Source organism: Callorhinchus milii, unplaced genomic scaffold, assembly GCF_018977255.1.
Source record: "Callorhinchus milii isolate IMCB2004 unplaced genomic scaffold, IMCB_Cmil_1.0 Scaffold4, whole genome shotgun sequence".
Classification (NCBI taxonomy): Eukaryota; Metazoa; Chordata; class Chondrichthyes; order Chimaeriformes; family Callorhinchidae; genus Callorhinchus; species Callorhinchus milii.
The window spans coordinates 48,145,572-48,722,287 of record NW_024704745.1 but is presented as its reverse complement, the minus strand read 5'-3'; the positions used below and the strand labels follow the sequence as shown (position 1 = coordinate 48,722,287).

The 576,716-nt window shown below is 41.0% G+C and overlaps 6 protein-coding genes and 1 non-coding gene across 11 annotated transcripts; 3 read left to right on the top strand and 4 right to left on the bottom strand.

The window, feature by feature from the left end:
• Positions 1-12,647: 12,647 nt before the first annotated feature.
• Positions 12,648-13,545, bottom strand: LOC103186981 (barrier-to-autointegration factor-like). Its single transcript, XM_007906288.2, has 2 exons — positions 13,366-13,545; positions 12,648-12,794 (listed from the first exon to the last, which is right to left on the bottom strand). The coding sequence occupies exons 1-2, from the start codon at positions 13,489-13,491 to the stop codon at positions 12,648-12,650; spliced, it is 273 nt and encodes a 90-aa protein (XP_007904479.1). The 5' UTR covers positions 13,492-13,545.
• Positions 13,546-63,691: 50,146 nt separating this feature from the next.
• Positions 63,692-100,256, top strand: kpnb3 (karyopherin (importin) beta 3). Its single transcript, XM_042334243.1, has 26 exons — positions 63,692-63,805; positions 70,936-71,016; positions 73,912-74,104; positions 75,190-75,292; positions 77,289-77,385; positions 77,481-77,585; positions 78,846-78,968; positions 80,163-80,283; positions 81,469-81,556; positions 82,504-82,610; positions 83,694-83,827; positions 84,801-84,881; positions 85,272-85,445; positions 86,122-86,340; positions 86,418-86,501; positions 87,202-87,334; positions 90,551-90,672; positions 91,653-91,749; positions 92,715-92,887; positions 93,659-93,770; positions 93,863-93,918; positions 94,167-94,289; positions 94,377-94,596; positions 95,413-95,641; positions 98,116-98,257; positions 99,306-100,256. The coding sequence occupies exons 1-26, from the start codon at positions 63,728-63,730 to the stop codon at positions 99,390-99,392; spliced, it is 3,282 nt and encodes a 1,093-aa protein (XP_042190177.1). The 5' UTR covers positions 63,692-63,727; the 3' UTR covers positions 99,393-100,256.
• Positions 100,257-115,125: 14,869 nt separating this feature from the next.
• Positions 115,126-294,052, top strand: farp1 (FERM, RhoGEF (ARHGEF) and pleckstrin domain protein 1 (chondrocyte-derived)). Of its 5 annotated transcripts, none has more exons than XM_007906294.2 (27): positions 115,126-115,208; positions 127,145-127,353; positions 223,250-223,354; positions 225,076-225,118; positions 225,438-225,516; positions 227,991-228,088; positions 228,418-228,532; positions 230,312-230,459; positions 230,574-230,669; positions 230,765-230,925; positions 231,744-231,812; positions 232,117-232,192; positions 233,415-233,643; positions 253,216-253,403; positions 257,614-257,703; positions 261,508-261,641; positions 265,151-265,232; positions 267,407-267,644; positions 270,564-270,694; positions 272,321-272,389; positions 272,772-272,861; positions 273,961-274,043; positions 275,341-275,459; positions 276,165-276,328; positions 282,873-282,980; positions 288,548-288,699; positions 291,443-294,052. In XM_007906294.2, exons 2-27 carry the CDS (start codon positions 127,171-127,173, stop codon positions 291,522-291,524), a joined length of 3,132 nt encoding a protein of 1,043 aa, XP_007904485.2. In that variant the 5' UTR covers positions 115,126-115,208; positions 127,145-127,170; the 3' UTR covers positions 291,525-294,052. The 5 variants fall into 5 exon arrangements, with proteins under 5 accessions (XP_007904485.2, XP_007904484.2, XP_007904481.2 ...); XM_007906293.2 differs by having other exon boundaries at positions 115,126-115,296; XM_007906290.2 differs by having other exon boundaries at positions 115,170-115,296; positions 127,150-127,353.
• Positions 294,053-300,115: 6,063 nt separating this feature from the next.
• LOC103186984 (serine/threonine-protein kinase 24) lies at positions 300,116-355,719 on the bottom strand. The gene is made up of 11 exons (XM_007906295.2): positions 355,608-355,719; positions 331,912-332,142; positions 327,058-327,114; positions 319,738-319,846; positions 319,501-319,658; positions 309,590-309,775; positions 308,837-308,982; positions 306,997-307,126; positions 305,207-305,275; positions 304,983-305,119; positions 300,116-302,690 (listed from the first exon to the last, which is right to left on the bottom strand). The coding sequence occupies exons 1-11, from the start codon at positions 355,647-355,649 to the stop codon at positions 302,654-302,656; spliced, it is 1,302 nt and encodes a 433-aa protein (XP_007904486.1). The 5' UTR covers positions 355,650-355,719; the 3' UTR covers positions 300,116-302,653.
• Positions 355,720-367,949: 12,230 nt separating this feature from the next.
• LOC103186985 (solute carrier family 15 member 1) lies at positions 367,950-404,014 on the bottom strand. The gene is given in 24 exon segments (XM_007906296.2): positions 367,950-368,768; positions 371,014-371,121; positions 373,680-373,826; positions 374,849-374,945; positions 375,800-375,890; positions 375,893-375,906; positions 378,853-378,899; positions 380,933-381,085; positions 382,537-382,659; positions 383,373-383,454; positions 384,087-384,175; positions 384,751-384,783; positions 384,881-384,925; positions 385,397-385,486; positions 386,848-386,934; positions 387,728-387,810; positions 387,937-388,017; positions 388,389-388,479; positions 393,688-393,787; positions 394,295-394,417; positions 397,784-397,925; positions 399,842-399,926; positions 403,678-403,712; positions 403,962-404,014. Coding segments are annotated over 24 exon segments (2,160 nt in total). The 5' UTR covers positions 403,969-404,014; the 3' UTR covers positions 367,950-368,561.
• Positions 404,015-415,719: 11,705 nt separating this feature from the next.
• Positions 415,720-563,727, bottom strand: dock9b (dedicator of cytokinesis 9b). Its single transcript, XM_042334262.1, has 55 exons — positions 563,551-563,727; positions 537,145-537,261; positions 527,749-527,838; positions 517,999-518,081; positions 515,878-515,947; positions 511,043-511,138; positions 508,455-508,589; positions 501,433-501,607; positions 498,635-498,714; positions 498,279-498,350; positions 497,651-497,791; positions 496,816-497,025; positions 494,858-494,980; positions 493,826-493,908; positions 493,378-493,500; positions 492,581-492,660; positions 492,294-492,481; positions 490,971-491,036; positions 489,695-489,787; positions 489,416-489,539; positions 488,259-488,380; positions 485,162-485,248; positions 484,443-484,532; positions 483,583-483,698; positions 482,469-482,538; positions 481,207-481,332; positions 480,928-480,999; positions 475,853-475,999; positions 474,034-474,117; positions 472,828-472,939; positions 467,531-467,709; positions 465,573-465,689; positions 463,125-463,248; positions 462,598-462,731; positions 457,100-457,217; positions 456,351-456,417; positions 456,054-456,101; positions 454,283-454,425; positions 447,800-447,915; positions 444,839-444,976; positions 442,922-443,104; positions 442,090-442,203; positions 441,504-441,719; positions 438,897-438,954; positions 434,317-434,423; positions 432,507-432,629; positions 432,195-432,308; positions 430,304-430,309; positions 429,859-429,894; positions 428,436-428,582; positions 426,336-426,546; positions 425,506-425,696; positions 422,672-422,772; positions 421,951-422,089; positions 415,720-417,264 (listed from the first exon to the last, which is right to left on the bottom strand). Exons 1-55 carry the CDS (start codon positions 563,710-563,712, stop codon positions 417,136-417,138), a joined length of 6,396 nt encoding a protein of 2,131 aa, XP_042190196.1. The 5' UTR covers positions 563,713-563,727; the 3' UTR covers positions 415,720-417,135.
• trnaa-ggc lies at positions 543,411-543,482 on the top strand. Its single transcript has one exon. It is a non-coding gene; the product is annotated as a tRNA-Ala (tRNA).
• Positions 563,728-576,716: the final 12,989 nt, after the last annotated feature.

Sequence of the window (576,716 nt, the reverse complement as noted above, 5' to 3'; positions counted from 1 at the left end):
TGGTGGAGCTGCTAACTCCTCACACCCCCACTGATATTCCTGCCAAAGTGAACTGCAGCGAGCTTTAAACCAGCTAATTCTCATTTAATCACCGACAGAGAAAGCGGTGTCCCGTGCCACCAAATAAAATTGGCAAAACATTGCCTGGAGGCGTATTGCGTTGGTGTGGGTTCCAGAGCAGAGGCATTCGTCAAGAATAAAGTCTGCCTTCAGGCTCATTTCCATATTTAAGCTTCCTCTCCCCCTCCCCTGCTGATGGCAATACACAGATACCCAATCCCTTTACCCCTTCTCATGTACTTTCCTTCAGGGTTAGCTTAGAGGGAAGATCTGATCCTGACACCACAACCACACTGATGCTTCGTCTCTCCCCACAGTGACATCTGGCCTTTACGATGCAATTAAAATGCACAGTGTTCATTAGACTGCAGCATTGTGTTGTGCTGCTTCTCAGATCACAGCAGAAAAGTAATAGGAGCACCAGAGGAACATCCCCAAGTCATAAATAGATACCACAGTAAGGGGGTAGTGCATTTACAATGTTTCATTTCTCCCCTTCCCCACCCGCCCTCAGCTCAGGTGTCAACCAGTGTTGTTAAGCGACTGGGAATGTCAAATGTCAAATTGACATAAATGTCAGTTTATATTTATCTTGTGCCTTTAATGTCAGGAGGATGTTCCTAGGCGCTTAACAATACTGGTTGGCACCTGAGTTGAGGGTGGAAGCTGAGGGAGGAGGGGAAGGGGGAAAATGACCAAAAGCACAATCAAAAACATAAGTCTTAAGACAGACTTTAAAAATGAAGGTACAAACACCATGGGGATTTGAACTCAGAATCTCTGTTTACGAATAAAGTGCTTTTACCTACATTTCTTACCACATTGGCTCCAGGGTGTGCAAAACAACTGTAAATTTGCTCTTTTGTGAAAATACGAAAACAATGTGGAAAATCAAACAGCCTTGTATGTGTGGGATTAAAACACAATATAAGGATTCAAAGATATACATGGATTCCCATGCATTTGCTTTTGTCGTCTTTGTCAGTGCTGTAGAAATCATAGAAAGTTAGCAGAATAGAAACCAGGGTGTTGAATTAAAATATACTATTAAAAAAATGTGGTGACTCAATGCATGACTGTTTGTGGGACACTGCTGTGCACGATTGGCTGCTGCATTTCGCCCACAAAAATATATAGTCAATTAACTTTACAGTACATTCTGTGAAGTGCTTTGAGATGTCTCAAAAATGTGATAAGGCGCTATATCAAATGCAAGAATTATTACTATTACTATTATTATTACTAAACATGTGCTGTATGAATTTGAATATTTTGCCATTGATGATGAATAGAGGAGGTCATCATTTCACAACTCTGGGCATATTAATGCAGGTGAAACCAATGTTACCTTGAAATCTAAGTCTGGCTTTGTCATGTGGTGCTAGATTCTGCACATGGCCACCGGACTCACACCTAAATGTTTGGGAAACAGAGCCACCCATTGCTTACAGTTTGTTTGAAGACTGCTTCTGAAGTAAATTCACCAGGGAATTCGTAGATACAATCTCCAGCAAGCATTTGAGATTTCTCTGCAAAAAAAACACACATCTATGTTTCCAGTCTGTGTGGTAGATTGTATTCTCCCCATTATGCCTATGTTTACTCTTTAGTTCTTTCATAAGATGGATATCTGGAAATTTCAATGAATTTACCAGCTAGCTCTGACCCTCTGGACTATTCAGTCTTGCATTTTCAGTCTTGCCTTGTTGCCTTGTACTGCAGTGTAAGTATTTAAACCTCGGGCACTTAAACCACTGCTTCTGAGAGCTGACAGGCAATGTTGTTCAAATGTAGCAGCCTTGAGTCACAATGTTATCAAACAACGAACTCTGATCTTTCCTACATGGCATTAAAACCATAGAGCTATATTGTGAAGCTGCCAGTTCAGAGGCAAGAGAATGACAGCCTCAGAAGTTCCAGCAGTTCTCTATCTTCTTCTTTGCTAGAGTGAACAGCCTACAGGCATTTCATTTTTTTATATATGTAGTCAACAATGGGAACTGTCCATTATTTAGTATCAATTACAAATATACAAGTGTCACAGTTATGCTACAAGCATCTCAATCTCCACCAATTGCTTAAATTAATCTGTTCAAATCTTAGACCTCTGGGATATAATTAAGTCGATCGTTCTGTAACTCAAATAAATGACCATTTTTTTTACAGCACAACCCAGTTTTGATGCTGATCAATCACACCAGACACTTCAACAGTGAGTTTATTGTGAGGAACAATGTGAGCAGACACCATCAAATTATACAGTCTTCCCTCCACTTCCTACTCGATCACAGCAAAGCATCTCGGTTCTTTGCTGATCAAATTCCATTGAAATTTCTAAAAATAACAAAAGTCAACTGCACTAGCATACTTCTCGTCACTTTTATTATAGAGCTTAAAAGGTTGGCTTCATTTACAATGCTATACCAAATGGACTCAAACCCGACACAAAGTACTGAACTTCAGTCTTGAAAGGAGACATCTTGGAGCAGACCTTATAGATGGTGATGGGCCTTGCTTTTAAACTGCTGCCGTTCTTGTGGCGATTGTACTCCCACAATGGTATAGGATAGGAGGTTCCAGGATTTTAACCCATTGATGATGAAGAATGCAGTATATATCCATCAGCACCTTGGGGGTAGAACTATGTCACATCATAATTATCACATCACACATCGCCTTTTTTAGTCCATACTTCCTGAAATAGGATACAAATATAAAATTTGAAGTATATGTGGTTAAAAAAGAGAAGGAAGTTTCTCCCGGGGTCCTGGCCGACAATCCCCCAACTAATATTGGTCATTCACTTCATGGCTGTTTTTGAGACATTGCTGTGCATAAATTGTCTGCCATGTTCGCCCACAAAACGCAGTCACTACACTTTATATCCTGTGAAGCACTTTGAGATGTCTTCCCAACATGAAAGGTTATATACCAATTGTAAGACTTAGTATTATTATTATTGTGTTGGATACTTTTTCATTTGTATGTATCTTCAATTCTGTCATCAGTATACTATTATAATATTTTGGCTTCATGACTGTATGTAAATATAAAAAAAGGGCCAAGACGTGAATTGCTTATTGGATACTGTTTGGAAATTTAAAAAAATGTGATTAACGTTTCAAGTCAATTATCTTTCATCGGATCTTAAAAGTTAACTAATTTTCCTCTCTCTACAGATGCTGCCTGACCTGCTGAGTGTTCCCAGCGACTTCTGTTTTTATTTCAGATTTCCAGCATCTGCAGTATTTTGCCTTTTGTGATTCCACATCAAATTAGTAGAATCATAGAATATTTACAGCAGAGGAAACCATTAGGCCCATTGTGCCTCTGCTGGCTTTTTAGAAGAGCTACCCAATCAGTCTGACTCCCCCACTTTTTCCCCATATCCTTGAATTTTTTTCCTTTTCAAGTACCTATCCAATTCCCTTTTGAAAGTTGTTTTTGAATGTTTTCACCACCCTTTCAGGCAGTGCATTCCAGACTGTAACAACTCTATGTGTAAAAAAAAGTCTCCTCTTCTCCCCTCTGGTTCATTTGCCAATTATCTTAAATCTATGTTCCCTGGTTACCGATCCACCTTCCAATGTAAACAGTTTATCGAAACTGCTCATAATTTTGAACACTGAGATAAGATGCAAAAATGCTTTGTTGTTGCCAATAAAAAGGTCTGCCAGAGCATACATTAGGCTACAGGAATCTGTGACTCATCTGTTAGTACCAAAGTACTCCAATTTCTCCAAGTCTCTCTGGTCCCAGCAACCAAGGATCAATTTTGGCTGATGTATTTCCTTCTCAAAGTTAGGGTCTCACAGGTAACCGTGACCATTTCCTGATCCCTATAATTCTCCACACTCACAGGGTTGAAGTAATGAGGCTCTCCCACAAAACAGATCATTTTCAGACTGAAGCAGGGAGCACAGTTTTGTAGGAGAGATAAGGAAGAAATTACACTGCATATGTCAGTCACTGTGGGAGAGGTAGCTGCTAACTTATGACTGAATTTAACAATTTTCCAAAATTCTTCACCATATTGCATTTTAAGACAACAGTCTTAAGATTGAGGATGAACTTTCAGCCTCAGAGGGTAATAACAACAACAACAATATTTATAGAGTACCCTTCATGTGGGTAATGTCACGTAGTGCTTATGAACCGTGTGGCTTGACACCGAGCTGGAAAGAGGAGGTGACCGTACGCATAGTCAAAGAGGAAAGTCTTCAGGTGTGATTTGAAGCTGAGCAGAAAGGGAGCTAGATGGAGGGATTGAGGCAAGAAGTTTCAGAGATTCGGGGCATAGTGGCTGAAAGCATGGCTGCCAATTGTGGAATAGAGAGGACGAACGTCATGAGGCAGCTAATGGCAACGGAGGGAGTTATGATTACTTTGGTGATGGAGTGCTGATATTTATCATGGAAGCAGTTACTAAGAAATTGATGAAAAATCAGGTTGATTTAACCCCAATTACCAGCATTTCCCTCCTTGCCCTCCTGAACCTTTTCTAGGTGAGGAAGCCACTGTCTACAATAAGCTCACTATGCCTCTGGCAACTGAAGGCTGAAAATTACAATTTTACCTTGTTGAGATGTGTTAATTAACACTGATTCGTGAATTAACATAATTTGAGCTTCCTGCAGCTTGTCAAGCTAGGACCACCACCAAATTGCATTTATATAGCGCCTTTCATGTCAGGAGGGCCTCCCAAGGCACTGGACAGTCAAGGGTTTACACACTAGCTGGTGGTTCCTCTGAACACCAAACCAAGATAATGTATGTAGTGATAGATCATTCATGACCAACATTAACAAATATCCCAAATCATGGCACATGTTTCTCCAATGCTGTTTCTCCACACTTTGATCTTCCCTGTTTGCATAAAGCTGTATTCATAAAATATATTAGTGAGTGATAAAGGAACTATGCTAATAATAATAATCCTTGCATTTGATATAGCGCTTTTCACGTCGGGAGGACGTCCCAAAGCGCTTCACAGAATATACTGTAAAGTGAGTTGACTGTATATTTGTGGGCGAACGCAGCAGCCAATTGCGCACAGCAATGTCCCACAAACAGTCATAGATTGAAAATGACCAATTTAATTATTGTTTTTTTTTTGTTTGTTTTTTTTGTTTTTTGGAGGGATTATTATTAGGCGTGTGGAGTAAGGAAACTTGCCCAAGGTTTCGCCCTGCCTGGAGTGAGTATACTAGTGAGCATACTAATGAGTATGTTTGCCTACAAATACAGTGACTACACTTTACACTAAATCCTACCAGATTAGAAACTCGTACATCATCAACAACAACTTTCATTTATATAGATTGATGCAGGACTTCCACAGTTTTCAGATGTAGTGGCTGAAAGCATGGCCACTGATGGTGGAGTGGAGGGAACATCTGCCATGCAGGAGGCCCGGAGCCAGCTAGCGAAGGAGGCAGATAGTGGAGTGGGGATTAAACAGGTCAAAGAGATAGACGTGCAAGGGCATGAAGGATTTGTAGACGAGTGTGAGGATATTGAAGTCAATCCGTTCTGTGATAGGGAACCAGTGGAGCCTGGCAAGGATTGGTGTGATGGGGGTACAGAGTTTGGTGCAGATGAGGATATAGGCAGCAGAGTTTTGAATTCATTTGATCTTATGAAAGGTGGTGCTGAGTAGACTGGCAAGGGCATTGGAATAATCGAGGCGGAAGGTGATGAATGCCTGAATAAGAGTTTTGGCTGCTTTGAGTATGAGGTACAGTCGGAGGTGGACAATCTAATGGAGGTGGAGGAAGTGGTCCAGGTCAGGGATTGCATGTTGGGTAGGAAGGACAGTTGAGGATAGAACCTAAAGTTCAGATTATGCACAGGTTCAGTGAGTCTGAGGAATAGGCCGGAGAGGTTAAGGAGGTCATAGGCACAGGTGAGAAGACGTTGAAGAAAGCAAATGAGTATGGCTTCTATCTTGTCAACATTCAGCTGCAGAAAGTTGCACTCATCCAGACCTTGATGTCTGACAGGCAAGCTGACAGAACAATAAACCTGGAGACACAGCTGGAGGAGAAGTAGATTTGAGTGTCATCCACAACATGTGGAAGTTGACCCCATTATCTGCGTATGGCATCACTGGGAATAGAATAGGACTTAAAGCAGAAGCGTGCAATCCCACTAAGTTGGATGAGGTAGGCAAGGCGGTGGAGGAGGATGAAATGATTGATTATGTCGAACCCAGCGAAGGTTCCAGGAGAACAAGGAGGCAGAGAGAGCCCTGGTCACAGAGAGAGAGGACATCATTTGTTTCTGTGCTGGGGACAGGGTGGAAACTGAACTGGGAAGGCTTGAATGGAGGAAGTTGGTTTGCAATGTGTTCCAGGACTTTAGAAATCAAAGGCAAATTTGAAATGGGCCAGTAGTTTTCAAGGTTGGAGAGATAGAGGGTGCATTTTTGAGGAGGGGAGTGATGCCAGCATTTTTGAGGGGAACGGAACCTGAGGAGTGGAAAAAGTTAACTTTGTCAACCAGCAAGGGGCAGAGAAGGGTGCGTTGGGTGACCAGCAGCTGGGTAGGTAATGGTTAAGAGGGAGGAGGGAGTAATGGGCGCAAGAATTACTATTATTATCATGAGAGTTAGAAATACTGCACAGGATTCTTCACCAGGGATCAATTGTACCAAATGGAAGGATTATCTTTATTACATATTTCCAGCAGTCAGTTGACTGAAAATGATTTGTAGCTCATTCATGGAGATATGCGATATACAAAATAAAGACCAAAATAGCTTGTGAAAGCTGAAAGTTAGTCATATCATTTACCCAAATTTTTATTATATCAGTTATTTTTAGCCTATATTTCTAGTTAATTGCATTGTTCTCAAGTATAGTAATCTGCTAATATGGAAATTTGGTTGTCAGCTATAAAGGGCAGCTTCCACTTGTTTAATAGATTTAGTAGATATTTTTAAAAGATGACTTAAATGAAGTTGCTGCCTTGTGCAGATATTTTATCTGGCATTATTCCAGCCTGCATTATGAATATTCAATCAAGCAGAGTCAGTCTGATTTAAAATAATGTAATCCCTTGTTTTAAATTGTGTTGTATTGATTTTTGGAAATCTAATGTAAAAACAATATATTTTAAATTGTAATTAGGTTCTCCTGTCAGTTTTTTAGACAAGGCCAATTTTTACTTGCTCAGACCAAGCAGTTCATTATTTCCCTTGATGCAGTCTAAATTACTTCCTCCTCTCTCCAATCTTCTTGTTAATTTATGATATTCTGTATCAAAAGCATGTCCTTTTTTTATAACTGATGTCCAAAGTGACAGTGTTAAGTTTTCCTTTTACATTTTTTCTGTTGGGTCACAGATTTTCTTAAGCAGAAAGCAAACCGCAATGCAATAGAAACTCTTTGGACTACATTTCCTGCCCCTCGAATAATAGATAGCTCCTGCTCGTTCCTCTTTAGGATGTCTGCTGAACAGAATATTTACACATGATGCATTATACGGATCTTCAGCCAAAACAGTCCAATAACAGATAGCGGAAACAAAGAGCAGATAATGAAGCAAGGCCACAATTTGGTTTCCTGTTTGTTTATTTCCCAGGCTCTGTCAGGGGTGACACCATGGATCACCACGTTTGATCAACCTTGTGAAATCTTCTGAATTATAATAATAATAATAATAATAATAATAATAATAATAGGCAGTATATCTGCAAAACTGGCAAGTTCTCTTGCTCCAAAGTCTATCATCTGAAAGTCCCTTAGATACATCCTTATCAAAAAAGCTAAGCTATGCTTTTTTATATTCATATCCTGTTATGTCCATACAAACTTTGTGCCAACTCTTATTTCCATCTTAGAGGCATACATGAAAACCACCATTTTCTCACCTCTCTCTTTCAATGCCAAATTGAGCTATTATATTGATGTGTATTTTTAAAGAAGGGCAATCTTCATGAAATAGTGTTTGGCGAAATGTTTTACATTTGTTTTTAAAGACATCACTGGTGTATGCTATACCAAAATTCATTGTTGCATTACTTGCACGTATTATCAATATAATAATTCTTGCATTTGATATAGTGCTTTATCACATCGTTGAGATGTCTCAGGATATACTGTAAAGTGAATTGACTGTATATTTTGTGGGCAAAATGTGGCAGCCAATTGCACACAGCAGTGTCCTACAAACAGTGTGGATTGAGTGACCAGATTATTATTTTTTTTAGGAATTATTACTCCCGGTTAGTGATCCAACAATCGACTAACAACTGGGTTCCTCCTTACTGCTAGGTAAACAGAGGCATGTGGAGTAACAAAATTTGCCTAAGGTTTCACCCTGCCCTGCAATCGAACCCAGATCTTCTCACTTGCGAGGGGAGTGCTCTAGCCGACACAAATACTTAATGGCTCTTCTGAGGCCAAAATTCCACTATTCTCAGCATGTAAGCATTTTTTCTTAAAATTTTATATCAGGCAGAATTGTGGAATGTTCTTAAAATTAATCTTAATTGAAAAGCTGTGTGGACCTCTTTAAAAACTGTGGAAAACAGATTTCAGCCTGGTTCACTTTGTAGCACTCTTGCCTCTAAGTCAGAAGATTGTGGATTCATGCCTCACATTTGGACTTTGAACTCTAGGCTGACAAGCCAATGTGGCGCAAGGGGAATACTGACTGTTGAAGGTACCTTCTTCAGATAAGACGTAAAAAGAAGGCCCTACCTGCTTGTTTAAGTGGACTTTGAAGATCCCATGGCAATATACAAAAGAGAGTGTGTCCTGGCCAACAATCCCCTTAATGGCTGTTTGTGGGACATTGCTGTGCACAAATTGGCTGCTGCATTTGCCTACATAGTGCACAGTCACTACACTTTACAGTACAACAATAACAAACAATTACATTTGTATCGCGCCTTTCACGTCGGGACGATGTCCCAAGTATATTCTGTTTACACACTTTGAGGCGTCCTCCTGACATGAAAGGCACAATATCAAATGCAAAGATTATTATTGTAAAGCTGGCTGTCAAATTATGACTGAACTTAAGAATTTTCTAAAATTTTGCCCAATCTTAAATTTTAAGACAAATTGTTGTTTCAGGCTATGACTAGGTGGGAATTAGTACTTCACGATTTCAAGGCTTTCAACCAGGCTCTGACCCTGATATCTGCTTCTTCCATCTCCATAACATTACTTGCCTCCTTCACACGCTCTCCTTCACTGTAGTCAAAACTCTCACCAACATCTTTGTCACTTCCAGCCTCAACTTTTCCAATGCCTTGGTCAAGGGTCTCCCGACTCTAAGCCCCGAACTGTTCTACTCTACCATCCATGAAATGTTTTCAGCCACTTTGGTCCTCCCACTGGAACTTTTGTCGAAAATCCCTCCACCTCGCTCCTTTTCTCTTTTCCTTCAAAACCCACCTAAATGCCGACCTCTTAAGCCAACTCTCCCCTCCATCTCCCTCCAAGATAAGGTATCCACTCCATGTTTGTGAAGCCCTTTCACAAGTTCACAATCATCCAGAACAATGGTATGGATGAAAAAGGCCCTTTGGCCCATCTGATCTCAACCCTGCAAAAAAAAACACCCTACTGTCCCCCCATCACAGCATCAAGCTGCTTTTAATATCAAGTCAAAAAGCTGCTTAGAGAATTCTTCCAAAGTGAAATGTCTCACACTTTATATGTGGAATATCTGAGGAACCTGCAAAGGAAGTTTCCACATATAAACGTGGCTAATAACACCAGACCTGAGAGAAAATTGACTCAGACCCTTCTAAAACAAAGATATAAGCAGACCACAGCAGTTGTAGAAATGGAAAATCCAGGAGAGGTAGGCACCTCCAATAGATCTGTGATTCAGCAATGATCTGAAATATTAAGCATGGAAAAGAGAGCCATAACTGAAGCTATGTGTCCTTTAAACCTGTCAAATGATCTACCCTCAAATTGTTTGAGATACAAGTGCCAAAGGCAGTTTTTCCTTATGCTGCTTCTCATTCTGAATCAGATAACACTTGTAGGACATACAGGGTGACCCTGTAGGAAGGTGACAGTTGTGATAACTACCCTATTATCTAAAAAAAATCATAATTTCTTTAAGACTTATTAGACACTTTGTAATGGTATCATGAATTTTTGGACAGCCTGTGGAAGCTTTTAAAGCAAAGCAGACTGAATCAGAATGTGTGCATCAGAAATCACACTTACATGATTTAAAATGGAAACAACAAAAGTAACAACAAAAATTCAGGTTGTCTCCTCAAATAGCTCCATTGGAAAAAGGTACTGCCTGGAGTGTAACCAAGCCATACAAGTCCAAATCGTCCCAGGTTTGATCTGTGCTGAGTTAACCGAAGCAGCAGCTTTGTGTGCTTCAATGAGCCTTTGCACCCCTTAGCTAGAGGGATAAAATTAACCATCTTTCCCAGATCTGATCACTATCCATTGACCCCCTGCTTGGGAAATGCATATCTTTGCACAGAACTGGGATGAACAGGGTTACTACTATGTATATCGCGGAGCCGGTGTGTGGGCCTTAATACCACGTGGTTCTCTGCCATTTTGGAATAGTTCCAGTCGGACTGAGTGATGGACGGACAGAGAGACAGACACAGCCTGTTATTTTTTTTTAGAGATTTTTTTGCATCGTGTTCCTTCATGTGTATGTGGTGGTGGTGGTGGTGGGGGAGGAGAAGAGATGGGGAGAGATTCCCTGCTTTCAGGAATCTTGGGATTAAATAAGGAACTATTATTAGCAGAGTCCCGTAGCGTAGTGGTTAGCGCGCTCATCTCATAAAGCAACCTGGGTTTGATTCATTTCCCAGGGGGGGCAGGGCGGAACCTTCAGCAAGTTTCCTTATTCCACACATACACACGCCTCTGTTTACCGAGCAGTAAGTAGGAACCCACTTGTTAGTCGATTGGCGGATTGCTTTTCCGAGGATAATAATCCCTCCACTAAAAAGAATAATAATTTGGTCGCCCAATCAATCCACGACTGTTTGTGGGAAGTTGCTGTGCGCAATTAGCTGCCACGTTTCACCCACGAAATATACAGTCACTACATTTTACAGTGTATTCGTGAAGTGCTTTGAGACGTCTTGACGTGATATGGTGCTGTATCAAATGCAAGGATTATTATTACTGGGATCTATTTTCTCTCCCACCCCCGTACTACAACCCTTGACCTCACTACCAAACTTAACACTAACACTGACACAAACACTTTTGCACAACCACTTGCATTTACACAGCGTCCCTCATGCAGGGTAGTGTCCCTAAGCACTTGACAGTGGCAGAGCACGAAGCTGAGCTGGGGAGATGGGGGAGGTGACCTTAGGCACAGTCGAAGAGGAAGGTCTTCAGGCAAGACCTGAAGAAGGGAAAGGAAAAGGCAAGGTAGAGGGATTGAGAGAGAGAGTGACAGAGTTTTGGGACATACTGGCTGAAAGCGCGGGCACCATTGCTGGAATCGAGGGCATGAGGGACAAGCAGGAGGCCAGAGCCAGTCAAGCGGAGGCAGCGGGTAGTGGGTTGGGGAGTAAGCAGATCGCAGAGGTAGGGCGGCGTCAAGGCATGAAGGGCTTTGAAGACAAGTGTCTGTGTGCCTGCTGTGTGCCAAATGGCTCCTATGTTTTCCTACAGCAGAACGCTTTAAGATGGAGACCCATGTAGTTAGAGCACTCGTCTCAAAAGCGAAAGGACTTGGGTTTAATTCCCAGGCGGGTCAGGTCTTAGGCAAGTTTCCCTACTCCACACACATGCCTCTGTTTACCTAGCAGGAAGTAGGAACACTCTTGTTAGTCAATTGGTGGATTTTTTATTGCTTTCCGGGGGTAATAAAAAATAACATGGTCACTCAATCCACAACTATTTGCGGGACGTTGCTGTGTGCAATTGGCTACCGCGTTTCGCTCACAAAATACACAAACTCACTTTACAGTATGTTCTGTAAAGCACTTTGAGACATCTCAATGAAGTGATAAGGCGCAGTATCAAATGCAAGGATTATTATTATTACTCCAAATGCCTTGGTATACCTAGCAGTAAGTAGGAACCCGCTTGTTAGTCGATTAGTGGATCACTTTCTGGGGGTAATAATAAAAAAGATAGTCACTCAATCCACAACTGTTTGTGGGACACTGCTGTGCACAATTGGCTGCCACATTTCTCCCACAAAACACACAGTCACAACACTTTTCAGTATATCCTGTGAAGCGCTTTGAGACGCCTCAATGTGATGTGATGAGGAGCTGTATCAAATGCAAGGATTATTATCATTCTAATTAACGTTGAGGAAAGGCGCTGTATATCAAATGCAAGGCTTAAAGACAATCTCCTCTTTTCCTGCTCTCCCCCCTTGATTTTATTTTTTTTTGGGGGGAGAGAGATAAGGGAGGGAGGAAGGGAGGGATGTAGGAGGAGAGATAGTGAGTGAGCGAGCGAAAGCCACTTATTATTCCCCCTCATGAACGTTTAATAAAAATCTGCTTACATCAGCGTAAAATCTGTTGCAAAGAGGTGATAAAATAGGGAGATCTGAAGGGAGGGACCCTTGCTTTTTGAGTGGGGGGAGGCGGGTGGAGAGGTCGGGCCAGACTATATGAAGGAGTCACACCACTCTCGCAGACAGCGGTAACAATCCTCTGACTGCTTGTTCCTTGCAAAGCAGACCTGATGCAGCCAATTCTTAAAACTGTCACGGTCTTGCTTGAGGAGCAAGAACTGACCCAGTACGTCCTTTGCCTGTGAGAGAGAGAGGGAGAGTGAGAGAGGGGAGGGTGTGTGAGAGAGAAAGAGTGTGTGTGAGAGAAAGTGAGAGACAGTGAGTGCATTTGAGAGAGTGAGAGTGTCAGAGAGGAAGAGAGTGAGAGTGTGAGAGTAAGAGAAAGTGTGATAGAAATAGTGAGAGTGTGAAAGAGAGAGTATGAGTGTGTGAGTGAGAGAGTGAGTTTGTGAGAGTAAGTCAGAGAGTGTGTTAGAGTGAGAGAGTTTGTGAGTGAGAGAGTATATTAGTGAGTGAGACAGAGAGTGAGAGAAAGCGAAAGAGACAGTGAGTGTGTGTGAATAAGAGAGTGTGAGAGAGAGCGAGAGAGTGTGTGAGAGAGCATGAGAAAGACAAGACAAAACACAGTCACTGCACTTTACAGTATATCCTGTGAAGCACTTTGAGATGTCTCGAAGACGTGATAACGCACTATCACATACAAGGATTATTATTATTATAGTTTCTCTGTAGCTACCCTATTGAATCCCTTTATCATTTTAAACACCTCAATCAGATCAGCCCTCAACCTTCTCGGGTGAAGTGACTGACCTTCAGGAAACCTTTCTCCTCGAGTCTCCCCCCCAGCACAATGCCAATCCCCGCCAATTCCTTCACTGATTTCTCTTTCATCGGCTCCCCCACAAAGTTCTTGTGTTTCTGTGACGTGTTTGTCATTGTCTCCGCCTCGTAGTACTCTGCCAGAGAGAGAGTGAGAGAGAGAGAGATAGAGAGTGTGTGTGAGAAAAAGTGTGTGTGAGAGAGTGTGTGAGAGAGGGGGCTGAGAGTGAGAGTGTGTGGTGAGCGAGCGTGTGAGATTGTGAAACAGAAATAGTGTGTGATTGTGTGAGAGAGAGTGTGAGAGCGAGAGACAGTGTGTGTGTGAGAGTGTGAGAGAGAGAGAATGTGTGAGAGTGAGAGTATGAAACAGAGAGAGAGAGAGTGAGAGCAAGAGGTAGTGTGAGAGCAAGAGAGAGTGTGTGTGTCTGCTCCCTCCACTCAGCAGGCTCCAGCCTGCTCCATATCCCCCACCCTGCCATCCCCACTATTGGCGGTCGGGCCTTCAGCCTCTCCGCGCCCCCACCCCCACACTCCATCGCACAATCCCTTTGCCTTGTTCCCTCCCTCGCCTCCTTCAGGTCCTGTCTCAAGACCTATAGTGCAAGCGAGAGGACCCAGGTTCAATTCCCAGGCAGAACAGGGTGAAACCTTAGGCAAGTTTTCTTACTCCGCACACATCCCTCTGTTTACCTAGCAGGAAGTAGGAATCCGCTTGTTAGTCGATTGGTGGATCACTTTCTGAGAGTAATAATCCCATCTCCCATCAAAAATAATAATTATAATAATGGGATCCATCAATCCACGACTGTTTGTGGGACACTGCAGTGTGCAATTGGCTGCCGCGTTTTGCCCATAAAACACAGTCTCTCCACTTCACAGTGTATTCTGTGAAGCACTTTGAGACTTCTCCACAACGTGGAGGTGCTGTATCAAATGTGAGGATTATAATAATTATTAATATTAATAATAATAAAAAAAACAGTAACCTTTTCCTTTACTGAACTCATTAGTCACAGATCCTCTAAACTCCATCTCAAGTCTACGGAAATCTCTGAAACCCAGGATAGCTCTGTCTCAGTGTTAGCAGCTCAGCCAAGTGAGTGAGTGAGTGAGTGAGTGCGTGAGTGAGGGGAAACAGACACCATATCTCCTACCTTGGCTCACTCTAGTATCACAATGCTCATCCCATTATGACCTTGACTTTGCCTCATCAACTCATCACCAACCCCTTGTAACTGTCTTGTGACTTGCCTGCATGCCCGAGCCAGGAAAGGGGGTGAGAGAGAGGGATTTGGGGTGGACGGTACGTTTTTTCTCACCCAAGTCCCATTCAGTTTCCTATCAAAAATAAATAAAAATAATAATTTGGTCACTCAATCCTTGACTGTTTGTGGGACACTGCCGTGCGCAATTGACTCCTGCGTTTCGCCCACAAAATATACAGACAATCCACTTTATACTGTATCCTGTGAAACGATTTGAGACGTCTCGAAGACGTGTTAAAGCGCTATATCAAATCAAGAATTATTATTATTATAGAGTGAGGAAGGAGGAGATATAGCTATGTTGGTGCCCCCTCGTGGCCATCTAGCTTGCCAAAAACTCACTGTCCAGGTTCCCACATTGATTAGACACTTAAGCACAGAACCACAGAGCTGATGATAACTGTAGAGACGTCTCCACCAGCCAGAATTAATGCTTTAAGCAGAAGGAGAAAATAGATAAAGTAAACCATTTATTTCATTTATCGGTGGAAATTACCAGGATCTAAATAAGTTTCAATTTTCATTTTAGAAAATGTATGTTTCCAAAATTTATGGGGAAGTGGCATTAAGAGAAATAATATGTATTCTGTTATATATTAAACTTGTTCTTTGAGAGGAAGAGGTATTGAATAGGATGGTGATGTTGAGATCAAATCTACAGAGAGGCTTAGGCAGTTATGATTGGGGTTGCTACCTGTCTAAACTTGGCTTGAATAGTTTGGCTTTTTTGAGCAGATTGTCTGAAGTTCATTTTTAATAACTAAAGTCCAACTCTAAACCATTGTTGATCTTGTTGGCCTCATGTCTTTATCCTTGAGATAATGAGGCTCCTCTCAGCTCCCTGGCATCCCATGTGGTTTGTGATCAACTGAAATCCAAAGGGATTGCCACATGTTACAAGACCTCTCTCAGCCTCTCTGAAGTAAGGCATTAAAAGAAACCAACATCTGCCAAGTGTCTAGTATTGGTCCTGACAAAAGGTGGCAATCCTAGCTCCATAGTTATGAAGCAGTTTAGTTTTGCAATAGAGTTCTGCTTCAAAATGAGTTACTTATCAAATTGCCTGTGTTTAATAATAAGGATAATAATTCTTGCATCTGATTTAGTATTTATAATATTGAAATACTTCAAAGGGCTTCACAGATAATTGCTGTAAAGTGTAGTGACTTTATTTCTCAGCCCACATGCAGCTACACACAGCGAAGAGGTAATAACCCTTTTATTACAGGGTATGGCTCCCTATCCTACAGAGGATCCAGTTCAAGATCTTGATCCTCACATACAAAGCCCTCCATGGGTTCGCCCCACCCTACCTCTGCAACCTCCTAACCCCCTACCAACCCGCCCATTCCTTCCGCTCAGCCAGCTCTGGCCTGCTCCACGTCCCCCGACCCACGCGCCCCACCATTGGTGGGAGAGCCTTCAGCCACTCTGCCCCCAACCTCTGGAATTCCATCCCCCAATCACTCTGCCTCATCTCCTCCTTAGCCTCCTTCAAGTCCCGCTTTAAAACCCTCCTCTTCGACCATGCCATCGGTTATCCCCTTTCCCTCCCCTCCCTTCTCCCTCCCTGACCCCAGCTCGGGTCTGAAATGCTGTACACTGTCCAGCACCTTGGGACGACCTCTCGACGTGAAAGGCACTGTACAAATGTAATCTTGATGTTGTTGTTTGTTGGTCAGAGCACTAGGAGAAACTCTTCTTTTTTCAATTAGCATCGTGGGATCTTGAAGGTCCATCTGAATAGGCAAATAGGATCTTGGTTTAACATCTTATTCCGACAATGAATGCAACATTCCCCAGCTCAACTGAGCCAACCTGACACCTAAACATAACATAACATGTAGGAGCAGGAGTAGGCCATTCGGCCCTTCGAGCTGCCCCAACATTCAATCATGGCTGATCTTCTAATCTAACTCCAGCTAATAACCTAACCCTGCCTTGGAGTCCTGTAGCTCAGTGGTTAGAGCACTCGCTTTGCAAGTGAGAGACCTGAGTTCAATTCCAGGCAGGGCGAAACCTTGGGCAAGTTTCCTTACTCCACACACCTAATAATAATCCCTCCAAAACAAAACAATAATAAATTGGTCATTTTCAATCTACGACTGTTTATGGGACATTGCTGTGCGCAATTGGCTGCCGCGTTCGCCCACAAATATACAGTCAATTCACTTTACAGTATATTCTGTGAAGCACCTTGAGACGTCTAGAAGATGTAAAAAGCGCTATATCAAATGCAAGGATTATTATTATTATTATGTTATCCCCATATCCCTTAATCCCTTTTACAATAAGAAGTCTATCTATCTCAGTCTTAAACAATGTCCTTTGTTGCAGATGATCATGTGACTCAGATCCAGCTTAAAGTAATCGTCACACTTCTGTTTTAGGCAGAGTTAGATGTGTTATCCATACAGGACTGTAGATACAATGCACTTGGACCTTACCTACATTTGCGAAGCCAAAGAAAATAATAAGCCACCCAATCCTAGATTGTGCCTATCAGCACAATTACACTCAACATTTTTGCAAGCCAGAATTCTTTCTAAAAATTGATAAATTAATATTAAAGGAGGAATTTTGTTTAGAAAACCATTCTGAATTTGAAAGATCATATAACACGGATATATGCTTCCGCTTTTAATAGAGAAACCTTGTTAAAATCTGCAAGGAAATTTGTGAAGTTTATGTAGTTTTCACGGGTCACCAATGTTCTTTTATCATTTTCTCTCAAGTTTTTAGCAGAATAGTAATTCTGATCAGCGAGAATTTCATTAGGACATTATGTGTTAGCTTTTAATGAGTTTCCTGGATGTGAACAGAGGGAGATAATGAGATGGTGAGAGAGACAAGGATAGAAAATCAACAGGACTGTCCATGAGAAGTGCCAAGGTAACAAAAAAAAATTCACAAAACTTGCATATCCTGGCTATCCTGCTCCACTGTCTACTGATTTCCAAATTGCTAAAAGGTATCTTCTGCTGGGCCATTTAAAGTAGCCATGTAATGCCAACATCAAAATAATACTGGTTTGGACCTGAATTCTGCTTGAAAATGTCCTGAAGCGTCAATATTGATCTAATCCATCTACAAGACTATTTTGTCTTAAAGTTTAAGATCCTCAACAAAAATGAATCACACCTATACAACAACAATAATAATAATCTTTGTATTTGCTATAGAGCCTTCCATGTCAGGAGGATATCCCAAAATGCTTTACAAGATATAATAATCTTTGCACTTGGTATTATGCCTTATCATGTCTTTGAGATGTCTCAAAGCACTTCATAGAATATATTGTAAAGTACATTGACTGCATGTTTTGTGGTGAATGCATTCGCCAATTTTGCACACAGCAATGATCCACAAACAGCCATGGAGTAAGTGACCAATTTTATTTGTGGGATTGTTGCTCAGAATACCGGGAGAAACTCCTTTCACTTTTCGAATAGTGCCATGAAATCTTTAACATCTTAAAAGGTAGACAGAATCTCGGTTAATGTTTCATCTGAAGGATGGAGTCTCGAACAATTGCAGCACACCTCCAGCACTGCATTAGACTATAAGCTGAGCAGAGAGCCCAGCAGCATGAGGAGGGAACTGAGTGAGGTGGAACAGAGTGAGAATCCTGTTAAGGAATTTGGTGAAAGTGGGAATTCAGTACAGAGGGGAAAGAGGTGCATAATTATAAAATATATAATAGTTATGTTAAAATAATAGAAAACATGTCTGGGAATATGGCAGGGCAGCTGAGGCCGGTTGCATGCACAATGTGTGTCATGTGGAAACTCCAGGATGCTTTGTGTGCCCTGGACAGACACGTGTGTATGAAGTGCCTTTGGCTGCTCGAGCTTGACCTCAGAGTTTCTGAGCTTGAGGAGAGGCTGGTGTCACTACATAGCATATGGGAGACTGAAGAGTTCATGGATCGAAAGTTTCAGGAGGTGGTCACCCTACAGCCACAGAAGGTTCAGAAGGGGAGTGAGTGGGTGACAACCCGGCATAGTAGGAAGAGGAGACGGGCAGTGCAGAAATTCCCTGAGAGTGTGGCACTCACAAACTGGTTCTCTGTACTGAATACTGATCAGAGTGATGACACCTCTGGGAAGGGGAGTCAAAAGTAAATGGATGAACAGGGAGACACATGGAAGAGTATCAATGAAATTGTCATTGGGGACACAATGGTGAAAGGAGTAGAGAGACGTTTCTGCAACCAAAGCCATGACTCTCTTATGGTATGTTGTCTCCCTGGGGCTAGTGTTAATAATAATAATCCTTGCATTTGATATAGCGCTTTTCATGTCGGGAGGACGTCCCAAAGCGCTTCACAGAGCACACTGTAAAGTGAATTGACTGTATATTTGTGGGCGAACGCGGCAGCCAATTGCGCACAGCAATGTCCCACAAACAGTCGTAGATTGAAAATGACCAATTTATTATTGTTTTTTTTTGGTTTTTGGAGGGATTATTATTAGGCGTGTGGAGTAAGGAAACTTGCTCAAGGTTTCGCCCTGCCTGGAATTGAACTCAGGTCTCTCACTTGCAAAGCGAATGCTCTAACCACTGAGCTACAGGACTCGAAGTCATGGAATGGTGCAAAATATTGGATGGGTGCAAAATATTCTACAAGGGGAACATCCAGAAGTTGTGGTCCACGTTGGGATCCATGACATAGGGAAAAACAAGGGCTTAGTTCCTACAGGGAGAGTATCAGAACCTAGGGAAAAAGCTAAAGTAGGACCTCAAAGGTGGATTACTCCCAGTTCCTCATGCAAGTGAATATCAACAGGATCAAACACATAAATGCATGGCTGGAGAAATGGTGCAGAAAGAAGGCTTCAGGTTCCTGGATCACTGGGACCAGTGCTGGGGCAGATGTACAAGGTGGATGGGTTACACCAGAACAGGGCTGGGACCAATGTCCACATAGGGAGATTAACTAGTCCTGTGGGGAATGGTTTAAACTAATCTTGAGGGGGGAAGTGAATCAGGATGTAGACAAACAAGTTACATAGAGGGCTGGGAGTCATGAATAGCAATGTAATAAGGAGTAATCCAGAAAAAGAAGGGGTCAGACAGGGGAGAAATGCAGAACAGACTAAGTCGGTTTTGGAGTGCATGTGTGTAAATGCACAGAGTGTGACAAATAAGATTGGTGAGCTGCAGGCTCAAGTTGCCACATGGGGTTATGATTTTGTAGCAATAATGGAGACCTGGCTCAAACAAGGGAGGGATGGGAGCTGAATATTCCTGGCTACAGTGTACTCAGGAGGGATAGGGAAGGAGTGGGTGGCTATATTCTTTAAAGACACGATTACAGGAAAGGGACAATGTGCTAGAGGGACCAAAATTTTGATAGAGCAGAAAAGGAGCTGTTACTCTGTTGGGTGTATACTATAGACCACCAAATAGTGGGAAGGAGATAGATAAGCAAATCTGTAAGCAGATTTCAGAAAGATGCAAAATCAATATAGTGATAATGGGGGACTTCAATTATTCCAACATAGACTGGCCAAATAACAGTGCAAAGGGCAAGGAGGGGGAAGGATTCCCGAAATGTGTGCAGGATATCTTTCGGGTCAGTATGTTTCCAGTCCAATGAGGAAGGGAGCAATGCTGGATCTAGCGTCCCAAGGCGCTGGCCAACTGTCATCCTCCCGATGTGAAAGGCGCTCTATAAATGGAATCTTGTGTTGTTGGTGTAGTTCTGGGGAATCAAGTGGAGCAGGTTTCAGCAGCATCTGGACAACAGTGATCATTAGATTTAAGTACTTATGGAATGGGACAAAGAGCAATCAATGGTGAAGATATGCAATTGGAAGACACCTAATTTTAGTGAGTTAAAATGGACCTACCCAAGGTGGACTGGAAAGAAAGATTGGCAGGTAAAACAGCTAACAATGCGAAATCTTCAAGGAGGAGATAGTTCAGGCCAAATACATTCCCACAAAGAGGAAAGGTAGGGATTCCAAACCTCACTGGATGAATAAGGAAATTAGGATTAAAATAAAACAGAAAAAGGCTTATGATAAATGTCAGGTACAGAATACAGAAGATAATCAAATAGAATATAGAAAGTAGAGAGGAGAAAGGAAATAAGATGGGCAAAGAGATTGTATGAGAAAAGATTAGTGGGTAACATAAAAGGGAACCCTAAGGTATTTTATAAGCATATAAAGAATAAAAGGTTAGTCAAAGGTAGGGTGGGTCCAATTAGGGACCAAAGAGGAAATGGCTGACGTACTGAATGAGTACTTTGCTTTTGTCTTCACAAAAGAAGATAATGCAGCCAATGCCACAGTTTCAGATGAGAGGGTAGAGAATTTGGATAAGATAAGAATAAACCGAGAGGAGGTACTGAAGAGGTTGTCAGTGCTCAAGGCAGATGAGTCACCCGGTCTGGATGAAATGCATCCTAGGTTACTGAGGGAAGGGTGGAAATAACGTAGCCTCTGGCCACAATCTTTCAATCCTTCTTGGACACTGGCATGGTGCCAGAGGAATGGAGGGTTGCAAATGTTACTCCCCTGTACAAAAAGGGACAGAAGGATAAACCTGGGAACTACAGGCCAGTCAGCGTAACATCAGTAGTGGGTAAACTATAATCCGGGACAAAATAAATTTTCACTTAGAAAAATATGGGTTAATAAAGGACAGCCAACACGGATTTGTTGAAGGCAAATCATGTCTAACAAACCTGATATCGTTTTTTGATGAAGTAACAGAGAGGGTGGAAGAAAGTAGTGCAGTTGATGTAGTTTATATAGATTTTCAAAAGGCATTTGATAAAGTGCCAAGTAAGAGACTTGTAAGTAAAATAGAAGCCCACAGTATTAAAGGGACAGTGGCAGCATCAATACAGAACTGGCTGGGAGACAGAAAGCAGAGAGTGGAGGTGAACGGTTGTTTTTCTGACTGGAGGGAAGTGTGCAGTGGTGTCCCCCAGTGGTCAGTATTGGGACCACTGCTGTTTTTGATCTATATAAATGACCTGGACTTGGGTATAATAGGAGTACAATTTCCAAGTTTGCAGATGATACTAAAATAGGAAAAGTAGTAAACATTGAGGAGGAGAGTAGCAGAATGCAAATGGATATAGACAGAATGGTAAAATGGGCAGACACGTGGCAGATAAAGTTTAATGTGGAGAAATGCAAAGTAATGCATTTTGGGAGGAAGAATGAGGAGAATCAATATAAGCTGATGGTACAATCTTAAAGGGAGTGAAGGAATAGAGGGACCTCGGGTTCATATAAGTAAATCTTTGAAGGTGACAGGACAGGTAGATAAAGCTGTTTTTAAACAAAAAAGCATACGGGATACTAGGCTTTATAAATAGGGGCATAGAATACAAAAGTCAGGAAGTTATGATTATTGTTTATGAAACACTGGTTAGGCCTCAGCTAGAGTACTGTGTTCAGTTCTGGGCACCACACTTTAGGAAGGATGTTAAGGCATTGGATAGGATGCAAAGGAGATTTACCAGGATGATACCAGGAATGAGGGACTTCAGTTATCAGGAGAGGCTGGAGATGTTAGGATTATTCTCCTTGGAGCAGAGAAGGTTAAGAGGAGACTTAATAGAAGTTTTCAAAATTATGAGGGGATTCAATGGGATGAACAAGGAGAAACTATTTCCACTGGCGTGTAGGTCGGTAACCCGAGGACACCTATTTAAAATAATTGTCAAAAGAAACAGAGGTGAGGTGAGGAGAAATTTTTTCTCACAGCAAGTTGTTCAGATCTGGAATGCTTTGCCTGAAAGAGTGGTGGAAGCCAATTCGATAACAACTTTTAAGAGAGAAGTAGATAATTAGTTGAGGAGGACAAGTTTGCAGGGCTATAGGGAGAGCGCAGGGGAATGAAATTAATTTGGATAGCTCTATGAGTTCCAAGTCTCAGCTTGAATCCACAACCTTCTGACTCAGAAGCAAGGGTGCTACCACTGAGCCAGATAAATAATAGTAGGAATAATAGAAGAATGTCTCAAAGCTCTTTGCCAAGATAGACGAGAGACTTTTCTAGACGGTAGATAATAGGGAAGGGGGATGGTGGCCAAAAACACAGTCAAATAGATATGTTTTTAAAGGGGTTTTGAGGATGAGTGATTTCAGAAGAGAATTTCAGAGAACGAGGATCAAAGTGTGTGAAAGCAGAAGGGGTGAAAAGTGAAGGGGCGAGGGCTATGAAGCAGGCCAGAGTTGGCACAATGGAGGAATTGATCAGGTCCATAAGACATAGGAGTAGGCCATTCGGCCCCTCGAGCCTGCCCCGCCATTTAATAAGATCATGGTTGATTCTAACCTAATTCCATTTACCTGCCCTATCCCCAGGTCAGTAGAACCACAGGAGATTGCAGAGATAGGGTGGAACAAGGATGTCAAAACATTTGAAAGTAAGGATGAGGATGTTAAAGCTCACAAAATTGTAGAAAATTCTTAAATTCAATCTTACTTTGTTATCTATTTTTTCACAGTTCTTAAAAAGAACGTGCTTCCAAACTAACATTGAATTTAAGAATTCTCCACAATTCTTAAAATTAAAATTTAACTTAAAGGCTTACAAGCCATGACTAAGCAGAATTTCAAGCCACTAAGTTTTGGGGACTTTGCAACACGGACTCCACACTCAATAATATAGTACTGATGAATCACAGTGATGAATCACTGCCACAGACAGCAACACTCCCAAATGTCCAGAACAGAATAGACATTATTCCTGCACATTAGATTGCTATCCTGTTCAGTTCTCAACAGGGAGTCTGGGTTTTCAAAGATCTGTCTACAATTTGTATCAGAAACTGTTGTACATTCTAGGACATATGTAGAGAAACCTGAAAACATGTGGCCCAATTCAGAGCATTTAGCCATTTTGATTCAGTTCTTCATTTTTAATTTATTTTCAATAACAATCATAATTCTGGATAAGACGATAGATTAATGTCAATATTCTGAGCAAGCGAGGCTGTTGTTATCAGATTGTTATGGTGCTTTCTCTCCATCTTTATTGTTGTGTTTTGTTTTTGACTTCTGAACTCTAAACATACTGTAAAAACATTACTCTACATTCTCAATTTAATGAGAGATGGAGGAGATTCAGCATCAAATTAGTAGCTGTAGATGTATTAATATGTAAGTAAGTAGCAGATCCAGAATAAGTAGGCAAAAATAACTTGATACAATGACACCAGTTTCAGAGCTGAATTAATAAGTAGAACCACTGCTGAATGCATTAGTACTGGATCTGTAGGAGCTGCTTAGGGCTCAAGGGATTGTTTGACTCATAGCAATACACATCTCCACTGCAATGTTCCTGTAAACTGATCAAATTTAAATCCTTGCACCATACATGTTTATTGATCCAGTAGTGATGTCTGATCAGCATTGCGATGTTTTCTAAATCTGCTAATCTGACTCTGACATTGGACAATACTTCGCAACACAATACTGTAATATGTTGTGAGTGAATACTTTTTTTGAGTAAATAAACCCGATCGTGGTGTAAAGTAATGTTTACAACTATTATGAGGCTTGCCAACATTGAAATTAAAAAATACTTCTCTGCAATTGCCATAAAACTAGTCACCTCTTGGCACTGTCATCAAAGAGGCAGCTGTTCCAATAAATACAGATGTGGAGCAACTTTTGTGATATGGATGTTGCATTGGTCAATAAGGTGGCCTTTTTGTGGCAAGAGGGATGAGTATCTTTACCACATGCATACCTGCGAAACACACATGCTTCAGATGAAATGGAGGGGGAGAATCAGCAGGCCAACTAATCTGATGAAGCTTCTTCTGCACTAAGTAATGCAAGCTATTGAAAATAATGAACTATGTATAACTTAGAACATTCCTGTACATTCCTATTTTCAGATATTTTGCTCTTTCAAACTTCAGTTCATCATCTACGCTCTCAATCTATTAAACTGCAAACCATGAAACATTGTCACCTCTAGGATACAGGACTATCTGTACAGCTAATGAATGCTTGTCATTGGCTTGTGCTGGGTTGCCTTCTGCACACTGTCCCCTTGATGGGCACTGTTAACAGGACAAATACACAGCTGTCAATATTTGTCATTTTTCTACAGTGCTTGTTAGAAGGTTGGATCCATTCCAATAACATGACAGCTGGCACAATGGGCACAATGTTGCTGGCTCTGAGCTGGGCTGCTATAAACAGAGTGCCTTGCGGGTGGCCGAGCAGAGGAAGAAAGTGTGTCTGCTGCTGGATATGGTGCAGCATTAATGATGCCTGTTGAGAGGTGAATTAGCCAAACCATCCTAACCTCTTAGCTGGTTTGCAACGTGGAAATGGGGAGACTGAAATCAGGAATATGTCAGGGGAAAGGGCAACATTTCATTAAAGACAAAAGGTGCCCGAATTCCCTGTGAGGTTGCTGGGGTTTTATTGAAGAATTGAGAAGGTAGTATTCATATACAATTAGAAATGTATTTTATCCATTCACACTCTATCTTTCTGAAGGATATTTAAGGTCACAAATCAAATAAGCAGAGTTTCAGAGCAGCCCCTCATAGACATTAGCTCCCAGTATAGAAGTATATCCTGGGTTCAATGGTGTTGTTAATAACCGCAATCTCTTTTCTATGAGACTCACAGGGAAGCATAAGTGTAATACTGAAGCAATAAGAGACATATTTTTGAGGCTGCCACATAAATGTTTTTTTTCAGGAGAATTAGGTATAAAGATCTCTGTATTGTATCAGTAATACAACAGTCCCCTTGGGTGACATATGCACACAGCACAATAAAATCAAGTAAAATTCTCTTTTACAACAAAGGGAAAGATTTAGCTTAAACGTTGCAAAATATGAATAATACAAGTTATCATTTACATAAACAAAAGTTATAAATTACTTATAGCTTAGCAACGTGGAACAATAAGTGTTTGGAAAATATCTGTTTGGTGATATCCAGGTGAGGGTGATAAGTTGATACAATAAGTTACCTTGCAAATGTTGTAAGAAATATAGTAAACCCTAAATCCTTACAAAACAATACACTTATTATTATTACATCCTCTGAGCATCGTAGGTTCTGAGGTTTTATGTCCGTAGACACTTGAAACTATCAAATATTGTAGAGAGAATAAAAAAAGCCGGGTATGATTTAAGGCTATACTGTAGTACATTTAAGGGGTTTATTTCATAACATAAACACGAAAGCAAGCATGAACTCCCAATTGTATAGTTGTCTGGACCACATTCCTAACTTTCTATTTGTAAAATTGCTCTCCCAATTTGTACTGCTTGTTATCTTTGTATTGTTCCCATTATTTTGACTGAAATAATTTTATTTTTTCTTCAATTTCTCTCCTATGTAAATGCAGGTACTAGCCATCCTCTAGTAATTCAGTGAAGAAGTCATTCTTCATCTGCAGGCCCAGATCATGAGCAATAGCACACTATGAAACCACACAGGATGCATCACAACCGAGTCCAATACTTAGCCAACACACATTCTGGGGTCCCTATGTTTTGGCTCTTGCCATCCTTCAACTAATACTCTCTGGAATTAGGTAAGTCGGATGCATCCCTCCGGGAAATAGTGTGTATTACATCCTAAAACACAGGAATTTTCATATGTAAATGGCATGTAGGGAACTAATAGTTTAGTTTGTAGTAACTAGAAGGAAAGCATGTGTATTACGTACATGCCAGGTAGGATGTCAGAATGCTTAAAACCTCAAAGATCAGTTCTGAATTAGGCACAATTGGAGATGGAAGAATACTTTGAAAGGGTTTTGTTGCTTGGTTGGCTTTAGGCTAAGGGAGTATATCTACATGGAGAAATTCTCCCAGTATAGCGTGATCTGGCAAAGGAGCGGACATGATGGCTGAATGGCCTTTTCCCAGTTACTTACATTCCTACATATCCTTTGTGCAAATATGTAATAATAACACCAAATCTGGAGCACGGGCCCATTATTCAGAGTCTGCGTGTATAGTCACTGACCTTCCCAGGCGCACAATGTTGAATTTTTTCTCTACTATGTGGAAACAACCACCATGATAACTTGCATTAATATAGCCTCTGTGCATAATTTAAGCATGCAGGTTCTGCAAAGTGAATTCTCTTCCATGTAATGACACACTTGGCAGATTTCTACCATGTGGTAAGTGACCATGAGATTAAAATATATTTAAAGATTAGTAGGACTGAATTCAGTCTATGGAATAAGGATGGTGTTTTCTAAAGTATACTAAAGTATACTTTTCTAAAGTTACTAATCTATCAGGAAGAATTATCTGCAGAAATATAGAGCATCATTTTCATTAATTTATGGTCGACTAGTCATTACCTAAAGCTGGTCTGACAGAAAACCTATTACTGGAAGGAAGACAATAATTAATTTACTTAACTTTGTGCACAAATGATGCAGATTTCACCTCAAAGCACAGTTCTCTCTGGTTGGTGTGATGTAAATAATATTCCCTGCACAAGACATACTTCACGCTCCAAGGTGCTTTTTGCAGCATTTGTGCTATTTACACTGTGGTTTTCCCATTGTAGTGCTACTTCAGGTACCTTATACATTTGATTTTCAAGTGTTTATTAAACATTAGTAGCCGGAATAGGATGAAAAAAAGTTTGAATTATCCACATCCTTTTAAAAATAAAGAAGGTACCCATCACTTAGTCTAAAGAATCAAATATTCCCTTGTGCTAAACATTGTAAGTTAACCCATTTTTTTGCCTTTTGTGAGAAAGCATCTTGCCAATTTAAGTCACTTTTTTTTCAAATACTTACTAATTCTGGCAATATGTATCTCATCTTTTGTTCCTATTTGCAGCCCTCTACATCATGCAACACTTTTGGAACTTTATTTTATTAAATATACTAGCTGATCTCTTACAGAGGGACTGCTGACGTTTCTTTGTGTTAAAAATCCATATTGCAGGGTATGTTTTCCTCCACCAAACAACTATGTTTGTCCTTCTTTTGAGTTATGAATCAATGATAGTTGGGTGTTCACTGATACCTTGTCTAAGTGGCCATTATTCATGTATGCAAGTTATCACCAAATACTAGCCTGTTATTGGACCATGGAGGGCACCAGTCTTAAGAAACAGATTGAAAAATCTGATATTTCATAACAGATTTAATAACACATTCGATAATTATTAAATCTGTTGTGAAGTATTATACTTTTCACCCCATATAAAAGAGTACGAGGAAAGAGGAATAAACTGGGATGAGGGTACATAGCTCCAGTGGAGTATCTTCCTTCTGTCCTGCAATTTCTATGATTCCAAGATTTAGTATTAATGACTGAATCTTCATTCTGAAATTGGTCCTGAGAACTCACATATAAAATTATGTATTTTCTTTAAATGGCACAAGTCCTCTGGAAAGGTCACATAGTTTGTTTTAAGTTTAGTTTTATTGCTGCAGTGTCAAAAGTTTTATACTTCTATTTATGGCAATCCTTCTGTACAGTACATCTGATGCCTTTCTTTGACTAATCACACTTAAAGTGCTTTGAACTTCAGAATAAACTGAGGAAATGTCACAGACTAGCCTGTGAGATTGATTTTTGACAGCTTTAAATTGCAGTCAGTTGAAAGTTACAAAGTGGACACCTCTCTCTCTCAGCATGTTCATACCTGACCATTTGTGGGAGAAAGAATAATAAGCTAGTTTGTGCAGTGCAGTGAGCACTGCAGTGCAAATATAGCACAGAAGGATTTTACTCCACTTGGAGCTAGCTGCACTACACCCTCTTTGTAACGCTAATACTCTTTCCTTGTGCACTTTTATATTGGGGTGCAAATTACATTTTGTGGCATATGTCAGACCTATTGAATTATTTATTGAACAGCCACTTCCTGGCTATTCGTTGGGGCACTGCTACGTGCAAATTAGCTGCCGTGTTTGCCTACAAACTACCAACTCAAATGCAACTTTTATTATTTTATTTATTATTCTAGTCTTATAATTGCTTAATATTTGTCTCAGTATTCCCTGTGAACTAGTAAGTAAACTAAGACATCACCTAGTTGCATTTTTCAATGATATGTTAACACCTCAGGTCCCAATTCAAATCCTGCTGATTCACATAGTTTAAAGGAGACACAAACAATATCAAATATGGTAAATTACGTTATTTTTCAAAGATCAGATACCAGTTACTTCTAATGTATTGCATTAAACCAAAGTACTTCTAATGTATTGATTTGTAATGTACTCCTATTGAAGATTTCATCTCCCTTATCATTTGTGAGTGCCTCGCTGGAATTAAATACTGTATACGATATTGCATAACCCAGACTGAGTTAGATCAGTTTCCCTTGAAAAGGCTTTGAAAGTCTGTATTCGACTCTCAAGAACACCCACTAAACAGAATCCAAGATAAAGGTACCAAGAGCTTTTCAGGCAAGTTTGGGCTCTACCATATACAGATGTCAGGGAGGAAGGGGGAATAGTTTAGAACAAATTTTTACCTTGTTTTTAAGTACATATGTGTTTAATAACACTGCAAATTCTGAACCCAATATTGTTATTGCCTGAACTGGATTGTGTCTGCACCATATTCTCTATCAGAAGTCCAGTTGATGCATATGCAGGCTATTCCTCTCAGATGTGCCTTGGGAATGTCAGTGCAACAGGGCTTTAATGAATAACTACAGTGATTAGTCTTTATTTTTTATTGCCCGATGCATGCTTTTTCCTTTGCTAATGATTCATTTTCATAGAGTTCCATCTCAGCTTTGGCATCATAAACATTTGTTATAAATCCCATCATGTTAATTCACCAGTCTGGCTGATTTAATAGCAACCGGCAGTGGGACACTACACTTTGTCTTAGACCATTAAAGGTAATATGCAGCTACAGTCTATTACCCCCAGAGGGTTATAGATGTTATTCCACTAGACCTTACTATTTGTGTTCTTAAAAAGGGCCCAGTGAATGAGAATAGTCTTGACATACAATGCACCCTCCTGCTGAAGGGTTTTAAAGCCACAAGAGGGGAGCTGTGTGATGTGGCTAGTTACTTCAATATCACATTCAGATTTACACAGTAAATGAAAACATGTGTTGAATGCATTCTGCCCCAGCTTGAGCTGGAGAGCACCATTGCAGATGAAAATCATCATATTGAAATTCCCAAGCACACAGTAACCACACAGAGAGAAAGCTAGTCAGGGACTTGTTTTCTTTTCTTGGTGGGTTGAAATATGATGTAAAGTCTTTCATTCCCACTGTGTTGCAGGAATTCAAACCTGGCGCAATTTATATTCCCTTCCTTCCTCTTACTTTTCTTTTCTCTTTACTGAATCCTTTGAAGACAAGAACAGTGTCTGGATTCTGTCAAGTTTCCTGTAGGTCACTGAAGATAAAGAAACTCTCCTTATTTTCTGTACTCCAAACAGCCTCCATTGTCCAGTAAAGCATTTTGAGGAAGTTGCATGATGGAACAACTTTATGTGATTCCATTCATGATGGTATCTGAATGGCATCCCTCACAGGTTGTACTAGATGTGCATTACTCTGCAGCAGCTGTTGTCATGTCACTCAGTGCCTGTGAAGCCTTTTGGAGTCAAACCTGAGATTGTCGAGTTGGGTGATAAGTGCTGGGCCCTAAAACTACTGGATCGCTTCATTATTTTTTATAATTTTACTTGTTTTCAAATTCCTTTCTATTTTGCCTACAATACACACAGTCACAACACTTCACATTAAATCCTGTGAAGTTCTTTGAGACTACTTCCTGATCATGAAGTGCACTGTAACAAACGCAAGGATTATTAATATTTTTTATGAACACAGAACTTGTGTTGAGAGTGTGGTCCACATATACACTACTGTGAGAGGGGTCTGAAAATCTTTTCTAATCTCTTGCCTCACTTGAGATCAATCTAGTTCTGTTTAAGTGCCGAGTAACCCACTTACATTGCTGCTATTCCTCTCTGAACCCTCTCCAATATGTGCTTTTGAAGTTAGGAGGGTGTTCAAAATTTGACGGATTGAGATACATTTTACCATGTCAGGTCTGAAATTTCACCTTGTCTTAGCCTGTAAGACTATTTTGTCCGAAAAGTAAAGCCAGTGTAGAAATTGTAAAAATCAAACTTTAATTTAAAGTTGTTTTTCCAATTAAAAAAATGGTTTCCAAATTAAAGCTGAATTGAAGAATTTTCCACAATCCTGTGAATTCTTAAACTTTAAGCCAAATGGTTTTACAGACAATTTTGGTAATTTTGTTATGCATTATTTGACAACCATGTACTAATTAATACTTATAATCGGTTTGGTAACCTTGTGGTAATTAACATATTGACTGCTCGCTGAAATCCAACTTTAAGCGCTCCAAGATCCTACCCCACCTGAAGGGCGCTATATAAATGCAAATTATTGTTGCTATTGTACGCTGGAGACAACCCTCAACACCATTCTTTGATTTTTTTTGTTTTGTTACTTCGATATCACATTGCAGCCTTTGAACTTGAAGTCCATTCCCAATGGAGAAACAATGGATACATGAAGCACATTGTTAAGGGCCCGCCTAAAGCATACCCAAGGACTAGGTCTGTGTGTTTTTTCAGTGTGTTAAATACCCAAGGGCCATTAAATTGATAACTGGCATGTATTAACACAATTTACTCTTTACACTAATGATTAGAAATGGTTATCAAGAAGAGTGGTTGAGGCCAGCAAACTGTCAGCCACAAATGGATAAATTGACTGGCAGCTTGGGCAATACTTTTGGCCTTTCCCAAATCACAGTTGTAGCTTTGAGCATTTGAAGATAGGACAGCATTAGGAAATTGGGATTAGCTGTAATAGGGGTTTAGCCATTAAGCGAAAAACGCCAGTGGTTAGTTACTTACCTATTTTGGTTACACTGCACTACAATAGGTAGATCTCATACATAGTTGTAATATTTCTGATAAGAGCATAGAGTGTGACTGAGACTCAATAGCTTTGGTGCAGCATTGTTATGTCGTTCCTTCTCCACTGATCAATAAGAATAATTCAGCAACTGTCAGATTTAAGGCTGAATAACCTCCAAAACTAGAATAATACATTCTGTATTGTCAAACCCAGACTGCTTCTATTTATTCAGAACTGTTGAGACATTGGGATTCATTTTCCTCTATTATCTTCCAATTTCCTATTGATGTGGGTATGGAATCCACAATCTTATGACTGGCGAGTGCTACAAACTGAGCCAGGTTGACACCTGGTCTTCACAGGAGAGCTTTTGCTGTCTGTAGCCCCACACTTCAGCAGAACTTTTAGTATTTTGGGTGGAAGAAGTAGAGAAAATCAAGCGAAAAAATCTGTAACTACAGAGATGTGAAGGACAGCAGTTGAGCTGTGGGTCCACCTTCTGCTTTATACCTTTGTACTATCTTGCAGATAATAAATGAAAATCTTTTCTTATGTTCAAAGATTGAGTAGAAATGTGTCATTCAAAAAACCCTAATGTGGAGGAAGCTTGTGAAGAGCTTTGACAATGATAGTTCAGCTCTGTCAATATCTCTAATAGCCAGGCTGCAAAACATAAGATGTTCGCGATAGCCCGAAGCAAGAAAAGCAGATATTTCCAATACTTTCATTCAAAATCAGCCGAAGATTAAATTGATTGAAGCTGACGATTTTATTTCTTTGGCACACAGTAACAATTTATGGGTTTTTCGTGGGTAGCATTGAAAATATTTTTTGTGGAGTGATTATACTGGCAGAGAACAAGTCCACCAGTCACAGGCATGAATGAGCTTACAGTTCGCCTTTATCACTTGAGTTAGTTTTGTGTCTGACTGCACAAAGCTGCCGGTGCCAGGAAACTGCGTGTAACAACCTGCCTCACCCCTGAACTCCAGACAGTAGCTGTTGTGCTGTTTCTTCAATTCACTCAATTACAGCATTGTTTGTTGGAAATATCAGCCCCATCGCTTCCTGTGGTCGGCAGACTCCTGTGCTGTAGCCGTTTCTATAGCACTTTTTTTTCTAAGTGTCTAACAATTGAAGGTTTATTTAGGCACATTGCTTGTGAGGAACAAAAGATGAGGTGAGTGAAGGTTTTCCGTGGCTGTTCCTGTGATTGGAAGTGAAGCCAAGTCCTCTCACAAGCTGTCCACTGCCTGTCAGCACCAAACACACAACCCTGCTCTAATCCTGCTGTTAGAGAAATAAGCACACTTCTACTGATTAAAGTGGTTGATGATCAGTGAGGGATAGCCTTATTTACTCGGAATAGACAAGTTGGAACAGTGAAGCGTACAACAATGTTATACTGGACAGATAGCTCCATTCCATACATGGATAGGACAGAGAACTTTTTGTGTAGCAACCCCGCAAACAATTGTTTACCAGTCGCTTCTCAAAGGTGGAAGTATGGGGGCTGGCAAGTGGCCTTACAGTTTAGTGGTGTGTTTCTGCACTTATTGCCCAAGTGATCATTACTCATGTGTGAGCCTTCACAGGAGTGTTAGCAGGCTATTCAACAATGAAGCCGGGTTGAAATCTTAGCTGAGTCTCATCCTATCCTCATCCAGCATCCAAACCACACATGTGCCAGTGAGGATCTCTGCATAGTGAGCCAGGGGCAGGAACCCAGGCTGATTTGGATCTCACTAATCCAGAGATGCCAAGGCCAATTGCAACACCCTAACTGCTGCTCCAAACTGAGACCAGCTAACACAGCACAGATCGAATTTCGAAAATGAAACCTGAATTGCATAGTGCTCGCTGGATAGTTTTACCCACTACACATTGGGTGTCTCTTCCCCCTCATCTCCCTTCACCCCCCTCTTCGAGCATCAACAGCAACAACTTGCATTTGTATAGTGCCCCTCACACAGGATATCGTCCCAGAGCGCTTGACAGGAGCACAATGCTGAGCCGAAAGTCCCAATGTGAGGCTTGAACCTGTAATTCTGAGCCAGCTGATACAAATTTGTCTGTTTCTCAGTTTAGGGGCCTCTGAGGCTAATTGTTGCATCTCCATAAATGCCTCAGGTTAGAGTCAACTAAATGAGAAAAGAGGAGTGATTCTGTGCAAGTTTGTTTCACTCCAGGCAATTGTCTTACCAACTGAGCCATCAGCAGAGAGATCTTGGAATGTTTAAGATAAGCTGTACAAGTTGTGTACCAACATGCCAGTTGCTCAGATGCAAGGGGCTGTTAAGACATGGAGACATGTGTCATAAAAATAACTGCAAGATCCATTCAGAAATCCAAGAAAATCGAATGTGTTGTGCACACTGGTGTATATATGAAGATGAGTTCCACAGTGAAAATAAGAAAGTCAGAAAGTACAAGGAGGAGATATTCAGTAAAACTTGTGCTTCTTGTCTACATTACATTTGATATAGCGCCTTATCACATCTTTGAGATGTCTCAAAGAGATTTACAGAATATACTGTAAAGTGAATTGACTGTTGTGGGCCAAACACAGCAGCCAATTGCATACAGCAGTGTCCCACAAATAGTCATGGATTGAAGTGACCAATTTTTTTAAGGAATTATTACCCCCGGAAAAGCGATCCGGCATTCGACTAACAACTGGGTTCCTACTTACTGCTAGGTATACAGAGGCGTGTGGAGTAAGGAAATTTGCCCAACATTTTGCCCTGCCGGAAATCGGACCCAGGCCTCTCGCTTGCGAGGCGAGTGCTCCAACCACTGAGCTACAGAACTCCACAAGTAAGTACCATAATGACACCCTGTGGCTATACACCAGCGCAGCAGAAGTCTTCTGATTTAATTTTTCAAACTCACTTTTTATGTCAATTAATTGGAGAAATCAGCCCTAAATCTGACAATACTCATCTCAATGTATGCATTCTTTCAAACAGTCACTTTGAAAAGAAATGGATGCAGAATGGGAGATGTGCATGGGGATTAAATAGATATAAATTACAGCAAGCCAACACTGGCATGGTGAGCAGAACGGCCTCTTCTGTGCTGGAAAAATTCTAAGATTCTATGGGGTAAAATTTATAGGATTCCTAAATCTGTTCTGTTCCCTAGTTAAGGAACATATTAGAATCGCAGCACATTGGGAAATGTCTCTTCATGTAAGTGGTAAAACCTACAAATTGGGCTCTATTATTTTGTTGTCTCTGCTTTTGCTTTTCCAGGATTTATTGAGCTGAGAGTGCAGAAATAGCCAGTCTATCCTACCCATTCCCTAAAAGTTTATTTTTTGGCCAAGGAGAGAGGGGGTTTAGGCTCTCCCTAAACACTCAAAAGATTAAATCCTGCTAAAAAAATTACAAATGGAGCTTGATGCATGGTTTAAAATTTACAAAAAGAGAAGGGAGTTCCCCCCCAGTGTGCTGGCCATCAATTCCCCAAATAAAAAATGGGTCATTCACTTCACGGCTGTTTGTAGGACATTTCTGTGTGCAGAATTGGCTGCCTTGTTTGCTCACAAAACACAGTCAATGCACTTTACATTATATCTAGTGAAGCACTTTGAGACATCCTCCTGACGTGAAAGGCTCTATACCGAATGTAACGATTACCATTATCATTATTATTATCATTATTACAATTATAAAATAGGATTGTTCACCTCGGTGTCAAAACAAAATGTTATTTCTCAGATTGAGGGTGGATCAGGCTACTCACCCAGAGAGGACCACCACCTGCTGTTCTTATACATATTCCTTGGGGAACCAATTCAGAATCCTGTAAATTTTATCACTAGTTCTTTACAACAACAAAATTACATTTGTATAGAGCCTTTCACATCAGGAGGACATCCCAAGGTGCTGGACAGACAGAGTTTCGGACCTGAGCTGGGGGTTGGGATCGGGGAGGGTGGAGGGCAGGGGGGGAAGCAAGGTGATCGAAAGATGTTCGAAGAAGAGGGTCCTGAGATGGGTCTTGAAGGAGGCAAGAGAGGGGCAAGGCGGATGCACTCCGGGATGGAGTTCCAGAGGGTGGGAGCAGAGTGGAAGAAAGTCTGCCCACCAATAGTGAGGCAAGGGATGTGAAGAAGGCCGGAGCCCGCTGAGTGGAGGAAGCGAGCAGAAAGGTAGGTGGTTAGGAGGTTGCAGAGGTAGGGGACATCAGTGGTCCTGGAGTCGAGGGTGGAGGCAGAGAGATACAGTTGAGTGTCATCTGCTTACATGTGAAAGTTGACCCCATGCCTGTTGATGATGTCACAATTTATTGATATATCTTATACTGGATTGAGAGGAGAGCTGTTATCTGATCTCTGAGAAATAGCACAGAGAATACCTGGGCAAAGTGATCAATAATTGTAGATACTTTGGGTTTGGTGTATGTACTAGTTTTTAGCCAAAGTGAGGTGTACATTTAATAAAAAAGACAGTAAACTAGCAAAAATTATACAGCTAATTCTAAATGTATTTGTACAGAGTGGGGTAGGTAAGATAGAGGTTAATGTGTTTAAAATAATGAGAAGATTTTGTAAGGTGAATATAAACTGCTGTTTCCACTTTTTGGTGAGTCCAAAACAAGTCTAAATCCAAAATGGACTTTAGGAGAAATTTCTTTATGCAGAGCATGGTGAGAATGTGAAGTTTATTATCAGAAGCTGAGGTTGAACCAAAAAGCATCATTGCTGGAGTTTACAACAACAACAAGATTGCATTTATAGAGCGCCTTTCACGTCGGGAACCAGCTAAAACCACATAGCTTGCTATTAAGAGCACTGTCTGGCAAGCTTTGCACTGCTTGATAACTAGGACAGGAAGAAGTGATTGATCTGGTCTCCAAGTCCTGCCAATGAGTCACAGTTACCTGACTGGTCTGTCATCAGCAGTGCAGTGGAATACTGAAGCCTGATCTCAATAATCAAAAAAATGATTGAATCAATCATCAGAAAGATAAGGGAAGATTAATTGTACAAAAATAATCTAATAAATGACAGCCAAAATGGGCTCAGAAAGGTTGGATCTTGTCTAATCAGCCTCAAAGACATTTTGAGGAGGATAATTAACAATTGGAACTAATTAACTGGATGGGTTGTTGAGGCCAGAACGCTGGACTCATTGAAAACAGCTTGATGCTGTAATGGGAGAATGGCAGGGTGGGTATTCTGAAACAATGAGCTGAAGTGCCTTCTTCACTTGGACTCGGGTACTGACCCGGCTGTCCAGCGCCTTGGGACGTCCTCCCGACGTGAAAGGCACTCTATAAATGGAATCTTGTTGTTGTTGTTCTTCATCCCAACTGATCTTCAGATCTGAATAAAGGGCTTCATTTTCCAGTCAGCAATACCGAGGATCAGTTCTACCAACAGCAATAACTAGGGGTGGAAATGCACCATTTTATAACAGATTTGGCAACATATGAAATGTCCCATTTTTTGACCAATTTATAAAGACTGGCCTTGGAATTCAACACTCCCCTCTTTCACCCTCTCCCCTCCTTTTTCAGCAATCAATTCTTAATTTTAAAATATTTCGCCACCATCTAGCCAGCAGCCCATTTGTGCTGTTTCACAGAAGACTGCCTGAACTAACTCAGTATCCTATTTATAGCTGCTGCCAAACTCTGATCTCTATAATCATTGCCACCCTTCTCCTCCTCCCCCCCCATCAACCCATGGCATAAAACTGAAGAAAGTTCCATCACTAGCCTGATAATTATCACATTTGTTATGAAATCACAGTTTTCCTCACGTGCCAGATGTCCACTTTGGATGGTAGGGTGCTGATTGCATGGGGCGTTTGATGAGTTTGGGTTGAGTGCTAAACCAGTCAATAAATGGTAGCTCAACAGCCTCTGATCCTTGTGGCTGATTTCCATTCTCTCTGGTAGCACTTATGGTGGCAGAGATGGGACAGAAATGTGCTCTGACCTTCACAGGCACTCCAACTGTGAGTAGAATAATACAAAACACTTACCTCCCAAACACAGTTACTGCTAATGTTCGCTGGTGTTCTCTTAGCAACGGACAAGAAAACAATCCCTGTAAAGCATAAAAATTGCTCGACATTTAAATAACATTCAAACATGCAATTTAAAATTAATTATTCAAAATGCGGTGAGTGAAAAATCTGTATTTTGATCAGTTTCTGCTGTCGCTTTGTACTTTTAAATGGCTGTAATGCAATTTTTAAAAGTATAATTTTACTTTACATCTCTATTGCTATGCTAAGCACAAAGACTTTACTGTGACTTTTCTCTTTCTTTTCTGTTAAATTAGGAGCCTGTATGTGATGTATGCTCCCCCTCACTTTGATTCTTTGATTAGCTGAGAGGCTTAGTCTCTCTCTCTCATCTCCCCTCTCTCTGGGGATGTACCAGGCCTATGCCTAACGCTTCCCATCAGTCGGAAGTTCATCTGACACATGAGGAATCTTAGAGTGAAAAATTTAATTTTGTAACAAATGTGCTAATTATCCTGCAGCGATGGAGTAATATAATAATAATCCTTGCATTTGATATAGCGTCTTATCACTTCTTCCAGAATTCTCAAAGCACTTCACAGAATATACTTTAAAGTGAACTGAATGTATATTTTGTGGGCGAATGGAAGTTTCTTCAGTTCAACTTCAGAGTTGCAGCCTATGCTCAGCGCTTCCAGAATTTATTGTGTGGTGGGCAGTGGGAGTAAACCTATGTGCAATCACCTCACAGCGAATTGAAGTCTTTGGGGGTTTGTGAGGCTGTGCTCCCGCCAAGATTAGTAGATTCTTAAAATTGAATGATTACTATTCTCACACAAATAAAAAAACTTACAATTGAAAGGGTATCTTTACAAATAATGTTTGTTAATCTTTTTCTATTGTGTGGCAAATGAGAAAGATCAGTGGATCTATGCAAAGTGTTTGTGAAAATGGTTGTATTGTAACAAGGTCACTTTATCATGTTGTGTGCTTGCAGCTGTCGATCACAAAAACCCTTTAAAAATTCCATAAAGAGAAATGGGGAGGGGGTAGAAATTCCTGACTATCACCACAAAGAAAAAGAAAGCAGAATAAAATGTTTATGTAAAGTAAACATGGATAAGGTTCACCATGAATCAGTCAAACGGTATCCTGTTCATGTGCTGCACTGCAGATTAGCAACTGATTTAAAGTGTGAGATTAATCAGCTGGCAGTCTACTCACTGTTCTAGCACTGAGCAGCATGATCCATCAGGCATGACTGCCTCAGTTATACACCTTATTCAGGAATTGCTGAAAGAGTTATTTCGTCCTTTTCAGTTTGACATAGAATAACGACAGTGGACTCTAGTTTAATCAAGAGACTCTGTTGATGAGCCACAAGAGCAAAGGCTGATTTAGTCACATACTTAAATTCATTGCCAGTGTTTTGTTATATTTATGTAGAGGATAACAGATGGCTGGTAGTGAGTGTGTTACAAGGGTATGTTGCATTCAAGAGCTCAAACTGTGAGGTTTATGTGCTTGTCTGAACCAACCTGGAACACACTCCCAGCCACACAATTGGCCTCAGTGCTTTTGAGCCAGGGAGTGGTAATATTCTTCAGGATTCCGACTATTGAGTGACCTCTGCCGAAAAATGAATGTGTGCGAACCTTGTATGAGAAAAGGATTGCGATGCATTTGCTTGGTTGAATAGCTACCAACACTCACTGTTCAGGCTCATAGATAAGGAATGGGCATTTGGGTGATGTTCCTGTCGATGGCTGCCTCCACTCCAGCAAATCAGCAAAGTTGATAAGAGACTTGAAATTGAAAGGGAAATAATAGGTATTTTCCCTTTCTCTGACCTTTATAAGCTTTTCTCATCCAAGCTTTTCTGACTGATGTTACTTCAACTCGTGCTGCAGGGACTGCTTCCATTTTTGTCACACATCACACAGACAGGAAGAAAAGCTATTCTGCAGCATTGTGACACAAGGCCAGCTCATAATCATAACTGACAGGAATAAAGAGCTTTCCTGAAAAGCATGCTAATTCTCCACTATACGTTCCAAGATACGTTCCTGTGTATGTAATGGGAAATATTTATTATTTTTTAAAAGGATTATCTTTCTTTGTCCACCAGGTAGTTATAAACCGCAGAAGCCATGATAAGGATGAAAGGAGAAGGAAGTTGAATATAACCTTTGACCTAAAGATAATATAGCATTTGAAGAGTACTGTAGCATTAAGGATTTAATCACAGCACTGAATTCATCAACAAACTAGCAAATGAACAAATGATTCATAACTTTCCCAGAACCATTCCCTTTCATGCATTTGAAGTCTTTGGCTATTGTAAACATAACTGTTGTTAAAGATAGATTCTGTTCAAGTCTAGATTCACATGATGGTCCACTTTGGCCTCAAATCCAATAATATCTTCAAGCGCTCAACGGTTTCACTGATCAGAAAAGGTTCTCTGTTCTACAATATTACACATCAAAGCTCTGGACTACTCTGTAAGGGGTAGCAATATTGCATGCTAAATTTGCCCTGCTTTAAATGTATTTTTCTTTTGCCTTTCAGGTTCTTTCAATCCTGTGTAGCATTTTGACATTGCTCTTGAGCCGGTTTCGAGGAGGTTTGGGAGGAATTGTACTTTGACTTTTCAGCATCCTTGTGGGAAAGAGCCAGGCCTTGCCTTTGCTGAACACTTTCCCTTGTGGCATGGTTGAGACTCGGAATCAGTTGAGAGGAGAATCCCAGGACTGAAACTATGCCGCAGCACCCCATGTAGTAGAATATTGAGAGAAAGCTGTTCCCCTGAATTGAACTGCACGATAACAAACAAAGATAGAACTTTCCATAGAAAGCTGAAAAGGAAAAGAAAGATGAAAGAATATTGGGATGACAAATGCTAGAATGATGAGTCACGGCATATAAATTTTGTTTAAAGAAACCACCTTAATCAAGTAGGAAGATAGTGAATACAATTTTGTATTAGTTTTGCATTTACATAAGTTGTAGAGTTAAGAGCGTTTTGTGTATATACAGTAATAAGCAACAAAATATGTAGGATTTACTTCATAAATTTACTATGAAGAGCAAATGATTCATAACGTTCCCTAGAATTATTCCCTTTCATGCATTTGAAGTGGGTGGGTATTGTAAATAGCAAATTGTCAGGGATGGATTCTGCTCAAGTCTTGAATTACATCACGATCCACTTTGGCCTCAAATCGAATAATACCTTCAAAAGTTCACACTTTCACTAGCACTTGGAGTAGGTCTCTATTCTCCTTCCAAATTCAATTTCTGCATAAAGCTGTCTCCATCTTTTATTCAGTAACACATTGTACATGGTGGAGGCAGAGGAGGGTGGGGGGAGGAAGGGGAAGTGGTTAGGAGCTGAGAGGAAGGAGGGTATTTCTGCTCTGTGAGCTCCATATAGTAAATTTGTTGATGTGGGCTCTTCTCTATTCTGCTCCATCCATTCAATCAAATGAATCCATGTGCACTTCTAAATATCTGTAATTTAAATTAAAAATTACATTTATAATCACTTATCAACCACCAAATATACAGTAAATTCACTTTAATAATAATAATAATTGCATTTGACATAGTGCTTTTCGTGTCTTTTAGATGTCTCAAAGCGCTTCACAGGATATATTCTAAAGTGAATTGACTGTATATTTGTGGGCGAAACACGGCAGCCAATTACACACAACAACAGCAAAATTACATTTATAGAGCCCCTTTCGTTTCGGGAGGACATCCCAAGGCGCTGGATAGTCAGGGTCAGAACCCAAGCATGGGGAGGGGTGGTCTAGGGGTGAGGGAAGGCAGAGAGGTGGGAGGGCAACTGAAGGTACGATCAAAGAGGAGGGTCTTGAGACTGGCCTTGAAGGAGGCAAGGGAGGAAGCGAGGCGAAGGGACTGTGGAATGGAGGTCCAGAGTGTGGGGGCAGAGAGGCTAAAAGTCCGGTCGGTCACCGATGGTAGGACAGGTCGGGCGGGAGACATGGAGCAGGCCAGAACGCGCTGAATGGAGGGAGCGGGCAGGTTGGTAGGGAGTCAGCAGGTCAGAGAGGTAGGAGGGGGCAAGGCCATGGATGGCCTTGAAAGTGAGAACGAGGATCTTGAATTCAATCCTCTGAGGGATGGGGAGCCAGTGGAGTCTGGTGAGGGTGGGAGTGATGGGGTCACGGAGCCTGGTGCGCGAGAGTACACAAGCTGCAGAGTTTTGGATGATCTGCAGCTTGTGAAACAAAGAGTTGGGAAGAACGATGAGGAGGGAGTTTCCATAATCGAGCCTTGATGTAATGAATGTGTGGGTGAGGGTTTTAGCAGCCTGAGGGGTGAGGCAGTGGTGGAGTCTGGCAACGTTGCGGAGGTGGTGGTAGGCAGTGCCAGTCATGGAGCAGATGTGGGAGAGAAAGGACAGTTCAGGGTCAAATAAGACACCCAGGTTCCTGACTGGCTTAGTGAGGTTGAGTATGCAGCCGTGGATGTTGATGCTGCCAGTGCCCGAGGTGCGGAGGCACTGGCACGAGCCAATCAGGAGGACCTCGGTCTTGCTGACGTTCAGTTGGAGAAAGTTATCCCTCGTCCAGGACTTGATGTCAGACAGGCAGTCGGTCAGGACGTCAGTAGTCCTGGAGTTCAGAGTGGAGGCAGAGAGGTAGAGTTGGGTGTCATCCGCACACCAGACAGTGCGGGGGCTGGAGAAGCCATTTGCAGATAGGAAGTGGAGGCAGTGTGAAAGGTAGGACCTGAACCAGTCAAGGACAGAACCTTGAAGGTTGAGGTGGGAGGAGAGGCAGTGGAGGAGGATTGAGTGGTCCACAGTATCAAAGGCGATGGAGAGGTCAAGGAGGACGAGGAGTCAGCGAAAGCCCTGGTTACACATGGTCAGGATGTCATTTGTGACATTGACCAGAGCAGTTTCCGTGCTGTGGGCAGCACGGAAACCTGATTGGAGGGTCTCATGGAGGGAGTGGGGAGGAAAGAACGAAGCTGGGAGGCAACGGTTCTCTCAAGCACCTTAGACAGAAAAGGGAAGTGGGAGATGGGCCGGTAGCTGGATAGCAGTGATGGGTCAAGGGAAGGTTTCTTCAAGGTGGGGGTGATAGTGGCTGCTTTGAGAGGGGTAGGAACAGTGCCAGCTGGCAGGGAGTGGTTGATGATGTCGGCGAGTAGTGGGGCAAGGAGGTGGAGCTGGGATTTAAGGAGATGGATGGGGATGGGATCCAGGGAGCAGGTGGTGAGCTTCATGGAGAATATGGTGGTGGTGACAGAGGAGGAGGTGACAGGTTCAAAGGTGTGGAAGGAGGGATGGGTAGTGGTCAGAGTGTGGGGGTGGAAGTTGGGAGGGCAGTGGCAGCTGAGCAGATTCCCTCGATTTTGAAGTCGAGGAAGTCCAGCATTTTCTCGCAGTGAGAGTCAGAGGAAAGAATCTGTGAGGCGTGTCGGGGAGGGTGGAGGAGCCGGTTGGTGGTGGAGAACAAGAGCCTGGGGTTGACCTTCGCCTCCAGGATTAACCTAGAATAGAAGGACGATTTGACCGAGACGAGAGCGGAGTGGTAGGTTTTGATGAGGTCCAGTCAGATGTGCTGGTGGACAGTTAGGCCAGATTTGAGCCAAGTGCGTTCGGCAGCCCACACCCGGTCCTTGAGCGAGAAGAGGTGGCTGGTGAACCAGTGTGAGAATCGGAAATATGAGGCAGTTCGTGAGGTGAGGGGGGGCAAGGACGTCGAATGTGGTGGAGAGGGTGCTGTGGAGGAGAGGAAACGCAGAGGATTGGGTTGGTGTGGGAGGTGGGCCAGAGGGGGAGGATTTCAAAGGACTTCGGGGCAGCGGAGAGGGATTGCAGTGTCCCACAAACAGTTGTGTATTGAGTGACCAAATCACTTGTTTTTTTTGAGGGTTTATTATCCCCAGAAAAGCTATCCACCAATCGACTAACAACCGGGTTCCTACAGAACGTATGGAGTAATCAAACTTGCCCAACATTTCACCCTACCAGGAATAGAACCCAGGTCTCTCACTTGCGAGGCGAGCGCTCTAACCACTGAGCTACAGGACTCCATATTATATTCTGTGAAGCTCGTGGAGCCATCTTGATGGCGTCGAATGCAAGGATTAATATTATTATGTTATCAGGTAAAATTAAATTTGATATATATATAAAAACACGCAGGGATAAATTCTCAACATGAATTGCATGGGACAGAATAACCCCAGAGCATTTCTCATTTAAGCAGAACAGCAATAATCAGGGCTAGTTTCTAAAAGTTAAGTTTATTGGACATGGAGGAATAAGCAATAAAAATCATAAATTCCCCTTTGACCAGACGCCACTATAAGAACGTTTAGTAAAAGAACATTCAACCTTGCAAGTCCGTTTCATTGATCTCAATCTACATTCTAATCATATCTTAATCCCTCTCTCTCCAGAAGCTATCTATGACTTTTTAAACCGATTCATTTTGTCTACTTCAAAGACTCTGGTAATAGAACAGAAATTCCTCCCTCCCCTCGCCATCGTGTTCATGTTGCATTGGTGGTGAATGCTGTGGAAAAACGAGACATTAAGGTGTTAAAGAATTAAACAAGAGATGAGGGAACAGTAATGATAGATTTATAAGGTAAAATACCAGGCATTTTATTCTCAGAAAGCAGGCCTTCACTCTGTAGCATTCAATGGCAAGGAAATGAGTCACTGCCCCAACTCTGCCTGGAGAAATGTGAAGGTAATTCAGTCATATTATTATCAGCTCTATTAGTCATTATAAACATTTTAGTGAAAGTATCACAGAGATTCATTCAAATGCTGTAGGTCACGGGAGCTTTGTTCTATAATACTGCAATAATTATGCAATAATAATTTTGCAAAGATCTCTCCTGAGATCAATACACCTCCTCAATACATATTCATCAAGTGACATTTTCTAGGAGAGTAGCAATGGGCGTATTGTGGAAGATAGCAATAGGCTGATTGTTGATGACATTATTGTTGAGGGGAGATGTTTCTTTAGGGCAGAGGGCAAAACTAACTTGCACTTTATACTTAATGCCTACACTTAAGCTAAATATCTCAGAGCACTTCACAAAGGTACAAAGGTGGTGCTGGTCTCCAAACAGAGAAGAGAGGGGAATTTAAGGGTGTTGGCTAATGGCATGGTCAGTAAAATAAAACTTTGAATATGGTGGTGTCATCTTTAGGAAAGGTGGTGGTAGCCTACTAGAAAACTTTCTGGGGCAGCAGTGAAAACTGTTCGTCGATTAATGGATGAGGTTTGGTGAAACGGTTGTGTCAGAAGTAAGCTTGGCAGTGTGGGTGTCTTTTTGGATGCTTGTGATGGACCTGAGGGGAATTGCTGGAGTCTGAGCTTAGATGGTGATGGTGGTGTTGGACTAGAGACTGCTCGTGCAGTTCCTCATGATGTCTAGGGAGTTGACATTGGTCACAAGTTAACAATAATTGAAAATATAGTTTATCCTATTTATTGTTTTAAAAGGCTAATGCAGGACATGAATGAATGTAAACAGTTTATGAAACACTTAGAGCCTTTTCATTGCTAATCATTAACTTTCACTGAGTATGCAATCAACTATGTTTTTGAATTTACAGCAAGATACAGACTTCTACATATTGCCTATCATGGAAACCTTAGAGAAACACTTTGATTTGACAACCACTGCACAAGCCTGCAACCAGCCAGAGGAAAATTAAAACAAAAGTCTGTCATTTGTGTGTCATCTCTCTCTCCCACCACCACCCCACCACCCAAAGTCGGAAGTTACAGATACGATTAAATTACCTGCTTCTGTCTACCTACATGGAAGTTTGTTCTTATACTGATTTAGATAGACTCCCATATAGATTATGTTAACAGTACTTGGCTGTTGCCAACAAAAGTGATATCTACAGTGTACTTGTATATCATCCTTTCAATTAATAGTCTCTGTAATCATTGTTATCAGCTTGTTATGACCATGTGAAAGTCATTCATCATTCCTGTTGGTGAACATTGTGATTGTGTTAGTGAGCTGGAGCCAAAAAAGGTACCTAAATGCACTGCTCAGGGGACAGTGATGGATGGTTCTCGCTGTAACCTCATCCCATTGTTGTGATTAATTTGGTGTCTGCTCGTTCCTGTGAGCAAGTGCACCCTCTTGAGGATGACAGGCACAATGCATCTTAGGCCATTGGTGTGAGAGCAATTTCACATTGTGTAAAGCTGCATAGTTTTAGACTTAGTTCCAACATATATATATTTTGGATGAGTTATGTTTGGTAATTACCATAACGAAGAGATTAATAGCTCATGTCATAGCAATGAGAGCCTCTCAATTCTGTATTTCTCTGGGAAGATTTTAAGTGGGGCGATAATTTGGTTTGTCTGTCAGAAGGAAAAAACGAAGTCATAGGGGTTGATTTTTATAGCTCTGCGCACAATGGGTACACAAAGCAATTGAAACAGAACCAACTCTTTTGGGGAGGGCTTTCCTAAGAGGGAACCGAGCGATGTGTAGTGAATTTTGTGTGGAGGGTAGAGTGGGGGATTCTCACACAAACTGATTCCATGAGCTGCTATGCCTTTTTTCACTCCTTCCTGCCTTTATCTAAAAGGCCTTTTTAATATTTTGTGATGAGAGAGGGTCATGACATGTAATATTATAATTTGGGAATGTATTATTGATGTATATTAATAAGCTGTATATAAGTTTAAAGATAAGAGCCCTGTAAATCACGAAGTGTTCAGTTAATTTAATTTTACAAAGGAATGGTCTCTGCAAATTTAAGACATTTAAATCATGATCAAACTGATGACTTGGAACAAGCAGCATTTAATGTAAAATCACATTTTTATTTAACAGGGAATTGAATAAATAATGTATAGTGCAAGAAAAATGAGAAGGGAAATTGAATTACAATAAGTAACTATAGTGGGGGGGGTGGGGCGAGCCACAATTGGCGGTATGGGCTCCTTTGGTGGGAAGGGACATGTGTGCAAACTGCAGATGGAAAGTTAGTGGCAATGCTCTCATGTATTTGAGCTGTATTGCCCACCTGGAAGCTTGCAGGGAAGTCCTGGTACCTGCCATCCATCTAATGAGTACTGAAACCCACTCTTGTCAGATGTCAAATAACCAACTAGTGACTATCCTTGGCAGGAAGGTAAACAGGGTTTCCTTTGAACTGAACTATTTTTGGTAATGAAATGTTAAAATTGAGTCAACCTTCTGCAGAGATTTCAGTAGTCCGGTTCCTGAGCCAGGCAGATACGCAGCATTCCAGGGCATTGCTGATGGCAGCACAGCCAGTCTGGCTCTTCGACAGAACTTGGAAAGGCAGACACTGGGGCAGCAACTCTTCCCACCCAGCTCCGGTTAACCCTGCAAGCCAAAACCCTAATGGGTAGGGTGGTCCTAGCTGGAAAAGTAGCTTCCCTAATGGGCTTTCAATGGCAAAATCTGCATTTTTTGCTGGTTAGACTCCATCAGTATCCAATGCACACTGTCGGATCTCCAAGGCTCACCTCTTGCCAACCAGCACCTAATACCTTCTAGAATTAGGTAAGCAGGATTAATCCACTTCAGGGAGAGGGTGTGCATTCCATTCCAATAAATATCTGGTGGACATTGTACTGACATGATCTGAATTTGTCTGGTGTAGTGATTTCCTCGAATGTTTTTGCAGGTTTGTTTGGCTGCTGCGATTTGTGCTGTTTTTGGGCAGAGTTGTGGGATAGCAAGAAGGGTGCATTGTGAAGTAGAATTGGTGCTTTTGACACTCATACTTTTATTGTAACTATATTGATCGAATCCCTTCTACTTTGTTGCTTGTATTCTTGTGGAGTATGGAATTTGTGTTTGTTGTGTTGTCTTGGTGAACAGTATTCTTTCTCAACCAGTTTAGCATGTTCTCAAAAACTTAGGTGGCTCAGTTAATAAAGCCACTGCTTACAACAACAACAACAACAACAAGATTCCATTTATAAAGCGCCTTTCACGTCAGGAGGACGTCCCAAGGCGCTGCACAGTTGGGTCATGACCCGAGCAGGGGGGAAATGGTTAGGGTGAGGGGAGGGGAGGGAGCGAGGAGGGGGGAAATGGTCAGGGTGAGGGGAGGGATGGGAGAGAGCGAGAAGGGGGAAGAGAGTCGAGAGGGGAGCTGAAGGCTCGGTCAAAGAGAAAGGTTTTGAAACCGGCCTTGAAGGAGGAGAGGGAGGAAGCAAGGCGAAGGCACTGGGGGATAGAGTTCCAGAGCCTCGGGGCTGAGAGGCTGAAGGCCCGACCACCAATGGTAGGGCGATTGGGGTGGGGGACATGGAGCAGACCAGAGCCGGAGGAACGGAGGGTACGGGCAGGTAGGTAGGGGGATAGTAGGTTGGAGAGGTAGAAGGGAGCAAGGCCGTGAATGGCCTTGTAGGTGAGGATGAGGATCTTGAAATCAATCCTCTGGGGGATGGGGAGCCAGTGGAGGCGAGCGAGGGTGGGAGTGATGTGGTCCCGAAGCCTGGTGCGGGACAGTACACGAGCTGCAGAGTTCTGAATGACCTGCAGCTTGTGGAGGGAGGTGCCGGGAAGGCCGGCGAGGAGAGAGTTCCCATAGTCCAGCCTTGAGGTGACAAAGGCGTGAACCAGGTTTCAGCAGCGTGAGGGGTGAGGTAATGGCGTAGTCTGGCGATGTTCCGGAGGTGATGGAAGGCGGTGCCAGTTGTGGTGCGGATGTGAGGGAGAAAGGACAGCTCAGGGTCGAACAAAACGCCGAGGTTGCTGACCGGCTTTGAGAGGTGGAGAGTGCAGCCTTGGATGCTGATGGTGTCGGCGCCTGAGGTGCGGAGGCGCTGACGCGAACCAATCAGGAGGGCCTCGGTTTTTCGCACGTTGAGCTGAAGAAAGTTGTCTCTCGTCCAGAGTCTCTCGTGTTGTCTCTCGTGCTTAGTCTGGAACTTCAGGTATACAGACACAGAAGATACCAAGTTCAAGCCTTGGTAGAGTATGTGATAATTCATCTGATCTCTGCTGAGATTGCAGTTAAGTAAGTACAATTTGCTTCAGCATCTTAGCCTAGGGAAAGGAAAACATAGCCAGGGTTTCAGAAACTCTCCACTGTTCAGTGACCCCTGCCTCAGTGCACAAGTATGGATGTACTGCAAAAGTACATTACTCAACCTAGGTTTGGGCTTTACTGCTAAGACTTGTTAGACTTGATGTTTTGGCTCATAAAGTATACAGTCAATCCACTTTACAGTATATCCTGTGAAGCACTTTGAGACTTTTCAACGATATTATAAGGCACTATGTCAAATGCAAGGATTATTAGTACTAATATTATAAGGGAGGGGGGAAATGTTAACATTCTATTTGAGATTAGAGAAGATAGTAATGTCCAGCATTTCAATAAAAGGGTTAAAGTGGAGCATTGAAAAGAAGTGTTTTTAGATGTGTTAAAGGTACTATAAAAATGCAATTATTTCTCCAGCTACACAATCGTGGGAGCAGCAAGTATGGCTCCCATTTCCATCACTGCATAAAAAGAACCAATATATCATCTTTAGTACAACATAAAAGTGATATAATATACTCTCCAGCTTCTTAAAAGTCCCTTTTCCTCTCCCTACCACCTCTTCTCCTTCCCAGTGTAAGTACTAAATATTGTCTCAAAATTCCTTCTACCACTCAACTCTTGAGTTGATTCAGCGTAATTGTAATGCTTTAGTGAAGTGAAATTCATCTGTACGTTCATTTATTTAATACAGTAGCTCTTCACGTAGAAGTGTTCTTTAATGATTGTGCCATTAAGATTTATTTTTCATCCCTTTCCCTTCTGTCCAATGCTTCGCACTTTTGTTGACATTTCTTGTTATTTCTTTAGATGTTTAAACCAAGGAGCAAGAGACAATAATAAAAGCTACAATTTGTTGGTCAAACTGGCAGCCTGCAAATAAAAGTGATGGCTCATGCTTCACTTAGTTTTACTTTGCTACTAATCATGGAGTCAGATTTAATTTATTGACTATATTGGTTTTGGCAAATAGTTCCTAGCAGAAGTTTAAACATAGCATTGAACCATAGGTATACTCAGTAAGCACCTTCAGGCATTTATTCACAGACACTGAATAAGTTTATTTTTTGATGAGGTGAACTTTTTCAATATATGGATTTTATTTGAGCAATTGCAATATTTGTATCCCCCCCACACACACACATTTTTCAAAGTGATAAAAAATTTTCAAACGTCCAGATTTTATTATTTTTATTTATTATTTATTATTATTTATTTATTATTGTCTCTTATTAACAAATATTAAAAAGCCTGATAATCTCTAAGAAAAACAATAATAAATTGGTCAAATTCAATCAATGACTGTTTGTGGGACATTGCTGTGCGCAATTGGCTGCCACATTTCGCCCACAAATATACAGTCAATTCACTTTACAGTGTAATCTGTGAAGCACTTTGAGACGTCTAGAAGACGTGAAAAGCGTTATGTCAAATTCAAGAATTATTATTATTATTATTTTCCATGCCACTGGAAAACACAAGTTCTTTTGTGGCCAAAACAAATACACAATTGCTACATTTGACAGCATTTACCTATGAAGCCCATTATTAATAAAAATAATAATCCTTGCATTTGATATAGCACCTTTCATGTCATTGAGACATCTCAAAGCACCATATATAATGTAAGGTGGATTGACTATTCTGTGAACGAAAGAGTTGAGTTTTTAAAGTTGAGACAATTCAACATTATAGATATATAATACAAAGATTATTAAATATGAAACTCAGGAGCCACTGCAATCAATTGAGTGTCTCCAATATAATTGGAGTAAATTAGTTATAATCTGCCAAAGTCAGTGTCCTAGAATGACTCTCCTGTGGGAATTACTCACGGTTTCCTCACAATTCTGGCTAGGATTTAATATGCTGCTTGGGAAACTGAATAAATTCAAGTCCCTGCCAACTTAAAGTCAGTGTGTTGGGCTCCATCATGATACATTTACTAAATCAATAGTTCATACCAAAAAATGCTCTCTATCAACACATTTTACATTTGATACTAATCGTTTAGCAGCTCCACAGTGAAGTTATTTTCTTTTCTTAAGGTAGTTTTGCCACAAGAAAAGGATACATGGGCTGAACCGATTGACAATTATAACAACAGGTTAAAATATTTAAATGTCTTTAATTCCTCTTCACATTTTTATGGAGCCCTGATGTTACACTCTGCCTGTTGCTCCTGACGCTGTTCTGTGATGACTTCAAACGTCATCTGGTTCCAATCCAAAAAAATAACTTTCACTTGCGATTCTCAATATTGTATGATTACAGAGCCCCAGAAAGAGATAGCTGAAGTGTAATGATTAGGAGTGTACTGTGTTAGTTCCTAATCATAGTTATTTGATACTAGTTATTGGTTACGATTTCAGCTCCCAAACCAAATCCTGGTTGAAGCAGAAGAACTGTTTATTTCAGGTACAGTAAGTAAATTGTTGCTCCGTATAAACAAAATGCAAAATACTGCAGATGCTGGAAATCTGAAACAAAAACAAAAGTCGCTGGGAACACTCAGAAAGTCAGGCAGCATCTGATTCACTTTCCTTTCTCCATAGATGCTGCCTGACCTGCTGAGTGTTCCAAGCGACTTCTGTTTTTGTTTTGTTGCTCTGTATGTTACATGATGATTTATAAAAGCAGTTTTATATTATTTGTTATTATTGAACATTTCACTCTAGCACTTTGGATCTTTAATCTGGCAATAGCCACTTTTATAGCACCTTTTACATCCCAAACAGGTATATTTTCATTTTTATTATGATGTGTTTTGTGAGCATTTGGATCTGTCTGTCAGTCTCTGCCCTTGTCACCAGCATATTACACGAGAGTTGGTTGGGAACACAGTCTATCAAATCCAGGTGCAGCTGACTCATTGAGATGAGAAAAGTAGCCTCAAAAGGGATCGGGAAAAAAAACAGGGGATTTTGTTTTTTAATCTCTCCATTTGTGGAAGGCAGGGATTGCAACTGGCTTTTGGCTTTAAAGTTGATATTGTTGGCGTTTCCTTTATATTTCACCGCACATCCAATGCTCTCTAATACTGATCGTTTCTTTCTGCCTCTAAATCGTCCTAGGTTGACCCTTCTTGAGCCAAAAAAAAATGCAAAAAGGGAAGAAAAAGCAAATTGCAATTAATGCTTTAAAGCCTGTTTATGAAAGTCATAACTTGACCCACTGTTTAATTATTTTGGATGTTCTTTATAATTAAATATGTTCTGTAAAAGCAAATCACCATTATTGACAACCTCAAAATGTTGACCATGTGATCTATCCTGTTGTGGTAAAACTCTTACTTTGTACTGGCAAATGAAATTCTACCCTTGTTCTTGTTATGTGTGTTGCTCATCTGTTAATCTCATGTTAAAACAAGTTGAATGCTTTGTATTACTGGAATCCACTTTTTACTAAACTTTTTCTTTATATTCCCTGAAGTACGTAGTCATTTTTAATTTTTTTGTTCTTGATTCTAGACTTTTTATATAAAATGCTTTATTGGAAACAATTCTATTTATGTTTATCTATTTTGAATTGAAATTGGAACTGTTCTGATGAACAGTGTCAAAGTCATTATGCTTGGATGGAATTTAAACTGTTACTGTTGCCTACAGACTTTCCAACTCTCTTCAGTACCTTTCTTTCTGGTATGATATCTCTCTGCTCCAGAAGAGCTGTCTGTAATGAGAATAATCTTTGATCATCCTTTGATTTTAGTGGAAAACCTTTCATGTTGGAAGAACATCTCAAAGTGCTTCATAGAATATACTGTAAAATGTAGTGACTGTGTATTTACACAAACATAACAGCCCATTTTGCACACAGCAATTCCCACAGATAGCCATGAAGCCAATATCCAAGTTTATCTGGAGACACCGGGAGAAACTCCCTTCTTTTCAAATAGTATTTGGAATCTTTAACGTCCACCTGAACAACCTTGGTTTACTGTCTCATCCAAATTACCACACCTTCAACAACAATGCGACCCCTACATCTTCCCCTTCACTGGAATGTGTGCCCCATTTCCTATGCTCTCTGATTCTTGTGAGCTTAAGGTTCTGATATGGGCCTTGAACCCACAATAGTCTGACTCTGAGGCGAGAATGCAACAAACTGAGGCAAGTTGATGGGAACCTATTCTTGGAGATGGAGGCCTGTCCTTCATTTTCCAGTTTGTTGCAGGAGTAAGATTTAGGTGCTGCCCATGAGATTTTTCAAGTCTGAAAATCTCAAGGTCTGAGCCTTAAAACCATTGTCTTAATTTTAGGATTGCACAGAATTTTGGAAATTTCAGTCTTAACTGGAAGACAGTCCCAATGCTACATGAAAAGAAGTTGTTGTTCTGCCAAAGCACTGAACCAATTATCAAGTGAGGTGCAAGATATTTTGGAGTATCTATTATACCTTAAATAATAATAATAATAATTCTTGAATTTGATATAGCGCCTTATCACATCTTCCAGATGTCTCAAAGTGTTTCACAGAATATAAATATTTTATACCTTCTGTATTTCTTAAAAAAAGAAAATAATTTCAGTGCTTGTTGCGTTCCAAGGGGTATTTGAGGAGTCTACAGGTGGCTCAATACACCAGTGTCACAGTACCTTCACCTGTAGTAGATGACTTCAACAACAACAATTTGCATTTTTGTATTACACCTTTCACGCAGACTAGCATCTCAGAGAGTTTCCATTGGTTTCCAGGGAACGTTCCTCAAATAAATATCACAATGCTGAATGGAATCAAAAAATATTCTCTGGTGCTCTGCCAAAACACTGAACCAATTATCACTTGATGTTTCAGATATTTTGGAGTATCTGTTATACCTTCTAATATTAGATTGGAAACCAAATTCAATTAAAACTTGTGCAGCAGCTGTCACTGTCTTTCATAACTTTTTACTCTTGGGAAATATTCCCTCATATCTCATTTAATGAAAGAAATTTGCTTGGAAATCCAATTGTATTCATGGTTCTCCTATTCTTCTTGGGATGTAAACTGGTGATATTTATCATGTCAAATTCCACATTGTTCATTCCAATATTTAATAAACTTAACAATCCTCCATTTTATCTGTGTATTTCCATGTGTGGAAATAGCTAATGCTACAATGAGAGCAATGCTTTCAGCAAGATCTAATGAGCTCAAGGTTCTAATCTAGCACAAGAGCAGAGGTGTCCTCAGACACTATTCTAAATTTCACCACCAACAACTGGCATTTATCAAACGCCCTTCATGTGGGTTGTAATTTAGAATGCTTAGCTCCAAGGTAGTATTGCAACTTCATTTCCAGCAAGAATTTATCAATCCTTTGTTTTTCACAGCACGTTGTGGATCAGAGTTTTACTCCTAATCCACAGAAACCCTTAACTTGCTATGTCAATAAATCAAACCATGTAAGGCCCTGAAACTAATTTTGTTTTGTGGGACATATTCTTTGTTACTGCAGTATCAAAAACCAATACTGTGATAGCACAATAACTGTTTGAATGTGTTCATCATTGATAGTTTAATAAAACAACAACAACAAGATTCCATTTATAAAGCGCCTTTCACGTCAGGAGGACGTCCCAAGGCGCTGCACAGTTGGGTCATGACCGAGGGGGAAATGGTCAGGGTGAGGGGGGGGGGGGGGGGGGGGGGGGGGGGGGGGGGGGGAGGGGGGGGGGAGGGGAGCTGAAGGCTCGGTCAAAGAGAAAGGTTTTGAGACCGGCCTTGAAGGAGGGAAGGGAGGAAGCAAGGCGAAGGCACTGGGGGATGGAGTTCCAGAGCCTGGGGGCTGAGAGGCTGAAGGCCCGACCACCGATGGTAGGGCGGTTGGGGCGGGGGACGTGAGCAGACCGGAGCCAGAGGAACGGAGGGTACGGGCAGGTAGGTAGGGGGATAGTAGGTCGGAGAGGTAAGTAATAAGTAAGAAACCTTCTACTAGGATGAAGGATCAGCCACCAGAACCACATCTACTTCGTGGGTCAATTTTGTAGTTTCCTTTCAACACAAACTGCAGGACAACCCTGTGGAGTAGTCAGTGATTAGATTTACTTTCACTAAGCATTAATATAAAGAAGAAAGTTAGATTTACCTGCTTTGTAGGATCTTCATCTTTCTTTGACTGTAAATATTCCTCTACGCACAAGTTTCAAGTTAGTCACTAGCCCTCTTTGACGGCATAATAATAATAATAATCCTTGCATTTGATATAGCGCTTTTCACGTCGGGAGGACGTCCCAAAGCGCTTCACAGAACACACTGTAAAGTGAATTGACTGTATATTGGCATAGAGTATTTGGTACATAAATATTGTCTCTGTTGATATTTAACACCCCAAGGCAAGGATAGGAAGGGAAGTTAACATGGTTGACCTACAAATATTCAGGCGGATCACTTTCCAGTGGTAATAATTCCTTCAAAGTACTACCAATAGTAATGTGGTCACTGAATCCGGGACTGTTTGTGGGACACTGCTGTGTGCAATTGGCTGCCATGTTTCACCCGCAAAACACAGTCACTATACTTTACAGTATATTCTGTGAAGCGCTTTGAGATGTTTGGATGTCCTGATAATAATAATCCTTGTATTTGATAGAGTGCCTCATCAAGTCTTGGAGATGTCTCAAAGTGCTTCACAGGATACACTGTAAAGTGTAGTGACAGTGTGTTTTATGGGTGAAATGCAGCAGTCAATTGACACAGCAGTGTCCCACGAACTGTGGATTGAGTGACCATATTATTATTTTGGAGGGATTATTACCCCTGGAAAGCGATCCACCAATCAACTAACAAACAGGTTCCTACTTACTGCTAGGTAAACACAGGCACTTGTGTGTGCGCGCAACTCTTTGTGAAGCTCTAAGGCTCTATGTCAAATGCAAGGCTTATTACCCCACAGTATATGAAATGCATTGTTAATTATTACCAACACAAAAATCATCTCATGCTGAAATGCACAGCATTTGTTATAATTGTCAGCCTTGCTATACTGCTCCAAGTACAGTACAGGATATGGAGAGTACATCCAATCATAATGAAGAGGACAATGCAAAGCAGACCGTCTAATTCTATGGCAGTTGACTGTTATGTAGCTGATTGTTTCATGTATAAATTATTGGACTCTGTTTATCAATATTCCTATATCTTGTTTTTTATATAATTAAAAATAAGTCAAATATACTTTACAGTATATTCTGTGAAGCGCTTTGAGATGTTTGGATGAGGAGAGGAGAAAGAAAGGGCAGCAAATCAGAGGAGTAAATTAGCCGAGAAAAATAAAGATTTGGGGATTTTTTTCTCCCAAGTTAATTAATGGGGAATACTGTTCACGTACAAAATACACAATCACTTTATAGTAGATCATGTGAAGTACTATGAAATGTCGTTCTGAGGGCTCCAAATGTAATGGTACAATGTTGATAATGGAGTTGAATATAAAAATATAGCAAATTAGATCTCAATTTTTTCAAGTTAGTGGGCCACCAAAGCCTTTATATCTTTCCTTTCTTATTTTTCCAATGAATATTTTTAGACAAGTTTTAAATTTAGGCATGTTATTAAGGAATAAAGCTGATTTTTGGTTAACTTTGACTTCTGAAGCATCTCAGTTAATCATTCAAGTAACGCTTGTGTTGGCTGTGTGCATGCACTTCTATCAACACAATGCATTTTCTTGTAGCCCAACAATGATTAAAATTGATGCAAAACATACATCTTTGATTGCTGAGGAATTGTTTCTAAGCACCAATTGATTGCCAGTGTATACATGCAGTAATTTTAGGATTTGCTCAGGTGGGGGGGGACCTCCAAGTCATTTCCTTTCTACAAGGGCATCTGAATCAAAAGACTTCCAACATTTTGTGTGTTTTTTTATATTACAGGACATAAATCTATTCGCACAGAAATGAAATGATTCTTGGAATGGAGGCAGAAGGATAGGGAAGGACTGCCATCTTAGCAAGGGCTGGCATTATTTCATCCACCTGGACAGATACAAATGATTTGATTTAACTAACACTACTTACAAAACTATTGGTTCCATTCCTATGTAGAAATGGTCTTGCAGTCTGAAGGTGTATTAAGAAAGACAAAATGCCTTTGTTTCTGAAGAGACATTTGTCCAAAGAGAAATTTTATGATGGGTTTAATAACGCTTCAGATCAACACTATACTTTACTTTGCTTCCAACTGAAAGAAGATAGCTATGGGGTTATGCCATCAATGATCAAAAGAAGAGCCATGCAGAAGAACTTGTTATAGATGAAATGGAGCAGTACATAGCAGCAAATATTTCACATGATTTAGGAAAATGCTACAACATTACTTATTATCTCTCTTACGGTCCTTGTTCAAGGTGTTGCAGAAAAATAATCGATTTCCATAGATTGTTCAACAACGTTTCGATAGATATAAAAATGTCAAAAAGTTATTGTTTTCAGCTCCCTGAAGTGCAGAATGGCGTGAAAAATCTTCTGAAGGAAAATATTTCCCTTACAGCAATGGACAAGGCTGATTTTGTCACGTGTTTTTATTCGTTTGTGGAAGGTGGCCACTTGGCAACTTTTGAGCCTTGGCCTGATTTGGAATCACACTATCAGAAATTCTCAGAAGGCCTACAGACCCTTCAGGTGCATGCAATACTTTTATATGCATTTATTTTGCATTTTTATAGTGTCTTGTAGTAGTGAGGTCAAAACACCTAAAATTTGCTGTCACCATATCCCAGGTTAGTTTAAAAAAAATTAAAAAAGTGATTCCAGGTTATACAGTTGTGGAGAAGATTAATAATAATAATCTTTGCTTGTGATATAGCGCCTTATCATGTCTTTGAGACATCTCAAAGCGCTTGAAATGTGACCAAACCAGGCCCTGAGCCTACCCAAAGTTTAATTTCAAATGGGATTTAATTTGATAGTCATCTCCAGACTTTGTTGGAGCTAAGTTGCATTCACTTGCATTTATACAGTACTATTCACACGACAACGACAACAACAAAAACAACTTACACTTATATTTATGTAGACCCTTCATGTGGGGTAGCATCCTGGAGAGTCGCTGCCCGGCATAAAGGGTACTATATAAATGCAAGTTGTTGTTGTAATTAATTAGGATTAGGGTTAGGGTTAGGGTTATTATTATTACAGAGACACGAGGTGCCCAGACAAGATATGATATTCAGAACAATTTAATCTAGGACTTTGCTTCCTGCTCTGCATCTAAGCCACCAAAGGCACTAAAACCATTTTCATAGCCATTTAGTAATAATAATAATAATAATAATCCTTGCATTTGATATAGCGCTTTTCACGTCAGAAGGACGTCCCAAAGCGCTTCACAGAACACACTGTAAAGTGAATTGACTGTATTTTTGTGGGCGAACGCGGCAGCCAATTGCGCACAGCAATGTCCCACAAACAGTCATAGATTGAAAATGACTCATTTTATTATTGTTTTGGGTTTTGGAGGGATTATTATTAGGTGTGTGGAGTAAGGAAACTTGCCCAAGGTTTCGCCCTGCCTGGAATTGAACTCAGGTCTCTCACTTGCAAAGCGAGTGCTCTAACCACTGAGCTACAGGACTCCTGTAGTACACATTGACCTTATAAATAAAGGAGAGAAAGAGCTAAGAAAGAGCTATTTTCTAAAGGGCCAAAATCAAAAAGAAGAGCCATAAAAAGACCACCCAAATTCCTTCAGTGAGACATTCACTTTCAATAGATTAAATCCATGGGAAAACATCAGGTATGACATCGTGAGAAGCAGTGGCACCTGACTTGGCACCTCTACAAAAGGAGGCAAATCGGAGACCACCTTCACAGTCATAGTCACACAAATTATATTTCAATTTTCTAGTTTGTTCAAAGTGAAGAAACAAGAGCTGTAGAGGAAGAACAAACAGAGGCATTTGAGAATTCAAGTAAGAATATTGCTTATATTACTCATATATCTTATGATAACATAAAAGAGAGTTAGATCTATCAGATATATTATATTCTTGTTCTACTACAGGAAGTGGTGTGAGACAAAAGTAAAATCAATACTGAGCATTTGACTCAGTGCTTTATTACAATAAAACATCGCAAAGTTTGTCACATGATAAATTAGTTATTTTACACTGTTACCAGCAAGTTTTTCTATTTGCAAGTTGGAATCACTACTAGCTATTCCAGGTAGTGAATCAATCCCACATTTTTGGCTAATTAAATTGTCTTTCTTTAGTAGGATCATCTGGGATTTATCATAGCAATGATTCAATTCTACATCATGCACCTTCACCTAACGCCCAAGAAAGATGTCAGAGAAGAGGCATCGGCCCAATCACACATCTCTCAGAAAGTCAAACCACCCAGCAGAAGACAGGCAGTGCAAGAGAAACAAGCACTTTTTAAGGACTGAGTATTATGGGCCAACAAACTTGTTCCGGTTCTTTTTAATAGTTTAGATTGTTTCCCAAGTCGTATTTATCACAACATGCTGTATTATGTGTGTGTGCATTTGCATGTATGTGAGAAATTATCAAGCCACCAGTAGGTACAAATTGAAGGAATGAGTCTTTAAACACTTTCTGAAATTGATGGAAAGCAAAGCACTACTGCACAGCTTTTAAGTCCTTCAAACATTTTTTCCTCCACGGTTGATTTCCTTAACTCCCCATTATCCTCATGTCATAGTGTTTACTATAATAATGACCTCTGATTTGATGGAGCACCTTTCATTTCAGGAGGTTATCTTAAAGCATTTCACCAGATATATTGTAAAGTGCAACTTGCAAATAGTGATTACAACTTGTAACTTGTAAAGTTCAGTGACTGTACCTATTATATCCAGTGAATAAGCAATTTTATCTGCAGGATTGTTGGCAAGGACATTGGGAGCAATGCCTTGCTCTTTTTAAATATTGCAATAATAATAATAATAATAATAATCCTTGCATTTGATATAGCGCTTTTCACGTCGGGAGGACGTCCCAAAGCGCTTCACAGAACACACTGTAAAGTGAATTGACTGTATATTTGTGGGCGAACGCGGCAGCCAATTGCGCACAGCAATGTCCCACAAACAGTCGTGGATTGAAAATGATCAATTTATTATTGTTTTTGGTTTTTGGAGGGATTATTATTAGGCTCTGTGTGGAGTAAGGAAACTTGCACAAGGTTTCGTCCTGCTTGCAAAGCGAGTGCTCTAACCACTGAGCTACAGGACTCCTGGGGTCTTTAACATCCACCTGAACATGCAGATGGGACCTCGGTTTAGCCTTCCATGTCAGGAGCACGTGAAAGGCGCAAAATAAACTTAGCTTATACACATTTATATAAATGTATATAAACTAAGCCAGGTTAATACACACAGGTTTCCCCTCCGCATCCAACTCTGGAAAGGTACACCAGACTTGCTCAATATTGTATCAGGAGGATTGGGCCTACTGCCAGCTTCAGCTCCCAGTCCAATCCTAAAGATGACATATTTCTCTGATGTACTCAAAATGAATTGTAATTTAAGTGTAAAGAGAAAATGCATTTTTATTTATTACATTGGGATTAAAGCAATTTAAACATTACTGCAAGTATATTAATTTATCTGGATGATATATTGTGTGTAAAACAAATATGATGTAGCTTTATAAGGAAGAATTTGAAGAATCCGGAGCAATGCAGAATATTTCTTTAATTCTCTGTTTACGATAAAACAAATGTAATATTGAATTATAGTAATTATTTTTGGCATATTGGATTTCATATTTTTCAGAGCATTACAAAATTATTTTGTTGGGTTGAACATTTATACTATATGTATAATATAGGTTCAGCACTGTTTGTATAACTGTGTGTGTTTAGAAAATATACAGTGTATCTTTCACTGAGAAATAAAAACTGGGAAAAGACTATTTGGAGCTCAGTGATTTTGACAAAAATCTTTATCTTACAAGCAGCTTTTGGTTCAAAATAAGGAGTACACTCAGCTCCCCTCTCGACTCTCTTCCTCCTCCTCGCTCCCTCCCTTCCCTCCCCTCACCCTGACCATTTCCCCCCTCCTCTCTCCCTCCCTTCCCTCCCCCTGACCATTTCCCCCCTGCTCGGGTCATGACCCAACTGTGCAGCGCCTTGGGACGTCCTCCTGACGTGAAAGGCGCTCTATAAATGGAATCTTGTTGTTGTTGTTGTACACAGTGCAGTGGATCCAAGAGGCAGGTCAGTGCTCCTGGCATTTAAATGTCCTTTTCATTAGGTTTTGACAGCATATATGGAAAAAGATTAGAGAACCCAGTAGGAGCAAGGCTTTACTGTCAGCAGTTGTTAGTCAGGGTCTAATGTGTAGTAAAAAGAAGCATATTTAAATTCAGTGCCAGTAAGAAGTGGCTGTTTTCATGCTCGAAATCAGAGTTACCGCCAGCACTGAAGATAAATGATGATATTCAAGCCAGGGATACAAGATTAGTCTGGATTTGTGTTTCTAAAGACCCTGGTTGTGGGAACCTATATTGTCGCAATGCTGCCCGGCTGAGCACAAGACTCTTGTTTTGTGGCTGTGGAAGGAAAGGGAAGAGGCGGAATACAATACAAAAATACAAAGTTTACAAGAAACAATCTCAAAGTAGTGCTAAAGGCCATTGTAAGTCGAGTTAACACATTTCTTAAAATTAGATCAGGAAATTGAAAACCAACTTGTGCTGATTTACATAAGATGGTACGTATTTCCTGACAGGGCAGTTACCCATAGTTTACGAGAACTTTAAACTGCTGTGGCAGAAGTCAACTTGTAGTAACAGTTCCTTAAATACTTGGATACAGTTGATAACTGTGTATTTGTTGTAAAACATGAAACTGAACTGAGTGATACAAGGTATAATTAAATTTGTACTTGTCTTAAACAATCAAAGGCGCTTGTGATACAATGTTTCATTGAGTCACTGAAGGAGTAAAGTAGCAGAGCTCTTTGAAAATCAACAGCTGGAATGGGTTACCAGGAAAGAAGGCTGAGGCCAGGATACACAACTACAGTAAACTCCTGAGAAATCATCACTCCAAGGGAAAAGCACTCAGTGGACCGGTTATTTGGCGAGTGGTGAGTTAGGCATGTGTTCTCCGATACCACAAGGGTGTGCATAGTGAGCAACTGTCAGTGTGACAGAGCTTCCCAGCACCCGCGACTGTCAGTTTATTTGTTAAAAACTCGTTTAAGTTAAGTATGGGCTTAGGTGTCTATAAATGCACTTATTCTCTGTTTCCTATTGTTTATTTCTGTTACTGTATTGAAAACTGGGCACTTCTGTATAATTTGTAAAAAACACTGAACTGTACTCTTGATTATTTTCAATATGAAAAACCAGGCATAGGTGAGGTATCACTTATCCATCGTATACATGCACAACTTTCCCTGGAAAAACGATGCGCAAGGCAGATTGCTTTTCCGGGGGTAATAATTCCTTCACAAAAAAAATAATAAATTGGTCCCTCAACCCATGCCTATTTGTGGGACACTGCTGTGCACAATTGGCTGCCGCATTTTTCCTGAAAAATATACAGTCAATACATTTTACAGTATATTCTGTGAACCGCTTTGAGACATCTTGAAAACAATAGTGATATTGCAAAGCTGCCGGGTTATTGATGGCATGGCTACCGGATCCGCCCGTGAAAACCTTGTAAGAATCTGGATCTTCCTTTTGTTCAGGTGACAGATGTCCCTGCATTTTGTGCTTTGAAATCATGAGATCCAGTTGTGCTCAACATCCAGAGGTTTTTGAAAAAACAAAAAAGAAAATCAGACATCAGAAATTATGCTGCTTTTACAAACAGATAATCTGTTTCAAACATTGAAACCATTCCTCAAAAGGCTTAAAAGACATGTGTACTAGATTGGCTCAGTTGAGTTGAGGCAGAGAGATAGAGTTGCGTGTCATCCGCATACATGTGGAAATTTACCCCATGTCTGCTGGTTAATCTCTCTTAATTCTCCAGTTGAAAGTTATAAGGTGTATAATAATAATAATGTAAAATGATTGTTTTTAAAATAAATTATTTAACAAAACTGCATGGGGCAACAACAGCACAAAAGTGAAATTCAGATCTGTCAAGTCTCAATCATTAAAAGTAACAATTATTTTGATTGAAAAATATAAATTTTCCATGCAGCCCACTTAAAAAAAAACTCCATGTATTTAGATGGATTTTAATAATAAATAGTAATTCCCAGAGGAACTACTGTAACAGGTAATTAATGGACCAGGAAATCAAATGAATGCCTCTTTGCACTGTAATAATAATTCATGTATTTTAACACAGCATTTCTCAGCATTTCATTAAGACAACAACTTGCATTTATACAGCACCCTTCATGCAGGATAGTGTCTCGGAGCGCTTCACAGGATTTCACTGGAAAGTTTAGTGATGCTGCATTTGTGGGCGGACGTGGCTGCCAACGTATGCACCACAACGTCCTGCAAACAGCGGTCAGGTGAATGACCGTTTTGGGGCGATGCTGTGTGCAGACTGCTGGATAATAATAAAAAAAACACACTACATTATTAATGAAGACAGCTGCCACTGTGCAGGTGTGGGGGTGAGTGGGTGTTGCTGGGTGGAGAGGGCTGAGATCCAGGGGCAATGACACAGAGAGTCCCCCCCTCTCTCTCTGTCTCTCTGTCTGTCTGTCTCTGACGCTTGGCACCGCAGAGTGGCCACTCCTCAACGCTCACCAGCCAGGCCTTCCCTTCCCTGACCTTCACCCCTCCACTCCCCCCCACAGACAGACACACTCTCTCTCTCTCTCTCTGCGGTGTGCGCATGGTCGCTAATGAATCGCCACCAATGACATGCGTGGGCGTGTGCGGCACTGCGTCATCGCGTTGACCAGAGACGTGACACAATCGGTCTCTATGGTTACGGGCCTCCCCGCCGCTCAGACACAGGCCCCGGAGCCGTCCTGTCTGCCCCGCCCGCTCCCGGGGGGTCAAACCATCCGCCTCGCGGACTCACCCGCCTCCTCCTCCCGTCTCTCTCCCCTGCGCAGCGCAGCGCGGCTGCTCCTCCCACTACCCGCCCGCCCGCAGCTGATAAGCGGCCGGTGCACAGCCCCGCCTCCGCGTGTTGTCAGAGGTCGCCTGAGCCGGCGCTTCCCCAGCCTCTCCCTCCCCCCCCTCTCTCTCTCTCTCTCCCCCTCCCTCCCTCCTTCCCACCCTCTCACACACGCACACGGCGCCATGGCGGAGCAGCAGCAGTTCTACCTCTTACTCAGCAACCTGCTGAACCCTGATAACGCGATCAGGAAACAGGCCGAGGTGAGTGCGCTGGGCCCCCGGGGGCTGGTGGTGGACGAGGGAGGCCGGTGGGCCGCCGGCCGGCTTCTCCCTCTGTGGCGGTGGCAGTGGCAGGGATGGCAAGGGGGAGGCAGTGGCCGGGCCCACGTGTGACAGGCAGTGAGGCCGGGCACGTTGCATTACATTGTATCTGAGGCCAGCGCCTCCCTCCTTCCATGTGCTGCTGCGGTCAGGGCAGCGGCTCTGCTCGGGGCGGGAGGGAAGAGGATCCCATGTTGAATTCCTTTTGATTTCAGTTGTAAATAAATGGAGAAGATGAAGTTTAGTCGCGCATCGATCGCCGTCATTTTAATGGATCCGTCATTTTAATGGATCCATAACGTGTTGAATAGACGGGAGATTCCAGCAGGAACTCCTTGGAAGATTAGCTCAAGGCCCCCGAGGTGTGTGTGTGTGTGTGTGTCTGTGTTAGATTTCCTCCTTTGATTTATAGTTTCCAGAATGCAAGTGTTTTAGAATCTGCTCCGGTCCAGTTTTGTGGGATGGGCAGAGCTGCTCATGTGTGAAGTGTTTGGGTTTTTACTTCATATGCCGGAATGCATACACCGTGATCAGGATTCTCGCTTTAACAGATACCCCCATAATTGGGCAATAACGGTAGTCTCGTTTCTACATCCAGACGTTGAATCATTGGAAGCGAATGTATTGTGAAAAGTATAAACGCTCATAATGTGTAGATCTCTGAAAATATTGAGATAAGACTCGATAGAGTGTGTGTGTGTGTAGTACATTGGTAGAAATTACTGATGTTTATACCCATGTAAAATCCATATTGTCTGTATAGCAAAAGGGTTCATCTAATCGCAAATTTAATGTTTATTTCCTCTTAAATTGCAGTATGCATTCAAAGAGCAATGCAACAACACCAAAATTATATTTGTAAAGTGCCTTTCACGTCGGGAGGACTTCCCAAGGCGCCAGATAGAAAGAGTCACAGACCCGAGCTGGGGGTCAGGGCCTGGGAGGGTGGAGGGCAGGTGGGGGAAGCAGGGAGATCAAAAGTAAGGTCGAAGAGGAGGGTCTTGAGATGAGTCTTGAAGGTGGCAAGGGAGGGGGCGAAGTGGAGGGACTGCATGATGGAGTTCCAGATGGTGGGGCAGAGTGACAGAAGGCCCGCCTGCCAATAGTGGGGCGAGCGAGGTGGGAACATGGGCCAGGCCGGAGCCCGCTGAGTGAGTAGAGTAGGATTGTAGGGTGTTAGGAGGTCGCAGAGGTAGGGGGGAGCAAGACCATGGAGGGCTTTGAAGGTCAGGACCAGGAACTGTACCCTCTGTGTGATGGGAAGCCAGTGGAGTTGGCTTCCCATCACACAGTACAATGCAGTGCAGAAGTTGTGAAGTGAATGGATTATCAATTGCACTCAATTGTCTCTGGAAGAATTGAGTGCAATTGATAATCTGTTATTTTGAGTTGTTGTCTTTGTATGAACTAAAAGAAAATTGGAAATGTTTTTAAATGGGCCTGTTATGTAAATCATTTTTCACACCTGGTTGAAAGGAATTGCTTACAGTACTGAACTTGATGTACTGTTTATATAATGTATCATTAAGTAATCATATCTATAGAGCAATGATGTAGAAGTTAGAAACAAAAATCAAGTACTTTGGTTGCAAAGCAGAGCCAAACCATTTTATAATGACCTTTTAAAATCAGGGACAATGCCTCTACTCTTACATGGGTTTTGTCAACAAGCTTGATTCAATATGCCAACTACAGTTCTTTATCTCTGACTTTTGCACAAAAGTGGGTGATTATTTTCAGTTAACATTTATAAACTGCATTTTTCTAATCCTTTTTTTCTTTCATCTTTATGCAGATTGGGCCTTGTTTAGTTTCCCCATCAGAAATATGGATATGCTTATTATTGCTTAGTGGAACTTGTGACATTTGTTCCCTAACACCAATGATGTTCATTAGTCATTTCATTTAGCTGGTGCTTGCATGGAGTGTGCCTGTGAACTGCATTGGATGTGGTTTGCTAATTCTGTATGAGTCATTTGAGGTGAACTAACTGGAATAAGTTAGAAAGATGTTTAATATATAACAAAGTACATTGCATTTAGAAAAAGTTGACTGTAGTATTAGTTTCAATCAGGGGGTTATTTACATTTTCTAGTATGTTATCCAGTGGAAATGGGCTATGAAATATCAGCCCTCTGTCTATTTTTAAACTTGTGGATCGTGAAGGAACAAGTGCTTGAGTGTATACTAGGGTCATTTTTGATTTCCTCAGAAACCTGGAATCTCACTGGTGTAGGACCATTCTATTTTATGATGGGTAGTTGTATTTTTTTATGTTGGCTATCCTGAGTTACTAGCATTATAATAATAATAATAATAGCATTATAATGTGATAGTAATGCTTTGTTTTAAATGATGGCAAACTACTTATTGTATATAATTGTGACTTCAAAGCCCTCCAGAGAGATGTTGTGCACATTATATTGGAGTTACACTATTTAGTGAATTTAGTACTCGGTGTGAGATTTATGTGTTGTGAATAGAACACTTTATCATTTCAAACACCTAGGGTCAGCATCAAACCAAAGATTAGTTATATTTTACCACAATTTTAATATAAAGTTTTCCCATTTTTGTTACAACAAGGTTGTCAGCCCCCTTCCCTCCTCCCAAAAATGTTTTTTGTTTTTATCTTGTATTAATGTCTCAAAGCATTGTGTAAGTATTTGATCTGAAGTGTAGTGACTGTCTTTATAGGGAATGCAACTGTAATGTCCCACAAGCTGCCAAGTCTAATTCATTTGGAGGATTGATGGTCATGGCACAGGGAGATATTTCCTTTTTTTTTGAATGGTTGACTTAATATTGTATCAGCAATTCCAGTTGGTCTCAGTACTTTCAGACTGGGAAGGGGGAAATCATCCAGGAATCCTGCTCCTAACTATGTGCGATTTATCGCTGGAAAGTGTAACTGCAGTCATGATACCATTACATGTCTGATAAGTCTTAAAAGAGATTAATTTTTTTTAAAGATAATAGGGTATCACGACTTTATGGTCACCCTGTATATGTGAGCATTGGGAAAGACTGAGCTTTGATCCCATCTTTTCCTCCCTCCCCACAAATATCAGCCTACAAATGAAGATTAGCCATTTGAAAAAGGTGTCTGATTATATTTGCATTAATCACCACTTAATAATGGAGATGTTTAAAAGCAAATTTGACCCAAATTTATTTAGCCCGCTATAATTATCTTCATTTTAAATGACTCCCAGGCTCTTAATAAAGTGATGATTGATAACTAAACATCGTACAAAAAAGTGTGAAAGCAAGTCTGCTGTATAGGCTTGATTCACACAGCTTTTGTACTATTATGAGATTTCTTTGTGAATAGTTAATGTCAGTTTGTTCATTCATTCTTAAAAGTGCTTGGGTTTCTATTCTTAAGCCTGGTAGGGAATCCTATGCGGATTTAACTAGCTTCATATGTCTAGTCAGACTGAGCTGCTATTTGCTACTGAATTGTCATCAAAGCCACTCTCGTTTTTTCAGTTACATCACTTGTAATAATCAGCACATTCATTCTTAAAAGACAATTGGCTTCAGATCTGAAAATAGATGTGCTAATGCCGATTGAAATGTGTAATCCTGGCAGGAGATGCTTTTTTTGTACCTCTGTTCAGAAATCTTTCATTCAGGATTATAGAGTGGGTTAACATCAGGTTTATCAGTCATCATTGGGATGTCCAAAATCTCTGAATAGATGACACAATACAGTTTGATGTATAGTGTAATGCTGTTCTTTCTGCTTCAGAAAGAGATTTGTTCAAGTGGACCCTTACATCAAATTTGTGTAGCCACTTTTATTTTTGAATATCTTGTATTCATTTCTACCTTCATCCAAAGTCGTTCCATCTAAATAATGCTGTGCTTCCCTACTTGTTGTCATTAGTTAGATATGTTGAAGTCTCTTATAACTTTTGAAATGTCTGTATAGTAAGATACTGTGTATATTAAATGATGAGGTCACTGGGTCCACATATGTGCAGATTGAACTTGATAATCGATGAAGGTATTTTATAATGTGAAGGCATTAAATCCATTTGAGAGAAACAGCTGTCAAGATATGTCAGACCCAAGATATGTTTTCAGTTTGCACCATACCACGTCCATTACGTTTCACGTTGCATCGCGCCCATTATGTTTCAGCTCATTATCACATCCATTGCATTTCTACTTGCACCATGTCTGTTACGTTTCAGCTTACTGGTATAAATGATGGACTTGTTTGCAACAAATGCAGTGGCTGTGCTCAAAAGTACACTTGTGATTTTCTATGACATTTCAAAATAAGGTGCTATAAAAGTGCTTCTTTGTTTCTATTCACGGCTAAAGTGTACCAAAATATTTACAGTTATGGAATGATTGATCAATTTTATCTGGGGAATTGATCGCCAGGAGAAACTTGTTTCCCTGTCCAAATAGTCCCTGGGATCTTTAATGTCTACCTGAACAGACAGAAGGGGCTTCAGTCTAACATCGCATCTGAAGAAGGGCACCTCCAACATGCAACACATACCAGTATTGCACTGGAGTATCAGTCCAGAGAGATTCAGAGTCTGACGTGAGGCTGACACCAAAAGATGACTCAAAAGGTTTCTATGATTCTTTGAGCCTCTGAATTAATTGGATGTTTTACTGACAAAGTGATTCGGGTCATCCTTGCCTGTTGTAGCTGAGGTTTAGCTAATGGGTTTATGCATCGGCTGTTTGTAAGACTTGACGTAATACTTTAAAGGTGCAACTTCAGTGTCAAAGCAGCTATGTCAAACAGTTGCATAGTTAGGAACAGGCAATCCAATGACTTTGCAAGGAGGATCTTTGAACTTGTCATGTTGTGATAATGCCTGTGTGTGTGTATTTGTGTGTGCTTGAGAAGGTCAGGATGAGAACTAAATTCTTGACTGCTAAATCTGATTATAAACCTCACTAGATGGAAAATCTGAGAAAACTAATACATTTTGCAAATTGATTCACTGCTGGAAAATTTAAGTTTCTCTATGATGAAAAATTGAGTTTTCTTTTAATTCAGAAAGTTTATAATTTGTCATTTTCAGCTTAAAGTTTTAATATCATTGTGCATGTATTCTCTGATTGAGTCCCTCCAATACAACTGCCAGCATACCCACAGCACTGAGACTATTGTGGTTAAAATCACAATCAGTCTGCATCTGTGTCTCACTGTCTCACCACAATTTCTCAACAACAACAACTTGGATTTATATAGCGCCCTCCACGCCGGATGGGGTTTCAGAGCGCTTTACGGTAACGGCTGTCTGATTGCTAGCATTCTTACCTCCGAGTCAGAAGGTTCAACCCCTAACCTTCAAAGTCAGGACTTTGAGTTCAACATTTAGGCTGACATTTGTATTGCAGAACTGCAATGTTGGAGATGCTGTTCTTTTGGATGAGATATTAAATCTAGGTCCCTGGTGGATGTTAAAGTTCCCATGGCACTGTTAGAAATGAATTAATAATAATAATAATCCTTGCATTTGATATAGCGCTTTTCACATCTTCTAGATGTAAAGAGTTTCACAGAATATGCTGTAAAGTGAATTGACTGTATATTTGTGCTTGTAATGCATGGTTAGTCTTGATAATTTCGACAAGCAGTTATTTTTATATATTTTATGTAACATATTCAGCTATGGAGCCCGGTCTAACATTGCATTAGTTTGTGGCAGTATCTGTTTAAATGCATCAATTGAATCGATAATGGAATCCGGTAGCACAGTAGTTAGAGCGCTCGACTCGCAAGCAAGAGACCTGGGTTTGATTCCTGGCAGGGCAAAACGTTGAGCAAATTTCCTTACTCCACACGCCTCTATTTACCTAACAGTAAGTAGGAACTTGGTTGTTGGTTGGTAGATTGCTTTTCCGGGATAATAATAATCCTTGCATTTGGTATAGAGCTTTTCACATCTTCTAGATGTTTTAAAGAGCTTCACAGAATATACTGTAAAGTGAATTGACTGTATATTTGTGGGCGAAACGCAGCAGCCAAATTGCACACAGCCGTCTCCGTCATGGATTGAGTGACCAAATTATTATCCCCGGAAAAGTGATCCGCCAATCGACTAACAACCAGGTTCCTACTGACTGCTAGGTAAGCAGAGGTGTGTGGAGTAAGGGAAGTTGCCCAACATTTCGCCCTACTGGGAATAGATCTCAGGCCTCTTGCTTGCGAGGCGAATACTCTAACCACTGAGCTACAGGACTCCACATTCAGGATGAGAACTAAATTCTTCATTGCTAAATCTGATTATAAACCTCATTAGATGAAAATACTTAAAAAAAACACAATAATAATCTGGTCACTTAATCCACAACTGTTTGTGGGACGCTGCTATGCGCGATTGACTGCCACGTTTTACTCACAAATATACAATCAATTCACTTTACAGTACATTCTGTGAAGTGTTTTGAGACGTCTGGAAGACATGAAAAGCACTATCAAATGCAAGAATTATATACATTATATTATAATTCATTTTTTGGGGGTAATGCATTCATTATTGTCTACCATGTTTTTAAAAATATTTTGTGAGTTCAGGTTTAACTTGTAGTTCTAATTTTAAGATAATTGTGGACAAAATAATTTAGATTTTTCAGTATATCATATATTTAGTATATAGTATTAGTATATCTTCAGCGCCTTGGGACGTCTTCCCGATGTGAAAGAATTTTTACAAATAGAATTTTGTATTGTATAGAATGGACCTGAGGCTACCTGTTTAAAACGTAATACAACAAAGCTGACCTTAAGGAATCGATTCACTTAGATGTGATCTTTTCAGACCCATTTAAGAAATTGCTTGAGCTATATTGGGATGATGGTAGGATTGGTATTCTAGAAGATTGAGATCAAACTTGTATGTGTGTGTAATTTAGGTGTAGAGAGTAACATCTTGATCAAGGCTAATAGTTTATGCTGAAGTGGTTATTGATAACATTCCTTTACAAAATTACAGCTTGAATTGTGAATCTGCATTGGTTTATTGAGACTTTTGAGACTTGGAGATAATGCGACACAATCTTAATTTAAAAATATTCCTTCTGTTATTCAGGAAGCTTATGAGAATATCACAGGCCAGGCAAAGGTCACGTTTCTTCTGCAAGCACTTAGGAATACAGCAGCTGGAGAAGAGGTGGGTAATTGTTTTTTTTTGAAAATTGCTTCTTTCCCTTAAATTTAGCAGTGAAAAGTTCTCCATGGCTGTGGAGAAGCAAAAGGCTGAGATCTATTTCTAAGTTACTGACTGACTGGGCAAAACTAGTTTCAGTTCTTTGTTTTCAAGTAATGAAAGGTAGTTGGGAAACTATTTGCATCTCATTGGTCTGGTTCAGTGCCCACACAACGATTGCTTCTCTTTCTCTCCACACCCCCCCTCCGTTTCCACACACATGTACAGTGATGCTATATTATCCACTGCTGTTGCAATTAAGGACTAATGTTTGATAATCCAGTATTTGCTTTAAAATTTTGATGTGTATACTCATTAATTGATAATCTTATTTTCATCATAATATGGACAATTGAGGAATGTTGTCAATTAAATTGTAATCTTTACAAATGTACCTTAAAATAACATTATGCTTTGGATACACAGTATATATCATAGCTATTACTGTGACACTTCAAACGGATTTTGGAAGACGGCTCATAACCAGTTTGAATATGTTAGTGTTGCGAAATAAAAGCTTGCATGATGTCATCATGCTGAATGGCTTACTGACTTGCACAATAATAATAATAATCCTTGCATTTGATATAGCGCTTTTCATGTCTTCTAGATGTCTCAAAGCGCTTCGCAGAATACACTGTAAAGTGAATTGACTGTATATTTGTCGGCGAAATGTGGCAGCCAATTGCGCACAACAGTGTCCCACAAACAGTCGTGGATTGAAATGACCAATTTTTTTTTGAGGGATTATTATCGAGTATGTGGAGTAGGGAAATTTGCCCGAGGTTTCACCCTGCCGGGAATTGAACCCAGGTCTCTCGCTTGCAAGTCTCTCACCACTGAGTTACAGGACTCCATATAACTGCATTATCAATTGAATCACTTTTGGAGTGGCAAAAGGTTTACAAAATGAATTGATACTCAATAGTATGTGCTTAGTCATGAGTCATGACTTGCATCTGTCTGTATATTTCGATACAGTTATACAGTATTTATGAGTCCATAAAATGCTAATTGCTACAATGGGGTATGTTAAGTGGTCAGCACTACCACATTCATTGTGCAAATGTGCAGAAGGGATGGGCAGCTCCATCAGCACTTTAAAATGCTAGCCAGTGTGTGGGAAGTGATTTCAGGGTCTTCAAGTAGCTACCACATTTGCCCCTGGCTTTTTGAAGCGCCTATCTAGCTGGCACAGGTATTTTAGATTTTGGGGGGGATAAGTAAACGTTGGGGTTTCCTCCCCATTCACACTAACTTAAAAAGTTCCATCTCTTACCCACTTGTGTCTAATTTGCATAACTGTATTCCAATGTTGTGATTGAAATAGCAAATTTAGAGAACAGTGTACATAATTTTAACATAGGGATATAGAAATTGCTAACTGAAGAAAGTGCAAGGTCTATCTAGTCAGCCTTCTACCATCCTGGTAGTCGCATGCTTCAATAATGGAGATGTCGATAGCAATTAATTCTGTATGGATTCGACTTCCATCACATTGGAAAGCTTTGGGATCCTTAGATCTAAAGTTGCCTAGTTATTCCAAGCACTACAACATTTCTCATGTCTCAAATTACTCATATACTGTATCCCAAAATATTATTTTCTAAAATAAATGTATCTAATTTGCATTTGGATGAGTTGACACTATTTGCTTCCACCATCTCCCTAGGGAGATCATATTGTTCCATATATTTTAAAATTAGGACATGTGCAAAATACAGTTACTATACTTCACAAAAACGTCAAAGTGATGTTCTTGACATTGCAGGTGCTATATCAAATTCAAGAATTATTTTATTATTCAGTTACACACAACTTGCTTTAAAAATAAATCTGTGTTGTAGCTTGCTTATAATGCAAATGAGTCTCAACTTGCCAGTGTTCTCACTATATTGGGGACATAATACTGGAACACAGCTTGGCATAATTAAAACTTTAACTGGGAGAATATGTATTGGCCTTTCTCTTAGCAATACCAGTTGAGAATTCTACTTTCATGAATTAACACGGGTGGTTGTATTCCATTGTCATAAGAGACTTAGGGAGACCATGATGATTCAATGTATAAAAATGTTAGAGGCAGAATTCAGCTGACACACTCGGCGACAGTAGTTTTCTTTGTGACTAATCTGTTGATGTGTGTATCGAATTTCCTTCCCAAGTATGGAAATCATGAACTGTATCCAATGAGGTTCCCGATTAAAATGGAAATAGTTGGTCTTTATTTTTGGCCTGATTACCCGCATTATAATTTTCCAGAAATTTGAGTTTAATCTTTCAACATCATTAAGAAAGCCAAAGGTTTGCATGATTGACTTATTTATGATATAAGAACTTTTAACCACATATTAAACTGTTCATGTGTTTCTTCAGTATTGACCTAGAATCAACACCTATTTGTCAGTGAAACGTGCATCTTGGAGCTTTTAATGCTCATGGTAATTTGTAGTGAGGTTGTTTCATCTCTTTCAAGTACAGAAGAGACGTATGGAATAGTTTTAATTTTTAAAAAATAATCTACTGATTAATTTTACTTTTCATAGTATGTTCAACTTTCAATTTGTTTACTTTCGTAAACCTGCAGCATCTCTCTTGTGACTAATGCATACAATTAAATCTTAAAATGGGACTTGAAAATAGCATGTTCTGTTCAGTTGTTCACATACTCTTGATATTTTGCTTTAATGGCTTTATACCATTTATCGAAGTTGTATTTCTGAGGTGGCTGTGAAACTATGATTGAAATGTAGTAGATTCCCTTTGCAAACTCTGATGCATGCACATCGGGTAATTTTTTTTACAACCAGTTCAAAGGTGGCAGCTGTGCGTATTGCTCATATTTGTTCCCATTTGCAGGTAAGACAGATGGCCGCAGTTTTAATGCGCCGAATGCTATCTGCTTCGTTTGAAGAGGTGTATCCAAACCTGCCAACTGATGCACAGAATGCTATCAAGACAGAATTACTTCTGGGAATCCAAACAGAGGGGTCACCAAACATCAGGAGGAAGACCTGTGACATTGCAGCAGAGCTTTCTAGGAATCTAATTGGTAAGACGCTTGATGTCATCAATTACAAATTGCAGGTTTCTCAAAGACGATTTTCACAGCTCTGTGTTTGTTTGAAAGATTTGATGAATGATCAACTAGTTCTGTTCAACATTTTAACTCTTTCTCCGTCTCCTGAAGCTACTGGCCTGTTTGGATATGTTCTTAGGATTTCTGGGTACCTTGCCCAAATAATCACTCTTGTAGATGGCAAGCATTGGCAGCTTATGTGATTGTGAGAACATCACACCCAAACTCAATCCTGTCTTCACCTTATGTCCACAGGAAGTTTCCAGCAGAGCTGCTACTTTGCGAACATGGTGATATATTTTGTGTCTCACTGCTAATCTGCTCAGATAAACAAACCATGGTTTGAATCTGAGACTTTGTTGTATTTGGTTCAGTTTTATACTTGGCAATACATTTACCAGCTGTTGAGGAGCTTCGTTTCTATATTGAGTAACCAGAGTATATTCAGGATGCTGCCTAATGAGATTATTCCTTTCCCTAGGTTTGATTGACAATTTTATTGTGTATTTTATCAAAAACAAAAATACGAGCTGTAAAATCATTAACAATGCAATGTATTACTTGAATTTCCCTGTCTGCCCATATATATTTGTTAAGTCATTCACTGCAAGAGCAACTCAGCAAATCAGTCTTTTTTTTAAAAAAAGCTTCTCTACAGGAGTTTTAACTCAAATCATCTTGAAAAGGATGTTGTATTTGATTTAGGGAAGGGCAAGGGGAGAGATTTTGATTCAATTTGTAGGTGTATTTGACGAAGCTTATTCTCAAAGTCCCATGGAACTGATTCTACATATTTCATTATAGAAATTTCAAGATACCACTCTTCCTTTTTGTCCGAATGATCCTAACAGTATTCATTCTGTCAGTTTTGTTGCCTTGGTTAATATCACCAGAACCTGCAGTTGAAATTTATAACATTGGTTCGTAGTAGCGCTCAAGATTTCAGGCTAGTCTGTAGTATTTAAACAGAGTGGGGGAGTGGTTTGCTGAGAATACTCAATTAAGATTACATTGTGATAATAAATCTTTTGGTAAAAATGTGACTTGCTTATGTTTAGATGACGATGGCAACAACCAGTGGCCAGAACTCCTGAAATTTCTCTTTGAATCGGTCAGCTCCCAGAATGTGGGGTTACGTGAGGCTGCGTTGCATATTTTCTGGTAAGTCTTTAGCTTTTTGGCATGCAGTGTACAAACAATTAAATGCCAGGAGCAGCTTGACTCAAAAGATAAGTAATTTAGTAATTGATGAGGGAACATAAAAATATGGAGAATTTATGGTAGGAACCAAGGGCAAGCTCAGGATAGGAGCATTGGCTCAGGAGACAATACATTGTGGATCTTGAGCATATTGCATGCCATTTCTCATCAAAAAAAATGCTTCTAATAGTTTGGGTCTGTAGTGAATTCAGAGGCATCCTTTTCTGCATCTTGGTTAAATTAATTAATATTCTGTCAACAATTTGACTTTGAAGATGCATTCTCAATTTGAACAAACAGTTACAATAGAATTTACATTTTTGTAGTGCCTTTCACAAAAGTGTCCCAAAGTGCAGTTTCCAGTTTATCTTGATTTGAGAAATGTTCCAATTCTTTATCAACATTGACATGGTATGGATTCCTGTTTATCAATCGTGTACCATGCATGTGGATACTGCAAAACATTGTACTATAGTAATTTCTGTACAGATAATTTTCATTACACTTGTAGTTTAACAGTGTTTTTTTTGTAATGATGAAAGGAAACTATCACTCTTCACTGCTAAAAGTTTCTTATAATAAATAATAATAATCCTTGCATTTGATATAGCGCTTTTCACATCTTCTAGATGTCTCAAAGCGCTTCACAGAATATCTGTAAAGCGAATTGACTGTATATTTGTGGGCAAAACTCAGCAGCCAATTGTGCACAGTAGTGTCCCACAAACAATCGTGGATTGAAGTGACCAATTTTATTATTGTTTTTTTTCTTGAGGGATAATTATCAGGCGTGTGGAGTAAGGAAACTTGCCCAAGGTTTCGCCCTGCAAGAATCAAACCCAGGTCTCTCGCTTGCAAGGCGAGTGCTCTAGCCACTGAGAGTATCGTTCTTCGTATCCTTACTACCCCACATTTAGTTCCATTGCCTGGACTGCTTCCTCAACCACATTGTCTGATTCCAACTAACATCACCCCAAATGCTGCCGAAACTCTCACTCACACCTTCCAGCCTCGACTTCACAGATGCACTCCTCACTGGTCTCCTCAGTTCCACCATCCACAATTTCCAGCTTGTCCAAAGCTACAATTATTGGTTAAACTTTTCACTTAACAAATTAGAACTTGTGAGCAATTTTTGAAATTGTGAACTGGAATTATGTATGATACAAATTATCGATAGTACTCCATTATTGTGTCGAGACAATTTATATCTCAGTATCATGCCAGGAAGAAATCTATTCTGTGCTGAGTAACTGATCTTGGCCAGTGCTGTGAGGATGACTGTAATTGCACCTAGCATCCTTGGGGTTGATGAATGGTAAATCAACTGAGCACTTTTAAGCTTTGATGGCTAAACACTGCATGTGGCTGCCCTTTGAGAGCGAACAGGCACAAACCTATATAATTAACATCTGGATGAGGTAATAGAGGATGGTTGTTATCCATGGAACTGTATCCTACTTGATTCGGATAATAATCCTTGCATTTGATATAGTATCTTATCACGTAATTGATGTCTCAAAGTGCTTCACAGAATATACTGTAAAGTGGATTGACTGTATTTTGTGGGCAAAACACAGCATTTCTAGACAAAGTCTAAGCTACTCCCAACGCAGAGTATTGCATTGTCAGCGCTGCATTGTCCCTCAGATAAGCCACCAAAACACACTCGCGTCCATGTGCAAATGGTCGTTAAAGATCTTGTGGTGGTGTTTGGAAAGAAAAGGCAGTTTCTTACAGTGTCGTGGTCGACAATCCGCTCGATTTAGCATTACATCCGAAGAGCGGCACCTCTGATAGACTGTGGAGATGGCGTACTGAGCTATATGCCTTAAGGGGAGAACTTGGAGGTCAGGAAACTGGAGGAGAACAATCGGCAGAGGATAAGGGGGAACGTCATGTTGGGGCAGTTGATGTGACATTTACTAATCCAGGGCTTGTTACCTTTCTCGAATAGGAATTTTCCAGGAATTTTTGGAAATCAGCAGCAACATTATCTTGAAGTTATCAAACGAATGCTGCTTCAATGCATGCAGGACACTGAGAACCCAACAGTAAGGATTACTGCTGTTATCATTCAAATGCTTTCATGATGCTTCAAACATTCCTATATTTTTGCTCTTCATTCTGTCAATTATAATTTTGCTAGATTCGTACTCTGGCTGCGAGGGCTGCAGCAGCATTTGTGTTGGCAAATGAAAATAATCTTCCCCTCCAAAAGCATTTTTCTGATATGCTGCCTGGAATATTGCAGGTAAGGTACTTTTCATTTAAATGACTGTAACCAGGCTTATACTGTTCCAGACATGTATTTGTATTTTATTGATAGTCCTCAAATTAAGCAATTGGTTCTTGATTTTATGAAGCTGAATAGAAGGCTGTTTGACTGACTGAATTGGAAGTATATTTGATGTGTAGGCTTAGCATCATTTGTGTACAACCCCTAGAATTCTTTTGATTTCGACATTTTTACTAGGAGTGGAGTTTTATTGTTCATTTTGTTTTTGAAGTAGACATTGCTGCGAAAGACCTTTGCCAATGTGAACAGTATTTTTACATACATTCTGCTCAACAAAACAAAGGAAAGCAAAAATTGATAGCTGAACAATCAGTATCTAAAGGGGAAAGATAGTGTTTCAGGCTATCCTCAAACCTCACCTGTTGAAAGGCTAACTGAGACATTGACTCTTTCTACTTTTGGTGGAACCTTTGCTATCTGAACAGCTTGAGACTATGGTCTAACTTTGAAATAGCTGTAACTTTAAAGTGCATGACTTGTTCAGTGAAAATGCAATCAGGAAAGATTTACAATAGATTGAGCCTAGTTTTTTTTTACATATAAATATGTAACATAATGTTCAGCCTACATTTTTGAAGATAACTGTAAAACTGTGCTAATTTCATTAATATCTCAAAGCAATTACAACTTACAACATCAGCGTCCCGAATCACTTCTAGCAATATTTGAATGGTATATTTGCAAATAGTTTTATTTAAATTCTTTGCATTTATGAACCAGGTTGTATACTGGTCTGATTGAGAGTGGAATCCTGTTTGAACTACTTCCCACAAATTAGATTACAGAATCTGATTATCAGCATAGGAAGAAATATTCATTATTCAAAAATTGCTGCATGTGATTTATTGATTCCTTTATTGTCGGAGGATAGCAGTTATTTGGCACTGAACAATAGTTCTATTTTTATATGTGTTCGTCTAAAGGCCCTGTTCAGTGCCAGACTGGCTCTGTTATAGGCTAAATTAATGCTAGAAGCAGTTTTTGTCAAACATCCATTATAAATCGACTCTTGAGGATTCTATGTCTTTGAGAAGAGTCCTTGCAAATGAAAAGTGTAATGAAAATATATTTCCTTTTATAATGAGCCAATCCCAAGGTACTGCTAAGTTGATGAAACAAGATGTCTGAGGATCAGAAGTGTCTCTGTATATGACTTAACTAACTTCATGAGTACATATCATTGGTTAAAACGTTCTTCATCCTTTTCTGATCCAGGCTGCGAATGACTCTTGTTATCAAAATGATGACTCTGTGTTGAAATCTTTGGTGGAGCTTGCAGACACAGCACCTAAATATTTACGTCCTCATCTGGAGGCAACTTTAACATTGAGTCTCAAGGTAAGCGTACTGGGGGCCTTCTGCCACTAGCTCGTCAATGCCAGATGTCAGAAGTAGATCTTCCTCTTGGTGACATCATTCGCAGACATGGGGTCAACTTCCACATGTATGCGGATGAGACCCAACTCTACCTCTCTGCCTCCACCCTCGATTCCAGGACCACTGCTGCCCTCACAGACTACCTGTCGGACATCCAAGTCCAGGAATGAGAGCTAACTTCTTGCAGATGAATGTCAACAAGTCTAAGGCCCTCCTGCTTGGCTCCCGTTAGCGCATCCATACCTCTGGCGCTGACAGCATCTCCCTCCACAGATGCACTCTACATCTCATAGAGCCAATACGGAACATCGGCGTTATTTTCGACCCTCAACTGTCCTTCATACACCACATCCATGCCAGGACCCACTCTGCCTTTCCCCACTTCCTCAACCTCGCCTGGCTCCACCGCTGTCACACCGAAACTCTCATACATACATTCATAGCATCCAGACTCAACTATGCAAACTCCCTGCTTGTCGACCTCCCCAACTCCTCCCTCCATAGGCTGCAGATTATCTAGAACTCTGCAGCCTACGCCCTGTCCTGCACCAGGCTCCGCAACCCTATCACCCCCATTCTCACCCGACTCCACTGGCTTCCCATCACGCACGGGATACAGTTCAGGACCCTGGTCCTCACTTTCAAAGCCCTCCATAGTCTTGCACCCTCCTACCTCTGCGACCTCCTGCCAACCTGCCTGCCCCTTCTGCTCAGCGGACTCCGGCCTGCTTCACTTCCCCTGCCTCATCCGCCCCATCATTGGTGGTCGGGCCTTCAGCCACTCTGCCCCCACCCTCTGGAACTCCATCCCGCAGTCCCTCCGCCTTGCCCCCTCCCTTGCCTCCTTCAAGACCTGTCTCAAGACCTTCTTCTTCGACCGTGTCTTCGGTCACTCAGTCACGAGGTTGCATCTGATGTCACTTCCTGCACCTCGCATGCCTAGCACGCAGGAAGCAACATCAACGGAAACCTGAGGATCCAGAAGGCGGATGTGTTTTTGTTCCTAACTAACGGCAGCCAAGACATTGAACTCAATCGACTGGATAATGACAGTACAGTTCACTGTCATACAAGACAGTTCATCACTGTATTTCTTTTTGATTTCTTAATGTGTTTGGATATGTGCAATTGATATGATTGTTGTTTGATCCTCAGATCTGTGCAGACGTTAACCTGCAGAACATGCAACGTCAGCTGGCACTTGAAGTCATAGTAACTTTGTCAGAGACTGCCTCTGCAATGCTGAGAAAGCACAGCAACATTGTATCACAGGCTAGTAAGTAACCATAACAATTACATTTGCTTCAACTTTAGATTTTCTTTCTTGATGACAGTTAATTTGGAAAAAGCATTCAACAACAACAACAAGATTCCATTTATTGAGCGCCTTTCACGTCGGGAGGACTCCCCAGGGCCCTGTACAGTTGGGTCAGGACCCGAGCAGGGGGGAAATGGTCAGGGTGAGGGGAGGGAAGGATTTGTATTTGTATAGTGCCTTTCAAGTCAAGAGGATGTTCTGAAGCGCTGGATCCGCACCCGAGCTTGTTTTCTCTGGCATTGTTGTTTTACTCTTTCTCTGGTAGCTCTGTAATTAAACAATGACCAGTGCAATGGGAGCTGATTTTCTATAGCTCCTATTTGTTACAGTGTGACCTGAAGTTGGCAGAATTACACAGACGCTGTAGAGGGGGTTTTAAAAGTTGCAATCTTGTAGCACAGTAGAGTACTTGGTGAAGGAATGGAGTATTTGAATATTTTTCACTTCAAATTTTTTTAATGTAGCTGCAGTTGTCCAGATACTATGAACTTATTTTTCTTTATTTTAAAAAATTCTATCCTTTAAATTTTTATCCAAGATTTTGAAAAAACACTTAAGCTGTGTCTAGTGAAGTCAATTCCCCAATACTGAATTCCGATAAGCTTGCTAAAATTGAATTTATAATGGAATTCTTGCTATAAAATACTACTTGTGCTTATGAATATAGTACGCTGTTGGGTCAGTGGATTTCAATGTACTAATTAAAATTGATTATTTAAGCTGTCTTAGAAGCAGTCTAGTTGTGTGTTTAAGCCAGTGGCTTAATTTTAGTCCTTTTACGTAATTTGCAGGAAATTGTGTATAAATCATAGTGCAATCTGAACGAGAATAATCTTTTAGTTATTGTACGAATGACCACTAAATTATGCATCACATAAAATGAATGTGCATCAATTCTGATGTCGGCATCATGATAATTGCCTGAAAGTTGTCTTCAGTATTGATTTGTGAACAATTTTTGAATTGCAGATATAACTATATTTGTGTACAAATATAAGTTTCATATCAGATAAAGTTTTTGTTCCATAATAATAGATATACAGATTAAAGAATTTTTGATTCATTTTAATTTTCCAATTTTTTAAAATATTGAACTGCATGTCAGCAGAAATATGGAATTCCTTTAATAATGTATTTGTTAAGTTCCACAGATGCTGACTATGATGGTGGATTTAGAGGATGATGAGAACTGGTCAAATTCAGATGAACTGGAAGATGATGACTTTGACAGGTAATTAGGATTCAGTATAGACTGCTTCTAATGATAAATAATTGGGTTAATCAAATATATATTAAAATTAAGAAAGTAAAGCAAAAGTTTTATTTGAAAGTTTAATATTTCTAATACATTTAGTACTATGGTAATCAAGCTATCGTGATGTTGAATAGCTTTATCACTGGTGGGTAGGAGAACACAGTTTGTTTCAGAATCCATAAACAAGATGAAAATATATTGAGCTTTAGAGACTAAAGTCCCAAATCCCTAATTCCCTCATTTCAAGCATTTATCTTCCTTTAATACCTTAATTGATTCTGAATTTATAGCTTTCTGTGGAAATTCATTTTACATTCTCCCGACCCTGTGTTTTTTTTAAAAAATCTAGATCAATTTTAACTGAGCTTAAAAAGCTAATTTTAGCTTTAAGTTTTAAGATTTATAGCTCTTTGTTCTCCATTTTCTCACCTACAGGAAGAGTTGTTTCCAAAATAACTTGAAAATTCCTTTAGTATTATAAATAACTTGACTAAAACATGCATTAACCTCCTCAGATCTAGGGAATATAATTAAAATTTATCTAGCCAAAAATCAGAACTAAGTAAGGCCTGTTATCCCAGCTATTGTCCAGGTGAATTTTTTGCTAGATGTTCTCTAAATTCAGTATATCCTTAAGATGGGATATACTTTAAAAGAAAATTAACCGAGTGAGCAGTAGACAGGGTGGAACGCACGAACACATACTTAATGGGTGGGATTGATTATTATAACATTCTTTAACTTTTTTTTCTTGAATCAAATGTGACATTTCACATTTGATTTTAGTGCTTTTTCAAAGTAAGGTAAATTAAGTAACCGCTTCTTTTGCTGTCTGTTTGGAAATCTTTTTCTGCCCAAACATTTAAAAATAATCTTTATAATTGCATTTTTTTGACAATTAACCGATTTTGTTTCAAATATAGCAATGCTGTTGCTGGTGAGAGTGCACTGGACAGAATAGCCTGTGGCCTCGGTGGCAAAGTAGTGCTTCCACTGATAAAAGAACATATCATGCAAATGTTGCAAAATCGTGAGTATGAGGAATATGATTTAAACTTTAAATTGTTTCACATAATTCTTGAGGTTAATGGCAACCATGTTCATCAAAGTGGTAAAGTGTAAGCAAATTAATGGCAGGGCTTTGAAGAAGAGCTGGTTGGGGGTGTGGAGGGTTAGGAAAGGAATTAATGTGCAAAATCCCTGGGGTGTTGGTCTAGCAGTGGTTGGTTTCAATGATTAATGTATCAAATGCAAAAAATTGTGATTTATCATATTAAAAAATCACAATATTACTGGATTAGAGATGCTCTGATCAGTGAATTTAACTCCTCGGATAGTTCTGTTACTGGAGCTTCTAACCGTAATGTATACATAACATAAGAATTTGCTAGACAAAAGAAAACCAATATCCATTTAGTTTGCCTTCCACCATTGCAAATCACTTGACATGTTGTGTCCCAAACTTATACACTCTATACAGTTAGTGTGGAGCGTGCATATAAATCATCCAAGTCAATGTTTTGTTGCAAGTAATTAGTTGTAATGTAAAATGTTATGTGACAAATGCATTGTGAAATCTCAAAACATTTGCTTGAATGTAGCATTTTGTTTTTAACCTTTAGATTACAATTGCATCCAAGAAGATTAGTCTTCTTAGGCTGACCAGTTTTCAAATTTATAGATGATGTACTGAATCAAATTAGAGTAAAAAATGTACCCATAAATTGAACACCCATATTCTGCTCTTCTTGTATTCATCTTTACCATTTAACATTTCCATTTTCTTCTGCAACCTTATTAAAACATCCTTTAATCATCTTGCTCATTTGCCCACAAAATGCACAGTTCCAGCATTTTACAGTGTACCCTGTGAGGTGCTTTTGATACATCTTGACAATGTGATGAGGTGCTGTAAAATGCAAGGATAGTTGTTATTATTATTCATGCTGTCTGTTTTGGAGCGAAGGTACATTTTTAAGACGTTTAGTGTTCCATTGCCTTAAAACTTTTTTTTATAGTCAATGGAAAGTTGATGTGTAAAAATGCATCAATACAAAAGGCGCTCACCTGTACTGCTTAAAGGTTAATAATGTTTTCAACTGATCTCTTTCAGCTGAATGGAAGTATAGACATGCAGGCCTGATGGCCTTATCTGCTATTGGGGAAGGTTGTCATCAGCAGATGGAAGGAATCCTCAATGAAATAGTGAACTTTGTCTTGATGTTTCTTCAAGATCCTGTAAGTTCAGTGAAATGTTAAATCTGTTACTTCAGTGTAAGTGCAAAGTGTATACATTACAAAATTACATTTATATAGTGCCTTTCATGTCGGGAGGATGCCCCAAGGCGCTGGACAGTCAGGGATTGGGACCCAGTATCTATGTCGCATAGTAATTTTTTAAATGGTGAACCTCTGAGACTTATAGGAGGAGAGAAATCAATAGAATTTCCATCCCATATTTCAAAAGCAACTTTAAAAAGTAATTAGGTGCTTCGGGTCGTCTAGTTTATGGTCTTCTTGATTCTAACTTATGTGAGCTTTCAGATAAGCTCAGGTAAAATTTAGAGAGCTTTGCTTTTTATTTTTTCAAAGTTCTATGATTGTAAAGGTAAGTGTCCCATGTCTGACTCTGGCATTGAAAATCAGGTTGGGGATTAATGGGCTCACAGATTCGGTATTAAGCACAATTTTTTTAAAATAGTGGCAATGCTTATTGAGATTTTTTTTTGCAGCAAGGAATTAACTCTTGGAATTTCCTTCTATGTTTTAGTGTGTCATTGGGCTATCTTTCCCAGAATTTTAACATCATAATTTATTGCTAATTTAGTAATGCTTGATCAGCAGAATGGTGAGATGCTGCATTTGGGCTAGAGATGGGAAAATGAGCCAGGGGAAAATTAGTGAGGGTTAATGCTTCACATTGCTGTCCAGTGATCTGTGGATCAAATGTTGGAAAGTGTGTGTATTAGACATTGCTGTGATCTTCATTATTTCTTATTCACAAATGATTGTAGCAAGGGGCTATAGATGGCCACTTCTACATTTCTTACTTCCACAGTGACTAATGGTGTGCCCAGAAACTGATTTATAAAGCTAAATGTACATATTGCAATAAGCTGTAAAGTTTTATGATTCATCACAGGAGTATTACTGCTTCTATTGGATTTGAAATGTCTTGTGCTTTAATTCATTCTCTTTGTCTTTAATTTTAGCATCCAAGGTTAGGTACGCAGCTTGTAATGCAATTGGCCAGATGGCTACAGATTTTGCACCAACGTTTCAAAGAAAATTTCATGACAAGGTAAATACCACTAATTCAAATATCAGAATATCTAATTTTCTTGTGAATTATATGTCTAGTCAGAAGTGAGCAGTGATCTTTCAATTTCCATTCCACCTGTCAATATGCATCATTGTTTCGTGCACTAAATATACAGTCAGTCCACTTTAGAGTATATCCCTTGAAGCGTTTTCAGACGTCTCATCGACGTGATAAGGCACAATATAAATGCAAGGATTATCATTATTACTATTTTGAGAATGAAAATGCCACAGAAAATTGCTGCCTAACATTTCTGACATCTTTTTCAAAGCCATTAGTAGATCCAGTTGAACATATGGCCTTTTTTGAATCTAGAAAATTAAATTCCCTTATGTCTTCACTATAGTTAATGCTTTTTATTTTTTAAAGGTGATTTCGGCTCTTTTGCAAACTATGGAAGATCAAGCTAATCCACGTGTTCAAGCTCATGCTGCTGCTGCTCTAATCAATTTTACTGAAGACTGTCCTAAAACGCTGCTACTCCCCTACTTAGACAATCTAGTAAACCATCTACATGTCATCATGGTTGCTAAATTGCAAGAGGTAACTTGCTTTCATCTTCAAATCCCATCACGCCCTGGCACTCCCGTACCTCTGACCTGCTTATTCCTCACGTCGCCTCCAGTCGGCTGACTCCAGCCTCCTGCATGTCCCTTGTATCCTCCGTTCCAAGATCGACAGCCGTGCTTTCGGCCACTGCGCACCAGAACTCTGGAATTTTCTCCCTCAAATTTTTCGCCTTGCCCCCTCCTTCCACATTTTTAGAGCACACCTCAAGACCTTCATCTTCGACCATGCCTGTTGTAGATAAGAAAACTGCAGATCTTTCAAATATTCAGCACAGACGCAGTGAGCCAAATAGCCTTCATGCTGTAAATTTATATGATTTGAATTGGTAGTGCAGAATACAAATACAAATTACAGTATTTATCAAACAACTCTTGAATCATAAGTAGTCCAATATCTCTGAAGACCCTATTAGAAAGTACATGGGTGTAAATGCTTGGTGGTAGCTGGTTAAAGGATCTGCTGGGATATTATCCATGGTTTAGTTACTTACTGCCCTTTGGTTCGCAATTGAAGGTTGACCACTTATGCAAGAGTACAACCCCAGAAGAGGAGACCATTTACAAAAATGCAAGATTCAGTGCTTCAGCTGCTACATTTTTCTAAATATTTAAAGGAAGTTGTGTGTATATTAATATATCTTGTCTTTTAGCTGATACAGAAGGGAACTAAGTTGGTATTGGAGCAGGTTGTTACATCCATTGCTTCAGTGGCTGACACAGCAGAGGAGAAGTTTGTTCCATATTATGATTTATTTATGCCATCGCTGAAGCACATCGTAGAAAATGCAATACAGAAGGAGCTCCGACTACTGAGAGGAAAAACAATTGAGTGCATTAGCCTGATAGGCCTTGCTGTCGGTAAAGATAAGGTAATCCAGCTTGGTAAATTTTAGAATCTGTGGTTTAGCAGTCGGATGTAAATCACTAACTACAGTTGTTTTTATAGTTTATGCAAGATGCCTCGGATGTGATGCAGCTGCTTCTGAAAACTCAAACTGATTCCAGTGAATTGGATGATGATGACCCTCAGGTATGTGAAGAATGAGACTCTTGAGGTACTTTATTTTTTTAAACTGCATTTATGTGTTGTTGCCTTTTTTTAAAAAATGTTTTAAGTATCTCAACTGGTATCATCCATTGACAAGCCAACCTTCATGGTCAGCCAACAAAATAAATTTTCTTCATTGAATATTTCTTGAATTTAGCCACAAATCAGGAAATATTTGATCAAAAAACAAATGAAAACACACTACTGATCGAACACGGACTTACCTAGACATGTGCAAATGTTTTATGGGGGGTTGGGGTGGGCGGGCTTCTTGGCAGCCCCCATGGGGTGCAGATTGGCCACTACCGATGTAGAAGAACATCTCAAAGTAGTTTACGATATCTGAAGTGAAAGATTCTTGCATGGAGCAGCTGACTTCTCACACTGAAATGGCTGATTTCCAGGTTGTCAGGTTATCGCCAACAGAGTTTCACGTGCACAGGAAGCACTGCTAACGTCACATACTGTTCCTGCACATTAAATGCAGAAAGTCCCGCTAATGTCACTTTGTAATGAAAGTGACGTTCAGCGGAGTCGCCTGGATTGGAATGGTGTATGTGGTGATTTGACTACCCAAACCCCTGCCTTTTAATGTGGCAATCTGATATTGGATCCAATTTGGCTGCCCTGTATTTTCTTGATTTTTCACTATATCTGCAAATTACTTTCTAATTTCTTGCAGATCTCTTACATGATCTCCGCATGGGCAAGAATGTGTAAAATCCTAGGGAAAGAGTTCCAGCAGTATCTTCCTGTTGTTATGGGACCACTGATGAAGACTGCTTCGATAAAACCCGAAGTGGCTCTCCTGGACAGTGAGTACACAATATGTATAGGTTTAAGCTATTTTACCTTATCTGCTCCTTTCCCACTTTTCTCTTTAAAAATAAAGAGAATGGTTTGAGCCACTAGAAACTCACATGCAGTGATTTTAAACTGGATTCCTTAATAAGAAATGCAAGGGGTATCTCCTGGTAACCCAAAGCTAGATTGTGTGGGAACAGAGTTTCTGTAGGTCAATATTATGCACTCCAGTATCCTTATTGAAGATTCCAGTTAGAAATCTTCACGCAATAGACCATGTTGTAACAAGACTAGTTTGATGATCTGTGATCACATATTTTCCTTGTTTCAGATTTTTGCTGTTCAGGGAACCTTAATCCCAGGAGCCATTCAATGATTTGAGATGCTTTTTTTGATAGTCACAGTATTGTCAAGAGTGTATTACTTAGGAACATAGGAATGAGGAGCAAGAATAGGCCAATCGGCCCCTCGAGCCTGCCCCGCCATTCAGTAAGATCATGGCTGATCTTTTAACCTAACTCCATTTGCCCGTCTTATCCCCATATCCCTTAATCCCTCTATTCTTTAGAAATCTATCAGTCTCAGTATTGAATATGTTCAAGGAATGAGCATCTACAGCCTGCTAGGGTAGAGAATTCGATAATTTCACTACCCTCTGAGTGAAGAAGTGTTTCCTCAACTCTGTTCGAAAGGGCTGTGCTTGATCTTAAGACTATGACCCCTAGTTTTAGATTCTCCAACCAGGGGAAACAGTCTCACACTGTCTACTCTGTCAAACCCCATAAGAATCTTATATGTTTCTATAAGATCATCCCTAATTTTTCTATATTCTAGAGAATATAGGCCTAGTTTACACAACCTATCCTCATAGGTCAAGCCCCTCATCCCAGGAACTAACCTAGTGAATCTACGCTGCACCCCCTCTAAGGTGAGTATGTCCTTTCTTAAATAAGGAGACCAAAACTGCACGCAATACTCTAGGTGCGGTCTCACCAAGGCCCTATACAGTTGCAGCAAGACTTCCCTACTCTTGTATTCTAACCCTTTTGTAATAAATGCCAACATGCCATTAGCCTTTCTAGCTGCTTGCTGTACCTGCACACTAACTTTTTGTGACTCGTGTACAAGGACACCCAAATCCCTCTGAACACTAACACTATCTAGTCTCTCCCCTTATAGAAAATAATCTGCTTTTTACTACCTAGGTGAATAACTTCACACTTCCCCACATTATATTCCATTTGCCACCTTCTTGCCCACTCACCTAGCCTATCTATATCCCTTTTCAATTTATTTGTGTTATCCTCAGAGCTTACTCTCCCACCTAGTTTATTAGTATCATCTGCGAATTTACATATTTTAAGTTCTAAGTCCTCGTCTAGATCATTGATATAGATTGTAAATACTTGAGGTCTAAGCACTGATCCTTGTGGCACTCCACTAGTTACATCCCACCAATCTGAGAAGGACCCGTTTATCCCTACTCTCTGTTTTCTTCCCGTTAGCCACTTTTCGATCCATGCTAATATATTGCCTTCAATTCCATGGATCTTAATCTTGTGTAGCAGCCTTTTATGTGGCACCTTGTCGAATGCCTTCTGAAAATCTAAATATACTACATCTACTGGTTCCCCCCTATCTAACTTGCTAGTTACATCCTTAAAGAACTCTAAAAGATTTGTTAAGCATGACTTCCCTTTTGTAAAGCCATGTTGACTCTGCCTAATCTTGTTATGGTCTGAAAGTATCCCACTCCAACGTCCCTAATTAAGGATTCTACAATTTTTCCTTCCAACGATGTCAGACTGATTGATCTATATTTCCCCATCTTCTCTCTCCCACCCTTCTTAAATAGTGGTGTTACTTTTGTAATCTTCGAATCAATGGGAACCAATCCACAATCCAGAGAAGTTTGGAACATCAAAAACGAAGCATCCACTATCTCAGCAGACACCTCTTTTAAAACCCTAGGATGCAGGCCATCAGGTCCAGGGGATTTAATAATCCTTGCATTTGATATAGTGCTTTTCACGTCGGGAGGATGTCCCAACACGCTTCACAGAACACACTGTAAAGTGAATTGACTGTATATTTGTGGGCGAATGCGGCAGCCAAGTCCCACAAACAGTCATGGATTGAAAATGACCAATTTATTGTTGTTTTTTGGAGAGATTATCATTAGGCGTGTGGAGTAAGGAAACTTGCCCAAGGTTTTGCCCTGCCTGGAATTGAACTCACGTCTCTCGCTTGCAAAGCGAGTGCTCTAACCACTGAGCTACAGGACTCCATTTTTGAATCCCAACAGTTTCCCTAGTACTAATACTTTACTGCTGTTAATTTCCCTAAATTGCTCACTAACATTAGCTTCTTGGTTCCCCTCTATTTTTGCCAAGTTTTCATTGTCTTTTAAGGTGAAGACAGAAGCAAAGTATCTGTTAAATGACTCTCCCATTATAATTCCTCCTGTCGCTGCCTTTAACGGACCCACATTAACTTTTGCTAGTCTCTTCCTCTTTATGTATTTGAAAAAGCTCTTGCAGTCTGTCTTTATATTCCTAGCTAGTTTGTCTTCATAATCCATTTTCTCCCTCCTAATCAGTTTCTTAGTTTTTCTTTGTTGATTTCTGAAGCCCTCCCAATTCTTGGGTTTACTGCTCTTTTTGCAGTATTATAGGTCTCTTCTTTTAATTTTATGCTTTCCCTATCTGCTCTAGTTAACCATGGTTGAACCACTTTTCCCGTGGTATTTTTATTCGTCAAGGGAATATGTGATCGCTGGAATTCTGAGTGAATTCTGCTTTAAACTTTGTAGTCCGCATTTTTGTACAGTATTTTCCTCAGGTTCAACAGGAGCTTTAGAGTTGAGCATTCAACCCTTCAGTTATGTTGTATATGTTGTGGTCTGTATAAAAGATGAATCTCTTACCTTCCCTCGTGGGTCTCCTCTTTCACAATTGGTCTCTGTGGAGCAATGGAATCAATCAAGCCTGAATGTGCCTGTTTTTGTCCTCTTTGTTTCTAGAACTGTCCCTTGTTGATTTGTGAACTCAATTAAGTCTAGCTCATTGCCATTTTTGTTATCACGGCGTGATAAGGCGCTATATCAAATGCAAGTATTATTATTATTAATGGGTCTTATTGAAGACAAATTCACCATGTTATGTCGCCCTTTTGTTAGCTTAACAGTAAATGTTAAAATAAAGTACATTTTACACTCTGCTTATTAGCACAAGATATGGAGAACATGAGTGAAGATGATGGATGGGAATTTGTGAATCTTGGTGATCAGCAGAGCTTTGGAATCAAAACTGCAGGGTTAGAGGAAAAAGCAACTGCTTGTCAAATGTTGGTAAGTGGTGAGTTGGGTTGCATTTGTAGTTTTAGTTCTAGAAAAGTAAAAATAAGTTAGCAACTTGAAACTTGAGACGTGTGAGAGAGCTCATTCTGTTAATAAACTTAAAACAGTTTTGCATTTTGTTTTAATGATTATATTTAGTCATTATTTTTCATAAACAATCTAGGAAATTTAGAACTATAGAATAAAAATTGTTTATTCCAGGAACTAAATTAAGGAGTTAGTTATATTACGCTGGAGTATGGCATCGGTTGAGGTTAAAAAACAATGATTGTGCCTTTTCACAGAAACATTGCATTAATGGATGTAAAAAGAAAAACATAGGTTTTGGAGAGAGGTTGTGAAAACAAAACTCTTCACTAAATGCTCTTAGATTGTGATCACAAAATTTAACTAGTTCATGATGAGTGTGCAACTCTAGAGAATAAATAAACCCTGGGACCATTTTGAAATATTTTGCAATTTTTATCCTGAAGGATTCAAGTATTTGAATTCAAGAATAATAATCCCTCCAAAAAAAAAAAAAACAATAATTAAAAATTGGTCATTTTCAATCTACGACTGTTTGTGGGACATTGCTGTGCGCAATTGGCTGCCGCGTTCGCCCACAAATATACAGTCAATTCACTTTACAGTGTGTTCTGTGAAGCGCTTTGGGACGTCCTCCCGACGTGAAAAGCGCTATATCAAATGCAAGGATTATTATTATTATTATTATTTTTGAGGTAACGGTAATGTTCTGTTGCTGATTTTATCATTGCAATGTTTATGTTAATATTTTGATGTATAGCAACCGAATACATTAGCAAAATGTAATTCCTAGGAAATAGAAATCAACTGGTTAATAAATATTTTCAAAAGTCTTATTTAAAAACAAAATATTTCTTGTGCTTAAAAGATTTGCTTTGTTTTTTGATTGACTTTGTTTGCATGTATTTACAGCGAAAAAATGATGCAAATGAAATATTTTCTAGGTATGTTACGCTAAAGAACTGAAAGAAGGATTTGCTGAGTACACAGAACAAGTGGTAAAGCTGATGGTGCCACTTCTTAAATTTTACTTCCACGATGATATCCTTTCATGAGTGGCTACTTTTATCAAGAGTATTAGATGTTGTAGTTTTGTCTTCGTACATTCATACCTCTTGAAGATAGTAAAGGTTTTTGTGGCTGAAGGTGAATATGTGCGTGAGTATCTGTGCTGTGTTCTGTGTTTTTTGGTTGCCAGAAGGCAAGACAAAAATTCAGAAATTGATGTGACAATCTTTCAACCAGTTTTATATATTGCATTTAATATAAATTATTTAATATAAATCTTATAAGTAATCCTAGGAATAAAATTCTCCTTTATTACCTGATTAGAAAAGCTCATAATTGTGCTGATCTGAAATTTTAGATAAGCGGCATTGTTTTTATATTTGGATTATATACAGTAAAACTCACAAGTTGTACATGGTGATTACCCAGAACCTCATCGTCTTGAGGTGCTTAATACAACTGGTACATATAAATTTAAGTGGCTTTAATAGGAAATCAGGTGGATGTACAACTTGGCCGATTATACAATTCATACAGATAAGACATATGCAAGTATTATTGTATTTGAAAATCGTTTGTTGTGCGATTTCAGTGGCTTTTTTAAAAAAAGAATTATTGTATTCTTCAAACCGTGCTTTACCATATGGATTTTTTTTTACATGAATCCACAGTAATATTAGAGTGCTGAAATCCAATAAGAAAAAACTTATTGCACCAAAATAACTTTTCAGTCCTTTAAGAGTTAAATTTGCCTGTTAAATCTGTTCAACACCACTCCTATCCTTCGCTCAGCTGACAAGGACTGCTGCATGTCCCTCGTCCCCTCCACTCCACAACTGGTACTTTGATGATAGTAAGTTGTACTCCAAACCCTCCCCCCCCCACCTCCAAATCCCTGGCTGTCCACTGCCTTGGGATGTCCCCCTGATGTGAAAGGCGCTAAACAAGTGTAAGTTGTTATTGTGTATATAACGCTGTCTTCCTTGACCATGAAAAACGTGTTCGTGTTGCAGCAGCTGAATCGATGCCTCTGCTCCTAGAATGTGCTAGGGTTCAAGGACCCAATTATGTGACTCAAATGTGGCATTTTATGTGTGATTCCCTCATCAAAGGAATTGGTACAGAACCAGACTCTGACGTTCTTTCTGAAATTATGCATTCTTTTGCAAAGGTAATTTTTTTTAAGTGGAGCATATGGGAGAATTTTGCATTCATATTAATGAACTTATTTTAAGAGAATATTTGTTTCGACTGTTGCACTTTTTTGTAGTAGCTCAGGATTCATATTAAATACAGTTTTGGTGTATTTTTTATCAAAGTGAGAAAACACAGTTACGCTAAGTTCACAAAGGTTCCATGGGCAGGTGTTTCAGTGGAAGTTAGTGAGTCCCAGTCACTATTGCCGCAAGACATTGTCATTAAAGGATTTAAAGGCTTGAACAGAGCTGAAGTTCATTATGAAATCAGTAATATCATGTGATTTCTTCTTCATACTGATGAAGAACATTGCGAGCATTTCATTAAATATATTAATGTCATTGCAGATTGCCTTAAATCAAGTGAACGTCCACAGTTCATTGGCAGTTCATTATTTTAAGAGAATATTTGTTTCGACTGTTGCTCTTTAGTGTTGTATCTCAGGATTCATATTACAGTTTTGGTGCACTTTTTATCATAAAGAAAGGATAAAGCACAATTATGCTAGGTTCACAAAGGTTCCATGGGTAGGTGTTTATTGTTTATTTATAGAAACAAATATTTGGTTTACAAATTCATTTATTTTATGAACAAGGAACCTGGTTGCATTACTAATCTTTCCTAGTTAATTTAAACTTTAAGCTCTTGATTTACAGTAACTGAAAGTTTCCTGCTCATGTCCTTCCCCATCTACTCTAATGCTCGAATCTTAATAGTTTTTAAGTTTTATTTTCCCTCCCTTTAGTGTGTTGAGTTGATGGGTGAAGGCTGTGTAAGCAGTGAACATCTTGAAGAACTGGGAAATATTATGAAGGGGAAACTAGAGGAGCACTTTAAAAATCAAGAATTAAGACAAGGTAAGCAGGAGAAATTACTGCATCAAGCATTAAAACTTCCATTCCATCCAAGTCTCTTTGTAACCTAATCATTAATCGCTTGTGTGTTTCAGCAAAGAGACAAGATGAAGACTATGATGAACAAGTTGAAGAAACCTTACAAGATGAAGTAATTTTTCAAAAATTTATGTGTACAATACAGTTTTCTTTAAATATTCCTATGGTAATTCACTTAACTTGCGGGTGGAGGAGGGGGAGAAAATGCATCCTTCAATTGGATTTCATTTTCTGATATTGCATGTGCATGTGCTGTATGGCTACATATATTCTAAACGTATTGCTATACAACGTTTACAGGTCAGTTTCACAGTAGTTTTAATTCTTAAGTGAGTAATCCAATGTTTTGGTTGATTGCAGGACGAAAGTGATGTTTACATCTTGACTAAAATTTCAGACATCTTGCACTCATTGTTTAGCTGCTATAAGGAAAAAGCACTGCCATGGTTTGAACAACTTCTTCCACTAATGGTCAACCTTATTGTAAGTATAAAATACAATCTTAAGATTGTTTATTCAATTACAATTCGCCTAACATCCAAAGCTAATACAACCTTTTCATTTCTATAGTGTCCGCATAGACCATGGCCAGACAAACAGTGGGGTTTATGCATATTTGATGATGTGATTGAACATTGCAGTCCCACCTCATTTAAATATGCAGAGTACTTCCTGAGGCCCATGTTACAATATGTCTGTGACAACAGTCCTGAGGTGAGACAAGCAGCAGCTTATGGCATTGGAGTAATGGCCCAATTTGGTGGAGAGAACTACAGGCCATTTTGCACTGGTATGTTTAATGGGTTATAGCTTTGGAATTAAAAGGGGATACTGGATTATGAATGTATGGGTTAGAGCAGAGAAGTTTACTATGTATATGTAGCATCAGTTTTCTTTAACGTCACATAGAAAATGTATATTGTATTTTATGCTGCTTTAATGAGAAGCAATCTTGTTCGGCAGCTTCATTTTTGTATGTCTATTGGTCGCTTAGCCCAAACTTAACACACTTATTAATGCAGTTAAAATCAAAGTAGGGTATCATAACTGGTTCTGTTAAATATCAGATTCCATGTTGTGCGCAATGCTCGGGAAAGGAGAATAAGGCATATTTACACAGCAGTAAATAATGTGCTAAATCTGAGAAGTTTGGTGCTTGTGATTGACTTGAAGGAAAAGACCTTAAATGCATGATTTTTTTTTCTGTAATCAGGAGAGAAAATCTATTCTAATCTTTGTTATAAAGGATGATTTTGCTCAAAACTAGATTTTATTAATTCTGAGCTACAGGTGCTTCCTTTGGCCCTTTAATGCTGACTGCATCGTATTATTATTATTAGGTTAATGATTGCCACAAATGTGCATGGCTATTACACATCAGGATAGTGTTTTCTGAACCAAAATGGTTCACAACATTTAATTGATTCTGAGTAGAGTATGCCTAGACTAGATTGTGGCCAAACTTCTTGTGTTCTGCAAACTACTCCTCATAGCTGTAAATTTGTTGACCCCATTGGATCAGGCAGATTTGCTTATTGGCACAAAATGAACTTTTTAAAGATTATTATTGGGTAATAAGATGGTTTTGTTTTTTTTAATTATACAGAGGCAATTCCCCTCCTAGTAGGAGTTATACAAATGGAAGGGTCGAAAACCAAAGAAAATATTAATGCAACAGAAAATTGCATTTCTGCAGTCGGGAAAATCATGAAATGTAGACCAGAGTGTGTAAACGTGAATGAGTTCTTGCCTCACTGGCTATCATGGCTACCGCTGCATGAAGACAAAGAAGAAGCAGTTCACACTTTCAATTATTTGTGTGATCTTATTGAAAGGCAAGTTTTTACAACCGTCAACTAATATAAAGTATTTAAAAATGTGTAATTCATGGCAGCATTTGCGAGTCTCAACCTTTTAGGCTAGAAACAACGACAAGATTCCATTTATAGAGCGCCTTTCACGTCGGGAGGACGTCCCAAGGCGCTGGACAGTTGGGTCAGGACCCGAGCTTTGGGGGGGGGGGAAATGGTCAGGGTGAGGGGAGGAAGGAGCGAGGACGGGTGAAATGGTCAGGGTGAGGGGAGGGAAGGGAGGGAGCGAGGAGGGGGTAGAGAGTCAAGAGGGGAGCTGAAGGCACGGTCAAAGAGAATGGTCTTGAGACCGGCTTTGAAGGAGGAAAGGGAGGAGGCGGTGAAGGCATTGGGGGATGGAGTTCCAGAGCCTAGAGGCTGAGAGGCTGAAGGCCCGGCCACCGATGGTAGGGCGGTTGGGGCGGGGGATGTGGAGCAGACCGGAGCCAGAGGAACGGAGGATACGGGCAGGTAGATAGGGGGATAGTAGGAGGGAGCAAGGCCGTGAATGGTCTTGTAGGTGAGGATGAGGATCTTGAATTCGATCCTCTGGGGGATGGGGAGCCAGTGGAGGTGAGCGAGGGTGGGAGTGATGTGGTCACGAAGCCTGGTGCGGGACAGTACACGAGCTGCAGAGTTCTGAATGACCTGCAGCTTGTGGAGGGAAAGCATTTTTAAAAAGAATCCTGCAGATTGTTATGTACACTTGATGTATTTGACTAAAGCTGTCACATTTAACCTCAAGTTTTTTCCACTCAAGGGTTGCTTGTGTTTATACGGTCTAATAACCTACTGATTATAGCAATTCTAAATATATAATTACTGTAGTAAGCTGGGATCTAAATTTGGCTGGGTTTTCAGCAGCTGATTAAATGGATTTCATTTGCTCCCATTATTAAGTAATGAACCAAAGCTTATGGGGATGCTTTAGGAAACCTGTCCAAGAATGTATTCCACCATGTGACAATACTATTTTGTGTTTTTGTTGGACTTATTAATCATAGTTATAATTGGGTTCTAATTGTAGCTTTCCTAGCAAGTTCCAGTACAAAATGTCTGCAGAGATCTAGTTCTGCGAAAGGTGATTGATATGGATTGATTGAGAAACTGTGGTATCTTTGTGGATTCTACTTAAGCAACACTTTCCAGCCTGGTGCCTCAATTCTGATAAAGGAGGAAGTAATTCAGAATCTATCCTTTCTTTGGGTTGTGTTCAGAGAAGTCCTTAGGCATTGTCGAAATCTAAACTGATCATTTTACTCCTGACAACAGCAGCAAAATTACATTTGTATAGCACCTTTCACATCAGGAGGACATCCTGATACTGAGACGCGGGTGTATAAACATTTTGGTCTATAGGCTACAGCTTGTACTACACACGAAACTAAGTGGATAACGGACAACTTACACATTCAGAGAGAAATTTGTCAGATGTGGGTTTTGGAACACATCTCTTAGATCTGAATGTCTGTACTAAAGGAAATATTATCTTTTAGGAGAACATTGAATGTATATTGTCAAAAGCTTATATTAATTTTATTCATAAATTTTAGTAATCTGGACGAGGAAGAAAAATTAGCCAGGGATAGGGAAAATTCTGCCAGGGATAGGGAAAGTTCTGTTCTTCAAAGTTATGACCGGGATCGTTAATATAATAACCTGACACAGGCAGTTTGGTGAGTCCTCTGGTTTAATGTCAAAGACTCCAGTCCGATATAAAACATCAACCTGCAATAGAGTCTGAAGGCTTTTAGTATTAGGACAATGAACATACAATTGGTTATTGTTTGACTGATAACCAAAGAAACTTTCTGATGCTATTAACCTAAAATGTAATTTGTGCATACATCCAATGAGCCTCTAGATGGCAGTACAGGACAGTGTAACAATTATAATCAAACTTACGAATCAAATTTCCTTGGTAAACACAACTGCAAGACTAACTTTGATTTTTAACTATTGCTTTTCTGTAGGATTAAAGTTCTAGATTTTAATATTGGAATAAGAAAGCAGGGGTTACATGTGAACCTGCCCCGCTGTTCAGGCACACATGATGTATCTTGAGGTCGATCAAAGCTAAGGATATAATTATTCAGATTATCCCAACTATTATTTACTAGGTCTCCCAAAGGCTTGCCTCTTGCCCTCTTTCTCATCTGGGTGGGGGAGGTATTGGATCAGTTATAGAATGGTCTACTGTCAAGGCTGTGGGATACATATAGTTGAGCATAATTTGAAGGATAACCCAGTAAGTTTGGTCAACCACAAGAAACAAATCAATTTCCAGAATGTTTTGATATTTTTTGTGAAACTGTATTTAATCAGTTTTCTAGTTTTGTGCGTGTGTAGATTTTGGAAGGATTCACTATAGTTTATAATCTGAAATAATTCCATATTTTATTGGAGAGTAGAATTGTACTTCCACAAACAGAAACTTACTCAGAATCTGTTCTTTACAGTAACAACCCAATTGTCCTTGGACCTAATAATTCCAGTCTTCCCAGAATATTTGGCATCATTGCTGATGGTCTTGCTAATGAAGCTATAAAGAATGAAGATGGCTGTAGTAAACGGTTGGCAAATGTAATTCGACAAGTACAGGTCAGTAGAACCCAGCAAAAGAGATGGATGTCCTTTCCGAATGGAGATGTATTTGAATTTAAAATAACTGAATGCATTTTTATGTCACTGAAACGTAAGCTGAAGGGTTTCAGGAGCATTCATGTTGCATTGGATATAGTGATGTAACTTTACATTTGCGCTAAAAAAATCAATCAAATGAAAATTTGATATTGTTCAGTTTTCTCAGTGACTGACAAAAGATTTTATCTGCCTGATACTTCCATGGCGTTGTGCATTATGGAAATGAGATGTAGATCAGAATATTGTACAATAAAAGATATATGGAGCCTTTCACATCGAGAGGACATTCAAAGGTGCTGGACACTCCAGAATTTGCATTGGGGAGGGGGGTGAGAAAGATGGCACAGTCATCACAGTCAAAGAAGAATGTCTTGAGGCAGACCTTGAAGGAGATGAGGGAAGGGGTGACTTGAAGGGACTCTGGGGTGGAGTCTGAAAATCCAACCGATGATGGTGGGGCAGAGGACATGAAGCAGGCTGTTGTCCGCCGAATGGAGAGGTTTGAGGAGGTCACACAGGTCAAGTGGCGCAAAACATGGAGGGATTTAAAGGTTAGGACAAGGATCTTGAACTCAAGATTATCGATTATCTATGGCTTTAGTATTCCCAGACTAGATGGGGAAAGTTAGGCCACAATTCTTGGTTCCTAATTGCTATTTAGATCCATGCTGTAAAACTGTGGCTTTTGGGTCCCTTTAGCAGGAGTCCTACTTGAATATAATTCAGTTCTGACGCAGAACCAAGCCATATGATCCATGAGTTAGAGGATCTTACTAATGACCAGCTTAAATGTTTAGTGTTAAAACATTTATACTGGAGTCAAAATGTTGAGTATTGTGTAATAATAATCCTTGCATTGATATAGTGCCATATCACGTCTTAGAGATGGTTCAAAGCGCTTCATTCACAGAATATACTGTAGAGTGAAGTGTATTTTGTGTACATGAGTTTTTATTTGCTGACTAGTTTGAGTTTGCTGAGAGACCTGCATTTTTTTTTATTCCAGGGTTCGGGAGGATTGTGGACAGAGTGTATGTCATCTCTTAATGAAGCACAGCAGGCGGCTATACAAAACCTGTTGAACATTGCTTGAATGGCCTTAAATAGTCGCAACATGCAAAATCATTCATGATTTGTCTTTTTCTCCCTCTTCTGTGAGAGAACTGTTATGTGGGTCACTTATGCAGACCGCAATGTGTAGCAGGAATCTCTATGGCTCAACTCATTGTGCATTAGGACTGTTGCAAATTACAGAGGAAAAAAATATTCATACCCCTACAGCACTGATACTTATTTTTCTACTTGGTATCACCAAAACATGGCACAAATGTAGTTGGTTTAAACCGGCTGTCTCATTAACAGTAATAATTTTGAAAAAAAATTGCTTCAGTGTTGGTGTGCTTTAAACTGGTAAAATATTTCTATACATCTAGTATTGAACTACTAAATAGTGTATCAATTGTTTTTCCGTTTCAAAGGTAGGATATAGAATCTTCGGTCTCACGAACGCCAAAATAGCCCAGCATGCAAGATCCTTCATTTGTGCTATCGTTTTGATCATTTTCTCCCTCCCCCTTAGCACTGACTCCTGTCCAGCGAATAATTCTGAAATATAATTTTTTTTAACATATCCAGCAGCATTTCATCCACATTGCCCAATAAACAATGACAAAATGCAATGGAATTTCATGTGAACTGCACCTTTATTGAATGCTATTTTCAACTGGTGTCATGTCTTTGATTGCTGCTGAATTAGTGACCAATTTTCAGTTGTTGTATGGTCGCGTAATATCCTACAATACTGGTACTTTCAGTGCTGATCTGATTCCAAGCTCTGTTGGTGGGTGGGGGGGTGGGGGCAAAATAGCAATAGGATAAATATAAAGAAAATTTGCAAAATGTCATCTGCTTTATTTTGCAACTTCAAATTGCAATAATAAAGGTTATGTTAACAATTGCCTGGTGTTGCAGTTTTATGAATTCAAAAGAGTGCACAGTTTATATGAAACTAAAATGAATCCTTTCACAAATAATTCAGAATGTGATCACTTTCATTCCTTGTGTTTTAATAAAACAAACTTGTAAAATGCAATGGCATTTTCACTCCATGTAGGAAAGCCTCAGTAAGATTTGGAAACTTCAAAATTAGTAGTCCATGTCATTGTGGAGATACTGGTAAGAGACTGAGAATAGCATTGCACTGAAGTGCACTGACAGGAAAGCCAGTTTTAATGTTTTTTTAGCATGTATGACAAATGAAGAGATGCTGTACAAAACAGCTGAATGTAATTTCCCTTGAGTTTAGATAATTTGAAAGGGAAACGTAAAGGTAAATTAGCAGAGGAATCCAAGCAAGATTTGAAACTAACTGAATAGATTCCATATTGGTAAACTTGTTCTAATAGCGGCATAGAAAATCTTTACAGCTAATTTTCCTAGACATTCTTGTTTTTCATTTATTGCTAAACTTTGATTTTTACTAACTTTTGTAGTAAGTAACTCATTGTAACTACAATTTCAGAATAAACACACTCTAAAACCCGCGTTGTCCTGATGATTAGTTTTATGCAAGTAGTAAAAGTTTTGGGGGCTGCTAAGATTTAAGGGAATCAGTTTTTAAGTAGGAAAATTGGTAATTCCGCAGTTTTGGTTTGAGTGGTTTGCTTGTAATTTGTATTCTGATGCTGATATGAAAATGTGCCAATTATTCTGCTGCTTTGTCTGTTCATTTACCAAAGAATAGTTTGGTCATCAATATAGAGTGAAACAAAATTGGCATTTGGATGTATGTATAGGTCAAATGTCTGCTCTCGCTTTATGTAGGAGCTACAGCTCGGTTCTGTCAGTTTGGGTCATTTCTGTTTTTGATAGTATTGTATGCTGCTGTATTTCTGTAAAATTGTGTTTATGGTTGGTTGACTATAACCATGTTGAAGTATGTACAATTTCCTAACTTTAGTATTATTTATTGTTAATTAACCAAAGTTACTTACTTGAAAGGGGAGTGAAACTGTTTAGGGGATGCCATCTATTTCCACGAATGGTTAAAATTTTTCTTTGACTTACCATTATAAAAAAACTTGACTTTTTATGGCACTTTATCATTGCAAAGTCTCAAAGCACTTGAATAGTAATTACTGTCTGACTTTTTTCCAGGCAAACACAAAGCCATTTGCAAATGCAAGCTCCTACAAATGGTCATGAAGTAAATGACAAAAAATAATCTGGAGGATTGTGTGCCAGGACACTGAGAAACATCTCTTGTTGTGCTGTCAGATTTTTTTATTTAGTCCACCTGAAAACCGGTAGACTGGATCTTGGTTTAACATCTCGTTTAAAAGACCAACTCTGACATGCAACACTTCCCTCGTACCACACCAAAAGATCAATTTAGCTGGATGTGGTGAAATTTGATACGCAGTTAGCAATTAGTCTTGGAACAAGATACTTGACACAATGAGAATCTTCTGATTGTTTTACATTGATGTACCCTTTATATCCTTTTTTTCAGATATTGATTTTTAATTTTATTTTAGGTCCAGACTTGCCTTGCACTTTCAGGCATCGTTGATGAAAAGACGACCAAGAACAATGCCTTTGCCTTCAAACAAAACATTGATTATGAAGGATGTAAGCTTTCCAGCGTCTCAAAAACTGGATATTGACCAAATGCTGCTGTGTGATCTTTGAATACCAGATAGCTTCACCACATTTTCAAAATTAGTTCTGCATTTTATACATTGCAGCCACTCCTGAATTTGTTTGGCACATATTAATCAGAAGATTAAGGATACAGCAACTAATTTAAAGATTATTTTTGTTATAGGGTTCAATAGTTTCCCCCACCCCCCCTCCAGCCTCAGTTGTTGAAGGGATTATGAACCCATTTGGAGGATTCTTGATTGTTGAGGTACTTAACATCCCCATTCACTGTTGGCCCACTGATTTGTATTGGTTTAATCCTCGCATTTGATAGCTCAAGCCTTGATACTTGGTTTGATGAGTATCTTGCCATCCCTCTTTCCTCTTCACCAGTGTGAACCTTGTTATATGCCTACTCTGTGAGTTTCACTGAGCAGATTTGGGCTTCCTTTAAATGGGGGTGGGGGTGAGAGACAAACTTGTAAAATCTCATTCATGGTAAGAGTGTACCCCAAAAATTATGGGATACAATTCTTCAAGCAGCTTGTATATTTGCTAAGTACCGAGTTACATTTTCCATTAGCAATGAGTGCAGATTGTCTGGTTGCCAGGTATCCCGGATCCCTACACTAGGTGACTTGCTTCACAAGTGAATAATTACAGGACACTTTATGGCCTTTCATTCTAGTCTGCCCAGGAAATAGGAAATCCTGATCAGGAAGCAGACTTCATATCAGGAGTTTTCTCCATTGAGCTGCGAGTATTTTAATGGACCCTGTGCTGCATGAAAGTAACTGTTCCTGTTGAGTACCATTCTCCCTGTATGATGGCATTTTATCTTTTTCATATAGAATTCTGTTCAAAACCCTTAGCCCTGCTTAAACAGAAGGATTTCTGACTTGAGACAACTTCTAGTGCTTGGGGAAACGAATGTCGCGGTGGCCCTGTGCTATCCGCACAGTGGGTGAGAGGCATATGTAGCACATACTAGTTTTATTCTCTGAATTGCAAGATGGCTCATTTTTTTCAACCATCATATGCAAATGGAGAATTGCAATACAACAGTAAAATTACATTTGTATAGTGCGATTCATATTGGGAGGACACACAAGGCGCTGTTTCGGACCCGAGCTGGTGGTTGGGATTGGGGTGGTGGAGGGGAAGATGGGTCTTGATGCAGACAAGGGAGGGAGCTAGGCGGAGGGACTGGTATGGAGTTGCAGAGGGTGGGAGCAGAATGGCTGAGGCAGGGAACAATGGTGCCAATGGTGAGGCAGGGAACATGAAGCAGGCCGGAGCCCGCTTAGCGGAGGGAGCGGGCAGATTGGTAGATGGTTAGGAGGTCGCAGAGGTAGGGGGAAGCAAGGCCATGGAGGGCTTTGAAAGTGAGGACCAGGATCTGGAACTGTATCCTCTGTGTGATGGGAAGTCAGTGGATTCGAGCGAGGATAGGGTTGATAGACTCATGGAGCCTGGTGTGGGAGAAGACACAGACTGCAGAGTTTTGGATGATCTGCAGCCTATGGAGGGAGGGTTTGGGGAGGCTGATGAGCAGGGAATTTGCGTAGTCAAGCCTGGCTGTTATGAATGCAAGGGTTTCAGCAGCCTGCTGTGTGAGACAGTGGTGGAGCAGGGCGATGTTGCGGAGGTGGGGGAAGGCAGAGCGGATCATGACACAGATGTGGGGTAGAAAGGATAGTTGAGGGTCAAACGGCACCAAGGTTCCGGACTAGCTCAGTGAGGTGGAGTGAGCATCTTTGGGTGGTGATGCTGTAGAGCGTGAGATGTGGAGGCACTGACGGGAGCCAATCAGGAGGGTTTTGTTGATATTCAACTGTGGAAAGTTGGCTCTCATCCAGAACTTGATGTCTGACAGACATTCTGTCAAGACAGCAGTGGTCCTGGACTCGAGGGTGGAGGTAGAGAAATACAGTTGGGTGTCATCCACATACATGTGGAAGTTGGCCCCATGTCTGCGGATAATGTCACCAAAAGGGAGCATTGAAGAGGAGCGGACCAAGAACGGAGCCCCGAGGAACGTTGCATGAGACGGGGGCTAGAGGAGTCGCCGTTTGTGGAGATGGTGTGAGACGTAGGATCTGAACCATTCAAGGACAGAACCATGAAGGGTGAGAGGAGAGGTGGTGGAGGAGGATAGAGTGGTCAATGGTATTGAAGGCAGCAGAGAGCTCGAGGACAAGGAGGCAGAGGGAGTCCTGGTCACAGATGGACAAAATGTCATTTGTCACCTTAACTAAAGCTGCTTCTGTGCTGTGGGCGGCACGGAAACCCGATTGGAGAGGTTTGTGAAGAGTGGCGGGAGGTAAGGATAGCGATGGGGTTGAGGGAGCAGGTGGTCGGTTTCATGTAGGTTGTGGTGGTGAGAGTAGTGGGAAGACAGATTTGAAGCTGTGAAGGGAGGGTAGTGTAGGGGCTGGGGTGGGGAACATCAGATGGGATAGGAAGGGTGTGCCTAGTTCTGAAACAACTGACAGTGTGTATGCCTGTATACAACAGCAGCAACAACAACTTGCACTTAAATAGCGCCCTCCACCCAGGCAGCATCTCAGAGTGCTTAACAGTGGCGGAACGTGACTATGAGTCAGGGGGGCTGGGGCAAGGGGGCAGGGAGGAGGTGGCCATAAGCATGGCATAAGAAGGTTTTCAGGTGGAACTTGAAAAAGGACAGAGAGGGGGCAAGGCAGAGGGATTGAGGAAGAGTGTTCCAGAGTTTCAGGGCGTAGTGGCTGATTCAGTTTCATGGCATAGTGGAGGCTGGTGCCAGTCGAGCGGAGGCGCCGCTTATTAGGGAGTGAGGAGGTCAGAGAAGTAGGGAGGTGCTAGAGAGTAAAGGGATTTGAACATGAGAGTAAGGATCTTGAAGTCGATCCGTTCGGTGATAGGGAGCCGGTGGAGCCTGGCCAGAACTGGTGAGATGTGGGTCCGGGTCAGTATGTAGGCAACAGCGTTTTGAATGAGCTTTGAATAGTGGAACTGGGGAGACCAGAGAGGAGTGCGTTGGAGTAATCCAGGCAGGAGGTGACAAACTATGCCAGTGGGTTTCGGTTGCATTTGTGCTAAGGTACAGTTGGAGGTGGGCAATGTGGCGGAGTTGGAGGAAGGCAGTCCTGGTCAGGGACTGGATGTGGAGGAGGAAGGGCAGCTGGGGTCGAACCGGACGCTTAGGTTGTGCACTGGTTTGTGAGTCTGAGGGAGAGCCCCGGGTGGTTGAGGTGTTTAGATCCACAGGAGTGAAGACGTTGACGGGAGCCAAAGAGTATGGCTTCCATCTTGTCCATTTTCAGCTGCAGAAAGTTTACACTCATCCAGGCCCTGATAGAACATCAGCGGACCTGGAGTTGGTACTGGAAGAGGTAAAGTAGGTTTGTGTGTCATCCGCAAACATGTGGAAGTTTACCCTGTATCTGCGGATGACATCGCCCAGAGGGAGCATATAGATAAGGAAAAGTCTATCTCAAAGTTCAATAAAGGGGGAAAACATTTACAACTTCATATTCAAAGTGAATATACTGAAATCCAACACAGCCAGTAATTGCACCATATTCATCGAAAGGTCTGAAACAATTCAGCAGATTCAACTATTATTTATTAATTGATTTCTAGTCTGAGGGCTGTAAAATGCATCTTGGTGTAAATTTGCCTTGTTCCTTTCAGAGGCTCTTTTCCTGCACTTCATTCAGCACAAGCTGACGGGCATCAATTACTTTTGCTGTGTTTCAAGGCTGACTTATAATTGAGTGCAGATCCTAAGAGGACAATCAAACAATTTTTTGCCATTTTGGAGCAACCCTGTAATAAAAAAATGAAGGAATTAAATTTTATAACATTTTCTTATATACTTTCACTTGTTTTTCCTGGTGGAATTAATTTCCTTACTGAAGGATAACATAATTGCACAGACAGAGCTCGTATTTTAATAGTCAGCCCAGATAGCCATTTTTCCTAGGTGCGTTGGCAGGCTGGGGTGTATTCCAGCCAAATCAATCACACCTCCTACACACAACACCAAGACAATTGGAATAGGAATTCCTATTGAGCAGGAGTCCCAGCCGATTCCCGTACCCAAGGTGTTGAAGGCTATTGTAACACTTGGATGAGATCTTCCTCGTTTTGCAGCACTGAATAAATATGTTGATCCTCTGGGCTGAGAATAATTCCTTATTTTGTAATGAGGGTGCCTTGATGCTGATGTACTTGCTTCTGATTGCTGAAGCAAGTTGTCTAGGATTTTGAATGTCAGGTAACTAAGAATCTACTATAATATTATCTTTACCCTGAACCTATGAAATTGTCCAGCAATGGTACATGTAAAGGAATATTTATAATAGTAATCCTTACATTTGATATAGCGTAATGATGAAAGGGAACTATTACTCTTCACTGCAAAAAGTTTTGTATAATAAATAATAATAATCCTTGCATTTGATATAGGTTTTTTCACATCTTCGAGACGTCTCAAAGAGTTTCACAGAATATACCGTAAAGTGAATTGACTGTATGCTTTGTGGGCAAAACACCCAGGATGCATTTTTTTTGTGAAAAACTAGACCCGTTATATTCCAGCCTTAGATTGCTGATATTGTTTTTTTTCATCTCCTCACTATCCAGAGTAATCTTGTTGATTTTTCTCCTCCTTCATCCCCCCTACGCCCCTGCACCACTACCAAAAGTGACCAGATTAAGATTTTCTTGATAATGCTTCAGTCAATACTGAAATCCAACACAGCCAATAATTGCACCATATTCATTGAAAGGTATGATACAATTCAGCAGTGAGAACCATTTCAACAAAATATATTTTCCTTTCATCTCCTTTGCTTTGAAAATTTCAAACCTTTCCGATTTCTGAAATTACTTTTAATTAAACTCTTGCTATTTTTTGAACAGAGGAAAAATGTAGCTAAAGTCAAAACTTACAATACGTCAACGGAACATTCAGAAGGAGCAAATATAATAATCCTTGCATTTGGTATAACACCTTATCAAGTTGTCGATATCTCAAAGCGTTTCACATAATATACAAAAGTGGATTGACTGTATTGTGTGGGCAAATTATTTGCATAGGTTTATATTTACAAGATTCTGTGTATGTGATTCTGTGTTTTGTTCAGCTTTCCCTCCTTCCTTCCTCAGCTGCATGCCCAGCTTGGGCTGCCAGACAGCAGTGTGAAGCTCTTGAGACATCTTCCCAACATGAAAGGTGCTAGGCAAATAATTGTTGTAATAAATTATATTATATTGAGCATGGTGCCTGGGTGAGGAAGAAAAGAAAGCAATTGAAAGGTTACAAAATATAAACTGTGTGATGAGAACTGAACAGGAGACACATAAAAACAGGCTTGTGTGTGGAAACTCGGATATGAGAGTGATGCAGTACTATCATTTTTGATTTGTTAATACATTTCTGTAAATCTTTTGAATGATTTAATGAATTGGTTTCAGTGGAGTTAAAATGCATTGTGGTAATGCAGTGAAGTGGCCATTTATTTGCATTTATTATACTGATGAAAAATGAATATAAATGGACTGAAGCGGCATAATTTTGAAACCATTGTGAAAAAAACTGTGCAAAATAGCTATGTCAAGTAGTGAGACATGACTACAATTCATTGCACTGGATTATTATTCTCATTTTGGTCAAGAAGGTAAATGGAAAGTGTTCATTTAGCTGGGAGTCGCAAGCCTGAAAATGTAATGCTGTGTGGTAATACTTAGCATTATTATAATTGTGGAAATAGTTTGGATCATTCATGCTTCAATATTAGTGTTTTTTTTAATCAATGCAAATGCCCTCTCCCTTGGAAAGTTGCTTGTTGGATATCTAATGGAATAACTGCACATAATGATTGGTACTTAATATTATTTCTGATATGCTTCTCACAGCTTGTCCATCCTCCTTAGGGTTTTACAGGGTTATCAGGAGCAGAGGGAGAAGAATCCCTGACCCAGTGATGTCTGCTCATCCAGCGCTTTGGGACGTCCTTCCGACGTGAAAGGCGCTATACAAATGTAATTTTGTTGTTATTGTTATAGTGGGTTATTTGTGGATCTCTTACAGACACGTTGAATTTAAAATTAGGTTATATTGCTGCATTTGGTTCCCTGTAATAGAAATAACATTAGTCCTGAGGTTTACGCTTGCGCACACAGGGATACCAAAGTGAGCCAGGTACTCAAGTAAAATTAGAAATAAACACGGCAGTCAATTGTACGCAACAGTATCCCACAAACAATCAGGGATTGAGTGACCAAATGTTTTTTTTCTCTGAAGTAATTGTTACCCCAAAGATGGTTGAGTGTGCAGGTTTTTCTTTCCTGCGCACCTCCAATCCCTACAGCTTCACACTTTCTCAGGGCATGCTCATCTAAACACTATTTGCAGCAAGTTCTACCTTCACTTTTTGGATTCCTTGTTTTAAAATGACTGCTTCTAATTTTTATATACATCAGTGAAGAGAATGCATCCATTTAATAGAGGAAGCACCAAGTGGAAAGCCAGGTATGTTTCTTTCTTGCTTCATAGAATCATAGAATTGTACAGCACAAAAAAAGGCCATTCGGCCCATCGAGGTTGTGCCGGCTCTTTGAATAGAGCAATGTAATGTCAATCCCATTCCCCAGTCCTTTCCCCATAACCCTGCAAACCTGTCCTCCTCAAATACCCGTCCACCGCGTTTTTAAAAGTAGTTATCGAATCGGCCTTGACCACCTTTTCAGGCAATGCGTTCCAGATTCGAACAACTCGCTGCGTGAAAAAATTTCTTCTCACCTCCCCTCTGCTTCTTTTGGAGACTATTTTGAATCTGTGACCTCGAGTCACCGACACACCCACCAGTGGAAACAGTTTTTCCCTTTCTACCCTATCAAATCTCCTCATGATTTTGAAGACCTCTATTAGGTCTCCTCGTAACCTTCTCTGCTCCAATGAGAATAATCCAAGCCTCTCTAGCCTTTCCTCATAATCAAGGTCCTTCATTCCTGGTACCATCCTCGTAAATCTCCTCTGCACCCTTTCCAATGCCTTAACATCCTTCCTATAGTGTGGTGCCCAGAACTGGGCGCAGTATTCTAACCGAGGCCTAACCAGTGTTTTATATAGGTTAATCATAACCTCCTGACTCTTGTACTCTATGCCCCTATTTGTAAAGCCTAGTATCCCATATGCCCTTTTTACAGCTTTATCTACCTGTCCTGCCACCTTCAAGGATTCATTTACCTGCACCCCCAGGTCTCTCTGTTCTTTTACCCCCACTTAAGATTGTATTACCAGCCTATATTGCCTCCCCTCATTCTTTCTACCAAAATGCATTACCTTGCATTTCTCCACATTGAAACTCATCTGCCCTGTGTCTGCCCATTTTACCATTCTGTCTATGTCTTCCTGCAGTTGGCTACTATCCTTCTCACTGTTTACTACCCTACCTAACTTTGTGTCGTCCGCAAACTTGGCAATAGTGCTTGCTATACCCAAGTCCAGATCATTTATGTATATTAAGAAGAGCAGTGGTCCTAATACTGATCACTGGGGGACACCACTGTACACTTCCCTCCAGTCAGAAAAGCAGCCGTTCACCACAACTCTCTGCTTTCTGTCTCCCAGCCAGTTCTGGATCCATGCAGCCACTGTCCCTTTTATACCATGGGCTTCACTTAATTGTCTCCCCAACAAAGGAGGCTGGAGAGGAAACTGAAGAAAGAGTTGGTGTCTTGTTCCCCTTCAGAGCAATGGTGTTGAGACCTTAACAGTAAATTACTTGTCCACCTACTGAGAGGATTGGCATGAGGGAGATTAGGAAGTGCTAGAGGAAAGCAATACCTCATAGGGATATTTCTCATAAAAATGATCTCGCTGCTGCCTCCATTTATAGTGATTGTATAAATTAATTTTACCATTAATAATAGCATCGTTTGGGTAGCCCAATTATCTAATTGAACATTTTATCCCTGGGGTCATGAACTAGTTCTTTCCTCTCTGAGACAAATAGTAGTCTAGACAAAAAAAGAAGCTATTTGGAACATTACCTTAAGTGATTTATTACTGAAAATCACAGGGTCCTCCTGGTCAGCGAACTCTTTCATCTTGTGCTTTCCTCTGTTGAGATTGCATGCTGCGCCTCACAGATGTGCCTACACCTAGAGGATAACTCTTGAGCACAATTTAAAGGTAATTTAGGTTCAGGATAATCTATAGGGTGTATTTAGTCAGGGGAGAGACAAAATTTGTTGCATTCTTCAGATAGTTTGGAGATGATCACCTTTAGGGATGTATGTTATTGAGAAGGGCTCGATTTACAGTATGACAAACTAGAGACTTTAGTATACATTATTGTATCTAGTTTTAATTCATGCATTGCTGGAAAAAAATATGAAATATCTGTATTTTATGCTTGCTTGTGCTCAGTTTGCAGCACTTGCTGCTATTGGACTGGGAGCTGGATTTGCCTAAATAACATTCTGTATTCCTATCTCTGAAACCCCCGACCCCATATCAACCTGTCCACTCCCTCCGCTCAGCAGGCTGTAGCCTGCTCCGAGTTCCCAGCCCGCCCTGTCCCACCATCGGCGGTCGGGCTTTCAGCCTTTCTGCCCCCAGTCTATGGAACTTCATCCCACATTCCCTTCACCTAGCTCCCTCCCTTGCCTCCTTCAAGGCGTGTCTCAAAACCCTCCTCTTCGACTGAACCTCCAGCCTCCCTCCTACCCTCCCTGACCTCCACCCTCCCCGATCCCAACCCACAGCTCGGGTTCAAATCCCTGACTGTCCAACGTCTTGAGACGTCATCCCGACATGAAAGGCGCTATACAAATGTAATTTTGTATTGTATTTATTTCAGATCGTTTTTGATTAAGACATTAATGTAGGTTTAATGTGTTGTTTCATATTGTGAAGTTTTCCCATTATCTTGATTTATATTCCCTCCTCATCCAAATTCACCCCAGATTAAAAACAATTGGCTCCTCATCTTATTGTTTGTAATATATTGCTGACACAAATTAGTTATCATATTCACTTACAGAACATTTTTTTTGCAATGCTTGGACTTTTTGACCTGAAAAGCATAACATTAAACCAAAACTGTTTGTCGTCATTGTGGGTTGAAGCCGTAGTAGATTTGATATTATAGTCAGGGGCCTAGGCTAACACTCCAGTACAATTTCGTATGGTACAGGAGAACGCTGCATTGTCAGTGTGCCATCTTTAAGATGAAATAATAAACTCATTCATCTGTCTATTCAGGTGGATGTTAAAAGGTTTTGCTGCACTTCATGAAAAGAAATGGATTTCTTCCAGTGTGGTGGCAAACAAACCTCTTGATTTAAGCAAAAACCTTGACTATCACAAGACTACTTGTGGTTGTGAGATGCAATTTCAAGTGTATTTTCACTTGCATAAATCAAAGAATTTCTTGACTATAGTTGAATAAACCAACTAATAATAAAAATTAAAAATTCCTAACAACCTTTTTTTTAAAATGCTGATGGGGCACAATCCAGTTGGTTTTAATGTCTTGATTAGGATTACTACTCCTGAATTCTACCTGTCAACCCCACCCCTCCCTTGCAAGTGTACTGTGGGTGGATGTCAGGTGAAGACGAGACTAGGCTCAGCTATGTTACCTTTCTCTTTTCACCCTCACCTCATTCAAATCAAATCCTGATGATGCTCACAGTTCAGGCTTACTATGAGGATGATACCGCAATGTGGTGTTCATGTGCTGGAATTTTGTTGGTACCTTTACATTTTAGCCCCAGGCAAAAAGGTGAATCTAGACTTATTTACCCAGTCTGATATTCATTGAATGATATTCATTCCATCTCAATTGGATAATTTTCTAATCAGACTGCCATGTCACAGCCAATTCAATCCACTCACCTTTATAACTAGACAGCAGTGAAATCCTCGATGCATGTGCTCTGGTATTGACTTGTTCTGCTGTTGTTCCTTCCAATATTGTTCTGTAGTGGAAAATTTCTACACAGATGCTTATGATGTATGGTCAAACCATTAATTGTCTCTTAATTCTACTCCAGTCACATCCTGATACCAAGAACTTACATTCAACACCGTGCATTCGATCACCCTCCTTTCCCCCTGCCCTCCACCCTCCCCAACCCACAGCTCGGGTCCGAAACACTGATTTTTCAGTGTCTTGGGACGTCCTCCCAATGTGAAAGACGCTGTACAAATGAAATTTTGTTGTTGTTGAATATCTATCCAGTTGAAGAGGCCTCTGTAAAAACAGCATGGTCTATTAATGGCCTCTTACAAGTGGATTTTGAAACTTAATAATTTAAGTTAGTGTTGTGTTAGGTTACTGAAGTAAAATGATGACTGTTTGCTTCTACACCTTGTTAGAGAAAAGAGTGCTTTGAGAAACATAAATTCTACTAAATGTGATATCATTTCAGAGACCAGCTAATGTTGGCAGGTGGGCTGGAATTTCAAAACCTTTTTTAAAACTGGATCAGTTTGGAAAAGAATATATAATTTATATACGTAAAGCCAATAAAGATCACATTTGTCATCATTTCATTGCTGTGTGTTAGAGATTGCATATTTTGCCTCAATAACGTCATCCTTATACATAAGAACTTCTTTACACAGAGGATGGTTAGAATGTACAACTAATTCGCTGCCAAGAGCAGTGTTGAAACAGAAAGCATTAATGCATTTAAGGGGAAACTTGACACAAACATGAGGGAGGAGTAAACAGAATGCTAAGGGGGAGGCTGGGAAGGGGGATTAAGATGGGTGTTGTTTATATGAAGTATAAAAACCTGCAAGGACTATTTGAACCGAATTACCTGTTGTAGGTTATAGTGCTGTAGGTTATATTTATTTCTACGTAATGTATGACGTTAATCTTGACTGGTCAAGAAATGCAAAAGTCTATTCCCATCAACCTGTGGTCACCTCATGGATCAATGCCAAAAAAAAGACTCAACTTGTGAGGTAGTAACATGGAAGAAAGCTTGCAACTTTACAATTCTCAACATTTTTCTTGTAACCATTTTTTGAAATTGGATATGCTATTTGCAGACTTCTGATGCTACCCTCGAGTCCAATTAAATTTGCAGTATTCCCAGCATCATTCAGCCTACTTCTAGTTCAGGTTCTTTTTTCTAATATGCTTCAACACATTTCTACTGGACCATGATGCTTTATGAAGGTTAAAGATCCAGCTTTGCAATTCTGCTTATTATACATGTGCTGACATTTCCTACTAGTTCAGTATCTGCTTGTGAATATTGTTAAGATCTCTGGCATGAAAGTGTGAAGGAAAAATAATTGAAGCATTGTTTCACCTCCCTCCTCCTAAAGGGATGAATCCAGATTTTTTAGCCATTTTTTATTACAATCTATTCCTTTCCCCTGAATTCTGTGATTTAGTTTTTCTCCCCCCCACCTACTCCCCATTACTTTACATCCTGCTGTATGATGAAAAGTGCTGCCTGCTAGTGCATTTCTATACAATCCACTTCCTCACAAAGTTCCACATGCTCATCATTCCCACCCTGGCCAGATGACACTAGCTCCCTGTCCCCCAAAAGATCAACTGCAAGCTACTCATCCTCACTTTCAAATCCCTCCATAACTATCTGTAACTCTGCCTCTGTGATCTCTATCTGCTCCACATCCCCAACACCGGTGCCTTGCAACCTCTCCCTGCTTTAAAGCCGTGTGTGAAGTATAAAAACCTGCACCATGCTCTTGTCACTTTCCCTTTCCCCACTCTGCTTAGGTGCTCCACACCATCCACTTGAAGCACTTTGACATGTTATCCTGCATGAAAGGCGCTGTATAAAGGTACAAGTTTAGGGTGTCAGCCAGGCTCAGCTGGTAGCATTCTTACCTCCGGGTCAGAAGATTGTGGGTTGAAGATCCAGTTTGAGACTTATTGAGTTAATGGTTTGGGCTAAAACTGCAGCACAGTGGTGGGGGAGTGCAGCATTGTCCTTTGGAGGAGATGTTAAATCAAGGTCTCATCTGCCAGTTTAAGTGAACATTAAAGAACCCGTGGCAATATTCAAAAAGAGAAGGGAGGTGTTTCCCTGTGTCCTGGACAACAATCCTCCAGATAAATTAGTCATTTACTTCATGGCTGTTTGTGGGACATTGCTGATTGCAAATTGCAACTGTACTCACTTAGTGTTACTTTACCTAACTTTATGAAACCTTTTGAGATGTTCTCAATGTTATATCAAACACACAGATTATTATTTTTAGGGTTATTGTTGCAGATGTTAACACTTTAACACAAGTATCAACCTGAGAGAAATTGAAAGTTTTATTTAAAAAAAACGGTTAATCGGTTAAGTGTGAAATGCGCCTGAAAAGTCACACTTACAGGGAAATGAAGAGCTGAGGTTGATAGGGTAATAATCCTTAAAAAAAAATGTGGTCACTCAATCCACGACTGTTTGTGGGATATTGCTGTGTGCAACCAGCTGCCGCGTTTCACCCACAAAATACACAGTCAATCCACTTTACAGTATATTGTGTGAAGCGCTTTGGGACATCTCTTCACTCCTTGGCACATCCCTATCTCTCCAACCTCCTCATTCTCCAATACGACTGGCACCGGCCTCCTGCTCGTCCCTCGCACCCTCTGCCCCACCATTCAGCCACTATGCCCCGAAGCTCTGTAACACTCCCTCCATCCCTCCGCCTTGGCCCCCTCTCTCCCCTCTTTCAAGTCCCTGAAAACCTTCCTCTTCAATCGTGCTTACGGCCCCCTCCCCTCGGCTCGGAGTCGGGCTCCTCCGCCACTGTTAAGCGCTCTGAGACGTCACCTTGCGTGGAGGGCGCTATGTAAGTGCGAGCTGTTGTTGTTGTTGTCTCGAAGATGTGATAAGACGCTCTATCAAATGCAGGGGTTATTGTTATTGCTATTGCTATTGCTGTGCCCGCTGGCGGGGGAGGAGTGTGAAGCAGACTGTGGGCGCTGGGAGGCGCTCCTGTGCCTGTGCTCAGAGCCGCTGCTGTTCGCCGTGTGACGGGAGGCGCTGTTTCACACACAGACACAGCGCTGCTGTGGAGCTGAGCCGCGGACGGACTGACAGACGGACTCAGAGCATCAGAGCCCCCGGAGGTGGACACAGCGACCTGGAGCCCGAGCTCCTGAACATCTGAGGCTGTGTGTCCGCTCTGCTCAGCCCCGACCCCCCCCCACCCCCACCCTCTCCCGGAGCAGCAGCGGCGGGAGCAGCAGCGGGAGCAGCGGGAGCGGGAGGACCCCGCGGGGTGAGTGCGGCTGCATTTGCACTTCTCGCCCTCCGCACAAACAAAAGCTCAGTTGGTTTTGGGGGAACATATGAAGTGAGAGACTGCGGTAAGTTGTTGGAGGAACTGATTGGATTCGGGAGCCGATCCCGGGCTGTGAGGTTGGGATCCCCCCCCCCCCCCCCCCCCCGGGTCTCTCCCTCCCTCTCTCCCTGTTTCAGGATCAACTCCCGGAGCACATCCCGGGACGAAGCTCTCTTTGTGTTCCGGTCTGAGCTCAGGGAAGAGCGCGATCCGCTTCCCATCCCTTTGGGTGAGCGGAGACCCGCGGAGTGAATGATGAACAGACTTCCCGGGTTTTTGCAAAAGTGTGATCCCGAGTTCAGGAGCAAAAACCATCGCTTAAAAAGTTTAAAAATCCCAAAGATGTTTCTCCCTCTTTCCTGTCCCTCCTCCTCCTCTCCCCTCTCCCCCTCCTCCTCCCGCTGCTGCTGCTCCTCTTGCACCCAGTTCCTGGCTCCAGGGCTTATCGTTCATTTTGTTTCTTTTCCTGGATCAAGTTTCAGTGGGAACGAGGAGATCAGATCGGGCTGTGGGATTGCAAAGGGCAGAGAGGTTCCCAGACTTGTGGGGTGTCCGGGAATGTTGGGGTTCATCATCTTTTTGAGCGATCGCGAATTGCCACAGAAAGGATCCGAAATAGACGGATCGCTCCCCTGTTCCCCCCCTTTTTTTTTGTTGTTTGCTTCTGTTCCTCTGATCCAAACTGATCGCCAACAGCTTTTTTTTTGTTGAAAGGGATCCCTATTATTTGCATTGATGTATGAAAAAAAACGACCAACCCCCCCCCCCCCCCCACCCCCACCACCACCAAACAAAATAAAAGGGCTGGACCTGCTGGTGAGATGGCCAAACAGAGGGAGGGAGAGAGAGAGAGAAAGAAAGAGAGAGAAAGAGAGGAAACTAAATGAACACAAAAGAGGTCAGAAGCTGAGCCAAAAGCAATCTCCAGATCTGTCAATATCTCTCTCCCAATACTTTCTCTCCCTCCCCTGACGGTGTGGTGGGATGGCCAGACTGCTCCCTGGGCTGTCACAAGTGTCTCTGGAAAGAGTATTTTAAAAACAGACACGTTGTTGTCAAACAATGTATCCAAAATGGACACAAAAGGCATAGCTCATTGAGATCATCCTAACCAATTATTATTATTATTATTATTATAACCAAGAACCAAGGGGCATTTTTAGCGTTTAACGTTGTCTTGTTCTCTTCCCACCACCAGCATCCACCTCTGCTCTGGTTATTATTGTAAGGTAGTTATTTTCTGTGTCTCTGTGGGGGAGGGGGAACTGATGGGTGGTTCCAGTATGTAAATAATCTGCCTTATACCTCAGCACATATGTTGCATTACCCTCATGGATCACATGGCCAACCGGGCACCTTTGCCACTGTAATTCATTTATTTTCTCGGGGTGGTGAGGTTTGTTTAACTTAGATAAGTGAAGTTGGTACGTTACAGGGCGAATTCTCCCATTGCGGTGTGTGTGCGTGATTGTGTGTGTGTGTGTGTGTGTGTGGGTCCAGGAAAAATTACACAACAAAGTTGCACCTGGAATTCAGCAGAGTAACCTGAATGCCCAGTGAGCTCCACGGGACTCCCTTCACACTTCACACGCAAAATGAATTGGATTTTTCCATTTCTTTCCTAGTGCGCTGCCAACACACCTCATTTCGTTCAATTAATATTTTCTTATGTATAATAGGGCATTCACCTGCACTGGAAATATTAGCAATTTAAATTTCCTGTTCACCAAATTTTCTGTTCCAATTTCTCCTCTCCTCTTCTGAAGCTGTTTGGCCTTACATTTCCTTCTCCTGGGACATATTGCAATGCCCAAAGGCACCAGTTGTCCACGAGTTCTGGATAGCGATCAAGAGCAGCAACCCACCTGATTTTTTCAGCTCCCTAAAGTGTCGCTATTTCAGGCCGATTATTCCCTGGAAGCCCATCTATGAGTCCCTCCAACTCGCTCTCTCCCTCCCTCCCTCTTCACGTTCAAAGTCCACCTCAAGGTAATGAGCCCTTTGGTAATCGTGCTCCTCTCTACCCTCTTCAGCTCCCACCCCTAGCTTGGGTGCCCACCAAGCAACGTGAAGCACTTTGAGAGGTCTTGCTGATGTGAAAGGCGCTATGTAAATTGAATTGTAGAACACTAACTGCTACTGTGGCTTAGGCTCACTAACTCAACACAGACCAAGATTTTAAATGTTTCTGATCTTTATGACTCCGTGCTCACAGGGCTTTATACACCACACCATCTGTAAGTTTAGGAGTTGTATCTGAAAAGTAAATTCCCAAAATGCAGAGGATATTCCATTAATAGCAGCACTTTCCGTATTGAATCTGTTGAAGGCTCATGATTCTTGAGCTCTGTGGACAGGAGCAAATTTATGGAGTCTCTTGTGAGTGCAGTAACTTAGTGTTTCATCAAAGCTAATACAGTATTCTATAACTTAAATGATCTGCAAGTAGCTCAGTGAGTAAAGACAATGCCCTCTGTCGAACTGAGCCAAATAGACCTGGAAAATCCCAAACGTGTTGAAATTAAATAGCAAATAATGGAAAAGGGACCAATTGCCAGGGGAAAATCTCACTAAACACTGTTGTTGTCAAGAAACCCAGAGAACAAAAACAGTGCTGGATACAGTGTAGAGGGATGGGAGGAGATGGGGCTGTCGAAGATAACATCTGAATACTGGGATGATATTGCTGTTTGGAATCATTCCCACTATTTATCTGTGTTTTAACCGTGTGAAATATGTAGGGCATCTGATATTCTAATTTTACAGGAATTGGTTGTGTGGTGGACACCGACAGGACAACAGCAACATAATTACATTTGGAAAGCGCCTTTCACATCGGGAGGACGTCCCAAGGCACTGGGACATCCTGTTGATGATGATCCAAATGACAAGACTAACAACCATGAAACAATGACCATACGTTTCTGGAGGAATAATCCAGTTTTTACCGAGTAACAATAGTGAGTCAGTCGGTATGTGTTACTTTTTGAAATGGCAGCTGATTTCACCCTTACAGAGGGAGACCCTTTTTGAACAGATCCCACAGATATTGTAGTGCGAGAGCTGAGCCCTCACTGTTCTCATGAATTCACTGAAGCAACTTTCCTAGGGGAACTATTAATTTTTCTGCTGGGATGTAAGCATAAATGCCCTTATAAGTTCTATTGCCTGTGGTCACTTTCACAGTCAGTGTAGGTCAGATTGTGGAAGTGGGTGGATTTTGATTTCAGCAAAAATTGGTTTAAAAATTCATATGTCAATATTCCAGCGATTGATGTATTGGAACCATGATTGGCAGTGAGTCAAAACTGTCAATTGTTTCAATTATGCTGCAACGGCCTATTAACTTACACTTTAGGAATTGGGTCAGTGTGTAAACCCAGTTAGTGTGTAATTTAAATATTCAGCATTATGTTTAATAAAATGTGTAGCCTTGCGCCAGATAATTATTTTAACAACTAAACCACCTTCCTGTTTTTGAAATGATTGATTGAACACCCAGACACATTAGCTTAGAAATGGTTTTAAGTCCTGTTTAAATGTCAATTCAATATCTTGTACGATAATGAGTTGGCCTCACATTGAATTAACTGATTCTGATTATTGCCTAGTCAATTACACTAAGGATCAAAAACGCTCGCTGGTAATTGCAACAATGTTATTCCTCTGGGCAGGAGGGTAACGATGGTCGGATCCAACACATGTCCAATACCTCCTGGTGCATGTTAGCCCTGTTATACTTCCGTATAGGGCAGGTCCATTTATAGCATGGATGTACCGTGCACCTCTCCCCGTCATATGCACAAAGAGTGGTACATTTCCAGCTTCCAGCACTGAGGGGCCAGCTCCCTGCACACGCACAGCACGTAGAGAGTGACAGCAGAGCTCAGACAACCCAGAATCAATGACTGACAGACATTTTTATACGACTCATTTTATGGACATGAACCACGACATTACAACACCGTATGAAACAAATTTATGCACGTATATACATTAACACTCATACATGCACTTTAGAATTAAGTGCCACTGGCTGGCTAACATGAGTGAGAGCCCATGCTAATTTCCCCTCCATAGTCCTGGGTTTTGAGGCCAAATGTGCTGCTAATGCCATTCTGACTGAGATCATTGAACATCACAGAAGAGGGATCTACATGTGATCTTTCTGGTATTCATGCCTAATTCCAATCGGGTGGTGCATTAGCTTATTTAGTCATTGGGATTAGCCTGTAAGTTTTATTTTAAAAATCATGTGACAAATTTAGAACATGGAAGAATACAACAACAAATTTCATTTGTATAAGGCCTTTCACTTCTGGAGGACATCCCAAGGCGTAGGTGGTAATAGTTAGACGATTCCTCCTTCAAGATAAACTACTCTACCTTTAGTAGATAACCATCGACTTGGAAGTCTGACCTCTTACAAAATATTGCTGCCAGTTGTCTTGGCCAACTGAGTTGTTTGTTTCATTTAATCTTTCTACTAACACCATGTCATATGATTTTTTTTTGAATCAAACTATAAACAGACTGTCACTGGCATTTTTGGTGTGTCAGCCGGGTATCTGACAAATGTGAAGACCCATCACCGTGCTTCAGAGTATCCAAACAAAGCTGAGATTTCCATGCATCCCACTCTTACACATGAAAATTCCAGAGAGAGATTTTTGGAATGGAATGTGCACTCTCTCCCAGGGGGGATGCATCCTGCTTACCTAATTCTGGAAAGTATTAGGTGCAGATGTCAAGAGCCAAGACTTGGGGACCCCAGAGTGTGCATTAGGATAATTGCTGGAGTCTAACCAGCTAAAACCGCATAGCTTGCCATTGAGAGCATTGCCTGGCAAGCTTTCTTGCTGCTTGTTCAGCTCGGAATACCCTACCAATTAGGACTTTGGCTTGTAGGATTAATGGGAGCAGGATGGGAAGACTCCCTGCTCCAAGTGACTGGCTACTGCTGTGGAACGACGTATAGTTTTGAATGTAATCCTTTGATGGTGAAGAAGTCCTTTGGGACTTCTGAGGAAAAAATGCATTACTGGCATTTAGGTACTTAGATTTTCTAATTGGTTATACTAAGCAATCTGGTCAAGAGCATTTCCATATCATCTGCTTATAGTCTGGATGTAACTGTGGACCCACAGGTATCGGTACTGATTTGCTGGTTTCCCATGCTAAAAGGTGGCTGGCTGCCTTGCAGGTCATCAAGTTGTGACTGGCATCATTTGCTGTGGATTGCATGATGCAAGCTATGCTTATGAAGTGTCTCTTATGGTAGTGTGCAGGAAATGCTGTTGACTTCACTTCCTTCAGGGTGTAAGAAGTGCCGCTAACCTCAATTTGTTAGAGAGAAATTTCTTCTGCAAAGCACACATGCAGAGTTCTTCGTTATTGCTTTGGATGCAGTAGTGCAGCACTTTAGTAATAATGCCTTTATTATTTGCCTTTATGATGTTCTTTAATCATTTCATATCATGCCTATAATGTTGAGAAGGTATCAAAGCGCTTCACAAAGTTTCTGAAAAGTGGAGAGACTGTGTATTTTATAGATGAGCATGACAGGCAATTTGCACACAGTAATGTGCCACAAACAGATATGAAGTGAATGACTAATTTTATTTGGGGGCTTGCTGGCCAGAACACCAGGAGAAATTCCCTTCTCTTTTTGAATAGTACATGGGATCTTGTGACAATAATAATAATAATAATAATCCTTGCATTTGATATAGCGATTTTCACGTCGGGAGGACGTCCCAAAGCGCTTCATAGAACACACTGTAAAGTGAATTGACTGTATATTTGTGGGTGAACGCGGAGGCCAATTGCGCACAGCAATGTCCCACAAACAGTCATGGATTAAAAATGACCAATTTATTATTGTTTTGTTTTTTTGGAGGGATTATTATTAGGCGTGTGGAGTAAGGAAACTTGCCCAAGGTTTCACTCTGCCTGGAATTGAACTCAGGTCTCTCACTTGCAAAGCGAGTGCTCTAACCACTGAGCTACAGGACTTCACGAATGCAAAACGTCTCCAGCACATTTTGAGGATCAGCCTGGACTATTTGATTAAATTAGTTTTAATGGAGTTGAGGTTAACTGAGAGACATATTGGCACATCAATCTGAAAATTCTGACCTTGCATTTAAGTGAGTAATTTAATTCATCAAAAACAACAACCTGCATTTATATAGCGGCCTTCACGCAGGGTAGTGTACCACAGCACCTATGAATGCAGTTGCAGTACAAAAGGAGGCCAGTCAGATCACTGAGATGATGTGGTCTGAGATGATGCTAAGCTCCTCCACTGAAGTCGTTTACTCAGATCTCAATTCCAGACTCTTTGCATGCACCAATTTTAGATTTTAATTTGGTGTTTAATCATGTTCCAATTGAAAACTCGTATGTTTTTATTAACTTGATTATGCAGGGAATTTTCATTACAAGCAAATAAAAACACAAGGCACAAAATGTATTATGGTCATAGCCTTAAGACAATGTTCTTTAATTTAAGATTGTTTCAGAATTTTTGAAATTCTTCAATTGAGTTTTAATTTCAAAGCTATTTTACTCCCAGGTTTAAAAAGATTAAATTGCAGCCTTGCCTCAAAGGCAAATTGTGAAGCACAAGTGTAAATGGACATAGGAGGAAGTATCACAAAAGTGCTGACATAGCAGTGCAATGTCCACACAGCACTAAAAGAAAGTGATGTGTGAGTGGATGCCAAATTTGTATTGGATTCAGTTGGGCTTACATTTTTTTGTCTTTCGGATAGGTTGGCAAATCTTTTAGTTATTGAGTGCAAATTATTACCAAATAATATGACAAGAAAGGAGTAGAGTAAGACTCAATTAAGTCTTATCTTTATAAATCGTATAATTGTCTGTAAGTCATACATTCACCTGAGTCCCATTCAATTTCCTATCAAAACCACTTAAGATTTCTTTGCACTACTCATATTCCTCACCTCTTAACTTGTAACCCCGCTCTGCTATCCTCCATTACTCCTGCACTTACAGGCTGCATTGAATAGTGGGAAATGATGGGAAATGAAATGGGAAATTGATGCATACACATTTACCAGCTGGCTGCATTGAATCACAGGAAATGTATTCTTGACGCGTCACGTACTGGCTGCAGTGACGAACTACCACGTACGCACTTAACGGCTGCATTAAATTACGTTCACGCACTGTTGATTATTGATTAAATCGGATTTTCTACGACTTATGCAGTTTGCCTGCAACTCGGACTTCAAGTAAATTATATTAAATGTTATGGTCCTGATTGATACGACTTATGTGAGTTTTACTGTAATTGGAAGGGTTATTGAAAAATGGAAGATAAATGGAGTGAATGGATTGCTCTTTCACAAAGCCAACCATAGACTTGACAGGCCGAATAGCCTTATTCTGTGTTGTAAATTTCTATCGTTCAAAATAGATTTAATACTTATATCTGTCTTGAATTGTCACATTTTCCCATCAGTTTCCAATGATTGTCTGCTTCTCCTGACCTTGACAAAGGTTTGGTCTTTTCAAACTTGTTTGGCTGCCATCTGGATGGTGCTAGATGATGCTAAGTGGGGCAGTATTTTTTTTTAACCCCTGACCTCTCCAGCTTCACAGGAGTTAAATTCTTGAGTTAAATCGTTGTCCTGTTTTTACTTGCGCTGAAATGCTGGTCTCCATGATCAGGAGCAAGACTGGAGCAAGAAATTCCTGTTTAACATCATTGCAGTGAGGTTTGTGGGAGAGTGGGAGGGGAAAATGGTTGAAAAGCCTCCGGACACCCAACACCACCCAGATCCACACATGAAGAATAGCCCAGCATTCAGTTGCTCATCCATACAAATTGCAGCTTAACTGTGTCAAAAATCTTTTAGTTGAATGAACACTGAGGGAGATTGTCCAGGATAGGGTTTCTTTAGTATGAAAACTTAATGAGGTGCTGGTGTAGATACAAGGGACTTCAATTAGGTCCACAGCAGTGGAGAGCTTATGAGAACTCATGAACAAACTTGGTAGGACTTTGATTATACAATGCCCATGGGTGTTGGTGTGAAAGGTGATGGTTTCATTTGTCGTGTTCAGATATTGGAAAAGCAGAATGTCCTTGTATGACACAATGGGAAGCTTTTGCATGATAGATGGCACGGAAGCAGAACAGGGGCCTGAGGGTGAGATTTCTGTCATTCTTTTTTCAGTTCTGAGTGAAATATGACCTCCAGGTAACTCTGCATTTCCAGTTGTGCAGATCAATTCCTATTTAAGACAAAATTATTTGAAGATAATTAAAATTATCCTTGCATTTGATATGGCCCGTTATGTCATCAAAATGTCTCAAAGTATTATCTGTAAAGTATTACTGATTGTGAATTGATATGCAAACACAGCAGCCTATTTGTGCACTGCAACATCCCATAAAGAGCCATTCATTTTTTTTTGCCTGGGGATTGTCCCCCAGCACACATTGGAATATCAGGCTAGACTATGAAATATTTCTTAATGCCCTTCCGACTCAGAGGTGAGTGCTGCTATCTGATCCAGGCTGACACTTAGAGATAGTTGGAATGTTGGAACTTGCCAATTGTGGAAGAGCTGCTAGAGGCAGACAGACCCATATGTCAAAGATTTTTGCAAATCGATAAAGCATAAAGTGATTCCCAAAGTTGTTAAGGGGAAGTTACTAAATGGTGCAGCACTCGGTGAAGGAGCTTTGTTTCCCTCCCTCCCAGCTCAGGTAAAGTCAGAATAAATTGCTACTTGGAGTCTATGTGACTCTCACAGTCACACAGGATTGTGTGGGGTTCGAGGAAAAATACTGTAGGTATGAAGTAGAGCGGGCAGACTTTGTCTAAATGTCGAGGGTACCTTTTGGGAAACATTTTGATGGGAGATTTGGGTTGTCCTGGGCAGTGAAGTAATGAGAACAAGGAGGGTAGCACTATTTGATGAGTTTTTCTTGAAATAGAATTCAGGGACACCACAAACTAATTACTAGTTGCTTTGATGGTTAGCTGTATAAATGCACCACCCAATGTGGCACAAGGCCATGCAGATTGGGATGGTCCCAGTTCAATTATTGTTTTGTACCGATTATCCTGTGGGTGAGTAAATCTTGCTGGAAACTGTTTGTGCAGATTTTGGGGTGAAAGCAAGATTGTATTTTGACCTGTGAAAGTTTTTCTCAGTTTAACAGCCTCCTGAAAGTCATTGGGATTGAAAAAAAGTGCTCAAACAGGAAAAGTGTATAGTACAGAGTACAATAAACCTCACATAAGTCATAAGTTGTGACCATTGTGTTTAATATGACTTATGCAAAGTATGAGTTATGTCAAACTTGCAAAGACTATAAATTCTTGAATGGCAGATGTATGACTTAGGTGATTATACAGTTTATATAGATCAGACTTGTGCAAGTTTTACTGCAATTGATGTCAGAAGAAAACTAAGGATATAAAGTGCATCACATACAGGATCCTCACAGGAAGTGCATTACACTGACCTGTGAGAACTCTGCTCTGAAGTGATCACGGTTTGAGTTGTGGGTAGTCAGCGTAACACACTTACCCTGAGATGCACTTCACATCGCATTACATCATTCCAGCATAAGATTTGTGGGTTTCTGTGGGATTCTGGCCACATCACAGAAACAGCTCTGACATTTTGTCCATCTGGGATCAGGGCTCCCTCTGCCTTCTCATCCTCCTTGACCTCTCTACTGCCTTGGATACCGTTGACCACTCTATCCTCATCCACCACCTCTCCTCTCACCTCAACCTTCCTGGTTCTGTCCTTGAATTGTTCAGATCGTACCTCTCACACCATCTCCACTTCACCTCCACAAATGGTTTCTCCTCTAGCCCCCACACCGTCTCTTGCAGTATTCCTCAGGACTCCATTTTTGGTCCCCTCCTCTTCAATATCTATATGCTCCCCCTTGGTGACATCATCCGCAGACATGTGGTCAACTTCCACATGTATGCGGATGACACCCAACTCCATCTCTCTGTGCCATTCTTGACCTCTGCTGTCCTAACAGAATGTCTGTCAGACTCAAGTCCTGGATGAGAACTAACTTTCTTCAGTTGAACGTCAACAAGACCGAGGCTCTCCTGATTGGCTCCCGTCAGCACCTCCACACCTCAGGCGCTGACAGCATCACCATCCATGGTTGCACACTCCACCTAACTAAGCCAGTCCGGAACCTTGGCATCTTGTTTGACCCTCGACTATCCTTTCTACCCCACATCCGTGCCACAACCTGCTCTGCCTTTTCCCTCCTCTGCAACATCGCTCGGCTCCGCCACTGTCTCACCACTCAGGCCACTGAAATCCTCATACATGCATTCATAGCATCCAGGCTTGACTATGCAAACTCCCTGCTTGTCGGCCTCCCCAACTCCTCCCTCCATAGGCTGCAGATTATCCAGAACTCTGCAGCTATGTCCTTTCCCGCACCAGGCTCTGTGATCTATCATTCCCGCCCTCGCCCGACTTCACTGGCTTCCCTTCACACAGAGGATACAGTTCAAGATCCTGGTCTCACTTTCAAAACCCTCCATGGTCTTGCTCCCCCCTACCTCTGCGACCTCCTAACGCCCTACCATCCTGCCCTCTCCCTCCGCTGGCTCCGGCCTGCTTCATGTCCCCCGCCTCGCTCACCCCACCATTGGCAGGCGGGCCTTCCGCCACTCTGCCTTCACCTCTGAAACTCCATCCCTCAGTCCCTCGTACTCATCCCCCTCCATTGTCACCTTCAAGACCCATCTCAAGACCCTCCTCTTCGCCTGTGCTTTCGATCACCCTCCTTTCCCCTCCCTGCGAAACACTGACTGTCCAGGGCTTTGGGACGTCCTCCTGATGTGAAAGGCACTATACAAATGTAATTTTCTTGTTGTTTGGCCATACATTAACATGAGGCTTCCTGTAGGATAGGAGCAGAGAGAATTGGTAAAAATCTAAAAGTGCTATACCTAGACTGGAACTCAAGCCTCACCCCTATGATACAGCAGCCACAGTCACAGATACAATCTTCAATGTCTGCATTTGAGGTTAGTATAACCTGGAGGAAGAAGAAGAACAACAATTGAGATTTATATAACATGTTTTATATCAGGAGGACGTCTCAAGGAACTTCATACAACTGATTCTGAATCCGAATGGGTGGAGGTGAGGAGGGGAGGGATAAGGTGTATGGTGGGACGAACCCATGGAAGAATCCTGAATTCAATCTACTGGGGAATGGGGAGCCAGTGGAGGATGGGGTGAATAAAAGAAATCATGGTTCTGGTTAAGCCTGGAGTGGAAATGATACAAGCTGCAGAGTTCTGGATGGTGTGTATGTAGCTTGTGCAGGGAGGTGCTGGGGAGTCCTGCGAGCACCTGAGTAATTGTGCCTGGAGGTGATGAAGGGATGAATAAGGGTCTCGGCAGCCTGGGGGAGAGGTGGTATTGTATGACAATGCTTCACTGCATTACAATTTTCATTCTTACCTTAAATAGGGTTGGTGACATTATGGGGTAAATGAGTAATTGAGAGAGCAAATGAGCCTCCCATCAGATGTTAAGTTTCTTATAAGGCTAATGGAATAAAAGTATTTGGAATATAATGAAGCTAAGAGGACTGAGTATTATTGCATATATCTTTTATGACAGTGCGCAAATTGGCTGCAGCATTCGCCTACAAACACACAGTCATTTCACTTCACAGTAAATCCCACGAAGTGCTTCGGGATGGCCTTCCAACGTAAGAGTATACCAAATGCAAGGATGATGATGGTTGTTTTTTTTTCTAGCTAGATGTGTTTGGAGGACCCGTGAACAGAAAGCATCAGTATTTGATTTATTTTCTAATTGTTTGTTTTCAGCACAGTGGACATCCGCAACTGTAAATATGGGTGATGTGGAATTGGCACCTCACTCGCTTCAGACTCCTGGAGCTCGGTTGGGGGTACAGGATAGCATGGGAATCAGCACCTTGGAGCCTGGTCAGAAGCCGCCCAGCTCACCACCTGGAAAACTCACCCCCATCAAGGTTCAGCTACTGGACGAAGCCCAAGAAGTGTATGAAGTTTCGGTAAGGTCCTCTTACAAGCCAAAGCAGAGGAGACCTCTTACTTAGTGAATCTAATTGCCTTTCATTCCCCCTTCAAAAAAAAGTCCCAACCCACCAAATAATTGTCTATGTTAGTTGCTGGTGGTCTGGTGTCAATGTGCATTGTCATTCTCTGCTCAGTGCTCAGATTTATTTTCTTGACTGATGTTGTTGGTGGGGAGGGGGTGAAGCTCACAAATAGATTGTTTACCTCTGAAACTCCACATAAGGAAAATGGTCTCCAAAATGAATGTACCATCAATTCTCTTAAGTGAGATACTCAACAGTATCTCAAACCACTGAAGATTTACGTGACTGCTCTAATCATATCAGTGTGTCGATTCTAACGGCGGTACGGTGGGGGCGGATAAGCTCATATGTACCAGAACCACAGTGAGGCATTCTTTGTCAATTCAAACTATCCAGCACAACTAAACAGGATGAACGTTGAAAGCACTAGTAGCATTCATCTGCATATGCACTTTTTCCACTCTTGCCATGTCCCTCTGACATGTTCCTTTCCTGGAATATGTTGTCACAGTGGTCCTCCCCAACCCCACCCCATGCAGACCCAGATAACCCAGGTCTATTATTGCCCACACTGTGCCATTAATGACGACACTTCACAAAGTTCTGCTGAACATTTCATTTCAAAGATTGTCCTGGCAGACCTCCAGAGAACAACATTTATCTGCTGCTTGCTTATCAGTAGATGATACATTGTCAAATTCTCGCTGAAAGCAGAATTATAAAGAAAACAGTAACACTTTCCAGACTCCTTGAGACTTTGCTGGAATTCCTCTGTACCTTCAGGATAATTATCCTATCTTTATAGCTAGCAAAGAGAGGAACATTTTTTTTAGTTTTGGTGGTCTGATTGTTGTTGGTTTGTAGCTTGTCTTTTGTTGTTCAGCCGGGTGTCTTGACACATGCGAAAATCCATTACCATGCTTCAGGTATCTAAACCAAGCTGGGACTTCCACGCATCCCACTTGTACATGAAAATTCCAGAGATATTTGTTGAAATGGTATGCGCATTCTCTCCCTGGAGGAATACATCCTGCTTAGGTAATTCTGGAAAATATTAGGTGGAGGTTGACAAGAGCCAAGGCTTGGAGACCCCAGAATGTGCGTTGGGGTACTGCTGGAGTCTAACCAGCTAAAACTGCATAGCTTGCCATTGATATCGCTGTCTGGCAAGCTTTCCTGTTGCTTGTGCAGTTAGGACCACCCTACCCTTTAGGACTTTGGCTTGCAGGATTAACGTGTACCTGCTCCCAGTGACTGGTCTACCCTCCCATGTCCTGCCGATGTGCTGTCATCAGCAGTGCCCTGGAGAACTGTAGACCCACCCGCCTGGCTCAGAATTGGACCACCGTGGGCGTCACTTGATTCTGACTTTCCGTTGCCAAATATGTCACTTTGGAGTCAGCTAGTCTTCATATGGTTTTGGATGGCATGTCTCCCACGTGCCTTGTTTTCTGGTGTGGGTCAGGATTCCAAATCTGCATGTTTTATTTTGAAGTCAGTGTAGAGCCAAGCATCCTGTATTAACTGGATAACTGGACACTCATTCTATTCATTCAGTGTGTAGGAGAGGAGATGAAACAAACAAAACAATTCTGCTTTATCTAGTGTTTCCTGAAAAGATAAAAGCCCCTCAAGCAGTGCATTAAGCTCACCTCTGCCAACTTGAATGAACTTTCAAGGAATACTTGTCCACTCTCAGTTCCCTTCCCCCTCTTAAACACAGCAAAGAGACTTAAGCACATTCCCTAGAGAAATCTCTGTTTAATAGGTCTGACCCTCCAACCTGACCTTAGATTGTGGCAGGAATGGTAGGGATCAGAGGGTAATTGATCATTGATTTCTTATTTGTGAGTCAGCTGTGCTGAAACTTCTGCTTTGCACGAAATGAAAATATTTATTCTCTCCTTCTCCAGCATTTATATCTGAAATTGGGAAACTGTTGGACTGATACATGAGTTTATTGATTTCTCGTGCTTATATGTGAGTTCAGTTCTGACCCGGCTGGAATCACAGCTGGGAGAAGTGGGGAGAGAATGATCTCCTTATTGGTAGATATACTGTACTGACTTTTGGTAGTGAGCATACATCATTCTTTGGTTTACTGACAACTGGAGAGCAGTTCCCTTTGATCAAGTATTGCAGCTCTATATTATAATGGAAATGCTCACTGCTGTTTCTGGTAATTGAGGTCTGCTCACTATTAATTGTGTGCACCCGGTCAGGACTCTGAAAGTGCGAGAGAGAAAACACTGTCTGTTCAAAACATCCAGAAGGGACAAACTAGCACATTGTGAATAGGCTGCCCCTTGTTTGCTCAGCAATGTACAGAAATTGTCATTCCCTCATATGTTCCCTCTGAAACTGCAGAAGATCAGTGATGTTCAATGTAAACAAAAGTGGTCCAACCAGCAACTTTACATGTAGGGTTGAGAAAGGTACATGTAACCAGACACCAGTTAGGTTTCCTGTCTGGACAGGCTTAAAAGGCAAAGGCTACATTGTTGAAGCCTTCAAACCCTGTTCTCGTTCTCCAGCACAGACTCCTGACTGTTCTTTCAGGCTGTGTTCATCACCGTGCTCGCAGTGGAGTATTGAAGTCAGTAATTCTATCTTAAAATTTAATAAAGTCTTTTGTCATGGTGATCAAGTGCCATTTTTGTGAACTTCTGTGCCAAATTAAGTCAACATTTTGAAACTTATAAGAATTTGTATTAACATTTTTGCTTTACGCCTAAACATTAACTTACACGCAACCCCACCCACTAGACAAACTTTCTGTTATGTCCTTCCCATCTGTTATGTCCTTCAGCATGTTTCTGTCACCTTGTATGTAGCATGTGTATGAGTTGTTTGGTTCGGTCGCTGCCTCACACGTCGGAAATCGTTTCCAGGTGGCCTCTGTATCGAGTGTCTCCTCAGATCAGGAACCCGAGTTTTGTGCTGTATACCAGTGCCAGAAAACAAAGGGCTTTAGTTCTCCAAGCACCTACAGGCGTTTGATGATAAACTTAGCGAGTGCAATAAATAAGCGAGCCAGTACCGTTGAGCTATTTGAGATGCGTTTTAACCTTAAATTGCATTATTGACTGGCTTTAGTGAGAACAAAAAAGCCAGGAGTTTCTAGTTGCTGAGTGAGCCGGCAGACTCTTGGGATTGAGGTCAAAACCCTGCAGTCACCTCTGCAGCTTTGATCTTTGTGTAGCTTGTAATTTTGACTGCTGATGGATGGGGATTAGACCTTTCAGTGCATTCCAGTGAAACAACTGCTGTTTGGAGAACTTTTGTTAAAACCAATTGTGCTGTTGCACCATATCACAATCATTTTCATTTTTATTATCACATAAAAATGAAAAGCGTTGAACCTGACTGCATCTTGTATCAGTTTGATGTTGGACTTCAACTTTTACCTTGTCCTTGAAATATCTGACAGATTCTCTCAATATAATGTAAATAGGGAGAATCAGTCAAATACTTCAATGTCACATCCTTCAATAGGAGAAATAATTTGCATTTTTACAGTGCTTTACAGAGACGTTGAAATATCTCAAAGCCCATTGCAGGTAATTACTGTCAAGTAAGTATAGCAACTGTTTTTTGTGAAATATGTACATCACAGGTTTTTCTTTGTGTTCCTGGCGTGATCACAACCTAATGAAAGTGATGTAGGAAGCAACATTTTACAAGGCTGCAGGTGGAATTTTGACTCACGCAAAGGTTTTAATTGCAGCAGTGGATGTTCGATTGACTCCCCTCTGTAGAACGAATATTTGTAGAAGTGCCAACATTGAAATGGAAATCAATTTGATTAGTAAGCTCTGCCAGGCTACGATCTGAGAGAATGTGTTGTCCGTAGAATAAACAGTGCCAGATTTTTCCCAGTGCTCTTTCACTCAGCGAAAATACATTACAGTTTCTGCGACTTGCTAGGAGGCATCTGTGCTCATTCAGTCTTCACAATGATATCATAGATCTATTCCTGAGTGCTCTTCGGTCTTTGTTGAATAGACATGTATGCTTGAGCTAACCATTGCACTATGCAGCCTTGAAAGTAAAATAAAGAAGGAAACTCTTGCAGGCTTGCAATTTAATTAAAGATGCACCAACCAAAGTTTCTTTATGGGAGCATTGCTGCTAAAAATGCTATTGACATGCTGTGCTAATGCTAACTGTATAAAGCAGTATATCTCCCTCATCCCAAATGCTAGCAGTGTAGGAATTCCATGCCATGCACAGGCTATGAAAGGCTCAGACAGGCAAGTCTCAAATGCAGTAAGATTCTTGTCTTCAGCACTACTTTCTTCAGAAATGGATGAAAACCCACCTTAGGGTATGGTAATTTATATTTCCAGAAGACAAGTGATTCTGGTTATTCATAGTGGCTCAGGGATCTCTGATAATATCACTGCCTTCATTGACTCTATTCTAATTGTAATGTAATTCATGTTTTTAAACAGGACAACCAAATTTATAAATTGCACCACCTATCTCTGCTTATAAAAGACATTAAGCTCTATCATGCACTGCAGCATAAAGTCGATTTTGTTGCTGTGATATTTTAGATTATCACTATAATTGGTGTTGTTCGTAGCAGACATAAAATCGTACATGTTGTCTTCTCGGTTGGGTAACCATTAATGCTGTTTTTTTGCTCTTTTTCATTCTTGGTTAGAAGCCTTTCACTCACGAGATTATTCATTTCAGTTTATCATCCAAAAGCAGCAGAGAACAAAAAACAACAAAATTACATTTGTATAACACCTTTCACGTCGGGAGGACGTCTAAAGGCGCTGGACAGTCAGTGTTTCGCACCCGAGCTGGGGGTTGGGATTGGGGAGGGTGGAGGGCAGGGGGTGGAGGAGGGTGATCGAAAGCATGGTTGAAGAGGAGGATCTTGAGATGCGTCTTGAAGGAGGCAAAGGAGGGGTCGAGGTGGAGGGACTGCGGGATGGAGTTCCAGAGGGTAGGTGCAAAGTCGCAGAAGATCCGCCCACCAATGGTGGGGTGAGCGAGGCAGCGGACGTGAAGCAGGCCGAACCCGCTGAGCGGAGGGAGCTGGCAGGATGGTTGGGGGTTAGGAGGTCGCAGAGGTAGGAGGGAGCAAGACCATGGAGGACTTTGAACGTGAGGACCAGGATCTTGAACTGCATCCCCTGTGTGATGGGAAGCCAGTGAAGTCAGGCGAGGACCCTATCATAGGGTCACGGAACCTGGTGCGGGAGAGGACATTGGCTGCAGAGTACTGGAATATCTAGTCTATGGAGGGAGGAGTTGGGGAGGCCGACAAGCAGTTTGCATAGTCAAGCCTTGATGATGAATGCTTGTATGACAACAAAAAAGACAATGAGATTGTCATGATGAGCTATTTTTCTATGAATTCAGTCAGTCGTCTTCAATAACCAGAGAGATTATAGTTTTAAGGAGATTCCTCCAGGCATTTAAAGGAATCTGTGAGCAATTTGTGTGATAAAAACATAAGTATATACAGTACATTAATGAAAGCTTGGTATACAGAAGTGACTGTATCAATAGATCAACTTGAAGGTAACAATGACATTGTGTACCTACTGAGGAGAATGGGGAAGGTGGCATTAAAGTAACAAAATAATAATATCATCCTTGCATTTGATATAGCGTCTTATCCCGTCGTTGAGACATCTCAAAGTTCTTCACAGAATATATTATAAAGTGTAGTGACTATATTTTGTGGGTGGAATGCGGCAGCCAATTGCGCACAGCAGAATCCCACAAACAGCTGTGGAGTGAGTGACCAAATTATTATTATTATTTTTTTGGAGGAATTTTAGAAAGGAATTATTACCCCCAGAAAAGCGATCCGCCAATCAACTAACAACCAGGTTCTTACTTACTGCTAGGTAATCAGACACGTGTGGAGTAAGGAAACTTGCCCAACGTTTTGTCTTGCCAGAATCAAACCCATGTCTCCTACTTGCAAGGCGACTGCTCTAACCACTGAGCTACAGGACTAATACATTATGAGGTTACCCACATGCACTCCACATGGGCAGAGTTTTTAATAGCCAGGTCTCCGAGATAGCCTGCCCTCCCCGCCCCCATTACAATGTGGTCAAAACCACAACTGTGTGAGGGCAGTCAGCCACAGGTAAAACAGAGCTCTTTGTTCCTTTGAGACGTGGGGGAAGGGAGGGGGCTGTAGATTAAAACCAGTTTGGTGAGGTGTCTAGTTTTTACATTATGCAATGTTGCAGACCAGGCTGCTGTTCTAAAGACAGCAAAATGAGAAAGGGTGTGGGTACCTTCAAAGACAGTTTGTTTGGGGCTGGACAAATGAGGCACTGGAAACATACCTCTGATGTTTTATTAGGACAGTAAATAAAAGTGCAGTGTTGTTGCATTCATATTCCAAGGTTTCACTGCAGAGATGCTTTAAATCACGCAGGGTTTGGGTTGGCCCGCTGTTTCAAAAACAAGAACTTCTATTTTTATGATATAACATAAAAACATCACAAGCATTTCACAGTGAATACTGCCACAAGTAGTGACTGCGTTTTCTACATGAACTTGGTATTTTGCACACAACAAAGTCTCATAAGCAGCCATGAGGTAAATGACTGCATGCTTCCTGGCCAGGATTGGGAGAAGCTCCCTTTTTTGACTAGTCCCTGGGATCTTTAATGTCAGCCTGAACAGACAGACAGGACCTCAGTTTAACATTACAACTGAAGGATGGTATTTCTAATGCATGTTTCCTCAACACTGGATTATCAGCCTGGACTATGTGCTCAAATTCCAACATGGCCTTGAACTCACAACCTTCTGATTGGGGGGGGTTGAGAGTGCTATTAATTAAACTAACCACAAACAGATGGCACCAGCTGCTGAATCAGTTTTACCACCAGATGCCATCACTGCAACCAGCCAGCATGTCAGAATGGCTGGTTTCCATAGCTCTGTTGATGATCACATCCAAAGTGAAGGCCAGAAACAAGCTGAGCAGCGTCAGCAACACTAGGAATATTAACTTGCAGGTCTCAGGGAGATTTGGGCATTCTATGCTATCACCAGGTCATTGTCCTACTCAGAAAGGATCTTCCTTTGAAAGTGCTTTCATTTAGGTGAAATGGTTATTCTTGGTTGTGGTTTGGGTGAAGTTAACGTCAGTGTTAAAGGTTAAGATCTTTGATGTAACAGCTAGTGTCATCATGGTGCAAAAATCAAACAGATTCTGACGTCAATTACATGTGGAATGATCCATGACGCAGCCAATCACATCACCAAAGGTTTGAAGGTCAGTCGTATCCATGAACAGTTGTTTTACTTTGTAACCTAAAGCTCCAGCCCAGCCTGTCATGTGCTCTTACTCATTCATGGTACAGTTGGACTTGAGCTGAATTTTTTTTGAAATCCTATCAGAGCCGAGAGAGTGAGAACTGCCCTATAACTCGTTTAGTAAATGCACAGTGAAATGTGGAACTGAGCATTGCATACCAGCAAGGTCCCAGGTTCAATCCACGGTGCACATTGAGCTTGCTGATCTCAGAAAGGTTGACAGGATAGTTGCAATCTGTCTCAATGCCCCTGAGTTAGGGAATGGAAAATCAGTCAGAGTTCCGGCTTGCGATTGCAATGTAAAGTGAATGTATATGAGTAAAGGCGTGGGCTCTGCTTTGATGTTGAATAGCAAGAGGAAGGAAGAAAATTCAAACTGGAAAAAAGGTTTTAACATAAAAACAGAAGTGAACAAGAGCACACATAAAGAATAAAAGTTCCACTTGGTTTAAAACAAATTGGATCCCCATTTATGATGTTGGTTTCAAAGCAGTGGATTTTCCTGGTGTAACTGAACTGAATAATAAATAACCGGTTGTGAAGAATTTAGCACTATTTATTATTTAGCAAAGTATCACTGCCACAGATTTAGAGATTTTAGTCGCAAATATACAACAACAAAATTACATTTGTAAAGCACCTTTCACGTCAGGAAGACATTGGATATACACTGGTTATCCTGTCTTTCTCTCTCTCTCCCCTTGAAGAGCAGCAGACAAGTTTAAATTTGAAATGTGCCACAGCAACAAAAAAACACTTTCCTTTGGAGAGATGAAAGCAGCATGTAGTTTTGTATTAAAGTGTGGAGCTCTCTATACCTCCCTCTGCTGCTATGGGAGTTTCTCTCAAACATCTGGCTGACCTGATTTCTGTACAGAATCTTACCATCTCCAAATGCCACACACTATAGAAGTTAATGCATATTTTCCCTTTAAATATTAAGCGATTGGATGAATGGCATATTTTGCACGGTTTATGCCATCTCATTATGTGTTTGTAATAATAATCAGAATAATAATCCTTACATTTGGAATGGTGCCTTTCATGTCTGAGGATGTCCCAAAGAACTTCACGGGATAAATTGTAAAGTGCAGTGATGTGATTGTATTTTTGTGGGCAAACATAAACAGTTGTGAACAGTAAAGGGTTTGCCAAACAGTATTACATCACGATGGGTGGCTGTGAAAAAGCCAATAAAAGTGGCTTTAAAGAAAGCAACAACAACAAATTGCATTTATACAACGCCTTTCACGTTGGCAGGACGCCCCAAGGTTAGTCTTAAAACATTTTAACACTATTTAATTAGATAGGGTCTGGGCATTGAGTATTATAACTTTCGGTGATGTAAGTTGGGGCAAAAAGCTTCTTTCAGCAGTTTGTTTGACTCCCACCTGACAATTCTCATGTTTGTGCCCAGCATTCCAATTCAATCGTGGAATCTTTTGTCAAAATTTGCCTTTAAATGTAGGCTGATGAAATTCTAGACCTGGCTGAGATTTTCACTGAATCCCGTCAGTATATTGTGCAGGGTTAGTTATTGAAAGTGTTAGGCCAGTCTTTTACTTATGGTTTTGGAGGAAAAATAAGAGCCACGCAATGTTTATTTGGTACTGAATGTGATTCAATATTTCCTTTTAATATAATAATCGTATAATCTTTGCATTTGTTATTGTGCCTTTTACAAAGATTACAAGGAGTGTACATCATGGAAACAGGCCACTCAGAGGCAAGAATTCTATTGAATATTTGAAACAAGCAAAACAGGATTCAATAAATTGTTAAATGCAGACAGGGGTGTATATCATGTGACAAATTCTAAAAATAGCTCTTTTCATTACAATTTACAATGTGATTATGCATTATTAATAATTAACAGAAAGATCACAATTGTTACTAATTGGACACAAGTGCCCTTACGTTCAAAGCTATTACGTTCAAAGCCATGTAATATTGTAACACAATAAAAATGTGAGTAAAATTATTTTTACTGATTCTGTAGCTCCGTGGTTAGAGCACTTGCCTCACAGGTGAGATCTGGGTTTGATTCCCAGTAGATCAAAATGATGGGCAAATTTCCTGGTTGTTAGTCGATTGGTAGATTGCTTTTTCTGAAATAATAATTGCTTCAAAAAAAAATCAGTCACTTCAATCCACAACTATTTGTGGGACACTGCTGTGTGCAATTGGTTGCTGTGTTTCGCCCACAAAATATACAGTCAATTCACTTCATAGTATATTCTGTGAAGCACTTTGAGACGTCTTAAAGACATGATAAGGCAATGCAAGGATTACTATTAACCATCTGCACATTGATTTTAAAATCCTTTCAGTTGTCCATCCAGGCTGCATTCATGATCAGTTAGATGAAATTTGGCTGTAACACAATATAATGTTTATACATGCGCTGCTACAAGGCGATGAGGTAACTGCATTTTCTGGAATGGGAAAATACAGAGCAGACCTCAATAGCTTTGGTATGAGCAATGAGTGTAATTCATAGTGTGAAGTGACATTGGAGTGATGTCTGCACCAGTACTCAGCTCCACATTAACTGCAAAACTAGAAGTTGTAAAACTTTTTTTGAGAGTTCTACTGATTGTTGGAATGTTGGCCTACAGGACCAGGCGGAGGAGTGCTGCATTGTTTCAGATTAGATATTAAAACCCATCTCCTGTCTCTATGTCCTGAATTGGATGTTGACGAACCCATGACATTATTTGAAAATCCTCCTTCATTCCCCTCGTGGTTGTTTGTGGGACTCTGCCGTCTGCAAAATGACTGCTTTTGCCTACAAAAAGCACTCAATCCACTTGAAAAAAGATTTTTTGTTCTTTTCCAACAATGATGTAGTGCTGATCTAGTAAGTGAGGACTACTTACAGCAAAAATACAACCAAACTAGTGCACAGATTTATGCCCTGCAAGGCATGGATGGCAGAGAAATAGCATGCTATTCTAGAGAGGTTTTGCTTACTATGGAGGACCAGTTGAATTAACAGCAGGTTATGTGGCGGTTAGTTCTCTTGCTCTGCACTGTGGCGCTAAAACACCAGAAGCAGCTTGAAAATGTGCCAAATATCACAATGATTTCAGTTCAAGTATTCATCACATACTCCATATGGCATAAATGACTTTGCAATGTACTGGGCAAAATTTGCTCTGTTCACATCAAGCAGGTCTGAGAGTGATGATCACATTTACAAAATGAATCTCTATTCATATTATCTGTGTGATTGAGTAAATATTTCATCCATAGTTAGCAAAAAAAAAGCTTTCATTGACGGAGGTGCTTTAGCTAATGTCTGCATTGTTGGCATGGCAGCATTCTGGGCTGACAGTCCTCTCCATAATTTCATAGACAACATCATCACTAGATATAATATATTACCACTTCAATGTTATCTTGCATTGAATGCTCAAAACTCTTAATAATAATAATAATAATCCATGCATTTGGTATAGCACTTTATCACATATTCAATTTGTCTTAAATTGCTTGCTTCACAGGATTTTTTGGTCATTTTAGTCTCTTTCCTCCCTTGCTTCGGCTTCTTGTCAGCTGTGTGAAGCAGTTTGATAAGTCCTCTCAACGTGAAAAACGTTATATGAATGTAGATTGTTGTTCTGCAAACAATACAACATTTTTAAAAATTAATTTAGACCTTTTCAAAATAAATTATATCTTTAATTTCATAAATTTTACAAATCGCTCAAATACAACTTTGAATTAAACACAAAATGAAATTCATAGTATAAAAGTAAAAATAAATTAGTATTTTAGACTTACAATTGTAGAGGAACAAATTTGTATAACATACAGAGGCTTGTGTCTTGCCCACATTAGCAAGTGCATTCATAACGTGGAGTGTACAGAGACAGTGATGGGGTGGCTTTATTTAAAAATAACTGTAGCCTCAAAGAAAATCAAAGGAAATCTGGCAAAATTGTATAAAATTTGTTGTGGCATTGTATTGATGGTAGTTGGGAAATGAATCCTAGCACAATCAATGCTTTTGAACTTGCCTCTAATTGTGGTACAGTTTAACAAATGATATTTAAAACCACATGAGAAAAATCAGTTCAATCAAATGATGCTACTATTAAGAGATACTTTGGAAATGTTTTTAAGAAGGCTAGAAATTGGACTAAACTTTTGAGATCACAGGGTCTTCAGCTGTAGTGAAATTTCATTGTGCACCTGTATTGGGATTTTGCATTCTTATCAAGCAACAGAAAGTTAATTACAATGTGCAAACTTTGTGAGATGACCCCTCATTGTTTTTAAGAAGCCAAGGATTTACCATCAGTCTGAATTCTCACTCCACAGGGAAACTAAAGTGGTCAAGTTTTATTTGGAAGGGATGCGATTCTCTTTGGAAATTACAAAGCAAATAATCCAATTGCAGATTTAGATGCCATCAAAAAGCATGAGAGCAAAGCTCCCGAGAGTAAATGACCTTATTAACTTAATTAATGATCTCCAGGACAATGTATACTATTCAATAGTGGCATCTCTTTGCAACCACGTTTCTTCCATTTAGTGCTGTATTTCTGTTGCCATGTGACATAGAGAGCCTGGATGAATATTGCATTCTGACAGAAGGCTGCAGGACAAAGCAATATTTGTCAGTGAATTACAGTTTGATATCACTAATGAATAACAAGCTACTTTTGCTGTCCAGAAACTAGCACACCTGAATGAATTCCAGGACTATACCCCGCAGCATTAAAACCATTCAAGCTCAATGCTCTTATATGCTTTTGTGTCAAAATTTCAAAGTGAAATACAAAGAAATCAAACTAGATTTCTCACTCATTTTTCAAAGTGAAATTGAATCCAGGCATGTGTGGCCCAGAGGCTGTGGCAGTGAGCAAATAGGCTTTGAAAACTCTGTGTATGAATAATGTGTGTAAAGAAAACAGAAACCTGTGAGGCAGTGGTACATTAATCTCCCATCATTTAATAATAATAATACCTGCAAATACTTGCATTAGATAATTATTTGGGGAGGACAAGTTTGTAGGGCTATGGGGAGAGAGCAGGGGAGTGGGATTGATTTGGATAGCTCTTTTCAAAGAGCCGGCACAGACACGATGGACCGAATGGTCTCTTTCTGTGCTGTATAATTCTATGATTGCATTTGATATAGCCCCTTCATTGAGAGGATGTCTCAAACGATATACTATAGAGTGTAGTGACTGTGTATGTTATAGGTGAATGCAGCAGTCAATTTCCAGACAGTAATGTTCCACAAACAGCAGTGAGGTGAATGAGCAGTTTTATTTGAGAGATTGTTGGGTCACTGGGAGAAACTCCCTTTTATTTTGAATAGTGTAGACAGGTGGGTTCTTGGTTTAACGTCTCATCCGAAGGGTGGCACCTCAAACAATGCAGTGCACCCCCAGAGCTGCATTGGAGTGCCAGCCTACACTACATGAGTTCATAGTACAGATGTGGGGCTTGAATCCACAACCTTCTAACTCAGAGCGAGAGTGCTACGAATTGAGCCAGGTTGATACACTAGTCTCTAGTCAAACAACAGGTTATTATAACATGTTTTAAGCATAAGCTGAGAATTGTCACTGGAAGATTTATAGGAGAGGGAGGTTAGAATATAGAATGGTTTGCCACAAGTAGCATTTGTTAATAAGACCATAACTACAGTAGAAACCTGTTATAAGATAAGAGGCTGGTAGTTGGGGATGTATAAAATCCCAGAGTTAAAGCAGGCGATTACTGTTCAGTGCTTCCACACTTATTGCACATGAATGGAGAAAGCCGGATGATCTAATGACTAAGTCAGTACTGAAACTCTTGTGAGTGCATGTCTTGCCTGCCCTTTTCTATTAGTTATTAGTTAGTTATTAAGAACAAGACTTGAGCTAGCTGGCTTCAGTTTTATTTGGCTCTGGCAACATTTGCCCACATTTAGCAGTGCCAAAATGTTAAAATTCTTTAAGGTACATAAGCCTCGCTCCAGTAATTTCTCATCAGAATACAGGATTTCTTTGTAAGATCATGCTTAGATTACAGTGCAGTGTTTTATGGCCTGATTTGAGGAGAAGTTAAATTTAGGGCTGATGAGAACAGTTTGTTTACAGGCTGCACTTAATTTGAAGCCTGACGTAAAAGCACAAGGGCTGTTTTTGGAAATACCACTTCCTGACCTGCCATCAATCCAGCTTATTTATTGAGCACAATCCCACCCTCATTTTGATGCTTCATTTTGCCAGAGGCCGGTGTTCTTTATTGTTCTTTGTATTTTGTGCCGAGGCATTCTGTTCTTTTTCACCTCCTTCACCTCCTTCACTGTTAATCTCGTTCTTTCTCCTGCCCATAGATTATGTCGTCTGCTTTAATGTGGGACATGATCTATCTCAGATGCTTAGAACTGCCTTGGTAGTGCTTTGAGACCTTCATCGTGCGTGAAAGGCATCCTATGAATGCATCCGGTTTGTTGTCATTATATGCAAAGGAGCACAGAAGCGTTTTTTTAAGGAAGCTAGATGATAATAGATGAAATCAGTACAAGGGCATATATATGTATGTTGGCGGTGAGGGTGGGGGGGTTGTCTATGGAAAGAAGAATTGAATACTAGAGATGTGGGGTTGGATGACTATAACGTGTATTTATCCAGCTGTTCTATACTCTGGTAGCCTGGCTAGCATCCTGCTGACAAAGCTGGGGCTGCCGCTTTTGCTTCCTAATTTGGAATCTGCTAGTTGTAAGAATGCACTCAGGGGACTCTCTGAGGTTGCGGCTGTGAATGAGGTACTTCTTTTTCCTACTTAACTTAGGACTGGCTCCTGGTAGGCCTTTCATGCTCGGAAGGCATTTCCTGCCTTTCAAACACTGCCCCTCACCAAAAGCTGTTCTGAATTACTTTGATTTGTTCGCACATATTAAAGATCAGCAAATACGATCAACATTCTGACACACTGAGCTTCTCCAGGCCCACATTGTGATTGCTAATTGGGTTGTGAACTTAATCCTGTAGTTTCCTGTGTAGGGTGCAAAGAATAGGAGAGAGAAAGACATGCCAAATACAAGTTGTTGTACGACTCCCAGTCCTGATGCTGGACTGCGGGTACTGGCGAGACGTTGTTACAGCAGCAAGTCGTTGATACAAAAGGGCACATGTGCAGTTCTTTTACGTTCGATGCTTTGTGTGTATTTAGTTCAATGCTATCTGTCCCCTTTCTTAGTAGCTGGGAAGATCCATCCAGGGCACTGGTAGCAAAATCTCTTCTGCCTTTCAGCAGGCCAGAACCAAGAGCGAGCCTCAGATGTTCACACTGTTGTAGTCTTGTTGTACTCTGACATTTGCCTCTGACAGTGCACTCTGGGGTTTTGAGGCTGGGCATTGGAGGTATATCTGAATAACATTCACATTGGTAATACCTTACCACTGATAATGTGATGCCTCCCATGACAGTAACATTTCACTTTGGAGCCAACCCAGCCCCAAAAAGGGCTTACCTTCCTCCCCATCACCACCCGAGGATTGTTACTGGTCTGTCCAGGGAATCCTCGTGAGCCCCTTTGGTGAGCAGTACAACAGACAGGAGAAGCATGAGAGTATTGCCACCATCATCCCCATTGAGCTGTGTATTCAGGTATTGTGAAGGCAAGTGCTGTTTTTTATCGAAGCTTGAAGTTGACAGGACCAGTTGTTGATGCTGAACTCCCAGGATAATTGTGGTAAGCTTCCTAATGGCAGATTTACCTTCTGCAATATAAACCCAGAGTAAAAGTGAAGCTAAAGGCTGTTTACCTTTCAGGCGCAGATCGGCAGGCGATCTCGGCATCAACTTGGGTGTGAAGAATTGTTTACCTGGAATTCACAGTGCACAGTGAAACATCCACCTTTTGATGTTTGATTTAATCCAGGTGCCACTTCCCATTAGAATGGCACAAAGTGATAAATGCAGAGCTGAGTGCCTCAAGGGAAACCACAGAGCTGAAAGGCTGGGAAGCAATTCAGGTTGGCAATGTATAGAGCCCCAAACTCTATCTAATCTTAGCCTGTCAAACTATTTGGTTTTAAAATTAAAAAGCGTGTAGAATTGTGTGTTGGAAGTGATGTTGCTGATGACCTGATGATCTGGAAGTTGGCCATTTTATACAACAACAACTTGACCTTATATAGCGCCCTCCATGTAGGGTAGCGTCTCAGAGTGCTTAACAGAGGCGGAGCCTGACTCCAAGCTGGGAGGATTGGGGGGAAGGTTGCCGTAAGCCCAGTCAAAGAGGAAGGTCTTCAGGCAGGAGTTGAAAAAGGAGAGAGAAGGGGCAATGCAGAGGGATTGAGGGAGAGTGTTTCAGAGTTTTGGGGCGGAGGGTGCGAGAGATGAGCAGGAGGCTGGTTGGTGCCAGTCAAGTGGAAGTGCCAGATGGTGGATTGGGGAGTAGGAGGTCGGAGATGTACGGAGGTGCCAGAGAGTGAATGGATTTGAACACAAGTGAATAACCTCCACTAGCCCATGTTTGAACCACAGATGAACCCAACACACACACATTTTGGATTTTTTGAATAAGTAAATGCGGAGCAAGGCTGCATTCAGGAGGTAACTCACATTGTAAAACAATGTTTTTTCCCTGTTACATTTACCAATAGACCCAATCTGGAGCCAGATCGAGTGCTGTATTAAAATTCACTGCCCCCCAAACAAATCTGCGTACTGTTAGAGGCCGCGACGGCTCAGTTTGATGTGTTGCAAGATATATTTGAACTTCTGTCTCTGCGCATGAGAAATGTTTTAAGCGTTCTAATCACCAGCAACCTCTGTTATCATGGAAAGCAGTAATATTTGAACAAGCTTTGCAGTAGTCTTCAATATAAATTACTCAAATATTGTGAATGATCGAATGCTGCTATTTCTGCTTGTGTGAAAACTCACTGGCTTCAGGCACAGAGATTTGTGTTGGCCCATCAGCCTTCCATACCTTCCGCCTTTGTTCTAACTATTTCTGGCATTATCCCTAGTTCCTCTTGGCATAGTTTAAACCCAGATCAAAAACACAACCTGGCATCATTGCTTTTCTCCAAAGCTGCACCACAGTATGAAAAGATCAGTTTCACCACAACAGATGCACACACGGTGGGTACTCTGTTCAGAGCAGCACTTCAATGTGGTTTAAGGATATTAAAGATTTTGAACACTTGCCAATTTTTGCACATTCATCGTTTAGACATTCAAAATAATGGGAGGTGCAGGCCTCTCGCAGAGGAGCTAGGAGGGTCAGTGCCTTCTGTGACTCATGCTGTATTTACTGAGTTTACTGAAGTTGGCAGCAGGCCTGACTTTAGCAGCACACTGCCGGGTGAAGGGGTGGCATTGCAATTCACAACAGGAATCGCTCAACTCCGAGTCACAAATGGAGAATCCTGCCAGTAAACTAGAAGTGCATCATGTGTGGGAATTCTGGGATTTACTTTCGGAGCTGAGTTCCTTCTACTTAGAATGACATTGGCATGGGGCGTGGCATATACTTATGAGCAGCTCCTGCAACATAAGTCAGCAGCCGCTTCAGAGTACTTCAGAACATTTCTTTTAGAACTATAATAATAACAATCCTTGCATTTGATATAGCACCATTTGCATCAGGAAGACGTCTCAAAGCATTTTACAGTATATCCTGTGAAGTGTATTTTTTTAAAAACTGCACTCAGTTGGTTAAGAGTCAAATGAACCTAAAAAGTCACATTTAAAAGGGAAATGAAGGGCGTCTCCTCTAGCTTGATAGGGTAATAATTCTTCCAAAAAATGTGGTCACTCAATCCGCAACTGTTTGTGGGACACTGCTGTGTGCAATTGGCTGCCGCATTTCATCTACAAAATATACAGTCAATCCACTTTACAATATATTCTGTGAGGTACTTTGAGACATCTCAATAACTTGATAAGATGCTATATCAAATGCAAGGAATATTATTTATTATTAGACAAACTACTTTGAGATTTTTCAACATAATAAAGCACTATATTAAATGCAAAGGTTGTTATTATAAGCAGTAATTACATTATGTAGGGGAGTGAGAAATGGCCAGTATGTTTTCATACAATTTACCAGAGCTAATCCTACTTTCCCTCATCATTCAGTCACACCATCGCACAAATTGCTGGTGCTGGGAGTAGGCATGAATAATAACAACAAATTACATCGGTAGGACATCCCAAGGCACTGGGCAATCAGGGATTTGGATCTGAACTGGGGGTTGGGTTCAAGAGGGGCGGGCGGCAGGGAGTTTAGGAATAAGGAGGGTTACCAAAGGCACGGTCGAAAAGGAGGGTATTCAGATGGGTTTTGAAGGAGGCAAGGGAGATGTTGAGGTGAAGGGATTGGAATGGAGTTCCAAAGGTGGGGGCAGAAAGGCTGCAGGCCCAATCGCCGATGGTGGGGAGGGCAGGTCAGAGGACATGCAGCAGGCTGGAACCCGCTGAGCGGAGGGAGTGGACTGGTTGGTATGGGGTTAACAGGTCACAGAGTAGGTAGAAACCCCTTGGAGGGCTTTGAAAGTAAGGACGAGGATTTTGCACTGTATTTTTTGGGGGATGGGGAGCCAGTGGAGCTGGGCAAGGATAGGGTGATAGTTCACAGAACTTTGTACGGGAGAAGACACGAGCTCCAGAGTTCTGAATAATCTGCAGCTTGTGAAAGGAAGAGTTGTGAAGACTGATGAGCAGGGAATTAGCATTCTCATTCTCTAAAGAGCGGGGTGGGAGGTAGAGGCAACACCTTTAATAATATGAAACTGTAAAATATTAAGGGTGGGGTAGGTTATAATATTTTGTGTTCGGTTGTTTATAGCATTGAAAGCAAATGACTCTGGGTTTAAGTGGCTGCAGCTTGCGCCAATACAGTTAGAATAATAAACCTCAGGGCAAAGATCATATATGAGTACTTGGGGATTGGTATAGTTGCTTATTCCAATGATGCAGGTGGTGAAAGGCTGTTTATTCTACTTAGCAGGAACCTCAATGATACATGAAAGCCTTTCCATCATCTTCTCAATTACTAGGTACTCAGTGGCCAAAACAAATGGTATCTCCCAATTCAAACTCAGCTGGGTTTCTGCATCCATCCCAAAAGCCACAAAGGTTTGATTCACTGGGGGACGGGGAGCAAATCAACCTCAACCACTTGGCTTTATCTTGATTGAACCAAACTTGTGAAACTCCGAGTCAGAGCCAGACCCAAACAGCTAATGTAACTACTGAAATCAATAATAAAGTGAAACATTACTCAGTTCCTTGGATCAGGTTCAGATTTAAAATGAAGAAGGAATTGAAATCCGAAGCGTTTGTGACTTGTTTTTTGCCCGAGTGAATGAGGTCAGTTGTGTGACCTATGCCCTTACTTCACCCTATTTAATAACATAAGAAAATATGAAAGCAGTAAAGGCTATTCCCATATCTGCACTGGTACAACCTGCCTCCACCAAGAAACCATATTCTTTGGAGTCTTTCTTCATCTCAGTTTATTATCTTAATACATTACAGCTTAAAGCTCTCCCTCAAAGCAACCAGCTCAACTTTATGCCTCCCTTATATTGCAGAGATGTTTCAATGTGAAACAACTATAATGCTGTAGCTTTTAGAATGGTGAAATTCAGTCCATTTGAACAACCAGTTAATTAATCATATACTTTAGAGTTGCATAGAAACCTGATGGACATAAGATCCAGACATGGGTAAGTGGTTGTGGATGTCTGCAGGTCACTGTGTACTCTGTATTACTTGTGTTCGTTTCTGTTTATATAATCACTGTACAAAGCTGCATGTCTTGGCTCTTGGGATTGAAACTTGCAGGATACAGACTGAAAAAGGGGATTCATTCACTGTGAATAAAACTGCTGATTATTTAAAATGGACTTCCATTCCTCCAAATAAATGTTTTCTGGTAACTTGTTCTTTCGAACTTTAGTCATTTTTCCATTTTATATTTTGAGTTCTCACTTTAGAAACAGAAATCTCAAGCTCACCATAGAATCATAGAATTATACAGCACAGAAGGAGGCCATTTGGCCCATCGTGTCTGTGCCGGCTCTTTGTAAAGAGCTATCCAAATCACTCCCCCAAGCTCTCCCCATAGCCCTGCAAACTTGTCCTCCTCGAATAATTATCTATCATGATTCAGTGTGTTTTTCCAAACAGTCAATGTGTAACAACACTATGGCTATTGACAAGTATATTGATTGACCTTCTTCTTTTAATAACTAGTCTTTGGAGAAGAACACATTAATCGCTATTTAGAAAAAGATTGCCATGAACAATTTGTTATTATTTATCAGGAGGAAAAAATACTTTGTTTCTTAATTTCCATGTGATTTATGTTCATGTTAGATTTTAGTACATTTAGCAGAATAACAATAGGAAACAATCAGACAGTGACTGAAACAAGGATAGATTTCTCATGGGAATTGGTCTTATTTGTTGCTGGGAACACAGAGAAATAGAGAATATTGCACAGTTGATCTAAGATTTTTTTTACTTTATTCACAGTCGACAACATTGGTTTCTCCCTCTCATGCTTTTCCTGTTTAGCTTTATTCTAGTTGGTAAAGAAACAAAATGGGTCCAGTCAGCATCGTTTTATATGATATTTAGAGAACATGAGATTAATCATGCAACTTCCATGTATCATTATTGTCACTTGCAATTGACTTTCATTTGGAAAATTTATGAGTTACAAAAGAATTACGATTTGATTTTAAGTTTGAGTGGGAGCCAGATCATGTATTTTATTTATACTGTACAGGAACGTGCCACTTTGGTGACCCACACCACTGATTATTAATACAGTTGTATTAATACACTGATTAAAATTACTTTAAGCAAATGGATGTGCTCCACTGGTATCGGCACTAATAGAACTAGAATTAATGTTTAAAAAACAAATGGATCAAGAGGTTGATTTACTATTGGTGACGAGTTTCACTTAAAATCAGTTACTAATGTCTTTTCAACAAAGAATGTTTTTTTTGCTGTAGCATTAAAAGCCAATTTTTATTTACAATCCCTAATCATTAGACAATAGGAGGTATAGACTTTGACCAGCACTGTTAAAAGGAACAGGTAGATACCATTTATCCCATTGAGCCTGCTCGGCCATTTTATCACAGCAGATCTTTAATTCTATTTCTCCAAGTCTTCATACCAGTCTTGCCTAAGCATCTATCTACAGTCCAGCCCAGTTGTAACTCTGGGAGTCTATAAATTTGCAACTAGTGTTAGAACAGGGCAAGATGGCTGGTCAGTGCTTTCGCACTCACTGATTATAATAATATAATAATAATAATCCTTGCATTTGATTTAGTGCCTTATCACGTCTTTGAGACGTCTCAAACCACTTCACAGAATATACTGTAAAATGAATTGACTGTATATTTTGTGGGCAAAACACGGCAGCCAATTGCGCACAACAGTGTCCCACAAACAGTCGTGGGTTGAAGTGACCAATTTATTATTATTTTTTGGAATGAATTATTACCCCCGGAAAAGCGTTCCCCCAATCGACTAACAATCGGATTCCTACTTACTGCTAGGTAAACATGTGGAGTAAGGAAACTTGCCCAACATTTCTCCCTTCTGGGAATCGAACCTGGGTCTCTCGCTTGCAAGCACTGAGCTACAGGACTCCATTAGAGTGTAGAGAGAGCTGGCCTTATTAGGGTGGGCGTAAACTGATGACCTGGAAGTTGGACCATTTTCTGGACATGAGAAACCAAAACAGCCAATTTTTGGGTCAACAGATTGCCTTAATATCATTTCTTGTGTGTTGCTTATGTACAGTGAGCAAGAAGTGATCTATGTGGCAACCTAATGACCTAAATGTTGGCCTTTTCTTTTCGTGGAAGATGATAGCCAGCATTTTGAACCGAGCAGACTGGCTTTCTGCGCACATTTTAGATTTTTTGGTATGTAATTGTGGTGGTCCAATCATGCTATGAGAACTCATATTATAATGGGGTTCCACTGTAAGAGGTTCTGGTCCTCTTTTAAATATCCATGTTGTAATAGAATCGACCAAAGGGCAACCTGTTACAGCCATATATATATAATTTAAAGAATACCCTAGGATAAGACTTTACATTTATTGATTCAAATATTCCTTCTAATATTACATCCCTGTATGTTTATAACATTTTTCAATTGAAGGCCTTTCCTTAAAGCAGTGTCTTGAGCAAGAGAGCAGAAACGTTTCCCAGATCTAGTGACCAAAGTTAGAATGTTCTTGTATGGATATTGGTTAAAGACAGGATTGATCTTGGCTCTGATGCCCCTCATCCTACAAATGAATATCCAGCATTCATTGTTTAGCTTCACAAATGAAGAAAGTTTTACTGAAGGGCGACCACCTTCATGGAACTGTACCCTGGAGAAGAGAGATTCATCATCTGGACAGGTCCATTGTACATTAAGGAATCATTCAGATTAAAGAAGAACTTACTATCATACTTCTACTTAGTCTCACTTCCCATTAAAATCAAGGTAGCATCCATAATATAAAGAAATAATGGCAAAAGGCCATGCAGCTTGTTAAGTCCACCCTTGTGCACAGACCACACACAATCTATTCTGTCATGATTTTTCATGCTCTCCATCTGGATCATATTATTCCTGACCCCAAAAGTAATCTAAACCTTAGACTCCCTCCCTCCCTATTGGCTTGTTCAGAGCAACCAGATCCTTATTTCCATCCCTGCCTGAACAACACAGGAATCATCTTGTCCGCTGGAAGATTTGATTTTGCCGGGATCTTATGCAAATTCTTATCATATCAATACTTTCCTCAAAGATTCCAGATGTTGTTGAATAGGAACGTGTATTTAAAATTGCAGGGATAAATGTGTTCATCACAGGGAACGTCATTCCCTTAGCACCTCAGGCCCATAGGCTGTCAACCCAAGACATGTGTTGACAGTCTATGGCTGCAATTAATGAATGCACAAAGGAAAATAGCTTGTTTTGAAAAACATAAAAATGGCTTCCTGTAATGGTAAGTAGCTTTGTAAACAATCCTCTGCCATCAAAAGCTGGTACATTCTAGCTGGGATTTGTATTATAATGGGTGTTATTCAGACCGTATTCATATCATAAATAGTGAGTATCTTGTAGCTCCACCATGCACAGGATCCAGCTGATCCAAAAGTCCGCCGCCTGTATACTCACCCATACTAAGCTCCGTACCCCCATCACATCAGTTCTAGCCAGGCTCCACTGGCTTCCTATCACCGAACAGATCGATTTCAAGATCCTCACATTTGTTTTCAAATCCCTTCATGCACTGGCACCTTCCCACTTGCTTACCCACAACCTGCTGTCTGTGCTCGACTGGCTCCGGCCTTCTGCATGTCGCTCATGCCTTCCGTTCCACCATTGGTGGCCATGCTTTCAGCCACTTCCTCCCGATACTCTGAACACTCTTCCTCTATCCCTCTGCCTTGCCCCTTGCTTCCCTATCTTCAGCTTGCGCCTGAAGACCTTCCTATTCGACCGTGCCTACGGTCACCTCCCCCTTTCCTCAGCTCGGTGTCATGCTCCACCACTGTCAAGCGCTCTGGGATGCTACCCTGCGTGAGGGGTGATATATAAATACAAGTTGCTTTTGTTGTAACTTATTTTGTACCAAATACTGAATGCACAAATAAACATCTACCCTATGAAACACAAAAGCTGTTTCCAGCTGTGGTTTCTTTGTCAGAAATGTATCATAAATGCTGCTTAATTGGCATCAAGTTCTTTCTCACTCCCGCTTGTTCATAGTTGTTTTATCTTCTGATTCAAAATAAAAGCCGCTTGGCGTTCTTTCATGCAGGTCAGAAGGTTGTCTGATCAAGCCCCATCAGAGGACTTTGAATTCATTCCAGTTCAGTACTAGAGGATCACTCCCTATTTGCCTGTTCAGGTAGAAATAAAAGATCCCATGACACCATACGGAAGAAAGGGAGTTTATCCTGGCCAATAATCCTCCAAATATTTTGGCCATTCACTTCATGACTGTTTGTGACACATTGCTGTGGGAAAAATTGTCTGCAAATACAGACTCTCTACACTTAACTGCAATTACCGTTCAAACACTTTGCGATGTTTTGACATTAGAATGTTATATCAACTACAAGGATTATTGTTATAAAAATAGATGGTATTATACAGAGCCACAAGTTTGTAAATTAAACTCACAGGGGAGTGTAGCAATCTTAGATATGTAACAGGCTAGGCTGTAGCTTTGCTCTTAGAATGTGCAGAAAGATTTTAATAATGGTTGTGAAATCTGATAAAACATCAGAAGCAAAGTTGTCCGATATTCAAGTGTATCTACTGACATTCGCAGTTGTGGGCCAATTAGGAAAAGTTGTCTGACGAGTCTTGATTTCATCACAGAGAGAGTATGGGGAGGAGGAAGACCACTGCCGAGAAATGAACCTTTTGCTGAATTCTACTGATAAATTGTCATGGATGTGCGCAAACCTTTCTCTTCAAGGCTGTTTATGGGACATTGTGGTGTGTAAATTGGCTGTGGTGTCTTGTTTCTGTTGGAAGTCCAGATCATCCCAGCTGTAACTGGCTTTTGTTTATCACTAGTGTGTTTGGATGGATGCACAGGACTGAACCATTGCTGAACCTCTCTCCCACTGTGGGAGTTGCCTTTTGACAGATCTGTTGCATGTATTGTCAGCAGATTGGCTTGCTTCCAGCTAGGAGACCCAAACTGGCACATCGCCAGCAAGCTGCTGGCCATGTAAGGAGGTCACAATTTCCTAACCAATGAGAGAACAAATGAAGGTAATATTTATGCTCCTGGGTGAGATAGTAAAAATATTTATCTTCCCCCTCATTGGGAAATACTTCACTCTCCCGAAGTGAGGTTTCCTTTTAGAATTTTACACACCATATATAATGATAATAATCCTTGCATTTGATATAGCCCCTTATCACATCTTTGAGACGTCTCAAAGCGTTTCACAGAATATACTGTAAAGTGAACTGTCTGTATATTTTGTGGGTGAAACGCAGCAGCCAATTGCGCATGGCGTTTCGCTCACAAATATACAGTCAATTGACTTTACAGTATATTCTGTGAAGTGCTTTGAGACATCCAGAAGATGTGAAAAGCGTTATGTCAAATGCAAGGATTATTATGTTATTATATTTTGCATTATTGACACACAACGTGTGCAATAAACAGGATTGATGATCCTGCTTTGAGGTTATCTGTCATTGTTCCCCTTTCCATGTGTAGGAGTATTGTGAGTTTGTGTATAGTGTAGTTCATGTCTTTACAGCAGCTGATTTTGATTGTTTAGCAGGCTTGTTATATGCTGGTAACATGTTTGAAATGAAGAATACTTGTACAATACAGCAATGGCACTAGGAACATATATAAACTAATCATTACAGAAGGAATCTCACAAATGAACAGTTTGCACTTATAGAGCTCCTTTCACGTTGGGGGGATGGCAAGAGGAGGAATTTCAGGAGAGAGTTCCAGAGAGGGGGAAAGTAGCTGAAGGCTTAATGAAACAAAGTTGATGGAGCACATGATGAGGAGGTTGAATTTTAAGGTGCTCGTGAAGTGAACACTCTGTGAGGTGATTTCCACATGAATGTAGTAACACAGTTGAGCTTTACAAGTACCTGCCTGTTTGCACCTCTATGAAACCAAAGCAGACTCATCACTATCTCATCTTCGTATTACTTACTTCCAAAAGTACGGAGTTCTGTTTCTGCCAATACCTTCCCATTCCAAGGATTTTCTCTTCAAGCCTAAACTGCTGTAGCCCACAGTGTGAATTGGAATCAGAGCAGTTTAGATCTTAATCGGAGCAGGTTGTTTGGCACAAATGCATTAATCACTTTCAGACAGATGTTGGAGACCCCACAAATGGAGCAAAGCTTTCAAACCTGTGCACCGAGAATTACAGCCACTTTGTAGGAAAATAAAAATTCACATCTTATTAAATTGAAACATCCCAAGGTTCTTCACAAGCAATCATTTTAAAGTGAATGACTGTTTCAGGAGGCAATAACAAAAGGTGTTTGTGCCAGAAAGTGTACACAAATCAGACTGACACCATGGTCCTATTATTTAAATATTGTATTGTCCTTTGAATACTGTAAGTGGTTCATGGTACTGGGTAATCTGCACTGCGATGAAGGGAGCTTTCCGGTTTGCCATGATTGTGATTTTTTGTAACCCTGTTACATTATTCAGTACCTTTGTCACTCATAATGCCCAAGGGAAATACCGTAAAATAGTTATTCTGCCTATAGTTTATGTGGTCGCTTGACTTGCTGCTATATCTACGCAACTAGATGTGAATTATTGCACTGATCAGACATTTAGTGACCAAATCGACGTAGGGGAAAAATACAGTATATGATAATTTCATAGCCTTCTGATGAAATGTTAAACCAACACCCAGTCATGTTCAGGAGGACATTCAAAATCCCATGGTACTATGTACTATGTCTTAGTTGACAATCCTCCAGTTGAAAATTATCAATACATTCACCTCATGGCTGTTTTTAAGACTGGGTGCAAATGGCTGCGGGAATTGTCTACCAAAACAGTAATTTCTCGTGACAGTAATTGCATGTGAAGTGTTTTAAGACATTTTGATGTGATAAAATGCTATAAAAATTCACATTCAGTCTTCTTAGCTACCGATGTTGCTCCAAATCAAACAGTCATTGGTCTGTATAAAAGCATTAGGGAATTTTCAGACCCCTGAGCTGGGGATTCACAAAGATGCCGGTGGACCTTGACGTTTGAGAATTATGAATTTTACCAGAAGCTTGGTTTTTTTTGAATCAGTCCCAAGGTCTGTCAGTCATTCTATATTTGTGAAGCTCTACATAAAGATCACTGTACCTTGTTTATTTTTTAAGAATAGGGTATTATCTTTTTTGAGGTGTTGATGTGAACACTTTTAGAAATGGTACTGTGCTCCTTGTGGAACAGTATGCAGAATATGTTTCCAAGCTTTCAAGTTCAGGGTTCAAGTCAGTACTGAAGGCGACAAGACAAGATGAAAGGCCAGGAAACTATTTGCCCTCTACCACACTGTTAGATTTTATTTTGCAAATACGCAACTTAATGTTTTCCTCTGTGTTCCACGGTGCAGTAGGTTTCTCATAATGGAGTGGAATCCAGCATCAGAAACATGTAAGATATCAGAATAGCCAAACTGTATTTTATAAGAGTATTTTGGAGCAAACGATAGAACTGGAAATCTGGAAACTATGTGAAAAAGTTAAGAAAGTTAATTCCTCACCAGATTATGCGCTCCTGGCAGATTGTTGAAATCAATGGTATGTTCTAGTAATCTAGTAAATAGAAACACATGGAGATCTTGCTGGGTTATATGACTGAGGGTGATTTTGAGGAGGGGAATAAAGCAAAGGGAAAATTGTACAGTTGACCACATTTTATTGAAGGCGTGAGTCAATGTATTCAGGCAGCAGCTGAGTGTTACGTTTATTTGTTGCAGGTTGTTTCTAGGATTTGTTTTTTGATCTCCCCGGTTATTGTTGGAGCACATGTATCTAATAAAATAGTTCAAAAATATATGTATAAAGTGTCTAGAAGATGTGAAAAAGCACTATATCAAATGCAAGAATTATTATTATTTAAAGTATTGTACATGTATATACAAAGTATAATATAGTCAAGGTACCAGAGTCACTCTGTATAGACTAGACTAAGTGTGAACTACTTTGACCAGGAGAGGAGTAAGGATCAGGGAACATTGGAGAAGGAAAGGAGATGTGGCAGAGTGCATTGTTCTGTTAGTGCCGGTCACATTGTTGTGTTTCACATTGTGCATCTAAGCTTCAACACCTGCACCAGCTCTCACCTATCTGCTTATTTTCGAATCTGTGTTCAGAAATATTAGAAATATGATAGCTTGCATTTGATATAGCACCTTTTCACATTGGAAGGATGTCTTAAAGCACTTCACAGAATTTAATGCAAAGTGCAGTGACTGTATTTGTAGGTGAACGCAGCAGCCAATTTGCACACAGAAATGTCCCACATACAGCCATAAAATGAATGACCAATTTTTATCAATGGGGGAATCTATAATAATAATAATCCTTGCATTTGATATAGTGCTTTTCACGTCGGGAGGACGTCCCAAAGCGCTTCACAGAACACACTGTAAAGTGAATTGACTGTATATTTTGTGGGCGAACGCGGCAGCCAATTGAGCACAGCAATGTCCCACAGACAGTCGTAGATTGAAAATGACCAATTTATTATTGTTTTTGGTTTTTGGAGGGATTATTTTTAGGCTCTGTGTGGAGTAAGGAAACTTGCCCAAGGTTTCGCCCTGCCTGGAATTGAACTCAGGTCTCTCACTTGCAAAGCAAGTGCTCTAACCACTGAGCTACAGGACTCCACAATCTGTGGCCAATCTGGAGAAACTTCCTTGTCTTTTCAAATAGTGCCTTGGGATCTTTGACGTCCACCTAAACAGGCAGACAAGAAATGTATTCAATGTCTCAGCCAAAGGATTGCTCCTTCAATCAGCACTGCACTGTAATGCATAGACTATGTGCACTTCAGATTCCTGACGAGGGGCTTGCACTCACAATCTTCTGACTCAGAGGCGAGAGTAGCGACTGAGCCAGGCTGCAATGATGAAGATTTGTTACTATTTCATGTTAGCATGAATTGACTCAGTGCCAGTTAAAGGTCTTGCTTGGTCTGGGTTTGAAAAGGCTCAACCCAGATCTTAGTAGTTTGTGCCCAGTGCCCAGGTACATTCGCTGAATTTGCAAAGCAAGATGACTGCATCGAGTGTGATTTTCTTTTTGCAACTGAAATTGTGGGACTTTCAAATGAATTCAAAGACAAATGATCCTTCAACAATTGCGATTCTGAAGGCTGGCAAAGCCCCTTTTGTCCAGATAGCGTTTCCTCAGGCAAGAATAGCAAAATTAATTTGGATTGTGAATTTGCTATTGAATCTGATAGTGAATATGGTAGCAATTTCAGATGCAAACCAGAAGTTGCTAATAGCATGGCTATCTCCAATTTGCAGTCAGAAGGTAGATGATTCTGTAACTGGATGCCAAGCTCATTTTATAATTAGCTGTTTACAAGTATGTGGGTGAGACGCTGGATTAAAAATGCATTTAAAACAAGAATTTAAAGGGCTACTGGTACCATGAGGATTATTTCCTGAAAATCACATTTTTTTCTTTATTAACTCCAAACTATCCAGAACTCTATAACCATATCCTCCACAAACTAGGTTGTGGGTAGCTCAATACCCCCATCCTTGCTCGTCTTCACTATTTTTTGAGTCAGTATATTTTGTATCTTTGCGCTGAATTGGTCAAGGAACTATTCATGCAGAGCAATGGCTTTACAAGGTTGTCACTTTTTTATTTTTTGATGTTGGAATTTACTCGTGTTTGTATCATTATTGCTTTAAACAGGCTATTCCAGATTCTGTGCTTCCAGGAGTCTGATATCTCTCAGGAATGTTGTGCACAATCTTATTGTGGCAAACTTGATGAGTTATGAGAGGATCAGAAGCAGAGCTGAATGTCCGGCACTATCAATGTCCTTACCATGATCAGCCACGATCGACCATGATCAGCTGGTAGCAGCCATGGTACATAAAGGATTAGGTGTAACTTTCCTCTTGCCTCCTCTCCGTTCTTTCATACACACTGAAGAACTGACAGGTAAGGCAAGTAGGAGCTGAACTACAACAATAACAACAACAACTTGGATTTACATAACGCCCTCCACGCCGGATGGCGTCTCAGAGCGCTTTACAGTAACAAATCCCGGGACCGAGCCAGGGGGAAGGGAAGGAAGGTGACCAAAGGCGCGGTCGAAAATAAAGGTCTTCAGTAGAGACCTGAAAATAGGAAGGGAGGGAGCGAGACGAAGGGAGTGAGGAAGGCAGTTCCAGAGCCTCGGGGCATAGTGGCTGAAGGCACGGCTGCCGAGGGTGGAGCGGAGGACTCGGGGGACAAGAAGGAGGCCACACCCGGTGGAACGAAGGCAACGGGTGCTGTTTTGAGGAGAGAGGAGGTCAGAGAGATAGGGGGGTGCAGAGGAGTGCAGGGACTTAAATACAAGGGTGAGGATCTTGAAATCGATCCTCTCTGGGATAGGCAGCCAGTGCAGTCTGGCAAGGACTGGGGTGATCGGGGAGCGGAGTTTGGTGTGGGTGAGAATGCGGGCGGCAGAGTTTTGAATGATTTGGATTTTATGAATGGTAGTGGATTGGAGACCGGCGAGGAGGGCGTTAGAGTAGTCCAGCCGAGAGGTGAGAAAGGCATGGACCAGGGTTTCAGCGGCTTTTGGGGAGAGGTATTGGCGGAGACAGGCGATGCGTCAGAGGTGGAGGAAAGTGCTGCTGGTGAGGGACTGGATGGGACCGGAGGGACTGAACTAACTGAAGATCAGTGGATTGAAGCAAAAGTTTAACATGAATATGAACCTCTGACCGGCTGCTGTGGAGTACAGTTCTATACCATTTGGACTAGTGGATACCCCTCCTGACGTGCTTGCCCTAAGCTTTCTTCCGTAAGTGATTGAGTCTATGTTTTAGTTGATGAAATGGGAAATTTAATAAGATAACCCAATGTGCTCGATAACAACCGCATTGCAGAACTGAAGAGCAGAACTCACGAGTGATATGAAGTGCAGAGCAGATGAGATTTGATGCCATCCAGATGTGAAAAGAAATGAAGCGAGCTTCAGAAAAAAATTACTGAGAGTTGTGCATACATACAATAATAATCCTTGCATTGCAGACATGGGGTCAACTTCCACATGTATTTGGATGACATCCAACTCTATCTCACTGCCTCCACCCTCGACTCCAGGACCACTGCTGTCCTGACAGAATGTCTGTCAGACATCAAATCCTGGATGAGAGCCAACTTTCTACAGTTGAACATCAACAAGACCGAGGCTTTCCTGATTATCTCCCGTCAACTCCTCCTCACCTCAGGCACTGACAGCATCACCGTCCAGGGATGCACACTCCACCTCACTGAGCGAGTACGGATCCTGGGCACCTTGTTTGACCCTCAATTGTCCTTTCTATTCCATGCCATGACCCGCTCTGCCTTACCCCACCTCCGCAACATTGCCCAGCTCCGCCACTGCGTCACCCCTCATTCAGGCATTCATCGCATCCAGGCTCGACTATGCCAATTCCCTGCTTGTCAGCCTCGCCAACTCTTCCCTCTACAAGTGCAGATCATCCAGAATTCTGCAGCACGTGTCCTCTCCTGCACCAGGCTCCATGACGCCATCACCCCCACCCTTGCCCAGCTCCACTGGCTCCCCATCCGCCAGAGGATAGAGTTTAAAATCCTTGTACTCTCCTTCAAGGACCTCCACGGCCTTGTGCCCTCCTACCTCAAGGAACTCCTGACCTGCTAACCCCATATCAACCTGTCTGCTCCCTCCACTCAGCAGGCTGTGGCCCCCTGCATGTTCCCCCACCCGGCCTGTCCCACCAATTACGGTCAGGCCTTCAGCTTCTCTTGCCCCACCCTTTGAGACTCTATCCCACATTGTTTTCGCCTTGCTCCCTCCGTTACCTGCTTTCAAGGCACGTCTCAAAACCCTTCTCTTTGACTATGCCTTTGGCAACCCTCCTACCCTCCTTGCCCTCCACCCCCCTGATCCCAACGGTGCAGGGAAAGGGAATCTCTGCTGAGTCTGAGTATGTCCTCATCATGTCCACACTCTGGCTTATTTTTCCCACAAGTAATTGTGTCACCTTGCCTGAGATCAGCAGCTCAGCACATTGAGAGTGTGACATTTTATTTGACCCTCCCGGCTCTCCTTTAATATCATAAAGAGGGGAATCTTCCTCCAATACTAATTGGGTATCAGTACTCAGAGTCCTGTAGCTCAGTGGTTAGGGCACTCACCTCGCAAGTGGGAGACCTTTGTTTGATTCCCGGCAGGGCGAAATATTGGGTAAGTTTCCTTACTTCACACGTCTCTGTTTGTCTAGCAGTAAGTAGGAATCCAGTTGTTAGTCGATTGGCGGATCGCTTTTCTGGGGTAATAATTCCTTCAAAATAATAATAATGATAAATTGGTAACTTCAATTCGCGACTGTTTGTGGGACACTGCTGTGTGCGTTTCGTCCACAAAATATACAATCAATTCACTTTGCAGTATATTTTGTGAAGCGCTTTGAGACGTCTAGAAGACATGAAAAGCGCTATATCAAATGCAAGGGTTATTATTACATAAATATTACTTCTAAAGATGATGAGTTACCTAAATAAATGGATGGATTATTATTTATAGGCATATAGAGATTAAGAAATATCAATTGTTTATAAAGGACATACTTAATCCTATAAAAGTGAGGAAGCGCAAAGCTGTGATAAAAACTCTGGAATTAAGCATGAAATAATAGGATACAGAAAGCCTTTTGATATCAGGACATCTACTTATCCTACCTTTGGCGGGATAATAATAATAATCCTTGCATTTGATATAGCGCTTCTTATGTCTTCTAGACGTCTCAAAGCGCTTCACAGAATATACTGTAAAGTGAATTGATTGTATATTTGTAGGCAAATATTGGACAAATCAGACACGGGTGCGGAGAACGTGGAAATGACTGCTGGAAGCTGTGGTTAAAACAGAAAGTGGCAATATATTGAAGAGGAAACTTGGTGCATACATGAGGGAGAAGGGGATAGAGGGGTTTAGGCAAGGGTGGAGGTTCATATGCAGTATAAACACCGTCATGCACCAGTTGGGCCGAATGGCTTATTTATGTGCTATAATATTACATGTAATTCTATGTAACAGAAGTGCTCCAGTATGTGAGCAGCCTCCCCAAGCCATCTCCACCTTGTACTGTCAATGTGTGGGGCAGATCAACTTTTCCAACTTGCCCCTTTATTTAGACTACCTGTTTGGCACTTCAGCATCGTCAAATGTATTGATGAAACAAAATCAGCTATCCATAGCAATCAGGAAAAATATTGTCAAATATTGTCATTAAGATATCTTGTAAAATGCGCAAACTGGCTGGCGTGTTTTATCCACAAAATACACAGTTAATCCACTTTACAGTATATCCTGTGAAGCGCTTTGAGACATCTCAATGACTTGATAAGGGGCTATATCAAATGCAAGGATTATTATTATGAAAATCAGCCCAGTACTTTGGTTGCTATAACTGCAGGATTCAGACTGGATTCATTCCAGAATAATATGACTTGTCAATGGGGTTTATGTCCCCAGATAATAAGCCAAGGGCAATATTTCTTGGAAAATAGTGCAAATTCTATGAGGTTGGGACATCCTCCCAATGTGAAAGGTGCTATACAAATGTAATTTTGTTGTTGTCTTTCACTGTACTATTTCCACATCAACTTAGCCCAGAAAATTATAAATGACCTACTGTGGATATGAAACATATATTTTCTGGAGAAAACACATTTTTTGATTGAAAGAGCATTTTGGAGAGGAAGACCTTCCTCTTTGACCATGTCTGTAGTCAGCTCCTCTGTCTCTCTGTGGTTCTGTGTCAAGCTCCACCACTATTAAACATGCCCAGATGAGACCCTGCATGAAAGGCACTATATAAATGCAAGTTGTTTTGGGGCAATTTCTTTGACTTGTTCATAAGAGCCCTAATGTGCTGAACTGTTCCCATACTCAAGTCTTCAAAATAACACAAATAAATCTCTCCAGCTTATATTACTAATGAAATAGAATTCTGGAAGAAGCCTTTCTTGCTCTTGTCCCTCAAAGAGCCAGCAGACAGAGAAGCATTGCAATAATATTTTTCATAATCATTCTGTACTTATGTTATATAAATAGATTTGAGGGCAAGAATAGGCCGGACTGTCAACTGGTCTTGTTCAGCTTGGGGTCTGATGGGTTTGGATTTCTTGTGGAATTTGTATTGTCTTCTTCAAGTAGTTCAAAACTGTAACCAATGAGAAATTTGGAACTCAGCCCAGTTCTGATTTGATCAGTCCACTGTGAGACAGCAGTTCCAGATCTGTGGCCTAGGTTCACGTTTGCTGGGCTGGTGGCAGAAGGTCAGCCCAGAGGGAAGATCCAGACTCAGCTGTTTATTTGTCCTTAGTGTAAAGATTATAAATTGGAAAAACAGACTGCTTTTACTAAGGGTTGATGACAGTAATCTAACGTGGTCTTAAAGTAGTTTACTGTGAAGTTCCTATGCTTTGTTATGTTTGAGCAGCATTTCTGGGGATCTGAAATCAACTGATATAGAAAGAGAGAGAAGAGAAAGTGTTGTGATATCCTACTGAAGCGCTAGGGGCTTTCTATTAAGTTACACACACTCGTGTGTCATTCTGAATACCAGGAACTGAGGAACACACTGTTCAACATCAAACATTTAATGACATTTCTTAGACAATACTTTCTTTCAGACTGGAACTTTTGGCAGTCAATTTGCACGCAAGGTCTCACAAACAACTAGGAAGTCAGAAATCAATACCCAATTTTATCAGGAAGTTTGTTGACCAGGATTCTGTGAGAAACTTCTCTTTTTTTTGATCTGTGCCTTGGAATTTTTAACGTCCACTTAAATAGACAGATGGGATCTTGGTTTAATTTCGGCCACAAAATACAGTTAATCCATTTTGCACGTGTATCCTGTAAAGTGCTTTGCAATGTCTCAACGAAGTGATAAGGTGCCACATCAAATGCAGTTATTATTATATTACTAACATCTCATCCAAAAGCACGTCAAACAATACAGGTCTGAAATGGATTATTAGCCTAAACCATGATGACAGTCAATCTTTACTGCTTCCTGATCACACTATTCCTGTTCCCAGCTGAGAAACATGGAGGATAATTCCAATGCCCTATCGTTACACTAACCCATGATCAGTCAACTCACAGTCCAGGGATCAAACCTGGCATCTTATATTCTATATGGCTCATGAACATACTGGACAGAGCCTTTACTAACTCAGTCATGTGAGAGCTTTTTCCTTGAAGCTCAGTGGTTAGAGCACATGGAAAAATGTTCATTTTTCTAACTTACTAGTTCTTCATATTCAGGCAGTGGGATGCTAATCTGTGTCCCTGCACAGTGTGTTCTTGCTCTGATGCACTATCTGTCATAATCAGCAATTTAAAAGGGTTATTTAGTTGATTAATGCAATGCCTAGACTGTTTGCAAATAATTCATCAAAGTTAATTTCAATAAATTACAAGAATAAAAAGTGCTTCCCTTAGCATGTTCCATAGCTCTGTGTGAATGTCACGCTTGTTTCCCAGAATAATATTTTTAGGCATGAATAATTCGCAGAGAGCACTGTTCAATCCTGATGTCTGGTTTTTTTTAGGAGTGGCTGGAATTATTGGGTTTAGTTTGCTGTTAAGAGGGTGACATTCCTCTTTTCACTAAGTGTAGTGATTTTGACAATGTCCATGTATAATGGGAGAATCCTATTAGAAACACACCTTGTCAAGGAACGACACTTAGCTGTAAGAGATTCTTGCTGTAAGAGATTTAATGCAGACCTTGCCAGAATGTGTGATAAAGCAGATGAAGCATGGAACAGGACATTTCTTGTACTAGCATTTTAGGACCGAGTCTTCAGCATGAGGTGACAAATAATTCAGGCAAATGAGGCTATGGATTGATCATAATCACTGAGACGGAGACCTGAAGTGCCCCTGAAAATCACAGAATGTCCTTGAGTTTCCCTAATTATCCTTTGCATCCCAACTGATGCGGATGAGTTTTGGGCCTGGTTGGAGCTCAGCAGGGTGTATATTGGACCCTCATGCAGAAACCAGAGCTGTCTTCCTCAGGGGGAAAATGCTGCAAAGATGAGCGGGGTTTATATTATTTCTCTGTATAACACCTTATTGTAAGAGTACACCGGGGGTTTAATTGTTCGAATTTCGATGACATACTTAAGACATTCATACACTGTAGGAATCATAGCCTAGAATAGTTTGCTCATGGTTTTGGAAAAAGTGCACTCATATATACACAAACCCAGACACACATGTGTGTAACATATATGGTGTGATCACATTGTGGGATATTCTGCTCCTGGACATGTCCGGTAATAATGCCTGCGTCGAAGGAAGGCATCCCCACACCAGCTTCATTAAAATGGTTTTGTTTCTGCAGCTGTGGAGCCCTGGAGGGACGTTTGATCTTGCTGTTGCAGATCCCAGCTCAGGGAATACCAGGCTAATTCAGCTTTAAAAGTCATCTAACTCCCTGCCCCCCTCCCCCTCTCCTCTACACATCTTGCCTGCAGACAGAATAACAAGAAGGTCTATGTTGCCAGAAATAGCCTTTACTTTGGATTCCTTGCTTCCCCACGCTGTACTGGAGTGTCAGCCTAGTTTATGAACTGTTTATGCCCATAATATAAACATGGCATAACATTGGAAATGTTATGTCCCTTTGCTGATGGGTTGGGATGTGTAGGGGACTTAGGGTGTAGCTTTCTACAAATCAAGTAGTAATTTGGGGGGCTGGGGTTAACTGGTTGCACATACAAATAACAATAGTAATCCTTGCATTTGATTTAATGCTTTATCACTTCACAGAATTTTACTGTATAGTGTAGTGACTGTGTATTTGTAGGTGAGCCCCATTGCCCTCATTCCAGCAATTGTAACTGCCTCAGCCAGAGTCTGCCCTCAGTGTCCTGACTTACACAATCCCAGGCATTGCACTCACCTTTCAATATCCTTCTGCTGTCCTGGGTTCTGCTACTCCAGCAGCTAATGAAATTTGTGTGAACTTTATGGCACTTCTTTTATTAAGAATTGTATATCTTTAAAAAAAACGCTGTGCTTTAATCCTCTGCTTTGAGCTGTTTAGTTCTGATGTCTGTGCTTTGACTGTTTTGTCAATATAGGAATTCATTAATGCAGTATTTCAACTGCGCCCTACTCACAGATCTAAAACTGCTGCCTCCTCTTAAGTTATACTTCAATGGTATGTCCAACTGGGGCTGACCTTTGTGCAATTTAGAATGTGCTTTTCTTGTAATTTTCCTACTAGTGAGGCTATTTTTTTTCCAGACATTGTACTTTAATCAGTTGCTTGACAATGACACTGAGTTGAATACTGCATAACTACATTTCACTTTCAGAAGCTAGTAACTAAAAGAATTTAAAAAAGAACATATTTTTCAAAGTCATACAGTATTGAGGCTATCCTGGGAGCTCAGTGGATAAATACACACACGTTGATGAGACTGAGCCTTTCAAAGCTAGAACGTACTGGGTTTGATCCCTGCTCTGTGCTGACTTATCCAGCTGGCGAGTAGGGGCAGAGCTACAATTGGCAGCAGTGTGTTATGGCTCGATGGGAAATATCAGGGCCAGGCATCCCTCTACTGTGGTCTGAAATATTCAATGGCCTTATACAAATATGATAATGAGAAATCCTAAACTCAGTCTTAATTCACAAGCTGGTTGCGGAGTCCTGTAGCTCAGTGGTTAGAGCACTTGCCTTGCAAGCGAGACACCTGAGTTCAATTCCAGGCAGGGCAAAACCTTGGGCAAGTTTCTTTACTCCACACGCCTGATAATAATCCCTCCAAAAAACAAAAACAATAATACATTGGTCATTTTCAATCCACGACTGTTTGTGGGACACTGCTGTATGCAATTGGCTGCCACGTTTAGCCCACAAATACGGTCAATTCACTTTACAGCATATTCTGTGAAGCGCTTTGAGACATCTAGAAGATGTGAAAAGTGCTACATCAAATACAAGGATTATTATTATTCCACAGTTTGGTGTATAACGCAGCTCTTTTCTGATTTAATTTGACTGCGAGTTAGTGTGATCATGGCCTTAATACTGAGCATTTAGTTTAGTAAAAACCAAGAGTTAGAATTGTAAGGCTGTTCAGGTTTGTAGACTTTGACATTAAGAACAGTGTTTGCTGTCTGCCTCCCAGCACATCTGAGGTATTCCTATTCAATTGTTGAGGAATTTCTACATTTAAAGTGCAAGTCAGATCCCAATTCAGAAAAGGATTGTTCTTGATTTGCTGGGATATTCATTTAAAATGGAGAAAGATCCTAAGTCCCCACTGCATAATCCAAGCACTCAGACACATCTACCCACAAGATCTGTACGGAAACCAGACAAAATTCTATCATTCTCTCTCCCTGCTTTCTTCCATTCACATCTACTGGCATCAGCCTGACACTGATACAAAACCTGAAGGAGGACGCAGTGTTTCGAAACTCTTTCTCATTTCTGTTGGCTCCATTTTTCATTTAAAGAACCAAACATGCCAGAATTTTTTGACATTTGTTGAACAAAATAGTTATTCTAATAAGAATGAAAGTAAAAGTGATTAATAACAAATATAACATTAAGGTTACTCCATAACATCTGGAACTGAGTTAAGTAAGTGCTATATGGCCAGAATTAGCTAGTATAAGTTTCAACATAGAATCACAGGAACATTTTCTATTCATAGAATCTTACAGCACAAAAGGAGGCCAATCGGCCCATCATGCCTGTGCTGACTCTTTGGAAGAGCTACCAACTAGTCCCACTTCCCCATTCTTACCCCATGGTCCTAGAAATATTTTCTTTTCAAATACCTGTCCAATCCCTTTTGAAAGCTATTATAGAATTTCCATCCACCACCCTTTCAGACAGTGCGTTCCAGACTGCAAAACTATCTGGGTCAAAAAAAATTCTCCTCGTCTCCCCTGTTTTTTTTTGCCAATTATCTTAAATCTGTGTCCTCTACAGCACAGAAACAACAACATTGCATTTATATATCGCCCTTCATGTGGGGCAGTGTTTCGTTGTGCAAAACAGGCCATTCAGCCCAGCAAATCTGCCCTGCTTTCTCCCAAATTAGATTAATCCAATGCTACTCTCTTGCTCACTTTGATATTCCTCTTTTTCAAGTATCTTCCAAATTCCCTTTCCAAAAATGTATAGACTCTGTTCCAACAGCAGTTGAAGCAGAGTTCATTGGCAATGTAATTTTATGGTGAGCCACTCGTTGGCCTTCCCTCCACAAGCTGCAGATCATTCAGAAATCTGCAGCTCGTGTCCTCTCCTGCACCAGGCTCCGTGACCCCATCACCCCCACCCTCGCCGGCTCCACTGGCTCCCCATCTCCCAGAGGATAGAGATCAATCTCCTCATCCTCATCTTCAAGGCCTGGATCCTTCCTACCTCTGTGAACTGCTGACCCCATGTCAACCTATCCACTCCCTCCGCTTAGCAGGCTCCGGACTGCTCCATGTGCCCCGCCTGGCCCACACCACCATCGGCAGTCGGGCCTTCAGCTTCTCTGTCCACACCCTTTGGAACTCAATCCCACAATCCCTACGTCTTGCTCCCTCCCTTGCCTCCTTCAAAGCATGTCTCAAGACACTCCTTTTCAAACGCGCATTCAGCCACACTCCTACCCCTACCCTCCCTGCCCTCCACCCCCCTTATCGCAACCCCCTGCTCGGGTCCAAATCCTTGACTGCCTTGGGACATCCTCCCGACATGAAAGGCGCTTTACTAATATCATTTGTTGTTGTTGTTTTAAACCAGTTTCCTGAAGGGTTATTTGAAAGCTGCTTTCCATGTACAGTGAAGGCTGGTACACTCTCAAGTTGTCTGGCATGAATCAGTCAGATCCGGAATGCAGTCCCATTTCCCCCGAGGAGGTTGTGGGCTGAGCAGCCTTCGCCATCAAGATCTTTCATGTCAACGAGTTAACATCAGGGGTTACGGAGAATCGAGTGGGTTGGGAGGGGTTGGTGGGGGAAGTAATAAGTGAATAAGTGCACAATTAGAGTGTAAGCCATCCTTAGTTAGCTAAGCTGATAACGTATTTGGCACAGGAAACAGTTGTCTCAGTTAAACCCTCTTGTGGGCCAGTTAGTTAATCGATCTCACTCTAAATAAACAGGAGGAGGGTGGGAGGAGTGCTGATTGTGCTTAGTTTTCAGTACATTTGGTGAGAAATATCCTCTGCAAAGTTGTAAAGAAAATTCCCTTGAACCTCACAAAATGATTGGTTCTGTTACAAAAAAAATTCCTGTCTCATTCCTGATTGTAGTAAGAAACAAACATACACTTTAATTAGTAGTGTCTCATGTTAAATAATTATTGTTGTGGATTTGCACACAACTTGACTTTAAAAGCCGGATTGCACTTGTGAGGTTAGGGGTAATCACGGTGGAAAGTTCATATACTGTAAACTGAGTCTTCCAATGTCATTTGCTTATACTGTATAGCATTCATTTTCATTTCTGATCAGCTATATTTTGATGGCAAGTACGATGGTTTCCCTAATGGTAACCCCTTGATGTGACAAAATCTTTCTCAATCATGAGGGTGAAAACTGCCGAATCCACAAACTTCTCGGGGGAAATGGGACAGCATTCCTGATCTGACTGACAAGACCAAAGCTTTGAGATGTTTATTTTTACACAGAAGGCCTCTATAAATTCAAGTTATTAATATTATAATACTATCGTAGGAAAGTCTGGACTGTCAAAGCTATGTTCAAATGGGTGATGCACTGTCAATTCTTTGGGATCTGTAGCCAAGATAGGCGCTTGGCTTGTAAACTGGGACTGGATTAGTGGGAACTGTGATTTGAGAAACTTTGTGATGTTTTCTTCTATCTCAGTTGAAGGGATTATGGTTAAGAACAACCAAAACCCACCCAACTGAGCCTGGAGAGGCAGGCTGCTTTGGGGATTCAGACCTGCAGCTATTGGCTGGGAATAAAATCTTTGAACTGCTCAAGTTACTGAACCTTGAACCTTCAATATTGTTTGTAGGACAAGGGAACCCTGTTATAACATCCTTCGATATGCCTCGCTTACAGAGTAGGTGTCCGTATACGTAATGTCTTAAATTTGGTTGATCATCATTATAAAACATGAATTAGATAGAAAGATGCAGAACCACAACTGCACTGACAAAGCTGATGAATGGCTGACAGCTCATCGCTGATATCATTTACTGCATAATGTGCCAAATAACAGGCAGCATCTCTGATGTGATGTCAGCAGTGCTTTCTGAGATTAGTGCACATCACAGCATGCAGGAAGTGACTCCAAATTGTAATTTGATATCCCAGAAGTCGGACATTTTTTTGCTGCTTGCCTTTAATGCGACTACTGAGACATTGGACCCAGCCGACCACACACTAGCTGGGCTGCTGTGTTTGCATATAAATATACAGTCACTTCATTTTACATTAATTCCTGGGAAGAGTTTTGAAATGTTATAACAAGATAAGGTGCTATATCCAATGCAAGCATTATTATACAGCACTGGGCCCATTAGGAAATTTCCATTTAGCTTATGCATCCTAGTTCAGCACTATTGTGTAACACTTTGCAATTCCATCCCTGCCAAAGCTATCCATCTCTGCCACTTTAATAACATCTCTTTGAAGCTGATCAGGCAGGTTAGTACAAGAGAACAAAAGTACATTAAGAAGCCGTGCGCTCTGCGCTCAGAGAGGCACTTTGGGGACTAACTTCTGACTTTCAAAATGGATTTGAAAATAACAAATTCTGCATGTGTTGCAGCTGACTGATCAGATCTCTGCTTGGAAATCAACTTCATGGAATCAAAACTGAAATCAGAGTCTGAGCGGAGTCCTGGAGGGTCGACTATGACACACCAAGGGTTCAATATTTACAATTCATCTCATGAATCTCGCAAATTAGACCACTAAAATATAATTGATTCATATAAAGAGTCCTGAATTTGGTTGATCACCTTCATAAAACATGAAATAGATAGAAAGATGCAGAGTGACAAAAACATGCCTCTGTTTGTCTCTGTTGGTAGTAGTGTTGCCTCCAGGTCAGGCGGCTTTGGGTTTCAGTCCCGCATTGTTATGTTACTTGAACCCATTACATTGGTTGAACCATTCAGTTCAGTATTGAGATGGTGCTGTTGTAGATTCAGGCTTTAAATCAAGGTCACATCTGATAGTTCACATTAGACTTTAAAGATCCCAAGATGCTATTTCAAAGAAGAGCAGGGAGGTCTCCTGGCCATATTCTTCCCTCATATTCACCAAACAAAAATGTTTTACAAGTTGAACGTTGCTGGTGCAGATTTGCTGTGTAAAACGATAGTTACTACAATTAAAAGTAACTCACTGTGTGAAGTGCGTTGAGATGTTCTGATGTGACAAGTTGCCGTATCATATGCAATTATAATTATCATTATTGTGACATTTGACCTCGTGGGTAAAAGTAGAAGTTCTTTCTGATCAGCAGTGAGTATGGAAAAAAAAGACACTCACAACCAGTGGCTATCGACGTCTCTCTGATTTAGCAGTCCTCAAGTGTTTAATGTAATGTCAGTTTTCCTTCTGATTCACCTTAACCAAATGAAACTGACATTGTTGACACTGTGAGTGACATTAAAACAACCCCTAATCATTTTGTGAATTATTTTGAAGGGAACATGTTATACAGTTAAAAGATAGCTGTTTTCTTCTTGTAGGCTTTGTGAGAGTGCAACACGACAGTGCTTATTTTAATAACTGTTATTTTATTCTGTGAATTTCCTTTCCCGATGAGCTTAGCATGCCCACTCTGGAGAGCTGGTCACCCAGTGAAAATGGCATCTGATGAAACCTGTGATTTCAGGTTGAAACTGGGGAAAAGAATAGGAATCATAAAGCAAGTATACACTGAGGCAGCGTGCAGCAAAACACAGTGGAGGAGGGAGTGGTCTCCCTTCAAATACCCACCAAATTCACAAGGAAACCACTAAAATTGCTACTCCCTCCTGGCTCAGCTTCAAATTTATTACTAAAAATAAAAGAAAAAAGAATTCAGGCTTATCATGACCTATATCCAGGAGATGCAGTTCCCTCAATTGTGCTAGACCACCCACATTAGTAGAAAAGTTATTAACCAGCTTTGATTTGTCTTGATCCCCACTAGAGATCCAGGTTCCACATAGGGAACCAGGATGTAACATCAGAGATGAGAAACAAGCAACATAGAGGACTGGACAAATAACTTTGGAATAAAAAGTAGTCCAGAAATAGGAGCGATCAGACAGGAGAAATGCAAAGCAGAATAAGATGTTTTTGGAGTGTATGTGCATAAATGCACTGAGTACAAAAGCTAAACCTTTATAAGTCACTGTTAGGCCTCAACATGAGTATTGTGTCTAATTATGGGCACCACACTTTAGGAAGGATGTCAAGGCCTTGGAAAGGGTGTAGAGGAGATTTAACAGAATGGTACCAGGGATGAGGGACTTTGCAACAATAATTTGCATTTATATAGTGACCCTCACACAAGGTAGCGTCCCAGAGCGCTTGACAGTGGCAGAGCACCACTTTAGTTATAAGGAGGGATTAGAGAAGCTGGGATTGTTCTCCTTAGAGCAGAGAAGGTTAAGGGGTGATTTAATATAGGTGTTCAAAATGGTGAGAGGTTTTGATAGAGTAGATGGGGAGCAACTGTTTCCACTGCCAGGTGGGTCGATAACCAGGGGACATAGATTGAAGATAATTGGCAAAAGAACCAGAAAAAATGTTTTACACAGAGAGTTGTTATGGTCTGGAATGCACTGCCTGAAAGAATGGTGGAAACCAATTCAATAATAACTTTCAAAGGGGAATTGGATAGGTATTTGAAGAAGAAAAATTTCCAAGGATATGGGGAAATAGCGGGGGAGTGGGACTGATTGGGCAGCTCTTGCAAAAATCTGGCACAGGTACGATGGGCCAAATGGCCTCCTTCTGTGCTGTAAAAAAAAAAGTCTGACCTTTCTCTTATGACAATCGATTTCAGTTCAGTCCCCATTATAAGTGAGTGCCTTGAATTTGATATCAGTGTCTGAGCTTTCCAATTCTACACCCCTAATTTCTGGAACTCCGTCACTCAAGCCCTCCGTTTCCCCCTGTCTGTCTCCAGTGTTGCCTTGAAACCTACCTCTTCAACTGTGCCTGTGGTCACCTCTCCCCTCTTTACTCTCCTTTACTCGTGTTTGTCCATGCCAATATGATATGAAGCATTCCAAGATATTATTCTCCGTGAAGTGTACTATATAAATGCTCATATTGGGGCTGATAGGGTACACAGGATTCAAGGTATTTAGGCCAAAAGCACAAAGAGCTGGAGCTGTTCTGATTTAGAGCTGTCATGCAGAGCTGTTAGCATCAGGGAAATAAATGTGAGGAGAGACATTTATGATCAACAATAGGAATATAATTTGCAGATCTCTTTGAAAAAATTGAGCTTTGTTTATTTCTATTGCTCTATTTATACCATTGAGGGTTAATCTTCTGCAGTCCCAAGAGTACAGTGTTTGAGGAATGGGAAGCCCAATTTATGCTTCTCACTTTTACATCGCAGTAATATTAGAGCCAAGAAGTGAACAATTTTGGTATTCTACACATGTGAATCATGGCATCTGTGAAGAATACTAAATTTAGGTGCTTGTATTTTGAATGCTGTTAAAGATACCATTATAGATAGCATTGTATGATTCAGGTTTTTAATAACATTAATAAAACAATCTAATTAAAGTGGCTTCCAGTGTACCATGGGGGAGCAAGTCTAGTCTGATTTGTATCTGATTAATTTATATTGCATGGGCATGAATCACATTGTTTCAGAAACCATCTCCTTCATTTGATGTCGGAAATAGGGTTCCGGCATGAATCAAACGGCTTTAGCCCCATTTATCGTGCATATCTGGTGGTGAATACAATTGTGGTGAATAATCAGAAAACTATACCTTGTAAGTACAATCAAAAGTGATCTGCATCAAAAGTAAGTTACATTTTTAAGCCACTTTGGGTGAGTTCCAGTAGTATACATTCTTCCAATTCCTGGGGCTCTCATTGCTTGCACGGATTACAAGCCTACGACATGCTGTGCCTTTCATAACGCAGAGTGATGAATGGCCCAAACTAACACAAAATATGTTGTGGGTGAAGGTTGAGGTACAGATGAAGAGTGTCAGATATCTACCTACTGGCTTGAAATCGATTGACTAAGCCTAACTGATATTAGCCTGTGCTGTAACTGTTTCTTGTTGGGGAGATTTTTTTTATGGTAAAACCCAGGTGAAGGCCTAAGGTCCACAGTGAGGACATCATCAAGGCTGAATGGGCGCAGGTATTCCTTGTCACTTCATGGAACATTTTTAAACTTTGTTTCACTTGAAAGTTTGTTTTTAAAAAATGCACAATTAAGAGATTTTTTGAGGCCAGGAACAATTCATTGATGCTAGGAAGTACAAACCAGAATAACTTTTGTTGTAAGATATTTGGCCAGATTTCAAGCATAAGAGATTGTGATCATGATGTGTCCTGGAGGGAAACACTGTGCTTCCCATAAGCAGTGCGGTTAAGGTTAAAGATAGACTGCGGATAGGATTTGATTCCCGCTGCCAGGCAACCAGCCTAAACCCTCCCCTCCCCCAATCCTCCCACTGAAAGACTTCTGGAAAAATATCCACGACATGTTGTGCACAAATCTCATGCAGCTGGAAGATTATTTCTCCTCAGTAATAAACCCTTCAGTACAATAAAAGTTCCTGTCTTTGCATTATCATGTGAGAGAAATATTCAGTATTTGAGTCGCACCAGGATGAAATTATTGGAGTGGCAATAAGCGACAGCCAGTTAGGTTGAGTGAGAGTTGATTTTGTTTTACATTCCGATGTTTGGTAGATAGTTGACAGTAGTAATTTCATAAAAGTCTCAGTGTATCTGTTAATTTGCTAATAGAGCAAAAAGAGGAATCGTTCAGTGTTCATTCACATAATCCCATTTAAAAGCTCAGATGATGTTGGGCTGTGACTATCAATATAGAATGTTAACCCTTTCATCAGTGCTGACCTACATCTAGATTTGAAGGAAACATCTCATAAATAGCATTAGCCTATTAACCTGGAGGGAGTGTTATGCTTTTCCTTCCTTCCAGGCATTCCGAGTACACATTACTATGGTCCAAGAATAAAACCCATATATATGTACATTGGTTAGCATTTTAAACAGAGGTTTGGGGGAAAGGTTGAGGATATGACATTTATTACAACAAAATAATTGGTGTTTGCGAAAGCCCAACTTTTTTTCCAATGTAAATCATTTTTAAAAAAATGTAAGGGCAGGAAAATAATTTTTTTCAATGCCAATCCTTATTAAAACAAAAGTACTAAAATCTAAATAAATGAAAGTGACTGTCAAAGAGCCATTCCATAGGTGTGTTGACAGCTTCACTGTTTAGTGTCTGTTGGCATTTCCATTTAAGCAGCATGTGTTGCTTGCAATGCCACTAAAAATGATAGCATTTCATCTTGAGGCACTGATACAGTGCAGGCAGCACATCAATGCCACAGAGCAGCAAAATATGTGCTGCCCATTTTCTAACATTCCTCTGGGCTGTAGACAATCAATAAAAGGGCCTGCTTTTTATTTTTAATAAATCGTTTTAGTTAAACCCATGTACGATGTTTTGATAAGGAAATACCAGTATGTCTTACTGACCTGCATTTTCCCTAGCACATAGAGAATGAAATGAGAAAATAAATCTTGGTGTTGGTGTCAAATTCTGCAATGCAGATACCATCCATCAATGCTGAAGACTAATCCTGTGCTAAATCAGGACTTATTAATTCTTGCACTGGTCATTGTCGCCTTTCCAGACATAAACAGGGAATCGACCAATTGCTTTGTGGTTCAACCCATTCTGACTGAAGCCAGAGCTACTCAGTCGATTTCCCCATGGGATAAGCTTTCAAAAGCCTCTTTGACACAAACCACAACATTTTCTCAGTTATTTTGGGATCAGTAGATGTTTTTAACATGGCAATTCTGATTTTTTTACACTAATTCCTAAGGGCGTTTTTCAGAACCTAATTGGTATTCAAAAATGCTGATTTGCAATCTGACGACAAGAAATCAACTTGCTTTCTTGTCTCGTGCCTCTGTCTTCTTTGAGCTCAGTCTTTCTCTGTCCTTTTCTTTTAATTGCTGTTTGAATAGTAAAGATGGGGGAAAGACTAGTACATGTAATTGTCCTGGATGAGAAGAATCTCTGTACTTAGTTGGGGAAACAATGTTATGCTCATTAAAGAAGGGCTAAAGTGTAAGATTGATGCCAATGTGTAAAGTTGTCAATACGTTAAAACCCTGTGTATCTGCATAATTCCTGTTCTTGTTATTTTGCTCATCATTTAGCCTGAAAGCAACACCTTCCGTCTTGCACGAGAATAAAATCAAACTTGTATTATAGGGAATAGTCAACACTTGAGTGTTTTAAAGTGAGCTTTTTGCTGTTAATTTGTTTTCTGAGTGGCATAGTGTGTAGGTTGAATGTGCACTGGATCCACCTGCCCGAATGATCACGCTGAAGAGGGTTGATGTATGTTATACAAATGCTATGCAACAGCATCCAGCAGAAGCCTTTGAAGTGAAGTAAAAAGGGAGGCAAACATGATGCCAAGAATCACAATTTTTGGGGGGAGGAGGGTGGGGCGAGGGGTTTACTTTTAACCTTGCTCACTTCGATTTGCAAGTCACTCTTGGTGAATTTCACTGCAAGTCACCATCTAATAATTGCAAACTGATAACACACCTACACACTATTTGTTTCAATTAGATTTAAGGCTTATGGAAATCGTTCAGAAAATTATAAAAACAATAAATCTTGCATTTGTTATATCTCTTTTTCACATCTTTGAAATGTCTCCAAGCACTTCACAGGACTTTACTGTAAAGTGCAATAACTATGTATTTAGAGGCAAATGAAGTGGTCAATTTGCTAACAGCAGTGTTCCATAAACAGCCATGAAATGAATAACCAATTTTATCTATGCGATTGAGTCGTAAATCTAAATGATCCATATGATTTGTTATTGTTGGATAGAAAGGTGCACGCTCCTCATACAGGAAGGTAAGAACCCTGTGTCAGACTGTTCACTCTTTTGATAGGAGCTCCAATGTCTGGATTGCACATTCCTCTGCGTAGATCTGCTTTGTTCACTTTATTTATTTAGCTTTGTGTCGGTTTAGCAGCAGCATTCATTACAGCAGTCGGGAGATAGCACGTTGGCTGCTCTGCATGAATTGGTGAAAAGCTGTGAGAACATATGTCAGTTTGGTGCAGTTAATTACTAACTGTGGAGACTGCTTTCTTTCTGCACTTTGTTCTTCACAATATTAAGTGTTTCTTGAAGTCGTTGCTAATAATAGCTTGGTGGGGCTTTCCTTGGATAATTCACATTTGGGGCTTCTGTTTTGCCATTTCACCATTAAACAATGACCCCTCTTCTTTGCCGATTAGATAACACCACATATAGACACTGATCAAGTTTGATTTTGTGCTTTGCTGCTGATACCCATGGCAGCCAAATACTCAGCAACCTTTCATATGACAACTGTTATGTGTTTGAATGTCTGCAATGGTGCTCGGAGAAGGGCCCAGCTATTTAGTGTGCTTGGAGGTTAAGTAGTTTAAGTTAATCTTGAACAGACAAATCAATGCGTCTCACCACGAACAGAGCATCTGGACCTGTCAACCTTTATTACTCCAGGGATTATGGGAACATACTAATCAGTCAGGCTGCAGTCAACACACTTACGGCACTTCCTGACACACACACTGTCTGCTCTAACCACACAAATATGTCAAGCTCACTGATTACCAAGTAGATAGTGACAAAATGGGAGGCGGTTGGAACTGCAAATCACAGAAAATGTGCGTGAAAATTAACTAAACACCAAAAGCAAACAATAGAGAGGTCTTCAGAGGAAATAGAAAAGAGTTGCCAGGAGGAAGGGAGGACACTTCCTATTAGGAGAGGCATGGAGATGGGGAGTGCTTACCTCTGTTCACTCTCATTGCCCACACCGCACAATGTAGGAGGATTTGACTTGCTACTTGTGGAAACCTCACAAGGAAGGATAAATGCAGTCACAGTCTGTGCCTAAGGAGGCCACTTAGCTGCATCAGAGTTTAAAATAGGAAGACCTAGTGGGGCATGGAGCCTGATTTATTTAGAGGGACACTTGTTATTCTTTGGCTGTGATTGGAGTCTGATTTCTTTTGCAACTCACAATCTGTAAAGGATGTATCGCTCAACTCTAGAGAATCAAAATTTCACCTTAACTCAGCCTATAAGTTTTAACATTTAAGATCACCAGAATTGTGGAAAATTATTAAAGTTCATAACCTCTGAAACTAATTAAAGAAATTGCATCTGTGGAGTTACTATAGAAATGGTATTGTGGAGAGTTATGGCTTCAGTGTTATTTTAAGGCAAGGTTAAACATAGTAAAATCTACATTGGTTTTCTTTGTGGGTTCACTCATTGTGGGACTTTGCTGTTTTGTATGCGTACAGAATCTTAATTTGCTGTGTGCCTACAGAACAACATTAAGTACAATTTTATTTTTTTGTTTTCAGTTTATTATCCTATTCGATTTATTCATTTCTATGTGCCATGTGATTCAAGTGTTGTAAAGGGACTGCCATACTGTTGCAGTTTCAAAGATACACTGCAACTTTCTCCTAGCTATCCTGATTTATATTCCCTCCACCTCCCCTGCCCCTGCGCCCATCCAAATTTACTCCTAAATTTCAAAGTAGTTAGTTTTCCAACTCATAATTTATTGCCGATATGACAATGTCTACTGAATTTCGAATTGAAATTTTATTTTGTAAAACACTACAAGATCTTTGTTTTCATTTGAGTGCTATGCAAATGTAGTTTATTACTATCAGCTATAGTAAGAAAATCAGGTTCCGCCACTGTTAAGCGCTCTGAGACACTATACGTGGAGGATGCTTTTATATATGCAAGTTGTTGTTATTACTATTAAGAAATATGTTTTATGTTTTAATAACTGCAGTTTTACTGTTGCCTCTCCACTATCTGAAAGAGCTTGCAATTCATAAGAGATAATCAATCCAAATCAAGTATCATCTTATAACAATCATTCTCTGCAATTGTGCTCAAGACAGCAATTAGTTAAATATGACTGAATAAGAAGGGTTGTATGACTGTACTGGTGGACCTGCCCATTCATAATGAGACAGCTGCTTAATGTAGACTTGAATCCTTCAGGACGAGATGAAGCCTTCTAATTGCTCATCGTGAAATCTGATTTATGGGATTGTCAGGTCCATTACTGCGTGGCCAATACATTGTTGAGGTATTATACAGTGAAGGGAGTGGTAGCCTCAAACTATTGACCACACAGCAATTGGAGATGGAGGGGGAAAGGAAAGATAATAATACTAATAATAATCCTTGCATTTGATATAGTGCTTTTCACGTCTTCTAGATGTCTCAAAGCGCTTCACAGAATATACTGTAAAGTGAATTGACTATATTTGTGGGCAAAATGCAGCAGTGTCCCACAAACAGTCGTGAATTGAAGTGACCAATTTATTGTTTTTTTTGTTGAGGGATTATTATTAGGCGTGTGAAGTAAAGAAACTTGCCCAAGGTTTCGCCCTGCCCGGAATCGAACCCAGTTCTCTCGCTTGAGAGGCGAGTGCTCAAACCAATGAGCTACAGGACTCCACGGTGTAATGTTGACCACAGAGTGCAATTTGAAAAACCACCTGAACAGTGTCACCACTAGAAAAAGTGCCTGAGACACAGACTATGTTTTCATAAGAGAATCCCTAACATTTCACTCCAACTCCCTATACTTCGGCTCCATAGATGTATCGGGCCAGAATTGAATGCTCGCAAGGCAGCATAACAAACACCAATTGGCTGCCACGTTTCTCCCACAAATATACAGTCAATTCACTTTACAGTATATTCTGTGAAATATTTGAGACGTCCAGAAGACATGAAAAGTGCTATATCAAATGCAACTATTATTATTACTGTAGTCCTTGACTAGCATTGCAGTGCAGAACGGAGAGAAGGAGTACTGCATTCTAAGAGGTGCCATCTTTTGGATGAGGTATTAAAATTGAGGTTCCATTTGCCTGTACTAAATTGGGTAATAAAATTCCCATGACCCTATTTGAAAAGAAAAGGGAGTTTCTCCATGCGTCTTCCCCAATAATCCTTAAACATTGTCAGTCAGTCAATTACAGGTAGTTGTTAAAGAATCTTTGCTGCACACAAAGTGACTGCTGCAGTTTCCTCCCGGTAATGGTCACTTACTGTAATTACTGCAAAGAGCTCTGAGATATTTGGTTTTACAAGGCAATAAAATAAAATGCATTAATTTACAATGAAAAAACTAGTTCTTACTATTTATGCCAAACCTTCAGATCTCATGGCACAATTCTGATAATTGTGTTACTTGAATGGTGTCACCATAAGAATGAGTTGATCTCACTCTCTTGTCATGTCTGATCATTTGAAATGAAAAATACAAGATTTAAGAGCAACTGGGAGAGAGCAACCCACAGTAATAATGCAATAAACCACTGACAAGGAAAATTATTTTGACATAACACGCCAGTTGGAATTATTTCCATGTTTTCCATCAAAACTCATGGAACAAAGGGTCTGCCTCGGCTCATATGTGAAGAATGGCCACTTAGTCAAGGTACTGCAGGCTGTCGGGGAACATGAATTACTGCCTTCAGGGAAGGTGAAGCTTGGAGAGTATGCCCAAAGTTATCTCATTTAAAAACTTTCACATAAATGTCAATTCCGTCCTGGATTCAAACCCAGGACTCTGAACAGATGACTGGGCTACCTCAGATGGAGGAGTGTGGGATATAGAGATTCCCCTATAATTATTTTGAATTACATTGTTGCTGGGCTGTTGTCTTGTTTGTTTTGTAGAGATGCTGCTGTTTGGCATCATCACTGTTGTATTATTTAAAACCAGAATTCCTCACATTGATTCCTGGGAAGATTGTGATAAGTGTACAATAAATAGTTTTTAATTTACAGGCAGAGATTTAACGATCTATGCACATTACACAAGGACCCTCACCCTAAAACTTTGTCTTCAACTTGTACAAATCCTGAAGTCTATGAATTATTTATCACCTTACTATTCATTCACTACCAGACTGCAGTAGTGAGTCATTGGGAAACTGTGGATGGATTGCAAGAACACCATCTCATTGGTTTAAGTGCTCTGAGACACTACCCTGCATGAAGGATGCTGTATAAATGCAAGTTTTTATTGTTGTTTAGATGGTGGAACTAATCACAAGAGCAAAGTTTAAGAACTTGGCTATCATTTGTCCCAAACATCTGTTATAATTTGAGAGTGAACTGGCTTGGGCAGACCCTCCTTGGAGTTTGTGGAAGGTCCAACGGTCCCAATTTTTGACTTTGAAACAATGACATCCACAATTTGTGCTTAGTTGCTGGTGCCCATTGCACTAACAAGCCTGGATCTCTTCTGTTTGAAAAGGTCTGCAGCATCTGTCCTCTCCAAAGCACTGCCTTTCCTTCCTACCTCCCTCTGGCCAAGTCGGCATATATTACTGAAAATCTAAAGGATTCTAAAAAAAACCAAACCGTTTCCTGACTTACAAATACAACTAATCTGGTTTTAATTAAAATGTGGTCAATGATTTCCTCAGAACAGTTGGTTTGGTGTGTTTTGGCTGGTCAGAGCAGCGAATTAAAGTTAACAGTATACAGCTTATTAAAGAATTTGAGCTCTTTTTAAAACATTAAATGCAGTATTTATTTGAGGAGAGCTGATGCCAATGGCCTGTGGTGAGACTCTTTATCTGATGTCTGGCTCACCATTCTCTTCGATATTCTCTTTTCCAGTTATGCAAATCCCTCATGCAAAAACCGAGGAGGGAAAAATGCACTTAATGTCGTAAGCCTTTCCTTTTAATGAATTGCTAGTATGCCTTTCTGTCTCCCAGAATTTACAGAGAGGGATCAAAGGACAGCAATGCCAATGTATAATAACTAGAAACATTCCTAACATCTTATTTTAATAAGCAGTAAGAAAGTTGTACCTTACAATTACATCAACCTGAAACCACTGTAACGTCGGTTAGTAGTTAATTGGCTTTAAATAGGAACTTTTTTTTAAAGTTTAAAAAAAAATGCACTATAATAATAATAATCCTTGCATTTGTATAGCACTTTTCAGCTCTGTTAAACGTCTCAAAGCGCTTCACAGAATATACTGTAAAGTGAATTGACTATATATTTGTGGGCGAAACACAGCAGCCAGTTGCACACAAGTGTCCCATGAACAGTCGTGGATTGAAGTGACCAATTTATTACTGTTTTTTTTCTTGAGGGCTTATTATCGGGCTTGTGGAGTAAGGAAACTTGTCCAAGGTTTTGCCATGCCAGGAATCGAACCTAGGTCTCTCGCTTGCCAGGCGTATACACCAACCACTGAGCTTCAACACTCACTAATGTGAATATTGAATAATCTGCAGTCATTTTAGAGAAATATATGATTATATTTTGTGGCAGCTCTAATGGGAACAAGTTAAGTGGAATCAACTTCAGACAAAATAAATTAGAAGCTGATTGCTCAGTTAGCCTTGCACTACCTGTGCTGATTTGAACGGTGTATATCTGCAAACTCTCTTCCAGCAGATAGCATGGCAATAGGTTATTTGTTATAGGTGTATCTTTTTCTGTACTAATAAATCTATCTTGTTTTATGTACTAATAAAACCACAATGTCTATGTGCGCTTCAAGAAAGATCTCAATAATCGATGACAACAACAACGATAAGATTACATTTGTATAGCGCATTTCACGTTGGGATAACATGATTTACCTCATCAGAAAGGTCTTACATCTGGCAGTGACATGGGCATATTTGTTTTTGGGTATCTCCTATCGTTCATGAGTTATGTTCAGTTTTGTGTTTGTCACTGAAGTTATATCTGGTGGCCACTGAGTCACACTGGTGCTGTGGCATTTTGTGTCACAGAGCACCTACGCATGTACGCGTGCACTGCAGTTACACCTGGTGGCTGCGCCCGCTGACTGTGGCGCTATGGCATCCTGCATCACAGAGCACGCAAGTAGCCAAGTAGCAGGAATAGAATAAAGAACACAGATGAAGCTAAGTCCCGGCAACAACAACAAAATTACATTTTTAAAGTGCCGAGTGCTCCCACTGAGTCCCCCAAAAGGTGTCCCCCCATACGAGTCCTCCCAGATGAGATGAAATGTTTGTCTGTATGTCAATCGACATTCCCTATTGGATCCTTTGGTTGCAAGCGCAACTGCCTCGGGTACAGCTAGTCTCTGATAACTATGAAGAGCAGAACATGTGTGCTGTGTGAAATAATCCATGTGGTAACATTTGCAGTATTCCTAAATACATTAGATACCTTATTTAAAAAATTGTATTTATCATTAGATTAGAAATCCCAAGAGGTGGCACTTCTCTTCAGGTGAGTAGTTTGCTTCACAAGGTGTCCTAGAACTGACATTTACCTTGTGGCCATTAATTTAGTTTGTAAATTTGGGGATCTCCGTCGAGCTCTAGGTTTCTTTTGTTTGTTTTAAGTGCTCTGGGACTCGACCCTGCTTAAGGGGCACTATATAAATGCAAGTTGTTGTTCTTTTCTCAGGGTTTATCTGCTGAGGGAGTGCTGAACTCTCTAATCTCCTAGCCTATTATAATCTTTCTTCAATTGCAAGCAGCACACTCAAGTCCAATTAATTTCTCACCCAACATCCACATGTCGTCCACTTTCTAGTGGGTGATTAGAAGAAGAAGCCACGGATATTTTTTCCCTGGGGAAACCGACTGCCATCCTGGCAGAGATCAACCAACTAAACAGACTGGGGATCACAGACAGGAGACTTTTAGAATACTTTGTCTCACATTCCTACCAACTACGCCATTGTAGGAGACCTAGTTTATACGTTAATTTAGTTTCAGTACCAGAAAGGAACAACATAAACATGATCTAGTTTACATAGGAATTGACTATATTTAAGACTTTTTCTGTTAGAACCCAGATTCCATTTCAATCTCAACCAGGTCAGGTGCTTTTTTTAAAAAAAAATGTGCTGCTTTCATAAACGAAGCTGTTTGTTTTACATCAAATCTCTTATCAAGATGTTTACTGTGTTCTAATATATGCAGGGACTTACACTCCTATTCTTCCTTTAACCATGTCATAAGGTTCACAAGATTGGATGACGAAGGCCCCCATCTGATCTCATCCATCCTGAATATGATCCTTATACTGAACAACAACAACAGATAGCATTTATATAGCACCTTTTATGTTGGGACGATGTCACAAGGTGCTGGACAGTGACGGTTTGCACCCAAGCTGAGGATTGGAGTCAAGAGGGGTGGAGGACAAGGGGGGTGGGAAGTAGAAGGATGACCGAAGGCATGGTCAAAAAAGGTCTTGAGGGAGGGCTTTGAAAGTAAGGATTTTGCACTGTATTCTTTGGGGGATGGGGAGCCAGTGGAGCTGGGCGAGGATACGGCGATCGGTTCACAGAATTTGGTACGGGAGAAGACATGAGCTACAGAGTTCTGAATAATCTGTAGCTTGTTGAGGGCAGAGTTGGGAAGTCCATTGATCAGATTTGGTCTATCTTATTTAAGAAAGCTTAGTGCTGGCTAAATATTGTTGTTTAGGTACCCAACTCCTGGATTTCCTTCTCACAGTCTTAGCCTCAAGACCATTGTCTTAAAATTTAAGATGATGAGGAGAATTTTCGACCATTCCTAAATGCAATTGTAATTTGGTACTGAAGGAACATTTCTGGAAAACCAGCTTCCAAAGAGTGAATTTAAGAATTATCCAAAATTCTGCATGATTTAAAATTTTTGAGACATTGGTGTTAAAACCATGTGAAATCTTGGACTTCAGTACTGAACTTTCCTGGCATCATAGGAAATGTTTGGGCAAAGATTCTTCACCATAGAGAATGAATTGAGTTAGAAAAGTGTTATTTTTCTTTTGTTTCCAGTGGGACTATTTTGAATAAGAAGTCATCCCTTAAGACTGCAATTTCCCTTTAAAGAATTCTAAATAATCTTCACTGACATTTCATTTAGTAATATGCCATCTTTAGTCTCGGATTTCTTTACAACCCATTAGTATGTTTGATTGTGCACCTGTGAACAATTTATCCTTCAACATACAATAGATTAATGCGAGTAAAATGATTCCATGTGTACTATTTCACAACTCCTGGTGAAACTATACTGGAACCCAGCTGCCTGAGTTATGTAACAAAACAAAAACAACAATAAATTGGTCATTTTCAATCTACGACTGTTTGTGGGACATTGCTGTGCACAATTGGCTGCCGCGTTCGCCCACAAATATACAATCAATTCACATTACAGTATATTCTGTGAAGCGCTTTGGGACGTCTAGAAGACGTGAAAAGCGCTATATCAAATGCAAAGATTATTATAAAGTCCTAGAGATTCATCTTCAACCACAATTACATTGGATAACAATCTCCACTGAGCTTCACCTTTATATCACCTTGAAATCCCTCCATAGTCTTACTACCTTTGTGAATTTCTAAGACCTTACCAACCTACCCATTCTCTCTGCTTGGCAGGCACTGGTCAGCTTTAGATCCCCTGCCTTGCCCGCCCACTATCGGGCTTTCAGCCTTTCTGCCCGCACTTTCTGGAACCCCATCCTGGAATCCCTTCACCTTGCCCCTTCCTTATCTCCTTCAAGGCCCATCTCAAGAACCTTCTCTTCGACCATAACTGGTCATTTTCCCACTCCACATCTCTTAGCCCCCACCTCTCCTAAATCTGACCCCCAGTTCAGATGCAAACCTTCGATTGTCCAGCGCCTTGGGACGTCCTGCTAACATAAGCACACTGCAATGTGTTGTAAATGTTCTACTCTCTTCCCTCTGAAAGTTATTCTTCCCTCTGACAGTACTTTGCTACTGTCTTCACCTTAGAAGACACTGAAAACCTACCAAGAATAGAGGGGAACCAAGAAGAAAATGTTAGCGAGCAACTTGGAGGAATTAATATTAGTGAAGAAATGGTTTTAGGTAAATTATCAGGTCTTAAAACTGATAAATCTCCTAGACCTGATGGCCTACATCTTAGGGTTTTAAAAGAGGTGGCTACTGAGATAGTGGATGGCTTGTCTTTGATCTTCCAAATTTCTCTGGATTCTGGAACGGTTCCCATTGATTGGAAGATTGCAAACGTGACACCACTATTTAAGAAGGATGGGAGAGAAAAGATGGGGAACTATAGACCAGTTAGTCTAACTTCAGTGGTAGGGAAAATTCTTGAGTCCTTAATTAAGGATGTCGTTATGGGATTCCTGGAAGACCATAACAAGATTAGGCAGAGTCAACATTGCTTTACAAAAGGGAAGTCATCCTTAACTAATCTTTTAGAGTTTTTTGAAGATGTATCTAGCAGGTTAGATAGGCGGGAACCAGCAGATGTAGTATATTTAGATTTTAAAAAGGCATTTGACAAAGTGCCACACAAAAGGCTATTGCACAAAGTTCAGGCCCATGGGATTAATGGGAACATATTAGCATGGATTGAAGAGTGGCTAACGGGTAGAAAACAGAGAGTAGGGATAAACGGGTCATTCTCGAATTGGCAGGATGTGACTAGTGGAGTGCCACAAGGATCAGTGCTTGGACCTCAGCTATTTACAATTTACATCAATGATCTATAACAAGGACATTGAATGTAATGTATCTAAATTCGCGGATGACACTTAACTAGGTGGGAGAGTAAGCTCTGAGGATGATACAAAAAGATTGCAACGGGATATAGATAGGCTGAGGGAGTGGGCGACTAGGTGGCAGATGGAATTTAATGTGGGGAAGTGTGAAGTTATTCACCTAGGTAGAAAAAATAGAAAAACAGATTATTTTCTAGAGGGGGAGAGATTAGATAGTGTTAGTGTGCAGAGGGATTTGGGTGTCCTTGTACAGTCTCAAAAAGTTAGTTTGCAGGTGCAGCAAGCAACTAAGAAGGCGAACGGCATGTTAGCGTTCATTGCAAAAATTTTAGAGTACAAGAGTAGGGAAGTCTTGCTGCAACTGTATAGAGCCTTGGTGAGACCACACCTAGAGTATTATGTGCAGTTTTGGTCTCCTTATTTAAAAAAGGACATACTTGCCCTAGAGGGGGTGCAGCGTAGATTCGCTAGGTTAGTTCCTGGGATGAGGGGACTGACCTATGAGGATAGGCTGAATAAACTAGGGCTGTATTCTCCAGAGTACAGAAGAATTAGGGGAGATCTTATTGAAGCATATAAGATTCTTAAAGGGCTGGATAAAGTAGACACTGAGGGTCTGTTTCCCCTGGTAGGAGAATCTATAACCAGGGGTCACAGTCTTAAAATTAAGGGTCAGCCTTTTAGAACAGAGTTGAGGAAACATTTCTTCACTCAGAGGACAGTGAATTTATGGAATTCACTACCCCAGAAGGCTGTAGATGCTCAGTCCTTGAACATCTTCAAGGCTGAGACTGATAGATTTTTAAAAAAACAGAGGGATTAGGGAATATGGGGATAGGGCAAGTAATTAGAGTTAGGTCTAAAGATCAGCCATGATCTTATCGAATGGCGGGGCAGGCTCGAGGGGCCAAATGGCCTACTCCTGCTCCTAATTCTTATGTTCTTATGTTCGCTGGACATGTCAAGTGACTACTATGATGGTGGAAGGCAAATTGGATGGACCCTGGTCTTTCGCCCACAAATTCTTATGTTCCTATGGAGCATACTCCTCAGTGTGGTTGACGATGTTGGGTGCCTTGCTCCAATGTTGCCTTGATCCAGCTCATGATTACAGCGACACTGTATAACATACTCCACCTGCCTTCCTATTCCTGCTTCTTTACACACCTTAACTTTGATTTTTTCAAGAATGCGATGGCAAGACATCTGCTCGGCTGACGTGGATCCTGTGGTCTTGCCCAGGTTAACTTTTGTGCACTAAAAGCTGAGATCCATGCTGTGCCTGAAGATGCTGGGTGTGCAATGGAAACCAAACCCACAAAGATTTTTCCAAAGACTGACATTTGGTTTTAGAATCATTTTACTTCCAACTTAAACCACTGGCTCCACACCCGGTGATGTGTCATTTCCTTGAAATTAAAATTAAAGTTTCATCTTAATGACTATACTCTGTTTAATATTTTCTGCCAGTTCCTCTTAGCCATTCACAATTAGTAGGAGAGTGACAGAATTCATTTTTATTATTACATGTTCTTAAGAAAGAGCAGTATTTTGTTCTGATGGCCTGTGGTGAAAAACGGGGTTCAATACTGAGTCACACACACTACAAAGTCACATGTTTGGACCCTGATCTGTGCCTTCCTAGTTGATCACTGCTGGGGCAGCATTTGGGATGGTGCAGTTGATCTCGATGCCCTTGCATTAGGGAGGGGAAAATCAGACAGGCTTCCTTTTCTTCATTGCTCCCCAGAGATCTTTTGCTGAAAAAGAAATAATAATACTCCTTGCATTTGATACAGTGCCTCTTATGTCAGGAGGATGTAAATGTAGTGATTGGCTATTTTGCAGGCAAAGGTGGTAGCCAATTTGCGCACAAAAAGCAAAAAAGTAAATGAACAACTTTATTTGATATGAATGTCAGGAAAGAGTAGGATTGGGACCTCCTCAGTCAAATGACAATAACATGAACTCCCATTAATGTTATTGATGTCCCAGATTATGACCAGTGCCTGCGGAATTATACCCCGGTTAAAGACAAAAAAAGTCAAAACTCCTTCAGGGGAAAAGGAGGGAGTGGATAAAAATTAGTGAAAGAAAAAAAGGAGTATTTTGACACTTCTCTGCGCAACTTATTGATCTGCATTTCAGAAATATCCCTCCCCTAATATGAATGAAGCTTGCCAATGAAGAAAAAGAATGAGAAGTTAAATTACTGGACTCTGTCCTCATTAGATCCACGGATAATAGGGTTAATAGAGTTATTTATCTCTCCATTGATTGTGCCGTAATGAAGAAATACAAAAGTAAGACTGCAAATGTCTTTGTCTTTGGCAAGCAGCCTTGCTTTACAGCATTAAGTCGCATTTCTTTTGCCGCAGTTCTCATTACATAGGAAGTTCACAGCAGAGGGGAATAGGCCCTCTTTCATTCAGAAAAGGACGTGCTCTACGCTGCTCAAACAGTCATCGCTCATTGCAGCTAGAACACAGGGAACACTGTTTACCACATTAGCTGGTGCTCAAGGCCTGGAACAACAATTTTTTCACTGGCTGCCCCCTCAAGACATCATTCCCTTTATAGGCACAATGTTTTCGGTTCACCTGGCTGGTTTGAGGGGTGGCGTGAGACATACAAGCTCCTAATCATGGCATCTAACCTCACATAGGTTACTTAGCTAGACAATGGGTTTGATTATTCATTATCACTTCCTCTTACCTGATCAGTCCTGGTCTCTGAGGCTGGTCAGATTTTCTGTTTGGTATTTTTTGGGTGTTATTTGCAGAACATTCTGCATACAATGTTCTGCAAATTGTCTGACTCCCTTCCCCCAACCCCTCTCCATGCCAGAGCACATAAAGAGCATCAGCTTCTATTTATGGTGAATAGCACTATTAAACACAATAAGTGTCCTTGTTTTAGTGTTGTGAGAAAAGGATGCAAGAAGTGTTTTGTGTCCCAGCTCACCAAGTGTCTGGAGACAGGCTGCTAACTGTTGCAGGACCACTTGTAACCTGTATTTAAATGACCATTGTTTTACACTCAGCCACAGAGGAGCTTTTAACTGGTTGAGCTTTGAGTCACCATGACACAACCATTCCTGGGTCTATGTCTCCATGACATTGTAGTGGATGCATGAATTATACAGTAAAACTCACCTAAGTCGTATCAGTCACGACCATAACATTTAATATGACTTACGCAAAGTATGAGTTACAGGCAAACTCGCCTAAGTCATACCATATATGACGTAATCGATAGTCTACACTATGCATGCATATATCGGTGCAGCTCAAAAGGGTCGGGTCCAGACTTCATTTCCCATGAATGCAGCTGGTAAGTGCAGTAATGCCATTACGAGATACAAGATGATTTGCATAGGATATAGGATGTATTTGGGGCCAAGAAACCATTACAATTCAGCTGTTTATCTGATTTATAAAGTACAACTATTGCAAAGAAATCAAAGTGTTTTTTGGTAGGACACTGAAAGGGACTCGGGTGCTTGAACGGCTTATAAAGATAAGACTTATGCGAGTTTTCCTGTGGTTTATTTCTGCTTGAGATGCATCTTTCTCACACAGTACCCTAAGCCTAACCTGCCACTGGAAATGCCACGGATCCATTGTAATGGAATGTAGATGAGTCGATGAGCGCATGAGAACCTCACTGTGACAATGCAGTTTCTGCAGCTTCACACAACAACGTGTTTTACAATAAACAGCGAGAAACAAAAGAGCAGCAGTTTATTTTTTTACAAAAAATTACAGATAATTTACAACATGGAAACAGGCCACTAGGCCGAAGAAGTCCGTGCCAGGGCTTGTGCTTCAAACAAGACTCCATCCATTCCTTTATTCCCTCTCATACCCTTCTATTCCGCACTCTCTCATCTGACCTCCTCAACCTCCCCAGCTTATCCCTCAAACTCACTGAACCAGTGCGTAACCTAGGAGTCAGGTTCGACCCACAGCTGCCCTTTTCCCCATAATCCTATCCCTGACCAGGATCTCCTTCCTCTACCTCCGCCATTGTCCACCCCAGACGCAACCAAAACACTCGTCCATGCATTTGTCACCTCTCGACTTGACTTCTCAAGTGCCCTCTTTGCCAGCCTCCCCAGCTCCACCATGCACAGCATCGAATTGATCCAAAGCTCCGCCGCCTGCAAACGCACCCATACTAAACTCCGTACCCCCATCACACCAGTTCTAACCAGGCTCCCCTGATTCCCTATCACCGAATGAATCGATTTCAAGATCCTCACACTCACTTTCAAATTCCTGCAGACCCTGGCACCTCCCTACCTCTCCGACCCGTTTATCCCCCAACCCTCAACCTCCACTCAACTGGCTCCGGGCTCCTGCTTGTCCCTCGTGCCCTCAATTCCACCATCGGTGGCTGGGCTTTCAGCCACTATTCCCTGAAACTCTGGAACAATCTTCCACTATCCCTCCTCCTTACCCCTTCCCCATCTTCAGATCGCACCTGAAGACCTTCCTATTTGACCGTGCCTATGGTCACCTCCCCCTCCATCCGGCTCTGTGTCATGCTCCACCACTGTCAAGCGCTCTTGGACACTAGCCTGCGTAAGGGAAGCTATATAAATGTAAGTTGTTGTTGTTGTTATCATATCATTGTGACATCTCATAGAATCTTGCTTATCCAAAATGCTTGGCACAGGGTGTTTCAGCAAGCATGTGCGATAACCTATGTACGCTAATTCAATTCATGGCAATTGGCTCAGTATCCTCAATACAGGGATTCCAAGCACCAAATTATCCTTTTCATCTGCTTTTCTAGCCTCAAAATACTTCAATAAAGAAAACCCACGGGTATGTGTGTGGAAAATGTTCCATTTATCAAAGCTGACTCAATTGGGAATAAAAGCAGAAGAAACCAGTATGTGGAACAATTAGAAAAACGCAGGAAAATCCTGCAAATTCAGGAAGGGTTGGGACCGCTGCTAATAGTGTCAGCAACAACTCAAATAAACACTGCAAAAAACATCAGCAGGAATAGGCAGAAAGCTGGTTTGATTTGGAAAAGGCAAACTAATGATTTGTGTCCTGCTTTACATGGGCTGTCTTATCTTCAGCCACTGCACCCCTAATCTCCGGAACATTCTGTCTCAATCCCTTCACCTCTGTCTACTTTTAAAAACAACCTGAAGACCTATCTCTTCGACCGTGCCTACGGTCACCTCCCCCTTCCCCTCTCCCTTGCACTGTGAAGCATTCTTAGACGTTATCCTGCATGAAGGGCACTATATAAATGCAAGTTTCTGTTATTGGATCTTTGGGTAAAAGCTGCAATAATGTCAACAACTACAGGGGAAAGTCTGATATCTGCAATAATGGGAACTGATTTTGTGCTTTTGAAAACAAGGCGGTTGTCAGGTTGGGTCCTGCTGTGCAGTGCAGTTCTGTTCACTGTTAACACATGCAAGGATGTATGGTGAGGTGCTAGACTGATGTTACAATAAACTGTATGTTTGTTATTTTGACCAAATTATAATTTTTTAAGATAGCTAGTATTTAATTCAATTCCATGTTGCTGTGAGAGGTAGAAATATCGGAACTCAGAGCTCTCGGATTTGTTTCTCAAGCTTCAGTGCAGGTTTACAAAACATGCACTATTTCACTCTTTCGTTTTTTTTAAATACTCCATTATAGGATTAGCATTTATGAATAACTGCAAGGTTTTTTACCCATTAAAACTTTTAATAGAGCATTCTCCAGTAATATAATACACTCTTCGTGTCTGGTAGATATCTATTGCACACTTCAGAGAAACTTACTAAACCCTAAACCATCTGTGTGGAATTTTGATTTGACAAGGTTTGGCTTGTCAATAAGCAAGCAACTAGAATATGGCCTCTATAATATCTCCGGTCTTAAATTCAAATAAACCGTTACAGCTACAAGAAACTCAAATAAATATACTTTTTGACTTCTTCATTTTTCGGTTCTGAAGCGCTCCGAAATGCTACCCTGTGTGAAGGTAATATAAATGTAAGTTGTTTTTGTTGTTGTCAGATGATGAGGAAAATCTCTGTCCTATGTTCCTACTATCCAGTGATTGGTATTGGAAAGCTGTGTTTGTGGTTGTGACCTAAGAGCCAATCAGACTAAGTTGTGAGTCAAAGAGGTGCAGACTCTTAAGGTTGAAGTTCCATAGACACTAGCAGCGTTGCAGAACCTCATTTGAATAATGTTCTTCATGTATGAGCCTTGACAGTGGTCTATTAAACCAGTGAGCTCAGCACAACCAACCCCGATTCAGTTCTTACCTAATGCCCTTACACACTTTCCAGCAGGTGTCACTGGATGGACGTCATAAGCAATGGGAACCTTAGCTATTTTTACCTCTTAACATGCATAACATGTTGGATGTCCTCCAAGTGTGAAAGGTGCTATATAAATATAAATTTGCATTATATTGTATACCATCACGGCCATAGCACTATTGGAATAGAGAAGGGAGTTTTTCCTGGTGTCCAGGCCAACAATACCCCAAATAAAAATTGGTAGCTCACTCCATTGCTGTTTGTGTGACAATGCTGTGTGCAAATTGGCTGCAGTATTCACCCACAAAATACACTTTCCAGTGTATCCTCTGAAGCTCTTTTAGATGTCTCGGCGACGTGATAAGGTGCTTTATCAAATGCAAGATTTATTATCATTTATTATTATTATAATTTCTATAGTCCTTCTAGTCCTTCTACCCTGCACACTGCCTCAGCTTCACCAACTCAGGCCTTCTTCACATCCCCGCTTTAGCATCAGTGGGTGTGGACACGTTACCCTTGCTCTCTGAAACACTTTCCCTGAAGCCTTCCACCTTATACTCTCCCTTCCTGATTTCAAAACCTGTTTAAAAGCCTCCTGCCAACTCTACCCCACCATCTCCTAAATCGCTCAAGCTCCCACTGCATCTCATTAAAAGACTTTGAGACATTCTCCAATTTGAAAAGTGCTTTATAAGTGCAAGTTGTTGTTAAAGTCAACTGCTGTCTTGACTAAGATCAAGTAACAATACAGAGCAGACATTGAAACTTTGAACTCCTAATCTGTATGGCGTGATGCTGTGCCTACCAGGCTAGTCAGAATTGCTCTACTTCTTCACTGCAGCGTGGTGATGGAATCTGACCAGTGAGACTGGACCCAGAGTGTACAACAGAGCCACTCTCCCCTTGAATTAACCAATTGACAATTGCATTCTGATTCTGAAGAGTGTGTAAGTAACTTTGATGGCCTCTTGCTATTCCTCTGTTGAACTTAAATGGTGACAGAGAGAATTCTCTCCTACCAATGGTAAAATGCAGCCACTGGGGAAGAAAGAATTTTCTGCACAATTGTACAAAAATAAAGGTGGAGTTGGAGTGGGGGGAGAGGAGATATGTCATACTCCAATTTGAGTCGAAAAGACTGCTAATGGTTTATATGCGGTAAAGGTTTTTCCAGTAGGATCACAACTGCACAGAATAAAATAAATGGAAGATAAATTAGCTGCTAAAATTGTACTGCCGACCATACTCCGAGCATCTGCAGAATTCTGGGCATGGAAGGTGTGACCTCAGGCAAACATTGCCTCTCGCATCAAAAAGCAATTAGTTAATGCTTGCTGGCAGGATCACCAGCGAGCGAGAATTAGACATGATGAAGAAGGGCTTCCTGGGTTGCAAGCCAGGATGATATGGGCTGGCACTGAGACTCCAGCTGTCTTATAGTGCAGCACGTTCAGTGAATCCACCAGCTGGAACTAGTCTTCATCAATACACTGGAGTAGCCTATTTATGTACCCTTTGGCTTCAGACAGGATTGGTGTAAGTTAACTATTAACAGAAAGTCCAAAATCCAGCATTGCAAGAGTAAGTTTAGCATAGAATTGCACTCTGTACATGACTCTCAGACAGATTGAAAAGGAACATGAGCTGGAATTTATCATAAGTCTATACTGTATTGAAATGGTACAATTAAACAAACATTTTCAAACACAGATTAGATAGTTTTCTTTTAGGAGATAACTTTATGGGATATGGTACATGGATAATTTGGGACATATGTGTATGCGACCACCAGGAAGGTGGAAGGCAAACTAGATGGACCTTGGTCTTTTTTCGTTTACCATTTCTTATGTTCTTATGTTAATGATATCAGTGAGAACAATCTTTAACAAGAGCTTTCAAAATTTGTTTTGTATTTTGATGCTGAAAGATTCCAGAGAGCCAAACATTTCAGTAATTAAGATGTTCTGCTGTTTGAGTTCTGAAAGGAACATGGTGATTATGGGCCAGTCGACAAGGATCCTCCAAGGAGGTAAATCTAGCACTAGTACAAGGGGGGACGAGTTCCTGGCAGCTAGTTACAGGGCAGTAACTCAATCGAGCTGTTCCAGTGAGATCACTTGAGTGGTTTATGAGTGTTAGGGGAACACTGAAACTGAATTACTCCATTAAGTCACTGCCAGACAGTTGCTGTTCTTTATAATGTGAAGATAAGTTTTTACTTTTATATTTCCCTTCATTTTTCCTCTCCTGAAGATGGCATCTCATGGCACCTGGTGACTCACATGCCTCATCTCAGTGTCTTATTTTTTTTTGTAGTCAGCTCAGTCTAACACACACGGAAATCCGTCACCAGTCGTATCCAAACTAGACTGAAGAGTTCTAGCTACGTAGTCACTTAGGAATGGAAGTTGTCTGGAATAAAATGCACACTCTCCTCGAGAAATGCACCCTGCTCACCTAATTCTTGAGAGTACTAGGCAAGAGCCACAGCTTGGGATCCCCAAATTGTGGGTTGGGACACTGCTGGAGTTTAACCAGCTTCTTCATCTGAGAGCATGGGCCATGGGTGTCAGTGGGCCATTGTACATGAGACTGATTCTGTTCTCATCCAAAATCTGCTGACATGCATATTGCCAATATACTGTAAAGTGTTTGTTTACATAATAAATAGAAACAAGATTTCTAGCAGAATATTTCTTCTCTCTAGCTAAAGGGTGCTGAGGACAATCATGACACTCTTACTGGCATGGAGATCAACGCAGTACACACAGCCACATCATTTTGCAGTATATCCTGGAAAGCACTTTGAGATGGCTCAACTTCACAATAAGGTATATCAAATGCAAGGATGGCTATAACTACTCCAGAAAACACAGGAATCAAACCTGGCACATTCATGCTCCTGCTATGGTATATTCACCAGTACACCATACACTGCACTGAGCCATTGAGGGAGCTTTTTACTTTTACATAACCTTTATGAAGTTGTAAACTGTGAACTTTACAGGCATCACAGAATTAGGGAAAGGGCTAACAATCCTTGTGCTTGATATAGTGTCGAGACGTCTCAAAGCACTTCACAGGATATACTGCTAATATTGTGACAGTGGTGTAGCTGGTGGTGTACAGCAAGGGCTTGTGATTTTTGTTTTCAACCTTTAAACCCCTGATAAAACATTTCCGATATAAAAAAATGGAAATTGATGCTTATCCAAAAACACCAGAAATACCCATCCCAGTGTAACACCGAGATGAGGCTTTCTCTCTTGCTTGCTCTTGGCAGTATCCGGGTGTGCCACTGCGCATGTATCACTTTCCGCCTCTCCATTCTCTCTGTGTGTGCAGGCACATCTGGTGAAGTGTTTGAAAGGGAGGCACTGCACATACATGAAGGAGCCCTACCCCTCACGGACCCCCATGTGTGCAGGTGCATCTTCTCAGTACAGTACGAAATCCCCCAAAACCCTAATTGTGACATTGCAGATCGCAAACCTTCAGCTCCTACAACACAATATGGTGGTGGGTGACCTGCAGGCACATAAAACACACTCTTATCTTTTCATTATCTTTCATTACATCAAGGCTCGACTATGCAAACTCACTGCTTGTCGGCCTCGCCAACTCCTCCCTCCACAGGTTGTAGATCATCCAGAACTCTGCAGCCCATGTCCTCTCCCGCACTAGGCTCCGCAACCCTATCACCCCCATCCTCACCCGACTCCACTGGCTTCCCATCACACAGAGGATACTGTTCAAGATCTTGGTCCTCATCTTCAAAGCCCTCCACGGTCTTGCTCCCCCCTACCTCTCCAACCTCCTAACCCCCATACCATCCTGTTGCTCCCTCTTCTCAGCGGGTTCTAGCCTGCTTCACATCCCCCGTCTTGCTTGCCCCACTATTGGCGGGTGGGTTTTCCACCACTCTTCCCCCACCCTCTGGAACTCCATCCCGCAGTCCCTGCGTCTCGCCCTCTCCCTTGCCACCTTCAAGACTCACCTCAATACCCTCCTCTTCGAACGTGCTTTCGATCTCCCTGCTTCCACCCCTGCCCTCCACTCTCCCCGACTGCAACCCCCAACTCGGGTCCGTAACTTTGTCTATCCCGCACCTAAGGACGTTCTCCCGACGTGAAAAGCGCTATACAAGTGTAATTTTGTTGTTGTTGTTATCTAGGCTCCCTCCCCTCACCCTGACCATTTCCCCCCTGCTCGGGTCATGACCCAACTGTGCAGCGCCTTGGGACGTCCTCCTGACGTGAAAGGCGCTCTATAAATGGAATCTTGTTGTTGTTGTTGTTGTAGGATCCTATCTGTTAGTAGGACCACAGATACTTTTGTTTGCACATTGAAGTCCAGTGCAGACACCAGGACACCATGTAAACGCACGTGGGGTGTTTGTGTAGTAATGACCTTGCTGTCAAAAGTGACACAGAAAGGTTTGGTTTACAGCTGAAAGTCACTAGATCTGATACTTGACATTATAAATTTAATATCACCTCCACTGTTACTTTTGCATTGGAATGCCTTCTCCTGAAGATAAAAATATTACAGTGATTTGGGATTGCTTATTGCTGACTATAAACTATTGATTAAGTGATCAGCTTTGTGTGTATGTAGTGCATCTGTAGTCTGCGTACTTTGTTTGTATGTTTTGTATATTCTTCATCTGTGTGCTATGCACTCTCAAGTACCTTGTCACATCAAGGCTCAATTACGGAAACTCCCTCCTCATCGGCCTTCCCAATTCTTCCCTTCACAAGCTGCAGATCATCCAAAACTCTGCAGCTCGTGTACTCTCGCGCACCAGGTTCTGTGACCCCCTCACTCCCACCCTCGCCCGACTCCACTGGCTCCCCATCCCTCAGAGGATCAAGTTCCAGATCCTCGTCCTCATTTTCAACACCATCCATGGCCTTGCTCCCTCCTACCTCTCTGACCTGCTGACTCCCTACCAACCTGTCCGCTCCCTCCGTTCAGTGGGCTCCGGCCTGCTCCATGTCTCCTGCCCGACCTGCCCTACCATTGGTGGCCGGGCTTTCAGCCTCTCTGCCCCCACAATCTGGAACTCCATCCCACGTTCCCTTCACCTCGCTTCCTCCCTTGCCTCCTTCAAAGCCGGTCTCAAGACCCTTCTCTTCGATCGTGCCTTTGGTCGCCCTCCCACCTCTCTGCCTTCCTTCACCCCTACCCCACCTCTCCCCCATGTTCAGGTCCCGACACCTGACTGTTCTGTGCTTTGGGACCTCCTCTCAATGTGAAAGGCACTCTATAAATGTAATTTTGTTCTTCTTCTTGTTGTCTCAAGTATGTAAATCCTACTCTGCATGTGTGTACGGTATATTCTGGATGTGATATCTACTGTATGTAGGTGCTGTTTTCTATAATTTGGTCACTCAATCCACGACTGTTTGTGGGACACTGCCGTGTACAATTGGCACAATTACCCCCAAAAATATGCAGTCAATTCACTTTACAGTATATTCTGTGAAGTACTTTGAGACGACTCGAAAATGTGACAAGGTGTTATATCAAATGCAAGGAATATTATGGTTAGTCTCTGTATGTGTGTTCTTTATATGCGCATTTTAAAGCATAGTGCTTTAAATAGGGTTAACACTGTGGCACATAGGAATGCTTTCAATTCTGATGAACGTGATATGAAAAGCCACAAACGTCTTCCCTATATTTGGAAGAAAGTTTATATTTGAGCAGTATCTAAATGCTAGATGCTCTGTGTATTCTGTATAGGCTGCATCAAGCATTCTATATTCTGTATGTATATGCTACTGCAGATCCAAAATTCCACCAAGCCTTAGTCAGGTAAAACCATTGATTCAAAAAATGTAATATTGTGGCAAACAGGAAAATTCTTTAATTCAGTCTTAATTTAGAAGCTAGTTAGATTCTATAGTTCTCACAAAAAGCTAGCTTACAATTTCTTTGTTTTATAAAAATGATTGGCTGACCTTTTTAGATTTTAAATTGTTAACAGGAAATTAAAATGTCTAAATTTGATTTGGCTTAGTCATGCAGTGTAGAGCTTTTGTAAATGTGCTACAGTTCCACTGGCTCTATTACCTTCATACCTGAGGTTTATTTTCAGATTTCTTTGAGGCTGGAGTTCGAGTTGCTCAAATGTGGCACTAGTCATAAGTGCGGAATCAGTCAAAGTAATAACCAGGGATCTTGGTTGTAATAAATCAGATAAGTTTAATCAGCTTTACATAATATAGCCATCTTATTGGGAGTGCGGTGAGGTTGTCTTCATGAAGTGGGTCTGGAAAGGAGTGGCCCTTTTGTAGTTGAAAGATACGTGTAGTAACATAGCACTGTGTGATGGAACACTGGCATACGATAGCATATCAGTTTACTCACAGCTTTTATTCTTTGTGATACTGGGCTTCCCTTAACACCAATTTTGGAGAATCACTATAGACACCTCCCTCTGGGAAGGAGGATCAATCTTTCGATCTCACACATGTCTATATCATATGTTAACTCTGGGCAACAACAATAGCAATAATTTGCATTTATATAGTGCATTTCATATGTGCTATTGTCACAGAGCACTTTACTATGATGGGATCAGACTCGAAGCAAGAAAAAGGGAGAGGAATGAAGGTGGAAGTGACCATAGTTATATAGAGGCACTGATGGAAGACGAAACAATAAAAAACTTAAGAACTGTTCTAACACTCCTTAATTTTGTTTGCCAAGCTCTATATAAATTCCTGAAAGCTTGGGAGATAGGTAGTGAGCAGGAAAGATAAATGTTTATTTCACAGGAAATGGTTCACTGATGCATTACTCTGAGCCCGGATGTCTCAGTAATGCAAATATGTGAGAGCTCATATAAGAACAAAAGATTAGATCAAATGTAAATTATCAAGTGACCTTCGACTCTCAGCCAGCATGTATCTTTTGAACTGTGGCAATGTGGGAACACAACACAGATTGTAATGTCAGACTAAATTGCTGATTTTTACAAATCTTTCAACTCATTGGAAATGAATGATTCTTGTTAAAAAAAATACAGGGTTCAGTGAATTGTTGGAATACCTTTGATTGTCACATTGTTCCTAATGTTACCTGGGTTGTGTGAGCGAGGGACCAAAAGTTAAAAGGCCATGTATCAAATGTAAGGATTATTATTACAATTTTCTCCAGAGGCATTTCAAATGTTGCAGGCATTTCAAACCGATTCAAATCATTGCATTATAATAATAATAATAATCTTTGCATTTGATATAGCGACTTATCACATCTTCAAGACATCTCAAAGCTCTTCACAGAATACACTGTAAAGTGAATTGTCTGTATATTTTGTGGGCGAAACGCGGCAGCCAATTGCACACCAGTGTCCCACAGTCATGAATTGAGTGACCAATTTTTTAATTTTACTTTTATTCTATGTGTATGAGCTTCTTTCCTCATCTCCAGCTCCCCACACACATACACATAAAAAGACATTGCATAAATTTCATGAAGATATTGCTCATTTGAGGAGGAATCCAGAAAAATACCTCCAGATGAAAGAATAATGGAAGGAATCAGGTTGCCCTGCTCATGTACACCTCTTTGTGGCCAAATCAGAGCGGTGCCAGGAATGACCAGTTTCTACCCACCATCTTAATACCCCAAGGGTGTCCTGACAGAGTCAGTCCTGGGAATACATTGCCTCGTTCACCCTCAAACTGCAAACAGTATATTTTTTCCATGGTCAAACCTTTAGATTTGTCATATGGATGATGTCTAAATGCCAGGTGCTTTGAGGGCGTTGTAATCCTTGTAATGATTGGTGAATCGCTTTCTGAGGGTAATAATCCCTCTTTTAAAAAATGTGATCACTCAATCAACGACTGTTTGTGGGAATCTGTTGGTCGCAATTGGCTGCTGTGTTTCTCTCCCAAAATACACAGTCACACCACTTTACAATATATTCTGTGAAGCATTTTGAGACGTCTCAACGACGTGATAAGGCGCTATATCAACAGATTATTATTATTATTAAAGGTGAAATTCATTCACTTAATGGCTGTTGTAGGACATCACTGTGCTTACAAATACACAGTCACTACACTTCATAGTAAACTCCTGTAAAGCGCTTTGAGACATCTCAATGACGTGATAACACACAATATCAAATGCATGGATTATTATTATTATAAAAGTGTTAGGGATCAGTGCTGTATGCTTTGAGGGAACATACAATGTACACATTATATTGGTTAGTGTGGCTTGTGTTTATATATTTTAAATAAACGGATTGGACATGGTAAAATTCTACTATTGTGAGTTTGAACCCCATGTCTCAATGTGAAAGTGTGTGGCAAGCAGTGGTTTGTTTATATGGGAAGAGAAGGACTCAGAAGAGCCAAGTAACTTCCTATCATGACTACATGGCTAGCAAGTGTCGCAGGCATTTCAAGCTGATTCAAGTCATCACATTCTGTGTTGATGATCAAACTTCTCCCCCTCCCACCATACACATACAGACACACACACAAATAGGTTGCAACCACTTCTTTCCAAAGATGTTACTATTCTTTTTGAAGGTATCTGGAGTAAATCTAAAAAGAGTGCTTGGCAGAAGTTTGCACCAGGAAAAAGGAAGTCAGCCTTTATGGTTAAAGGCATGTGGCAAATTGGCTTCTGAGGAATGCAGGGGAGTGTAGTCAGGCTGTTGATACTGCAAGTCTGTCCGTGGATGGAAAGGCAAAGAGTCTATAAAGCAGTGTTTTCTTCCGATTGGCACATCCCATTTTCCTCTCCAATACCCTGAGTGCTATAATCCAATGCAGCATCTTCAGGCAGTGAATTTGTTTATTTATTACATGTATTTCTGCATTACAAACATGCCTTCAGAGTTACCCTTTCAAGAGGCATTGCTAATGGTCTTTAAATTATTCATGGTAGACATGCAAAATTTATCTTCAGCGGGAGGAGGTTAACACTGCATTTGTTGGCTCCTGCTGGCAGAAAGGGAAGGTTTCCAACCCCCCTTGGCTACTGGATTTTCCCTTTGGCTAGAGTCTTCAGGCAGCGCTTGCCACATCAGCAAGAGAATCCACTAAAATGATTAGAGGCCAGTGATGTGATGGTTTGCCTAGCTAAATGCATGCTCCCAGGCATATGGACGTATGTCTTAACTATGTCCAGGCATATTCCAGGACATAGTTGAAAATCAAAGTTATTTGCCCGTAAAATAAATGAAGAATGATTACAATGATCTGCTCATGTATAGCCCTGGCATACATCAATTTACAGGCTTGTCAGAATTGTGAAACAACAACAACAAGATTACATTTGTACAGAGCCTTTCATGTCGGGAGGACGTCCCACGGTGCTGGACAGTGTACAGCATTTCAGACCCGAGCTGGGGTCAGGAAGGGAGAAGGGAGGGGAGGGGGGATGGCCAATGACATGGTCAAAGAGGAGGGTCTTGAGGCGGGACTTGAAGGAGGCTAAGTAGGGTGCGAGGTGGAGTGACTGAAGGATGGAATTCCAGAAGTTGGGAGCAGAGTGGCTCTCCCACCAATGGTGGGGCGGGTGGATCGGGGGACGTGGAGCAGGCCAGAGCCGCCTGAGTGGAGGGACGGGCGGGTTGGTAGGGGGTTAGGAGGTCGCAGAGGTAGGGTGGGGTGAGGCCATGGAGGGCTTTGTATGTGAGGACCAGGATCTTGAACTGGATCCTCTGAAGGATAGGGAGCCAGTGGAGTTGGGCGACAGTGGGGGAGATGGGGTCACAGAGTTTGATGCGGGAGAGGACACGGGCTGCAGAGTTCTGGATTATCTGCAGCCTGTGGAGGGAGGAGTTGGCGTGAGCCAATCAGGAGGGCCTCAGTCTTGTTCACATTCAACTGTAGGAAATTTTCCCTCATCCAGGACTTGATGTCCGACAGGTAGTCTGTCAGGACAGCAGTGGTCCTGGAGTTGAGGGTGGAGGCAGAAAGATAGAGCATAATACAACTGTAACCCACTGTCGTCAGTGATTTAGCTTCTACTTGGTGTAAAGCTCACATTGCATTGCACAGTATTATCAGCCCACCTTGAGATGAGTTACGTTTTTGGCAATATCAGAAAGTTATTCTGAAGAACATTAGGTTCTCCAAGAATTGCTGGCACAAATTCTGTAGATTTTCAAGTCTTTCTTTCAACTAAAAAGGTCCATCAGAACTGATTACTACAACAACAACAACAACAATAAGATTACATTTATAGAGCGCCTTTCACGTCGGGAGGACGTCCCAAGGCGCTGTGCAGTTGGATCAGGACCCGAGCAGGGGGGAAATGGTCAGGGTGAGGGGAGGGAAGGGAGGGAGTGAGGAGGGGGTAGAGAGTCGAGAGGGGAGCTGAAGGCACGGTCAAAGAGAAAGGTCTTGAGACCTGTCTTGAAGGAGGAAAGGGAGGATGCAAGGCAAAGGCACTGGGGGATGGAGTTCCAGAGCCTCGGGGCTGAGAGGCTGAAGGCCCGGCCACTGATGGTAGGGCGGTTGGGGCGGGGGATGTGGAACAGACCAGAGCCAGAGGAACGGAGGGTACGGGCAGGTAGGCAGGGGTACTACTACCTACTACAGGTAGGTAGTAGGTACTACAGAAAGTCTGATAAATGAGATGTTTCAGGAGGCATATCCCCGATAGTGTTAGTGGGTAGAGTTGCAGCTTATAGACCAGGAGCTTGCTCAGAATGTGCCAATCAAATCCTGGCCAGAGCTGAGTTTGTTGGTCAGGGCTGTATGGAGTGATTAAATTGTCCTTCTCTCTGTTAGGAAGGGGAAAAACAGCCAGATTATTGCTCCTGGACCCTAGACTGCACCCTCTCCAGGTTATATGTGTATATGGCCTCTGCAGGTACACTGACATTGATTGCCAAGTTTCATACATGGTAAAATGGTCACTTGGTCAAGGTACTATGGGGAGCAAACTGCACCCAGTAAGAGAAAGGCAGATCAAAAGCAGAGACATGATGCCAATGGGGCAAAAAATAATTGAACACATTTTAGAAAAAAAGGGTTTTAAAAATTTCAGATATTCTCGTCTCATATTCTCAGGCTTAAGAACATCATCTTAAACTGTAAGATTGTGCAATTCTTACTTAATCAGTTTCCAAATTAAAACTGATTTTAAGACTGTTTTTCAAAATTATGCAAAATCTTGCTATTTAAAAAAGGAACAAAATATGTGACATTTCTTAATACTTGTGCTAATTAACACAAGCAAATTTAGGTCCAATGATGCTGAGCCTAAATCCATGAGAAATATTGGGCCTCTTGATGTGATAACAAAGAAAAGCCTTACCACAAAAGCTGTGGGAAGGAATTTCATTTGTGAGAACAGAGTGTCATTTTGGAAAAGAGAAACACAGATCTTATCAACATGCTCCTAAAGTGTAATACTGATGGCAATAGAGAGCCAATACTAAGACTTGGACTCTGCTTAGAGTGGAAATATAAGCATTCATTCTTATTGGGATGAGTATGAGTAGTGCTGTGATTCTCACTATAAGGCACAGCTTTGTTTGATTACAAGAGAAGTCCATTCAGTGTCATAGTAAGTGGACTGGGATGTTTTTCATGAGTCCAACTCACAGATGTTTGAAATTATTGAGTGTGCCAAGCATCCATACGATTCTAAGCATTTTAGCCATTGTTGTGGAAGGCTGTCTGCATTACAGTGGGATGGCCACTGCTTGGCTACAGCATGAAGAGTTAATGGGCTTCCCAATGTTTGGTAATGCAGCAATTGACTAGTAGCTATTTGTTGCACAGTTTTGCAATAAATCGCAGGTATGAAAAAAGGCAATAAATGCAAATGTTTTCAGATAATATTTTCAGATAAACCCCAAATAAAGTGAGAAGACCACTCAGGGGTAGGGAAGGAACAGAACTTAAGGTAACAAGGACTTAAAACTAAATGCATTAGTTGAAATTGAATGTTGATTCCTACATGATTCGCTAAATGGGTTGTGTAAATCCTGTCAAATTTATAAAGGCAACATGAATTGTGTCTGTGTCAGCATAAGAGCCTGTGTTAACAGGCAACCAGTGTGCTCTGGTGCTTTGAGCTCCCAGTCTGCAGCACACTTTTTGAGTCCAGTGGACAGACACAGGAGCGATGGATACAGTGCTGAGAGTAAACAATAGGCCAGGCTCGAGATCTAGCAGCTCTACTTTAGCAGATTACTGACACCTGCTGGGCAAGCCAATACCTGGTGAATAAGGGAGTGGGATAATGCCAAGAAACTAATTGGAATTGTGCATTTGAAATCTAGGGCCATCATGAGTATAAAACGAAAATTCAGCAGAGTTTCAACTGTACAATAATAATAATCTTGTATTTGATATAGCGGATTATCATGTCTTTGAGATATCTCAAAGCACTTCGCAGAATATAATGTAAAGTGAATTGACCGTATATTTGTGGGCGAAAGGGGCAGCCAATTGTGCACAGCAGTGTCGCTCAATGTCAGTCATGGATTGAGTAACCAATTTATTTTTTGAAGGAATTATTACCCCCGGAAAAGCGATCCACCCATCGACTAACAACCAGGTTCGTACTTACTGCGAACAGAGGCATGTGGAGTACGGAAACTTGCCCAATGTTTCGCCTTGCCCAGGAATCGAACCCAGGTCTCTCGCTTGCAAGGCGAGTGCGCTAACCACAGAGCTACAGGACTCCACTACAGGACACAAATCATCCTTGTGCCATCTCAACAAAGAGATCCCGACTTCATGATGGAATCTGGCATTTTGCGATTAATAGGCATGTGATTTAATTAGTGAACTTGGTCAAATACAAGTCACTCATTCTTTCTCTCTGTCTCTCCCTCACCCAGTTTTGTTTTAAAAGGTCCCTTTGTTTCATTCCTTCTATACCACTGGAAGCAGTTTACCTCATTGCCATTTCATTTGCTTTTGGGATATCCGATGTGAAAGGCGCTATATGAGTGTAAATTGTGTTGTATTGTGTTCACTTTATAATAAAATAATAATAACAATAATCTTGGATTTGATATAGTACCACGATCGTTGAGAACATCTCAAAATGCATTAGAGTATTCTGTGAAGTGTATTAACTTTATAGGCAAACATGTCAGCCAATTTGCATTCAGCAACATCGCACAAAGAGCCATGAAATAAATGAACATTTTAATATCTGGAGTATTGTTTGTCAGGACATGGCTATGGGATCTTTAATGATCACCTGAACCAGTAGACTGGACCTAGGGTTAACATCTGATATGAACGACAGTACCATTGACAATGTAGCAATGATCACAAAGCTTTGCTCTATCGCTCAGTATTTTAATAATAATATTTCTTGCATTTAGTTTGACATGTTTTACGTCAGCAGGAGATTTCAAAGTGCTTCACAGGATATACTGTAAAGTGTAGTGACTGTATGTTTTGTGGGAAATAACACAAACGTTGGAGGGGTTATTATTTTAGATGACATAAGGCCAGCCAAGCTAGTCAACCACCAACAGTACCTTGGATTGGATTACTTTGGACTTTATTGGTTTTGTCAGGTTTTGCAGTTCAATTCCATGGAGATCCCCACTTGTCTCTCACCCCATCCCAAATTTAAATCAAAATAGATCCCATTTTTAACAGACACACCTCGGACTGTACTGTATACATGTTTAATAGAGAGAATGGTTACAAGATTGAAAATGCATTTCCCTTGTAGAGCAGTTAATAATTAGAAAATTCTTAGCTTTTGAGAAAGGGTGATACAATAATTCAGTCGTGTTTTGCAGGATTGGTTTGATAATGCCCCTCTCGTCAAGATGAATGTCTTCTATCTGCCTCCCACCTCCTCCATAATGCTCAATATGGAATATGTTAATTGGTGTTGCTTCATTATTCATCATAGGACGTCCTCCTGACTTGAAAGGCGCTCTATCAATGTAATTTTGTTGTTGTTGTTGTTGTATTCCCTGAAGTCTTACTCCAGGCCCGAACCCTTGTCTTACTCTCTGGTTGCAACTTTGTTCCCAAGGGAGTCATTTGTGAACAGCGATATTTTTCACTCATTCAGTGGTCATTGCTATTTCATTTGGAAAATCAAGATTTCATCCAATCCAGTTGCCTGCCAGCATAGATCAAATCGCTGAGTTGATATATTTAGTACTATGTTTGTCTATGCCAAATTTATTCAAAGTGACTATCATTCTAAAAAATATTACCAGCTCTCATATTCCAGTCAAATGATACATCTTTTTAAAGCCCATAAAATACATTCACTCTACAAAATACAATCTGCACTTTACAGTAAATCATGTGAAGCACTTTGAGATGTCTTTCCGATGTGAAAGGCACTGTATAAAATGCAAGAATTATTATAATTATAAACCATGATCTCATAAACTTTTACTGTTTAAACTTGTGCAGAGACAAAATTAGGACATTCAGCAGGATACAACAGTGTTTGCTCCTTATTTAACGCATTTTTCTGGATCTGAGACTGTAATACCCTAGTGACACATCATTGTGATAATACATCGAGTGTCAGGAGATATTTGGCAGGTTAATGAGCTGGCGCTTCCTGCCTGGCAGTTTTGTTTGCATAATGGTGATGCATGCGGTTATGCAAAGTATCCATTAAAGGTAGATTGTTATAAAGGTACTGACTGCTGCTTGGATCGACAAGCTGTCACTTCACTCAAATATCTCATCTCAGTGCTCCCCATGCACTGTGCTTCCTATTCCACTGAAATGTATACATTAAGTCCACAGCTCTTTCACCTACAACATTCTAAAAAAAATGCATTTTGATCTATTTACACTCAGGGAACTGAAAACAGTGATTTAAGGGTATTTCAATGCTAGGTCCCATGTTTTTACTCAGAGGCGCTTAAAAACAAACAGCAACAATTTTTTAATTACAATTAGCTTCCCAGCAGTATTATGATGAGATCCGGATACTGAAGGAGGTTTTCAACTTGCTTTACTGCCGTTCATAGTGTCTTGACATTAAGTTGGTAATATCAGACAAGCCGAATACTGGATTATAATACTGTATTATCAAAGACACAGGTGGAAAATACAAGCCTACCGCTATTTCTATAGCCAGCTGTTTTAATGGTTACGAAGGCATCCTGAATAAACTCTTTATGTACAAAGTAGACTTTTGAACAATCTAAAGTCCAGCATGAGGGTAAAATTTGTGGCATTTGTTCTATCAGCATGTTTTCAATTTGTTGCCTTGTCTACATTTAGTAGAGATCTGAACACCTGGATGCTGCTGCTGAGGCTGTCCTGACTTGGTGAGAATCACATTATCATTCCCCACCTCTCACCACAAGCTGCCACACACACTGAAGAAACATAAATCGTGGAGTCCTGTAGCTCAGTGGTTAGAGCACTCGCTTTGCAAGCGAGAGACCTGAGTTCAATTCCAGGCAGGGCGAAACCTTGGGCAAGTTTCCTTACTCCACACGCCTAATAATAATCCCTCCAAAAACCAAAAACAATAATAAATTGGTCATTTTCGATCTATGACTGTTTGTGGGACATTGCTGTGCGCAATTGCCTGCCGCGTTCGCCCACAAATATACAGTCAATTCACTTTACAGTGTGTTCTGTGAAGCCTTTGGGACGTCCTTCCAACGTGAAAAGCACTATATCAAATGCAAGGATTATTATTATTATTATTACTTACTCAGTGTAATCAGATGCATAATTTCAGATAGTTTAAATTTAAAATAGTTTGATTTATAAATAGTAGCAATTTGATTGCAGGCTCGGTTTATACTACAAGGATCTATGATTAAAACCAGTAAATCTCTGTGAAGCATTTTGAGATGTTTCAAAGTTCTCAGCACTACATCAAATGCAATTCTTACTATTATAAATAGTCCACATTGCTGCTTACTGGCTAACCTTACAGATGAAGAATCACCATTAGGATGTGAGGCTTTGCGAAGCAGCTTAACCTGTAACCATGTATGAGATAGTGTCTTCATGAGTGACAATTACACAGTCAAGTGGACTAATAATAGTAATCCTTGCATTTCATACAACATCTAGAACATTGAACGTCTCAATCTACCTCCCTAGATTAGGCACCTCGGCATAGATAGACAGGAGCAGCTGATACTTCAAACCTTACTGGACATTTTACATCAATAGTGGACTTGACTGAAATATGCGAACGGGTGGATCCAAACATTCATACAGTCATTGTATCTTTGATGTTATATTACAGAGACACTGCTTTGGAATCCAAGATGGCAGAAAAATCTCCAAACTGTTCCACACTTATTATAGAGACCATCTTGGATTCTAAAGCAATGTCACAAATGGGTTGATAACTGTCATGCACTTCAAACCTCATTCCCACTGTGAGTGTTAATTCTTGAAAAGAATGTGAATGTCAGTCTACAAGAAGCATTTGTGCATAAAGGCTTTGGAGAGCCATATGAGGATTGATATTAAACTTTAAATGCAGCACTGCAGAAGCACATGGTTTTAATCATATCTATTGATAGATTTTTATCTTGTTACTTATGCAAGTGTTGATGAATGTAAATCTTTCCGCAATTATACAGGTATCATCAGATGCTCTCAGGTTAGGTACACCAGGACCAGCTGGAAACTCAAGCTTCCCCCTGCCCTGGCATAACAAAGGGCTTTACCCCCAACCTCTGAAACGCTCCCATATTTCAGGATCTAAAATGTGGGATTCGCAATACGGATTTGTTGGGACTTTGGTTTTGCTGTTACAAAACTTACAAAATTTGAGAATTGACAAATGACAGATTGTCACAGTTCAAAAACAGTGAGCAAAGTGATGGGCAGATTATTTTATTGAGATTCTTTGAACTTCCCCAATTTGGGATTTACATTTTGCAAACTGTGCATTTTGCAAATCAGAATCATTACCTCCACCCCCATCTTCCCCTTTCTTTTCCTCTTCCTGCCCCCTCCCACTCCCACAGTTTTGGCACAAAGATGGGAAGGTAGCCAACCTTAATTTTGGTGTGGACTAGATTAAGAACTCAAAGGCCCTAGTCCCACAACTATCTAGCTCCACCTGTTGATGGTCCAGTATACTCTGCTCAATACATTACATTTGCTTTAATTCCAAGCTGTACTTTTTATCCTCAAAATAGACATTTCCATCACTAACAAATTCTTGTGCGTGAATAAGGATCACAGGAATCTTTCAGTAAACTTTAACATGGCTTTGTACATCCTCACAGATTATAAATCGATATATCATTGGCACACTCCTATTCTGCTATCGATGGGGAGTGAAACAAGCCGAGTCTACTATATAAAAAGGGAAGGACAGAAGATTGCATTTCTCTTCCTAGTGTTTACTGGGATGATATGCTATTCTTCTCCACCACCTTTCCTATCTGCTCCACCTTCATGTCCTTACATGGTTTCATTCTTATCTTTCTCGTTATCTCTTCTTTGTATCTGCTAATGGCTTCTCCTCTCGCCCCCGTGCTGTCACTTGTGGAGTTCCCTCAGGGCTCTGTCCTTAATCTTTAATATTTAGATGCTCCTGCTTGATGATGTCACCCGGAAGCATTGGGTTAACTTCCATATGTATGAGAATGGCACCTACCTTTATCTCTCTGCCTCCACCCTCAAGTCCAAGATTGCTGCTGTCCTGACCGATTGGCTGCTGGATATTAAATCCTGGATTAGAGATAATTTTCTCCAGTTGAATATTGGAAAAACAAGGATCCTCAAGACCTGACCTGCCTTTTTGACCATGCCTTTGGTCATCTTCCCACTCCCTTGGTCCTCACCCCTCTTGTATCCAACCCACAGCACATCGGAAGGACGTCCCAAAACGCAGGATCCATGATTGTCCAGCGATATCCTTCCGACATGAAGGACACAATATAAATGCAATTTGTTGTTAATACAACAACAAATTGGAGGTTACTGCTATCGGGATAAACTGGATAGGTTAGGCCTTATTTTGCTAAAGGAAGATACTTTTAAGAGGGAACATCATAGAAGGGTTTAAAATTATAAAAGAGTTCAATAAGGTTTGCATAAATAGGCGGAGAATTTTGTAACCAGGAGATACAAATATAATCTATCGACTAAGGGACCTAAAAGAGAATTTAAAAGGAACTACTTAATGCAGAGGCTAGTGAGATTGTTGAACACGCTGCCTGAAGCTTTGGTTGAATCAGGTAATATAGATGCATTCAAGAGGAAGCTAGCCCTTCAGATGAGGGAGATGGGAACAGAAGGATTTGGGGGGAAGTAAGGAGTGGGTAGAGACTCATCTGGAGTATAAACACCAGAATGGATGGTTGGGTCACATGGCCTGTTTCCGTGCTGTACATTCTTTGTAAATTCCCCAGATGGCTGCAGAGCTCAGATCCCTGGGCTAGTGATACACTTATAATGATTCTTTCCATTTGACTCAAAAGAACACCAACCTTTTCATTCCCAAGCCCTTTTCTCAATTCTCACTACCTGTATGTGTAAATAAAATATTTTCTATTGATTTCCCCATTCCCTCCTGAAGGATTTGACTCATTCCTGGATGGATCCCTGGATGCTCAGTCACCTTTCCCCTCAATTTATGTTCCTTAATACTAGGTTATCCTTCCATTATTTACTAGGAACCTTGTGGGTCTCTTAACTGACTATATCACAGTCCACTCACTCATGGAACTTTGCAGCAATGTGGCTTTGTAATCTTTTCTCAGCTGTTCGCAGCTGTTCGCAGCTAGGAATTTTGAGGTGTTGTAGACCTAATCTCCGACTGCTAAGATAAAACTGCAGTTTATTCATGTTTCAGTTAACAGCTAGCTTCAGAAAACCATCAGATGGTATTGAATTATAATCTGACCCAGAGCGATTGTAAAGATTTTTAGTATGGGAGCTGGAAAAACTTACAGTGGACAGTATTTGAGTGCGAATGTTACCCATATACATACCCAGAGGGAAGATGCTGAAACAGGTTTGGGTTGAGTAATAATAATAATAATCCTTGCATTTGATATACTACTTTATTACATTGTCGGGATATCTCACTGTTAAGTGTTGTGACTATGTGTAGGCGACACAGCCAATTTGCACAGAGCAGCCATGAAATGACCACTTATTTTATATGAGGAATTGTTGGCCAGGACACCTGGAGAAACTGCCTTCTCTTTTCACATAATGCCATGATGGTTTAACATCTCATCTAAAGGATGGACATTTTATCCAAAGAAAGCATATTTCTTGGATAAAGCTTTGCTCCATATTTGGCTTGTGCTATTCTAGAGTTGGGCGTGCTTGATGCTGACATTTGGTAATGAAAGTTGTTGTGAATTAGAGTCTCATTTTTTGCCACCACTTCTTTTTGTTGGCTAATCTACACTTAACACTGTGATGACAATATTTAAGTGTTTTTGCTGTCGTGACTGTTGAGGCTCTTTGGAGATTGAGCTGAACATACAGCCCATGCATACCAGTAGGACTGATTCCAACCTTTAACCTCTAATCTCTTCTGAATTTATGCATCTACTTTTACTTTAACTAAGTAAATACTTTGATCATGCAAGCCTCAGGATATCGTAGAACTATACATTAAACTTTCATTCCACAGGGGAAACAGTAATTTGTGTAGCTTCTCAAGGCTGTCACTTTGTCATTCTCTCCTGGGTTTAGTGCTGGCTTGGCTGGGAAGAAATTCTAACCTTTAACCTCTAAGATCTCTTCTGAAATTATGCATCTGATTACACTGACTAAGTAATAATAATAATAATAATAATAATCCTTGCATTTGATATAGTGCTTTTCACGTCGGGAGGACGTCCCAAAGTGCTTCACAGAACACACTGTAAAGTGAATTGACTGTATATTTGTGGGCGAACGCGGCAGCCAATTGCGCACAGCAATGTCCCACAAACAGTCATAGATTGAAAATGACCAATTTATTATTGTTTTTGGTTTTGGAAGGATTATTATTAGGCGTGTGGAGTAAGGAAACTTGCCCAAGGTTTCGCCCTGCCTGGAATTGAACCCAGGTCTCTCGCTTGCAAAGCGAGTGCTCTAACTACTGAGCTACAGGACTCTACAAGGATATCCTTGTAAATCCTTGATTTGATATAGCACCTTATCACATCTTCGAGATGTTTCAAAACATTTCACAGAATATATTTTGTACATTTTGTGTATGTATATTTTGTGGGCACAAACAGTCATGGATTGAGTGACCAATTTATTATTTTTTTTAAAATTTGTTTTCTGGGGTGTGGTCCCTAAGTGCTAACTACTCTTTAATAGTTCCACATTCTTCTGATGTGAACCCAGATAATAAATGTGAGCAATGCTCTCACTCTCTATCCGCAATGAGGTCTTTCCTATCACTGGATACCCATCAGAGGTGCAACATTTCCCATGGTCTTATCCTAATGGGCATTGCTCTGGAGTGTCAGTACACACAAGTCCTCCTGTGGGGCTTGAAATACAGCCTTCTAATTCAGAGATAAAAGTGCTACCAACTGAGTCAGTCTGGCTCACTATTGGCAAATAGGAGCTAAATCATGAATTCAGCTTCTGCTTGGAACAATTAGTGAAACTACACGCGGTGCTAAATTTGGGGGCTTTGCATTTATCCTCAGCAGAAAATGAATTGAGAGTCCCAGACTCATTTAACTGACAAAGGTAGATATTTTTATCTTTCTGTCATGGCTGGATGCTTACTGCTTTTCTAATCAAGCCCAGAATCAGAATTTTTCGACATTCTATCTTGTCGACAGTTTGAAAATTCAGTTTATCTGAGCCAAAAGATAGACTGTTTTTGATATATTAATAAGCCTGCTTAATAAACCAATTGCATTTTTACATAACAGGGCATGATTATTGATTATTGGCTTCAGTTCAATAAGTGGTTGAATGAATAATCCATCATAGAATATGCTGCAATGTAAGTGATTAAATGACAAATGCAGATCCCCAGTGCTGCATTTGATGAGTAAAATGGCAGATCCAATAAGCTGTTATTAAGTGCCTTTGATCCTGATGGTGCAGGCAAATGGCATTGATTATGCCTGCATTCTCCCAACATGGACCATAGGACTCACACCTTATCTCACTCATTCAGTGAGCTATAAAATTTCTGTAGATATGCTTAAGAGTAATCAAACCAGACTGAAGTGTCAGATATGCATGTTACCTATGCATGAAAATTATTGTGTCTGGAATGGAATGCACATTCTCTCCCTGGGGGATGTTGCATGTCTACCTAATTCCAGAGGGTATTTGGCACAGTGAAGGCTTGGGGAACTGAGAGTGTATGTTGAGAGTACTGTTTGAGGTTAACCAGCTAAAATCATATGCCTTGAGAGCGTTGTCTGGTAAGATTCACATTGCTTATCCAACTCATCACCCAACCTGTTCACATTTGTCTTGCAGGATTAGGAGGAGCCAGGAGTGGGAAGAATCCCTGGTCCCAGTGAAATAGTCAAACATCTGATTATAGTATTCTCTTCTCAACAATCATGTTCTCTCTTTAATGCTGTATTTATTTACAGAATACAATGTATTTGGCCATTGTTCCTCTATTATCTGAATCAACAGAACAAATATATTGGCCATTCATCTCATACTTGTTTGTGAGTCTTGGATGCAGATTACCTGCATAATAACAGTCTTCATTATAATAGTCAATAAACTTTTAAAAAATAACTAATTTGGAGAGAAATTCCGCTTGGGTCTAGATTTAATTGTTTGTTTAGCATTTTAGAACATCCATAATTTGGCAAATTGTTGATTTGAGTCTTAGTTTGAAGCTGATTTTCTGTTGATCTTAAAGGAATTTACTTCCGAATTAAGAATATTTAAGAATTTGCCAAATCCTGGAAGCTCTAAAATGCTACATTAACAGAAAAAATCTAGACCTAGGTGAGTGAAATCTCCCCCTTAATATGTGTGAAATGTTTTGAGACATATCTAAGTGATAAGAGGCTGTATCAAATGCAATTATTATTTTACCCAGTGAACTGCTAGAAAATTAACTCTTTGAGTGCAGCAAATGGTTAACGCTTCTGTGCCCAAAATCTAAGTGTTTTAATTGTTTTATTTTTTTATTCAGCCATTATATCTTCTTACCTCTCTTCCCTGCAGACACTTCACTTCAGCAAAGGCTGTAATGATTTGCATTGATGTCTGAGGCATTGCTGTGAATGACAGGAGAGCTTCTGTCATCTTTAAACCACTGAGCTTTCTCTGCTTTCCTTCACTATTAATGCTCTCCACAAGTCAGGAACACAGAGCTGTCAATGCCGAGGGAAGTGTTAGGACTGAAGTTTATGATCAGCAGGTGTGACACTTTTTGCAATGCCATAGAGACACGGGAATCAGTTTATTTTTTAAAGTGGCTCCTGTGAAAATAAATTACATTTTTTAACCCAGATTGAATGCCATGTGCCATTCATTGGGAATGGCAGTCAGTTGGAAGAGGAATTGAAGAAGACAATGTAAAAGGCAGTGAGGGAGCACACAATATGAAAGGCTATACAAACGTAATTTGGTTTGTATTGTATACTACTTTCTGAAGGAAGAGCAGAACCTGAATAAGAACATTGAGGAACATGCTCGGGGAATGCTAATCTCTTCCAACTTTGGTATGATCCGTTCAGTTTGTTTCACAATGACTCTCCAGCTTCATTAGCCAGGACTAAAACTCACTCATGTTTTGGGTGTAATAGACCCTGATTAGAGATTTTCTGGGAACAGACATTTTGTGGCATAATGAATGAGAGGCATAGGATTGTGGGCAGCAATTTCTCTTCTTTGTTTTACATATAGTTGATTTATAGTCTGGATTTTTTAAGCATTTCTTTTTTTTTAAAACACGTTCCTCTTCTTTTCCTCCATATGTGATCTGAAGACAGGGAAGGAGGAGGCAAGGCGGTCGGATGTTAAAAAAAAACATTAATAGAGCTGAAGTGCTGGTGGTTGGTTAAGTAGGACTTGAACCAGGAGGATGCCGACCCACTAATGTAAATGAGGGAGCAGAGCTGGTAGAGGAGGACAGCTGGGTCGACGGTGTTGAATGCAGCACAGAGTTCTAGGACGACAAGTAGGCAGAGGGAGCCCTGGTCACAGAGAGAGACAACATAATTTGTGACTTTGCCAAGTGCTGTCTCTATGCTGTGGGCAAGGTGGAAACCAGACTAGAGAGGCTGGAGTAGGGAGTGGAGGGAGAGGTGTGAGTACACCTTCTATTTCAGTGATTCACAAACACACACCTCAAATTGAAAACTCAGGGTGAAGAGGATTGTGGTGGTGGACTGGTGCTGTGAAAGGGCTCGGGACGTTAATGGAAAATAGAGGAGTTGATTTGTGGAGGGCGCAAGTTCCAAAAACACATAAAGCAACACACAAAGGCCCATCCCAGTCCTGCCCTCCTCTCCCACATAAGTGCCTATAAGGCTGATGTGTGGCTGCGTGAAAGGTAAGTGTACGTTGGTTGATTCCTGGGGAACTGGTGATGGCACGGCAGCTTTTGGTCTCCTACTCACTCTGCAGATCCACTGGGTGGGGCGGGTGGGAAGTTTGAGCTCCCTCTAACACCAGCCACCTGCCGTCTATGAATTTTTAAAAATCAGTAGCCATTTTAATGGGGACTTTCTCATATAGCCAGTCATCCCCCATCACCCCAAACACACACACACCCAACGAGGCTCAACATACCATGCACCTCACAAAATCACTGAAATCGTTGAGTGAACCTGACCTGATGTTTTGTTGGCCTTTTCTATTATATCTGCAATGCTCAAACTCTAGAAAATGCATCTTTCAGATACTGCTTGACTTGCGGTAGGGTTCCAGCATTTTGTAGTTTTTTTCTTTGTTGCAACAATCACAAGTTTGCATTTTATCGCTATAGTTACCACCAGTGATAATATATAATAATAATCCTTGCATTTGATATTGTGCTTTTCACGTCTTCTAGACGTCTTAAAGCGCTTCACAGAATATGCTGTAAAGTGAATTGACCATATATTTGTGGGCGAACGCGGCAGCCAATTGCACACAGCAGTGTCCCACAAACAGTCGTGGATTGAAAATGACCAATTTATTATTGCTTTGTTTTGGAGGGATTATTATTAGGCGTGTGGAGTAGGGAAACTTGCCCAAGGTTTCGCTCTGCCTGGAATTGAACCCAGGTGTCTTGCTTGCAAGGCGAGTTCTCTAACTACTGAGCTACAGGACTCCACAATAGCTCCTGTTGCTCTTCTTCATAGGACTAAGAAGTAGCCTCATGACTCATGACTTCCAGTCAGTTGACCAATTAACTAAAGGAAAGACTTAAAGCACCACTGGGGAAATTCCACCTGGGTCTAGACAAACTCTATTTATGTAACATTTTAGAGTGTGCAGTTTGGCAAATTCTCAAATACACCTTTGATTTTGAAGTTGGTTTTCTGTAAATTCTTTGAATAAGTATAGAAAACTGTGCTCAAAGTTTATATTGAATGCAACAATTTACTAAATTCTGGATTCTCTGAAATGCTATGCAATTAGAGTAAATCTAGACCCATGTGGAATTTCGTCATACACATTGCCATTAGAAAGATAGTCAGTTTTAAACATGTCTGGTTGAGCGTGTGAGCAAATCTTATGCAAGGCAAGGTCACTACAGTTGTCAATGTGATTTCTTTGTTCTACTCATTAAAAACCTTACCAGGTCGCAATGGGATAGTTCCACATCGCTGTGTGTACACATCTACCACAGCAGGACAATGTCAATTTCACAGATTATAATTAATCTATGATGACTGTGCACTCTACAGTCGCCACTTTACATGAAATGCTAAAAGGCTGCTAGAAACTGCCACTTCTATTATTGGGACTGTTTTGCACTAATTCAAAATGTAGTAGGTTGTCATGAACAGACTGATGCTGACTTCTCCAGAGTTAGTGACAGCTGTAAATAGACAACCTCATTTCAGAATTCCATTATACTCTCTGTCTTTGAACAGTAGAAGGTGGTGTCTGAAATTGTAGCTATTGCAAGTCAAGAAGCATGTTGAACTTAGGCCGAAGAGCTGTCGTGAATCTTAAGTAGTAAAACGTGACTTCATAAATGATTTAGGAATGTTTTGGAATACACAGCATGGCTACAAAATCTCAAGACAAATTAACAAGTCTGAATCTTAACACAAGTGAGGAACAAATGCCTGAATATGTGCAGATATTCAGAATATGGCAGGAATTTTCTTATATCAGATTTACATTGAAGAAGTCTCAGCTTTGATTCAAACCTCTGCCCAAAAAGGCTTTGTTGCTGACAGCATGCCTGGCTTTAGATTAAGAAACCTGATGAATTTCTTTATTGCTTCTGTAGGTTCCAACCATTGGTAGATAATAATTATAAGCCTTGCATTTGATATAGTCACCTCTCATGTTGAGAGAATGTCTCAAAACTCTTCACAGGATTCACTGTAAAGTTGGTGACTGTGTATTTTTGTAGGCAAACACAACAGCCAATTTCTCTTCATGTCCAATACCCATGTATCGTGGAGCCCAATAGCTAGGTTGTTATAGCACTCATCTCGCAAGCGAGAGACCTGGGTTTTGATTCCCGGCAGGGCAAAACGTTGGGCAATTTTCCTTACTTCACACACCTGTTTTCAGTCGATTCGCAATCCATCAGTAAGGAACCTGTTTTTTAGTCAATTGGCAGATTGCTTTTCCCGGGGTAATAATTCCTTAAAAGAATAATAAATTGGTCACTCAATCCACGACTGTGGGACACTGCTGTGCTCAATTGGCTGCCGCATTTCGTCCACACAATTTATAATCAATTCACTTTATAGCATATTCTGTGAAGCACTTTGAGATTTCTTGAAAACGTGATAAAGGGCTATATCAAATGGAAGGATTATTATTGTTATCAGAGTTCAACATGAAATTTAGAAATTTTAAATTAAACTGAGAAATTCCTGAAAGCATTGAATAGAAACCTGCCTTTCAGGTGGATGTCAATAATCGCATGTAATGAAGCCTGTTATAACGGGGCTCCACCGTGCAAGTGCAGTGTTGTTGCTAGACTCGTGCTCTGTTACATTCTTGTACAAAAGTACTGAGCATTGCATATTGATACAGGCTCATCCAAGTGCTAGTAGTGATAATATTAAATACATGTTTGCTGCAAACAGTTTCTATGCCAATTAATTGCTAAGACCTCAAATTCCACCAAGCTTTAATTTGTTTTTAGAACTAAACATAATTTAACATAATTTTATCTTAAACTTTAAAGATTAGATTGTGCAGAATTGTGGAAAATCCTTGAATTCAATCTTCATTTGGAAGCCGATTTTCCAAAGTCTTCACTTTCAAGTGAAGACTGAATTTAAGAATTGTTCATAATTCTGCACAGTGTTAAATTTTAAACCAAATGGTTTACAGGCTAAGAGTAATAAAATGGAATTTCAGGCCTCTAGGTATCTGAAAGTTCAATGCTCGCCTGTATTCACAGAGTATTTCTGAATAAGAACAAGACGGATATCCTCACTCCTGTTGAAATGATTACACTGCTGCTAGTGGAAAATGCGTCTAGGTTTTTAAAAATGTATAACATAATCTCCTACATAGAATTGCTGAAAGGTATTAGATTCTTGATATATTTCATTATCTGATGGGCATTAAGCAGCTTCACAGACTAGGCATGGCTGCAGAGGTGAGATAAATCTTTAAATTGGGTTTATGTCACAGGTTCAAAGAAAAGCTACCACATGTAATAATGCACATGGTAATAGTTCCCCAAGACTGGTTTATTATGTCTCAAATAACTTGTATTTTATTCTGTTGTTAAAAGATGATTGGGTTTAAAAAGAAAGATTTAATCACAAATTTAAAGCTGAATAATATTTTGGGGAACCTCAAAGGGTCTCTTTATTAACAGATGAAGGATAAGAAACTTTGGAGTGTCAGTTTTGTTCTGTTATTAGCTCTCTCACCTTCGGTTCAGAAGTTGTGGGTTCAAGGCTAGGACATGATATCATAATACTCCAGTACATTACACAGTGAGTGGGGCATTTCTTGTGGTTTGTACACAATGCTAAATTGCTCCAGTTAAAGACTGAAGACAGTGTAATGTGAGTAATGTGAGTGAGCTTTAAATCTATCAGTTCTGATCTCTTATTGTTATTGTTCCATTCTTTTCCTCTGATATTGAGCACGAGTGTAAAAGTAACCCGCTGGCAATTTATTATTCTCTTCTACACTGGTCTTTAATGAAGTTATCTTGTCATCATGATCCATGCTGTGAAATTACAGCTGTATCTGATCCCATGTGTTTTACTTCGCCATCTTGTCTTACTTCCTAATTGAATTTCTATGTTATTGGCATGATGTGAGGCAAAATAAATGAAAACACAGAGCAATGTTTTTCCAGCGTCCTCTTCCTTTGGAAAGCATGAGAGAGAAGACGAAGAACATAGAGGGAAAAATGTGCAGTTTTTGATAATTTACGCCAGCATTACATTAATGAATACTGTTAATTGGACCCCTCCCTACCCCTGTGTGACACAGTAATGCTGATGTATGACTGCTCCATGCTCATATTTTAAATACCTACACTGCTATGTTATGAAAGCATGGTCGTAAACCTGTGATTGATGGCACTGTGTAATTTGTAGAACTGAACAATTGACCATATACCAGTTTGCCTGCAGTCTTAACTAGTGATAACGTAGATAGTGTAGAAAAAGTGGGATGGCTTTAGTACAGATTATATAAAAAATTTAAGACTACAGTTTCGTGGCTATATAGTGTGCATCACTGTGTAACAATGTATAATCAATACTAAGAACATAAAAATATAGGACCAAGAGGAGGCCATTCAACTTGTTGAGCTTATTCGATTGATACTATTCAACAACAAAGTGTGAAACACTACAATATACTACAATACAATACACTACAACTACATTATTGTGTTTAAAATGCATTGAAGAAATGTTATAGAACTATGTAGTATAAATGGCACAATGTGGTACATGGTTCAATACAATGTAACAATGGAAAGTAATATTACCTGCACACTACTGTGACAGAACACAGTCTAAACAACCAGTTAAGATTTTTGATAGCGCTTTATGACATTTTGACGGGGTAAGGCACAGTGAAAAATGTAAATGGTTTCTAATGATCAGTGTGTGTGAAAGCATAACAGAATAATCCAGAGTAACACCAAGTAGAAACATATAGTCCTCGGTGAGAAAAGGTAGTGAGGCCAACCCCAGAATCCACTCTACATTATGTCTCCCATGATGATATCCAACTTTGATTGCATTGCGCAATGCTATACATTAGGTAGTCCTGCAAATGAAAAATGAAAATCAAAAAAGAGATTAGATATGGTTCCCCATGTTATATTATTGGCTTTCAGAGCTATGCACCAATTGCTGAAATGCTGAGTACAGTTGAGCCAGAGAGACAACAAACTGGTGCAGTTATATCTCAAGTCCTCTTGCTTTGTGAGGTTGAATTCAGGTTGGATCAAGCTGAGTTAAATAGGAGCTCATAGGGAAATGCATTCCTTATGCTGCTAATTATTGTAGTTATTGACATTTTTTCCTAATGGGGACATTTCAGTCAGTTAGCATGCATCATCAAAGTCTGTGTGGTATATAATAGCAGCCCCACAGAAGGATGTACCCAGACTCTCTCACACAATCAGATGTCAAGTACCCTGATCGCCTATTTTAAAACGAATCACAACCAGTATGTTTGTCACAGCATGGTACTTGTTCAAGTTAGGACTTATCCTACCTATAGGCTATGATTCATAAGAATCTGGCTCCAAGGCTGAGCTCTTCCAGGTTAATGTGATGTAAACAGTGTTTACTGGAGGAGATACATTTTACTCTCAAGGGTGCTTTTTCAAGCATCGGCACCATTTATGCTGTTGATTTCCTTAATGAACACTATTTCATTCCTAGAATGTCTTGACAAACTATTTGATTGTAAATTATAGTCTGATCCAATCGGGTCCTCAGCCAACATCCTTACATGTTGATATTGACTATGACTTCCTGGAATCCTGTGTCATTCCTTCTCCTCGCCCCCAGAGAATTGAAGCCAATTATAACAGTACCTCTCCTGCCACCCTGGCTGAACTAAGAAGGTTCAGCACACTCTGAAGATTGAACATAAAACCTTCCAGATTGTATGGCTCAGCTACTATAGTAGTCATCGGGTAATAATTAGGCAGGAGAGAAATAAAGAGCAATTCCAAACATACTAAAACTATCAACATTGATTGCACATTGTGCAACTGAAGCACATTGATTTGATACTGTGAATCCAGTGTAGTTACAATAGTGAATATATAGCTCAACTGGCTACAGTTTAGTGTGCTTCCTTGCCACAAAATGTTATTTCTTGAGATTATGTTTTGCTTATATTTGGCACTTTTATTGCTATCAAATATTTATGAGAGAGCAAGCAGATTATAAATACTTCATAACTATATCACCAGATGCTGAACCAGCCCATAATAAATAAAATATGCATTATGTGATGCATAGAATGGTGGAGCATGTATTATACATGTGCTCATTTCTAACCAGGTAGAGTTAGCAACCTAAAAGAGATATGTTAGACATGCTGAATAACAATAGAAATTCTTGACAATTGGCAGCACAGAGGAAAGATGGGTTGCCGTTTTGGGTGTAACTCTTCTTCAGAACAATAATGAAGGGATCTGTATCATATACAAAATGCATTAAAAGAATCTGTCTAATACATTACTATAATAGTATAATACAGTCTGTCCATACCAGTGTCTTGGGACGTCCTCCGACGTGAAAGGCGCTATACAAATGTAATCTTGTTGTTGCTGTAAAACTGTACAGATCAGGTCCAAGTTTCATAATGGGTCTGCCTATGTTTTGCAATAGATCCAGTCACTGATCATTGATTGACACAGGACATGTTAGAGATTAACACAATAATCTTAAATATTCCTATTGTAGGTAGTTAAAAACATGTTTCAGAGCAATCCTATCTCCTTAGCTCTGTGCTTGTCCAAAATTGGATACAGGGCAGTTTGACAGTCATGCCTATTGTGTGCAACGTGTTGCCACATAAAATAGACTGGAAGGGTAACAGCATTGGGAATCCAGTACTGGATTTTGCCCACAAAATATACAGTCAATTACCTTTACAGTATATTCTGTGAAGTGCTTTGAGACGTCTTGAAGACGTGATAAGGCGCTATATCAAATGCAAGGATTATTGTCTTATTATTATTACTGCTTACAGTATTGACTTAGCTCTATTTCACACAAATATATAGAATTTCTTTTAAAAAAATAATGTTTAGAAACATTTTCAGTAGTTTGCTTGTACAGATTACTAACTGTAATCTCACTCTTCCAAATTCTCCCACCCACATAGTGCAAACAGGCTCATTCCATTAAAGCCATAGCCAATTTTTTTCCAATTAAGATTCTCATTTACGTGAAGGAGGGCTTTGGTGAATGTTGTGGCAGTTCTTTCTCTATTAGTGCCTCTTTTTCAATTGTTTGAAATCATTTGTGGGTTATTTGGTTAAACAAACATATAAAATGTGTGTCTTATCAGCTTGTTATATAATTATCAGTGTGGTTTGCACACTCCACCTTGCTAAGCCAGTCTGGAACCTTGGAGTCTTGTTTGACCCTCAACTATCCTTTCTACCCCACATCTGCGCCATGACCCGCTCTGCCTTCCCCCACCTCCACAACATTGCCTGGCTCTGACATTGTCTCATACCACAGGCCGCCAAAACCCTCATATACGCCATCATTACATCGAGGCTCGACTATGCAAACTCAATGCTTGTCGGCCTCCCCAACTCCTTCCTCCACAGGCTGCAGATCATCCAGAACTCTGCAGACCGTATCCTCTCCCGCACTAGGCTCCGCAACCCTATCACCCCCATCCTTGCCCAACTTCACTGGTTTCCCACCACACAGAGGATACAGTTCAAGATCTTGGTTTTCATCTTCAAAGCCCTCCACAGTCTTGCTCCCCTCTACCTCTCCGACCTCCTAAACCCCTACCATCCTGTTAGCTCCCTCCGCTCAGTGGGCCCCGGCCTGCTTCACATCCCCCGCCTTGCTCGCCCCACTATCAGCAGGCAAGCCTTCCGCTACTTTGCACCAACCCTCTGGAACTCCATCCCGCAGTCCCTCCGTCTCACCCCCTCCCTCGCCACCTTCAAGACCCACCTCAAGACCCTCGTCTTTGACCGTGCTTTCGATCTCCCTGCCCTCCCCCCTCCCCCACCCAGACCTTCAGCTCGGGTCCATAACTCTGTCCATCTAGCGCCTTGGAACATCCTCCCGACGTGAAAGGCGCTATACAAATGTAATTTTGTTATTGTTGTAAAATTTCACTGATGGAAACTACTATTTGGATGCTTTGTATGTTTTGCACAAGGAGGTTTACCTGTTAGAAATATTAAAATATTAACACTTTTCCAATTTCTCTAGCTTTTCAATGTAATACTTGCAACACAAGTCTTTTAAGTATGTATGTGGTGTTTGTAGGTCTGTAATTTGCACTGATAGATGAATAGAAATATAACGACCAAATTCAGATATAAGGTACAATAAAGAAAACATTTTACTGATTTGTTCATTTAATTGCTGGGCTAGGATTTGTTCTGTACAGGTATGACAGAGAGTATTTAACTCAATGGGGAATTTGAAAGTGTGATCTTATGTGTAATTCAAATTGCAGTGTCTGATGGATGTCAAACCTCAGCTTCCTGATCAAAGGACTCTGGCCTCCTTTTTCCTTCCAATGGGTATATTCCACAAGTAGCTTCTGGTACTTTGTCATGTGGCTGAATGAATATCACAGCTAGTCTGATCTTTTATACGCCCACATCCGTACTTATCATCTTGCAGTTTGTCAATGGATAGCAATCAGGAGTGGTTTACGTTTTCTTTTATCCACAGACATTGATACCAGTTGTAAGCCTTCACTGTTTCCCCAGTTAATACAGCAAAGATTGGAATCCAAATCTATGATTTGCTGACCTGTACAGCCCTGTATCAGGCTTTTACCAACGACTGTTGTATCGCTCTCCCGTGTCACCGCACCTTACACCTGTAACCTCAGGCAACCTTACCAACCTGGCCACTGTCTCCACTCAGTGAGCACTGGGCTGCTCCATGTCCCCTGCCTGAACTTCCCCACCATCATTGTTCGAGCTTTCAGACATCCTCTAAGCAACCTCTGAGTCTCCATCCCTGACTTGTCTCCTCTCTCCCCACTTTCAAAGCCCACCTCAAGACTTAGCTCTTGAACTGTGCTTTCACTCATCATTACGTCCCTCCTTCCCCTGCCCTCTTCAGGTTCCTGCCCCTCCCCCAGTTCGGTTACCTAGCCATCTGTGTAAAGCTCTCTTGAGACATTCCCCTGATGTGAAAGGCACTAAGTAAGTTTAAATTGCATTGTGCGAGGACTTTATCGTTGCAGAGTATACTACCTGGTCTTTCTCAGTGTTTGGTCAAGAGAATGCAGGGAGGGAAGAAAACAGCATGAAAACAGAGTTATTTAACCTTTTGTGAAATTGTACATGATGGCAGTTATATTTTTCTTTATTTTGTTGCAGAATAAAACACTCTCTCTAGACTGTAACAATTATTTTCTCTTTTCAGCTAAGAGCCCCCGGGAAGTTTCTGTTGGATTTGATCTGCCAAAACCTTAACCTGGTCGAGAGTGACTATTTCGCCCTCGAATTTCTGGATCATCGGAAAGTTATGGTTTGTGCAATAAATTATTACCATATTGTACTCTCTAGTTCAATTACGTGGAGGATAAAAGATTACAAACCTTTTATAATGTCCCAAATTAGACCCCACCATCTAACCTGCAGAGATGAAAGCTATTGAAATGTTAAACAAATGTGAAGAGATTCAAACTGCACACTGTTCTCCTTACACTGTCTTCCTTGTGTTTTATATTGTATCCTTTGGATTTTAAGTGTTATCAATTATTGTAACAGTATTAGATAACTAATGGAATGATGAAGGGAGAGGACCTGTTTATGTACCGAAAGGGAATAGTTTAGGTGGATTTGGTGTATCTCTCAATTTGGTCCCATTTAGATATTTCAGTTTGGAAATTCTTCCCTGGTGGTAGAGGTTGGGAATGTATCCAAACCTTTACGCTCTATGTTTTTTTAAGTTTAAAAAAAACAAAGGTATCAAGGAAATCTGCAGCATTTCAATCTATTAGATGGAGGTCGTGGCTTAACTGATAGCATCTGGGAGCAGACAATCTTATTTCTACATTCCTAGTCTGGGCCATCTGATTTTCTACAGTCTGGTGGGAATACCTGAAGCAATCTCCCAAGGTGCAGTTTAATTCAGTGGTCTCTCAACATCAGACTTAATGGGCTTTTCTGGAATTCCTCCATATTGCTGTACAGAGCATGCAGATGTGTAAAGTCTGGCGTGGTTTGTTTGATTAAGTGGCATCTTTCCACAGCAGCTCCAGAGAGCTCCTTTGTTCATCTTTTTGATTTCCTATTTTCCACTTTATCGTGCTTTATTCAGTGAGATCTAAAGAGCGGGAGAGAACTTTGAAAACATTTTCCAAAAGGGAAAGGAGAGAAAATAAATTGGTTTCTTTTATTGATGCTAATGCTCTTGGAAATCAAATGAATATTACAATATTTCCTGCTTTTAGTTGGTTTTATTAACAACACTTTATCATTTTATTTTAGTGCACTGCACTGGGTGGACTGATAATGTGATAAAAGCTGGGCAGTAATGCACTAGTTGATAACCGTAAAACTAGTGTTCATGTTAAGAACTAAGAAAAGTATATATGTATTCTGACGTAACTCACAATGTGAATATTTGTGAGAAACAATTTAATATCCGCAGTCTTCTCCACCTGCAGCAATGCAATGGAGAACCCAGTCACTGAATGCAATGTAACATTATTATGATAAAAATGTAAAATAATTCCACACCATTCTGTCCAGCACACATAAATCACAGTTTATAATAATATAATAATAATAATAATAATTGCATTTGATACAACGCTTTTCACGTCTTCTCTATGTCTCAAAGCGCTTCACAGAATAGACTGTAAAGTGAATTGACCGTATATTTGTGGGCGAAACGCCACAGCCAATTGCGCACAGCAATGTCCCACAAACAGTCGTGGATTGAAAATTGCCAATTTATTATTGTTTTGTTTTTGGAGGGATTATTATTAGGCGTATTATTGCCCAAGGTTTCTCTCTGCTTGGAATTGAACCCAGGTGTCTCGCTTGCAAGGCGAGTGCTCTAACCACTGAGCTACAGGACTCCACACTTTAAACCATACTTCAAAGAAAAATCAAATTAACATATACAATAGCACCTTCATGTGCATTCCATCAAATACTGAATCCTTTTATGAAGTGCATCAACCCCTTTTCAAATGGAAACAAACTATTTAATATTAAATTTCTTTGTTGTACTTTTAGGTCTGGCTGGATCTTTTGAAACCAATTGCGAATCAAGTCAGAAGTGAGTACTGTTTGTCTTATTGGTTTATCTTTGCAAATTAATGTCAGTCTTGCTGTGCAAATCCGCAGAGTGTTCATATGCCTACTTATTTTGCAATCTGTTCAAGACTATAGTTGGGTGGTGCTTGAAGGAGCCATTGACTCTTTTAGTTTAGTGGACAAATGACTTAAGGTAAAACCTGGTCTCTCTTGGCATTTGAACTTATACCCACAGGGATGTGAGAACAGTGTTCACCACTTTCCGAGTATGCGCTGTTATTGCTTGATATTCGATTCATGCTTACTTTATAAAACACAAACATGACTTAATCTTTCTCTAGGACCAAAACATGTTGTGATGAGGTTTGTGGTGAAATTCTTCCCACCTGACCATGCACAACTACAAGAAGAACTAACAAGGTTAGTGCCATTTTTCTCTTTGTATTTATTTGTTTCTCATTTTTCTTACTTATCAGTGTGTGTAAGAATGCTAGCTGGTGTTATTTGTCTGTGGCCAGCTGCTAGGATGATGATTCAGTTTGAGCAGGGAGCGGTGTTGTTTCATTCCCAGTACCAGCATATGTCATGCAGCACTGATAAGCATCTTCCTGTATATAGTCCCACCTGCTTACATCATCTGGCTTTTAACAGGCTTTGAATTAGTTTTGAAATCAAAACTTTCCCATAGGGGAGCAAAAGCGCATCCATTTCAAGACCTTTCTTGTTTCAACAAAACCAGCTTTAAAAGACCAACCTTGAACACCACAAGGAGCATTAACCCTTTGAGATATCTCAAAAATCATTTGCCCTTAAATATTATATAAAAAAATGTTGCAGCACAGAATCATTATTGAGAGGCTAATATGGGAATTTTTCCAAGAAGATTTGTAAAGTAGAACATGTTGGCCTGGGGGTTAAAATGGTGGCCTTTTCCCCTCTTGAGACATGCGAGGGGGTGTAAATTGTGGCTGGTGATATGTAGCTCTATTGTTGAAAATTCCCTTCAACAGAAATAACCTGTATCCTATTAACCAGCACTCAAATACAGGCTAGCTTTGAGCCCAATCATTATGACCTTGGGGCTAGGGGCAGGTGGTGGAAAAATCACACTCATGCACCAGTTAATATAGCTTTAGTTCTCATCAGAGCAGAATCTTCAACAATTAACACATCACAGGCCCCGATTTTCATCCTGTGACTTCATGTGCTGTGTCCAGGCAACCGTCTGATGACAGCTCAATATCTCAAGTAAAAGTAAGATTGATGCTGCTCGATAGGGTTATTCTGAACTCAGAGAACAACATGTTGATTTCCCCTGAACTGTCCTCTTTCACATTGAGGAATATTGGATTTCCCTTCAGCTGGCTAGTCAAAGTGGTTCAGTTTTTAAAGAAAGCTTTAATTTATTTGAATCTTCTAACCAAATGTCGAAAGGCTCAAAATTAACACTGGTCTTTGCCCTGAGACTCAGTAATCCTTCAAGAATCCACAGTGGTTTTTAGCCAGTTGAATATCTTTTAAATAATTCAGAGTAGCCACACTAATATTTTATCTACTCTAACAAGCACTTGTGATTCCAAAGAGACTTATATCTGTAAAATTGCTCCCATTAAAGGAAACATTTTGTGCCTGCTGACTATGTGGATACATCAGAGTACTGGCCAACCAAACCAATTTCACTTAATGGTTGATATTTTAGGAGCTCTGTAAGAAGTGGAGTGCTAACTGAATCCTGAAGAATAGCAAATGTTATGCTTTAATTCAAAGATGAAAAAGGTGCATGTGAGATATCGTGTCATGCGCACTTCATGATAATAATAATCCATTATTTGATATAGCGTTGTTATATTTGATATAGTGCTGCTGTCGAGACATCTCAAAAGAAACTCATAGGATTTACTGTAGAGTATAGTGACTATATTTTGTGGGTGAATACGACAGTCAATTTGTGCACAGGAATGCTAATAATGATAATAATCTAATAATAATCTCATCCAAAGATCATGGAAGTAAAGATTGCTACTATTATTAGACAGTGTGGCCTATCACACTGTCTGATAATAGTAGCAAACTTTACTTCCATGCTCTTTGGATGAGATGTTAAACCGAGATGTGTGGTGGTGGGGGTGATGGGGGGGAGGTGGGGAGTGATCGCAGTGAAACCCGACCCGATCCTGAATTCACCCAATGTCCACACACACGCTTTCCAGCAGAGGTCTTTGGACAGCGATCAGGAGCAGGCACCATGAAAGTAATTTATTGTTTATGTAAGTAAACAGCTATCCTTTTCATGGTTGCTAGTTACATAAATAAGGGCACTTGTATTTCCTTCTGCACACACCATTTGCACATGTGCATACGACACTTGTTTAACACACAATGCATAATACATGACCAAATCAGTAAGGCACTATATGGAGGGGTCTGGCAATCAGGGAACCCAAGGACATCACGAGTTAGAGCTTTCAGGATAGATCAGGAAAAAAGGGAATAAATCTCACATGCATGAGCAGGGGGAGGCGGAAATCAAGATTTATAAAGCTCCTGGAAAATGCTCAGTCTAAGCTTTCCAGCAATTGTTTTAAATAGCAAACCTAAGTTAGGCCATTCAATGTCATGTCGCTTTTTTCATTAAAGTTGACTATAAATGCACTGATGTTGAAGGTGATTCATTTTGAACGCTGAGTTGAACTATCACTTGTATCTTTTCTTCTCTCCTGACCTAATTTCAGAAAAAAAATGCAGGTCTAGTGTCAGAAAGCGAGACCTGAAAGATACAGTTTGACTTGCAAAAGGCTGGTCGTGTTGAGGAAAATAAAGGGAGAATGAAATAAATCTGAATGCTGTGCTGCACTGTCAGGAAGCTGGTTGACTTCGGTATTTGTATTTTGCAGGTACCTCTTTGCACTACAGATCAAGCAGGACTTAGCTTCAGGGAGGATGATCTGCAATGAGATGAGCATGGCATTGTTGGTGTCTCACATTATCCAGTGTGAGTAACCTTGGAATAGTCTTCCATCAGTCTTCCATCAGGGAAAGAAACAAGTCCTACATCTTTCAATACAGTTGGCTCCCAGTATCTCAGCTCATTTACTTGACGATCCTTACAAAACCCTTTATGGTCTCACTGTAATATTTTCGGGTACTCTGGAAAATCTGCTTCAATTTAAGACTGCACAATAATTTTTTCACAATCTAAACCCTGGGAATCTTAAGAAGTTTTGGAGCTCGGGAGAGCAGTTGGAGAATATTTTGTGTCTGTGTAAATTGCTGTATGAACTGACAGAGTAACTTTCTTTAAATTTCTCATCCTTGTCACAGCGGAGATTGGGGATTTTGATGAAAGCCTTGATCAGGAACATTTGGAGAAAAACAAATATATGCCTCAGCAAGATACATTAGAAGACAAGATCATGGAGTTTCATCGAAGACATGTGTAAGACCCGAAGTAGTATTTCTGTATGGTTATTATTAACAGATAGAGATGTGGAAGCCAATAGCTTCATTATAATTGTTACAAGAGCTTCCCCAATGTCTCAGTTGGTAAATAAGGTTGGTAAAGAGTGGATGGTAAATTATAGCTGGGAGTTTCTCACATATAATGCAAAATCTGTTTCCCCATGTCCATCAGGCAAAGCACAGAAAATGTGAGCATGCTGAATGCACATTTTAAACAATGGATTCAAATCGCAGAGTTATTGAATGTTATAGCACGCGGAGAGGCCATTCGGCCTATCATGATTGTGTCAACCATCCACTTCCCCTGCCCTTTCTTCACACGCTTTTAGAATCATAGATCTTACAGCACAGAAGGAGGCCATTCGAGATGGTGCCTGTGTCAGTTCTTTGAAAAAGCTATCCAATTAGTCCCACTCCCCTGCTCTTTCCCCATAGGCTTGCAAATGAAAGGATTATTATTATTATATTTTTCCTTTTATTCATTCATTTTTTCTTTTTCAAATACGTGTTTAATTAAATTTTAAAAAGATTAGCTCAGGCAATCAATTCTGGACAAGAATGATCATGTCTGGTGGAAAGGGAAGTTTTATCGGCAGTGAAGTATTAATCATGTCACTCGCCGGCTCCCTGCCAGTCACGGATAATGATTTGACAGCAGTTCTGGTTTCTCAGTATCCAAGTGGGAAAGAGCACTGTTTGTGAGAGGTTCAGCACAAAGCAGCTCTGGAAACACAGTCTGGGCTATAAATGATATTCATATCACAGTGAATTTGTGAGCAGGAGTCACACTGCGCCCGGACTGCAAAAATGGCAGCTTTTTAGATGATCAAGCTTTGTTTTGTTACAGATAAACAATGGACTTCAGAAATGGTCCTCACACAAATTCCTGCAGAAAGATTTTCAAAACCCTCTTTTCAAACATTTTACTAACAATGCAAAGAAAACCTTGAAATGATATTCATATGTTTGCTTTCAAAGAAGGAAGGAGAATTTCGAGTCACACGCAGAGCAGAGTTGGACTGGAAATAGATTTTATGATAGTGAGAAACAATAGTGTAGTAACAGTGTAACTCCTGTTTTCATAGATCTGCCAGTTTCCATCATTTTTAGCTCACGATTTGTGAGCTTCAACACATTAATGTTACAGTAATGAAACTGCTCAAACATCAGATAACATAATTACTTTATTAACAATGGGCCACACAAATAAATGCAAAAAGCATAATTTTAAATAACATTGCCTGCACTTGCTCTGCCATTGCTTTTCCTTCTATTTTCTCTTCTTTCGTTTCACTATGAAAGATTTTATATTGAAACATTATTTTTACAATTGTTTTTACCTATTCTAACCTTTTTTCCAGCAGTAACTAAATTTCAGATTTCTGCCTATAACAAAATTTCATCTAAAGGGTGAAATTGGCTTTAATGACCCTGGGGTAGGGAGAAGAAAAACAACTAGGATTTGTGCTGCCTATCGCTATGCAGTGACCCTTGCTAGAAAGTGAATCAATGCAGACAAGAGTGAGGACTGGATTCGGCTTGGTTTTACATACAGTACCATTCTCTGTCAAACATGACACAATTGGAGACCTGGAATATATATGGTACTTCGTTACTGGTGACCTTAGATAGAACATGGTGCTGGTATACTAGAGACCTGGGATAGCAATGTGGTTCTGAAAAACATCAGAATAAAGGAGACTGGCAGATGAAATAATTACTTCCCCAAAATTGTTTCTTTGTTTTCTTCTCAAAGAGGACAGACACCAGCGGAATCAGACTTTCAACTCCTTGAGATTGCCAGAAGATTAGAAACATATGGAATTCGACAGCATCCTGCAAAAGATAGAGAGGGAACCAAGATTCACCTATCTGTGTCACACACAGGGATCATAGTGTTCCAGGTAATAGTTACTGGTTTGGTATTTATGCAGGAGTCACATTTATCACACAAACACTAGGCAATTTATTGTATGAGATGAATGAAACAACGCATTATACTTTTGTCTTTCATGAAGGGTCAAAACAAGATAAACTCATTCAATTGGGCCAAAGTTCGCAAGCTGAGTTTTAAGAGGAAACGATTTCTCATTAAATTCCGACCAGAGGTCAATGTAAGTGACATTACATTAAGTGACCATTGTGATTTTGAGCTGGTTTTGAAGCAGTGTAGTAATGATTATATTTTCGCTTTTTTATTTCGTTGCAGTCTTGTCAGGATACCTTGGAGTTCTCCATGAACAACCGTGATTCCTGCAAGGCATTTTGGAAGATATGTGTTGAATATCATGCCTTTTTCAGACTAATTGAGGAGCCCAAACCAAAGCCTAAACCCATTCTTTTCAGTCGAGGCTCTTCCTTCAGGTTCAGGTAATAGATTTGCACCTTCCTGTGGGTTTCTAAATCTGTTTATAAATCAAAAGCAGTCCAATGTTTTTGTGCAGCCAAGTTTCTCCTCTTATTTTCTGAAGGTACTGAGTCATGTGGGAGTCTAATTTCCTACGCATCAGTCATCCTCCAATACCACACCCAAGTGACCATTCTTTACACACAGGCCAAATCAGTACGTGTCACCAGCCAGTTGTGGAAAGCATCACTGCCCAGGTCCAAAACTAACTCACATTCCTGGAAGGGAGGGTCTGATTGTGATCAGGAGCTGGGACCTTAGCTGACCGGTCCTCTCCCTAGTTCAGGACCTTGATTCCGATTATAGAGCTCTAGCCAATGTCTAGTTTGAGTTGAGCCAGGGACTTTCCAGGTTGCATGAGGCAATAACTCACTGGCCAGTCATTTTACCAACTGAGCCTGCCAGCTATAGTTTAATGCCTTTGCAGAAAGATTGAAATGGAACATCATATTTCTGATCCACATGGAGAGTCGCAGGGGGGGGATGCATTTCAATTTTATATGTTTACACACTGGACGGCTGCCTGCATTATGCTCTCCCAGTTATGACAGCAGCTTTTAAGCTGTATGAATGCTTTTGTGGCAGGCACAGGTTGTGTTCTACAGATTTGATTTCTGCGTCAAAACATGCGAACTCAGTTCTTCACACTGGGCGAGCTGCACCACTGACTGCTGACCACTTACAGGTTGGGGCTTTTCATGCGGGAGTAGTAATCCTGCAAGAAGGACCACTCCCCGTGGAACTCGTCATGGAACTAACACAAGCCTTTGTTTGGTTGCAGTGGCAGGACACAGAAGCAACTCCTGGATTATGTTAAGGAAGGAGGACACAAAAGAACACAGTTTGAAAGGTGAGTGTGCATTTAAATCTCTTATATGTTCCTCCCCCGCCCCTCCGCCTTTCATTTCTTATTAGGTTTGCTTGCACATTCAGGCCAAAGGAAAGGCAGAGACCAGTACACATGTCTCTATTAATGTCTGTAGAAGCATGTGTCTCTAACTGTCTTCATCCTCCATCCGTTTAAAACAGTGAAGAAAACTCTAGTTGGTGTGTGCTTTTCTTGTGGGGGTAAGGGGAAGAGGGACAGTTACCATTCAGACAAATCAGTGTTGTTAATGTTGCTGCAAATTCATATTTTTACATTTTATTTTCAGGAAACATAGTAAAATCCGATCTGTCAGGAGTCTGTCTGAACAGCCTTCAGAACATCAATCAGAGGTGCCAAAACAAGTTAGTAACTCAGGAAACATAATACTCTCCAGATCATAGGTTTCTTGCAGACTGTTTTGCAGTTCCCCAGAAATCTACTGAATGCTGATAGCATAGAGTAGTGTTGTCTCTCAGATTTATTAAATAAAATGCTTTTGTGTAAAATTGTCATACAACGTTAACTTGGATAGTGAAGTACATACAGCACACTCAACAGAACAATTAAAAATACATTGTGAGTTATTTAACACCAGAGTCAGGTATTAAAGGTAATGATGGGAACACTTTAAAATGATGAATTAAAAGAATCACACAAGTAGAATATTGGGTCAAGTGAGCCTAGTAGCTGAGTTCCCTGAAAGAGATATGTCCCAAGACTTTCTTTCTGATATGAGGCACCATTTAATGCTGCTGTTTTCCCAACAAACACATTTATAAGGCCTATATGAAGACAACTCCAAAGAACAGGATAGAATAAAGTGTTAATTTGATAGTGATTTAGAAAAAGGTTCACTTTACTATCAATTCTCAGTCTGTTTTTTTAAGTTGTGAAAGCTGTGTAAGATTTTATTTGAAATTCCTCTCCCACACCTCATTTTCTCCTCTCTTAAAGGCATTGACTGTGAGGTAATAATTTAATTCGTACCAGCAGCCCTTCAGTGAAGCTATATATTATGTCAATAGTAAGAGGCCATTTGACTGTGAGGAGCATTATAACTAAGTCTGATCCAGCCCTTATCCAAACCTAATTTACTTGCACATTCCAGCAGGGTTCACTGGTTGAGTAGCCTAAGGCCCCAAATTGGACCTAGCCTTAATCTTAACCATTAAGAACATTTTGTTTAATATTTAAGATCACAGAGAATTGCAGAGAATTCTTAAAATTAGTCTTACTTTAGAAGCCGTTTTCTATAGTCTTCAAAATAAGTTAACTTCCATATTGACTAAATATTAAAATAATCCACAATTCTATGTAATCTTAAATGTTAATAAAATAGTTGAAATGTATTAAGACAAGGTGGAACTAAGGTCTCAGAAGCAGGAGTCCAGAGTGATTTTATTCCCTCTTTAACCCAAGGATTCTGAGACCTCGGCTGACAGCTCTTGAGTCAGCAGACGGTGACCGAACCTTCCTGGTCTGTATGGTTCAGTGGCTCATCAGCTGTGTCCTCAAAGGAGCTTACAGAATGCAGCTTTAAGAGTTTTTGAATGTTTTCCTCTAAAATATCTCTTTTCTTTTCAGAGTGCTAGTTTTACTTTTGGAGTCATGTCTGCATCCCCAGGAAAGACAGCTAGTAATCAGAGGAAGGAGCAAGGAGCTACTCAATCAAGTAATCAAGATAGGGTTGAACGCAGGAGCCGGTCACCAAAGAGGAGCCCCAAGGAGGACAGGAGGGAAGCAGTGCTGATGGAGGAACCTGGGAGGGACAAGGTTCAGCAGCCCAACCCCCAAAGAGAGCAACAGAATGCAGGTCCAGCATCCAAAGCTGCTCGTGGAAGTAGCTCTTCCATTCCTTATATTGACTGCAGTGACGTAGATAGCCGCGAGTATGACTTAATCAAAGGGCAAATAATCAGGTCACAGTCACAAACAAATGACAATTATGAGGATGAGTGTGTTAGCGGTGAATACTTTGTTGAAAGGAATGAAAATCTCAATCAGCTCAGGAATAGGGACTTACCCAGTTTCACACTGGCAGATGCTCCACTCCATATTACAGAAGAGTTTTCGAATCTGTCCTTTTATTCTGGAAGGAGTCCTCGGATGACCAGACACAGCTCATTGGTTGATGAGATATTCCGAGACTCAGAAACCCGCAATCCCTTAGCCACCCCAGTACATTGTAGTAGCAAAGTATCTAGCCCTGTTACTAGCTTCAACCGGCATGGGTATCAAGGCTTCATTCTGCAGAATGGCCATTGCAACCGTAGGCTAGAGAATAAAGACAGCCATGTGTACAGTCATAAGGATTGCAATAGCTTCTCCCCCATTTTAAGCAGACCACATTCCCAGCGAGTGCAGAGTATGCGCAACAGGTCAGAGACTGATCCGTTTATCCTCAGTCAAATAGCCTCCTCCCCATCGAATGACTATCGGAGTGGCACCCCATTCAAAGTTAACTCGCCCAGAATACTGCAGTCAGAGAGACGACTTGTAGGTAACGGCTTGTCGGCTGCCGGACAGACCAAGCCCAGTCCCCCGGTCCATAGGATGCTGGCAGCTGGCTGTGTGGAGCATCCCGGTGGTGCCCAGTTGTTGGATGCCTCTACCAGCAGCGGAACAGAATCCAGTGATTCCGACTCTGAAGTTATTAATCCCTTCAGTCCCCCGTTGACATTTGGGAACCCAATAGCAGTGAACTCCTCACCCATGCCTAGGAACAAGTTCTCCTTCGGGAGTCTGCAGTTAGATGAGATGGAGGAGGAGGAGGGCTCCATTAGTTTCAGTGACCCTGATGATGGTAGTCCAGTGAGCGAGCATGGTGTCATCACCTGTTAGCAGTTTTCCTCCAGAACCTGAGCATTCGGCTAACCCTTTTCAGTATGTCTACTTTCTCACTAGCCAGTTGTTTGTCATCCTGTGTGTGAGCTGTTGTTGGTGTTTATATAGGTGTGGCATCAGAGACCACCAAATAACTTTGTGCTACTCCACTAACTCTTGAGTAACACTCTCTTTCCAAAGTCACAAGAGTAGGTTGATCACATTAACGATCGCTAAGAATGGCAACCTTTTTTTTGCTTGTTTATAATGGGAAATCTCATTAGAAAGAAGTAATGCAAGTGGCTTGCAATAGGCTCAGTGTCTCTGACACAACAGCCTCTTGCTGGCATTGCAAAGAAGCTCAACTGACTGCCTTTACTGTGTTTCCAAACAGTGAAAAATTACATTGATAAACATATACTAGATTACATGTCTAAATGCTCGTCTGTGGTATAACGAGAATGTAGAGTCTGGGTGTGGTTTGCATAACCTCTGGGGCTTTGTCACTCGTGGTTTCTGAGGTTCTGTTGGAGTGAGCAGTACCTCAGACTGTTTCGCCAATTGTGTCCTGTACCTGTTTGTGGCATTGCGTGTCTGCTAAATCACAGTATCCATGGAATGAATAACTGTAAAGGGTTTAAAAGAGAAACTAGACAAGTTCCTGGAAAGTGCAAGGATAGGTAATAAGATGGATGTCTTGTAAGACATTTTTTGGGAAGTTGGAAAGGTAAATTAAATGGACCATTTAACCCTAGTCTGTGTAGGATTATATTGAACTGTTCCTGCCTGAAACTGTTACTGTGTAACTGAGTGAACGTGGCAGAACTTCAGTTGCATCCAATATGGTGTTCTAATGCGGTGTCTCTCGACAAACTCGTAAATGGCTCCTGAGGTGTGAATTTATCTGATGCATATTCAGGTATCAAGTCATTGCCTTCACGTTTCTGAGATATCTTGTAAAAGTATAACAGATAAGTAGCAATGGGATGAGAATGGCATTGGTTAGTGTTTGTCATTTTCACTTGTGCAGTAGTTTGGCTCATCTTTTCTAATGAGTTTATTTGTTGTCGTTTTGTAAAACAAAACATTTAGACAAAAACTAAAGTAGTTCTGGCTATACAGATGTAGTTAAAGATCCTAAAAGGATTAAAAGGTAGAGTGTCTTTACCTTTTTTAACACATATACATACCTAAAATAAGTGGCTTGATTCACTATGTAGTAGTTGGTATTAAAGTAGTTATTCTCCAAGGGTCAGTTAATCTACTGCCCTGGCAGACAAGAGCCTCTTATCCTGATCTGGTATTATCCTGGATCAGAGCTTTCTTGGTGGTGTTATTTTATAATGGGAAAATGTTATTCAACAGCAGTTTACAAGGCCAGTGATGGGGTTGGCAACAAAATAATCCAGACAAAATAATAGTCCTGCCAAAACCATTTTATCCACACTTCTTGCTTTAGGAGGAAGAGATTAAATAGAAGATTGATTGTAACTTACTTGTCTTCATTAACTATTGTATTGTAGAGATATTTTACATGAATTTATATCTAAGTTAGATGCCACTATTCACAATGTAAGATGGTACTCAAAGCTTTCCCCCTATACATGCATGAGTCCTGTAGCTCAGTGGTTAGAGCACTCGCTTTGCAAGTGAGAGACCTGAGTTCAATTCCAGGCAGGGCGAAACCTTGGGCAAGTTTCCTTACTCCACACGCCTAATAATAATCCCTCCAAAACCAAAAACAATAATAAATTGGTCATTTTCAATCTACGACTGTTTGTGGGACATTGCTGTGCGCAATTGGCTCCCGCGTTCGCCCACAAATATACAGTCAATTCACTTTACAGTGTGTTCTGTAAAGCGCTTTGGGACGTCCTCCCGACGTGAAAAGCGCTATATCAAATGCAAGGATTATTATTATTATGAGGCAGTACAGGGGTTTAGGAAAAATGGTCTGCTCATTTTGATTCATTGAGTTTTTTGCATAGAATTTGGCATATCCACACTCCACGCAGAAATTAGGAATAGCTTCTCTGTCCTGTATCCCCCTTTTGTTAGCTGTGAATTCAGTTGTATGCCAGGTTTGATAGAAATTCAAGTCACAAGAGTCAGCTGCATTGATTGTGCAAAGTGACTGCACTGGGAGCAACATTAACTGCTAAGCTATTCTCAGTGTGTTATATTAGCTGTTCAAAGTACAGAGAGAGTCTTTTTTGATAAAAGAATGGGAGTCCAAATGAGGGCAATTGTACATGTGCTGGTTTTGTTTTCATTCTGAAAGTTTCACAGTTAGATGTCTGAGACTATAGTTAGGATAGGAAATTCTTCAGTTTCACATTAGACACAGCAGGATTAGGACTTGCGCACATTGGTTTGATCCTATTCCTGATCTGAAAAAAATCCAGACCATTACTGGTAGCCTGTCTTTCTGAGTTACTGCTAAAGCACATTGCAAGTGATCCTCTACTGCCTACCACTACTGACTTTCACACTTGTGCACCCTTAATATTGATTGAGCAGCCATGTTTTGACTAGGCTGGTAGGGTAGTGATGCCAATAAGCACCCGTCCATGAGTCATAAATCTGAGCCAAATCTGTTTTACAGCAATTGCTGTAGCACTGTAGCTCATTGGCAGAATGAAGATTTGGCTCCTCTCTACGTTTCCACTTCAGCATTGAAAGTAATAGTATAAGACTTGATCAAGGAAAAGATTGTTTTGGTCTCAGTTCTACAGAAATGCCAAATTTATACTTGGATTTTGGCCTGGATTTCATCTCATCTACTTAGATCAGGGATTTTACCATGAGGCTGCTCTGTTCTCCCGTCTCTTAGCCTCTCAAAGCTGTGTTTTGCTTCATTGCATGTGACATCTGTGAACTTTTCTGGCTCCTGAGAGCCATAAGTTGCAGTGTCATCACCAACATGTGTATTGATTCAACCCTAGTTGTTAAATAGCCATTGACCTGAGTCCTGCTCTAACATTATCTGTCACATATACTTCAAAACAGCAGCATAATAGCATGCTAAATGACAGACTACATAGCATCCCAACAGCATTTCTTCAAATTCAAGAAATGCAGGAATAACAGAAGAGTATCAGGAGTTTTAGCCCTGTATTGCCATTGGAAGTTTATAGGGTATAAAATCAGAAACATTTTTGGTAACAGTCTGCTATTCTACTGGGCAATTAATGCACGCACATAAGTTTATAGTGCTGCTAAGCTGTCACTTAGATTAAGTGATAGAAAGTTTCTTAGAATCAATGGCTACATTTTCTGTATCTTAAAGCTGCAGTGCCCCTTTAACTATTCCGCAAATTGGAGAGAGCTAATGAAATTAGCCTCTGGAAAAAAACATTCTCCTCTTGTCCTGTGTTTGATTTTACACCAGGGATAGATATCAGTCATGCATGCATCATCCGCTTATACTTGTGGCCTCTTCTGAGTTTAATCTTTGGAGAAAGCAAGAATCAATAGGCAAAGGATGTTAAACCTTGAGTAACCTTGCGTACCAGTCTCTGCCAGGGAAAATGAAATCTTCTAAACTAGTTTGAAAAGAGGAATTTAAAGGTTACAGGAAAAGAACTAGGAATTGAGATTAGAGTACAGTACAGTTCGGTGAGTCAGATAGCAGCAGTTTAGGCTCGATAGCTTTCTAATGCTGCAATTTACATGATTTCTACTCAGGGATTCCTCAACTCCTAACTATACATGGAAATAACCTGACTCTGCAGTTTTAGCCATGGATTGTGGAATATTTTTCAGAATTTTCATATTAATTGTAACCAAGTTTCTTCCCTCCTTTCCTAATCTTCTGAGCTGTATTCAATGAGCATTACTTGGCATTAGTACTTTGCCAAAGTGGCCATTATTCATGTTTGAGCCTTGACAGTAAGTGATCGCAGAACATTCGACTGTGGGGGTATCACAGCTGAGCTTGATACTTAAGACAGGCACCCACCAGCAGGGATCATTGGACAGCAGTAATGAATGGGAACATTGACTAAATGTCTTCTCCCTACCCAGGAGCATTGATCAGCCTACTCAGCTTAGAGTTTGGCAACTTTCTGGCGAGTATGACCTAGTACTGCACCAGGAGATGCCTTAACCCATTAGACTATTTGAGTAAAGCTTGTGAAACGTTGACTTGGAACATTTCAGAGTTTTCAGTGTTAATTGTGAAACCATCCTGACCCAAAGAACAAATTGTCACACAACCAGGACTTGAGCAACAACATCAAATTGCATTTATTCAGCACCTTTCATGTCAGAAGTCCCAAGGCGCTGCACAGTCGAGGGTTTGTATCCGAGCTGGGAGTTGGAATCAGGAGGGAGGGAGACCAAGGGAGGTGGGGGTATGAAGATGATCGAAGCTGCAGTTAAAAAATAAGGTTTTGAGACGGATCTTGAAGGAGACAAGGGAAGTGGCAAGGTGAAAGGATTCTGGGATGGAGTTCCAGAGCATAGAGGTCATTAAGCCTGAAGGCCCAATTGCTGAAGGTGGGGCAGGCAGGGCGGAGGATGTGAAGCAGGCTAGTACCCACCGAGCAAGTTATTTATTGTAGGGCAGCAGCTGCCAGTCTCTGTCCTGCTGTGCTGGTACTGAGGTTGAAAAAAATGCTCCAATGGCGAAACCGCCAGAAAAAGCACTTGCGACATGAGCTGCATTTTACTGTAAGTCCCCCGTGCATCACTCCAAGGAGGTCTCAGTCACAACAAAATTCTTGTGCTTTGGAGTGAACTGCAGAAAACGCCATTCGTGTGATCTAATGTTTCTCAAGCAGTTATCTGTGTTCTCAACCCCACTTTAGTAAACTGTTTGTTAAAAATTAAAACCTCCCTCATCAAAAAATAAGATTTGTACAGGTCAGCCCGAATAAGGCAGCGCTTTGCAATGATGTACTGTTATATTTACAAAATCCTTAACTTGCAATCGTGGAGCGAATAGACCTTTGAATCTCTTGCTACAAAATCAGTGATTTCTAATGGGAAAACACATTGAAAATGCATTTCAATTAAAAGGTGAATAATAATTTGCCAGTACCAAGACCAGGCCAGAGACTTTGCATTAATATTTATGGCTGAATTTTAATTTGTTTCCAGCGAGTATTCGGGAATCCTAAATGGTTTGAGCCATGCCGGATGAATTTGCACTTAGTGCAAATAAAACTCAGTCCACGGTTCATTTCCTGGAACCTGTAAATAATTAAATATATTTGTAGGTAAGTGCATCTCCCCGTCTTGCTCAGATCCCTAGTTAGCAAGCAGGCTGAAAAAAGTCACTTTTCGAATGTAAATCTAAATAAGTCACTAGTTTCCCTGATAGAATTAGAGAAAATTTACAGCACAGAAGGAGGCCACTTGGCCCCTTCTAACTGTCATGTCTGTGCTGATGCTCGCTTCCTCACTCAAGTTATCTATTATAATCTCAAAGTATTTTATCACAGATCAAAGGTACATGAAGTGATCCGTTCCAATGGACATAATTATTTTACTTCCTGTGAGGGTACTTTTTGGCCTTGAAATCAGAAGACTGGGAACACTACCAAGTTTAGAAGTATATAAGAAAACTAACTGCTCTTGTAGCTTGTAGTTGAAGCACTGTGCAGTATTGACGCAGGGCAAAAATCAAATCTGTTTTTATAAAACTCTCCTTTTTCAACAGAGATTCCAGGGGGCTTTCATTCTCATTATTGTCATTTGTCCACAAGGTTAATATAATAATATGAAAAGGTTTGCTTTTTTTTCTGTTCACTGTAAATACTGTTGGCATGTACCTTGAAATGGCTTCTCTTATTCTGTCCTTATTTTCAATGCATGGTGACTGTTCTTGCACTGTTTGAAATGCTGTCTGAATGTTCTGTTTCCGTAATGCAAATGTTTGTATTCGGGTACCTGTTTTAAAGCCAGTGATCCTGTTAAGATAAAGACAGGCTCAGAAAATGGGAATGGCCAGCATTTGGCAGTGGGGGAGTAGGCTCCAATAATGGGTGGCTACCCCTTCTCCTTTTAAGGGAAACCAAGGCACTGTACTTTCCTTCCTTTATTAACAGGATCACTGCTTCATTTGGAGAGGAACCCTCTTTAAAGAGACAGTATCCGTTTTGCTGTCATGCATTTTATTATTTTGTTTTAAAAAAAAGCATCAAATTAACCAATACTCACGTCTTTTCCTCATATTGCAGTATTGCATTTCTCAAAGTAAACTGAGCTGCAATAATTGGCCATAGTGCTATAAATAAGCCAGAAAATCTGTATCGATTTGCAGAAATTAATCCTTTGCCTTGACCTCCCCTTACTTGTCAAAACATATACAAGCATCACGCATAAATATGTCCTGTTAGCCATGATTTTGTGTGGTGCCCTGTTTCAGTTTATCAAATGCCCTCAGTAGCCGCCTGCTTTAAAGGAGATGACTCCTTCCAGCTACACCCAGAATAGCTGTTCATGAACCCATTCAGTGAGCTCTGATATCTTATAGGTACAAACAATAAAATCAGATTGGACAATAGAAACTGAGATATGTTATGTAGTCTCACCTTTATGAGGCTGTTAGAAAATAAAGAAGTAGCACCGGCGTGTGCTTTGTCAGGGAACTGTCTAATCAAATTGGCTATAGTTGTCCCCTTTGCAGTGTATAAGGAAGTTTAGTTGAGTTCCAATTCATTGAAGCAAGGGGAGGATGAATGATGAACTGAGCCCGGCAGGCTTAGTTTACTCTATGTTCTCCAAGGTTGAATAAACTGAAATTTTGGGCTTGCAGTCACGTCGATCGTTGAGTTTGCTAACTAATCAAATGTAGCCTAGCCAGATGACAAACATCCAGCCTCCATGCTTAGGAAGGATCAGGTCACATTTCCATTCCCTCTCACTAACAGTGACTGCATGTGTGGTGGTATTTCCCTTGTTGATGGGAAATACACTGATCTTTGCAGATTATTGTGTATTGTTGACAACGTGTTAATATTCTTTGCTGATCTGCACTTAGCGTGGGATTTTCCATTCAAATTGCTCACTGCCCAGAGGTCAGTAATGTTACGAAACAAATGGAGAATGATATACTTTCTCTGCCAAAGATCAGTGCATTTATCAACCGGGGGGGGGAGAATATTTTCTTTTGAGGTTGGTTTAAAATAAGTGCTCATCAGGGAAACAGATAATGTAAAGGGGGGCTCAGACAGGAAAAAGCGCTTCAAAACATAAAGTGTGATTCTTACAGGAAGCCCCAGGTATTTCACACTAAACCTCAAGACCTTAGCTCCTGTGAGACTTCCGGAAGGAGACACATTTACATGCTTCAGTATGACATACATGGGGTCCCCTGAAAGAGCAACACCTTCCCAAATTGCATTTCCATCATCAAGGTGCCATTTATGAGGCCATTTTCCCAATGAGCACCTTTTCAACGACCAGTGTCTCCAAGTGTAGCCAGGCTGTGGTGGCATTTTTGCTGCCATAGCATCAGAATTTTAACTTCCAGCCCACAAAAGGCAAAGGATTCATTCATTTTTATTTTTTAAAAAACAGTATGAAGCTTTCATCATAACATTCGAGTGAAGAGCAGTTAGGCTGACAGGAGTCGATACTGTCTATTTAACACACTCTCCTTTCTAACATTTTGATTACTAAAGCATGTAATATGAACTTGTGGTTGCCGGTTACTGCAGCAATCCTCAGCTTGAGGTGAATGTTAAAGCATGTTGGATCAAAACTGCTATTAACTTTGAATAATAATGTTCTGATTGTATGCATGGGATCTTTGTCATTTGTTTTCATACACAAGTGGGTTTATATTTTCAGATCTTATGCTTGCTGAACTGCTTATTGCTATGCAAACTTGCCCCAATTTTTTTTGTTTTGCCAACTGCTTACCTTGCGGATCAGTAAGGAGGTGTGCACAACGCTCCCTTGACTAAACCTTTCCACAACTAATAATTTTGCTGATGTTTCTGGCAAAATTTCACACTATTAAAATGAGTATTATTTTGACCTGGTGACAAATAACGTTTGGTGAGAATAACAGCAGATTGTTGTTGCATTGCTAGCTAGACGAGCAATAACAGAAAAGGTGAAAAATGAGGGTTTTGAACAGATTGGATGCTGCATTTTTATTAATGTTCTTTCAAGTATAATCACCCTGTCTACACTGTGGGACAGCTCCCATAGTAACAGGGCAACAGACATACAAAAGCATGTGTGATTGTGTTATCTTTCCAATGGACTTTGCTCAGAGGCTGAGATGTTTCAGGCCAGCAATTGGAAACATAGAATCGGGAATAGCTATGCAGCCCCATACAGTTTGCTCCATCTGGAGTGCTGTCTGTACAGGCAGTCTGACACCGTCAGCCCTCTGGCAACCTTGGGAGGTAAGGCTTATCCTTCTGCCCCACTACTGGTTTCCCAGCAAAAGAAACACCTCTGTAGTTAGGGTTTGACACCTGTACATACTTTAGAAGCAAGATATACATTAGCACAGTGCGCTGAGGCCGGGAATGAGTCAGAAGCAGTAGTGTATGGCAAACACACTAGGAATTTAGAAATGCACTTAAAACAAAATTGATATAGCTTAAGTACAAAGAACTGATTTAAATTTTACATTTCGCCCACAAAATACACAGATAATCCACTTCACGGTATATTATGTGAAGTGCTTTGAGACATCTCAACAACATGATAAAGCGCTATATCAAATGCAAGGATTCTTCTTCTTATTATTAAACTCTTACACTTTTACACAGTAAGAGTTAATGTGGTCTATTAAATTGATAATAAAATTGATAATTGTAAAGAAACATGAAGTTTTAATCGACATTACTGATCAGTAAGGAGTATCAGTAATTTCTGCCTATTTACAATCCCTCCTAAGAATGTTTTTCAGTAAGTTCCAAGTAACATTCTGGGAGGGAGGCCATTGCTAGGGTTCCGAGTGTGGCTAAGGTGAGAAGACTGCTCCAGGCTGCTCTGCCACCCACCGAACCCCACTCTAGTTAGGACACAGTACAGTAGCAGACCAAACAGGGTGAGCAACAATGTTTTATTCCATCTGACACAGAGAAAGAGCAGCTGGTTTGACACAATAGTTTTAAAAAAAGCAAAATTATTTAAGTTTTTTTTGACAATGATTACTATAGAGATGGGATTACATTGTGGTTTTAAATAAAATGAGACATTCACTTACAGTGAAATGTGCTTCAGTACAGCTATTAAAATGACAGCTTTAAACTGTGAGATTAAGTGCCTCTCTGAATGACGACTACGTGCCCAGACGTAAATTTACTCCACGATTTGTTGCCATTTTCATTGTAGTGGTATAGGTTACCAAATCTCCTACATGGCCTAAAAATACATGTTAGTATTTTGTATATCTTGACATCAGACTTGTTCCCTCTGCCTGCTCACCTGCATACCCAACTCATCTCTATGTGATGGTAACCACTGTTTAAGCAAAGAGGTGAGTAAAAGGCTAACCCTATTTCTCTTACTGTATAGGAAATAATGGATAGGTGGATAAAGTATTGTTGTTCTGCATAATAATTTCTCATCAATTGGAATTGTGTGATCTCTCATGAACATGCCACTCATGAATATACTGGTCCCCATGAACAATGGAAACACTCAAACATTTGTAATGCTCTCATATGTCATTGATTACCTGAGATTTAGGTATATACCAATACAGAGTGTAGTGTCCTCTCTGTATTGTTGATTTGGTGCTAAGCTATAGCAGGACATTGTACTGGCATTACAAAGGGTACAAACACATAATTAATGGCAAAGTAATAAAGAAGTCTACAGTTTTACAATGAGAAAGTATAAAAAATAACTTTAATCTTTTATAATGCCTTATACCTCAAAATATCTCAATGTATTACAGTAATTGATATCAATTCTCCTGGCTGTTTGTTGTAGGCAAGCATCATTTTGCACACAGGGAGTTTGCAATATAAGTTCTTGTATTTCTTTATTGAATTATGTTTCTTGGTGGACTGTAAATAGAATTTACTGTTAAAAAGAAGCTTTTTTTTAAATGCAGCTCTATTTCATGCAATAAGGTGTGCCAGACTAACATTGATTTTCCAGTATTATCCACAGCATCAATGTGCATTGGAATATACGACAATAATAATCAATGCATTTGATATAATAATAATACTTGCATTTGAAATGCCACCTTATCATGTCCTTGAGACGTCTCAAAGCGCTTCACAGAATATACTGTAAAGTGTAGTGACTGTGAATTATATGGGCGATATATTGCCATTCAAGTTGGAAGAATGTCAAGTGTTTCACAGAATTTACTACAAAGTGTAGTGAATGTGTTTGCAAGTGGACTATTCGATTACTTATTTCTGACTTAATTTCATATCTCAGGCTCTGAAACTGTTTAAATAGTACACTGTCTCAGCACTTTCTTATTGTCTACCTAGTTGCTGTATTGTGACTAGCTAGTCAGGCATAAATTGGTGTTAATTACAGGGAGCAAGCAAATACATTCATATGTTTTGTTACACATCACAAAGCATGTCCTCTTTGACTTTATCAAGCTTACAATTAGATGTAAGATTGAAGCAATGAATTCATTTGACTGATTCCCTGTTAGAAAGAATTTAGATTTGTAAGACAATCGCTCAAAACATGAAGCGAATCTGGAGTAGGTTTAATAATAGGATTTTTAAAAAAATATTACTGAACATTTATCATGCCTACTTCCAATGAAGTTTAATAGAATAAATTGATTTTGCAACAATTTCTGACCATGAGGGATTGCATTTACATTTTTAAAAATTGTTACATTAAATAGGTTACACGATTGAGAGCAAATTTAATGTGGGGGAAATAAGATAGGAAAGCCAAGCTCACTGTAAAGCTCACTAAGTAAGTGGAACCAACTTTGATAGAAGCAAGCTTAAATTTGACTGAAAAAGGCCATTTAGTCCACCAGTCCGTGTTGGTGTTTACACTTCACATGAGCCTCCACCCCTTCAAGTGCTACTTTAATGGATTGTATAGAACTAGAGGCCTGAAATTCCACCGAGATTTACTCTATAAATCCATTTTATCTTAAAATTTAGGATCTTATAGAATTGGGGATTTTTTCTTAAATTCAGCCTTCATTTGTAAGAAGGATCTTTTGAAGAACTGGCTTTCAAATTAATATTCAATTTAAGAATTTTCCGCAATTCTGCCTGATCTTAATTTTAAAGAGTAATGGTCTTGTAAACTAATCCTAGGTAGATTTCGGAGCTAGATGAGGTGTTAAAACCAACCTAACAGAGCTCTACTTAAGGTTCACAGAAGTGTTATCACCAGTCAGTGCAAGTCAAAACACCTCCCAGTTAGTTCAATGCTTTTCAAACTCTACTGACACTCTCATACTGGACTGAGAGAGCATTGTCATTTTTCACAGCTCAAAGTTATGCAAAACATGGCATATTTGAGAACTGTCAGCCTCGGCACCTAGAATGACCTTGAACAGAGATTGTCGTGAGTTTTGTCCTGAATTAGGTCCTCATGACATGGCTGTACATTGTCCCAGCATTAAAACTGAACATAATCCAGACATTTTCTGCTGCTGTAGGGAAGACATCCAACCAACTACTGGAATTGTATGAACCTTTGACTATTAATGCTATATTTATTCTGCCAAGAGTGAACACATTTTGCTTGCAGTACTGTTCATTTGTCTGTGAATCTACTAAAACTGTTCATTCACACCAAACAGGTAGTATGAACATTGATCCCTAAAGGCAAGCTCCTATTGAATGGCTTTGCAATTGAGGACCATTAACGTAGACTAGTATCATAGTTATCCTTCACTACCATTTATTTTGCTCACAAAATAAAGCCTCTCAACTTTACAGTAAATTATGTGAAGTGTTTTGAGATATCCACCTGATGTGAAAGCGCAATATAGAATATAAGGATTATTATTATATCCTCAACATTGTTAAAAGTGTTGCATTATTAAATGTCATCTAATCTTAGTGGACGCGGTAGAGAAACTACAATTGTTCTCTTTGTACCCATCTGAGGAAGGAGAATTGTGATGATTACTATTCAATATTCCACTATAATTATTGCACTATAAATGTGCAAAACGTTTTGAGATGTTTCAGCATCATAAGAGGATGCATTATGTGTCTTCATGTACCAGACCAGTGAACATTTTTTAAAAAATGTATTAAAAAGATTGGCATTGGAAAGATGTTAATAGGATCAGTAATCTGCTTTTTGTTCAACAACACACAAAGTTGAATGAAGATGGCCATTTAGCCTATTTAATCTGATTCTTCCAGAACAGTTATAACTCTGCTGTCTTCTTAGTAAAGAATGAAGCTGTTGCTGAAATGAATCCAGTTTTCTTAGTAACCCATTCCAGCTGTGGATTACCTTCTGTAAAGAGATACTTCCAGGTATCTGTCTAAATATTACCCTTGATATCCCTGAACCTATGGTTTCTTGTCCTGATGTCTTGGCGTAGCTGAAAATATTGTGTGAGTTTACTTTTCCTATACCAAGCAGTGCCTTCTTTACTTCAATAAGGTCACTTCTCAGACATCTCTTTTAATGTTTATCAAGTTGTTTCCCATAGTTTATCCTTCTGACACTGGAGATCAGCCTTGTTGCTCGACTCTGCACTGCAACTAGGATCTTGACAGCCATCTTATATCTCACTGATGAGCACTGCACACAGCACCGCTGGTTTTCTCTGGTCAGTGCACTGTAACATGACTTCTGGCTACAAGACCGCAAAGGATCTTGTAATACGGCGCAAGATAAATTACGCATCAACTAATACCCTAGAGCTCTTTCAACTTCTCTCTTGTCAATTTTGTGCCATCCATAGAATTCATGGACCTTCTATTTTTATTTCCAGCATGTAATACCTTGCAATTTTCTGTGTTAAACTGCATCTGCTAGCAATTATCCCAGGTCCATAATATCTTTGGGCAGTTTTTGTAATACCTTGGCTACTTTTAGTTTCACAGCTCATAATTTGTAAATGTAATTATCTTGAGTGAGACTGTGATCCAAAACGTTTATATGTGTACAATACTAGGAAGGCAATAGGTCCCAGCATGAATCCGTTAGTCCGCTCTAACTCTTCAATTTCTACCCTCTGCTGAGGTCCTAACTCAGATTGCAATATGGTTCCATTCAAGCCTCGAGAACTAAAGTCATTTGTAGCACCCTACTGTCACTTGGCTGAAATTAACTGAACACAGACAGCGGATTGAACCTGGGACTTTCCTGGACTGTATGGTTCAGTAATCCGTTTAGCAACAGCCTGATTACTCCAAACTATCCCTCCCCAAAAGACATATCACTGACAGGGTTCTCTGGTTCTTTAAGTATTTTATTCCAATGTTGCTCCCCTTTGTATGAAAGCAATGACCTGTAGAGTGTAGGTTAACAGTCACTGTGCATGATAATGATTTTGACAATATATTGGAGGGGATGCAATGCTGGTTTGATGCCTGTGATTCCTCTGTGTCTAAATCTTGGCTTAGCTGCTATGGGGCAAGGTCATCTTCTCCTGGGAGAGCAGTGGAGCCAGAGAGAAAGATTTTCAGGCTGCATTTGAGTACCTGGTGCAATTATTATGCAATCATAATAATAATTTGTGTGATATTTGCTGGAATAACGCCCAAACGTAAGGAGAAATTATTTATACATTGATGCATTTTATAATCTAGAGCATACATAACAGGATAGCATTGAACATCAGAAATGTTATTTTTCCTGCAGGATACACTTCTGGGCCATGTTGTTAGGCCACATGGAGTAAATGTGTAATATCTACTATGTATATATCGTGACAGCAACATAACTTGACAGATTCAGCACCAGGTCACTTGTCCTTTGGGGAGAGTACACATACAACCTTCAGTCTGTCAAGTGTCTTAACTCTCATAAATATGAAACCTGAAGATTCCTTTTATGAAGCCTCTCAATATGAACAACGGAGAATTTAGAGTGCTGCCTTTCTACCAACCTTGATTAGTAGAAAAGTCTGAACTGTCTGAAGGAGCAATCTCTGTAGCTACTTTCGTGCTTGGAATATATATATAAATAATAATAATCCTTGAATTTACATAGGTGAAACATCTCAAAGCGCTTCACAGAATATACTGTAAAGTGTAGTGACTGTGTGTTTTGTGGGCGAAATGCAGCAGCCAATTGAGCACAGCAACGTCCCACAAACAGTCGTGGATTGAAGTGACCAGATTATTATTTTTTTGAAGGAATTATTACCCCTGCCCGGAAAAGCGCTTCGCCAATCGACTAACGAGTGGATTCCTACTTACTGCTAGCTAAACAGAGGTGTTTATGGAAACTTGCCCAACGTTTCAATCTGTTCTGTCCCACCTCGGAATCAAATCCGGGTCCTCTCGCTTCCGAGGCGAGTGCGCTAACCGCTGAGCTACAGGACTCGATAATGATCTTAACTCCCGTAATGTGCGCGAGGATTCCTGACTGAGTTGGGGGGGTAGCTGGCTGGCTGTGCTCTGCTCTCTGCACTCTCAGGGTTGATCTCTCCTGCTCGCTTGCTGTTGGGTCTTTCACTTTCTCCCTAACTTCAGCCGCTCTCGTTCTTCCGCTTTCACGTTCGCTCTCTCTCTCGCACTCTAGTAAATGTACCCGTTTAATTGTTGTCTGTGGGTTACAGAAGGAAGGAGGGGTAGAGTGAGGGGAAGTGAGGAGGAATGGGTTGCAGAGTGGGGGAGGGAGGGAGATGGAGATGGAATGAAGGAATAGAGAATTTTATGTCCAAATTTACAGATGGCACAAAGTTAGGAGGCACAGTAAATTATCTAGATTTAACCCGTAACCCAAATTATTCATAATTTCATAACCCAAATTATTTTTTTTAAGGAATTATTACCCCCGGAAAAGTGATCCGCTAATCAATTAACAACTGGTTTCCTACTTACGGCTAGGCAAATAGAGCTGTGTGGAGTAAAAAACTTGCCCAACTTTTCGCCCTGCCCGGGAATCAAATCCAGGTTCTCTCGCTTGCGAGGCGAATGCTCTAACCACTGAGCTACAAAAATCCAGAACATAGGGGCATAATCTTGAAATTACAGCTAAGCCATTTAGGAGTGAAATTAGGAGGCAGTTTTTCACCCAAAGGGTAGTGGAAATCTGGAACTCCCTCAAAAGGCTGTGGATGCTAGATCTATTCACATTTTCAAGACAGAGGGAGGTAGATATTTGTTAGTTCAGGGTATTAAGGGATATGGGGACAGGGCGGGTAACTGGCCTTGAGGAGATCAGCCATAATCTTATAGAATGGCAGAACAGGCTTGACAGGTTGAATCACCTACATCTGTTTCTATGTTTCCATGGTTCTTGATGTTTGGGCATTAGACAAAATTATATTATTATGTTTTATCTTCTATTTATCTTCAATGCTATAAGCCCTCAATGGGAAGCATTTGAAGCTTTATCTAGAAAAGTCAACCTCTCTAGCCCAATCCCAATTTATAGTGTAAAATTATACAATACAATTCACATTTACATAACTCATTTCACATCGGGAAGACTTGTCCAAGTCCTTGAACCTGTCGGACCTTATGGCAGGCAAATAGGACTGAGCACATTTATAGATTCAACAGATTAGGAAGAAGCCATTTTGCCACTTGTCCACTGGAGTTAAATATTATTCCAATCTTTTCACAGTTATTTAGTTTAACATGTTCCTGTAATGGGCATCTGGTTTAGCAGTTTTTTTTTTACAAAATTGGCTCCAGGTGTGGATACTAGTACAATGTTTATTACTAGATTTCCTTAATCATTTTTGTGTCTGATTGATTTGTTTCAATGCATAACCAGGCCTCAGGCTAAAAAGTGGACAAAATGCAGAATTATCAGAAAAGGAAGTTGGAATTAACGTTGGCTGTGAAGGAATAGATCATCTGTCATCAATGACAGTGATCTACATTGTATTTTAGCAAATACATATTGGCCAAATGGAACTTCAGTTTTATCCAGAACATCAGAATGTGTGTGTGTGTGTGGGGGGGGGGGGGGGGGGGGAGGGGGGGAGGGGGGATGGATGGGGACTAGTGGGGGGAAGCTGTGGAAGGGTAAGTAAAAGCTCCCACCTCCATCGCTGAGAGCTGACATCTTTTTGGTTAATGCTTTGTTTATGTTGGATGTTCATTGATGAGTTACAGTGATTCAGCAGTATTGCCGCAGAAGAAACAGAAGCTCCTTCAATGTGAATTGTGCTGCAACTCTGCCCCTGACATCGCCTAGAGGAGGTGGTTTCAAGGGCAGTGTGATTAAAACCGATGAGGTTTAAAGTCTAAACATGTCAGTATGAATTGCCCTTCCTACACTGTTCCTCAAACCAAGACGTGATAAGGCACTATATCAAAATGCAAGGATTGTTATTATAGACTCTGAGATTGATGTTCGATCAAGTAAAGTTCCGGAGAGTTAACCTGCAGGATTCGCTATTTATGAATCTTGTCCTCAGTTCAGTCATAAACCCATATCATTCCTGCTTGCTAGGTGGGGTTGCAGGTGTGAAATAGAGCTACCAATGATGGCAAGTTTTAAATACAGAAGAAAGTACAGACTGGGAAAAGCACATTTGCCCCATAAATGTTATAATTTAATACTACTAATAATAATATTAAATACTGTTCTTTCCACGAACTACACTGATGCCATTTGTTGAGCCTCTCGGGTTTCTATGTTGGGTGAGTAAGTGAGAATTCTCTCAGAAGTTGGATAAACATGTCATACGATACAATCCCAGAAATCGGAGCACAAACCAGCCATTGGGCCATTAGGCCAATGCTGGCCCATTAGTTACTTGTAGCAAAGTATTCCTGTTCTGACAAACCTCTGTATGAACAAGTTTCTTCTAATCTCCTCTTTAACTCTTCCTGTGAATCCTGAGCATATACCCCCTTGTTATTAATTCACCAACCAAGAGGCGTAAACATTGGCTATTTATCTTCTCATAAACCTTAAGAATTTTCAAGTTTTGTACCAGAATCCCTCTTAACATTTTCTGCTCCATTGAAATTATACATCAAAGTATATAGTGAGTTGTATATTCAAAATATCAACACCCTCTGTTACGCAAACATGAACACCAGTTAAACTACTTCAGTCATGTTCTCAACAGTAATAACAACAAAAAAATCAAGGTAGTGCTCTCTGTGGCTGCAATCCTGAAGAGCACAGAATGTCTTATTGGTAAGCATTGCATCTCCCCTCTCTCATCACCTGAGCATGATTGTTCCTGGCATCACTTGCACCAGTCAGACACAAGTAACCAAACATTAGTATTTGTGGACATTTTATCTGCAGTTAATTTACAGGACTCTTGTGACCACACACTGCAAAAGCAGTATTAATACATGATATACACACCCATCACAATTTAAGTTGATGATCTCCCTTGGATGCAATCCTGAAGAGCTTCTTAGTAAGCCCAAAATCTCCCTTCCCCTTTTCATCATCTGAGCAGGATCGTGGTACCTGGAATAATTGATAAGATTACATTTGTGAAATGTTGCAACTACGTACATTTTTCACATCACTAATCAGAAATAAATCTATTACTGGAATTGCGCAAAGTTCTGTCTATTTGTAACACCTACAAAGCAATTTACTCGATATAGTAGATTTGATAAACCTGACAGAACAATTTATTTTGAAGTGTTGAGGTGTTCCACAAAGGCTTTATTTACCTCCTTCATATTAGGCTTGTTTGTTGTTGCACACATGCCTGAAATGTCTCATAGTTTTAGCCCTGAGATCAATGTTGTGAACATTTTAAGATTAGCTGAATTGTGCAGAATTTTGGAGAATTATTTTGGAAGTGTATTTTTAACGGAAGTGCAGAAAACAGCTAGGTTTAGAAATGTTAAGGCTCAGGGGAGTGCCTGACTGCTAAACTTAATGAATATTTAGCTGTTTCTACCACAGCCACTATTAGTGCCAAGACAGACAATGAGAAAATAATGTTTAACAAAGGGAGGAATGAATAAGTAAAATAATGTTTAGCAAAGTGGTTTAATTATATGTTCCAATCATATTGCACATTTAGAGGCAAAACACAATCACAGCACATCCTAAATCCAATTTAATAGACTGAGAAAAATGTTAGTTTCAGACACTGGTCCCTATCCTCTGAAACCCAGAAATAAGCTAGCAATGTGACACTTCCTTCTATTGACAGCTCCTGAAGGTTATGAGTGACCTACTCTGCAGTGGACATGGCCACAGCACAAATGTGGCTGATTATATGTGGCCCTCTCCTCTCTCAGACAGGCTAATGATTCTTCAAAGGGATGGCTTGCTTCATTACTATGATAATGAAAAGGAATAATAAATTTCAGCTCATCCATCCATCTTCCCTTGTTACATAGTTAGATGCAAAGTGGGAAACTGATCTACTTTATTGGATTGTCAAGACTCAAGACTCAAGAAAAGCACAGTCCAGAGTAATTTATTCTTAAAAATACTGTATTCCAAAGATAAACTTTGTCTGATGACTGCAGACTGCCGTGTAACATGAATTACTCTGCTCTTTCAGGTTCTCTGGCATGCAGCCCTCATGTCTCTGAACTGTCACTTAATTCACACGGAGGTCCTGGCGTTCAGAACCTCTCACTGTCTCCGAGCCTGAGCCCAGATGGCAAGCAGCACTCCCCGTTGATGACTCCACTGCTAAATGACGCGGCATATGTCAAGACTGATGATGAAGAGGAAATGAGGAGAAAGGTATGGGTTTAATTAGCACATAGCACCCTGCTGCTATCCCAGCAGCTAACTATGTCACAGCAGCATATAGTGAGAACAGTTTGCTGCAGCAAATCCTGTTTCAAGGCATCTTAGTCAAAATACACTCCCGACAAATTTGTAACGAAAGTTATACACCTTCATTTTGGATGCTTTTCAGTGTATTTTGTAACAGAGAATTGAACAATATTAAAACATATTGACAGGGATTTTATTGAGGAATGGCAAGTTCACAGGAGAGGCATTTAAAAGGGAGTTAGATGTGGAAGAATAGCATTAGAATGAATAGAGCATGGAATCGGGATTAGGATAGATGTCTTAATTGGAAGAGCAAACAGTGACACTAATACCATAGGTAGAAGCCCTCTCTCTGTGTCGTAGATTCTAGGGCTCCCTGGTTTCAGCATCTTGGGAGTCCTCCCGATGTGAAAGGCGCTATACAAATGTAATTTTGTTGTTGTTGTTGTTGTTGTTATTGTTTCTATGGAGAAATGGAATGGCTAATTTGTTATACATTCATAAACCTATCCACTACATTAGCTAAGAATAATAAACATAAAGGTACGTCTTTTTGAATGAAAAATCAAACAGTAACTTGCTTTTCCTGAAAGGAAAATTGAGAAGCCAGATACACCGCAATGTTTTTTCCTGGTCCTGCGCATTCCTATCTAAGTAAATGAGCCCAAATGGTAACATAAGAAAACAGAAGGAGGCCATTCAATCTATCCCATTAGTTACCCACTATACCATACCTCTACGGCCCAACTACATATTTGAGTCAACAGTAAATACTTATACAGTTGCCACAGATTTAATGGCAGAGTAGCCTGGAAGGTCTGAATGTCTTCCTCCTTTTCTTATTGTAACTGTGAACCCTGATTCACAACTGCAATATTTGGGCTGGAGAAGCCCAGACCATTGTGCCATTCCTTTTTCCTCTATCCTGACTCCATTAAGTGAAATCAGCCATTTAGTGCAGGGACCTTTTGTGGTGTTCACTCCTTACTACATGTTTCTAATTTATAACCTCCAAGCTCATTACGTTTAGGACTCTTCATCACAACAGCAGCAAAATTACATTTGTATAGCGCCTTTCACGTCAGGAGGATGTCCCAAGATGCTGGACAATCAATGTTTCGAACCCAAGCTGGGGGTCAGGATTGGGGAGGGTGGAGGGCAGAGGGGGAAGGAGGGTGACTGAACGTATGGTCGAAGAGGAGGGTCTTGGGACAGGTCTTGAAGGAGAAAAGGGAGGGTGTGAGACGGAGGTACTGTCGGATGGAGTTCCAGAGGATGGGGGCAGAGTGTCAGAAGGCCCGCCCGCCAATGGTGGGGCAGGCAAGGCAGGTGATGTGGAGCAGGCCAGAGACCACTGAGTGGAGAGAGCGGGCAGGTTGGTAGGGGGGGTTAGGATGTCACAGAGGTAGGCGGGAGCAAGACCATGGAGGGCTTTGAAGGTGAGGACCAGGATCTTGAACTGTATGCTCTGCATGAAGGGAAGCGAATGCAGTCGGGCAAGGATTGGGGTGATAGGGTCGCGGAGCCTGGTGCGGGAGAGGACACGGGCTGCAGAGTTATGGATGATCTGCAGCCTGTGGAGAGAGGAGTTGGAGAGACGGATAAGCAGGGAGTTTGCATAGTCAAGTCCGGATATTGTGAATGTATGTATGAGGGTCTCAACGGCCTGCGGTGTGAGACAGATGTTGCAGGGGTGGAGGAAGGCAGAGCGGGTTATGGCACGGATATGGGGTAGAAAGGGTCAAACAAGACTCCAAGATTCCGAACTGGGTTAGCAAGGTGGAGTGTGTATCCTTGGATGGTGATGCTGTCAGCGCCTGAGGTGTGAAGGTGCTTACAGGAGCCAATCAGGAGAGCCTCGGTCTTGTTGACATTCAACTGAAGAAAGGTAGCTCTCATCCAGGACTCGATGTCTGACAAACATTCTGTCAGGTCAGGTTGCGGAGTCGAGGGTGGAGGCAGAGAGATAGAGTTGGGTGTAATCCGCATACGTGTGGAAGTTGACCCCATGTCTAAGTATTATGTCACCGAGGGAGGATACAGATATTGAAAAGGAGGGGACCAAGGATAGAGTCCTGAGGAACTCCGCACGAGATGGTGCAGGGGCTAGAGGAGAAACCGTTTGTGAAGATGAAGTGGAGATGGTTGAGATGTAGCATCTGAATCATTCAAGGACACAACCATGAAAGTTGAGGTGGGTGGAGGAGAATAGAGTGGTCAACTGTATCAAAACCAGCAGAGAGGTCAAGGAGGATAAGGAGGCAGAGGGAGCCCTGGTCACAGATGGACAAAATGTTGTGTGTCACTTTGACTGAAGCTGTTTCTGTGCTGTGTGCGGCATGAAAATCCGATTGGACGGGTTCGTGAAGACAGTGGTGGGAGAAGAAGGAGTGATGCTGGGAAGAAAACAACTCATTCCAGCGACTTGGAAAGGGAGGTTGGAGAGGGGGCAGTAGTTTGAGAGCAGGGACAGGTCCAGAGAGGGTTTTTTAAGGAGAGGAGTGATGACGGCTGTTTTCAAAGGGTGGGAATGGTGCAAGTTGACAGGGAGAGGTTTGTGAATAGGGGCACAAGGAGATGGAGCTGGGAGGTAAGGAGAGGGTTAGGGATGGGGGTTGAGGGAGCAGGTGGTCAGGTTCATTGGGTTATGGTTGTGGTAAGAGAGGAGGGGGAGATGGGTTCAAAGGTGTGGAGGGAGGGATGGGTAGGGAAAGGGGTGTGAGAGAGACATGGGGAGGGGGTAGTGGTTAGAAGGGCAGAGACAGCTGAGCAGATCCCCACAATTTTGGTTTCAAGTCTAGCATCTCCTCGCAGTTGGCGTTGGAGAGAGGATGAGCCAGGTGTGAAAGGGTGGGCGGAGGAGCCAGTTGATGATGGAGAAGAAGAGCCTGGGATTGTCCTTGGCCTCCAAGATTATCTTGGAGTAAAAGGACGATTTAGCAGAGGTGAGGGCGGAGCGGTAACATTTGATAAGGTCCAGCCAGATCTGCCAATGGACCGTTAAGTTGGATTTGAGCCAGGTGCGTTCAACGGCCCACATCTGAGCCTTAAGGAGCGGAGGTGGTTGGTGTACCAGGGTCATCATGAAAGAAAGAAAGGTCATACCTTCAAGAAAGGTCATGCCTTCAGTGACCTTCCTGGTTACTTCTCCTGCCCTCTGTCCACACTATGTTTGAACACAGAACTAAGAGGTGAATGGCCTTGTGATATGCTTTTGTAACATTCAATCTCCTGCTCCTCTGTCACATTCACAGAGCAATGTCAGATGAAAGTAATTAAAGAAAATGAAATGGAATGACACGCTTTCAATTTAATAAAGCCTCAAAATCGTAACTTTTTGAGCAACAGGAAAAGGCTATTAGGCCCAATGAACCCATCTCTTTGTGATTGATGTCAACTCTCACAATATCCTTCAATCCTTTTTCTCTCTGTATCACACATTGGGGTCAATTTAACCATATATTGGGATTTATCATATTGATAAATATTCTTCCTATCTTCCTTCCAATCCATACTCAATTTCAATGAAACTAAGTTGCAGGCATTGTTTAGTGGGATATGGGCTACTCATGCATATTTTGTTTTGTGTAAAAAAATGTTATCCTGATAAGCAGGAGTTGCAAATCACAATTTCTGAGCTGATCATTCAACATTTCCCAGCTTCATGGGTTTTACCACTGAGAAGGGTTTGGTTGTGACTCAATCAGTGTGATAAATATCAAAAGTATCACTATCAAGAGACCCTTTAACTGTTAAACCCATTTATACTGCTTGCTTCAGTGACCTTCCTGGTATAAAAGAGGTATATCTAACTTCCCTCCTAATCCCTGAGCCAACGTCAAATCAGGAGAATGATAATTTCACTTATAAATAATTCTTGCATTTAATATAGCACTTCATCGCATCATCGAGACATCTCATAGTGCTTCATAGGATATACTGTAGAGTTTTATAACTATGTATATGTTTTGGGTGAACACCGCAGCCAATTTGTGCATGTCACAAACAGCCATGGGTAGGTAGGAACGAAAGTGAATGTTGGGGAAAAGAGCAGATCTTTATTACATTTTGTTGTTCAAAAATGAAATGAAACACATCTCTGAGGAATACAGTATGTCTTAGAATGTAAACAAACTTGTCAAAGCAAGCTATGTGACATTCCTGTGTTTGTCAGCGTTTCCCAGCAGATAAAGCTTACTTTATTGCCAAAGAAGTCTCTACCACAGAGCGAACGTACCTTAAGGATCTTGAAGTCATCACAGTGGTGAGTACAATTAGATCTGTCCTTTCAATGTTTTATGGGAAAAGTGGGTTCAATCTGCTTTAAGAGCTGATCTGGAATCTGTGAATGGAAGAATTGGGAGCTGAGGAAAGAGGTTTGGGGTCCTTCTTGGACAAACCTAGGAATGTAGTCTTCTCTGTCCTCTATGTGTTAATGTTGAACAATGTTTTTCAAATACTGCGGGTTCTAAAAGGTGGATTGGGCGAATGGCCCAGCCAGAGGTTAATAGTCCATATTTTAGGCTCCAATACGTAATTAGTTTTGTTTAGTGGATTAGATTGCAATATGCTTGGGTAATACCCTGCTCTGTAGTACATTTTGCAGTCTTTAAGAATTAAAGTGGGAAATTCCATTATCCATCACTTTGCCAATTGCCCTGAACGTATGCCCTGCTGTATTATGGTGCTGCAGAAAAACTCCATTATATCACACGTTCATTTATCGTGTAGACGCTGATATTTACAGTCTTCACCAAAAAATGCACAGTAACTTGGGTGGCTCCTTCAGCTGCATCACACCTCAAATTACAAAACAAAACATGTTAACACGTGTAGCTTGAAGCACGTGGATGGAGCTGGGCATGTTCAGTGAGATCGATGATCATATTATCGATGATACCATGATGCAGAAGCATTGACCAGCACCGCATTATAAGGCTGGTAGAATATGGACCCCCTAACCATCACTTTATAATGGGGCTCGACTGTATTTACGTTAGTAATTGGATTTTCCAAATTGGAAACTAGTTAATGATTTCCTTCAGTTACAGTTTTGAGTTCTAATATTCTAAGTGCTCCATTAAGTAATTTATAAATGCATTGATTATAATAGAGTGTAATGCAGGGATTTCTTCCCTATATCTTGTGACTTGCAGAATACTTGTTAAGTGCACATGTGATAGTCCATATTACGTACTGTGGTTAAACACTGGTAATGCTCTAACCTATATTTTGTAAGATCTAGATCAGCAATCTTGCCCTGTTCAGCCTAGTTTAGTACAGTCTAGTTTAACCATCTTATTGTGTTGAACCTAGTCTAGTTTAGCAATCTTGCTGTTTGCCTAGTTCAGTCTTGTTTAACCGTCTTGCCATGTTCAGCCCGACAGTAACAGAGAGAGTTTACAAAGAAGATGTTTACAAAGAATGTACAGCATGGATACAGGCCACTCAGCCCAACTTGTCCATGTCGATGTTTACTTCACATAAGTCTTCACCCATTCCTTACTTCTTCCCATACCCGTCTAATCCCCTCTGCCTCAAGTGAGAGTCTATTATCTATTTGAATGCATCTACACTATCTAATTCAACCATTGCTTCAGGTAGTGAGTTCCACAATTTCACTTTACAATGCGCATTGTCATCTGCAAATATTGACCTCCTATACCTGAATCCAAATCTTTTATGTATAATACGCCTAATTACTAGAGTTTGCTTTTGGTTTACTAACCATTCTTTAATCCATTCTGCTGCATCACCCTCATTTCCAGATGCCCCTATTTTAGTGACCAGTCTCTCATGTAACACTTTATCACTTTACCAAATAAACAACATAAAAGAAAGATGTACCCAACGTCGGTTACCAGAGCTGTTGTCAGGCTGTATTTATTGTGGCTTTGTCCGAGCAATTTCTACAATAAAATCATTCTTCTACCTATAATACCCCTTCAGTAAGAGCTGCTTATTACTTTGCAAATCTGAATCAAACCCACAATGTTACAAGAGAAAATGATTAGTTTTGCTCCAACAGCCCATTGCAGCAACTAAAAATTTGGAATCAAAGACAGCAGCTCTCCACTGTTATCAGCAGTGAATGCTTCTGATAATTGTAATTGCCAGGCTCCGTCACTGTTAAGCGCTCTGAGACGCTAGACTGCATGGAGGGCGCTACATAAGTGCAAGTTGTTGTTGTTGTTGCCAGCGACACTGGGGTTTTAATTCAAGCTCATCTGTAAAACATGAATAAGATAGGAAACGGTAGAGTTTGAACTCATTACGCCATTATTTTTATTATCAGCACATACAGTTCGGAAGAAATCTTGAAAATAAATTAGACTGTAATGCTACTTTTTGCTACCTTTCTGATTAACGTATTTTTCAAACAAATGTCATGAGCTGAATTAGTGGCAGTAAAATTACTATTGGAATAAAATGAATTAAATACTGGTTCCAAATTCCTTGCAAAATAGGAAATTGAATCAAATACGCATAATCATGTTTGATTTGAGTCATTGAATATTTGCACTTTGCACCACAGGTATTATTACGATTTGCATTTTGGCTTCATTTATTTAATGTGCAATTTGCCCAAATCCACAGCACAACAATGAAAAAATATCGAATGTGCGTGAATTTAAAGCACAATATTTATTTAAGAATGTTTTTATTACCTCTTTCAATTACTGCAAGAATTTGTTCTATAAAACCATGAACAATCGCTGGGTCAGTCAGTGCCAGAGATTATTCATGGAATCCACGAGTTAGGGATACAAGGTCGGTTCAGTCAAGGTTCACATGGATGAGCCAGTCAGTCTAGAGTTCCAGCTAACAGCTCATATGGCTTGGGTTACGCTGTGGTCATCAGCCACTCATGTGATTGGGAATATGCTTTTTCCTGAGTTTCCCTGGCCTGGAATTGTAAAGAACCAATGGTTAATGTTTTGGTTGCTTCAGCGCTACATAGTAACACTTACTGATCCATCGACTCTTTTCCAGAATTTTTTTATTGGTGAGAGGTTAGGCCTGCTCACCCCCATAAGCAAATTAGACTGAAATATCCACTTAGGGAGTTAGGGTTGACCCCCAGAGAGGCTCCAATCCCCCCAAAACTCTTCTAGGCCCCAAATTGTCAATGAACATTGCAGACCTGAACCATGTCTTCACGACCACCTGAGCAAGTCAGTTGACCAGATCACCTCTCAACAACAACAAGATTCCATTTAAAGAGCGCCTTTCACGTCGGGAGGACGTCCCAAGGCGCTCTCCAGCAAACCTTAGTGATCAAGTTCTCAAGTTCCAGTATCTCTGCTTCCTCTTAATGAGGCAAATCAAACTCTTCAGAACGGAAGTACTAAAAAAAAATCCCAACCAACAGATTTTGGTTGTCAATGCTTCCCGTAATGCCGCAATGTTTGAGGATCACACCCTCTTTAGATTGATTGAACAGTGGAGAGCAGTCAGGCCTTGGCCAGTTACCCTCTCTTAACAGATAGTGCATGGGATCCATGGACATGGCAGGGGAGAGGAACAGAGGAGAAAATATGCGATAACAATCAATCATAAATGATATTACATTATGAGGCAGTTTTCTATTTTATTATTTCTTTGTTTGAGATTGCAATCTGTATCTATAGCTGGGCCTCCAACAATCCAGCGGTGTTTATAGCTGTGGGGAGGTACATGAAAATGGTATGGCAAACTGTGGCTCTGATTTCTCTCTCCCCTTCTCCTTCGGGACGTCCTCCGGACGTGAAAAGCGCTATACAAATGTAATCTTGTTGTTGAATCTTGTTGTTGTTCACTCAATGGCTCCCAAAAGTATCCTGATGTCATAAATCCATATTCTACCACTTCAGTGCGAACATTGCTTTTCAGTCAGAAAATAATACTCAGTTTTATTAATAGATAGCAACTAATGGCAGTGTAATCTGATCCAACAATATCCCTATGGAGCTTTTAATAAGACTGGACTGTGTACAGATATTCCACCCATTCTTTGTTGATGTTGTTTGAGAAGCTCAGTGCAGAAAATAATAATATAAAATCCTGGTATGTTCCCTATCTCTTGCAGTGTTTCCAAAATACTGTGGCCAAAGATGAAGTAATGCCCGAACCTCTGAAGACTGTTCTCTTCTCCAACTTTGATCCATTGTACAAGTTTCACACTGGGTTTCTGAAGGAAATTGAGCAAAGGCTTGCTTTATGGTAAGGTCTAGTACTTTTTGTCTCAATTAGTCAGTACATATGACCCCAGATATAATTAGAGCTGAGGAGGAGAAAGGTATCACCCAGAATTCATGCTGAATCAAGGGACCTGCTGCTGAGTGCACATCGTGAACCTCTTGGCACATGGCCTTCTATGGCCTCAAACATGAAGAACAGCCAGTTGTGAAAGGAATCAAAATGAAACCAATAGCTTGGAACCATATCCCCTGCAGGCCTAGGCACCTTAAGGAGAGGAGGTGGAAAATAACTAAATAAAGTGTCAATGATTGATTTGAAGGATCAGGACCCAAAATGAAGTCACTTCCTTTAGAAGGATTACATTTTCATTTGTATTCGTTACGCAGATTTTGGGGTCTAAGTATGCAATATTCACAAAACAAATGGGGAGTGCACATTATGACTTCTTTCACATTCTGTTTCGGAAATGCCAATTTTATGTTTACAAATATTGCCTTTGAAACAGAAGTCTCCGTAAGTGTTTCCCATCGTTTCACCAAGATTTTGTAACAATTGCAAATAAAATATTAATTGAAAACTGGAAACCCAGTGCCCTATTCATATTTATGTACAAGTTAAAGAGGCTCCTTCTCGCCCCTGCAGTTGTTAAAATGGAGAAGGGGAGGGAAAAGATTGCAAAATAAAGGATTTTAGTTCCTGTTGACAATAAGGCCACATAAAATCATAGCTTGTCTTTAGTGAAATTGAAAATAAAAAAAAGCCTGGCGAGCACTTAGCACAATTGCCTTTCTCTATTGAAGGCACTTATCAAAATCATTACACAATGATGGGAATGGCAGCATCTATAAATTAACACACTCATTGCATTTTAGTCGTTCAGTGGGCAATGCTGGAGGATACCCTGATTTTCTTTGTGTAACGGTGAGATTCACAAACCTGTGTCTTGCACAAGTAAAGTGAGTTGCTTTCATCAAGCAAAAAATCAGATGGAGCAAAGGTTTAAAAAAATTGTATTTTCTCCTATCTAATTTTCTTTGCTCTTCTTCTGAAGATGTATACTCAGACTTGGCTACGTATAATGCCATAAGTCACTTTGGTGGTAGCTGGCCATATGCATGACCTGGACTTTAAGTGTGCGATTATGATGTAGATAGCATTCAGGAGCAAGAAACCTGGATGATTTTTCCATTTAACAATCCTTGGAATACTCAGTGCAAGTTAGCATTCTGACTCAGCACAAACTGGAGAATAAACCTCAGACCTCCTGATTTATAAGACTCAACTCCACACCCGCAAATCTATTTGAATGGAGCATTCATTTTGCATCATTTGATTTTTTAAAAATGTGGATATTGATCAATTCAAAATGTTAATATCCACCAAATTTTGACCAACACCTTCTAATGTGTCATACTAGCATTGATGTAGCAATAGTTTATAGGCAGATCAGGCAAGGAACTGAACAAAGATGTCCCATGGACATCATAGCCTGCACCACGCTTTTATTTATGTATTTGGGGAATTATTTAATATAAGTATTGCACCATTGTGTGGAGGGGACATTCAGGCTCATAGTCCTCACTTTCATGATTATAACCATTCCTTTGTGTTAATATTTGACTTTTAGACTAATTTGGATTTAAATATTTTGAGACTCAAAATTTTCTCATGATATTTACCATGCCTTCTTAAATTTTAATACATTTAAATTTGAGATGGTACAGAATTCTGCAAAGGTCTTCATTTGGATGTTGGTTTTCTTCAGTGTTTTTAAGAACTCTGGGAAATCAATATTTAATTTAAGACTTTAAAACATTTTTTGTAATCCAATACAATTTTGAATCTATAGACTAAGTTTATGAGGATATCGGGCCTCAGTGTTGGTTCACACTTACCAGATGTTCTCCAACGAAAGCCTTGAAATGCACAGCTATGAGCCTAATTGATTAGACAAACTGCAGTGAGATCTCTCCTGTTAACGCTTGCAAGGACATTTGTTCTGTTTTGATGGCTCATTTGATCCCCCATGTAATATATATAAAAAACTGCAGAGACTCATAATACAATTTTAATTAAAAACATACTTTAGCTGTTTAGGTTTTGGCTAATGATCATATTGGATCTCCACCAGGGTGCTGAGCACAATGAGATATTCCCAGGATACACTTAACAACCAGCCATGCGCAGACAGGAATGTTACACCGGCACAGGGGAAACATATTTTTAAGGATTGCAATTTTTTAGATTCAGTAAATATCTGGCAACTATTACATTGAAAGTCTTTTTTTTATTCCCTTTTTTGTATGATTTGCTACCTTATTCTCCATTGTTATTATTCTAAAAACAAGTTAAGAGTGAATGTAGGACTCCGCAGTGCATGACAATCTCCTGGTCACCCTGCTTGGACCTTCAATTTAAGTAAACTAGGAAGGCTATTTTCCAATTAGTTATTCCTGCCTCACTTCCCACTGGAAGGCTTAGTTAAATCAATAAACACACCAAATGCACATTTTTTGTACCCTCTTTATAGTACAAATTGATGCTAGTTCTGTCTTTACACAGATCTATTGGTTTGCATTACGAAGAACAGAGCCTACAAAAATTGGCTGTTTGTCATTTCTGGGGGAATAGTTTTGATTGTTAATCTTTCTGTTGTTGGGGTCCTGTAGCTCACTGGTTAGAGCCCTCACCTCAGATTCGATTCCCGGCAGAGCGAAACATTAGGCAAGTTTCCTTACACCACACATCTCTGTTTACCCAGCAGTAAGTAGGAACCTGGTTGTTAGTCGATTGGCGGATTGCTTCTCCGGAGGTAATAATCCCTTCAAAAAAAAATAATAGTTTGGTCACTCAATCCATGACTGTTTGTGGGACACTTCTGTATGCAATTGGCTCCTGCATTTCGTACACAAAATATGCAATCAATCCACTTTACAGTACATTCTGTGAAGTGCTTTGAGATATCTCGAAGATGTGATAAGGCACTTTATCAGATGCAAAGATTATTATTATTATTCCCTGCTACTACAGCATAGTACACGCTGCCTCTATTGTGTGGTTGTCATGACATAACACATGTTTATTGCAGGCCAGTTTCGTGCACACTCAATGACATTCTTGCTCTCCACTCCAGACACAACGTATTAGCCAAACAAGAATAAACAGCTCTGTAGAACTAGTCGTCATTTGCATAACTCAGATTCATGATTATGAAATTCCGTTAAGAAATACTGCAAATTAGATTCCATTGATACCATCTTAACTATTTGTGAAATAAACAAAACAAACATGTAAAATTCATCTGACAACTGAATTTGGATTTATTTGGATAGGCCCATATGTCACAGAAACCAGAACTGTACACATGTTCCATTAGTTTTCATTTTTATTTAGCATGAAATATTTTTTAAAAATTATGTATGTTTTATACATAAAGTTTTTCAAGTTGTTCTCAAACTATCACGATATTTTATAGCAGAAAATATCTCATAGTTCTAATGCATGTACATTATATTTATGTGTTCCGATAGGGAAGGGAGATCCAACGCTCATATTAAAGGAGATTACCAAAGGATTGGCGATGTGATGCTGAAGAATCTACGCTCTTTGAAGGTATGCTTCCACTGGCAAAACGTACAAAGAAATTAAGATTTACACAATATTTACACCGAAGGTTTTAATGGTTACATTTCTTGCAAAATGCTCTTAAGAGAAGATACAATATATCTGAGGCAGTAGTGCTCAAAGATAATCCACTGATAATGTCCCCATTGAAGATATGATTTATATCCTATCTTGTGTAAGATCTTGTGTAACATTCATTAAGCCTCCATTTACTAATGTGGTTCTACAGTTAGTAAAGTTTTTGGGGGCTGACTTGATATTCGGGATATTCGGGACAAATAAACCTGTGTACAAACTAAAAAGAGTTGGAAGGCAGGCAGATGGTGCAGCAAACCGTGTGTTACATGGCTTCACCCTTGAAATGCCATAGTGTCTTCCCAACTTTGAGCCGGGCTACTTGCTGATGGGGAATTGAAGGCTAAATCACATACAGATAGTTCCCCTGCACCACCTAGTGGCAGGTGGTTTTGATAAAAGTTAAGTACTGTATTGTACAGGGTGACCAAAAACTATCCTATCATCTAAAAAAATCATCATTTCTTTAAGACTTATTAGACATTGTTATGGTATCACCACAACTGTTTGGTCACCCAGTACATGCTGTATCTAACAAGAAATGGAGTCCTGTAGCTCAGTGGTCAGAGCACTCGCTTTGCAAGCGAGACACCTGGGTTCAATTCCAGGCAGAGGGCGAAACCTTGGGCAAGTTTCCTTATTCCACACGCCTAATAATAATCCCTCCAAAAACAAAAACAATAATAAATTGGTCATTTTCAATCTACGACTGTTTGTGGGACATTGCTGTGCGCAATTGGCTGCCACGTTCGCCCACAAATATACAATCAATTCACTTTACAGTGTGTTCTGTGAAGCGCTTTGGGACGTCCTCCCGACGTGAAAAGCGCTACATCAAATGCAAGGATTATTATTATAAATGATGCAAGATGCCCAAAGATGTAAGAAGAGGACCAACAGAAAGCATGGGGGAGTAGAGATTGAATGTAATATGAGTTCCTACCAGGATCAGGTTTACAATTAAAGAAGAATTTATTGAAAAGGAGGAAATCTGGAAGAGCAGGTTTGCTAGCCCAAGCCCGTTTGGTGAAAAGGCAAGATATGGGGGCTTGTGTTCTAATGTTAAGGCAGTTAAAGGGCCATGTTTTGCCATATCAGAGATAGCTGGAGAGGTAAAGAGCAAAATCAAAGGTGGAGTCTTTGCAGTTCAGTTCTATGACTTGGAGTCCAAAGTATCCTTATCACTTGAAATATCAATTGTTTCCTATGTCTTTATAATGGGAATTCCTAGCAAAATATTGCTATTTAGAGGAATCAGCATATGAGAGACCTAATTAAAGAATTAAGCTTGATATTTCACTTTTAGATTTCACTATCAGATTTTTTAAATGAATATTAAGAAGGTTACTTTTCACTAAATACTCTGCTAACCTGTTTATGCAACCCTCCACATTGGATCCTATGATGGATTTAAAAAATAATCTACATCAACTTTAATTGATTTAGTGTGGAGTCCTGTAGCTCAGTGGTTAGAGCACTCGCTTTGCAAGTGAGAGACCTGAGTTCAATTCCAGGCAGGGCAAAACCTTGGGCAAGTTTCCTTACTCCACACACCTAATAATAGTCCCTCCAAAACCAAAAACAATAATAAATTGGTCATTTTCAATCTACGACTGTTTGTCGGACATTGCTGTGCGCAATTGGCTGCCGCATTCGCCCACAAATATACAGTCAATTCGCTTTACAGTGTGTTCTGTGAAGCGCTTTGGGATATCCCCCCGACGTGAAAAGCGCTATATCAAATGCAAGGATTATTATTATTAGGATTAATTGTATCTTAATTTAAACTTGGCACTGAAGCTGACTAGATTTTGGTTTTCAGGATAGGTATGATACGTAGCTAACATATAGATAACAACATGTATGCAGATAAATCAAAAATTTACTCGAGTGATCAAAACCTGGATTGTGATATGAATTTTTTTTCTTATAAACGATCATAGGCATAAACAGCAGATTTTTTTTACAACCTAACATCTGAGACAAGAAAATAATTAACACTCAGTGAAGCAAGCAATCTATGCTGAGATCAAAATGCATCAGTGTACTCCAGTCCCTCATGCTGTGCTCCTTTGTTCTGTTTCAAGCAACTTACAGTTCACCTGCAGAAGCATAATGAGATTTTGATGGAGCTGGAGAAAGCCATTAGGAACTCACGGAAGCTGGAGGCGCTATGCAGGGATTTTGAGCAGCAGAAGGTCTGCTACCTTCCCTTGAATATGTTTTTTCTGAGGCCCCTCCATAGGCTGATGCACTACAAGCAGATTCTGGAGAGGCTCTGCAAGCACTACCCAGCCAGTCATGCGGACTTCAGGGACTCACGAGGTACAGAGATTATGAACCAAGTGGGAGCAGTTTTTCAACACATCCCATTATCAAAAAAGTGTATAGCTATTTATCTATATTCATTAATCCAAGTGCTCCTGTCCATTTCTTTCATTTCACTGAGTAAGAAAAAAATATTTGGGTTAAATTATTGTATTTTGAAAACTTTTACATATGATTACAAATAGGTTAAGTATTCGAAGGTTTAAAGCAGCATTGGGGGCTATTTTGCTTGGTTTATTCAGTACATTGTGTGAGCTAAAATTATTTGCCTATTCTGCTCCATTTAATGAATTAAGCAAATTTGCCACTGTACCCTTATGAATAACCATAATTCAACTATGAATTATTGTCTTACAGTTTATAAGTATATGGTGGCAAATCTGGTAAATTTAGTGAACAAAATAAAATTGCACTTAATTAATTTCCAGCAATGAACAAAATGGATCAGAATAATCCCAGGTCTTTCTTGCCTTCTCTCTCATTGTATTTTTGAACATGTACAATATATGTTGAGAATAGGAGTCAAGAACCTGAGTTGATTCCATCCTAAACTGATTGAAAATACTAGAAAAATAAAATTGTACTCCAATCAGCTTGAGCTGGAATACATCTAATTTAACACTTTTTTAAAAAAGATCATGTTTAAGATAATCCGTTCAGATTCATGAAAAGAAATTCAACATCTTTCTAAAGCATTGCTGACCATGCACATCTTAATTTACTGTTACCAATTCACTTTTTTTTACACAATTTGTATATACACAAAAGAATAAGATAAGGAATTAATTCCAGTGTATCGGGCATCAGATGGCTCCCTTGTTGCCTGTGACTTATTCAGTTCTGAGTTACAAGACCGTATCCTGTACTCTGCTGCTGTACAATAGGTAAAATATTATCCTCTCTGTATGTGGTGCCTCATTAGTTGTAACATTTACACACCCATTTGGTCCAATCCACAGTGCTCTTCCTGATACATCTGAGCCCTTTATCATGCTGTGTGCAATTTGCAGCAATCTGGCAAAACGCACGGGTGAGTTTACAATACAGTCCACACTCGTTCTAGCCCAGCCCTCAGAAGCTGCTAATTCTGTGTGTTATCATGAGGACATAATATAGTGACTATCCCATACCACAGCAATACATACAGGATGAAGAAATAACGAGCATCATTATTTTTAATAATAACTTAAAAATTCCTTCCATTTGATATAGTATCTTTGATATTGGGAGGACATCTCAAAGCACTTCACAGAATTGTACTGTAAAGTGCCACAACAACTTGCAGCTATAGTGCCCTTCATGCAGGGTAGCATCTTGGAGTGCTTAAAAGTGCACTTACTATGTATTGTGTAGCCAAACCCGTTTTTGTGAGGAAGGAGGAGCTCATCGGATGAAGAGGATTATAATATTGGAGTTGTGGGGCCAATATGATTGTGGTGCGCAGCAGAGAAACAAAGGATCACAGGAACAACCAGCCAGACCTCAGTTAAATTAGTGTCTGGGTTTAATAACAGTGATGGTGGTGACAGCATAAAGAAGTGTGGAGCTGAGTCTCATGGTCCCAGAAGTTCCCAACTTAATTCCTGGTCTTCACTGAGTGAAATTTGTAAAATTCCGAAACAGTCCTCCTGACACAAGAGGTGCTATACAAATGTAATTTTGTTGTTGTTGTTGTTGAAATTATTTTTGTCAGGGCAGCAATAGGCAGGCTGCATTTAGCCTTGTAGCTTTTGAATAAGAAGAGGTAAAAATACCTACCGGTTCCAGCTCCTGATCACTATTCAGTGCTTCCCACTTCTGACTTGTTAGACAGTTCATGTGCCTTTTGTTTGGAAGAGGCAAGATCATCTTTGGCTGAGATGCCCTTCAATGTCAAATAGCCTACTGACACTTACTGCCCAGGCTCTGGGATGAGGTAGGGGAGGAAAAGTACACTATCATGTGTCAATAGTTTCAGGGGAGGAGGGGAAAGAATTGGAAGGACTTTTTTGAAAGAAAGGTATAATATAAAGGAGATGTGATATATGAAAAAGTGTAGAGTTCAAAGGGTTATTCATAAAACCTTTTGTTTTATGCAATTGGTGTTTGGTGATGCCGGTAGTCTGAGTGCACTCTTCATAGTGCATTCTTCATATGCAAGATATGGAACTTGAGATGTAGCTTATGTTATTCATGCAACTTATTCACAACTGAGTAACACTGTTGCTAAATAAAGGTATTGAACTGGTGTCCTTGGTGTATGGAAGAAAAGTTCAAGGAATAAGTTACAGGCTTTTTGTTTTGGTATAACTTTTTAATAAAAAAATAATAATCTTTTCATATTGGAGCTGTCTGATGGTCGTACCATCAATGATACACTTCAAATGGCAAGACTTGCAGATGTGGCCTCTTCCCTTCACGGAATTCCTGGAGTTTCATTTGAAACTCCTGAAATATTGTCTTGGCGGGAAGATTTGCCCTGCAGGTCTGTGCAGCATAAATGATTCCTTAACTAATTCTAATTAGTGAAATTGAACTGTTTAGGTCAGATATATTCATCAAGCCCAATAACAAAATGTTAAAATTAAATGTGATCTCTTTCTATGAAAGTTCTGTAATTCAATGTATGGTTTTGCAATGAAAAGTGGGAACTGGAATATTCACCAAAATAAACTTGAACAGAAATAGATAAACGTTTGATTCATGATAAACAAAATTATAATTCTTTCATGTCAGAAGCATATGTCAAAGCGCATCACAGGATTTACTGTGTAATGTTTAACTAACTAATGTATAAATTCGTTTCAAAAGGCTACAAATTGGAAAGCCCATTCCACATGTTAAATTGAATGTTTTATCTTGGGTTTTGTACTTTGTTTCACATTGCACAATAATTTGACAGGAGCTGACTATCCTTTGTCTATGTTCTTCATCCAGCTGCTTTGGCAGAAGTTGCAGAAATGGCAGCACAACTGCATGGGCCCATGATTAAAATGGAGAACTTTCAGAAGCTTGTCGAGCTGAAGAGGGATTTAATAGGCAATGACAATCTAGTTATTCCTGGAAGGGTAAATTCTGTTTTCTTTTTATTAAAATATTATCATTTCAAATGCTAAGTTAATGGGTGTATTGCTTCTTTAACGTTTCTTTTCTGAACGGAATTGTTGTGGTTACATGAAAAACACTATTTGTGTGTGACGCGGACACTGGAGGAGCTGAAACGCATAGTGTCCTTAGCTGGTGTCAATACTGACTCCCAGAGGAGTCACTAGATAAAACTGATCAACAATAATCCTTTCTAGTGCCTATTTCCTGGCCCAGGAGCACTATGACCAATTGAAGTATTCCACTCTTATCCTGTCTGAGATCAGCTAACACAGGATAAAGCTGGTAATAATAATAATAATAATAATCCTTGCATTTGATATAGCGCTTTTCACGTCGGGAGGACGTCCCAAAGCGCTTCACAGAATATACTGTAAAGTGAATTGACTGTATATTTGTGGGCGAACGCGGCAGCCAATTGCGCACAGCAATGTCCCACAAACAGTCGTAGATTGAAAATGACCACTTTATTATTGTTTGGGGTTTTTTGGAGGGATTATTATTAGGCGTGTGGAGTAAGGAAACTCCACTGTGGTATTAAACTTCCTACAACTTTCCTGACCTGAATAGCACCATTTATTTAGGGGAGGGAGTGTTGGGCTACAGAATTCTCCACAGCTTTCATCATTAATCCTTCCATATGGGTTGATGCAAATTATGGGATGGCATGACATATCTCTTCCATCTGAAGTACAGCTCTGCATTATATGAGTGAGGTACTCCATCTACAATCCCTGCAGAGAACTGATGAAATAGTAATGCTTAGAGCTACAGAGCTACTTAACATGTGACTCAACTAATGGTCTTTTAGTCTGATAAATAACAGAAAAGATGTCAGTAGAGGGTAAAATGAAGAGACTACACCAGAAAATGGCATAAGTGAAGATGTATATACACTTGAACCAAGCAAACCCAGGGAGAAAGTTTTAGATGTGACATTCATTTTGTTGACCTCAAATGGGTAAAGGGTAAGTGCATCTATCAGGATTAAAACGGGTGCCAAGTCTGAGCTCCCCAGGATATATTGCCTTAAGCTCATATTCTTATCCCAGAAAGAAGTCTTTGGCTGCTGTCATCTAAGAAAGAAGTTTGAAGCTGCCATTGGTATCTAAGAAAGCTTGATGCCTCTTGATGGAGCGCTGAGAATTCATCCAGGGGGAAATCTTGAGCTATTGGATAGCTGCATAGAACTCTGCAGTTATAATGAGAGACCCTAAACATGTTTATAGGAGGGTGAAAGAACACCTCTTCAGACATCTGAAGGAGAGAATAGAGTAAGGACCTATATTACCAGACTATGTTAGAGGGAATTTAGTGTTTGAGGGAAATGTAAGTTCTGTAATAGAATAGGTTCAATATGTACCTATGATGATAGCTCTAGTAGCAAATCTTAGCTACTTTATTCACCTTTAAATATCACTGGTATCATCATTAATATAAAGTATAAATTGCATTCCTCGACTGTTAGCAGAAAGTAGCCAACAGCTCCCACTAAACTTACACTCCGTCCTTTGTACGTGTCTTATATTTGTTTATTGTCTAAACCTGGTTTGATTTTTATTCTTTTTATGTTCCTGTGCTTGATTAAGGAATTCATCAGACAGGGATGTCTCAGTAAGCTATCTGTAAAGGGATTACAGCAACGCATGTTCTTTCTGGTAAGTGAGTAAGCAAAAACTAGTGACTGAAGTATCTGTCTGAAAGGATTAAAGATGTTAATGAAAGTTCCAGGCATCAACCTACCTATGTACCTGATAGTGCAGAATAATGTACTTTGATTCCCCAATACTGGTAATGATAAAATGATAAATAGCAATCAAGTTATGAGAGTACATTCTTATTTTGAATGGTGGAAATCAATTATTAATTATTTTGATTTTCATTGGTTGAAATCAACATTCATTTTTAACTAATCTTCTTTGTTTTTATCAATGCTTTTATTTTCCATTTCCCCATGACAGAAATATTCACTTATGATGTTTTCATTTAGGTGATTTGAACTGTGTTTAAAATGGTATTGTTTTTCTTCTGACATTGCAGTTCAACGATATTCTTTTGTACACAAGCAGAGGACTGACAACATCCAACCAATTCAAAGTTCATGGGCAAATTTCTCTGTACGGTATGACAGTAAGTATTGAGCTCTTTATGATATATAGTGTAATCCCATTAAGTTCCAGTGTTCCACCCCTGGATTGTGTTACATTTTGTTACTCACATTGTAAGAATCACTAGACATCCTGTCAGCATCTACAATAACCAACATATTGAAGGTGTCAGTTGTCATTATTCTAAGCCTTTCACTCCTGTAAATCAACCTTCCTGAAATATTAGACATTAGCATCTATTCTTGTCTTGCCTTTAAGTTAGTACCATTAGGTTAGCATTTTAAATAAGTGGATAGAAAAAGAAGTATTGTTGAAAGCATAACATTAATTTACTCTGTATTCTCTCTGTATCCTTTCTTCTTCACTTATATTTTTTTATTTTGACCCAGTCTTTTTCAACCAGCCCATCAAGGGCTGTGTTTAGACAGCCATATGCTTTATGTGATATTCTCCACATTTGAATTGGTATTTATGTGTGATGTTATTTAACCCCAGTCCTGACGTGGTTAGTACACTAACTCTATTCACTATGACCTTTTGAGAATTGCATGCTAACAAAAAGTACAGGGGAAGCGAGCTCCACGTTAGGTCTATGCCATGTGAACTAGAGAGGACAGGGCTGAAAAGGAGCTAAAAAGACCTATCAGACAAAGGCTGAGGCATGTGTCAACATGTGTGACCAAAGATGCAAAACCTTTGAGTTTAACTAACTTAAGTTAGCTGGTGAGGCATTAGCAGAGCTGTGTGCTTTGGTGACTCAGAATGTCTCAGAAGATTCCATGGTGACCATTGCTTTGCTTCGATTCCTGTTTCTTGCGCTTTTTAATCCAGCCGTTTGACCAAAAGAGAAGGAATCCTATGGGAAAAATTCCACCTGTGTCTAAATTTACTCTATCTAACAGTTTAGCACAATCAAAGTTTGGAAAAATTCCTAAGTATACAGCCTTGATTGTGAAGCTGTTTTTCTGTAAAGAGTAAAATGTTCTCTAAGACGTTTCAATGTTAAGACTGAATTCAACAGTTCCTAATACCTACGCTCTAAAATCCTGCATAAATAGAATAAATGTAGGCCCTGGTGGAATCTCTACCCACCTGTTTTTTAAAGAACTTTTTTCTCTTAGATTGAAGAAAGTGAAGATGAATGGTCAGTTCCTCACTGCTTTACTCTGAGTGGGCATCGTCAGTCCATTGTAGTGGCTGCCAGGTAAGCTTTGCATTGTCGCTTTCACTGAATCCTTTTCTTCATGTATAACCTGTTTCATTAGACCAGGATGTACAAATGGCCCAATTATTATATCTGTGGGTGAAATACGGTAGTATGGTGTGAAATTTAATTTGTTTTCAGCCTAGTTTGAATTCATATATTTTATGCATAGCTCCCAAATTATTGATTATATTGACCTCATTGCTGCAAACGGACAGCATTCATTGATTATCAGCTTTTGAGGTAACTTTTCCAAACTGCTTAGAAGTATCCTCATCCTCCCCGAGCCCTCCCTCAGACTCACCGAACCTGTGCAAAACTTGGGTGTCAGGTTTGATCACCAGCTTTCCTTTCTACCCCACATTCATTCCCTGAGCAGGACCGCTTTTTTCCACCTCCATCACATTGCCTGTTTCCGTCCGTACCTCACGACCAACGCAGCCGAAACCCTCATCCACACCTTCGTCACTTCCCAGCTGGACTATTCCAATGCCCTCCGCGCTGATCTCCCCAGCTCCACCATACACAAAATTCAATTAATTCAAAACTCTGCTGCCCGGATACTCACCCGCACAAAACTCCATACCCCCATCACACCAATCCTCGCCAGGTTCCATGGCTCCCAATTACCGGATGGATCTATTTCAAGATCCTCTCACTCATTTTCAAATCTGTTCACCTCCTTACTTATCCGATCTGCTTGCTACCCCCCATACTCCACCTCCACTCGGCTGGCTCCTGCCTCCTGTTTGTCCCTGATCCCTCCGCTCCACCATCGGCTTCAGCCATTATGCCCCAAAACTCTGGAACTCTCTCCCTCAATCCCTCCACCTTGCCCCCTCACTCCCTGCTTTCCAATCCCACCTAAAGACCTTTTTGATCGTGCTTATGGTCACCTCCCCCCTCCCTCTCCCCCTGGCTCAGGGTTAAACTCTGCCACTATCATGCACTCAGGACGCTACCCCGTGTGAAGGGCGCTATATAAATGCAACTCGTTGTTGTTTTCCTGTATATGGACCTGCAGGCTCCTCAATGACATTCAACACAGAATTATTCCTTGATAGGAAACATGTCAATGAAGGTAAATAAAGTCAAGTTTTCTTCCAGTCTTCGCTGAACAGTGTACATCAGCAATGATGCAACCTCACAGTTCATACCGCCTGGTTTTGCAGAACTATTACCAAGACAACATCTTATAAATCATTAGTTATGTTTGAAAGAGTTGAAATTATTAAGCAGCAGTGGTGCATTTCTGCTCAAATTTGGATGAAGTTGTGTAATTCACTTTTTTAAACAGCACTCGTGTAGAAATGGACAAATGGATTGAGGACTTGCAGATGGCCATTGATCTAGCCCAACAGTGTAATGGCACAGCCACTGAATTGATGACCAATAGCCCCAATGATGGGCCCACAAGTAAGTGAATTGAACAGAGTGCCAATGGTAATCCTGATTACTTTGACTTTCAGCTGCAGCGTTCACAGGGGCAGTCATACTGACCAACTTGTTGAAATTTACAAGGAAACAGCCATTGTCCCTTTGGACCTGTGATTTCAGTGTCTTACCATGATGGTAGTTCTTTCAAAAGGGCTGTCTGAGCCAGAATTGAAGCTTCCAAATCAAAATTGGATTGAACAATTTTCAGTAGTTCTGTACAATCTTAAAATTGAAAGCTGAGTGATTTTACAGAGTAAGAGAAGGTGGAATTTTGAGTTTATTATTGTTTGTGATGTTCAAAAATACACTCTGGCAGAATAATACTCATCAAGACACCCACTGTAAGATCTGCATGCCATAGAATGGTTCAGCTGTGTGAGTCACCAATCGTTTACTCACTTAATCTTGATCTTGAATTTACAAGCCATTCTAAATAAGATGATAACTAGAGTCGTGACTTAGCTGACAAAACCACTGAAGTGAATCCTGACTCCTCTGGTATTTTGAATTTACAAGCCATTATTGTTTGCTCTAAATTGTCAAAAAAACTTTGTAGGATTCATCGATTGAACTAATCTAACATTACAGTTGATTTGTATGGAATTTACCTCAAAGTTAATGATGTTCCTGCATATTATTATCATTATTATTATTATTTAAAGTACATTTCTATCAATTTCCTAGAATCGTCCGATGAAACATCTGTGGAGCAGGAATCTGAAGATGATCTAAGTGCCTCAAGGACTTCACTTGAGCGACACTCGCCTCATCGCGGCAATACCACGATGCACGTCTGCTGGCACAGAAACACCAGTGTTTCAATGGTGGATTACAGTATTGCTGTTGAGGTATGAATGTCTTACACAAAAGTGTACATCTTAACCTGTTGCCAATGCGACACATTCTTAAAAGAAACGGTGATGAATTCAATGAGCTTTAAAGCAAATCCCATCCATAACTCCATGCTCGGAAACCTCTGACAGGTAATAGGCTACCTTAGTGAAACACTGGGGCAGGTTGATGCATGATGATTATTAAAAACTAATAATCCTTTGCATGAAATCCCTTTATAAAGACTATATAAGGACCATTACGAAAATAGCTAGAAATATGAAAGTGTTAGATCCTGTTTTGTTCAATATCAAACTTTACACCTTCATTTTATTGCTAAATGAAGTTTCCCATCAACTCCCCTCTTCCAAGCTCAGCTGGTAATGCACTGCCAAGTGTAACATTTAGATATTCATACCTAGATTGTACTGAGTATGTAATCTCACAGCAAAGAGAAAAATCTCCATAAAGAGAAAAATCATCCAGCATCCTTGCTGTCGCTCAGTATCTAAGGTCCCTTGCTGGACAGTGGTTGTGTGGCAGTCAGATGAAGGGGAGACTCAGATTGTCACAACTTATTTTTTAATTTTTTTCAGGATTATTAACAACTTAATTTCTGATACTTCTCAGCTGCAGTGCTATATGCTTGCATGTATGGAAGATGAGAAAGTTAAAATTAATTTGCTTAAAACACTTCCTTACCAATAGGACTATTTGTGTTAACTTCAATATTTGGATGTGGGACATCTGCACCTCTGTTATACTCAAGAGCTGTTTTTGTGTTAACCTGTGTGCTACTGTGAAGGCTTTTGGCTTCCACTCCTAATCCATTCTGCCCAACTGTAATAATAATGTCCCTTGGATTAGAAACTGCAGATGGACTACACAATGAATTCAAGTAGTATCCCTCTCTGCCTGTGAAGAATCCTGTTTTTAATGGAATCACATTCATAATCACTTGTTTACTGTTCACTGAGAAAGCCGTCCACTAGCTCTTGAAACATGCTTGTTTATGTTTGATGTGTCCCATTTTGCTTGTTCTCTTTACATTTTATAGTAAGGTTAAAGGCTATAGTAAATGCTAAAATTACTGACATCACACTTGATTTGGCAAGAGACTACACCTGTTTCTGTTTTGTTCCCAGCTAAACCAAAACCATTTAAAGGATAACATCAGATCATTTCAAGATTTGGAAATATGGAACATAATCCAAGATTCTAAAATCATTTAAAGATTGCAATGTTATTCAGTTTCCACTTGTTCTGGTCATAAACTGGGGTCCTCGCTTATTTAAAGCATCATTACTGATTCTGTCCATTACACTTCTTGGGTGTATGACATTATGAAAGACTAATATTCATGTCTGACTATCTTTAAATATTAAATGTTCTGTATCAAAGGTCATATTAATGATCTAAACTCTCCTTTCATTGCTCAAGACAACCCACAGTCTTAATTTGTTGAATTAATAAGAAATGATGATGGAAACTTCCAGTTTCTTAAAAAAAGATTTTAAAATGTAATTCTAGTGATACATTCTTAAAATCAAAGTGGCTTGGTTTCTTTTTAAGCACTTTCCAGCATCCTGTCCAGATCTGAGTCATCTTCTTGCCGCACAGATGGCCTGATCACATTTGTATACATATTACGACTCAATTATGAAAGCTTTAATTCCCCTCCTTACTCCCTGCAGTTTACAATCTGTTTCTGCCCTTTTCCCCTTTGTTCTGTCGGCGTTGCTGGCATGATAGAAAATTGCTCCACTACTAGTGACTAAGCTTCACTCACCTCTGGACTGATGAGTTTTGAATGGCCGCTTGCCATTTCTCATGTCTGCTGCTATTAAATGCAGAGCCTCTTTTTATGATTACTTCAGGATAATTGAGGTAACTGTTAAACAAATGCCAAATAACTTATGAGGTATTTTAATGATTCAAAAGGATACAGTAAGACATTTTGTAATTCAATTGCAAAACTATTCTCGATAGCTTTCATGCTATTTGATATGTTTTGTTTCCCTGTCAGCACACAACTGAAAATTCACTTAGGCAGTCAACCTGAATTTAAATGATTTACTAATTATCATGCCCTTAACAAAAAGCAGCATGTTGCTCCTTAGGCATAAAACCCAAACTCTGATTAAAGAAAACTGAAATTATATTGTTTGAGGACAGCACGGTTTTATAGTAATAATAGCCAATTCAAAATAAGATTTCTATCTTTAAAATATAGCATGAGGTGTCAATGATGCACTAATTAAAGCCTCGACCAGAAATATTCATCTCAGTCAAATTCAGCTTCTCAATTTTCAAAATGCAATACTTCGCTCGCTTCAATCCCTATAAATGCATTGTATATTCCTAGTTCCGTTTGAATTGTTTTGGCAGATAAGTTAATTTTGAAATTGTAATTTGTATAAAAGTTAAAAAAAGGGAAATGTTTAGATTTGACATGCTCTATTATACAGTACATAGATTGCTACTATATGTGGACTTCCAACCTCTTACATGATACAACAACAATAACAGCAACTTGCATTTTTATAGCAAATTTCACATAGGATTACGTCTTGAGCACTTCAGAGTGGTGGACTTGGATGCTAAGGTAGTGAGAGGAGGGAGGAGGTGACCTTAGGCGCATTTGAGGAGATAGGTTTTAAAGTAGGATTTGAAGATAGATAGAACAGACACATTTCATACGCTGTGCACTATATAATGGATTTCTGGAGGACAGCAGAATTACTCATGATGTATAATATATCCCAGAGGCCTGTAATGAAGCAACCCATAGCTTATATTGCTCTTAGCACAGGAACTGGCTCTCTCTGCACATTTGCAGTGAAACTTTGTTATAACACATGTTGGGGTTTTATAGATCCTAAGCAACGTGTTTTAACAAGGCTCTACTAGTCAACATGAGGCTAGAATAATAAAAGTTGTTAGAGACTGAGAAACTTACTATGAATTTTGATGAGGGTAAAATTAGGGACACCGTTAATGATTTGGTCAAATATAACAAAGAAGTAAATCTGAAATAACAAGACAATTGTCCTTTAAATGTAGCAAAAGCAGGTATCGACTGACAAGCAATAGGTGAGGATCTTCAGTTTTTAACATCCCTAAAGCATTTCTTTCTTGATGAAATGTGTCTCCTTGAAATTCTTGTCAAAATGCCTTTCAGCTAAGGATTTATCTGAAAATAAAATAAAAACTCTTCAATTATGCGAAATCCATAAGGAGGTAATTACTTTTCAGTGAAAGGACTGAACTAATGGCTTTTTCCTTGCATGTAGTCGGGCATATTTGGAAAAATAGCAATTAAAAAATTTATAATTGGACTTCCAGATACTCAACAGATACTCAACTCGGCATATTTGCATTTTGTCCTGGTTTGAACCTGATCTAAGGTGAGATTAGCTGAGGAATCAGCAAACACAAGCTTAATTAGCAAGAATATGCAAGTGCTGAAGGGAGGAAAGCTTATGCCACTCTCAGGCACCCTCTGCAGGTCAGTGAAGCAAAGACAGGTTTGTGAGCACCTCCTCAGAGTAAAATGGGCACTTGCCATGGGGAGAACCCAGCGAGGAAGAAAATAAATAAAAACAAATTACTAATTCTTTGTATTCAGTAAATTAGGCCATTAATATCTTTTCCATCAACCAGAAATTCCTGAGTTTAATCCCATTTGGCGAGCCAAGCAAAATCCAAGTGTAGCATTTTATGTACAAACACTGTTAAATAGACATCAGATGTACACAGGTGGCTTGCAGCTGGTTAACATTAGTACTGAAACCACAGACGATTTAAGTCAACAGTATCCATTACAGCAAAAAAAACATGGAAGACGGTGCATAAGAGTTGGAATTTAAAAAAAATATTATCCTGGATATTGCTGTGCACAAATTGACTGTTGGGCTTGCCAAATACACAGCCACTACACCTTACAGTGAATCCTGTGAAGTACTTTTGGAGATTTCCTCCAGACATGAAAAGCACTATATCAAATCCAAGGAATATTATTACATTATTATTATAGAACTTTGGAAGACCCTGTTTATTTTAAAGTCAATCAAGTTTGGTTGATTTCTGAGCTATATCTTTTACTAACAATTTAATGATTGCCCACGTTGAGCACAAATATCAAACTACTGTATATCTGTGTATGTGACATTATCGCAAGACGTAGTGCAATATCTATGTGCAACACTAGAGGCGTCCAATGTAAGAGTTATGTGGAATGCATTCTGGGGCACATACAAATTCCTTTGACTGTAATTGAGATGTTATATTTGGGTGTCCTTGTACACCAGTCTCAAAAAGTTAGTTTGCAGGTGCAACAAGCAACTAAGAAGGTGAACGGCATGTTAGCATTCATTGCAAAAGGTTTAGAGTACAAGAGTAGGGAAGTCTTGTTGCAACTGTATAGGGCCTTGGTAAGACCACACCTAGAGTACTGTGTGCAGTTTTGGTCTCCTTCCTTAAAAAAGGACATACTTGCCCTAGAGGGGGTGCAGCGTAGATTCACTAGGTTAGTTCCTGGGATGAGGGGACTGACCTATGAGGATAGGCTGAATAAACTAGGGCTATATTCTCCAGAGTACAGAAGAATTAGGGGAATTGAAACATATAAGATTCTTAAAGGGCTGGATAAAGTAGACACTGAGGGACTGTTTCCTCTGGTAGGAGAATCTATAACCAGGGGTCACAGTCTTAAAATTAAGGGTCAGCCTTTTAGAACAGAGTTGAGGAAACATTTCTTCACTCAGAGGGTAGTGAATTTATGGAATTCACTACCCCAGAAGGCTGTAGATGCTCAGTCCTTGAACATCTTCAAGGCTGAGATTGATAGATTTTTAAAAAATAGAAGGATTAGGAGATATGGGGACAGGGCAGGTAATTAGAGTTAGGTCTGAAGATCAGCCATGATCTTATCGAATGGCGGGGCAGGCTCGAGGGGCCGTATGGCCTACTCCTGCTCCTAATTCTTATGTTCTTAATTCAGAAGTCGTCGTCTTCATCCCAGTCAGTTTAAGTGGCTTTTTTAAACAGCAATGCTTTTTCAACAGTGCCATGTTAAATTGAAGAGTTTTGTTATTTGTAGGTAGCAGCAGGTGTCATGTCATAAAAAGCTGTATCAGATTGTAGAGGCACAATGGTGTGTCTTTTAGTGGGAGAAGGCAGGTAAACAGGAATCAATTGAAACTGCTTGCTGCCATCTCAATTATGTACAGTTTATCACACACATTAATGCTGGAAAGCTCTCAAAAAACCTGCAGAAAAATCTATCTTCTCTGAGTGTGTTTGGCATTATCCAAGAGTGCTTTGTGAAATGAAACAAGACCACAATGTAATTATTTACATATATAATTACTTGTCGGTCACCTTTCACTTCAGAAAGTACCAGTGGATGCTCCTATAATCATCCAGACCAGACATTTTAATGTTCGGCATCTTAAATGTTATAGCACTGCTGCTCCAGCACTCTCTATAATAATAATAATCTTTGCATTTGATATAGCACGTTTCACGTCTTCTAGACTTCACAGAATATACTGTAAATTGAATTGACTGTATATTTGTGGGCGAACGCGGCAGCCAATTGAGCACAGCAATGTCCCACAAACAGTCATGGATTGAAAATGACCAATTTATTACTGTTTTGTTTTTTTGGAGGGATTATTATTAGGTGTGTGGAGTAAGGAAACTTGCCCAAGGTTTCGCCCTGCCTGGAATTGAACTCAGGTCTCTCACTTGCAAAGCGAGTGCTCTAACCACTGAGCTACAGTGAGCTAGAGCACTGAGCTCTACTGTGCAACGCCATGAGTGTAAAGGATCACATGTATTCTTCTCTCTCTAAACCATGACTGGGATAACCCATAGAAACATAGAAATTTACAGCACAGAAGAAGGCCATTTGGCCCATTGGTTCTGTGCTGGTTCTTTTAAGAGCAAGCCTTTCAGTCCCATTTACCTGCCCTTCCACTTTACCCAGGTAGCTGACTCCTTTTAGGTATTTTACATAATTCCCTTTTGAAAGCTAAAATGGATTCTGTCTGAATCAGCACTCCTGGCCAGGCATTCCATATCCTAACCACTCTGTGTTTGAAAAACAATTCTAACCTCCCCATTTGCTTGTTTACTATCTGAAATTGATGCCATCTAGACACTGACTTACTGACCAGTGGAAATAATTTATCCCTATTGACTATAAAAAACCCTCATAATTTTAAAGACCTTTACCTCAACCTTCTCAGTTTCAATGGAAAAAGTCCTAGTTGCTCCATTCTCTGCTCATGGACCAACCCATGTAATATTGCAGCAAAGGAGTTGACCAAAATGGGATTGGTTGCATTAAAGTTGCTGCATCTGATTTGTAAAACACGTTAACATTTTTAAAAAATGATTAAGAAATAAAGTCCCTTTAGATATTAATCAACTCAAACCAAGTTTTTTGCTTTGCAAAAATCACAAATCCCAAGTTGGCAAAGTCCAAAAGTAAAGGTGCTTTACACCCCCAATATGACATGATTATCACTTTACTGTGGTTCCTTACTCTTTCAGAATCAGCTGTCCGGAAATTTGCTGAGAAAGTTCAAAAACAGCAATGGATGGCAAAAGCTGTGGGTTGTCTTCACCAACTTCTGCCTCTTTTTCTACAAATCACATCAGGTAAGTCATGTAATTGATCCCAATGTTAAAAAAAAGCTATTTGTAGATAATTTAAGATTAGATAACCTGAGGAGCTCCCAAATACTGAAGAATTGGAAGTGACGTATGGGAACACTGTGATTCAGGATGAAGGTTTCCTCTCTGTGACAGCGCAGGTATTTTGTGTGAATGTGAAGTGAAAACATTATGGTGGGTGTTACAATGGTCTTGCCAATGGACAGCATCAGCATCCAAGGCTGCACTCTCCATGTCTCAAAGCCAGTCAGGAACCTCGGCGTTCTGTTCGACCCTGAACTGTCCTTTCTTCCTCATATCCGCACCACAACTGGCACCGCCTTCCATCACCTCCGGAATATCACCAGACTACGGCACTACCTCACCCCTCACGCTGCTGAAACTCTGGTCCACGCCTTTATCACCTCAAGGCTGGACTATGGGAACTCTCTCCTCGCCGGCCTTCCTGGCACCTCCCTCCACAAGCTGCAGGTCATTCAGAACTCTGCAGCTCGTGTACTGTCCCGCACCAGGCTTCGGACCACATCACTCCCACCCTCGCTCGCCTCCACTGGCTCCCCATCCCCCAGAGGATCGAATTCAAGATCCTCATCCTCACCTACAAGGCCATTCACGGCCTTGCTCCCTCCTATCTCTCCGACCTACTATCCCCCTACTTACCTGCCCGTACCCTCCGTTCCTCTGGCTCCGGTCTGCTCCACATCCCCCGCCCCAACCGCCCTACCATCGGTGGCCGGGCCTTCAGCCTCTCAGCCCCTAGGCTCTGGAACTCTATCCCCCAGTGCCTTCGACTTGCTTCCTCCCTTTCCTCCTTCAAGGCCGGTCTCAAAACCTTTCTCTTTGACCGAGCCTTCAGCTCCCCTCTCGACTCTCTACCCCCTCCTCGCTCCCTCCCTTTCCTCCCCTCACCCTGACCATTTCCCCCCTCCTCGCTCCCTCCCTTCCCTCCCCTCACCCTGACCATTTCCCCCCTGCTCGGGTCCTGACCCAACTGTACAGCGCCTTGGGACATCCTCCCGATGTGAAAGACGCTCTATAAACGGAATCTTGTTGTTGTTGCCTGGAAATGTAAACACTTCACATTGGTCCAAGCTGTCAAAAAACATTGTTGGGTGACATGATTTAATAGGTTCACAATTTTGTCTGTCACATTTACAGTGACATCTTTTCACATTTAGATCCTCTTTGATAACTTTACCGTAATAATATCTTCAGCATATTATTATAGTTTTACTATAAAGTTATTTTAAGAGAAGTTTTATGAACAATCTATACTTTCTAATGAATATATAGGACTTTGAAAGTAAGTAAATTTGCAAATAAATATAGTACAGAAAAAGGAATCAAACGGTTTCAGGTAATCTCAATTCAATTCATTTGAAGACAGGTGCAGGGGACAAAATTTGCATCGGTTGGCTCCAACTAGTCAGTTTCACTCAGTGAGGCAATCGGAGGGTTTAGCACATAGCATCGTCACTAATTGATAGTTTTTTTAAAAAGTGCAGTGATAGATGTTGTCCACACTGGGACAGCAGATGGTCTGACATTAAAAGATATTGGAATTTAATATATGCTTATATCTAAGGGAATTCCTTAATAAGAAAATTGGATTAGGTCATGCTGACCCATGGGATCTCCTCTCCAATATGATCTACTTGTGAGTGGTGTTCATGTGAATCAGTTTGAAGTCTTTCAATTACTGGAAGAAGTCCCCACACACATATATTAGACCTATTGCCAAGTGATGAATTAAATTCTGACCCCTTAAACTATCTAAGGATTTGGCGATTCTATTTCCTATTACTGTTCCTTGTGAACATGAAAAAAACCCAATAATATCACAGAGATTAATAAATTGGTCTCCTGGAGCTTTACTCAGATTTGCTTCATAATTTAGCTTTATTATTACAAGGCTCTTGTGGCACAAGGCATCTGTAGCACGCCCCATTGCCCCACCTCTGCAACGTTGCATGCCTTCACCACTATCTTTCCCCTCAGGCTGCCGAGATCCTCATCCATGGGTTCATTATTTTGAGGTTTGACCAAGCTAACTTCCTGCTTGCAGTACTTCCCAACTCTTCAGATTATTCAGAACTCTACAGCTCATATCCTCTCCCGCACTAAACTTTGTGAGCCAAATCATCTTTGCCCACTGGCTACCCATCCCCCAGAGGATTGAGTTCAAGATCCTTGTCTTCACTTTTAAAGCCCCCTACGGTCTTGTTCCTCCCTATCTTTGTCACCTAGTAAAATGTTACCAACCTGTCCACTCACTGGGCACTGGCCTGCTCCATGTCCCAAGCCCTGTCCACTCCACCATCGGCAGTTGGGCCTTTAGCCTTTCTGCTCCCACCCTCTGGATCTCCCTCCCTCGCCCCCTCCCTCACCTCCTTCAAGGCCCATCTCAAGACATTCCTTTTCGATCATGCCTTCCGTCATCCTCCCTCCTTCACCACCCCCTTGTCCTCCAACCCACTCTGAACCCTTCACTGTACCCACACATCTGAAACTAGTGTTATGCTTCATAGAGCTCCGATTATTTGAGTCACACCATCTGGCTGTAAAGTGAGATAAGGGGTTGTTATTCTCTACTCATGTGTGTAGTTACAGACCTTGGTGATTTGCAATGTGTGCTGATAATAGCATCTAACAAGTAAATTGCGCATTATTAAGAATAACCCCCAAAATATTAGAAAACAACTGTGCTGGAACAGCAGTGTATTTGTATGACAACATTTTATTTCAGTTTAGGCAGCCATTTCAGAAAGCCTGAAAGATGGGTTAAGTGTCCACACTCCCCATTGGAATCATTTTTGAATGCCATAGCGCTCCAGAAATTAGAACAAATGACAATGATGTTTATATGCAAGCTAAGGATTTGTGAATCAGAAATAATAAATGCAGGGACTTAGATGCAATTTTTATAACTTCTTTGATGGAATATCTGTTTCAGTAGATTTTATTATTTTTACCACAGTTCCAAATAAATGTAGTGCATTACAGCAGTGCATCACTAGACAAAGGCCACATTGTGTGACTGGGATGGAGATTTGTGATTAATGACAATTTTCCAAACCAGTGACAGAATATCAGTAATACTATCAGTGATGTGATATTCCAGGTGGGATTCCTTGTCAATTTGTTATGGATTGTCTCTCTATTTGAGACCACTGAGTGATAATTTACTGCAATGAATTATTCATCTTCATCACTAATCCACAAATGGAATGAATGACATTTTTATTGGTAACTAAATTAGGTACGAGAAGTTAAAAAAACCACAGGCTAAGGCGGTTTCAGTCATTGATTGATGCTACCTGACCTGATTCACTATACACTAACTCATGTTAGGCTTGCAAAGGGGAGGAAGATTCAGCAGATATGGCTTTGTTGTAGGAAGATGATTTTTTAAAAAAAGGTCATATCACTAAAAACTCAAATGAAACCATTTAAGTGCCAGTTTGACTCAATTGTCAAACTGGTACCCACTGTCACCTTTGGGTCAGAAATGTTGTGGGTTCAAGCCCCACGTCGGGTCTTTGAGCTCCTAACCTAGGCTGCCATTCATGGTGTGCTAATGAGGGAGTCCTGCTTTGTTGGAGGTGCTGTCCTTTGCATTTTGGACTGGATCCCACTTGCTTTTTCAGTGGGCTATTAAAGATCTCCTACCACGCTTCAAAAATAAAAGGGAGTTTGTTGGAGCCAGCAATCTTCCAGATAAATTAGTTATCCTGCCCCAGCTGTTTGTGGGTCTGTGCATTGTTGAAACGACCTGTCCAATTACCTGTAAAGTGTTTTGAGATGCTTTGAAAGTACAGATGCTATATTAAATTGAAGGATTATTATTCAACAATCTATCAATGTCAGAAAATGATGAGGTTTGAGACAACACAGTAACCTCCAAGGTGTCAGAAACAATATTTTTGCAGTACAAGCTATTGTGTTGTGGTTTGGGAGTTACTGACATATTAAATCAGACATTTATTCACATCTTACATATAATGTAGCCACCGAAACTACATTGGACCAACTGTACAATAACATAGATTGTCACTTTAATATTTAGTTTAGCAACATAAACCCTGGCTAGCTGGACCAATGGGGGAAGGGGGGGGGGGGTGGCGGTGAACCGGAATTTCTGGCTAAGTGTAATTATAATGCCGGTGTGGGGATTTACCAGTTTTTTTTCAGATATATCTGGGCATTCTCATTAATCAGTGATATAATCTACATTAGGATTGGTGCAATCAGTTATTGTTCAGTTAACAGTGTTAAGATTGGCATGCTTCTGTCTTGCAGATTAGGATTTAATCACTTTGTGAATACTAACTCCAGATGTCTTGTTTTGTGAATTGAAACAATTGAGGAATATTCATGGCTAGATTGCGTCCACCACATTCCCAGCTTTTGTGATGTATAGAAATTTCTCTTAGATGTGTTGAATTGGTGCATCAAGTATTCTGATTCCTGTTTGGACTCATTTACAGATAAAATCATTAACAAGTCACAGTGAGCTCAGACCGATATATCAATCCAGATTAGATAGAAACAGTAATATACAGTGGGAGACTGTTAAACAGTCCTGTATGACTCTTTCATTGAAAAACAGTCGAATGAGATAAAATAGTCAGTAAATGAAAACCATCTTCGAAGAATTTGTGCAAAGAAGAACGGAATAAGATAGAAATGCAAATTAAAGTATAAGCACATTTAGTTTCATTACTTTTATAGTTGTTGCACCTCACAGCATAGACACTGTACAGAAATGACTCTAATGGATCTGAACAGATACAATATATTCAATTTCTTGTCCCTGTCTTAAATGAATAATATATAGAAGTTCTATGACCTACTCCATTTCCTATTTGGATTTCAGTTAAATCATAGTTCCTAAATTTAGACCATACAATATGGAATCTGTATTATTTATTAACAGATGTCACGCCAGATGTGGTCCAGCGTCTAACCATTAATCCTATGGGTAAACATCAGACCTCATCTCCTGCTGCACCATTTTTATTTCAATTGGTTCTCGAGCAATCTGTACGTTAATCAAAGCATGGGGACTCTCAAACTTCGATGCTCGATTGACATCAAAGGTTTTTGTACCTTACTGTTATTGTAAAATTAAAGACCCTTTGATTTCAAGAACCAAAGCTGGTCAGAGAACTTGCCACAGCTGAGACTTTTTAACCCCTGGCTGCTTCAAGGAATACTGTTCGTATAAATTTAAATCAAAGTATGATAAAGCAGGCACAAACCTCATAAGTTTTCAAATGATATATGATGGCTTTAGTGAGAGCTATTAAATGAATGAATGTATTAGTTAGTGTATTGAACAGATAGCGGTGATGTCATTTATCCAAAGCATTGGATGAATCAGTTTCGGGGATTGCAGGCTTATTCTACCATCATGTTTAGAACATGTAAAATTTCAAATGAATCAAATGAAATACAGCTGAAATCCTGACACCAGATGGGAGAAAGAAATAATGTAATCTATAAAGAATCTGTTGCACTTGTATCTAATTGAGCTCTGGGTTGTGTCCTAGGACAATCATCCTCTAGCCAGTTTACCATTGCTGGGCTATTCTGTCACCATTCCCGCTGAATCTGACAACATTCACAAGGACTATGTCTTCAAACTACAGTTCAAATCACATGTTTACTTCTTCAGGGCTGAAAGTGAATATACATTTGAAAGGTAAGACCTTCTTCTGTTCAAAGTGCCAGCTCTGTTCAAAGCAAATAAAATAATAATATTTCTTGCATTTGAGAAAGCGCCTTATCATATTGTTGAGACATCTCAAAGCGCTTCAAAGTGTATTAACTATAGATTTTGTGGGTGAAACATTTGCGTAGCAGAGTCCCCAAAACAGTCACGGATTGAAATATTATAAGAACTAGGGCAGCCCCTATTGTGTAGTGGATAGAGGTGGAGTTTACAGATCAGGAGTTTGCTTGTTTGAATACTGATCCACATTGAGTTTGCTGATCGCTGCCAGGAGGATAAATTGACCCTGACTTTTCTAGGGTTAAAAAGGGAAAACCATCCGAGGTTCCTACTTATTTTAATGCCTCTACAGAAGTCTCTATTTGTAATGTGTGTATGTATTGCAGATGGGAGGGGAGAGATCAAGCTTACATGTTATGTCCTTTAGTTGAGTGTTTTGCCGACACTCACGACCAAGACTCACACATGTACAATGGTATTTGGGCAGGACATTGGAGAGCACCCACCACACATAGAACTGTACCCCAGCAAGAGGAGGCCAGACTAGGAGGAGAGGTGTGTTCCAGCGTGAACAATAATTGGAAACACTAACATTTTTAAAAATATAGGATGGTACAGGACAGAAAAAGGCTATTTTGGTTTATCTTGCTGGCCCTATTCTATCTCCCCACCCTATCCCTCGCACCATTCGATGGACCATGAAAGATTGATGATAGTGTGGCGTTGTCAGTGTCACTTCTCTGTTCAAAAGAACGCAATACCTTTCAACTGTGATGTGGTTTGTTTACTATTGGATCACCAGATGTGTTAATATAAATATTCTCCTGGGTGATGGTTGGGGGGAGGGCTAAGAGAAGAAGCAGAGTCTCATTTGAGCTAAGGTAATGTACTTGACAATGGAATGTTGGAATTGAGTAATAGGTAATAATTAATTTATTATTATTAATAATTATTATTGAGTCAATCCTATGTGGTGTCTCAGTAGTCCAGTTCCTGAGCCAGGTTAGACTGCAGTTCTCAAGGGCACTGCTGATGACAGATTAAGCAGCCTGTCTTGCCAGCAGGACCTGTTGGTGACTGGTCACTGTAAAGAGAGTTTCTTCTTACACAGCTGCCATTAACAACAACAACAAAATTTGTAAAGCGCCTTTCATGTCGGGAGGACGTCCCAAGGTCCTGAACAGACAGGGATTAGGATCCGAGCGAAGCGGGCAGTGTTGGGTGAGGGAGGGCATAGGGGCTAAGAGGGCGGCTGAAGGCACGATCAAAAAGGAGGGTCTTGAGTCATGTCTTGAAGGAGGCAAGAGAGGGAGTGGGGGCAGAGAGGCTGAAAGCTCAGCCGCCAATGATAGGGCGGGTCAGGCGGGAGACTTGGAGCAGGCCAGAGCCTACTGAGAGGAGGGAAACAGGTCAAAGAGGTAGGAGGGGACAAGGTCGTAAAGGGCCTTGAAAGTGAGGACGAGGATTTTGAATTTATCCTCTGAGGGACGGGGAGTCAGTGGAGCTGGGCGAGGGTGGGGGTGATGGGGTCACGGAGCCTGGTGCGCGAGAGTACACCAGCTGCAAAGTTCTGGATGATCTGCAGTTTGTGGTGGGAGGAGTTGGGGAGGACGACAAGGAAGGAGTTTCCATAATCGAGCCTTGAGGTGATAATTGTGTGTACGAGGGTTTCGGCGGCCTGAGGCGTGAGACAGTGTCAGAGTTGGGCAATGTTGAGGAGGTGGGGGAAGGCAAAGCATATCATGGCATGGATATGGGAGAGAAAGGAAAGTTGTTGAGGGTCAAACAAGCCGCCCAGGTTCCTAACTGGCTTGGTGAGGTAGTGTGTGCAACTGTGGATGCTGATGCTGCCAGTACCTGAGGTGCTGTGGTGCTGGCGTGAGCCAATCAGGGGGATCTCAGTCTTGCTGATATTCAGCTGTAGAAAACTGGTTCTCATCCATTAATATATATAATAATAATATAATCCTTGCATTTGATGTAGCACCTTATCAGTCTTTGAGACGTCTCAAAGCGCTTCACAGAATATACTGTAAAGTGAATTGACTGTAGTATGTGGATGAAACGCGGTAGCCAGTTGCGCACAGCAGTGTCCCACAAACAGTCATGGATTGAGTGACCAATTTACTCAATTAACTTTGCAAACTAAACGAGTAGGATGTCCAGCCTAGGTGTAGAAACAAAATAAACAAAACAAAAATGTTTCAAGCTTCATACAGAAAAGTTCTTTTCAAACTTTTCTTAGTGATCTAAATGGGGGAAAAAAAGCATATTGCACCTGCAAAATACACCCCAGTGCAAGTGCAATTGGGATGGTGACCATAAATGCAGCTTCTGGATCCTGGTCGCTTTACTGCTACAAGTAATACTGCTTTGCTACCAGCAGTCTAGACAGGCACCAATAGGCTGATGCTGATTGTTTAGTTCATTACTCCAAATGAGAGGAGAGTCAATGTGAAAGATTACAGATTTGAACAGACTCCATTTTGTGCAGGTGTGCTCATGTCAGTGGTACGGCAGAAGATTATCTAGCCCTGTCACCCAAAAGTCATTTTGCAGATGTAAAATGCATTCTATGTACAATTTGTGCTTCTGATGGGCAGGTCTTTCGAAACCACTTTATCACAAATGTTGAAAAACACTAATTTGTTTGTGTGTTGCACACATTCTAGAAATAAAGCTTCACCTTGTATCTGTTGCTTTCTTTTATCAGGTGGATGGAGGTGATCAGGAGTGCCACCAGCTCTGCCACCCGCACTCGCCTTTTAAGTCGCAAGGAGTCTCATGCCTACTGATCCAGAGCATCCACACAGCAGCTGGAGGATAAAGCCTTTTCTATTCACATGAGCTTCAATTATTACATGGCATTTTTTTTCTGAAAGAAATTTCAATACAACATTTTCAAGGCTCCTGGACTCAAACAATGTAATCTTCAAAATTAGCAATGTCAATATAGTAATTTGATCTATTTTGTTATTTTGTATCTACAAAACTGAGCATGTGTGTGTGATTTTTTTTTCATGAACCTGTTTAGTAGAGGATGGGAAAATCCACTTAGCAGTATATGTCCCTGGCCAGAGTTAAAGATGTGTTTATGTAAAAACAAGTGGGAAAATTGTGTGAAATTTAGACCTATACAAGAGTTTGAATGAATTCCTATCTGACCGGAGGATAGAATTTAAAAGTACCTTTCCAGTTCCCTCATTATCTAGAAAAGCCCGAAGTCAAGCGTAACATTTCTTGGTAGACGAGTTATGCATTTATACGTTTTCGGTCACATTGCAGGTTCTGCCCCATGTTTGAGCCGACGCTACGAACAGTAATCCTGGAACGTGAGACGTTCAGATGCTGACATGACAATCATGCTGTTGATTCAGATCAAATTTATCTTTATCCTGCCACTGATTTTGGAAAAGGCTCCAGCTTTAAATTGGCCCATGTTGCATAAACCAATATCATCTTGATATAAAGCTTCTGATTTGGCCCAGATAAACAACCACTCTGAACGCTTACATTCTCCATTGAAAGTGTTGACATAAGCCTCATAGGCTAGCAGAAAATTTAGCCAAGGTTCTTCTGAATACTATTCCGCTCAAGGTATAAGTGTTTGATGAGACAGGATTGGTCTTATCTATAATGCTATTATGGTCAAATAACTTGGTGAAACCCAACTCACTGTCAAGGCTCACAGATGATTAATAGCCACTTGTACCATCTTCAAGGGAGTTGGGGATATTGACTTAAATTAAAACCCTTATTTCTTTATAGTGTAAAAATAAATTTCAGCCCACTCTTGCCACAGGAAATGGAAATATCTCCTGCAAATACAAGCTGAGATGTGTCTCTGTAAGATTCACTTCTCGCTTCTTCAGTGGTTTTTGTTGGAAAAAATATTTCACAACTCTTTTCCCATACCTTTAAATTTCCACCATTAAGATCAGATATTCAAATCCAATTTTTTTTGTTACATTTTAATTTGTCCTTAGCTGGAAACAATAAAATAATTCCTGTATGGATGGGGTTGCTAAAGGAGAAACGTGTAGTTACCATTAAATTCTGACATTTTTTCCAAACTAAGTCTGAGACTGTTTTCAGACCACGTGGTGGTGGCAAACCTGGCTCCTCTTTACAGTGCTGATGTCTTGAATATCTTTAATGCAGGTTTTTTAAAAAAAAGCAATTTGTAACAGTTTTTAAATTAGTACAGTAGTAATGTAACTATTTGTTCTTTGTAAAATACACACAGCAGCCCATAGTGAGCCCTGAGTGATGCTGCTTGTGCCACTCGTTTTGCAGGAGACTGCGTACACTCAGTGTAGGAGCTTGAACTGCAGCCCATATCATGGGGCTGAAGGAAGGCAATTCCAGTGGTACAGTTTCATGTATCTTTAATACACCATTTTCTTGAACAAAAGTTTCTGAAACAATACAGCCTTATTACATAGTTTTCTTTTTACTGGTGATCTGGACCAGCTTATATAGCCGCAAATAGCTGAGCTATAACTAGAACAGAGAAGTGGTACTACATGCCATCCAGTGGTGTGGAGAAATGAGGCTAGTACTGATTTTTACCTATCACTGTCTAACTGGTTATTCAATTTATAATCGCATAAACAATTTTAAATATAGTGCAGATTAAACTACCAATACCAATGTTATGTATCTTCTGTAAAAGATTACCAACTATTGATTGAGGTCACTAAAAATCACATGAACTCTAATTTGTGAGGTGTTAACCATGTGAAAGCACATGTGTACTGAGAGAACTACAGGTGAACTATGTAGTTGGTAGCCAATGGAAAGGATTGCAGGTGAATACGTAACCCTTTTGATGGTTGTAATTTCCATTGTGCATTTGCACATGGTGTATACATTTGTTTGCCCATAGTTTACACATATCTCATTATACTCCTATACTTAGAATCCCATTGATGTGCATTAGTTGTGTGCAGTAAACCACAGCCTCTTATCACTCTCAGTTAGATATACACTGCAGTGAATTCCAGTCTTCTCAATCATGCTGGGAACACAGTGCTAGCCGGCCCCGAGTGACTTACTGAAAACATAATGCCGTGTTATTGCATCCAGTTTGGGGAAAGAAATTAATTTAACTTCATGTGGAAAAAAAGTGAAAACATCCAACATTGCAAAACCAGTCTTGAATAAAGTGTTTTGAAATTATAGAACTAATACGGTCTTTGTGAAAACAAGTATGGATTAATGTCTTAAGACCCTTGAAATACAATAGTTTCTATTCTAGTGAATTGTTGTTTCTTTGCCTTCTTTAATGACCTAAACCATTTCAATAAACACTGTACCTTGGCTTCTTTGTAACAGTATCTGACATTTTTTGATAGGGTGACTAAATGGTTTTACATTAAAAGGTGCACTTCTGGATATTCGGAAACCAATTTCCTGCAGGTCTTTTGAAGAACCGCTTTCAACGTAAGATTTTAATTCAATCCTAAATTGAAGGCAATCGATATGGAATTTTAGGCCTCTGGCCTTTCAGACACTAAAGACCAGAAACATGACTATCATTTGGAACATGGTATAAGACTGCTCCTTTCCTGCACCATCTTCACCTCTTTTTCTCCCGTGTTAGGCTGGCACTGCAGAAAATGCAGTGATTTTTAGTTTGCAAAATCATTATGAAAGTTTTATTAACCTCATAAAGTTTTGACATTAATGGGTTTTTAAATCTTTCAGCATGAGATAGAAAGCATCTTCGCCAAATTTAATATACTGAAATTGTTTCACGCAGAACAAAGAGAAGCAAGCTCTAGAGGCTGAGCAACACCTTTAAGTTTAAAATAGCTTCTGGACATAAGATAACAAAAAGAACAAAGATCTAAGGCCTCCCCTTCAAAATAATAAAATTAATTTCATGAAAGAACTTGTTAAGAAAATACAAATGATGCGTTCATAATGAGAGATTCAGTTCTTCAAAAGTGAGTTGCTAATGGGACAACTTGTTCAGGGAAATGCTACCTTAAAACTCACAAACATGAGAAAAGCATCACCTTTACTGAGCATGCCAGAATGCTACTTGGTAAAGGACCAAACCTCCAGGATAATTGGTGCCAATTTGTTTCTTTCCCCTACCATAACACACACACCTTTATTCCATTGTCCACTGCCAGACAGCAAGTGTTGGCACTTCCTGATCTGTGTCAAGTGGTCAATTTCACCCAAAGTAGGTATTGGGATGCTACAATTCAAAGCCTTCAAAGCCTTCCATGGTCTTGCTCCCACCTACCTCTGCAACCTCCTCACCCCCTACCATCCTGCCCGCTCCCTCTACTCAGTGGGCTCCAGCCTGCTCCACATACCCTGCCTCGCTCACCAATGGCAGGCGAGCCTTCGGCCACTCTGCCCCCACCCTCTAGAACTCCATCTTACCTGCTCTGCCTTCCTCCACCTCTGCAACATCGCCCGGCTCCACCCGTCTCACACTGCAGGCTGCCGAAACCCTCATTCGCGCTTTCATTACATCAAGGCTTGTCTATGCAAACTCATTGCTTGTCGGCCTCCCCAACTCCTCCCTCCATACAACAACAACAACAACAAGATTCCATTTATAGAGCGCCTTTCACGTCAGGAGGACGTCCCAAGGCGCTGCACAGTTGGGTCATGACCCGAGCAGGGGGGAAATGGTCAGGGTGAGGGGAGGGGAGGGAGAGAGGAGGGGGAAATGGTCAGGGTGAGGGGAGGGAAGGGAGGGAGCGAGGAGGAGGAAGAGAGTCGAGAGGGGAGCTGAAGGCACGGTCAAAGAGAAAGGTTTTGAGACCGGCCTTGAAGGAGGAAAGGGAGGAGGCGGCGAAGGCACTGGGGGATGGAGTTCCAGAGCCTCGGGGCTGAGAGGCTGAAGGCCCGACCACCGATAGTAGGGCGGTTGGGGCAGGGGACGTGGAGCAGACCGGAGCCAGAGGAACGGAGGGTACGGGCAGGTAGGTAGGGGGATAGTAGGTTGGAGAGGTAGGAGGGAGATCATAGGCTGCAGATCATCCAGAACGCAGCAGGCCTTGTCCTCTCCCGCACCAGATTCCGTGACCCGAATGTAATTTTGTTGTTGTACAATTAGCTGCTACAAATGGAAGTCTATGAGCACAATTATTATCCAGGAATCCACGTTGGCATGTACACGCAAACATTAGCTGAGAACATGCTCAGTTGCAAAGCTCCCTGCAGCCAACTGTTACACAGGAATAATGGTCACTTGATTAAGGCACTAGAAGACAACTTGTGAAATTGTTCCTACTAATAAAACAGGAACTAAATGATTTCTGGAAAGGCCAGAAAATTGGTTGTGAATGATCAGGACTAAAAAAACAAAGATTACATTTGTATCTAAAAAAAATTAACATACAAATATATTTCTCACATTTAATTTGGATTTTTAAGTGTTCTAGCTGGTTCTTTCCATGCGGAAATGAATCTGTGTAGGCATACAATACATAGGTTGCACCTCCCACTGAAAATTGACGGTGCTTTTCAGTCCAAGTATAATTATCTTTCTCTCAGTTGTTTTGAGTTATATGTAATGAATTTGCTTAGTTGGCTGTGGTATACAGATTATTTACCATTCTGGATCTTCCATCATGTAAATTGGAGCAGCAGTTTGACAGTATTAAGAGGTGGTGTAAATTTACACTATACTGAAAATAAAATGTGCTTGTAAACTTCTATCATATTTACAAAGGAAAAGACCTGAATTTAAGTAAATTTAATTAGTAAGGAGTTATAATGGAAATTCTTTCCAACAAACTAAGGTATTTGCCTTTGTCACCTCTCGGCTGGACTACTCTAACGCCCTCCTCACCGGTCTCCCATCCACCACCATCCATAAAATCCAGATCATTCAAAACTCTGCCGCCCGCATTTTCAACCGCACGAAACTCCGCTCCCCGATCATCCCAGTCCGTGCCAGACTGCACAGGCTGCCTATCCCAGAGAGGATCAATTTCAAGATCCTCACCCTCGTATTCAAGTCCCTGCACTCCTCTGCAACCCCCTACCACTCTGATCTCCTCTCTCCTCAAAACAGCACCCATTGCCTTCGTTCTTCCGGGTCTGGCCTACTCTTTGTCCTCTGAGTTCTCCGCTCCACCCTCGGTGGCCATGCCTTCAGCCACTATGCCCCGAGGCTCTGGAAGTTCCTCTCTTCCTATTTTCAGATCTCTGCTGAAGACCTTTCTTTTCGACCGCACCTTTGGTCACCTTCCTCCCCCTCGCTCGGTCTCGGGATCCGTTACTGTGAAGCACTCTGAGACGCTGTCCGGCATGAAGGGCGCTATATAAATCCAAGTTGTTGTTGTATTGTTGGAAAGAATGTTTTACAAATGCAGCTTCAATGTTGCACCAGGCTTAATTCCCAAATAGTGCAAAATATTTTCTATTCAATCAAGGACATTGACATTAAAATTTGTAATCAAATTCAAAACATTAAGTGTGAATAGTTTGCTGATGCGTGCATTGAAAACAACTGAATACATGGTGAGATGATCAATCATTTCAGAAATAACTATTCTAGTTTATAGGACTGAAAGGTGATGACTTAAATTATGTTGAAAAGCAAAAAATCACTATTGTAATACACTGACAAAGATATACTGGACTCTATCATGTTCCAGTACTGTTCCAATATAAGCAGAATTTAAATTTATATAGATTTCAGGCTTCTGTGAAGTATGAGAGGATTAGATGATATCACAATAGCTTGATCTTCAATGTAATTTCACCACTGTTTTTAAATCATTAAATTATTGATAGCATTGCACATATTGTGCAATTTATGGGTGCCAGATTGTAGGTAGAAGGCTGCAGTTTAATCTTTACACTGAGATTTCCTTTAACCATTATTGTGGTTTATATCCTCTACACTCCCCAATTAAAACACCACCAGTTGTATATGTGATTACATATATCCAGAACCTGACCCAAGAAATTAATTTCAATCTGAAATGGTACTAGCTTATGTAGACATAGTCAAGTATTTACCAATTAAATAAGGTTACAGAAAATGTGTACAAGTTTCTTGCTGTCTTATCTTCTCATCTTTCTTCAAACACCTAAAATGCTAAAATGCAATCATCCAAGTTAGTAGTGAACAAGCTGAAGTTAAACAGCTATTGGAAAAAAATCTAACTTATATGATATTAATAATTCAGCTCTATTGAAAGTTAACTCCAGGAACTCCATCAAGCTCATATTACTGTTGCTATAGGTAGAACTCCTAAAATTTCTTTGCATAATATGCCAATTTGGTGCATTTTACAGAAATTAACATCTTCTAGTTTAAACTTTAAAAAAAACACATCTACTATTTTCGTACCTAAATTCAGAGGGTCTCCCAATTCCTATCCTGAAAGCTGCACTGAATTTAAAACAGTCTTTAAAATGCCAACATTGTGAATGATCCACCTCGGTGCTTTAGCAGAATTGAAAATATATTTTGCCTCAGAATTCATATTTTATTGAAAATCACTTAAAAGCTTACAAGGAATTTCAATACATTTTGTGTTTAATGACAGAAGCAAGGATTATATACAAGACTATAAACTGTCAGCAACGTTACATATAATGAAATTTACACATAATTAGCATCTGTAATAAGTATCCTGTCATTATTAAACATCTTAAAGGACCAGATTTACTGCAGTACTAGCTCTTTACACTCATTTATAAAAATATTGTATTTTTAATTGAATCACTCCATACATTATACCGGTGTTTAAGAACATTTCCTGATGATCGCACTACATTATTGCCATTTTATGCAGAAATACAATAATTACAGTTTCCTTTGATTGTGAAGAAATTGTAGTTAGCTGGAGAGAACGGGTACAAAACTGCAACATACGTACCATGTTTAAAATACTAAAAGGAAAACCTTTCAAAGTGCAGCAGATACACAACCTAAATGACAATCGATATACAACTGTGAGAAGTGCAGCTCAACACCACAATATATAAGGAACAGAATAAGTCATGGCACTTGTGCTATGAAAACAATGACAGCTCAAAGCTTACTTAGAAGACAGTATCCCCTTCCGGTTTTAAATGACCGATTTACAATGCAAATGGAAAAGGAACTATTCACTTTGAAAAAAAAAGGCTTGAGAATTGGAATGCAACATTATATTCAGTCTATTGACACGTTTCACAAAGGTTGATAATCCTATTCCTTACATTTGAAAAAGCGCCTTTCACATTGGGAGGATGTCTCAAAGCGCTTCACAGGTTATACTATAAAGTGTGTTTTGTAGGTAAATCTGGCAACCAATTTGCACACAGCAATGTCACACAAACAACTATGAAGTGAATGACCAATTTTATTTGGGGAATTATTGGCCAGGACACCAGGAGAAACTTTCTTCTCTTTTCGAACAGTGCCTTTGGATCTATAATGTCCACTGAACAGGTAAACGGGGCCTCAGTTTAGGATGCCACCTCCTACAATTAAGCTCACCCCCCAGCATGTGTCATCTTAGACTATTTGAGCTCCAAATCCCACGTGGGGCTTGAACCCACAACCTTCTGGTCTCCAAGGCGAACGTTCAACCAACTAAGCCACACTGAGACAGGTTGACGCATAACTAGTACCTCGATTATATTATAGTGTATACAGTAAGTGAGAACACACTAGTTCCAAAATGCATTGCTTTTTGGTCCAGCTGAAATGAAGTCAAGGCATCCAATGATTTGGAAATATTTCTAAGTAGTCGAGCATGAGTTCCAATCAATAGAAATATCAGCTGCAAGTTTAACAAATGATATAATATCAAGTTAAATTAGAGGGAAGGTGCTTAGTGTAGTGAGTCAGCTGGCTGTGCTGGCATTAGCAGTTGAAATAAATTCAGAGAAGTGAAGAGAAGTGGAGAGCTTGGCTTTCTTGGAGCTAAACTGGCTCCAAGGTTATATGTTTGGCAACAGAATGTCAAAATTGAGTCAACCCTCAGTGGCGGTTTTAGTAATCCAGCTCCTGAGCCAGGCAGGTTACTCCAGGGCCCTGCTAATGCCAGCACAGTCAGCCTGATTGATTGACAGGACTTGGAAGGACAGACCAGTCACCGGGAGAAGGAACTCTCCTACTCAGCTCCTATTTAACTCTGCAAGCCAAAGCCCTAACATGTATGGTGGTCTTAGCTGGACAACATCAGGAAAGCTTGCAGACAGTGCTTTCAATGGCAGGATATGCCTTTTTAGCTGGTTAGGCTGCCAGTACTATGAGGTTGCCAAGCCTTGGCTCTTGCCACCTTGCACCTAATACTTTCTGGAATTAGGTAAGCAGGAGATTGTGAATTCCATTCATTTAAACATCTCTGGAATTTCCATATATAGGTGAGATGCATGGAATTCTCAGTTTGGTTACTCTTAAGCATGGGTTTCCACATGTGTCAGACGTCCGGCTGACCAAAAATAAATAAATAATGGAAACCCAATAATGGTGCACTGGCTCTTGAACTTTTTCTTATAAGTTTTCTGTTAGAAAAATAATTTTGTCACTGTTTCTAGCTTTGAAACAAAACCAGTGATAAACCTTCAGGATCCAAAGAGGTTCGATATTAGACTCAATTACATTTTAAATTTATGAAGTATTTAAATCTATAGTTTAAAGGGACAGTTTAGTTGTTCACAGTTATATAAAAGCTGCGCTTACAAAAGTCAACTAAAGGTAAACACTATTCAGCAAACAATTGTTACTGTGTTTGTACACTAGAATTATGAGCTGTGAAACAACCATGAGAGTAAATAAACAGGGCTGTTTTTTTTTGTACCATTTTTTCTCCAGAGTGAGATGTACCTGGTCCCATTTCCCTTATACAAGATAAGGAGTATTAAGGGTTATCTAGTTTTCAAAATAAAACAGCAGAGTTAAGTAATTTAGAATATGATTGCTATTATTGGGAAGGCTCTTGGCTCACTGGGAGGCAGTGTTCAGGCAAATGTCTGCATCTTCTGTCTAAGAGGCTACCTTCATGGCATATGTGATTGTACAGTATCAGGACTGGATGAAATATTAATGAATAAAAGATTCTCATAATGGAGCAGAAACTGAAGGACAGCATATTGCACTTTAAAGTGGCACTTAATGCTGGATTATGTAGGCATATTCTTATTCAATGCTTCCAGCAATTCTGAAGGATACATGGCTTTATAAGGGTGGGTGGCAATCTGCACTTCTCATAAACAATTTTGTGTTTTTCTGAAAGTCCAGTTGAGGACTGAACACTCTTATTCCTCTTATCAAAAATGGCAGGAAAAGAAGTCACTTCTTAATTATAGTAGATTCTCAACTACTTGGGAGTGTAACAAGTAAATCTATCATTTGTTGAAATGTTTCTTCCAAGATCGATCCCAATGTTTCAAAATCTGAAGGTAAGTGTTATATCACAGGCTGTGCTTCCTAAAAGATAGCTCTCAGACCAGTACATTGAGGCAACAAGTTCACATTTGACCACTAAACGGAACCCAATGACAGGTAATGCAACCTTCCTTCCCAATTTATATCTACAAAACACCAACATCCTGGGGACCCCAGAGTAAATTATTATAGCACTGAAGGCAACCCCACAACACATTGCACCATAAGGACTTACTTAGTACTTTCTTGATCTGCTTCACATTTAAAACCATTGTGTTGCCCTGACAATTCTCAAGGATAACCAACAAGCCTGGAGATCGTAGGCTAAGTTGGATGCTGTTCTATCCCTCCTTAAAGAAATTATAGAGTTTGTGTACCATTGGCTTTAGTTTTCTTTATAGTGACAGAATTTGCTGGCTGTAAACTAAGTGTTATCACCAGTAACAAGGAACAATTTTCTGGATCTCAACGAGTACTTAAAGCAAGAAGTTATCATTGGCAGCAAAACATGGTTAAAAAATGAGAAGTTAACAATTTCTGATGCAGAAAATAAATCAAAATGAGAGTCAACATGCCTGGAATTGACATAGAAGACTTTTGTAGAGTTCTCTTTGCTGGCGCAGCAGCTCCTTATGCGACAGGTGCAAATAGCAGAAGAAAAGGACACACAGTCAGGGCATGCCATTCACTCAAAATAAAAATAATCTTAAAATTATTTCTAATTTCGCTTTAATTCTCATTCAAAATCCAGCTGCGAGTCATAGAAACCTTGAAAGTTTATGAATTTGAATGTTTCCAGCACAGTATGAACTTAGCTACACCACCAATGTTCAGTCTTATGTTAGCCAAAATGTTAAGCCAAGATGTCAGATTTCAAAGAAACTACTTAAAAATGTGGACTAAGCTTGCAAACACAGGATAGAATGAGGGAAGAGGATACTATCAAGGACTTTGAGATCTGAGGGTTTCTAAGTTGGGCTTTGATTATCCAAAAGTGGCAAGACCCTGGAAATAATTAAAAGTAAACCTGTACATTAACCAAACTTTACAGGTAATAAAAAAGGCAATATTTAGTTATAGCCTTTCCACAGATTTACTCACAAACATTATCTACATAAGCACTCAGCCATATTGACGCATTTTGTACACAGTTATCCCCGATGCACTCTCAAGATTTTCAATTTCAGTAAAAATGACTCTATATACAAATATACACAGAACCAACAATACCCTCTCCGTCTCCCAGAAAAGCCATCCACTTAAAGCAGGATACCTGAGGTTCTGCAGAAGTTTCCGTTTCCATATCCCAGTCCTAAATATACAATATGGGATTTAAAAATAAAGACAAACAGTAGGCCTTTCCTCCTCAATTGAATATGTGCACTGATAGAAATAAAACAATCGCTTTAAGTAGCTCAAAATGACGGCTCATCTGAGAGACTTCATCTTTGACTTGCATGTTGAGGAGTATCCAGTAACAAGAAAACTTTTGCAATGCTGTGGCATAATGGTCTTATAAGGACCTCTTCAACATAAGACACCAAACGATGCCAACCCTCAGTTGGAAGAGGTTCCTGCCCCACTTAATGAATACCTGGAAAACAACAACAAAATTACATTTGTATAGCGCCTTTCATGTTGGGAGAACGTCCCAAGTCACTGGACAATCAGTGTTTTGGACCTGAGCTGAGGGTCAGGATCGGGGAGGGTGGAGAGCAGGGGTTAAGGAGGGTGATCAAAGTCACAGTCGAAGAGGAGGATCTTGAGATGGATCTTGAAGTTCCAGAGTTTAGGATGGAGTTTCAGAGGGTGGGGGCAGAGTGGCTGAAGGTCAATGGTAGGCTGGGCGAAGTGGGGGACGTGAAGCAGGCCAGAATCCACTGAATGGAGGGAGCAGGCAGGTTGTGTAAGGGTTTACGAGGTCGCAGAGGTAGGGGGGAATCAAGGCCATGGAGGGCGTTAAAAGTGAGGACCAGGATCTTGAACTGTATCCTCTGTATGATGGAAAGCCAGTGGAGTCGGGCAAGGATAGGGCTGATAGGGTCCCAGAGTCTGGTGTGGGAGAGGACACAAGCTGCAGAGTTCTGGATGAACTGCAGCCTATGGAGAGAGGAGTTGGGGATCCTGACAAGCAGGGAATTTGTGTAGTCGAGCCAGGATGTTATGAATGCACGTATGAGGGTCTCGGGGGCCCGCAGTGTGAGCCAATGGCAGAGCTAAGCCATGTTGGGGAGGTGGGGAAAGGCGGAGTGGGTCATGGTACGGATGTGGGGAATGAAGGGTCGAACAGGACACCGAGGTTCTGTATTGGCTCCATGAGATATAGGGTGTATCCATGGAGGGAGATGCTGTCAGTGCCTAAGGTATGGAGACACTGACGGGAGCCAAGCAGGAGGCCTCGGTCTTGTTGACATTCAACTGCAGGAAGTTAGCTCTCATTCAGGACTTGATGTCTGACAGCCAGTGTGTGAGAACAGCAGTGGTCTTGGAATCGAGAGGTAGAGCTGGGTGTCATCAACATACATGTGGAAATTGACCCCATGTCTGCGGAAGATGTCACCAAGGGCAGCACATAGATATTGAAAAAGAAAGGGCCTAGGACAGAGCCCTGAGGGACGCCACACGTAACGATATGGGGGCTGGAGGAGAAGCTGTTAGTGGCGACAAAGTGGAGACGATGGGAGAGGTAGGATTTGAACCAGGCAAGGGCAGATCTGTGAAGATTGAGCTGAGCGGAGAGGCGGTGGAGGAGGATAGAATGGTTGACAGTGTCGAAGGCAGCAAAGAGGTCGAGGAGGACAAGGAGGCAGAGAGAGCCTTGGTCGCAGATGTTCAGAATATCGTTAGTAGCTGTGGGCAGCACGGAAATCTGAATGGAGGGGTTCAGAGAGGGAACGGTGGGAGAGGAAACAGCGAAGCTGTGACATGATCATTTGTTCCAGGACTTTGGAGAGGAATAGGAGGTTGGAGATGGGGCAACAGCCGGAAAGTAGGGATAGGGCCAGAGAAGGTGTTTTGAGGCTGGGGGTGATGACAACTGTTTTTAGGGTGTGGGAACAGTTCCAGTGCATAAGGAAAGGTTGATAATGTCAGTTAAAAGAGGGCCAGGAGGTGGAGCTGGGAGATGAGAGGGGTGGGGGTGGGACTGAGGAAGCAGGTGGTGGGGCTTCATTTTTGAAATTATGGAGGTGAGCGAAGAGGGGGAAGATAGGGTCAAAGATGTATAGGGAGGGATGGGTGTCACAGACTGGGAAATGAGAGCCACAATGCCACTGCGGCAGTGTCACCTGAGGTGGCTCGGGTTTCGCTGAGGGCGAGGATGTTTTCATCGACAATGAGGACTTGGAGGTTTTAATAAAAGATTTGTTTATTAAAAAAAGATTTTTTTGTGTTGGCATGCAGATTTCACACAACCACAAGATTACAAGAGAGATTTGGATGAATAAGGGCCTTCAGCCCATTTATAATTTACCAGATGAACAAGAGATACCAATTAAGCAGGTTATGCTGCTGAAAGTTCACTCATGTTAGTCAAGCTCTGCAATGTCGTCATCTACAATGTACAACGTCACGTGCCAGTGATAATGGTAATATCCTGCAACCTTTAAACGTAGTCTAGCACTGTGTTGTTTAACTTACACTCAGATCACGCTCATCTGGAATCAGGGGGACAGAGCTAGCATATTCATCCAGTCACTTGCAAGACAGGAGCAGGACTTAAAGGCAATGAACTGGTGAGTTGCATATACTCCAGATGAGAAGCATAGGGCATCAAATGTATTTCCTTGCTCAATAGCTTACCTTACATATTGGAAGAATTATGAAGACTTGAATAGATTTACTGATTTAATAATCAAGTCATAATTTTACAATAAGCAGAAAATACCTTTGAAGTCTCTGTATGAGTTGGGACACAAGCGTGTCTGAAATCCCTGGACAAGCTTCTTCTGCCAAGAATATGGCCTCTCTTAATTGCTCCACCGCTTCAGTATTACCTCCTCCGGCTTGACTCTTCTCTTTAAGCTGAAAGAATAAGTGCCAATTAATACATTTATATTAATATTGTCTGAAGAGATCCCAAGAAATACAAATAACTGATCTTTTACCTACCTCAGAAAATAATGGAGAAATAATTGTGGGTAAACACTCAGATAGGGATTGCTTTGGAGAATCCTGTTCCTTAAAAAAAATCAAAAGTTAAACATGTTAAATTTGTCTGGCTAACTAGTGAGGACACCACTGGTTGGAACTCAATTAATCAAGCATATTAAAAGCTAGAGACAAACAATAAAAGTTTATACATTCAAAGCCAACAACAGTCAATAGCCAGTAATGGCTGTCAGAGGGTAACCACCTTACAAGGTGGTGGTGCTATTTTAATAATGCCAAAAAGCCAGTCAGTTGTGGGACAAAGTAACTGTGTAAACCAACAACAAATTACATTTGTATAGCGCCTTTCACGTCGGGAGCACGTCCCAAGATTGGTGAAATGTGTCCCAAACATTTTTTTTTCCAAATTTTCATTCCTCTCCAATTTATCTTACAATCGAGTCAGGTAATGTTACTTGGTCAAAAGTAACCTCTATACAAGTCATTCAACAAAACTGTTTAGCATAAAACTAAAATTTGTTGCAGTTTCAGGCTCCTTGTTCATTACTGTATCTTATACTGATGTCAGAAAATGTACTGATCTATAATTTACCAAAGTCTTATCACTCACTGACAAGACAGTGAACTATTTTTAAGATGAGCAAAGCACGCACCATACATTACTGCACTGTTTTAAAAAAACTGTTCAGAATAATTACAGTACTATTTGGAATCGTTCAGGTTTGAATTAGCAGTTGTGCCCAATTTTGCTTCCAAGCCCACAATAAACTATGTAAACCATCAGCCAATTCACCACAAAGTTCCATTAAGTTGAAAATAGATTTATACCACATACTGACAATGAAACTATGTTCCATAATTCCACATGTATGAAGCAGGCAGCTGTAGGGAATTAAACTGCTTTCTGCTTACTACTCTTTCAGTCCCAACAGCCAGCGTGGACTGGAGATGAAATATTAATCTGTATACCGATCTTCATCTTATGTACTTCACCATCAAATGATTCTCAGAAGCCAAGTTAATTCTATTCCTCTAAGCATCACACATGAGTGTACCCATCCACATCCTGCCAATGAATGTGCTGGTTTGGCCAAACTCTATTCCTGATTTTGATAAACAGAGCCTGATCCTGTTTACATCCACAGTATGGCCCCATTTGCATTCAATTGGTTGAGGAAGCCTCCTTCAAATGCTATTTTAAACTGCTGCATTATGTTTAAATGAATGCAAATCTGTTTCTATAATCTAAGACGGCCTCCAGCGCCAACGCAGACTGTAGGAACTGAGAGGGAAAAAGAAGATGAGTAATAATAATCATTGCATTTGATATAGCCCATTTCACGCTAGGAGTTTGTCTCAGAGAGCTTACAGGAAACATAGCAGCTGTGTATTCTGTTGGCAAATAAACTGCGTAAATGATGTCTAAAAGCTGTTAAATTTACTCAGCATTAAAATCAGGGGGAGCGTGCAACATAACATCCAGTATCACTGTGCCACGTTACAATAATAATGGTGCTTCAAATCGGCATGTGTGATGAGCATAACTAACATTATAACAATATAGGGGACAATTACTGTATATTAGAAGTCTAATGTATTTCAGTTAATACCACATTCCCTTTAACTGGCACCTAATGTAATATACTTGTAAACCTATCCTGGAATAATTCAATACAAGCAATTTGTTTTGGAAAAGATCATTTCACTCCCACCAAATAGTTCTGAAGGTAAAAATGCTGCAATTGAGCAACGGATCAAACCATACATCCATCCACACACACCCAATTTACCTGATTACTTTCCAGAAGTTCTTCAGGCTGTGCAGCTCCATTCAGCAGCTTTCGAGGATCTTTCTCTCGGATTGTGTTGAAGATCCAGCCACCAATATCATTCCCTCCTGATGCTTGTGCCTCAGTGTCCCTTATATTTAAAAGGATTACATAATTTGTTATTTTCCCTGTGTAAATGCACTTTCACTGAAAATCAAATGTAATTGACCACACAACCACTCCACAAGAGTCAAGTTAAGTTTTATTAACTCTACAATTTTTCAATCTCACAACACAGGGCAGCCCCATTATAATTTGGCGATTTAGGTCAATAAACCCAGATCTTACATTATAAGGAGACACACTAAGGGGCGTTCTTCCGCGGTCATCACCAGTATTAGTGTCAGTGCTTCCATGGCCCCACCCTCACCAAATGCTCCACTGGCTCCCTTTTGCAGAACGGGGATCTTTACACTCACATACAAATCACTTCATGCCCTTCCATCTCGCTACCTCAACCCCCCAACTTCACTCAGCTAGTTCCAGTCTCCTGCTCGTCTCTTGTTTCGCTATGCTCCAGTATCGGCAGCTGTGCCTTCAGGCACTGCATTACACTCTCTGGAACTCAACCTCAATGTCTTTGTCTTGCCCCCTTCTTCCCAGGTTTCAGATCAGACCTGAAGACCTTACTCTTCGACTATCACCACCCATTTCTCCCTGGCTTGGTGACAAACTCCGCCACTGTTAAGTGTTCCAAGACGCTACCTTACGTAAAGGACACTACCTAAATGCAAGTTGTTGTTGTTATCAGGTGGCCTCTAATGACATTTCCGGTGTGCTACACAGAGCTTCCTACACATAGCGTGAATGCACAGTGGAGAGAAATCAATGTGTATAGTGTACATGCATGCTGTTGGTATAGTCTGGGTGCAATAGTAAGTGTAATAACAGGATCAGTTTATATTGACACTGTCATCAGCAGAAGGTAATGGTACAGATTAGGAACAGGTAATGCAAAGAACCGTCAATAGAGCAAAGGCCATAGACAACACTTTCTGAAGTACGAGACATCACCTCACTCACAGAAGCAAATTAGAATTTGATCAATTGCAGAAAAAGATCTCATTTACACTAATGTATAAGAGAAAAGTGCAATATGGAAAAAACAGATCTGGTACATAAAGTACCTTACTTTTTGTTATTTTAAAAAGAAAGTCACACTTCTTCAAAATGATGATAGTGGACTTGCCAAGATGACACCTTTGTAATGTATGAATACAATAGAATATTCTATATAGAATACATACGATAAGGGTTTCCTCTCTTTGGAGCAGCGCAGTTTTCAATAGGATGTCTATCCATGAAATTTGATCATTTCCTTCAGGACAACAGCAAAGCAAAGGCTTCCTGAGCGTACGTACACTGATCATAATTTTCTATTACAATGCACCGCATTTGATAGTTGAAAATTTTAATAATAATAATCTTTGCATTTGATATGAAGTCTTATGATATCACCAATATCTCAAAGTGCTTCAATTGCCCACATTAATGTTAAATGTTTTTTTGATTTAGGTATCTATACATATTCAATTGTCTTATAGGCATTATATATGTAAGTTAAATGTCATGTCGCATGCCAACACAGTATCAGTCTAGTCCAGCTGGTAGCAATCTTGCCTCGAAGTCAGAGGTTTTTGATTTCATATCAGCCTAGGCTCTGACTAGTGGTGCTACAAAATGCAAGTTCTTTCTTTCCACCATAGTGAAATATAAGCGTGTCATCTTATCCAAAAGAACTGGACCGAAAAATAAAAGCAGAAATCACAACTCAATAATGTAAGTTACCAGTCGAACTTACGAATCAGACCCATCTGAGCTGGAATCCTCATGGTTCTGTTCAGCCTTCCACCTTTTGTACCTATCAATTAGTTCTGTCAAATAAGATGTCTTCTTGGAATTCCGCAGGATGAATTTATGCTTCAGCAGTTCCCTTGCTGTAGGTCTCTAACAAAATAAATTGGATAATTTAGTAATTCCTTGGAAACAGCAAGAAACATTAAATTTTTTCATCATCATAGTAGCAAGTGACAGCAAAACTCTCTTGTATTAAGAGACCTGTGGGCTGAAGCAATATGCCATGGGATTTTCAACATAAAACCTAATGTTCTCACTTCAGTTGCAACGATTAATTGAAAAAACAATCATTTGATTCACGAGTCTAATTTAAACCCAGGAATTCTGTACACTAAGCTTTCTTCTCACTTATATTCGCGTTTAAAAATCAGCAATGAGGGTGTGGGGGTAGATGGTAATGTAAGTGGGTTCTCTGGAGGGTTGAAATTGGATGGGCCGAAAGTCCTTCTTCATCTAAACCAATTGTGTGATCTTCTGGCCTCACTTATTTTGGAGAAGGGACTTGCAATAAAAAAATTTAAATGCTTTGGAAATTAATTCTCAGCAACTGTATTCCGCATCCAACTACAAGGTTACAGTATATTGTATGGTTCCAACAAAAAACTAAAATACCAAACAAGGCAAGAAGAAAGTTGGGCTTCCAAAAAAAATTCCTTTGAAAAAAGTATATATTTTTTGAATGATCTTAAATGCTTACAAAACTTGGCTCTTTATTCAAGCAGGCTTCTACAAATTCTTTGAGGGGTTTACTGTAGCTCCCCTCCAACGTTGGTGGGTTGTTCTTTGGAATGAGAAACAAAACTTTCATCGGATGCAGCTCGGAATGTGGCGGCTCTCCTTTTGCCAGCTCTATCGCAGTGATTCCTAAAGACCAGATATCTGCCTATTAAAACAAAAGAAGAGATCACTTGCCATTCAATTCTCAGCTGGGATGTGTTTTAGAAGCAAGCATGCTTTTGTAAATAGTTATTAGCATTTCACCTTACAATAAGGCGACTTAAATAGCATAGAAACAGAATACGTCTTTCAAAATGAAGGTTCAAACAGAACAATTTTGTTTGAACCTTCATTCAGAAAGACATATTCTGTTTCTATGCTATTTAAACCCTTTCAATGATCAAATATGCAAAGGAGCTTTGGAAACAGATTAAATACAGTATATCTCAATTTAATAAACAGCAACAATGTGGTTTAATTGTTCACAGGAAGGAAATGCAATCAGTCACTCCACTGTACATTCTTGACCGAGCTCAAGGTTGAAATACCACACGTAGAACAGAATCAAAATCAACTCCTAAACAGGCGTTTACTGTATCTCCCCTTATTTTATGAAGTTGTCTATTAATAAGTCAGCTTTTTTAGTTCGTTCGTTTTACATGATAAACAGAAGCATAGCAGCTGCCCTGACAGAGTAGCTGCAAGTCAATGTAAACTAATCTTTGTTTACAGATTTGCATCACATGACTGAAAATTAATAATCTTGCAATTGATATTGCGCCTTTTACTATAAAGTGTATATTTTACTGTAAAGTGTAGTGACTGTATTTTGTAGCTCAATGAGCCCCAGCAAAACAACAGCCAAACTTTTAACATACATCTCTTTTAGAAAACCATTTCAATATGTTTGCATGTTTTGTCATCAAAGAGAAACTTGGTGGAGGAAAAAAAGTTCGCTTTTTTAAAAAAATCTAAATGAAGTTCCAGAACTGAATATCAAAGCAGGACATTTGAAAATGCTTTTCTTTTAAAAAAAACTTATTTTACAATAAACTTATGATAAATTCAATTAGATCAGAAGGTCTTGGGTGTGTAATTTTGTAATCAAACCAGGACTTGCAAGTTGTCCCAATACTTTTTGAAACTGATTTGTTTATTTGCAAAGGGTAAATGAAACTTGCTGTACATTTCATTTCTCAAATGACTTCAAAACATTTATCTGCAGAAATTTATCCCAGTGCCTTGTGACATCCTCCCGAAGTGAAAGGTGGGATACAAATGTAATTTTGTATTTTGTAAATCATTTGCTTATACACTTTTAATATATTTTCATGTTTAGAAAGATGCCCGTTTTTCAATGTACAAACATTTACTTATGGAGTAAGTCCTAGAGGGGGTGCAGCGTAGATTCACTAGGTTAGTTCCTGGGATGAGGGGACTGACCTATGAGGATAGGCTGAATAAACTAGGGCTATATTCTCCAGAGTACAGAAAAATTAGGGGAGATCTTATTGAAACATAAGATTCTTAAAGGGCTGGATAAAGTAGACACTGAGCGTCTGTTTCCCCTGGTAGGAGAATCTATAACCAGGGGTCACAGTCTTAAAATTAAGGGTCAGCCTTTTAGAACATTTCTTCACTCAGAAGGCAGTGAATTTATGGAATTCACTACCCCAGAAGGCTGTAGATGCTCAGTCCTTGAACATCTTCAAGGCTGAGACTGATAGATTTTTTAAAAAATAGAAGGATTAGGGGATATGGGGACAGGGCAGGTAATTAGAGTTAGGTCTGAAGATCAGCCATGATCTTATCGAATGGCGGGGCAGCTCGAGGGGCCAAATGGCCTACTCCTGCTTCTAATTCTTATGTTCTTATGAGTATTTACATACAGGCTCAACAATTTTATAGTGTTAGATATAATACTAAGATACTACTGGAAAACAACGTTTGGGAGAAATGTTTTAGTAAAATCGGGACAGGTTTTGCATCTGTGTGAAGCTTTAAGCAAATGGATTTGTCCACATGATCTGAGTTATCAATGTTATTAGTGGATTGAGCAGCAGAGGGCACGTACCAGGCAGTTTAGTTTTTGCCAGGCAACAGTGAACTACTAACAAAAGACTGACTGCACATCAGGTTGGCCTAGTTTGATTGTTGCTAGGATTCAACCCCAGGGTCTTGTAATCATTTTATACAAAGAGAACCATTAGGCAAAGCCAAGCGAAGCTGTACAAGACCTGCAACCTGAATGGCTGCCCTAGGACACAGGCCTGCAATGAGCAAAGGAAGTCATCTATCTTTCCTTCATTTAAAGAAAATAGTGTTTGGTTTCCAATCTTTACTGTATTTCTGAGGCCCTTTATTTGTTTACCCTTGGCTCCCAGCAATAGTTCCTTCCACCCAACCCCACAAACCAAGTTTATTTACTGTCTGGAATTTTGCTAGCTGCTCAAAACATTGCTATAGGAGGCCATAGCTCATTCATTTTTTGTCTCTTACTGGTCACATTGCCGAGAGAAACTCATTTAATTTAGTCCAACGCTCTAGCACAGGGTGACTGACTACTTGGTGAATCACAGCTACTGAAAGTGAATTTTTAAATCAAATGCTAACAATCTAAGCATTTCCAGGAAAACATCACAGGTTATAACATTTCAGTGAATTTGAGCACTTCAGACCAGTTAATTTTAACATGTTTAATTGCACTGGTTTAAGTGCCCAGTGTATTGTGGGCTCGCACTGGGCACAGATGGATTTGGTGGCACCATGTGAACCATACTGAGATAATTCTAGGTCAAACTGCAGAGCTTTCCAATTATTGTGAAAATATGTTTCTTGTTCCATTTTCCACATTACACATTCTTAAAATAAATCTATGTTTTACCAATTTATCTTTTTTTTAAGCTTTAGTTATTGAAATAAGCTCCCTGAAAATGTAGACTTATGGGTCATTTCAACTATAGCTTTATTTATGGGAAATTTGCACCAGCCCCTAAGCTCTTATTCTTCCACCTTCTGGAAAACAAATGTTTCTCATTACCAGCTGGCAAAGACCTTGAGCTGTCCTTACGCTGTCGTCACTATTCACAATGGTTCAATACTACTGCAGCTATAATGTTCACCAGATGAACAGGAACAATACATTGCGGATTTAATTCTGAAAGCTTTCAATGTCAACAGTTATACCAGATGAGGGGAACAACAACAACAAACAAATAAACCCAAGACCTCACTGGGCTCACTCTTCAAAATTCAGTTTGTCGCTGGCCTAAAAACTGCATGTTGCAGAAATCTCCAATAATAAGCAGCATTAAGCACTGCGACTTCGCTTCAGTGTTGTACTAATGCAAGAGATGAAAAGCTTCTAACGTGATGCATCAGTACCTGAAACAAAACTTTACGCTGACAAAGCACAAGCATGGTTCCAAACTGAGCTTCATCAGTAATTTGTTTTTTTTCCCTCAGGGTGAAACTCATGGAGTATAAACACCTTGTTGCACCCAATGACACATTTCCATGCCGTATCACTCTAGGTAACTCAAAGCTAAATAGATTTTTTTTTTTAAAAAGAGATATGGTATACTACTGATAACTCATTATTAAACTAGTCAGTAACCCTCAGTCAGTGTTTTAACTGCTTCAGTGTAATATGACAGTCTGCAATATGACCCATCTGTTCCATCGTGTTTTCGGCCAGTTTTCCCCTCCACCTCAATTTTCCTCCTCCCCCTCAACCATAAAATCTTTCTTTCACAAAATGGTGACCATTTGTTTTTGTTATAAAACCACAATCATTTCTATAGGAAATTGTGAAAGAAAGGAAATACCCTTTCCTGTAAAGTTGTACTATTCATCTTTCCAGTTGAATCAACAATGATCAATGCATTAGTCAACATTTTTAAAGGTTACTGTAAAACTTGCTTTATTTTCACAAGAGTTTATAAACAGTGGAATTCGAAATGGAAACAAATAGTGTAAATATATACGCAAAGTTCACAGCAACAAGTAGAGACTTGGAGATTGAAATTTTCCCTCAACTAGGGTATTGGTAGGGCCACCCTGGAAGATACAAAACAAAATACAAAAGTACATTTGTAAAGCGCCTATCACATCAGAAGGACGTCCCAAGGCGCTGAAGATAACCGGTCTAACATTTATCGCAGTATTGTATGGTCTATAATGACAGCCACAAGGTAGAACACAGAATATTGACACAGCACCTTTATAATGATCAAAGAGTTGCTGGCTGGTGTGTAATAAAACACAACTATAGTCTGTGCCTTGAAGATTCAAAAACACCTCCCCAACCAAGTCCTACTTCTAAACACCCAATCAAGTCATATTTCCAAAATATTGAAATATGGGAAAAGGCTGGAAGAGGGTTGGTAAAAAGGTCATCCTGAAAAATACAAAGATTATCTGTGGCATACATATGGTGGGTTAAATGGCCTCCATCTGTTCTGAACATTTCTGTGTTTGGTTGAAACTCCTCCCCCAGTCAAATTACATTTCCATATTGTGGTTTATTTTGCACAATCTGAAGGAGATGATGATTTTGTTGCACTGCCTCTAGTCAACCAACCAGTCAATCAAAGCATCAGTACTTTATCAGTACTGCAATGGTCTAAGCCTTGTCCTGGTCTATCGGAGTGGGGAAGAAAAGTAGGATAATTAGAAGTTTTTTTTTTGTACTGAATAAAACATTCCCAATTCTTAGAAAAGTACTAAATGCCCTTCCTTGTGAAAGTACAAGATTATTTTCACAAAATGCAGACAGATTGCTGCTCCCAAACAGAGACTTGTGCTGGCCAGTTTGAGTGTAAGAAATCTACACTCTTATCAACTTATTACATAACAGACAACTATTCAACTCCCAAACTGACCGAGCGATAATGTGGTCGTGACAAACCTCACCTTCTGTTATACCTGAGGCAGCAACTAGAAAATATGCTAAAACAAGAGCGGCTTGTTTGGCCAATCAAAAGTGTTACAGTAATTTATTTTAATTTAATTTCATATTCCTTAATATTTACTTCCCAATCATAGAATCATACAGCACAAAAAGCCAATTGCGCACAGCAATGTCCCACAAACAGTCGTAGATTGAAAATGACCAATTTATTATTGTTTTTGGTTTTGGAGGGATTATTATTAGGCGTTTGGAGTAAGGAAACTTGCCCAAGGTTTCGCCCTGCCTGGAATTGAACTCAGGTCTCTCGCTTGCAAAGCGAGTGCTCTAACCACTGAACTACAGGATTCCACGGAAGGGTGTTAAGGCTTTGGAAAGGGTGCAGAGGAGATTTACGAGGATGGTACCAGGAATGAGGGACCTTGATTATGAGGAAAGGCTAGAGAGGCTTGGATTATTCTCATTGGAGCAGAGAAGTCCTGTAGCTTCCTGACGTGAAAAGCGCTATATCAAATGCAAGGATTATTATTATTATTATAGTGTGGTGCCCAGAACTGGGAACAGTATTCTAACTGAGGCCTAACCAGTGTTTTATATAGGTTAATCATAACCTCCTGACTCTTGTACTCTATGCCCCTATTTATAAAGCCTAGTATCCCATATGCCCTTTTTACAGCTTTATCTACCTGTCCTGCCACCTTCAAGGATTCATTTACCTGCACCCCCAGGTCTCTCTGTTCTTTTACCCCCCCTTAAGATTGTATTACTTAGCCTATATTGCCTTCCCTCATTCTTTCTACCAAAATGCATTACCTTGCATTTCTCCACATTGAAACTCATCTGCCATGTGTCTGCCCATTTTACTATTCTGTCTGTCTTCCTGCAGTTGGCTACTATCCTTCTCACTGTTTACCACCCTACCTAACTTTGTGTCATCCGCCAACTTGGCAATAGTGCTTGCTATACCCAAGTCCAGATCATTTATGTATATTAAGAAGAGCAGTGGTCCTAATACCGATCCCTGGGGGACGCCACTGTACACTTCCCTCCAGTCAGAAAAGCAGCCGTTCACCACAACTCTCTGCTTTCTGTCTCCCAGCCAGTTCTGGATCCATGCTGCCACTGTCCCTTTTATACCATGGGCTTCTATCTTTCTTACAAGTCTTTCATGTGGCACTTTGTCAAATGCCTTTTGAAAGTCCATATAAACTACATCAATTGCACTACATTCATCCACGCTTTCCGTTACCTCATCGAAAAATTCTATTAGATTTGTTAGACTATGTTAGACAAGTATCTATTCAACAAACTTCTAAACATTCCATTTAATTGTGGACCCCATGTCCTTATGATTAGAGTTTTGCACATTGCCATTACCCTTTGTGTGAAGAACTATAGTTGGATTTGTGCACATTTTTCTGGTGTGCATTATTTCCAGTAGAACAAGCCAGTCCATTGTATTATGATTGAAATAAAATTTTAGTTCACTTTCCGGCTCCCTTGTCCAGGGGAGCTGAAGTACACCTGCCACCACACCAAGTGAAATCAGCTGATTCCAGAGTGACCATAGTTGGAATATACCTTGGCTTGCATTTATCAATTGAACCATTATTAAGCTTAGATCCTTTTAACCAACATCAGATTGCACCATATCAAGCAATGCTGTAGCAGGTAGAAATTCACCAGAACCCCAGCTGTCATAGCCAATAAAAAATGGGGGAATGAATAGGTCAATGTATCGCGGTTATGATCATACATATCTTTGAACACGAGACAATGTAAAATACTAAATAATAAAGTTCTACAAGAGGCAATACAAACTGCAGCAGGATAAAATGAAATGTCAAGCTTATTTATTTGACTGGGAACACTCAGCAGGTCAGGCAGCATCCATGGAGAAAGGAAAGTGAGTCACACCCTTAGTCAGAACTGGGGCATTTTAGGAGGGAGAGGCCTTTAAAGGCTAACAGAGTGGGGGGAGGCAGGGCAAGGAAGACAAAGGAGAAAATGGGGTAGAGGACAGGGAATGATGGGTTAAAGAGGTGTTAAATGATGCAAAACAACAACAACAAGATTGTTATAGAGCGCCTTTCACGTCGGGAGGAAGTCCCAAGGCGCTGGACAGTTGGATCAGGACCCGAGCAGGGGGGAAATGGTCAGGGTGAGGGGAGGGAAGGGAGGGAGCGAGGAGGGGGTAGAGAGTCGAGAGGGGAGCTGAAGACACGGTTGAAGAGAAAGGTCTTGAAACAGGCCTTGAAGGAGGAAAGGGAGGAGGCGGCGAAGGCACTGGGGGATAGAGTTCCAGAGCCTAGGGGCTGAGAGGCTGAAGGCCCGGCCACCGATGGTAGGGCAGTTGGGGCGGGGGATGTGGAGCAGACCGGTGCCAGAGGAACGGAAGGTACGTGCAGGTACATAGGGGGATAGTAGGTCGGAGAGTGCAAGACTGTGAATGGCTTGGTAGGTGAGGATCTTGAAATCAATCCTCTGGGGGATGGGGAGCCAGTGGAGGCGAACGAGGGTGGGAGTGATGTGTTCCCGAAGCCTGGTGCGGGACAGTACACGAGCTGCAGAGTTCTGAATGACCTGCAGCTTGTGGAGGGAGGTGCCGGGAAGGCCGACGAGGAGAGAGTTCCCGTAGTCCAGCCTTGAGGTGATAAAGGCGTGGACCAGTGTTTCAGCAGCGTGAGGTAGTGCCGTAGTCTGGCAATGTTCCGGAGCTGGTGGAAGGCGGTGCCAGTTGTGGCGCGGATGTGGGGAAGAAAGGACAGATCAGGGTCGAACAGAACACCGAGGTTCCTGACCGGCTTTGAGAGGTGGAGAGTGCAGCCTTGGAACAAAGGGGGGATTGCAACAAAACAGGGGAATAGAGGTATTAATAATGCAAAACAAAGTGGGGGGGGGGAATTACATCAAAATAGGCAAACCAATAGGCAATTGTTCCAATTTTTCCCCCCTTTGTTTTGCGTCATCATAGAATCATAGAATTATACAGCACAGAAGGAGGCCATTTGGCCCATCGTGTCTGTGCCGGCTCTTTGAAAAGAGCTATCCAATTCAATCCCACTCCCCTGCTCTCTTCCCATAGCCCTGCAAACTTGTCCTCCCCAAACAGTTATCTAACTATTATGATCAGTCTGAATAGCCGAATAATTCTGACGAGGAAACAGATGAAATGGAAAATGACTTTTCCCAACATCGATCTCTCTCTTTCGTGTCTATAGGTCAGTGGTCAAAGTATGAGGTTATGTTTTTCCAACTGCGGAACAATATTGTATACCTGGTTCCTCTAACCTCTCATTTTCACCCATAAATATATGGTCAATTCACTTTACAGCATATTCTGTGAAGCTCTTTGAGACGTCTAGAAGACGCAAAAAGCACTATATCAAATGCAAGGATTATTATATTCTTTGCCTTAAATGCAAGATTGTACAGCAATGGAAAAAAAATGTAATCAAGTCTTAATTGGAGGCCTATTTCTGTAGTTCTTTTAAAGAATAGCAAATCAATTTCTTTCCAGTGAAGATTGAATTTGAGATTTTTTCAAAATTCTGCTTTTCTTAAAATATAAGATAGTTGTCAACAAGCCCAAGGCCCTCCTGAATGGCCCCCATAAGCGCTACCACACCTCAGGCATTGGCAGCATCACCATCTATGCATGCACACTCCACCATACAAAGTCAGTCCGGAACCTTGGCGTCTTAGTTTGACCCTCAACTATAATTTCCAAACAAATTTTTTTTCCTCCCACCCCTGGCCAGTCACTTACGGGGTACCCCAAGGCTCCATCCTTGGCCCCCTTCTTTCTCCTTATCTAAACCCTTCCTCTCAGCAATGTCATCTAGAGACATTCGGTCAACTTCCACATGTATGTCAATGACACCCAAATCTACTTCTCCTCCAACTGCGACTCCCAGTCCGCTGATGTCCTGTCAACTTGTTTGACGGACATCAAGGCCTGGGTGAGCGTAAATTTCCTGCAGCTGAATGTCGGCAAGATTGAAGCCATACTCTTTAACGTTTTCTCTCCTGTGGGTCTGAACTCCTCAACCTTCCCGGCTCTCCCTCAGACTCTCTGAACCCATACGCAACTTAGGCATCAGGTTCAATCCCCAGCTTTCCTTTCTAACCCAAGTCGGTGCCATGATCCGCTCTGCCTTTCCCCCACCTACGCAACACTGCCTGACTGCCAATGCCTCTCCCACTCAGGCCACTAAAACCTTCATCCCCGCATTTATCACATCTTGCTCGACTACGTCAACTCCCTGTTTGTTGGCCTTCCTGACTCCAGCGCTTTGGGATATCCTCGCAACATGAAAGGCGCTCTATAAATGTAATTTTGTTGTTGTGGTTGACAACCCTTCCCTCCACAAGTTGCAGATCATCCAGAACTCGTGTCCTCTCCCGCACCAAACTCATGACCCTATCACACCCATCCTCGCCCGGCTCACATCCCCCAGAGAGCTCAAAATCCTCATCCTCACGTTCAAGGCCCTCCATGGCCTTGCTCCTTCCTACCTCTGTGATCTGCTAACTCCATATCAACCTGTGCACTCCCTCCACTCAACGGGCTCTCGCCTGCTCCACGTCCCCGCCACCATTGGCGGTCAGACCTTCAGCCTCTCTGCTCCCACCCTTTATAACTCCATCCCACAGTCCCTTTGGCTTGCTCCCCCCTTATCTCCTTCAAGGCATCTCTCAAGACCCTCCTCTTCGACCGCACCTATCCACACCTACCCGCCCCCCCCCCACCCACTACCACAGCTCCCCGATCCCCAACCCCCAGATCAGGTCCAAATCGCTGACTGTCCAGCGCTTTGGGACATACTCCCAATGTGAAAGGCACTTTACAAATGTAATTTACTGTTGTTTTTGTCGTCATCATCAAAGTTATGACCATAAGATGTTTTGTGCCAATGCGTAAAGATGTAAACCTTTCCGAACATCAACCTCTTTAAGCTTGAAACACTATTAATTCTTACCTTCGAATCATATGCAGACTGCTTTATAACTTCTGGAGCCATCCAAAACGGTGTGCCTACAAATGTATTTCTTTTTATTTGGGTATCCGTCAGTTGTCCAGCAACACCAAAATCTGCTAGTTTAACTTCTCCTTGCTCAGACAGCAAGACATTGGCAGCTAAAAAAAATGATAAAGAGGTGAGAATTTAAGATTAAAAGTATTTTGCTAAGAGTATACAATGTGTATTCTTTCCTACCTTTGATATCTCTGTGGATCTTCTTTTCTGAGTGCAAATATTCAAGGCCTTTTAAAATTTCTCTTAATATTGTAGCAATCTGGTTTTCATCCAGTAAGCCAGGTTCTAACTATAGAGAAAATGTATACAAAAACAAATCTTTACAAATACTGGATAAAACAGATTTACAAATCCGTAAAATCTAATCAGTCAGAGTTTCCCACTCTCGTTCACTATTCAACAACCCACAGCCTTTCCTTAATCCCCCCATCACCTCTCAACATTTCTCACAATATTTGTGTGGGTTGGTGTGGTGCTTTCCATGACTTGCATAAGCCTCCTGATACTTTGAATGCAGTTCATCTTCCCAACAATTCATTCCACTCCCTAATTCCCCATTGTTTCTGATACAGAACACTTAGTTTCCCCCCCACTAAGTAAATGCAATCTGAATGGTGGGGGAAGAAGAGGAAACAGACAACGTTATTTCTATTCCAATAGTTTTTTTAAACCTTAAATTATGCTGTTATGTCAAAAAAGGTTTGATATTAAGCAACTTCCTTGAAAAAATAATCCAGTTAATGGCATCCAGCAATAAAACTACTGCACATGGGTCACCTTAGGACATAGGATTGGGAGAATATGATACAGTTGAGATAAGATTGGGATAAACTGTGAACCGCCTTAAAATCAATGGGATAAACTGTGAACCGCCTTAAAATCAAATAGCACTGGCTCACACAATAAGAATGACCACTTGGGCACGAATCTGAAGTGAGTGTGTGTGCCTGTGCATGCAGACACATGCCAGCAATCTTAGAAGAGGAGGGGGGAAATTGTAAAAGTAAAAGGGCAAAGGATTGCCTGGATGTCAAGGTAGTTATTACTAGAAAGTAGAAAACCTTCAGTCCTCAAGAATACAACCATTTGGGATGATCCTCAGAGAAACCATAGCCAATTACTGGCATGTGTCTGCATACACAAGCACAGGCACACACACTCACTTTAGATTTTTGCCCAAGTGGTCATTCTTAATGTGTGAGCCATGCTATTTGATTTTAAGGCGTTCACAGTTTATCCCAATCTTATCTAGTGGAGTCCTGTCGCTCAGCGGTTAAAGACCTGGGTTTGAATCCCAGCAGGGTGAAACTTTGGGAAAGTTTCCTTACTCCTTAAACCCTCAAGAAAAAAAAACCAATAATAAATTGGTCACTTCAAACCACGACTGTTTGTGGGACCCTGCTGTGTGCAATTGGCTGCCGCATTTCGCCCACAAATATACAGTTAATTCACTTTACAGTCTATTCTGTGAAGCGCTTTGAGACGTCTAGAAGACGTGAAAAGCGCTATATCAAATGCAAGGATTATTTATTATAATTTCAGGATCAGCAATCCTGGACACTGATCATCAGGTGAAGAAGAACCAAAAGTCAAGACAGTTTCATACATGGAATCAATAGTGCTACAGTTAGAGAAATCATGATGATCCCGAAGACATGACAGGGTCATTTGTCTTCTGCAGGACAAAGTTCAAAACAGAAACGATCAAGAACTGTTTTCCCTGGTAGAACAGCATCAATCAAGACTGTTGACGGATGAAAAATAATTTGCTGTGAGCAAGGCTCCAAGATAGTGTGAGATTGGAGAAGGTCACAGTTTGCACAGAGGAGTATGAAACTCATGGAGTGATTCCAGTGATTTTCCCTTGGAAACTTGGGATTACATGACCAGATTTTTAAATGCTTTAGCTTTACAAATATTATACTTAGCCCAAAATTTCTATAAATTGCTGATCCATAAAGAAATATCTAACAGTTGTAACTTGGCTCAATCACTCATTTCATTGAATCCAAGACTTTACTATGATATTTCACAAGAAGCTGCGAGTGGGCAGAAAACAACAGATGTGCTGGCCAATAATCCCTGTACTGAACAATGATGATATTGGAATATTTTACACATCAAATAAAAATCAAGCACTTAAGCGTCCATACAAAGCATATTGGACTTCTGAACTCCTAATATACAAGTTGTCTTAAACCAGCTGTACTACAATTGGTTCTGTATCATATATGGTTTGTTATTTCTTATTGCTTTTTCATGCTTTCAGCAATATTTAAAAGACTAAGTCTCACAGACAGCTGTAAGGCAATTGCACAAAGTAAAAATAATGCTTTATCCAAAGCCTTGTATGAGCAGATAGAATTAAAACAGTAAGTATAATACGGTTGGAAACCTGGAAGACTCAACTGTCAAAAATCACTGCCCATTATGTAACTGAGCTCAATAGACCATAAAGGATGAAGGAGTGATTCCCTGGTATCTGTTGAGTCAGATCAGCACGGCTGTGGTGCAGTGGGTGCTGCAATCAACTTCCATGCAACTGGCTGGGGGAGGAGGATGCAAGAATAAAAAACAATCAACTTCTGTGGGAAATGTTCATATATGGTCTCTAGGTAAGGACAGGATCTGGTTTGACTGTAAAAAGAACAAAGATGGAATGCTATGGTGTGAAAAAAATGGCTATGACAAGTGAGTGGCCTACTGTGATCTTAAAATTCTGAGGTGCTCATAATAATAATCCTTGCATTTGATGCAATGCCTATGATGTCAATTGTCCCAAAGCACTTTATAGTAATTGCTCTCAAGCATGGTGACGTGAGCCAGTGGAGGTGAGCGAGGGTGGGAGTGATGTGGTCCCGAAGCCTGGTGCGGGACAGTACACGAGCTGCAGAGTTCTGAATGACCTGCAGCTTGTGGAGGGAGGTGCGGGAAGGCCGGCGAGGAGAGAGTTCCCATAGTCCAGCCTTGAGGTGATAAAGGCGTGGACCAGAGTTTCAGCAGCGTGAGGGGTGAGGTAGTGCCGTAGTCTGGCGATGTTTCGGAGGTGATGGAAGGCGGTGCCAGTTGTGGCGCGGATATGAGGAAGAAAGGACAGCTCAGGGTCGAACAGAACCCCGAGGTTCCTGATGGCTTTGAGAGGTGGAGAGTGCAGCCTTGGATGCTGATGCTGTCAGCGCCTGAGGTGCGGAGGCGCTGACGTGAGCCAATCAGGAGGGCCTCAGTTTTGTGCACGTTGAGCTGAAGAAAGTTGTCTCTCATCCAGGACTCGATTTCGGACAGGCAGGCTGTCAGGACATCGGTGGTCGTGGAGTTGAGGGTAGAGGAGGAAAGGTAGAGTTGGGTGTCATCCGCATACATGTGGAAGTTAACCCCATGTCTGCGGATGAGGAGGGACAGGTTGATGATGTCTGTGATATGTGGGGCAAGGAGGTGGAGCTGAGAGATAAGGAGTGGAGTGGGGATGGGGTCAAGGGAGCAGGTGGTGGGTTTCAGGGACAGGATGAGTTTGGTGCCAGAGGGTGGGGAAACGGGTTTGAAAGTGTGTAGGGGAAGATGGGTAGGAGTCAGAGTGTGGGAGGGAAGGGGTGGGGTGAGGTGTGGGTGGAAGTTGGAGGGGGAGTGACCACGGAGCGGATTCCCTTGATCTTGGATTCAAGGAAATCCAGCATCTCCCGCAGTGAAGGTTGGAGGAGATGACCTGCGTGGGGTGGGGGGGGGGACGGAGGAGTCAGGATGTGGTAGAAAACAGAAGCCTGGGGTTGTTCTTCGCCTCCAGGATTATCCTGGAGTAGAAGGACAACTTGGCCGAGGCTAGAGTGGAGCGGTAGATTTTGAGGAGGTCCAGCCAGATTTGTCGGTGGACCGTTAGGCCAGATTTGAGGCAGGTGCGTTCAGCGGCCCGCACCTTGCTCTTCAGTGAGCGGAGGTAGGTGGTGAATCAGGGGAAGAGCGAGAGTAGGAGACAGTACGGGAGGTATTGGGGGCAAGAGTGTCGAGTGTGGAGGAGAGGGTGTTATGGAGGAGGGTGAGAGCAAAAGAGGGGTCAGTGAGGGTTGAAGGCCAGAGGGAGAGGAGTCCAGAGGACTCCAAGGCAGCGGTTAGGGATTGTGGGGTAACTTCTTCCAAGGGCGGTAGAAGATGGTGGTGGGTCTGGTGGAGGTGGGGTGGGGGATGGAGGTGGTGAAGGAGATGAAGTGGTGATCGGAGACGGCCTTGTCGGTTATGGTGACATCTGAGACACTGAGGACCCGGGTGATCACCAAATCGAGTGGGTGGCCGTGACTGTGAGTGGCGGAGTTGATGTGGAGGGAGAGGTTGAGCGAGGAGAGCAGGGAAGAGAAGTCCGAGGAGATGGAGCAGGAGGGGGTGAAGTGCAGGTTGAAGTCGCCCAGGATGATGAGGCGATCAGAGCAGAGGCAGAGAGATGTTAGTAGGGTAGAAATATCGGAGATGAAGGTGGGAGAGGTTTTAGGGGGCCGGTAGAGGAGGAGTAGGGGGATAGGACAAGTGGTGTCCTTGAGATAAGGGCTACACCACCGCCACGGCGGTTGGGGCGAGGGATGTGGTGGGAGGTGTAGCCGGGTTGTGTGGCCTCCGTGAGGGGGAAGGTGTCGCCTGGGGTGAGCCAGGTTTCCGTTAAGGTCATGGTGTCAACGCTCTCATCAAGGATGAGATCGTTGATGACCAGGGCCTTGTTACAGAGGGAGCGGACGTTTTGTAGTCCGATGTGGAGGCAGCGGTTGACAGAAGGGTGTGTGGGGAGGGAGGGGCGTCCAGGTTGTGAGGCAGGGGTGGGGGGGATGGGGATGAGGGAGGAGAGATTGGCTCCCTGGGTCTGTGTCCAGGGTGGCTGGCAATGTGGTGGAGAATGGAGCAGTCGGTGTGGCTGCTGCTGGACAGCCAACGCCGAGTGCCACGGTGAGCCCGGCGGAGGATTCGCAGGCTGGAACAGAGGGAGGTTGTGGGAGTGTCAAGTGGGGATAGAAGCCGAGGGGGACGGAGAGAGAGGAGGACAGAGCGGGTGAGGTGCAGAGGGGGGAGAGTTTGGGGGGAGGGAGGGGGTAAGGGGGCTCGGGTCAGAGCGGCAGCCATAATGCGCACGCGGAGACCGGGAGCGAGCGGTCCAGTGGATGGCATTAGCCCATAGGCTGGGGCTGGGGCAGCCAACCCAACAGGACCATGGTGGTCCTGTTCTAGCTTGTAATGTAAACAAAAGTGTGCAGAAAGAAAATCACTCCACTTTTCTGAGAACATATTCAATCCAGTTACCCTAGAATGGCTGTTTCGGCCACAAAAATATATAGTCAATTCACTTTACAGTATATTCTGTGAGGAGCTTTGAGACATCTCAAAGTCCTGTGGAGTCCTTTAGCTCAGTGGTTAAGAGCACTCGCCTCGCAAGCGAGTGCTCTGGGTTTGATTCCCGACGGTGAAACATTGGGCAAGTTTCCTTACTCCACACGTCTCTGTTCACTTAGCAGTAAGCATGAACCCGGTTGTTAATTGTTTAGCTGATTGCTTTTCCGGGGGTAATAATTCCTTCAAAACAAAGAAAATAATAATAAATTGGTCACTCAATCCATGACTGTTTCTGGATCACTGCTGTGTGCAAGTAGCTGCTCCGTTTTGCCCACAAAATATACAGTCAATTCACTGTACAGTATATTCTGTGAAGTGCTTTGAGATGTCTCAAAGGTGTGATAAGGTGCTACATCAAATGCAAGGTCTATTATTATTGTTGTTAATAATAATCCCGGGATCCGTTACTGTAAAGCGCTCTGAGACGCCATCTGGCATGGAGGGCGCTATACAAATCCAAGTTGTTGTTGTTATACTGCACAGTATTAACATGTGCAATGCAGAGTATACATGTTTAGTTACAGTACAAGATTAAAGCAGCTGCAAATCCATATGTGCAAAAATCAAAAAGAATTATAGCAATTACAGTCACTTAAAATAATTTTTCACTAGGATTTTTGAAAAGGCCAAAATTAGACCAATTCCAAGACTAATTTGGCATAAACCTACTACTACAACAGAGGGGAGGCAATCTTAGCTTTCTGGATAGCAGCACAAAGCTTCACAAGAATGTTCAGTGCCTGCAATTCAAGGTGGAGGAAGAGAAAGTCCAACATCCTCTTCATTTGCCTCAGCAAAGTGTTGATCAGTTTTGAGCAATATCAGGAAGAGTATGCCATGCTTGAATCCTGTTTAATGTGCTCACCTGGAGGAAACGGTTTCTCACCCCTCAAGCACGCAATGCTGCACTGAGTGAGAGCAATGATCTACAATGAGAAAGAGGTTTCCATTGTGTCTAGCAAATTTTCTATCAATTTAGGGAAACCCAATCCTAAAACAATGCACTATTTATCCAAACCTGCGTGTTGGGGATGTTCATCCATGCAATCTTGTTGGCCAAATACTTTTTATCTTTAGTTTGCATTGGCACTTTAGCTAATCATTAAGAGGAGTAGCTTCTCTTCTCACAACAAGGGAAGTCAGAAACATAAGGATGCCATCAAACGTGCTCCTCCAGGTTATTACACCTTGGCAGACCTTTTAATCCCAACACCTTGTTCTGTCGCTATTCCTCTTTAAATTTGCTTTAAGGATAGACCTATGAATGAGCACATTTTAAGCATGGACCTGAGAACCATCAACAATGAACAGACAGTGTCCTATTTGCACTAGGTTTGAAAACTTGTTTAAGATGGGCTTCTTAAATTGAATCCGCAAAGAAAACTGCAAATGGTGGAAATCTGAAATGAAACTAGAAAATGCTGTCAAGCCACAACAAAGCAAGTCAATCTGAAAGAGAAAAATAAATTCCAAGTTTTAGATGGAGCCCTTCACCTAAACCCAACATCTGGTGAATACAGATGACAAGACAGGCCAATCTACCCTATCTTGTAATATTGTTTCTGTCCCTGAAACAGTAATGCTCCCAAGCAGTTAAAATAAACAAAGTCACAAGACTTTCCGAAGTATTCCTAGGGCAAATGAAGAAACATTTCACGTGAAAGGTCTTCCTCAAAACAGTAGCCTATTTTCAACTTCAGGTGCTGATTGAACTCTTAAGGGTTTGCAGCGTTTCTGTGTGGGCACCATATTCCCACTAAATTTCAGCACTTTTCAATACTCCTGTGGATAAATTTTGGCAAGAATATGTGTTTTATTTCTCCATTTCAGAGCAGGGAAATAGACATTATGTAGGACTACAGACTTTCATACAGTTTGTAGGAACATATGGGGGTGTGTGCGGGGGGGGGGTGGGGGGAGGAAAGAGTTTTCTTCGGATCGACAGTGCCACTTTGAGACTGTCAATATAACTTTGTTCTCTAATTCTGTGTTCCCGGTTATTCAACTATTCTGCTTTATCTTCAGCCCTGTTTCAGTATTTTAAAGATTCAAGCTAATGTCTCCAAATCAATCTTTCTTTAATGATGATTGTGATAGTGAACCCTGCGCAAGCAGCATAAAGAGTATAATTGTACTTACCAGATCCAAGGCAGAGCCTCCACCTAGATATTCCATTATAATCCATAATTTTGTATCCTGTGGGATGAAATGGACAGTAATCAAAAGTTGCATTCAGGAAAATTGCAACATATGCAATCTGAAAGTGCACATGAAAACACTGCAAATCTCTAATTCCTCATTAGCCAGCTTTCTCATTACCTAACATATTTCAAAAAACTGATCGGTTCAATAAATGTAAGCAATGTGAAGAAACAAAAGCTTTGAAAGCTAGTACTACATTATTTCTTAAAGCAGTCTAAGTAGATAGCTGCATGTGAATGTAAAGTGTACATGGGATGTCTTGAAGCTTATGGCAAGAAAGATAAACCTGGGGATCAATTCTTGCCTTAGAACTCAGTCATTTGTTGAACTGTATAACAAAGAGAATCAGTATTCGTATAATAATCCTTGAATTTGATATCACGTCTTCGAGACGTCTCAAACCACTTCACAGAATACCACTGGAAAGTGGATTGACTGTGTATTTTGTGGGCAAAACACGACAGCCAAGTGTCACAGCAATGTCCCACAAACAGTCGTGGATTGAGTAAGGAATTATTATCCCTGGAAATTCTTTAGTCCATGGTGTTAATTAGTCCTTATACTTTTTTATTTGGATTGGTTTTAGTGATCTAAATTAGTCAAACACAATTAAGGGATACAATTTAACACTCCCAGGTTTTACATATTACTCCCTGTTCACTTTTTATTTAGCGCATGCTCCTCAAGGTAGCAATTTGCATCCTTTGTATGGAAGCATTTTGTTGAGCCTAAACTATGGGAAAGTATCTGAGGAAAATAGTCTGAAGAAGGCAAAAGCATAAGGCAAACCTATTGAACTGGAGTACCTGAACTCTTGGTATTCTTTAAAAACCATCGACAAGCAATTACTGGCTTCTAGCCATCAAGCACCATTGCTCAAGGTATTCGTATCTTTGCACAAATTGAAGCTACAGAACATTTTAGCATTTTTTTCCCCCCAGACACAAAAAGAAACTTAGAATGAGCATTAAATCTCTGATGCTGCCTTTGCCTTTAAAAATTAGCAGATCTGAACACTCGTCAGTGGGGTGGGATGAAATTTAACTGCATCAATGAGTAGATCAACCGATATAAATTCAGATTCTTTACATTGTCTAAATAGCCATTGTCTGTCTCTGAAAAGCAGAACACCAAATGTCATCAGTAACTTTTACAGTTTTAGAAACACTGGTTAAAAGAAAGAGGAATCTATAATTTTAGGCTGCTAATCAAAGTGAAATGAATTGTGTAACGAACAGTTTCAACTTTCATTACTGAGACAAAATAATTTCCCAGAGAAACCTACACTAAATAAGATTTCTGAAAACTGAAGCTAATAGATCCTACTGAATCCTCCACCATATGTTTCAAGTTCACTGGCCAAATGCAGCTTTACAAAGGTTGGTCTAAGTATAAGTTTTCAGTTCATTACTTATCAATGCAGTTCAATGCAATCTTGAGTATCAATCTAGAAGCTGACAACTGTGTGGAATAAAAGGCATCGCTCCATGTCTGGCAAGGAATATGAAAAATAAAGCCAGAAATAGTTCTTTAAAGTAATGACTGAACAAAAATTTCACGTTACCAGAAAGTGCATAGGAATTAGCCCGGATTAGCTGTCCTTGGTGATGTTCAGCACTAGAACAAGGCTCCTTTTACCCTGCCATAATGTGCCTCACAATCAGCATAACATTTCCATCTCTCACTCCAACTATCCTTTCTGTGCCTGATAGTGCGTTTACACAATTGGTTTATCCCCTAAGACAAGCTTGATTCAGGAGGCAATTCATATCCTAATTTGGCTGGTTTTCTTGATGCCTAATTTCCAAAGACAAGGCTCAGAAGTCAGATCCCAAGGCACTGCCTCGCCTAAAGGAACTCCCACTTAGTAATAACAGATTTGGAGGGAGCAAACCTGGTGATATTACATGCATATGTAGATTTCTTAACATCATTACACAAGTTAAGATGACTGCATATGTGTCATCCGCTATTAGAATCTATGATCTCTCTGGCCAAATAACTGCAGGGCAGCAATCACCTGATTTTCAGTTGCATCTCCTGACCTCCATTTCTGTGGTGGAGATCAGAAATAATTCTAACAGCAGCCCACCAGGCACGATGATCTTAAGCCAGACTTATGATATTTCATGCGCAGACACAAGAAACCATTTGCCCCAAGAAGAGTTGCTGCCACTTCAAATGTAGCAACACTTCCTGTTTGGCACCGGAGTTCATGTTTCTAAACACAAACGTAAAAGTCCTGTTAATAAGATTGCCAATTTTGGGTGAAAACTGCAATTTGCGATGTGTTAATTAATTTAGCTATAGCTATTAAATCAGATCCATCAGCCCATATGATCTCATCCTTCCAGAGTACCAAACCTACCATCTCATTGTGACAGCAACATCATCTCACTGAATGGCAGCTACCTGTCCAACAATGGCTTTAAGGTATTTTTCTCCCATTTCTCCCTACAAACAATATTTGACTAAAATTGCTTTGAAAACATTAATTTGCTTGTACAACAAACAACAATTTTACATTTATATAGCAGCTTTCATTTCAGAAGAATGTCTCAAAGCGCTTCAAAAAGCCGACTAGGAACCCAGGAAGGTGGGGGGAGAGGGAAAGATGACCGAAAGTCAGACAAACAGAAAGTTAGACTTTCAAGGCGGAGCAGAAAGGGGTGAGGCGTGATGGAGTTCTAGAGAGTGGAGGCAGAATGGCTAAAAGCTCACCCATCAATGTTGGGAAATAAAGTAATTGTTAAGCTCAGTGTCAGGCGATGTCTTTAGATAAAGGAAGTCTTCTGACTGGAGAACGTATATCCAGACATACATATCATTCCTATTCAACCTCCAGAGTTAGAGTTGGTTCATTTGTTATGGTATATAGGAATTAGTCCTGCATCAGCTATCTGGTGGATGAAGAGCAACCAGAGATGTCAGATTGCAAACCAGATTTTAGACAGTAACGGTCTACACAGTTAATTGTATGAAACTTTGGGAAAGTGTATAATTATGAATATATATAAATATTTCTTTGGAAATTGTACTGTACAATTAGCTCCATGCAAAAATTGTGAATGTTCACCTTTTGAGTCCATCACTATTTCATGCTGTTAATTAGAAAATTAAATGGGATAATATAAAAGGCTTAATCTTGAACTCCAATCTTTCAATGCTGAACAGCACTTTGAGCTAAGATTTTAGAGCAAGACCTTAAGAAAAATGCAGGCAATGGGAAAAATGAGAGGCAACTTCATATCAAATCTTGCCACCAAAAATAAATTAAAGATTATAAATACAATTAGATGATGTAAAAAAAACTATGATGCAATTCTTTATTTATGAGGAAGCAATGCAAGCCTATAAGATATTTTGCAAGCAAAATCAACTATAACTGGACTCAATTTGCACAAGCAAATTAAATTAAAAAAGGACATTTACACAGGAACGTAGGAATGCATAGGACCAAAAAAGTCCATTTGGTTGGTCCCTAAATTAAACAAATAATTTAAGAAATAAATAATCCCACATCATACCCTCAAATGAATTCTTCGTCAATCAGTTGTCCATTTCCCTGCCTCCCTGGGTAGTTTATTCCACATATTGATTCACTACTCTTGTAAAATATGCAAATCTGCTTTCTGAAGAGTTTAATTTATACTGAGATTAGAATTATTTAAATCGGTAAATCAAATTAAAGGATCTTTGTAAATCACTATTTTTAAAACTTAACGATTTGACACTCTCAGTCACTTCCTATTGACTTGTTTGAAGATTCTCATCGATACGAACAAAACAACTTACAGCTAGGAAGGATTGCACAGAGGTTTGCAGCATGTGGGAACGGCATTAGTCCTTTCGGTCCACTGAGCTTGCTCTGCTCATTTGACAACTCCTAGTATAGTCCAAAATCCAATGTCTTAAATAATTAATTCCAGAACAGTGCATTGTTTTCCCCTTTTAATGAAGCCAGGTTTGTAATCTTAACCTATTGGGAGGTGTTTATTTTAAATAAGACAGATGAGTATGCTCCTCTCGCCCTCAGCCAATTGTAGTTAAGAACCCAATAACCATTTCATCACATGGCTAACATATAAAGCCTGCTCAGGCAGCAAGTGGAACAATCAACTCCAGCTTTCTGAATCCACTAACATAAAAACAATAAGAGTATACCCCTTCTTTTCCTTCCAAAATTAAACAATATCACAAAATTGGTTTGGATGAAGGAGGAGTCCCTTCCACCTCCAAAATCATCTTTCCAGAACTGACCATATAAAATTATTAGTTAAATAATATCAAGTCTTAACTGTATAAATTAATTAGTTGCTACAATCAACACTCTTAGTTGACTACAGATAATAATAAAAGCGCTATATCAAATGCAAGGTTTATTATTAAAGAACTTCACAGTATACTGTAAAGTGAACTGACTGTATATGTTGTGGGCGAAACGCGGCAGTAATGGCGCACAGCAGTGTCCCACAAACGGTCTTGGATTGAGGGACCAATTTTTTTTTAAAAATGAACGAATTATTCCTCCCAGAAAAGTGAATCAATCGTCTAATAATTGGGTTCCTGCTTACTGCTAGGTAAACAGAGGCATGTGGAGTAAGGGAACTTGCCCAACGTTTCGCCCTGCCGGAAATCGAACCCAGGTCTCTCGCTTGCAAGGTAACTATTGAGCTACAGGACTCCACAAGAAATATGCTCTATTGTAAAACTAACAAAATCAAATTCACTTTCTCAATCTAAAATAGACTGTATCCTCCACCGCACCCATCAAAAATAAAGTTGTCTCACCTTGAGATAGGAGCCATAGTATTTTGTAACATATGGACTGTCGCACTGACTCAGCACTGTTATTTCCTGCTGAATATCTTCAATTTCATCTTCAGCTTCTTCAAGGTCAATATTTTTTATGGCCACAACTTTCTGAGTCCGATTGTCTATTCCTTTAAACACTTCACCAAAAGAGCCTTTTCCAATCTTTTCCAGTTTTGTGAATAATTCTTCAGGATCTGCCTTGAAACTCTAAGAAGAACAAAAAAGGCATTAGTAACTGACAATATTCCAATGAATAATTTATATCAAATGTACGGATTATTTACCTGCGTACCTATAAGCAAACACAGGACTAAAATTATTAAGTATTCTGCACATCAGCAATCCTCCATCACGATAGGAATTTAGGATATGTTACTATATTATGCTTCAGTTTTAAACACCTCCATTAGTATATGTTTACAGTTAAATTGAATACAGGAATGTTAGGAAACTTCATTCTTCCCATCCATGTGAGCCTGCCACTCTTGCAATAAAAAACTTCAATAGTTACTTTTATCATCCATCAAAAAAACTGAAGATGCCCTGTTAGCTTTACCTGGTAAAGGCATTTACTGTTTATTGTAGGACTTACTGTATAGTTACTGTATTTTATAAGCAAATGTGGCAGTCAATTGTTACACAATGTCCCACAAACAGCCATAACGTGAATGATCAATGCCACTTGGAGCTTTGTTGGGCAGTTTAGCAGGAGAAACTCCTTTCTGTTTTAGGGCCATGGGATCTTTACTGTCTTGTCCCACTGAACAGAAGACGGGTCCTCAATTTAATGTCTAATCTGGAGGACAGCACCACTGACAATGTAGCATTCCTCCAGCACTGTACTGTGTCTGCCTAATCCAGTTGTAGGATTTGTAGGAAACCCAACCTTCTGAGCCAGGCTAACACCAAAAAGAAACTATATAAAAAACTTATGGAGAACAGAGATTTGGAATTTTTTTATATAAGTCAAGTGGAGGAGCTAGCACCAGCATAGTCTCAATGGGCTGAGTGGCCTTGTTCTGTATAGTAATTTCTAATAATCTACCTGCTGATTACCCTGAAACCCATGTTTAGACCTTTCTATTTTCCATTTCAGCTTTCCAGCACATCTCTAAAGCTTTAATATGGATTGCAAATTGTAGATTCTAGATTGTTGGGTTTAGTAGTAGATGTTTAGGCTTAAGATTTCAGTAATAGTCATCTTGGTTTCAATGGGTTTATCATTGTGTTATTAGGTTTTATGGAACATCTTGTATTGTAGCAGCTAGGGAGAAAAGCCCAAGAAAAATGGGATAATAAGTAGATTAAAAAGTCAGAGTAAGTAAGCCACAGAGCAAAAGCTAATGGATGGTGGATGATGCAATCCAAAGGGCTGCTGATCCACTCTAAAATTCCCTCTTATTCCCCACAATAAATTACCCTGCAGTGCACTAACAATTTAATCTTCTTCAAATACAAATGTGTTAAATTTAGTTATATTCCAGGACGATGTTCACTACGATGCTTAGGATATGGGCTTTCAAAATCACGGCCCACCAATGGCATCACCCTTTGGCCATCATCCCAATGCCAAAGGTCAGCACCAATGACATCACTGATGTTAGATAGAAAGGAAAGCTGGATTTGATAGAAAAGAGAGTCCGGGGAGTTTGAGGAGTTCAGACCCACAAGAGAGAAGATGTTGACGGGCGTATGGCTTCCGTCTTGCCGACATTCAGCTGCAGGACATTTGCGCTCATCTAGGCCTTGATGTCCATCAAACAAGCTGACGGGACGATGGGGCACTGGGAGTCGAGGCTGGAGAAGTAAATTTGGGTGCCATCTGCATACATACGGAAATTGACCCCATGTCTGCAGATGATATCGCTGAGAGGGAGCATGTAGATGAGGAAAAGAAAGGAGTCAAGGATGGAGTCTTGGGGTACCCCGCAAGTGACTGGGCCGGAGCAAGAGGAAAAACTATTGGCCAAGATGAAGTGCTGGAGGTTCATTAACTAGGACTCGGACCATGTGAGTGGGGTCCCACTAAGGTAGATGAGAGAGGAGAGGTGGTGGTGGAGGATGGTTTGGTCAACTGTGATGAACGCAGCAAAGAGGTCCAGGAGGACGAGGAGGCAGAGGGAGCCCTTGCCAGAGAGAGAGGGTGTCATTTGATACTAGAAGGTTGAGGGGTGATCTAATGATGTTTTTAATAATAAAGGGTTTCAATAGGATTCAGAGAAACTATTACCTCCGGTGGAGGAATCCAGAACAAGCAGCCATAATCTTACAATTACAGCTAGGCCAATTAGGAGTGAAATCAGGGGACAGTTTTTCACCCAATGGCCAGTGGAAATCTCTCCTTAAAAGGCTAAGGATGCTGGATCCAAATTCTCAAGACTGAGGTGGATAGATATTTGTTAGGTAGGGTATCAAGGGATATAGGGCAAGGGCGGGTAATTGGAGTTTAGGTACAGATCAGCCATGATCTTACAGAATGGCAGAACAGAGGGGCTGAATGGGCTACTCCTGTTTCTCTGTTTCTATTTCATTTAACCAGAATTACTTCAATCTAGTTTTAAGATGTTGCCTACGTTCCTCCGGGTGTGGCCTCTTCCTCAACCCCCGAGTCCTCTGCTCCATCCTCGGCAGCCGTGCCTTCAGCCACTATGCCCTGAGGCTCTTGAACTCCCTTCCCCACTCCCTTTGCCTCACTCCCTCCCTTCCTATTTCAGGTCTCTGCTGAAGACCTTTCTTTTCGACCACGCCTTTGGTCACCTTCCTCCCCCTCCTTCTGGCTCGGTCCTGGGATCTGTTACTGTGAAGCGCTCTGAGACGCCGTCCGGCGTGGAGGGCGCTATATAAATCCAAGTTGTTGTTGTTATGTTCTGCACACTTCAATTGTTGCAGTTTTCTAAACCGATTTCATTGCTGCACGTTTTCTCATTAATACTGGTGTATCCTCTACCATCCGAGTTACTGATGCAAGAACAATGCAGACATTTTCTATCTTGAAGTTCGAAAATTCTTGTCTTATGAATACTAATAACCTTCAATACTTTCACACTTCATAATTAACCGTCCCATTGCATCTCTTCTACCATTGAGTGGCCGCAAATATTATCTGCTTGTAATCAGCATACCAAAGATCTAATTTTCCTTCCTATGTGCAATTTCTTTTCAAACAGGTTTTTTTAAAAAAACATAAGCTTTTACTTTCCATCAATAATTCTAAGGGTCTTCATTTCCCAATCCTGAACTCTCAATGCTTTTTCTTTGTGAATAAATCAACTTATTTAGGTCACGTCTTGATATTTTAACCTCCTACTCCTAAAATAATAATAGTAATGCTTGCATTTGATATAGCGCCTTATCATGTCTTCGAGACAGCTCAAAGTGCTTCACAGAATACACTGTAAAGTGAATTGACTGTATATTTTGTGGGCGAAACGTGGCAGCCAAATACGAACAGCAGTGTCCCACAAACAGTCATGGATTGAGGGACCTATGTATTAGAATTTTTTTTGAAGGAATTATTACCACCGGAAAAGCGATACGACAATCGACCAGGTTCCTACTTACTGCTAGGTAAACAGGGGTGTGTGGAGTAAAGAAATTTGTCCAACAATTCGCCCTGCCGGGAATGTAACCAGGTCTGTCGGTTGCAAGGCAAGCGTTTTAATCACTGAGCTATAGGACTCCATAATTTAACTGGTGCTCAGTCAGTTTCTAAATAAATGAGGTTGAGATGCTGCAGCTTTACCTACTCTTAGTTCCTCTTAAAATAGATAATTTATTTGTCTATTATTTATTACAAATTTCTACTTTCACAGGGGCCCAATTCAGACCTTTTTCCTGTTCAACGCAAATACTGTAGTGATAATTCTAAGCCAAAGCCCCAATGGGTGGTAGTCCTAGCTGGACAAGCAGCAGGAAATCTTGCCAGACCGCAATATCAATGGCAAGATAGGCAATTTTAGCTGGTTAAGACACCAGCAATAACCCCATCACACACGCTGGGCTCCCCAAAGCCTTGGATCTTGCAAATTTTAATATTGTCTATTAAAATTAACAATATTAAAATTGTAAGAAAATGATAATTTACATTCCCATCATTGTTGCCATGATCATCTCCCTTCTATACGATTACTTTCCTATGTGGACAGTAGGGAATCAAGATAATTAACTCATATTTTAAGACTTAGTACACAGAGGATGACCTTACTCCGTTTGGTTCACTCGTCTTCAGGCCAACGAGTAAGCTCACACATCATTGAGATAACCCTATCAAGATATGATGGATAAAAAAAATTGAAGAAGCAAATTGCTCTTGTACCGTTACAAACAAAACAAGGCTTAAAACAAGACCATTTTCTGCACATTAAAACATTTTGTGGAGGAAAAATTAATGTTTTATCTAAAGATAAAGGTCCAAATGTTCTAAGTGAACCATTCAGCAACACAGTCTGAATTCTTCTCAAAAGTCAGAGGTGCAAACGAAACCATTTTCTCGAACTAAAAGTAACTTGCCAGAGCTGTTTGAAGATGTGATGTTTCAAAAGTGATCTGTGCCTTGAACAGTATCAATCATACAGATGAAGAATAGACCCTTGGAAGTGAACAGAGAAGGCACCTCTGGAATCATAACTTAAACCATGAGTCACTACCATCAGGAAACGAACAGAGAAATTTGTAGGGGAGAGGAGAGGAAGAATTCTCACTCTAATGTACATGGTGCCCTTGGAGCATTGGTGCAGCAGAGGTCTGAATTGTTATATTCACAGAACGTTTCTAAAAGCCTCCGAAGTGCAAAATAGAGCAAAACACCCAATGTGTTTACTAGAAATGTGGCTTTCATGATCCAACTTATTTTACTACTCTACTGTAATAAATAATTGAATTTTATATTACCTCATGTCAAAATGTGATTCACATCAAAGAGTGCTTCACAAGTGATTACTGTCAAGTGTAATGAATGTTTTTGCAACAAATTTGGGCCAGCAAGGTCCCGCGAACAACCATAATCATTCCTACATTTGATATAATGGTCAACAAAAATCAAATTTTACATTGCACAATTTGTACCAGAGGAATCATTTTTTGGGGTGTCTGGCACACATGGAAACCTATCACCATGCTTAAGAGTATCCAAACCGAACAGAGTTCCATGCATCCCACCTGCACACGGAAATTTTAGAGATAGATGGTTGGCATGGAATGCGCATTCTCTCCCTGGAGAAACTTATCCTGCTTACCTAATTCCCGAAAGTATTTGGCGCAGGTTGGCAGGAGCCAAGTCTTGGGGATCCCAGAATGTGCGTTGTCGTCTAATCAGCTAAAAACGCATAGATTGCCAATGATAGCACTGCCTGACTAGCTTTCCCGCTGCTTGTCCAGCTAGGACCATCCTATCCGTTAGGGCTTTGGCTTGCAGGGTCTACAGGAGCTGAGTGGGATGACTCCCTGCCCCCAGTGACAGTTCTGTCCTTCCCGATCCTGCAGATGAGCCAGGCTGACTCTGCTGTCATCAGCAGTGCCCTGGAATACTGCAGACACGCCTGGTTCAGGAACCGGACTACTGAGGCCCCCTCAGAGGCCTGGCTCGATTTCGACATTCTGTTGCCAACATGTCACCTTGGAGCAGTGCAATGTCAATGCACTGCTTTAGTTGGAATTAGAAGCACAATCAATTGAGATGTTTAAAAACGATTAAGGGGTAAGGAGAAAAGGAAACTGGATTAAAAGATCTAATAAATTGACTCCTCAATGGGCTCCTTCAATGCACATCATTTATGCTTATTAAAATTAGGCAACAAAAATACCACATCTTTTTAAACTTTCTGCATCGTGTACTTGTGAATCAGTAAATTAGATAAATGATAGAGGTCAGCATATATGGAAAGATTGGGTTACAGCACTGCAATATCACAGATGACGCAGAGCAGACATATGATTGGGAATATAGATGAGCACACTGATGCTTGATTCAAGCACTTATTTTTAAACCTAAAAGTTGACACCTAGTCTTTCTGACCTCAAAAAAAAATCTGGAAATCTAGTTCTAATCTACATGAACATATTTAAATACGATATATAGAATACACAAATAAAAATAAATTATCCAAACAGGGATCGCCATAGCACATTGTTCCTTTACATTTTAAATCAACAACAACTCGCATTTATATAGCGCCCATCACACAGGGTGTCCCAGAGCACTACACTTTGCTGGCGCATTAATCCTTGAATTTGATAGAGCGCCTTATCACATCTTTGAGACAACAACAACTTGCCCTTATACAGCACCCTCCACCCAGGGTAGCGTCTCAGAAACATCTCAAAGTGCTTCACAGTACATATGGTAAAGTGTATTGATGATATTTTGTGGGCGAAAGGTGGCAGCTAACTGGGCACAGCAATGTCCCACAACCAGTCGTGGTTTGAAGTGACCAATTTATTATTTTATTTTGAAGAAATTACCCCCGGAAAAGCAATCCATCCATCGACTAACAACTAGGTTCCTACTTACTGCTAGGTAAATGGAGGAGTGTGGAGTAAGGAAACTTGCCCAACATTTCGCCCTGCTGGGAATCGAACCCAGGACTCTTGCTTGCAAAGCGAGTGCTTTAGCCACTGAGCTACAGGACTCCACATCCATTCATGAGAGGTGTGTGACCACCCCAATAAATGATGAGTTCTAGATTTGCGTCTCAGTTTGATGAAGACAGTAACAAGGGAGACCTGGTGACATACTGTAACAACACAAACACAGAAGGGCTTCACATCAAAGAGAATAAGTAATTTTTTGTGCCTGCAAACTCCATTCTTCATCACAGTATTACACCATTGTAAACTGAAATTGGCAAACAGCTTGGAATTCAAAAGAAGCAAAGCACTTGTTAGTTTGAGTGGCTCAGATTAAAATAGTACTGCTTTGTGAAAGCATGCAGATGACAATAAGATTCAATGTCAAACCTTTTCCATGGCCAAGCTCGTAAAGGAAAGAGCCTTTCCTTAGTATGGTGATTATTGACCATCTAAAGATTGACATATACAAATAATCATTTATCCAAGGTCGCCTAAAAGCATTATTTCTGAAACAATTGGGAAGATGGCAAATATCTTTGCTTTGAGCTACAATGAGATTCACAGAGATTTTTGAAAATGTGAATGCACTACCCAGGTCTAAAAACCTTTTTCTGGTGCACGCAGGAGGCTCTTTATAAACAAATGTTAGTAGGTAGGAAGGAAAAGATGTGGATTAGTAACTAGTTAGACAGAAGAAAAAACAAGTTATGGGAACTAGTCAAAACAGGGAAGGGAAGGGGTGGGGGGTGGCATCAGGTGGAAACCATTATGGATTAGTTCTGGGAGACTTCCTGTTCCTTTTATATTAATGATCTGGATTCCAAATACAAGGTATTAAATTTGCAGATGACACCATGTTCGGGGGGCATTGTAGAATCAGAACAGCCTCAGCCTTACAAAGAAAGCTCAACAGGGTGGGTATATGCACTTAGGCTGATCACTGACAAATGAAGTTCAACATAGATAAATGCCAAGTACTGCCTACAGGAAGTAAATATACCAAGCGTGTGCTCGCCATGGACAGAACAGAACTTGCCAAAGGGGAAGTTGAAAGAAACCTAGGGGTGTTGGTTGACTTACCATTCACCATGTCGAAACAATGTGAGCTGAAATAAGCACAGCAAAGAGAATGCTGGACAACATTGCAAAATCAGTGAGTGCAGATCCCCAGAGTCATTATTAAGTAGTTTTAGTGCTCTGGTCGGCTGCATCTGCAGCACTTTACACAGTTGTTTACCTCCACACAGTGTGGCTGCCCAAACCCTACAAAACTATGCAGAAGAGTGCAACACAGCTGATCGATCCCCTGTATTAAGGTGAACTCTGAAGACCAACTAGATAAACTTAGGGATCTTCAACCTTGCGTCTTAGAGGACATTACAGAGGTATACAAGATGCTAAATGGGATAGAAATGTAAACCCAGACATGGCAAGACAGTCAGTTTCAGGGATGCAAAATGCAATTTTAGAACAGACACAAGGAAGTCTTTCTTTACACGATGTTTAATCGATGGCTGGAGTGGATTACCAGGAAACATGTTGAGCCCAAGACACTGGATTCATTTACAAAATAGCTTGAGATGCTGGAATGGGCAATAGGTGGTTATTTTGAAACAATGATATCAAATGTGCCAAGGAGCCTTCTTTGTGATCTTGGGAATACGGCAAATGGGGTGGAAAAAAGCAAAAAAGTAAATACAAGATATTGTTTAATATACAATAGTTTTTTATATATATATATACACACACACACCTTGTATAATGAAGCCTTACATCTCTTGTAAAAGAGCAGAGTGAAACACACACAGCCAAGTTTGTAAGCTCTTATCAAAACAGACTTGTCTCATTGTGCTGATGCCCTCACTACAGTTCCAGAATGTCAGCATAGTTGAAACAATTAGCTAAACCCCTGGAAATTCATCCTGCATTTTTGTCTCATCCAGAAAAAATAGATTGGTGCATGATTGACAGTCCCCATCATGATCTCTGACAGATTTATAGTTCACAAGCATCTCTCAGGCAGACCTGGCACTCACTCTTTTGTTCATCTTCTATGGATAATGAACCTATAGTTTAGTTGAATGAGCGAACTTTGCAGCATTTAAGCACATTCCCAAACACAGAAGCACTGTGTTCTAGGTTACTTAGTTTGCAGTTGCAAGCCTTGCCATCTTGATGCATGCCATATTATTAAAATTATGAATTTAATGCTAATTAGAAATTGTTGGTGAGATTATTCATTTAAATGTAGTTACACTACACATTGTTATAGTAGTTTGTTTTTTCTCTAGAGAAGTCCACAACTCAATATGCTGATGTACAAGGTTCATTCTAACCAACGTGTCTCATCATTCAGATTCTATTCAGGTTTGCACACAGCAAGTTGTAAGACTTGCAAAGGAGTGAAAAGTGCATAACCAAGATGTTCAATTGTGTTAGAACAAAATAATTCACATTTCACAATCTATAATGAACATAGCTATTAAAGTAATGAAGTTCTGCTTGAAGTGAAACATAATCATGTCCATTAAGATTTCAGCTGATAATCTGGTCCGACAGTCTACTGGAGTATGGGAAAAATAATTCAGCCAGATATTCCATTGTTCAGATGAAATATTAAACCAATTTCCATCTGTCAAATGTTTGGGTGGACATTAATAATATTCAATAAAGAAAAGCAGGTTTCTCCTGGTGTCTCAGCCAACAATCGTCCAGATCATTTGATCCCTCATTGTGAATGCGACATGAAAGGTGCTACATAAATGTAAATTTGTAGCTGTATTTCATTGCTGTTTGTGAAAATCTGAAAATTCGCTGCAGTCCTTGCCTTCAAAAAGTGTCACAACACTAGAGAAATTACTTGAGACATTTTAACATAAGGAATGATAAACTGCATTTGGAGCAGAACAAGGAGGGGAAAAAAAAGCTTGAAAACTATTTTGGTCACTTTCCCTACTCAACACGCACATTGTTACAAAGTATAAAAGAATGTATTAGTATTCACTGACCAGCTACACTTGCTTTCACACCTGTAAACAATGTAATCCACATCAATATAATGCATATATATGTAAAGATTTGTCAAGTTCTAACTAAACTTGTATTGCTATGGGTATTTTTTTTTCCTACACACTTTGGTCAGCTCAAATCCTACAAATATTCTAAAACCCAATGAATTGTTTTATTACAAACTAACTGCACCCGTTGCAGCTTCGCTTGCAACCAAAGGATCCAATATGGAATGTAGATTGACACATAGACAGACACACAGAGATTTCATCTTTATCTATACTCATTTGGGAGGACTCCAGTGGGAGGACTCATATTGGCACGCAGTTGCAGTCATTTCAACATTGAAGTGCAGCCGACTGTTTAAAAAGCAAAACTGGAACGCTTTTTAGGTCATAACTCATGAACTACAGGAGATACCTGAAAACAAATATGCCCATGTCACTCCTAGTTTCAAGACCTTTCCGATGAGGTATAAATCATGTCTCTACGTCAATCGATCATTGACATCCTTCTTAAAGCACAGGCAGACTTAGAGACTGTTGTTGTATTAGTATAGAAGATACATATATGCTTGAAAGTTTACAATTGTCACATAATTGTGAAGTTACAAATAGAAATCGAAAACTGTTTAAATTTCTAGGTCTCTGCCAGTGTTTAAGCAATTTCTCTCCTTCCTTAAGCAATTTGTTTTCACAGGAAACCAATCAGCAGCAGCAAATGTGTAACTAAATCTTTCTATCTGTTAGGATCAACTAAATAAAATGAGCCAGAGTATATGGGAAAGGCAGGTAATATGGGCACTACTCCTGATAATACATTAATTCCAGGATCGTTAGCCCTTCCTAAACTCACAATGTTACAAGTAGGAGGACCATGAGCTTCCTCCCAACATTCATGAGGATTGAAACGGTGACTCAATCCAAAGCGCACAATTTGTACTATATACCAACAAATTGGGGTATAATTTGTAGCATTTCTTACCAAGATTGCCGCCAACCCAAGGGAATTTCATTCCGAAAGCAGATCACATCAAAGGTGTTCCTGGTTACCGGAAGGAGTCTCATTTACCCTTCTGCAGATTCTGTCATACAGAATCCCATTAAGAAATACTATAGGGTAGTCAAATTTGGCTGTGAAACCCTCTATAGTTAAGTGGGGTATTGAAAACACTCCCTGCCAAGGCTCACACATGAACAATGTTGGCCAGAATACTGGATGTCTTATAGACAACTAGTGCCCATAAGACATTGAACCAAGGTCCTACTCAGATGGACGTTAATGATCATGTGGTCCTATTCAAAAATAGAAGGATGTTTCTCCTGATGTCTATCTAATACCCTTCAAATAAATGTGCCTACATTTCACAGCTGATTTTGAAACATTGCAGTGTTATTACTAGGTGTGCAACATTTGCCCAATAATATCATTCAACACATTGGAAGTTTCTGAACCATTATATAAATGAATCCACCCAGCCCCTCCCCTCACCTCATCCCCCCCCCCCCCCCCCCCCCCCCCCCCCCCGGCATACAAGAAATTGTGATTTATACATTTTGAATGTCAAATGTATTTCTTGAAATGTCACAACGCATCACGTGTTGATATACTTAGCTCTTTCACACATACACAAGATTATACACGACTATCATTATTTTGTTCACGCTTTCATATTTTGAGAATTGCTGCAAAATTACCTAAAAATAACTAGATTTATTTAAAAAATAAAATTTATATTCAACTCAAACAGCTGATCAATGTTGACAGAAAGCATTGCCTTATAATCTTTGTTACTTGGCTTGTTCCCAGCCAAGAGCAATATAGTATGATGCTGTAATGATTTTACTGTTCAGTCAACCTACTGAATTGGATAAGAGTTAATAATCACGTCTACACATCAATAAAATTCTCAAAAATAGGAAAGCCAAATGATGATTTAAGTTGCAAGAAAAGAAATATTGTGTTTAAGTTAGAAAGGACTTCCATATTCTAAGGTTTAAGGTGCAAACTAAGGTGCACAATAAGGAACTAGAATCTGCAAAAATACACTGCAAAATGGAAAGTTTAATCTTAAATTACAATTACTAAACAGCCATAATTCTACAAAACCATTCATCTTCTTTGATCTTGCTCATGTACAGACTAACAAGATTACTAGTGTTAATTACGAAAGGTCTCATCAGTGGTGGAGATAATAATAATCCTTGCATTTGATATAGGACCTTATCACGTTTGAGATGTCTCAAAGCACTTCACAGAATATATCATAAAGTGAATTGACTGTATATTTTGAGGTGAAACACAGCAGCCAATTGAGCACAGCAGTGTCCCACAAACAGTCGTGGATTGAAGTAACAAATTTATTATTTTTTTGAAGGAATTGTTATCCCCAGAAAAGCGATTTGCCAATCGACTAACAACTGGATTTCTACTTACTGGTAGGTAAACAGAAGGTACGGAAACCTGCCCATCATTTCGCCCTGCCAGGAATCAAACCCAGGTCTCTCGCTTGCGAGGCTCGTGCTCGAACCACTGAGCTACAGGACTCGACTAAACCTTTAAATATAACTAAACCAGACAGCACTTTCAAACCATTTCAATAGCCTCTGAACTAACCTTTTTAACCGTAACTCTGTCTGTCCAGCACCTTAGGACATCCTCCCGACGTGAAAGGCGTTATACAAATGTAATTTTGTTGTTATTAACTATTCAAACTACAACATCAGGTTTTAATTTGACCTGTCAATACTTAAAAAAGTGCCTTTAAATTAGAGTTTCATAACACAGCACAACTCCACAAAAGCATGCTTCGGTGAGTTTTATTAAAGCAGTTCATCAAGACAACAAGTTCGAAAGCTTTACTATAGTTCTCAGCTTGGGAACCCACACACACGTGGCTCCCAATCAGTATGTAGCAGTGTAAGTAATTCTGTCCAAAAAGATCTGATCAAAGCCAGAAAATTCCTGCATTCTACAATATCTGCACTCCCACTAATCTACACATATTCTGATACTATACATTAGGTTTAGTTAGGCTTAAGCAAGGCAAAGACAACTTTGCAATGTTGTCAATGGCATTTCAGTAAGGCACAATAGTGGGTGTGTAATTTTTGTACTATAACCACTTGAACTGTGAGAACACTCAGCGGTACAATTACAGATGTTGTCCTTCCAAACATGGAATGTGTCTGGGATGTGGTGAATTAAGAGGATCACACAAAGCATACTGGCACACCAAGAAAGGACACTGGCTTCATACAGACATCAAGCTCAAATTTTCTTCTCTGCTTCATTAGACAATCTGAGTTGGGGTAGCAGTTGGGGCACTACAATTGGCCTCAGTCCAGGTAAGAAAAAGGAAAATAAAATCAGATAGGGTCCTGCTTCTAATCACGATTCAAAGATCCCTGCTGGAATGTGCACGTGTGGGCTTTGTGTGACGAAAGGATCAGGCCTGTGATGCCCCCCCGGCAGCTGAATGACCTGCCAACATACAAATTTAATGATCACTTTGTCCCACAAGCCAAGAACACTGAAATTGCATACATAAACAGATACCCGTCACCGGCTCTCACTTTTATTATACAGCCGGTATAAGAAAAAGTTATTAACATTCATCGTGTTCTGCACTGAGTTGAAGTACATTAAACTTTTTTTTAGACTCAAATCAAAAAGTCTCAGACTTCAGGTTTTGATTTATATTATATTCATTTTAATGGAATCTATTCATTATATACTTTTTAAAGATATGGGAATTATTCTTTTTGTTATCCTTCTTACATCTTTGACATTTTCTCTTTCTAGATAGGTCATTTACAAAGGCTAGAAAGACAATAATCCAAATCCAAAAATATGTAGTCACTGCATTAATTCACTAACTAACCTAATGACATTCAATATTCAGCTGAGCCACTTAAATTGCAAGTAAAATCAAAACATCCAAACCATAGGCCATATGTATACAATAATGCTAGAATGATTAATTATTTCAAGCAGTAGTGTGGTTTGGAGTGGGCAATTTGCATTTCACATTCCAAAAAACATATTCACAAGAAAAGTTCAGAATGAAGGAGATCCTTTGGCCTATTTAGTCTCATCCATTCAGAAAATATAAATTCTAATGCTTCCCATTAGAACACTTTCAGTAAACGTGTCAAGCGTCCTAGGCTCACTCACCCTTCCTTCCAACTTGTTCCAACTGTTGGTTACCCACTGTGCAAAGGAAGACTTCCTCATGTCTGCCCTAAACATGCCCTTCACAACTCTGAATCTGTGCCCTTTTGATCTGCTGCCTTGGAATAGATGGGTACTGAGGAACATTCTTCACAGGCTTTCATCACGTGACCTGATGACTGACAACCGGAGACGAAAAACAGTTACTTTTTAATATCTTTAAAGAACATTATATTTCCTAAAGAGCAATGCAATGAAAAGTCCAAGAACTTTTTAAACTAATTTTTTTAAAAGTTTAAGTTGTTTTAAAAACGGGAGCAATAAAATAATGATCTATATTGTATAATAATACCATAATAATAAACCTTGCATTTGATATAGCACCTTATCATGTCTTTGAGATGTCTCAAAGCATTTCACAAAATATACTGTAAAATGAATTGACTGTATTTTGTGGGCGAACTGCGGCAGCCAATTGAGCACAGCAGCACAGTTGTGGATTGAGTTGTGGAGTCCTGTAGCTCAGTGGTTAGAGCACTCGCTTTGCAAGCGAGACACCTGGGGTCAATTCCAGGCAGAGGGCGAAACCTTGGGCAAGTTTCCTTACTCCACACGCCTAATAATAATCCCTCCAAAACCAAAAACAATAATAAATTGGTCATTTTCAATCCACGACTGTTTGTGGGACATTGCTGTGCGCAATCAGCTGCCGCGTTCACCCACAAATATACAGTCAATTCACTTTACAGTGTGTTCTGTGAAGCGCTTTGGGACGTCCTCCTGACGTGAAAAGCGCTATATCAAATGCAAGGATGATTATTATTATTATTGAGAGACCAAACTATTATTTGTACTTTACTCTTCTTTGATTATAACTTTATTACAAATGATATTGGACAATGGGATTGCATTACTGACGCAACAAATTGTGCTGTGGAGTGCTAACATCAGTCTTCACAACTGCAATTTCCCATATGCTACAGTCTTAGACAGGCCATTAGTGAAAGTGCTAAACAGATGTACTTAGTCATAAGAAAGGATGTAGAAAAGTACTCTATGGCAATACGAGGATACAACACCACTGACAACTCTTGCTAACCTCAGTGGTTAATCGCTTCAGCACTACAGTGTATGTGCTAGTCCACTTGCTCTAGGAATATGGAACCAAGAGAAACAGACTTTCTTAAATTCAAATGTTTAAGGTGGTTCAAAGTCACCGAAGGTATTCTCTCCCTTCCCCTACTCACAGAGTGGCATTTTTGTCCAGATTTTAGACTGTTGTGTCTTAGCAACTGCAATAAATCCACTGAAACATTAATGCTTCACTAATTAAGAGGTTAACAATTTTAATCATTTTAAAGGTCCATCAAAATGGTGATTGCATTTGAAACCAATGCAGGAACCGAGCTGACATTTCAAGATAATGAGTTGCTAAATTAACAACGTGCATTCTAAGAGTTTTTTTTAAAGTTTCCTAAAATAAAGTATAACTTTGTTTTTTGGGTTCTACTAGACCTACCATAGCAATAAATAGCAACACTTGCATTTATATAGTAGACAATAACAACAAAATGACATTTATAGAGCACCTTTCACGTCAGGAGGAATTCCCAAACGCCGAAGAGAAGGGTCTTGAGACCGGCCTTGAAGGAGGCAAGGGAGGAAGCGAGGCGAAGGGACCGTGGGATGGAGTTCCAGAGTGTGGGGGCAGAGAGGATGAAAGCCCGGCCACCGATGGGAGACATGGAGCAGGCCGGAGCCTGATGAACGGAGGGAGTGGGCAGGTTGGTAGGGAGTCAGCAGGTCAGAGAGGTAGGAGGGGGCAAGGCCATGGATGGCCTTAAAGGTGAGGATGAGGATCTTGAACTCGATCCTCTGGGGGATGGGGAGTCCGTGGAGTTGGGCGAGGGTGGGAGTGATGGGGTCACGGAGCCTGATTACAGTATGGTTTTAGTACTGAGCCTACTATATATATCATAGCAGTAGCTATAATGTTCAAAATTCTCAAAGTGTTTCATAGGTAATTACTCTAAAGCAGTGATTGTATTTGGATCTTTAACAGCCACCTGAACTACAGTACCGCCTAAACTGCCATTTTAAAATATTAGTTGAGGTTTTCACTTTAAATGCATACCTGCAAAATTTTACAGGTTGACTAAATATTGTTTTAATGTCTCAATTGAAGGACAGGACCTCCAATAATTGTTGCATGGCTACTGCTGCCTAGTTGAGATCAGCTAAGAGCACAAATCAGTGGTCAATTCTAGCATCTCCGGGTTTTATAAGGTTCAGCTTTACTCTCAGGTTTGCCAACTAAGTAAGTAATGCAATCTCGAATCTAAAGTAACAACAAGCATTGGTTAGAACGTAAGCTATTACTGAAGGTCATGCTTAGAAAATTGCATGTCCATCTGCTTCCTGGGTTTTCCAAATAGTTTCTATCAGATGTAACAGATGACAACAGAAATCGTAGCCCACGCATTTTCTTCTGCATATTTTAACCTCAGCAACAATGATTTTATAATAAAAAACAAAGAGTAAAGCAACAGTAACCTAGGTACGATGTGGAAGTTTTGGGGGAAGGAGGAAAGGAAATCAATGCCACTAAGTCCTAGCTGAACCATCTTCAATTAAAATCAACTTGCCAACTCCCATAAGGAGAGAAGAGAAAATCAGACACAAGGCAATATATTTGTAATCGTTAAAACATTAACACAATTTTAAGCTAAAAAGATATACTTGGCTTAAAAGAAATTTGAAAATAATAGAAATCTGAAATAAAATCAGAAATGTTTGGAAATATAAAACAAAACAAATCAATCAACATCTGAAATATAAAATAGGCTAATGTGCCTGACAAAAGATCATGCTCAGAATATTAATCAAGTTCTCTCATGTGCTGAATGATTTGTTGTGGTTTTCCAGCATTTTTACTTTGTTTTTCCACTCTGGCTCTCTCCTTTTGAGAGGAAGCTGTTTATTTAGTAATAATGTATGACCATCTCAATTGTAACATGAATTGATTGGCGACATGTTGACTTTGGGGAAAAAAAACTTTTTATTGAACAGATGTACTCAAATCCCCATTACAATAGAGGCAGATCCCATTGCTTACTGCAATGTATCTTTAAATAAGTTGAAATAGGCATCTATTTTACTGTTCCAAGAAAAGTAAAATGATCAACATTCCTTTCAACACCCCACCTATAAACAGATGCATCTAAAGTGCACCAGGCACATCAGCATTAAAGTCCTGGAACACAAATGAAATTTTACAGTGAACAATTTGTGTACATAAATTCCCCAAAGTTAATAAATGCAAAAATAATAATTATAATTGTTCCAAACTGCAAATCACGTAGGTTATATGGAGTATCTTGAGCAATACAGTTCATAAAATATTGTTAAATGTAAAAAAATACTCATTGTGAATGGGCAGATATTTACAAATTCAAATTATTCAGTTAATCGTTGAAAAGGGTAGGTTAAAGAATTGAAATAATTTTCTATTTCTGCTCACAGCAGGTATGCATTTAAAGTGAAAACCTAAACTAATATCTCAAAACAGCATTTTAGTTGTTAGTGGTAAAGCAAAACCATTGAATCCATGCATCCCTGCAATAGATCTGCTGAAAGTTTCGATGCACTGTTTTAACAAGAAACAGCAGTAAATTTAAACCAAATGTCTAAATTTCAATGTCAAGCTTAGCCATCATAGCAAGGCAGCTAAACCCTTACAGCTGCAAGTCTTACTTGGCAAGAATTATCATTTGGACAAGGGGATTCAAACAGCAGATAAAAAGTTAACCAGGAAGTCTTCTTCTGAAAATTAAACTCAGGCATAGAGCACCCCATTCTGAAAAAAATCATCACAGTGGGGGTGGGGGGCGTGGGGAGGAAGAAGTCTAAAACAATTGCATTGGGTGGTGGAAGAATAAAACTCCATTGTACCTCCTGTACCATTGGTGGACACACTTTCAGCCACTACGCCCCGAAACTCTGGAACACTCTTCCTCTATCCCTCCGCCTTGCCCCTTCCTTCCCCATTTTCAGGTCATGCCTGAAGAACTTCCTATTCGACTGTGCCTTTAGTCATCTCCCCTCCTCCTGGCTCGGAGTCGTCCTTCGCTACTGTCAAGCGCTCTGGGATGCTACCATGCATGAGGGATGCTATATAAATGCAAGTTGTTGTTGTTGCTTCTCGGTCTCCAAATGTAATACAGATCCCTTCTTCCCTCCTTCACCAGCAATCAAGCTAAAAATCCGCCATGTAGCAACTAAACTCATACACATCCCTAGTTTTCAGTACAGCTTCCTGGTTTGAGTTCTGAGACACACAATACCGATCCAATAACCAGCAATTTGACCTTTTTACACTTCATAATTGTTTCATATTAACAGGCACACCACACAAGATTATACATTTAACATATGCCCACTTTTTTTGTTTTACTGCTATGAATCTGAATCCATCCCAGAAGAAATTCTCACAAGATTGGTTTGGATGAAGAAGGATCTTCAGCCCATCCTGTCTCATCCCTCCAGAATACCCACACTACCATCCCCCCCCCCCCCCCCCCCCCCCCCATTACAGTATCACGATGCTTTTTAAACAAATTCAATTTTCTAGCCCCAACTACCTTTCCTGGTTACCAATTCCAGTCGTTGATTACCCTTTGAGTAAAAAAAACAATGTTTTAAAGAAAAACAAATGAGATTTTGGATCACAATAATAAATTAAACATGTTTGGAAATAGATTTTTCAATTTTTCAGTAATTAGTAATTATTCAGTAATTATTATTATTACCCTAACCCTCTGAAAAAAAACTTGAATGAACTGCCATTTGATTGTATATTTTGTGGGCGAAGACCCATAAAGAGATGGCATCTTAATACTATTTTGAATTGATCAACCTCAAAAGGTTCAACATTACAGAGCTGTGAATGGTGGCACATCAGTCCTACCCAAAGTGAGAGATTTGGGATCACAGTAATAAATTAAACATGATTGGCAATAGATTTTCAAATTTTTTAATAATAATTTGAAAATATGTCTTCAGGAAATTTGGCTGTTAAAGTATCAATCCCATCCCTCCCTAAAAAAAACTGTAATTGACTTGCACTTTTCAATGCAACTAACTCAATGCTCTCAATTCCTATTTGTAAATGAATAATTTACTCTGACAAATTTACAAAGCGTTTCATCTGTTAATTAGTAAATGTTACTATTTTTGGAGACAGTCTACTACAATTCTCAGCACCCAATTAGACTGTATAATTAAAAAAAACTGTTTCTACAGCATGGTTACATAACACCAGACAAAATAGTGCCTTTAAAGATTACTTCTGATACATTTGAGTCATTTACAGTTCAGCAATACTGATGAAAAACAGTAACAGCAAAAGTTTTTAAACAAAAGCCATAAGTAAGTATCATGGGAGAATAATAACCCTTGCATTTGATATAGCATCTTATCACGTCTGTGAGACATCTCAAAGCGCTTCACAGAGTATACTGTAAAGTGAACTGACTGTATATTTTTTGCACTCACTGTTAAAGCTTTAGTTTATAGGGAGGACTGAGCTTCCCATTACAGTTTTATCTTATAAAGCTGAGGAAATATCTACACCTCATTGATAAGCCACACATTTTGCTTGATCACGAAAACTGCCTTGCAGCACTGTGCATTGTCTGACTTTCCAGGTGTGTTCCACGAGAAATAATTCAAACCCCAGGGAGACAAATCCCAACTCCACATCTCCCTCCCCTTCCCAACTCAAAAAGAAAATGACAATGTATTTATTCTATGCATTGCTAAAAGGGTGAAGATTCAAATCCCAAACCTTCTGGACCTTAAGATGGTGCTCAACCAAATGTGCTAAATGAGATAACACTAACAACCAATCTATTCATGCACGATGTACACAGACAAAATTCAATATAGCAGATTTCAAAATGAACAAAGCAAATTCTCTATAAATCAGAGTGGCTTTAAGATACAAAACATACAAAACAACTAGAACACAATATTTTATGGAATTACTAATTTTATGAAAATCATTCAGCAGCTGCTTAATAGATAGATCAACCACAGACATTAAACTTCTGCTTAAACCAGCATGGCAAGGCTGTAAAGCACTGCCAATTTCCTGTAAAATAAAACCCTCTTGTGTTGGTCAAATTTAAATGTACAGTAATATACAGCAATGCGTTATTTTCTATTGGTGGGCTAGTATACACTTACTCTCATGTATTGCTTAAAGTGCATACAATACTAATAGTTACACTTCAGGGTATTTTTTAAAAAAAAATCAGATCTCAAACCGTGTTCAAGATAGCAACTAAATCAACAGTGAAAATATATTTTCAATCTTGAATGCACAGATAAATTCTATCTTTTTATTATCTATGCATTACTTCTTTGAACCACTGGCAATTTGAATATCATTTTAAGTACTTTTCAAAATTCTCAGGTTATGTACTTCCATTAAAGGACCAACACAGACATTGTTACTAAGTAGCAGTATATTTAGATGTCAGGTTTGGGCTTAATAATATGAAGCAGGCCAACTACTGTGTCACTAAGACGATGTACGTACATTCACATTGTGTCATGAGATTTCATTCATAAAAATTTTGCTTGAGAAAACAGAAAGTACAATTCAACACCTGCACCCCTTATGTGCAACTTATGTTCAGGGGTTATCTTGTATAAAATTGTTAACAGATTCCTGGATATTATGCCCTTATGCAAATGTCTGTTAGCATTATTTTGGCATCCACCAGATGTTTGACACGTGTGATGGAAATCTATCATCAGATTGAAGGATATCCAAAACCGAGTTCCACACGTGCATACTACCTACACCAGGAACAGAGACATGGTGACCTAAGAATGGGCGTTGGGGTACTGCTGGAATTTAACCAGCTGAAACCGTGCAGTTTGGTATTACAAAAGCTGCCTTGCAAGCGTTCCATTGCTTGTCCAGCTCGGACCACACTAGCCATTAGGGTCTTCACTTGCAGGGTTAACAGGAGGCAAGTGGAAAGAATCCCAGTCGCCAGTGACTGGTCTGCCATTCCTAGTCCTGTTGATAGCCTGTCATCATTAGAGCCATGGACCTGCCCAAGTCACAAACTAGACTACTGTGACCAAAGAGAATGAACACAATCCATTGTCAAGTCATGCCACCTGGGAGTCAGCTCAGGCCTGATAAGTCCCCACCTACCTCAACCCCCACACCACCACCGAATAATTGAGCATTGACACCCATTAGGTGCAGTTTTGGTCCTCACTCGGTGGATAGCAGTTATCAGAAACTCCTTGTAAGATTGTTAGGAGAAAACTTTAGGAACCACCTCAGGCATCAGTCTGGATCTATTGTGGAGTCCAGTGGTTAGAGCATTCGCCTCGCAAGCAAGAGACTGGGGTTTGATTCCTGGCAGGGAATGTTTCCTTACTCCACACATCTCTGTTTGCCTAGCAATAAGCAGGAACCCGTTTGTTAGTCATTTGCCGGTCTGCTTTTCCAGGCTAATTCCTTCAAAAAAATATTGTCACTCAATCCACAACTGTTTGTGAGTCACTGCTGTGCGCAATTGGCTGCCGTGTTTCGTCCACAAAATACAGTCAATTCACTTTACGGTGTATTCTGTGAAGCGCTTTGAGATATCGCCAAGATGTGATAAGATGCTATATCAAATGCAAGGATTATTATTATTATAAATAGCACTCTCGCTTCTGGATCTGAGGTTGTAGATTCAAGTCACTCATCGGGACTTGAGATCAGAGTTTAGGCTGACATTGCTGTACAGTACGGGAGGGGGTTGGGATTCTGCATTATCAGAAGAAATCTTTCACCGAGATCAGAAGTCAACATTGAAGATTCTATGACAAGATTCAAAAAGTGGTCAGTTTCTCCTGGGCAACTGGATCCTTTAGATGTCTCCAGACTAATTGGTCATTTAACTCACGTTTGGGACTTTGCTGGCCAAATGGCTGTCATATGTACCTACAAAGGACAGTTGCTGCACTTGACAACAATTACCTGCAAAGCACTTTGGGATGCTTCAACATGATGAACTGCTACAAAGATGTAACATCTTTGTTGCCGTACTAAATTAGCTGTTTTTTTAATATATATTTTAGGCAACATCACGGGTTGCAAACAGGCTACTGTGACTAGGATAGAGGTCTCCTAAATAGGACCCTGGTCCCTGTTAGAAGCGAAAAACATAAACCAGTTGTACAGAAGCAGGAAAGCTGCAGGGAATTTGTCCATATTAATCTAGGATCACAACCAAAGAAAACAAGTCTCTAAAACCTCTTACTTCTACCGCCTTTTAGTTTTTACAAACAAAGCTGCTTTTCATCATCAATTGCGTGCAACTGTTTTTGGGAGATTTATACTGACCAAACAATCTCGTGGATACATACGTAAGATCAGTATAGAGCTTTGCCTTATTCAGAATGGAGGCTGCTTGCATTCACAGTTAAACCTGCAGCTTCTCTCAGAGTTGTAAAATACAGAGTTTCATGACAGTGACTTACAAGGATTTATACTAAAATACAGATCAACTATGATTGACTGCAATATGCTTTGATAGACTGCATGCAGGGTGTTTGCATTTACCCAAACAGTTCAGGAAACACTCCTATTCAGATAAATACTTTGCATTACTAATTGCATACTGATTTCAATGTTGCACCATGAAAAAAACATTTCAGCAAGAAAAACAATACATAATCATACACTTACATAAGGCATAGCAAAGGCATAGCTAGTTCAGTTAATCAGCCATTTCAGATGTGATGTTCAAACAGCATTCCACTATACACAGCACATGACCAATGGTGCAATTTCACACCACATTTGCCATGTCAAGCGCAACATCACAGTGCAGGAAATCAAAACCTCAGCAGATGATGACATACATCTAAACAAAAGAGGTAAAAAAGCTTGTGCGTGGTGTATTACTGGGCAGCCGACAGTGCAACACCACTCCAGGCAACACTCCACTTCAAAGTAACTCACTGTATGAAGCACTTCCAAGACATTTCACATCACCGTACCAATTGTAATGACTATTAAAACAGGTGTATAACTAATTTCTTCACTGCCATCTGACATGTTACCATCTCATATGTGGGCACCCGCATGTCACCCTCTGCAAACATTACTTAAGTAACTGATGAGAGAGTGGAGGAAGAGGTAAAAGGGAATGAACTTTCACATCAAATAATCCTTGTATTTGATATAGCGCCTTTCCCAACAAGAGGACCTCTCAAAGCATTTCATAGGATTTACTGCAAAGTGTAGTGACTGTGCATTTTGCAGGCAAACGCCTCGGCCAATCCGTACACACCAATGTCCTACAAACAGCAATAAAGTGAATCACTGGCATTATCGGGGGGACTGTGGCATCTTTATGGTCCACCTGGAATTGACGGATTTGGGGGGATCAGATAACCATGAAACTCACCGGGAAAGTTTCCAGAATAAATGACCAGCGATCCCGACTGCCCCTCTGTGCGGCCCCCGAACCCCACAAACTTCCCTCCAGGCAGGAGGCTCCCTGGGTTAGGGCGGGAGGGGGGGGGGGGGGGATGCTCGGCTGTGAACCCGCCGCCTACAGTCCAGGCTACGAGCCGGGGCGCCGCTTCCCCGAGGCCGCGCTGGTACAGCGGAGGCCCGGATACCGCGGCCCCGGGACCGGCCGGGAGAGGCGAGGGCCCGCGGAACAACCGAGGGCGGGCGGCATCCGGTACTAATCTACACCCGCGCGGCAGCCCAGGCCCCGGAATATGTAGCCCATGAGTTACAGCCGCTCCCGAACCTCGGCCTCTCCCTCTCCTGTAGCCGCCACTGAACCTTGGCTACAGCCGCCCGATGATGAGACGTGAGCGGCCGCGGTTCTCACCTGTATCCCGGGCAGAGCGGCCTGCACCGGGAACTGATCCATGGCGCCGCCGCCACCTCCGCCTCCAACTGCTGCCGCTCGGCTCCGGCTGTGACACAAACTCCGCCCCCCGCCGCCGCCCTGGACGAGCCGCCAATAACACGCCGCTCCCCCCCCCACCCCGACACCAGCCACAGCGCCGCCCACTCCCAGCACCGACCTCAACCCCGGCCCCGCCTCCACCCACAGCCCCGCCCCCACCCACAGCCCCGCCCACAACCACAGCCCCGCCCCCACCTACAGCGCCGCCTCCACCCACAGCCCCGCCCACAAACACAGCCCCGCCCCCACCCACAGCCCCGCCCACAACCACAGCCCCGCCTCCACCCACAGCTCCGCCCACAACCACAGCCCAGCCTCCCACAGCCCCGCCTCCACACAGCCCCGCCCCAAACAGCCCCGCCACACCCACAGGCCCCGCCTCCACCACAGCCCCGCCCCCACCCACAGCCCGCCCACAACCCACAGCCCCGCCCACAACCCACAGCCACGCCTCCCACAGCCCGCCCCAACCACAGCCCCGCCTCCAACCACAGCCCCGCCCACACCCACAGCCCCGCCTCCACCCACAGCCCCGCCCACACCCACAACGCCGCCTCCCACAGCCCCGCCCTCACCCACAGCCCCGCCTCCCACAGCCCCGCCTCCCACAGCCCCGCCCACACCCACAGCCCCGCCTCCAACCACAGCCCCGCCTCCACCCACAGCCCCGCCTCCCACAGCCCCGCCTCCACCAACAGCCCCGCCTCCCACAGCCCCGCCCCCACCCACAGCCCCGCCTCCTACAGCCCCGCCCCCTCCCACAGCCCCGCCCCCTCCCACAGCCCCGCCTCCCACAGCCCCGCCCCCACCAACAGCCCCGCCCCCACCCACAGCGCCGCCCCCAGCCACAGGCCCGCCCCCACAGCCCGCCCCCACCCACAGCCCCGCCCCCACAGCCCCGCCTCCCACAGCCCCGCCCCCACAGCCCCACCCCAGCAGCCCCACCCCACAGCCCCCTCTAGCAAGCCGCACCTCACAGCCCGGCCGCCTCCACCCAGCCCCACCTCCCATCCAGCCCCAACCCCCTCCCCAGCCCCAACCCCCTCCCCAGCCCCAACCCCCTCCCCAGCCCCAACCCCCTCCCCAGCCCCACCTCCCATCCAGCCCCAACCTCCCCAGCCCCAACCCCTCCCAGCCCCACACAAACCTCACTCTCACAACCCCAATTCCCAGCCCCACATATCAAATCTACATCCCTAATCCACAGCTCCACAACTCCAAAACCAGCCCACATCCCTGAACTCTTAGCCCTGCAAACTCCAGCTTCACCCATCAACCCAACTGTTAATACCGCAGCAAAACAGCCACCGATGCCATACCCCATGGAAACGACAGTGCTTTCAATGCCAAGCTATTTGATATTAGTAGGTTAAACTCCAGCAGTACCCCCAATTCACACTCTGGGATCCCCAAGCCTTGGCTCTTGCCAAACCCTGCGGCAAATTCCGGAATTAGGTAATCAGGATCTATCTCTGGATTTTCCAGAATAGGTGGGATGCAAGCAAATCTCAGCTTGGTTTGGATACTTTTAAACTGATGATGGGTTTCCACAAGTGTCAGACATCCAGCTGACCAAAAAAAAATGAACACAACCATTAAATACCTATCAGCACAGCCAATAAACAATATAATAACCATCAATGCAACCATGCAGTACACCATGTACATCATTATTCACACCCCATCAACACAGTCATCCAAACACAAATCTACACAACCATCAATACAAAAATCAATGCAACCATCAATGCAAAACACCATCAATACAGCCCTCAATTCAGCTGTCAATACCTCCATCAGCCCAATCAACAACAAAATACCCACCACACAATTAATATAACTATCAATACAATATTCCCATCAAGTCAGCCAGCAACACAATATCCGCATTAACACAACTCATCAACCATCACCCCACCCACCCCCACTTCAACTACAACAACAACTTGGATTTACATAGAGCCCTCCACGCTGGACGGCGTCTCAGAGCGCTTAACAGTAATGGATCCTGAGCCAGGGGGAGGGGGGAGAAGGTGACCAAAGGCACAGTCGAAAAGAAAGGTCTTCAGCAGGGACCTGAAAATAGGAAGGGAGGGAGCGAGACGAAGGGAGTGAGGAAGGCAGTTCCAGAGCTTCGGAGCATAGTGGCTGAAGGCACGGCCGTCGATGGTGGAGCGGAGGACTCGGGCGACAAGGAGGAGGCCAGACCCGGAGGAATGAAGGCAACGGGAACTGTTTTGAGGAGAGAGGAGGTCAGAGAGGTAGGCGGGTGCAGAGGAGTGGAGGGATTTGAAGACAAGAGTGAAGATCTTGAAATCGATCCTCTCTGGGACAAGCAGCCAGTGCAGTCTGGCAAGGACTAGGGTAATTGGGGAACGGAGTTTGGTACGGGTGAGAATGCAGGCGACAGAGTTTTGAATAATCTGGATTTTGTGGATGGTAGTCGAGGGGAGACTGGTGAGGAGGGCATTAGAATAGTCCAGCCGAGAGGTGATAAAGGCATGGACCAGGGTTTCCGAGGCTTTTGGAGGGAGGTATTGGGAGAGATGGGCGATGCGTCGGAGGTGGAAGAAAGCGGTGCTGGTGAGGGACCAGATGTGGGGGAGGAAGGATAATTGGCGGTTGAGCCTGACACCTATCTTGTGTATGGGTTCAGAGAGTTTCAGGGGGAGGTCGGGTAGGTGGAGGATGTGAGAACCGTGAGATTTTAGATGTTGACGAAAGCCAAAGAATATGGCTTCCATCTTGTCAACGTTCAGCTGAAGGAAGTTTGCGCTCATCCAGCCCCTGAGGTCTGACAGGTAGGCTGACAGAACCTCAGGGGACTGGGGGTCCCAAAACAATAATAATAATAATCCTTGCATTTGATATAGCGCTTTTCACGTCGCAAAATGAGGTGGAAATATAGAGTTGGGTGTCGTCCGCATACATGTGGAAATGTATCCAATGTCTGCGGATGAGATCCCCAAGAGGGAACATGAAGATCAGAAAGAGGAGGGGGCCAAGGATGGATCTTTGGGGTACCCCGCAGGTAACTGGGTGAAAGCGGGAGGAGAAGCCGTTTGTGCAGATGTACTGCTGGTGGTTTGTGAGGCAACAAGAACAACAACAACAACTTGGATTTATAAAGCGCCCTCCACGCCGGACGGCGTCTCAGAGCGCTTTACAGTTTTGGATCCCGGGACCGAGCCAGGGGGAGGGGGAAGAAGGTGACCAAAGGCAGGGTCGAAAAGAAAGGTCTTCAGCAGAGACCTGAAAATGGGAACGGAGGGAGCGAGATGAAGGGAGTGAGGAAGGCAGTTCCAGAGCCTCGGGGCATAGTGACTGAAGGCACGGCCGCCGAAGGTGGAGCGGAGGACTTGGGGGACAAGGAGGAGGCGAGAACCAGAGGAACGAAGGCAACGGGTGCTGTTTTGAGGAGAGAGGAGGTCAGAGAGGTAGGGGGGTGCAGAGAAGTGCAGGGACTTGAACCAGGCGAGTGCGGTCCCATTGAGGTGGATGACGGAGGAAAGGTGGTAGATGTAATGGTGGAGCAGGTCGACAGGCCTAATGGATTTTGTTCCTAGAACTATGAATATATTGGACACAACATGATGTTGTAATAGTGACGATTAGGGTTGGGATTCTGGAAGGAATGGATCAACTGAGTCACAGAGCTTTTTTGTCTGAACATTTCTTGTGATTTTGTGTGGTCAACAACAGCTAGTACTCTGGGAAATCTAACAATTACGCAAACATTTTTATTGTGTGGCAGTTCCTCTATACTTTTGGAGCAAGGAATGGACCTATCCGGCATTGGAGAGCAAAACATCAATCAGTCATGAATACATGTGGTTCATAATTCTACTGTTGGCAATTCCACTATAAATTCCACTATAAATTAATGATTGCATTCACTTTAGCAAGTAGTGCAGGCAGAGCAGTCAGAATCACTGAGTACCCTCCATCTGTAGTCAACATTTCACATTATGACATCCTTTTAGAGGCTAACGCTGTCAGCTTGGCTTAGTTGGTGGCACTCTTAACTTTGAGTCAGAAAGTTCTGGGTTCAAGCCCCATGTTAGGTTTTTGAGCTTGTAGTCTTAGGCTGGTACTCCAATTCAGTACTGCTTTCTCAGAGGTTACATAGAATTATATAATAATAATAATAATTCTTGTATTTGATATAACGCCTTATCACATCTTCGAGACGTCTCAAAGTGCTTCACAGAATATACTGTAAAGTGAATTGATTATAGTTTGTGGGCAAAGCGCGGCAGCCAATTGCACACAGTAGTGTCCCACAAGCAGTCATAGATTGAGAGTGAGTGACAATCGGGAATTGGGAGCGGAGTCAGGAGAGCGCGGGAGGGTGCCGAGGGCTAGCAGCGGGTATATAGCCCAGCGAGGTGAGGAGCCACTCAATCGGGAGTGGAGTCAGGAGAGCGCGGGAGGGTGCCGAGGGCTAGCAGCGGGTATATAGGTGACGGGTTGGCGCTGATTATAAAAGTGACATTGACGTGACGTCATAATTAAAAACAACAACAACAATGGTCTGGCGGCCCCTGGCACTGCCATGTTTCGGCTGCCTCCCCCTCCCACTCCACTCTAAATGTCTCTCCTCCCACCGCCCTCTATCCGCTACTCCTACTCTGTCCTTCTCTCCCACCGCACCCCCCTCCCCACCCCGCCTTCTCTCTCGCCTGAACTCCATCACCACTTCCCTCTGCTCCAGCCTGGGCATCCTCCGCCAGTCCTATCGTGGCTCCAGGCACTGGCTGTCCCAGAGCAGCAACCCTACATGTCCCATTACTCACTCCCTCCGCTCAAACCGCCTCCTTAAGGCAAACCCAATTTCTCCTTCCCTCATACGTACCCTCCCCAATTCTCCACTCACACCATTCTCCACAGTCATCTCTCCTGTACACCCTAAAATCCTCTCCGCATCACTCTCTCCTCCCTCTCCTCCCACCAGCAAACCCACCTATATTTCCCTTCAAAATGTCTGTTTCCTCTCAAACAAAGCCCTCACCATCTATGACCTCACCCTGGACGAGCACCTCGACATTCTTGGGCTTACAGAAACCTGGCTCTCCCCCAAAGACCCCGTCCCCCTACTTGAAGCCTCCCCTCCAGGCTACTCCTTCCACCACACCCCCCGTCCAAACCAATGTGGCGGCGGTGTGGCCCTCATCTCCAAAACCTCCCTTGGTCTTACCCCTTACTCCTCTGGCTGTTTCCCCTCCTTTGAGCACCTCACCCTCTTCCATCCCTCTCTCCCACTGAAAATCCTCCTGGTGTACCTCCTCCATAAGCCCCCTGGCTCCTTCTTCTCTGACATCTCTACTCTCCTCCCTTCCCTGTCCCTCTTCTCCGAACGCCTGCTCATAATGGGTGATTTCAACCTCCAGCTAAACTCCGCTTGCACCACTTCTTACAACTTCACTGTCCTTCGCTCCTTCCTAAACCTCACCCTTCACATAAATTCACCAACCCACAACCGTGGCCATGCCCTCGACCTCGTTTTCACCCACGGCCTTGACATTTCTGACCTTAGCATAGTAGACAAGGCCATCTTGGACCACTTCCTCATTTCTTCTCCTCTCACATTCCTCTCTCCTCCACCAAGCCCTCAATCTTTCTCTACTGCCCATGGAAAAGGCTACCCCTGAGACCCTCACGAAGGCCCTCACATCCTCAAATATCCTATCCCTCTGGTCTTCCACCCGCAGAGATCCTGAAGCAGCCATCCAGCTGCTCCATGATCGCCTCTCCTCCACCTTCAACTCCTCCGTTCCCCTGAAATCCAGGACCATCTCCAAACCCACCTGATTCCACTGGTATAACAATCATCTCCCCAGCCTAAAAACCTAAACCCGTCTGCTCAAGCTCAGATGGCGGAAAACTGGCGTGAAAGTTCACCGCCAACTGTGGCTCGAGCATCTCCACAGATGACACGCGCGAAAACAGCCTTCTACTCCAACATCATTTTGGAGGCTAAGAACAATTATAGAATCCTTTTTTCCACCACCCACTACTGCCTCCGTGCACCCCCTCAGGCCTCCTCAATCTTCACATCCAATGCCAAATGCAAGGAGGTCATGGATTTGTTTTCATCCAAAATACACAACATTCGTCAGGCAGCCTCATCCGCCTGCCTCTTGTCACCCACCACCACCCCCTCTCCGTCCCCCTCACCCTCCCCATCCTCAGCTCCTACCATGACCCCCATCCAACAATCCTTCCTCCCCATCTCTCCTTCCTCCCTCTCACCCACCATCACCTCAATGAAACACACAACCTGCTGCCTCGACCCCTCCCCACCAACTTGCTGGTCACCCAGCTCCCCCTCCTCTGCCCACTACTGGCTGACATCATCAACCAGTCCCTCTCCTCCGGACCAGTCCCTGCCCCCCTCAAAACTGCTGACATCACCCTCCTCCTTCTCAAAAAACCTTCCCTAGATCCCTCAAACCCCAGCCACTACTGCTCCATTTCTAACCTGCCCTTCCTCGCAAAGGTCCTAGAACATGTTGTTGTAAAGAGGTTGTTACACACCTCTCCTCCCACTCCCTCTTCGAACCCCTCCAGTTCGGTTTCCCCCCTGCCCACAGTACAGAAACTGCGCTTGGGAAAGTCACAAACGACATCCTCTCTATCTGTGACCAGGGCTCCCTCTGCCTCCTTATCCTCCTGGACCTCTCCGCCACTTTTGTCACAGTCGATCACACCATCTTCCTCCACCATCTTTCCTCCGTCATCCACCTCAGTGGGACCGCACTCGCCTGGTTCGAGTCCTACCTCACAATCTGCCAGCAGTACATCTGCACAAATGGCTTCTTCTCCTGCTCTCACCCAGTTACCTGCGGGTTACACCAAGGATCCATTCTTGGCCCGCTCCTCTTTCTGATCTATACGTTCCCTCTTGGGGATCTCATCTGCAGACATGGGGTAACTTTCACATGTACGCGGACGACACCCAACTCTATTTTTCCACCTCACTTTGCGACCCCCATTCCCCTGATGTTCTGTCAGCCTGCCTATCAGACCTCAGGGGCTGGATAAGCACGAATTTCCTTCAGTTGAATGTTGACAAGACGGAAGCCATACTCTTTGACTCTCGTCAGTGTCTAAAATCACACAGTTCTCACCTCCTCCACCTACCTGACCTCCACCTAAAACTCTTCAGGTTCGATCACCAATTATCCTTCCTTCCCCACATCCGGTCCCTCACCAGCACCGTTTTCTTCCACCTCCGATGCATCACCCGTCTCCATCAATACCTCACTCAAAAATCCACTGAAACCCTAGTCCATGCCTTTGTCAACTCTCAGCTGGACTATTCAAATACCCTCCTCGCTGGTCTCCCCTCCACTACCATTCATAAAATCCAGGTCATCCAAAACTCTGCCGCTCGCATTCTTACCCGCACCAAACTCCACTCCCCGATCACCCCAGTCCTTGTCAGACTGCACTGGCTGCCTGTCCCAGAGAAGATCGACTTCAAGATCCTCACCCTCATCTTCAAATCCCTCCACTCCTCTGCTCCCCCTACCTCTCTGACCTCCTCTCTCCTCAAAACAGTGCCCGTTGCCTTCATTCCACTGGGTCTGGCCTCCTCCTCATCCCCCAAGTCCTCCGCTTCACCCTCGGCGGCCGTGCCTTCAGCCACTATGCCCAGAGGCTCTGGACCTCCCTTCCTCACTCCCTTCGCCTCATCCCCTCTCTTCCTATTTTCAGGTCTCGGCTGAAGACCTTTCTTTTTGACCGCACCTTTGGTCACCTTCCTCCCCCTCCCCCTGGCTCGGCCCCGGGATCCGTTACTGTGAAGCGCTCTGAGACGCCGTACGGCGTGGAGGGCACTATATAAATCCAAGTTATTGTTGTTAACAAACTTATTATTTTTTTGAAGGAATTATTACCCCCGGAAAAGCGATCCACCAATCGATTCATTGACTGTATTCCTACTTACTGTTAGGTAAACAGTGTCGAGTAAGGAAACTTGACCAACGTTTTGCCCTGCCAGGAATCAAACCCAGGTCTCTCGCTTGTGAGGCGAGTGCTCTAACTACTCAGCTACCGGACTCCACATAGAATGATACTTGTTTTCCTTTGGATGAGATGTTAAATTGAGGTTCCCATCTACCTGTTCAGGTAATGTTAAAAATCCCATGACACTTCTTGAAAAGAGAAGGGAGTTTCTTCTGATGTCCTGGCCAATAATCTCCCAGAGAAAAAAATTGTTTGAGGGACATTACTGTGCATCAATTGGTTGCTGTGTTTGCCTCTAAACATACAGTTATTACACTTTTCAGAAAACTTAGCGCCTTGATACATTTTGACACGATAAGGGACTGTATCAAATGAAAAGAGTCAAGTATATATTCATACGTAGCTTGAACAAGCTTTCACTAGACTATCGCTTTGAATTCACTGAACTCCTATGATTCTAACCTTTCTTGTTCTGCCTGTTCATTCTTTAGACAAAGTTATTTACTAAATAGCTATTAGTAGCGTTTTTCACAGTCTGGAACACTCCATTTACATTTTTGCAGTTACATCTCATAGGTCATTCAGAGATTATTCAGACAGATACTTTGTGGGGTGGAATCCAAAAGTACCTGCAGTAATATCAAAATAATTAACTTGCATATAGGTGCAGTTATTGGCAGTCATGACTTTTCTCCTTGGCAGAACTTCTCTGATTTCTGAAGAAAGTACGTGCAGTGCAGCAATGCAAACAGTGTAAGTTTTTACACTTACACTTTTTGCATTGCTGTTTTGCTGCAACCCCGCCCCCACCCCCACCACTCCCTCAACCCCCCCCCTTTGTTTTGCATCATTAACACCTCTTTCACCCATCATCTCCTGTCCTCTTCCCCATTTTCTCCTTTGTCTTCTTTACTCTTCCTCCCCGCTTTCTGTTAGCATTTAAAAGCCCCTCATGCCCAACATGCCCCAATTCTGACGAAGGGTCGTGGACCCGAAACTTTGATTCACTTTCCTTTCTCCATAGATGCTGCCTGACCTGCTGAGTGTTCCCAGCGACTTCTGTTTTTAATGCAAAAAGTTTCTTGACTAAAATACATCCATCACCCAGAGACATAGGGGAGGAGGGTGACATTTATCTTACTGTACTATCTGCTACTATTTCTAAAGTGGGATTAAGACCAGGAACGCCTCTTCAATAAGGGAGGAGGCTAAAAAACAAAATCCTGTCTTTTGTCCCAACCCTTTTGAGATTACTGTGCAATAGCTAATAATAACAGAGCAGGGAGGCTTAGAGTCTTGAGTCTCTTTTGACACTAATGCAGCCAGCAGCTCGGGTGCAAATCGTTCATTGTCAAGCGCCTTGGGACGTCCTCCAGACATGTTGCAGTAACATGCCATTTTCAAATAACCTGTTACTTTGGAAAGATGGGAATGAATTGATTAATATACAGAATTTATTTCAAGGCTGTTGAGCAGATAATGTTTCACTTATGCTCGTGCAACATTTGACGGCTCCTAACTACAAATTCTTCAGGACTAGGGATTCTGGAAAAATCAACTTAGAAATTTTCTCTACTTGCATTAATTTTACTTAATCTTTTGTAATTTTAAGATGATGTCCCATTGCAAATTAACCATTCTTGAAAAGTATCTCAATTTACATATGAAACATGAGTAATAATAATAGAGCTTACACTTTTTACTTTGCCCATGAAATTCACATGTAAATTACTAATCCTTCCTCAATTCTTCCAAGTATCACAAAACAGTGCCTTTCTACTGTAAATGCTCTTTATCTGCTAACCCTTGCTTGTATTACATTTGGCCCTACAATGGGTAAATCAATCCATTTACCTAAAGAGATATTGTCAATCTCTGATATATATATTACCCTAACTATGTATAATAATAATAATAATAATAATAATCCTTGCATTTGATTTAGTGCTTTTCACATCTTCTAGATGTCTCAAAGTGCTTCACAGAATAGACTGTAGAGTGAATTAACTGTATATTTTTGGGCAAAATGCGGCAGCCAATTGCGCACAGCAGTGCCCCACAAACAGTCGTGGATTGAAGCGACCAATTTATTGTTTTTTTTCTTGAGGAATTATTATCAGGCGTGTGGAGTAAGGGAACTTGCCCAAGGTCTCACCTTGCTGGGAATTGAACCCAGGTTTCTCGCTTGCAAAGTGAGTGCTCTAACCACTGAGCTACAGGACTGCATGTATAGATGCTTCGTGCATTGTTGATGATCATTGTTCGTTAATCCCATTAATCTTGATCACTCAAGAGATAGCTAGAAGTCTGGTTACTTATAAATATAATAATCAGGTTACAAGCATAGAAGAGATTTGGCATCAGGCACCACCATTGTTAAGCGCTCTGGGATGCCCCCCGGCATTGAGGGCACTATAGAAATGCAAGCTGTTGTTGCTCTATCATCACTTAAACTATCGTATAAAATTTCTTAAAAATGTAATGCATTCAGCAATTAATTTATGTGACTATCTGAGACATTCCCCATTTCTGTTCAACGACACTCTTTGCTGGACATATGTTTTGCATAAAATATGCATTAAAATATTCTCATTCAGTTGGTAGATCTCTCAATTCTGAGTCAGAAGGTTGAAGGTTCAAGCCCCGCATCAGGACTTGGACCCCAAATAGTCTATGCTGATCCTCCAATACTAACATCCCACCTGCTACTTAGTCTGAGATTAGGTAATTGAGTACATACTGGGATTATAACCTGTGGTTTTCTGGTCTGGATGCTCAACCATTTTAGATGTTAACTGTCTTCCAGTTCTCAGATCATATTTTCATCCCCAAATATTGACACATTTGATAGGTCCAGCAGCATATATAGTGAGCCCAGCAAATATTCTGTAGGTTTAAAATCATTTCAAAGTGGTTGATCTACAAATACAGCAGTTGAAATAATATATTTTGTTAAAAGAGTGAAAATGCAATGTTACCAGTTGTAACTTTGTCGATCGGTTCTCATGAAAGCGCATTGGAGGGCATTCCGGTTTACTGGGCCAGTGTAATTCTTACCTTTGGATAAGAGGCCACTTGATACTAATCTTCCATATAGAACATCATGTTATATACTGCAGTTTGTGCCTAACTAATCTAAAAACAACTGGAAACAGAAGGTACACAGCAGGAACTGAGCTTTTGCAGGGTATGTCACTCTACGTAGCTGCAGCACAAAGAAAGCAAAGTAATTTTTGTATGAGGAGAACATAAGGCACTTGTTTCATATTGAGGTCTAAATTGTGAGAATTATAAAGGATTCAAGTAATAGGCTCTGCAAGTTTAACTATTCAAATCTGCAAAGCAGAAATAACAATGACCATAGAAACATAACTCTTCAAGATTCGCAATTCGTAGAGAATTCCTGGATGTGTTATGGCTGATTCTCTGGAACTGTGTTCAATACTTCCTTCATGGAAGTCGGAACTGAGATTGGTGACCAAGTGAAATTCCAGATGGTTGTCCGTGACATGTAGGATTCACTGTGTACTAATTCTTTTTGTGAATCCGACAATTTCATTTCCAATGTTATTTTTTCTCTGATTTTTGTTATTTCTATTTTGCAGGTTTGAATGAATATTCAAACTTGTATTGCATCCTGTACCCTGTATTGTTTATAGCATTATATAAACTATGGCTCTCACCAGTGCCTTCTTACCTCATGCTCTGACTCTGTCGATCTTCCTGGCTGCTTATTTTAGCTAATTTAGCAAGCATTCGCAAGTACCCTTAGCATTTTTAGTGACCTTCAGCTCTGCTTTAAATCTTACATCTGATCCACTGAGAAAACTACTTTCTCCCTTCTATGGAATATTGCACACCTTTGTCCCTTCTCAATTTTTTGACAGCTAAAACCCAGAATACAACAACAACAACAAGAAAATTACATTTGTATAGCAACTTTCACATCGGGAGGACGTCCCACGGCACTGGACAGTCAGTGTTTCTAGAATCCTAGAAACTTAGAATTACATAGACTATTACAGCACAGAAACAGGCCATTCAGCCCAACCATTCCTTATCTTACCCATGTGAGCCTTCACATCTTCCTAATCCCCTCTATTTCCTTTTCCCTCTTCACATTTTCTCTTAAATACATTGATGCTTGCTGATATAGTTACATCTGGCAAAACAATGTTTTCCAAATGTCACTTAATCTGGACAGGAAGATAATGCAGTACTTTGTGGAAGCTCAGTTAAACAGGGCAAAGATTTTGATTTTTAAAAAATAGATATTGAACTAGTTTTGCATTTCAATTATGTTTTATTTTTTGATTACATGTACCATTATATACAGAATTAACAACAACAAATACATTAATGAAATAGTACAATATCTTAATAAAAATATAGGGAGAATTATATACTTAATATACATAAAATAGTCAGCATATGTCTCATGGGTGCCAATTGTAAGCATCATGTTGTCATACATCAACAAATATGAAAAATAGTACAACAATTCCACAGGCAGTTTAATGTCAATTATTTACAATTTATTTATTCATTTAAACTTCAGCTATTACAAGTAATGCTGAAACACTGGCAGGTTGGAGGGGTTGGAATCTATTCATCAAGGGGGATTCTAACACAATTACTGTAAAATCTATTCTTGGTCACACTGAATTAAAAAGCACATTTGGAACTTTAGACTGGGTATCTGGCAAAATATGAATTATACTTGACACATCCCCAGGTTTGCAAACTTTATCTTGTGGCATAATATTATTAAATGTTTATATTTACTATAAATTGTCTAAGATGGTTAATAAGAAGTACAATTGTAGGCAGTTTGCTGGTGAACCTATTGATTAAATAGAGTCTAGTTAATCTGAATGAAAATGTACCGAAATATTAATATGTTTAGAATTTGGATTGAGCAATGGTCTCATTTCCATTTTCATGAATAGAATGGGACTCTAGATCCTCTGCTTTCTTCTTTGCTCTTTCCTTCTCCTCAAACTCAGCTTCCATTTCTGCTGGATCCACATAGACGTAGAAAGAGGCCATGATGCCAAATATTATGCTGACTGCTCCCAATAACGAAGCAAACAGAATGTATTCTGCCCACTGCGTGAGGAAGAAAACATGGCAGTCAGGATTGAAACAAGTCTCGTGTCTGTTCTATGTTATGTAGCTTTCAAACATTTATAAAACTAGTTATTGGAAGCATCTTGTATTACAGAAACCTTTGTAATTTAATGATGACATTTGATTCTTAAAAGCAATAACACTGTTGTGGATTTGCAAAGGAAGTCAGCAATGTAGTTAAAAATTGTAAAATTAGCTTGTATCATAAGGACAGCATGAGTGAAACTGTTGGGAGTAGCTGTTTGTGGGACACTGCTGTGCGCAATTGACTGCCTCGTTTTGCCCACAAAATACACCGTCAATCCACTTTACAATATATTCAATTACATGATAAGGCGCCATATCAAGTGCAAGGATTATTATGATTAGTTTTGTTACTATTATTGAGGATACTGCTAGAGTTTAACCAGTTAAAACCACATAGCTTGCAATACAGATAATCTAATTATCTAGGCTCAACTGTGTGTTGACTTTTTTGTCTTCCTGCTTCTCCAGCTAGGAACACCCTACCCAACAAGGCTTTGATTTGCAGGGTTAACAGGAAATGACTGGGAAGAATCCCTGCCCCCATTGACTGGTCTGACCTTCCAAGTCCTGCCAACGAGCCAAACTGACTAATCTGACAGCATCAGTACCTTATAATACTTTGGACACATCTAGCTCAGGAACTGGATTACCAAGACTGCCACAGAGGGTCAACTTGGTTCTGACATTTCATTGCCAAGTACGTCACTTCAGAGCTAGGTTAGCCCCAAGGAGACCTTGTTTATCTCCCACAAGGATTTTATCCACAGTCCCTGCTAACAAGATTAAGACTGCCCAAACGCACTTAAAATCAAAGCTTTACAGTTAACAGAAAGAGATTTCATGGATTCAAATGCAAGTGAAGGCAAAATGTGCCAATTCACTGAACTACCCATTCTTCTCAGCCCACTTTTTGAAGAAAGAATGCATTTTGGATTGTGTACTTTAAAGCATTTATTCCAACAGTGACAGTTCAAGTCAGCTGCAAAACTTCCAGCTGAGACGGAGCATAAAATAGCTCAGATGGAATTCCATCTCCTTCCAGCCTCTCCTTTTTATAAAGTGACATTTGTATCCTGCATGCCTTGCCAGAGAGTTGTCTTATCCACTGTGGACCATGTTTGTTTTCATCACAGCAAAGTCAACACACAGTTGAGCCTAGATAAGCAGATTGCCTAACCAAAGTATAATTTCAATCCAACAACAGCATTAAAGCCCATCGTTCCCACTTACGGGCCACCTCATTCAGTCATAAAATTTTCTCAGAAAATTCTTCATGTCTCTATTAGGATTCAAGTGGATTAGCACAGAATTCCAAATCCCAGATTATTTCCTCCTCGATTTTATATAAACTATGTTTTTTGTAGTCTTGTTTATCATATTATTTCTAGATTAAACACTTTGATTGGCCACAGTCAAAACTGATTTTTATCAAATAAAACAGTAATAATCCTTACATTTGATATAGCGCTTTTCATGTCGAGAGGATGTCTCAAAGTGCTTTACAAGATATACTGTAAAATGCAGTGACTGTGTATTTTGTAGGCAAACATGGCAGCCAATTTGCACAGCGCATTATCCCACAAACATCCATCAAGTGAATGTCTCATTTTATTCAGAGTATTGTTGGTCCGAATACAGGAAGAAACTTCCTTCTTTTTCAAATAGCATCTTGGGATCTTTAAAATTGCTGACAGGACCTTAGTTTAAAATCTCATCTAAAGGACAGCACTTCCGACTAGGCAGTAACACCTCCATCAACTGTCCTGCAGTGTCAGTCTAGAATATATAACTTCAAAGTTCTGATGTGGACTTGGTCAGCCGATATTTTCTATTTCACTTGGAATCTTTACAGTTAACAGCTAAAGGGAACCTCCATCCTGGTCTGGATTTAAACTGATCCTAGGGCTGAAATGCAACCTACCAACCCTGTCTATACTAGTTTTGAAACAGCTTCTATTAAAGACATGAAAGTAGTTCTGTTTGGCTAACCCTTCAACCTGTCTTTTCTCCCTGAGGGAAGGTGTGTTAACTCCATCTTCCACCTCTCCATCAGTTTCAGTTGACATTGGGACACACTGTATGAAGACTTAAACACTTTTAATACAGCAATATTAAAGTACTTAAAGTACATCTGTGCTGCTTGTATTTCTACAGTTTTCATTTCTGTAGATGTACTTATCTCACATTATCCACATACCTGTTCCTCAATGCTCGAAACTTCTGCCACTATAAGTACAATAATGTTTCCAAATGCAGTGGTCAACAGCCAGCCTGCCTGAAGTACAGCCTTCATGTTGGAAGGAGCCTGAAAAGAAAGAACAGTTGTAAGAAGTCAATATAAATATTGTCTACAATCAATCAATAAATAATAGTAGAAGCAAAAGAATCTTGATCTTTACAATGCTAAAAGGCAAGGATACTTTAGACACAAGTAGGTTACTTCACCTAAACTGTGATCTCAAAACTAGAGAACTTGAGCCAAAATTAAAACGGTTGAAGACATTGTTTTACTCCATAGACTCTAGAGTAATAGATATGCAGAATTGATTCGTTTCAGGAGCAATTAATGTAGGTTAATTAGTTCCTTTCAAAAAGAACTGTCTGAACACAGTATTTTGTTGATGATACGATTGAAGATGACAGCATAGATTATTAAATATTGCGTGGTATAATATATGGGGCTTGCATTTGGAATCATGAAACTACAATTTCTGTAATTAACTGATCAGGGTTTAAAAACCTAGAGGGTGTGATGATGCAAGTTGTGTGAACCTGGTATAAACACATGAGTATTGTGCACCTTGTTCAAACACATGTACAAACATGTGTAAAGAGGGAATAACACAGGATGAACAACCAGTTAAAAAGAGTTATTTATGTAATTAATAACCAATCCTTTTAATTGGTTATTTATTAAATAATTAAGGATAATTGTATACCTTATGTACATATGGTTTACACGTGGCATTTAATACACATGTTCACACAACCTACATGTTAGACTCCAAGTATAACAGTAGATTGGTATCTTGGACATTTCCTTAAATTTGGGTAAAACTTTATCCTGTAGCAATTATATCCATTAGTAGGCTTTCTCATTCTGGCCTTTTCATATTCTGCAGTAGAAAAATACAGCAATAAGCCACTGTTGGCAATATCTATATAGTATATGATTTCCTTTGATTCCATTATCAGTGGTCCTCTCTTGAAAGGGCAGGTCCTGTGGGAGGATGAGTAATCTACTAGGATCATTATGTTAACTGTAGTGCAGTACATTCAGCAGATATTCACCTCTGTAATATTATTCAGCTGACTTTAAAGGTCATCAGATTCAACTGCAGTGTGCAGCCAACTGTAATGGATTGTTGCTGCATGCAGTGGTGCAGGCCATTGATCACTGGGAGTGTGATCAAGATTAAACAGATGTTTAAGAGGTTAAGTTTAGAGAGGCAATAAATCAACAACAGGAAGTGTGGATACAGATTATCATTCACAGATTATAGGTGATGGTTTGGACGCAGCTTGTTTAGAAACGTGCTGGTGAACCAAGTGTCTGTATACAGTATTACAATCAGACCCCATTATAGCAAGTTGCTTTGGGTCCATAAAATCAACGGGACATGCTTTTATACATATTGTCACGATTACCCTATTCTTGCAGTATTTTGTCATGTTTAATAATATGTATATATAACTATACAATATTATTTAAGAAAAATGGCGAGGCCTGCCCTTAAAATGGGTTGTGTAAGATTCCAAGTTGCAGAAGCTGCTTGCAGCACAGAGTTATTAGCAAGCAGCCTGCAGGAGTTGCAACAAAGTAATAGATCCAAAAGATGCTTGATGGACAGCTGACAAGCAGCCTGCAGAATCCCATGCACTAACGCAGGAAAAAACCCTCGCATCTAAATCATATGGTGGGTGGAGCCATACACCTTTATAAAGCAATGCTCGGTGCTCCTTGTGGCTGCTAACTAACGGTCGTCATCCGGTACGTACTGACGTGCACAGGACTACTGTACAGTCAAGGTTGGTTTAATATTTCTTTACTAATGTAGTATTGTGCTGCCAGTTATTATAGTTATGTGTGACTGTTATGTTTGCTCCCATTGTTGAGTTCCTTGTATGTAAGGTAGCCTAGGGTTGCTAGGTTTTAATAAAAAGATGTTGTTTCTCCCGAATGTATCTTCGAGTTTCTGTAATATTCTAGACAAGAAAAGGAGTAAGCACTTCGGAGGATAGTTGTCAACATCGGAGGTCTACTAGTGCGAGCAGACTCCGATTAGACATTTCAGTTACCCCATTGGGGTAAGCTGGGAATACCTGTCTGTGAGTGAATCTGACTTGGTTGAGTCACCTTTGAAATAGGGATTCATACTGACAGGGTAAGGAGAGAAGCAGAAGACACTTAGTATGAAAGCATTAATAAAAGCGTTAATAAAACGTACATCAAGGAGTGAGAATTGTTGCAATAAGGTCAGCACTTCTGGGTCATCAGGTTGTTGCTGATGTGGACAAAAGAGTTGCTATAATGACAATGAGCTTACTATTGTTTTTTGTGGGATCTGCATGCTGTGCATTCATGAAAGAAGCTGGCAAATGCTCTTACAAGCATTTCCAACAGTTACAGAAAACCCATTATCCGCACAAAGCCAGCTAGTCAGCATAAGAAAGTGTATTGTACTCCTGGTATACCATGTGTCCATTTAGACAACCACATTATAAATGGCCTTGTGCTACACCTGTGCACCTGTTATAACAGACTATATCTCATCACAAGCTTTGGTGACGGACAATGAAAGGTATAGATGAATGGATGTTCACGGCACACCATGTTTTTACTATTAAAGGATTGCCACTTACCTGTGAGTAGGAAAACTCCAAGCCTGTGACGGAGAAAATGACCTCACCACATGTCATAAGGAAGTACTGGGGGATTTGCCAGGCCATATGGATCGTGTTTGCCTTGATATCCTCAATGTAAATTAATCCATCATCATCAGATGTACACTGCGGAATATATCACATTATCTATTGTTAAACCTGAAAATAAAGCAATGTAATTCTGCTAAATACTACCTCTGTTTGTGAGATCTTGCTGGTGCCTCATTATGATACAAAAATAGTTCCAAAACTTGGCAGTAAATACCTGTAAGGTACTTTGAGATATTTCGACTTGACAAGGCATTATTAATTGTGAGTTCTTTCTATCTTTATTGCTAATTGTTTATGCCATAAGCTATTCATCATTCAAGAATTTCAAAGTTCTATGTCAATATTATCCTGTATCCATCCAACATTAGATGTGTATAAGCTACTAAAACTCACTTCTGATTCAGTGGGGAAGCATTATGGCTCTACTGAGTCTTCACTGGCATCCTGGCTGGTATTGGGACTTTGATATTTGCTTATTGTGTGCTACATTGTATTTGTACTCTAACTTTCTATCCACATTTTTGCAGCATGTAATGTACTTGTAATGAATTGTGTCAATTTGGTTCTCAAAAAAATAATCTTTACATTTGATACAACGCCTTATCAAGAGGTTTCAAAATACTTCACAGGATTTACTCTTCACAGTGACCGTATATTTTATACGCAAACACAGCAGACAATTTGCACATAGCAACGTCCAACAAACAGGCATGAGATGAATAATCAATTTTAATCTGGGGAGTTGTTGGCCAGGACACCAGGAGAAACTGCCATCTCTTTTCAAGTCGTGCCATGGGACTTTTAATGTCTACTTGAACAGGCAGATATGACCTTGGTTTAATGTCTCATCCAAAGAATGCACCTCCAAAAATGTAGTGCAGCCCCAGCATTGCTTTGGATTGGTCAGTCGAGAGTCTAGCCTATGTGAATTCAAAGTCTCAACATGGGGTCTCAACAAGGTCTCAACCTTCTGACTCAGAGGCAAGAGTGCCAGCAGCTGAGCCAGGCTGATACTTAGTTCCAACATCTTAGCTGCTAACAGTGTACAATTTCACCCATTAAAGTAAAAGGATGCAAAGGAACTGTCCAGTACAAACCATACTGTTCAGCAGTATTGTAAAAGAACTTCCATATCCAAATGCGATGGATGGTATCTTGCATTCAGTTCCATTTACAGTATAGATGATAGTTTTTCTGAAGACAAAAATAAAAAACATGAGAAACACAACCCTGTGCAGAAAATATCAAAATCAACATCATTTAAATACACACCCATTTCTAGAAATATTTAACTGCAAAATTAACTCAGGCACCAAGACAAAACTGAGGAAGTACAGTTGTGGCATTTCATAAAGGATTCAATGTTGTCATTATGATATTTTATCACATTCAATCTACAACAACAACTTGTATTTATACAGCGCCCCTCACGCATAGTAGCGTCCCAGAGCACTTGACAATGGCGGGGCACAATGCAGAGCTGGGGGGAGGTGACCGTAGGCACAGTCGAAGAGGAAGGTCTTCAGGCACGACCTGCAACTGGGGAAGGAAGGGGCAAGGTGGAGGGATAGAGGAAGAGTGTTGGGGTGTAGTGTCTGAATGTGCGGCCGCCGATGGTGAAACGGAGGGCACAAAGGACATACATGAAGGCCGGATCCAGTTGAGCAGAGGCAGCCGGTTATGGTTGGGGGGTAAGCAGGTCGGAGAGAAAGGGAGATGCTACGGCATGAAGGCATTTGAAAACGAGTGTGAGGATTTTGAAAGCAATCCTTTGGTGATAGGGAGTTAGTGGAGCCTGGCTAGAACTGGTGTGATGGGAGTTTAGTGCAGGTGAATGGAGTTTTATTTGGTATAGTGCCTTTTATGTCAGGAGGATATCTCAAAGCAACTTCATAGGATATATTGTAAAGCAAAGTGACTGTGTGTTGTGTGGGCGAGGGTTAACTACCTTCTGGGTTATGTCCTAAACTTGCCCTCACAATTCTGAACCTGGGCCCTCTTGTTCTGATGCCTTGGAATATCTGAAAGAATTTGTGGGAATAACATACTTTCCTTTGGTGAACAATGAATAGTTTGTGCCAGATAAGGTTTCCAGAGTTTCAAAATTAACATCGTTCATTGAGATGTTGACAGGTTTGTCAATCCATTCACAAATCTGGAAACAGAACAAATCTAATTATATTCAGAAATATGAGATATGCAGAAATTGAAGACAGCTATATTCAGGATAAATATGCATGGTAATTAGATACTTTGGTGGTAATGCACATTATTAGGTTGCATTCTAACAAATATCTGCAACCCAGTACTTAGTACTCGTATTTAGTTAAAAAACAAAATAAGCTTAAATACATAAAATGATATTTAAAAATCCTTTTTGAAGATCTTTTATAGAATAACAATTTCTTTTGAAAGAAAATCGGAGAAATCAAAAGCAAATATTTCCATTAGAAAACTACAGGGATAATATTCCATGTGGTGGTATTTAGCTTACTTTGACAATGTAAGCAAGGTATCCTAATTTTTCTACAATATCCATGATATAACCGCCAATAACAATAATCACCGGAGTGTCCCAGGAATGGAAAGAATAGGTGCCTGGTGATTAGGAAAAGTTAAGACTCCTCATTGCAAATAAACTGCACTTTTTTCCTTTTAAACAGAATGATATTAATAATCCTTGCATTTTCTATAGAGCCTTTCATGTCAGGGGGATGTCTTAAAGTGCTTCATAGGAATTACTGTAAAGTGTACTGACTATGTATTTTGGAGGCGAATGAGCAGCTAATCTGTGAACAGCAATGTTCCACAAACAGTCTTGAAATGAACGACCAACTTTATCTGTGGGATTGTTGTGCAATAAACTAGAATAAACTCCCTTCAATGTAGGGTAGTATGTGGAACATAAAGTGCTCCCTGCAGGAATAGCAACAACAACAACAACAACAACAACAAGATTCCATTTATAAAGCACCTTTCACGTCAGGAGGACGTCCCAAGGCGCTGCACAGTTGGGTCATGACCCGAGCAGGGGGGAAATGGTCAGGGTGAGGGAAGGGAGGGAGCGAGGAGGGGGGAAATGGTCAGGGTGAGGGGAAGGAAGGGAGGGAGCGAGGAGGGGGAAGAGAGTCGAGAGGGGAGCTGAAGGCACGGTCAAAGAGAAAGGTTTTGAGACCGGCCTTGAAGGAGGAAAAGGAGGAAGCAAGGCGAAGGCATTGGGGGATGGAGTTCCAGAGCCCCGGGGCTGAGAGGCTGAAGGCCCGACCACCGATGGTAGGGCGGTTGGGGCGGGGGACGTGGAGCAGACCGGAGCCAGAGGAACGGAGGGTACAATGTACAATGCAGAATGTACAAATATATTGATTTAAATATTCCATCACTGAGGTTTCAAAAAATAATAAATTATTTTGATTTTGACGGCTATTAATATTGTTAGAACAACAACTTACACTTATATAGCACCCTCCATGCAGGGTAGCGTCTCAGAGTGCTTAACAATGGCGGAGCCTGACTCCAAGCCGGTGGGAGGTGGCCGTAAGTACGGTTGATCAGGAAAATTTTCAGGCAAGTCTTGAAACAGGGGAGAGAGGGGGCAGGGCGGAGCATTGAGGGAGTGTTCCAGAGTTTTGGGACGTAGTGGCTGAAAGCACAACCTCCAAATGCGGGGCGGAGGGTGTGAGGGACGAGCAGGAGTTCCGGTGCCATTCGAGCAGAGGCAGTGGTGGATTGGGGAGTGAAGAGGTCGGAGAGGTAAGGAGCGAATGGATTTGAACACAAGAGTGAAGTTCTTGAAGTCAATCCCTTCAGTGATGGGGAGTCAGTGGAGCCTGGCCAGAACTGGTGAGATGTGAGTATGGCGTTTGGTCTGGGTCAGTATGTGGTCACCAGAGTTTTGAATGAGCTGGATCTTGTGAATAGTGGATCTCGGGAGACTGTGTTGGAGAAATCCAGGCAGGAGATGACAAACGCATGCACAAGGATTTCGGCAGCATTTGGGTAAAGGTACAGTCGGAGGCAGCAATGTGGTGGAGGTGGAAGAAAGCGATCCTGGTCAGGGGGAGGAAGGACAGTTGGGGGTCGAAGTGGATGCCTAGGTTGCGCACTAGTTCTGTGAGTCTGAGGGAGAGATCAGGGAGGTTGAGGAGCTTAGATCCACAGGAGTGAAGACATTGACTGGAGCCAAGGAGTATGGCTTCCGCCTTAGCCATATTCAGCTGCAGGAAGTTTATCTAGGCCTTGATGTCTGCCAGACAAGCTGATAGAACATCAGCGGACCTGGAGTTGGTACTGGAGGAGGCAAAGTAGATTTATGTGTTATCCGCATACATGTGGAAGTCTGCGGATGACATCGCCCAGAGGGCGCATATGAAATAAGGAAAAGAAGAGGGTCAAGGATGGAGCCCTGGGGTACCCCGCAGATGACCAGGCAGGGCAGGAAGAGAAACCATTTGCTGAGATGAAATGGAGGCAGCTGGTTAAGTAGGACTCAAACCATACGAGTGTGGTCCCACTAAGTTGAATGAAGGAGGAGAGCCAATGGAGATGCATAGCATGGACAACTGTCAAATGCAGCAGAGAAATCCAGGAGGATGAGGATGCAGATGGAGCCCTGGTCACAGATAGAGATGATGTCATTTGTGACTTTGACAAGGCTGTTTCTGTGCTGTGGGAAGGGTGAAAACCAGACTGCAGGGACTCGAGGAGGGAGTGGAAGGAGAGGTATGACAGAAGTTGACCTGCAACAATGCGTTCCAGGTCTTTGACAAAAAAGGGTAGGTTGGAGATGGGACGGTAGTGTGAGAGATTAGAGGGATCAAGGGTGGGTTTTTTGAGGAGTGTCATGACAGTGTTTTTTAGGGGTAGTGGAACAGAGCCTGAGGAAAGAGACTGGTTGGCTGTATCCGTCAGCAGTGGGGAGAGAAGGGGTAGTTGAGTGACCAATTGATCTATTAGAACAGATGTTATATAAAGACATGATCCCAGTATGTTTATAAAAAAGTGCAAAATAAATGCTATAGAATTTCAAAATGAAATGCTGCAAATTGTTTAAAAGTGCTGTTAAACTCAGTAAAGTTCAGAAGAAATGACAGTGGTAATTTACCTGACTGCATTTTTTCCTTGTTCTGGTTTCTCATTAAGGTCATCCAGCTGTCAACACAAGGACGTATGTTTTCACATTAGTTTCAGCACATGCCCCAATTACACATTGAATCTGATCTTTTAGTGACCTAATGATGCATTCTGGTGTTCACAAGATCACAGGATTGGTCTTGATGAAGAACGCCCACCCAATCTCATCCCTCTACAACACTCACCCTACTGCCTGTCCCCCACCTCACCCACCCGACCATCCCATCATTGTATCAAACTGCTTTTAAAATGAATCTAGTATACTGTCCTCTACTATCTTTCCTGACAACCTATTCCAGTCATGGATGCCCTCTGAATAAAGAAAATCTTCTTGGTATTTGTCCTAAAATTGCCGTTTACAACTCTAAACCTTTGTCCTCTTGTCCTTTGCCCTTCTCCTGTCATGATACATCTATAATAATATAATAATCCTTGCATTTGATATAGCGCTTTTCATGTCTTCTCGACATCCCAAAGCGCTTCACAGAATATGCTGTAAAGTGAATTGACCGTATATTTGTGGGCGAAACGCGGCAGCCAATTACGCATAGCAGTGTCCCCCAAACAGTCGTGGATTGAAAATGACCAATTTTTTATTTTTTATTTTGGAGGGATTATTATTAGGAGTGTGGAGTAAGGAAACTTATCCAAGGTTTCGCCCTGCCTGGAATTGAACCCAGGTGATCTAATTTCAATCTTATTTAAAATGTTATACACTTCTGTGAGGTCCCTCCTGAGTCATCTTCTCTCAAGGCTGAAGAGCCCAAGCTTGTTTAATTGTTGCACTATGCAACAGGGCATACTTGAGGTTCTCCTCCTGGTGAGCTTCTGATCTCAATTATAGAAACATTACAGCGAAGAAGAAAACTATTCAGTCCATTGTGCCTGTGTTGGTGCCATTCTGGGATTGATTAATCCTATTCTCTTGCTCTTTCACTGCACCATTCATTAATTTTCCTCAAGTATTTATCCAATGCTATTTAAAATGCTTCAACAATGGTTTGATTTAATCTTCCAGTAACCATTTGTGACAGACCCAACTGTTCAGGCAATAAACAGAGGTGAACTGAAGTCTGTATCATCCATACAGGCACTCTGAATGTTCAGCTCAGACCAGTATAAGGTCATCAAAGCATATCATCAGCCTGCACACTGGATTGAAGAGAGGACATTCAGCAAGGGGAAAAATACAGTAAATGGAAGAATTAATCGATTGGAGAAAACATGCTGGGCCATAAATTTACCCCTGTAATTTCCCCATAAAGGGATTTTACATTTTCTGCATGATGCTGTGGGGATGTGCAGAACACAGGCTGAGCACTTCTTCACAGAGATAGAGAGTCAGCCCAGGTAACTCCTGTGTACCATCAGTGATCAATTGCAAAGCAACACATTGATCCACTCTGACAGCCAAGGCCACTGTGTGGTAAGGATGCTGGCAGTTAAAATGCAAGTGACAACCCATTTAATAACTGGCACAATATCTTAGGATCATTGTTGTCTAATATGCGACAAATTCTATTGAGATTCCTTAATAAAGAATCCAAGTGGGATTTCTTCTGGTAGCATATCACACATGACACTAACACACAGAGACTCTGAAGCAGTTTCTATGGCTCAGCACAATGTAGTTCTGGTGTATTTAATTAAGAATTCTGTTATATGGCAAGAAAAATATGACCAGAGGAGTCATTTTCTGTTCAAATCTCATTTTCATTTTCCACAAAACCACAATAATATTTCCCACCCTTTCTGTTCAGATCAGTTTCAATTCCATAGTCTCTGTGTAGTTGCTTTTCTAAGAGTTTTAAATATTTGTGAATTTCTAGAAACAAAACCTGCACAATTTTGCCTTTTCATAATCTTTACTGATCTTCAGCATTTTTTTAATAGTTCTGCAGAGCATTTATGAGCATCATGGGGCTAGTGATTACTATTGATCACATCATGAAACTATAGAACATTAATTTTTTTCAGGAAAAAATAAAGTCAGGACAAACTCATTGCCGCAATCCACTAGTCATTTTACACAAGTCACCAAATATACTAACCCAAATCCCGAGCACCTTAGGCATGTTTGTTACTAGCAATGTTTGGCGAGAACCTCCTTTAGCATTGAAGGTGTAGTCGATTTTAGTGCTGTTGTAAATTACTCCGACTTTCTTTGCAGTACTGTCTACTTTCAAAGTTGTGTAATCATTTGCCTGGAAGAGAAAACAAGTACCTATCACAGTATAAAATGGGGAAAGAACAGGAAACTTAATATCAGGTTATTGAAGTTGAGTGTATCCCCTCTTCCTGAAGAGGTTGATTGATACTATGATAGATTGTAGAATGTTTATAGCACAGGAGGTAATTTGGCCCATCATGTCTTTGCTGATGTTAGCTTTCCTGTTGGGGCTATCTACTGTAATTCCACAGATTTTTTTATCCATCTGCTTCATTTTGTACCCAGGTTAAATTATATTAAGCAAAAAGTGCTCCAGCAGCAATGCTTTGGCTGAATAGATGGATTGTCGTTGGAACATCAAATTTTGTGTCTGTTTGTCGTAAATTTGCCCTGTGTTACGGTTCTAGGCCCAAAGAAGAGATAGTGTTACAAGCCAACTTGACATATTTCAGAATGATAAGTGGATATAACTGTATTCATGCCATGAAGCTTCAAAATGAAAACTGATCCTTCACTGCTGACTGGATCTGTATGGAAGTCTGGGTATTATCTCACACTTATATTCCAGGGTTCTGCAAAACCACTCAAACAATTGCTGCTTTTCAGGGCCCTTAGGCTATTGATGCTGTCCTGTTTACACCATGGGCCAGAATCCACAGTATCAACTGCAGTTGCCCTAACTCATGTCTCACAGTTTCGAAAGTGGCATAATGTAATCAGGAAGCGGTCCATGGAATATTCCCTGCTGAGTTGTATGAATGTACTGAGGTGTCACCAAAATAATGGTGGCCAGCACCACAGGAGGAAGTAAGAAGTCTTGTTTAAATTGCTCCTTAAGGTGGGTGAGAGGAAGGTCATACCAAGTGTCTCTGGAGGCAACACCAACCCCTCATGTGCACTCACTGCAGCACTGCTGTCTGTGGCAGCTCTGCAATATAAATGCTAAACTCCTACTGTGCTGCCTGTAATTTGGCGTCAGCTAACAACAACCCAGTTTTAATGTGGCATGAACCAGCTAAAAGCACATCGCTCAACACTGTGTTAAATATTATGCTACTGTTGCCATTTATAATGCAGGGTGGATTCTCCAGCAGTGGAGAACACTTGCACATGCACAACAGTTTGAAAAACAATGTAAGTGGTTTTATAGCTATCGTAAAGTCTTCAATAGCTGGGGAATCGCTGAGGACAAAACAACATTGCTGGGCTACACAGAAAAGAAACATCTTTCTCTGGTAGTAGCATGTACATTTTCTAGTGGGAGAGCTACCACCTACCATCAAAAAACATCAAACTTGAGGTGTTGTTGGTAGCAAGGTTTAAGGTAAATAAGTAATAAATAATAATAATAATCATTGAATTTGATACAGTGTATATATGGTGATGTTGTGACTTTATATTTGTATACATATTTTCAGATTAGAGTGATCTTTACAGCTTAGTTTATAGCTTACTTTGTAGCTCAACTTGAATGCTGCCACATACCTGTAACGGTTGTACTGTAAAAGAATTCTTAAGTCCACTTATTGTTACATTGACCACGGAGTCGCCTGAATTCAAGATTTTAATCTGGCTTTCCTTATGTCCCGGGAAATCAGGTAGAGTTTTCTGCAAAGTGAAGGGAACAGGATAATAAATAGGAACACAGTCAGCACCCAAAATGAGGTCTGAGGGGAACAGGGTCCAGGTCCCTAAAATGATGAGAGGTGCAAAACATGTAGATGTAAGCAATTTGATTTATAACTCGAGAGCAGACAGCATAAGTTTAAAAATCTCAAGCTGGACGAAAGATGAAAAATAATGGCTATGAAAAGAAGACTACACTGTATCAGAAATGGTCAATAAAATCTCTAACAACAGCACTACCTACAGGTCAGAGGTAAAACTGGATCATCATCTGAATTGTAAAATGTGGTGTTGGATTGGCATTCAGAACCTATTTTTTGCTGCAGAAGAAAATTATGTATTTAGTGTACTGAGAAAAAGAAAAGACCTTATGGATTGTAGTATCCTTCGCTGTTATGCTGGTGCTTTTGTTCGCATTGTGATTTAATATGTAAAAAAATTGCATACTTGGCCCTCCTGACTTTAAAAGAACAAATCTTTAATGCTACATCAACAATTATTACCACTGGGGAAAAATATATATATAGGATGACCAAAACGTCATCATATCATTACAATGTCTAATAAGTCTTAAAGAAATGATGATTTTTTTTAGATAAAAGGGAAGATATCATGACTTTTTGATCATCCTGTAAAAGCGACCAAACTGATGTTGTTCATTCACAGAGGCAGTATTTGAATCAGCTGTTACTTACATCTATTTGAATTTGCAACAAAGCGGCTACCACAAATGCTAACCCTGCAATCAACATTCCAACTGTAATTTTTCGCAGAGGACTGAAAAAAAGCACAAACAACAAGCTGGAATGAACATTTGGACTGAATTAATGCAGATTAAATTGATCATGGTCTGTTATTTTATGGTAAGATGGTATCTGATACATGCAGAAACACATCACCATGCTGAAGAGTTTCCAAACCAGACAAGGGTTCCATATATGTATGCCGTATATACACATGGAAAGTTCCCTATGTCTTCAGTGTTTTGTGGACTCGTTCCCTGGAGTGACATGTCCTGCATATCTTATTCCTGACAGTATTAGACATAGATTGGCAAAAATCTAGGCTTGGGGACACCAGAGTGTGCGTCAGGGCACTGCTGGAGTTTAACCAGCTAAAATTACATTGAAAGCAATGCTATCTGTACCCATAGTTTTCTTTGCATTTGTTCATTCTGTGCCGGACTTGTTGGTCTTGTCCATGCAAGAAGTCAACGATTCCAGCCAGAGCACACCTAGCCTATACAAATGCCCACCTGATTTTCCACTCAAATATTCCTGTATTTTACTGTGCAGCTAACATCCCTTCCTAAGCACCTATGGTCAAAATTCACTCCCCGCAAAAGATTAAAATCAACTCCTAAATCACTGTACTTTCAAACTTTTCTGAGCGATAATTGTTTTACTTACCTAAAGTTAATTTTGCATTTGTTGATCAAAGGATAAATTACAATGTCAAAGATTGGAACCATGATGAGAATCAGGATGGGGTTGACAGTCTGTGAGGAAATACAAAAGTGGAAGATAAATATCAATCAGAATAATTACCAGCAAACACACACAAAGCCTATTACATGGAACATTACAGCACAGAAACAGGCCAATTGGCCAACTAGTCCATGACAATGTTTGTGTTCCACATGACGCTCCATTCCATTTATATCCCTCTCCCATATCCTCTTTTCCATTCTCCCTCATGTGTATCAAGTTTCCTCAAAAATACACTGATTCTTTCTGCTTCAACCAGTTTCTAGCAGTGAGTTACACATTCTCACCACTCGCTGTGTAAAGAAGTTCCTCCTAAACTCCTTTTTAATTCTGCTACTAGCCATGTTATATTTAGGATCTTTTGTTTTGTAATATAAATAATAATCCTTGCATTTGATATTGCGCTTTATCACATCATTGAGAAGTCTCAAAGCACTTCCACAGAATATATTATAAAGTGGTTTGACTGTTTTGTCCTCACCAACAAGTATAAACAGGCTATTAATATCCATCTTATTGAATCCTTTCATAATCTTAAGCACCTCTATTATGAGAATTGGAAACATTCACAAACTGAATACTGTACCTGCATCTGATCAGGACGAATATCAATGCCTCCCTATAAAAAAGAACATATTAAATAATAAGTGCCAGGCTAAAAAACGAAGCATTAAAAACAAAATGCATAATATTTGAGTGATCAGCAATATTCTTACAAAATCTCCATCCATAACGGTGGCTTGAAAAGTCCATCTGGAGCCCTAGAAGAAGAAGCAAAAAAATCCGCAATCTTAAACCCAGCATTGCATGACTGGAAACAATCCTCTATATGGTACATGGGGAAGGGAACTGAGCATAAAGACACTAGTTTATTTACTAAAGCATCAATGCACCAGATTACATCCCAGAAAGTATCTTATTATCCATCACTGTACAATAAATTACAAAACAAAGAGCAAATATACCAACTTTGCTTCAGGTATCCTGAATGAATGTCTAAGATGGCTTTTTGGAATTAATTAATCTTTTGTAGATTCATAAACTTAACTATTTTTTCTATTGCCACCATTTTAAGTTCATCAACTCTAAATGTGAAAAGGATCCATTAGAGTACAAGCTGCTTTTAGATTACATTAGCCAGCAAAATAAATGTTTATTGATTGAATATTTCTTGATTATGGCATAAATCTATGCTATTTTGTTACTTCTATGATTATTTAAGAATTGCTTACCTGTTGGTCAAATAATGCCCAGAACATAGGGAGTGGGATGTACAGAAATAAAACTTTCAGCACCATCTTGATCTGGGCAATCAGATGTTCCTAAAATCAGGCAGAAAGAAACATAGACTGTGAGACTCAGAAGGAGGTTCCTGCATTTTTTTGCAGGTGTGTATAAAAACATCTGGTTATGGTTTAAAAGGAAAGAAATTATTTATCCTAATTTTAGTAGATTAATTACATTTTTCTAAAAAAATCTAAACAATTTGGAATGTTAATTTCACACAGAGATAATGATGTAATGTCCACTCTATGGGCAAATACTAAAAAATAACATGCACAAGTTATTTGGAGATGTACATTATTAATAGTGTGGGTTACACATGAAAATAATTTACTGTACCAAAGAAATTTATAACATAGAAGCAGGCTGTTTCATGATTTACTTGTGTATGCATGAACATTTATAATTCAAAGCATGTGCTTTTAGTTTTCCATGTGGAGTGCCTGAGTATTATGCTGCATGATACCAAATTTTAACATCAAAAATACTATTCCAATCAGAAGCTGGAGCTTTCTGACAAAACGTAACGTTGTGATCTTGTGAAAACTTTTGTTCCCCAGTTTGAAAATTCATGATCTAAAACTATGTTTTCTGAAAGACATAGTTTATTTTATGCTGCATTTTGTTACTGTACATTTCACAATGATTCGTCTTCAAACTTATAGGGTCTCAGACAACACAAACCGCAACCAGCTCATTCCCAGAAGGGTCTTTTAAAGCCAGGAACTTCAGATAGAGGATTTTTACCATATTAGATAATCAATTGTGGAGCACGCCATTGTACATAAGAAAAAACAAATGTTGGTGATCCATACATGTGCCATGTGGGAAGTGCAAAAGACTAAAATCTGATGTTTGTTTTTTTCATGCTATATTTAAAGCAATACCAAATAGACACTACAAAGCCACTACATAGACACTACACTGTAACTTCTGTTTGTAAACCCACCTTACTCCCATCAGTTTAATCATAGCATTCGATTCTAATGTTCAGAGTTCAAAATAAAGCAAAATGAATTCATACCTGACCTCAACTTAAGGTCAGATGCTGTGTTCAAAGCATTTGCTATTTACCCAAATGTTACATACCACTGTAAAGCACTGATCCAGGATCCAGTGCAGATACTTTACTAATAGCTAAATATGAATGTTTTACAAGTAAATATTACTTTGACTGTGAATTTCGCCCACAAATATACAGTCAATTCACTTTACGGTCTATTCTGTGAAGCGCTTTGAGGCGTCGAGAAGACTTGAAAAGCGCTATATCAAATGCAAGGCTTATTATTATATTATGATAAAGTCTAATTTATGTTACAGGACAAGAATATCAGAATAAACATTTTAAGCACAGAATTATTTCAAACCAATGCTTGATAACCTTGTTGTGGTAACTTACATCATATTTTTCTATTGCCCAGTCCAGAAAGTGTTCCCGCTTGGGATATTCTTTGCTACGGTGCACAAATCTGTTCTTTATCGCAAACTGTTTCGAAAAAAATGGTGAAATATTATTGCTAGTACACATACTTCATTTAATGGTCATAATAGTAGGAAGAAAATTGATGATGTGATAAGTCACATCATCAATTTTTAAAGTTGTGCCTGTATTCCCTGAACTCGCATTGAAATGCTGGGATCCATAGAGCAGCAGGTTCAAAGGCACTGCTGACTGGCTCATTGGTTTGTAGCTTTCCCTTCAGCTGTTATTGATGGGTACAACTCCAGGAGTGGAATGTCCCACAATGTGAAAATTGTTATATCACATACCTCATTTTTCACCCTCATGATTTCTTTTCGTTGCTAAGAATTCCTGACCGAGATGTATTAACATTTTTAGTACATTTACAGCTCACCAATGAGTAATCTGTGAGTGAAAGTCGTCACCTTGGTGCTGGTGTGTTGGTGCCATCATGGGATGCACAGAGCAGAGGCTGGACACTTCTGCACTGGAGATCTCACTAGCATTTGTCTTCAAGGTGATTGAAGAGTCATGGCTGTTGCATAACTCTGCTTTACTGACATGTTTGGAAATTTATTGCTAACATTTAGTCAGGGACTGGGTATTTCCATCTGCACTGAACAGAAATCTCATGACACATTACAATGCTGCTTCTGAGTGTTAGACGATCGGTAACATTCCAACAATTGGTAATTCAGCTCTTTATGCATGTATCTAGTATCTTTGATTATAGTTAGAGCCCTAACTTTAACAAAGAGAGAAAGGATTCCCCTCTTGTCATCTATTGTATTGTAGCTGCTTGGTTTTGCTCCCTTACCCCAACACACTTGGAAACTTTAACCACGATATTGCCTTGGGGAGATTCTCTCTTGTACAGGGGGCTTCCAAGAATGAAAACAACTAAAACACACAAAATATATGATTAATGGATTTATAAAATGCAGTTACCACTTTCATTTCAAAGCAGTAGAAATACTATTGATTCATTTAGCAATATATCAGAAAGATATGGTTCATAAAACTTACTCAAAGCAACCACCATCAGTGCTGCCGGCACTCCAAAGGCTAGAGGGTAGCACTCCTGCGGGATCTTACCACATTGCTGGGCTGCAACATACAAAGCACTGCTGAGCTAGAACTTCATGCACAAAACTACATTTAATTTACCTTACAGAACCCCCTTTATCAACATCAAAATGAATACAGTAGTTTGGCGTTGCTCCCAGGCCAGTTAATGTTTGACAGCCGATTATTATACAGAAAAAGTACATTACAAGCCATGTTAAATGGTGTAAATTATAAAGTAATCAATTATTCTACAATTGAATTGCTGAAATTATTTCACCAAATATTTTCATTAGCATTTATGGATGAAAGACATAGCCTGCTTAGTCTGCCATGTAACGCATGACCATTGCATTTTGATATAGGATTCTTATTAACAAGGTTTGGTGAAAGCAAACCAATAGTGAACTTACATCTCAGAACAGGAGTGATAATTGTGGAAATGAGACTTCCTGCATTGATTGACAGATAAAAAATAGAGAAGAACCGCTTTCTTTGATTTTCCTTCAGAGAAAGAAGAGAAAGATTGTATTAATACAAACTGAATACAATCGAGAAAGTTAGAGATAGATGAGAAATTTATCCAAAGGACAGGAAATAACGTGCATCAATGTTTCCTAAGCAACTGAAGACACCATTGCTCTGCAGCCTGAGGACATCACTTCCACGTATTGCGTCTAATTTCCAGTATTTCTTAATAATAAATTTGAGTCATGCTTTACCTGAAAGAACTCCACTCTCACCTGTCAGGAGCCGGAGTTCTTATTAGTCAACAGGATTTCTAATTCTGACTTTACAATTCAAAGCCAAAAGGACTGACGAAAAATAGCAATGCTTGTAAGGGGTCCACGGAGGAAGAATCAGCATGAACAAGTTGCTGTGTCCATGGCGCATTAAGGGTTAATTATCATACTACTACAACAGTAGCAGCAACGGAATTAAATTTGTAAAGCGCCTTTCATGTCGGGAGGACGTCCCAAGACGCTAGACAGACAGAGTTATAGATCCGAGCTTGTGGTCGGGGAGGGTGGAGAGCAGGTGGGGGAAGCAGGGAGATCGAAAGCACAGTCGAAGAGGAGGGTCTTGAGATGGGTCTTGAAGGATGTAAGGGAATGGGCAAGGCAGAGGTACTGCAGGATGGAAGTTTCAGAGGGTGGGGACAGAGTGGTAGAAGACACGCCTGCCAATAGTGGGGCGAGCGAGGCGGGGGACGTGAAGCAGGCCAGAGCCCGCTGAACAGAGGGAGTGAGCAGGATGGTAGGGGGTTAGGAGGCCACAGAGGTAGGGTGAGGAAGACTGTGGGGGCTTTGAAGGTGAGGATCAGCATCTTGAACTTTATCCTCTGTGTGATGGGAAGCCAGTGGAGTCAGGAGAGGATGGGGGTGATAAGGTCGCAGAGCCTAGTACGAGAGAGGACAGAGCTGCAGAGTTCTGAATGATCTGCAGCCTATGGAGGGAGGAGATTGGGAGGCCGACAAGCAATGAGTTTGTACAGTTGAGCCTCGATGTAATGAAAGCATTACGGCCCGTGATATGAGACAGTGGCTGAGCCAGTCAACGTTGTGGAGGTGGGGGAAGGCAGAGCGGGTCATGGCACAGATGTGGGGTAGAAAGGATAGTTGAAGGTCAAACAAGATCCGAAGGTTCCTGACTGGCTTAGTAAGGTGGAGTGTGCAACCACGGATGGTGATGCTGTCAGAGCCTGAGGTGAAGAGGCACTGACGGGAGCCAATCAGGAGAGCCTCGGTCTTGTTGACGTTCAACTGAAGAAAGTTAGCTCTGATCCAGGACTTGATGTCCGACAGACATTCAGTCAGGACAGCAGTGGTCCTGGAGTCAAGGGTGGAGGCAGAAAAGTAGAGTTGGGTGTCATCTGTATACATGTATATGTCGGCTATAGAATGATGCTTAAAGGTGTATTGAAATTCAAAGATAAGAACGATATGCTAACACTATAAAACAAAACAGAAGCTTGTAGGATTCTCCCTCAGACATTTACTGTACTGCTTGGTTCCACACCCAGAGAAGAATCTCTGTCTCCATGTGACTTATTCTGACATTCTTATTACACATCTTTGGAGAATTGTATTATTAATAAGAACATGTACTTGTACTGATTTATATATAATCGAAAATAAATTATGTAAAACCAGCACAGACCACATATAAAAAGTGCAGATCAATCTCTGGAAACAGGTAAGAAAAATTTAGTGGAGGAGTGCCCTCTAGTATTATCCACTAGGCTAATTGATTAAGCTCTCAAAACCCACAACACAACAAATCAATAAGTACGGAAGACTAATGATGACTTCATCAAGAACATAGGATAAATCTTTGTTGGAGGGGTGCCTGGAGGTGTAAGCTCCATTGAAGAAAGACATTGTACAAATATGATAAATCAATGAACAACAACAACAACATTAAGATTACATTTGTATACCGCCTTTCAGGTCGGGAGGACGTCCCAAGGTGCAGGACAGTGTACAGCATTTCAGACCCGAGCTGGGATCAGGGGGGAGAAGGGAGGGGAGGGGAAGGCCGATGGCATGGTCGAAGAGGAGGGACTTGAGGTGGGACTTGAAGGAGCCTAAGGAGGGGGCGAGGCGGAGTGATTGGGCGATGGAATTCCGGAGGTTGGGGGCAAAGTGGCTGAAGGTTCTCCCGCCATGGTGGGGTGAGTGGGTCGGGAGACATGGAGCAGGCCAGAGCCGGCTGAGCGGAGGGAGCGGGCGGGTTCGGAGGGGGTTAGGAGGTCGCAGAGGTCGGGTGAGGCGAGGCCACTGAGGGCTTTGTATGTGAGGACCAGGAACTTGAACTGGATCCTCTGAAGGATAGGGAGCCAATGGAATCGGACCAGAATGGGGGAGATGGGGTCATGGAGTTTGGTGCGGGAGAGGACACGGGCTGCAGAGTTCTGGATTATCTGCAGCCTGTGGAGGGAGGAGTTGGGAAGAACGACAATCAGGTCGTTTGCATAGTCGAGCCTGGAGGTGATGAAGGCATGAACAAGAGTTTCAGCGGCCTGAGGGGTGAGGCAGTGAAGTGGAGACGGTGAGAGAGATAGGAATAGAACCAGGCAAAGGCAGATCCGTGAAGATTGAGTAAAGCGGAGAGGCGGTGTATGAGGATGGAGTGGTCGACAGTGTCGAAGGCGCAGAGAAGTCAAGGAGGACAAGGAGGCAGAGGGAGCCCTGATCACAGGTGTTCAGAATGTCATTAGTGATTTTGACCGGGGCTGTTTCCGTGCTGTGGGCAGTGTGGAAGCCGGATTGGAGGGGTTCAAAGAAGGAATGGCGAGAAAGAAAGGAGCAGAGCTGGGACGCGACGACTTGTTCCAGGACCTTGGAAAGGAATGGGAGGTTAGAAATGGGGTGGTAGCTGGAGAGGACGGATGGATCCAGGGAAGGTTTTTTCAGGTTGGGGGTGATGACGGCTGTTTTTAGGGGGGTGGGAACTGAACTGGTGGACAGGGAGAGGTTGATGACATCAGACAGGAGGGGGGCCAGAAGGTGAAGCTGGAAGACGAGGAGAGAGGTGGCGATGGAATCGAGGGAGCAGGTGGTGGGTTTGAGTTTGCGTACATCATGGTGAGGGAGAAGGGAGAGATAGGGTCAAAGGAGGATAGGGGGTGATGGGTGGGGGATGGATCATGAGGGAGAGGTGATGTGGGGGTGGCTGTGGACAGGGCTGAGGTGGCTGAACATATTCCCTCGATTTTAGATTCGAGGAAGTCCAGCATCTCCTCACAGTTGGAGTTTGAGGAGAGGATGGGCGAGGTATGGGAAGGTGGACAGAGGAGATGGTTAGTGGTGGAAAAGAGAAGCCGGGGGTTGTCCTTTGCCTCCAAGATAACCCTGGAGTACAAGGAGGATTTGGCGGAGGCAAGTGCGCAGCGGTAGATCTTGGTGTGGTGAAGCCAAATCTGCCGATGGACCGTTAGTTTGGATTTGGTCCAGGCACATTCGGCAACTCTCACTTGTGCCTTGAGGGAACGGAGATGGCTGGTGTACCAGGGGGATTTATGGGAGTATGAGGCAGTTTGGGAGGTGAGGGGGGCAAGGGAGTCCAGAATGGAGGAAAGGGAGTTGTAGAGAAAGGAGAGTGAGGAGGGGAGATCGATCAGTGAGGGCCAGAGGTGTAGTTCAGATGACTCCAGGGCAGTGGAGAGGGAGGAAATTTTTTTCTATGGACGGTATGTAATGGTGGAGGGTTGGGAAGGGGGTGTTGAGGGAGATGAAGTGGTGGTCTGAGATGGCTTTATCGACAATGGTGATGTCCGAGATGACAAGTGATCACCAGATCAAGGGGGTGGCCACGGATGTGGGTGGGGGAGTGGATGAGGAGGGAGAGGTTGAGGGAAGAGAGGAGGGAGGAGAAGTCAGCAGAGGTAGAGCAGGAGGGGGTGAAGTGGAGGTTGAAGTCGCCTAAAATAAGGAGGCGTTCAGAGCAGAGGGAGAGGGAAGATAGGAGGGTGGAGATGTCCAAGAGGAAGGTGGGGGAAGGCTTGGGGGGAGGATTTTGAAGGAAAGCCTGGGGGGTTGGTAGAGGGTAAGGCGTTCAAAGGAGGGGAAGGTTCCGGAGGAGTAAGGGGAAAGGCCGAGGGGGGACCAGGAGATGAGAGCCACACCACCGCCACAGCAATTAGGCCGTGCAGTTTGGTGAAAGGTGTAACCTGGAGGTGTGGCCACAACTAGTGGGAAGGTGTCACCTGAGGTGACCCAGGTTTCGGTGAGGGCGAGGATGTCGATAATTTTCTGGACGGTGAGGTCATGAATTGTGAGGGACTTGTTGTTATTGAGCGGACGTTCTGCAGACTGATGCAGAGGGGACAGTTAGTGGTGGGAGTGCGGGGGGATGAGGGGTGGGAGGGGGTGGGCAGATGGGTTGGATGGGGATGTGAGTGAGGGAGGAAAGTTTGGCTCCCGTGAGTGAGGGCCGGTGGGCCTTACGGCGAGAGTGGGGGAAGGGGCAATCGGGATGGGTGCTGTAGGACAGCCGACGGCGTCTACCACGGTGGGCACGATGGAGAATGTGAGGCGAGGAACAGAGGGTGGCCGTGGGGGAATAAAGGAGGGATAGGAGTCGGGGCAGGCAGAGGCAGAGGAGGGTTGAGTGGGAGTAGTGGAGGGAAGGGGACGGGGTCAGGAACATCTTGGGGAAACAGCTCGGGAAGCCAATGTGTGCACGCTGAGTGGCAATGGATGGGAATAGAAGCTGATACAAGAATTGTCATATAGAGGGAACACTATCAATGAACCATATACAGGTGGGGCAGAGGACTGATTCTGTCGATCCATCCTTAATAACTTGCACAACCATCATAGTGAAGCAATTCCTTCTAAAATCTCTTTTGTATTTTGCTTACAATCCAGGAGCTAGGGCTTCTCATCACCAATTCCCCAAATAATGGAAATAAATTTTGCTAAACTGAACCATTCAGTTGTAGAAGGCCCAATTTGATCCCCAGTGTGCTGAATTAGCTAAACTCATTTCGGACAGCAATGAAGCACTACAATTGGCCACAGTTCCCCTTGGCTTTGGAGATTGAAAAAATATTGCTATGTACCCAGTGTTCGTGGAAATAAATGTTCAGTAACTCCTGCTTGAAAGCTCCAGTGTGCAGATCTCGATTAAGGATAGGATTCAGTAGTATCCCTGTAGTCAAAGAACCTGACAACATTTGCTGTCCAGATTTACACCCCTCATGTTTACCTGGTGCTCTTCAAACTGGTCTCCTCCAAATGATGATACACAAGGTTTTATCCCACCAGTACCCAGAGCGATAAGCAACAGACCAGTAGCTGACAGTGCTCTGCAGAAGAAAAACAAGGCAGAGTTCTGGAATGTTGGAGTAAACAAAATTAGCATAATAATCCTTGAATTATCAATCATTGAAACATCTCAAAGGACTTCACTTTACTATAAAGTGTAGTGAATGTATAAGCAGGCAAACACAGCAGTCAATTTGCTTACAGCAATGTTCCACAAACCACAATGAAGTGAATGACCAATTTTATTTGGAGGATTGTTGGCCAGGACACCAGGAGAAACTTCCTTCTTTTGTTGAACAGGCTATGGGATCTTTATCATTTACTTGAAAAGGTGGATGGGACCTCAGTTTAACATCCCATCCAAAGGAGTGTACTTCTGACAATGCAGTGCTCCCCAGCATTGCATTGGTGTTTCAGCCTATAGGTACAGTACGTCGAGGAGAAAAAACATTCAAAGAGGTAACAAAACAAGTGGACAAAACTATAAAAATGTGTATAAATGCTTCAGCAGAGTTATAAAACTTGGCTGAAGAGTCGATTGTACTTACACATGAAGTGTCAGAGAATCTGGTTTCCCATCAGGTATACCTTTATCTGTCAAATCTGCAATGGCACCAATTGACATCACCAATTGTCCTATGGCATACACAATGGAGAGATAGATAATGGTCCTGTTAAGATAGAAAATATAGATTAGGTGAGAATAGCGTAAAAGATCTATCTCATTTTAGTGCAATAGAAAAAAATGCCAGCTATCAATAAAACAGTGGGGTGAGGCTGAACGTTATCTATCTGCAATTGTATAGTTTGCCAATGTGAGCGCTCTCTGACAAGTTTCCCGCTGCTTAGGACCACTTTATTCATTAGGGCTTTGACTTGCAGGATTAACAGGTCAGGTAGGAAGAATCTCTGCAAGAATTAGTCTGTCCCTCCAAGTGCTGCTAACAAGCCAGACTGACTAAGGCATTGCTGATGACAGGTTAGAATACTGTGGATACTCAGGAACTGAACTACCAGGACCCACACAGAGGGGAAGCCTCAATTCTGACGTTCCATTGCCAAGCTCCAAGGAGACTCCATTTAATGCCCCAAAAGGAGAATTTTTGGGGGTCATACGGGTGTCTGGCACATGCAGAAAAACATCACAATTTAAGTGGAGCTAAACCAGAGTTCCGTGCATCCCACTTTTAGATAGAAATGATTGGAATGGAAAGACACATCCTAGAAGCCCCCTTTCTCCCCTCTTTCAAGTCCCTCCTGAAAACTTTCCTGTTCGACCGTGCTTATGGCCACCTCCCCTCTCCCCCTGGATCGAAGTCAGGCTCCGTCACTGCAAAGCACTCTGAGACGCTACCCTGCATGGAGGGCGCTATATAAGTGCAAGTTGTTGTTACCTAATTCCGGAAAGTATTAGTCCCAGTTGGCAAAAGCTAAGGCTTGTGGAACTCCAGAGTGTGCGTTGGGGCACTGCTGGAGTCTAACCAATTAAAATTGCATAGTTTCCATTGATATCGCTGTCTGGCAAGTTTTCCCGCTCCTTTCCCAGCTAAGACCTTTAGGGCTTTGACTTGCAGGGTTAACAGGAGCTGAGTGGGAGGATTCCCTGCCCCAGTGATTCGTCTGCCCTTCCAAGTCCTGCCAATGAACCTGTGCTGTCATCAGCAGTGCCCTGTACTACTGTGGACCCACCTAGTTCAGGAACTGGATCACTGAGACCGCCACATAGGGCTGACTCAATTCTGATATTCCGTTACCAAACATGTCACCTTACTTCCCCAGAATTTCAGATCCATAAAGGAGAACTGCTTGCACACAGGTTTTATATGCCACAAACGTGACCTGTATTGGGGCCTTCCTGTCCTTGAAGAGAACTGACCTTAACCAGAATGTCCTTCACCCCTTGGCTGCATAGTCCTTCTGGACAGTGTCCAAGCAAAAGTTGGTGTCAACTACAACCCTAAGATATCGATAAGAATCAACAATTGGACTGATGACTGATGCCCCTTGTATCTTTCAGTCAATACCTTTGATGTCTTCTCTTGAGCCATGCAGAACCACAATTCTGCACTTGGGGGCACTGACCATTATGTCCCACTAGGTGGCACAGTGTCCAAGAAGGTGAGAGCAGTGCAAATGGTCCCCAGGTGTGTCTGCCAGCAGCACAATTGTGTCCGCAAACATAAGCGCCATAATCCTGTCAGAAAGGCCGTTCCCCTCAATATCATCCAACACGTCACTGATGAATACATTGATGAATCAAATGGGGTGGGTGACAAAGGCAGCCTTGCTGTATTCACTTTCAATAGGGATGGACTCAGTGATTCCACCATCAATTCTTACATGAATTTTAGAGCTGGATTACACATTCCGGATAAAATCCAAAATTTGGCCACTTATTCCCATGGTTTCCAGTTTCATCATGGGGTTTCATGAGCACTAGGTGGAAAGGCTTGCAGAAGTTGATGAATGCAACATAGGTTCCCCTAAGCCTTATAACGTTCTGCGATCTCAAACAAAGCCACAGCCTGTTCCACACATTCCTCACGATAATGGAAGCCAGCCTTTTCCTTCTTGATCAAACCATGAGCTTGCAATGCATGCGATACACGTGCAGTGACTACCCAAAGCACCATTTTAAGAGCCAAGGAGGATAGTCACTAGGTGATCATCGACATCTGTGTATTTAGAATGAGCATTTAAAACAGTTCCTCTGTGCTGTTGGGACATCCTCCCGATGTGAAAGGCACTCTATAAATGTAATTCTGTTGTTGTTGTTGATCAGGGATCAGGAGCCAAGTGTGGGGGGGCAGGGTTGGGATGAGGGAGGGCAGAGAGGGTAGGAGGGTGGCTGAAGGCAGGGTCAAAAAGGAGGGCTTTGAGTCACGCCTTGAAGGAGGCAAGAGAGGGAGCAAGGCGAAGGGGGCCACACCACCACCACAGTTGTTAGGACGTGGGGTATGGTGGGAGATATAGCCGGGTGGTGTGGCCTCAGTGAGGGGGAAGGTGTCGCCTGGGATGATCCAAGTTTTAGTGAGGGCTACGCTACCAATATTTTCATCAATGATGAGGTCATTGATGGTCAGAGCCTTGTTGCAGAGGGAGCGGACATTTTGAAGGCCGGTGCGGAGGGGACAGTTGCCAGGGAAATGTGTGAGATGGGAGGGCTTGATAGACTGATTGGCAGGGAAAATGGGAACGTGGATGAGGGAGGAGATGTTAGCTGCCGTGGTCTGGGTCCGGCAGGGCTTGCGGTGATAGTGGCGAATGGGGCAGTCAGTATGGCCCCCGCTGGACAGCCAACGCTGAGTGCCATGGTGGTCCCGGTGGAGGATTCCCAGGCTGGAGCAGAGAGAGGCTATGGGATGGTCAAGTGGGGATAGGAGGTGAGGAGGACGGGGAGAGAGGAGGACAGAGCGGGAGTGTTGCAGGAATGGGGGCTCGGGTCAGGGGCAGCAGCCAAGATGCGCATGCCGAGACTTGGGGGGCAGGTGGATAGTGTGGCATCGTCAGCCCACAGGCATGGAGACTGGGGTGGGGGCTGGAGGTGGTGCAGAGGTGGGAGAGATGGCAGGGCACTCATTGTGTTACCCACCAGGTTGCCCAACCTGGAAGATAACACCAAGCAGCCTGCAGGGAAAAGACAGAGGAGGTAAAGGAGATACAATAACACAAGCAAATTACATTTGTATAGTGTCTTTCACGTCGGGAGGATGTTCCAAATCTTTGGTCAATCTTTGACACACTTTTCATGGATAAAAGGAGAGATGGGTACCAGAAGCAAGCACACTCACACTCTAATTGGCAGCTTCAGAACATACTTGTGCCCAGATAAGTCAACTCATCTGTGCTGTTCCAAGGCTTAAGAACAATGTTGAGCCACCATATCCATCTCATCATTTCACATAGGGGTTGCACACTGAGACGACTGCTCAATAAAATTATTTTCCATTTAGCTTCCAATGAGTTGGGAGTGTCAGTACACTGCACAGCAAATTAAGGTGTAAAATTTGGTAGATATAATGATGGTTTTAACCTACTTGAATTTCCCCAACCAGGAATCAGCGATAATTGCTCCAAGAATTGGAGTGAAGTAGCAAAGGGCAACAAAGGCATGATAAATCGCTGTGGCCTGGTCCTCATCCCATCGAAGAAAGTATCGGAAGTAGAGAACAAGCACCGCTGAATGAAAAAAGATACAGAGTATGGAAACATTGATCACAACGCTCATTTATTAAATAATGCTATGTAGGGTTCCCCCAATGGCTCAGCAAGTTTGGCCAGTGAGTAGTTGAGCCTTACAGAGAAGATGCTTCAAATCCTAATCTATGCTGCTTTAGCGGATCTCACCTAGGGCGGCAGTGAAGACACTGCAATTGATCTCAACACCCCCAAGCTTTGTGAGGGAAGAGAACATCAGCTGAGGTGTGCGATCCTGATCGTTATCCAGCAGCCCCTTCTGCATGTTTCTGGACATTGGGAAAGGGTAACAAATGGGGTGACCTGCAATGTTCTGTAAAATTAAAGTAACCTGTTGACCCTCACTGTTTACACTGGACAATGTGCCTGGTGCCTGTGGAGCTACATCCTCAGTAGAAAGATAAACTTCCTTATAATAATTCTTGTATTTGACATAACACCTCATCACGCTTTACTTGACAAGATTTATTGTAAAGTGGGGTGATTGTATTTTGAGGGCAAATGCAGTCACCAACCTGTGCACATCAATGACCTACAAACAGCCATGAAGGAATTGACCAATTTTATCTGTGGGAGGGGGATTGTTTGCCAGGAAAACTGGGGAAACTCCTTTCTCTTTTCGAATAGTGTCATGGGATTTTTAGGAGGAGGTGATGGGAAAGGGTGGAAACTGTAACAGAAAATAAAAAGAATGGCTTGTTTGATATGTTTAATTAAACAGAACATTAATATGGAAGGATATTGAACTGTTGTTCCAAAATGTTCTAAAGTGAAATACAGTATCGATAAGCTTTAAAAATATATAGAAACTACACTGTAATCCATTTCACCGAGGATCTTGCGGGAAGGATGGACGGAGATACTCCCTGATCCCCAAAGGATAATCAAGCAATAACCTTCGCAATGCTTATCCAATTCCCAGATCTCCACTATTCATCCTTGTTGCTTTCCAAAGACAACAAAAGACAACATTTCCCTTTCCGCAGCCCCCACAGCACAGAAATGATTGTTATCCGCGTTGAACAGGGATCATCATGTCCATTGGAATATTTGCTCAATTCCAGAGTTCAGAAATGTGGCACAAAAAGTGCAGTCTATGATTTTACATATTTCTGGATTGCTGTAGACAGTCCATGACAAATGACATTCTGTGTATGCACAGACATCTTGCCATCAACAGTATTCTGATAATATAAGATCCTTGCCCAATGCAAACTCCCATTAGAATTTTTTTGGGGTTGTGGGAATCTCCTCTACTCAAATAATGGTTGTAGAGACTGTGGGGGATGTGGCTTTGCGCCAGGCTTTATTATCTATTCTGCTATCATTTTGACCAGTAGATCCCAAATAAATACTTAAGTCAATGGGTATGCACAAAAGTTTTGATAGCACTGAAAAATGATAATGTCTACACACACAGAATATATCACTGGGCCAACTCATTACAGCACTGATACTATTCATTTTATAAGTTAGAATTCCTGTACATGAAATTTAACTCAAAATCAGTTCTTAGTAGGCACAGGTAGGAAAAACTTGCAATTTTACAATAATGTACAATGTGGGTTGTCTTTGAAGATAAACTAGTAGTGTAAAAGTGATATCAGTACATGCCTAGAGCCTCCAGTCCTGTTTTAAACCAGATATTTATTCAGTATTTGTAGTAACTGGAATCTCACAATATTCCAGTGATTTTGAGCTCCTCATAATTTTGAGTCCCTTCTATTGTCATAATGAATGGGGAGTAAATGCAATGCAAGCAAGACTTCATTATGTCACTGGAGATGAGCTTCATGCAAAACAACATTTGTCATCAAATCAGTAAGGCTGCCTTTATAATATTTTACATTATGTGGCAACTCAATGTAAGACGCTTCCTTTATCAAAACTGGATGTACCTCGCATTCCATAATAAGAAAATCTTTCACAGAATTCATTGATCACAATGAAGCCGATGCTGATTGGAAAGCCAAAACAACTGGGCTGTGAGGAGAAAGAAACAAAAGAGAAATTACAATTGATACTTATTCAATAAACAAGATGATTAAACGAACAAATCTATCCTGTCGCATTAAAGAACAAGTGCCCGAGACACTCAGGAACATGAGAGAAACCTCATCCTTACAGAACAACAAAGCTGGTGAGAGAACTGTTTCCATCTGTGGGCATTCGTTTTTTTAGTTGAATGAAATTATAGATAATTGAAGTTACAGTTGAATGAATGTTTAGATCAATTGGAAAAATAAGCTCTAAATTGCAGATTGGTTCAATAGCCCATAGGCTAACCATCTTGAAATATATATCGGTAATCTTAATTCTATATTTATATATATTAACTGTAATTATATTAACCACCACTAAAATCATTGCAGAATCACCTGCAATCCGTTTTACTGCTTTATTGTATGATAAAGGACACTTGTAAACATATGATCCATTGGCTAATGGCCAAGACAACCTCTTGTGTATGACTCATTACTAAGGAGATGTTGGAGCAAGGGAAGAATATGCAACATTGGCTCAATAGGTAAGGGTGCTAAATGAACAGTTTACAACTGAGCCATAGAGACTAGGAAGTTCCCAACTTCCAGCTCCAGTCCGTACTAAGTTAGATAAACTAGCTGAGTTGCAAAAGGGGTTGGTGTGAGTTCCTCGTTGCTCCTCATCTAGAGAAAAGAAGAAAATCAGCAAGGATTCCCAATTATGACCGCAGGCCTGGAAAGTGCACATGTATGGATGTTTGGTGATGATAGGATTGAGTTTAGCTGTGATGCTTCCACAATTGTATATCTGGTTAGTATTTAGGTTCACACGTGAAGAAAGAAATTCCCAAGAAAAACATCTTATTAAATCAATTTGTTTTGAACTCTGCACCACAAAATTGTTACATATTGCAGTACAAGCATTCTTTTGATTTGTGCTCAGTGTCCTATTACTGTCACATTATACTGTGGCTAACTATAATATCTTCCAAACAGTCAAACAATAAATTGATTTATCAGAATAGGTGAATTTGTGTACTTACAAATTACAGGCTTTATCCCCCACTTTCCTGACTATATCCTAATACAGAGATCTAATTTCATGAGTGTTTTGATGGATAACTAGTTCTTATATGCATTGCACAATTTAATTCTATTTTTACAAGAGTCAGCATGCAAAATCAACACCATGATTTGGACTAATTTACATCACAATGATGGATTTCACTTTGCTCTAACAGAACAGTATGGCAGTGTATTGTATTAACTGCAGAAGGGCAGGCCTTGGCTTTGTACGTTATGCTCTGATGTTGAGTTGTGACTGCTGTAACGTTCATTGCCCAACGTGTATCTCACCACAAAAGCTGGACTACGTTTCACAATCCCTATCACTTTTTGAGCTGTACATTGAAACTGTTATTTTAGCAACGTTTTATAGACAGTTCGCAAATCTCTTGCATTTTGAATTGAAACCTGGATAATCTGAATCTGTAATATTACTTTTTATATGCTTTAGTATTTTATCCATAAAAAAATCAGTTTGAAACAAACATAATAAAGATCAATAAGAAAGCATTTGGTCATTTGGTGCACAGTGCTCCCACCGATAATATCCTCCCTCCACATAATCTCTGTTCTGTGGACTCTAAACCAGTTGTTCAATCTACTGAGCAAGAAATGTTCTGCAAATACAGGACTAATCTGATCTCAAAGGTCACCAAGGAAAAAAAAATAATCCTTGCATTCGATAAAGCACCTTTTCACGTCATTGAGATGTCTCAAAGTTCACAGGATATACTGTAAAATGTATTGACTGTGTATTTTGTGAACAAACGCAGCATCCAGTTGCTCACAGCAATGTCTGACAAACAGCCATGGAGTGAGTGATCAATTTTATTTAGGGGATTTATTGGTCAGGACACTGGGAGAAACTCCCTTCCCTTTTTGAGTAGTGCTATGGGATCCTTAACATCCATCTGAACAGGCAGACAGAACCTTGGTTTCACATCTCATCCAAAGGACTTCACCTCAGACAATACACCTCCAGCACTACATTAGAGTATCATCTTAGACTATATAAATTCAAGTCCCAACATGGGATTTGAACCCACAGCTTTCTGACCTAGCGGCAAGATTGGTACCACTGATCCAAGCCGACACACTTAAAACCAGTAATACTCATCCACTTCTGAACCCTGGCTTGGTTTTCTTCATACACAACTACCCTTCCTCCAGCCCAGTGGCAAATGACCATCATAGTCTATACACAATTTGACTAGCTAATCCTATCCTTCAATCTTATTTCCAACTAAATATTTGTCCAGTTCCTTTCTGAAGCAGTTAATTTATACAGTCTCAACTGCTGATCCAACAACAGTAAGATTACATTTGTATAGCAACTTTCACGTCGGGAGGACGTCCCAAGGTGCTGGACAGTGTACAGCATTTCAGACCCAAGCTGGGGTCAGGGGGGGAGAAGGGAGGGGAGGGGAAGGGGGGTGGCCGATGACATGATCGAAGAGGAGGGTCTTGAGGTGGGACTTGAAGGAGGCTAAGGAGGGGGCGAGGCGGAGTGATTGGGGGATGGAATTCCAGTGGTTAGGGGCAGAGTGGCTGAACGCTCTCCCACCAATGGTGGGGCGGGTGGGTCGGGGGGACATGGAGCAGGCCAGAGCCGGCTGAGCGGAGGGAGCGGGTGCATTGGTTGGGGGGTAGGAGGTTGCAGAGGTAGGGTGGGGCGAGGCCATGGAGGACTTTGTAGGTGAGGACCAGGATCTTGAACTGGATCCTCTGAAGGATAGGAAGCCAATGGAATTGGGCGAGAATGAGGGAGATGGGGTCACGGAGTTTGGTACGGGAGAGGACACGGGCTGCAGTGTTCTGGATTATCTGCAGCCTGTGGAGGGAGTTGGGAATGCAAACAAGCTTTTTCATAGTCGAGCCTGGAGGTGATGAAGCATGAACAAGAGTTTCAGCGGCCTGAGAGGTGAGGTAGTGGCGGAGTCAGGCGATGTTACGGAGGTGAGGGAAGGCAGAGCGGGTCATGGCTTGGAAGAACAGTCAGCTTTTTCCCCACAGAAGCTAAATGAAGTTGGCAGTTTCTTTTTATTTCTAATATTTATTCAAGGTGTGTTCATTTCTCAACTTGTTTTCTTTTGTTCTGTGTTCACAGGTTCAATAAGTATTTTAGCAAAGTAAAGAGATATTCTAGTGAGTTGGCTAATACCTAATGTACTAACTGCAGTACATCAGGGTAGCTTTAGCTAAGAGAAGTTAGAATAAGGAACCTCAAGCTGTCTGCAGCATTTGGACATTGTAGCTTGCTTTGAGCAGAATTCTGCTCTGAGTTGAAGCATAGCCCTTGCTGTCAATTGCTCTACAGCTCAAAGCAATGTTAGAAGCTTTTGCAGGAACATCTGAGTGACATGCAAAGGGCTTCCCGAATTACCCCAGAGCAATGGAAGGATTACGTTGCCAGTACCATCAGTGTACAGTCCACACATTATGTCCACAAATCACACACATAGCATTTAAACAGTTGCTAACCCAAAACAATCCTTTTGAACATTTGCGTAACATTAAATTGTTTATTAAAGCCTTAAAAACTCACTCCAAGACAGGATTGCCATTTCGTTCTGAGCTTCTAAAATCCAATAACTAATTAGCAAAGTTAACACAACCATGTGTAGCATAAACAGAAGCAAAGCCTTTTCTATATAAAAACAACAAAGCAAACAAAAAGAAACACCTACTGTGCTCTTTGGATGTTCATCGTCCTTTTTTTTATCTGAAGTAAAGAAGAAAAGTTTGGAAAGAAAATTAGTGCTTTTCTTTGACAATTTGCATAAGATATATTTGCCCACTTAACAAATGTAACAAAGCAAGTGGATACAGAAGCTATTAGACTCTAACACCTGACAGTAACTAACTCAATGTTGAACATCTTAAATATAACCTGAAGGTGGCCGATGGTAAACTTGCAGATGTGGGGTAAACTTTAATTGACTTGATACAATTGGAAAAATAAGTCACTCACCTTTCATGTTTCCGATAGTTGAGACAGCTACTCCTCTCTGAGAACCTGGATGTGAAGAGGTTGAAAAGTAGCTTTGAAAATGAACTTTAAAAGTTTAAACCTTGGACCTGGTCCATTTCTAATCAGTCAGGTGGCTGAGGTGGTTTAACTGTCCAATTGCATGAGATCATAAACATATACCTATTTACTTGCACCAGAACAGATCAGGGACTGCGTGTTTATTAGCTGAGTAAATGTGGTAGCACCTTGAAGCAAATTAAATTCAAACAGAAGCCAAATTCATTCAGTCACTTAAATACACACTTACGACATCCCTTATCCACCCACTTACTCTTGGCTGCTGTGAGACATTGGGTTTTACACATTTTTCTTAATAGTATTACTCTTACTAAAGTACAGATGTCTTCCTTATGAGAAAAAAACAGCTTTCTTCTTTCTGGTGTAGCATTTTACACAAACATTAACCCTGTATGCATCAGTAGTTTCAACCCTCTGGTGAACATTTCCACCTGTGTCTAAAATTACTTTGTTTCCTTGATATTTCAGAGTGTGCAGAATTTGGCAAATTTGTAAATACAATTTGGAAGCCAGGTTTTTGCAGTTCTTAAAAGAATTTGCAGAAACCTGCTTCAAAAATACAGTTGTATTTAAGAATTTGTGAAATTTTGCACACTCGGTATAATGTTAAGAAAACACAGTAAATCTAGATCCAAAATACTATTTTACCCCTTCCTTTCTTAAAAAAATGGAAATACCTGATGGAAATAAATGTAGTTATAATAATAATACTTACATTTGATATAGCACCTTATCACATCATTAAGATTTCTCAAAGCGCTTCACAGAATATTAATAATAATAATAATCCTTGCATTTGATATAGCGCTTTTCACGTCGGGAGGACGTCCCAAAGCGCTTCACAGAGTACACTGTAAAGTGAATTGACTGTATTTTGTGGGTGAAACGTAGCATCCAATTGCGCACAGCAGTGTCCCACAAACAGCTATGGAGTGAGTGACTAAATCATTATTATTTATTTTGAAGGGATTATTACCCCCAGAAAAGCGATCCGCCAATCGAATAACAACTGGGTTTCTACTTACTCCTAGATAAACAGAGGGGTGGCATGGAGTAAGGAAACTTGCCTCAGATTTCACCCTTTAATACAGATTAAGTGAATCTTCAAATCTCACTTGTTTTTTGAAGGTATTCCTTTTGGCTTCTGATTCACCATTGCAAAAGTTACATTCTCTTTCGTGTTTGCTTGCAAGCAAAAAAATGAACAGTTTACTGGACTATATAAATAATAATTTTTGGTGTTACTTCTAAACATCACATCATCATTTGTAAATGTTCAAACTGGCAGCCCTGGGACTAGAGTTCCAAAATGATCAATTCTTCCCATGATTAGAGATGCCATATGCAAGTTTATATATTACTTACAATCTGATTCACTTCTAAACAACCAGTTGCCCAACAGACGTTATCTGAAGAGGAAAAGAAACAAACAACAGCTCAATTCTCCACAACGGTCTGACCTAACGTTTCCGTTGAAAATAATCTCAGCCTAGTTTACTTGGTAGCACTCTTGCCTCGAGTCAGAAGGCTGTAATTCAATGCCTAATGGCGTGCTAGGAGTGTGCTGCAGTTTGGGAGATGCCGTTCTTTCTGATGAGATGTTAAACCAAGTTTGTGTCTGGCTATCCAAGTGAATGCTAAGGATCATATGGCTCTATTCAAAAAGAGAAGGGAGTTTCTCCTGGTGCCCTGGCCAACAATGCCCCAGAAAAAATTGATCACTCACTTCATGGCTGTTTGTCAGACATTGCTGTGTGTAAATTGGCTGCTGTGTTTATTTACAAACTCGTTAATAAATCCTGTGAAACTCTGAGGTTGTTCCCGTGAAATTACCTCCTAATGTAAAAGACACTGTATCAAATGCAAGGATTATTATTATGTTACTGCTTTCAGTTTTGGGCACCGTACCTCAGAAAAGTTATATTGGCCCTGGAGATGATACAGCCCAGATTCTCCAGAATGATAATAATAATAATAATAATCCTTGCACTTGAGATAGCACTTTTCACGTCTTCTAGACATCTCAAATCGCTTCACAGAATACACTGTAAAGTAAATTGACTGTATATTTGTGGGCGAAATGCGGCAGCCAATTGTACACAGCAGTGTCCCACAAAAGTCGTGGATTGAAATGACCAATTTTTTTTTGAGGGATTATTAGCAGGTGTGTGGAGTAAGGAAACTTGCCCAAGGTTTCATCCTGCCGGGAATCAAACCCAGGTCTCTCGCTTGCAAACCGAGTGCTCTAACCACTGAGCTATATGACTCCACCAGAGCTTCAAGGGTTAAACTATGAGGACAGATTGCTTAAACTTGGGTTGTATTCCCTTGAGTTTAGAAAGTTGAGGGGTGATCTAATTGATGTTTTTAAAATAATAAAGGATTCGGTAGGGTAGATACAGAGAAACTATTTCCTCTGGGGGGGAATCTAGAACAAGGGGACATTATCTTAAAATTAGAGCTAGGCCATTTAGGAGTGAAATCAGGAAACACTTTTTCACACAAAGAAAAGTGGAAATCTGGAACTTTCTTCCTCAAAAGGCTGCAGATGCTGGATAAATTGAAATTTTCAAAACTGAGGTCGATAGATTTTTGTTAGGGAAGCGTTTCAAGGATATGGAGCAACAACAATAAAATTACATTTGTATATTGCCTTTCACATTGGGAGCAGGTCCCAAGGTGCTGGACAGTCAGTGTTTTGGACCTGAGCTGGTGGTCAGGATTGAGGAGGGTGGAGTGCAAGGGGGGAAGCAGACTGATCGAAAGCACAATCGAAAAGGAGGGTCTTGAGATGGGTCTTGAAGGAGGCAAGGGAGGGGGCAAGTTGGAGGGACTGCGGGATGGAGTTCCAGAGGGTAAGGGAAGAGTGACAGAAAGCCCGCCCGGCAATGGTGGGGCGGACGAGGCGAGGGACGTGAAGCAGGCTGGATACCACTGAGTGGAGGAAACGGGCAGGATGGTAGGGGGCTAGGAGGTTGCAGAGGTAGGGGGGAGCAAGGCCATGGAGGGCTTTGAAGGTGAGGACCAGGATCCTGAACTGCATCCTCTGAATGATGGGAACCCAGTGGAGTCGGGCAAAGAAGTGGGTGATAGGGTCATGGAGCCTGGTGCAGGAGAGGACAAGGTCTATGGATTGAGACTGTATATTTGTATTAGTGGCAAATGAACCATTATTATTGGAGACAGCTTGGGATATATTCAGATTGTGACAATATCACACATGATCAAAGGTGTGGTAATGGTCACAGATCCTTTAATGGTTAGTAGTTCTCATCCAAGAGTTTTCTGTGCAAAGAAAGTATTGGTATCTATGAGATCACAAGGATTTGAGATTTGTTAAATTTAATAATAATAATAATAATCCTTGCATTTGATATAGCCCTTTTCACGTCTTCTAGAAGTCTCAAAGCGCTTCACAGAATAGACTGTAAAGTGAATTAACTGTATATTTGTGGGCGAAATGCGGCAGCCAATTGCGCTCAGCAGCGTCCCACAACAGTTGTGGTTTGAAGTGACCAATTTCTACAGGACTCCATTTCAGGACTCCTGTAAAGTGAGGGACCAATTTTATTTGGGGGATTGTTGGCCTGGGAGAGAGAAACGCCCTTCTCTTTTCAAACAGTGAGATGGGATCTTTAACGTCCACCTGAACAGGCAGGCGGGACCTCAGTTTAACATCTCCGAAGGCTATTTTGTTTTATAGAGGTAGTATACAGCATATGTTTATATACGCAGCACAGAAAGACAGTATATAAAATGGAGAGACGGTGTACATAGAATTTTACATACATTAAATTAAATTTCCAACAATACAAGAACTTTACAGATTTTGGAAAAAAAACTGCCCAATGTTATTTCTTAATTGCTGTATATGTAGAATTTTAGGAACATTAAATAAACAACATATCAAATAACTATTTTTTAATATAACAGGAGGTAAAGCAATATGATCTTTGAACTTTCTGTGAGCAAAAGTTGTAAAATGCAACCCATGTAAGAAATTGAATTTCAGATCATTAACTTACCACATCAAAAGAGAACAAAGCGGCTCCACCTATCTTTGGTAACTGATTGCTATAACTACAGTCAAACATGTCTTCAATAAACACTCAGCGGACTGACGAAAGTGGCTTTATTATAAGGGTGACCTCTGAGTAAGGGTTCATTGGGGTGCGAACGGGGCTGAATGAACTGCTCCAGGGCAGTTGTTAACAGGGGTGGTTGCTGAATGGAGATAATTTGTGGAGTCCTGTAGCTCAGTGGTTAGAGAACTCGCTTTGCAAGTGAGAGACCTGAGTTCAATTCCAGGCAGGGGGAACCTTGGGCAAGTTTCCTTACTCCACACACCTAATAATAATCCCTCCAAAAACAATAATTAAATTGGTCATTTTCAATCTAAGACTGTTTGTGGGACATTGCTGTGCGCAATTGGCTGCCGCGTTCGCCCACAAATATACAGTCAATTCACTTTACAGTGTGTTCTGTGAAGCGCTTTGGGACGTCCTCCCGACGTGAAAAGCGCTATATCAAATGCAAGGATTATTATTATCATTATTATTACCTTCCTCCTCCCCCTGGTTTGGCCTTGGGCTCCACCATTGTTAAGCGCTCTGAGACGCTGCCCGGTATGGAGGGCACTATATAAGTGCAAGTTGTTGTTGTTGGTGGTGTTATCTGATACCATAATTCTGCCCGATTTAGCGTTGTCACCAACAGTCACCAAGCCAGTCAAGAACCCAGGCGTGTTGTTCAACCCTCAAGTGTCCTTTTTCCCCCATATCCATGCCATGACCTGCTCTGCCTTCACCCACCTCCGCAACATTGCCCGACTCCACCACTGCCTCACCCCTCAGGTTGCCCAAACCCTCAAACACTCATTCCTGACCTCAAGGCTCCCTCCTTATTGGCCTCCCCAACTCCTCCCACCACAAGCTGCAGATTATCCAGAACTCTGCAGGTCGTGTCCCCTCCCGTACCAGGCTCCGTGATCCCATCACCCTCACCCTCGTCCAGCTCCACTGGCTCCCCATCCCTCAGAGGATACAATTCAATATCCTCGTCCTCACTTTCAAGGCCCTCCACAGCCTTGCCACCTCTTACCTCTCTGACCTGCTGAACCCCTATCAACCTGTCTACTCCCTCCACTCAGCAGGCTCCAACCTGCTCCAGGTCTCCTGTTTAACCAGCCCTACCCTTGGTGGCCTGGCTTTCAGCCTCTCTGCCACCACCCATGATACCTTCACCTTGCTCCCTCCCTTGGCCTCCTTCAAGGCATGACTCAAGGCCCTCCTTTTCAACCGTGGCTGAAAGCCAGGCCACCAATAGAAGGCACGTGTACTCAGCAATAATAATAATAATAAACCTTGCATTTGATAAAGCAGCTGCCCTCCTACCTCACCGCAAGCCTGCCCCCCCACTCTCGGGTCCTGATCCCCGACTGTTCAGTGCCTTGGGACATCCTCCCGACGTGAAAGGCGCTTTACAAATGTAATTTTGTTGTTGTTGTTGTTGTCTGTAAATGACTCTGCAGCAAGTCTGTGAATGCTCAACATAATCAAGGAAATGGTGGTATATCAACTTCAGGAAGTGTGATGGTAAGGGTGGAAATACTCCAGGTTAGACAGTAGAGAGAAGTGACCCATGTAAGATACAACTCAGTTCACGTGGATCTCCTCTGTCTCCCAATTTCAGTGAAGGAGGCCCATAAGTCTCATCAAAAATCCAGGCATCTATGAGCCATATAACGACTCCCAAGAATAATAGTCTAGAAACAAAGACCATATAACAATTTGTTCTGGGTCAAATGCAGAGAATACATAAGTTATCCATATTGATTGGGTCACCTTCCTCATTCGGGCAACCAAACAGACCAAGAAAGAAGAATAGAGATAAGCATCTCCAAACTACAAGAGGGGATACACTGGGTTTAAATTGGAGCTTACTGGGATCTTAATTGGCATACAGTGCAGAGAATTGCAGTTGATGTTCAAAAAATATATCATGGAGTACATTTGCATATTTTTACACTCATAAAGTGTTATAATAATAATCCTTGCGTTTGATATAACGCCTTATCACATTGTTGTGACGTCTCAAAACCTGATGACACTGATCACTTCCATCTTCTCTCTTACTTGATACATTAACCTATAGGTAATGAAAAAAAATTCTCTCTTAAAGCTGAGTTATGACGTTCTGCGTGCTGAACGATTTTGTTACCGATTCATTTTAAAATGTTTTATGGGCATTTTGCCCACAAAATACAGTGAATTCACTATACAATCTATTCTGTGAAGTGCTTTAAAACATCAATGTGATAAGCCGCTATATCAAATGTAAGGTTCATTATTATAACACTTTGAGTTAAGAATATACAAATGGAGTACTCATGTTTTTTTTGAACACAGGTTATATATACAAAAGTAATATTTTAAGAAACCTGTACTCATAATCCAAATGCTCTAATAATCTTTGCCTTCCCACTTCTTTAAATTCATACATACCATTACAAGAAAGGGTTATGTTAATCCTGTGTATTAATTCTGCCCATAATGCATGATCTCTATGTAGTAGCTGAGGAAGAGTGGCATTGGTGGGATGCAATCCAAAACTAACCACAGAGTAATATAAGGTAAAGCTTTTCCTAGTCTTTTTATGGTGTCATAAATATGAATCAATGTATGTTATGCTTCTAAATAACTTTGTAATGATTTGCCGCAACCATTTGAAAGATATTCAATTTGGGCATGTCTAGAGATTGCTCTCATGCATTCACTGAAACTTGCAGTGAATCCTGTGAAGAACGTGGAGCCATGTTCCTAATGTGAAAGCATTGTATCAAATGCAAGGATTATGATTACGATTTTTGAATACATTATAAAGACTTGACATTGAATAATACTTTAAAAAGAGCACTGGAGTTTTAAACAAAATTATTTTGAAGTGGATCTCACACAGTTTACAGCCCTTTATCTGTTGGCGAGATCAGACTCCAGGATGCAATAAACCAGAACAGCCTATTAAGCAGAACACTGTAAACACTTTTATCACAATCAGCACAACAGGTTGCATGTAGTAGAGAGACAGTCTGCGTTGTGGCATAATATCCATTTGTTTATTCCTTCCGGACTCCTTTATCCCTTTTGTGAACAGATGATCCATTTACACTGCTGCAGCAAATTCAATTCCAATCATGCTTACTTGGTAAGTGGGACTACATTAGCTGTACTCACCTTGTTTACACAACAACCAGGAGATTTGGAGTGATCTTTGCACACTAGTCTGTTTCTATGACACCATGTACCATGGTGTTGGGGGTTGGGCAAGAGAAGCACAGCCATTGTTCCACTACAGTGCTTACTGGGACATTTTGTTCAGTGGTTTAAAGCTCTTTGCAAATCAAATTGTTGCATGCTGACTGCAATTTGAGACAACAAAAATTGGTATTTTAGTTGCACTTCTTGGACATGATTTATAGCACAAACCCTGACATGTAATTGTGCTTAACGATTGTTCTGCTAAAATAATTTAATCCCAAGAATGCCTAAATTGAAAAAAGGATGAGACCTCCTGAGGAATAGAGCACCAACAAATGATGAGCACTTTTTTTTGCATACATTTGTGCAATACTTGTACTTGTAAGGATTATTATTTTTAATAGACATGCGACTAAATATTGCACATTTTCAGCCCCAGACTGTGCCAGCCTTCATACAATAAACTGAGGGAAGAGAGAAAATGATCAGCAGAGCTCATGGAAAGCCTTGAAGCTAAAATCACTGTGGATCTAGATAAGTAGCTACACAATAAGTTCATTCAGGATTTTAGACCTTTACTGTTTAAATGGATTCAACAGACCTGCTGAACATAACTCACAATACAAATAGTAAACCTTTACATCTGAAACAAATTGATCTAAATGCATTTGTCACAGCAGCATATAGGCCGTGACCACTGTTACATCAAGTTGCTTACAAAAGCAGTCGGATTTTTTTATAAGATATAATAATCCTTGCATTTGATATGATGCCTTTAAATCAGGAGGACATCTCAAAGCATTGCACATGACCTGAACATAGGAAGAGAGGGGGTAAGGTGAAGGGAGTCAGGAATGGAGTTCCAGAGCCTCGGGGCATAGTGGCTGAAGGCACGGCCTCTGATAGTGGAGCAGAGGACTCGGGGGACAAGGCAGAGGCCAGACCCAGTGGAGTGAAGGCAACGGGCACTGTTGTGAGGAGAGAGGTCAGAGAGGTAGGGGGGTGCAGAGGAGTGGAAGGATTTGAAGACAAGAGTGAGGATCTTGAAATCGATCCTCTCTGGGACAGGCAGCCAGTACAGTCTGGAAAGCACTGGAGTAATCGGGAAGCGGAGTTTGGTGCAGGTAAGAATGCAGGCGGCAGAGTTTTGTATGACCTGGATTTTATGGATGGTAGTGGAGGGGAGACTGGTGAGGTGGGCATTTGAATAGTCCAGCCGAGAGGTGACAAAGGCATGGACTAGGGTTTCAGCGGCTTTTGGAATGAGGTTTTGGCAGAGATGAGCGATGCGTCGGAGGTGGAAGAAAGCGGGACCAGATGTGGGGGAGGAAGGATCGAACCTGATGCCTAGGTTGCGTATGGGTTCGGAGAGTTTTAGGGGGAGGTCAGGTAAGTGGAGGAGGTGAGAACCATGCGATTTTTAGATATTGACGAGAGCCAAAGAGTATGGCTTCTGTCGTCAACATTCAGCTAAAGGACATTCGTGCTCATCCAGCCCCTGATGTCTGACAGGCAGGCTGACAGAACATCAGGGGACTGGGGGTCGCAAAGTGAGGTGGAAAAATAGAGTTGGGTGTCATCCGCGTACATGTGGAAGTGTGCCCCATGTCTGCGGATGACATCCCCAAGAGGGAACATATAGATTAGGAAGAGGAGGGGGCCAAGGATGGATCCTTGGGGTACCCCGCGGGTGACCAGGTGAGAGCGGGAGGAAAAGCCGTTTGTGCAGATGTACTGCTGGCGATTCGTGAGGTAGGACGAGAACCAGGTGAGTGCGGTCCCACTGAGGTGGATGACGGAGGAAAGGAGGTGGAGGAGGATGGCATGATCGACTGTGTCCAACGCGGTGGAAAGGTCCAGGAGGACAAGGAGGCAGAGGGAACCCTGGGGACCACATCACTCCCACCCTCGCTCGCCTCCACTGGCTCCCCATCCCCCAGAGGATTGATTTCAAGATCCTCATCCTCACCTACAAGGCCATTCACGGCCTTGCTCCCTCCTACCTCTCCAACCTACTATCCCCCTACCTACCTGCCCGTACCCTCCGTTCCTCTGGCTCCGGTCTGCTCCACATCCCCCGCCCCAATCGCCCTACCATCGGTGGTCGGGCCTTCAGCCTCTCAGCCCCAGGCTCTGGAACTCCATCCCCCAGTGCCTTCGCCGCTTCCTCCCTTTCCTCCTTCAAGGCCGGTCTCAAGACCTTTCTCTTTGACCGTGCCTTCAGCTCCCCTCTCGACTCTCTTCCCCCTCCTCGCTCCCTCCCTTCCCTCCCCTCACCCTGACCATTTCCCCCCTCCTCGCTCCCTCCCTTCCCTCCCCTCACCCTGACCATTTCCCCCCTGCTCGGGTCATGACCCAACTGTGCAGCGCCTTGGGACGTCCTCCTGACATGAAAGGCGCTTTATAAATGGAATCTTGTTGTTGTTGTTGTTGTTGTAGAGAGGATGTCGTCTGTGATTTTCACAAACGCAGTCTCTGTACTGTGGGCAGGGCGGAAACCGGACTGGAGGGGTTCGAAGAGGGAGTGGGAGAAGAGGTGTGCGCGGAGTTGATTGGCAACGTGTTCTAGGACTTTGGCGAGGAAGGGCAGGTTAGAAATAAGGTGGTAGTGGCTGGGGTTTGAGGGATCCAGGGAGGGTTTTTTTTGAGGAGGGGGGTGATGACAGCAGTTTTGAGTGGGGCAGGAACTGATCCAGAGGAGAGGGATTGGTTGATGATGTCAGCCAGTAGTGGGCAGTGGAGGGGGAGCTGGATCACGGGTAAATTGGTGAGAGGGTCGAGGCAGCAGGTGGTGGGTTTCATGCAGGTGATGGTGGGTGAGATGGAGGAGGGAGAGATGGGGAAGAAGAAATGTAGAATGGGGATGGTGGTAGGAGCAGATGATGAGGAAGGTAAGGGGGACAGAGAGGACATGGTGGTGGGTGACAAGAGGCAGGTAGATGAGCCTGCCTGGCGGATGTTAAATATTTTAGAAGAGGTCCATGACCTCCTTGCCCTTGGCGTTTGATATGAAGATTGAGGAGGCCTGAGAGGGGCCACGGAGGAGGTAGTGGGTGGTCCTGGCTGATCCTTTCAATATAGCATTGGTTTTTAAATAGTTCAATGTTTTGGCCTCAAGCCACCTTTCCTGGTAACCTATTCCAGTCATTAATTACCCTCTAGGTACAGAAATACCTCCAGCTGTCTATCCTGAAATTGCCTCTTGCAATTCTAAATCCGTGTTCTTTTGTTCTATAATCTCATTTGAAATCAATTTTATTTAAAATCTTATACACCTCTTGAAATTCCCCTTTGTGGCATATTTTCAAGACTGAAGAGTCCCAGCTGGTTTAATCATTGCGCATGAATCATAGCTCATTCCTCTAACAGTGGAAATCATTCTCTGTTCTCCTCTGCCTCTGGGGCCTGGACCTTACGTCACAGTGATTAGAACTATACGCAGAATTCAGAGAACTGGACAACTTGAGTATGACTTCATAACTTATGCTGAGGTGCTTATAAATAAACTAGAATAGCACTCTTCACTGTAGTACTAACAAAAGCTTTCTATTTTTGACTATTGAAATTGTGTCAGCTCTTCCTCTGTAGTCTTACAATTCAGTACTCTGTGTGCAACACACTTGGTGCCTTTCTCTTACATTCTCACCTTGATCGTGTTCATTACCAGGTTTCAGTTTTAACTTGGGAATCAGTTACTTTATTTTGTTAGTCATCAGCCATTTCAAAAATAACTTCTCTGTCGAAGTGATTTATTTCATTCCACTTGAAACTGATCATCTCTCTCGAGTTTTCCAGGATGTCAGTAAAAAAAATGCAACGATCATTCTTAAGCATTTGTTGGTTTGCTGAAAGGAAATAATCTGTTTGCAACTGAACAGAAAACTAAGTTGCAGTATGCTCTAGCAAGTTTTCATGTTACCGGTAGAACTTCTTCAACAGAGGCAAATAAATGCATTTCCACCTGATCACTGCCAACCCACCTTAACCAACATCATAAGTTTGCATTCGAAAAGCCAATCGTTATTCTTTGTTGAGCTTGTTTGACAAAACGGCAAGTTTCTCCACTGCATTGAATAGTTCATGGATGTACTTTCCAGGAATAATGTTCCATGTATCAGCAGGTTTTGAATGGCGCACTGAATCCACCAAGCTCCAGAGTTCTGAAGAAATGTTCAACCTCTTAGTTCTATGGTTGATTATAGAAGAGTAACTGTAAAGACATGAAGGTTGCAATCCGATCCATTAAGATGAGATGCTGATTGATGGAATCAAATTATAACTTGGGGTACAAATGTGTTCCAATTCCAGCACCAACCTTATCTTGATGAGCATAAGCTCTGTTCAATATATATTTTGAAGATAGGTTTAAGTGTAATCTAGCTCTTTGATGTGGAAGTACCCAGACTTGGGAACAAGAAAGTTAGAAAAGCTTCAAATTCTACTTTTATTGGACAGGCATGATATCACACAGATGTATAAAAGAAAAAAATGAGTGTTCTGGCTTTATTAATTCAGTTGTAGTACAGAACAAATTTAATTTAAATACAGCAGGACAATGGTTCCAGTTAAATAAAATTACAAACCTCAACTTTCCCCAAATATAAAATGTTATTACAGTTCTAAAACAGATCAAATGGGAAACTATATTTAAATTAAAGCCACAAAGCTGCACAGTAAATACGATTGCTGATTATATATCATTTTGGCAAAAAGGACGTTTGTTATGTAACAGTTCATAAATCCAAATATAGCAAAGACTGTATACACCTAGGACAATGCTGAATGACAAATATTGCACTCAAGGGTATATACAAGGTAAAAACAAAGCACATTTGTAAAATATATTGTTTGTGTTCCAGTATAGGCAAGCTTTCTTTCATTCTCTCATCCTCTTCTCCCCAATGACATTTTTTTTAAAAAAGAACAAAACTAAGTTGGTCTCTGATGAATTTTCTAAATTGCTCCATAAATTCATAAATGTGGAATAATGTACTACAAACTCTTGAATATGTAGAGACTGCTACAATTGTGCCTGTAAGACTCACTTGTACATGTTGATCAGACAGTACCAGCAAAAGTCATTTCTGTACATTTGAATAATTACAAATGTGTTTTTACATTCAAGCTCACGAGCGTACTGTGTGAGAAGTGGAAAATCACTGCCGTTCAATGAACTAGACCCAGCTATAGACAATGACTAAGCTAAATGTGTAAGTGTTCCCACAGGAACAGCAAGACAATTGCTTGAATTGCATCTAAAAGAAAGAGCACAATTCGGTCCTGCTTTCTTGAGCTGGTATCCCTATGTTCTTGACACAAAGTCCATTTTGATCAGCTACTACATGCTGTAAACACCGCTTCTGAACCGCTTCTGCTCTAATGTACTTACCACCTATATCCTATCTTAAATATACCCTCCGAAAGTAACCTCATACTGTCATCAACAATAATTATATACAGGTCTATATATGTGTAAACAACAGCAAAAATATTGATGCTTAACATTATTTCCCTGTTTTTCCAATATATTATTCAACATATGAAGTCTGTACTTTAAGATAGATCTTTAGTAAATCAATAAATGGACCCATTTCTGCCACAAAATTCTGCAATTGTACAATAAAATGCAGATGAGCAAGCTCCCTCAAAACAATCTTTAAAATGCATTTCCTGTAACAGGGCTCAAATGTGCAAAGATCATTCCTTTGGTACGCTCCCAGCCAGTACATCACAAGGGTCATTTCTCTGCACCTGACATGTAAGAGCCTTGAAAAGTGTCCTGAGCAAATAAATGCAAGAATGACTTGGGATGTCAATGAGTTCTCCGCTTTCTCTCTTTATTACACAACAGAGGAGGAGTTGGGTATTCCATGGACAGCCGTACTTGTTGGCGTCCCACTGATTGCATTGAAGATGTGAAGCGAGTTTGGCATGAGATTGATCTTCATTCCATCATCCACTGGTGAAATCTTAAAAAGGAAAATGCATCATTAAATATAAAGAGAAAAAATAACACACTAAAAAGTAAATCGTACTCCGGCAGTAAAATGTGCTTGCGTAACTTTTTTTAAAAAAAGACTGCAACTCTAACTGAAGCTGGTTAAGATTACTCCGAGCATGTTGCACACAAAGATGTCATGCATTTCCAGATTTCACAACAGTGACATTACCATCCAATCTGCTCACATTGAATGATGGAAGCATATAAAGGAAAAATAAGAAAATACATACTGGTTAGTTTTTCAATTGCACACAAAACATCATGCTTCAATTGCTGAAATACATGTGGGTTTTTTTTGTTGGAAGTGCAGGAAAAGCTTAAATCCTTATTTTGATGGTTAATGTGTGTATGGAAAATTACATTTTCTGGTTCAAGCTTAATTTCTAATGTTATTTTTGACCTTAGTGATGTAATTAAATATCTGAACAAGGACATTTTACAGGAAAGGTTAAATACCGATACATTATTTGCTGGAATCCTTCAATGTATCCACTTCAGTTCTAAATAATTAATAATCCTAGGATTTGAAAGCGCCATATCCCGTCGCTGACAAATCTCAAAAGCGCCTCACAGAATATATTATAAAGTGGATTGACTGTGTATCTTGTGGGCGAAATACAGCAGCCAATTGCACACAGCAGTATCCCACAAACAGTTGTGGATTGAGTGACCAAATGTTTTTTTTGAGGGATTATACCCTCAGAAAGTGATCAGCCAGTCGACTAACAACCGGGTTCCTGCTTGCTGCTAGGTAAACAGAGACATGTGGAGTAAGGAAACTTGCTATAAAGAAAGGGAAGCATTAGAGTTGATCTTCCAAAACTGACAAATCAATAACTTTCTGGTCAAAAGTCTAATGGCTAAAAGAAATTTGCATATGCAGCTTTCTAAAGCAATGCTGCTTAGAAATTATAATAATGATCTTTACATTCGATATTTCATACAAGGAGAATTTCTCAAAGTGCATCACAGGATATACTATCAGGTGTAGTAAATTTATATTGTGTGGGCTAATACAGCCAACAGAGGACAAATCAATTAAATAACTCATAAATGATATAGTATTGATATAGTAGAAAGCAACAACAGATAAATGTAGACACAACGAAGACCTGTCAAGAAAAAGACTAGCCTTCCAAAAAAGGAAAGAATGTCAAGAGAGAAAAAGCTGAATTTTAAAAAAGCGAAAAGAAGACGTCATGGCTCCAAGTTTCCATTGTACTTTCAAGCTAAGATCAAAGTCTCTCCCTTTGAAAATGCAATGACATTTCACTCTTTCCCTAGGATTTTCTAGATTGTAGATTTTTGGATATTGCTATACAAAGGAGCATCTAGAACCACCAGCAATGAAATGCCCTGATGCACTCGATTTTTCTCCTCAGTTATGCTTCATCAATAAGCAGAAAACAAAACTAGGTCACCAGATGAGATTGTTCATACGTCAATTTTGTGCCCAGAATCTAACACTAGTGAGAGGCGTGCTTAAGGATGTAAATGAAGGTGTAAACCTGCAATGTCTAAATAAACATTCCAATTTTCCAACAGTCCTCAACCATGTGCAAGAGTAAATCCCACATCAACCAGCAACAAGGCTTGAGATGCTTTTCTTACTTCAGTACGTTACGATTTGCAAGATTGGAACCTGTATACCTTGGGGTAAAGCTGCAAGGCCATGGCATAGACATTGCATTTGAATCTCCTTGGTGATCCTAATCTTATCAGCACAATACTGATCCAGAGCACCTCCTACAAGAAGCTAGTAGGATCGTATAATTCTTTATGTAAACAATTTAACCAACCCACAGATTATCCGATCTGATAAAAAAAAGTACTCATAAAGCAGCAATACATTTGATAACTTCTGAACATAAGCAGACCCATTTTTTCATCTCCTTGCTGATCTATTGCATAAGAACTTCCAGGGGATTCTACTTCAACATGGATGGGCTTGCGGCCGAGGTTGACTGTAATCAGGTGATAAAGGGGAAGGACACAGAAAGCACAACATCATTTAAAGCAGGACGAGATCTTTGCAAAATTGAATCCCCAAGAAACAGAAAAAAGCATGAAACCCAGTAAAAGGTGGAAATAAACTCAGCTTCATGTCCCGTGCCTCGCTCGCCTCACTATTGGCGGGGGGCCTTCTGCCACTCTGTCCTCCCTCTGAAACTCCATCCTGCAGTCCCTCCGCCTCGCCCCCTCCCCTGCCTCCTTCAAGACCTATCTCAAGACCATCTTCTTCAACCCTGCTTTCGATCTCCCTGCTTCCCCCCTGTCCTCCCCGACCCCAACCCCCAGCTCGGGTCCGAAACCCTGTCTGTCCAGCACCTTGGGACGTCCTCCTGACGTGAAAGGCGCTATATAAATGTAATTTTGTGTTGTTGTTCTAGAGCGGTTGAAGATATGAAGCTCCTTTGACCATAAAATGAACAGCAATTGCAAACGTTTGTCCAGATAAGAGATCTGCTACTGATGTAGGGGGGAGAAGGACCTCTAGATTAACATGGGAGGCCTTAAATGAAAGAGGAAGTGATGCGTTGAAATATAATATGAGAACAATCTAGAATATTGCCCTAGGTAATATACGCTCATCTCTGCTACTTCTATATCATGATTTTGTTTTACTAAAGGAACAGTCCTCCTGGCATTGTTCCCACTATGGAGCAATGGTAAGATTCAATGGAATGAAAAAGGAACATTTCTTGTTTTTGATCTTGATATGGCGATAAACATATTATCTATTAAGATGCAACAAAGCAATTCAGCAACTTCTGACTTCAAATGTTTTAACTAATGCTTCAGAATAATGGCATTTGATGAAAACAAAGTGCAAATAACAACAACAAAATTATATTTGTATATCGCCTTTCACGTCAGGAAGACGTCCCAAGGCGCTGGACAATCAATGTTTTGGACCCAAAATGGGGGTCGGGATCAGGGAGTGTGAAGGGCAGTGGGGGAAGAAGGGTGATTGAAGGCACGGTCAAAGACAGGTCTTGAAGGAGGCAAGGGAGGGAGCAAGGGGGGATGGAGTTCCAGAGGGTGGGGGCAGAGTGCCAGAAGGCCCTCCTACCAATGTTGGGGCAGGCGAGGTGGGGGACGTGAAGCAGGCCAAAGCATGCTGAGCGGAGGGAGCGGGCAGGTTGGTAGGAGGGGTATGAGGTCACAGAGGTAGTGGGGAGCAAAGCCATGGAGGGTTTTGAAGGTGAGGACCAGAGTTTTGAACTTTGACCAAACCTGTGTCTGTGCTGTGGGCAGCACGGAAACCCGATTGGAGGGGTTCGTGAAGGGAGTGGCGGAAGAGGAAGGAGCAAAGCTGGGAAGCAACGACTCGTTCCAGGACCTTGGAAAGGAAAGGGAAGTTGGAAATGGGGTGGTAGTTTGAGAGGAGGGATGGTCCAGAGAGAGGTTTTTAAAGATAGGAGTGATTACAGCTGTTTTTAAAAGTGGTGGGAATAGTGCCAGTGGACAGGGAGAGATTTATAATGCCTGTGAGTAGGGGGCAAGGAGGTGGAGCTGGGAAGTAAGGAGAGGGGTACGGATGGGGTTGACGGAGCAGGTGGTCGGTTTCATGTAGGTTATGGTGGTGGTGAGAGAGGAGCGGGAGACAGGTCGAAGGTGTGGAGGGAGGGATGGATAGCGGTAATGTTCGGAAGGCAGCTGAGCAGCTGGGAGATTTTTTTCCAGGGGCGGTAGGAGATGGAGGTGGGTTGGGTGGCAGTGGGGAGAGGAATTGAGGAGTTAAGGGAAATTAAGTAATGGTCGGAGATGGCTTTGTTGGTGATGGTGAAGTCAGAGACGCCGAGGCCCTGGGTGAACACCAGGTCAACCAGGTGGTCATGGACGTGGGTGGCGGAGTGGATGTGAAGGGAGAGGTTGTGAGAGGAGAGAAGTCTGCGGAGATGGAGCAGGATGGGGTGAAGTGCAGGTTGAAGTCACCTAGCATGAGGAGGTGTTCGGAATAGAGGGAGAGGGAAGATAGGAATGTGGAGATGTCAGAGAGGAAGTTGGGGGAGGGTTTTGGGGGAAAATAAACAAGGTGGATTTTGAGGGCAAGGTTGGAGGGATAGTAGAGGGTAAAGATTCCGGAGGAGTAAGGGGATCAGCTGAGAGGGGACTGGGGAGATGAGAGCCTCACCACCACCATGGCAGTTAGGTCGTGGGGCACGATGGAAGGTGTAGCAGGGTGGTGTGGCCTCTGTCAGGGGGAAGGTGTCACCTGGGGTGACCCAGGTTTCAGTGAGGGCGAGGATGTCGATGTTTTCATCGACAATGAGCAATGAGGCCTTGGATGACAAGCATTTTATTGGAGAGGGAGCAAACATTTTGTAGGATGATGCCGAGGGGACAATTGGTGGCGGAATGTGGGGGGGAGGCGGAGGATTGATAGGGAGGGTCAAGAAGGGTTGAGTGGGAGTAGTGGAGGATAGGGGACATGGTTGGGAGCATGTTTTTTTGGAGAAGCAGCTCAGGTTGGTGGGGGGGTTGTCAGGTAGCATGGTCTGCCTGGTGGCATGGGTCATGGAGAAGGAAAGTATGATAGTCATTGTGAGTCCAAGCTCAAGAGTTTTGAATGTGGCGGTGGAAGTGAACGACTCCAGGTTAGACGAAAAAATATTGTAACAAAATAAATCTTACGAGGCATCAAACCCACCTGCTCATGCATGATGTCTGAGAGCTCTCGAACCATTTCTTTGTAGTTTGCCTTCATTTCTTCTTGATACTCCAGCTGATCTTCTTTGATCAAACGCTCATTTACACCCAGGGCTTGACCACAAGCCTCAACAAACTGCCTGTGAATGTAGCAAGCAACTAGGGTTAGCACATTTTTTTTTGCATTGAGAGTCTTGGTGAAGAGCCAAGGCCATAGGGCAGTCCACCACCAAGATTATAAAAGAGCAGACCAGAAAATGAGAGGAGTTAAATGGTCAGATGACTGTGAATATGAATTTTAATAGGCTGTGTGATGGATTGTAGGTTCAAGTGAAGACTGAGGGGGATGGAGTGTCAGTTTGTGGGGGGGAAAAAAGTGACGATTTAATGATTGTAATACACCGAGAATGCAGGAAAGAAGTGGAGTGAAAGGCGACATGATCTGAACGAATCCTATCATTTTATGTTGTGGTTGGGAAAAACACTCGCAATTTTGAAAACTCTGTTCTGACCCGAGATTGCCTCAGAGCAGCGTTCTTGTGGGTTAGCTTGGTTGACGTGGGGGATGCCTGCACTAAGTTCCCCTTACGTCCCGAGGCATTTATTTTTGTCACTTTATCCATTTCCATCAGCAGTTTAGCTGCTCAAACAGAAACCCGCATCAAAAACTTAAAACACATCATGGACGGTTCTAATAATAGTGAGCTAAAAGTGCTGCCCACCTGAAGACTTCTTTCAACTGTTTCACTTTGTTATCGGCAAACCGCTTCACATTGGCATCATCAAGGAACGCCCTTGCATATGCTAATGGACCAGCATTTACCTAGTGGGAAAAGGCATTGAAAAAAGTATGACATAGATCACTAGTATAGAATTACAATGCTTCAGTATAGATATAAAACTGATGCATATTGACATTCGCATAATTTTAAATGGTTTTCATCAACCCAAAATCTACAGCATTCCTTTAATCACAAGATGAGAAGTGGAAGACAGTTAGAACCAGAAGACACCACCTCCCCCACTGCCCAGATTACCCACAATCAGTACTCAATCACTCTTTGACATGAAAACATACACAATGAAACATCAATACTGCATCAAAACAACAAACTCTAGTATAATATTAGACACACGATAATTCACAACTGTTGATGCATTAGTTAAATACTTGACAGGAATGAGGGCAATTTATTGCACTTATGGAGCAGAGCTATTCAATTTTGTCTTTTGTTAATAAGCACATTCCCAGTCTTGTCAAGTCAATTCTGTACAGTTCATGGATGTGCTCCAGCAATGGTTTATTACTACTTCAATTTCATTCTGATAACTATGGGCTTTGTAGATATGTTGTCAAGCATCACTCATGAATAGATTATTATTCCATCCTTTTGCTCATAATTTCACTGATCATATAAACAACAAGATTACATTTGTATAGCGCCTTTCACGTTGGGAGGACGTCCCAAGAGTACAGCATTTCAGACCCGAGCTTGGGTTGGGGAGGTAAGGGAGGGGAGGAAAAGGGGGGTGGCTGATGGCATGGTCGAAGAGGAGGGTCTTGAGGTGGGACTTGAAGGAGGCGGCGAGGCGGAGTGACTGGGGGATGGAATTCCAGAGATTGGGGGCAGAGTGGCTGAAGGCTCTCCCGCCAATGGTGAGGCGGGGAACGTGGGGCAGGTCACAGCCAGCTGAGCGGAGGGAACGGGCGGGTTGGTAGGGGATTAGGAGGTCGCAGAGGCAGAGTGGGGCGAGGCCATGGAGGGCTTTGTAGGTGAGGACTAGGATCTTGAACTGGATCCTCTGAAGGACAGGGAGCCAGTGGAGTCCGGCCAGAGTGGGGAAGATGAGGTCACGGAATTTGGTGCGGGAGAGGACATGGGCTGCAGAGTTCTGGATTATCTGCAGCCTGTGGAGGGTGGAGTTGGGAAGGCCAACAAGCAGGGTGTTTGCAGAGTCGAGCCTGGAGGTGATGAAGACATGAAAAAGAGTTTCAGTGGCCTGAGGGGTGAGGTAGTGGCGGAGTCGGGCGATGTTACGGAGGTGAGGGAAGGCAGAGCGAGTAATGGCTTGAATGTGGGGGAGAAAAGACAGTTGAGGGTTGAACAAGACACCTAAGTTCCTGACTGACTTGGTGAGTTGAAGTGTGCAACCATGGAGGTTGATGTTGCCGGAACCTGAGGTGCTGAGGCGCTGGCGTGAGCCAATCAGGAGGACCTCAGTCTTGTTCACATTCAACTGTAGGAAATTTGCCCTCATCCAGGACTTAATGTCTGACAGGCAGTCTAAATAAGGCCCTAAATCAAATCAAGGATTATTATTATTAACTCATGATTCACTACCAGTAAATCGTATTTCAAATTGTTATTTTTACTTCTCCATTTGCTGAGCTGGTCATGCAATCGGCTCTTTAACAGTATCAAAAATATTCCATTCATAGGGTGTTCACAGCAATTCACTGTCTATCAGGACAGCAGTGGTCCTGGAGTTGAGGGTGGAGGCAGAAAGATAGAGTTGGGTGTCATCTGCATTCACGTGCAAGTTGACCCCATGTCTGTGGAAGATGTCATCAAGGGGGAGCATGTAGATATTAAAGAAGAGAGGGTCAAGGACTGTTTCCATGCTGTGGGCAGCGCGGAAGACGTATTGGAGGGGTTCAAAGAGGGAATGGCGAGAAAGAAAGGAGCGGAGCTGGGACGCGGCGACTTGTTCCAGGACCTTGGAAAGGAATGGGAGGTTAGAAATGGGGTGGTAGCTGGAGAGGCGGATGGATCCAGGGAAGGTTTTTTCAGGTTGGGGGTGATGACGGCTGTTTTTAGGGGGGTGGGAACTGAACTGGTGGACAGAGAGAGGTTGATGACATCAGACAGGAGGGGGGCCAGAAGGTGAAGCTGGAAGACGAGGAGAGAGGTGGCGATGGAATCGAGGGAGCAGGTGGTGGGTTTGAGTTTGCGTACAGTCGTGTTGAGGGAGAAGGGAGAGATAGGGTCGAAGGAGGATAGGGGGTGATGGGTGGGGGATGGATCATGAGGGAGAGGTAATGTAGGGGTGGCTGTGGACAGGGCTGAGGTGGTTGAACATATTCCCTCGATTTTAGATTCGAGGAAGTCCAGCATCTCCTCACAGTTGGAGTTTGAGGAGAGGATGGGCGAGGTATGGGAAGGTGGACGGAGGAGATGGTTAGTGGTGGAAAAGAGAAGCCGGGGGTTGTCCTTTGCCTCCAAGATAACCCTGGAGTACAAGGAGGATTTGGCAGAGGCAAGAGCGCAGCGGTAGATCTTGTGTGTCAAATCTGCTGATGGACCGTTAGTTAGGATTTGGTAGAAACAATTAGTTTCTACCTTAGTAGCTGAGAAATGTAAGAATATTGCTCTACCCACTGGTCTCCTCTGTTTCCATATTCTGATTTTGTCTATCTCCGGGTCCTGATCTGACATTATTTTTAAATTCTAGACCCAAATATAAATCATGTTTCTCACCAAACCAAGAAAACAATTCCGTATGGGGAGCAGACGCACCTCATGGTGGGTTTAGAAATGTAAAAAAATCACCATACCTGAACAATCACACTGCCCTGGAGTTTGAGCTGTAACCTGATCATGTCAACGTCAGAAGACGCACAAAGGTGCCTCAGTTCTGCCACTTTGTTGCTCATTTCATCGATCGCCACCTCAATAGGATTCAGGTCAATGTGTTGTTGGTACATCACGGGAATGCGCTTCTTCACATATGGAAAGGAGTGTGTGGCTAAGGAAGATTGAAAGTATTTTCACAAGAGACAATTTAAAATAAATGAAGCTTTACAAGTTCATCGAAAAGGCATGATTTTAAATGCTGATTGTACATAATTGGGATTCTTTTGTTCTTACGGTACATTTAAGTGTTAATTGTTTCACTCTGCCTCGACAGCGAGACACCTCTCAAAGGACACTTCAAATGCATGCTGTGGGACTATGTATTTCACCGATGGTCACAGTGCTGTGCACATTGCTGCAGAAATAAAGCCTGTCGCTCAATGTTACGACTCAATTAATCTTTCATTCACTGTAACTGATTCACTGGCCTGATGAGTTAACTTATTAAGTGCTCTTCAGATGACAGGTACTTTGCATTTCTGATGAATTCAGACCTAAACCAGATCTTGTAAAAAACATTCTGTTCAGATAGTTAGCTGATTTACAGTCTTATTTCTCCAGTGACCTCAATTTAGTTAAGATGATCGCCTCTAAAAGGCTAAAGGCTGTCCAGCAAAAAAGCAAAGCAGATTAAAGGTCTAAGAGAAAAGTAAGATAAGGGTAATCAGCAATTTTTCTCACCTCTTGTAAAAATAAAAAATGTTCAATGAAACTTATTCATATAGATTGATTAAAAAGAAACTCTGCTTACTTGTTAGAATAGTTCTCCGTTTACATTGTTGCTCAACACCTCCTTGCTTTTTCCCAGATACTGTGAATGGCATCTCAAATACAAAACGCCGAATATTGTGACTCTTCTCAAAGTCTGTTTTCCTGTCCTGCGATTCCTTCTCATCAAGATAGGGAGTGACGTAGGTGACTTGAATATATGCATATTTCGCGTCCAAATCTTTGGGATTGACCTTTTTTAGAGAGTCACAATTTCAGAAAGACATTTGGGTGATGAGAATACAACATTTCTGTTAATGCAATTAATTCAATTCCTCACTTTTGATTAGTCTCCAGTTCTCCAGTTTGATTCTCCAAGTTCTGTGCATTGCATTACAGGCAGTGCAACAGACTAGTTATAGAAAAAATGTGTTACATATCTGACAAAGATTGCTCCTGAATTTAAAATGTACTCATTGGCCCAAACGTACTTAGATATTTCTGTTAAGATGTATAGTCATTATAGCAATCACTAAGGTTGTGAAACCTAGCTTTAACCCTACTAAGCACCTTCAGTCCATCTACGGCAACACAGCTGAGACCAGTTGATATCACTGACTGAATTTGGAGTTCAGTCAGGTATAATGACACTGAAAAACAAATCTTTCCCTTTCAGATATTTATTAAACTGTGGTGTTGTACGATCATTAATAATCGCCAGTTAATTTCCAAGATGTGTTAAAACATAACTCATGTCTTTTAAACACAACTCAAGGTTTTGATAGGGTAGACATAGGGAAGATGCTTCACTTGTGGGGGAGACCAAAACCAGGGGCCAGCAATATAAAATAGTCACGAATAGATCAAATAGGGAAATTAGAAGAAATTTCTTCATACAGAGAGTAGTGGGAATGTGGAACATGCTACCACAAGGAGTTGTTGAGGCAAATAGCATAGCTGTATTTAAGGGAAAGCTAGATAGGTACATGAGGGAGAAAGGAATAGAAGTTATGCTAGAAAGCATAGATGGGGAAGGGCAGGAGGAGGCTCATGAGGAGCATAAACACCGGCATAGACCAGTTGGGCCAAACAGCCTGTTTATGTGCTGAATATTCTAATATATTCTTTATAATACATGGCACTGGAGTTAATGGGGCCAGTTTTTGACCTTTCTTGCTCTTTTGTCGGCTCTAGAGTTTACCACAGAGAGCAATGTTGCAGTGCTTTCAGGTTATGCATCACTTCATGTTATAGTGGAATAGAATTACATCTGTGATTTTACACCATATCTGGAAGAAGAGATGTACTTTGCTCCTAGGGCGATGATATGTATCAAATAATGAAAGGCTTGAAAAGCCAGATTCATGGTTAAAATCAGTGTGAGTGTACTTTCCAGTGCACAGAATTCTGACCAAACTAATTCATTACAACATCCATCTATTTTATTCTATCTTCTCTATTAATAATCTTCTTCTATGCTAAAAAAATGACAATGTCTATCTGTGCTTCAAGACAGATCTCAATAATTGACTGACATAGACATTATTTATACCTCATCGAAAAGGTCTTGCACCTGGGAGTGAAATGGGCATATTTGTTTTCAGGTATCTCCTATCATTCATGAGTTATTTTCAGTTTTTAGCCGCAGTTACATCTGGTAGCCGCCGAGTCAAAGTGCCGCTGTGGCTCATAAACCCATATGTGATGGGGCACAAAGCCTCAATGACTGCCGTGATGTCACCTCCTGTGCACTAAGCATATAGTAAGTGTGGGTGATGCCATTTGCTGACAAAAAAGCCACTGTCGACGTCACATCCAGTGCATTGACAACACACACAGCGTGCAAGGGTATTTGGCGCCCTTGCCTTAGAAAATGACCACCACTTGTGCAGCACGCAGTTAACACTATATTCTGCATGCTAAAGTTACAACCACACAAGGATTCAATGGACAACCATATTATACATAAAATTGTGCGGTAATGAGGCAAATTCAAATAAAGTTGTCCTGCACTTCCCCTAATCACCTCCTACCCTTTAAGCAAAACAACAGAGCACAGCTCAACTAGAAATGGTATGAACTCAGTACTTCTTGCAAAATGCCGAGGGAGTTGGAATGATTTAGGAACCCAACTATTTCTCACCTTTCCATCATCATGAATCATTCGGACATTCTCAGGGCCAAACTTGTCAGAGTAGAGCTTCAGTAGTCTCTGGGAGATTTCAGAGAGCTGAGTGAGCTTTGGTTCTTTATAAATGTATTCCTTCCCATCTTCGTCCTCAAAGAACCCCTATTAAATAACATCAAAAGGGCCATTTGGCATTCAAACGCATTAGGAAAAAGCAGATTACACAGTATTAAAAGAACAAAGCATACATGTTTGAGAAGACAAAACAAAAGCAAACAAAGATTCTGTGCGAGTTCCCCAAGTATTGGCACGGTACTGTATTGTTTCCATTTGCTTGATCCAAATAATTTGAGGGGGACAAAGTAGCAAAAGGTTTGGTAAGGTGATACTAAATGTAGATCTATCGTGAATACAACTCTAAGAGAACATTACAAGGATTATAACAAGCTAATTCCTCAAAGTTAAATAATTTCCCATAAATTGGTGCAATGCAACAAAGACACGACTTGGGGAGAAGAATCTGGGTCTCATTCTTATTTTTGAGTGAAAATAAGATGAGACCTCAGAGCTTGTTATACACAGTAAGATAAGGTACTGCTTTTCAGGTTAGTGTAGACCAGAATATCAGACTCACAAAGCTTGGTCAGCATGGCGACGACACACCCTGATACATGGATGTTACTTTGCAGTCAAAACACAATTTTTGTTAATAAAATGAGAAGGTGCGTCATCCGAATATTGAAACTTGTAAAATCTTTTGTATAGTTCAAACCAATTATCTGTGATTGTGAAAGAAATGCTACCACAGAATCAAAATAGTGCAGGTTTTTGATAATGTATGGATGTTTGGGATTATTGCTTCCCATTTCTTTCAGTTTTGGTAAGTGAAGGAATGGTTGGAAATCTGGAAAAATTGCAGATGTTAGAGGATGTCTGAGTAATCTGAAATCATTGGTTTGATTTAGAATCCAACAACAAGCCTACAAGACCAACACTGGGATATGAAATAATCCATATCCCAATCATGTGCAGATACTGAACCCACACACAATGCCTCTGATTTAAAAACTCAAATATTGGATAGCATTGCCCTTAAAAGCAGTCCCTGTTGCATAGCAAGTGTTTCTAGATTCAGCATAGCTTCAGATTGTCCTCAGGACATGATTTGTAAAACATTTAAGCATTGAGGACAGGCACCATCTGAACCAGTAATTATTGTGTGAAACAGTTGCAGGAGATGGAAAGATACAAAATCAAACCTAATGCAAATAAAATTACAATTTAAGCAGGAGACTTCATTCAATAATAGGCAATGTAACGGATTCCATGAAGTACTGATGATGTGTACTTTTGATAGACTGACAAAATTACCCACATCAAACCAAAGCGTCTTAATGCAGTTACGTTTGCTGCATTTGTGATACTATCATTGAATTACCTCCACATCTCTTTCATTGTCTGTAAACTGGTATTGCTATAAGATTATAAAAAAAAAACATTATGTTTGATCCTAGCAGTTATACTACTCGTAGTAATTACCTAAAACTAGAGAATTGACATGGTAAAGCACTGGTAACAAGACATCTATTGAAAGACAATCAAATCCAACTTCTCAACACTTGGGTGAATGAATACTACAGCAGAATCTTAAATGAGATGGTGATAATACCATATTTTACAGTAGTGGGTGGATTACAAAGAGCCAAATGGTTTCACTCCACAACATGCATATCTATGTGAAGCAAGGCAGTGTATTATATTCTTAACAGCACCTTCATCCTCTAGTCAGCTTTACTATTATGACTGCAAAGCAAACTGGCACATCACACCAAGGCACATTAACTGCTTAAAGCTTACATGGAAGGGTATACTGCAGAACTTACCGCTGCCTTTAAGAGGGGAAAAGAGTGGAAAGAATCCATTAATGAAGTTCAGAAAAGCCACAATTTGATTTAAATGCTATATACAGTAGGGAATTTAATATATAAAATATAATTAGAGTTACTTTTATTGGTTTATATTAAATCAGTGATAAAATATTTTTTTCAAATACATAGATCATTATGTTCATTGCCCCACTTATACAGGAGGCTTTGACTAATGCTGCCAATGAGAAATAGTTCCACAGGGGCTGACAAACCCTTCTAGTACCTTGAATTACTATCTCTGCAAAGAGCAGGAATGAAAGGACCTTTCAGGTACTTGCAGCGCAGTTGTACAATGAACAGTGAACTCCCAAACACCAGAGCAGCTCACATCAATGTCATGTTCATTCAGCCTTCCAATAACAAACATGGCATTTTTATTTAACTGAAATATTATTTTGTCACTCGCTCAAACACTTGTGATATTTTAACATGTGATAGTTTGAGATACACCCATGGAAAGAAAATAGAACTGAACAGTAGAGAAAGAAATGCATAGCAAACAAATAATACAATACTCTTGTGAATCTCAGGGTATAAATGTCTGCAAAGATACAAATAATTGTAAAACTTTCTGTGGATCCTATTAGATTCTACTAATACTATTTAATTCAAACCACAATGTGTTTGAAGTCCACAGAAAATTATTTCCAGCATATTTTCTTCAAAAAACATGAAATAGTAATAAATTACATAAGATAGCGAGGAACGCAATGGAATTTGGAACACAATGGAATTTGTAACTCAAGGTACAAGAGTTTACAGAACTAATCCATCTTTTGAGACTTGTTGAACATAGATTGCCAGCGGCTCCAGGAAAGCTCCCGTCTCTTGGAGCCAACTAGTATGCATTTGAATTGTTTAAAACATAATTTCAATTGAAACATTGATACTAAAAATGTAAACATTACGATATTTATTGATTAATCAGGTTACCTCTAAATATTAGCCAATTTACATATCAAAAATCGAAGCCTTTCACAACTGCTTTCAATAATAATCTTTTGAAATATCATGTCAAAACACTGCAAAGGCTTTATATAATTAGTTACTCTGAAATTACCAACTGCTGTTATCCAGGTAAATAAAGCTGTTATTCTGCACCAACATCATTCCACAAACAATGAAACAAATGATTATTAAGTTTTTAAGTCACTATAAATGATCTTGGATTAAATTTCCTGTTTTATTTGAAATATATCATGGGAAGTTTGTCATGCACTAGAATAGGCAGACAGGACCTTGGTTAAGATCTCAGCTGAGAGTCTTGGTATACCGTTTAAGTTAAACCTTCTGTTGTACTTTTTTTTAAGAAAAACGCCAGTTTCACTTTCTTTGCCAAATAATTTAATTTATCTTTCCTATCTTTTTCGCCCCGTCTCCAAGACATTCAACTTCTTTGTTTTCTTCCTTTCATCTCTCATTGTCCATTTTGGTCAATGAATAAGTTTTTCCTTTTAAAAAAATACGCATTTGTTGATTGAAAAACACAAGTTTTATAACAAGGTGTATTTTTCAGCTATTTGGGTTCATATTTGGGTTGACCTGATAGAAAATTTCAGAATTTTTTTTACTATAGCAATACAGCATCATCAGATTTTATTAGATATAATTGTATTATCATTATTATTATTGCACTTAATATAGTGTTTCGTGTTGAGGGGACATCTCAAAGTGCTTCCCACATTTAGTATAAAGTGTAATCACTGTGTATTTTGTAGAATAATGTTGATTCAGATACTAAGTGCTAACTTTTAAATAAATTGAATCAGTCTGGATGATTTATTTTAGTCGTAAAGGTAGAAAGTTATGCCTGATGTATTATAAAGCTTGAAGAGAGAAAACTCACTTGGCCAAAAAATGCGACTCGAAAGTATGTGCCTAAAAGCCTCTTTCCTGTGAGAATCACTTCGGCAATTTTTTTATAAGCTTGATGAAGTGTTTCGTAAAGGTGGGCGAGTTTCTGCAAAAGAAAAGATGTTCAGTTTCCACTTGTAATTCAGCATCTCAAAAATACATTGGACAGAAATGACCGTCTTTGCTGGAGTGACTTGTAAGAAGATTGCTGAAGTTTTAGAGCTGAAATAATGCATGTCAATTCCTGGATGATTATCCTATTGGACAAGAAACTCTAGATCCCCAAAGAATTCAAGTTATTTACCTCAAATTCACGTCTTTTCTCATAAACAGGAATGATCAGTTTGTAGACGTCAGAAATAGGCTCGTAGCGTTCAGCCTTCCAGAGTCCATCAGCACACTGCTCCAACAGCTCCATCAGCACATCCTACAAGTTCATTAAACACTGGCATTAGAGGGGCCCAGACACAAGGGCTTTTTGTTCAACAATTACTGCACAACATGAACTCTAAACACTAGATAATGTAGACCATGATAACCTGTTTTATCTTGTAGTAAACAATTGAACCAGAGGACACGGCCTGTGATTGAAGGCGGGGGCAAATCGATTGATGGGAGGTAAATTCAGAAAAAATCTGCGGAAACACTGCTTCATGAGCGAGTAGTAAACATATTGAACAGGCTCCCTAAGGAAATGGTGGAAGCAGAAAGTGTTGAATCTTTCAAGAACAGATTAGATAGATTTCTGTTAGGATATAATATCTTGGGATACAATATATTGTTTGGGACACAACATGTGTATGAGACTGCCAGGATGGTGGAAGATGAACTGGACCTTGATCTTCTTTCGCCCAGCAAAATCTTATGTTCTTTACAGTTATATTTAGAAGTACATTACATCTGGAAAGTACACAACACATGAATGGAGATGCTCAATATTTTTTAAAACTTATAACCTTTAACAGTTTCTTGCAAATTTTGCAAATCTGCCAGCAGCTACATATTACTACATAAACATGAATCAACCCTTTCCCAAACTTCAGAGAAACAGAGTGGGAGTTTTCTGAACAACAAGCTTCAATGTAGGGTGTCCCGCCTGGCTCAGTTGGTAGCAATCTGCCTCAGAGACCACATTGAAGCTCTGAGCTCAGTAAATGCTAACCCTCCAATGCATTGTCAGAGGTGTCAACCCCAATATGCACTCCTGCTCCACCCAAAATCAGCTCAGTGCTGATCATGGACAGAACCACAAAGAAGTGTGCATCAGAACCTCAGTCCTTCAAACCCCTGTATAAGCAGCAGAATCTTTATTAAGTGTTTGGACTTTGATCGTGTTAATAATTAACCAGTTCATTTGAAATGATTGTTAAAACAATCACATTAGAGGCTATTGCATTTTTGGAACTATTGATAAATAAACTTGCAGCGTAAGCTTATGCTGATCACTCTTGGAACTGCTTATGAAGTACATTGTGCAATTTTTGCTTCCCTCTTCTTTGTCTACTTCTGAATAACTAAGTTGAAAAATGCTATCTGTCTTGATTTTTCTTTGAAGTCATAGAACATTTAAGTAAAAAGTATATGAAACAGATAATGCAAATTTGGTTTGCGCACAATGAAAGGCGTTATACAAATGTTGCTGTTGTTTAAGGAAGTCATTTCAACAGAGTATTTACCTTATGCATAGTCTGCATTTTTTTTTACTTGTTAATGATCAACAGCAGCTTTTATAAAGATTGTTACGCACCTAAACTATTGAAACTACAATGGAAGAACACAAGGTACCGCAAAACTTTTGTTTTTTCTGAACTCCAGAAATTTAGGATATATTGAGAGATTCTTACAAAGAGGAGAACCACAGATAATAATGTCCATTCTTACATCAATGTGACCTCATGTATCTTGGGACATTGATATTTATAACATGATGGTGACTGATTAACTAAGCAATAAACATGCCATCAAAACAGCAAACAGATCTTGTATTAGTGTGTGATAGGCAAACACTCAGGGTGTTTGTGAAACAAAACAAGTGGCTAAAGACAAATCCGAATGCAGGAAGAAAATACACATCATTGACATCAGGTGTTAATCTAATGAGTGTATCAACTCACCTCATTGTAGTGAACATCTTGCATTCCTACATCTTCCATCATGGCAGCTTCTTCGTCTATATTAGGTGTGATCACCTTAAAAGCTGTGCAACCTTGTTTAAATATGGCTGGAAAAAATAACAGAAGCGTGTGTTTGCACACGATACCCATACCTCAGCATTTTCTAGATTATTTTAATTGATCAATTGGCCAATGAAAAAAAATCAGATAATAATGCACATCAACAACAACAAAATTAAATTTATATAACGCCTTTCATATCGGGAGGAAGTCCCAAGATGCTGGACAGTCTTTGCACCCGAGCTGCAGGTTGGGTTCAAGAGGGGTGGAAGATGATCAAAGGCGTGGTTGAAGAGGAAGGTCTTGAGATGGGCCTGGGAAGGAGACAAGAAAGGGGCAAGGTGGAGGTTCTTACTATCCACAGGGTGGGTGAAGAAGGGTTAAAGGCTCGACCACTGGCAGGGTGGGGGACTTGGAGCAGGCAGCTGAAATCAGTTAACTGCACAGTTAGGAGAAAGGCTTGGTAAAAAATATTTATTTTCCTCTTGCTGAAGCACTGGACTTATTCTAAATACTTAACGTCATCTTTTCCTCTCAATCACAGAATCATATACTGATACAGCATCGAGACAGGCCACCTATACTTTGTCTAATATATTCTCAATCTCTCTGCTGATGTTTTTCTCCATATGAGCTTTCTAATCTGTTCCCAGCCCATACTCTTTGATATTCCACTTTCAAATTTATTTTTAATAAATTTATGGACTCTGCTTCAACAATGGTTTGGCAGAGATTTCCACAATCTCCTTTTCTCTTCTTTCCATTTCTAAAATCCTGATAACAATTTGTGCAGTTGACATAGGACTTTTTATGTTGGGAGGACATTTCAAAGTGATGTATTGGATTTACTTATAAAGTGTAATGATTGTGTATTTTGTAGGCAAAAGTGGCATCAATTTGCAATAGCAAGTGTTCCACAAACAAAAAAGTATTTATATAGTGCTTTGATGCAAGTAGTGTCTCATAGCCTTTAACGGCTTTATATTAGAGGGCAGGTCATGTGAAGTAGGAAGAGAAAAAAAAAACAGGTATTTGGAAAGACAATATGGACTTTATCCAACTGATTATGTTTCACAAGTCTGTAACTCGCACATTCTCAAAGATAGGGAAGAGACTGATGATTTGAAGTAGAACCTCAGGTCAGTTATGGCATGAGTCAGATGCTGTATTTAGATTCACATATTATATGATACTGATATGATTCCATCCTTGCCCTAAGCTGAAGAGTCAACTGCACCAAATTAACATGTGTATTTCTAAGTCATGTGATGTGACATTGCTTGGTGAAAGATAATAGATAATAATAATGGTGCAAGCCAAGTGCCTTGTACAGCTGATTGAAACTATTTGAATTCTTAGTACATAGACCATGAATCACTTTATTGTTCCGTTACAATCTGTCCAATTAACTTTCAAGAGGAATTAATTAAATATCTAAAAAGGAGTAATTTCCAGCAGAGAAAGGCAATAACAGCAACTTGTATTTATACAACTCCCTTTACGTGGGTAGTCACTGAGCACTTAACAGCGACATGGACTGATGACGAGCTGGAAAGTGGGGGAGGGGATGACCAAAGGCATGGTTGAGGCATGATTTGAAGATGGCCAAAGAGGGGGCAACATGGAGGGATTGAGTTAAGGAGTTCCAGAGATTCGGGACATAGTGGCTGAAAGCACGGCTGCCACTTGTGGAGCGGAGTGACGATGGATGTGTACTAGACCTGTGCCAGCTGAGCATAAGACACTGGGTAGAGGAGTGAGGTATGAGCAGATCGGTGAGGTAGGGAGGTGTCATGACTTGAAAAGATTTGAAAGTGAGAATCTCTAAATAAAATCAATCCATTCTGCAATTCTGCAAAGGAGAGACAGTGGAGCCTGGCAAGAACTGGCTTGATGGGAGTACAGAGCCTGCTTTGGGTAAGGACACTAGACAGAGATTTGAATAATTTAATAACAATACTTGCATTTGATATTGCAGTCTCAGCACATCGTTGAAAAGTCTCAAAGTACTTCAAAGTGTAAAATGGATTTACTGCATTTTGTGGGTGAAACACAGCAGCTAGTTTGTGAAAGCAATGTCCTACGAACAGCCACGGCGTCAATTTTATTTGGGGGATTGTTGGCCAGTAAACACCCTTCTCTTTTTGAATATTATCCCTAAACAGACAGACAATTTAACGTCTTATCCAAAGGACGGCACCACGAACAATGCACCTCCCCACCCCTCCCGCTGGCAATGCATTGGAGTGTCACCTTAGACAATATGATTCCAAGTGCCGAAGTGGGACTTCAGTCCACAACTTTCTGACTTGAGTGCTACCACTGACCCAAGCTGATACACATTTGAACCTTGTTAGGCAGGTGAACAAACTGAATTAATTGCTCTTTCAAAGAGCCAGCACAGACATGATTGACCAAACGCCCTTTTCCTGTGCTGTAAATTTCTATGGTTCTAATCTTGCAGAAGCTTAGAACCATAGAATGCTTGAGTTTATCAACTGTTTTCTTGGTCCACCATGTGTATAATCTTAAGATGTATAAAGAAGCTTATTAAATTCTGTGAATGCAAACAGGTATGGGACCCCAAAGGGACAAATACATAGACTTATGAACAGGAATAAGGTTTATTCATTTTTGAGCAGATTGTGTCCAATATTCAGATCTGGGCTGATGACAGAAAGAAAATAGCCTTCCTGTTTAAAATTAAACGAGTTCAGAGGAGGTAAAAGCAAGTGCATTAGCTTGATGTACTGTGCTGCTTGTCCAGCATCAGGCTGTTAGTATAGAAGTGAGCATATTTTTAGCTGACAAAATAAGGGGTTTTATTTTCAACAAATAATAATGCAACCATTCCCCTCATCAAAACTATTAGTCACCAAGATAATTTCGGCAATTTACAGCATATTCCCATTCTCCAAGGAAGTAATATTAGTTGAAAGTTGCTCAACTTTTTCCTACATCTACGTGACCATTGCTATTTGAGAAAGAATTACCAACTTGGGTACCCAGAGGTACCTAATGAACAAAACCTAAACAAAGTGCAAACTGTGCTGTCCAAGATTCCAGATCCATAACACATGGCTTTCTTGTACTTTAGCAGTTTTTAGTACTTAGGCACCAGTTTAATGCACCAACACGACTTGTTCTATGATGCAAATTTTACTACATGAATGTCCTTTGTACTCATTAAACACTATCAGTAAAATGACCTAACCCTAATTGTAGGGTCAGAAAAAGCAGTGCAAAGGCCAAATGGACAAAATTATGCAACAGTAGATGAAATTAGAAAGGTTCATATGTTTTACTAGTTTATGATTAATTAGTGCTATGTTCTAAGATATGGAATTTTAAAGATAGAGCTCTACAATTTATTTGCAAAATTACCAAATAGTCCACATACTCAACACACCTCAGTGCTTCTTCCAAAACATCAGCATTATCTACTCAAATTAATCACATTGACCACCCATTACTGCACTCATACTTTGGTGCTGCTGTTACCCATATAAAATGGTCAGCTCCTAGCATTGGCTCATGTTTCAGTTGGCTATCTAAGTATTGTGCACACCTGAGTTTTTGTTTTATTGAGCAACCAAAGAGTGCTGAGAAGCATACCACCAGCAAGTTTAAAAACAGTAGGAAAGGAAATCAGAAACCATTTTTCTAGGAACAGTCAGCTCTGTGAAACATTGAGACATCCTTCCGATGTGAAAGGGGCTATATAAATGTAAAATTATTGCAGATAAGTCACAATGTAGTTTGGTAGTTTAAAGCCTATAACATTGTATGAGGTGGTTAGACATTTTCTGAGAACTTAACTCTGACACAAGATTGACTCAGAGACAAGTTCTCACAGACTGGCATGATGTAAATGGGATTCTTTGGAGGGACTCACTTTATACCCAGAGACATTTATTTCCTTTGTGAGGCACCATTTCTACTGCTATTATTCCAACCGCTTTTTCAATCCCATTGTTTCCTTTATTCATTCAGCTCCATAGATGACACTTTCCCTGGTACAAGTACAACTTTTTAATGTGCTTTTTATGTGATGATTATTTTAAGCTGAGGCCGGCGCCTCTGCTCGACTGGAACCGGCCTCCTGCTCGTCCCTCACACCCTCCGCCCCACCATCAGAGGTCACGCTTTCAGCCACTATGCCCTGAAACTCTGGAACACCCTCCCTCAATCCCTCCGCCTTGCCCCCACTGTCCCCTTCTTCAAGTCCTGCCTGAAAACCTTCCTCTTCGACCATGCTTATAGCCACCTCCCCACTCCCACCGGCTCGGATTCCGGCTCCTCCACTGTTAAACGCTCTGAGATGCTACCCTGCGTGGAGGGTGCTATGTAAGTGCAAGTTGTTGTTGTAATATGTGATTGAGTTGAAAAATAGTGAACTCTGGACATATTCCAGTGCCAACATGTAGTTTTAACACAATAATTCTGGTCTGTGCTGAGTGATTTTTGACATCCTCAACAAAACAATTCTGATATTTTATTACTTCCAATTTGGTCCTTACCTTTTCTTTTGAGATATTCAGCCACTAGCGCTGCTACATGAACATAGCACATTGCTGCCTGAAAACAAACAGAACACAGCATTACCAGTATACTGTCCTGAGCATCTGTGAATAGCTCTTCTAATGGTCCCGTTGGTAAAGATAACAGTGGGCTTTAGAGAAGCAAATGTTGGAAGTGGGAATTGTGGTCTATGCTGAGTTAACTGATTTCAGCCAGGAACAGCTTGGGTACCTCTAATGACCTTAACAGCCCTTGGTTTATTAATAAAGAGACAAATCAGTTTGAATCCTCCCTCTCAATTGCTAGTTATCCAGAGACCTCTGCAAAAAAATATGTGTGTAGATGTCAAATGAGGTCTTGTTCTGGTTCAGCTGCATTGCCTACACAAGGCTGAATATGACAATGCTCAGTGTCAAGAATCATATAAAAATGACTATTTTGGCACGGTATCACAGGGCACATGGTTTCATTGGAACAGCAACCCTGTACAAGAAAAAGCAAGTTTTTCTTCTCCATTGGGAGAAGAGCAGAGGGCAGAACATTAGTTAAATTACTCTCATGATTTCCCACCTTCTACTTTACTTTTGAAAAATATCAGACAGCAACAGACAGGCAGCTCCCAATTGTGCGCTGCACAATTAAACAAGAGCTGATCCCAAGATTTCATTAATTAACTAAATGAATAGCAATACAAGTTTCTGTATCTATTATATACAAACTCTATAATGTTGATCCCCCCTTTGCATATTAATAAACCACAAAATAAGCCAGAAGGGAAGTGCAGAATACATCTGATGGATGAGCTGTCACTGTTTAATTAACAGAAGAAACAAGCCAGTTCAGAATGTCGATGAAAAACATCAATCTGTATGGCAACAATTTGTATTTATATAATGCCAGCCACATAAAAGAACATCACAAAATGTGAGCAATTGGAGCAAGAAATGGGATACATCTAATGGCACAATAAATTCAATTTTGTTAAACAGGTTTTTTTAAAAGCAAAGAGGGGTATGAAGTTGAAGTGGATTGTGAAGAGTTCCAGGGAATAAGGAGTGCGATGGCTAAACACTTAGTCACTGATGTTGGGATAACAGCAAGTCTGAGTCAATGAAAATGGATGAAGGGTCTGGGATGTTGGGTTGAAGCTGGGAATGGAGCGATTTAAAGGATAAGGAGTTAGTGAGGCTTGGAAAAGAAGGATGTAGTGGGGAAACATGGAGCAGGACTTAGGCCTCTGAGTTCTTAAACAAGTTTGTGAAGGATAGAACCTGGATAGTCTTAATGCAATGGGCAGGAATTCAGAGTGAAGCAGCTTGAACATGGAATGGTAGCACGCAACTACGTAAGTGGGTGGCAACAACATTTTCATGGACTTTGACAAGAAAAGGAATGTTAAGATAGGGCAAAGGAAGCCACAGTCCACTCCCACGGTACAATGTTCCAAGTCCTATCATGAGGATTATCATTTCTTGACCATCTGGCTAAGATTAAGTTTAGTATCTGTTCTTATCGAGTTTTGCCCACAAAATAATTAGTCAATTCACTTTATGGTATATTCTGTGCACTTCCCTTCCCAAAGACGTGATAAGGCACTATGTCAAATGCAAGGATTATTATTGTTAATAATAATTAACACCTGGCAGTGCTCTCCCTTCAAGGGTCAGATCATGTAGTTCCCCATGATTTATTCAGCAGGATGGAGCTATTGCCTGGAAAGCCGTGCCTTCAGCCCTCTGTTGGCTGGGATAGGAATAGCAGAGGGCAGTGATTTCAGGAGTTTGACTGGTCCTCACAAAGAGGAGTGAAGAAAGTGGATCAATCTTGAACACTTTGGCACCAGGCTTGTGGTCACAAAGGTGATCCGGACACCTGACTTGAGTGGGCATGAAGCGAGGAATCGGGTCTATTTCGGCCTTTGATGAGTAGGCTCTCAGATTTGGGTGCGGAAAGTGATTCTGTTTAGAGGGTGGGGGGTGAGGGGGAGGAGTAGGCAAAACCTAGCTCACCAAGACGACAACACTAGAGCTCTATAGATACTTGAAAAGGGAAATATGTATTTCAAAAGTAAAGGTTTCAAGGGAAATGGAGAAAAGATCCCTAAAGTGCCCTTAATAGATCACGTGTGATTTAATAAAATGGTGAAACAGACTGGCTGACTGACTCTTGGTCCTATTACTTTATAAATTGGTTTTATATTGAACTGGAAGCACAATTACTGAAGCAGAACACTGGATTCTATACTGCATAGATTTGGGAGAAAAATCACTTTCATCATTTCCCTCACAACTGTTTGGGGCTACAATATCCCCAACTTAGAACCTGCTGAGTCTTTGAATATAGGAAGACACTTTGAAAGGCAAATAAAACCACCTGAAGCAAGGCAGCCCTTGGTTAAGAAATCAATAACCAATTGTATTATGTTGTTATCAAACAACTAGCTAACTGACTGCAATCTTCTGGGTTCAGAAGTACAGAATAGGCTTTTAAGAACTAAACTGCTTAAAATGCACATGCAATAAACTTTTTAAAAACTGTTGAAATGCAAACTGTTGAAAAGCTGCTCCCAGGCCACACTGCTCAGGCCGCCTTGTGTTCACAATTACCTCCGACAGATCTCCATTTTTGACATGGATTTTTGCCATACTGTCCAGCCAAGTTTTCCTCAGCTCTGGAGTACTAGCATACGACTTCGCCAGACTGTACTGCAGATCCACCAGCATTTCGGGATCATTTTCATGCTCTTTCATTTGAGCAGTAGCCATTAGTACTGTGCGAATACGCTTTGTCAAGTCTTTAACCTCAGAAGGAAATCCAGTAGACTGTAATAAAGCAAAATATACATAACTATCATCTCAAGCTTTGTTGGGCAAACAGTACACTTATAAAGGTACCTATTTGTAATTACACCAATACAGTAAGACCACAAATACTAAGCCTCACTCTAACCATACATTGAACACAACTATATCCAATGGAGTGAAATACTGCCAGACTAAGTCATTTGTTTTTACAAACGTTTGCAATAAGGTTTTCTACAACAACAAAATTACATTTGTATAGCGCCTTTTACGTTGGGAGGACGCCTAGAGCTCCAACTACCTTAAATGATCATCAGATTGGCTAATCCAATATTGAAAGTAATGGGAAAATGTTAGATCTAGCAACAAAATACCAAAAATAGCAGCTCACCTTAACAGCTTTATCACTGTTGGCACAATTGTTTATAATGGCAAGTGACTGCTGGAATCTGGTTCCTCCAATCCCAACCACATCTGCTATCAGCTGACTTACCGCGATGATCACCTACAGAAACCAATGCGGCGATTAATATCTCAAAACAAAATTGGCCATTTTTCCATGGGTTGGGTGCACTGAAATCTCTCAAACTTATTTTCGTTCAATTCGATTCAATTATGTCAAACTTGCAGAAATCGTATCATTCAGGGTTTAAAAATGGAAATTTTCAGACCCATTATTATCCAGAACAACCATTTTCATATACTTTTCAACCTGTTTTATTATCTGTACATGTTTTATTTGAATGTTCCTGTTGTCTTCCCTGATTTAATTGTATTTTACTTGCAGTGGGAGATAATACAAATGGCCAATTTGAAAAAAATACATCTTGGATGTGACTAAACAAACTGAGATACTGGGTTGAGGTTGGGGGAGCGGAAAACAACATGGGGTTTCAGGTAAATAGCAGAAACGCTGTGCGCAAACAGTAGGTAACTTTCAAATCATTGCAGCTGAACATATCATCCACATCTCATATTCAAGTATCACAGTGTGACAATGAACATTGCAATAATAATATAATCTATTGCTTTAATAATTGCAGCATTCCTAAACTAGCAACAGTACGATTGCGATGTGCAAGAGGAAATAAAAATGCTGACACATTCTTGGATCCTGCACCTGGTTCCACACACTTTAACATAATGAAACTATAATTTCCTTAAAAAGACAATGCATCCAAAGTTCAGCATCTCTTAAGATTCAGACCATATCACTCACTGACCTGCAAGTGAGTCCTCACAAACGATCGTCTTCTTGTGTACTCAAAGTTGTTCCTCATTAAAAAATAAAGAAGTGTGGAAGCTTCACTTCTGATTGTGCTCAGTTTGGAGTTGCAGCACTTCAAAATCTCATAGCAGAGTGCAGCACACGTATCAGCTCTGCCTTCAAAGAACGTGGATGGAAACTGAGAGAACAGAAGGTTTATGAAGCTGAGCTGGTGCTACGTGGAAAAACTGCAAATTTAAAGATGGCAGCAAGCTCACTGCAACTTAATCTTTACATTTGACATACAGTAACCCCCGCCTTACCAGACATCGGGTATCCAGAATTCCAACCTAGCCAGAGTGGGTCCAACTCCAGTTTTTTTAAAAAAATATTCTGCGGGCTTGAATGTAGACTCCCGCCAGCCCACTCTCCTAGCTCTTGCCCACACCAAGCTGAACACCCCCCTTGCTGACCTTCACTGTGGCCAGGGATATCAACTTTGTCTCAGTTTGAGTCCTGTGAGCAGAAGACAGCTTATTCGCTATCTTCTGCCCATGGGATTCAAGCAATGACAATGCCTGTACCATACCAACATTTGCTGGCATTTTGCGGCACCGAAAAATGTTGGTAAATGCTCATACTGGCATTGTAATTACACTTAGCGAGAAATTCCAGCTTGTCACCACATCTTACCCCCACCCCCAACCACACACACACACACTAATCTGGCTAGCCAGAATTTAAGTGTATAGCTTTTCAAGTCGGGAGGATATCTCAAACCGCTTCACCTGATTTACTGTAATATGTAGTGACTGTATATTGCTGGAGAACCCGGCATCCAATTTGTGCACAGCAATGCCTCACAAACTGCCATGCGGTGCTTGAAGGAGAATCCATATTAACTTACAAAACTAGATAAATATAAATAATCCCTCCAAAACCAAAAACAATAATAAATTGGTCATTTTCAATCTACGACTGTTTGTGGGACATTGCTGTGCGCAATTGGCTGCCGCATTCGCCCACAAATATACAGTCAATTCACTTTACGGTGTGTTCTGTGAAGCGCTTTGGGACGTCCTCCCAATGTGAAAAGCGCTACATCAAATGCAAGGATTATTATTATTATTATATATTAAATATCCAAAATGAGTACAGGGATATAGGGAAAGCACAGGAAAATGGGACCAAAAGAACTGCCCTTAAAAGAGCCAGCACAGTAACAATGGGTCGAATGGCCTTCTTCTGTGCTATAAAAATGTTGTGGTTCTAAGTGAATGACCAATTTTAACAGGAAAATTGTAGGTCAGGCAGCATTTATGGAGAAAGGAAAGTGAGTCAACGTTTCGGGTTCACGACCCTTTGACAGAACTGAGCCATGTTGGAAGGGAGAGGTTTTTAAGTACTAACAGAGAGGCGGGAGGCAGGGCAAGGAAGACAATGGAGAAAATGGGGTAGAGGACAGGGGATGATGAGTTAAAGAGGTGTTAATGATCCAAAACAAAAGGGGGATTGCAACAAAACAGTGGACAAGAGGTGTTAATAAATCAAAACACTTTCTTTTCTCAATAGATACTGCTTGACCTGCTGAGTATTCCCAGCTACTGTTTTTGTTTCAGATTTCCAGCATCTGCAGTATTTTGTGTTTTGTTAACAGGGAAATTATTGGCCAGGAAACCAATATAAACTCCCTTCTCTTTTCAAATAGTGCCATATTGATCTTTAATGTCCACCTGAACAGGCAGATGGGACATCAGTTTAATGTCTCATCCTGAAAGATGACAATGCAGTACATCCCTGGCACTGCATTGGAGTATCAGCCAAGACAGTGAGTTCAAAGTGCTCATGTGGGGTTTGAACCAGCAACTATCTGACTTAAAGATAAGAATGCTACCACTGAGCCAGGATAATAAGCTTTTAAGAACTCACTTACCTTGTACACTAGGTTCCTCAAAGCAGCAAACACGTACTTTAATGCCATTTCTGATTGGTTGATTTGGAGGAAGCAAAGAAGGACATCAAAAACTTTTTTCATCAGTGGATTGTGTCCGTGATCAGCAAGGAGCTGGCCCTAGGAAGTCAAGAGATCAAATTCCGAGTGAAAGATAGATCATTGAACTTCTAACAAACACAGTATAATCCCAAAGAACATAATAACTTGCTAGAATCATGTATGAATACTTTGAAAAAATTATTAGAATAATTACTATGTGCATATCACGTAGCATTTTATTGTTAATTAAAAAATACACCAAGACTTGGCATTTTCCCACTTAAGTTTTATTGCTTATGTTCTTGGTGGACATAGGTTTGCAATAAAAATCATTACCTCCACCTTATGTGCAACAGACTTGCCAGCTGCCAAACAGGCAACATGACGTTCAAAAAATATTTAGAGAAAGGAAATTATTTTACACAAAGATACTTTGATGGAAAGAAAAGTGAGAATTAAGGAAAATTAGAATCATAGAATTTACAGCGGATAAAGTGACCATTTGGCCAATTCAAAGCAATGTTAGTACTAATTCTTCCGGTGGAGTTTTATGCTCTAAATAAACCCAATTCTCTACTCATTTCACACATACAACCCTGGCTGTGTGTCACCAGTGCAAAGCAAAGGTTTCTGGAGTTGATGGATCTGTTGCTCCACCTTTGTACTCGGTAGCCCTTTGACAGCTGCTACATCCAAACAAGATTCCCTTTTAATGTCCTCTCACACACATTACCTCTAATTCCTAGCTCATCTATCCAGAACAAATGGATACTAAAATTTCCTGTGCAAAAATTAGCATTGTATTATATGCCATTTACTCTTGCTTTTATACTCCTTTGGGCTCCCTTTCATGCCAAAGCTTCATAGTTTTCATTAAGTGTGGAGATTCTGGGCTATAGATACAAAACTCTTAGTTGTTTGTTAGTCCCTAACCATTTCCAAGCAGTTTGGAGTCAGGCAATCTGATTGTTATTCTCCATTGTGGAGGGGGAAAAGAGGAATACAGTAACAAAACAGGTCATATTTTCTCTGCGACATTAACTTGTCTAGTAAAAATGTCTGTTGGTGTGAAATGCAATCCTTCATGTATCCTGCTGGTAAAGTTATGCAAAACTTGTTTAAAAAATTGCTATGTGTTTTTTTTTGCCCATCCACATTGGTTACATTCTTCCTTTACTGCATTAGAAAACAGTTAAAGGATAGCAAATGTGACTCTGCTGCATATAAAATCTGTTCCACTACATTTGTATTAAAGTCCCAGGAAGGCTGGTAATAACAACACCTCAACTAAATGTACTTTTATCTCTTCAATTACATAAAAATCCCCGAGGTGGTTCAAGCCATTTAACATGCCCCCTCCCCCAATGACTACACCAGAGCAATTTTACTGTAAATGTAATGAAGTATTTCAGCCTTGCATCCTTGTAAATACATTTTTGGGAAACAATTGCATGAGATTACAGGCTACCTAGTCCATATCTGTACTCCACATTCTCCCCCACCCATCCTATTCCCCTCTATTTCCTTCTCTCTCATGTATGCATCAAGTCCTGTATGCGTGGAGTCCTGTAGCTCAGTGGTTAGAGCACTCGCTTTGCAAGTGAGAGACCTGAGTTCAATTCCAGGCAGAGGGCGAAACCTTGGCTGCTGCGTTCACCCCCAAATATACAGTCAATTCACTTTACAGTATATTCTGTGAAGCGCTTTGGGATGTCTAGAAGACGTGAAAAGCGCTATATCAAATGCAAGGATTATTATTATTATAAGTTCTCTTAAATACATAGATGCTATTCATTTTGGCCACAACTTCTGGCAGTTTCAATTTTTAAAAGCAAAATGTTTGGAAGCATTTAGATTTAAACTCTCTGTTTTCTTTCTTAAGACTTTGTTCTTTGATATTTCCAACACCACCCGATTCATGGTGATTATTGCAAAAAAAACATTGTATTGCATGATATTTCTGAAGGAGCATTTACTGTTCATGTTATGGTCTGTCAGGATTTCTGTACTTATATTTCAATTCCAGTAAAGGATACCTTGGAATGAAGTGTTATCTTTATATGGATGGATAACGCAACCTAAAACGATTTAACATTGCTGGCAAATCTGATTGCAATTTGAAACATTGCAAAATCCATGAAGCATTTCTCAATGTCTAAGGTGATATGACCAATAGACTCTCTCATTCTTTCAGCCAGTTATGAGATTCAAGGTGAAACTCCACTGATGAACTGGCCAAATGCCACCTATTTTTTACATAAGCACAATGTTCCTCAGCATCAGGGTATTTTGGGTTGATTCAAAAAACCTCCGTAAAGTTTTTTTTTGTTAGGATTAAAATAGCCAGCTGCATGCATTGAAAACCCATTGCATTAGAAGAGTGCAGACTTTTCTTGTTTTTCATATTTCGGCAGAATGAAGCAGTTTTTGATACGTAAGTTGCCATTGAAAGACATGCTAAATTTATCAAGGATCAAATTTGCCCATGAAACACAGTCATTCCACCATACAGCATATTCTGTGAAGCACTTTGAGACGTCCTTCCGATATGAAAGGCACTTATAGCAAGTGTAAGGATTACGATTAGACTGCTATAAGAACTGACATCACAGGGGCTCAATCCATTAATCATTTCAAACAAGGAGTTATTTAACTTGATTTAAGAAATAAGTGAGACAGACAGATATGGAATGGAACTTCCTAAAACAGGAACATATTGTGCAAAGAATTTGAGGGTGAAAAAAGATCATTTTACATAAACACACTAAGTCAGTCATATATACTAAACAATCATGTTCATCCACAAAACAAAGTTACTGCATTTTATAGTACATTCTGCAAGACAACCTCCTGACATGAAAGGTGCCGTATCAAATATAAGGATTATTATCACCACCATACCTTAAAAACCTGTGTGAATAAAGCCATTATGTCCAGAACAGTTAGGCACACTTCTGTCGCAATGTTTGCTTCCAGCAAGGACTGGTGAAGAACATCAGCATCAGAATGACCATAGCCTGAAGAAGAATAAAATCAACCACTGTTACATACAATGTTCAATACCACTGATCCTGTTTAATTTCAACTTACTGATAGATCAAAACACTCTGCACCTTTAAACAAAAGTATTAAGCCATTAATTCCTAGTGAGCTGTAGTATGTTATATTAGGTTGTGCATGCAGTTCTGGGTGTAACTGTGGAGAAAGATGCAATGTGGACAGATATTTGCTAATTTTATTGCTGATGTGATCTGTAAGTAACAACAATTAGAGACATCTTACAAAGATTTTTCTTACTCTGAATTATGTTATTCACTGTATGCTTCAGAATTAATTCTATAAATAGGGAACAAAAAGATCACTTTAAAACAGCAACAATTTGGATTTATATATATATTTATATAGCGCCCTCCACGTCGGACGGCATCTCAGAGCGCTTCACAGTAACGGATCCTGGGGCTGAGCCAGTGGAAGGGGGAGGAAGGTGACCAAAGACGCGGTCGAAAAGAAAGGTCTTCAGCCGAGACCTGAAAATAGGAAGAGAGGGGGTGAGGCAAAGGGAGTGAGGAAGGGAGTTCCAGAGTATGGGGCTGAGTGGCTGAAGGCACGGCCGCTGATGGTGGAGCGAAGGATTCGGGGGACAAGGAGGAGGCCAGACCCGGTGGAGCGAAGGCAACGGGCACTGTTGTGAGGAGAGAGGTCAGAGAGGTAGGGGGGCAGAGGAGTGGAGGGATTTGAAGACAAGGGTGAGGATCATGAAGTTGATCCTCCCTGGGACAGGCAGCCAATGCAGTCTGACTGGGGTAATCGGGGAGCGGAGCAGTGTTATTACTGCACTGTCCTGGACGAGACTTCTCCAGATAAATTAATCATGGCTGTTCTTGGGATCTTGCTGTGAATAAAATGAATGCGACATTGACCTATTAAAAACAGGCACTACGCTTGGGATTAATACTAAAGCGTTCTGAGATGATTTGATATAAGATGTTAAAAATGCAACTGAAAAACACTGAAAACCGTGTGCATCAGGTGAACCCCTCCATCTTATACAACTTCCTTCAAAAACAGTAATAATAATTTGGTCACTTCAATCCACGACTGTTTGTGGGACACTGCTAAGCGCAATTGACTGCCGCGCTTTGTCCACAAAATATACAATCAATTCACTTTACAGTATATTCTGTGAAATACTTTGAAACGTCGAAGATGTGACAAGGCGCTATATCAAATGCAAGGATTATTATATTGTTGTTATAACTTGTCCATTCCACTGATTTGTGTTGTTTCCTTATGCTTTTCTATAACTGGCAACAGGCGGCTTAAGGGCAGCTTTTATTTTGGAACAACCACTGAATCGAGCTGAGGTTTGCTTAGGAAAACAGGAAATTTCTGCAATGGACATTTTTGTTCCTGGTACAAATTTAAGTGTTAGTTTGTGTGAGAACCGTAAGGGTACACTGAAAGAGCAGTGTTATTACTGCACTGTCCTGGGCAACACTTCTCCAGATAAATTAATTATGGCTGTTCTTGGGATCTTGCTGTGAATAAAATGAATGCGACATTGACCTATTAAAAACAGGCGCTATGCTTGAGATTAATAGTAAAGCGTTCTGAGATGTTTTGATATAGGATGTTAAAAAGGCAACTTGGTTTCTTTCCTTGATACTTTTCTATCTTGCCACCTCTTGATCTGCCTTTAAATCCACCTAAAGACCCATCTCTTCTACTGTGCTTATGGTTACTTCTCCCCCCCTGTTCTCCCTTGCTCAGGGTCAACGCCATCCTTGTTAAGTGCTGAGCCGTTATCCTATGTGAAGGCCGCTATATAAAAGTTGTTGATGGGATGTGGACAGGTCCACTGATGCTCAATATTTTGGTGGGATCCCATCCTTTGAAAAAAAATTCAGAGTGAGTCCTACTCCTACCCTGTTATCTGCCCTCATCTCTAATCTATTTTATACCCTTACCTCTAACCTACTTTGGGGGGGGGGGAAGGGAGGGGGCGAGGAGGGGGCATAACACAGCCCAGAGCATTCAGTTTGGGATGTGGTGGGAGACGAGGAATGGTGGGGAGAGAACAGCAGTCAGGATCTCCACTCCTGATCATTAACTGCCCATCGAGTCAGGATGACAATGAGTACGTGGTCAGGTGGAAGAACAGGATGAAGCTTGGCGTCAACGCTCTCTGAGGTCAAATATCCCACAAACACTCATTCTCCTGGCTCACACATAAACAATTGGCAATTTGGTGAAGACTGACAGAAACCATGAAACTCCAGCACGAATCACAGGCTTCAGGAAATAAATAGACATAACTGGGACACCACGTCCCCTAGGCCAATATAATTATAGAACAATTGATGTTACTAGAAAAGGGCTGCTGAGTAAACAAATTATCTATTGAACTAATTTGAATCTTAAACAATTTAATTCCAATTTAAACAATTTAGTCTCTCTCTTCACCTACACCCCTCCCCTCCCCCCCCCAAACACACTTCAATACTTCCAACTACTTCCCTAACCTCAAACTTTGCATGCTGGTGTAATTAATCATGAGGCTGATGTTTGGGTGAAATACTTCAAAGCACACTAAAATCATAAGAACAGGCAAACTAGTTGTGTAGCAGATCAAATCTTACCATTGTCTACAGAAATTCCAAGTATACTGGATAGCTTTCGTACACTGGAACAGAGATAAGGTCATTTATTTGTGAGTTGATCACCAGCACACAAACTTTACATGGACTTTACATTCCTTGTGGTTCAACGGAGCTTGATCAGAAAACAACGCAGTGCACGGAGGACACGTATTCTTCCCCTAATCTCACGAATGTGATTATAAAATTGCAAATGTTATTATTTTTGCCAATGGTTAACTTGGTCAGTCTTTAAAGGACTGTCCTGCTTTAAAGAAGAGTGGGTTTATTTGAATGACAACATTTCAAGGTAATGCACAAGCTTTTTCTCAGTTCCACAAATAAGGCACTGCAAAATGTCTGAAGATAAAAAGGTTCAAAATATTAATCCTGATTGTAGTGTTTAAATTTAGTCTCAGCTACATAAAAGGATTCAATACACCATATGGAACCGTTTTAAGAATGTTAAATAACGCAATCCAGTGGAAACTTTCACTGCAAATTTTTTTATAGAAAGAAAGGACCCAGAAAAAAAATCTCACAACTATTAGTTACAGCTTTGGCTTTGTGAAGTGTACGTCTTTATCAAAGCTTTTTTTTGTTTTAATGTATGTCTTAATGGGATCCTTTAATAGATCAAGCAACTCAAATGGAGAATGTTTCAGGTAACTAGATAATTATACTGACCCAACTGGAACAATGTTCCAACTTGCTCTTCTTCTAGAGTAGAGTTCCCTGTATCGAAGGAAGTCTGATCTGAATCCCATCTACATTCTGGATGAACGTTTTGTGCATAATTATTTGCCAATGGAAAAGACTTTTATAGAACATGCTGTGGGCCACAACGCTGCCTCCCTCCCTGAAGCTCTTCCATTTTACCACAAATAAAGCTCACAGGCTAAAATCAGACACAAGGGAGACAGGAAATAGGTGGCTCATTCCTGGCAGTATAATGATTTGGAACAAGGAATCTGGTTCATTCTGCTGCTTCTGCCAATGTGGAAAACACCAATCCCAGGCATTTCTCTTTTTGATATTGTTAAAGAGTGCAAAGCTAACAAAGTTAAAAATGCTCCTTTCAATGTTCCTGGACACCTTGAACTTTGAAGGAATTGGGAACAATCCCAGTGAGATTCACACCCCATTTCCTGCAAAGGTTCTGAAATTAGCTTCTCAAGGTGCAGTCAAGTGCCTCCAGCCAGACTTGTGCTACTAGAAACCTTTAGTGCATGTATCTGCTGCCCCAATTGAAGCTATTCACCAGTATATATACAAAATGGAGTATTAGATTTCACAAGATACGGATGACTGAAGATGATCTTTTGGACCACTTTCTTCACATTCCAGCATCAAACAGTCCAGATTCCTCACTTGCACTCCCCTTCTTAGTAACTCATCCCAGTTGTTGATTGTCCCTTATGTAAATAAACAACAAGATTACATTTGTAGAGCACCTTTCACGTCGGGCGGATGTTCCAAGGTGCTGGACAGTGTACAGCATTTCAGACCCGAACTGGGGTCAGGGAGGGAGAAAGGAGGGGAGGGAAAGGGGGGTGACCGATGGCATGGTCGAAGAGGAGGGTCTTCAGGTGGGACTTGAAGGAGGCTAAGGAGGCGGTGAGGCGGAGTGATTGGGGGATGGAATTCCAAAGGCTGGGGGCAGAGTGGCTGACGGCTCTCCTGCCAATGGTGGGGCGGGTGGGTCGGGGGACGTGGAGCAGGCCGGAGCAGGCTGAGCGGAGGGAGCGGGCGGGTTGGTAGGGGGTTAGGAGGTCGCAGAGGTAGGGTGGGGCGAGGCCATGGAGGGCTTTGAAGGTGAGGACCAGGATCTTGAACTGGATCCTCTGAAGGACAGGGAGCCAATGGAGTCGGGCGAGAATGAGGGAAATGGGGTCACAGAGTTTGGTGCGGGAGAGGACACGGGCTGCAGAGTTCTGGATTATCTGCAGCCTGTGGAGGGAGGCGTTGGGAAGGCCGACAAGCAGGGCATTTGCATGGTCAAGCCTGGACGTGATGAAGGCATGAACAAGAGTTTCAGGGGCCTAAGGGTGAGGTAGTGGCGGAGTCGGGTGATGTTACGGAGGTGAGGGAAGGCAGAGCGGGTCATGACTCGGATGTGGGGAAGAAAAGACAGTTGAGGGTCGAACAAGACAACTAGGATCCTGACTGGTGTGGTGAGTTGATTGGTGAGTTGTAGTGTGAAACCATGGAGATTGATGCTGCCAGAGCCTGAGGTGCTGAGGCGCTGGCGTGAGCCAATCAGGAGGGCCTCAGTCTTGTTCACACTCAACTGCAGGAAATTTGCCCTCATCCAGGACTTGATGTCCAACAGGCAGTTTGTCAGGTCAGCAGTGGTCCTGGAGTTGAGGATGGAGGCAGAAAGATAGAGTTGGGTGTCATCCGCAGGCATATGGAAGTTGACCCCATGTCTGAGGATGATGTCACCAAGGGGGAGCATATAGATATTAAAGCGGAGAGGGCCAAGGACAGAGCCCTGAGGGACGCCAGATGTGACAGTGCAGGGGCTGGAGGAGAAACCGTTCGAGGCAACGAAGTGGAGACGGTGAGAGAGATAGGAATCGAACCAGACAAGGGCAGATTGAGTAAAGCGGTGTATGAGGATGGAGTGGTCGACAGTGTCAAAGGCGCAGAGAAGTCAAGGGGGACAAGGAGACAGAGGGAGCCCTGATCACAGATGATTAGAATGTCATTAGCGATTTTGACCGGGGCTGTTTCCGTGCTATGGGCAGTGCAGAAGCTGGATCGGAGGGGTTCAAAGAGGGAATGGCGAGAAAAAAAGGAGCGGAGCTGGGACGCAACGACTCGTTCTCTTGGAGAGGAACGGGAGGTTAGAGATGGGGCGGTAGCTGAAGAGTAGGGATGGTTCCAGGGAAGGTTTTTTCGGGATGTTAGTGATGACGGCTGTTTTTAAGGAGTGGGAACTGAACCGATGGACAAGGAGAGTTTGATGACGTCGGACAGGAGAGGGTCAGAAGGTGAAGTTGGGAGATAAGGAGAGAGGTGGGGATGGGATCGAGGGAGCAGGTGGTGGGTTTGAGGTTGCGAACAATCGTGGTGAGGGAGGAGGGAGAGATAGAGTTGAAGGAGTATAGGGGGGATGGGTCATGAGAGAGAGGTGATGTGGGGGTAGCGGTGGACGGGGCAGAGGTGGCTGAACACATCCCCTATTTATTTTTGTAGGTTTACTTTCTCAATTCCATTTAGCTCCTTACATGCTCTGCTGGTCCCTCTTTGTATTTTAGTAAGCTAGGAGAAATATTACAGCTATTCCTGATGGCAGTCATTTTTTACTATAGTAGTATTTGCCAGCACCACAGTGCTCCAGTTGAAAGTCTCTATAGCCCTATTTGCTAGCAGTCCAAGAGTTACCAAATAGTATTGCATGTACCATATGTTCTATGGATGGGATAAATTGTGCAACATATCTATCAGTATCATATCTGCTGATTATGTTTTATAGGCATGGCCCTGCCAAGGGTCACAAGTTGAATCCATACAATGTTGTCAGCAAATAAGTTCCCCTGCATACATTTGCTTTGCTTTGAGGCATTCTCAAGCCAATCCTTTTCCACCTTCTCTAAAGTACGTGTTTTCCAGTCAATAAGGAATGCAAAGTCCACAACTGTGCTCTGGGGGTGGTCTGTCTGGTCTGTAGAAAGGAGTTTATTTTTTTATCAGTGAGCCAAAGGTCACTGATAAAAGGCACCCTTAGTACTACTAGACTTACTGTGGTTAAAAGTGTAAGAGTTATCCAGGCTGCTGAGCTGCTGCAATCTGGCATGCATCACTCCTGCTCTGTTACGAAGAACAGGTAAAGTTTGAGCTTTCCTTTCATGTGCAATACTGATGGGTCCCAACCCCTCCTGGTTCCTGCAAGATGGGGAAATGGGACAGAGCAATGGTTAAAGTCGGCACAATGCAGCAAAGCTTAGTGTTAGTAAAGCTTAAAACAGCAGTTTTTGCTTTATTGCAAGTTCTTTCGTTCATGGGCTAAACTTGTTAATTTTTTTCCCTTTAATTTACCGCAAACTATTTTAGGTGACAAGGAACCTGGTAATTATTAAAAAGGAAAGTTGCAGACGCCAATTATCAGAGCTTCCTTTTTTAAAAAAGCAAAAACTCTCCAAAAGAGCATTTATATCATTTAGCAAATGGAACAATTTAAAGTACTTCCATTCACGATAAAGGTACATAAACTTTGTACACGCAATTGTATCAAACGCAGAGAAATCTGAAGCCACAATAGTCAACGCTGGCCAGCACAAAGCAAAGCATGCTTTCCTGCAAACAGGTATCAGCGAATGAACAGTAAAATGACACCCAAGTTACATGCTATTTACTTGGATTATATTTAGACAGAAAGCTATGCACACAAGCAATGGAAATGATGGCATGAAGAGCAATGGCAGAAGTGCATACAAAACTCAGTAAAGGAGGGGGAATGCGGGGGAATCAACACCCATCTTTCAAGCTAAGCACACACACCCTGAAAGCTTACCCAGCAAGAGGCGAGGAGCCATACATATTTATTTTTAACTTGTCAGCATACACGTGCAAAATAGAAAAAGAAAAGGTCATTCATGTTAGCAGGGGTAAATAGTGAGTTCCCTGCTTCATACCACCACCAGAGCCCATGTACAAAAATCAAACAAGAACAGGTTAGTTGTTGTAAAGTATTATTACTACAAAACACACAACCTACAATAGGGGTCAATTAAAATAGTTGCAGAACCACAATTTCCTATTAGTCCACCAAAAAAGAAAGCTTCACATTTTATAATTATACAGCTGGTTGAAAAGAAAGTCAGTTTAAGCAACAGAGAAAGCATTCCACAGAATATAGTAGTTTGTCGCTATGCGATTACAGGTTATATACACATTATAGAAGATTGATAAACCTAGTGAACTAATAGTAGAGCTTCCCATACAATCTGTGGGCTGATATTCCTACCACAACTAGAGACCTAATGATGATCAGTGATGTGTCTGACTTGAATGTAGCCTACCACTATGTTTCAGTTCCTGAGGCTTTAGCCACAGGACGCCTGCAGACAGGTGGCAACAGACATGCACTACTTCCATGTGCTATCAAAGCTTTTGCATTCCAGGCAGTAGCTTTAAAATTGTTTTAAGGGCGGGCAGAACAAATAAGCTTTTGGTACTTATGGATCATAAACATAAAGCTGCTCTGTTCAACTGTATGATTAATTAACTGCATTTCTGTCCTCCCAGCTCAAACCAAAGAAATAAATGATTTTAAAGGAACAAAATCCTTTTTCTAGTCAAACTTGCTTTGTAACAAGAAAATCAAATTTCTTGTATTTATTGCTGCATATAACAACTGTACAAATCTATCAGCATGCTTGAAAGCATTATTTAATTGCTATGTGATATCCTCGATTAGAATGTATAAAATTCAAAAACAAATTCACTGAATTTAGGGAAGATATATGCTTTTATTAAGATTACTGAATGGTTAACACAGTAAACAATATTACCTTGCTATGTATCGTTTACCCATATATCTGAACTGATGAAGGCAGACTCTGTGGAAAAGGAAAGTTAATGAAATTTATTACTAAATAGATAAACAGCTCCTTTCATTCTATTCAATCTGAAATTGTTTCAAGTAAAGAGCGCTCACAGACAAGAAACCATTACAACAAGATAGACACACCACTGTCCTTACACACACGTCAACATAATGAACAAACAATCCAGTTATATTTTAAAAGAGGTTTACTCTAATAAGACACACTGATAAGATTTCAGTGCTTAGGTTGAAGTGCACTCACTCTAATATTGTGAAAAAATCCATCAGTTCAGGAGTAGAGGCCTTGTGCCAGTAAGTGAACAGTGCATCTAAAAATACAAACAAATCGCAGTGCTATAATTATCATAACGGAAAAATACAACGTCTAAGGAATAAAACAATGTTCAATCCCATTTCCTACTTCTACTTGCCTTGCTTCTTTAAGGTGAAATAGATATATTGTCCATTGATTCGGATGAAAAAATTATAATCCTTTAATCTGAGTTCATTACACAATGCATAAGAAGATACGCCACAACTGATTATGTTTTAACATAGGTGCCCAATCTAAGTAAATGTCAAATACTGGGGTCTAACATGTGGGTTGGGCTAATAGGCCACAGGTTAACCAGATTCTCTTCATTATATAAATAACCAGTGAAAAGGATTAAAAAAATCACCTTTTTGTTGGTGGTTAATTTTATAATTCAAAGCATGTATGTATATGGGTTGTTAGCCCAACTAAGAGTTTACACCACAATTTTTCACTGCATAGTTTAAGCAGAGGAGTTGGCAATAGCATAGGTGGGCTGAACAGCCTACTTTGGTACTGTATCTTCTAAGCTTCTAACTCATCAAGCCGCTAACCATGAATGCTCTGGAGACCAAAGTGAATCTGAAATAATTTCAATTTCTAATGGAAATTTCAACTTTTAGGAACTGTCTGAACAAGCAGCTTCCACATTTAGAACGAAATGTGGTGAAGGAACTAATGGGAACAAATCCACCCACCATCAGACATGCTCTTCAGTACGTGAAGGAAAGACATGAGGAGATTCCTGATCTCAGACTGGTCCAGTTTGTCACATCGCACCACAGAGCCTCCGATACAGCCACTATTTTGATGATTCTGAGACACACATTGGTGAGAATCAAGTTAGAAGGGGACAACATCAGAAAAGAATGGATCATTTTAGCAACTTCACTGCATCTCGGAGAGCAAGCCCGATCATTTCAACACAAATGAAACTGGCTGAATTCTAAAATAATTATCTAAGATTACCTTCTCATAGACCGTGCAATGCAAATCAAAACCACACAGCTAGAAAAGTACACCTAAACACTGCATTGCATATTAGCTGTAAAATGTATTCTGATTATTAAAGCAGACAATGCTTCTTTAATTTAAATACCTCATGGTATTTAATTCAATGACTTAAAGGCCCGGATATTGTTGATTTTCTCATTCAGAAGTTACAAAGATGAATAGAGATGAGCCACTATACATCGGCAGTTTCTGAACATTCCCAGGGGTGTGTCTGCAGTCTGGCTGATGTCATCCTTATTGGAAATAACCTGGTCTGTTTCAGTCCATTGCAAACATTATGCACTTTCCCTAAAGACTGGTAGATTAGGCCAGAGCTTTTAAATATTCAGTATTAACAGCCTTTAAATACAGATTACTAATGCCTGCTGGTGGGCAACACTCCACCAACATACATACACCCAGATCCACACGTTTTGGAATTCCTTATTTAATCAGTAACTTTATAATCAATAATGAAATTAAAAGATGGGCCATGCTAATGAATAGCATAATTCGTTACCTTTGTCCAAAATGTATGCCTTCAAATCAAAGTACTATTCAAACTTGCTATTGAGGGTATTTGCTTTCTTAATGATTTTGGGAGGTTTGGTCACAGTCAATTTCAAATAAAAAAACAAGACTATGAAAAAAGTGACCAGAATAGTGATGTGCCCATAAGGACGAGATAATATGCAAATATAGTCTAAGAATACAGCAAATATAGTATAGTATGTAGTCAAGAGTACAAAGGTTGATGTAAAATATTAACTTGATTAAAGCATTTTTGCATTCGCAACCTGAGAGTAAATAAAAAAAAGTACTTTTTAAATATTTGGGGGAGAAATTTGAGCTCTTCAAAATAAATCCTGTCAGTGTTGAGAAATGAAAGATTGGATATTTGTCAGTCACTGCCTACATCGCGAACCATCTATCTGGTCAGCTCTGTGCTTTGCCAGCTCTCTGACCAACACCTCAACAGTTAAGAAATTAATCACTTACTCATTTAATCATTAATTAATCATCAGTTACTCTTATTGTATCTGGATATTGGTAATTTTCATACCAATTGGTGCTCAATACTGGGAAATTGCATGTTGCAGCCATACAATCTCTACAGTAAGGATTAAATAACCCATAATAGTTTCACATACGATCCTTACAGCCAGCAGAGAAAATTCAACCCTGACAGTGATTCAAACCCAGGTTGTACAGCCCCTTGGGTAATCCACCAGACCATCCAATCACCAAAGAAATCAATGTTAAATTTATACAATACGTTATGGTTAGGTCACTGGGATTTACTGCACGTGGTTTAGTGCATCTGATAGAAAAGGGATCCTGTCTAGGTTTACACAGATGATAGTGGGAGTGGGGTGGTAACAATAAGATCAAAATTTAGATCAGTTTCCACTGGAAGAGAAAAGGTTAAGAGACATTTAATAGAGGTCAGCAAAACTCTGATATGGTTTGAGAGAATGGCTGGTGAGAGCTTGTGCCTGCTGGTGATAATTTTGTTCATGGGAGCAAAAGCTCAGAATTGTTAATGGAAGAGAGGAGATTTGAAGAAATTCACATTGAGGGTTTCTAGAATCTGACATTCCTTGCCATAGGCAGCTCTTGATGCAAAATCCATGGAGATATTTAAAAATAAATTGAATAAACATTTGAAAAGTGTTTTCAAATCTTTATTCAATTTACTGGGTTCCTATCAGAATGTTCCTCTGCTAGGAACACAGTAATTAGATCCGGTGGATGAACGATGCACCATGGTAGGTTCAATGGGCCCAATAGCCTCCTCCTAAAATATAATTTTTATGATTGTTGCTCAATGCTAATACATTTGTATGTACATCATAGTATTCTAATGGGCAGAGAGGGACCATTAAATTGAATATTAACATTCAAAATAGCAGCTCAGTCAATCGTATCTGAAGGAACAAGAGGATCACAAACTAAACCCACTTCATCATTATGGATTAAAACTTTGAATTTCTGGATTACGGCTTTCGAAATATTTAAATCAAAATTATTATTCTGAAAATGATGCATGTGTTAATTTAATCACTGATATTAATTACTGATATGATCTGTAAGGAACTACCAAACACTCATTTTACAAGACTGTTTCTCACACACAAACTGGGATAATCACAGCAAACAGCAAAACAACCTCTAGTGATAAAACTGTTAATAGCAACCCCACCTTAACAGCTACCACCCAATAGTCTGGGGTTAGTTTCATGATACATAACTAGTCATAACATTTTGTGGCATTTAAAAATATAAACCAAAGAAAATAAAAACTAAAAGTCTTGGTATTGGTGCCTTGTCAAGTTTTACCATGGAGTACAAGTATTTCCTTGCTTTATCTTCTATATTAGTATCTTGCACTAATCTGCACTGGCGATATTTGTCAGTGATACGTCTAGGTGTTCTGTTAGGTTTGTTGAGTTCTCTCTTGGGTCTGTTTGATCAGATTCTATAGTTGACCCACTCCAGTTTGATACAACAATAAAAATAACCCTTACATTTCACGCAGTGCCTCATCATGTTGAAATGTCTTGAAGAGCTTCATAAGCATTTGCTATCAAATGCAGTGACTGTATTTGTAGAGGAATGTGGTAGTCAATTTGCGCACAGCAATGTCCCACAAACAGCCATGAATAAAATATTTTTTTTTATCTGGAGGATTGGTTGCTATGACGCCAGGAAAGTAATCCCCTTCCTTTTCGAATAGTACCACGGGATCTTCAACATCCAAATGAACTGACAGACTGGTTACATGTTTTACATGATTGTTTTTCACACAAACCGGGAGAACTACAACAAACAGCAAAATAACCTCTAGTGATAAAACGGTTAATAGCAGCTCCAGCATGGCAGCTTTAACAATGCAGATCCCTCAGCGCTGCAGCTACAACCACAACAACAACCTGCAATTATATAGCATCCTCCACACAGTCTCAGAGTGCTTAACAGTTGCGGAGCCTGACTCTGAGCTGAGGGGAGGGGGGGTGCCGTACGAGAGGGAGAGACGGTCGAAGAAAAAGGTATTCAGGCGGGAATTGAAAGAGGGGAGAGAGGGGGCAAGGTGGAGGAATTGAGGGAGTGTTACAAAGTTTTGGGGTGTAGTGGCTGAATGCGCGACCTAGGACGGTGGGGCGGAGGGTGTGAGGGGCGGGCAGGAGGCCAGTGCCAGTTGAATGGAGGCGGCGGTGGTTGATTGGAGAATGAGGAGGTTGGAGAGATAGGGAGGTGCCAGAGAGTGAATGGATTTGAACACAAGAGTGAGAATCTTGAAGTCGATCCGTTCGGTGATGGGGAGCCAGTGGAGCCTGGCCAGAACTGGAGAGATGTGGGTACGAAGTTTGGTCTGGGTCAGTATGCGGGCGGCAGAGTTTTGAATGAGTTGGATCTCGTGAATGGTGGAGCAGGGGAGACCCGGTGAGATGTGCGTTTGACTAATCCAGGCGGGAGGTGACAAACTCATGCACGAGAGATTCGGCTACATTTGGAGTAAGGTACGGTTGGAAGCAGGCAATGTGGCGGAGGTGGAAGAAGACGGTCCTGGTCAGGGACCAGATGTGGGGGAGAGAGGACAGCTGGGGGTCAAACCAGCCGCCTAGGTTGTGCACTGGTTCGGTGAGTCTGAGGGAGAACTCAGGGAGGTTGAGGAGTTTAGATCCACAGGAGTGTAGACGTTGATGGGAGCCAAGGAGTATGGCTTCCGTATTGTCCATATTCAGTTGCAGGAAGTTACACTCATCCAGGCCCTGATGTCTGCCAGACAAGCTGATAGAATATCGGCGGACCTGGAGTTGGTACTGAAGGAGGCAAAGTAGATTTTTTTTGTCATCCGCAAACATGTGGAAGTTTACCCCGTGTCGGCAGATGACATCGCCCAGAGGGAGCAAACAGATAAGGAAAAGTAGAGGGCCAAAGATGGAGCCCTCGTGTATCCCGCAGGTGACCAGGTGGGCAGGAGGAGAAACTATTTGCTGAGATGAAATGGAGGCGGTTGGTTAAGTAAAACTCGAACCACGCGAGTGCGGTTCCACTAAGGTGGATGAGGGAGGAGAGCCGATAGAGGAGGATGGCGTGGTCAACTGTGTTGAACGCGACAGAGAGATCCGGGAGGATGGGGAGGCTCCTTTTCAACCTCGCCTACAGTCACCTTCCCCCTCCTTCTGGCTCGGCCTTGGGCTCCGCCATTGTTAAGTGCTCTAAGACGCCGCCCGGCGTAGATGGCACTATGTAAATGCATGTTGTTGTTGTTGTTGAAGAAGCCCTGGCCACAGATAGAGAAACTAGGAGCTCAAAGTCCCAATGTTATTAGAAAACATGACTACCATGCAATAAGACTACAAATATAAATCTATTAAGCGTACCAGGAACTGAAGTCCGAGCATGTTCCCTGAGGCATCCTACTTAATATCCCATTTTGAGCTGTCCATCAACTCCACACTAATATTTGTTACAGGCTTACCCAAAAATAGATGGGAGAATCCAACTAAACAGAAGAGTGTGAATCACAAAGATTGCACAAGGAATGCTCTTAAAACCATTTAAATACATTTTTAGTGCCTTGGGACATCCTCCTGATATGAAAGGTGCTATATAAATGCAATCTGTTGTTGTTTTAACATGACCAAAACTACATTTTGACCGCCTCCCATGAAATCCCAATTCCACACGTTTCTTACAAATAACGGGCATTGTTATGGAGTCATTTCATATTAGGAATTAAAAGAGGAGGAGTGTTTACAAGACAGAACAAGGGTATGTTTAACTCATCTGTAAACTAAGGTTAGAGTTGCTATTAATAATTTAGTTCCCTTTCCCCACCCCCAGACACACAAACACACATTAACTTAGTGGCACAGCTATAAAAGACACGCAAGATAAATACTTCTTGAAACTGAAGAGAAAGAGCTGTATGCAAAATTCTCTCTGGCAAGACTGGGATAGTCAAAATAGAAAAATCCATGGTGAAACGATTTCTCTGTGCAGATTTTGAACTCTTCTGATTATCCTCATTGTTGATCATGGTGTAAGTAGAGTGTCTCCTGATAAGCCTTTCCCTCTGTTAGCATGAAGACACGTCAGGGTAGGCAAAGTCACAAGTTTAAATCAGGTAATTTCACAAAGTGTATGAATCAGAGCACAAAGTCAACAGTTACATAAGGAACCATAGTATTGATACCTTGTCCAGGGAATTGCTCTTGTCTGCATTTTTCTCTGGCAGACTAGTGGCAGAGTCTGTGCTTATCAGAGAACCTCTGGAGTCGGCATGCCTCACTGCGCTGATGTTTGGAGTGGATGAACCGTGTGGAGAAGCTGCACAAAACAAATGTTAACAAAACAAATGTTAACATAAGTACTTATCATCAAGAACAAAGTTTTAAGCTACTGAGCTACTAAACCACAACCTAATCACACCACATGTCAAAAACATCACTGAAATCTTTCTTACAGCATCATATACAAATGTTAGTACAAAGACAGTTAATCTTTAGACTGGATGTAAATACATTTTTCCAAATGCAAAAGACAGTATTTCAGTCCAGCCAAGAACAGCATCTAAAAAGGTGGCCATCATAAACTATACATTCACTTGCAGGGTGAACACCAAACTACCACACAGCATCACATCACCACCTACAAGGTTATTGCAGCAGCTCAAAGTTAATGGATAAATTTCACTGTGACAGGCATTTCTGAAAGTCTCACCTGTACCCGAAATAACACCAAACACATCCTTGTGAATGCTGTTATCCAGAGTGCTTCCTGGTTTCTGAGGTGTTACCATGGTGCTCCCCATCTGTACGCTAAAAGGCAACTCGTCTCTCCCACTCTGCAAAAAAAGAAATTCCACATCAAGAGAAACATGGGAAAAAAATAACATATGCGACCCATAAACACTCAGGCGCCAAGTTAAGAAATTTAAATCTTATAAAGATTCTTCAAGCAGCCGACTACACACATACATGTACTTAGAATTAGCTGCAGTCAATGACCAATTTCCTTGGCACTCTCAATTCAAGCCAACAACTTTAATTCAGTTTCACTTGGACACTTGGTACTTATTTCAGCAGCTTGCTTGTGAAAATATTTATCTTACTGCAGAATCAATAATTCATCCTTCAGCTCCTTCTTCACTTTCTGATAGAAAGCTGACACTTGTTGCTGGGTTCCACCTTCCTATCACATTACACTACGAGAAGCTTATGCACCGATACCCACTTAAGAAGCATGTAGTTACCATAAATGCACAGAACAAAAAGTTAGTTAAAAACAACTTGCATTTATACAACATCCTCAATTCTCTTAAAGTTAACAAAATTAATAACTACTCCACAATATTCCACATTTAAGAGCTTCTGTAGAAGCTTATATGTACTTTATAATAAAATTAATATGTTTTACTCTGCTTTGAAAAAAACCCTGATTTTTCTAATCAATATTCCTTTATTGAACTTTCTATGACAGGACAGTTCACCTTTGAAGTGTAACACATTTCTGAAGAGTGGCATTAGTGCATATGGCAGAATTAACTACCCTTTAGAAACATAGAAACAGGAGAAGGCCATCAGCCCTTTGTGCCTGTTCTGCAATTCTATGAGATCATGGCTGATCTATACCTTAAGTCCAGTTACTCACCCTTACCCCGTATCCCTTAATATCCTGACCTACCAATTATCTACCTATCTCAGTCTTGAATATATGAATGGATCCAACATCCACAGCCTCTTGGGGAGAGAGTTCCAGATTTCCACTACCCTTTGGGTGAAAAACTGCCTCCCAATTTCACTCCTAAATGGCCTAGCTCTAATTTTAAGATTATGCCCCCTTGTTCAAACCATCTCTGACTGAAGCAATGCAAAGATTCCACTGATACATCAAAAGCTGTAAACATCCAACCGCAACACCGGACATCTGTTGTGTGTTTTATAAGAGTATATAAAATGCTCTCTAGAGGGTGGGTTTGCCGGTGACTTTTACACAGTCTGATACTAAGCAAAGAATTTGCACCTTAAAAACACATCCATTTCTGGAGGAACACTGCTCAGCAATTTCTCTACATGGACACACCTGAGTAAGGAGAAATGCCAAGTTTTAAACTACTTGTTAAAATCAGGATTTTCAAAGCCATGTCACACATTTTGCAGTTAACTAGAATTTTTTAAAAAAATACTTAAAGACTTATCACTGTCCATATTCCACAACAGAAAATCTCTCTCAAAGTGCCTACCCATTGGTATGTGCAGGAAACATGAATGAAAATGATAGTTATTTAAAAGTTTCTGTAACATTTTAGACAACTAAAACTTGAATTCAGTGATGGTTATTTTAACCTTAGATTTAGCTTCTTTGTAAGTTTTCTAAACATACGGTCAATTTAAGTAATATTATAATAATAATCCTTGCATTTGATATTGTGCTTTTCACATCTTCTCGACATCTCAAAGCGCTTCACAGAATATACTGTGAAGTGAATTGACCGTATATTTGTGGGCGAAATGTGGCAGCCAATTGCGCACAGCAGTGTCCCACAAACAGTCGTGGATTGAAAATGACCAATTTATTATTGTTTTTTGTTTTGGAGGGATTATTATTAGGTGTGTGGAGTAAGGAAACTTGCACAAGGTTTCGCCCTGCTGAGAATTGAACCCAGGTATCTCGCTTGCAAGGCAATTATTAAATATTAAATAACATTTTAAAAATATTTTAAAAATATTAAATAATAAAATAATCCTTATATTTGCTGTAGCGCCTTTCACACCAACAGGACGGCTCAAAGCGCTTCACAGGATAAACTGTAAAGTGGAATGATTGTGTGTTTTACGGGAGAACACATTGCAATAATGGGTGATATTCATTACCCAAACCCTGCTATGCCTTCCACCTTTACCATTGTGACAACACCACCTTCTTTCCTTAACTTCCTAATAACATCACTTAAAATCCCAGTGTAATTCTTTAAGATAAAGAGTTTAAGATTAATATGATGGATTGTTAGTGTCAGCGATCAGTTAATCAGACAAAGCTCACACACAATAAAATAAACAGAAAACACACACTGCAACTCAACACTCTGCCACTGGGGGGAGCACGAGGAACAGTTACAAAGAAATAAGGAAGTCGAATAACTAGCAGAAGGCAGCAAATCACACTCACATTGCCAGACTGATTCATTGGAAAAGGAGAGAAATCCTTCACGTTAATGCGCTGCACATTTTCAGTCAACAGTCCAAAAAGGGGCAGGTACAAGGTGGCTATTCTGGCCTGCTGGCTCTGTAAGAAATGAACAATTCCACAATAAGATTAGAATGACAATGGGACGAGAGTCACAAGACTTGGTGTATCCCTGATGTAGTGAATCCCTGATGTGTGGTGGCCAAGTCTATGCGACTCCTCTCACACACCGACTTTGCAAAAGTCTAAAATAAGATCAGCGACCAAGCAGACTTTTAGGTGGTTAATTGTTTACAGTGTTTACAAATCCCTTTGCAAATCTTGCACATTATATCCCAATGTTCAGACTTCACACACGGTAAACACCTTCACTCTTGTTCCTCATGTTTAAAATGGGACAGATAGTAGCAGTTTGAAGCCAGGTTACAGTCTAATCAAGTCAGCCAATTTCCAAAGATTCCTGTATCATTGGTATAAACTTTAAGAGAGGGTCACCCTGAATATTGGGCCAGAATGTCAGAAATTTCACAATAAAATACCAGCAAGTTGAGAAAATTCTGTTATTTGAGAATTCAAGCCAGGATGCCGATGTCCAATCCAATATTCCTGCCTCACACAAATTTATAAATTATATATTAAATGTTGTAATTAACTTCAATGGTGTTTAAGGGGCATTTCTGGTGCTGTTTAAGTACTGTGTTAGTCTACATAACCATCACTGCACTTTCAGGGTAATTCACTGTGACAAGTGCTTTCCAGGTAAGGTATTAAGATGGCAGTGGAGATGTGGGCTGCTGTCTCTATAGTTTTAAGAAGTTTTTAGAATAACTGTTTTCATATAGACCAAGACTTCTAAAATAGTTCAGAGGTACATTTGTTGTAAAACTGGGAGACTCATTTCAGATGATTCCTTTGATTATCAAACTAACATCATTGCCCTCTTTATTGCTGCTTTCTAAACTTCAATATTAAAATGGACTTGCAACCCTTATTCTGCTTTGTGAACTACTGCAGTTCTACATTAGGCCACTGAATGGCAATGCAGAGCTATTAAAGTCATGTTTCTCAGCATCACTTTCTTAAACGGGATGGGCTCTGGTGCAACAATGTCCCACAAACAGCCATGAAGTGAGTGACCAATTTTTATTTGGGGGATTGTTGGCCAGCTTATCGGGAGAAACTCCCTTCTCTATTTAAATAGTGCCATGGGTTCTTTAACATCCACCTGAACAGGCAGACAAGTTCCCCTTGGTTTAACGTCTCATCCAAGTGACAACAACCAACAATGCAGCACTGCATTGGACTGTCAGCTTAGACTCTGAGTCTCCAATTCCAAACATGAAGGTCAAATTCACCACCTTCTGACTCACAAGTGAGAGTGCTACCAAATGAGCTAGCCTGTCACCTGCTCAAGTTTATGCTCATCAAGATGACAGATGATGTTATTCTGAGTAACCAGAATCAGTGTGAAACCTTCCTAGATCATCCACAGTAGTCACTAAAACTTCCCGATAAAACTCCACATATCCCATTAAACATCTTAGAGACAGCCCTTATTGTATAGTATGGCAAGCCTCTGGATCAGAAGGTTGTGGATTTACGTGTAGACTTTGAACTGGTTTAGGTGTTCACTCCAGTGTAGTGCTGGGGGAGGTGCGGATGAGGTGTAAATTGAGTTAAATCGACAATTACATTTAATTTGCATATTAGATCCCAATAAATGACTTGCTGCCTTAATACCGGTGCCTCATCTGACAGTAGTGCCCCTCTTCACAGCTGTGCTTGCAAATATCTTAATGACATCTTCTGAAACTACTTTGTTCACATGATATTGCATTCTTCTTCCGTAATTTCTACTGCACATTAGTTTCATCTAAAGCAGGCAGTGAAACATTTACATAACTCCACAGGTTCGTGCTTAAACTTCTCCAAAATCTTACTTTGGCTGCATATCTGTCATCAAACGTGTGCTTAATCATTAAGCTCTTGAGAACACTGATTGCTATCTGTCGGACATCTCTGAATTCCTGCAGTGCACTCCCAACCTCCCGGACAAGCAGCCCCACTAGAAAGTGGTTCTTACAGAAGTCATCAGTCAGTGTGAAGTCTAGTTGCAGATCTGAGGACAAACACACAGAGATCAGTGGTATGTGTATGGACACAAACAGAACACAAAAATAAAAGATTCCAAACACTGAATCAGTGATATATCAAAGTCTGTTTTTCCCAAGGTATAAATATTTTGGTGGTGAATGCCCAGGCTGACAGCCTAAGACCATCTTTTCAAAAGAGCAAGAATGATTTGACAAGAATACACTCTGAGGCTATAGTGCACAGTCCATAGATCTCACATGCACAAGACACCATTCTCTAGCTACAGGTTGGCAGGTTCACACACACAGGCTTTCAGGATGAGTGTGAGTGATAGTGGAGTAAATTTTGTATCGCCATTGCCATATTGAATAGCAAAATCACAGCACGAAAAAATAATTCAATATGCGTCACTTACATTGTTGAGATATTTAACAAGCGTTTGAGACAGACACATCGTTGGGCCAGAGGGGAAGGGGTTCTGAACCTGGCAAATGCTATATCTGAGCTGGTAGCATTCGATGTTTTTACTACATGCATAAGAAGATATAAACCTATTTCATCCCGAAGAGGGTAGAATAGTGTTTATTTCGTGGGGGGGGGGGGGGGGGGGGGATGGGGGAGAAGGAAATAAGGCCTATAAAACTATAACTACTGCATCTTTTTATTCAGTTACATTTCAAGGAGAGAGAGGGATCATCAGCACCCCTTCCCCTCTGGCCCAACAATGTGTTTGTCTTAAGCGCTTGTTAAATGTCTCAACAATGTAAGTGACACATGTTGAATTATTTTTTCATACTGTGATTTTGCTATTCAATATGGCAATGGCGATACAAAATTTACTCCACTCACACTCATCCTGAAAGCCTGTGTGTGTGAACCTGCCAACCTGTTGCTAGAGAATGGTGTCTTGTTATATCGAGATTGTTCACATTCCTTTCTGTAGTGACGCAGAGTGTGCAATTTTGAAGCAGCTTTGGTCTACGTGGATGGAAGAGTCGCTATTTCTGGCTCTGCTTAAGGGAAACGAAGCCCACAGCTGCTGCTGACAAGCTGAACTGAAGCAGCTCCTGTCCTACTTTTCAGCATCTTATTAAAAATGAATTATAAACGCCACCATTTCCCATGGCTGATTACATTAGATACAGAGATACTCATCAGAAATAGCTCATTCTGCACGTGTTACATTCAACCTGATGTGTTGCTCCACAATAACGTTTCCGGTGTCATACTGGAGATAATGTAAATGCCACATAGACTAGGTCAAAAAATATAAAATTCTATTATTTCTAAAAGCTCCAAAACATGTAATGTATAAAACGCAAAGTCGCTTGCACTAGTTGAAAATGAAACATAAAATTAGATTTAATGCTGTATTACAAGACTAGTACTCTCTCTCTCTCTTTCACACACATACACAAACAAACAAAGTGGTGGGAATCATGACAGACCACACTATTCCCAGACACACCTGAGACCCCACGGCAAAGACAAAGCTGCAAAATAAAAACCATGCTGTGAACCACACGCACACGCACAAAAAAGTCCACACGATGAGCACACACTCACAGAGTGTGGATAAACGCATACCATGCACAATCGTGAACTGAACATTGGTTTCTCAGCAAATCATTAATGCGTTTATCGGGACTCTGCCACACAGCAACCCTTTCAGTACTGAACATTTGCATGCTTGATAATAAAGATTTTTGTTTCATTAATATAATCCTCTTCAAAAAAACACCCTGCTGTCTGTAAATTTATATTGCTCAGCAATTTTCCCCCATGGTGTTTCTGATGATTGTTAAAGCCCACAGCTCTTTGGCCATTTGACAGAAGTTGACTCTATGCTATAATACAGTGTCTGTCACTGGATGATGTTCCCCCAACCCCCAATTTCTATGTCTCTACTCTTGCTGTCTTGTCTCTTGAATCCACTCTCGGTTGACTGAGGGGCATTTCAGGAGGCAAGAAAGGCGCAAGAACTGCCCCCACCCAACAGTCTTCACCTTAAACACCCTGCGTGATATGATATGCATTCAAAAGTAATTTACCCCCTTTTTTTAAAGGGTTTCAAAAGCTGATAGTCAGAGAGTGAGTTAAAGAGAAAGAAAAATGTACGAGACAAGGAAATGAAGAGAGGCTGGACAGAACAGTGGAACCTATAACTTTAAGGTATAATTTGGGTGTGGGGTTCACGTGGCCAGAATTCCAAACTGGGGTCTATGGTTTCCTATCTGGAGTTTACACAAAAGATGGTTGAAAACATAGAAGTTGGATTTAGCTAAATCAGCACCAAACTCATTTTATTTCTCAAAAGATGAGGGATGAAAATCCCTCCAGTGGTTAACACCGGTAATGCAACATTCCCAGTCAAGCCACAGCAGCCTTGAAAAACATTTACTTATTTTTTGCAGGTTCTTCATTCAGATTTCAGGTGTTTGGATTCATGACCACTAATAATCATAAGTGTATAATTAGGGAAATAAACCAAATTGAGAGCTCTCTTTCAAATAAAAAGGATGCTAAAATCTTCTTTCAGTACTTAAAAGGTTATGCACAAAAGAACACTGCAAACGTGGTAAAAGCACATTATGTACTTATTACAAGATCAATAAATGATTGATCAGTTTAAGTCACCCATTTGCCAGGAAGGTCTTCTCCTTGGGTGCAGTGCTCCTACTCACCTTCTGTGAGCAGCTGTGTACACCGAGTAAGCAAATCTGATTTATACAATGATTCTTACAACAGTTTAGCCTTCCCACAATGTTCCCGCTCAACACAGAGCTTCTACTTACACAGCAACATTGAATGTGTAACAAGAAGGTTACATTGTATAGTGCCTTTCACGTCGGGAGGACGTCCCAAGGCACTGGACAGTGAACAGCATTTCAGACCCGAGCTGGGGTTGGGGGGGAGAAGGGAGGGGAGGGGAAGGGGGGTGACCAATGGCCTGATCGAAGAGGAGGGTCTTGAGGCGGGACTTGAAGGAGGCTAAGGAGGGGGCGAGGCAGAGTGACTGGGGGATGGAATTCCAGAGGGTGGGGGCAGAGTGGCTAAAGGCTCTCCCGCCAATGGTGGGGCAGGTGGTTTGGGGGACGTGGAGCAGGCCAGAGCCGGCTGAGCGGAAGGGAACGAGCAGGTTGGTAGGGGGTTAGGAGGTCACAGACGTAGGGTGGGGTGAGGCCATGGAGGGCTTTGTATGTGACGACCAGGATCTTGAACTGGATCCTCTGAAGGATAGGGAGCCAATGGAGTCGGGCGAGAGTGGGGGAGATGGAATCACAGAGTTTGGTGCGGGAGAGGACACGGGCTGACAAGCAGGACGTTTGCAGAGTCGAGCCTGAAAGTGATAAAGGCATGAACAAGAGTTTCAGCGGCCTGAGGGGTGAGGTAGTGGTGGAGTCGGGCGATGTTAGAGGTGAGGGAAGGCAGAGCGGGTCATGGCTTGAATGTGGGGAAGAAGACAGTTGAGGGTCGAACAAGACACAAGTAACTAGAAACACACACAGCACTATCTCCAGAGCTAAAGAGTGCTGAGTAAGACAGGGCAGCACACACTTTTAAATATTTAAGTGGATGAAAATCCAATCAAATAGTTTGGTATGAGGAGTATTTTGACCATATTGCTTTTTATACTCAAAAGCTTTTCTGCTAAGTTACAAAGATGGCAACAACAATTTGCATTGATATAGTGCCCTTCACATTGTGTAGCATCCCGGAGAGTTTAAGGATGTTTTTTAACGGTGAGCAATTATGCAGAGCGTTCCCATTGTTTCAACAGTGGCTCAAGTGGGGGAAAAGTTGAGGAAAAGGCACTCCCCATATTTCTGGAATAATTGATATGGCAACTCTTTTGAAATAGCGAAGACAACAACTCCTCTATCATCATATGAAGACGTGCCTACTGCACACCCACTTTCAAAAGGGACCCAACCACCCCTCCCTCTGCCACAACCTAACTTTTATCACCTGCTCCCCAAGCTCAAGCCCCATTCAGCTGCGTGGTAAGATTTCAGACAACCTGACAACATGAAAGGTGCTATATAAATGAAAATTGTAGTTATTGTTGATTCTATTTTAGTGGTATTCTTAGTACAATGTACCAGATCAGTTCCTCCTCTTCTCCTCTCCCTTACAACACACAAAAATAGTTAACTATTGAAATCTCCTAAGCTAGGAGAGCTTCCAGAAGAAAGATGACTTATCCCAACTGCAGCCGGGCAATTCAAGATCTGGACATTTGATCCTCATCCATCTGTTTGAAAAAGCATCAACTACTGCGCTGTCTCCAAAAGAGCTTTGAATGTTAATGAGACTGTAGTTAGGAACACTATTTATGAGCAGAAGTTACGATCCATGAATGGTCTCAACAAAAAATGCTAAAAAATGAATCCAAAGGCAGAAAACAAGAAGCCAACAAGTAGAAATATGATCCAGGACTTACTGATGTGATAAGTTGTTCATTCTTCAAAGTAATTGGGTGGGCAATGCTGAAATTTCTTTAAAAAGTCAGAGGCAACATTTTCCTTCAGTGAAAGCAGAATAACAGCAGTAGACAACACTTTTAGTCAATAATATGAACTATTGTGAGAAGGCAAATGCTGACTCTCTTATACTGAGCAAACATTGGCTTTGAACTAAATCAAGCCCGTGACATATTCAAAAAATCTACAAAGTGCACGCAGAATTCAGGTTTTGCTGAATACTGAAACATATATATCCAAAGTTTCAGAAACCCCCTTTATAATTTGGAATTGAAGCTCCATGACTTTCAGATCATTTGACTTTCTCCCTTATTACCACTTGGAGATTTTTTTTGTAAAATATAATTTCTATTCCATTTTTAGTTTAATGTGAGAAGCTTGTGATCAGAATGCTCTTCCTGGCTGAGTGTACAGACTCTGTAATAAGCAGGCACGGTAACCAAACCTACCTACAGGAGCATCATAGGACTCCACAGTTGGTGAAAGAAAGGCTAATTAATAAAGAGAAAAACCAGAGTAATGAAGGAACCTTTGCAATAAAATCTCTCTTTAAAATAGTCAAATACAAAAGAAAGCTGTATATGCAAACAATCTATAGTCAAAATTGTAAACTAACAGAAGGCAACAGGTCAAAGAGTCGCACTGGTCAGTGACTGTACCTTGATATCTCTGAATCCTCCCTTTTCCAAATGGCATCGCCAGGTTTAGGGGAATGAAGTGTTCATGGTTGCACACAACTCGCAGAAACTCAAACTTCAACTCGAAGAGAATCTAAAATAAAGCATTTCAATTGCACAAGGGGAAACCTGTAATTTCTTTTATAAAATCCATTTGTTTCACAGGTAAAGTGCAATATTTGTCTCCTTTTTTTGATCAGCCAGGTGTCTGACATACGTGAAAACCCGGAGTTTCACATGTGTATGCACCTTATACACTTTCCTTCCAATTAACAGCTGTGAACTGCAATATGCCTAACAACAAATTACATTTGTATAGCACCTTTCACGTCAGGAGGATATTCCAAGGCACTGGACAGTCAGGGATTCTCACCCAAGCTGGTGGTTGGCATCAAGAGAGGTGGATGGCGGGAGGGTAGGGGGTGATCGAAGTCATGGTTCAAGAGAAGACAGATTTTGAAGGAAGCAAGGGAGGCGGCGAGGCGTAGGAATTGTGGGATGGAGTTCCAGAGGATGGGGGCAGAGTGGCTGAAGGCCCACCCGCCAATGTGGGGTGGGCAAGACGAAGGACATTTAAGCAGGCCAGAGCCCACTCAGCAGAAGAAGCTGACAGATTAGTAGGGGGATAGAAGGTCACAGAGGTAAGAGGGAGCCAGGCCGTGGAGGGCTTTGAAGGTGAGAACCAGGATCTTGGACTGTATCCTCTGGGTGATGGGAAGCCAGTAGTCGGGCGAGGATGGGGGTGATAGGGTCGCGGAGCCTAGTGCGGGAGAGGACACGGGCTGCAGAGTTCTGTGGAGGGAGGAGTTGTGGAGGCCGACAAGTAGGGAGTTGGCGTGGTCTAGCCTAGATGTGATGAATGCATTAATAATTTAATGAAATGTTACCTAGCAAAAATATAACAATCATGCAAATTGACATCTTTCCCCAGTCTTAAAATTGATTTACTTTATAATTGTAGCAAAGAAGTTTGTGATTCGGAACAACAATTAGAGTCGCTCAATAAGGTAGTTTTCAATTTACAAACGTACACAGTGAGCATTGTTTTATACTCGAGCTAAAATCAGCAATGGAAAATTTGACCCCATACTTATGCAGGTAAAGACTGGACCAGAAATAATGATGCAGAAACTGAGCTAACACATTATTATTAGCAATCAAGAAAAATATCACAGATTTAACACCTACTTTTGGATTTCCAGGACTGAACCACTTGATGTAGTTGTTGATTTGTTTGAAAACAAAACCCCGGTCCATCAATGTGAAACACCTCTGTAACAAAGCAGAAAAAAATACCTGGTTAGAGGAACCACCATTTGCTGGAACACCTTTTCCTTCATTGCATTCTCATGATTTAAAATTTGCAGTTAACTCTAATCCAGATGTTTGCAAATTAGGTCCGAAATGCAACTTTCCCCACTTTTCCTTCCTAAAGCTCCTGCTTGGACTTGTTCCTCATCAACCAATCACTAAGAGGAAGAAGTGCCAATTCAGACAAAAATTGGCAGGCCCAGGAAACAGACCATAGCCCACTCTTGTTCAAAGCCGATTGCTTGCAGGCCTTGAGGGGGAAAAACAATAAGTGGAAGGAAGTACATCAAGAATTTAAAGGGAGAAGTAATGGCACAACTTATGCACCCTCACAGGATGAACTCAAAACATCTGTGGATGAATAAAATAGAGCGTAGAATCATCATAGAGTTATACAGCACAGAGGGCCATTCAGCCCATCATATCTGTGCCGGCTCTTTGAAAAGAGCTATCAAATTCAATCCACTCCTCCCTGCAAACCTGTCTTCCCCCAAATAATTATCTACTTCTTTTAAAGGGCATTATCGAATTGGCTTCCACCACCCTTTTAGGCAATGCATTCCAGATCTGTACAACTCACTGTGTGAAAACATTTCTCCTTACCTCCCCTCTGTTTCTTTTAACAACAATTTTAAATTGGTGTCCTCAGGTTACTGACTTACTTGCCAATGGAAATAGTTTCTCCCTGTTCACCCTATCAAATTCCCTCATAATTTTGAAAACTTCTCTTAAGTCTCCTCTTAACCTTCTCTACTCCTTAGTCTTCTATTAAAAGCACAAAATTGCTTGCTTTTATTTTTTTACCGCAAATGGAGTGAAAAATCCATCTTTTCACAAATGCTAATGAAATCTATAGCAACATTTTCTTCAACACATGCTAAAGCCAACACGCAGTTTAAGTATCCCAGGAAAATGCTATGAAGGATAATTGCTGGGTAATAGTGTTTGCATGATCTTCACAAGGCAAAAAGAGGTTCACAATAAGATTCTTCAGCCCATTTGATTTCACGCATCCAGAGTTCCAACCCTACTGTCTTCCCATTACAGCAACAAGCTGTATCTACAGCTGAGTTCAGCATCCTGGCCACAACCAGACCTGGTAAGTACCTTGTTGTCAAGTACCTCAGTGTTGTAAAACACTCAAGTGCCTGTTTCAGGTCTCTGCACAACATCATTAATGAACCGTACAACCCATCAGTTACTAAACTGCAGATACTAGAAGCAAAGAGCCAAATTCTGTGAGGAAGGGAATTCCAGAGCCTCGGGGCATAGTAGCTGAAGGCACGGCCGCCGAGGGTGGAGCGGAGCACTCAGGGGACGAGGAGAAGGATATCACAGAGAAAGAACAAAGTCAATGCTCCTCATGGAGTGGAAAAGGATGCCAAACGAAAGTCAAGCGGTCATCCAGCACACGCTCTGCTAAAGTCTTCATTCAAAATCCCTTTGACTCTGTAAGTTCTAAACAATTTCTATGAAACAAACATTCTGGCAAGGATTTAGTCTATTCCATTTTGAACCCATCCCAAAGCTAATTTGAAGCAGGCTGATTGCTGTGATCCAAGTTCACTGCTTGATTCTACATCAGATCAATTTGTTTTTCTGAATGTCATGGCAATTGCACATTTTATTATATCCTCAAGAAATTAAATACTGAACTGACAGATACAGTTCCAAATTTGACCACCATATTTCCTACCTTAATGAAGACAGCAAGGCTGTGGTTGGCGTTTCGTGCCTCCTCTGGTTTGTCTTTATATTTCTGTGTGATATGAGGCATCAACATGTTTACGAGGGTCTCCACGGTATGCTGGTAAGAGGCAGGGAATCGCTGGTTCCTGAATAACTGAATGAACCAGAGATATACATCAACTTCCAGAGTGCGAATATCTCACCATCACTTTGAATGCACTTAGAAAACATTTGATAAAGTGCAAGTAATTGCAGACCTCAATACAAGACGTTCAGTTGTAGCGCAGTTTCGATTGTAAAGACTCTAGCCCTTGCTTCTAAACTTTTTTCAAATTATATTTTACATTCTATTATGGGGCTTCACTAAAGCATTCAACTCATTCTAATGTGCACAATACCCATCATCCACATACCAAGTTGCAACAAAGGTGAAGTGTAGAAAGACACCAGTCACACTGCAACAATTGTAATTCAGTCTGGGCCAAAAACATCGATTTACTTTCATTGCACTCAGTGCTTGGAATTGGTTTCAGATTTGGTGTTGCACAAAATCCTTTTTCTGTTTTTTGTATTTTAAACGAAAGGAAAATGAGTGCATGCTGTATGTGCTGAAAGGTGACGAGGAAGTGAGTAGAACAAAAAGTCTATTTACAATAGAAGTTTTATTCTTGAGGGACATTTTATTATAATATACTCTGTACCTTTTAGAATGAAACATTAGAAATGCCAACCCTTGCTGGGTGCAGGAGGGGAAGAGGGGGAAAGGGAAGCAGAGAGAGAGAGAGACGGAGCCAGAGAAAAAAAGTTCTACTTTGAAATGACATTCTTGACCAAGGACTGCTTTATGAGGTTAATCAATGCCAAAAGTATAGAAGTATGTCAGTCCTCAGTACGAACATCCTGCCACAATACGGACACAGCCAACACTTCAAAAAGTTTCAGAAAAATCCAAACATTGACTAATGTGAAATGTGGCTTGGTACACAACACCTTATGCTGAACGTATGTTCCATTGTCATCAATTTAAGGTTAAAAGCAATGCTGCACAATACTTTTGCTCTTCCTAAATGTATAATTTGTTTTATCACACACCTATAATACTGAAGGCAGATACAGTGCTGGGAGCCAAACGCTGCAGGCATCTCAGATTTGAAGTACAAGTGAGGATCAATGAAATTACAGTAAAACCAAAAACTGTCAGTAATTCATTGTTCTCCTCCACAACAAGTGATCAGTGCCACCTTTCAGCAGCAGATGTCACATTTTTGTAAATTATTAACATTGCTTAACAATCTGCTACTCAATTACAGGGATGATCTATATTCACAAAACGCCTATATTCAGATGGCTACATAAAACTATCTGGGAACAGTTCTCCTTTGTTGCTGAGGAATATTATCACATTCTGCAATGCGTCAACAAAGCAATTTAATCCCAAAGATGGTCTGAGCTCTCAGCACATGTACCAAAATTGCTGGAGCATATAGAACAGTTAGTATGGAGGTAAATAAATAACTTGCATTTACATAGCACCCTTCACTCAGGATAATAATAATAATCCTTGCATTTGACATAGCACCTTATAATGTCGTTGAGACATCTCAAAGCTCTTCACAGAAAAGACTGTAAAGTGATATTACTGTAAAGCCCTGATCTTATAGAATGGCGAAACAGGTTCAAGGGGCTGAATGGCCTACTCCTGTTCCTATGTATATTTTGTGGGCAAAAGAATAGGGTCTGAGAGTACTGAATGCCAGTGGAGTAAAGAGTCTTAACTCATAAACGACTGCTCTTGCATGAGTTCACACACAAGTAGCAGTTTTGACATTTTGGATTCTGCCCAACAGAGTAGAAAGGGAAAGAGCCCAGTAGCAGCTGTCTCAGGGAACCTGTTCTAATTGAATCAATTCTTAAGTATCGTTCAATTCTAAACATGATACGAGAGTCCTCTAAAAAAGTTCACATCCCTATAGGAAGGTTCACATCTTCCCAACTGGAGTTAATGTTGCTGGTATTATTAGCCCTGAAAACAGATCAACACAATCACTGGTGTCAGTCTCTTTCAGAGGCACTCTCACCTCCGAATTATAAATTGTGGGTTCAAACCCCATGTGGAGCTCATAAAATAATCTAGTTTTGTTGTTATTGTTGACATTTGTGTAGCGCCTTTCACATCGGGAGGACGTTAAAGATGTGAAGTGAACGTTAAAGATCTCATGAAACTATTTGAAAATCAAATGGGAGTGTCTCGCAGTGTTCTCGCTAGCAATCTTCCGATAAAAAAATTGGTCGCTGACTTAATGGAGATTCGCGAGATGTTGCTGAGCATATTTGCCAACAAATACACTATCATTTTACAGTAAATTCTGTGAAGAATTTTGAGATGTTTCGTCAACATAAAAGTGCTATGTACCAAATGCAAGGATTATTATTAGTTCATGGTGGTTTCCATAGCATGCTGGTAAGAGACTGGTTCCTTTTCTTTGGTTAGCTGGGTGGATATCTGACACATGCAGAAACTCATCACTATCCAAGCCAACCAGAGTTGCATGCATCCCACATGGAAATCAGAGATATTTATTGGGATGGAATACATACTCTGTCCCCAGGGGGGATTCACATCCTGCTTACCTAATTCCAGAAAGTATTAGGCGCAGATTGGTAAGAGCCATAGCTAAAATCCCATAGCTTACCATTGAGAGCACTGTCTGACAAGCTTTCCTGCTGCTTGTCCAGCTAGGCTCACCCTACCTGTTAAAGCTTTGGTTTGCAGGGTTAATGAGAATTGAGAGCAAGTGACTGATGACTTCCAGTGACTTTCAAATCCTGCCAATGAACTAATCTGCCTACGCTATATAATCAGCAGTACCCTTGAGTACTGTGGACTCCTCTGGTTCAGGAACTGGACTACCGAGACCGCCACAGAGAGTAGGCTCAATTCCGAACATTCCGTTGCCAAATATGTTTTTTGTATCCCGAGTACAAAAAACAAATTTATATTCAACAGATACCAGACTTCCCGGGATTCCCCTTAACACATTGAAAGTGATAACATCAAATCTGCTTAGAACAAAGGCATTTTTTAAAGACCTATTTATCAATTCCTCTTGATAAAGGTTTCAAGTTGTGTCTTCTCTGCACAATAGATAGCACTGAGCCACTATAAACACAGCAGCAATTGCAAATAACAGACCAAATTATACACAGTGTTGGTCTCATCACTGAAGGCTGCCATGCTAGAAAGCAGCCAGACAGCTATGCTGCCAACCAAGAACAAAAACAATATTTCTTTCAGATATCAGGACATAGAACAAATCAAGGCCTGAACTTGCAACAAAAATCAGCAAGAATAACACAAAGTGGATTGCAGTACTGAACTATCAAATTAAAGAGATGTCTGCAGTTAATAAATAATGCATACCAAAACAGGCTGGATCAAAATGCACTATAATGTTTCTTTCCTTTGGCCTGGTGTTCCTTAAGGTGGCCTTGTCTTTTAAACAACAACAAATTATGTTTATATAGAGCGTTTCATATCTTAAAGACACCCCAAGGCTCTGGACAGTTAAGGGTTTACACCAAACTGGGGGATGGAATCAAGAAGGTTAGAGGGTAGGGGATGGGAAGATGACTGAAGGCACTGTCAAAAAAAAAATGGTCTTGAGATGGGTCTTGAAGGAAGCAAGTCGGAGGGATTCAGGAATGGAGTTCTTGTGGGTGGGGCCAGAAAAGCTCAAGGCCCATCCACCCATGGTGGAGCAGGCCGGATAGGGGTCATGGAGCAGGCCAGAGTCCACAAATGGAGGGTGCAGACAGGTTGGTATGGTATTAAGAGGTTGCAGAGGTAGAAAGGAGCAAGACTGTAGAGTGTTTTAAAAGTGAGGACAAGGATTTTAAACTTGATCCTCTGGGGGATGGGGAGCCAGTGAAGTCGCGCAAGGATGGAAGTGATTGGTTCATTGGGCTTGGTATGGGAGAGGTCAAGAGCTGCAGAGCTCTAGAAAATCTGCAGCGTGTGGAGGGAAGAGTTGTAGACTCTGGCGAACAGGGAGTATGCGTAGTTGAGCCTGGAAGTGTTCAATGCATGACTAAGCGTCTCGGTGGACTGGGGTAAAGGTGGTGGCAGGCAATGTTGCGGTGGTGGGGGAAGGCAGAACAGATCATGGCAAGGATGTGGGGTTTGAAGGATTGCTGAGGGTCAAATAGGACACGGTTTTGTATTAGCTCTTTGAGGTGGAGTCTGCATCCATGAACAGTGATGCTGTCAGCATCTGAGGTGAGGAAGCGCTGGCGGGAGCCAAATAAAAGGGCCTCCGTCTCGTCAACGTTCAGCTGGAGAAACTTGGTTCCCATCCAGGACTAGGTGTCTGACAAGACAATCTGTCAGGACAGCAGTGGTCCTGGAGTCCAGAGTGGAGGCAGAGAGAGAAGATTTGGGTGTCACCCATCCAGATTAACCCCATGCTTGTGGGTGGCGTCACCAAGCGAGCCATGTAAATGTTAAAGAGGAGAGGACCAAGGACAGAGCCCTGAGGAATGCAGCATGTGACAGTATAAGGGCAGGAGGAGAAGCCATTGGTGGAAACAAAGTGCAGACAATGAGAAAGGCAAGATTGAAACCAGGTAAGGACAGAACCATGAAGGTGGAGCTGAGAGGAAAGGTGGTGGAGAGGAATAGAGTGGTCAACCGAAGGCAGCAGAGAGATCAAGGACCAGGAGACAGAGAGAGCCCTGGTCACCGATGGACAGAATGTCATCTGTAACTTTGATGAAGGCGATCTTTGGCACTATTTTGTACTGAGAATCTAGAAGGAATCGACTTCCCTTTTCTCTGCTACAAAGGTTGCTTCTTTAGATGCAAAAGCAGAGGCTACTGGAGGATTTTGCCCAAATGTAGACCTGACTAGTGACTCAATGCATTGAAAGTATAGAAATACCTGGATGCAAGAAGAAAAAAATAAATGCCAACTAAGAAAGAAAAATGTTTTACTATCAGGACAGTTGGACATGTAAACTTCACTTCAATGCAAACAGTTTATCCAGACATTGCTCAGAGGACAAATCGATGCTGTAAACACTAACCTTTAGCTTGTTGCTTTCAATAAGATGCTGGGCCATCGATTTTATCAGCACCTCAAGGAAAAACCACGAATACTGAAAACAAATAAACCATTTTCCATAAGAGGCAAGCTAGAAAAGCAAATCATAAAATCTACATGTAGTGAAGTAAACTTCCCTCCTTTGAAGCAATTAACTCAGGCCCCAACACAGATCTATCCAGCAAAAAAAAATTAAAACTGTTAATTCTTGCAGAAGTTCTTTATAGATCTGAAAGTAGCTGAAGGTCTCAGACCTCTGTACCTTGAGCAGCTTGTTACAGGTCAGAAAGTCAGCCGTCGTTTTCAGCAGCACAGTCATTGACTTTGTTAGTTCTTCATGCACAGTCTTACACTTGGAGGTATTACAGGGTTCAGTCTTGAAAACAAACTGCAGGAAAGCATCGGGAAGAAAAATAAGTTTATTAAATAGTCAAATATAGATCTGCATCTAATCTCTATGGAAAACGTTTGAAAATATTTGCAAAAGAAAAAAAATAGAAAAAAATGAGAATGTATATGCAAGGAAATGAAAATGCTAAGATTTTATCAAAAATCACAAACAGATAAAGGTTTATTCTAAGGGCCTTTCACAAAACTGCACTGAGTGTGTATATTTCTCATATAGTAATATCCAAGAACTAGTCACATTTTCCAAACCTAGGCATATAGGTATGTACAGAACCAGAAAGGACCAATGATCTCCAAAGTTAATTTTTAAAAAACAATAATTAATCTGACTTTGCTCCATTTCTTCTACTCTGTGATTCAATTTACACCAAATAGTAATTGATGTTTGTCAAATAGCTGTCTAAAGAACAAAAGATCCATTTTAAAGGGGCAATGTTAATGAAATAAGAACAGAGGTGTTCAAAAACCTGGTAAAGCAATCTGGCCCATGACTAAAAGATCAACACAAGGTCAGGGCTAGTTAAACATACCAATGAAACTATTCACGAAGGGATAAAAGGAGCTTTCATTGCTGGACGATATCCTGTTTGCATCTCAACTTGGCAATGGACCACTTCCGTTTTAAGGTCCAAAATAGTCAAACAAAATTCAAATGAGAATTACTCTGAGGTCAAATTCAATGTTAACTATTCTGTTCATTTTACAATCTTTTCATCAGCAGATAAAATTTTAAGTAGTCCAAAAAGACACTTAGTTCAATTTTTAGCATCTTATGCATGTAAAAATGTAATTTGGCCCATCACGCTCAATCATTTCAGAGTCAATGAACAAGGGTCAACCTCAGGATAAATTCCACTCTACCCACCTATCTCTCAGGGAAAGGTTCCACATAAATACTCCCCAATCAGTTTGCTAATGTTCAAATCTATTCAAAGGGACCTCACCCGTCAGAGAAAATCCACCAACCTTAAACCATCAAGTCCTTCAATTCCATTCCTAACCCTGTTTTTAATAAGTTAATGCTTTTGCTTGTGACCTTAATAGTTTCTAAAACCGCATTTTAACTGGAAAATGTATATTTCTAAAGATACACAAAAATATTTTGCAAAACAATACCTTTACGTAAGACCTTAAATAGTTTTCCAATCCTTCATCGTGGCACTGGGAAACAATGTGTGCAAGAACTCTAAGGGAGGATTCAATGAAATTCAAAGATTGTTAAAATATCATTGAGCTTAGCCAAAATAATAACATATCCAACAATGCTCTATTTCTCCTTCTTCTTTGATAGAACTAAATAAAGAATAGTTATAAACTTCACAAACTTATTTGATTTATCAAGAACCTTTTTTTTGCTGAGGGAGGCAAACATAAATAGGTCCAATTTTTGGCATCTTAACCACAGACAGATGTAATCTGGTCTATCATGCTCACTCCTTTCGGAGACCACATACATTCAACATCAGCGAACTCAATTCCATCTACTCTATCTCCCAGGAAACGGTGGAAACAAATGTGTTCATCCAGGAAAGGTAACATTATTGCTGTGGAATGGAACATATTTTTAGTCCTTTTGCCCAATCTAGAGATCAAGACCTCTCAGGTCAGATACAACACATTTTGCGTCGGGTAAAGCTCCTATCCTATTTTAGTTCTCTTCTTCTCCCACACACTATGTGAAGAGTACTATATAATTATCCTTTTTGCTTCCCGGACAAGCAGAATTATGGCCCGAGTGAAACTGCAAATGAGGTCCCCTGCCATCTTTGGCTTACGCCACAGACTTCTCCAATTCCCCTTCAGTTTTCTGCATTTCTCTCTCTCTCAAAAGAGTGGATACGTGTTTGATGTATTCATCTGTTAGCAATGGCTGCCCTCTGATACTACACCCATTTTGCCTGTGAGTCTAGATAAAGGACCGTGTGTGTCACCTATCTCAAAGCATAAATCAGGAATCAAACCTTCACTGTCTCTACTGCCCAGTTCCACATTGAATAGTACCTTCACCATATGAATCAGCAGGAAAGCGCTAGATGTGCTTATCTATTTTGTGCCAAGTATTAAGTAGCTTGGAGGCATGTATATTTTTACTGTTGCCCTTTCTATTCTTGGGAGACAAACCTATTCTGCCAGACGCCAGGAAACTCAGGTATTTATTTAGAATTTCAGAATGAAGCATTCCAATACACATTTTTAAATAAAACATCTACATTCTGTTCTAGCAATTTACCTTGTAACATTAACTGCTACATCCTCCTGGGTGGCTCTTGAGAGAATCCGAAACAACTGGTTCAGGATTGTGGGCAGGAAATTAGTCATCGCGTGACCCTCCATAGCATGCAAGCTCTAAAAGATGAAGGATTGCACAGTCAGGGCTCATTCATACAATCCCTCATAACCTCCGAAAGATCGGCTCACATTCCTTCAGAACTTAACTAAATATTACTCTTCTTCACCAGACCCCACTGACAAAGGTCGCGGAAAAAAACAGAGTTGATTGGGGTGGAGGTGTCGAGTAATATTTCAGTCTCAAGGAAACCTTGGTGTGTAATTGAATATCGAGTGCACATATAAACTGAAGAAAAACTGTATAATTGAGGAACAAGACTGAACATTTTGTCTCCAGGCTTAGTTCAGTTTGGAAAGACCAAAAAAACTACAGCCAATGTATTGCAAAACATCCGCTGCTCAATGGTCAAATCAATATTTTAAATCAAATACAATTCCTCAGTTCATCACCAAATCCTGATGCCAAATCCAGTACCACCACTTCACACCATCTTTGGCGTTGGGCTCCGGCCCTGTTTTGCTCTTCGAGATACTACCCCATGTGAAGGGCACTATATAAATTAAGTTCTTGTTGAAGTAGTGGTACTGCTTGAGGAATTTGACTTCAAAACTTTCTCCAATGACAACATTAAGGATATGCTTCAGGGGATAGTTAAAACCTTTGATATAAAGTGAAAAAACGCATATCAGAAACTGAAGGTACATGGAGAAGTATCCAAATTGCACTACTATTGGATCAGCTACTGTTTTTTATATAAAGTAACTAGTAACTAGATTGACCCCCAATTGTTAAAAACGTACCTTGAGGAATTTGACAAGGTCAGTTCCAGAGGCCTGAGCTCCCGAATCACACTTCTGACAGTACTGGAAAAAGTTGTTCAAGTGCTGGTCCTGCAGATACCAAGAAAAGAAACCTGCCTATGTTAAGTCTTTCGAAATATGTGTCGTATATTGAAACACACCGCAAACATCAACCAGAATAGGCCATAAATGGCCAAGAATGAAAGAGACTCTTAACAAAAATGTGCTGCCCACACAAGACAAATAACCTTCAACAAGAAGACATTGAGATGGCAATTATCCGCTTTTAAATTAACATTGGACACTTCTCTAACGATGAATGGAGTGAAACAACAAGTACATCTGATGTTTCCTTACAAATCACCTTAGTGTTTCCGCATATCTAGCGGGACCACACAGATTTGAAGGCTGCAGTTTCAAATAACAGTCTGTCCAGAGTGAGCTATGCTAGCATTCGCACTACAAGGCCCTTCTGCCAATTGCTTTCCAGAAAACTCTACTGCACATCAATGCTTAATTATAATGCCTGTGCCTTCTCTCTAGTTAAATACTCACACCGTCAAGGCTCCTACATTAATAGTGGTCACTCTGGAGAGATATCAGAGAACTATTTGCACAGTAGAAGTATACTCCCAGGAAAAGGAAAAAAATCAAACATTGCAGCACAGGAAGGAAGACAGAAGGGAAGACAATGTTTTACTTTAATAAAAACACCTCACCTGAGTATATACTGTGGAGACTAGGTGTGTTGCAACTTTGAATATATGTTTCGCTCCATCCACCCATTTGATTTCAGGTCCCGAGTGCTATAAGGTACAACCACATTTTTGAGTTATAAAGAAACATTAGCATTATTTATTTTTTCCTCCATAATCTATACGCAGAAGCAACACACTCCTCTTTACTGGATTTATACACTGATTAACTTTCTAAGGAGTGCAAGAGTCCAAAACACAAGTGGATAGCTTTGCTTTTCATAATCCTACTGAAGGAAGACAGCAGCAGAAGATATGCTGCCTTTGCAAAGCAGTTTTTCAGCTGTGAAAATAATCCTGATTTCTTTCCTGCACTGCACCTAATCACCAGCTAACATAAGGGCTCATTTCCTGACTCTAATGGAGCTGCATCATCTACAATGACGCTCACTTCCTTTCTTATAGCATGTGAACCCATTTCCAAATTAAAATAAACAATTCACAAATCATATTTGGATAATATCTTAAAGCATTTCCCTATGTTTGTAGATTATCCATAACAGGACGCTTTGCACATAATGTTTGCTGCTTTTATTCACGGAAATTATTTAAAATAATGTTAAATACATCTTTTTGTGGAGAGAAAAAAAGTACAAATCGATTTTCTGAGTGCAGCCCCACAGCCACCTATGAAATGGCTCCAAGGCACTATCCTGCATGCAGAGCATTCTATAAACATAAGGAGCATTGTTGAAATAAGAATCATTAAATATCCTGTCAGAGAGGAACCTTGTCCATTCGACTATGAACCAGTCATGAAAAAAGCAACTCAGCTTATGGAAGCATCAGTATCATTTAAAAAATGACTGAATTTCAGGTCATCAGGTGCAATGCACAAGAAGTGACATCAGCAGCAACATGATGACCTAAAAATAGGTGGCTGACTTCCAGGTCATTACGTCACCACCAATATCACTTCCTGCGGACCACATATGCCCAGGACACGTCGCTTGCAACCAAATGACCCAGAAGTTGGCCATTTTAGTGCAGAAAGCACAGAGGCCATGTTAATGGAATTCATATTACATTCGTAGTATAAACTGATTAGCATTGTATAATGCGGTTGCACTGAATGCACTGTATTGGGAAGCAGACAAAGGAGTTGCTTGAAAGAATACAAGTGCAAAATAATTACTATTTCACAAACATACTTTCATAAAGAGTAAGAAATTATACTTGCGTGTGGCAACTCTCCAAATGTGGTTATACTGACATATACCGTTGTTGCCACAGCTACTTTGTTTATATTGTACAACACCCTGGCAAGGTGCCCTCAACTCAATTTGTAATAACATCAGCCTTTTTCCCCAGATGTATTTTCTTTTAACCCTTTGTGAGCTTTGTATTGCTTTGGGACGTCCTCCCGACGTGAAAGGCACTCTATAAATGTAATTTTGTTGTTGTTGTTGTAGTCGTCGTCTTTGGAACGTCCTACTGACGTAAAAGGTGCCATATAAATGCAATTTGTAGTTTGCAATGAAAAACCTACAAGCAATCAACATTACCTCTAATTGGTCAATTAGGATTTTAAATGTACCTCTTCGATGGTGTTATCAGTCATCCTTCCCACCCACCTCCCTCCCCTGAACATCTCATATAGATTTATCAGTTGGGCCAATAGAAAAGTGCGGCCACACCTTTTCCGCTACAACAGCCCTTGTCCGCTACAAACCCGTCATAAACGCTATTCCTGGCCCGCGGGCCACTCACGCTGTTTACCTGATGTCACTGTGGGCAGAGCAGCTCCGGACACGCATGCGCAGTGCGACGCAAGCGGCTAATGGGCTACACTCAGAGGCCTCACATCTGTGATTGTCTGTCTGTGTGTCTCTGTGTGAGTCTGTCTGTGCCCCTTCTATATCTGTGTGTGTTTATGAGTGTCTCTGTGTGTCTCTGTCTGTGTGTGTATATGTGTCTGAGTGTGTCTCTCTCTCTCTATGTGTGTCTCTCTCTGTGTCTGTGAGTGTGTGTGTGTGTGTGCGCCTCTCTCTGTGCTTGTGAGTGTGTGTGTGTGTGCCTCTCTCTGTGTCTGTGAGTGTTTGTGCCTCTCTCTGTGTCTGTGAGTGTGTGTGCCTCTCTCTGTGTCTGTGAGTGTGTGCCTCTCTCTGTGTCTGTGTGTGTGTGTGCCTCTGTGTCTGTGTGTCTCTCTCTGTGTCTGTGAGTGTGTGTGTGCCTCTCTCTGTGTCTGAGTGTGTGTGTGTGCCTCTGTGTGTGTGTCTCTCTGTGACTGTGAGTGTGCCTCTCTCTGTGTCTGTGAGTGTGTGTGTGTGCCTCTTTCTGTGTCTGTGAGTGTGTGTGTGCCTCTCTCTATGTCTGTGTGTGTGCCTCTCTCTGTATCTGTGAGTGTGTGTGAGTGTGCCTCTCTCTGTGTCTGTGCCTCTCTCTGTGTCTGAGAGTGTGTGTGCCTCTCTGTGTCTGAGAGTGTGTGTGCCTCTCTGTGTCTGTGAGTGTGTGTGCCTCTCTGTGTCTGTGAGTGTGTGTGCCTCTCTGTGTCTGTGAGTGTGTGTGCCTCTCTCTGTGTCTGTGAGTGTGTGTCTCTCTCTCTGTGTCTGAGTGTGTGTGCCTCTCTCTGTGTCTCTGAGTATGTGTGTCTCTCTCTGTGTCTCTGAGTATGTGTGTATCACTCGCTGGGTCTCTGTGTGGTATCGGCTTTGAGAGGCAGGAGGTGGTGAGCTCCTGTAGCCTTACTGATATGTGTCCCCCACGGCCCCTTAAAAAAATGACTACCCAGTTTTTAAAGAAGCAATTAATAATTTTGTTTGCAACAATCCAATATGTGTTATTTCCTTATATTTAGTTTTTAATCAATAAAGTGAATAAAATGTAGCAGTAAAATGTACCTCAATAGCACCAATCAACCCCGCAATTTCCCCACAAAATCTAGCAAAGCCCTCCACAATTTCCTGCAAGATTTGTAAAGAGATCTGCAATTTTTTGGCAAAGATGTCCGCACTTTTCTATTGGCCCAGCCTATGAGTAAGGACTTTTAATTCACCCTGTCCAAATTTTATTGTGCTGTAATAATGCATTGGAGCAAATAAAACAAGAACAAGAAGCTCACCTTTCCCATTCCGAGCTCCTGGTAGTTTAGGTAGCCAACTGGAAGGTTAGCAGACACTGAAATCTGATTTTCATTGGTAACAACACGACCGTCCTTCAGTAGCGGAAGCCAAGCGTATCCAACTACAGGGCAGAGCAAAGGAAGCTAGATCATTCCATTACAATAGCGAGGTGTAACTTACGCATACAAGTCTAAAACAAAGTCAGCATTTCTTTAAGACTTATTAAACATTGTAAATGGTATCATGACTTTTTGGTCACACTGTACAAATTTTGTGAATGGCTAGTGTTAGAATTAAATCCCTAGACTTCAGTGTTGATTCAGCTGCAGTTTGACAGGTGACGAGGAGCCACGCTATACAGGCTGAAATTAAGGCTGATTATACAGCTGTTTCAGAACAAAAAGTAAAACTACTAGATCTGAAATTTGAAGACACCTGACTTCTAGAGAAAAAAAAACTTGAAACAGGTCTTCACATGAATCTGCACTTATAAACAGTAGCTGAAATATCGTTTATAAATGGATAGAATATGGTTTATCAATTCAAACAGAAGAGAAAATGAGTATTGACATCTGAACTGTTAAACTGGGACATAGCAAGTTCAAGCCACAATCAATGCCAAGCTCCCCTAATGGTTAGTCAGAAACTACATCACCCAGAACCAGGGGGAATGGGGAATGGGTAAAGCTCCCACTCCCCTCACCCAGCCCAGTTCGTACAACTCAAATGTAGCAGCCTCATGTTCTGCTCTATAGTGAGCGAGCCAATTTCAGGTGATACTGGTGTTGGAGAGATACAATTGGCCTCACTGAACTGGACTCGGCTGTGATGACCCAGTGGTCCAAAACTCATTGTCAAGGCACATGCATTAACCACTTGGACAAATGTGGATCTGTACCTTACTAGAACAAAAAAACATTCAGGAGGGGAAGGGAAAATGGAGAAAGAAAAAAAAACTATATAAAGGATATAAACAACGTTCCAAATTTGATTTGGGCCACTCGGAACACAGGACTAATGAACCATGTCCATATAAAGTGGCACTATTGTGCCATAACACACATGTTTTAAGAAGCAACCCTTCACATTTACAATTTTTTAATGATCACAAAAGCCAAAAAGCAGCAGTTATTTTCGACAGAATTGTAACCAAAACCTTGAAATTCAATTGTTTCCTTCTTCTTTGTGGTTCCTTTGCTTGAATTGTCACAACTAAGGTGGTAGAATGTGAACAACAAGTGGTGCTTTTCATGCAGCTGGGTAGGCAGTTCCACTTTAATCTGAAACACATTAAGGAGATTTCATTATTATGAGCAAAAGGACTCGACTCTCAGCCACAACTCAATCTCAATGTTTCGACTTTTAATTATGCAGCAGTATCTGAATGTACATTTACAATACACCCTGTGAAACACTAAGAACCACATCTCTTTACCTCATCGTAGAACTCTGGGTTTTGATGATGGTGTAAAACCACTGCAAAAGCATTCTTAGTGAACACAGACCCTCCTGGGCGGCCATAGATACACTATGGGGAAAAATAAACAGGGGAGTAGGGATTGTGAATTGTGTTGATTTTGTTAGAGAAAGAAAAGTAAATAAATAATTATTAATCTATGCATCTTCTCCCGATATATAACGATCATAAAACTGAAAAACAGTAGCATTTACTCCACATTTCTTTCTTCACAAAAATAATTTAAAAAAACTTGCATTTGATATGGCACCTTTTAAGTCAGGAGACCGTTTCAATGCACTTCACATTATAATTAGTGAAGGCCATTTGTAGCTCCCCAACTGTTGCCTCTGAAGCAATAAGCCAATTCAGCTTATGTCAAGAATCAAAGCTTGTCTTATGCGGCTGATAGCTGCACTGCCCATTGTTAGTTTATGTTATAAACTGTATATAAGAGCATAAGAACATAAGAATTTATATGGGAAAGAACATCAAGGTCCATCTAGTTCGCCTTCCACCATCCAGGCAGCCACTTGACATTTTGTGGCTCAAATTATATACTGTATCCCGAGATATTATTTTCTAGCAGAAATCTATTTAATTTGTTCTTGAAACAAACAATATTTTCTGCTTCCACTGTCTCTCTAGGGACCCTGTTCTATAAGTTTACTACTCGCTCACTGAAGTAGTATTTCTGCAGATTTGTATTGAACTTATCCCCCTTCAATGGCAGGCCATGTCCTCTGTTTCTATTGTTTAGTACAAAGTAAAACATCTTATCATGGTCTACATTACCTATTCCCTTCAGAACCTTAAAGACCATAATCATATCGCCCCTCAACCTTCTCTTCTCCAGTGGGAACATTATCTAATCGCTCCTCGTAGTCCAGTCCCTCCAAACCCTCAATCATTTATAGAACAGCTAGCATGACACCAAGAACCCTAATTCTAGGACAGCTGTTCCATATAACTTATAAAATAGAAGCAAATACTATTTTTAAAATATGCAATAAAAAAAGTTTAAGATCTGGTTCTCATTTAATTGTCCTCGAACGGGTTAATGAAGGCTTCAAATGGACTCACTATGAGTTGAACCCCAAACCCTCTCGTACAAGGTCAACTGAACAAGCTACCCAGTTTGTTACACTTAATTAGAACGTTATTGTGCACTTTAAAAAGCACTCGTTTTCTTGCAAATGCTGCAATATCCTTTTTTTGAAAGAAAAAGTCCCAAGATATCAGAAACACAACTAACCTTGAGAGGCTGTGCATCTTCTTCATCAGAATCCCTGAACTCTATGCAGACTGCAATATTTCTTGCCTAACAAAAAGGATGACATCTTAAGTAGAGATAACATATCTATCAATAAGCTAAACTAGACTACCACATATCAATAGTCTGCAGTTTGTCATGGGCTGAGATTTAGTGACCTGAAAATACCAAAGCATTAATTTGTGTACAGGTTCGGAGCACAATTCTAACATGAGTAATCAAGAAACATGTTATTGCTCATTGTCATGGAGTTAAGACAGTGGGAGCAGGAACCATTCTGATTATAACTGAATATGTTTCACAAGACCTAACAACCAATGAAGAAGACTAGATTCTGAATCATTATTATTGGGTGTTAATTATACAAGTAAGGGCATCTGTAATTCCCTCTGTACATTTGCATTTATTGTTACATTTATATAACTCGAAGACATGCGTTTGTACAACTCAGATAATAAACCCCATTGTTATTCGCATGGAAACCAACTTCTATATTGAAAATCTACTAATGCAACAATTTCACATACAAATTAGCACAATTTCTCCTACAGCTCCAGTAAGAACTGCAAAATAATTCACTGTAGGGCAACTCAATATATATCTGAGTTGTACATTCAAATATTTGGTTTCCCCAATATTTGAATTGACAGATTCATATAACAACAACTATAAAGATTGATTGTGTAATTTGTGGGTGAAAACATGATATGCATGTGAATTCTGCTAGAAAAAAATACAAGGTATATTTGTTACATTAAACTCTAACATGATGGATTTTAAACAGGCCATCTTCATAGGTCATCATATCCCAAGATGAAAGCAAACATAAATAAACAATCTTAGACACATCAAGTACCTTCTCCCACTGTGCTCATTTTCCTATCAGAGCGAAAATATATATTTTTTAAAAAGTCTAACTTTCACAAATTGAAGACAAATCAATAAAAGATACATTGCCACCTCTCACCTCATCGGTATACAGTGATTAGAAAAACTAACAAAGAAATCATAATTCCAATTAGAAAAAAATTAAACCTAAAACCATGGAGCATGTATTTTTAATAATCTTCCATGTATTGCAATTGAATATTCTTAAAACAATAAAAGCTGAAATATTGCACTATTTCAATTTGAGATTACAGCTTGAACCTCACCTTTATGACTCTATTCCCAACGAGTTTCATATTCTAACCACCCTATGGCTAAACAGATTCCGCCTCAACATCCTTTTAGATATACTACTGGCTACCTTATAGTCATACCTGAGCAGCAGCCAAACATAAAGGAATTTAAGGCTTCACTCACTTTTGCGAAAGTTTTTTGACTGTCATATTTCAAGTGCTTTGGGTAAACATAGAGATGATTGTTGTAGATGGTGAAGGGCTGAGCAAGCTTTGCTATACAAGGAACAAATTCCTCCACTTCGTGAGTAACTGTGATCTTGCTACTGGTTTCAAAATGTTTCACTGGAATATATGAAGAACTTACACAATCTAAAAAATAAGTAAAAGGAAAATGACTCACATTAAATTCAGAAATGCAACATGAACAAAACAAATTTCAAGAGTGAACAGTAAATTTTGTACACTTACTCAGAAAATCTACAGCCATGTTGTCTATATTGATATCCACGTTCCCTAAAATAACTGGAAGTTTGGACATCTTCTCTGGTCTAATTAAACATAGGGTGGGTTAAAGACAATATGAGTTAAGCTTCAAGTAAATAATTTAAGTAGCTATTTTAATAATCATTTCATAGTTATTTCAAAGGATGATAAAGGAAGTACGAAGGAGCGATCATAATTTCTCCCTGCAAGCCAGAACCCAAAAGGGTAGGGTGGTCCTAGCTAGACAAGCAGTGGGAAGTTTACACACAGGGCTCACAATGGCAAGCTTTTGCTGGCTGAATTCCAACAGTATTCCCAAAGCACACTTTGAGGTCCTTAATAATAATAACAATAATATTAAGTCTTGATTCTGGCCAACCTGCACCTAATATTTTCTGGAATTAGGTAAGCAGGGTGTTTCTCTCCAAGAGTATTCATTTCATTCCAGACACAGGGAAATTTCCATGTCCAGGGGGTACATATGGAACTCTCAGTCTGGTTTGTATAGTCTTAAGCATGGTGATGGGTTTCCAAATGGGTTTCCATATACAGCCGATCAAAAAATTATAATAATTTCAAGGAATCACACAAAATATATGGAGCAAAATCTAGACCCAGATGGAAGTTTCTCCAGTAATGGATTGTATTTTGTATGAATTACTTGCCAATTTTACGCACAATGAACCTAAAAAAAACTATACACAAAGGTCTAAAAATATTTCTAATAATGTTAAAATTAAGAGTAACAGCTTGAAGAAATCCTCTCCTGAGGAACAACTCACTTCCTGAAGTCTAATAGTAGCTTTAACAAGTCTTCATTGGAGAGCTTGTTGCTATCTTGCCTGTAGAGCGGGGAGAAGCGGGCATTCTTGTCAAGAGTTCCTTGTGTGTCTTTGAACACCGTTCTAAGGGATGGAAATGAAACATTAGCCTGAAAGCAACAAACAACCTAGAAAGACAATGAAGTATTAGCCCTTTAGAAAAAAAGTGCTTGCTGACACCACAAAATAGTAATTAGATATGGAAATCTGGCTAATCCTCACCTCCCCTTCTCAGCTTTGGAAGTCAAGACCAAAGTTTTTAGACCATTCTTGGCTGAGAGCAGCTGATTCCGCATTTAACAAGTATCGAATCTGGGTAAATATTATGCTAGCTGCAACCAACTGAGCTGATAGAGCAACTGTTATCATTGCTTTTAAAGCTTTTTGCTGAAAGTTTTGTTCCTCCTACCTTGCAGCCCAAGCAAAAGGCATACGGTATTGTCCAAGTCTGACACAGGCTTGCTTGGCATTTTTCAATACTTTCTGTGCGACCTGCAAGACACAAATTGTTCAGTTCAATAAAGCACCTCTCCGTAGTAAAATATAAAAGTATTGTTCAAACAAAACCCATTTAATGTCAATGACAAAACTGTATGAAGTGATTTGATAGAGCATGATGAAAAGCTCCTTTAATCTACACGTAACTACTGATCTCGCTGCGAGTAGAAGTTCAGTTATCAAATGCATTTGGAGGAGAAAACCATGCAGAACATGAAGTAGAGCTGCTGCCTTTTAATAACTTAGGCTTGATTTTTCCCCCTTTGTGCATGAAGGATATAAATTCTTCACCACAAAGATAAGATAGTATCTCAAAAAATCAAAATTGTAATAGGACATCTGAAATTCAGCTGTCGGAGATGCAACAAATCTTTCTTTGGAAGATTCTTCTTCAAGAAGAATTCAGATAATTTACTCCCATTCCTTATGAATCGTGCTGGAATTTTATTCAAAACTTTTGTTTTTTAAAAAATAAGCATTTCAAAACTAACAGTGAATAAAGTTTAACATCTAGTTCATTTACGGCTCACATCTCCAATACTCTTTCGTTACTTGAAATTCTTTTTATCAAGAATGTAATGTCCAGAGTTGGTCTGACAGCTCAGTGGATAACAACACTGCAATGTGCAGCACTGAGCCATTCAGATTATAAGGACCTGGGTTCAAACCACGCTGATATTAGTTGAGTTAGTGACTGTTGAGGCAGTAAATCAATACTCGCCATGTAGAGATGGTGGGAGGAAAGAAAAAAGGAGAGAATAAATCATCGTTCAGGATCCCTGTGCTGACCATCCTCATGTGAAAATAGCAATGTGAGAAAAGAAAAGAAATGGAAGAGAACACAAAATCCACCCCAGCATTTTGAAAGCATTTTAAGTACTGAAAGACACAAAGCAAATGAATTGCTGTAAAACTAGCCAATAGGTTATTGACTGTGCCATACCTTGGCTGAGTCTGAGCTTTTCATGTAGGGTTCAGCACACTGAGTGATGCCTCCTTGAAGAACTTTCTCCACTCGAGCTACTAAAAATATATCTTGATGGGGGCAAGTGACGGAAAAAACACCCTAAGAACAAAATCATAAGACAAATCAACAGACAAACCCTGGTTTAATTCACGATTCATTGCATAGCAAGCAAATCACTAATCTATGGTTTATTCTATTGCTTGATAATTGCCAATATTAGAACTGCAACTAAAAGATTTACGTTTGCTGTCAATAACATGCTCTTAACTATTTCATGGAAACAAGCTGAGTACAATAGAGAAGAAATATGAGAGGGGGAGGGGAGGTAAGCAGGGTCTCTTTGCGGCTGAGCTGCCTCAAACTAACTTGCTGAACAACGGAATGTCCTAAATGAGTCAATCCTCTGCGGCAGTCTCGATAGTCCAGTTCCTCAGCCGCGTAGATCAACTGTATTTCAAGGTATGCTGAAGACAGAGAAGCTCATTAGCAGCATTTGGAGGGCAGTCACTGGGGAAAAGTATTCTTCCCACTCAGCTCACGTTAACTCAGCCAAGCCAAAGCCCTAACAGGCAGCAGAGAACTTGCCTAGAGTGTGCTCACAATAGCAAATGTTTATAGCTGGTTAAACTCCAGCAATGCTCCAAAGCACACTCTGGGTTTCGAAGACCTTGGCTCTCATCAATCTGTGCCAAAGTTTGGATAAGTACAGTGATGGGCTTCCAACTGACTAAAAAATACTTTCCAACTTGTGAAGGACCTCAAGGTTAATTGGTCACTGCCTTCAAAATTGTTCATGGCACATTGCTGATCTCAAATTGGCTGCCTCAATAGTCTACAAATAAACGTCATTAGCACTTATAGTAATGTTAATAATAATTATTATTATTATAGTAATCACCTGTAAAGCACTCTGAGATATTTTGCCAATATAGGCACAATATCAAGACCTAAGGATTATTATTACAGTAACTTTGGTTGACTGAGAGGATTCATTTAATATGGCAGCAGAAAGACATTTAGTCATCTTCATAGTAATGGAAGTACTTGAACCTTTATCTGCTTCACTCAACATTAATTCTTCAATTCTCTACATGGAGGATTATAAAGCAGTATACAATTGCTTAAGGGTGCTTCCAAAGTTCTGCACTACACAGTTGAAGTTGTTTGTTAAAAAAGTCTTATGACATGCACATCTCAGATTCAATTCAACAACAAAATTACACTTATAGAGCGCCTTTCACGTCAGGAGGACGTCTCAAAGCGCTGAACAATCAGGTGTCGGGCCCGAGCATGGGGGGGGGGGGGGGGCGGTGTAGGGATGAGGGAAGGCAGAGAGATGGGAGGAAGATCAAAGGCACGGTCGAAGAGAAGGGTCTTGAGACCGGCCTTGAAGGAGGCAAGGAAGGAAGCAAGGCGAAGGGACCGTGGGATGGAGTTCCAGAGTGTGGGGGCAGAGAGTCTGAAAGCCCGGCCACCGATGGGTAGGGCGGGTCGGGCGGGAGACATGGAACAGGCCGGAGCCCGATGAACGGAGGGAGCGGGCAGTTTGGTAGGGAGTTAGCAGGTCACAGAGGTAGGAGGGGGCAAGGCCATGGATGGCCTTGAAAGTGAGGACAAGGATCCTGAATTCGATCCTCTGAGGGATGGAGAGCCAGTGGAGTCGGTGAGGGTGGGAGTGATGGGGTCACGGAGCCTGTTGCGTGAGAGTACACAAGCTGCAGAGTTTTGGATGATCTGCAGCTTGTGAAGGGAAGAGTTGGGAAGGCCGATGAGGAGAGTTCCCGTAATCAAGCCTTGAGGTGACGAATGCAATTTAAATATGAAATATACTATCCATGGCAGAGACAGAAAGTATCATTACGGTCTTTAAGCATTTGGGATGCTACCCCGGACGAAGGCCGCTATACAATGTATGTTGTTGTTATCTTTCTCACCTGTTTAGGATACTGCAGCATGCTCTCCTGAATGCCATTTATTGTTCTCTGGGTATTGGCTACAGAATCGCCACCATTCATGATGGATGACGACAAATTTGATAACATCTGACGAACAGACTGATGGTTCAGATCCACATGGAAGTCAGCTGAGATTTTGCGACTGTTCTTGATATCAAAAAGTGCAAGAGTCACAAAGAATGGTTCCACCTAAAACATTTTTAAAGAGAAAATGACAAGAAGTTAAATTCTGTATTTCTGAACTTAAAAACAATCTCTTTCTTGCAAGTCCTGGTTTGTCAGGATATTTTTATTTGAGGCGTTATAGTTATTAATAATAATCCTCCTTTTTACTATTCAGTGACCTCTGTTGGAGATTCGTTTTTATGTGCATCAGGTAATGGAAAATTCATATTATCCACAGGTGAATATCCTGCCAGCACTGAATGTCACAGCCCAGTCATGAAGAATTATAATTTAAGTTACAGACAAAAGAGAGTCTGGCTGATGCCTTTGGAAGTGTACCCTAGCATAAAATAACACTTTCAGACGAGAAACTAAGAACTTCAAAGGGGAACCAAACACTTGGGCAACACCTGTGTAATTTGTAATCAGTAATCTGCTCAACAATTGGATATTTGCTTATTATTATATTTGCTTTTGAATTTTAAATTCATATTTGTATCTTTACTCCATTTTATGAACCAAGGTTATATTTGATTTAAAAGAAGTACAAGACTTGTTTTTTCTACAAAATGGTATTTAAAAAAAGGCTAACGTTTTGAATGGAATAATCATTTTAAAGAGACATACGTGTATCGCTATCATGTCTTACATTGGTCGTGGGTCCTTCTTCATTTTCAGCCACACAGCTTTGTAGATTGAAGGACAAATCATTGCATTTCACCAGGAACCGCTTGCCAAATTTCTCTTCAAATGGCTTCACTTCTGGTTCAATCCCCAAAAAGTCAAGCTTCTTAAAAAATTAGAAGATGTTGAGTTTTCAAAAAATTCTATCACAAAGTTCTGCATTTCCAAACTATTTTTAGTTATAACTAGTACAAACAAGCATATAATAATAATAATAATAATAATCCTTGCATTTGATATAGCGCTTTTCACGTCGGGAGGACGTCCCAAAGCGCTTCACAGAACACACTGTAAAGTGAATTGACTGTATATTTGTGGGCGAACGCGGCAGCCAATTGCGCACAGCAATGTCCCACAAACAGTCGTAGATTGAAAATGACCAATTTAATTATTGTTTTTAGTTTTGGAGGGATTATTAGGCGTGTGGAGTAAGGAAACTTGCCCAAGGTTTCGTCCTGCCTGGAATTGAACTCAGGTCTCTCACTTGCAAAGCGAGTGCTCTAACCACTGAGCTACAGGACTCCACAAACTAGGATAATATAACTAGGATAATATAAAATGAGTTTGGGTCAGTTAAGCTTAAGAAATCTCACCTGGGTATCTGCATCCAGAAAAAAAAGCTTTATTCTGCCTTCATTCTTTTTACTTTCTATTTCTCTGGTACCCTGTAAACAAACAGCACACAATACATTTGTGGAAAGCTCATCATTGTTACACAATAGTGTACATTGACACATACAAGGCACACTTGTTTAATCCATTGCTCTGTATTTATTTTCTACTGAAACAACTACTTTAAATAATGAAGTTGAAGGCTCATGACAGAAGCCATTCAAAGACAAAACGAAAGTGCATTTTTGAGGCTGCAAAGTTCAGAGTTTTAAAAGTAAAAACCTTTTTAAGCTTGCAATGGTTTTCTTTAAACTACAGAATCTGAACAGAGCAATACCTTTGTAAGTTCATAGTGCAGACTTTCCCAGCTGGTTACGCTTTCCAATTTTCCTTGACTGGACTGTTCATCATCTGAAACTAGAAACAAAATATTTATCAAAACTCAACTTTTCTTTTCTTCCTATTCCAGTTTGTTGTCGAACGGCAAAAATACAATTCAGATGCAGTTACCTAATCATTAAATGGCCCACCTAAAACAAACCCAATAAACCCATGGGGATTGAGGCTAAAATATGGTCTTTGTTTCTTTCAGTATTCGCATCTTAGTTTGGTAATCAAACATGTTATACTTCAATTAAAATTGTGAATTTCTAGTGCATTTTATTTGGACTGGTTTATCCAAGCTGTTTTTCAGAATTGTGTAATCAGTTCTCTGCTTCCCGCTGAAAAGAAGAGACAAGAAACAGGAATGTTTAAAAAAAGCTAGATTTTCTACATTTGGCTATGCCCAGAAGATGTTAAACAGAGTCTGCCTGCTCAGAGGGACGTTAAAGACCCCATTGCATTATTCAGAAAGTGAGCGAACATCTCCTGGTGTCTTGGCCAACTATCCCCCAGATAAAATTGGTCATTCACTTCATTGCCGTTTGTGGGACATTGCTGTACACAAATTGGTTGCCGTGTTCGCCTACAAAATACACAATCATTACACTTTTACAGAAAAACATTGTGAAGCTCTTTGAAACGTCCTCCCAACGTGAAAAGTGCTATATCAAATGAATAATGTACGTCAGCCTGGTGCAGCGGTAGCAAATGCAAGAATTATTATTATAAATCTAAGTCATAGCTGTACAGTGTGGTTGGAAATGAAGTAAATCCTAAAGTGTCAATGAATCCAGTTAGAATTCCTCGGGGATTGCTACATATATATAATGCGTTGAAGCAGAGTTTTTGTGAGCGGCCAAGAACTATTTTGGGTGACCAGAAGCAGTATTGGGAAGTATATACTAGGTTCGAATTCCTCATTAAGAAATCTAGATAAAAATCATTGCATTGTAACCCTTGTGACACTCTTGCAAATTCAATGTTTGTGCTTGTGTAAGAAAGAAAATACATCAAACATCTGTGCTCTGAACCTTGCACTGTTTCTCATTTTGAGTACAGCTGTTTAGGGAAAGCTGCTGACAAGTGTTTGCTGTGAACAGCTGAACACTTCTCTGCAGCAAAGGGTGGGTGAGAAAAGACTTGCGGAAAGGGGGAATTCATGAATCCTTCAGAGAGTTGAGGGTGCCCTGCACTAATTGGATTCAAGGAAACAGATTTTCAGTGTTTCAACAAGGGAGATTTTCAATGTTACACGTGGCAAAATATTGCTCGTTTATTTTTCTTTTGTTCCTTCACTATACTCAGATGCCTAAATATACACACATAACATATACAAATGTATATATATTTGTTATATATATGTATGTGTGTATATTTAGGCACCTGAGTGGAGAATGTTAAGTATTTATTACAATTTGTCTTTATTCCCCCTCTCTCTTCCTCTCCTGAACACAAATACTTGTGTTGAGAAACAATCCTACTATGATTTTATCAAGGCAACTCCCCAATACTTACCCAATTGGTTATTCAAGTGCAGCCTTGATGACAAGTGTCAGCAGATTATATGACAGTAGGAGCACTTCATGACAGAGGGAAACCCTTGCTAACCCATCTGCCCATCCAGCACAAAATGAGAAAAAGAACTGCACGGAGTGAGAGGTGGAGGCAGCCGTTTTCTAATTCACAAGGTATTTGGGTCTTGAGTCCTCATGGCCACTTTGAGCCGCTAAACCACTAAACTCCAAACTTGGGGTTTCTTTGGGAGGGGCGTGTCAACCAACCTGATGCGGTTTTAGGTTCATTTAACAGCAAAATTATATTTCACGTCGGGAGGACGTCCGTAGGTGCTGGACAATCAGTGTTTTGGACCTGAGCTGGGGGTCAGGATCGGGGAGGGTGGGGGGGGGGGGGAAGGAGGCCGGAGCCCACTGAGCGGAGGAAGGTTGGTAGGGGATTAGAAGGTTGCAGAGGTAGTGGGGAGTGAGGCCATGGGAGGGCTTTGAAGGTGAGGATCAGGATTTTGAACTGTATCCTCTGTGTGATGGGAAGCCAGTGGAGTCAGGAGAGGTTGGGGGTGATAGGGTCATGGAGCTGGTGCAGGAGAGGACACAGGCTGCAGAGTTCTGGATAATCTGCAGCCTATGGAGGGAGGAGTTGGGGAGGCCGACAAGCAAGGATTTTGCAAGGACAAGCCTGGATATTATGAATATGTGTATGAGGCTCTCAGGGGCCTGTGTTGTGAGCAGGGCAGGGCTGAGTGAAGGAGGCAAGCGAGGGGGCTTGGCTGAGGGACTTCAGGGTGGAGTTCCAGAGGGTGGGGGCAGAGTGGCAACAGGCCCACCCGCCAATGGTGGGGCGTGTGAGACAGAGGACAACTGAGCGCAATCTTGGTTAAAATCTACCACAAAAAACAATCTTAAAAATGCGTGACCTGCAATGAAACTGTGCCTTGTCTATCTACACCAGGTAATTAATTCAATAGACCAACAAAAAAATGTTCCGGAACTGAAACTAATAAATAACCTTCAGTGAAGTCTCTTGTCCAAATCATAATTGCGTTCTTCATCAGCTATGTAGTTAGGAGATTCATTCAATAGTTTAAGAGTAGGTGTTTTTTTTAGCCAAGAGACTGATCCCCATGTTAGATCATTGGAGGGTAGGTATTGTGGAAAGAGATAAATGGACCGAAGGGTCTTCTTTTGGATAAAGAGTCCTAGATCCCTAGGAAATTGGGATCAAATGTAAACTCACCCTCTAGTGACTCGCCATTTCTTTTCTCTTGCATGGCAGCTTCAAAAGTACTCTGAAGGATTTTATTAAGAGATCCGATCCACTCTTCCATTTCCTGCTCACTATCTGCTGCCAAAAGATAACTGCTCTTGTCTTGCATCTTGAGTTCAAAGGCAAACCGCCGTACTTTGCTGTTCTACAAAGAAAACACTTACGTTATGAAAGCTACATTAGAAAAACACATCATTCAACACAATCTAATTCCCAGTGTATGATATTGCACAATGATCCAGAGACAAAAAGAGACCCATTTAACAATAACCTCTTCATTTCATAGTTTCTACATGATCTATGTATTTTTGTAATAAAACTTTTCCTCCTTCTTCTGCTGTTTCTCTACACTCCACCACATCCTTAACTAAAAGGATAGGTAAGCAACCTGTTTCCAGGCTCTGAGCATGCTATCTCGAAATAAAAAGTAACTTTAGAAGGCTGGTATTCAGTTTACAACAGATTTCACAGTGCTTCAAGATTTTTAGAGGAAATGCACCTGAAAACACAAGATAAAAAATTCTTGAACATTCTAATATCCTGATTCTCTACGTGAATATTTCTTCCTTGGATTGGTTATCACTAATTATATCACAGAGGTGATGGGAACCATCCTGCCTGTTCAGGCACAGAAGACTCAGAAACCTGGAACCAGAGAATTGGCATAGTCACGGGGACACTTCCAAATGTAGGTGTCCTATATATGTGAAACTCAGCACGGTAACAGGTTTCCACGTGTGTCAGACACCCAGCTGACAATATAAACTATGAGCACTCATCACAGCCAAGTCTATCATGTCCTTGAATGTACACCACGTTTGCTTTCTAATGGGTAGCAATCAACTAGGAATCTTAATGAAGTTTTTGTATAGCACTGCAGAATACTCTCCCTTTTTTCTCTTTCTCTCTCCTCCCTCTCTTTCACAAATGTATGCCACCTACACTTGGAAACGTCCCTGTACCTTGAATGGAATGTGCACTCTCTCCTTGCATGGACCCGTTCTGCTCATTGTGGAAAACATTAGTCGCAGGTTGGCAAGAGTCAAGGTTTGGGGTCTGCAGAGTGTGCGCTGGGATATTGCTGGAGTTCAACCAGCTAAAACTGCATTACCCATTGAGAGCATTGTCTGGCAAGCTTCCCACTATTTGTCCAGCTAGGACCATCTTACCTGTGAGGGAAAGTCCTCATAGTTGAATAACCTGTTGACACTCACTGTCTGGGCGCAGACATGAAGAATGGCTGCTCTGGACTGCCAGTACCAGTTAAAATGTTCAAATCTGTCAATTTAGTACATACTATTTACACAGGCAGGGTATAATATAAATATCTCAATCGTTAACAAGTTCACAAAACCCATTGTCTATCGGTAGTAAATGATTTAAAATATCAACAGCTAAATAGCTGCCTAAACACAGCCCTAGTAATGCCTGTAAAGTGAGGCCAATAATTTCCAGAACTGAACAGTACAAAGAAACTGAAATTTAGGTCTGTTTCCAGCTAGAGCAGCAAATATTGGACATGTGTCAACAGACGGTTTTAATCATTCATTTGGGATATTTTTCCCCTCTCCTGAAAGCACTGGCTCATGCTGGGCCTCCAGGAAGTTGCCCAAATGTCAATTCCTCGAGCATTTGCCCAGCCAGCGAGTGTTAGCAGGATAATCAACTGTGAGAGGCATCAAAGAGACCAGTTGTGCAACATCCACGCACCACTGTCCATGCACACACAGTTCACTGCAAAACAAATAATCACAAACTATGGCTGGATATTCCCCCTCTCTAGCTCAAGCTCCATGAGGACAACTGAAATGTCCTACTTGCTGCCCTGACTTAGAACCCCTAATACTTTTGTCGTCCATAGGAAACAACATCAATTTACAAGTCACATTGGAGAATGAGTTACAGAAACAAACCAGAAAAGGGTGAGTGATATGGTCAAAGGTGCAGTCAAGGAGATAAGATTTTAAGCTGGTTTTGAAAGCAGAGAAAGTGGAATTTTATACCATTTTATGCCAAATCATTGAGCATTTTACACATATTTTCTGTTAAGTGTAATGACTGTTTTTGCAGGCAATCGTGATAGCCTTCTGCACCAGCATGAACCGACAAACAACCATGAGGTGAATGATCAATTCAACTGGAAGTTTATTGTCCAGAAGTCTGGGACAAACTCTCCTTCTTTTCGAATTATGTTATAAGATCTTTAACACTGCCTGAGCAGATAAAACAAGTTTAATATCTCATTCAAACAAAGTAAAGCAGGATTCCTCCAGTATTGAACTGGAGTCTTAAATTTGACTGTAAACTGCAATCCCATAACATTCTGAGCCAAAGGCAAGGTTTATACTATCTGAGCCAACCTGACACAGCACTGCTCTTGTCACTGAACTGCTCAATTCCGCACCGGCAACACATTTACGCTGAGCCCCAGTTTGAGGAGCTATTAAAATCAGATCAGGTTCTGTGTTCACACAAAGTATTCTTGCAGACTCTTGACTACCATAATTTAAAGTACAAAATTCAGGCTGAAATTTCACATTGCACACATGCACTCTGGAATTATGAACATAATAAGTATAATAAGTAATTGTGGTATTTGGTTTTCCAGGAAAGCATGTGTATCATGGGGCTTTTTTCCACCTGCAGTAAAGTTCATCTGGAGGATAATTTCCTTTTATTTCTCTGCATTTCAGAATTCACGTGGCCCAGCAAGAGATGTCACTGCAGGTTCACAGAGGGAGTACAGATTAAAGTGTCCAGTTACTAAACTCCAATAATGTGTCCAAATGCAAAAGAAAAAAATCCCTCCTTCAGCAATGTGATTTTCCATTTATTCTTAAAGGGGACTTGAGGGGGAGGATTACACAACAAGAGGACTTTTAATAGTCAACACATAATGATTTGGAATTTTTAAAAAAAAATCTCCTTAGAGAAGGTGTTTAAAATGAACCTGGTCATAGAACAGCCTTTGGTGATCTGACCATACATTCCAATGGGTGACTGATGCTCCCCACCAGACAGCTCTCAGGAGGACAATGATGCCTCACACTTGCCAAATGTCTGGATTTAATAAGGAATCGGACAGAATCTTAAATTCAGGCGTGAGATTTGTGACTGGCATCCAAGCATAGAATGCCGATTCCCACTCACCATTGTAAGAAGTTTCCCAAAGCTGCTTTCCAGTAGACATATCCACTCTTCTAGGAAATAAAGTCTAGGAAGATAGACAACACTTCTGGACTAGCGAGGCTCTGATACCCCCACAGACATACAACCTTTTACCACTCACTAACTGGTGTGGGGTCTGGTGAAGAATGGACACTTGGAAAAACCCACTGGCACAGCATGTAGAACGGTATCAAGCAAAGGATCTGTGTCTTCACGTAAGAAGGAAGATTGGCAATAACATATAAAAATGTAGAAATCTCTTCCTGAGGTAGAAGCTAAATACAACAAAAGTTTGCTCTCAATAACAATTCTTGGTTTTGATATAGTGCTTTATCATGTCTACGAGACGTCTCAAAGCGCTTCACTGGATATATTGATGAATTGACTGTATTTTTCAGGGACAAAGAAGGAATTTTTACTTTGATAGTAGATTATTGCCAATCCCCTAGAGTAAAGGCACTATACAAATGTAATTTGTTGTTGTTGTTGCATCTTCCCTTTAACAGAGTGAGACTTGCTCAATTTTATTAATCTCGAATTAAGCAATTGTGTTGTCAATCAATGAAAAATGACCAGACAAATTTTCCAAAGATTGGGAAAATCTTCAACCCTACCCCATTCCTAACACATACACAATAAAGTTCTACCCCATCCCATTCCTAACAAGCACATCCGCAGTTTTGTGATCTACCTCAACCCATACTTTACATGCGCACCTTTTTTAAAAAATATCTAAACGATCGACTGATTAAAACTTATTTTTATTCCCAAGTGGAATCTAATTGTTTTCCTACATTTTTGGGGGTCTTAATAATATCGGTTAACTGTTTTATTCCCCCCCTTCAAATAAACATTAATAAAACAGGACAGTAGGTTCAGAAGACAGTTGCCATTGTACAAATGACTAAAGTCAGAGCTAAACATCTAAACGTGGATAAAAACTGATGTGGATCCTAAAAAAGACAGCTGGGTTTCAAGTAGGACAAGTTTCACAGTAGTTACCAACTCACTACAGCTGTTAATAGTCTCACAATACCTAATGGATTAGGTTACTTTGGAAATAATTTGAAAAGAGCTCATGTGTTGTTCCAATTGCCCAAAGACACTATAGAATGCAAGGTTCTATTTGACACCAATCTAACCGGTAGCCTTTGAGTTGCTTAATAATTTAACATTGCCAGTATCTCCTAGCCTTGGACACAGCTTGTTCAGAGAGAAACTTCTTTTTCTGCCCAAGGAGAAAAGGTACAAAAACTATGAAGTGAACTATACATAACCGATAAGACAAAAACCCTGAATGAAGCCAGCTAGCTGTTCTTGGCAAGAAACATTTCAAAATAATTTGAATGGTACAGTTCCAAAAACATGTACTATGGAAGATAACACAAACCCAATAGATTCTCAGCACAACACAACTGTTTTTTTTTCCAAAAAGTAATTTAAAACTCAACAATTATCTTAAAAGGGGATGTTCTTCATTCTGTTAAAGTTCTAGGATTAAAACACTGAATCCACTTGTAGCTATTAAGATGTGCATTATCAGCAATGTCCAGCCCTGAATAACACATCATATAGGTAAATATAATTTTGTTTGCTTTGGTGCTTTGCTTTTAAGGTCCCATAACATTATTCAAAGAGTTTCTCTGGTTGTCCAGTTAAGCGCTCCGGGACGCTACCTGCGTGAAGGGCACTATATAAATGCAAGTTGTTGTTCTTGTCCGAGCCAATAATCTCCTAAATAAAATTGGTTGTTCTCTTCATGGCTGTTTGCGGGATTTTGCTGTGAGCAAATTGGTTTCCGGGTTTACTTACAAATGCACTCACTACATTTTACATTAAATCTTATGAGGCGCTTTGAGTTGTCCAGCTGGCATAAAAGGCCCTGTATCAAATACAAGTATTATTATTACCTCTCCTTTACAGTTCCAGGCCTTACAAAGGTGTGAGGAAGGACACTTCCAGCTGGCTTGATTTCTTTTTCATAAGGTGTGAAAGGAACATTGTACAACCAGACTCTGGAATTAGGTTATGTGGTGCCCATGGGAATATGCATTTGATGTCTGTAAATGTGTTGCTGATGGGAATGTGCTTCTCTTTGGCAGCTGTAAAGAGCTTAAGCAAAGTATAAGTGACCAGTCACTCTGCAATTCAAAAATGCACAACCCTGCTCACACCCACAACAGAGCACAAACTGAGTTATGTGTGCACAAATCAGCAGCTGCAGCAATACAGTAGTTGGTTTTGTAATAAAAATCTAAATGATTCCTTCGCTGCTGTTCAGCTGAACTCAATGACTGAGCCCAAATACAGACCAACACAAAGCCCACTGGCTAGAACTCATTAACATTTTACTAAACAGCCGAGAATGAGTGCATGACTAGCACAGGAAGAATTGTATTCCTCTCATTTGAGACACCTACTCATGATAATCAACATTGCCATGAGAGATAGGGCTTCTTAACAGTGTCAAACTCATGCCAGTCATCTGTTGTCTATACACAGCTGGCACAACAAATGTTGCAATAAGGCTGATTTATTATTTTTCCTGTGAATGCTGCATTGTCTCTCGCTAGGTGATTGCACTAAACTAACTAGGAAAATACACTGAACTTGGAGGGAGAGACTGGTCACTGTGGGGAGGGATACTTCCCACTGTTAACAACCTTGCAAGCCAAAGCCCTAAAAGATAGGATGTCGGGGCGTCCTCCTGACATGAAAGGTGCTCTCTAAATGCAACTTGTGTTGTTGTATTCCTAGGTGGACAAGCAACACAGATACATTTTCTAAACAATATACAATATTATTATTGCATATATGATATTGCAAATGTGCATTTGTGTTTTTTTGGGCAGGTGGATGCAGTGGAAGACACAAAAGTAAATTCTCTTAGCTTCCAGAGAGTCTAAAGTCAAAACTTCGGTCACATGCATACTATAATTTTTTTGTACAAAGGGCTTGCAAATGCAGACTTAACTCTTGGAAATATCCAAGAACAAGAGACCATGATGCACATAGACAACTGGTGGCTTTAATCACGTTCCTGTCAATCAGTCCAGCAAACAGTGACCACGTGGGCACTAAAAGTTTTAATGACCCACTAGCTTATATTTTTGAGTTCAAATACCCTGACAGCATGAGAATCCAGCTGAGAAAAGTGAACATCTGAGTGCAGCTTTATCCCCTTTGACAATTCATTTGGCATAGAGAAAAGCCTATTTTATTCTATTATTTTGCTGAATGGCAGAGTTTCTGGCTGCTAAGTGTATGAAAGCTTACTTTGTTTTGTTCTTGCTTGGTCTTGATTTTATTATTTTACAATTTCTCTCTTTTTAAAAACAATTGCATTGCTGTTATTTGTACTGTAATCTGCACACTTTATTGCCCATTTCAAAAGAAACCTATTTCTGTGCTACCTGGATTTACATTTTATCCCATTCAATGAATTGTAATTCAACCTGCTTGTAAGGTTTATGCCAACAATAAGATTGGCATGAAATTACTAGACATCTGTAAATATTACTATCATTTAACTTTTCAATTCTAGATTAGCCAAGAAGATATTTCCCACTTAAACTCTGGCATTTTTTTTGCATAGTTTTTCATACTTTATGATCATATTTCACAACAAACAGGAAAGCATCATCATCTAAATAAGTAGAAGACTATTCACTGACTTGACAAATGGCTACCTTATAGACAACTACGGTGCAATACCACACTGCCCGTGACCCAGCCACTTGTTTAAATGCTCTTGGTCTTATTGAGAAGTGGACTACATTAAAGATCAGGTGATACCTATATCAAGCAAAACTTCAATGTCCTACCTGCACCACTCCCATACACGAGTCCAGGTATATGGACCCTTTGGGTTCCTTGGAGATTTTTTCATCTTTATAGAAGTTGAGAATGCACGAGCCATCCCCAAGCTGCGTTAGGTGAAAAAAACGCCTCTTGAATGACTGTGAAGAAAAAAAAGCACCATTTGTTCCAAGCTGTGGGATAAAGATGGTTGCTAATGGTCAACTTCTTTGGCACTTGATCTCCAAAACATGAATGAGTCACGGAAAAGCTGAGTTCTGAGAGTATGATGCTTATTATCATTTTGAAAATATTTTGTGTGCAAATTACACAGGCAATTTACTTTACGGTATTTTCTGTGAAGCGCTTTGAGATGCCTCGATGACATGATAAGGCGCTATATCAAATGCAAGGATTATTATCATTATTATCAATTTTCTAAACACCTACAGTATTTTAGAAACAAGTTTCCCACAACTGGACAGAGAGGGGGCAGAGAGGCTGAAAGTCTGGCCGCCGACGGTAGGGCAGGTCAGGCAGGAAACAGGGAGCAGGCCGGAGACTGCTAAACGGAGGGAGCAGACAGGTTGACGGGGGTCAGCAGGTCATAGAGGTAGGAGGGGACAAGGCCGTGGAGGATCTTTAAAGTGAGGACGAGGATTTCCTCTGAGGGATGGGGAGCCAGTGGAGCTGGGCGAGAGTGGGGGTGATGCGGTGACGGAGCCTGGTGTGGGAGAGCACATGGGCTGCAGAGTTCTGGATGATCTGCAGCTTGTGGAGGGAAGAGTTGGGAAGGCTGACAAGCAGGGAGTTTCTGTATTCGAGCCTTGATAAAGAACAAAATAAAGAAGTTCAGCCCGATTGAGCTACATGTAATTTTGACGAAGAGGAGCGTAGAGATTATTCTACACAGATAATGCAAAATCCATAATTAGACATATCAGGCCCCGATTTTGACATTCCCACAACTGGGAATAGGAAGTCCATTAAACATCATGAGTTTTATTTGAAAAATGTGCATTTCTGAAGTTAGAATTACATTGAAATCATCGTGAAATAAGGAATTGTAACTCCCTTCTAAATTCTGATAACTAAGATTTCTTATTCAGCTCCCACGATAACTCAGTTGGCAAATGCAGCACCTCGCAGGCACCAGCACCAGAAAATGTTATGGTGAAAGAGCCAGGAATTGGGATTTGAGTCATTACCCCTATTCAATGATCTAGCGCCAATTTAGATCCAATGAGCCAATAAGCATTCTGTTCTGCTGCAATTTCTGTGTTTCTTTGCTCATATTTTATGTTTGAGTTTACATTTGTGATAATTTTACATTACATCGATATGAACAATAGAGCAAATATCATGAATATTAAAAAGAAATCTATCTGCGAAACTCCCAAGTTTCAAATTGCTCTGTAAGATTTTGTCTGCTGTTGGATACTCCTTTAAGAGTAAATTGACAATTAACAAAAGGGCCAATAAAAAGGAGAGTTGGACAAAGATGTTGTTTAGAGTGGTGGATTTGTGATAGTTTGCATTGACAAATATAGAAGCTACCTTGATTTGGATCAAGTTATATTACATCTGTTCCTGTGAACCACTTTGCAACAGAGATTAAATGAAGTGTACTGAATTTATTCAGTAAAAAATTCTCAAAGCTTTGGTGTGGTTCTATTGCTTTCTTCCAGTGTTTTGCTAAAACATGCCCTATTTTTGTTTCATTTGAGTAATGAAAGTGTCCATAAAATCTTTAAAAAGCTTTTCCGAATACCTGAAATTCAGCAATGCTGCAATCTGTGCTAAACTAAATAGATTTCAACATGTTTCAATCCCAGAGATTAAGATCAAGCAGAAGTCAAATTTTGTACCTTAAAATTTCCTTTTTGTATCTTCCTCGATATCAGTTACATAACAGTGCCTTTACATAACAAACTGCGCTCAGGACCTTTCTGACTTCTGCCTCGAGAATAAACAATATCCAATGGCACAAAAGTAATTACAGCAGATTGAAAGATTATCTGGAAAATAAGTAGGAATTTACTGTGCAGAATGGAGTTAAAGCAATGCTCCACTATCAATTCAACATTTTCATTTCATTATTTACATTTGTTTTTCAGGAAATTGGGCTACTTTTGATGTTTTCAGATTGAATCATACAGGAACAAAGACCAAGGTATTTAAGGGTGAAATCAAATCAAAGTTCCTGAATATAAAAAGTACTTGGGAGTGAAATAAAACAGAAAATAATTCGACTGAAAACAGATAACATCAAGCCAAATTTACAGGGAAATATTTGGAACTTCCCCGATAGCTCAGTTGGTAAAGGCGCTGCTGAACATGAAACAGAATCATGCACAACTAGAAGATCCCATGTTGAATGCAAGGTCTACAATGAGTTAGCTAATTTCAGCCAAGGCAACAGTTGGACGTAATTCACCTGACTGGGAAGAGAGAGAGGTTTTCCCACTCCTGATCATCTTTCATCTGGTAAAGTACTCGACATATCCAGCATCTTACTTTTAGCCTATTGATTAAATGAAGAATCCAATGGCACCATTAATTCTGGTTTCAATATTATTGCATGTTATCAAGCTGACATCATTAAACCACTTACCCTCATGGTCACACTTATAGCACTGTTCATATTGCCCTTATACAGCCATCCTTGTTTTGAAACGCCACCCTTCTGTGATCCGAGAGAAGCTGTATCCTATGAAAAAAATCTTTACATTAATACTCGACACAGAATCCTTTCAAAACTCATTTACTCTACAGGTGATAAAGTTCCCATAGAGACTTCAAAAAGGTGTACAGTCAGTGTAAATCAATGGACTTGACCTTTCCCGTCCTCCAATCTTCTACCTCTACTGAGAACAGCATTTGATGCTGGGTTAAAGTTGCTCAGATACAGCAGCTCTCCACCTCACCATATAGCGAGGAATAGAAACCAAAATCAGTTTTACTCCCATCCTTTTCTGACTGAAAGAATTTACAGAAAATTGTTTCAAAATTATACTGCATTTAAGATCATGGCAAATTCTGGATGTTTTAAATGCAACATTATAAAGTAAGTCTTAACTTAGATAGAATTTCTACCCATGAATTTGCTCCTGAACAATTCTATCTCCAAAACCTTTTAGTAAACTTAATATGCAATATTGGTGAGAAGATTTCAGTATATAATATTCAAAAACTATACAAAACATAAACAAGATATAATCCAACCACGAAAGCAGCTACTTACATAGCTTGTGAAGCACAGTACAACTTACATAAGTCGTATCAGTCAGTACAATAACATGTAATATGACTTAAGCAAAGTCTAAGTTGCAGGCAAACTGTACAAGTCATATAAAATCCAATTTAATGAATAACCTACCTTACTGTACATGCACAATTCAATACAGCCGGTAAGTGCGAATGTAGTAGTTCGTCACTGCGGCCAGTAAGTCTGCATGGCGTGACGGGTCAAGACCACGTTTCCTGCGATTCAAAGCGTCTTGACCCATTGCTGCATGCGCACTTACCAGCAAGCATTGGAATCTCATTAAATCGCAGGAAATAAAGTTCTTCTGCACATGTGTTGATGGATCAAGACTATATTTCCTGCAATACAATGCAGCCATCCGGTAAGTGTGTGTGGTCGACGGCTCAGGACGTCATTTCCCACGATTCAATGCAGCTGGTAAGTGCAGGAGTAATGGAGGATAGGGGAGCAGTGTTACAAGTTAAGAGATGATAAATATGACTAGTGCAAAGAAATCTAAGTGGTTTTGACAGGAAACTAAATGGGACATGGGTGGACGTATGACGTAGCCGATTATACGATTCACAAAGATAAAACGTATGCGAGTTTTACTCTACTTGAACTCCAGTAGATTTTTTCCGCTCCTTTCTTCACAACTTTTAACCTTAGTTATCCCAACCTGGGGGAAACTATGCCAGAACCATTTAAAAACACTAGTAATTAAAGGAAGCTCCATGACGTCTGAACTATCAGAACATTATGGCTAGAAACATCCATCATTGCAGCAGTTAAGATTCTAATCATAACTATATTCACTTTAGGTTTGTGTTCTCAAAGTTGTAGACAGGATACATTTAAAGCAAAACAATAGAAGGAGAAAAAGATCTTGCCAACATCATGCTGTGTAGGGGTTCCCCTTTACTACCCAATTAAACGTTCATCAATCTCAGACACGCAGTTAGTAACAGGAAAATGTAGTCATTTCCCCCTACCCATTATCATCTGCATCAAACGCATAGTGAAACTGCACAGTCTGCAAGCTCACTTCTATCATTCATACGCATCTATGCACATCACAGACTATGAGGTATCTCCCATGATACAAACCGTATTGTGGAAAAACACTATGACGTGGAGAAAAGGGCAAGAACAACAAAGCTGAAAAAGCACAGAAATTTCAGTTTACACAGTGCAACACAAATAATAAAACAAAGAGAACTTTCAACTCTAAGGGGTATGGTTAGCTGGATGGTTTGGAGCCACATTACTCAATCTGTTATTCCACAAGTATCAGTATAGTTTTTAGGTTGGGAAAGTTTTGTCAATATGAAAAAGACTTATTTCTGTAAGACAGTGCTGACAATGGACTTTTGCTTCATATGTTCGTACTATTCAACGAGGTTCCTTAAACTAAAAAAGGGAAGTTCTTGTGAAAGATGGGTGAGAGTATAGTTTACCACTTTATCTCCACTCCTGGGAAAGGGAGCTTAGCGGTGATGAGAAAAGGGATAAACTCATGTTATTTTCCCTAGAGCTGAGGAGGTTAAGGAGCAATCTGATTGAGGTGTTTAAAGTAATGTCGAGAATTGACAGCTGGACAGGGAATGACTTCACTCTGGTAGAAGAATACAGAACAAGGAAACAATTTTAAAACTTTAGAACCAAGATTAAAAGATATTTCTTCACACAGAGGATTATAATACCTTGTATTTCATATTGTGCTTTATCACCTCCTCCAAACATATCAAAGTGCATCAGTATTCCTGCAAAGTGTTGTTACTGTGTAATTGTAGGTTGTGAGAATATAGAGCGCATTGCCCCAGAAGGCTTATAGGAGCAGCATTCATTGAGATGTTTAAAAAGAGACAGGTAGTGTAATAAGAATATTAAAGGATATAGAAAAAAGGCAGGGAAGTGGGATTAAAGGATCAGCCATGATCTAACAAACTGGTCTATTCCTGTGTTCCATTCACAAATCAAACTGCTTGGAATGATTGAACTATTGCTGTTTAAGGGTATTGAGAAAGAACACCCAATGAGACATTCAAATGGTGCACCAGGATCAAGATAAGAGTGCACAGGAGCTTTTCAATATCAAATTGGAAGGCTTCTGGGCTATACATTTCCAACATGTAGGCTTTATTTAGCATCCTTTGCCTTCAAATCTCTTGTATTTCCGCCATGGAGAGAGACTGGAGCTCTTTCGTAGCCCAGAGGCACAAGAGAACAAATTGGGGGTGACGCATCCCCCAGAGGTTCTCCTTGTGAGGTAATGGCCATCATCCACTTATGGCTAAGACCAGTAACTCCTTGTGGTGAGGAGTTATGGACATTGACCTTCATGCTAGCACAATAGAAGGCTGGAACCAGGAAGAGGGTCTGAGGACACAGATCTGTCTAGGACACTGGATACATTTAGAAAACAGCTCAAATCTGCGATGGGAAGATGGTAGGGTGCACAATATGGAAGGATGAGATCTCATGGGCCAGAGAGCCTTCTTCATCCAAACCAATGACTTGACTCATTACAGCTCCCACCACATACTGCACCACAATGCACTCTACTTCCCCAGCCCGCCCCCCCATCACCAGCATAATGTTTATCGTCGGTTTTACTTCCTCAGTGAGATAAAAACAGTGGGAAAAGGATTTACGCACAAATTCAAGTAGACAGATTGTAACTCACTTTCCATTAGGTCAGGGGTATATGAATTACAAGATGTATTCCAAAGAATAAACTCAAAATAATAAACACACAGTTTTGTGCACACAACCCAAATTTAGCAATGGGCTCAGAAAGTTGGGGAATGATTGCTAGTGCACCAGTGGTGTCTGTGGGTTGAGGCACACGTGAGGAAAATAGCTCACATGTGCCAAGCTGTTCATGGCCCAGGAGAACTTGACACTGTCAACAGGTGAGAAGTCACCAAAAAAAGTTCTGTTTACACCTGAGTGTCCAAAGTTTATAAAAAGATGTCTTCTTCAGAATTTAAAATGTTTAGATTCTACACATTCCAACAGTGTTTTCAACACTTGAAAAGCTGGCGTTAAGGTCAGCCAGGATGCTTGGTGCTGGGTTTACACTCCAGGCTGGGTGACACTCAATGCAAAGGACGCAAAATCTAGTTCTAGCCACCAGACACTACTTTCTTGACAGCCTGGCTCAATTGCCTTTGACCACCCTCCTACCCTCCCTGATCCCAACCCCCTCCCCCACTGCTTGGGACCAAATTCCTAACAGTTCGGTGGCTTGGGATGTCCTCCTGATGTGAAAGGCACTATACAAATGTAATTTTGTGTTGTATTGTTATTGGAACCATTCTTGTCTCTCATTTCATAGGTTGTGGTTACAAGCTCCTTGTCAGGACTTTGAGAAAGGCTGACACTGAGGTGCGTACTGGAGAAGTGCTGTGGTGAACAGTTGCCCAATATCAGGTGGAATTCTTGCCCAGCTGGCAGAAAAACATCAATATTACACACAACTTTCTCATATGAAAACTCCGATGGCGTCTTTTCACATCATGTCAACATGAGTATAAAACAACCGTGTCTTAGTTTCCTTGTAGAAATAAAACTCAGAAAACATTGGGGTTTTCAAAAGAGAAGGCTGGGGCTGCATAAACAGCGACACAAACCCAGCATCAGATCCTATTGACTTCTGCCTGCTAGTATATGTAACAAGTGTTCCTTGTTATACTTCACAATAGTTTCATTGTTTCAGATGATGTTCTATGTAAACTGCATCTTGAAATCCAGATTCCAAATTAATGCCCTATTTTAAAAACGCATTCAAAATTGCAAATTAAAATACTGTACTCTATTGCTAAAAATTCAAGTGTTAGATCAGAATGGAAGTTTGAACCTGGTTAAAACATCTGAAGGCAATGCATTTCGCTCACAAAATACACAGTCAATTCACTTTACAATATATTCTGTGAAGCACTTTGAGACGTCTTGAAGACGTGATAAGGCGCTATATCAAATGCAAGGATTATTATTATTATTTATTATTATTTCAATTGAGCAGGCTAAAAGATCCTGCATATCATAAACAGCTATATACTGGTAATGACACAGAACAAACACATGCACTCACTGATGCAAATTGGAGGTAAATGTAAAAGTTCAGGGAAGACATAATGGGGTTCAGACCTTCCAGTCTAAACAAGGCAAGAGATTATCACAAGGGAACCAGAAGTTACCTCATCTTTATCTACATCTTCATCAACTTCAAAGACGTGGACTGGAAGCTTATCTGGTCTGACCACTTTACTGTGAAAAGAAAAATATGTATCTTAAAATATTGAATTAGTTTCATGAAGACATGAACAATAACATCAAAAAACAAACCTCCCTGATAATTGGCAAAGTTAGATCTGACAAGATTTTTTCTTCTATTTTAGCCGTGTGCAGTCCATAAAGTCCAGCTTGGATAGTCCATTTTGGCAAGAAAGCTCACAAGATATTACAACTCAACCGGAGAGGATTAGTTTTACAGGGAGTGTCAGTGTGCTGCATACTGCACTATTTAAAACCACCTGCAATAAATCAGCAAACATAACAGATTTTAAAAAAACTATTAGCTTAAGGTAAGCTTTGTGGCCTTCAGTTTTATTACATACTAAGACGCATTCTCTTCAGGCAACAGAGAACTCCATTAAAGTAAAAAAATCACTTTCCAGCAAATCAGTTTGCCAAATACACTGGCACTGCATTGCTGAGTTTGAGTAAATCAGGTCGGATAACTTAAGGGGCCACCTGTGAGACAAATGGCTGCTTAGGACTGAAACCCCCCTGCTAATGGGCAATCATACCACCTTCCTGGAGACTAACGCATTCCAAGTTATGATTCAGCTGGTTTTGCAAAAAAGGACATTATTCCAGGCTACGCACAGTCCACAGAACAGTGTGTGCAGACTTGCTCTGAAACTTCTTCCGGGATTTCTGAACAATGTGGAAGTCTCGCTGTACTTAGAATCAAAGGATCCATTATGGAATGTAGATTGACACACAGACAGACACACATTTCGTCTTTATTAGTATATAGATTATTATTATATAAATTATATACATATGGGCATGTGGGGGGGGGGGTTAAACTCCAGAGGGGGAGGGGCTAACCACAGCCCCGGGTGAAGCCCCAACTCGAGCTTCAGGCTTCACCCTCCATGAAGCCAACAGTCACTCGCCACCAGCCCGACTCCAACATGGCGCTGCTCAGCCTGGAGCTGTCAGGAGTGGCAGGAAAAGCAGCCGAACGGCTGCCGTCAACACCACTTGAGGCAATTTCCATGTCAGCACGGCCAGGCTTCGCCCGAGTGCGTGCTGCGTCTCTGTGATGCACGATGTGGCAGACAATTGCGCACAGCAGTGTCCCACAAATAATCCTGGATTGAGTGAATACATTTTTTTTTGCAAGGAATTATTACGCCGGGAAAAGCGATCCACCAATCGACTAACAACCAGGTTCCTATTTACTGCTAGGTAAACAGAGGCATGTGGAGCAAGGAAACGTGCCCAACGTTTCACCCTGCTGGGAATCGAACCCAGGTCTCTCACTTGCGAGACAAACGCTCTTACCACTGAGCTATAGCACTCCACCAAAACACCACAAAACACAGTATACTTAATAGTATATCCTGTGAAGCACTTTGAAAGGTGTCGTACCAAATCTAAGGATTATTATCTCAGTACAGATTGGAAATGAACACTGGGAGCTTCCAGGTCTGTAAGGTGAGCTACTCAATGGATAAACTGGCTAATCCATTGAGAGAGGACTCTAGAAAGAAGCAGGTTTTGTTCGGGATTTAGTTTTTTTGATCTTTTATCAATGTCTGTGCTAATCAAATAACCTGTAAGCTCTCGAACAAAGACTTTCTACCTTGCAAGCAGTCCTTGTTGCGCCCGGTGCGCTCAAAGACGCTACTCTGAGTGAAGTCGTTCTTGTTGTTGGTATGTACAATCTGCATACAGAGCACAATGTGCTTGACGTGTGCGCATATGTGAGATTTCAGTAAGTCACCAGAAAAACAGAAGGAAAACTGATTGGGAATGACTGCCTACATTTGTTTGGGAACCAAATTGCCATACAGATTTGAATTGGCGATAGTCACAGTAACTCTACTTATATTAATTCAGTTCCACTAAAATAATTCCCACGAGCAACATCATAAACAAAAAAATTCAAGGCAATTAATACTATACATGTAAAAGATATTAAATTATAACAACCACACACATGTTAAAACAAGCACTGATGGTGAACATTTGGTGCTAGTTTGCCAGTAGAGACAATGCATTTAAAGAGAAAATCATTTACTCACTTTGGCAGCTGTCTAAAATCTCCAGAATAATCTTCATATTTATACTGAACAACATGCCAGTCAAGGTTGTAGGTCTTGATGCACTGTGAAGAAGATTAAAGTAAAACATAAGAATATGGTCAGTTCCAAATCTTGAACAGCAGTTGTACTATAACAATAATCCTTATATTTTATATGGTGCCTTTTTATATCTTTGAGGTGTCTCAAAGCGCTTCATAGCATATACTGTAAAGTGAAACTGACTTTTGTACATTTTGTAGGCGAAATGTGGCAGCCAATTCGCATAGTAGTGACTCATAAACAGTCGTGGATTGAGTGACCAAATTATTATTATTATTATAATAATCCTTGCATTTGATATAGCGCCTTATCATGTCTTCAAGAAGTCTCAAAGCGCTTCACAGAATATACTGTACGTGAAGTGTTTAATATTATTAAAATATCAGCTTGGTTGCATCCTCTTTCCCTACGTCCCCTCCCTCAACCCCCAGACCGTCTACACAATCCCTCCTTCCACCATGGCACCTCCACTCCCCCCGCACTGAACTCCTTTGCCCCGATTCTTCCCCCCTCCCTCTCAACCGTTATATCCCAGATGAAGCCCACCACCTGCTGCCTCAACCACCCCAGTTGCTGCTCACCCAACTCCCCCTCCACTCCTGGCCGACACAGTCAACCAGCAGCTCTCCTACAGTTCTGTTCCTCCGCCCTTTAAAACTGCTGTCATCACTCCTCTCCTCAAAAAAAAGCACCCTTGACCGCCTCCAACTTCACAAATTAGCGCCCCATTTCCAACCTGCCCTTCCTTGGCAAAACTCTGGACCCATGTTGTCGCTAACCAGCTTTGCTCACACCTCTCCCTCCACTCGCTCCTCAAGCCCCTCCAGTCTGGTTTTCACTCCACCATATACATGATCCAAAAAGTCCGCCGCCCACATGCTCACCTGTACTAAACTCCATACCACCATCACACCAGCTCCAGCCCACATCCGCGCCATGACCCGCACTGCCTACCACCACCTCCGCAGCATTGCCAGATTCCGCCACTGCCTCACCCCTCAGGCTGCCGAAACCCTCACCCACGCATTTGTCTCTTCAAGGCTCGATTACGGGAACTCCCTCCTCATCAGCCTTCCCAACTCTTCCTTCATAAGCTGCAGATCATCCAAAACTGCAGCTCGTGCACTCTCACGCACCAGGCTCCGTGACCCCATCACTCCCACCCTCGCCCGATTCCACTGGCTCCCCATCCCCCAGAGGATCGAGTTCAAGATCCTTGTCCTCACCTTTAAGGCCATCCATGGCCTTGCCCCCTCCTACCTGTCTGACCTGCTGACTCCCTACCAACCTGCCCTCTCCCTCCGTTCATCAGCTCCACTCCAGCTCCAGCCTGCTCCATGTTTCCGCTCAACTCGCCCTACCATTGGTGGCCGGGTTTTCAGCCTCTCTGCCCCCACACTCTGGAACTCCATCCCACGGTTCCTTCGCCTCGCTTCCTCCCTCGCATCCTTCAAGGTCGGTCTCAAGACCCTTCTCTTCGACCGTGCCTTTGGTCTCCCTCCCACCTCTCTGCCTTCCCTCACCCCTACACCACCCCTCCCCCATGCTTGGGCCCCGACAACTGACTGTTCAACGCTTTGGGATGTCCTCCCAATGTGAAAGGCGCTCTATAAATGTAATTTTTTGTTGTTGTTGTAGCCAGGCTCCATATCGACAAACGAATCGAGTTCAAGATCCTCACACTCGTTTTCAAATCCCTTCATGGCCTGGCAACTCACTACCTCTCTGACCTGCTCACCCCCCAACCCACAAGCCGCTGCCTCCGTTCGACTGCCTCCAGCCTTCCACATGTCACTCGTGCCCTCCATTCCACCATTTTCAGCCCCTACGTCCAAAAATTCAAGAACACTCTTCTTCTTGCCCCTTCCTTCCCCATCTTCAGGTCGCACCTGAAGACCTTCCTCTTCGATCGTGCCTACGGTCATCTACCCCAGACTTGGGGTCATGCTCCACCACTGTCAAGCGTTCTGGAACGCTACCCTGCGTGAGGAGCACTATATAAATGCAAGTCATTGCGATTTATAATATATGCTGTGCAGCGCTTGTGAGATATTTCGATGACGTTCTAAGGTGCTACATCAAATGCAAGAATTATTATTATCAGGTTTGAACCAATTTAAAATAGCAAAATAAATTAGAAAGCTTTTGTTGAATTAATTTCTACTGAAAAATGGGACTCTTTGTATATGTAGACTACAGATATGATATATTAATTAAAGTAAAAATAATCTTTGAATTGATAAAGCTCCTTATCACGTCACCGACACGTCTCAAAGTGCTTCAAATTATATAACAACAACAAGATTCCATTTATAGAGCGCCTTTCACATCGGGAGGATGTCCCAAGGTGCTGTACAGTTCAGGACCCGAGCAGGGGGGAAATGGTCAGGGTGAGGGGAGGGAAGGGAGGGAGCGAGGAGGGGGTAGAGAGTCGAGAGGGGAGCTGAAGGCACGGTCGAAGAGAAAGGTCTTGAGACTGACCTTGAAGGAGGAAAGGGAGGAGGCGGCGAAGGCACTGGGGATAGAGTTCCAGAGCCTGGGGGCTGAGAGGCTGAAGGCCCGGCCACCGATGGTAGGGCGGTTGGGGCGGGGGATGTGGAGCAGACCGGAGCCAGAGGAACGGAGGGTACGGGCAAGTAGATAGGGGAATAGTAGGTCGGAGAGGTAGGAGGGAGCAAGGCCTTGAATGACCTTGTAGGTGAGGATGAAGATCTTGAATTCTGTGAAGTGGACTGTATTTTGTGGGCGAAACACAGCAGTCAATTTTGCGTACAGCAATTTCGCACAACTTGCCATGGAGTGAGAGAATTATTAAATTCTAATTAAAGGAGACAAAGTGTGGGTGAAAAACTTATTCCATTCTTTTTAAGAAAAAATTAGCTTTGGTTGCAGTACAGTCTAGGTGAAACCCGAATGGTGTAAGATTTACTCCCCGAGTTTGTCCCATGCAACTGGTTTTAGCTTGCCATTATTCCCCTGAAATTAAAGTTACATAAGAATCTGCGTCAACTCAATATAAAAATACATCTCATTAGTGGAGTGTACTTGGTTCAATTCAGACTGTGATTGCCTACAAAATACAGATATTCCATTTTACAGTGTACTTGTGAAATGCTTTGAGATGTCCTCCCGACGTGAAAGGTGTAACATGAAAATTAAGAATTATTACTATTATTGATGATCGTTAAATTTATTTGCAAAATCTATGATTGTTTAGAACAATGAAGTGTAAATCCAAGGTTCAGTCCTGAAATTGTAATCAATTGCTGTGTATTGAAGAATTATTCCATAAATTCCTCCCCTCCTCTTCCACACACACATTCATACACCTAGAAAAAGTAATGCTGTGAAAACAATGATCTCAAGAACCAAACCGGATCAATCAGAAAGCAACCTTAGCATATACAAACGTAATAAGATACACGATCACAAGCTTGGTTGTTCCATTTGATCTCAGCCTTCCATAATAAACCACCTTACTATTTTCTCAAAGCATGAAGCCATTTTTTAAATGAGTCCAGTGTTCCGACCTCAACCAACATTCCTGGTAATATGTCCCATTGTTACTCAATTCTGGGTAAAGAAATCGATCCTGGTGACTGTCCTGAAATTGTCCTTTGCAACATTAAACCTTTGTCCATCTAGCTTTTGGGGCATGATACAGGAAGTGTCAGAATAGTCACCAGAGATATTTGGCTGGTCACAGCTTAGCATTGGTTGCAGAGTTCTTCATTTAATATTGGGTCTTCCCATCATTGTGAATTCAGCAAGCGATGACTGGGCTAGAGCACACACACACACACGCACACACACAGTGAGGGGACTGGGCTGGAGCACACACACAGTGAGGGGACTGGGCTGGAGCACACACACAGTGTGTAGGGGCGGGAGGTTAGGTTCCGGGATTGGGACATGAGGAGAGGAGAATGGAACAGTGTGGCCGCAAGGCACCGCCACAGAGTGGGACTGGCCACAGCCCCTCCCCCATCGACTTCTTGTCTCTCCTGAAATCTTCATCTGCCTCCAGACATCACCCTCTCAATAGCCCCCATCATAACTCCCAGCAGCTCCCCACGCTGTGACCTCCCGCTGTGGAATGGAGGGCGCGAGCGACATGTGGAAGGCTGGAGCCAGTCGAACGGAGGCAGCGGCTTGTGGGTTGGGGAGTGAGCAGGTCGGGGAGGTAGTGAGTTGCCAGGCCATGAAGGGATTTGAAAACGAGTGTGAGGATCTTGAACTCGATTCGTTTGGCGATATGGAGCCTGGCTACAACAACAACAAAAAATTACATTTATAGAGCGCCTTTCACATTGGGAGGACGTCCCAAAGCGCTGAACAGTCAGCTGTCGGGGCCCGAGCATGGGGGAGGGGTGGTATAGGGGTGAGGGAAGGCAGAGAGGTGGGAGGGAGATCAAAGGCACGAAGAGAAGGGTCTTGAGACCGGCCTTGAAGGAGGCAAGGGAGGAAGCGAGGCAAAGGGATCGTAGAATGGAATTCCAGAGTGCGGGGGTAGAGAGGCTGAAAGCCCGGCCACCGATGGTAGAGCGGTTTGGGCGGGAGACATGGAGCAGGCCGGAGCACGATGAATGGAGGGAGCGGGCCGGGTGGTAGAGAATCAGCAGGTCAGAGAGGTATGAGGGGGCAAGGCCATGGATGGCCTTAAAGGTGAGGACAAGGATCTTGAACTCGATCCTCTAGGGGATGGGGAGCCAGTGGAGTCGGGCGAGGGTGGGAGTGATGGGGTCACGGAGCCTGGTGCGTGAGAGTGCACGAGCTGCAGAGTTTTGGATGATCTGCAGCTTGTGAAGGGAAGAGTTTGGAAGGCCGATGAGGAGGGAGTTCCTGTAATCGAGCCTTGAGATGACAAATGCGTAGGTGAGGTATTCGGCAGCCTGAGGGGTGAGGCAGTGGCAGAGTCTGGCAATGTTGTGGAGGTGGTGGTACGCAGTGTCGGTCATGGCACGGATGTGGGGGAGAAAGGACAGTTCAGGGTCAAACAAGACACTCAGGTTCCTGACTGTCTTAGTGAGTCAGCATGCATGACATGCAAGAGAATAAATGCAGAAACTTTACTCAATTTTCTCAAAAGAACGACAAACAGATTACTATAACTGGTGATAGCGTGCATCTATTTACTTAATTGTACCTTTCCTAACCAATGGCATTCAACACTTTTTGCAGCTGCTGTTGAGTATCAGCCTTCAGGAAGCGATTGTGAACTAGTTTAACAAAACATCATCTTGTATTACTACTCGCTTATCCCTAACCTCATTGAAACTGAAGTTTCAAGCAACCATTATCGATCCAGGACAAACAGAGAGCTTGATCACTCTTGCTTTTGTTCTGTAGCGTGGCTGTTCAATGCAATACAAAAGTAAGTGAACTGAAGAGAGTAAGATCGCTGATAAGTGAAATCATAGAACAGCTAAAATGAGGAAAATATACAATAGATCTCAAAATCCTCAGTGCCAAACAATTGTCTGCTTATCTATATGTATTAATTTGATTAAAAATTCAATTTAATTAACCTTTCCTTCTATGTCATTTGTTGTTTGTAATATTCTAGACACAGTGCAAAGCTTTGTGTGAGATTCAGCTTTGAACTATGATGCTGGCGATTAGTTCACAGGAAAGGTAAATGTACCACAAAAAGTACTGGGCAAAGAAAAGTTAAAGCAAACATGGCAAATGTCAATACAATGCCCTGTAAGCAGTCAGCTTTTCCAGTCATTCTCACACACATTGTTAACTTGCATTTATATAGTGCCTTTCACATAGATTAATATCCCGAACCCTTCTCTTCACATGTTTGTTTGTTTACGGTCAAACCTCACTGGTTTTTCTTTTTAAAATCTGTTGTTTTCTTTACTAGTGTAAAGCGTTAAACTTTGTTTTTTTCATTTAGAAAGGCTATTAATTCAAACTAAAATAAATAGTAATTTTCACCTTTTGGTTCAATAAATAATCTGAAATGGCTTACTGAAAGACAACTGTGCACTTGATAGACTGGGAGTAACAATAAGTCACACAGACAAGTGTTAAGATTTGATCCCAGTATGTGCTGAGAATGTTCACTCAAAAACAGTTGACATTCTACAATTGGCCTCTGTGCCCTGGATTAGTGCATTTGTATGTCTGTGTGCCACATTTGATCCCACAAGCCTATACTACGCATGCGTAATGTGGCCCATGGGCTGCAAGTTGGCCATTCCCGATGCAGAGGGAGAGGAAATCAGCCAGAATACCCATTCCCGATAGCTATTCAATGACCTCTTCTGGAACAGGACAAGCTAGTAAGAAATATAGTTAGATATTGTAATTTGTTCCTCCTCTCCTTCAAAGTTCCTCCTTGTGGAGTCCTTTAGCTCAATGGTTAGAGCACTTGCCTCACATGTGAGAGACCTGGGTTTAATTACCAGCAGAAGGAAACATTGGGCAAGTTTCCTAAGTCCACACGCCTCTGCTTACCTAGCAGTAACTAGGAACCCGGTTGTTAGTCGATTGGCGGATCGCTTTTCCGGGGGTAACAATTCCTTAAAAAAAATTGTTCACGCAACAACAACTTGCAGTTATATAGAGTCCTCCACGCAGGGTTGCATCTCAGAATGCTTAACAGTGATGGAGCCTGACTCCGAGCCAGGAGGTAGGGATGGGGGTAACCGTAAACACAGTCAAAAAGGAAGGTTTTAAAGGCAGGACTTGAAAAGGGGGAGAGAGGCGGCAAGGTGGTGGGATTCAGGGAGCGTGTTCCAAAGTTTTCGGGTCTAGTGGTTGAAAGCACAACCAATGATGGGGTGAAAGGGGCAAGGGACGAGCAGGAGGCTGGTGCCAGTTGAGCAAATGTCCCAGGTGGTGGATTGGGGAATGAGAAGGTCGGAGAGGTAGGGAGGTGCCAGGGAGTGAAGCGATTTGAACACGAGAGTGAGGACCTTGACTTATCAATCCGTTTGGTGATAGGGAGCCAGTGGAGCATGGCCAGAACTGGTGAGATGTGGATACGGAGTTTGGTCTGGGCAAGTATGTGGGCAGAAGAGTTCTGAATGCGCTGGATTTTTTAAATAGTGGAGCTGGGGAGACCGGTGAGGCGTTCGTTTTGAGTAATCCAGGCGAGTGGTGACAAACGTGTGCACGAGGGTTTCGGCTGCATTGGGGTAAGGTACGGTCGGAGGCGGGCAACGTGGCGGAGGTGGAGGAAGGTGGTCCTGGTCAGGGACCGGATGTGGGGGAGGAAGGACAGCTGGGGGTCGAACCGGACGCCTAGATTGTGCTCTGATTCAGTGAGTTTGAGGGAGAGCCCAGGGAGATTGAGGAGTTTAGATCCGCAGGAGTGAAGACCCTGACGGGAGCCAGAGTGTGGCTCCGGGGGTAATAATTCCTTCAAAAAANTATTGGTCACTCAATCCACAACTGTTTGTGGGACACTGTTGTGCGCAATTGGCTGCCGCGTTTCGCCCACAAAATATACAGTCAATTCACTTGACAGTATATTCTGTGAAGCGCTTTGAGATGTCTCGAAAACGTGATAAGGCGCTATATCAAATACAAAGATTATTATTATAAAGTTAAAGATGAAGTATACGATGAAGCTACTTTCTATAACAACTTGCATTTATATAGCGCTCTTCATTTATAGTGCGGGGTAATATCTCATAGTGCTTTTTGTTATTATCACCACAAATACATAATTTCTCTGAGTTTGAATCTGGTGTGAAATTACTCAGAAAAATCAATATCTGGCATCCTGGGTGTGACTATTCCTGTGTAGAGCAAGTCACACACCCAGAGCATTGTCTCACATCAGAAAGAAACATGGTAAAAAGAGGGAAACTACATCCAACACAGAGGGCACACGAGCAAGCTGTCTGAGCTTTAAACAGTTGTCTGTTCTGTTGCAACCGATCTCAGTCATTGACTTTCCCCAGTACAATGAAGACAAATTACTTGCATTTCCTGATAAATATGGGTCACTGCAATCACATACATTGCCACTCTTACTGAATAGCCTGAATTACCAGAAAGCATTCAAAACTCTTTTTACTAACCTTGAAGTGGTGACATTAATGTGTTTGAAGGTCACAATGAATCCTGGGATTTCATGTTAGAAATGGGAATGAAGTACCTAACCTAACCAGCGTCATACAACACTTTTTGCAGCTGCTGTTGAATATTTGCCTTTAGGAAGTGACTGTGAACTTACTGTTAACAAAGCAAGTTGGCATGGTATATAGGTATATTTAGGATCACATAGGTCCTGGTCTCAATGTCACTGTCTGGTCAGCCAATATCTGAGTTTGCCAATCTCAAATAAGCTGTTGGTAGGAATGTCATAATTAGCCTCAAGTATCCCTGGATATTTTTGCTCACAAAAAAAATCACAAGTGACTGTAATTATAGAAGAGCTTTGAAACACCGTGACATGATAGGTGCTGTAAAAATATCAATTATTTCGTCCAGCTTTACCTACTTTGAGATTCAACTCTGTGCAACTCTCTCCAGTCAGTAAAGCTCCACTCACTGAGCTTGGAATGCTGGTAACATTTTTGATAATCAGAAAATCTCAAAATCAAAAGGGCCAGGTTACTTGTAATCGGGTGCGGTTTCATTGTTACATGTGAAGCTAAGTCTTCGAGACCATCTCACATTGGAGCTGAATTCTGAACTCACTAATTTGGTTGTTATAATACTATCATTTGAATGCAAAGTCAAAAGCATGCATTAAGTACTTGTACAAATGCCCTTTTAAAGCTAAATGTGGATTGACCAGTAAAGCTGTTAGACACTACTGAATGTACTGTTTTGTAGAGTAGATGGCTCTCAACTCTCTCAACTGGAATAGTTCATATAATCATTGCAGATTATTCTGTCAATACTACCATCAGACCTATAATCGTTTAATCATGATCTGCATTGTACTCTTATTTATTGGATCTATCCTTATCTGAAAGGATAGATAATTCTAAGCTCTCTTCCTGTCTGTTGTCTGCAAACTAACTGATTTATATCAATGTTGAAAAGTACTAATTTATTCGGCCACAAAATACACAGTTAAGCCACTTTACAGTATATCCTGTTAAGCACTTTGAGATGTCTCAAGGACGTGATAAGGCACTATATCAAATGTAAGGATTATTATTAGATTCAGTATGTAAACTTAGCAACCATACCAGTAAATGCAAACTCGATTGTTCAACTCCAATGCCTCAAAGGAAAATAATGGTCCATTATACATCTCTCAAAAAACCACTGTTGTATCAATAGCTGTAGCTGCAGTTGACTGCATTTTGACCATTCAAGGTCTTCCATTATGAACACCTTGAGTACATCCAGCAGTCCCCCAACATACTCTGAGACTCCAGAGCCTTAGCTCTTGCTAACGTGCTCCTAATTCTCTGTGGAATTAGGTAAGCAGGGTGGCCTTCTTCCAGGGAGTGTGCGCATTTCATTTCAGACACAGGAAAATAGCCATGTGTAAATGGCCTACATATTGAATTCTCAATCTGTTTTGGATACTTTTAGGCATAGTGATGGGTTTCCTCATGGGTCAAGTAACCAAGCTACCAAAAAAAGGATGTGGTTTTCAAACAGCTATTTAAAATAAAATCTACAGACCAAAACATTTCCAACAAAATGCAGAAAGTTTCCTGGCTTAAATTGTATTCATTTCCCCACAGCAGTGCTTTAAAGACTCACCTCAGTAACCAACAAGCTGTGAGCCTCTTTTTTTGCATTTTCAGGCACTGTTGAACCGATCGTTCTTCCCTTGCGCTTCAGTATGGCAGTCTAATAAAACATGAAAACATTTACACGATTTAGGCAAAGTTATCAACAAATCCTAGCCATTCAGGATTTTACTTTAAATAGTTACTAAAAATATTCTCAGACTGTATACACAAAATTGGTCATTTGTCAAATAGTTTTTGTTTTTTGGTACCTTTGGTGGAAACAGAAACTGAGCATTTGCATTCCTGAAACATTCAGTAATAAGCTGCAAAGTTCCATAATCACGTAGTCTAAGCCGACACTCCAATGAATGCTGGGTGTGGAGTATGGTCAAAGACGTTGTCCTTCAGATGAGACGTTAAACCGAGAGCCCCTCTGCCTATTCAGGTGGATGTTAAAGCTCCCATGGCACTATTCGAAAAGAGAAGGAAGTTCTTCCTGGTGCCCTGGCCAACAATCCCCCAAATAAAATTGGTCATTTATTTCATTGTTGTTTGTGGGACATTGCTGTGTGCAATTGGGCTGCCGCGTTCACCTACAAACACACAGTCACTCCATTTCACAGTAAATCCTATGATGCACTTTTGAGACGTCCTTCCGACGTGGTAAGGTGCTATCCCAAATGCATGGATTATTATATTATTTTTATACTCTATTGCCCAGGACATTAAGTCAAGGACTCTGTGCATATTCATTATCAATTTGCCTACCAGTGCTGCATGTTTGTCACAAAGAAACTCATCACTACTTTCAGTTGTCCTTTAAACCCTGAAAGGAGGAATACTGAACTTCGAAATGAAACTGTTCTTTCTAACAAAAAAGTTGCTCATTTATTTTCACTGATAAGCACTGTATATAAACAGTCAACCAAAAGGAAAACTGCAAGCACCTTTTTTTCTTGGGAAAAAAAATTGCTGACATGAAACTTGTCCACAAACATCCTCTGCAGCTTGCAGAGGCAGGATTTCTGCCAAAAACATAGGAATTGTAAATTGCTTTGTGAGAGTAAGAACTGTATACATTATAAAAAAAACAGATACACGGGGAAATATTTTGAGCAAATAACCTAATTTCAAGTTGAGATGATTTGCATAAGCAGTGTGGTTGAGAACGTCTAAATTACCATGTAACATTTTGTTTTGCTCCCTCGTTCAGAGGGCTCCAGCCTGCTCCGTGTCTCCTGCCCGACTCGCTCTTTCAGCCTCTCTGCCCCCACACTCTGGAACTCCATCCTAAAGTCCCTTCGCATTGCTTCCTCCCTTACCTCCTTCAAGGCCGGTCTCAAGACGCTTCTCTTCGATCATGCTTTCAGTCGCCCTCCCACCTCTCTGCCTTCCCTCACCCTTACCCCACTCCTCTTCCATGCTCGAGTCCTGACTCCTGACTGTCCAGCGCCTTAGGACATCCTCCCGAAGTGAAAGGCGCTCTATAAATGTAATTTTGTTATTCAAGAAAGAAAAGCACCGTAATGTGATCAGCTACATTTCAATACAGTAAAGGTGGCATTTTCACATCCTCCCCACGTGAAAGGCGCTATACAAATGTAATTTGCTGTTGTTGTTTTAAAGTAGTTTCTGTTCATTTTACAATTAAAGTCCTGGTATGCTTCAGATCATATAGTAAAATGGGAATCAATAGAGTGGAAACTCCTCTTTGCCCAATTATTCTCATGAGAAACTGCTGCAGAATGCATGAAAGGTAGTTGTTCCTTTCAGTCAAGCTGACCAAATAATTTAGCTGATTCTTACAGTACTGTTCTCGGCTTCACATTAATTCATGTGCATTAGCTGCTTCCTGTAGTATTGCTCTAAATGTCATGGCTTCATGGGAGTGAGCAGGAATATGCTGTCAGTAGAACGTTTTGTCAATGAACGAACAGATATTAAAAAGAGAACAATACTTAAGTTGGATGGTAACCATTCCACCAAACCTCAAAATGGAAAGCTAAGGATTTACAAGCACCACCTTTGCACCAAGCAGGTTACAGGCTTGAGATCACTCTTGTGGATCCATTATTTTAAAATACATAGGGGGGTTAAAATTTGTGAAGGATTCTTCCTGCTCAGCCCATTAATCTAGGGTGGTTCTAGCTGGACAAATAACAGGAAGCTTGCCAGATAGTGATTTCAATGGCAAACTATGTATGCGGTTTTAACTAATTAAACTCCAGCAGTACTGTAACACACAGTCTGGGGTCCCCAAGCCTTGGCTCTTGCCAATCTGCACCCAATATTCCCCAGAATTAGGTAAGCAAGATGTGTCCCTCCAGGAAGAAGGTCCACATTCCAATCCAGGTGCAGGGAAATTTCCATGTATAAGTAGCATATGTGCATGGAACTCTCAGTTTGGTATGGATACTCTTAAGATTGGCAGTGGGTTTCGGCGAGCATCAGTCACTTCGCTGACCATAGTTGTTAGGTTTATCTCGGGTCAAAGGTAGGTTGTGCTTGGTTGGATTTCATACAGAAAGTTACATGCACTTACTTTGAGAAATAAATTGCAAAAGTTAGTTGATAAAGACATTGTGTTGTGCTGATTGCACCATGTTTTCAGCATACAAGGATGCACAGAATTTCACAAAGTAAATACAAACTGTGTTCAAAGAAATAACAAATTGCATTTGTATAACACTTTTCATGTCGGAAGGACATCCTACTCCAGCAAAATTATTTCTTGATATCACCATTGGCAATTCTCACACTTTGATCTACAGTTTGGACAGACCTCCATTTAAACATTGCTACCTTATACAATCTTCAATAAAGATATTGTTCTAGTCGCACATGCTCAAGTGTGGAAACTGTTATGTAGCAGGAAATCCTCTGCTTCAGAGCTGACAAATGCTCCAAACTGCAACGAAGCAAGTCACTAACTGCTGAATAACTAGACCACAGTGTGCCATGATCTGCAAAACTTGGATCGAGGGAAGACATGGGTTTGTGCTGCACCACAGCTTCTGGAAACTTCAAAGGTGTTGGTTATCCTGACAGTGAATGTAAAAATACTCTACCAGGAAAATGATCTAATTTTCTTTACTTACCATGGAATTACTAGCTGGTCTAGCATAATCCAAACATTCAGGTTTGCTGATCAGCAGTTATGGACTGATGTTGTTTATGCATTTTAAAACAAATTAAAACGTTGAACAGCTTCTTCCCCTGGCTCAGTTGTGAAGTTCTCCCTTGTGTGGTCCATGCTCAATTTGTGGTCTGTGCTGAATTACTCAACTCAACTAAACTCCTTGGGAGGGGAGGTAAGTGGAATCTCCTTGGAGCTGAACTGGCTCCAAGGTGACATATCTGAATGTCAGAATCGAGCCAGCCCCATATTATAGTCTTGATAGTCCGGTTCCTGAGCCAGGTGGGTCTGCAGTATTCTAGGGCACTGCTGATGACAGCACAGCCTGCCGGGCTCATCGGCAGGACCTGGAAGGGCAGACCAGTCATTGGGGACAGGGAGTCACCCACTCAGCTCCTATTAACCCTGCAAACCAAAGTTCCAACGGGTAGGGTGGTCCTAGCTGAACAAGCAGCAGGAAACCTTGTCAGGCAGCAATATCAATGGCAAGTTATGCAGTTAGACCCCAGCAGTATCCCAATTAGGGTCCCTAAACCTTGGCTCTTGCCAACCTGCGCCTAATACTTTACGGAATTAGGCAAACAGGATGCGTCCCTCCAGGGAGAGAATGTACATTCTATTCCAACAATCTATCTCTGGGATTTCCATGTGTAGGTGGGATGCATGGAAATCTCAGCTTGGTTTGAATACTCTTAAGCATGATGATGGGTTTGCTGGTAATTCAAATAAGATCAGGTTTGGTTGTGCCACCCACAAAGCTGAATTAACTGTGTTCAAACATGAAGGATAGCCAGTTGGTTAAGACACCAGTGAGCAGCTGGCACCAAACAACCATACCCCAGGTGAGTCGGTTCCACCAGGAGAGAACAAACCAACAAAAATGCCAGTCTGTGCCAAGCAAATAAAGAAATCCAGAGCACAAAGCATGACAAAGATGGAAGCCAAAGAACTGGTTTCTTCACAGTCACTGAAACGGAACACAATGAATGACTTTGCAAGATGTATAACATAGGTTATTGCATGCAAATGTCCCATGCTAAAAAAAACAGTAACAGCTCAATCCTTTGCATATAGAGCAGACAACAGCTGTAAAATAGCATTACTGTGGCAATTGCTATCGATTTAGCACATGTTCCATTTGTCCAAAGAACCATGCTGTTCTTGACAAATGTTCCTAACAGAATTCCAGTAACAACAAATGCACGTGAAAGAGGGGACCCGTAGAGGTATAAACCATTAGGGATTACTGAGGTTTGTTCACATTTATGTCTAATCTCTCAACAGAAACTGCTCCATTTAGTCACTATTAGGTCACATACTATTTTTGTGTTACTTCAATGAATGAATGAAAGAGGTTCTAAACACTCCTCACCGCAAGCAGGAGTTACCTACAACCAAGAATCCTTACTTGTCCTTTAGTTGTTACATGCAGGCATTACCTATCAACCTGTCCAGTCCCTCCGCTCAGCAGACTCCAGCCTGGTTCACATTCCCCGCCCAGCCCACCCAACATCGGCAGTTGGGCCTTCAGTGTCTGTCCCCACCCTTTGGAACTCCTTCCCACAGTCTATTCGCCTTTCTCCCTCCCTTGCCTCCTTCAAAGCACATGTAAAGACCCTCCTCTTCGGCCACCCTCCTACCCCCCTCCTGATCCCAATCCCCTGCTCAGATCCAAATCCCTGACTGTTCAGCACTTTGAGATGTCCTCCTGATGTGCAATGTGCTTTACAAATGTAATTTGTTGTTTATTGTTGATTCAAGACTAGAACGCAGATATAACTCTCCTGTTTTTCTCACTTCTCCCACAAAAACTAGCACAAAGCACTGCTCTACACTTATATTTTGACCCAGTTGACATGATATATGTATGTTTGAAATCTGAAGGGATTTTGAAATGTCACATTAAGAATATTTTTTAGGTCAGCTGACACACGTGGGAACCCATTGACAATCTGAAGAGTATCCAAACCAAAGGTAACAACTTGAATTTATCTAGCGCCCTTCACATGGGGTAGCGTCCCCAAGCGCTTCACAGGGGCAGAGTCTGACCACGAGCCAGGGGGAGAAGTGACCCTAAGCACGAACAAAAAGGAAGGTCTTTAGGCAGGATTTGAAGGTGGTGAGGGAGGGCCAAGGCGGAGGGATTGAGGGAGAGAATTCCAGAGTTTCAGGGCGTAGTGGCTGAAGGCACAGCCATTGATGATGGAAGTATTGGGACTTCAACATATCTATGCGTCATTATAAACAGTTTTCTTTCGCAAAATTTTTTTAAAAATTATTTCATGAAAATCTTTTTTTTAAATGTATTTGACGTCAACCGATACAAAACAGACATTTGTCATTAAAAAAAATTCTCTTCACATACCCCCCTCCACACCCCCTCAGGGATCAGGGATACTTAGCTATTCTTAGAGAGTGTTAGTTGCAGGTTGGCAATAACCAGGGCTTATGAATCCTAGTATGTGTGTTGGGGTACTGCTAGAATTTAACAACCAGCTAAAATCATCCGATCCGGTCTCGTAAGTTTCCTGCTGCTTCTCCAGGTGGGACCACCTTACCTAATAGCACTCTGGTTTGCAGGGTTAACAGGATTCAAGTAGGAAGAATCCCTGTACTCACCGGGTCTGTGAGTCCTGCCAACAAGCCAGGCTAGTCAGTTTGTCAACAGAGCATGGAGTACTGCAGATCTCCCTGGCTCAGAAACCAGACTACCAAAACCACCCAGTAGGAATGACTTGATTCTGTAACTATGCGGCTTGACTGGATTCTCCAAGCCTGCAGTAAAGTAAATGCTATATTCCAAAGACCACAGCACCATTGCATTCAAGAGTCAATGTAATCTTAAATACCTTTAAGATGGTTTTCTGTTGGGATTTATTGCCACACCTTGATTTAATTGTTAAAAGTTCTTCTTGACAATCAGTATCTAAGCCATAACAGGAACACTGAGCAGCCAGCTCCATGAATATGCAGTTTACCTAGCACAAATAAAAAACCCAACTCTTCTGCAGTAGTGCAAGAATGACTGGCTCACACTAGTAAAAACGCATCAAAATTCAAATTACAAAGGATCAGTTCATGGTTCAAGAGCTCTTAATTCCAAGGGTTATTTTTCACTTTGTTGGGACTACGCCAGTCAAACATGATGGTTTAAAATTGACACGATCCAGTCAACTGAATATAAGAAAAATATCAGTCCAGAACAGCAGTTGTGTAAACATTTCTGTGAGTGTACCTGGTGTACTTGTGAAGGAGAGAGATACACACAAATATGAAAACTGCATTCAGAAATATGAAGTGATGTATTTGTGTTGTCAGGTTGCCCTTGATATTGATCACGTTTCACATCTTGGGCAGCTAAGATTCAGGGTATAAACATTGTTTTAAACGAAGCAAAATACAAAAACAATAGTTCTCCATCTTAGGTGGAAGTTAGTTTGTACCTCACATTATGGTTTGAGATCAAAGAAAGGATCCTTAAATGCATGGCAGATTTGAAATTCTGTATAGCACAATGCATCTTTAAATAAAGCAATTCTAAAGATAAGAATATTTTTCACCTCTGAGGACAGATAATAAAACTTTGGTCTCCCGACAGAGATTGGGTGCATTGCCAAACACTATGTGATAACATATGAATCATTAAAGAGCATGTCGTTAAGTCTTGAAAGTCGAGTTCCGGTTAACAGGAAAGTGCTACATAGAATCATAGACTGACACACCACAGAAACAGGCCATTCAGACCATTTTGACAACACTTTTGGTCATCTTTCCCTTCCCCATCCACCTTAGCTGCCACCCTCAGCTCAGTTGCCAAGCCAGGATTGGGACGTGAAGAACACTATATAAATGTAAACTTTTATTGTACTGGATGTGTATTTTGTTTCCATGAATCATGTAGTATAATCTCATTCTCGCTGCCTTTAATACTCTGGTTCAAGCACCTTACTGCAGTAAACTGATAACTCGTCACTCAAGGGAAAAGGGCTCAGTGACAAGTTATCTTGAGTGGCAAGTGAGGCATGTGTATAAATACATAAATAAATGAGGCCAGGATATTGACAGCAATGATGACTTAAGTGATAGTGAATAGTTAAGAGGGTTGAGTTACCAGGAGTTTACTTTTAATTCCCTCAAAGGAATTTATGGGCATAATCACAATGTCAGTGCCTTGGGATATCCTCTGACATGAAAGGCAATATGCAACTGCAACTTGTTGTTGCTAGTTCTTAGGAAACAAGTTGCTTAAGTGAATCACGTGTATAGACCCTGAAATAAAGTTCTGAGAGAAGCTTTTGAAGTATAGGAGGGTGCTATTACTAGAATATAAGAGGAAGCTTTTCCACCCGGGGGTGGGGGGGAAGAGAGGAAATCAGAGTTGATTTCCTCCCCCCTCAACAGAGAATTCCTCCCGCCCCACCCCCCCAACACAATGATCAGCCACCAGATCCGCACGTTCAACAAGGCACATGTGTGCAAAAGCCAGGCAATTCCATCAGCATTTCAAAATCTACTACAGGTGAACCCATGTTTAACAGGATTCTATGGCAGTGTATGATCCTGGCTAAATAAATGTTGATGCAGCGTCATCTGACAACTGATTTATATACAAGCAGTGATCTTCAAATGCACATTTAGATCAGAGTTAATGCAAGATCACTTCATGATGAAATTGATCCTCCAGAGACCAAAGAGCAATAGATCCTTGCAAGGATGGGGTGATGGTGCAGTTGAAAATGCAGACTGCATAATTGTGGATGAATTGAAATTATGGAAGTGGCGAGGAGTGTGCTGGGAAAGAACAGCATTGAGGTGACAAAAGCAAGCACACATTAAGCTTTTGCAGACATGTAAGCAGACAAAATTCCAGAGGTAGAATATGGTCTTGGTCAATGAGCGGATGCAGAGTTTAATGCAAAGTTGGGGGTGGGTTGGTAAATGATGCTGCCAAGCCTTGTTCTTGGTATTTCTTTCAAGGTATAAAACAAACAGCTGTTTGGGTCCAGACCAAAGCCATGGCTTCACTCACTTACTAATGCAATTTTTGCAATTTTCAAGTGATCATGCAGGCTATGAAAGCTAGCAACAAGCAGCTTTGCTTCACACTGGAGAGAGAAAAATAAGATTTGTAAATTTACTTATCTAGACTGTTTTCGCTTTTTTTCTGAACAAATGCCAAGTGCGTACTGGCTGAACATTTTATTTGTTTCTCCTCATTTTCTTAGAACTTCAAGGAAATTTTTAAATTAGCCTGGAAGATTCAGATTTCTATCCTGCAGCATACACAATCAGATCAAAAGGTATTTCTGTATAATCTACCCTTTCCAAAACAACAATCTATTATACTGCAGTCAAGAAAGGACATGCTCAGTAAATCCTTCATCAAATCTGTTCCTCCGTCCCACCCATCTTTCAAGGATTGTATTAGAATAGATGCATAAGAGTAATTTACAAAGCTGTAATTCAATCTGGTAATTCAGAGCACATTTTAAATAAGAGCGTGCAAAGTTTGATGGATGTATAAATGCCAGCCAAATGAATCAGAATCTTAAATAATTCTAGGCATTTATTATACACAATGTGTATGGCATCCTGTATCTTTTTAAAATGCTCGTCATCGCCAACCTTTATTTTTGCTCTTAGCCCCCTCTGCCCAACCACTTCTTAAGATTGATAGTTCTCCACTACTTTGACCGAGAGGCCTTACCTAACATGAGAGTCCACACAGTTTGTATTCACTAGTAATTTGATCATAAAAGTTAGCTTAGCCAAATCCAAACCCGTCCTCCTCCAAGATCTTCAGATGTGCATTTACAGCAAGTTTGTTGAAAAAAATGAAACCCAGAAAATGTTATCCTCCCCTGGATGTAATCCTTGAGATACTTCGGCTAGCTGTTGTGTCTCCAATGTCCTGGCTGATACATTAATACAGAGTGGACCAGAGATTGAACCTCAATCTTCTTAGTCTGTGTGCATCATTGCCATATCACACAGTGTACTTAACCACTAAGACATGAGGTGGGGAGAGAGAGGGAGGGGTGTAGGAGCCATATTTGCTTTCCTAATAATCTGTGATAAATTATCTGAACTTGGTCAAAAATTGGGGACGGCCCAATCATGCAAAAGTTCAAGGATTGTTATAAAAGTGTAATGATGTTGAACATTTATTGAACTACACAACACACTTGAAGCATAACATTCAAACAGTTGTTTTTCAGTTTAAATACAATTTAGCAAACCTTACATTTTATAGCCTACCATAAATTTGAAATATCCAACATTACTCACTTGGAAATCTTCAGGAGGAAAAAGTAGCATGTCCCGCAAAGGATCACTGATGATCTGTGTCTTCTTCTGTAAAAGGACATTCTCGTAGTCTATTGGTTCAATATCCTTCGGTCTAGCCTGCAAACAAAATGGAGATAAGTTATTGCTATTGTTATAATGTTTAAGCATAGAGTATCATGCGTCCAAAATATTGCTTTAAATATGAATGGAGAGGGAGTCAAAGGAGCTACAATGTTTCATCAGACAACAGTGGCAGAATTATTTACACAGTCAAGTTTTCAACAACTTGTGCACCTTTCACATAGGGCGAATGTCTCAAAAACAAGGGGAGGCCACTGAGCAGGGAAAAGGAGATTTAAGAATGTTAACCAAAAGCAAAGTCGAAGAGAATGTGTTTTTCAAAAGTTGGAAAAGTATTCCAGAGGACATAGCTACTGGCAGCTGAACGCTCACCTCCTTGAAGGAGAGGAGCAATACCGATTCAACCAGGCCAGCGTTTTGATCACTGCCTGGTTTGTTAGCTCATTCACAACTTAATTCCGTTTCAGAAGCTGTGCACAGTACTGCAACAACACCAACTGCACCAGTCAGATTTCAAAAAAATAAACATGGAGATCTTAAAAGTGAGGCGAGCTGGATTCCCATTAAGGGTAACAATGTCATTCTAAAAAAAAATTCTTGTGATCTTGCAACATACAATCATGTACACTTGACATACAGCTCCATTACTTGGCAACCTGTTGTTTAACTGGGATATGAAAACTTAGGCAGTCAAAAGTGCTTTAACCCATGAGAATCAAACCATCGTACATTTCTTTTCAATTATTCAAGTTTACAAACCACAAAAGATTTTTGATTTTGGAAAACATAAGGAAGAAAAATCTAAATAAGTTCCAACCAATTTTAGTGCAGGCTTTGGCAAACAAATACAAAGCAATTCATCCGTGGCTAACTAGAGCAGTTAGGGAAAGCATCAAATTAAAAGAAAAGGCTTATAAAACTGCCAAGAAAAGCAGCAAATCTGAAGATTGGGAGAGTTTTAGAAACAAGCAAAATAAAACTAAAAAAACTCATTAAAAGCGAGAAAAAGGAGTTTGAGGGTAAGCTAGCTAGGAACATTAAGTCTGATTGTAAAAGTTTTTACAAATATATTAAGAGGAATAGGCCAGTGAGGGTAAATGTAGGTCCACTTCAGTCAGAGATGGGAGAAGTTGTAATGGGGGATAAGGACATGGCAGAGTCCCTAAATGGGTACTTTGCATCTGTCTTCACCCTAGAAGACACAACAAGTCTGCCAACAATAGAGATGCACCAAGGGATAAGGACAGGGAGCAACTTAGGGAAATTTTCATTAGTAGAGAATTGGTGCTAGGGAAACTGTTAGCACTAAAAAGTGACAAATCCCCTGGTCCGGATGGCTTGCATCCCAGGGTTTTAAAAGAGGTAGCTTATGAGATAGTGGAGGCCTTATGTCTGATCTTCCAAAATTCCTTGGATTCTGGAACAGTCCCCATGGATTGGAAGATCGCAAATGTCACACCACTATTTAAAAAAGGTGGAAAGGAAAAGATGGGGAACTATAGGCCAGTTAGTCTCACATCAGTGATAGGAAAAATTTTAGAATCGTTGATTAAGGATGTGGTAGTGCGGTATTTAGGGAGCACAATATAATTAGGCCAAGTCAACATGGCTTTACAAAAGGGAAGTCATGTTTGACAAATCTCATAGAGTTTTTTGAGGATATTTCCAGTAAACTAGATAAGGGTGAATCAGTGGATGTGGTCTATTTGGACTTCCAGAAGGCATTCGATAAGGTGCCGCATAAAAGGTTAGTCCAAAAGATAAGGGCCCATGGAATTGGGGGGAGCATATTAACGTGGATTGGGGAATGGTTAACGGGTAGGAAACAAAGAGTAGGGATAAACGGGTCCTTTTCAGATTGGCGGGATGTGACTAGTGGAGTGCCACAAGGATCAGTCCTTGGGCCTCAGCTATTTACCATCTACATCAACGATCTAGATGAGGACATCGAAGTTAATATATCTAAATTCACGGATGACACAAAACTAGGAGGAAGTGTCAACACAGAGGACGACATTAAAAAAATGCAGCGAGACATAGATAGGTTAGGTGATTGGGCAGGTAGGTGGCAGATGAAGTATAATGTAGGGAAGTGCGAAGTCATCCACCTAGGTAGCAAAAACAGTAGAGCGGGTTATTTTTTAGAAGGGGAGAGATTGGAATGTGTTAGCGTCCAGAGGGACTTGGGTGTCCTTGTACACCAATCACAGAAAGTTAGTCTGCAGGTGCAGCAACAATTAGGAAGGCGAACGGTATGTTAGCATTCATTATGAAAGGATTAGAGTATAAGAATAGGGAAGTCTTGCTGCAACTGTATAGGGCCCTGGTGAGACCACACCTGGAATACTGTGTCCAGTTTTGGTCTCCTCATTTAAGGAAGGATGTACTTGCCTTGGAGGGGGTGCAGCGTAGATTTACTAGGTTAGTGCCAGGGATGAAGGGGATGAGTTACGAGGATAGGCTGACCAATTTGGGCCTATATTCTCTAGAATATAGAAGAATTAGAGGGGATCTTATAGAAACCTATAAGATCATCAAAGGGCATGATAGAGTAGATAGTGGGAGATTGTTTCCCTGGTTGGAGAAACTAAAACCAGGGGTCACAACCTTAAAATCAGAGGCCAGCCCTTTCGCACTGAGTTGAGGAAGAACGTCTTCACTCAAAGGGTGGTGAATGTATGGAACTCACTACCCCAAAGGGCTGTTGACCCTCAGTCCTTGAACATATTCAAGACTGAGATAGATTTCTTATTGCAAAAGGGATTAAGGGATATGGGGATAAGGCAGGGTCAGGTTATTAGCTGGAATTAGATTAGAAGATCAGCCATGATTGAATGGTGGGGCAGGCTCGAAGGGCCGAATGGCCTACTCCTGCTCCTACATGTTATGTTATGTTACTGTCAATCACCTTTGAAAGCCTCGAATTAATGTTATCTCATGTTTATTAATTGTCTCTCAGTATTACTTCTTGTTTCCATTCAGCCATACCCTGGTAAACCTCATGTCAGACCAATGCTGGGATCTGCTTAAGCAATCAAAGCCTCAAGGACTAGAGGCTGTTTGGTTGTTACAGAATGTCAATAACATTCTGTAGATTGCTAGAGAAAAACTGAAATCAGTGTTTAGAACAGTACCACCACTCAAGTAACTTTCTTTAATACAGAGTTTCTTTTGGAAATTTCAAAATATACAAAATTACATTTATCCACAGGTAAGCTTACGTTATTTATGCAGTAAACAGGACATTGAGTGTACATAAGACAATAAAATTGGTCTGATCAGGCTCATTTTCAAATACAATTTTCCCCAATCTCACATATTCGCTTTTGAGCCACTTCATGGCTGTTTGTAGGACACTGCTCTGCACACACTGACTGCTGGGTTTGCCTACAAAATACAGTCACTACACTGAGTTTTAATTCTGTCCTCACTTGAAGTAGACAATTATCACAAGGATTAGTTTGGCTGAATAAGGTCTTTCGGCTATTTGAACTCATTCTTCCAGAACACCCATCCACCCTTTAGATGTGTCTACTTCAACCAATCATTGTGATGCGTCTATTTCAAGTATTAAGCTTTTTGTTAAAAAAAGACTACCAGCCTCAACCATGCTTCCTGAAAACCTGTTCCAGTCATTAATTACACTCTGGGTAAAGAAATATTTACTGGTTTGTTTCCTAGAATTGCACTTTGTAACACTAAAACTGCCCCTTCTTGTTCCATTGCAGTTGTGAACTCTAAATTATTGTTTCGTGTTTACTTTTTCAATTCCATTTAAATGTTATACACCTCGCTGAGTCATCTCTTCAAGACTCGACAGTGATAAGAATATGTAACCTGGCTGATCTCCTCTTTCTCTGACTCAGTATTGCTGAGAGTAATTGTACCTCCCCTACTGATGACACTAGGAATTTGAACCTGCATCTTTGTGTACTTGCTTCAACGCTGCATTGGGAAATGCCTTTATCAATGAAAACATTGGGGAACCTGGTAAGGGTTAAAAGAACAGTTAGCAATAAAATAAGGCGGATATAGTTTATTTTTGGCTCCAGAACTAACATGGTATGATCATTATTAAAGACAATAGATGGGTGTGGGTCAGTTTTACTTTGTTGCTTAGCTTCCTATTTTTACCTTAGGGAATCACTGGATTGTGAACACATTTGTGAGTGATGCACAGCTCAAAATGAGTTATAAAGTGAGGAAAGGGTGACAAAGTATTCTCTTCAGCAGCTTTGGCAGTGTCCTGTTGTCTGAAATAGTCATGACATCAGTCCCAATTCCACTTTATAGTCCATCAGATTTAACAGTAACTGCAAGAAATTTATTAAAGATGTCAGCAAGGGCCCACCTCACTAAAGGTGTTCAAAGAGAGAAAGTTACAGATTGCGGTCAAAATGCCTTTAGTATGAAGCAGATGCATACATGGAAATGTTATTGTAATTATTTTTTTAAAAAGATAAATATTATGCTAAATGTAAATATGCTTCACCAGAGGTTTCTACGAAAATTCTTTTATTTGTAGACTGTTGAAAGACTTATTTTTTGATTAATGTAGATGTTTCAGACATTCTATGGAAGGGCAAATTCTGCAATAAATCACAAACATCTAAACACTGCACGGGGTAAAACAAGAGGCCATAAGGAAGTAAGGGAAATTCTGAGCAAAAGTCAATGTGACCATTCAGTCCATGGAACCTGTTCACCATTTTATTTGATCACAATAGACTTTTAAATCCAATTTCCCTGCCTTTTCTTCTCATCCCTTAATGTTCTTACTTTGTAAATATTTATCCATTAAACATCTCAATCAATCTGCATCTATGGCGGTGGAAGCCAACCTCAGTTGGTGGAACTCTTGGCTTCAAGTCAGATGGTTGAGGGTTCACGTTGCCACATCAGTACTTGAAATCACATTGTCTAAGATGACTCTAATGTAGGGTTGGATGGGGAACGTTTCGCATTATCAGAGGTGCGGATGTCTTCGGGTGAGTCGTAAACCTGAGGCTCCGTCTGCCTGGTCAAATGGATGTTAAAAGATTCTATGGCATTATTCAAAAAGCGAAAGGAGTTTCTCCCGGTATCCTGGCTAACAATTCCCCAGAAAAAAATGGTAATTTGTTCATGGTTGTTTGTGAGACATTACTGTGCATTTGGGCTGCTGCATTCATCGACAAACACACGGCAACTCCACTTCCCAGTGAATCCCGTGAAGCACTTTGAGGCGTCCTCCTGACATGAAAGGTGCTACACCAAATGCAAGGATTACTAGGATTATTATCTGGAACAGAGCTTTAGGGCCTTCTTGAGGGAGAACACGGGAGATTAAACTATAAGATAAACACTATCAGAAAGAAAATAAAAATATTATCAGTAGTATTAAAATGCAACCATTTTACAGCTAAACGATTCAAAGTCGGAATTTAAAAGAACAATGTTAAGAGGAAATTGCTTGTTAACATTTGGTACAAACCCAAGGAGGAATTTTAACATAATTATAGGGAACCCAGACAGTTATGCGCTTCCTCATTTCCAAAAAGACAATGAGTGTCGAAGGAACAGAGGACAGACATTTACAACTTTTGGTGAAATATCTGGCATTATATCTGTCTTACTCAGGAGGCTGAAGTGAATGCCAGAAAAATTACAGTGTAAGGCAAGGAGACACAAATTAAAAAGCTATTTTGTTAGATTAATAAACGTTTGGCAATATACCTACATCAATTTTCTCTCATCCACCTTCGCTTCTCTCCTAAAACTATTTGGCACACACATTTTAATACTTCACCTGTCCTAAGGCATGAGCTTTGACACATTTTTTAACATCACAGCTGAACCTGAGCCTGTGTTCACCTGCTTTACACACATGTGTCTCCAATAGAGGTGACTGAATAATGATCAGGAATCCTAGCTGATTTTCCCATCCATAAACTGCAGCGTTGAGGCTAAATATAGTACAAGCTGAGATCAATTAACTTGAGTGAAGATTGAATATGTGATCTAATCTGTTAAAGCATTGAAAGAGACCCAGTGGACTGGAGATTTAAACTAGACTTTCCATGCATGAGTTATCACAACCTGCTCATCAGGGTACATATTCACTAAACAGGGATAGCCTCCCCCTCAAAGAAGAGGGAATTTACAGTAAAAGGGGCATTATCTCATGACATCTGCAACCTTTGTGGAGTCCTGTAGCTCAGTGGTTAGAGCACTCGCCTGGCAAGCGAGAGACCTGGGTTCGATTCCCGGCAGGGTGAAACCTTGGGCAAGTTTCCGTACTCCACTATTAAATCCCTCAAGAAAAAAAATAATAATTTGTTCCCTCAATCTACGACTGTTTGTGGGACACTGCTGTGTGCAATTGGCTGCCGTATTTCATCCACAAAATATATGGTCAATTCACTTTACAACGTATTCTGTGAAGCACTTTGAGACGTGAAAAACGCTACATCAAATGCAAGGATTATTATTATTATTAACCTAGATTTGCAGACAGTTTCAAAGCTGCACACTCTGGAATAATAAATGGTACACAAGCACTTTTGAAAAAAAAGGGCAAGAACTTTCAACACACAAACCAAATTTGTGCCATTAATCTTTCCATAGCAAAGTGAATGCTTTTTTGGTCTCAGTTTCTACATTCATTTCATTTATGCTGTAATCTTTTGAGAGTAGTCAAAAAAAACAATTAAAATAAAGCTGCTATATAATCTGAATAAAGCATGCAGTGAATATGCAGGTTAATGCCTTGATTCTAGTTCTTCTAGCTGGCAAATAAACCACGACGTCAAAGACACAGATGTGGAAAATATGGAAATATTTGTTAATGTACACGCAAAGCTATTCTGAGAAAAAATTGGCTGACATTAACATCATGCATAATGCAAGGATTATTATTATTATCAGTATTATAGATAGTGCCTAATACGTTGTCAAAAGGTGCACGTGGTGGATCTTAATACTCTACTGCATGCTATTCAGGAACACTAGTCGCCTGTCAAAACCTTGGCCCTATGTTACAAGCAAATAAATAAATTCTGTGTGGAGAGTTCACTCATCTGTAACTATGTCTTGGAACAAGCCGGTTATAGCACAGTATACAGTTCAAAAAAGCAAGTTAAAACTAAAAGTTCACATTCTGCAAGTCTGGAGTACACAACCTATGGTGGGTATGCTCTATCAACACCCAATGCTGAAACCTGTTCACAATACAACCAGACTTGTTCACTAAAAATTCCATAAGTAACAGAAATTCACTAGAAACCCTGGTTCAAGTCTAATTCACTATGCCAGCTATTAAAAGTCTGCATGGCATTCTTAAACACGGAGCAGTATATTTGAACAAGTAGTCAATAACCAGCTATGACCACCCAACCTATTTGGGTTTTAGCTTCCAGAGTTAGAAACATAGAAACAGGAGTAGGCCATTCAGCCCCTCGAGCCTGTTCCACCATTCTATACGATCATGTCTGTTCTGTACCTCAAGTCTAGTTTCCTGCCCTTGCCCCATCTCCCTTAATATCCTGACCTAACAAATATCTATCTATCTCAGCCTTGAAGATGTGAATGGATCCAGCATCCACAGCCTTTTCGGGGAGAGAATTCCAGATTTCAGAATTCAGAACACATTTTCACCTCAAATGACTGCAGACCAAGTCCATCACCTCAGACCTAGTTCAGCCCCAAGCGAATTAGTTTTCCTTTTCTCTCCAAAGAAAGATTTTTTAAAAAATTGTATTCCTTTTATTGTTCCAGAAAAGGTAAAGCCTGGGTGCCCAGCCAGGAGTGACAAGCACTTTGAGACACCCTCCCAAATAGAAAGGTGCTATAGAAATGTAAATTGTATTGCAACTTCAATCCAAAGCCAGTCTAGTGAAATTCAGCAATCTATAAAAAGATTTTTAGAACAAGTTCACACAAACATGAATAACAGATCTTATTATTTATGCTAGTAACAAAGCAAGATTTCAGGGTCACAATTTTTCCCCAATCACAGTCAGGTACTATTGAGGTAAGATATTTATTGTGCTCAAGTTTTGAACCTCCGTTTGCAATGAGCCTTTCATAAAAGTATAAAACTGGCATTATCTATAAAGCCTGCAGTGCAATTTAAGTGAAAAAATCCAGGACAAACAAATGTAAATCCAGAGTGGTCATAAACCAAGTACAGTAATACAAATTGCACTAATATCAGCACTATAATCTCTTGTTTTCACTGTTGATGATTCATCCATAGAGACCTTCAGTTTGAACTTATTTGCTTCAATGCTGCCTCTAGTTACTGTTGCAATTGAATGCCAGAGTTATTTTGGAGGTCAGATCAGATCAGAGAGGCAAAGAAGGAAATAAAAAGAACAGGCCTGCATCTGTTGATAAAATAAATATACAACAGTTTAAAGATCGAGTGCTGATGATATGATCTGGGAGGAAAAGGGCTGCAGCTGGATTAACATCATCAGAGATATGGTCATTAGCTCCTGGCCTTCATTCGATAACTTTACACAAAGATGGTGTGGAGTTCAGTAGCTCAACAAGTGAAGAATGCCAGAGACCTGCAATTCACCACTCCATTGTGTAACAGACTGCTTAGTAAAAACATTAAACCATTGGATGGATGTACTCCGAAATTGATGCTCAAACTACATACTCTGGAGAAGTCATGGTCTCCAAAAATCAGTGGTAAATCTGTATTTCAAATAATAAGCATAAAACAAGAATATTTTGTAGATACACTCGTAGATTCAGTTCCCCTTTCATACCAATTTTCTAATGTGTTAGTACTGAAAAATGGTACAGTAGAGTATGTGGCCAACTGTCCCTGAGCATGCCATCACATTTTCATGCCCTTCTTTTTATTCCTTGAGTGTGAAATAACTTGCTTTCCCTCAACTTTTCATTATTTCCCCAACATGGCTCACTGCTCTCTTCTGAAAGGGAGCAAATAAATCTTGTGAAGCACTCTAAATAAATGCAAGTTCTTGTAATGCAAGGATTATTTTAAGTGCAAGTAACTTTCTCCCAATACCATTTCAAAATCAGTCAATACAAGACATCTGAAAGGTTTGTGAAAGATGGGATAACATGGATCAAATGTTTTTTTGGGTGTGTGCCAACCTGACTCAATGATAGGTCTCTCACCTCTGAGTCAGAAGATTGTGTGTTCAAGCCCCACATTGGGACTTGGAATTACATTGTCTAAGATGACACTCAGATGCAGTATTGGGGGAGGAGTGCTGCATTGTTGGGAGGTGCCAACCCTCGGATGAGATGTTAAACCAAGATCCTGTCTGCCTGTTCAGGTGGACGTTAAAAATCACATGTCACTATTCGAAAAGAGAAGGGAGTTTCTCCCGGTGTTCTGAGCAAAAATTATATAATAATCCTTGCATTTGATTCAGCACCTCATCCCACTGTTGAGACGTCTCAATGTGCTTCACAGAACATACTTTAAAGTGTAGTGAATGCGTGTTTTGAGAGAGCCTTTGAGAGAGACAGAGTGAGAATAATAACCCTTGCATTTGATACACCTTATCCCTTCGTTGAGACATCTCAAAGCATTTCACAGAATATACTGTAATGTGGAGTGACTGCGTGTTTTTGTGAGCGAAATGTGTCAGCCAATTGCACACAGCAGTGTCTCCAACAGTCGTGGATTGAATAGTCAAACTATTATTTTTTTTGGAAGGATTTTTTGGTAGCGATTCGCTAGTCGACTAATAACCAGGTTCTTACTTATTGCTAGGTAAACAGAGGTGTGCATGTGGAATAAGGAAACATGCCTAAGGTTTCGCCCCATCCAGGAATTGAACCCGGGTCCTCTTGTTTGTGAGGACCACTGCGCTGCAGTACTCCACACAAAAGCGAGACACACACACATACTAACAGAATGAAATACACAGAGACAGAAACACAGGGAGAGAGAGAGACACACGCGCACAAAAAAAATCACAAAGAAACTCACAAACAGAGACATGCACACATACAGAGAAACACACAAACACAGACGGAAAGAGACACATACAGAGAAAAAGATTCCCCAAATAAAATTGTTCACTCAATCCACCGATGTTTGTGCAGCTCTGCTGTGCACAACAGGCTGCCGCATTTCATCCACAATGCCTAAGGAACTGATGTGGTAGGAAATGCAGCACAAGTTCTTGTTTCTGTGCTGTATATTCTAATGTATTCTAAGTGATCTGCATGTGGAAATCCCCATCCATCATATCCTGGCGTAGCAGATTTTCTATCAGATGAGATTATTGTATTATTAATGGAACGCTCAATCAACATTCAATTTCAGGTAGGCGATCCTTCACTTATACTGGCAAGGAGAGCCATAAATGACCTATTATCTTCCCAATTGGCCTCAATTGGCAGTGTAAATAATGAATTCATCTCTTGCTTAAAATCAATTCCACACCCTAAATCAGTTCCAGAATAAAACAAATAGTATTTATATCAAAGCATTCATGATGCAAAAATTCAGAATGAATTCTTGACAAATTGACAGATTCATTACCATATCAACTCTAGAGCAGATAAAGATCTAAAAATTCCTTTAGAACATATGCACATCTCAGAATGTTCCAAACTTGGATCAGATACCTCAATGATGAAGATCAGAACATCCAAATAAAAGCACATCGACTGCATACAAACCACAATTTGCAAAGAAACGCACACTTGGGCAAATAGAAGGGCTCAATGAAACCACATTTCCTTCAAATTGACATAGTGATTGGACTGTACCAGGTTTGAGGCTTCCAGGTCTCAATACCAGCAAATTATTAAATGCAGAACTTTAGCATTTCAAATCATTGCAATAATCAACTCGGCAATTTTGATGAAAATGATTTGAACACTAAGAAATGATTACCCAGCCCTGGAAAGTACATATCATCTAAATGATCTGACAACTTTTATTCAGGACTTTCTATTACATAAAGCAATTAAAGACAATTCCTCAGATTTTATGAAAGAACAGGCAGTAATTGCATTATGAAACAACAAAAGCTGAGTTTCACACCAACAAAAAAACTACAAAATAATTTCTATCATTTTGACCATTAATTAAACACTTTGATCCGAGTATGTGAAAAAATAATTTGTATTTTATAGCACCTGTGAAATCTCGAAGCACTCCACGATAATTAGGATTGGACGTGTTCTTTTGAGGCCAAATGCAGCAAGCTTCACAAACAACCATGTCGTGAATAAGCAACATTTCACCCTTGGAACCTAACCTGCATGTGTGCCATTAAACATTGGGGGAGAATCTAAGCAATCCAGTAAAAGTGATTATTGAGTGCTCCTGCTCTGAGACTTCATTGAACTTGACAAGATCGCCAGGTCTTTTTTTCTTAGAACTCATCGAGAGATGTGGGCAAAGTCATTTTCCAATATTTATTGCCTGTCCCGTTACCCTGAAAATTAAAAATACCTTGCATTTAATAGAATGCTTTCTATGTTGGGAGTAAGATTCAAAACACTTCACAGGATTTTACTTTAATGTGTAGTGACTGAGTATTTTGTAGGTGAAATTAGCAGCGAATTTGTATACAGCAATGTCCTACAAACAGCCATGAAGTGAATGACCAAGTTTATCTGGGGGAATCGTTGGTCAAGACACCAGTAGTGAGTCTTTTATTTAAATCCCAGCAGTTCTTATGTTTGTGGAACTCCCACGATGTTACTTGGTTGGGCGTTTCAAGATTTTGACCCAGTGTGATTTTGAAATGTTTTTTAAATTATTTGATTAAATACAGATCAAGGGAACACCCATGGTCATGTTTCAGCCTTGATAGGAAAAATCTCAAGTTAACTATTTCAGAGTAGTTTAGGAATTTCATGGAGTTTTTATTGAGAAATCTAATCCATTTCTGCACCTTAGCTGCATGCCTCAATTTCTCGCTTTTCAATCAACCTAATAACTGTAGCTGTACCAGCACTACTTCACACACTCCTCCATGGGAAATTGCTAAGCTGAAAGAACCATTGTAAATTACAAGTGTGGGAACAGATTGTTACCCTCTGTGGAATTCAGATTTACACTTTATTTGTAATGTAGAACTGTTTCCTGAAGAAATTCTGCAACATTGGCTACCAGCCCAATGTTCTCGGAACCACCGCAGGGGAACATCTACAGGTGTCAGTCAACTTCAAGGTAGGCAACTTCGAGGGAGGTGGTAACTTCCACAGCAACCAAGAAAAAAGTCAGTGCAGACCAGTTAACTTGCACTTAAGTTGATCAACCCACGTGTCTTTGTTGCCATCAGAAGTGAAAAGCCAAGATCAACTCTTTCAGTAGTGGCGAGAATAGGGTCTCATTCATCATTGCCGATTTGCCATTGGATTCATAGCTGCTGCTGACAGTAAACCTGGACTGTAAACACACTATTAGGCAGAAAGTTGCAAGATGCTGCACAAAACTTTCCTGTACAGATGGGAGTTTATTTACAAACTCCATTCCCTATAAGCCATACTACCGCTTAAGGGTTTAAATCGCTCCACCTTTAAGGTTGTTTCACTGAAGTGCGAGGAACTAATTCATGATCAGGTCCAAAGAAGAAAGTCCAAATGCTTAATCCCTGAATTGACCTCAAGGGTCATCCGCTCAAGTGACTTGGTGGAAGTAGGACATTAAAATATCAGTTACATCTTTCAGAAAGACTGCTAATTCAGTAACAAATTCTGAGTCTGCATGTGAAAGAACATGTTGATAACTCAAAGTGCACCCAGTGCTGTAGTCACAATGCTAAACATCAAGAGCCATCAATAAGGTCCATCAGTCATTCTGGTCATGGAATTCCATTTCAAAATGTTCCTCTTACCTCAACATCTTTCAAAGTGTTCTAACCACTGGTACATTATGTTTATAGTTTGGGGCTGATAAATCTATCCACGTTTACTGCAAAATAAACGTGCATCAGCCTGACGCAGTGGTAGCACTCTCACCTCTGAGTCAGAAGGTTGTGGGTTCAAGCCCTATGTCAGGACTTGGATCATAGTACAAGATGACATTACAATGTAGTAATTGGGGGGTCTTGCATTGTCAGAAGTGCCGTCCTTCGGATGAGACGTGAAACCGAGGTCTGTCTGCCTATCCAGGTGGATAGTGAAGATCTTATGGCACTATTCGAAAAGAGAAGGGAGTTTCTTCCAGTGGCATAGCTGACAAAATAAATAAAAATGGTCACTCACTCCATGGCTGTTTGTGTAACACTGCTGTGTACTCCTAGCTGCCATGTTTCACCCACAAAATACACAGTCAATCCAATTGACAGTATATCATGTGAAGTGCTTTGAGACTTTGACAACGTGACAAGGCAACATATAATTTTACTTATAAACATATAAGATTTACTTATTTGTGTATTTATTTATAAAGTTATTTGTAAATCCCAACTAAAGTAAATAAATCAGAATGCAAACATTCATCCCATAAATTGAACTTAAATTCACAGCAAGAAAGATTTTCTAATAATTCTTGCATTTAGCATTGTGCCTTTCATGTTGGAAGGACATCTCAAAGGGTGTGATGTCCTTTACAGGATTTGGTGTGAAGTTGAGTGACTGTATAACAAATGACCAATTTTACTTTGGGGATTGTTGGCAGGACAGCGGAAGAAACTCCCTTCTAACACAAAAACACCAAACCAATTGACGGCAGTTTGGTACCTTTCCCAGTTTTGATTTAAAAAATCTGCTTTCCCCAGCTGAGAGAAGAAACACAGCAATTCCCTTCCACTGACCAGATTTAATTACTAAAACAGTTGTTCAATGACAGTGCACACAACACTTATAGATTCACAAGTTAACAAAAATCAGGTCTAAAGACCCAATGTTATCCTTATCCATTTCATTCCAGTACAAAAAGAATATAAATCTAAGAATTTATTCTACCCAAGTGATATGTTAACAACTCTTCACTGTTTCTGAAAGTGGCAATGGTTTTACCTTATGTGACACTGCAGTGAATAACTAACAATACAGTATAATCCCTCTGCTGAGCATCATCAAAAGTGTTACAGCAGAACACAACAGAAGTGCCTCATATATAATCCTTGGTAAATGCAGATAAACAAATGCAATTACTTGAAACAAGTTGAACTTAAATCACTTCACTGAACCTCACTTAAATTAAGCAGATTAGCGTTTCTAAATTCTGTATGAATTAATCTAAACTGACTTAAGTTATGTATTCAAAATATGCTTTCAGCAAAGGAAATGCAATGTATCCAAATCACTAGCCACAGCTATTTTGGTGGGAAAAGCAGGGAAAAGAATTGAAAAAGAGTGTAGGTTATTGGATGCTTAATCTTATCAGATACATATGACACTAATTTAAATGGTTGCATTGTGAATGGTGTGCTCCAATAGATAAGAGTATCTGCATTTTCTGAAAATGCAACTTAAATCAGAAATTAGTTTTCATCATCTCGGTTATAACTCTGTCCCTCTAATTAAACGGCTGCGTTAAGTTAAACTGAAGGCTATCAGACACTCCCACAACCATGTGAGAAATGTTCCCATGTGCACAAAAACAAAGACAAAAATCTCAGATAATATGTTTTACATAACCAGTTCTTCAACTAGGATAGACTGATGCAATTCAAGTAAACCCAGGCAATCCCCAGGAAAAAGTCAAATATGCTCATATTTCATTACCCTTTATACTTAAGTCATTCGGTTAAAATAAAAGGAAAGTAACCTTAGACAAATAAATATTTGTGCTTTCTTTACAAGCTTCAATATGAAAGTCCGAACAATAACCATTCCCAATTCCAGTCTTGGTGCTGTGCAACCTACACACACACTGAGGAGAGAATAAACTCTTTCATACTCCTCCTGCACAGAATCTACACAAATATGCAAAGCTTTCCAAGAGGAGGAAGAGATGCGGAGCAAATATCCACCAACTACACTGCAACTGAGAATCTTAGCAATTACAGCACAGAAAGGAGCTATTTGGCCCATTATGCGGGTGAAGGGTAGCACACTCCTAACTTCTAACTACCTTTATAGGTCTGTAATACCTTGAAGTAGTATTTTGCATTTAAGTTGCCCGACAATATTCTAGTTTTGAGGGAATACAGAATTTCCTGGAGAATGACCTACGCTAAATAGTAGTGTAGATACAAGATCTATACCCGTATAATGAGGTGAACTAACTGAACAAGTGGGTCACTTAAACATCGGGCCTCGAAACCCGAGCTTTGGAAAGAAATTTGGCAAAAATTGCGATGACCCCACAAACTCTGGCAGCAGAAACCAAACCAGAGAACACTTTTCTGAGCACAACTCGGAAACTTTCTGCAACTCTCTCTCTCTCTCTCTCTCTGTCTCCGGCCGTGGGGGAGGCTGAGCGATCCGGTCAGAGCTCCACCAACATCGGATGCAGCAACTTCCCCACTGCTGGAATTGCTGCTTTCTCCCGAGCAAAAGCAGATCTATTACAGCCCTGAAGCTCACACCGCAGGGGCAACGCACACAGGGAGAGGTGGCTTGGGGGCAGGTGGGGGGCAGTCCTGGGGGGGTCGACATGCAGCCAGAGAAATGCACAGAGACAGACAGACAGAGAGACAGACAGACACAGAGAGACAGACAGACACAGAGAGAGACAGACACAGAGAGAGACAGACAGACAGAGAGAGAGAGACAGAGAGAGAGACAGAGAGAGAGAGAGAGAGAGACAGACAGAGAGAGAGAGAGAGACAGACAGAGAGAGAGAGAGAGACAGAGAGAGAGAGACACACACAGACAGAGACAGACAGACAGACAGAGAGCCTCAGGTGTGGTTCACAGCCCCGCTGTGCTGTGCTGTGCTGCGCTGTCCCGGGTTACGGGCTGTCTGTCCCGGGTTACGGGCTGTCTGTCCCGGGTTACGGGCTGTCTGTCCCGGGTTACGGGCTGTCTGTCCCGGGTTACGGGCTGTCTGTCGGGCGGCTGTTGAGACGCTGTTATTCAGATGCAATCTCAACATCGCAGCGAGAAGGGCTTTGCCCCGATTTCCTCCCGACTTACTTCCAGGCACTTGCTGCCCCCCGGGTCGCTGGTCGGCACCTGCCCGTTTTCCAGCTCGGGCTCCCCGGCCCCGGCCCCGGCCCCGGCCCCGGCTCCTGCCCTCCCCCTGGGCGGCCACTCTGCCGGCGGATCCCTCTTGAACAGTCGGCGGTTCACTCGGCTCTGCATAGCGCGGGGACTCGGCTCCGGACAGCGCACAGTGCAGCGGCCGCTCAGCATCGCTCACCAGCGGGGACTGAGCATCACAGGCTGCAGCCGCCCCGCCCCCACCCACCCACACCAGCCCCCACCCCCGCCAGCCCCCCCCAACACCAGCCCCCCCCAACACCCCCCCCCCCACCAGCCCCAACCCCCGCCAGCCCCACCCACACCAGCCCCCCCCACACCAGCCCCCCCCAACACCCCCCCCCGACCCCCCCCCCACACCAGCCCCCCCCACCCACACCAGCCCCCCCCACACCAGCCCCCCCCACACCAGCCCCCCCCACCCCCAGCCCCCCCCCCCGCCAGCCCCCCCCCAACACCCCCCCCCCCACCCACCAGCCCCCCCACCAGCCCCCACCCACACACCAGCCCCCCCCACCCACCAGCCACCCCCCCCACCCCCACCAGCCCCCCCCACCCACCAGCCCCCCCCACCCACCAGCCCCCCCCACCCACCAGCCCCCCCCACCCACCAGCCCCCCCCCCCCACCAGCCCCCCCACCCACCAGCCCCCCCACCCACCAGCCACCCCCCAACACCCCCCACCCCACCCCACCAGCCCCCACCCACACACCAGCCCCCCCCACCACCAGCCACCCCCCCAACACCCCCACCCCACCTACCAGCCCCCCCACCCAGCCCCCCCACACCAGCCCCCCCCCACCCACCAGCCACCCCCCCCCCCCCCCCACCACCCCCCCCCACCCCACCCACCCACCCCCCCCCCCCCCACACCAGCCCCCCCCACCCACACCAGCCCCCCCCCCCCACCCACCCACCCGCCCCCCCCCCCACCCACACCAGCCCCCCCCCCCACCCACACCAGCCCCCCCCCCACCCACACCAGCCCCCCCCCACCCACACCAGCCCCCCCCCCACCCACACCAGCCCCCCCCCACCCACACCAGCCCCCCCCCACCCACACCAGCCCCCCCCCCACCCACACCAGCCCCCCCACCCACACCAGCCCCCCCCACCCACACCAGCCCCCCCCCACCCACACCAGCCCCCCCCCACCCACACCAGCCCCCCCCCACCCACACCAGCCCCCCCCCCACCCACACCAGCCCCCCCCACCCACACCAGCCCCCCCCCACCCACACCAGCCCCCCCCACCCACCAGCCGCCCCCCCAACCCACCCACACCAGCCCCCCCCCCACCCACCAGCCCCCCCCACCCACCAGCCACCCCCCACCAGCCCCCCCCCACCCACACCAGCCCCCCCCACCCACCAGCCACCCCCACCAGCCCCCCCCCACACCAGCCCCCCCCACCCACCAGCCCCACCCCCCACCCACCCACACCAGCCCCCCCCCACCCACACCAGCCCCCCCCCACCCACCAGCCGCCACCCCCCAACCCACCCACACCAGCCCCCCCCCACCCACCAGCCGCCACCCCCAACCCACCCACACCAGCCCCCCCCACCCACCAGCCGCCACCCCCAACCCACCCACACCAGCCCCCCCCCACCAGCCCCCCACACACACACCAGCCCACCCCCACCCCCACCCACACCAGCCCCCCCCCACACCAGCCCCGCCCCCACCAGCACCAGCCCACCCCCACCCCACACCAGCCCCCCACCCCCCCCACACCCCCCACACCAGCCCCCCCCCCACACCAGCCGCCACCCCCCCAACCCCGCCCCCCCACACACCCCCCCCCCCACCAGCCACCACCCCACCAGCCACCAGCACCCCCCACACCAGCCCCCCCCCACACCAGCCGCCACCCCCCCCAACCCCGCCCCCCCACACACACCACACACACACACCCCCCCCACACACACCACACACACACACCCCCCCCACACACACCCCCCCCCACCAGCCACCACCCCACCAGCCGCCACCCCCCACACCAGCCCCCCCCACACCAGCCGCCACCCCCCCCAACCCCGCCCCCCCACACACACCACACACACACACCCCCCCCCACACACACACACCCCCACACACACACACCCCACACACACACACACACCCCACACACCCCCCCACACACACACACACCCCCCCACACACACACACCCTCACACTCCCCCCCCACACTCCCCCCCCCCCCACACCCCCCCACACTCCCCCCCACTCCCCACACACACCCTCCCCCATACACACCCTCACATTCCCCCCCCATACACACCCTCACACTCCCCCACACACACCCTCACACTCTGCCACACACACCCTCACCCCCCACACACTCCCCGCCCCCCACACACACCCTCACACTCTCCCCTCACACACACCCTCATACTCCCCCCCACACACTCTCAACCCCTTCACACACACCCACACACACACCCTCACACTCCCCCCACACACACCCTCCCCCCACACACACCCTCACACTCCCCCCACACACACACTCTCACAGCGCCCCCCCACACATCCTCACACCTCCTCACCCCCCCCCCCCCCCCCAGCACTGGATCAGATGTCACTTAATAATAATAATAATAATCCTTGCATTTGATATAGCGCTTTTCACGTCGGGAGGACGTCCCAAAGCGCTTCACAGAACACACTGTAAAGTGAATTGACTGTATATTTGTGGGCGAACGCGGCAGCCAATTGCGCACAGCAATGTCCCACAAATAGTCGTAGATTGAAAATGACCAATTTATTATTGTTTTTGGTTTTGGAGGGATTATTATTAGGCTCTGTGTGGAGTAAGGAAACTTGCCCAAGGTTTCGCTCTGCCTGGAATTGAACACAGGTCTCTCGCTTGCAAAGCGAGTGCTCTAACCACTGAGCTACAGGAGTCTACTTTACACTATGTCATTCCGAGTCCCAACGTGGGATTCGGGCAAAAGTGCTACACAGTGCCAAACAAGTGCTACCACTGCGCCAGGCTGACACACTTGACCATCTTCCCAACACCCCCCACCTTGTCCTCCACCCGTCTTGATTCCAACCCCCAGCTTGGGTGCAAACCCTTTACTGTCCAGAGCCTTGGGTATTCATTCTGACGTGAAGCTCGCTATACAAATGCAATTTGTACTGTTGTTGTTGAATTAAAGGACAAGCATTAAACCCCCACCGAAGAAAATCTTTATTGTAACACACAAGAAAATTATAATTTTCGCATTTGATAAAGCGCCTTTGTTGAGACGTCTCGAAGAACTTCACAGAATATATTGTAAAGTGGATTGACTATATTTGTGGGCGAAACTTGGTAGCTAAGTACACACAGCAATGTCCCATAAACAGATGTCAACTTTTTTTTGAGAGATTATTATTCCCGGAAAGCAATCCGCCAATTGACTAAACAACCGGGTTCCTCCCTGCAGACCATAGTCGAAGAGTAAAGAATTAAAGCTGCTCTTTAATGAGATTTATACAACAACTGAAGTTTTCAGGTTACAGGGAATTAATAGTAATAACAGGCCTGTGGAGTAAGGAAACTTGCCTAAGGTTTCCAGGGAATCGTACCCGGGTCCTCTCACTTGCGAGATGAGTGCTCTAACCAATACTCAACAGGAAACTACCCTCTCTGTCCCAAACCTCCTTTGACAACTTTCTTCGCTAAAACTTTTAATTCAACATCAACACTTGCATTTATAAAGTGCCTTGCGTGCAGGGTAACGACTTGCAGCACTAAACAATAATGGAGTTTGATGCCGGGAGAAAGGGGAGGTGACCAGAGCAGGTAAGCTACAGTCAAAAAGGAAAGAATTTGTCTTCAAATATTCTGTAAAGCTGCTCTTTAATGTGGTTTCCAACAACTGAAGTTTTCAACGTTGCTGAATGCAAAATATTATAAAACAAAATTGAAAATAGTGGCCAAAAGCTCAGGTTACAGGGGATTTATAGTAATAACCCTTCACTATGTAGAATTTTACACAGAACTTATTTAACGACATGGTCTTGGTACGACAATCAAATTAAATTGTACCCTTTATGATAATTCAACTAATTTTCATATTAAATAAATTACAGGGAAATGTTCGAGTTTACCTTCCTGCAGAAGTTATGAGCCTTAAACAAGCATACAAGTTACAAGTATGCAGAAAGAATACAGTTGATATCACACATTATTTCCCCCTCAAACATGAACCAGAAATGTGAAAAACAACCCTGCAAACATTTCACCAGTATTTCTGCCTTTAAAAGGTAATGAGGCAACAATATTTTATGCTATCTTAAAAGATGCTTTTACAAAAGTTGCCTTCAGTCCCTACATTTCTACTGTATTAAAGTACATGTATCCCCCCTCCCAACCACCCATACACACACACACAAGAAACTCTTATTGTTATGCATAAGAATATTATTCTAGGTATCCCAATACTATGTTTTCAAATCCAGATTCAGCAATCATTTTGAATACATTATCCAAGGCAAATAAATTATCCTTCAGATGTCATATCGTGCCTTTCAAGTTACTTTACACGATTTACTGTAAGGTTCATTGACTGTATTTGTAGAAAAATGTGGAAGGTGAGGGCCTGCCTCACGCCTGCTAGGATCAGGGACTATATACTGAGGGACAAGCTGAAGTTCGGCTCAACCACGACAAAGGCCAGATGGAGCCTGACCCCGGCAGGAGCCGCTGCAGCACAAACCACTCAGGGTGCACGCACCGAGTAACCCACAAGTGCACACAAAACTGACTGAAGTAAGGGTACAGAAGGACGCTCGAGATGTAACCAAAGAGCGTCCCGAAAATGTACGTATGGTAATCGTGTATGTGTACGGTGCACATTGAGGCGCCTTCCCAAAGCGACAAGTGCACCTTATCATGGTGTGCGCGGGCGCATACATAGATTTGGTGTACACAGGGACGACTCCCATCTGTGTTAAAGGGAGCGTCCCAAAAAACATGTGCACAACCTATAATAATAATAATCCTTGCATTTGATATTGCGCTTTTCACGTCGGGAGGACGTCCCAAAGCGCTTCACAGAACACACTGTAAAGTGAATTGACTGTATATTTGTGGGCGAACGCGGCAGCCAATTGCGCACAGCAGTGTCCCACAAACAGTCGTGGATTGAAAATGACCAATTTATTATTGTTTTTTTTTGGAGGGATTATTATTAGGCGTGTGGAGTAAGGTTTTGCCCTGCCTAGAGTTGAACTCAGGTCTCTCACTTGCAAAGCGAGTGCTCTAACCACTGAGCTACAGGACTTCATGTTACATGTTTATCTCTAAAACTTTGATGCATTTCAATCAAATTCTAATTCTTCTGAGTCTGAAACCTTTTAATGCCCTTACCTCAAGTAGCTCTCCAAGTGGGGGAGAGGGCATTGCCTGATAATTAAACTGTAAAATGATTATTTGGAAGTTTTATCAACTCACAAAGATCTCTTTCGTTTTTGTGTATGGAATAAACATCAAAGAAGTAATTTACTGACACAGAACACATGATGACGTTGACAGAGGCATTACCATCATCTATGTTGCACAAAGACCACACCCACCACCAACAACTTGCATTTATATAGCACCCCTCACGCGGGTATCTTCCCAGAGCTCTTGACAGTGGCGGAGCACAATGTCGAGGAGAGGGGGAAGGTGACTGTAGGCACAGTCAAAGAGGAAAGTCTTCAGGTACAATCTGAAGATGAGGAAAGAGGGGATAAGGCGGAGAGATAAAGGAAGAGTGTTCCAGATTTTTGGGGTGTTGTGGCTGAAAGCGCAGCCAATACTTTTAACAACAACAATAGATTATGCTTGTTTAGCGCCTTTCACACTTAAGAGTGTGATCGTCACCAGCAATATGAATTTGACAAGAACCTACCAGTGGTCAAAGCTGGCTCACTGCATGAGTCAGGTCCGTGCTCCACGGGCATGTGTGCCTCCTGTTTTACAACAGTGATACCAACAATACAACAACAAAATTACATTTGTATAGTGCCTTTCACGTCGGGAGGACGTCCCAAGGAATTGAACAAAACTTATCAGTTAAGCCAGTTAATTCCACCCATTTACCCAGTAAAAACATAACCTGATCGCTGCAGTAAGTATACAGCAAATCCCGTGAGGACTCGCTGACTGAGTCAGGGTGGAGCCCTGCATGCTAGAATTAAATCATAAATCCTCTTAATTAGTAAAAATAAATCTATAAACATTCCTCTGCGAGACGTAGGCTAGGAGTTTAATAGTTCCATTTCCTGAATGTACGTATAAAGCATTTCTGTGATAAATAAGAAAAGGATGCTCATAAAAACACAGGCAAAAGCAGGAAATTACCGAGGAAGCTTTTCATATAAATAGTGCAAGCTCTAGCTCCATTTAGCATAGGAGGCATGAAAGTAAAAGCGTGTAGGCTGTTTAGTTGGTATCCTGTGATTTAGACGTAAGGACTCAAAGTGTCTAGGGTATTCAATTCTGGTGTTGAAAGAGATCATGACAGCAAGATCTAATCTTTTGCTCTCATACATTCACGTATGCTCTTGCAGTGGGGGAAGGTCACTTGAAATCCATCAGAAGTGAAATCCTAAATAACCATTCCTCTCCCTAGCAACTATCTCAGTCTCCTCCTCACCCTTCCCTAATTTAGCTAACAAAGACACAAATTGAATCTGTGATATTGGTTGTGTGAGTAGCTCAGTGTTAACAATGAAATGGGGGGGGGAGGTGGCGTTGCCATATGCAGACATCATAATAATCCTTGCATTTGATATTGTGCCCTTCATGTCAACATGATAAAGCGCTTCACAGAATATACTGAAATATATAGTACTGTGTACTTTGTGAGCAAATGTGGCAAGTTTGATCTTTTTGAAAAGTGCCATGAATGCTTTAATCTCCACCTGAGCATGCAGACCGTATATCTCAATTACCTCATTTTTAGGTCTCATTCAAAGGATGGCACCTCTGACACTGCAGTACATCCCTAGCACTGCATTAGACGTCAGCATAAACTATATGAGTTTGAAGTCCCAATGTGGGGCTTGAACCCACAATCTTCTGACTCAGAGGTGAGAGTGCTCCAATTTGAGCCAGGCTGACATCTAACACCCATGAGGATACCAACATGAGAATATAATCAGAATTCCCATTTGTCCACTGTATTTAAACAAGACAATTGTAGATAAGAAAACAAGACACCACCAGAAATGGCATGGTTTAAGGCAGAACAGTTCAAGCCTTCCTGTGGGACTCCAATTGTGTACTTCATTGTGGAGCCTCCAAAGATTAAATTACTGAGACTGAACAGGTATTGAGCTTTTGCAGTGGAAAACAAAATGTTAATTCTCCCTCTACAACAAAATGGTAAAAAAAAGTCATACATAGCTATAAAGTAATTTGCTGCAAGTAACCTTGATGTAATTTCAGACACAGCTGCCCTAACAATAGCTCTGTGTGTGCATTTACAATCAGTTCCAACTAAAAATGAGAAACGCCCTAATTGTAATCTCTGTTCCTTTACTGCCCTGCAGTGCATGGTAACATAGGCATGTGGTTTGTAATCTGATCTGGTTGAAAGCATGCCCTGGTTCAAGAGAAAGACATCCAGCAGAAATCAGACGTAAACTGCACCAAATGAAATTAAAAACCCCAAATAAAGTCATAGGGATTCAGAAGAGGTAACTGTGTTACTTTACAATATACAGTAAAAATAGATGTGAATGGAAATTTGAAAATTATAATCATGAAATTCTACTTATAAAATGAAACTAACAAGCAAAGCAGAAAAATGCCATCATCATTCACTACAGCAATGCTTTAAAAAAGGTGACGAAATATTGTTCACAGACAGTTGGACTGATGAAACTGCAATCTCCCAGATACTTGCAGGAAGATAGAAAGCAAACAGCTCAATTGTTCAAAGAGGAGTGAAAATACCTGGCTGTCATTAAAAGAACAATGCATTGTCATTGTAACAGTCAACAAAAGAGCCTTTTGCCCTCAAAATGTGCATACCAAACTGACATTAATTATATAGTGTGCTGCAATATAAAATGTAACCCAACCAGTTGGTGGTCCAGCAACATTACCTAATGATCCAAATTAAATAGTAATGTAAACATATAAACACAAAAATAATTCTTTATCTCTGCATTTTTAATGTAATGATGCAGATCCTTTTTACTGAATTGTATTAAATCTTTCGAAAACAATTCCGGATCCTATGAAAGTCACATTTAATGTTTAACCTCATTTGGATTATATCATGTTTCTTTGGTGGAATTCAAGGTTTGGGTTAGTTAAGCAATACACATACTGTAATACTGTGAAATGGGTGCCGAAATTTAACAGGTATTGAAAATCAACCCACTCTAAACTAAACCCCATAGAGTGCTTGTGATTTAGCACGCTATGGATTATGTGGCACAGAGATGTGCCACATAACATAGAGTTGGAATGGAAAATTAATAAATATTGCAGAAGAACAGAAACCACAGTCTTACAACCACAAAACTTTGACAACCGTACAAGTAGCAGAGATTTTCATAATCGCACACAATACAAGAAGGATATTCTCATGGGAAACATCATCAATGCAGAGTCATGATAGAACCCTCACCCTAATGCAGCTACAGTTTTAAGATGCAGTAATGCCAGATTATGATAATGGCTGTGTTTTTTAATATTCATAATAATAATCCTAGCATTTAATATAGCGCTTTTCACGTCTTCTATATGTCTCAAACCACTTCACAGAATATACTGTAAAGTAAATTGACTGTATATTTGCAGGCAAAATATACATCCATATACTTATAATTTATCAAAATACCTAGGTATGTAAAATGGGTACAGTTTGAAAGTAACATTCTTAACAGCAATCAAACATCCCTTTAAAACAATCTATTATTGGAATTATGAATATCAAAGGACACTGAAGCACAGCATCAGCTTCCTTCCAATGTGCTATTTAGAAGCCTTGATATACAAACTAGGACATATTAAAGCAACTTGCCAATAAGGTTACCTCAAAATTCTACAAATAAACTGAGAAATTATTTACTCAGGTATGCATTTTGGTAGGTTTTCAAGTTGATATATTAATGACAACAACTTGCATTTATAATAGCGCCCCTCATGCAGGGTAGCGTCCCAGAGCACTTGAAGGTAACAATGTACCAATGTAACTATATTTAAGTAAAAATAAAAATGACATTATAGCTTTTCATTAAAAATATAATTGTAAACCAATGCGATTGTTACAAATAATAACATTTGTAACATGAATTAAAGCTATGTTTACTATTGTTCATTAGGTATTGTTACACAAGTGAACTTTCGTAGGTCATTGGACTGCACTGAGTCACAGAATCACCCAACTTCCTTCCAATATGGTACTTAGAAGCCTTGATATACAAGCTGTGGGCACATGAAAAGAACCGGTTATAAAGTGCACAGGCTTTGGATTTTCCAATAAACCCTATGAAGTGCTTTGAAATGCACTTCCAACATGAAAGGTGCTATGTTAAATGAAAGGATCATTATTAGGAATTGCTCAAAAGGGTTAACCAACACCAAATTGATAGATTACTGTTTAGGTCTCGTCTATTTGCCTCAGTTATCTTTCTCAGGGCACACAGATTTTGGAATGCTAGGTTTATTATTAAACATACAGTCAAATCATTGAATAAAACAATCACATTTTGGTTTGGGTGGTCTTTAGAGACATGTGATTAGTTTAAAGCAGATTCATTAAATCTATTTAATCTAAAACAATCACTAATATGTATGATCTTTGAGACAGGTTTAACGGTATAGTTGCAGACCTATTTCCCTAACACCTTAAATAAAGATATGTTCTGGCAAAACCTTCATTGAAAATGGCACTGGCAGTACATTTTTGTAAAGAAAACCAATGTTGAAAATTATACTGATTTTTTTTAATTCCTGAAATTTATATTTTCACTCATTTAAAGAGACGCTATTGCCAGTCAATATATCAGCTGAATGTTTGGCTCGATTGCATGCTGAGCTGACAGATATATTTCCAAGCTGCTAAAGGTAAAATTAATGCATTCTAGAACTTGCAGATATAGAGCTCCAATTCCAATTTACAAGGATGAATGTATAGTATTAAAGCCAATATTTAAGTTATAAAATGAACAAACATCATCACTTCTGAACAGATTCCACTGCTAAATGCTATACAGCAATAATAAAATTTCAGTGTTTACCAAAGCTGAATGGGTCGGTTTACTTGTCTCCTCACGAACCAAGCTCTGAACTGTATTATCCACAGATGTTTGCTGTATCTGCTGTTTGCAAATATAACCACAATTTCTCTCAACGACAGTCCGCAAACCTTCAAACAGAATGATACTGGTAGTACAGCCCATTGCAACTGAATGTGAAGCTTTACATTATCAACAGTGCTTGCTCCATGTGGTTCCCTGTCTGCTAAGATTCTTCAGCAAGGCAAATCGTTATGCACTATGCATTGCTCCCCCATACGATAAAGCAGCTAAATTTCTTCGGAACCTGCTGGCAAAATGAGAAGCTTTCTCTCCCTCTTTCCCCCGTTTAGTCTCCTTTAACTAGATAGAACAGCGACACTTTTCCAGAAACAGATCGAACAACAAACAGACTCAGAGATGGAAGGCTTCGGAATAAAATCACAGGCAGGCACACTGCAGTAAACAAACAAGCTGGCAAGAGACAAGGCTTTCCTCGAGGAATTCAAAATGCAACAGCTTTAGTGAGCATCAAACCAAAGCAAAAAATTTGTATTTTGACCGAGTGATGTAGCCTGTTCTCCGATGCAACTAAAATCACTGTCTCCCAGAGATGTTCAGAGATGATGCAAACACTGCCTGTGCCTCTGCATCTACCTCAGTTTGGCTGCTGTGACGATCAGATCCCAGCAAGCTTTGCAGAATTTTAATATGAACCTACATCTCCATCTCTTTTGCTGACCTAAATGCACAGCCATTCCCGATTTTCAATACCACTGGGAAAGGTTTGCAAATGGGGCTGAAGGAAATTGATGCAAATAAATAACTCTGCAGCTGTTATGCAAGGATGTGAGCAATTTACAGTATTTTTTTCTCTCCCTCCCACCCAAACCTATTCAAACAAAATAAAATGTGGAAGCATTTCTCTTTTCATGAACCACCATCTTTGGAGGCAAGTACCTATTTTTTTTAAAAAAACAAAAAACAGAAGTGCCAACATTCATTGGAATATTGTATAGCACTTTTATAGCAACTTCATTGCAAAAAAATTTACAACTAGCTAAACTAGTTACATTACTTATATTTGTGAAATCCTTTTCAGTTTCACTCCTTCTCTCCTGCAGGTTCCAGTTGGGCCCAGAAGATAGTCTCAGGTTTATAGAAGATATGACACTCTGACTGATTTTGTTACCCTCTCATTCTTCAGTCCAGACCCAGTGGCCAATTGTTGAGCTCTACAAGTCCTCTGCTATCAGATAAGGCAGTCACCCATGATCCTGTTTTAAGCTGATATTAAAATGGGTGTGTGACACTGTTTCAAAGAGGAAGAAGGCATTCCTCTGGTGTCCTGACCAATATGTCTCTCATCTAAATTCAGTAAAATACTCATTTATTGGTTATTGCTGGTACAGATTAGCTGACCCCACAAACAGACTGAGAGATGGAAGGCTTCGGAATAAAATCACAGGCAGCTAATCTGACCCCACTTGCATCAGTCACTACAATTCAAATTTAACTCATTGTGTGAAATGTGTTGAAATTATATGATTCAAAATGAAAGTACAGGACTCTTAGCTAAATTAACACAGGCTGATATTTACTCCTAGGAGCTCTCTGGACCACATGGCTTAGTACCCCATCAAATACTGACCAAAGTACCCACTATATCAGTGAGGGCAGCCCACAATATTTTGACAAGAAATGAACAGCTTTCTCAGTCAAAATATTTTCTGTGTGCTTTAAGATGATTATCGACATATACAGAGAGTACTAAATTCCAATCCAAAAGGAGAAATGATGCTGGTTGCTCGTACCGAGGATCCAGTGAGAAACTCACGCAATGCACAACATGGTCGATTGCACAACTCATTCATGTTAATTTGTTCATTCAAATGTAAAAGCAGTTGGATGGGTTGAGCATAACAGGGACTGAAACCAAATCGAGAGAAAAAGAAGTTTAATAGAATGTTTACAAATGAAACAAAAATCCCCATCTTGAATACTGTAATATCCAATGGACAATCTCATCTATAAGCACACTCAGGTTAAAGAAATGACAAATATTTATTTGTGAGTTTTCAGGAAGATTCTAATTGCATCCCACTGCTATGATAACACCAGCTATAATTCAAAGGTCTGCAAATTAAACCTGTAGCCCCTTACAAATGCAAGCAAACAGTCAGGAATTCACCTTACATGAATAAACAAAACTAAGGAAACAGATCTGTGATAAACATTCAGTGAGGGAATGAATGCCACCTCATCTCCCTAGACAGATATCTGGGAAACATAACCAAGGTAACCTGGAATTTCGCTGCAGGCGGAAAGGTTTTCAGGTGCTATTTACAAAACCAATAGACAAATAAGACTAACCTAATCTTGGCTACAACACAGTGGTTCAGTGGATTACAACAGTTCATTTCACATGTGGATAGCAGGTTGTTCAACCACATACAGTAACTTATTCAAGGTGACAATCTCAAGAAAAGGTGTCAGGGAGACTTGCTGTTTGAACAGTCTGCTTCAAAAACCTATGTTATTGAGATTCAGCAAATCCAGTTTTAAGATTCAAATTTCCATGTGTGGGTGGACCTTAACTAGTTCAACAGTCCTAAGCTTTGCTTCTCCCAGTGGCATTGCTTCTCTGCATGGCATGATACTGATTCAATCCTTGCTTTGTGCTAAATTAGACAATCTCTGTTGGGATAGTCGTGGAGGCCTCAATTGGCCTCAATTACAATTGGCCTCAATGTCTGAGGTTTGGGGTGGCAGGTGAGTTAAAAGTCAGGATCCCAGTCCTGATCACTGATGGGAAAAAGAGAGAGAAAAAAAGAGAATCGATTTGTGGATAAGTTAATGAATTTGATGTAACTCCCAATCATAAAGACTTGTACTCATTGTCTATGCTCTGATTGGAAAAAATAGCTATTTGGGGAAAGAATCAAAACTACTCATGGAGAAAGTGAAACTTCAGCACGAGAGACCACCTTCAGGAAAGCAGAAAAGAAGGGGAAGTTTGGCCCCTGCCTATCCCATCACACAGCCTATTAAACTGGAATATCAGTTCTGACCTCTGCAAAAGGGCAGTAACCTTGTTAAATTAAGGCTTTTGCCTCGAGGATTATTTAGTTACAAGTTTCCAACTACAGGCATTTGACTCTCTATCGAAGTGTCCCTTTTGTACCAATGAATGGTAGTGTGTTTTAAAACGTTGAGCCTCAGGTCACAAATGGCTATTTTCTGAATGTGATGCTACAATATATTTTGCGAAGCGCTGTGAGATGTCTCGAAGACATGATAAGGCGCTATATCAAATGCAAGGATTACTATTATTACTACACATGACTGTAGTAATGATTGCTACACATGACAGGTCTGTTGCTGTATGAATTCCCTACATCAAAATTTTGCAGTGCATTATATAGCCTTAACCAAACTTGAAATAGCAAGACAGATTCTAACTTAAACTGCTGAATTGAACAAAAACAGCTACTCTCTACAATCTCATTAATTCTACTGTGTGAATGAAAGTTTGTTATGACTAACATTTTATTTATTTTCAGATGGAACCACAAACTATAAAAGAGTCAATACTATAAACATGGGGGTGGGAGGGTGATATCCAAGTTAAATACAAGATTGTAATAAAACAGGAAAAAAAAATCCTTTTAATTTGGTTTTAACTCACTTTAGTTGGTCAAAGTTGATCAGTGCTGAATCTGACTCGAACACGTAGTCGGTTTCCACCATTTAAATTTGCAGTACTGAATTTAGTACCATAATTTAACTACTGAGTCATTTAGTTTTACTGTCTTTTTGCAACACAAGACAGTGAAATGCTATAAATTAATCACAGTAAACTAAACTCCTAATAATAATGTTGTGCTGTGAACATTCCAGCCACATGTATTTACAGTAAACTTAACTCCTAGGGAAAAGGACTCGGTGACAAGTTATCAGAACTGGCGAGTTAGGCATATGTTTACATAAATAAATGTGGCCGGGATATTGACAGCATGATGATTTAAGTGGTGGTGACAAGACTGGGTCAAGTTATGAGGAGTTTACTTAGTTTACTTATATATGTGCCTAACTCACCACTCCTGATAATTCGACACTGAAACATTTTCCCTTGGAGCAACAAGTTATCAGAAGTTTACTATATATTAATATTTGACAAACACAACATACATTATATTGTACTACCTGCACATCACTAGCATCTGTTCACTGTTCTAGTGCAGTCATTTGACACAGTCAAAACCAAAGTACTCTTCATCATTATTCTCAACCTTGCCTACAACAGGCAGTTTCCATACGTCCTCCTGAAAGTTGTCTTAATATTTTTTAAAGGTCCGCTGCAAAAATATTTTTAATTCCAATCTTTATATACCCATATCAGCCTGTCCACTCCCTCCATTCAGCAGGCTATGGGCTGCTCCACACCCCCGCCTGACCTGCCCCATTATCCGCAGTCGGGCCTTCAATCTGCCTCCACCCTTTGGAACTCCATCTAACAGTCCCTTCGCCTCACTCCCTCCTTTACCTCTTTCAAGCACATCTCAAGACCCTCCTATTCAACCCTACCTTCGGCCACCCTCCTACCCTTCACCCTCCCTTATCCCAATCCTCCATGCTCAGGTCCATATCCCTAACTGTCCAGTGCCTGGGGACATCCTCCTGATGTGAAAGGCGCTATACAAATGTAAATTTGTATTTATATTGTTGCAGGCTGTTAAAACCATACTTGCCAACTTCTCCTTCCACTCACGAGCTTAAGTCTGCAGACATTCAGACACCTAGGTTTCCAAGAACTTTATTGACAGCAACTTTGAATGATCCATCCATTTCTATACCCAGCAACAACAACAAATTACATTTGTATAGTTACATTTTCACGTCAGGAGGACGTCCCAAGGTGCTGGACAGTCACGGATTTGCACCTGATCTGGGGGTTGGGATCAGGAGGAGTGGAGAGCAGGGTGTGCAGGGCTAGGAAGGTGACACGGTCAAAGTAGAGGAGCAGCTCAGAAAGTTCATTAAGAGCTTCATGCATTACAGCAGGGGATGTGTTTGTTTGCCAGGTCAATCAAAATTGTAACTTGTGAACTTGGGCAGTATCAGAAATGAGCTCTGGCATTAAATATCTCTTTTCTGGATTAACACCGGATCTCCTCCACCCACCTTGCAATCGGATTTCCAGTCACCATACTTAGCAATATCACGGCAGTGACCTTTTCATGCAGCACTCTGCTTAATAGGATCATCCATTTCAATTCATATCACCTTTACACACACCATGACATAGTTGGCTAATTATGACCAAAATGTTTATTCACTGGTTGATTTGCATCTGTTTGTTTGAACTTCATTCTGTTTTCAATGCTCTTGAGACAGATACTCCTTCACACAGTCTGAGAAGGTAACTGCATTCTCTCCATTCAAAGCAAATTCTTAAGAACCATCAATCTGCAACGCTCTGTTAAGCAAGGTGTTGTCAAGATGTCTTCCCACTCTCTTTTGCAGACAGGACCTTGGTTGAGGTGGAAAATACAGTAATGGGTATGTGTCATTTATGAAAATACCATTATTGTACAAAAATTGTCACGTGGATTCATATTTCTGACTTAGTTATTTAATAATAATTCATACACTTGAAATATGGTGCTACCTGCCATATTCCAGTGTACATTTAACTCTCTGTCCCTTTGTGTCCATCTTTGTGTAAAAAAAATGCTTTTTGACTCCCCCCACACCCACCCCTGGCAAAACCTCAACCTGATCCATGGTGTGTTTTTCATTGTCTGATGTGATTGATTTACAAGGTATCCAAGTTCTCGTTGTTGCATGTTAAGGACTGTGTTCAGTTTCTCCTGCCTCTTTAACCATTGCACAAACTTATATCTTGCAGTTGATTTAAGAAGAATTTATTTTGATGCTTTGGATGGAGTGAGTCCCTCCACCACAGAACAATCAATGGGGTGCAAACATTAATATGTGCAAACAGAATTTATAAGCATTTAACATCTTGATGATAAACCCTACCACTTAAATAATAAAGAAATTTATATACAGATTTATTTAGTAAAATTCGATTTTAAAAGTATGCTGGTTATCTTCATGCAAAATCAATCAATGAGGTAAAGACCAAATTTTTAAAAAATTCTACAAATCATCATGGTCTTTACAGGGATGATCATACTCTGGATACTCTGGAAGCTGCTTTTATTCTCATTAATTGTGCTAATTTTGCAGTCTGAAGACAGTGCGATAGGTGGTCGATTTTCATTTCTTTGGTCAATATTTATGCAGGAGTTTATGTCAAGAGTTATGCAGAAAAACTTCACCATGCTTAAGAGTATCCAAAGTATTGCTTTCAATTAAGAATTACATTTTTTATAATGAATGTTTTGGAAGATAGTCTTAATTTGAAAGGAATGTATCTTAAAAAAAACTATCTACCTACTAAGAAGATCAGTTTTGGATAACGTAGGCCATTTGATCTTGTCCTTCCAGAATATCCATCATGTCTCAACCACACTTCCCGGCAATCTGTTCAAGTTGTGAATTACCCTCTGGTAAATAAATAATTCCTGCTCCATCCTCTGAAATTGCCCTTGGCAACTCTAAAACTATGTTCTCTTGTTTCTGCTGTTTCGGTGCATCCTAACGTATTGTTTTGGGATTACTTTTCCAATCCATTTACAATTTTATATACAACAACTTGGATTTATATAGCGCCCTCCACGCTGGACTGCGTCTCAGAGCGCTTCAAATATATCTCTATAAGGTCCCCTCTGAAATGTCTCCTTCCATGATTGAAGAGATTTACCTTATCTGTTTTTGTTCATGGTTCATTACTCTAACACTAAGGCACTGAGGATCATCCTCATTGCTCTCTCCTTTAACTCTAGGCCTGGGCAGCAACATTATGTCTCAGTGACCAGAATACTGTATGCAGTACTCAAAGGTGCGGTCTGAGCAGAGGACTGTACAGCATGAGTAAGACGGATCTGAACTTAACTGATTTAGCAATATACAACTACAACAACTTGCATTTATTATAGCGCCCTTCTCGTGGGGTAAGGTCCCAGAGCACTTGACAGTGGCGGAGTCTGACACCAAGCGAGGGGGAAAGGGAGGGGGATGGTGACTGTAAGCATGATCAAAATGGTGGGATTTGGAGGTGGGGAGGGAGGGGCAAGGCAGAGGGATTGAGGGAGAGAGTTCCAAAGTTTCGGGGCAAAGCGGCTGAAGGCACAGCCACCGATGGTGGAGCAGAGGGGACGAGGGACAAACAGGAAACTGGAGCCAGCCAAACAGAGGCAGCGGGTGGTGGAATGGGGGCTAAGCAGATAGGTAGGGAGGTGCGAGGGCATAAATATAGTCCAGTATCCTGTTTGCCTTGTTTATTGCTGCCACATAATGTTTTGAATGTATCAACAAACATCCCTAGATCTCTTTCAGCTTAGGCTATGACAAGTTCTATGCCAGCTACGGAGTGCATGTGTTACCTTTTCTTACTTGCTATATGCTTTTCCTTGCATCTATCTGTATTAAACTTCATTTGCCAGTTATCAGTCCATACACATACCCAATCAAGCTCTCTTTGTAAGATCTTTGCTGTCTCCTCCAAGTTCACAGTCCCCCTCACCTTGGTTGTCATCTACAAATTTACCTACTTTACACAATGTCTGAAAATCCATATCATTAATATATACAAGGAACAGTAATGGTCCCAGTACAGGCCCCTGAGGCACTCCGCTCAATATCAACCCCATTTTGAACTGGTGTCCCTCGGCTTCCTTCTCTTCAGGCAATTTTGAATCCATGTCTTGCCCTTGCTACTCAGTGACATATATTTTTAAGAATATTTCAATACATATGCTTGCAAGATTATGCATACAGTAAAACTCATACAAGTCTTATCTTTATAAATTGTACAGTCGTCTATGTCGTACATGCACCCGAGTCCTATTCAGTTTCCAATCAAAGCCTCCTAAGATTTCTTTGCACTAGTTGTATTAATCATCTCCTAATTCGTGATGCTGCTACCCTGCCCTCCATTACTCACTTACTTACCAGCTGCATTGAATCGCGGGAGAAGTAGTCGACCCGTCACCGCATGTGCAATTACTAGCTGAAGTGACGAAATACCATACACGCGCTACCAAATTATGTGGAGCTACACATAAACATATGGTTCTTCCATATCTTGCTATTATACTTCACAGACAGATCAATAAGGATCAGAAACAGTTCTTCTGAAGAGATCATCCCGTAAAACGTGGTTCAAAAGGCATGTTGGGAGAGCTCGGATCATTGATCCAGTCCTTTCAAAGGGTCAAGCCATAACAATATAGGAACTAGAATGGCAACTGTTGGGGGTTAGAATATGTACAAACCTCAAATAGAATTACAGCACAAATTTAGTCCGGCAACAAGTCTTTCAATTAAGTCAATTATGCAGTGACTGAAAGACAGTCAGAGAGCAATGTCAGAACGTCAACGCAAACCTAAGTAAGCACTGCACCAACTGTACTCTTTTTTAGCCAATGTATATTAAAGTATTGTTGGAAATAACTATTTTTTCACAATATCATTTGGTTTAATTTTATTGGTCTCGGCAGATACCTATATATTTGGAGCTTTGAGACGGTTCTAATCTCCCTTATACGTACACCCACAATATAGCTCGCTCTCCCTCAGTTTACTGGTTGGCCTCTGTTTTCAATCCTCACTAATGAATGCAAATCCCTATAACTAAGTGTAACTTGACTAATGAGTTCTTCCAGGATCACAGGTACTACTAATTGCTATTTAAATTAAAGCAAATAGGGAATCTTCTGTCAATCAGAGGTTTATTTTACACATTTGTGACCTTGGCTGAACCTGTTTGTGTATACCCTCCTTCCTTGATTTATACAGAAAGCTTGAGTTAAGCACGGTTAAGTTAGCTCAACAGAATTTTATTGTAACTTTGCTGAAATCACAAACCTCGGCATTAAATCGTAAACGACATGATAAATATCAACAAACACAACTATGAGATAACAAACGTTAATCACACTTAAACTACACACGCTAGCAGCCACTTGTAATTAAATTAATGTAAAGTGTACAAAGAACCAACCTCTAACTACTACTCATCAATAGTCAGAGCATGTACCTTTGTCATCAGGTCGAAAAATCACCAGCACATGGCGCTCGTTCTTTTATGGGCATTCAGCCCTGCCCCGAATTAGGGTCCGCAATGGTAATTGTATAGTAATTGATGTAACTGGTGCCTTTCGTATTGTGCAATCAAAATCATCCTTTAAGTGACCCAACAGTACACCTTCCTATCCATGCAAATTATAGTCAGTTACCCCGCCAAAAAGTTGCAATCGACGCTAGAGTCAGACTTAATGGCACCATAAGTATCAAAAACATTAAACATATTTTTAAAAATTATTTAAAGCAATACTCAATATATTTAAACAACAGACAGGCATAGAAAACAAAAGGAGTGACCATGACAGCTTCTAGGGTGATTTTCAAATCTTAAATGGTCTTCACTGTAAATTATGGACCACTTACTCCATAGTAATTTGTTTTTATTTTGTAACAAAATCTTGTAACAATCTACATGCAACAATCTTCTTTGTTCTTACGCTGGTAATAAGATATAGCATAAGTTGACACTTAATAAAAAATACTTTTTTCATTCATATTACTGGAGCCTTTGAATAAATTTGGCTAATGAAATTCATAAATACGCACTAGTCACAACCTTTTCTGAATTAAATACATGGCCTTTGACAAGTCATGCCAGTGTACATTCCAGTCATCCCACTCCACATTCATGAATATGAAACTCAGAATGGTGCCTGACAATGAAATAAATGGTTAACTTTATTGAATTGGCTTAAACAAGTCTTCAATTTGATTGTAGAAGAGTTTTACACCAAAGTAGATTTGTTACAAACTCTGTAACGTTAAAATTATTGGTACTACCATGCTGAAAGAGAACACACAGTGCAAATTGAGTTCAAAACGTCCTCATTAAAATTCTACTTTGCTGAAGTACGAACTCGATTGGGTTTATCTTGAGAAACATTGTGAACAGCACTTTAAGGGAGGGGTGAATGCAACTGAAGCTGCTTCCCTGCAGTATTCCATTTGGAATGTTCCCAGTCAGTGACCAACAGCTGTAGAAAACATTACTAAATGCAAATTAAATTTGGGGAGGTGAAGTGCAAGTGAGATGAACTGGAAAGGAGTAGCACAGAATTTGTGCTGTTACATAAAAAAAACATTATGGGTCAATAATTTTAAGTCTTGATCTTACACCCTGTTCATTAGCTGTGTGGGATGCATTCAAACATCCCCTTTGCACAATGACTCTAAACACACAATCAAAATAAAGTAAACTTGCTTTGAACACGTGCCCTAGGACGTTGTGCACCATCTTGGGTGGTTCAGTCATGATTCAGCTCCCTTAACAGGCTGTTCAGATGGAGGCACAACACATTCCACATAAGGTTACTGGAGGTTGCTCTGCATTTCAGAGCTACAGAAAAATAATTGTAAAAAAAATTCAACTTAAATTTCAATAAAAAGTAGTTGTCTACTGTGTGTTAAAGTGATAATTCCAAACACTAAACTAAAGGGTATAGATAATTTTCTAACCATTTAACAGTGATTAAATATGAATACTTTACTGACATTTAACAGACATTTGAACACAAAAATTGTTTTTTAACTCCATATTATTGCAGTGGTTGTAAATTCTATTAAGTGAATTTATTTCTGCTGAAAGGACATTGTACAAAATGCAATAATGGTAACTGAAAAGATTGCATCAGTTAATAGCACAAATACAGGTGAGTTTACTCCAAAAGAAATTTACGAAATGCACTGGTAAGTTTTAAGGTATTTGCCCAGCAAGGACCACCTTGCTCTCTATTTCACTGCTACCCTAACAATCACAATACAGCCGGTGGAGAAAGCTTGAATAAGATAACTATTAAATTTATTATCATTACTCTGTTGGTAAAAGACAAAAAAACTTCAATAATGCCCTTAGCAAATGTAAAAAGGCTAAATATAACAACAAATTACCTTTAAATAGCACCTTTCATGTCGGGAGGACATCCCAAGGCACTGGAAAATGAGGGGTTTACATCCAAGCTACATGGTTGGGATCAGAGAGGGGTGGTCGGTGGGGTCTTGGGGGGGGGGGGGGGAGTGTTTGAGGAGGGAAGATGACCAAAGGCACAGTCGTAAATGAAGGTCTTGTGATGGGCCTTGAACAACAACTTAAACAAGATTACATTTGTATAGCGCCTTTCACGTCGGGAGCACGTCCCAAGGCGCTGGACAGAGTACAGCATTTCAGAACCGAGCTGGGGTTGGGGGGGTAAGAGAGGGGAAGGGAAGAGGGGTGGCCGATGGCATGGTCGAAGAGGAGGGTCTTGAGGCGGGACTTGAAGGAGGCTAAGGAGGGGGACAGGCAGAGTGACTGGGGGATGGAATTCCAGAGGTTGGGGACAGAGTGGCTGAAGACTCCCCCACCAATGGTGGGGCGGGTTGGTCGGGGGATGTGGAGCAGGCTGGAGCCGGCTGAGCGGAGGGAACGGGTGGGTTGGAAGGGGGGTTAGGAGGTCGCAGAGGTAGGGTGGGGCGAAGCCATGGAGGGCTTTGTATGTGACAACCAGTATCTTGAACTGGATCCTCTGAAGGATAGGGAGCCAGTGAAGTCGGACCAGAGTGGGGGAGATGGGGTTACAGAGTTTGGTGCGGGAGAGGACACGGTCTGCAGAGTTCTGGATTATCTGCAGCCTGTGGAGGGAGGAGTTGGGAAGGCCGACAAGCAGAGCATTTGCATAGTCGAGCCTGGAGGTGATGAAGGCATGAACAAGAGTTTCAGTGGCCTGAGGGGTGAGGTAGTGGCAGAGTCGGGCAATGTTATGGAGGTGAGGGAAGGCAGAGCGGGTCATGGTTGAATGTGGAGGAGAAAAGATAGTTGAGGGTCGAACAAGACACCTCGGTTCCTGACTGGCTTGGTGAGCTGTAGTGTGCAACCATGGAGGTTGATGCTGCCAGAGCCTGAGGTGCTGAGGCGCTGGTGTGAGCCAATCAGGAGGGCCTCAGTCTTGTTCACATTCAACTGTAGGAAATGTGCCCTCATCCAGGACTTGATGTCCGACAGACAGTCTGTCAGGTCAGCAGTGGTCCTGGAGTTGAGGGTGGAGGCAGAAAGATAGAGTTGGGTGTCAACTGCATACATGCACCTTTCACACCCCAAAGTCAGCAGCGATGGAATAACATCTAATTTCCTGCACAGAGGGCTGCCCTCCTTGCTCATAACAATCAGGGAAACTGCAGTAACTTTTAGAACAGGGAATGCTTCACTTTCTTCAGTTGAACATCAACAAGACCGAAGCTCTCCTGATTGGCTCCCATCAGTGCCGCCTCACCTCAGGCGCTGACAGCATCACCATCCATGGTTGCACACTCCACCTTACTAAGCCAGTCCGGAACCTTGGGGTCTTGTTTGACCCTCAACTATCCTTTCTACCTCACATTCGCGTCATGACCCACTCTGCCTTCCCCCACCTCCACAACGTCACCCGACTCTGACACTGTCTCACACCACAGGCCGCCGAAACTCTCATACACGCCGTAATACGTCGAGGCTCAACTATGCAAAGTCACTGCTCGTCAGCCTCCCCAACTCCCCATCCAGAACTCTGCAGCCCATGTCCTCTCCTGCACTAGGCTCCGCGGCCCTAGCACCCCCATCCTTGCCCAACTCCACTGGCTTCCCATCACACAGAGGATACAGTTCAAGATCCTGGTCCTCACCTTCAAAGCCCTCCCCGCTACTTCTCCGACCTCCTAACCCCCACCACCCTATTTGCTCCCTCCGCTCAATGGGCTCCGGCCTGCTTCACGTCCCCCGTCTTGCTCATCCCACTATTGGCGGACGGGCCTTCCGCCACTCTGCCCCAACCTCTGGAACTCCATCCTGCAGTCCCTCTGTCTTGCCCCCTCCCTTGCCACCTTCAAGACCCACCTCAAGACCCTCCTCTTTGCCCATGCTTCGATCTCCCTGCTTCTTCCCCTGCCCTCTACCCTCCCCCACCCCGACCCCCAGCTCGGGTCCGTAACTCTGTCTGTCCAGC

Excerpts from the sequence above, each read along its gene's own strand:
- LOC103186981 (XM_007906288.2), bottom strand. The coding sequence starts at position 13,491 with ATGACAAACACGTCACAGAAACACAAGAACTTTGTGGGGGAGCCGATG. Across the intron at positions 12,795-13,365 it reads AGGAGAAAGGTTTCCTGAAG|GCAAAGGACGTACTGGGTCA; the intron begins GTCAGTCACTTC and ends TCTCTCTCACAG.
- kpnb3 (XM_042334243.1), top strand. The coding sequence starts at position 63,728 with ATGGCGGAGCAGCAGCAGTTCTACCTCTTACTCAGCAACCTGCTGAAC. Across the intron at positions 77,386-77,480 it reads AGGACACTGAGAACCCAACA|ATTCGTACTCTGGCTGCGAG; the intron begins GTAAGGATTACT and ends TAATTTTGCTAG. Across the intron at positions 84,882-85,271 it reads AAAGAAAATTTCATGACAAG|GTGATTTCGGCTCTTTTGCA; the intron begins GTAAATACCACT and ends TATTTTTTAAAG.
- farp1 (XM_007906294.2), top strand. The coding sequence starts at position 127,171 with ATGGGTGATGTGGAATTGGCACCTCACTCGCTTCAGACTCCTGGAGCT. Across the intron at positions 232,193-233,414 it reads AATCAGAGGTGCCAAAACAA|AGTGCTAGTTTTACTTTTGG; the intron begins GTTAGTAACTCA and ends TTTTCTTTTCAG. Across the intron at positions 288,700-291,442 it reads AGTGAATATACATTTGAAAG|GTGGATGGAGGTGATCAGGA; the intron begins GTAAGACCTTCT and ends TTCTTTTATCAG.
- LOC103186984 (XM_007906295.2), bottom strand. The coding sequence starts at position 355,649 with ATGGATCAGTTCCCGGTGCAGGCCGCTCTGCCCGGGATACAG. Across the intron at positions 319,847-327,057 it reads GAGGCTCTGCCTTGGATCTG|TTAGAACCTGGCTTACTGGA; the intron begins GTAAGTACAATT and ends TTTTCTCTATAG. Across the intron at positions 309,776-319,500 it reads AGTCTGCATATGATTCGAAG|GCAGATATCTGGTCTTTAGG; the intron begins GTAAGAATTAAT and ends TTGTTTTAATAG.
- dock9b (XM_042334262.1), bottom strand. The coding sequence starts at position 563,712 with ATGGGCTGTACTACCAGTATCATTCTGTTTGAAGGTTTGCGGACTGTC. Across the intron at positions 497,792-498,278 it reads TTCTGGATGCAGATACCCAG|AAGCTTGACTTTTTGGGGAT; the intron begins GTGAGATTTCTT and ends TAATTTTTTAAG. Across the intron at positions 482,539-483,582 it reads GTAGCAGTTAATGTTACAAG|AGTTCTTGCACACATTGTTT; the intron begins GTAAATTGCTAG and ends ATCCTCCCTTAG.